This window comes from Callithrix jacchus, chromosome 19 (genome assembly GCF_049354715.1).
Source record: "Callithrix jacchus isolate 240 chromosome 19, calJac240_pri, whole genome shotgun sequence".
In the NCBI taxonomy this organism is placed as follows: domain Eukaryota; kingdom Metazoa; phylum Chordata; class Mammalia; order Primates; family Cebidae; genus Callithrix; species Callithrix jacchus.
Genome location: NC_133520.1, coordinates 14,943,886 through 15,520,601, shown reverse-complemented (window position 1 = coordinate 15,520,601; position 576,716 = coordinate 14,943,886). Strand labels below are relative to the sequence as shown.

General features: G+C 41.8%; 2 protein-coding genes, 4 long non-coding RNA genes and 1 pseudogene across 23 annotated transcripts; 1 reads left to right on the top strand and 6 right to left on the bottom strand.

Annotated features, from left to right (window-relative positions):
- Positions 1-36,027: 36,027 nt before the first annotated feature.
- LOC144580320 (uncharacterized) lies at positions 36,028-41,010 on the bottom strand. The gene is made up of 3 exons (XR_013529613.1): positions 40,915-41,010; positions 38,496-38,745; positions 36,028-36,587 (listed from the first exon to the last, which is right to left on the bottom strand). It is a non-coding gene; the product is annotated as an uncharacterized LOC144580320 (long non-coding RNA).
- Positions 41,011-123,367: 82,357 nt separating this feature from the next.
- Positions 123,368-128,320, bottom strand: LOC144580319 (uncharacterized). The gene is made up of 2 exons (XR_013529612.1): positions 128,126-128,320; positions 123,368-127,958 (listed from the first exon to the last, which is right to left on the bottom strand). It is a non-coding gene; the product is annotated as an uncharacterized LOC144580319 (long non-coding RNA).
- A 37,642-nt stretch (positions 128,321-165,962) lies between these two features.
- LOC144580317 (uncharacterized) lies at positions 165,963-345,677 on the bottom strand. Of its 9 annotated transcripts, XR_013529605.1 has the most exons (7): positions 345,603-345,677; positions 328,879-328,970; positions 322,965-323,147; positions 312,106-312,217; positions 175,692-176,216; positions 173,982-174,160; positions 165,963-167,189 (listed from the first exon to the last, which is right to left on the bottom strand). XR_013529605.1 is itself a non-coding variant. In XM_078356402.1 (5 exons), the coding sequence occupies exons 1-4, from the start codon at positions 344,935-344,937 to the stop codon at positions 173,991-173,993; spliced, it is 525 nt and encodes a 174-aa protein (XP_078212528.1). In that variant the 5' UTR covers positions 344,938-345,677; the 3' UTR covers positions 165,963-167,189; positions 173,982-173,990. The 9 variants fall into 9 exon arrangements, 2 of the variants coding, with proteins under 2 accessions (XP_078212528.1, XP_078212529.1); XR_013529601.1 differs by lacking the exon at positions 328,879-328,970 and having other exon boundaries at positions 344,878-345,677; XR_013529606.1 differs by lacking the exon at positions 165,963-167,189 and having other exon boundaries at positions 172,386-174,160; positions 322,965-323,173.
- LOC144580316 (uncharacterized) lies at positions 270,157-270,787 on the bottom strand. Its single transcript, XR_013529600.1, has 3 exons — positions 270,676-270,787; positions 270,462-270,583; positions 270,157-270,309 (listed from the first exon to the last, which is right to left on the bottom strand). It is a non-coding gene; the product is annotated as an uncharacterized LOC144580316 (long non-coding RNA).
- Positions 345,235-397,842, top strand: PROX1 (prospero homeobox 1). 7 transcript variants are annotated; one of them, XM_054248200.2, is made up of 5 exons: positions 345,235-345,732; positions 353,541-355,334; positions 362,256-362,361; positions 368,900-369,094; positions 392,271-397,842. In XM_054248200.2, the coding sequence occupies exons 2-5, from the start codon at positions 353,608-353,610 to the stop codon at positions 392,454-392,456; spliced, it is 2,214 nt and encodes a 737-aa protein (XP_054104175.1). In that variant the 5' UTR covers positions 345,235-345,732; positions 353,541-353,607; the 3' UTR covers positions 392,457-397,842. The 7 variants fall into 7 exon arrangements, with proteins under 7 accessions (XP_054104175.1, XP_054104169.1, XP_054104176.1 ...); XM_054248194.2 differs by having other exon boundaries at positions 392,268-397,842; XM_054248197.2 differs by lacking the exon at positions 345,235-345,732 and adding an exon at positions 345,910-345,971 and having other exon boundaries at positions 392,268-397,842.
- LOC144580318 (uncharacterized) lies at positions 356,792-526,744 on the bottom strand. Of its 4 annotated transcripts, none has more exons than XR_013529610.1 (4): positions 526,645-526,744; positions 524,409-524,604; positions 440,859-440,978; positions 356,792-357,611 (listed from the first exon to the last, which is right to left on the bottom strand). It is a non-coding gene; the product is annotated as an uncharacterized LOC144580318 (long non-coding RNA). The 4 variants fall into 4 exon arrangements; XR_013529609.1 differs by lacking the exon at positions 356,792-357,611 and adding an exon at positions 364,034-377,348; XR_013529611.1 differs by lacking the exon at positions 356,792-357,611 and adding an exon at positions 411,863-413,000.
- A 47,442-nt stretch (positions 526,745-574,186) lies between these two features.
- On the bottom strand, positions 574,187-575,066 carry LOC144580463 (large ribosomal subunit protein eL8 pseudogene; annotated as a pseudogene).
- Positions 575,067-576,716: the final 1,650 nt, after the last annotated feature.

The following is a 576,716-nucleotide window of genomic DNA, read 5'->3' as shown; positions in this document are numbered from 1 at the left end:
CCTCTCCTGGAGTATATATGAATAGTGATGATGAAGTGTTAGAGACACAGGGAGGTGCGGGGAGCTGCAGGTTCATGGCAATAGCTCCCTTTTCTTAAAGGCTTTGATGCAAAGCCTCTGATACAATTTGTTAGTCCACCCAACCCTGCAAATCGGAAATTGGGTTTGTATTTGATCAGTTTGGCTGGGCCACTGAAGCTTCATGTGTCAACAGCAGCACTGACTTATCGTCATAAAGCTCTCAGATGCCCGACCCGCTGCTCCAGCTTCTGGTTCACACCTCCCACGATCTTGAACTGGAAAGAAATCAGGCCACACTTCTGGGGGTTGTTTCTGGGTCTGAAATTGTCATAGACAGCCTGGTCATTCTTTGGAAAGAGCAGACCTGGTAGCGTGAGAGACAGAGAAACAAACACAGCAGCATTTGCAGCTGAAGTTTTTAAAAATCACTTGGTTTTTCATGCATTTTCTTTTAGCATATAATGTATAATATCAAATGTTGTGTATATTTTAAAGCAGAGCTGAAGTTTTATAACTTGTGGTAAACATTAAAAAGGGGAAGCTCCCCCAAAAGGGGTATTGATACCTTGGTTAGTTTGGAGAGTTCTATTTGGTTGTGAGAAGCCAGGTTTGGGGGTAGCGTAGTGTGTTGTAACAAAAAAATTAAATTATCTAATTATCAAAGTGAGAGTAATTCGGACATTTCTACCTGAGGTTAGGAGTTGGACTTTGGGAGAACAGATGGACGAAGTGGTCTGGAGACAAGAGTGTGGCCTGTGGACGGTGATAGAAAGCAGACCTGGAGGCCGATGGCCAGTGAGAAGTATCTTATGGGGAGAAATGCCTAGTGAAATTTTCAGACAGGGATTCCCAGTACTTACATTTAAGTTGATTCCTGTTCTGTGCGGTGCCATCAGCCCCTTACCATTAGTCTAGGTCTGATACAGCTGTTGTCTTGGGGAATTAACTTAGAAGAATTGTTCTCTACTCTTGGGACCACCTGGAACAGACAGAGGCAAGAAAGAACCACTGTGGTAGGTAAGATGCAGAGAACGACCAGCCACTGACCCACAAAGGGCAGGAAGAAGGAACAAGAGGAAGGAAACAGAGCACCCCTTACCCCACTGCCTCCCCGAGTCCTCCTGAAGTCATGGGGAGGGGGGCTGGGGAAGGCAGTGAATCCCCCTCAGCACATGGGATTGGCTCTTGAGTTAGTTCACCTGCTTATAAAAAGTGACTTTAGAATAATGTGTTAGCATCCATCACACACACACACACACACACACACACACACACGATGCATCCATCCATCATATAGGATGCATATATATATATATATTGAAACAGAATCTCCCTCTGTTGCCCAGGCTGGAGTACAGTGGCACAACCTCGGCTCATTGCAACCTCCACTTCCCAGGTTCAAGCGATTCTCCTGCCTCGGTCTCCTGAGTAGCTGGGGATTACAGGCGCTCACCACTACTACCCATAATACACACCAACTAATTTTTGTTTTTTTTTTAGTATTTTTAGAGTTGGGGTTTCACCATGTTGGCCAGGCTGGTCTCAAACTCCTGACCTCAGGTGATCCACCTGCCTTGGCCTCCCAAAATGCTGGGATTATAGGTGTGAGCTACTGTGCCTGACCAGCATCCACATTTTTGAATCATGATTTGAAGGAGGTTGACTTTCCTTACTTATGGGATCCTTGCAGTGTGTCAGCAAGTGAAGATGTTTCATGGTTAAGTGGCCAAATACCAATAGTGGCTCACAGCAAGGGGGAATGGCTAGACTTTGTTTTCACTTCTACAAATAAGGTTTTTGGGAGAAAATACATTAATCCTTAAATTGCTATTATCACAGAAATAATATGAGTAAATTAGGCTACTAGTTTTCAGCAGAAGGGACATTGGACAGAAAGTGTTGAGACCTGGGAACTGATTCTTGTTCTACCGACAACTGATGACCTTAGACAAGCCCCGCCCCCAACCTCCTGCCCCACCAAAGTGGCATGGCCGTGTCCTCTGTAAAAGACAGCAGTTATTCTAAATAATCCCAAGGTTCCTTTCAGCTCTCACTTTCTAGGATTTAAAAAACTTATAACAGAAACCCAAGTTTGGGTAATTCATTAATCCAAAGGCTCCCAGACTTTTTCTATTCACGGCGTCCCTCCTTAGTGACTTTTGTTTCACAGCACTCCTCAGCCAAAAGAAATACCCCAAAGCTCCATTTGCTAAGTGGTTAGGTCCTAGGTCCTAATAATTTAGTAGCCATTTGAAGAGACAATACACGTCGATAGAAGGAAAAAGCGATAATTTTATTTTATCCCGTTACAACCACATTTATTTACTCATGGATGGCTGTGTCTGTTGAGCACGGCACTTCTTCAACGCTGGAGTCAGCCTGGACCCCGCTACTCCCATTCCCTGCTCCACACTGACAGTCACTGAATATTGGCTTGTTATCACGGCAACCACCAACAACTTAGCTTTGAAAAAGATACCATGTCATTGTAAAGAATGTAGTACCATTTATTATTTTTCTCTGTTTCACAAGTCATCAAGCAAAGCACCACTTATTTTGAAACCATGAACTACCTCAAATAGTTTGTGTTGTGTGTGACAGGTGTTGTGGTGCTTCCCAAAAAAGTTAAAACGATCACACAGCACCCTGTGAATCTGCTGCATTGTCCTCACGTATCTAGATGCAGTTTGGGAACTATGGAGCAAATCTGGGGTGTCTTTCCCATTTTTTTAATGGAACAATGTGCATCTCCCTGTTGCAGACATTTTCAGGCTCTGTAGACCAACCACAGAATAAGACAGTTTGCATAATCCTGATGCAATGTCTGCTGAATCCTGGCCTCTGAATGAGCAATATAATCATTCCAGTGATGACCTACCTGTACCCCAGTGTCAAGTTTCCTGGTGACAGAGACCAGAGAGTTTCATCCTAGGTCCACTGCAACCACAGCTCCCAGGCCACCACTGGGCTCTATAAGCCCTTAGCTCTGACCGTCACCCTCATCTGAAACCCTAGGGTCTAAATCTCTAGTCACCCCTTCCTACCCATCAGCCGGCCAGTCTCCTGCTCCCAGCCTACTTGCTGTTTGACCTCACAGGGACGGGCCATCTCCTATTTTTCTTGTTAATGTCCCCAGGCGGCTTCCCTTTGCTTGCCAGCCTATGAGCTATCACTGTAGCCTTCTTCTCCTGGGCATCCTCTGTGTCTTCACTTCTCCACATTGTGTCCCCACCATGACAATTCTACACAACTTCATCCTTGGATCAGTCTAGCCATTTGCCAACATTCCACAGTTTCTCTGTTCTCCTCTCTCATCCCAGCCTCTCTTGCTCAGCAAATAACCTGTCTTTTAGCTCATGGAGGAAATTCATGCTCTCAGGAACAAGCACTAAGACACTGTCCTCACCTGCAGATGCTCCCTTTTGTACCCACCCTGTCACTTGCCTCACCTCTGCAGAACTCCAGGCTCAGAGGAAGAGGCGTCATCCTCCTGCTGAGGGCTGACCATTGCCCCAGGCTCTTGCTCCCATCTCTTTCCATGACCCCCAGACCAGCATCTGGCTCTGCTGGGTGCTTCCTCTCCCTTCCATATTTTCAACTTCTCCTTTGTTACTGGTTTCTCCTACATGGCCTGTGACCACATTCAAGTCTCCTACTTAAGAAGAAATTCTCCAACAGTGTCTCCAGTAACTAATGCCTGATCGTCTTCCTCCCATTGGCTGACAATTCCCTGAACAGTCCAAACTAGTCTCCTCTGCTTCTCAACAGCCTCCGGGCCCCTGACTCTCCTCCCCAGCCTCCATCTCTCCTCCACTCCGCCCCCACCTAGCCCTCTGGCCACAGGAGGCACAGGCCATTCTCAGAAGTGGCTGTGCAGTCCCGGCTTTGATGCTATTGTTTCCTGCTCTCCCTTTCTCCCTTGCCTACCTGGCAAGCAGCACTGATTTCAAAAGGTCCTCTGGGAAGCCTGTGTGAACCTCCCTCCTCCGCCCACCAGGTAGAAATGGTCACTCCTCCTTTGTGTTCTCAGCTGTCCTTTGAGTCACAGTGTGTGTTTCGGTTTACTTTCCACGTTGTCATGCTTTGCTCCAACAAATATCATAAGCTCCTCCAGAGCTAGGACTGTGTCTCCATTTATCTGCCTTCCTAGTACTGAGCACACCCGTCCCGTCTCAATGACTTGCATTCGGCGAGGGAGCAAATGAAGCTTGTGAAAGCCAAGAGAACTCTCGCTATTCATGGGGTTGGCGAGGCTGGGAGGATCTGCCTTGTGACCTCCTTTAAACAGACATTTAATCCCGAGCAATATCTTCTAGACTCCTCAGCAATCATGGACACATTATTGCTGCTATCTCATTCTTCCTCACAGCAACCATGAGTAGGTATTACGACCCCTGTTTTACACACGAGGAACCTGAGGCTCAAAGAGAAGTGAGTTTGGCCTGGTCATACGGCCAATTGCAATGGACACAGGAGCCCAGCCAGGTTTGGTCTCTCTCTGTACATCCAGGCACTCCCTATGCTACTGACTGTCACCTCCGTTAATTGTCACCCTTTAGAAACAGGATTCAGATGCTGAGTTTGAAGCAAAAGCATTAAGTAGTGCATTCCCACCTCAAGAGGCTCAGACACACTTGTGTGTTATCAGTGACTGGGGCCCTGGATTTGTGCTACAAACATCACCTGTCTCATGGCTTTATTTCTAATTGAGTAGCTTCCATGCCTTTAACTAAATAGTCAGCCTTAGTGAGACAGGAGCCTTCAGCAGAACTATCAGCAATGATTTCCTGCAAAGCCTTTTAACATTGCTCGCAGAGGCACAAGCTCCCGCCCTCATTTTCCTGACACGCTCACTCAGAGAAAGAAAGCGCCTGTAAGTTTACACCATCTGCTAGCCTCTCACCTTTCAGCATTTGCACCTTCGTCCGCATCCGGGCCCCCTCTGCCAAGAGTTTCTCTTTTAACTGCTATAGATGAATGGAAACCTGGGGATGGGGGGACTGTTTGGAAACAGGATCTGTCCCTTCAAGGAAACCTGGACAAGTGTGCCTTGCCTCCTGAGTCCCTCAGCTCATCTTCCCCTCCTCCCTGCTTCCGTTTTTGTTTAGTTTGACCTTGGTCACTGATGACAAGGCTTCTTTTCCTGCCAAACCAATCAATAAGCTAAACAGACAGAAGATGAGTATTTAGAATATGGGAAGCCAAACTCAAACACAGATAGGTTATCAGCCTAGCCCAGAGCAGACTTCTGAGCAAATATTTCATTAACAAATTTTTCATGGCAACTTGCATGTTAAAAATAAGGGGGCGGGGGCGGGGAGAGGGAGAGAGAGAAAACAGTGGTGCTGGTAGGGTGGAGGTGGGGAGAAAGGGAGAGGCTGGCTGGGGCCCAGAAGCTGAATTGCCCTCCTAGGGAGTGTTGTTTGGGAGTGTTTGGCAGAGAGTAGGGAGAAAAGTGGGATGGCAGAGAGAAGACCCCCAGAACGGGGAGCCCTATTTACTTAAGAACTTTCAACTTCAAACCTACCTTTTATTGCAAGGCTGGCCACGTGATTCATCTTTGGCCATCTCCACGGGGGTAGGGCAGGCTACATTTCCCCAATAAAACCCCAAACAGGCAGTCAGCAACTGGCAGGTGCAGCCTGGGCTGGGTACTTGGCGGGGGGAGATTGGGAGGAGAGAGGAGATGTGGGTCCTAGAAAGCCCCATGGAGAAGCTGGAGAGCCACAGTGAACACAAATATAAATGATAAGAACAAAGGCAACTGTGTATCAGCCTCCACTGTTCTAGGCACCCTCCGAGGCACTTCACTGAATCCTCGCTACCAGGCCCAGGACTCTGTGGTCAGCACTGGTACACATGCCCACGGGTCTGTTCCGATGGCTCAATATTTTGAATATCATGTCCTGTTCACAACAACCCTAAAAGAAAGGCATTTTGGTTGTAATTTCTAGATGAGGCTCCTGAGATTCAGAGAGGTTGAGACACCTGTTTAAGTTTGCACAGCTGGTAAACTGAAGAGGCAGAATCGAGGTCTAGCCAGCCTGACCCCAAAGGTGAGGAGTTTTCTGTTCCTTTCTATTGCTTCCCTAATAGCTTTCATTACACTTCCAAGAAAAGGTTGGAAAAATGTGAAATTAGTAAGATTCAACTCTTGTAAGCAAGCTCTGAGAGCAGGAAAGAAGGAAGAGACGACCTTTTCAGCTCCTTGCGTGTCGAGCCCCTTCCCAGGTGTCCCGTGCTCCTGCCTTTGGGTTCCTGCAGGTTCCACTCTGGCCTCAGTTCACAGTCACTTCTCAGGGTGCTCCCTGACTCACCCTGTACTGTTTGTTCTTATCGATTTCTATTTTTCCTTCACTGTACTTATGCTAATTAATTGCTTTTAACTTGTAGCATTCGTGTAAATTAGCACATATACTAATTAATTCATAGTGATTGTATAATGTTAATTTATAAATATTGAATGCTGATTAATATCTCTGTGTGTAATTTATTGATAAACGACTTCTCGATAGACCGGATTAATAATAATGATGATGATATTAACAACAATAATAATAGCCGGCCCCTCTTCCGTGCATCCTGTAAGCCTGGCGCTGTGTTAAGGGCTTTATATCTGTGAACGTCGTGAATCCTTTCAGTGGTGCCGTGAGGTGGTGACCATTAGTGTCCCCATTTTACAGATAAAGTAACTGAGGCACACAGAGGTAAAGAAACTTGTCTGTTGCTTCTTTGCTAATGAATGCGTGACAGAGCAGGATGTGAATTCCAGTGGGCTTTGGTCCCAGCATCTACACTATCTTTTTTTTCTTTTTCTTTCACTCTGTTGCCAGGTGTCAGGCTGGAGTGCAGTGGCCCAATCTCAGCTCACCACAACCTCCACTTCCTGGGTTCAAGCAATTCTCCTGCCTCAGCCTCCCGAGCAGCTGGGACCACAGGCACGCACCACCACACCAGCTAATTTTTGTATTTTTTAGTAGAGACAGGGTTTCACCGTGGTCTCGATCTCTTGACCTCGTGATCTACCCTCCTCAGCCTCCTGAAGAGCTGGGATTACAGGCGGGAACCACCGTGCCTGGCCCACACTCTTAATTATGATGTTTGGCAGGCTGTAAAACATGGCCATCAATTCCTACCATCTTGATATAAGTCTGCCTTAGAGGTGGAGTTGCTTTCTCACCCCTTGAATCTGGGATGCTCATGGGATTTGTTTGGACAAGCAGCAAAAGTGAAAAGTGTTACATGATCACCAAGCCCAGGCCGTAGGCTTTGCACCTTCTGGTTCTGTGCTTTTGGGATGCTGTTCTGAGACCACCCTGGGAAGAAGCTGGTCTGGCCTTTGTCTGCATGTGAGGCCACATAGAAGAGAACTGAGGTATCCCAGCCAAGAGCCCGTACCAGATAGGTGAGTGCAGCCGTCTCAGACCCTGCAGCCCAACCAACCCTCCACCCGAATGCAAGCACATGACTGGGTAAGGCAAAATCAGCAGGGAGACCGGCCAGCCAACCCTCAGAATCATGAAAATGAATAAACTGCCATTTTCTGAGCCATGAAGCTTTGCGAAGGTTTGTCACGCAGCAAAGGCTAACTCAGCAAGAACAACCTTATTCGTACAGTAACCCTAGTACTAGCAAGATGTCTGGTACACAGCGCTTTGACAGTAAACATGTATTGGCTCAATGAATGAACAGAAGTGAGATTGAACCAGGGAGACCCCCTGGAAGATGCTGGCTAACTTTACAATATATTGTAGAATACATTCCATGTGGTACATTCTGGAATTCTGGAATAGAAGATAATTTAAAAATATTAACATTCTAGACTGGGTGCAGTGGTTCATGCCTGCAATCCCAGCACTATGGGAGGCCAAGGCGGGCAGACAGCTTGAGCCCAGGAGTTTAAGACCAGCTTGCGCAACATGGCAAGACCCCATCTCTGTTAAAAGTACAAAAAGTTAGCCAGATGTGGTGGCACGCATCTCTAGTTCCAGCTACTCAAGAGGCTGAGGTGAGAAGATGACTCGAGCTTGGGAGGTAGAGGCTGCAGTGAGCAGTGACCGTGCCACTGCACTCCAGCCTGGGTGACAGAAAAAGATCGTGTCTCAAAAAAAAAATAAAAATTACTAGCATTCTTAATTTTCTGTAGTTTCAAGTTTGTATCAACTTAATTTCAGAATATGTTATAAACTCATTTGTTGACATTTGAATTTTTCTTTGCGTTCTCTTCTTTCTTAGGGTCTTTAGCCTATCTTTTATAATTTATAAATTATCTTAATAAAATGTATAATTTATCTTGATGTTATTTCATATTGTTTGTGTAATTAACTGATCAGTATCTAGCTCCCCCCTAGATTGTAAACTCTGAAAGGACAGGGGCCGTGTCTGATTTTGCTTCTGGTTGTGACCCTCGTTCTGGCTCATACCAGAATGGACTGAATTTAAAATGTGGATTTCTTTATTTTAATTTCTAGTTTCCTTACGTTGGTATTAAACTCGAATCTGCATTTTCACATTTTCCTTCTTCAATTTTGAATCAGAGAATGGTAAAGGCAGTAAGGAATTAGAACATCTCTTTTCCAGAGAAGTACAGTTCAAAGGATAGCATACCTCCCATTGTCACACAGCTAGTTTAGAGCAGGGTCAGGACTTGAGGTCATGTGTTCACTGGCCACTGGTTTTACATTCTTTCAAAGTCAGTAGACCCTACAGCCCCCATTGTACAGATGGGCAAACTCGCTGGAACTGAGGCCAGACGGCAGATTACTTATCTCTCAGCTGAAGGCTGTCTTCATGTGCCCAAGCTGACTCTAGGGTTAAGCTTCTGACAGCTCCAAGTATTTTTTTCTCTTTTATGTTGCTCTCAAATATATTTCTATCCCTGTCAGACCATCCCCCTTGTTCCCATTTAACCTGAGAAAGTTAAACCCACTTTTGATCATTATGTGAAAATCTGAAGCAAAGTGCTTCCTTCAAGGCAGATGTTTGGAAATGCTGAGCTGCAGGCGTTCAACTTGTCAAGTAACTTTTCAAATGATGAAAAAAGGGGAAATGTAGGTCAGAAAGCAATAAACTATATTCACATCCAATATATCCTTCTGGTTAAGGAGGCGACTTTGAATCTCCACCTTTTACTAAAATGAAACAAAAATCCAAATCCAACCCAAAGCATTACAGCTTTAAGTACTAAAAGTATTTATTATTTCTGCTGAAGTAATCCAAAAGCATAATCTCAAGAACATCCATGCTCCAGGAATGTCTCAAAGCACCATGCATTTGATGTGATTCCTTTATCCAGATGTTTGTAGAAATGATTCAGAATGGCAAGAGGGGAATTAAAGATTTATTTTTAATATCTGAAAAAGTCATATTTCTAATAACAGTGAGCCTTAAAAATGTGTCCCCAGTTTTCCCTGCCTCTCTGATCTTTCTCATTATCCTTTCTTAACTAACAGCTCTACTCCAAATGATCAGCCTATAAGTTTCCACACATAAACATTTAGATATTGGAAAGACAAAGTGGGGGAGGTACTTTCATTGTAACGTTGAAATTCACTTCGACTTCAAGAGATGATTTTCACCCACTGAGTAAATTACAACCAAATCTCACAGAAGATTGCTTCTTGAGGGACAAGATCTCTCACAAACGGCCCAAGTCTCCCCGCTTTGCAGAGTAGTGCGATGTGCCTTTCAGGACTGCTAGGTTTATTTTTTTTTCTTTTTATTGAGAAAATGTCTCACTCTGTGACGCAGGCTGGTGTGCAGTGGTGCCATTTTGGCTCACTGCAGCCTTCGCCTCCCGGGTTCAAGCGATTCTTGTGCCTCCCGAGTAGCTGAAATTACAGGCATGTGCCACCTTGCTTAGTTAATTTTTGTATTTTTAGTAGACATAAGATTTCACCACATTGGCCAGGCTGGTCTTGAACTCCTAGCCTCAAGTGATCCACGTGTTTCAACCTTCCAAAGTACTGGAATTACAGGGGTGAGCCACTTTTCCTGGCCTATGGTACGTTTCCATCCGTCCCTTAAATCTAGGTACGTAGCACCAAATATTCCAATGGTTATTGTGTTCATTTCCCTGTGTTCAGACAGCCAACATAAGACATCTGTGAGTCATGAACATTTTACTATTTGAAGACCTCTCCCTCATCCATTATCCCCTCACTCGTAGAGAAGGATATTCTAAAATATGCTAGATTTTGTGAGTTGACCAAGTTTACCTGATGGAGAAGATACATTTCAGATTTGACTGGCAGAGAGAAATTCAAAATTAGGTCATCTCATGGTTGCAAGTTGTATCTATAACAGAAACTAAAAGGTCTCAGAGATCATACACATTTTTCTGGTGGAGAACCCTCACTTTAAAGGGACCTGCTGTGAAACATTCTTTACACTCAAAATAAAAAAATATATATACTGAATATTTCTATGGAAACGGAAGTTTTGATATAAAATAATATACAGTAGCTGGGTTAAATCTGGGTTAAATCTGACTACCCGTGTATTGTGATGTTAAGGAAACTCAGAGTCCTCCCTAAGTCACTAAATCTTTCAGTTTGCTGTTTCTTGAAATTGATTCATTAGAATTAAGTCTTTAAGATTTGGAGACCTCTAAAATACAATTACTACTTTTTTTCCTTTGGCATTTATATGGTGGTGACTCCCTGCCAGGCATTCCTCTAATGCTTTAGGACTACTAATTTACTTAATCCTCCCAGAAAGCTTCTGATTTAGGTATCACTCTTGTCCCCATTGTTGCAGATAAGGAACACGGGCACAGAGAGGCCACGTAACACAACAAAGATCACAGACTCATATGTGCAGCCGGGGCTGGCCGCCTTCCCCACTACACTGCACTGTTGTCTCAGCCCGTGGCAGCATAAGGTGAATGACTGTAGGAAGCTTCCCCCAGCCTAGCATAAGGCAGGGGAGGGAGAAGGGGCTAGCAGCTTACAAAACGTGACAGCACTGGGCAGGAATGACGTGGGTGGGTAGAAGGAGATGCCTAAGAGGATGAAAAGAAGAAAGAGAAGGTGTGAATAATGAAGACAAAATTTGCTCACATCTTAATTACAACAGTGGAGAGAGACTGGCCGCAATGGCACCCTTGGACTCACAGGTGGGACCTTAATTATAGAGTTCAGTCCCTCGTTTTAACAGATGAGGAAAACAGAGGCTGACAGAGCAGACTTAAGACAAGGGAAAGGACAGGACATTTCTGAGATTTCGCAGCTGATCAGCAACCAAGCCAGGACTGGGCTCCATTGCCCTGATTTTGGGCCCAGAATCAGTTCCTAGGGAAGCATTCTTAGGCGCTCCACTTCACTGAGGGGCCAGAGGAAGCTCAGCAAAGAGGAACCTTTTTCTCTTTGTGCTTTGCCTTGTAAATGTTTGCTGCCTGGATGGTATTCAGTTAGACAATGACACAGTGTAAGAGAACGTTCTTCCTACTATCCACAAGGATCGTTTCCTTATAGATATATTTTCTGGGAAGAGAACAGTACCTTCTTCTCTACCTCACATTACTTTTTGGGAGAAGATAATGCAGCAGAGGCTAGAAGCAGAGTTCACTGTCACTATCCCATATCAAAAAGCTACCATGCATTTCTGAAGAGCATCAGAGGGGCCAGGTGAAACCGTGTGGGCTGAAGAGAGGGAAGAAATGAAGAACATGATTGGAAATGAAAAGTATTTAACTAGAAATTAACATAAACCCAGGGGTCATCTTGCATGCAGTCCTAGCAATAAGAGACTCACAATGTGGATGAACAAGTGAAAAAAAAGGTAATCAAAAGTAAGAAAGAGACATATGTGAGGCATTAAGCATCGGGTTCAGAGGCGGCCAGGGAAGATTACTGAACAAAGTCCAGAGAGTGTAAAAAAAGATAAGGAAGGCAAAGGTAGTGAATGAAAAAGAGATTGCACTGAAGGTTAAGATAAATCGTGGGGAAATTTTCAAGTGTGTAAGGAACATAGGGGTCATTGAAGGAGACAGTTGGATGTGAAGAATCAGAAGGGTGATTTATTTAAAAAGAGGTAGATGTAGCTAAAAAAAATTAATTTAATATTTAATTATTTTAAAAATTACATAGTTTTTGCCTTGGAATTTTCAGGAAGATGGGGGGAAAATGTTAGAAGCAGACCTAGATTTCCTAAAAGAAACCAAAGAATGTAAAGAAATAATGAAGAGTGACATGATTATATCACCACAAGAGATTCAGAAATTAAGACTGGGGAAATAAAGCATTAGAAAATTCAGTTCCAGGCAGAATACATACAAACACATGTGAATAACAAATAATGGGAACTTAAGAAATGAGAATTTGCGAAACGAAACTTTTGGGGGTTGAGAGTTTCATGAGAAATGGTTGGTGCTATATTTTGCTGCCCTTACAGCACTAGAGTCATATTCTTAATTTGTCTGCCTCTTTTGTTTCCCAGTTCCCTTTCATAGGTATTTATTGAAAGGCTGCTACTTTTAGGCATTATGCTATATTTTGGGAGGTACATGGATGAATAAGATACTGTCTATGGTCCTGCCCTGGCGAGTTTGCATTTTGGCAGAGTGCACATACTCTGTCATGAATGGTCGTATGACTCAGCCACATACTGAGGTACTATGAGGGCTGAGAGGTGCAGGAAATAGAGGCTCCAGAGGTCATTTTGGATTGGGACAATCCAATTCCACCTATAGGAGGAACTGAATGGCATCATGCTTGTCTGAACTGTAAAGAACAATCCTTCCAGGGCGTTTGATTTTCTTGTGTTTTGTGTAATGTTTAAAGGGTCGGATATCAGTGGTGTGGGTTATTTAGATGGAAATAGTCTAGGAACCCCTATCTCACATTCATTATGTGGGGTAACTTCTGCAAGTGCTTGGTGGACCTGCTTGTAGATGAGCCTGGGGAACTGGTTGTGTCACTGATCCTGAGATTGGGGAGGGGGTGACATTTGGCCCACAGGGAAAGAGGTGAGACAGCTGAGTTGAGCACTTTTGTGCCCTCCAAAGAGTAGGGGAAGCCTGCAGGGGCTGAAGAGTGAGGATCTTCAGGATCTGCCAACTGAGGGGGCAGAGGGATGATCAAAGATGGCCAATGAGAAAGTACAACAAAACTCCAAGTGCTTGCTGAAGAGAGGCAGGTAATTTGATGATTTAATTCAGCATAGTGATAAATAAGGTAATGAGGCTAGGGACAAGAAATCTAGAGGCAAGACAGATCTTCCTTGGTCATGGGCAATAGACCTGAGAGGATGAATCTGAGTGCACAGGTAGATAAAATGTTAATGTCTTTGGCACCAGGTTCTGAAGCAATAAAAGAAATCAAACGTTATTCTGGATTGCATAAATAGAGGGACGGTGAACAAGTCCACGGTAATTAGCTCAGAGTTGTAAAAGGAAATGGTGAGTAGTATTTGACCAAGGAAACTGGGGGAAATGTCTGCTAAGGTTTTCTCACCCCCTATTTTGCTCTTTCCATTGCTTTTGTTCACTGAATTCAAACTTGGCTGGGATTCTCTACAACTCCAGCCCTCTGCACTTGAAGATCAGCATGTTTTACATGTATTAGTAACAGTAGTTCGTTCTGCTCTTCTTTTTCTTTCTTTCTTTCTTTTTGGAAACAGAGTCTCCCTCTGTCACCCAGGCTGGAGTGCAATGGCACAATCTCTGCTCACTGCAACCTCCACCTCCTGGGTTCAAGCGATTCTCCTGTCTCAGCCTCCACAGTAGCTGGGATTATAGGTGCACACCACCACGCCTGGATAGTTTTTGTATTTTTAGTAGAGACAAGGTTTCACCATGTTGGCCAGGCTGGTCTCAAACTCCTGATCTCAGGTGATCCATCTGCCTTGGCCTCCCAAAGTGCTGGGATTACAGGCGTGATCAGCTGATTCTTACAGGGATGAAGGGCTTTAGTGGGAAGCTTGGATCACTGAAACCCTGCTCGAACCCGTCTAATTCTGATACGCTGTCCTAGGAGCCAGGAACCTCATGCCATCCAAGAATCCTTCCTTTAGAACACTTTCCAATGCAATAAAATATAGATTCAAGAGACCAATGATTGATTTCTTCTTCTCAGACTGTCCTCTAAGACTACCAGGTACCAAAGACTATTTTCTCAGCAAGAAAATAGTCATCATCACCTACAACTAAGTTATTATTTATTAGTGACCAAAAGGAAAGTTGCTACAACTCTTAAATTCAAATAAAAACTAATGACTTCCTTCATTGAAGAATTTCCCTTGTGTTCAAGGTTTGTTTTTTAACTGCTTACTGGAATAACTGTGCAAGTTTCAGTTTCTACGATGAAACTCTCTTAACATTTATTCCCCCAAACAATCATAACATGGAAATAGACCTGAGGTGCAGATGTGCCTGTAAGTGCCTGCTGTTCCCAACACCAGTCAAAAATAAATACCTCAGGATCAATCAGGTTTTAAAAAAAGAAAATGATAGGGAAAAGGGAAGTAGTTTATCTAACCTCAGCCAAGCTATCATCCACATTCCTTGTTTACATCTGATAATAGATCCACAATTAAGCATTTAACGTATTCCCTTAAGGTCAGGAAAAAATTCACATGGGAACTTTACTTTATACCTGTAGCCGGGTGTGTGTCTTGGCTGAGGCGTGGTGGCCCCGGGTGTTCTGTGGGAGATCCGAGGTTGCCGGTGCTGGCAGGAGCCCCCAAAGCTAACCTCTCTCTAGGCGGCAAGTTTATTTTGAAGTAAATGTGTGAGGGGCATGTTTAGGTAATTCTTTTAGTTGGAGTGGCAGGGAAGAGGAAAGTAAAGGGACTGAAATTGGAATGTTAACCAGTATCTCTAGGGAATGTGAAAAATGTCCAAATTTCATGTCCAGAAGCTGTAGGGGATTTTAACACCAGTGAGCTCACTCCACTCATTGGAAGGCCTCGGGGCACGTGTCTGGAATGTAGACGGAAAGGCAGTGATATGCTTCACCCAGGAGCGGAGCCCCGAGATCTCCTTTTAGAAAAAACGAGCCCCAGTTTAAAAAAACCGAAGTCAGTCGTTGCTCATGTGCCTAATTTATTTATTTTGTACCTACCTGTGCAAAGCTAATTGCAAACATTGTGGAAGATTCTAGGTAGCTGATTTTAAGGGGTCTGGGAAGACAGAGGCATATATAAAAGTAATTCAAATACACCGAAATCTATACTATTAATGGGAGAATGGAATGAGAGACTCAGGCCTACAAATTGTGGCTTATTTATCCCTTTATTTACTCTTCATCCTATTGCACACCAATCTTAACAACAGAGCTGCACCCAAAAATCAGGGAGTAGTTTTGTAGAGAAAGCACCATTCTCCCCAATGTACGCAGTAGGGCGATGAATTAATGCAACTGGTTTTATTGGAGCAATGAAACAAATCTTTCCCATTGATTATGATGATGTGGTATAGTTACCCCATGCACGAATTCGTCAGTCACCGAGTCCTGCAGCTAGTCTTCAGAGGTCATTTTGCCTGTGGAGATAAGCCTGGGGTAGTGAGGCGGTGTGAATCTTGAAAGCAGAAGTTGCCGCAGCCTTCCGGAGTTGTCTATTTCAGCCTAGAACAATTGTCATCTTAAGAAAATTCTCTGTGTATGTCTGAAGTCACTCAGGCTATTGGTTAATTTTATCTTAGCTACCAGACCCCAGAGCTTAAGCTGCCCCCTTTTTTCCTACCCTAGCAAATGGGGAATCCTTTGCCAGACATGCAGCCTTTTATGAAATTACAAGTAAGTCGATAACTATAGGACTGACCCAATTACTGGTGCATGAACTGGGTGAGCCCAAGCCATGTCCTGTTGTAGAAACCAGGGGCTGGTGTCAGGATCTCAGGTAGAGAGGAGTTAAAAGCAACACACACAGCTGTGTGCTGGGATGATCTTGCCTGGAAGTCAGTGGGGTGGAACGGACTGGGCGAGCCTCCTTGTCAGGCCTCCAATAGCCCTTTTCAGAGTGTGAGCAGACCTTACAAAGAGGCACTGACCTCGCCTTTCAGATGATGAGCATCTCGTCATGATAACTAACCCCAAGGGGATTTCTTTACAGTGATGTATGGTAAAGGTCAGTCTGAATCTGGAGGAAGTCAGAGACAGAGGAAGAGTTTAAGAAATGCAGTTTCCTGACTTTTGAGAGCACACGATAACTCCAGTACACGAACTGAGTTCTGTTTGGTACTGAAAGGACCTTGAATGAAACAACTAGGGATTTATAAAGAAGACACATCAGCCATCTCACATAAATAGTGTTTATAAGGATGTAGGGAAATTAGATGAAAATATTTTACTCTCTTAAATGTGGTAGATAGCCCCTTATAACATTTAAACTTGCAGTTTATGCCAGTCTATGCAGCATGAATTTGTTTAAATAAAAGTAAAATTTTACCTAGATGGTTAGAAGGATCACAGATTCCAAAATAGTGGAGATTGAATGAAGGGAGATCTCACTATTTTCATGTTAAGATTCTGACTAGCTATATTTAGAAAACCCCTGTAACATAGATTCTACTGAATTCCTATTAATGTGGCTAGAACTGGACTGAAATTTCAAAGAAAGCATTTACCAAATCTCTTACTGGTATAAATAAGTTATATTGGAGGGAGAACCTAATGTTTCCAGATCTTTCCCAGAACCCCTTTTCATGACCCTCACTCCTCTCGAGACACACTTTAAATAGTTTCATAGATGTGTGAGGAGGGTGCGGGATAAATAATATAAGATGGCTCTCAGGTGCTTAGCCTGTGTGCCTGGGAAAAAAAAGTAGCAATATCTGAAATGCCAAATCCTTCCTTCCTCCCTCCCTCCCTCCCCTCTCTCGTCCCCTTGCCTGCCTGCCTGCCCGCCTTCCTTCCTTCCTTTCTTCCTTCCTTCCTTCCTTCCTTCCTCTCTTTTTTTCAGATGGAATCTTGCTCTGTCACTGCTGGAGTACAATGATGTGATCTCCTGCAACCTCTGTCTCCCAGATTCATGCAATCCTCCAACCTCAGCTTCCAGAGTAGCTAGGATGACAGGCGTGCACCACCATGCCTGGCTAATTTTTTTTCTTTTTCTTTTTCTTTTTTTTTTTTTTGTATTTTTAGTAGAGATGGGGTTTCACCATGTGGCCCAGTCTGGTCTTGAACTCCTGGCTTCAAGTGATCCACTCGCCTCGGCCTTCCAAGTGTTAGGACTATAGGCATGAGTCACCACACCTGGCCCAGAGTTAACTTTTCTAAAGCATGACTTTAATCATATCCCTCCTGCTCATAGATGTTCTGTGGTTCAAGATCCCCCACCAAATACAGTAAAGCCCTCAGCCCGGTCTCTTCACTTCCTACCTCATCAGGCTGCTGCTCCCTTTAAGTATCCTTGACTCCAACCAAACTCGTCTATTTCCCAGTGCCCAAGCTCACTGTGGCCTTTCCCATCACAGCCCTTTTACTAATGATCTGCCTCTATTTTTGCCGGTCAAAATCTTTGCTTTCAATCCAATTCAATTTGATTTTTTAATTTAATCTTATTCAATCTTGTTCATTCAGTAACCCTTCCATGAGTACCCACCAATTGCTAAGCTACAGGATTTGAGAAGCAGTCCCTGATTTTCCCAGGTAGAAGTAGCCTGTCCACTCTCACTAGTATGTTAGTGTTTTATACCACTCTGAGATTTGTTACAGGCTGCAGGGCAGGTCCCAGCTCTGCCAGGTGCACTGTTTAAACCTCTGTTGCCCCATCTGTAAACCTGGCTCCTTTCTCATGGGATTATTGGGTTGTGGTGAGAATTAAATGTGTGAAGTGCTTAGCATGGAGTCAGTGCCCTTTGGGTTGCCCATTATTGTTCTTACTATTACTGTTTGTTGTGTTTTTACACCTCATTTGAATCTCATGGAGACAAGAGCTGTGACTTACACACCTCTGTATCCCTTCTGGCACCTGGCTCTCAGAGAGTGTTTGCTTTAATCATTTAAGTAAGTTTGTTTGGTTGCAAGATGAAATGATCCTCTTCCATTACCTAAAGAGATGAGCGTTGATTATGAAACACCCCTGGACTGGAACTGAGAACTCATCAGGTTCCTGGGATACCTCTTCCTCTTGCAGTATTTCAGTTCCCCTCTCTACATCTATTCTGTCCTCTCTTCCCTACGAATGATTTCTGCTGGTGACTTAGAGTCAAGATCCCATAGACGATTTGCTAGGTCCATTGCAAAATGGATATGAAGGATCCCTTGTTCAAAAAGCAGAAAAAGGTGCCATTAAAGTTGTAATATAAAGTTACCTTTCTTCATTCCTCTCTGTCTCTTTCTGTGTCCATCTATCAGTGTTTTTCTATTTGCTATTCAATATTATCCTTCCTCAGGCATGGAAATACTCACAGGGCTGGTGCAGACCCACACAGGTGCCTAGGCACCTGGCCCTGAGACTTGGCACTCACAGCTGGGTTCTCCTTTCTCACCAGCCACCAAACAGAAGCCATTCCCCAATAAGGGGTGAGGAAGTCGAGCCAGGCATCCCTCCTTCCCTTGAGCCCACAGTTGCAGTCCAAGGCAGACAGGCAATCCCCGAGACCCAATGGAATTGCAACTTCCACGCATGGTGCACTAGGCACTCTTATCATTTCACAGCTATAGAATTAGGACATAACAAATTAGGGCAAGTAAAGCATCATGTCAAAGTCAGGAAGAATAAAGGAACATCTTAATAAATAAAACAGTGGAAACAAGAAAAAACACATTTTTCTATGTCAAAATTTAAAGAAATTTAAAATCTAACAAAAGTATCTAAAAGGTAAATAAAGAGGTTAAGATCCTTAATGTATAAAACATTCAAATAAACAATAAGGGAAAAAATCAATAAGAAGGTGGTCAATAGACATAAATAGACAACACACACACACACACACACACACACACACACACACATACAAATTGCCAGTAAAATGTTCAACTTCATTAAAAAAAGAAATTCGAATTTAATTTCTATTAAAAAAATTAAAACGATAGACATAATTTTTCCCTCTGTTGGCAAAGATGAAAAAGAATGCTGAAATCCAAATCTGATCTCTATGTCTATATGAAACAGAATTACTCCTATGTTCGAAAGGATAGTTTGGAGCAGCCTTTTGAAGACCAACTTAACAATATTTATCCAAATACAAAAAATACATGAGTTTTGACCCTAAGTTTTTACTTCTAAGTTTGACACTAAAGAAGCCCATATATATGTACACAAGGTTTCACTGCACTGTCGTTTGTAAGAGTGACAAATCTGAAAATCTAACAATCCATTAATAGAAAGAAAATTAATTCATGGTACTTTATTCCATACTATAAAATATTGTATAGTAAATACAAAGAATAAGGAAGACTGGTATGTATCATCATGGTGAGAGATCCGTTACACTGTTAAATTAAGAAGATTTTTTAAAAACGACATTGTAAACCTATTATATAGAAACTTTTAATATAAAACTATGTATTTGTTAAATATATACAACAATGTAAAATATATAATATTCTGCAATTTAATAAGATAGGAATGTTAGCCATGACCCCCTCTCGGCGGTGGGTGGGAGGGGAGCAGCAGATTGTCCCTGCTCTCAAGAGCCTGCAGTCTAAGAGAGAAAATGAAGCTGGCTAGGACTTCAAAGGATCAACAATATGGGACAGAGTGTGCTTAGGTACTTATTGAATGAAGCATTTCCATGCTCATAAAACCCTCAGAAGTAAATATTTTATTCCCATTTTTCAGATGACCAAACTGAGACCTGTGTAGAAACACGAGGTGGTGCTGAGTACATGACCAATTATCTCTCCAGGTCCTTAGCCAGCCAGAGCGTCACAACTCCCACATCGCACGCCCCCAACAGCAGCAGTCCGTCACCTCCCCCAGGGCAAAAGTATCCCAGACACATTCGAATTACAGATAGTATTTGCAGTTATTCAACATTATCTGATGGATAAAAGCGCTAACAATTGAATTCCTGGGACAAAGGATAGACATGCTTAAAGGCATTTGATACATACTGATGTTTACTTATCTAATTATATTTTCTAAAACTAGTTTTTCTGTACGTTTTGCCAGCCAATATATATTTTGTCAAGTTACAATGTCTGGAGTTCCCAAAAGGCATTTTTCTAAGTGAATGCCAATTTGCATGATCACCAAATATACAAAGCAGGAGAAATAAATCCAGGGGTGGCATGAGCTAAAGAAAAAGCAAAACAAGCCTGCTCTTGCAGCAAAGTAGTTAAGCTATCTTCTTAAGCTCATGCTAGCAGAGTTATTGCTGCTTATTCATAAGGGCACCAGCAACAGCTGTTCACCTGGCCAACCAAGCTCTCCAAAGGAAGATCTCCATATGCTGTACAGAGAGGCACGTGAGCTGGTTCTTAGTGAGAAGTGTCCTTGTTTCCCAGTTCGTGAGTGATGGAAAGAGTAAAGCTCAGACCCGAGACTATGGAGGAGAAGCCTCTTCTTTGTTTCACATGGTTCAAAGGGCTTACTCCTACCTGGTTTCATCAGTAAGGTGGACAAACAAAAGAGGTTTGTAAGTAGCACTTTTATTGCTGGGCATGCCCAAGTCCCAGAAGCAACAAGTGACAGAACAAGGCCTGGAACCCAGGGCTTCCTGAAGGATCTTGTCACTGTACATGTTGAGAAAAACACAAAAGAAATAAGTTCCGTGAAGTTATAGCAGAGAGAAAATGGGAGACAGTACAAATTTCCTCCTGATTTTTGCACATTTTTATATATAGACGTATCTCAGAGACATTGCAAGTTTGGTTCCAGACCACAACAGTAAAGCGGATATCATACTAAAGTCAAGCACACACATGTTCTGGCTTCCCACTACATATAAAAGTTACGTTTACACTATAGCCTATTAAGTATAACTTAATAATCATCTGAGCCTTCAGCAAGGGGTAATATTTTGCTGGTGGAAGGTCTTGCCTTGAAGCTGATGGCTGCTGACTGCTCAGGGTGGTGGTTGCTAAAAGTTAGGGTAGCTGTAGCAATTTCTTAAAATAATACAATGAAGTTTGCCACATCAATTGACTCTCTTTCACAAAATATTTCCCTGTAGAATGCGATGCTGCTTGATAGCATTTTACCCACAGTAGAACTTCTGTCAAATGAGAGGCAATCCTCTCAAACCCTGTTGCTCCTTTATCAACTATAAGAAGCTTGTGGAATATTATACATCCTTTGTCATCATTATAACAATGTTCATAGCATCTTCACCAGGAGTAGACTCCATCTCAAACCACATTCGGGAGAACGATCCAAGATGGCTGATCGCTAACATCCCGGGATTGCAGCTCTCAGGGAAGGCACGGAGAACTAGAGGACGCCACACTTTCAGACAAATTCTGGTCACTCACGGAGCAGAAGATCCCCAGTGGAGGAAACACACTGGCCGCCAGCACAACTCTCGTCTGGCTGGCGCAGCGGTTTCTGCCAGCACCTCGGCGCGGCAGCTCTCAGAGCAGAGTAAACAGGTTTGGAGGACCCACACGGGCCCCCAGCATGACACCAGAGCCTGGCGCAGTGGCTGTGACGGCACCTCAGTGCGGTAGCGCTCAGCGCAGAGTAAACGAGACCGGCTCCCCTTCTGACCCAGGTTTGGAGCCCCGGGAAGGCAGAGTCTCCTACTAAGGACACAAAAAGAAAGCCCAACAGGAGAATCCTGGGAAGAAAAGCACCATCAGTTTTAACGCCGCTGCTCTGGCCCTGGGAACTAATAACCTGGACATCCACTCAAGAGACCTAATCTGAAAGTTGGTAATTTCAAAGACGGCAGGAGGATAAATTTACAATGACGGGAAGAAACCAGCATAAAAAAGCTGAGAATACTCAAAGTCAGAACGCCTCTCCCTCTAAAGATGATCACAGTTCCACATCAACAATGGAACAAGGCTTGATGGAGAACGAGCACATCCCAATGACAGAATCACTCTTCAAGGAATGGATAATAACAAACTTCGGTGAATTAAAAGAACATGTTGTAGCCCAAAGTAAAGAAACTAGGAACTTTGAAAAAAGGTTTGATGAAATCCTATTGAGAATAGACAATTTAGAGAGGAGTATGAGTGAATTAATGGAACTGAAGAATACAATACAGGAACTCCGAGAAGTATGCACAGGTTTAAACACTCGAATTGTTCAAGCAGAAGAAGGGATATCAGAGGTCAAAGTCCAACTTAATGAAATAAAACGTGAAGAAAAGATTAGAGAAAAAAGGATAAAAAGGAAAGAGCAAAGTCTCCAAGAAATGTGGGACTATGTGAAAAGACCAAATTTACGTTTGATAGGTGTACCTGAATGTGACAGAGAGAATGAATCCAAGATGGAAAATACCCTTCAGGAAATTATTCAGGAAAATTTTCCTAAACTAGCAAAGCAGGTCAATATTCAACCCCAGGTAATACAGAGAACACCACAAAGATATTCCTCAAGAAGAGCAACCCCAAGGCACATAATCGTTAGATTCACCAGGGTTGAAACGAAGGAGAAAATACTAAGGGCAGCCAGAGAGAAAGATCAGGGTACCCACAAAGGCAAGCCTATCAGACTTACAGCGGATCTCTCAGCAGAAACCCTACAAGCCAGAAGAGAGTGGGGGCCAGTATTCAACATCCTCAAAGAACAGAACCTTCAGCCCAGAATTTCATATCCAGCCAAACTAAACTTCACAGCTGAAGGAAAAATAAAATCTTTTATGAACAAGCAAGAACTCAGAGATTTTATTACCACCAGGCCTGCTTTACAAGAGCTCTGAAAGAAGCATTACACATAGAAAGAAACAACCAGTATTAGCCTTACTAAAAATATACCAAAAAGTAAAGAGAACCAACATAAAGAAGAATTTACACCAACGAATGGATAAAACAGCCCGTTAACATCAAATGGCAGTACCCTAAATTTAAATCGACTAAATCCCCCAATCAAAAGACACAGCCAAAACCCAACGGCATGTTACATCCAGACCTGTTTCACATGCAAGGATACACAAAGACTCAAAACAAAGGGATGGAGAAAGATTTACCAACCAAATGGAGAGCAAAAATAAATAATAAATAAATAAAAAGCAGGAGTTGCAAATCTCGTATCGGATAAAATAGATTTTAAAGCAACAAAGATACAGTGGTAAAAGGATCAATGCAACAACAAGAGCTAACGATCCTAACACCCAGATACATAAAGACTTAGACTCAATGAGACAGAAAATTAAAAAGGATATCAAGGACTCGAACTCAGATCTGGAACAAGTAAACTTAATAAATATTTATAGAGCTCTCCACTTCAAATACACAAAATATACATTCTTGTCAATACCACATCACATCTACTCATAAGTTTAAATGAAACATTGATTGGCCATTATTAATACCCAATTTTTTTCAGAATAAAGCAATATTTCTGTTTACTCTCCCTCTTTCTCTTCCTCTTTCTTCCTCTCCTTTACTTGTTTGTTTATTTTTTTTCTTTCCTTCTCTCAAAAAAAGAAATCAACTTGTAAACCTCTAGATCCAGGTCGGCAATGTCTCTCTCATTGCTTGATTTCCTTCCTTCCCTTCCCTCCCTCCCTCCCTCTCTTCCCCCTTCTTCCCTTCCTTCCTTCCTTCATCCCTTCCTTCCTCCCTACCGTCCTCCTTCCCGCCCTTCCTGCCTTCCTCCCAAAAAAAAAAAAAAAAGAAACCACATTCATTACTCACCCATAGGAAGCCATTTTTCATCTGTTTAAGTTTTACCAGGAGATTGCAGCAAATCAGTCCCATCTTCAGGCTCCACTTCTAATTCTAGTTCTCTTACTGTTTCTACTACATCTGCACGGACTTTGTCCACTGAAGTCTTGAGTCCCTCAAAATCATCTATGAGTGTTGGAATCTACTTCTTCCAAACTCCTGTTAATATGAATATTTTGTCCTTTTCCAATGAATCACGAATGTTCTTAATGGCATCTAACATGGTGAATCCTTTCCAGAGGTTTTCAATTCACTTTGCCCAGATCCATCAGAGGAATCACTATTTATGACAGCTAGAGCCTTACAAAATATGTTTATTAAATAATAAGAATTGAAAGTTGAAATGACTCCTTGATTCATGGGCTGCAGAATGGATGTTATGTTAGCAGGCATGAAAGCCATATTCATCTTTTACATCTCCATCCGCTTTCAGGTGACCAGTGCATTGTCAATGAGCAGTAATCTTCTGAAAGAACTTTTTTTTTTTTTTTCCTGAGTAGTAGGTCTCATAGTGTGCTTAAAATATTCAGTAGACCATGCTGTAAACAGGCATGCTGTCATCTAGGCTTAGTTGTTCCATTTCTTTTTTTTTGAGACGGAGTTTCGCTCTTGTTACCCAGGCTGGAGTGCAATGGTGCGATCTCGGCTCACCGCAACCTCCGCCTCCTGGGTTCAGGCAATTCTCCTGCCTCAGCCTCCTGAGTAGCTGGGATTACAGGCACGCGCCACCATGCCCAGCTAATTTTTTCTATTTTTAGTAGAGATGGGGTTTCACCTTGTAGACCAGGATGGTCTGGATCTCTTGACCTCGTGATCCACCTGCCTTGGCCTCCCAAAGTAGTTGTTCCATTTCTATGCACAGGCAGTGAAGATTTAACATATTTCTCAAGGGCCCTGGGATTTTCAGAATGATCAGTGAGTATTGGCTTCTACTTAAAGTCTCAAGCTACATTAACCCCTAAGAAGAGATCCAGCCTATCTGTTAACCCCTAAGAAGAGACCTAGCCTATCTGTTAACCCCTAAGAAGAGACCCAGCCTATCTGTTAACCCCTAAGAAGAGACCCAGCCTATCTGTTAACCCCTAAGAAGAGACCCAGCCTATCTGTTAACCCCTAAGAAGAGACCCAGCCTATCTGTTGAAGCTTTGAAACCATGCATTGACTTCTCCTCTACAGTTACAGAAGGATAGCGTCGTCTTCCAATAGAAGGCTGTTTTGCTTCCATTGAAAATCGGTTGTTTATTGTAGCTGCCTTCAATGATCTTAGATCTTCCAGATAATTTGCAGCAGTTCCTGTGTCAGCACTTGCTGCTTCTCCTTGACCCTCTGTGGGATTATGACAGCTTATTCCCTTATCCTCATGAACCAACCTCTGCTAGCTTCTCACTTTTCTTCTGCAGCTTCCTCTCCTCTCTCGGCCTTCATAGACTTGAAGAGAGCTAGGGCCTTGTTCGGGATTTGCCTTTGGCTTAAGGGAACATTATGGCTTGTTTGATCTTCTATATAGACCACTCAAACTTTCTTCATGTCAGCAATAGGGCTGTTTCGCTTTCTTATCATTCATGTGTTCAGTGGAGTAGCGCTTTTAATTTCCTTCAAGAACTTTTCCTTTGCATTCACGCCTTGGCTCTTTGGCCCAAGAGGCCTAGCTTTCGGTTTGTTGTGGCTTTCAACTGCCTTTCTCAGTAAGCTTCATCGTTACAGCTTTGGATTTAAAGTGAAAGGCATGTTACTCTTCCTTTCACTTGAACACTTAGAGGCAATTTGGGGTTATTAATTGGCCTAATGTCAATACTGTTGTGTTTAGGGAATAGGGAGGCCCGAGGAGACGGATGAGAGAAAGGGGAGTGGCCAGGTGGTGGAGTGGTTGGAACACACACATTTATTGATTGAGTTCATCCTCTTACATGAGCACAGTTCGTGATGTCCCAAACCAATGATATCACTGATAACATCAAAGATCACTGATCACAGATCACCGTAACGTGTATTAATAGTTTAAAAGTCTGAAATATTGTGAGCATTACCAAAATGTTTCACGGAGACACGGAGTGAGCACATGATGTTGAAAAACGGCACCCACGGCCTTGCTTGATGTGCTTGCCACAAGTATTCAATCTGTAAAAAACACAGTGTCCGTAAAACGCAATAACGCAGAGAGCAATAAAATGAGGTTTGCCCATAATTCACCTTATTTGATTTATCCTATGATATAAGCAGACAGGTTTGATTACAGAAGCAGTTCAGAAAGTTTGTGTAATGTGTTCAAGATTCTGACTGCTGATACATGGGAGAGTCAAGACCAGAATTCAATTCTTCTAAGTCCCAAGTACACTACTGTGTTGCTATGGAGTCTGAAAGCCTGTAAGGTTCACACTTTTCTCAGTCCAGTCTGGCCCTCCCCTAGAACGCCTGTCTGAGGTTTTCCAGCCTCACCTAGGAATCCAGTGGAATGGTCAGTGGAGTACAGGGAAAGGAGTCTAATGCTGTGTTAATATCCTTGATCCACAGTCCCAAATAGCTCAGGAAACTTGCTATGGGTTTTAGTTTTGTCTTCTGCAAAAGGAAGGGGGTATGATGCAGCCACTCCATCCTACAGGGGTGTGCACTGAAGTTCTGAGGCAGAGTATGCATGTCCTTTGAGGAGGTCCCTGTACTGTTCCTGTAGGTGAGAGAGGCTTTCATTTTCTGTTACCTTGACTCATCTGTGCTTAATAGTGGAAACTCTCCTCAGCCCCAAGCCAGAGGGAGGGGACTCTGCCCATCTGTGGGATCTGGGCTGCTGCTCACTTGGGAGTCCTTTTGGGCAGCCTGTTTTCACTGACTGTCCCAGGCAGGCTGCCTAGGGGCCTGTTTTGCTGAAAGAACGAGCAGTAGGGGGAAGAGCAGCTCCACAGGTGAGCAACGGAGACAGCCAGCTCAGAGCCTTTAAAATGAAAAGTGTTCTCTTGAGAGGGTGCAAAGATCCGATTTGTGAGAGATCAAAGTCAGGAAATGCATCACTCCTCCAGAATCAAAGGCTCCTTACTCTCAGGAACAGACAGCAAAGATTCCTCTTGCAAGAAGAGCTAAGCATAACAATAGAGAGTGGCTGCCACCCTCCCCCAGGCCAGGACAGGGGCCTGGCTGTGTTTGCAAACATCTGCACCTGGGCTGCACCTGCCAGGCAAGGACTGACCTGGAAGCTGCGAAGTGCATCTGCTCTTCTGATTTCCTGTTGTTCATGGGTGGTGGGGATGGGTTCCATGGAACCTTGAATATCCCTCTTTTCTCCATTTGGGGCTTGGCTGAGGATGTGGCAGTGCTGGGCAGCCTCCACTTCCAGCACTACTCATTTTTTTATGACCTTGGGCAAGTTCCTAGCTCAACTGGGTTTCCTCAACAGTCTTGTGGCTTGAAATCTTCTGCTTTATTCCCTCTCAGGGGTTTGGTGAATGGTTCCATCCTGGGCTTTGGTGAGGACAGTGGGTGGGACTTTGTGATCAGGAAGGAGCCATTCATGTGGCTTTGACCAGAAAGCACAGAAAAGGAGGGAGAACACCTGAGCCTTTCACGGCACTCGGTTCCAACCAGACTTCTTTATTGATCAGTGAAGTTTTATTCATTCATCCATTTACGGACGCCTAGGTTATTGTAGTATACATACACAATGGAATAGTATTCAGCCTTAAAAACAGGAAACTCTGTTATTTGCAATAACGTGGATTAGCCTAGAGGCCATTATATTAAGTGAACTAAGCCAGGGACAAAGAGACAAATTCCACATGATCTCACATGTATGTGGAATTTAAACAAGTCAAACTCATAGAAGTAGAGAGTAGAATGGTGCTTACCAGGAGCTGGGGTGGGGAGGTGGAGGGGAAAGGGGAGGTGCTGGTTTGTGGGTATAAAGTTTCAGTTACACAGGAGGAGTTCTGGTGATTTATTTCACAGTATGTTGGCTACAGGTAAGAACGATGCATTGAGTATTTCAAACAAACAGGATTTTAAATCTTCGCATCACAAAGAAATGACATAAGGTGGATAGATCACTTGAGGTCAAAAGTTTGAGACCAGCCTGGCCAACATGGTAAAAGGCCGTCTCTACTAAAAATACAAGAATTAGCCAGGCATGTTGGCACAAGCCTTTAATCCCTGCTACTCAGGAGGTTAAGGCAGAAGAATTGCTTGAACCCAGGAGATGGAGGTTTCCATGCCACTGTATTCCAGCCTGCACAACAGAGGGAGAATCTGTCTCAACAACAACAACAAAAAAACAAAAAGAAACAATAACTGTTCAAGGTGATGGATATACTCATTAAGCTGATTTCATTATTTCACAGTGTATATACACCTATGCCCCATCAATATATGTGATTATTGCTTGTCTATTAAAAATAAAGCTAAAAAGAAAATTGAGGCTAGCAAGAGTGATGGTCCTTGGCTCTCCACCCCAATCCTACCCACACAGGTCACTTTAGCCACATTCATTCTTCTCCTATCCAAGGATGGGTGTTCCTTCTTTTCAAAGCTGCCAGGATGCCCTGGACTGCACTCTCTTGCATCTCTGAAACCTTGTCCCACTGGTCGTGTTCTTCTTGCCCGCCTGGCAAGCCTTCCTTTCGGCCTGGGAGCATCTTCAACATATCCTCTTCTGCAAATGAAGCAAACTAAAACTCTGCTCCACACCCATCTTTGGCCACAACCCGATCTCTTTTCTCTCTTGTCTATTCTTGAAAGACTTGTCCATACTGTGGGCCTCCATTTCTGTATTTCACATTCTCAAACATGTTTCAATCTGATTCCAGCCTTCACTACTCTACTGAAACTTCTCTTGACATAGTCATTGGAAAATCTTAATTGCCAAGTTCAAATCTTTACCATACGGGACCTGTTGGCTGAAAGTGATATGGTGAAAATGCCCTTCTACTTACCATGTTAGATGATCTTAGCCTCTGTGATTCCATACACCTTTGGCCTTCCTGCTGTCTCTCTTACTACTCCTTCATCTCCTCTGTGGGGACCCCTTCTACATGCTCATAAAATTCAAATGCTCGGTGGCTCAAGCCTGTAATCCCAGCACTTGGGGAGGCCGAGGCGGGTGGATCACGAGGTCAAGAGATCGAGACCATCCTGGTCAACATGGTGAAACCCCGTCTCTACTAAAAATACAAAAAATTAGCCGGGCATGGTGGCGCGTACCTGTAATCCCAGCTACTCAGGAGGCTGAGGCAGGAGAATTGCCTGAACCCAGGAGGCGGAGGTTGCGGTGAGCCGAGATTGCGCCATTGCACTCCAGCCTGGGTAACAAGAGCGAAACTCCGACTCAAAAAAAAAAATTCAAGTGCTCTAGAGTTTTACCCTCTGCTCTTTTATCGTCTAGCCTGATCCACTCTTACTGTTTCAACTCCCACATATAAACTGATAATTTTCAGATCGTTATTTCCAGTCCAAAGCTTTCCCCTGAGCCTCACACTTGCATAACCAACAGTGGGCTAGATAATTTTACCCGGATGGACCGTTCAGCATATCCAGTACTAAGTTCATCATCTCATCTCCGAACGTTTTCTTCACCACTTCCAATCTCAGTTGCTGGCATTTCTATCCATGATGTCATCTGGCCAGAAACCTGAGAACCATCTCCCTCCACCCAAATGCCATCAAACTTTAAGTGCCTCCAGTTGTACCTTATAAGAAAAATTTTCAAAATCTGTCCCATCTTCACCATCTTTCCTACCCCAAACTCTGGGCAAAGAGATAGAGTTCTACATAGGAGGGTTTTTGAGGCTCCACACTAAGAATATGTCATGGACCTGAAGCTACAAAGACCAAAGTTTCCATGTGTCTCATTTAGAGTCTCTGAGCAGGGTGGACGGCAACTGAGATTCATATAGATCCATGAACATGGATCAGCAGCTCAGTGAGACGTCCCATACCTTTATTCCCAATGGAAACAATTGCTTCTACTTCCCAACTGTCAGGAGATGATCTGGAATGAGCCAGGAGTAGCTAAGTTGTCTCTGGATAACACACAGTCAGATATTCCTAAAGACAGTGCATTCAATTGCTTCTCCAAGAAACTGCCAAGAGTTTTCACTGTTGGTAAGCCTAATCAGGGCTGAAGAGAAAAAAGAGGTGAATTTGTCAGCCAGATAGGAACAAGACAGATGTACAGAACTCAGATTAGAGATACTGCAGTGGCTGTTAGCAGCTGGAAGTGATGATGGTTTGACTCCACAACTTGAAGACATATCCCTGACAGGTGTGACCCCAGAGGATGAAATAAGTGTTCCCCAATCAAAGTCAGGAACTTTACAAGCACTAGCTATAGAAATTCTGAGGCCAGAGTGTTTATCCCAAGACCAGATATAGAGTCTCTAAGAGAGAAATCATTTTAGTACAAAGGGAAATTATCTACCTCTGTTACGTGGTTTCGGAATGCCTTGGAAAACCTTCTCCCTCTTAAGCCTATAGCTCCATTAGAATAGCTTCTACCTTTTAGTGAATTGGGTTGGTTTGTTTCTTTTCCTTCCTTCAATCTTATCCCTTTCTTTTTTTCTAAAAAAAGTATTCTTCCTTTTTAATACTTTCAACTTCTCTTTTTGAATCAGGGGGTACATGCAAAGGTTTGTTACATGTATAGGTTTTATACAGTACATTGCATGATGCTGAGGTTTGAGATACGATTGCTCCCATCACCCAAATAGTTTTCCAACCCTTGACCTGTTCTCTCCCTACGCCTTCTGGTAGCCCCAGTGTCTATTTTACCATCTTGTTTGTTTTTTGGTTTTTGAGACAGAGTCTTACTCTGTTGCCCAGGCTGGAGTGCAGTGGCATGATTCAGTGGCACGATCTCAGCAACCTCAGCTTCCCAGGGTCAAGCGATTCTCTTACTTCAGCCTCCTGAGTAGCTGGGACTACAGGCATTTGCCATCATGCCCTGCTAATTTTTGTATTTTGTGGAGACGGGGTTTTGCCATGTTGGCCAGACTGGCCTCAAACTCCTGACCCCAGGTGATCCACCCACAGTCCAACATTGATGGGCATCTAGGGTGATTCCATGACTTTGCTATTATAAGTAGTGCTGCAATGAACATATGAGTTCATGTGTCTTTTTGGTAGAAAAATTTATTTTCTTTTGGATAGATACCCAGTAATGGGATTGCTGGGTTGAATGGTAGTTATATTTTACATCTCCAAACTGTTTTCCACAGGGGCTGACCTAATTTACATTCCCACCAACAGTGCATAAGCATTCCCTTTTCTCTGAAGTCTTGCCAGCATTTTTTTTTCTTTTTCTTTTTACTTTTTACTAATAGCCATTCAGACTAGTGTGCGATGGTATCTCATTGTAGTTCTGATTTGCGTTTCTCTGATGATTTGTGATGTGAGGCATCTTTTCATGTTTGTTGGCCACTTGCATGTCATCTTTTGAGAAATGTCTGTTCATGTCCTTTGACCATTTTATAATGCAGTTATCTGTTTTTTGCTTGATGAATTATTATTACTAATTTTTTTTGAGACGGAGTTTCGCTCTTGTTACCCAGGCTGGAGTGCAATGGCACGATCTCAACTCACTGCAACCTCCGCCTCCTGGGTTCAGGCAATTCTCCTGCCTCAGCCTCCTGAGTAGCTGGGATTACAGGCATGAGCCACCATGCCCAGCTAATTGTTTGTATTTTTAGTAGAGATGGGGTTTCACCATGTTGACCAGGTTGGTCTCGATCTCTTGACCTCATGATCCACCCACCTCGGCCTCCCAAAGTGCTGGGATTACAGGCTTGAGCCACCGCGCCCAGCCTTGCTTGATGAATTATTTAAGTTCCTTATAGATTCTGGATATTAGACCTTTGTTGGATGCATAGTTTGTAAATATTTTATCCCATTCTACAGGTTGTCTGTCTATTCTGTTGATAGTTTCTTTGGCTGAGCAGAAGCTCTTAAAATCTTTAAGCTCTTTAGGTCCCACTTGTCAATCTTTGGTTTTGTTGCAATTGCTTTTGAGAACTTAGTCATAACTTCTTTCCCAAGGCCAATGCAAAGGCTTTCTCTTAGCAACCGTCACATGCTACTCTAATTGTTAGTTATCATTCTATCTCCTAGCTAGTAGAGCTGTTGGAGCCCTTGAGAGGCTACTCGTCATTCATCTTTATGTCCAGAATGGTGTTTCTTAGGTTTTCTTCTAGGAATCTTATAGTTGGGGGTCTTACATTTAAACCTTTAATCCAACCTGAGTTAATTTGGGAATGTATATGGTGAAAGCTAGGAGTCCAGTTTCATTCTTTTGCATATGGCTAACTAGCTAGCTCAGCCCCACTGTTTATTTTTGTTGGTCTTATCCCTTTCTAAGGTATCTTACATATTGCTCTTAGAGTGGTCTTTCTAAATTATATTTCTAGGCTGGGCATGGTGGTTCAGGCCTGTAATCCCAATACAGGAGGCTAAGGTGAGCAGATCACCTGAGGTTTGGAGTTACAGACCAGCCTGGCCAACATGGTGATTCCCTGTCTTTACTAAAAATACAAAAATTAGTCAAGCATGGTAGTGGGCACCTGTAATCCCAGCTGCTTGGGAGGCTGAGGCATGAGAATCAATTGAACCTGGGAGTCGGAGGTTGTAGTGAGCTGAGATTGCGCCATTGCATTCCAGCCTGGGTGACAGAGCGAGACTCTGGCTAAAAGAATTTTTTGGAAAAAGTACACATCTAGTATCATAATCTTCTCTAAGTCCTTTCACTGATTTCCTTTACCTTTCAGATAAAGTTCTAACTGAGCTAAGCCTGTTACATCCTTTGTGATCTGACTTCTAGCTTCCTCTCTAGCTTGCCTTCCATTTTCCCTTCCTCTGGAACTCTTACTCCGGCTATATTGAAACACAGGCAGGTCCCTGAGAAGAACACGCATGTCTGGGTTTCCATACCTTTTGCTCATGTTGGTCTCTCTTGCTAGAACAAAGTTCTTCTTGTTAATGTCAAAAATCAGCTTTGGTATCTCTCTTTACTCTCTCAGCTGGCAAGTTTTGTGTCCTCAAAGCACCAAGGCCCACCTCCTTCACACCTGTTACATGCTATTCTAACTGTGGCTTATTATTCTGTCTCCTAGCTAGTAGAGCCCTTGGAGTCCTTTAAAGGCTCCTAGTCATGCATCTTTGTGTCCCAGTGCTTAGGAGAATATCTATCATATAGGAGATACTCTACAAATGTCTCACAGCAAGCTTTGTCTGAGGAATGGAGAAAAAAGAAAGAAACAGCCTATGTGGGAGAAGTCCTCATGTCAGAGGGGAGGAGAGAATGCCTTCTGAGAATGTTTTGTTTATAGTTGAGTTGGGAGTTGAACTCTAATTCAGCAATGGACAGATGCCTATATACTCCCCGGCCCACTGGCCTCAGGTATCCTCAGTCAACTGTTCACATTGCACCAAGTTACCTCCTCATTGCCCAGCCTTCCACTTCACTTTTCACTTTTGAACGAGGGCAGAAAATTTGACCATATGAAGCTACCTTGTAAAGTGGAACTAAAAGTGGGAGCATGCCCGTTCCTCTCTAACCAGACTTCTTTTCTGTATATCTACCCTACCTCCTTATATACCTGTTCACCTCTCTGTGATCAAGTTTTAAAATGCATCAATAAAATGTCCCCCAAACTAAGTTAATTCTTCTGCTAATACAAAGTGGCAGCTTTTAAATAGAGGAGGCTCCAACTGTCATTTTCAATCATAGGCTCTGCTGAGGGAGACTTAGAAGGACTTAATCATCTTAAGAAAACAGAGGCCCTCTGCCGAGGAGCAGCATACCGACAGATAGAGAGGAGAGAGGACGGAAGCTGGCATGCCCAGGATCCTTCCTGTGATCCATACAATGCAGTTCCAGCACTTACCAGGTCCCAGACAGTGAAACTGACAACACGACAGGTCCCTTATCCTTTCCAATTAGCATCTAGCTCATGTTCTCTCCCTCTTGTTTTCTGCCTCCCTCAATGCATCTGGCTCTTTTAAAAGAATAAGGTCTCTTGTCATTCCCCACCCAACTCTCCCTCTTCACCTGACTGACCCCAGACCATCAAAACTTAGAATGTGACAGCTGAAGAGATCTAGTCTACAAGAGGTCTAGTCTAGTATCCTCATTTTACAGATGTGGAAGAAAGTTCAGCTCGGGAGAGCCATTTATAAATGGTCATATAAGCTAGAGCTGAACCCAGATCTGCCAATTGCCAGCCCAGTTCCCTTCAGCTATATCAGTGCTTCTCAACTGGCTACATATTAGCATCATCGGGGGATCTTAACAAGAAGAAGAAAAGTAAAATTAAAAAACTTGTTCCCAGACCCAGACGTCACCCCCAGGGTTCTGATTTCATTGATCTTTGGGAGATTTGGGCATCAGTAGATTTTAGGAACTCCCTCCCCGTGTGATTTTAGGAACTCAGATCTTTTGACCAGGCCAGAGATCCCTAACGAGGGATGTTTAATTCCGTCTAAAGGAGTTTCTCGTTTCATTTATACCAGCACAGGGCTATCATATTTTGCTGGGCATGAAACTTGGTATTAGGTGTTATTAATTAGATGTTAATTAATAGGACAAAAGGACACTGGTCTTTGATTTCTGAAACAATAGATCACACAAGAAACCCATGCAAAATAACTTACAATTGTTACAGAAACGTGTGTTCTGAAGCTTGCAGACACACCAGCCCCTGGGTTGAGAACGCAGCTGGCCCAAGGGCCATGAATTATTGGTTTCTTAAGCTCAGGGTGTCATTCAAGGTCCTGCTCACAGAAGGCACTCCATAAATGCTTGATGTCTGGACTGAAACTCTGAGCTTGAAGCTGAGGAAGGAACTGGCAATAAAAATGATCTAAAAGGACAGTTAGGAACTGTTGTGAATTAGCCCATCTATAAGGTCAGAAGCTCCCAGAGGGCGCTAGGCATGTGCCCCAAAGCAAACTTCCCACACCTGGCTGATCATAAGCTTCAGCTGGGGTTTTCAAAATACCATGTGGATTCTTGGTCTGGCCCAGACATACTGAATCAGGGTTCCCAAAGGTGCTACCTGGAAATCTGCATTATTTTATAAGTGTCTTGGGAAACTCTGATCATCAGACAGGTCTGATAATCTCTGCTTGAGGAAACTTTAAGCCTGAGCTTGAGTCACCACATGGTGAAGTGACTTAATCTTTACTTGGAGTCACACTGCCTAAACGAACCGATTCTGTCATGATGTGAAAACTTGCTAGCTGTTCCCCCTCAGCAAGTTACCCGACCTCTCTACGCCCATTTCGTCCTTTGCAAATCTGCAAAAGGTGGTTCTAATGTGCGTAAACACTAGCACAATTCCTGGCAGGAAGTAAACGCTCAGTAATTGAAAGCTATTGCTCTTTGAGCATTCATTCCACGATGGAGAATGGGTCTCAGTGACCTGAGGTCTAGGGAGTCGGAAGGTGGGTCCTTTCCTCTTAAGCCCTGGTCAGTTCGAGACAGAAAACTGAATATCAGGGGAAGGGAGTGAGAACTTTCATTTTATAAAGCGTCTTCCCGTGTAAAATGAGCCAGGTAAAGTACTGCAATCCTTGCACTCTCAGAGCTCATTGGCAATGTGATCTGGCAAGACCTTGAGCTTCTGGGTTTCAGTATTCTTTTGCAAAATGGGGATGATAATGTCCTATGTCCTGCCATACTCACAGAATCTGGGAAGATTAAAAACACACCAAGCCACAGTTCTACCTTGTTTAAACAAATAGATACTGAATGCTTGTGACAGTCAGACCCTGTGCTAAGGGGCGTATATGCATTATTTCATGCATGCCATGCATAATCAGTAGGTTCCAAGTTGTACCCATTTTATAGTTAGAAAAGCAAGGCTTAGAGGAGGCAAGTAACTCACAGTTACCGATAGGAGGTGGAGCTGGCGTTCAAACCCAGGCCTGGAAGACTTCAGAATAGACAGACAGCCGTAACCACTACGGTGCCTCTTGTCATCACAGCCCACCAGAGTTCCAGACCCCGTCATGTTCCTTCTCTAGTGCAGTCCTCCCAAAGGCCAGAAGTACTAAATGTCATTTTCTTCCATGTCCAATTCAGGCTTGAATCTAAGGGCTTAGCTTTTCTTTTCTTTTTTTTTTTTTAATTTTTTATTGGATTTTGGGTTTTGGGGTACATGAGCAGAGCATGCAAGACAGTTGCGTAGGTACGCACATGGCAGTGTGCTTTGCTTTGCTTCTCCCCTTCACCCACATTTGGCATTTCTCCCCAGGCTATCCCTCCCCACCTCCCCTCCCACTGGCCCTCCCCTTTTCCCCCCAATCTACTACCTATTCTTTCTCCCATGGCAAAACCTAAAAGCAGCATGTGAAAGAGAGCTTGCTACATAGGACTGTACTTTAAGGAATTCTCATCAAATCAACTTCATGAATTTAGCTTTGTACATTCATTAAAAAATAACACAGCCAGCTGTTTTGATCTGCTAGAGTGCTTAGTTGTAGATGTGCCTCTATTTAGGAAAATTTGGCATATAAGACTCCATAGTGACAAACAGATATATTTAAGGGTGAATAATTACATATTATAGAAGGGTGTTTTTAATATTCTTTTTAAGTGTTCTCCAAAAGTGTTTCTTTTTCATTAATTATTTGTCAAAGAGACTGGAGTGGAAAGAGGAAGGCAGAAAAAATTCACGGTAAAGAAAGAACGATCCAGAATGTCTCTAAATAAAAACGAGAGTCGCTGGAAACGGGATCATGTTTACCCAAAGAAATCGTGTTATCTACAACTTTTCAGGAACATGACTATTGCACAAAGAGAAGTACACCTGAAGCTTCTTGATGTTGAATCGGAGGTTACAACATAGACTCAAAGGGCTGGATTTGTGCCTGTTAAGTGAAAAACAGCACGAGATGTGAATCAGTCGATATCCCTCTAGTGCTGAAAGCTGCCTTCTGAGTCCCAGCCTGGCTCTCCTGGTCCAGAGATCTGTTTCATGGGAACCTGAAAACCTGCCAAATCCATCACCCGTGATGAGCAGGTGAGCTTGAGGGGCCCCTGATTTATGTCAAACCATCCTAGGGGCAGAACTGCCTTACAAAAGGACTGTCAGAACTGATCAATGAATAAATGAAGTCACTGACCAGGGGACAGCTCACGCTCTTCATTTTTAAGGATTTTGTAATGAGAAAATCACTAAGATCCGTGTCAGGATGTGATAATATTAGCATAAAGCCCCTCCTTTGTACTGTTCTTGGGGCTCGGGAGGGGGAAGGAGGGACAGGTGTAAGGCAAGAGACTTTGGACTGACTGTATCTTCCAAGGTGAGTATATGGGGTGTGTACTGAGTAGGGCAGGTTTGAGATGCTGCTCAGGGACTTTCTGAAGCGGCGAGGCCCTGATCTGCATGGGAAAAAACAGACATGTTGCACAGACACTCATTTGTCAACTTCCTCTGTGACTGGCCTCAAAATGGCTGTGTAAATAACTCAGCCAGGGAGGATGGCAGAGCAAAGCGCTGGCAGTTATTGTGCTATGAAATATGCATTAATTGCATTAAACATTCAGTCCGAAACTCAGCGGTGAGGCCCTTTTTGTCAGTTTTTATAGTGCACAGACAGACAGACCAGGATGCGGATGGCAATGGCCTTCTGTGTAGACCCCGATGCTGTAACACCCTGAGCTGCTCCTCAGATGTTCCAGGCGTGGCCTGTGGCTTCCCACGCAGCAGCATGGTGCTAATGAGGCCAGGGTCACTAGCTCTCACTCCCTGGGAGCCCCCACCTCTGCTCCGTTCCCCAGACACCGCCGACCGTGTCTTGAATCTCAGCCAGTCATCACTCGCACGTGTCACTGGTCACAGAGGGGCTGGGTGTGAAGATGGAGGGCCTGGCAGAGTCAGTCCCCACTGGTAAAAAACAGCCTTTCCTCTTAACAAGGCAGTTCTCCCTTGAATTTGATTACTGCATTTGAAAACCCAAGGTGTGCTTCATAAGAGGAAGAAATCATGTCAAGGGATAAGAGCCAAATGTATAAGGATGACTTTGAAGGGAGATAATGGAGAGAGACAGAGGGAAAGGAGGGAAGGAGAGAGAGGGTGTTTAATATGTAGGGGGATGTGCTGGGCCCAGCGCAGTGCCTTATGCCTGTAATCCTAGCACTTTGGAGACTGAAGCAGGAGGATCACTAGAGCCCAGGAGTTCAAGACTAACCTGGGGAACGTAGTGAGACCCCATCTCTACAAAAAATTTTTTTTAATTAACTGGGTATGATGGTACATGCCTGTAGTCCCAGCTACTGAGGAGGCTGAGGCAAGAGTATTGCTTGAACCTAGGAGTTTGAGGCTACAGTGAGCTTTGATTGCACCACTGCGGTCCAGCCTGGATGACAGAGTGAGACTATCTCAAAAAAAAATTAAAAATTAAAAATTAAAATAAATGTGTATACGTGCTGGAAGAGTTGCGCATTAAGACGTGGAGTGCCTTTGATCTTTCTATTTCCACCAAGTTCAACACAGGAGTCTCACTCTGATATTCAAGGTCATCTTCAGTGACTCCCAGCCTAACTTTGCTAGGCTTGTGTCCATGGTTTCCCTGCCCTAAGCCATACTGTAGCCAAACTGGATGACATGTTTCCTGAATTTGCTTTTCTCTCTTTCTGCCTTTGATTATACTGTTCCTGCCATAGAGAGACAAGTCATCCTGGTTGCTGAGGACAGTTCTGGTTTTAGCACAGAAAGTGGAACACCTCAGGGAGCACTTCCGTGCTAAGCACTCCAGGTCAGTTGGTCACCTTACCGTTCCCTCTGCTTGAGTGGATGGCCTCTCTTTCTACCTCTGTGCCTGCGTAAATCTTTCAAAGTCCATTCTTCTCCATCACTCAGTTTATAATATTTTCACATTGATTTCTCTCCATCCACAAGCTTCTAATAAACATCCTCCATTTATGCTTCTCTCTCTATCCCAGCCTTCATTCAGCTAACATTTATGGAAAACGCATAGATACCACATCTTCTGCCAGGCACCCTGCCTGCAGGGAACTCACAGTCTGTGAAGAAACATGATAATTCAGTACTTGTCATACAGTGGAATAAATCTTTAAAAGAGTTATCCACAAATTAAGAGGAAAGTGAAAACTGTCGAAGAGAGATTGGAGATTTAGGACTTTGTGAGTGAACACATAATCAGAGCTAGCTAATCAAAGCAGTCCAGGGCCCCCTCACCATACTGACTGACTCAGAGAAGAACACATGACCAGCCAGCATGGCAGCACGATTTATTGGGTAAACATGATCCCCCGTTTCCAGAAAAATGGCTAAAAAGTGATGTAAAGTTCTAAAACTTCTGCAAATTCCTTGTAGATCTGAAGTCTTCATTATTTATATCTCCTCACTATCAACACTATAACTGGAAATTCTTTTGAATTCACTCATAGTTCTATTTGTGAAGAAAAAAATCCATGCTTTTTCTTAGTGCAACAATAATACACGGTAATTTTGGAAAATTTAGGATATTATATATGTTTATGGGTGTTTTCACGTGCATGTACTGTAGCATCACCCAGGGATTACCACTGTTCACATTTTGGTATATAATCTTCCAGATTTCATGTGGAAATGAAGATATAGATTTTAAACAAAATGAGATTTTACTAGACATACTGTTTTATAACCCAATATTAACAATAGACATCTCCACACATTTGCATGTGTGAATACAAACATCATTTTAAATAACTGCATATACTTTATCTTATGGTGTTTTTCATTTATTTAGCCATTATTGAACAAGTAGATCAAGTCTCATTTTTTACAATTACAAATAAGACGGCAATATATATCCTTAAAAATTCATACAGTATTTGAAAGTCCTTTGTAAAGTGTTCCAAGCAAGTAAGTTCATCATGCTAATTTCTCTCTGGAATCCCATCTGAGTCTGCCTGGGGACTGGAGCCAGGAGTCTCTCTAGTTTGTTTTTGAGCTAGTGTAGAAACAATCTCCTCAGTTGCTTCCTCTCATGATTTTCTGAATGGGCATGACTCTCCATTGTCCTGAGAAAATGTCCTTGTCAAAATGTATTTGTCCTAAGGATGTTAGAGACGGGGGTAACATACCTACCAACCCTCTGTTATGAGAAATCCCTATCTTGAGGTCACCAGGCTAGAAGTGTTTTCACAAAATACAGCCTGGAAAAGTGTATTCCTCCTCCCACCCTGTCCAGCACCTTCAGCAGATCCTCATGGACTGAGAAAACCCTGCAGGTATAAGCCCAGCAATTTAGCTCGGCTTGGAAGGGCCCCACAAACTGGTTAGTAAACAAAAGTGATTTTCCTTAATCAGGGCTGGTCACACATGAGAGCCCTAATTGTCCGCGTTCCACCTGCTACTTCCTAATCCTCCTCATCCCCCTTGCCCCACCCTCTAGGGACCTTGGCCTGGCCCTTCCCAACTCCCCGTTCCCCACCTGTTGCTGTGATTTCTTTGGTGGTGGGCAGGGGAAAGAACCTCCCTGAAACCAAATATTGGCCAGGGGCAGAGCCAGCCTCACTCCCTCCTCACCCTGGGAAAGCTGGCTCTGCACTGGGAAGTCCTCACTACTGGAATTACCTGGGGCACCTTTCCAGGCACCACTTTCTAGCCATAACTAAGAGTCCTCTTCCCAGCACCATCTAAAGGAAGAAGACCCTGACTTACGGAGACCAGCCCAATTTCAGCCTCGAAGCATGTAGGGTTGCTGCATATTAGATTTTGCATGCATTGCCCTGGCTTTTCCTTCCAAGCAGTCCAGTCTGCTTACTATTCCCTGTACACACACTACTTATTCCTGTTTCATGTCTCTGCTGATGCTGGTGCCTTGCCTCAAATACACTGTGATATTTATAAATCTTGCTTCACTTAGCATTTCAAAAGTCCTCTCTGTCTATGATCTCACACATTTGGATCATATCATGATCCTCACAGCAACCTGGGGAGCTTTTGTTATTACTATTATTTAAATTATCATTCCCTGTTACATTTGCGGAATTGAGGCCCAGAGAGGCTCAATGACTTGTTCAAAGTCACATCAGTAGTTACAGAAAGAGCAGGAATTAGACCAAGGACTCTGTGTCTCCAGTCCTGCTGTTTCTTCACCACCACCCACTGTGTCCCTATCATCCCTAAAACACCTGGCTGGTGCCTGCGCCCATCTCAACCCCTGTGGTTGTTTTTGCCTGCACCTCTCCAGCATGTCCATCTCTGTTAGGTTATACGACTCCAATTTTTCCTTGAGGAGCCATCCCCTTGCCCTCAGGTCACATGATTTTGGCGAACCTACCTCATCGCTTGGCTTCGTGCATGAACACATAATAAGAGCTAGCCAATCAGTGCAGTCCAAGGCCCCCTGGCCATACTGATTGGCTCAGAGAAGAACACGTAACCAGACAGCACAGTGAGGTGCAATTGCAGGTCCTTTTGCTAGACTTGTCCGGAAAGAGACTCTTTCGGTTGCGATTTCTAAACCTGCAGAATGTAAGCATGGAGTTTCTGGGCCACCACATGGAGACGCCGTTCTGAGAATGAAGCTGACAGAAGAGTAAAGCAAAGAGGATGCAAGAGAACGAAATCCTGAAGACACCGCTCAATTCATTGGATTCCGCATTGCCTGAAGCCAATTTGAGCCAGTTCCCAATTTGAGCTGAATTTCTGTCACATGCTTCAAAAAAAAACAGAGCCTTAACTAATTCACCCCACCCCCTCCTTTTGGAAATTCTCCTTTTATTTCTTGCTTCATCTTCTCCTTGTATGGTGTACCTACCTGTTGCCCTGGATTAAAATGTCAACATTTCACGCTTGAGTCTTTTTCCTGCTTTGTTATAACCCTTTTGAGGACAGGAACTGTGCTAATTCTCTTCTTCTCTTTTATTTGTGCAGTGAAAGGAGCACAGACTTCGGAATCAGAACACCTGTAAGTCCTGCCTCTATCACAAGATGAATTGTCTTGAATGGATAACTTCAATTTCTTCTTAAAAACCATTTTTTAAAAATCTGTAAGGTAAGAATTTAGGCTGAGTACAGTGGCTCATGCCTATAATCCTAGCACTTTGGGAGGATCACTTGAAGTTAGGAGTTCATGACCAGCTTAGTCAACATGACAAAACCCCCTCTCTACTAAAAATACAAAAATAGCCAGACTTGGTGGTATGTGCCTGTAGTCCCAACTACTCGGGAGGCTGAGGCAGGAGAACCACTTGAATGTGGGAGGCGGAGGTTGCAGTGAGCCGGGATTGTGCCACTGTACTCCAGCCTGGGTGACAAAGCAAGACTCAGTTTCAACATCATCATCAACAACAACTTAAGACTTCGAGCAAAAAACCCTGCATTGCACATTCATTAGGACTATCAAATAAGGTAGCATATATGAAAGTCCTTTTCCAACGGTTAAAATGCTAGTTATTCCAATGTAAGGGATTACTTCAAACAGTGTCTGGCATTTATTAAGCACCCTAACACTGTCTGTTAAATTGAAAACAAATAAGGATAATTGTTAAATTCAGCTCTCGCGTGTTGCCATATATTTGCTTAAATCCTTTGCTTTAAGAGCAGGTTGTGGGCAAATTGGGAACAAGCATTTAGATGCCTCAGTGTTTTTTATTTATTTTTATTTTTATTTTTGCAAATTTGTGCCTAGAGTTCCTCATTATCACTTCCGTTTTCTTTTTTCTTTCTTTCTTTTTTTTTTTTTTTTGAGACGGAGTTTCACTGTTGTTACCCAGGCTGGAGTGCAATGGCGCAATCTCGGCCCACCGCAACCTCCGCCTTCTGGGTTCAAGCAATTCTCCTGCCTCAGCCTCCCGAGTAGCTGGGACTACAGGCGCGCACCACCATGCCCAGCTAATTTTTGTATTTTTAGTAGAGACGGGGTTTCACGTTGTTGACCAGGATGGTCTCGATCTGTTGACCTCGTGATCCACCCGCCTCGGCCTCCCAAAGTGCTGGGATTATAGGCGTGAACCACCGTGCCTGGCCTAACACTTCCATTTTCAATGAGACCACACACAATGCTGGCTTGAGCACCACCGTGTAGGAGCCGGTTTTGGAGAAGAGTTAGACTAGGGAGTGTCTGCCATCTTAGGCCATAATTGTTCACTCCAGCCTGCTAGTTTCAACCATTTACCAGCCCTTCCCAACAATAAAAAAGTACAAACAGAAATAAGATCAACTTAAGACAGTGCCCCCTGGAAGACACCCATGCATTTCTATCGCCTTTTTGTAGGCCTTCTTTGGCAGTCACAGAAGCTTTTACATGCACATTTGAGGAATGTGTGATGGCCGTAGCTCCTTGTTGGTTCCAGCTGAGAAAGAACTCCTGAGTTGTAAACTGAGGTCAGGGTAGTTCAAAGGCCAGCTCTTGGTAGCCTTGCCCTCTTTAGATTCCTGACCACTCACCCATCGACCCAGGTGAACTTCACTCAGAGACTTTTAAATGCCCCAAGGAAATAGTTGTTCCTAAATTATTCTGTGTGGAGAATCAGAAGTCAATGTCTAAACTTGCCATCATGGTTCATGAACTTCCTTATTTTTTCTAAATGCTACTAATTTTTGAGCACTTATCTGTGCTAGACCCCATAAATGAGCACTTAACATGTTTTTATCTGTTTAATTCTTAACTTATCTCCCTGAGGGAGGTTCCATTATTTTGTTACCAGAAAGGGGTCCTGCTCCAGACCCCAAGAGAGGGTTCTTGGATCTCATGCTAGAAAGAATTTGGGGTTGGTCCATAAAGTGAAAGCAAGTTTATTAAGAAAGTAAAGGAATACAAGAATGGCTCCTCTACAGCTCCCTTGGGGTTGCTGGTTGGCTATTTTCATGGTTATTTCTTGATCATATGCTAAACAAAAGGCGAATTATTCATGAGTTTTCTGGGAAAGGGGCAGGGATTTCCCAGAACTGAGAGTTTCTCTTTCTTTAAGATCATATAGGATAACTTCCAGACGTTTACAAGCATTGCCGTGGCACTTGTAAACGGTCATGGTGCTGGTGGGAGTGTCTTTTAGCATGCTAATGTATTATCATTAGTATATAATGAGCAGTGAGGATAACCAGAGGTTACATCTTGGTTTCAGCAGGTTTGGGCCTGCTTCTTTACTGCATCCTTGCTTTATCAAGGAAGTCTTTGTGACCTGTATATTGTGCGGACCTCCCATTTTATCCCGTGACTAAGAAAGTCTAATCCCCTGGGAATGCATCCCAACAGGTCTCAGCCTCATTTTATCCAGACCTTATTCAAGATGGAGTCACTCTGGTTTGAATGCCTCTGACAATTTCCGTTATGGTGAGGCTTAAATAACTCATAGAAAGTCTTAAATAACTCGTAGAAGCCACAGAAAGTCTTCTATTTAAGCCCCATAGAAGCCTCTTCTATGAGGCTTAAGAAAAAGATCCTCAGGTTTTTTTAATTCTAGTGTCCAAGCACTTCCCGTCTGGTATACCTGTCTATTATGAGATTCCATCATGTCCACATCCCCTTTTTAACAGCATTCTTTTTGAATTATGTCTAATATCACATACATGTACATTTATATTATACAGTATCATAATTTATCAAGGTTACGGATTGAATTCTATTTTCCTCTGCATTTCTAGCAGTGAGAAGCATAGAGGGAAGTACCACACAATGGTAGATGGGTGGATGGATGGAGAAATGAGAAATGTACAAGAGGGTCTCTAGCCTCAAAGACTTTACAGTCTAGCAGGAGAGACAAAGCATAAGTATATGGCAAACTAAAAATTTTAATAAGAAAGTACCTAATACAACCTGATTATTTATGAATAATCATGGGGATTAATAAGCTCATTGCTGTTCTCTAAGGGTTCACACCAGTGTATCTGTTTGGTGGTCGCTGTCTGAATTTTTAGTACTGATTCCTTATTTCATTCTTTTTCTGTGGTGAGGAACACAGTGGCCTCAGTTCCATCCGAAGTCCGCACCCCACACCCTTAGCAGGGAAGATGCTGATTACCTTGGTTTATGAAGATTGATGATCACTCTCAGATTACTCTCAGTTGGTGTGGGGCCCTGAGCTTCCTCAATTTTCATTTAATTAGCTTCCCCCTTTCTTCAGCTTCTCTTAGGGAAAGATAGCTCTTGTTGCCTCTAAGAAATGTTTTGCCAGTCCCCACCCTTTGGAAGTCACTCTATGGAATGTGGAGGCCTTGGTCAGAGAGGAAGTAGTTCTTCCTCTGTCTCAGTCTGACTCCCCTCTACCCTCCCACTTCCTCCTCCCCAAGCTCAATTCAAGGTCATCTCTAGTTGTCTTGGCTTTATCCTACCTGAGACAGTCATCAGGCTCCCAGATGTCATAAATAATACTTATATCACCTCTTTTATTATATAAGCACAACTGAACTCCTCACTCCCCACCCTCCTTGAACTATTGCTGATTCTCTAATCTTTCAGTTCCCACAACTGGGAACAGTCCAGGAAGTACTTCTTAATATGCCCTGATCAATTTGCTTTGACCTCTCCAGGTAGGCAGCAAGTAAGAAGAAATAACCGAGTTGCCTTTGTTTCAAGAATTTTCTAGAAAATTGGCAAGTTGCTAGACCTAATAAATAAAAGTTGCCTCACTGATAATACCCTTTTCCTGGGATAAGTACCCCAACTGCTCCTTACATTCAACTCCCCCACACTTACCATCTTGTTTCCCCTCTCTCTCGTTCTTAAAAGAATGTATCTATGATATGAAATTCTGTTGATTCCAGATGCAGCCCCAAGTGTAACTGTGAAGTAAGTAGAGTTTTCTTGGCAGCCCCTTGCCTGTCCTGAAGTCCCCCATTCCACACAGTCAATGACCCAGGCACCACACGACAGTCAGCACCTACTCTGTATAAGCCTTCCCAGTCTGTTAGCAGGAAAACAGATTTTCAGAAGCTGGGGATTTCCCCAGGACTATAGTCTACGTTCCCTCTCACTAACAATACTTTTCTTCATGTTGGGGGAGAGAGGAGGAAAGGGAGGCTGAAGAAAGGGGATATGAGTGGGTTTCATCACCTTGCAGGTGAATCCAAGTAGCATAATTCTTTACAGAAATGTTACTCTATCTGGCCGGGCACGGTGGCTCACACCTGTAATCCCAGCACTTTGAAGGGCCGAGGTGGGTGGATCACCTGAGGTCGGGAGTTCCAGACCAGCCTGACTAACATGGAGAAACCCCATCTCTACTAAAAATACAAAATTAGTCAGGCATAGTGGCACACACCTGTAATTCCACCTACTTGGGAGCCTGAAGCAGGAGAATGGCTTGAGCCCAGGAGGCAGAGGTTGTGGTGAGCCGAGATCATGCCATTGCACTCCAGCCTGGGTAACAAGAGCGAAACTCCGTCTCAAAAAAAAAAAGGAAGAAATGTTACTCTGTGTGTTGAAAATTCCATTTTGAATGTTCACCCTCTTCTGGGTTCCTTAAAGCAGTCAGAGGCAGGATCCCCCTATAAGCTGAAGCTCTTCTCCTGCCTCTTTCTGGATGTTAGAGGTAGAGCTGGGTCAACCCTGGCACAGGTGGCTGGACACTGGTTGGAAGGGAGGAATGATCAAGCTCTGGGTGTGGCCCAAACGCCCCTTCTCTTTAGTCTCCTTTTAAGCTTCAGTACTTCCAAAGCACTACCTCTGCTCCACCCCACCCCACCCCACGTGCTCCTCAGCCTTTAGGGCTATCTCTAGTCGTTGCTTTCAAGGACCTCCAGCTGGCTGAAAGGGTGTGAATAATAAAACTCATGAATAATCCATCTTTTGTGTAGCATATAATCAAGAGCACTACCCCTGATATTGCTAAGAAGCCATTTTCTGCCTCTTAGGTCTTCTCCCCATAGGGTATTTTAAGGTGTGGGTTCTCACACTGAGCCAGGTGAGATTCAATCCAATTCTATTCTATTAAACTCAGGAAAGTATTCACCGGGCACATCTAGTGATGGGTGATGTCAGGCAGGCTCTAACTTCTCAGAGCTTTGGTTTCCTTATTGGTAAACTGCAGAGTAAATCAGAGGCACTGATTCCTGGGTGTAGGAGAATTGTTTGAGAGCTGCTGAAAAGCAGATTTCAGGCCTTGATCCCAGGATTCTGTTGCCATAGCTCTGCCGTAGGACCTAGGACTCTGCATTTTAAACCGATCTCTAAATCATTTTACTATAAATCTGGAGAACACCTTTGAAGAACACATCTAGAGATCAACGTACACCCACCGACATACACTCACTGTATGGTCCAGGGACAGGAATGCAGTCTCGGGGAGTGTGGCTACTGTTAGAGCTTCCCAAAGAGTCCCCTTTCTCTGCTCCAGCTCCGCGTTTCTAAGCACCCATCCTGCAAGAAATCTCCAAGCATGGCCCCCAGCATCTCACCCCTGCATAGCCCACCATATACAAGCTGGGTTTTGCGCTCAGTGCTTTTGTGCTTCCTTTGCACTGGTTTGAATGGCTCATATTTGTCCACTGCTTTAAAAGACCTTTGGATGGTTCAGCCTGTGTATTAATCATGTCTCTCTTACTGGCAGCAAGGTCCTTGGGGGCATCTATTTCTTCTGTTTCTTCCCACTGTGCTCAGAACAACACTCAAGAAATGTCAGGCCTCTATGTGCAAGCCTAGACCCAAAAAGTCTAAAGTCCTGCTTGCCTCTGCTGATCCCCCCACAACCTGCGTTTGCCATTATCCGTGACTGCCCAGCTGAGCTTCCCCTGGACATTAAACTTCTCAACCTACCCTGCCATCTTAGCTGTTATGATGATAATGCGAATACTCCTCACCCCACTAGAGCTAGCCCTAAAGGCTGAGGAGGGGTGTGGGGTGGGGTGGAGTAGAGGTGGTGCCTTGGAAGTACTAAAGCTTAAAAGGAGACTGAAGTGAACAGGCCTTTGGGCCACACACACAGCTTGGTCATTCCTCCCTTCCAACTGTTTTTACAATAATGTCAATACTCCTCACCCCACCCTGCCATCTGAACCCTTCTTGCTGTGTGAATATCCCTCCACCCCATACTACCATCTGAACTACTCTTACGCCTTACCCCACCCGCCATTGTAACTGAACTTATGGTAATGTATACTCCTAGCCCTACCCCCACCACTGTAACTGATCTGACTCTGTAACTTTCCACCGCCCACCCCAAACCTATAAAACCAACTCCTATCCCACCGCCCTTGGCTGATGCCCTTTTTGGCCTCAGCCCACCTGCACCCAGGTCAATAAACGGCCATGTTGCTCACACAAAGCCTGTTTGGGGGGGTCTCTTCATTCAAAGTGCGCCTTTTAACATGAAAGATATTCTCTGGTAGCAAGCCATTTTCCTGACGTCAGGCAAAGCAGTAGAGTTTTCTGGGAAGGAGGAAGGAAACGAAGGAGGAAGCGGAGAACCAGTGCTGCATAGCCTTCCAAATCACTCCAAATTGTACCATTGCATCAATTAGTTACTAGGCACATGGCTGCTTGTCTGGGGGACTCTCCCTGTAATATCGTCATCAAGTTTACTGACCGGCCAATCAAAGGGAGTTTCTGCCTTACTTTCCTAGAGGGAGGAGTAGGGTGGGCTGATGACCTCATTCTTTGAAGAGGATACTATCTACCCTGGTCCTTTAGACCTTGGGCTTTAAAGTCAAGCAGATATAAATTCCGATCGTGACTCTACTTGTTGCTAGCTGCCTTACTTCGCATAAATTTCTTCATCTCTGCAAGCCTCAGTTTTCTCAGCTGGGAAATAGGGATAAGAATACAGTATCACATACTTTTGTTGCCGAAGATTAAATACAATAATGCAATTGAAACACTTGCACAGTGGCTTACACAAAGTGGGCACTCAAAATTGTCAGCCATTGAAGGAGCCATGAAGGACTTTCTGCTTTTGTGAAAGTCCTAGTCATGCCCGGCTGTTGCCTTCTTATCACCCTGCGAGCTCCTCCTTGGTTGTTTTATTTTTCCCTCTATCTCTTGGAGGCATCATCAGAACAGAAAAACAGTGAGAGGAGTCCCTCATCCCTCCTGGAAGGGACCTCACTCCAAGAGCAGCCCATTTTCCTTTCTTACAAACTGAGCCTTCGAGCTCCAGGGAACAGGCCATCTTCCCTCCCGTTCCTTCGGTCAACCTGTCCAGTGGAAGCCTCCCTGGCTCGGGGCCACCCCCAAGGCATCCTATCTTCTGCTCCTCTAAACCAATCTAAAACTGGCGATCTCAGCTTTAATTGAAAATCCCCAATCAGGACAGCACAAAGAGATTCTCTTTTTAATGTAAACCTCCAAATGCAAATACTTGAGTGGATATGCTGTCCTCTTATCTTCTTGCTTTTCTTTCCTATCTGAAGCAAACTCCTCTTGTAAGACCTTGGGGTCCCAGTAAAGAGGACTCTTTGCAATTGTACATCATGCATTTGTGTAAAGGGACTCCTTAGTGGGTTGGTAAGTGCTCTTAAAACAGATTTTATAAATATTTCAGGCAAGATTTTCTATTAGATTCCATATTTTAGAAACTTCTGCTGCTATCTGGGTAGCCAGATTTTCAAGGATACTTCCTTTTAGTTGAAATCAGCCTCAGAGAAGTGTGTCAGTCTCCAAAGTACCTTCTAAACTGTATGGTTGACCTAGGAGCCCACAGTAAATTGCTTTATGTTATAATGATTGAAAAGATCCGGGGAACAAAATAGCCCTAGAAAAATTGTGTTTTCTTCTAGTATTTGGCTAGTGGAGATGTTAATCTGGGAGGTGGCTGGGTGCTGAAAGCCTGCACAGTTAGGACTCTTTTCCTCCATCAGAGGCATGAGGAAGTAAGCTTATCAGGACTCAAGTCTTTATGGAAATGAATCTTCCATAAGCAGGAGGCACTGACCTTCTGGCTGGAGAGCTTTCCTGAAGGGGCAGGAAGGCTCAAGGACAAGCCACGCAGAAGAGGCCTGGGCATTTGCAGAAGACTAGCTTGCACTTTCTCTAAGCCTCTAGCGTTAGCTGTGGTAAATCCATATGGAAATGCAGCAACCTCCATTCTTGCGCTCTCAGAAGAAAGAATTCGACTGAAGGGTACAAGGCAGGAGGAGAGACTGAGGCAAGTTTTAGAGCAGGAGTGAAAGTTTATTGAAAACTTTAGAGGCCGAGCGCAGTGGCTCATGCTCGTAATCCTAGCACTTTGGGAGGCCAAGGCAGATGGATGACTTGAGGCCAGGAGTTCAAGACCAGTCTGGCTAAAATGGTGAAACTCTGTCTCTACTAAAAATATAAAAATTAGCTGGTCATCATGGCACATGCCTGTAATCCCAGGCACTTGGGAGGCTGAGGCACAAGAATCACTAGAACCCAGGAGGTGAAGATTGCAGTGAGTTGATATGGCGTCACTGCACTCTAGTCTGGGAGGGAGATTCGGTCTTAAAAAAATAAAATAAAAAATATTTTGGAGGAGGAATAAAACTAAAGTACACTTGGAAGAGGGCCAGGTGGGCAATTTGAGAGATTCAAGTGTGTGGTTTGACCTTTGACTTGCTTCTGGGGTTGCCTGACTTCTCCCCTGATTCTGCCCTTGTGGTGGATTGTCCACATGCACGGTGGCTACCAGCGCTTGGGAGGGGCCGCGTGCGCACTGCGTTTACCGGAGTTGTGTGTCTTCTCACTTATCATTCCCTTACCAGTCCAATGTCCCTAGAAGGTCATATGCCAGTTAAACTGCTCTTTTGCCTCTTAATGTGCATGCTTGAGCCAACTCACCCAACTCCTGAGACCTTTTCAGGAAGCTGCTGATCACCAATTTCAGGTATTTCTATGCTTTGGGAGACTTTCCCTGGCTCTGACTGTGACCAGTTATTTTAGAGAGACAGTATAACAACTGCCTGACCATCACCTGATGCTCACCTCACATTCCTGGTGGGGGTGGGGCCGTCACCTGCCCTGCTCACGTCTGCCTGACTACCTACTGTAGCCCTAGTTCCTGGGCCAGTCCCGGAACACACCAGACTAAGGGCTTAACGAGGACAGCACATATCCTTAACGAGGATATGGCACCTAAGGCAAACAAGAAAAAAACCCCAGTTTGTCATTCAAGGCTAGATTGTATCTGCTGTCTCTCTCTGGTCTCTATCCTCCCTTCCCTCTTGCCTTCCTTCAATCTATTCTCAGCAGCCAGAGAAGCTAAGAGTGCCATCTGGCTGCCCTCTTCCCTCCCACCCTCCTCTTGAGCCCCCAGCCTCCTTTCTGACCGACTCATATTCATCCTTCAGCTCTCAGCTTAGACTCACATTTGAGAAGCTTTCATTGACCACGCCGTCCCATGATGAGCTGTGGCTCACCCTGTGTGCCCAGAATCCCAATGGTCCATTACTTGTCTTCCCACCCCCTCCAATTTGGACTACAGGAGCCTTAAAGGTGGGAACTTTGTCTTGTTAAGGATGTATTCCTAGCACCCAACACCCAACATTCAGTGATTGGCAAGGAACAGAACAGCTGTCATTGAATCTCTTATTCAGAAAAAGGAAGAATGGGAAACAACATTCTGCAGAGCCACAGCAGGAATGGAGACAACCCTGCCTGGCTGAGCAAAGGACTCAGCAGCGTCTGGCAGCCCCAGGTCCTGCTCTTGGGAGAATCGCTGTTGTCCATGCCTTTCAAAGCCAAATCGGAGAAGGACATTGAGAAAAATACCTTTTTCAAGGGAGGGCTATGGAAATTTAGTAGCCCACTTTCTATTGGCATAATTTGGGGCCTGGGTATTGCCTTATGTGTCAAACAGTCAATAATATATTCCTCTTAAAACCTAGGTTAGCTTTCTAATCTGTTTGTGCCCAGTGAGTTCCATGGGGGCAAATATCTTGTCTAGACACAGTCCTTGAGTCAGAATTCCTGCCCCCAATCTGGCCTCTGGGTTCCGTCCCTCACCCTGGCCCTCAGTTCAATGGCTTCTGCCTTGAGGCAATTTGAAACAGTAGCTCAGTGGGGCAGTACCACTCATAATCTGATTTTTCCCAGCCGGCATCTTCACAATAAGCATGAGTGTCTCCTTTGTCTAACTGAGAATGCTTAACAGGAGGTGCTAGGAGAGGCTGGGATCGGGATTAGAGTTTGCTTCAATCTTATCTTCTGCTCAATCTCCTGCCTCTGCCTCTGCTCCCACTGACTTTATCTAAGAGTAGAGAATTCCGCTTTTTCAACCCTGAAAGGCGTCAAGCTACTGGACTCTTAGTCAATCACTTTAGATCTCAGAGCACAGACAGACAGAAAGCACCTTCCTTAGCAAAGCTATCCTTCTTCTGTTTTCAGAGGTCACCTTTAGTCTGAGCTTATCTCATACATGTATAACCTGACTAAAAACTGCAAGAAATGAGTGCCAATATTCTAAATTTCCCCCCACCGTTTCTCCTAACACTACAGTCTCTGTAATCCCATGACTGATATCCTGGGGTTCAGCAGGTAACGATTTATATATTTACCCACCACGTGACAAGAGTCACCAACTTCCCCACTAGGATGCTGGGATCCTCTGCTGCCCACCTTAACCTTAACCTTAACCTTCTCTCTCCATTCAGTCTAACTGTAGGGTCTGTTTCTTGCAACACCCAGTCCCGGTACAAATTCTGTATCATCTGGATGATTTTGGCTTAGGGCAACACGTAGCTATATGAAGGAGGGTAGATTCCCTGAACAATACTAATTTGGTTTTGTTTAGTTAGAAAGGAGGACTTATTAAGGGAATGAATGCTAGATCGGCAGCCAGTGATATTCTGCAGCATGTTATTCAACATTCATATGTTCAACAAGCATTTATTGAGCATCTGCTGCATTTCAGGTATGAAAGAGGCAGGAAAACCAAAAAGGTAAGTTCCGCCTCCTAAGAAGCTCACAGACAGATGGCAGTGCAGACAGTGATGCCCAGTGGGAGAACGGCGCGGTAGAGGCACAGAGAGTGGGGGGATTCCAGAATCAGGACGGCAGAGCTGAAATGGGAGGTCTAGGAAGAGTAGAATTCTTCCCCTTACCGAATGTGCATTCCATGTAGCCCAGGTTCGACCCGATTCATTCACTGCTATATTCCTGATGTCTTCAACAGTGCCTGCCACATACTAGGCACTCTATAAATATGTGTTGAACAGATGACAGTCACACTTAAGACGAATCTTGAAAGAAGAGTAAGAATTATTACAGGGAAGAAGGCCTAGACGTTGGCCTTAGATAAGAATCGTTTATACACCACAGTTACAGCATTATAATATTCTGTGGTTTTCTGTATACTTAGTATTACCAATGAGTTCTATACCTTAAAATAATTTCTTATTGCTCATTTGCATCTTTTTCATTCTGACTAGTTTACTCTCTTTAGCATTTCTTACAGGACAGCTCTGGTGCTGATGAAATCCCACAGTTTTTGTGTCTGGAGAAGTCTGTATCTCTCCTTCATATTTGAAAGATATTTTACCCTATTCAAGGGTAAAAGTTTTTTCCCTTCAGCTCTTTAAAGATGTCACACAGTTCTCTCCTGGATTTTAAGGTTTCCACTGAAAAGTCTGCTGCTCATTGTATGTTATTTGTTTCCTTTCGCTTGCTGCTTTTAGAATGCTTTATCTTTTACTTTGGGGAGTTTGATTGTCTAATACTCTGAGGTAGTCTTCTTTGGGTTAAATCTGCTTGGTATTTTTTTTGTTTTTTTTTTTGAGATGGAGTTTCGCTCTTGTTACCCGGGCTGGAGTGCAATGGCGCGATCTCGGCTCACCGCAACCTCTGCCTCCCGGGTTCAGGCAATTCTCCTGCCCCAGCCTCCTGAGTAGCTGGGATTACAGGCATGCGCCACGTTGCCCAGCTAATTTTTTGTATTTTTTAGTAGAGACGGGGTTTCACCATGTTGACCAGAATGGTCTCGATCTCTTGACCTCGTGATCCACCCGCCTCGGCCTCCCAAAGTGCTGGCATTACAGGCGTGAGCCACCGTGCCCGGCCTGCTTGGTATTCTTTAACCTTCTTGTACTTGGATATTGATATCTTTCTCTAGGTTTGGAAAGTTCTCCTTTATTACCTGTTGGAATAAACTTTCTACTCTTATCTCTTTCTCTATATCCCCTTTAAGGGTGGTAAATCTTAGATTTAGCTTTTGAGGCTATTTTCTAGATCCTGTTTTTTTTTTAATTCTTTTTCCTTTTGTCTCTTCTGTGTATTTTCAAATAGCCTGGCTTCAAGCTCACTGATTCTTTCTTCTGCTAATCTGCTTTTAAAAGACTCTGATGTATTCTTCAATATGCCAGCTGCATTTTTCAGCTCCAAAATTTCTGCTTGGCCTTTTCAAGTAATTCGATCTCTTTGTTAAATATATCTGATAGAATTCTGAATTCTTTCTCTGTTATTTAGAATTTCTTTGAGCTTTCTTAAAACAGCAATTTTGAATTCTCTGTTTGAAAGTTTACATATTTCTGTTTCTCCAGATTGGTCCATGGTGCCTTGTTTTGTTCATTTGGTGAGGTTGTATTTCCTGGATGATCTTGATACTTGTAAAGTTTATTTGTGTCTGCAGTGAAGAGTTAGGTATTTTGTTCTTCCAAGTCTGGGCTCGTTTGTACCAATCCTTCTTGGGAAGGCTTTCCAACTATTCAAAAGGACTTGAGTGTTGTGCTCTATTTTGTATCTGCTTTAGGGGGCACCCCAAGCACAGCAAGGCCATGGCTCCTGCAGACTTGTAGAGAAACTGCCTTAGTGGTGTAGGACAAGATCCAGAACTCTGGATTACCAGGCAGAGATTCTTGTTCTTCTTTTAAATTCTCCTGAACAAATGGAGTCTTTCTCTGTTCTGAGCCATCTGGAGCTGGGGGGAGGTGACACAAACACGGCTGTGGTCACCACCACCGGTACTGCGCTGGGTCAGACCTGAAGCCAGCATAGCACTGACTCTCTCCCAAGGCCTGCTGTAACCATTTCCTGGCTGGTACCAATGTTTGCTCAATGCCCTGGGGCTGTATAATCAGCAGATGGCAAAGCCAGCCAGAGCTGTGTCCTTTCCTTCAAAGTGGCAAATTCCCCTAGGCCCCAGACAGGTCCAGAGGTGCCGTCTGGGATCCAGGGACTAGATTCAAAAACCTAAGAAGTCCACCTTATGTGGTATTGTACTGCAGCTGAACTGGCCCTCAAACCACAGACATAGTACTTCCCACTCTTCTGTCCTTTTCTAAAGGCAGAGGAGTCTCACTCTGTGGCCACCACACCACCACAGGCCTTTGGGGAGTACTGCTGGACTACCACCAATGTCCCCGTAAGACCTAAGGGCTCTTCAGTAAGCTTGTGGTGAGTGCTGCCTGGCCTGGGACTCACCCTTCAGGGCAGTACACTCCCCTCTGCCCCAGGGCCGGTCCAGAAATGCCATCCAAGGGCCAAGTCCTAGAATCACCTCTATCCCACTGTGGCTGAGCTGGTACCTAGAATGTAAAACAAAGTCCCCTTTACTTTTCTCTCTGCTTTTCTCAAGTGAAAAGAGTTTTGCCCTGTAGCTGCCATGGCTGGGGATGTGCTGAAGCCAGCAAGGGTCAGAATCTCATCCAATGTCTTTGGGTATCACTGCTAGTTATTCAGGGCCCAAGGATTTTTCAGTTAGCAGGTGATGAATATTGCCAGGACTGGGTTCTTTCCTTCAGTCACCAGGTTCTCTTCTGGCAGGGTGTATCTAGAAGTGTCTTCTAGAAGCTACTGCCTAGAAAGGGGTCTTTAAAACTGAATGGTGCCCTATGTTGCTGTAGCTGAGCTGGTATCCAAGATGCAAGACAAAGTCCCCCCTAGTCTTCCCTCTCCTATCCTCACATGGAGGAAGGGAATCTCTTTTGGAGTCATGAGCTGTGCAGCCTGGGGCTGGGGGAAGAAGGATACAAGCACTTCCTTTGCATCCCGGGCTCATGTCTCAGGAGGTCCTATGGCCCCCAGTCCACTAACTCTGGGCCTAGTTTAGCATTCAGACTCTCCTAGGAATTTCAGTCCTTGTGGCCTAGACTGCTTTTCAACTTTAACCCATGGTGGCGAAGCTTGCAGAACTTAAGTTCTGATTGCTGAGATGGCTGATTCCCCTCTGCTTAGGACTGGTTTAAATGCTCCTTCTGTGGGTGGACATCAGCTGAGTTTGGTTTGATTTTGTTTTCTGCTATAACAGGGCAGCACTGAGTTTGGTGCCTCACGATTGCTGCAGTCTTCCCCTTTCCGGCTCACAGAAACACTCTCGACAACATGCCACCTCTGCTGGGTGATGAGAAAGGGGTGGTGTCACTGATTCAACACTGTGTTTTCTACCTATTTATTGCCTCCGTCAGCAATATGTAGTTAAAACCAGATACTTTGAGTTCTTACCTGATTTTTGGTTATTTATTATTTTTTTATTATACTTTAAGTTCTGGGGTACAGGTACAGAACGTGCAGGTTTGTTACATAGGTATACATGTGCCGTGGTGGTTTGCTGCACCCATCAACTCCTCATCTACATTAGGTATTTCTCTGAGTGCTATCCCTCCCCTTGACCCCCACCCACTGACAGGCCCTGATGTGTGTTGTTCCCCTCCTTGTACCCATGTGTTCTCATTGTTTAACTCCCACTTACGAGTGAGAACATGTGGTGTTTGGTCTTGTGTTCCTGTGTTAGTTTGCTGAGACTGATGGTTTCCAGCTTCATTTATGTCCCTGCAGAGGACATGAACTCATTCTTTTCTATGGCTGCATAGTATTCCCTGGTGTATATGTGCCACATTTTCCTTATCCAGTCTGTCATTGATGGGCATTTGGGTTGGTTCCGAGCCTTTGCTGTTGTGAATAGTGCTGCAATAAACATACTTGTGCATGTGTCGTTATAGTAGAATGATTTATAGTCCTTTGGGTACATACCCAGTAATGGGATTGCTGGGTCAAATGTATTTCTAGTTCTAGATCCTTTAGGAATCGCCACACTGTCTTCCACAATGTTTGAACTAATTAACACTCCCACTGACAGTGTCAGAGTGTTCCTATTTCTCCACATCCTCTCCAGCATCTGTTGTTTCTTGACTTCTTAATGATCATCATTCTAACTGGTATGAGATGGTATCTCAATGTGGTTTTGATTTGCATCTCTCTAATGAGCAGTGATGATGAGCTTTTTTTCATGTGTTTATTGGCCACATAAATGTCTTCTTTGGAAAAGTGTCTGTTCATATAACTTCAACCACTCTTTGATTTTTTTTAAATAAATTTGTTTAAGTTCCTTGCAGATTCTAGATATTAGCCCTTTGTCAGTTAGATTGGAAAATTTTTCTCCCATTCTGTAGGTTGCCTGTTCACTCTGATGATAGTTTCTTTTGCTGTACAGAAGCTCTTTAATTAGATCTCATTTGTCAATTTTGAGTTTTGTTGCAATGGCTTTTGGTGTTTAAGTCATGAAGTCTTTGCACATGCATACATCCTGAATAGTATTGCCTAGGTTTTCTTCTAGGATTTTTATGGTTGTTGGTCTTACATTTAAGTCTTTAATCCATTTTGAGTTCATTTTTATATAAGGTATAAGGAAAGGGTCCAGTTTCAGTTTTCTGCATATGGCTAGCCAGTTTTCCCAACACCATTTTAAATAGAGTATCCTTTTGCCATTGCTTGTTTTTGTCATTTTGTCAAAGATCAGATGGTCGTAGATGTGTGGCATTATTTCTGAGGCCTCTGTTCTGTTCCATTGGTCCATTGGTTCCATGCTGTTTTGGCTACTGTAGCCTTGTAGTATAGTTTGAACTCAGGTAGCATGATGACTCCAGCTTTGTTCTTTTTGCTTAGGATTGTCTTGGCTATATGGGCTTTTTTTGGCTCCATATGAAATTTAAAGTAGATTTTTTTCTAATTCTGTAAAGAAAGTCAATGGTAGCTTAATGGGGATAGCATTGAATCTCTAAATGACTTTGGGCAATATGGCCATTTTCATGATATTGATTATTCCTATCCATGGGCATGGACTCTTTTCCCATTTGTTTGTGTCCTCTCTTATTTCCTTGAGTAGTGGTTTGTAATTCTTCTTGAAGAGGTCTTTCACATCCCTTGTAAGTTGTACTCCTAGGTATTTTATTCTCTTTGTAGCAATTGTAAATGGAAGTTTAGTCATAATTTGGCTCTCGGTTTGTCTGTTATTGGTGTGTAGGAATGCTTGTGATTTTTGCACATTGATTTTGTATCCTGAAACTTTGCTGAAGTTGCTTATTAGCTTAAGAAGTTTTTGGGATGAGACGATGGGGTTTTCTAAATATACAATCATCTCATCTGCAAACAGGAACAATTTGACTTCCTCTCTTCCTGTTTGAATACATTTATTTATTTATTTTTTTCTGATTGCCCTGGCCAGAACTTCCAATACTATGTTGAATAGGAGTGGTGAGAGAGGGCCTTCTTGTCTTCTGCCAGTTTTCAAAGGAAATGCTTCTAGCTTTTGCCCATTCAGTATCATATTGGCTATGAGTCTTTCATAAATAGATTTTGTTATTTTGAGATATCTCCCATCAATACCTAGTTTATTGAGAGTTTTTAGCATGAAGGGGTGTTGAATTTTATTAAAGGCCTCTCTAAATCTATTGAGATAATCATGTGGTTTTTGTCTTTGGTTCTGTTTATGTGATGGATTACGTTGATTGATTTGCATATGTTGAACCAGCCTTGCATCCCAGGGATGAAGCAGACTTGATTATGGGTGGATATGCTTTTTAATGTGTTGCTGGATTTAGTTTGCCAGTATTTTATTGAGGCTTTTTGCATTAATGTTCATCAGGGATATTGGCCTGAAATTTTCTTTTTTTTGTTGTGTGTCTGCCAAGTTTTGGTGTCAAGATGATGCTGACCTCATAAAATGAGATAAGGAGGAGTCCCTCTTCTTCTGCTGTTTGGAATAGTTTTAGGAAAAATGTACCAGCTCCTCTTTTTATCTCTTGTAGAGTTCGGCTGTGAATCCATCTGGTCCTGGGCTTTTTTTGGTTGGTAGGCTATTAATTACTGCCTCAATTTTAGAACCTGTTATTTGTCTGTTCAGGGATTTGACTTCTTCCTAGTTTAGTCTTGGGAGAGTGTATGTGTCCAGGAATTTATCCATTGCTTCTAGATGTTCTAGTTTATTTGCATAGAGGTATTTATAGTATTTTCTGATGGTAGTTTGTATATCTGTGGGGTTGGTGGTGGTATTCCTTTTATCATTTTTTTTTTTTTTGAGACGGAGTTTTGCTCTTGTTGCCCAGGCTGGAGTACAGTGGTGCGATCTTGGCTCACCGCAACCTCCGCCTCCTGGGTTCAGGCAATTCTCCTGCCTCAGCCTCCTGAGTAGCTGGGATTACAGGCACGCGCCACCATGCCCAGCTAATTTTTTGTATTTTTAGTAGAGACGGGGTTTCACCATGTTGACCAGGATGGTCTCGATCTCTTGATCTCATGATCCACCCACCTTGGCCTCCCAAAGTGCTGGGATTACAGGCATGAGACACCACACCCGGCCTCCTTTTATCATTTTTTATTGTGTCTATTTTATTTTTCTCTCTTTTCTTCTTTATTAGTCTGGCTAGTGGTCTATTTTGTTAATCTTCTCAAAAAAAAAAAAACAGCTCTTGGACTCATTGATTTTTTTGAAGGGTTTTTTTCTGTCTCTATCTCCTTCAGTTCTGCTCTAATCTTAGTTATTTCTTGTCTTCTGCTAGCTTTTGAATTTGTTTGCTCTTGCTTCTCTTGTTCTTTCAATTGTTATGTTACGGTGTTGATTTTAGATCTTTTCCGCTTTCTCCAGTGGGCATTTAGTGCTATAAATTTCCCTCTAAACACCACTTTAGCTGTGTCCCAGAGATTCTGATACATTGTGTCTTTGTTCTCATTAGTTTCAAAGAACTTATTTATTTCTGCCTTTCTTTTATTATTTACCGAGTAGTCATTTAGGAGCAGGTTATTCAGTTTCCATGTAGTTGTGCAGCGTTGAGTGAGTTTCTTAATCCTCAGTTCTAATTTGATTGTACTGTGGTCTGACAGACTGTTATACTTTCCATTCTTTTACATTTGCTTAGTACTGTTTAACTTCTAAATATGTGGTCAATTTTAGAATAAGTGCTATGTGATGCTGAGAAGAATGTATATTCTGTTGATTTGGGGTGGAAAGTTGTGTAGATGTTTATTGGGTCTGCTTGGTACAGAGCTGAGTTCAAGTCCTGAATATCCATGTTAATTTTCTGTCTCATTGATCTGTTAATATTGCCAGTGGGGTGTTAAAGTCTCCCACTATTATTGTGTGGGAGTCTAAGTCTCGTTGTAGATCTCTAAGAACTTGCTTTATGAATCTGGGTGCTCCTGTATTGGGTGGTATATATTTGGGAGAGTTAACTCTTCTCGTTGCATTGATCCTTTTACTGTTATGCAATGCCCTTCTTTGTCTTTTTTTATCTTTGTTGGTTTAAAGTCTATTTTATCAGAGACTAGGATTACAATGCCTGCTTTTTCTTTTTTTTTTTTTTGCTTTTCATTTGCTTGGTAAATCTTCTTCCATCCCTTTATTTTTGGCCTATGGGTGTCTTTGCATTTGAGATGGGTCTCCAGAATACATCACACTGAGGGGTCTGGACTCTTTATTTATTTTGCTAGTCTGTGTCTTTTAACTGGGGCATTTAGCCCATTGACATTTAAGGTGTGAATTTCATCCTGTCATTATGATGATAGCTGCTTATTTTGCCCATCAGTTGATGCCGTTTCTTCATAGTGTCGTTACATTTGGTTTGTTTTTGCAGTGGCTGGTACCAGTGTTTCCTTTCCATATACAGTGCTTCCTTCAGGAGCTCTTGTAAGGCAGGCCCGGTGGTGACAAAATCTCTCAGCATTTGTTTGTCTGTAGAGGATTTTATTTCTTTTTCACTTACTGAGCTTAGTTTGACTGGATGTGAAATTCTGGGTTGAATATTCTTTTCCTTAAGAATGTTGAATATTGGCCCCCACTCTCTTCTTGCTTGTAGTGTTTCTTCAGAGAGATCCACTGTTAATCTGATGGGCTTCCCTTTGTGGGTAACTAGACCTTTCTCTCTGGCTGCCTTAACATTTTTTCCTTCATTGCAACCTTGTGAATCTAACAATTATGTGTCTTGGGGCTGCTCCTCTTGAGGAGTATCTTTGTGGTGTTCTCTGTATTTCCTGAATTTGAATGTTGGCCTGTCTTGTTGGGTTGGGGACATTCTCCTGGATAATATCCTGAAGTGTGTTTTCAAGCGTGGCTCCATTCTCCTTGTCACTTTCCAGTACACCAATCAAACGTAGGTTTGGTCTTTTCACAGAGTCCCATATTTCTTAGAGACTTTATTTGTTCCTTTTCATTCTTTTTTCTCTAATCTTGTCTTCATACTTTATTTCATTTAGTTTATCTTCAGTCTCTGATATCCTTTCTTCCACTTGATCAATTCGGCTATTGATACTTGTGTATGCTTCATGAAGTTCTTGTGCTGTGTTTCTCTGTTCCATCAGGTCATTTATGTTCTTCTCTAAACTGGTTATTCTAGTTAGCAATTTCTGTAACCTTTTATTAAGGTTTTTAGCTTCCTTGCATTGGGTTAGAACTTGCTCCTTTATCTTGGAGGAGCTTCTTATTACCCACCTTCTGAAGCCTACTTCTGTCAATTCATGACTCATTCTCTGTCCAGTTTTGTTCCCTTGCTGGAGAGGAGTTGTGATCCTTGGAGGAGAAGAGACATTCTGGTTTCTGGAATTTTCAGCCTTTTTGCGTTGGTTTTTCCTCATCTTCATGGATTTATTTACCTTTGGTCTTTGCTGTTGGTGACCTTCAGATGGAGTTTTTTTGTAGTTGTCATTTTTGTTAATGTTGATACAATTGCCTTCTGTTTGGTTTGTTAGTTTTTCCTTCTAACAGTCAGGCTGCTCTTCTGCAAGTCTGTTGGAGTTTGCTGGAGGTCTGCTCCAGACCCTGTTTGCCTGGGTATCACCAGCGGAGGCCATAGAACAGCAAAGATTGCTGCCTGCTCCTTCCTCTGGATGCTTCATCCCAGAGGGGCACCCACAAGATGCCAGCCAGAGCTCTTCTACATGAGGTGTCTGTCAACCCCTGCTGGGAGGTGTCTACCAATCAGGAAGCACGGGACTCAGAGACCTACTTGAGGAGGCAGTCTGTTTCTTAGCAGAGCTCGAGTGCTGTGGTGGGAGACCCACTGCTCTCTTCAGAGCCGGCAGGCAGGAACGTTTAAGTTTGCTGAAGCTGTACGCACAGCTGCCCCTTCCCCCAGGTGCTCTGTCTCAGGGAGATGGGAGTTTTGTCTATAAGCCCCTGACTAGAGCTGCTGCCTTTCTTTCAGAGATGCCCTGCCCAGAGAGGAGGAATCTAGAGAGGCAGTGTGGCTACAGCAGCTTTGCTGAGCTGTAGTGGGCTCCACCCAGTCTGAACTTTCTGGCTACTTTGTTTACACTATGAGGGGAAAACATCCTACTCAAGCCTCAGTAATGCTGGATACCCCTTCCCTCACCAAGCTCAAGTGTCCCAGGTTGACTTCAGACTGCTGTGCTGGCTGCGGGAATTTCAACCCAGCGGGAATTTACCTTGCTGGGCTCTGTGGGAGTGGGATCCATGGAGGAAGACCACTTGGCTCCCTGGCTTCAGCCCCCTGTCTAGGGGAGTGAACGGTTTTGTCTCACTGGTGTTCCAGGAGCCATTGAGGTACAAAAAAGAACTGCAGCTAGTTTAGTGTTTGACTGATGCCAGTTTTGTGCTTGAAAGCCAAGGCCCTGGTGGCCTAGGCATCAGAGGTTACGTCCTGGCTTGTGAGTTGCAAACACCATGGGAAAAGTGTAGTATCTGGGCTGGAATACACTGTTCCTCATGGCACACAGTCCCTCATGGCTTCCCTTGGCTAGGGGAGAAAGCTCCCAGACCCCTTGCGCTTTGTGGGTGAGGCGATGGCACACCCTGCCTCTGCTTGCCCTCTGTGAGCTGCACCCACGGTCTAACCAGTCCCTGTGAGATGAACCTGGTACCTCAGTTGGAGATGCAGAAACCACCTGCCTTCTGCATTGGTCTTGCTGAAAGCTGCAGACTGGAGCTGTTCCTATTTGGCCATCTTGCCCAGCAATCAATTTTCAGTTACGATAAAGGTGCTTTTCAAAAATAGAACGTTGTTAAATTGTTGTCCTTGCAGTGGGGGCACCTGTATCGGGGGAGCATTCTAATCTGCTGTGTTCTGCCACTTCTCCTCTAGATAATTTCTGATGCTCTTTCCAATTTAATTTGTATTTCTATGATGTTTTGGTTTAATTTTGTATTTTTCTTCTATTATTGAGGGAAATAAACCATAGGAAATGAATCAAATGAAATAGCAAATATTTGACCACTTTTGATGTGTAAAAATTTCATATGGTCCAAATTAGTGATTTTTCCCTGAGTTCAGCCAGCTCATATTTTGTCTCTTCCTGTTGTCCTATTACTTTTTCTCCCTAAATTTCTATACCTCTGCTTTGTGCTCTCGCTTCATAGAGGCAATTGCTTCATTAATCATTTTTAATTCTTGGAGAAATGCTTATTCACAACTTTTGTCTGTTTCACAGCAATCCTTTTTTTAGTAAGTCTTGTTCATTGCTTATTAACATTAGTCAATACTGTCATCCTTGGATACTTGTTTAATGCTTTGACAATTCCCACTTAATTACTATCTTTTCATAAGTTGCATTTTCCTAGGACAGCATCAGGTCTCTGTTGGTGGAAGTGGGGTATGTAAATGTATGCAGTCACCCAGACTAGCTGTTTTACACATAGTTTGTCTAAAGTTTTCCCTGCTGCCGCAGTGACAGATCACTTCTTGAAAATGTTTGTTTTGTGTGAACATTTTTTCTAGCCCAGCCTCCTTTGCATCTCTGAATCAACTAGATGCAGAAAATCTTCTGCCCCAGAACTATTTGCCTTAGAACCCTTACAAATTATTGTAAATTACAGACATATTTTGCATTTCAGCATAAACTCCTTACTTTCCACAAGTAGAATTTCACTGGTGCTTTCTGAGATATGCCCTTCCTGCGTCCTGTCATCCTTTTCTTCATTTCTTTGTTTTTAGCTTTGTCTTCTGCCTGATTCAATCTGCTTTGACAAGACTTACACTTACGTTAGATTGTGTGCTCTATCTGCCTTGATGGATGGTAACACTGTATAGTGGTTAAGACTTTGAACTTGACAATGAAACTATCCTAGTTTTAGACCTAACTCTCAATTTGTTATCTCTGTGACCTTATGTAAATTATTTAATTTTTTGTGCCTCGATAACTTCACCAGAAAAATACATATAATAGTTGTTTCTGCCACATAGTGTAGGGTCAACTGACTTAATGTGCGCACATTTCTAGAAACCGTATTTGGCACACATATCATACAGATGTTAGCTCTTGTTGTTATTGTTATTCTCACCAAAAATGTAATTTGTTGGATTTTAAAGTTTTTGGATTATTTCCAAGAAGGAGAAAATGCTGATTTGAATAGTCCTTTTCATACCAGTAGATTATCTTTCCCTTTTATGCTGCTTATTTTTTTCCTCAATGTCTATTTATCCCTGGTTGTTCATTCATATGTAGGAGTGAAGGAGTCAACTGATTAATACGGATGGGTTTCCTCTGCCGTTTCTGACCTTTCTCTGTCCTGAGAGCCCTGACGGCAAGCTCTGGGCTGGCGTGCAGAGCATCACATACTGTGGGCTTCTCTTAAGGCTGTATTGTGAACTGTGTGGAAGTTAGGCTCAAACAATTTCTCTCAGAAATTTGAATCCATTCTCTGACCAATGCCAAAACAAGAAGGGCCCTATTCTTGGGCATCAACTTCCACCCTGGGAACTCTAGGCTCTTCTAGGCAGATTGGCTTGATTTCTTTGGAGTGTATTTCCTGTATTCCTCCATTCAACCTGCAGATAAACGTTGCCACGGCTGGTGGGGGTGGAGGAGGCCAACAGTGCAGCCATTCACAGGCTGTTTGCCAATCAACCCTCACAATTAGGTCTAACTGCAGCTCTGTGTGGTGGGAGGAAAGGCCATCAATCCACAGGATTCCCTTTAGGGAAGAAGCAGGAGGGCAAGCGGGTGCATAGAGGGGCCACTCAGAGTCAGCAGGTGCAGGAAGTACAGGTGAGAGGACAGCAGAACCAGAGGGACTGTTCAGATCATGGCTAAGAGAGAAGCAAAGAGTCAGAGCTGCTTTGCTGTGATTCTTATTTAGGTCTAGGCAGTAAGGCAGGACTGAGAAAGGAAGACAGGCCAAGGGGTGGTAGGCATGGACAATTGTAAAGAAGCTGAAAGCAGGATGTGTGGTGGCTCACAAAAGTGGCTATAAATGTTACAAAAAGGTCAGAAGCTCATTTTTTATTTTTATAAGGGATGGTCGTCTCTGATGTGGGGGAATCAGAGGCAGATCTAAGAGCTCAACATAGCTGGTTTACTGTGCACTTGCATATCTGCCTATCTTCCTAGTGGGTAAGACCGTCTTTGTGTCCCTCTGGAGCAGTGCTGAGTCATAGATGGTTCTCTACATGTGTCAGTTGAATGGGGAGATAGTGAGTTTCTAACATATCCTTGACCGATGTATCCAAATGCATAGCACATTCTAACCTTGCGTTCGGTTCAGGTCTTCCAAGTGAGAAGCAACAGAATGAGATAAGAACTGGGTCCCCAGAGAATTCTAGTTGACACTCATGGGTTAAGATCTTAGCTGTTTGAAAATTCACAGAGAGCTTTAAAAACAAAGATCTCTTTCCTGAGGAGGTAAAGTTTGTATATATATACATACATACACACACACACACACATCCTAATTGTATATACACACCCTATATAAACCTTATATAATCCCAGCACTTTGGGAGGCTGAGGCGGGTGGATCACGAGGTCAAGAGATTGAGACCATCCTGGTCAACATGGTGAAACCCCGTCTCTACTAAAAATACAAAAAATTAGCTGGGCATGGTGGCACTGTAATCCCAGCTACTTGGGAGGCTGAGGCAGGAGAATTGCCTGAACCCAGGAGGCGGCAGTTGCGGTGAGCCGAGGTTGTGCCATTACACTCCAGCCTGGGTGAAAAGAGTGAAACTCCATCTCAAAAAACAAAACAAAACAAAAAAAACCTTATATATAAAGTGTATATATATTATATATATGTATAATATAACTATATATATAGTTTCCTGTCTATTAGATGATAAATTACTTGGGGGCAGTGACTATGTCCTTTTCATCTTTCTTTTGGATAAAATTTTATACTGGGTTTTACATAACATAATAGGTGTTAATAGATGCTTATTAAATGTTTTGCTAATATTGATAACATCCCTATGCAAAAGACTTGGGGAAGTTCCTTTATGTTTGTTTAATTTATGAGAAAACCGATGCAAACCGGAAAGATTTAGTCATTTTCCCAAGATGAACTGATTATGGCAGAGGTAAGAGAAAAACCAACATTTATAGACTCAGAATCAGAAGGTTGGGAAGAAGCTTTAAGAACTTATATTCTGATTCTAAATCCTTTTTTCCTCGTGTTTGCTACAGCTTAAGGAAGACATGTGAGGCTGGCCAGCTAGCAGCATGGCAAAATGAACAGGGCACTGAATTCAGAAGCTTGGGTCCTGCTGTCGATATGAAAACGGAAAAGGCCTAGCCCTGCCCTCGAGGAACTCACAGTCCGGTGGTGGCTGATGTGAGGAAATGAAAAATAAATCGCATGATGGAACCACATGCTGTGCGCTACAGAAACACAGGAGAGAACGTGATTGTCATTGCTCAAGGGCGTCGGGGCACTACGCAGCAGGGGTCACTTCTGTGATGGACTTTGAAGGAAAATAAAAGTTGACAAGGCCGCAAGAAGAAAAAAAGTAATTTGAGACAGAGGGAAGAACATGTGTGCAGTTAACGACACCTAAAAGAGCACACCGAGCTGATTGATTGGAAAATACATTAGTTGGCTAAAGTATTGAGTTTCTGTGAGAGCGAGAGCAGGGGTGGTATTGGCCAGAAAAGAAACTAGAAAGATAGAAGACTGGGGCCCAAGTTTGAATGGTCAAGCAAAGGAGTTTAGACTTCATCTTCTAAGTCATGGCAGCCATTGAGGGCTTTAAGAGAGGATTGATGTCGCCAGATATACTATTTGAAGGCAGAAAATGTGTTTGCTTCTGCATTATATTTTCTGACTGGTGATGCATGGCTAAGAGCAGGTACTCAATAAATATTTATGGAATGGAATGAGTGAGTATATTTTAGAAGGAGATGTTTTCTCAGGTCAGTATCTGAATAGAATCTGTAGACCAGATTCTGCCTGAGTGTGAGCGTCTTCCCAGAGACCCTCTTTCTCTAGGTAAACGGCCTTCTGGACAGATTTCCCAGAGACCCTACTCATCCACCATTATTTCTCACAGCAGATCTGAACTCTGCCATCTTTTTGCCATCCCCAGCTCCTCTGTGATGCCTATGAAAAGGGGAAAAGAGGGGCCACAGCAGGCATCATCTGTCTATTCTGATTCCAGCTCTTTCTCCATTGCCTCTTGTGCTCCACATGCAGCCCAGAGACACTGACCTTCAACTAGCTGAGCAAATTATTTTTTGCTAATGAGCTTAATTACCTAGTTCTCTATTTAAGACACACTTTAGAATTTTGTAAAGGCCTTTGGAAACCCTTTGTTGCACTAGCAGGTACTCGTGCAGAAAGGTAGAACTGCTCTAGCCCCACAAAGCCCAGCAGCTGTGACTGCCCAGATAATGAGGCTGGAGCTCACCACCTCTTCACAGCGGGGGCTTTATTTGATCTTCACAATAAGTATTGGGATAGACATTATTATCCTCCTTTACGGATGAGAAAACTGAGCCCTATGAGGTTGAGTGATTCAGCTTCTTCCCGACCTGGTCTGGTTCCTTCCTGGATATACAACACCCTCTGAGGCTTTGACAGCTCCACATTATAGGATACAGGGTAGTCTCTCAGGGACCTTTCCAAGTCTGCATGTTTATGGCCATAAAAGGCTGACAGAATGAGAGAGACATTGGTCACTGGGAGGCAATGGCTGTTGTCTCCATTTTTCCAAAGGAGAGACTAAGGCCCAGGGCACCTGGTCCACTCCATGCCATCTGCTGGTAACTGTCTTCTCCAGTCTCAAAAGCTACCCCAGCAACCTCCGTTTCTTGAACACCTTGTTCTCATCCAGCACTGGCTGGGCTTTGGGGAGGAGATGCTTTTCTGATTTGCACTTGCATATGAATCATCTGGAGAGCTGGTTAACAATGAAGATTTGGATCCTATAGTTCTGGAGTGGGGCCTGAGATTCTGATTTTATAATAAGCAGCCAGGTGATGCTCGGGCTGCTGGTGCACTGACTGACTGCACTTTGAGTGACAAGACAGTGGAGAAAAGAAGAGAAAGCAAAGAGGAAGCCCCGCCTTCAAAGAGATCCTTGACTTGCAGAGAAAACAAAATTGGAGCAAGCACCTGAGGGGCAGGGATGTTTGCTGGTGCCTCAGAAGTAAACAGAGGCCTGTGCCATGGCCATTGTTTAAGGTTGTTGGCTGAACCAATGATGAGAAATTGTAAGAGAGCAATGCCTACTTCCAAACCAACAGGAGGGCACTGGCAGAGGCAAGTCCAAGGAGCTCAGAAATGACTAGGGACTAAGGACAATCAGTTCAACAACAGAACGTGTGATTTCCTACATTATTCAATAAAGTTATTTCTTTTATTCATTTAATGAGTGCCTACTATTTGACATCATGTCAGGAACTGGAGTACAATGGTGAGTATCAGAAGGTCATGTACTCTCGAAGTGCTAAGTGGAGGGGAAACCAAAGGTTAGATGGAGGCCCAATGCCCACCATCTAAAACAGTAACTTCAAATTGATTTTTTACCATGACCCACAATAACACAATAAGGGGTATATGTTACATTGAGACCTTGTATGTGTGCATGTGTACATGTATATGCATATAACATTGATGCAAAAGTTTCCAGAAATAATATTTACATTTTATTAGCCTTTCTTAGTTCTTTTTTTTTTTTTCTTAAACATCTCCTGAGCATGAAGAGGCAAAAAGAGGAAGTAAATCATACATCCAGGATGCTCTCTCTGGAGCATGGAAGGGGACCGTGTGACCAAGCTGCGGGTGTGGAAGGATGTGATCTCTGTCCCCCAGGACCTACTGCCAGTGATCCCCATTGCCAAGCTGAACCAGAAGCAAGGGTAGGGCCATGGTGCCAAGGGTGCCCAGATGTCATACAGTACAAGGAAGGTGGTATCCCAGTCCAGAGCAGGATGATGAATTAATGTTGGAGATAGGGAGGAGAGGGTTGGCAAGCAGAGAATATTAGCGAGACCAAATATTTATGCCTACTTTATGTGATGTACTCTGATATTTTCTATTCTATCCTATTATCTTCCATTTCTTCACCTCTCTTCCCACTCAGTCATTCCCTCTCTCCTTTCTGCCGGCTCTTTCTGCCTTCCTCTCTCCCCTAGTCATTCCCTCCCTTCTTTCCTCTCCTCCCCTCCCGTCTCCTCTCCTGCTCTCCCTCCCTTCCTTTCTCCTTCCGTCCCTCTCTCCCTTCTTTCCTTCCCTCCTCCTTTCCTTCCTTTCCAATGCTGGTTGTTGTCCACTAAATTAATATATTTATTAAATGGTTGTAACTTGCAGTTCGATGAACATTGGTCTGGGATAGGTATAGCAAATACATTTCATCTCAGATGCCAACTTCAATTGATTGGCCATGAGTACCTGAAATACTATGTTAAAAAAGATTTTGAGGTTGAACCCAGGCTCATTGGGAAAGAAAGCATGATCTACCAGTCGGGTCTACAATTAGTTTAGAAGTAGAAAGTGGCGCTACACATGCCAATTATGTGCTATCAGGGATCTAAGTATTTTCCATGGGGTGGGAGAGAGAGACACTTCCACACATCTTTCAGGTTTAAGGCAATGTGCAACAGGTACAATGGAGATGCTCAGAAAATCTATGGAGATTTGAGTGACTCAAAGATTAGAGTTTACGGAGAAAGGGTTCAGTCTGTGTTTATCATTATTGACTTCCACTGGGCTTCTCTATCCTGGTGTAAGTATGCAGGACCATGAGACTTTCAAATGAATGAAAAGTTGGAAACTCATTCTCACTGAGATTTAGAGATGTCAAGAGTATGGAGTTCCCCCAAAAGAGGGCCATTGTAGACCTCTGCATGCACATGTCAGAGCTGGGTAAAACCTATAGGAATTTCTTGGTAGAACCACAGTGGCAGATGAATGACAAACCCACAGATGGGCCACTTTGTTCTGATGCAAACCCTGACCAAGCATCCTCCTGATGCTTAGTCCTGCCCTCAGCTCAGTGAATGTTGTGTACTGCTGTGGGCTCAGTGATGGGGAAGGAGGACTACAGAGGCCTGCAGCCCTGGGATGCAGGAGCAGGGGTGACTGCTGACAGCTTGCTTCAGTCTCTGAGCACATGATAGAGGAGCAGGAGGAGCAGTTAAGGAAGCTGCCCTCTTAGTAGCGACACAGAAGGTAAGGAGAGTTGTTGGGACTGGGAAGGGCCAGGAAATGTGAGAACGAGACTTCCTGTAAACTCATCTTCCAGGTAGTGGGTGGAAAAATCTGGCTTATATAGTGGTTGGTGGTTTAAAACAAACAAACAAAAAGACAAACAATGTGTGAGAGACTTGGAAAACAGTGAACAGCAACATCTTTGAGCAAATGGGGGATGCAGCGACATTTCTTCCTGTAGGAGTTAGCTATTTTACATGGTGAAAAGAATGAACAAGGTACGGAAGACACACGATTGGGATGCCAAGAAAATTTCCTAATGCTTGCCTTCCCTTTAAGGTTGGGGGAGTATAAACTGATGACGAGCTTTGGTCATGCTGGTGGCTGAAGGAACCCATAGGCAGCCCCATTCCCACAGGACTCAAAGGTAAAATTGGTTCTTCCTTATCCTTAAGCCCATCTTCCCTCCTCCTTGCCCACTTTCCAGGTATATAAGATCTCTAATAAATATTTGCTTTAAAAATTGACATTCCCTGTCAAGAGCAGAATCTGTGAACATAAAATCATTGACCTGGAAATTATCAAGGGATCCCAGGTAAGGGGCTTTAATTATTAAAGGTTAAGTTAAATCCAGACCGGAAGACCAAGCTCCTGGAAGCTCCATCAGGACTGTCTGGAGAAGAACAATTTCTGAGAAAGCCCAAAGAATTTCAAAGTGAGTTTCTTTATTTGCTAAATCAAACCAAACAACCTTGGTCAGAGAGTCATAAAGATAGTTTGGGAATATCTATGGATGAATAACAAATCCTCTGATGAGAAATCAAAAAGTGTTAAATGCAGATTGGGTTATAAGGAGAGTCGGGAGGCAGGTCTATGTTAGAAGGCCTCATTTTTATTCCCTCCCTTTCTCATTCTCCCTGCTTTCGTGTTTTTTCTCTCTTCTGTGTCTTCACTCTTTCCACATTTCATTTGCCCACAACTCTTCCCCAATCTTTGCACCTAAAATTGTACAAATCTATAGAAGAACAGAGGAATGCAAATACTTGAGAAGAACAATACTGCAAAAGAAGAGTGAACCTCACTTTTAGTAAAAGGGTGATGTGAGGAATTGACATTCAATAGTCAAAGAAGAAATGCAGAGGGATCTATTTCCTATATGATGCTCAGGCTGGATCAAGGTGGTGAGGAGAGAGCATGGGGCTCAAAGTCATATGAAATCACCAGCTTTCTTCCACTATATTGAACAATCTACATGGTCAGAGGCTACCAAGGAGATGATTCTTGGAGCTGAGCCAAATCCAGTCAATTAAGAGAGGTCTGGGAGTATTTAAGGACTAGTAACACCATCTATCATTAGAATTGATGCACTCAACAGAGGATTGCCTGAAGGCTCATCACAAATTTTTCTTGACGTTGGAAAAACTGGCTTAAGGGGATTTTTAAAATGTTCCAAAGGTTCTCGATTGGAATTCTAACACATATCTTGCAGTTTCATTACAGCTAGAAAGAAGGAAGCAACTCAAATAAATTCATTCATGTGCTGTCCAGCATAGCAATAAAAAATCAAAATGCCAGGAGAACTCGTTATAGGTAGATAATTTAGAGACAGACAGGTTTCTACAGATGGTGACCCAACGAATAAAAATGTCAGGAGAACTTGTTATAGATAGGTACAGAGAATTTAGTTAGGTTCCTAGAGATGGTGACCCATAATAGCCCTTAGTCTGAAATTGCTAAGGGACATTATGCCTTTATATTCCATTTGTCATTGTATCTGGTTATAGTTCAGAACCCCTTTGCAAAAGAAAAATTAAGAGACTACTGCTTACCCACACATCCTGTGCTTTGCTGCCATGTGATATTACTGTATAAATCTTGTGCACCTGAGAAGACCTCTTTGAGACTCATTGCCATCACTATAAAGAAAATATCATGCATCAAAGCACAGGGTGATCCTCCAATGCAGCTCCAAAGCATACATGTAAATGAGTTAAAAGTATATATGTAAATGAGTTAATTTAACATTCTGGTTTCAGGGGAGAAAATTCTATGAAACTATTGAGGAAGTACTTGAGCAAGTAGTCATAATGGTAATAATTTATCCATGGTAGTGGGACAAAGGAAAGTGTAGATAATGGAAATTCAGATTAAGAAGTCAATCCCTATCTCAGCTTCCACCTGCTTTTGTAGACCTGTGCTTGTCCAGGGAAAAGAGGAAAGGTGACAGGCACTGAAGATGAAGTGGGTATTAGAGACAAACTGTAAAACTTGACTCAGTTTTCTGCGTCCCTTTCTTCTTCACCGTGTTATGTGGTTTGGCTGTGTCCCCACCCAAATCTCATCTTGAATTGTAGCTCTCATAATTCCCATGTGTTGCGGGAGGGACCCAGTGGGAGATAATTGAATCATGGGGGTGGTTTCCCCCATACTGTTCTTGTGGTAGTGAACAAGTCTCACAAGATCTGACGTGCCTTTTGCCTTCCACCATGATTGTGAGGCCTCCCCAGCCACGTGGAACTGAGTCCATTAAACCTCCTTTTCTTTATAAATTACCTAGTCTCAGGTATGTCTTTATCAGAAGCATGAAAACGGACTAATATACCATGTCATCATTCACATACCTCTTCTACTCTGAGGCTAGTCCCAAAACTGCTGCCACATCTCAGGGCATCTTAAAATCTCTGCCCACCTTCTCTTCTACCACTGTACACCCACCCAAGAGAGTTCTCATACGGCTGGGAGAGGTCCAAGGCATTGTTAGTTTGCTTCTAAATCCATGCTGTGTGTTGGAATTCTCAATCTCTCTCTCTCTTTCTCTTTATCTCTCTCTATCTCTCCCTCCCTCCCCTCCTCTGCCCACCTTCATACACAACTGGTATTGAAAGGCAGATCTGACACTGTACCCTGCCTGGAAAGACTGAGTATGGGTGATTCAGTAGCTTTTATTACTTCATTAACTTTCCTCTACTGAGAAAACTTTATCCCCTCCATGCCCACTCCCACTCTTCCGGATTTTCTGTGCATGCTGCCGAGAGGTCAGATCTTGAGGGCCAGGATTCATGCAGTGCTAGTATGCTGGGCCTGGGGTCTGCATGTACCCCAGGCAGAAAAAGGCAGTTCTATAGTGGTGCCCTCTAACTCAGCAAGAGGCTACGTGAGAGTTTGGGCAAAAGACAAGGCCCAGATCTCATGCTCTGCCCATTTCCTCCAGGAGTCTAGTAGGGGCAGGGCAGCTGGTCTTGTCATGTCTCAAATCTTTAGTGAAACATGACAAACTCCTCCCATACCCAAACTTTCCTCTGGACATTGATTTCTGCTATTCTCCGGGGTTGGAATATCCATTATCTGGCCTGATATTGTGATGTTACAATACAGTTCACATCCCAATATTACAATTACAGGAGACTCTGCCTCTGGCCTGCCTTCCCCTCCATTCCAGCCCTCAGACTCTTCTCTCTTCTCTGAATCACATGGCATCTTTTAGCCTACCCTTTAGAATGAGGATTACCAGATCCTATCTTATGTGTATTTATGCTTCTATTTGTTTCAAGTCTTTAAATCACACTGTTCCTACTAGATGATAGCCGTCTTCCTTCCCCAGTGGAGAGAGACCCAGAGCAAACAAGGGACACCATCCTTGCAATCAGCAATTCTGCATGAGGTCTTCTCAGGGGACTGGAGTAGCTATGAGAGGTGTCTGTCCTGCCTTCCCACAGGAGAGTGGAACTCCCCAGAGGACAAGTCCTGGGGTGCCTGTAGACTCTGCCATTTCCAGTAAAGGAAGAGAAGAGCTATGACTGGGTCCTCTGAAAACTCTCTCCAGTCCCTGAACTCCATGGGGATTTGCTCTGCTTTTTAAGGGAGTATTCTGGCTGAATGAGGTGGCTCACACCTGTAATCCCAGCAATTTGGGAGGCCAAGGCGGGTGGATCACCTGAGGTCAGGAGTTTGAGACCAGCCTGGCCAACATAGCGAAACCCCATCTGTATTAAAAATACAAAAAGTTAGCCAGATGTGGTGGCAGGTGCCTGTAGTCCCAGCTACTCAGGAGGCTGAGTCAAAAGAATCACTTGAACCTGGGAGGCGGAGGTTGCAGTGAGCCAAGATCCCGCCATTGCACTCCAGCCTGGGCAACAAGGGCAAAACTCCATCTCAAAAAAAAAAAAAAGAAAAAAAAGCGGGGAGTATTCTGTTTCCAAAGAATTAAAGAATTAGTGCTTCAAACTAATGAAATTCAGGCCTTCGTTCTGAGATAGGAATCTTGCTCAGTGACTGCATTTGTTTGCCAGGACCACCATAACAAAGCATCACAGATGGGGTGGCTTAAACAGTTCAAATGTATCTCCTGCAGCTCTGGAGGCTGGGAGTCCATGATCAACGTGTCAGCAGGGCTGCTTTCTTCTGGGGCCTCTCTCCTTGGCTTTCAGCTGGCTGCCTTCTCGCTGTCTTCCAACAGTCTCCCTGCTATGTGGCTGTTTCCTAATCTCTTCTTCTTTTAAGGACATCAATCTTATTGGATTCAGACCCACCCATGTGGCCTCATTTTACCTTAGTTACCTACTTAAGGAACCTATCTCCAAGTATAGTCAGATTCTGAGGTACTAGCTATTAGGACTCCAACCTATAAATTTGGGGAGATATAATTCAGCCGATAAGTGATTTTGGGCAAAGTCACATTTCACTCAATGGAATTTTATTCAATTCATTAAACAAGATAGATTGAGCACCCATATTGCGCCAGGCCCTGTTCAGATGCTGGGATACATCACTGAACACAACAGACACAAAGCCACATCTCCATGGAGTTGATATTCTGGTGCAGAGGTAGTAAACGGAATGAATAAGAAAACATATATGACACATTAAATAATAATAAAGCCTATGGAGGAGGTTAAAAGTATGGTGGTGGTGTGTGTGTAGGGGCGGCAATGTCATCTAATTCATTCTTGGCCTTCAGGCAGGACTGAGTGAAGCTGCCCATGCAGGAGGTACATTGAGGAACAGAAGCAGAATGCAGGAGGAGCATGGAGCATTGCAACCTCTGCCTCCTGGGTTCAAGCAATTCTCCTATCTCAGCCTCCTGAGTAGCTGGGATTACAGGCGTGCGCCACTGGACCCGGCAAATTTTTAGCAGAGATGGAGTTTCATGATGTTGGCCAGGCTGGTCTCGAACACCTGACCTCAGGTGATCTGCCCACCTCAGCCTCCCAAAGTTCTGGGATTACAGGTGTGAGCTAACATGCCCAGCCCTTTGTGGGTTTCTCAACTCTGCTTTGTTTATAACCACAAATATGTGTTCTTTTCCCTCCCTTCCCTGGTCACTTGTCTTGCTAATACAAACCTAGGGTCACAAGGGACTCTGAGTAAGACTGTGGCTGTCTGGCAGCAAACAAGCGCCATGGTGGAGAAACCCTCCAAGGCATTCACCCTACAGCCTAGGAGCTGGGCGCACAGTCATCCTCATGAACAAAAGCCTGACAGTTTGAGCCAGGTGCAGTGGCTCATGCTTGTAATGCCAGTGCTTTGGGACACCAAGGTGGTAAGATCTCTTGAGGTCGAGAGCTTTCAAGACCAGCCTGAGTAACATAGCAAGACCCCATCTCTAAAATAAATAAATAAATAAACAAAAGGAAAATCATGCAACTCCATGAATCTCATTACTAACAAGTACTTACATTGTTTGCTGTCTGATTACGTCAGGCACTGTGCTGTGCCTGCTCTTAAGCATCCTCCCAACAGTCCAAAGAGTGCCACCCCTTTTCACATTTACAGCCAAAGAAGCCGAGGCTCAGAGAGGTCATGTAACTTGCCTAAAATCCATCTGATGGATCAGAGTCTTAGCCACTGTTGGCACCACGCTGAGCTGTCTAGGGAAGGGCAGGTCACTGTTAGAGTTGGAGTTGAACGTTGATGTTCATTGACTTTCTAACACTTTTTTGTCTTTTATTGAAGCTGCCAGCTTAACATCTTACCAGAGGACTAATAAATCTTATTTCCAACAAGCGACTGCCAACATTAAAACATGCAAAATTTCTCAACATAAATTTTCCCAACAATTGTAACTCATTACTTGGATACGAGGCATGCACTACTGCAGTCTGTCCACAGCGGCAAGGAAAACACTGGGCACGAGCCCAGCAGCACATTCTTTGACAGCAGCATGAAATATTTTACAAGAGTTTCCAGGAAGTTTTCACCGGCTGTCCCAATTACAATGAAGTCTTCTTGTGGGCATCTGTTGCAGGCAGCCTTAACACACACATCCTCCCCATGCTCTCAGGGCCACTCGGCAGCCAGTGGATGCCCAGGACAAGAGAAGCCCTTGTTTTAGACATTGGCTTTCTCAAAGGCATCCCAGGCTTTCTTCGGGGACTCTTGGTCAGGGTCCTGTGGCATGGCCTCCCTCTTGCCTTCCTGCTGTGGGTACTGCTTCAGCCATAGAAATCCAGAGCCCTTTACTTGTTGGTTTCAAAGTAAGTCTTTGCTTTGGGGACAGTATGTTCTTTTGCTAAGTGTGAAGACTGGAGGTTAGCTAAAAATCCCACACTGGTGGATAACCCTGCTCAACCCGAAAAAAACAAACCCTGTGCAATCAGGTTGGATATATTTCACATGATGGCGATCCCTTGTTTTTCATACGTGAGAGTCTGTAGTTCATACCTTTGGACCATTTTTGTACTCTTTTGGTCTTTTCCTTATTTTAATGGATCCTTTGTGTATTCTGAACAGTAATCCCTGGCTAATTGAGTGTTGGCAAATATCTTTTCCCAATTTGTGACTCGCTCTTTTACTTCATCGTATTAAAATTTTAATTTTAAATTGGAATGGATCATTTTTTCTTTCATGGTATGTGCTCTTGATGTTTTAAACATCATTTACATACTCCACCACATTTTTTACTCCATCGATAAAAACTATTACAGCTTTTATCTAAGTTTTGTCCATAATTGTTCTTTCTTATTTTTTTTATTTTAGAGACAGTGTCTTGCTCTGTCACTCAGGCTGGAGTGCAGTGCCACAATTCTAGCTCACTGCAAGCTTTGACCTCCTAGGCTCAGGCGATCCTCTCAACCTCAGCCTGGGTGCATCTGGGACTACAGGTGCATGCTACCACAACTGGCTAATTTTTAATTTTTTTGGAGAAATGGGGTTGCCCAGGCTGGTCTTGAACTTCTGACCTCAAACATTCCTCCTTCCTTGGCCTCACAAAGTGCTAGGATTACAGGCATGAACCACCATGCCAGGCCCGTTGTTTTAAATGTAATTTTCAAAAGGCAAATGGCACTAACTGTCATAAGAAAGAGGTATCTCCCTTTGGATCTATGACTATGCTCCTTAAGAATGGAATTTCTCTTTCCTGATGGTGGTGTTGTCTTTGAGAAGACAACCATGTGTCTAATTCTGGAATCTGTGTCTCACTTGTGGGGAATCCTCTCTCTTTCTCCTCTTGTTCAATTAAGTGATAAAAAATTTCAAAAAGCATCTAAGAATGCTGCAGCCTTTCTCATCATCTTTTCCACCTATGATGCCTTGATGTGCCTATGTCTGTATCTACCCATTGATGTATCTACCTAAGGTGTGAGGTTGGCACACATTACATATGTGTCTTAGTAACTGATATTTTTCTACGTATAGCTTTTATGAAATATTATTCAAATTAAAAAAAATTAACGTAGGTTTTCAGAATATATTGAAGCTAACCCATAAAAGGCAACTCAGTCCCTGAGCACAGAATGTTAGAATAGGCATGATGTGCTACAAATAAGCCCTGGGGCTTGACACCACATGCTATTTTTCCTTCTAAGCAGGGGCCCAGAGCAAACCAGGCACCTTTAATCTTAGGGCACTACCATCTCAACATGAGACCCCCTCAGCCATGGGGCAGGTCAAGGAGCAACTGGAGAATTGCCCTGACTCTTCTATGCTTTGGCTTGGAAGGGGGACTCGTCACTTCTACCCAGAGCACGTTGACCAGACCCCTTCAGCTGAGCCCACCTAACTGCAAGGGGGCTGAGAATATGAGGAGCTGGATGCACTATTCGGTAAACATCACAGAAGGCCAGTCTGAGAATAACAGGCCATTCACAAAATTTTCACCGACATAATTGAGAATTCCCTATGGCCATAGCTGACATTTTGAGCCCTGACTGAAACTCATAGGTCATCATACTCCGTGTGCCAATACTAAGAAAGCGTGCCCTCTGAGATGAGGGGACAGGAAGGAAGTCAGGAATGTGTAAGTCATCAGAGCTAAGGAAGAAGAAGCATTAAACATCAGTTACAGCCTAGACATGTGGATTTCCATTTGCAGCTGGAGGCTGTAAACATTGAGAAGTAAAGCAAAGCAAGACAATGGGAGGAATTCCAAGAAGTTTCAGATAAATGACAAGAAGTGCTTCTAGGATGAATAGAACTCAAAGTCTGTGAAGAAGCTGGTTGCTGAGAAGCCACGGGAGTGATTTATTGATAGGCCAGGAAGATATTCCCAACAATATTGAAGTCATTCTTTGCCAGGGTGTGTTCACAAAAGCAGTGGGGGGACCAGGACAGAAATGCATGTGCATTTTCCAAAGAACAAAGATATATGGAAAATATAGGGAAAAATTCAAAGAGATTCTTAAGTCCCCCATGCCTTTAAGCATTCTGCAAAAGCTATCACGAAGTTGGCATTTAGGATGAAAAATAGTGAAAACGAACTACTGGTGATTTTAAGCAAAGAAAGTTGTGGGGAGAAAAGGCAAAGTTAGCAGTAAAGGGAAACCGTGTGGAGAGGAGAGCAATGATTGTTTCCAACTGCAGGCGATAACATGCGTATCTAAGAGGAACCCTGACCTTCAGACAACGCGTCTGTCAGACTCAGGAGAATGGAGACAAAGGGAAGAGAGTCACAGGGGAGAAGGAGCCAGGATGCAGGGGCTGTATGCAAAATGGGAGCCATTGTGGGCCCCTGCGAAGATAATAGAGGGAAGTGGAGAAGCCGAGGGGTAAAGCAGAGTGATATGAAGCCGTGTGATAAGTGGTGCACAGTGCGGAGGGGGAAAAACGGGAAACTGTGAGATAAACCCGCGGTGAAGAAGCCCTTTGCAGAGGCTAAGAGGCTGGGGGGAAATTATCTGAGGGGCTACAGTACTTGGGGCATCTTGGAACTTCACATTTGTGAAAAAAATGTAGTGTATGTATCAAACAATCCCAAGTTATGCTAATAAAAGTCCTAAGCTATGCTAATAATAAAAGCAGCTCGCATTTATTATGCCCTTTCTGTGTGTCAAGCACAGCCCAAGGTACATTAAGTATCCTTTCTCGTGGAGCTCATGGTGGTCAAAATCGAAGTAACAGCAAACAGTAGACAAGGGCTAGTCTTTATAATGTTTGCCACGTGCCAGGTCCATGTCACAACTCATTTAACGTCCATGCTAGCCCTGTTTGCTACAGAATCTTCACCTTTCTGTGCCTCAGTTTTTTCTTCTCTAAATTGGGATTATAAGAGTATCCACTGCCCAGTACTCTAAGAGGAGAAGTGAGGCAAGAGTAAATGTCACCCAGTTGCAGACAGGGCCACTCCCTCCTCACTGGCTCTGTTGAAAAAGAGCTCCACACTTGGTCTGCACAAAGGGGCAGAGAACTTGGGAGGTAATGGTGGGAGGAGGGAGGATGGCAATTCTGGCTTCTGTCAATCAAATCTAGATGTGTCACTCCTCCGCCCTCTTGGTTTTCCATATAGGTCACAGCTCCTCTGCTGTGCCTCAGGAAAGCAAGGCACAGAGAAGTTACAGGGCTGCCTCACTTGCACAGAAAATTTAATGGCAGTCCGAAGTAGAGCTTGGGTTTCCTTATTCCCCAGAACATGAGGGGGTTTTTACCAGCAGACGATGCTGAGACACAGGGCAGGGTGAGCACATTTTAAAACAGAGGGCAAAGGTCAGCACAGAGCATGGGGAGATCAGTAAATATGTCCAAAGTGCTTAGTGAGAGGTAAAAGTTTAAAAGACGACAGTTAGGTTTCCACAATAGCAAACGGACAATTCAATGCCAGAGGTCCCGGAACCCGCAGTGTTTTCGCATTGACCTACTATTTCCCTAGGAGCCAGAGTCAGCATGACTGTAGACTTTTCCAGAAGTAAGCAGGTTACCTCTAATCTCTTCTGTCATCCACATCCTAAGGTTTGAGAGCTTGAAATCGTGCAGTATTTCCCTCTTATAACCCAGAACAAGCATCTCTAACTTTAGACAGACTCCTTTGGTGTCCTGGGGTCAGTGAATCAACCTGCTTACTTCCCTCCATTTATGGCTGTGATGCTCCTTTGTAACAAGGGATCAAGAACTGTACCTACGCTTCCAAATGCAGCATCATTTATTGTGTCCTGATGCAAAAATAGCTTCCTTGGGCTTAAACTGGCCAAGATCATCTTATTTGCCATGTTTCGTTACCATTAAAGGACTGGGAGGAGGGAAAGACTTCCTAGAAACATGTGAGTCTCTCAGAATCAGTCAATTCATAGAATCCTCAACCAAGAGAGCTGTGAGCAGATCATAAGTCCAGGCTCCTGCTTCTGGACCATGATTCCTTTATTCCAAGCCTGATGAGCCCTGGATTTTGTAGCAGGACTTACCCTTTTTAAAATTTTTATTTTTACTTTCTTTTGAGTTTAGGCACAAATGAATTATTATTATTTTTTTAACTTTTAGCTTTGAGGGCACATGTGCAGCTTGGTTATATAGTAAACTTGTGTCATAAGAATTTGTTGCACAAATTATTTCCTCACCCAGGTATTAAGCCTAGCGCCCGATAGTTATTTTTCCTGAGCCTCTCCCTCCTCCCACCCTCCACACTACAATAGGCCCCAGTGTTTGTTGTTCCCCTCTATGTGGCCATGTCTTCTCATCATTTAGCCCCTACTTATAAGTGAGAACATGCGGTGTTCAATTTTCTGTTTGTGCATGAATTTGCTAAGAATAATGTCCTCCTGCTCCATCCATCTCCAGTGAAAATATGATATCATTCTTTTTAATGACTGCATAGTATTCCATAGCATATATGTACCACATTTTCTTTATCCAGTCTATCACTGATGGGCATTTAGGTTGATTCCATGTCTTCACTATTGTGAATAGTGCTGCAAAGAACATACATGTACATGTGTCTTTATTTAGAATGATTTCTATTCCTTTGGGTATATGACCAGTAATAAGATTGCTGAGTTGAATGGTAGTTCTATTTTTAGGACTTTGAGGAATCACCACATTGTCTTCCACAATGGTTGAACTAATTTACACTCCCACCAGCAGTGTAAAAATGTTCCTTTACTCCACAATCTCACCAGCATCTGTTATTTTTTGACTTTTTAGTAATAGCCATTCTGAGTGGTGTGAGATGGTATCTCATTGTGATTTTGATTTGCATTTCTTTAATGATCAGTGATGTCGAGATTTTCTTCATATGGTTATTGGCTGCATGTTTGTCTTCTTTTGAAAAGTGTCTGTTCATGTCCTTTGCCCACTTCTTATTGGGGTTGTTGTTTTCTTCTTGCAAATTGTTTAAGTTCCTTATAGATGCTGAATAGTACACCTTTGTCAGATGCATAGTTTGCAAAATTTTTCTCCCATTCTTCAGGTTGTCTGTTTACTCAGTTGATAGTTTCGTTTTCTGTGCAGAAGTTTTATTAGATCCCCTTTGTAAATTTTTGCTTTTGTTGCAATTGCTTTTGGAATCTTTGTCATAAAATCTTTGCCTGTGCCTATGTCCTGAATGGTATTGCCTATGTTGCCTTCCAGGGCATTATAGTTTTGGGTTTTACATTTAAGTCTTTAATCCATCTTGAGTTAATTTTTGTATATAGTGTAGGGAAGGGGCTGAATTTCAATATTCTTCCCATGGTTAGCTGGTTATCCCAGCACCATTTACTGAATAGGGAATCCTTTCCCCATGGCTTTTGTCAGGTTTGTCAAAGAATAGAGAGTTGTAGGTATGCATTCTTATCTGAGTTTTCTATTCTGTTCTATCGGTTTATGTGTCTGTTTTCCTACCAGTATCATGCTGTTTTGGTTACTGCAGCTTTGTAGTATAGTTTGAAGTCAGGTAGCATGATGCTTCCAGCCTTGTTCTTTTTCCTTAGGATTGCCTTGGTTATTCAGCTCATTTTGGTTCCATATGAATTTAAAAATAGCTTTTTCTAGTTATGTGAAGAATCTCAATGAATAGCATTGAATCTATTGCTTTGGGCAGTATGGCCACTTTAATGATATTGATTCTTCCTATCTATGAGCATGGAATGTTTTTCCATTTGCTTGTGTCATCTCTGCAGCAGAATCTATTCTATCAAGGATTGGTCATTGAGAATAAGCTTCTCATTTCATCCTAAAGGTTTCTGTCACTTCTGCAATCTTAAAAGCCTTGTTAGGAAAGTGTGGAAGATGAACCCCTTCTTCATCCACAGGTAAGAACATGCAGAAAGCAAAATTTTCCCTATTCATTAATTTTATGTTATGCAGATTGCAGTGAATCCAAGTGTGGTTTTAAAGAGGGAAAGGTGTCACAAAGATTTCACCTGAATGGGGTGTGTGTGTGTGTGTGTGTGTGTGTGTGTATGTAAGCCTAAGATAGAAAAAGTTAACCCTTTGCCTTGTTGATTAATTGTAGATTATCATTGATTGATGTTTCCAGTCTAAGCCTTTAGACCAGCAACTCCTTCAAGGCCAAAAATAACTTACCCTTATTTTCTCAAGTCCTAGCCCAGTGCCTGACACATAGTAAGAGCTTAATATACATTTGACCAATGAATTAACTTTAAGCCTAAATTATTTACTGTACCTGCTGGCAAAAGATTGCCACCTCTTCCATCCAGATCCCTATGGCATTGTGGGTTGATGGCATGATGAGGATAGTGGGAGTAGCTGAGGTGATATAAATGAGTCAGTTTGGCCTGGGTTATAATACTGGTTCTGCCACAGGTGAGAAATTTGATCCTAAATTTTCTTTCATGTAATATGACTATGATAATATATTTTAATCTCCTCAATTCCCCTTTCCCACCCCAGCTCCTAGTAACCATCATTCTACTCTCTACTTCTGTGACTTCAACTTTTTTACACTTCACATATAAGTGAGAGCATGCAGTATTTGTCTTTCTGTGCGTAGCTTATTTCAGTTGACAAAGTGTCCTTGAGGTTCAACATGTCTGAAATGACAGTATTTCCTTCTCTTTAAAGACTAAATTGTATTCTATTGTGTATATACACCATATTTTCTTTACCCATTATTCCACGGATGGACTCTTAGGCTGACTCCATCCATATCTTGGCTATTGTGAATAATGCTGCCATAAAAACAGGAGTGCAGATACTTCTGTGACAAGATTGTACTTCCTTTGCATATATACCCTGCAGTAGGATGCTTGGACCATGTGATTCTTTGACATGATTGTACTTCCTTTGCATATATACCCTGCAGTAGGATGCTTGGACCATGTGATTCTTTGACATACTGATTGTACTTCCTTTGCATATATACCCTGCAGTAGGATGCTTGGACCATGTGATTCTTTGACATGATTGTACTTCCTTTGCATATATGCCCTGCAGTAGGATGCTTGGACCATGTGATTCTTTGACATGATTGTACTTCCTTTGCATATACACCCTGCAGTAGGATGCTTGGACCATGTGATTCTTTGACATACTGATTGTACTTCCTTTGCATATATACCCTGCAGTAGGATGCTTGGACCATGTGATTCTTTAACATACTGATTGTACTTCCTTTGCATATATACCCTGCAGTAGGATGCTTGGACCATGTGATATTTCTATTTCTAGTTTAGGGTTTCTTTGTTTTTGTTTGTTTGTTTGTCTGTTTTTGAGACAGGGTATCACTCTGGTCACCATCACCCAGGCTGGAGTGCAGTGGTATGATCCTGGCTCACTGCAGCCTTGACTTCCCCTCAGTCTCCAAAGTAGATGGGACTACAGGCATATGCCACCACAGCCAGTATGTTCTATTTTTTATAGAGACAAAGTTTTGCCATGTTGTCCAGAGTGGCCTGGAATTCCTGGACTCAAGCAATCTTGCTGCCTTGGCCTCCCAAAGTGATGGGATTGCAGATGTAAGGCACTGCATTTGGCTATTTTTAGTTTTTTTGAGGAAACTCAGTACTATTTTCCTCACTAATTTAAGGAATGATAATATTATTTATATTGCAAGATTATTTTAAGGATGAAAATTTGACAATTTAATCACCTTTTGTGGGTTTTATCTTAAATTGTAGTCTTTGAAAACTATTTAGCCATTAACGAATGTTAAAACCCATTCATTGAAGCCATTCTGCATAACTCAAGGTTCAAATAGCCTTCTCTAGAAAAATAAGGTAACAGTCTTCTAAGCCTTCCACGAAAGAGTGCTCACTCTTGGCTTTCACTGAGAAATGTGGAAAGAAACTGTGTTTAGCAAGAACTGGTGGATTATTAAGTAGCCTTATCTCAGTTCAGCATCTCTCTGTAAATAAGTCAAGGCTCACAGCAACCCTGTGCAAGTGCTGGAAATGTTTGAGGCCTTAAAATAGCAAAATGCTTTAAAGACACCCATCTTCCAAACGGGAAAAAAGAATACCCAAGGAAAATAAGTGTCAGTTATTTACATAAAGCCCAGGATTCAGCAAGTGACAGAAGTGATTATTGCTAATGTACATTCTCTTTAGAAATTACACATGTGCACCATTTTCAAGGAGGCTGAAGATGAAAGGAGTTGACCGATGACACAGCCCACAGCCTTTCCTTAGGGTGGCTCAATGGCTGTGGGTCTCCGGCTCCACTTCTCTTCCCATTGTTTTTGGTAACTTTGTGATGAAATAGCCTCATTAGATCTCACATAGATTTGGTTTCCAATGAAATCATTTAAGCCAGTAGTTAATTCAAATGATGAGAACAACCGCATGAGAATGGCTGGTAATGGGGTATATAGAATAATTATCCGTGTTTTATTCTTAGCTTTTACTAATATGTTACAAGGCATTACTAATATGTCCCACCAAAAAATGAGGTTTTTTGTCTAGCTCTACAGTCAGTAGGCCACAGAGCAGTTTAACTGCTGAGATTTTTCACTGAGTGTGTGAGTGCATGTGTGAGGTGTGTGTGTATGACTTCTCTCCCTTATTAAAACTGTGCGGTGATGACCTATCTTATGCAGCTGTATGAAAACACCAACCCCCAAAATAAATGCATGTTGTGAAAAAAAGAAGGTTGGCCAGGCCCACTGATTAGCATACTATAATGTTCATTTCAAATCGCTTTTTTGAGTGACAGAGAGTATCAATACATCTATTAGTTTTCAATGTAAATAACTAATATTTGAGCTCTAGAGCTACTCTGCCTTTGCACCTGGGCATTGGCAGCACAAAAGTCATGGTTTTGAAGCTATCTCATTCCTATTGCCTGTGGCATCAGCTGCCCTATAGTTGAGAAGTCAGGTGAGTTTCTTACGTGAAAGTGAAGTCTGTGTGCATGCTTTCCCAGGAGAATGCTTCCCTGATCCTCTCCAACTAGAAACAACTTGGAATTGCTGGCAATGTTGTTCCTAAGCTCAGAGTGTCCAGGACAGCTACTGATAATATATGCTAACCTGAGACCAAGTCAATTGCCTGGGGATGTTCAGTCTAAGGTATATGGTGGCAAGGTGCTAGGAAGGGGCTCTGGCAGCTCCTACGTGCCGTGGCTTCCACAGGTGGGCATATTAGACTTCTGCACCACCCTTGTTCTGTTTCTCTCACTAAGTTCTAAAATGGATAATCACACTGAGATGGGGTCAGGCCAGTCAAACAAAGGAACGCTGAGGTTGGCCTGCAATGTGAAAACTGTCAATTATCCTATTTTATGTCCTACCTACATTGCTAGTAGCAGAGTCCTCATTTCCATTAGACCAATTTGGTACAATGATGCATGTTCTAATCCTTTTACCAACTTATCTGAACAAGAGAAACGAGTACAAATGAAGGGGGAGGAGGAAAAGGGAGAAAGGGAAGAAAAAAAGAGACAAAGAGAAAGAAAATCATTTTGAAGGGTGATTTTTAACTATCGACTTTACAGTTTATTAAAAATAAATGTAACATTCTAATGTGAGCTGGTCACTGCTGTGCAAGGAAGGTGATTCTAATCAGAAGTGACCTGTTTTTAAAACCTGATTCTCTTAGAATCTTAGTCTGTGAACAAGGAAGTCCCTCACAGATTCTGTGTGATTTCTCTCCGGAGCACTGAACATGGCTTAAAGAGGAGATGGCCCTGGTGCAGAGAATCAGGGCAAGAGGTCGGCCTTAACATCCACTGGCTCTTCCACTTTCTTGGTAGGGATGCCAGGAGCAGACCACATTGCTATAAGGCAGTGACAGGAGCCATTTCCTGGGTGAGCTAACATGCGTCTATCAAAATGTTTGAAAACACCTTGTAAAGTTTTTGATTCCTGGGTAACAAATCACCACACACTCAATACCTTGAAAATGACAGGCATTTATTATCTCAGTTTCCACAGGTCAGTAGTCTAGGCACAACTTAACAGGGTCCTCTAGTCAGGGTTCCACACGACTGCAAGTAAGGTTTCAGCCAGGCCATGTTCTCATCTGGAGGCTCTACTGGGGAAGGGTCTATTTCTGAGCCCATTCAAGTTGTTAGAATAATTCATTTCCTTGTGGCTGTATGATGGAGAGCTCTTGCTTTTTGCGGGCTGGGGGCTGAAGACCTCACACAGCTTTTTTTCCAATATGATTGCCTACATCATCAAGCCTTCAAGAAGAGTTCCAGCTCTAGTCTACTAACACAGAGTTTTCATAACCCACCCTAATCACAGGAGTGCTAGCCATCATCTGTGTCATCTTCTATTGGTTCGAAGGAAGCCACAGGTCCTACCTACACTTAAAGGGAGGAGGTTACACAAACGCATGAATGCTGGGAGGTGGGAATCACTGGGGGTCAACCTCCTCATTCCAACCTTAAGGGATTCTCTCCCAAACCAGCCAAATCTGTTCTTTAGTCTTCATCAGGGTGAACAAGCATCTCAGTTTGCCTGGACTGGCTTTAGCACTGAAAGTCCTGCATTCTAGGCAACTCCTTGGTCCCAGGCAAACCAGGATAGTTTGCCACCCTAAAAAGATCACATACCTTCTCCAATTTGTTTTAGACCAATATTAGGGGTGAAAGAGAGACGTAAAAGGTTTTATCCAGAGGTGGTCAAACTGCTCTCCAAGGAGCTCTTTGAGGCCCGCTGAGGTGAAGAAGGTGAGGTGATCCCAACTGGATGGGCTCTTCAGCTCCCTGTCCATGTTCCACCACTGAGCAAACCAGCTCCCAGCTTGCATTCGGTGTAATTTGTTGTGTGAAGTATGGTTTCCATGGCCACAGGGTGATGCCTTAAAATTTTCATTTTACATATAAAAAGCCAAGGTCTGCAAAAAACTTAGGGGAAGAATCCAGCCTCTTGACATGTAAGCCAGACCTCCTCTACCACACCATCCAGAGGAGCCGAACATTTCCTGGCCATCTGTCATGTGCATGGCTCTGGACTTGGTGCTGAGGCAGTGAAGGAAGGTTTTAGGGGTTGTTATTTGTTTCCAGTCATACTGGGGAAGACCTAAGCTAAGGCAAGGATATACTCACCACTACCGTGACAGCTTTATCTGATTTGATCAGTTACTAAGGAATCAAAATGGTGATTTCAGCTACCTGGAAGCAAGTAGGTTTACCTTAGAGTTACATGTTATTTCAAAACAACTGGGACGAGTGTGAATTCTTGAGGTGAAAAATGGCAGATGTCAATGACAAGGACTTTGTAGTGTTTTCAGCATAATACAGGAGCCAGTGTTTAAACTACTGGAGACAGAGTTCATAAGCAGCCAGGGAGGGCAAGGTTACGCAACTGGTGAAAAGTACAAGGCAAGGTTAATGTGGACAAGCAGAGCGGTGCTTTCAGACTGCATAAGGGAAGGTGGTCTGATGGACTAATCAACAGCCCTGTCCTATAAACAATCCAGCAGAGCAGCAACTTATACCTACAGGCAAGAAAAAAGTCCAGGGCAGTAACTCACTTCTCCACCTGGCCAGACAGGCTGATTTCTGTCATTTGACACCATACAGTCTAGGTTGGCTGATAAACAGGTCTCACATCTTGGAATGCTAATCTCAGGGCAGTTTGATTTGCTTTAGCACCATTTTCTCATTAACCCCAAACTGAGCCTGGGGTGTTGTAAATAGGGTAGCGAACATAATGCCTCCAAGGTGTGAAGCTCTTTGTCCAAGGTTACTTGGTAGAAGAGTTTGCAGTAGGGCCTTACTTCTCAAAAGTCTTAAGACACTTGTATATTGGTCCTAAAATCAACCGAACTAGTCAAAACAGCTCTGAAATTTTAGTTACAAAAGACATCAGGAAACTTTATAGTCAGGTACAGTGCTGGTCATAGGGGCCTGCAGAGCTGTTAAAACTCCAGGTGCCAACCTTTCTCATAAGATGTTAAAATAACCACAGATGCATATTCTCCAGGAGAGCTCATTAGAGAAAATAACATGTATAAACCCACATCAAAAAGACAATGCACAAGAGAAACAAACAGACAAGAATTTTGACAATTGTTTGCAAGACAGAACGTGGACGTATCAACAACCGTTGATGAGGCGGAGTTCAGAAAGCTGCTGACCAGAGAAGAAGGAGGCAATGAGCCTGTTAGAGCGCCTGAGAGGCTGGCGAAATCAGAGGCATCCTGATTCTCACCTGGGAACAGTAAATAGAACAGAGACATTCAAAAATGTATAAATATATTGAGAAAAATTAGAGAATATGTTGCCTTTAAAAATGAAAGAAAGCTGATGCACCACAGAAATAACCATAGGAAAAAGCTCTTGAAATTTAAAAATACTAAGAAGGCTGGGAACAGTGGCTCACCACTGTAATCCCAGCAATTTGGGAAGCTGAGGCGGGCGGATCACTTGAGGTCAAGAGTTCGAAACCAGCCTGGCCGATGTGGTAAAACCCTGTCTCTACTCCAGACAATATAAACAAACAAACAAATAAATAAATAAATAGCTTCATAAAAAGCTCAAATGTAAAACTGAAGAAATTTCTAAGAAAGGGTTTTTTTTTAATGGAAGAATTTAGAGAACATAGAAGAGCTACCCAGTACTAATTCCAGAGGCCCAACATTTGATTAATAGGAATTTTTGAAATAGAGAATACAGTTGACCATTGAACAACATGGATTTAAACTGTGTGGGACCACTTAGGTGGGGACTTTTTCCACCTCTGCCTCTCCTGAGACAGCAAGATCAGTCCTTCCTCTTTCTCCTCCTCAGCCTACTCAGTATGAAGATGTTGAGAATGAAGACCTGTATAATGATCCACTTTCACTTAATGAATAGTAAGTATATGTTCATTTCCTTATGATTTTTTAAAATAGCATTTTCTTTTCTCTGGCTTACTTTATTGTAAGAATACGGTATATAATACTTACCACATACAAAATATGTTTTAGTTGACTGTTTATGTTGTTGGTAAGGCTTCTGGTCAACAGTAGTTAAGTTTTGGGAGAGTAAAAGTTTATACATGGATTTTTGACTGTGCAACAGCTGGTATCCCTAACCCCATATTGTTCAAGGGTCAACTATAGTAAAAATAGAAGTGAGAACTTATCAAAGAGTTAATAGAAGAGAATTTCCCAGATTCTTCAAATGGAAAAAGATACCAAGTTCCAGGCATACTGAATAAGCAGAACCTTGATTAGACACCGATGTAAAATTTTGGCACACTAAGAATAAAAAAAAAGGCTAGGCGCAATGGCTCATGCCTGTAATCCCAGCACTTTGGAAGGCCGAGGCAGGCAGATCACAAGGTCAGGAGTTCGAGACCAGCCTGGCCAACATGGTGAAACCCCACCTCTACTAAAAATAGAAAAATTAGCTTGGTGTGGTGGTGGGTGCCTGTAATTCCAGCTACTTGGGAGGCTGAGGCAAGATAATCATGTGAACCTGGGAGGTGGAGGTTGCAGTGAGCTGAGATCGAGCCATTGTACTCCAGGCTGGGTGACAGGGCGGGACTCCATCTCAAAAAAACAAAAGAAAAAAAAGAAAAGAATTTTAAAAGATCTTAAAACCTTTCAGAAAAAATAAAACAGAAATAACAATTGTATGGCATGATGATTCTTACACAGAAATACTGAGTGCTAGAAGATAATGGATCAATTCCTTAAAAATTCAGAGGCAAAATGTTTTGTACCTAGATTCCCGTACCCAGCCAAAGTTCAGTTAAGTGAGAGAAATTGAGCATTTTAAGATATGCGAAGATTCAAAAGTATGCCCCTTGTACTTTATTGTGAGATGTTTCTTCAGCAGAGGATATATTCCAGTGCATAAAAGTAATTAAACACGGGGAAAAAATGTGGGATCCAAGATAAAATTAATTGTGCCTGAGGACAACAGCTATGAACAGTCCCAGAGAGCAACCAACCCAGGATGGAGCAAAATGAGAAAACTAGAGGTAAGTTTCTAGAAATAAGGATAATTAATAGAATAGAGATGATAACTGAGAGTTGAAAAAAACGTATGGATATTTTAAAGGTGAAATAGAGAAAGAATTTATTTAAAATGATCTCTAGGAACGTTTTCTTTTGAGTATCACAGTGGTCATATCAGGACTTCTGAGAACGAAACAGAAATCCAACACAATCAGGAATCTGTGCTATAACATCTTTTTTTTTTTTTTTTTTTTTTTTTTGAGACGGAGTTTCGCTCTTGTTGCCCAGGCTGGAGTGCAATGGCGCGATCTCGGCTCACCGCAACCTCCATCTCCCGGGTTCAGGCAATTCTCCTGCCTCAGCCTCCTGAGTAGCTGGGATTACAGACGCGCGCCACCATGCCCAGCTAATTTTTTGTATTTTTAGTAGAGACGGGGTTTCACCATGTTGACCAGGATGGTCTCGATCTCTTGACCTCGTGATCCACCCGCCTCGGCCTCCCAAAGTGCTGGGATTACAGGTGTGAGCAACCGCGCCCAGCCTCTGCTATAACATCTTATATGTATATCTGAAATATTTTGTTATTTGTAAAAATTGCAGTATAAAAATAATAGGGCTTATTGGAAAAATAGGGTTTGACTCGTGAGTCAAAATTTATGGAACTGTAAAACCAGAGACTTAACAAAAACAGTGATTACCCCAAGAAAAATATTAGCACAGTTAGCTAATATTTAAGTAATTGATTAAATAAATAATTAAAATATTAGCACAGTTAACTCTTTGCTGGCATTTGCAGTTAGACTCACTGTTTGTTTGTTAATATCTTGGGATTCAGCTTCCACCTCGGACAGGTTGCTCCTTGAAGACATCTGATAGAGACCAGGGTCATCAACATTAAAGTCAAAATGGAACATCTAGGGACAGCCTCTTCAGTTATTTATATGTATACATACACACACACACACACACACACACACAGTATACACATAGATATGCATATATATATATGTGTATACATCTATAAAATAAATATAAATATATATATTATATATAAAGATATAGAGAGGTACATAGGGGCAATGTCTTTTTCTAATTGACAGGTAATATTTGTATATTTATGGGGTACTATGTGATGTTTTGCTGTATGTTTACATTGTGGAATGATTAAATCGTCACTTCGCATACTTATGTTTTGCATACGGTGAGAGCATTTCAGAAGCCAATCTTCCAGCAGTGTTGACAAACACAATATATGATTATAAGTCATGGTCACCAGAATGCTTTTGCAGCCGCTAATCCATCTGCATTTGTAGCTTGTCTTGATCACTTACTATAGAAGCTACTGAACCCATCTTGAAGAGGTTAAAGGCACTTCTTCAGCATTTTTGTTTCCTTAGGATCTTTCTATGATGCAAAGATTTCTCCCTAATTGTGAGAAAATACATGCTTGATGGCTTCAAACATCAATGTGCTGGAAAGAGAAAAATCATCTGTGAACCAATACAACCTCCATGTCCTGCTGTCTTCTATTTACGAGCTGCCTGTGCAGCGGAACACACTGTTCCTGGCTCTGCGGAGAGCAAAACTGACATGAGCATAATAGTGTAAATACTGCTTATTGGTTTCAACTTTTAGAATCATCCTATTGACAAGTGTGGTGCCTCTGCCCTTCTCTCCAGGGCTAATATCTTTACCTTAAGACTGTGTGGAATCTGCAGATGCTGTCTCCTCTGAGAGTCGGGATGGGAAGTGGAGGTTTCTGTATGCCTGGATGCAGAGCTGGGGTGACTGGGAAGGGCAGTATGCTCATTTTGGGAGAAATGGAAGGGAAGGAAGTTGAACGAATGAGCCACATTGTCATCCATTATAGACAGAGTCTAAAGTTGTTAACTCAAATAAAAATAAATACGAGAAATGTCTTATATAGACACCTGATGGTAGCCATCAAAATCCCTAGAGGAGGAACCAGTGCAAGTTGATTGTCTTTGGCATAAAAGCCTAGAGGAATGGTCAGGAGGGGATGGAGATCAGGGGACTGTTGCTTTTCTCCATGTTCTCCACCAGTGCTCCTAGATTATTTAATTTTTTGAACCAAATACACATGCTAATATGAAAAATATAAGAAATTAACTGTTTAAAAATTTGCTCTTACCCTGCACAGCTCTACAGGCACCAAGAGATTCTGATTCTGGTGGGTATAATCCTGTGTATTTTGAGAAAGATCCACAGATAATTTTGCTATTCATTCCAAGTTAACACTTAATGCTCTGGTCGGCGAATGTGGAGTGAAACGTTTACAGTGTAAAACTTACTTGACTTAGAGTCTTTCTTCAAATACTATTTTACAGGATTTATGTGCTGCAAAATATTCTTTAGGAAATGCACACCCATTCCCAATGTACATCACTGCCTCCGAGAGGAGGAAAGGGGGAGCATTTTAGCTAAAGAATACCTTTGGTTTTGTGATTAAGATCCCCAACCTGCCATCACTAAGGTAAGAACTTACAGGTCTTATCTCAGGAGAAGAGACAGCTAGCACTCATTTGCTGGCATATGCCTTCGATGGCTCATTTTGTTAACAATGTATGTAGGCTCAGGCTGTGGAGGTCTGGGCAAAGCTGCCAGACCCATGTGGGGCTCTTGCCCATGGAGTGAACTCAACCCAGCAATCCCATTACAGGGTATATATCCAAAAGAAAATAAATCATCATACCAAAAAGACACATGCAGTCATATGTTCATTGCCATGCTGTTCACAACAGTGAAGACCTGGACTCAGCCTTGGTGCCCATCAATGGTGGATTGGATAAAGAAAATGTGGTACATATACACATTGGAATACTACACAGTCATAAAAAAGAATGAAACCATGTCATTTGCAGCAACGTGGACATACCCAGAGGCCAATATCCTAAGCAAATTAGCACAGGAATAGAAAACCAAATACTGTGTGTTCTCACTTACAAAGGAGCTGAACATTGAATACTGCAGACATAAGCATGTGAACAGTAGACTCTGCAGAATCCTAGAGAAGGGAGGAAAGGAGAGAGGAATGGGTGGGAAAATCACCTATTGGGTACTACACTCACTACCTGAGTGCAATATACCCATCTAAGAAACCTGCATATGTACCCCCTGTGTCTAAAATAAAAGCCGAGAAAAGAAATAAGTAAAATCTAAACCAGGCCAAGGGTTTGAAACTGCCAAGCAAGACTGACCTTAATGCCATTTGTTTCCTTGAAGCCTAGCAGTTGGAAAGGCCATCAGTCACTCCAGTTAAGCACATTATGATAGGAGAGGCATCTCCCAGCCTAGGCCGGTGGGGTAGATGCTGATGATTATCTTCAATTAAAACATCCCTGAAATGGCAATGAGAAGTGATGGCCACAGCTTGAATTAGGAGTCAGAATTTCTGGATTCTCCGATGAGTCAGAGGGCTTGAGGAAAGAGGGTCTTTGGCGTCACCTGCAAACTATATCAGCCTCTAAAGAAAACGTCATATGTATGCATCATGGAATACTACTCAGCCATAAAAGGGAACAAAATAATGGCATTCACAGCAATCTGGAAGGAGTTAGAAACCATTATTCTAAGTGAAGTGACTCAGAAGTGGAAATCCAAATATTGTATGTTCTCACTTGTAAGTGGGAGATAAGCTATGAGGACATAAAAGCTTAGGAATGATATAATGGACTTTGGGAACTGGGGGGAAGGGGAGTGGAGGGGGCAAGGGATAAAAGACTACACGTTTGGGTACAGTGTACCCTGCTGGGGTGACAGGTGCACCATAATCTCAGTAATTACCTTTAAAGAACTCACCCACGTAACCAGAAACCACCAGTTCCCCCAACACTATTGAAATAATGATCCAAAAAAAAACCCCTATCAGTCTCTAGCCAAGACCTCCCAAATAGACACACATCTTAGGGGTTAAAAAAAAAAACACTCAAAATAAAAAATCAGTATGCTTGTTGTGCAAAGGCAGCTTCAAAATGTGTCTCCTTATTGCCCCCTCCAAAGTATTGCTCGCCCCCACAGGCCTTTCTTACGTGGAAATTCTGAAGCAATGTGCTACTCCAGGTAAGCCTGGCTCTGCTATTTGCTGTGTAGTCTTTTTTGTTATTCCTTAGTTTCTTTAACCGTAAAATGGCACTAGAGAAGGGGAGGAATTGAATGATCCCTAACACCCTTGCCAACTCTGACATCTTCATTTCTGTTGGGCAAGACAGCGCAAAGAAGTAGCGAGAGGTAATGTCTCCCAACTCATACTCCTTACACTCCAGGTTTCTGGGAGAGACCCCCTTCTCCTCTCCAGATGGATTTCTGAGTCTTTGCAGGGAAGGAAAGGGAAGGCGCGTGCTGCTGGTCAGCATGGAGGCTTCACAAAAGCACAGGAACAAATATGCAGTCCTTCACAAACACTCAATTTACCCAGAAGTGCTCAGCCGCCTGCGGGGAGCAGGCTCTCTGCTGACCCAGATAAGCAGACCCAGGGCTCTGTGATGTCGGCACGAGGCCCTTCAAGGTGCCTCTCACCGCAGGACATCGGGAGGCTGGGCGGCCCCGTCCAAACACAAACACGCCGGCAGTGGTGTCCCTACCTACACAGATGCGAACACAAAGGAGATTTTTTCAGCTAATAAGATCCTCTGGTGTTTGTAGCACTAAGCAGGTAAGGTCATTAGAACGCTTCTTTATAATACATTTGCCCCTTCATTCTGATGGAAGAAAAATAGGTTGAAGGAACTGATTTTATTTCCCATTTAAGTTAATTCAATGGAAGCTAGGGGCTTTCTTTTTTCTTTATGTGTGTGTGTAGAAGGGATGGGGGAGGCCTCGGGGAAGGAGAGTTTTGAGATGATGCTATTGGGGTCCCTTGGCTAAAAAAGAAAAATGTCAGGCTTGAAATGGTTTCCTCTGGGGGCTGTTTGTGGAATCAAAACGCCTCTCTGGTTCGCAGTTCTGAAACCCACTACTGTGACTTAAAAAAAAAAAACACTTTCAATTTAGAGGGGGACAAGGCTACAGCTCCTGGAGTACCAACTCAGCAGAAGAAAATGCCGCCGGGTGATGTGAACGCAGCGGACTTGGATTTCAAACACTGGCATTGATCTCAGCATTGATTGGGGTTGTATTACTGATCTCGTCTGAGCGCCCAGCCCCACCTCTGTCCCCCAGGGAAAGCGGATTGATTGCAGGGTGCAGCTGTGAGGCATGGATGGAAGAGGAAGGACAAAGAGGCCAGTCCCATGATGAGGGAAGCATCCCAACCATGCTCTTGCAATAACCCGCAATCCTGCAAATCAAAATCTCATCCTTAGCGCCTCTCTTCCTCCCGCACTTTGTCAATGCTTTTCTCCTGGGAAGGCTCAGTGCTTTGAAGGATGCTCAGGTTAAATCTCTATTTACACCACCACCAGGAGAGGGGCATGCGGATACATGATTCATCCTCTCCTCTCCTGTACCCGGGACCCCGTGCCCACTAGGTTTCTTGGTCTATGAGGACCCACTGTAGACCTCATTCTGTCTACTGTATCTGGTTCCAAGTGATTGACTAATGAATTTTTAATTCATTCAACAAATACTGAGAGCCTACGATGTGCAAGGAGCTTAGCTTGCCTCAGTGAACAAAACAGACACAGATCTCTGCCCTCATGAAGCTTATATTCTAGTGAGAGTAGATGGGCAATAAGCAATGAAAAGAATAAATAAGCAAATTCTCATCTGTTATCAGGTGATGGCTACTATGGGAAAGGAAGCGTAGAGTTAAGAAGGAGAAATCTGAAAAGGGCTCTGCAACTTGTCAGAGTGGGCTTTTGTGAGAAGGGCACATCTGGGCAGAGTCAGCAGGAAGGTGAGGGGCTCAGCAGTGCAGGGATACAGAGTTAGCACTTCCAGGCAGACGGAAGTGCCGAATGCCACAGCCCTAATGTGCAGGGTACCTGGGGTGTCTGGCAGACACTAAGGAGGCCAGTGTGACTAAATCAGGGTATGGGTGGCGGAGGATGAGTCATGGATATAAAGTCAGAGGGGTTCTGAGGAGCTGAATTCTCTAGGATGTTATAGGTCATCGTAAGATCTTTGGCTTATATTCTGAGGGCAATAGGGAGCCACTGGAGAATTTTAAAGAGAGGAATGGCACAATCCTACTTACATTTTCCAAAGATTTGGAAAATTTGAGCTACCGCATTGAGAACAGAGAGCAAGGATAGAGCAAGGAGGTGGTAGCAGGAGGAGAGAGAAGATGGGCCTTGGGAGCAGGGTGGTGGAGTAGAGGTGGGGAGGAGAGGTCAGTCCCCAGATATCATTTGAGGATGGAGCCAAGGAGCTGGTTGATTGTGATGCATTGGTAGTAGGCAGAGGTTTTGGGTTTGAGCAACTGAAAGAGCTGAGATTCTCAGAACTGAGATGGAGGTGGAGGGAGTTTAGGGAAGATCTCGAGTTGAGCCTTAGGCTTGTTAAGTCTGAGATGTCTATGTTAGACATCCCCGGGGAGATCGTGAGTGTGCAACTAGAGATACAAGCATAAAGTTCCAGAGAGATGTCTGAGTTTTAAATATAAATTTGGGAGTTCTTTGCATACACATGATATTTAAATGACATGAGACTGGGTGAGTGAGGATGGAGGAGGGAACAGGACCCAGGGCACTCCGGGAGCAGGATCCTGAGGCATTCCAACATTAAGAGTCTGGGAGGAAGAGAAGAACCAGCAAAGATGGCTGAGAAGGAGCAAATCTGTGGAGTAAGGGTTCTTGGAGCCAGGTAAAGAAAGATAACACAGTCAACTCGTTCAAGTGCTGCTGAGAGGTCACAGAAGATGAGGACCAAGATAGTATCATTGTTCTTAGCTATAAAGAGGTCATGGTGCCCTGGACATGGGTAGTTTGGGAAGAGTATTAGAAGCAAAAGCCCAACTGGATGGGGTCCATTTGCTGATTTATTCTTTTTATTGCTTATTGCCCATCTACGCTCACCAGAATATAAGCTTCATGAGGGCAGAGATCTGTGTCTGTTTTGGAGAAAATGAGAAGAGAAGAGAGGAATTGCTAATTTAGAAAACTCCTTCGAAGGGTTCTACGGCAAAGGAGAGCAAACAATTGGAGCGTCAACCAGCAGAAGAAATAGCACCGTGGCAAGTTTCTGTTTTGGTTGGCTTGGTTTTGTTTGGTTTGGTTTAGTTTTAGGGTGAGAAAAATATAGCAATAAAAAAATCAACTAGCCAATATATGGAATATTTGCCATGTACCAAGTGCTGTGCTAGGAGCTGAAGAAGAAATAGAAATTTAAACTACTTCTTTGCCCTCGAAGATTTTACAGCCTAGTCAGGGCAGAAATCTATTAGAAAAGAAAATCGGGGAGCTAAAGAGGCACCCGATAAAACTGTTCCATAAACAGGAATGCAAGTGGGTGATGTACACTCTGCTAGTGTCATGGAAGTTCAGAACAAACAGAGCAGGGCAGCATTTCTCAAATTCAGTGGATAACTTTGTTTGATTAACTACTAAGTGCCTACAGAAGAATAGACAAGCTTCTAATTATGGTATCGACAATATTGTAACCTTTTGGTGAGCTTTCATGGTTCCATATGCATCTTCATTTCCTAGGTGATGAAATACTAATTAATTCTGAAGCTATTAATTGAGCATCTACTGTGGAGCCAGGTGGGTTACAAAGATGCCTGGATCCATCTCTGCTCTTTATTTATTTATTTATTTTGAGATGGAGTCTTGCTCTGTAGCCCAGGCTGGAGTACAGTGACACCATCTCGGCTCACTGCAACCTCCGCTTCCCGGGTCCCCATTCAAGCAATTCTCCTACCTCAGCCTCCCAAGTAGCTGGGATTACAGGCATGAGCCACCATGCCCAGCTAATTTTTATATTTTTCAGTAGAGATGGGTTTTCGCCATGTTGGCCAGTCTGATCTCGAACTCCTGACCTCTTGATCCGCCTGCCCCAGCCTCCCAAAGTGATGGGATTACAGGCGTGAGCCTCCATGCCCTGCTTCCATCTGTGCTCTTTACATCCTGGTAGAAAAGCCAAGGCAAGATCATCACTGACATTGGAAGTGCTCACAGATGGCCCATCACAGAGCTGTGGAACCCAGAATGGAAGAAGCTGGCCTCCCCTGCACTTCCTCCCTGGCCTCAGCTCTCGGCCAGACTTCATCTCACGTTTTTCTCTCAGTTAACCTGAGAGAGGCCTTCCAGGAAGTACCATAGCATTTCTAGGGTCACTTTTCCCTTTTGAGCTTGTATCTAGAAACGACTCACATTAATGAATAAATAGATATGAAGGAGCATATTTTTGAGGACTTATGTGGGATAAAGTCTGGAATTAGGTCTACTGGATGTTATCAAAAATATATCTTGAATGATTTTGCATTGTAAGTCACAATGGCAGAATAGTCCTGAAGCTGGTGAATTACTCACAGTTCCCTTCAGCCCTCTGATATCCCCTTGTAATGGAAAACCGATTATCTGCAATTATGGAGAGAGGTACAAGTCATCCCAAATAGGGATACAGCAATTCATTCTCTCTCTCTCTCTCTCTCTCCCTCTGTTTTTCTTTCTTTCTTTTGAGACAGAGTCTCACTCTGTCATCAGGCTGGAGTGCAATGATGCGATCTCAGCTTACTGAAACCTCCACCTCCTGGATTCAAGTGATTCTCCTGCCTCGGCCTCCCAAGTAGCTGGGACTACGGGTATGCATCACCTTGCCCACCTAAATTCTGTATTTTTAGTAGAGACAGGGTTTTACCACATTAGCCAGGATGGTCTTGATCTCTTGACCTCATGATCTGCCCGCCTCAGCCTCCCGAAGTGCTGGGATTATAGGCATGAACCACTGCGCCCGGCCTAATTATTTTTATTGACTTCAGGGATGTATCTCAGGGTTTCTGGTGAAAATTAGTTTATTTGGTGTTCTAGAATTATAAGAAAGATAAAACCAAACAATGATGCTGGGCCATCAAGGCCATCTCAGGCAATATTAGAGCAATGTCTGTTTTTTCTAATAGCATCATGACAATCCTCTGCTGTCTGTTCTAGGCAGGAAGAGAGACGTATCGCCTTTCAGACTGATGTTGAATACCAGCCTAAGCAGCACTGTCTCTCCCTTTCCCTCTGACTAACATGTTTACTGACAACATGCTGGATTTTGGATCTCCCAAGAGAATCTCTGTGGACACCTCATGTAGATGGCAGTCTTAATTACTGTCCAGAGAACGAACCAGACCCTCCGCAGGGTTGGCTATGAAAATGTTCACCAGGCTGGACAGCCTGGAGAATTTTCAAGATTTGCTTTTACTCCTAGAAAAATATAAATATTACAGTCCCTCCTCCCCTTCCTGGGATAATCAATGTATTCATAAGCCAAGAGTAAGTTTACTCCACATAATCAATTTATTCATAAGCAAGGAGAAAGTCCTTAGTCCACACTAAGCCCATGCAAGGCATTTGGGATACGAGCGCAAATCCTCCAGAGGCTGGTGGTCTAAGTAGGGGTTTTGACTCATCAATAAGCAGCTGTAAGAGAGAGTTTTGGGGGTGGGGGCAGGACAGCCATGTGCATGGAGTAGGTAGAACAGCAAAGAAGCCTGAAGTCAACTCTACTGTAGTTGGGGCAGGAAGGGACCCTTAAATGAATACGTGGAAAGTGAAGAGGAGATTTCTGGTTATGTAACCAGAAGTTTTGGTAACTGAGGGAACAGAAACTCTAAGTACAGGGAACAGTAGCCAAAGACAGGGGCATACAACCGCCAAGCACATGCCCTGGGCATGCAGTGGGTTATCTCTCTGCTCTTTACCTACTTGCCAGTTTTTCTGGAAATGAGCGGCTGTGGCAGGAACAAATTCAACTTGTGTTTGAACTCTTCTTCCATCCCCACAACTGAAAACTGCCAAGTGCACCTCCAGGAGCACCTCCCACTTCCCCCACGTCCCACCTCCTCCACCTCCCCCACCTCCCACCTCCCACTTCCCACCTCCTCCACCTCCCACCTCTCCCACCTCCCATCTTCCACCTCCCAACTCTCCCACTTCCCACCTCCCACCTCTCCCACTTCCCACCTCCCACCTCTCCCAACTCCCACCTCCCCACCTCTCCCACTTCCCACCTCCTCCACCTTCCCCACCTTGCACCTCCCCCACCTCCCGCCTCTCACCTCTCACCTCCTCCATCTCCCTCACCTCCTACCTCCCACCTTCCACCTCCTTCACCCTCCCACCTCAAACCTCCCAACTCTCCCACCTCCCACCTCTCCCACTTCTCCCACCTCCTCCACCTCCCCCACCTCCCACCTCCCAGCTTTCCCACCTCTCCCACCTCCTCCACCTCCTAGATCTCCCACCTCCCAACTCCCACCTCCTCCACCTCCCCCACCTCCCACCTCCCAGCTTTCCCACCTCTCCCACCTCCTCCACCTCCCCCACCGCCCAGATCTCCCACCTCCCAACTCCCACCTTCTCCACCTCCCACCTCCCCCACCTCCCACCTCTCACCTCTCCCACCTCCCACCTCCCACCTCCTCCACCTCCCACCTCCTCCACCTCCCTCACCTCCCCCACCTCCCACCTCCCACTCCTGCCCACTTTGCGCTACGCTTCAATGTGGTGTCTATTGTGGCAGCTACTGTCAGCACCACTTTTAACTGCCATCTTTTCTATTCAGGGGACAACTTCAGGAGAGGACTGACTGCTGGCGTCCCCAAACTCACGGTTGGAATCACAATGGTGCTACGAGGCAAGCGAACACAATAAGCTGGGAAGATGAGTGACTGCACCTGATGGTGGAGGACTGGCTCCTGCAGGAAGGTTAGGGGGAACATCCCCACGGCCACTGTTTATTTGTTTACCTAACTTCAGAATTCTCCCTGGAGCTACTTAGACAAAGCCTGCCTTATCTTCCCAAAGATGAAACACTGGGTAAGACACATGTCAAATGAAAATAGCCTTTTTAGTCATAGTCAATATTTTTTAAAAATTTGACAGTCCAACACTGTTCCATTCAAGTGCCTATCTCCTGGTTCTGGTTTACTTTGTCTGGGAGTTAGGGACAGTGTCTCCATGATTATTATGTAGCAAGCATCAGTCATGGCTACGAGGAAACACAGCACAGCCAGCCGAGACCTGGAAGGCTTTCCAGCCCCTGAAGGACGATGCTATAAACTTTCACATCTTCTGAATCTTCTGTCCCATACACTGGTCAGTTTTCCAATAGCCATTTTATTGGTAGTCTGAGGGCAGATCTTTGTTTTCAGTCCTTTGCTGGAGTTATGCCCCTCTCCATTGACTCATTTTCTTGATTGACATTTTGTTCTTGTTTGGCAAGGAGGCTACAGTTTAATACAAGCTGGAAGGGTCGTTAGGAGGTTGTTGTAAAGGTCCAGGAGAGATTATGAAGACCCCAGCTAGGGCACTGAGAATAAGGATGGATATATGGACTGAGAAGGGGAATGTCTGCAGTGACTCCAGGCTGCTGGCTTGAGGGACTAGAGGGATGATGAGGTCTGGCACCCGGGCAGCAGGAAAAGGAGCTCCCTCTTGAACCTGTTGGGAGTGAAGGTACCTCCAGGACATCCATGTAGAGGTTTAATAGGTGGCTGCTTATGCAAGTCTAGGGTTCAGGAGTGGGTAGGACTGATAGGGCCAAGGATGTAATTTCATCAGCACTTACAAGATGGTCGGGTTCCAGTCCTCTGCCCCCAGATGTTTGCAATGTCACATCAGTCACCAAGGAAACAGATTTATTTTGATATTAGCTCTGCAAACTCCACCTTTTGTCTTTCTGCCAAAAATAGTCATGACAAAACAAGCTACTGATAAGTCAGAAGAAGAATTAAGAATGTGAGACTGGAGAAGAACTAGGGCAAGTGGAGGAACTAAGTAAATAATAAATCCAAGCCACCGAGCACTGCAGCCACTCACGTCACTCTTTGTTCTTCTTCTTGGCCCTCTGGCAGAGCTGAGCATCTTGAAGGTCTTGAGGAAAGTCATAGATAGCAATTTTAGCAATTTACCACCAGGAATTTTCTACACAGACAAGAGATTATCAGAGTGCATCTGGCCCAAAGCGCCTGTGGTGGTCTGATGAGTTAACACCAGAGTTATCTGAGAGATGATAAAATCATTCTGGCAGCTAGGATGGACTGGGAACACGGGAGAGCATGCACAGAGTGTATGCTCTGGTGCAGTTGCCCAGAGTGGTGCTGCTCTGTGACCCAGTGGATCCAACATATCAGGAAGTTGGGAAGCTGGGAAGCTGGAAACACCAGCGATCATTCCTTTCCTGAGCCAGAGCACGCCGACAGCTGAGAAACCACACTTCTCTCGTCTTTCAGCCAAACCACGCTTTTGGTCCATTCTGTCACTCCCATCTCCCAATTAGACATCCAAAGTCCCCATACCACCTGCCGCTCTGAAAGACAAGTCCAGCTGCCCTGATGTGGACAGGGATGGTGGAGCCTGGAAGACAGTAACAGAACAGGTGAGTGCCCCAGAGGAGAGCAGATATTAACTGCTAGGAAGGGAGATTGAACTGCCTTCCCTCAGAGAGACAGAAGGTTTATGAAGTTTCATCACTGGTCACTGGTGCCGTTAGTTTTGGGCACCCTTTATAAAAGATATGAAGACTTTATATATGATGTGGAAGTACAAATCATTTCTTAGGGAGTTGGTTAGGAGGTTAAATGAGAAAATACAGGGAAATTAATTATGTAGTGTCTGGTATTTACTAAATGCTCAATAAATGGTAGTATTTGAGGAATGTAAAGACGTCGTTAAGATCACACCTCAGACCTAGGTTCAAATCCCAGTGCTACCCTTTACCACCTAGGAGATAGGGAACATTATTTCACTTCTTAGAACAGCAGTTTTATGATCTCTAAAATGGGGTTAACCATATCTACCCCACTGGGTTATTGGGAGTTTTAAGATAAAATATTATCAAGAAAAAGCTTTAATTTATAATAGCATTAGTATTATTTTCAAAAATGCCTGAACAAGACATTTCATGCTTTGTATTTTCAGAGAAAATACCCTTTGATAGGTGAGAAGACTGGACCATCTTCACATCTCTAATCTACTGTGAATCTAAGCTACATGTTGACCTAGACCAGTGTCAGCAAATCTTTGGGCCAGAGAAAGAAATATTTTGGGCCTTGTGGACCACAATCTCTGTCCCAGCAACTCAACTCTGCCATCATAGGACCGAAACCAGCCATAGACCATATGTAAAAGAAAAAAAAATGGGGTGTGTCTATGTTCCAATAAAACATTATTTACAAAAACAATGCCAGGTTTAGCCTGCGATCAGTTTGCCAACTCTTAACCTAGTCATATACCAACTTCTTGTGTAGGTGCTGGTTGATGTGGAATAGTTAGGGGAAAGTGGGAAAGCCTTCGTGCCCCCATACTCATCTTCCATAAAGTGCCAAGTACAAGGTATTCCACTATTAGAAAGTCATTCCATTGAATCAAGCATTAATCCATGGAGGGAAAAAACGAGGTGCCTATTAAAATGCAAATTAAAGGAATAATAGATAAAGAGTAAGCTTTAATGTGAAGTGGCACAGAGTGCACCTTCCTTCTGACTGGCCTTGACTTAGCCAGAAGACACCCAGCACCTTCAGGGGGACTATTGAAAATGGATTGAGCATGGGAAAAGGGGAACAGATATGCTCTTTATCTCAGGTCTTCCACATTCAAACTGTCCCCTTTAGACTCCTTCCCTTTCTACATTCTATCCCCACTTCCAGTCCCTTCACCACCAAGAGCAAACCAGAGGAGTGGATCCTTCATCCCTTCTTTCTGAGATAGTGGGAGGCTGCTTTCAACAATTCCTAAGTTGTCAGTTTCCAGTTTTTCACTGTCTTAGGAGAGAAGTGCTAGGGGGCATGTCTTTGTACTCCATGCATGGAGACACAGATTAATGTCAATGCTAGTGTGGAAGGCTCTCTTCCCTTCCCAACCTCCCAACCCCTCCTCACCTTCTTTCTCCCATTCATTCAGTGGTAGCCATAGGACAGGGATGAAAAAATAGGAGTAAGAATCAGAATTCAGGGTTGGCCTGGGGATATAGGCTGTTTTAGTGTAAGGTCAAAGTTATGTAAGGGGCAAAATAGGAATCTCACTTGTGGATCCTGCATGGACTATAAGCTGTAGATTAATCTTTGAAGTACAGGACACAGTGGGCAGTGGAGATGATCCCCATTACTGTATGGGTGATGAGGTAGCAAGGATATCTTTTTGTGGAGATCACTTGGTCCAAGAAACTGTAATCATTTTGCTTCTGAAGGGCAGATACAGACACATCCTTTGGGTCAAAATAAGAAGTTCCTCCTGGGGCCCTATTAGACTGCTCTGTTCTCTGTCCCATAGATGCCCCCACCTTCATTTCATCGCAGAACTGTTGCTCACCATCTTTGTTTTCCAGTGTCACCTTCTCTTTGGGTCTTCACATCTGCAGTATCTTCTTCTGCAAACCTTTCTGGGACCACCTGATGCTGCAGAGCAGCTTCTTCTCCAAGTGCCTGCAGGATAGCATCCATGCCCCTTTCCTGGGGCTTCCGGTAGCTGGAAGGCACATCTATTTCCATGAGTCCGCTCCTCCCCCACTACAACTCACACTTTCTCAGAACATTATGCAACACCAGACATTTATAGGTGCTCCATCAGTGTGTGTGGAATTAATTTGCAATTGGCAACTTTAATGCTTATGTCACATGAATGATCGATCACCTTGCCACAGCAAGTGGAGGGGATAGAGGCAGTGCTGGAGAAGCCTGGGAAGAAGCCTGTACTAACACCTCTCCACTGCGCCCCTGAAGCCCTGTGAGGGTGGAGAACGCTGAGAGGAGGTGGGAGTGCATGGCAGTCTAGTCTCAGGGAGCTCTGAATCCTTCCGCATACCCTTTCTTCCCCTTTCACTGCTGCTTCCCATCCTGGTGGCTGTATTTGTCAGCTCAGGCTGCCGTAACGAAATGCCATAGACCGGGTGGTTTACACAATGCATACTTATTTGTTCACAGTCCAGAAGGCTGGAAGTCTAAGATCAGTGTGACAACAAGGTTGAGTTCTGGTGAGGTCATGAAGATGGTCGTCTTCTCTCTACATCCTCACAGGACAGAGAGAGCAATCTCACTCTTCCTCTTCCTATAAGGCTACCAGTCCGATAAGAAGGGTCCCACCCTCATGGCATAATCTCACTTAAATTCCCTCTCCAAGGCCCTTGATATGGTTTGGACTGTGTCCCCACCAAATCTCATGTTTAACTGTAATCCTTGGTGTCAGAGGTGGGGCCCGGTGGGAGGTGATTGAATCATGGGGGCAAAGTTCTTATAAACGGTTTGGCACCATTCCCTTGGTGCTGTTCTTGTGACAGTGACTGAGTGAGCTCGTAATAGGCCTCTTTGATAGGTAAGAAGCAGGTTCTGACTGGCCCATCTTTAGATCTCTAAACTTTGGTGAATCTAAGCTACATGTTGACCTAGACTAGAGCTGGCAAATCTTTAGGCCAGAGAAAAAATCTTTTGGGATCTGGTTGTTTTAAAAGTGTGTAGCACCTTCCACCTCTCTCTCTCAGTCCTGTTCCTGCCGTGTCAGAAGGCCGCTCCCACTTTGTCTTCATCCATGAGTAAAAACTCCCTGAGGCCTCCTCAGAAGCAGATGCTGTCATGCTTCCTATACAGCCTGTAGAACCACAAGCCCATTAAACCTCCTTCCTTTAGAAATTGCCCAGCTTCAGGTATTTCTTTACAGCAGTGTGAGAAAAGACTAATACAAACCTATTTCCAAATACTATCATATTGGGCGTTAGGACTTCAGCATATGAATTTTGGGGGAACACATACATTTAGTCTATAACAGGAGTTTAGAAACCTGTCTGGCATTTCAGAAATCTTCCAGCTGGATTTGATACCAGTGTAGATGATTTAGCAATCTAGTTCAATTATCTTTTGCTTAAGTTAACTTTTTAAGCCATAGTGCAAAGAATGTATTCATTGTTGTGTACTCAAGTTAAGTGATAGAAAAATATTCTAGGATTTGTTCCTTACACTAAAGGTGATAGTCATCATTAGGAAGTGCTTCTTCAGGAAGGAGTTCAATCTCCAGGAATTATGAGGGAGAGAAAGGGGAAGTGAGCAGAAAAGGAGGGAGAGCTTGAATGTGGGGCTTGGCTAGGCTAGCCTCTGCTTAATATAATGTATTTAGGTTGGTGCAACAGTAACCATTGCTTTTGTCATTACCTTTAATAGCAAAAACAGTGATCACTGTTGCACCAACCTGATCCAATTGAAGGCTCCATGTCTCAGGACTTTCTTCCCAGAACTCATAAGTACTTGTCTCACAAGAGCCCAATGGGGAAGGAAGGAAGGAAAGGAGAGGAATAAATCCACCATGTCCTGCCTCCCTTTGGTCAAATATCATCCCACTGGGCATTAAATCCCAGGCACTTTAGTGCTGCACACGTGAAGGTACCAGGAGTTTCCCAGTGTGTCATGCCCCCACAGCAGCAGAAAAGCCCCTGGTCAAAAGGTGAGAGTCATGCAGGGTGGGCCAGGCGGCACGATCAGGCTGCCCTTTTGCTGGCCTCTGCAGTGGCAGCTGAAGTGGGAAAAGGGGCCTAAAGCCTTGAACAGAGATGAAGCAAGAGAATGTAAGATGCTGCACCAGACTTGTCCAATATACGGAAAATTCTGCCCGAGTGTGGCTGCTGCTCACCGACGTGCACTTTCTTTTTTTTTTTTTTTTTTTTTTTTTGAGATGGAGTTTCATTCTTGTTACCCAGGCTGGAGTGCGATGGCATGATCTCAGCTCACTGCAACGTCCACCTCCTGGATTCAGGCAATTCTCCTGCCTCAGCCTCCTGATTTTCTATCATGCTCTCATGCAAACATGAATTTTCAATTTATTCCACAATTCATTTCTTCATTCATTCATTAATCAGTTCAGTTCATGTACCACCCCAAAGACAGAAGTGCTTTAGCGATAAAGTATTTTTGATTAAGATATGTGCATTCTGGCATATGCCAGACACTGAGGTAAATAGGAATAACCCTGGCTTTGTGGAGTAACAGAAGCACCTTATCCACCATCCTAAAGCAACCTCAGGCTTCCTCCCTTGGTTTCCATTCCCTTCAGCATTACCTCCACTCCTACTTGGGGCAGTCACCACCACTGGGCTTACAAAGACATATTGAGGTGCCCACAAATCTCACACTGCAGGGCCCTGAGGCTGTGGGGTGGCCCTAGAGGAGGACGTGTCCCTTCCAACAGAGAGATCTTCCCTGTGAGCTTGAACACTGTTTTGTTCTAAAACTTATCGCTCCTCCTGATGTCGTCATGCAAAAGTTGATGCAAAAGTTGATCGTGGAATAAGGAGCTCCCTCAAGAGCAGAAGACCATGTGCCCAGCTTCCAGAAATGGATTCTGCGATATTAACTATCTCCAGAAGAAAAGCAAGCTGCAGGAGACTGGAAATGCCTTAGTGTCTTAACATTTGAAGGGCTGTCTGTGGGGAAGGGTTCAAAGGCAACTTTTGTGAATTAGGGAGAGACAGGAAACCAGTACAGGCATGCCTTGTTTCATTGTGCTTCATATTATTGCACTTCACGTTTTTTTTTTGAGACGGAGTTTCGCTCTTGTTACCCAGGCTGGAGTGCAATGGCACGATCTCGGCTCACAGCAACCTCCGCCTCCTTGGTTCAGACAATTCTCCTGCCTCAGCCTCCTGAGTAGCTGGGATTACAGGCATGCACCACCATGCCCAGCTAATTTTTTGTATTTTTAGTAGAGACGGGGTTTCACCATGTTGATCAGGATGGTCTCGATCTCTTGACCTCGTGATCCACCCGCCTAGGCCTCCCAAAGTGCTGGGATTACAGGCTTGAGCCACCGCGCCCAGCCTGAGGTTTTTAAATATATATATATAAATTGAAAGTTTGTGGCAACCTGTGTTGAATGCATCTATCAGCACCGTATTACCAACATCATGTGCTCATTACATGTCTTTGCATCACACTTTGGTAATTCTTGGGAATATTTGAAAAATATTTTAAATGCCCTCCCCCTTTTCTTTGAGACAGGGTCTTGCTCTGTCACCCAGGCTGGAATGCAGTGGTGCAATCTCGGCTCACTGTAGCCTCACCCTCTGGGATCAAGTGATCCTCTCACCTCAGCCTCCCAAGTAGCTGGGACTGCAGGCACATGCCACTGCACCCGCCTAATTTCGTATAAAGACCTGGTTTTACTATGTTGCACAGGATGGCCTCAAACTGCTGACCTCAAGCAATCTGCCTGCCTTAGCCTCCCAAAGTACTGGGATTATAGGAGTGAGTCACTGCACCCAGCCCAAACATCTTCATTATTATTAAATCTGTTATAGCAATCAGCAATTAGTAATCTTTGATATTATTGGTTATGTTTTGGGGCACAACAAACAGCATCCAATAAGACAGGGACTTAATAAATGTTTGTGTTCTGATTGCTCCGCCCATTGATCGTTCCACCATCCCCTCCTTTTTCTCAAACCTCTTTATTTTCTAAGACACAATATTAAAATTAGGCCAATTAATTACTCCACAACAGCCTTTAAATGTTCAAGTGAAAGGAAGAGTTGAACATCTTTTACTTTAAATCTAAAGCTAGGCATAATTAAGCTTAGCGAGGAAGGCATGTCAAAAGCTAGACCTCTCGCACCAGTTAGCCAAGTTGTGAATACAAAAGAAAACTTCTTAAAGGAAATTAAAATTCCTACTCCAGTGAACACAGGGCTGATCAGAAGGCAAAATAGCGTGATACGGAGATGGGGAAAGTTTGAGTGGTCCAGCTAGAAGATCAAACCAGCCACAACATTCCCTTAAGCCAAAGCCTAGTCCAGAGCAAGACCCTAACTCTCTTCAATTCTGTGAAGGCTGGAGAGGTGAGGAAGTGGCAGAAGAAAAGTTAGAAGCTAGCAGAAGTTGGTTTCTAAGGTTTAAGGAAAGAAGTTGTCTCCATAATATAAAAATTCGAGGTGGAGCAGCAAGCGTTGATGTGGAAGAGCAGCAAGATCTTAGCAGAAGCTCTAGCTAAGAAAATTGATGAAGGGGGCTTCAGTAAACAACAGATTTTCAATGCAGACAAACCAAGACTTTTGGAAGAGGATGACGACCAGTACTTTCAGAGCTGGAGAGAAGTCCATACCTGGCTTCAAATCTTCAAAGGACGAGATGACTCTCTTGTTTCAGGCTAATGCATCTGGTGATTTTAAGTTGAAGCCAATGCCCATTGACCATTCTGAAAATCACAGGACCCTGAAGAATGATGCTAAATCTACTCTGCCTGTACCCTGTCAATGGAACAGAGCCTGGATGCCAACACACTTGTTTCAGCGTGGTTTACTGAATATTCTGAGCCCACTGTTGAGATCTACTTTTTAGAATAAAGTATTTTTAATACTTCTCATTGACAATGCACCTGGTTATCTAAAAACTCTGATGGAGATGTACAAGGAGATGAATGCTGTTTCATGTTTGATAATACAACATCCACTCTGCAGCTCATGAATCAAAGAGTAATTTAGACTTTGAAATCTTATTATTTAAGAAATACATTTTGTAATGCTATCGCTTCCACAGATAATGATTCCTTTGATGGGTCTTGACAAAGTAAATTTAAAATCTTTTGGAAAGAATTTATCATTCTAGGTGCCATTAAAAATATTTGTGATTTGGCCAGGCACGGTGGCTCACACCTGTAATCCCAGAACTTTGGGAGGCTGAGGCGGGCAGATCACTTGAGGTCAGGAGTTTGAAACCAGCCTGGTCATCACGGTGGAACCCTGTCTCTACTAAAACTACAACAATTAACTGGGTATGGTGGTGCACATCTGTGATCCCAGCTACTTAGAAGGCTGAGGCAGAAGAATTGCTTGAACCCGGGAGGTAGAAGTTGCAATAAGCTGAGGCCATGCCACTACACTCCAGCCTGGGTTACAGAACAAGACTCTGTCTCAAAAAAAAATGTGATTCATGATTCATGAAAGGAGGTCAAATTTTCCACATTAACAGGGCTTTGGAAGAGATTGATTCCAAACTTCTTGAATGACTTTGAGAAGTTCAGGACCTCAGTGGAGAAAGTAACTGCAGAGAACTAGAAAGCGGAGTCTGAAGATGAGACTGAATTGCTACAATCTGGCGGTAAAACTTGAATGAATAAGGAGTTGCTTTTTATGGATGTGCAAAGAAAGTGCCTTCTCTACTGGTGAAGATTCTGTGAACATTGTTAAGCGGTCAACAAAAGATTTAGAATATTTATTTTATAAATGTAGTTGATAAGGCAGCGATAGGGCTTGAGAGGACTGACTCCAATTTTGACAGAAGTTCTACTGCGTGTAAAATGCTATCAAACAGCATCACATGCTAGAGAGAAGTCTTCTGTGAAAGGAAGAGTTGATTGTGCAGTAAACTTCGCTGTTGTCTTATTTTAAGAAATTGTCATGGCCACCCCAACCTTCAGCAACCACCACCCTGATCCGCCAGCAGACGTTAACGTGGAGGCAAGATCCTCCTCCAACAAAAAGATTATGACTTGCTGAAGACTCAGAGGATCATTAGCAGTTTTTTTTAAAGCAATAAAGTATTTTTAATTAAGGTAGGAGCATTGTTTCTTAGACATAATGCTACTGTACACTAAATAGACTAGAGTATAGTGTAAATACAACTTTTATATGTACTGGGAAATCAAAAAGTCCATGTGACCGGCTTTATTGTGATACTCGCTTCATTGCAATGGTCTGGGACCAAACCTGCAATTTCTTCAACATATGCCTGTAATATTTTACACCTTTCTGTTTCATGTACTCATTATCTCATCAGCTATGGGCCACCCTGACCCATACGGCCATGTGTCATTATTTCCCTGTTACAGATGTGAAAACTGAGGCTGAGAGATGAAACCATTTTCTGAAGTTCACACAGCCAGTAAAAGGGCTTGAACTCTGTCTGGTAAGTGCACATTACCTTGCCCTCAGGCCTCAGGACTCAGGGGCCCAGGCTACCCTGGCCTGTCTTCGTCCCACGGACCTATGAGCCCAGTCTCAGCTGCTGTAGAACCTTACCCACCATGTGGGAGGCAATGGTCCTTAGGACCCAGGGATTTCCCCTAAGGTGCTTTAGCTCGCTCAGTATTGTCAGTGGGCAACATGCCAGTGCTCAGGGCTCCATCTTCCCCTCCCGCATCCTCTAGCAAGCCCCCTCCTTCTCCCTCACCTAGCACGGAGCCAACGCACTCCCAGTAAATTCAGTGTTTTTCCATTCCGGTGAGTGCAGCCTTTACTTTGATTTGGGTGCAGGCAGCTGCAGGTGCCTCAAGTCATCATGTGCTCTCTTTCCCCCTCGCTCCCTGCAATGTCATCCATGTTTACTTGCTGCTCTGGACTTTAGATTCTGTCCGCATGCCAATCGGTGGGGCCGCCAGGCACCACAGCTGACAGTCAAATCTGTGATGTCGAATCCTTCTTCTGGAAAAAAGGGCTAAAGAGGTTAATACACTCAAGTCAGGATAAACACACCAGCTGTTAGAGTTTCTAATATTTAATATCGCTATCAAATAAGTAACAGGAAGAAATCACACACATACATACACACACACCACAAACACCCACCGCCTGCTTCATTTACAGTAGTTAAAGAGAATATTCATAAATTATCTTAAAAGCTTCCAAAATGGAGTAATGGCTGGGACACAATTAGGGAACATTTGCATATACCCTGCTGCTGGTCCCTGCCCAGAGACATCCTCCCCCAGGTCAGCCCAGGAGAGAGGAATTGGAAGAGTACAAGGAGGAAGAAATAACAGTTCATGACTATAAGCTTCCATCTCTGTCTGGTAAGGTCTCAGCTCAAGCTTTGCTTCTGCTTTCAATGGCAGATTTCCCTGTGTTAAAACATAGACCACACTTCCATCTACCTACACAGTTCAGGAGAAATTCGTTTGTTTCAGGAAAATACGTATTCAGACAAACAGCGTTAGTAACCAGTTTTGTGGATAATGGATTATTTAACTGCCCAGTAAATAGTGTTTTGTTGTTGTGTACTCTTCAGTCTACTTTGTGTGTAGATATTAGGCAGAAAGTGATCAACTGCTGTTTTTCTCTTGTAGTTCTAGCCTTCTGATGCCCTAAAAACCAACACTAAGGCTGAGCAGGACAGAATTTAACAGCCTGTTAACTGTGTCCGGAAATTGCAAGTACACTTTTTTTTTTTTTTTTTTCCCAAGCTCACTGGCTGCTGTTCACCTGGGCTAAAGGAACAGAAAATGATGATCATTCGCATTTGGTGTAGGGGGTGGCAGGGGAATGAACATGGGCTAATTTTTTTTTAAGCCTCCAACAAAATGTTTTCCAGGTCACAAAGCACTGAACAAAATGAGCTCCATATCTAGTTTATGTTGTATATTATAAGGGAAGCTGGTCTCGGTGACTCTGTTAAGGTTCCATGAGCATTTTTTTGAGATAAAGCCTTCATTTCAAGGGGCCAGGGTTGAGCTGTTTCCCTTTTCATCAAGCAAAAACCTGGCATCCCGTTTGTCTGTCCAGATGTATTTTTGTTTGGGTTTTTACGCTGTTTGATTGAGATCAAGTCATGAATTTCTGCTCTCTGGATGGGCAGAGAAATGACAATTTATGGAGTCTGAGGATGCATGTTGTTTAGCTCAAAAGCACAGCCAGATGAATTTTGGTGACAGGAAATGCTGCACTGCGTGACCACAGCAGCCAATATCTGGGGCAATTTCTCTTTTACAGATTTTTGAAAATCAGAGCAAGAGGGTATAGCTGTATGGGTGGATGCATCAGATGGAAAAGAATTCCAATCATTTAAATAGGACTTTGTTCTATAAGTCTTCCATTATAATTGTTCTGTTGACATTGTATCTTTGCAAACGCTACAGTGATGACTGCGCTGTCCACACACTTTCCAGTTAATGCTAGGCATGGCGGACAGGCAAAGGGCTTCTGCCCACACACCTCAGCCTTTGAGTTTTTGAGCTTCCGAATGGCTCAGTGCCTCCCTCGCTCACTAGGACATCTTCTAGGTGCCCAGCCAGGTTCCTGGGTTCTTCAAATGAGTTTTTCAAGTGTGTAGAAAATATGCAGACAGGTGACGGGGATGAAGGCAAGAAAGATGAGTCTCTCCAGACCCCTGGGGACACCCAGTGGGAGAAAGGGGTGTCTCAGAGCTGCTCGGTGGTGGGGTGAGGGTGTTATCAGAGGGATGAAACCATGTCTGAAGTTGGGGGCTGTTGGCTGGAGTTTAGATCTTGGATTATTTTTCTATTCAGATATATCTAGATTTGATAAGATGAGACCGAAATCATTGTTAGAATTGTGAGGATGAAAAAGGGGAAAATGGTGGGAAGGAGAAAGGGAAAGGGAAAGGGGGAGGAAAAGAGGAGAAAAGGAGGAAAGAGGGAAAGGGAGAGAGAGGGAGGGAAGGAAGGAAAGATGATGAAGGCCAAACTCAGTTCTCCAAGTCAGAGCTGCACTGTCTTGGGCAGGGACTCTGGCTTGCACAAGTGGTGCCCTCTGCCTAGCGTGCTTTTCACCCTTTTGCACATCAAAAGCTCCTCCTCATGTCTGAGTTATAGATCAAGCCTTCCTGACAACTCAGCACAGAGTTGAGTGCACCCTCTCCCCTCTGCCTCATTTCCTTTCTGCACTATGCTGTTTCTCTTTGCCTTTCTGTCTCACGGAGGACAGGAGGAAGGGAACACATCTTTACTTCACAGCTTCCCCCAGCATCCTGGGCTATTCTGGATTCCCATAAATGTTGTTGAATTAATCAATGAAAATAAGAAAAGTGAACAATAACTAGAGATGCCATAAATACAAGGGCTCTCCTATAATAAAGAAATTTAATTTCAATTAGATGCATTTGTGATCATTCGCTATTAACAAGAGAAATAAAAATATTTTAATAAGTCAAACCAGTGGTGCGTATGGTCACTCTCAAGAGATTTCTTTCCGTGCTAACAATAGATGTTTATAATGCCCTTTCTAAGGATAGAAAATACCTGTCATTCATATTAAAATATAAAATGAATCATATGCTATTAACAAGCTCGTGTAGAAGCTGGGTGAGGACCTTTTTTAAACAAACACACACAAGTATTTAAGATAACCCAGGCTTAGCTACAGAACTAGAGAAATGTGTAGTTTGAGAGGGATTGACTAAAGGTAATTTTTTTTTTCTTTCTTCTTTTTTTTTTGAGATGGAGTCTTGCTCTGTCACTCAGGCTAGAGTGCAGCTGCATCATCTCTGCTCATGACCTCCCGGATTCAAGGGATTCTCCTACCTCAGCCTCCCGAGTAGCTGGGATTACAGGCACCCGCTACCAGGCCTGGCTAATTTTTGTATTTTTAGTAGATATGGGGTTTCACCATATTGGCCAGGCTGGTCTTGAACTCCAGACCTCAGGTATCTGCCTGCTTTGGCCTCCCAAAGTGCTGGGATTACAGGTATAGACCACAGCAACCAGCCTTAAAGGTAATTTTTGCTTTTGTTTTCTGATCTCAATGACTTACATTGTACTGACCAGGTCAGCCCGAAAAACAGGAGCCAAACGACGAGAGTCCCTTCATTTCTATCAGACTTTCCCTTCCTTCCACTCATCACCTGACTTGATTCCCAGGAGGCCCTTCCAAGATGAGGAAGGAACTGACTTTCTTTTTCCCTGAAGGGAATACAGGAGTCCAGCAAGCTGATGGCACTTGCCCAAGGCAGGTGCTGCAGAAGACCTAACTCGCCCTTTAGTCTGCTGCTGCCAGGAAAAAACGTAACACGGACCCAAGGTCAATTCCGAGCAGGAAGAGCTCTGTTCATGGGACCTGGTCCTTGACTCCGCTTTCCAGGATGTGGAAAGCTGTGTAAAAGGGGATGCTGAGAAGCTTTTCTGATTATCTTCAGGGTAATAAAGAAGGAAGGCAACTAAACAGAAGGATTAAAATTAAACACCACCAAAAACTTCTGGTTGCTAGGATGATTTTTAAAACGGGAATAAACGAGTGAGATTCTTAGCGGGTTGAACTCTGCCACCATGATTTTCTTCCATAGAATTACAAATGTCTCAGACTCCGTAGTGCTGATTCGCACTTCTTAATTCCCATCTCCAGGCAGGTGAAGGGCGAGCAGGCACAGGAGCCTTCACTCTGAATTCCCAGCATCCCAACAGTTTAAGCCCCATGCTTTATTTATGTGAATTTTATTTTCATGTAGATATTTTGCTCTCCTTGCCGGAGAAGGTGGTTTCCCTAAACTGCTGCGAATGTTCCTTCTCTGTATATTTTATTCATACGATTCCGTTATTGGCCCATCCCTTCCTGAAAGAGCTGAAATTTGCCCTTGAGGCATCAGATGGAGTAGTCAGATTGTCAAATGTGTCCCCTAATTGAAGTGAACATTGGCACAATATTTGACGACTGGAAATAAACAGCCCCAGTGAAGTAGCAGGTTTATCACCTTCATGCGCTTGTTCGGGTCTTGCTGAGAGTCGGAGGAAACATGCAGAGAGAGAAGCTATTTCTCCAGGAAATGAAAACTTCGTCAGATCAGGGGAAAGGGATCTTTTTAGACTTTGAATCTCCTAGCGCCAACAACACCCGGCCCGGGGCAGCCGGCAGGGCAGTCCGCAAGGTGAATTTCAGCACCTCTGTTGTCCTTTCTCCTCCTGCTCCCTTCAGGGGGCCTCCTCCTCCAGCACCCAAGGGCCCAGGATCAGCCCGCTTTCTGTCCTCCATCAGACCCTCTCATAGGCTGTCCCTGCTATGAGAGTGTGAGGAATAAAAGATACAGGTGAGATGAAGTGCAGAAAGAGACTCAAATGACCTCCTCTCTCTCTTCCCAATGCCTCATGAATCCTACAACCTCAGAAGCTGTAGTTCTGTGACACCATCCCAGCTGGCATTGGCCTCGGTGCTCCTCTGCCACGTGAATGCCTCTGACAGCTTTACAGTGGACACTCTTGGGACAGGGAGTCAGGGAGTCAATGCACAGCCTTGAAAAGGGCAACCACCAGGTGCACACTGGAATGTTGCTTCCTCTCAAGGTCATACCCTGGAGCAAGCATGTGGAAGGGGCCAAATCAAGCCTGAAGGTAAAATTGCTGCCTTCTCAAGACGGCTCCAAAAAATTAGAGGGGCGAGTGTCTTTCTCCAGTCTTGGTCAAGTCGGGCGTGCCCCACCCCCACTTTCTTGCTTTCCTAAAAGACTAGTCAGAAGTAGGCTGTTTCCTTCCATGAACGCTCCCTATAGAGGGCAGAGGTGAGGTGTCTCTCTCACCACGCATTCTCCACCGCCTTTCCACAGTCCATCCCAGCAAGTCTCCAGGCTTCTGTGGCACACCTAGGCCAGCAGCCCTTGGACACCCTTTCCACAGCCACTCAGGGAAGTGGCCGTCCTGGTGCACCAGGCTCCTTTCAGGGAGCTGGTGGATCCCAACCCTGTTTAAGTCTGGAAGCAGGAGCTGGTCCGAAAATATTAACAAACATCATAACCTCCTTGGGCTTCTTGGGCAGTGACTGTTTTTTCTCCACTGCCTTTCTGATTAGGGAGAACAAGCGCAGGGAGAGACAGAGACAGAAGTTTCCAATACCAGCCCTGAGACGGCATCTGTGTTCCGATTCCTCTCTCTCCAGGGAAGAAGACGGGAATCTCATCTCTAAGGTCTCTTTAACTTGCCCTTCCCTCACAAAGCCAGTTGTGACCTCTCCCACCTCAGGTCAGGACTAGGAGCTCCACCTGTTAGGGCTTTGCCAGCTCTTCTCCCGCAAAGTACTTCCCTTAGATTTGAAATGATCTGCTAATGAGTCTGCCCAGGGCCATTGAATTAGATCCTCTGGAAGGCAAAGGTATTGCTCTCATGACTGCATATCTAGCCCTCAGTACAGGCCTGTCATAGACTAATATTTGTTGAACTGCATAACTTCCCCCAACTCAATAAGCAAATGAACCTCAGGCACATAAGGCCACTTCTCCCCCTTTCCTAAGTCCTTACCCCCTCCACCCTCACCACCCCCTCTCCCCGATATTCCCCTCCACCCCTCCACCAACCCAGACCTGCAGCAGGATAAGAAACCAGTCAGCTGCACTAAGAAACTAGAAACCATTCCCTATCAGCAACTTTTAGAAACACTATAAAAAATATTCTTATAATATCATTTTGGGGTTTTTATTCTTTCCTGTAAGTTATTTGTTCTTCATGTTAATTTAAACCAAGTGATGATAAGGGTAGGACATGGTAGAGTTTCTGTATTTTAAGCTTGGCCTCTACCTGTGGATTGATGGTTTTGTTTCCTTTTTAGGCATTCTCGGCCTAAATGGGAAGATTGGTGGAAGCTTGGGGGAAGTATCCTGGAGGTGGGGATATTTTAAAATTCAACCCATAATATTAGCAAGTCAGCTGTTAGACTAAATCTGTAGCTAATAGTACCCAACTTCCCAACATGTCTTTCTGGGGATGAAATGGCATTTGCAGAAGCCCAGCCTTTGACCAAGGCTTGTTTCACTTTTTATTACAGTCTTTCTTTTTCCCAAGTCTTAAAAACATGAAATTTGTCAGATCTTGGTCCCAAAAAAAGGCAAAATGAAGAAAGGGTGATAAAGGTGCTAGGACAGGAAGTCAGTTGCTCATCTTGTATTTGGGTGAAATTAATCAGTAATTGCATTGACCTGCTTGTCCTCAAGAGCACAAACCAGGCTGCCATCACGGTACATAAGACCTACCCATGCCACACTCCTTGAGGACTGGAGATGATAAGGGAACATAGGGCTTTCCAGCGTGCGCTCTTACAGCAAGGCCGAAAATGTGTACAATTACCTTGTGACATAAGATCCCACCTAGGAAAACCTTTCAGTCTTTTTCCTGTTCTTCTCAATGACCTCCTAATGGGCAGGTGTACATTTTCTAATTGTTAATTCTCCTTGCTGCTTCTCTTGCAGCAGTTAATATTACTGTTTCCTCGTGCTTCAAAATGAATTTACTGTCATAGTTTCTATAGTAATTATGTGTCCTTCTTATTCCTCCCTGATTACTCTGTCCCTATCTCTCATTGCTCTCCCTTCTCTCACCCCTGACTCATTGCCTCATTATGCCCTTGGGCCGCCCCTTTGCTTTCCTTTTGTCAAAGAATTTATCTCCTCCCTTGGCTTTCTCTGTCACCTCCAAGGAGATGGCATTTTCTCTCAAAAATGGCCTCCCTCTCCCCACTTCCCTATTCCTATGGATTCTGCCGGAACGCTGGTTTTTATATTTTCAATGCTTTTTCTCCTTTGCCTTTCCTTAGCTCCTGGGCCATCCAGTTCCATTGGTCCTTGCTTTGTAGGTGCTCCCAATTCTCTCTCCCTCTAGAGTCCCACTCCTGTGATTCTAATTCAGGCCTTCTTACCTGAGGCCCCAGTTACTCTACATCTAATTTATTTCTCTGACAATTTCAGCTCTATGTTTCACTACCTGACTAAGCTTCCCAAAACATTACTTTCTTCAAGAAACAACCCTGGTCAAACCCTTAGCTATCTCTCCACTGGCTAATCCTGACACTTAAGGCCTGTCAAAATCTAGCCTGAACCCAGTTTTCCCAGGGCACACGCCATTAACCCTGAAAGCAGGCTGGTGTCTTCAGTATCTGTGACCCCATTATAGTATCCTCACTATTCCTTAACCCCATTTCCTCCCCATCTTCTGCTGTCTTCTTGAAATACTCTTCCCCTCCTCTGACCTGTACAAATCCTACCAAGCCTACAAAACCAGGTCAAGGTCAGTAGCTCAGTCTTCATCCAGACTCCTTTACCCATAGAACATGTGCACCCATTCAGCAGCTCTCTATTCATTATCTCTCTATGCCAGTTGCTGGCCTAGGCCCTGCAGGTACAGAGGTGAAGAGTCCGCCAAGGTCCCTGCTCTAAGGGAACTGACATTGGAAAGGAGGGAGAAGACATCTAATCAGCAATAAACAAAATAATGAGATACCTTCAGAAAACCACAAATGCTACTTGATTGCAGCAGCCTTCTTCACGGAAGAGAAACACGGAGTCTCTGAGAAGGTAGATGCCTTTCCAGAGGCCGAGTCATTAGTGAATGATGGTGCCTGGGTCAGACCTCATTGTCTTCTGTGTTCTTCCCAGTACATACATTACTCGTTTCTTTAGCCAGATGTGAAACTCCTCAAGGCCAGGTCATGGTTTGTCCTGGTACTTAGCACACTGCTGGGGACGTTGCAAGCATTCACAGGCTGCTTGCGGAAAAACAAACCAAGGCACACAGACAGCAGGTAGGGAAAGGGTGTGTCCCTGTTCGGTCATAGGTATCGCCTGAGTTTTCCTTATCTGAGCCTAAATAGCTCATTAGTGCCGGTTATTCATCTCTATCACTGAAACCAACAGAGTCTGGGGTTAAACGAGGTGCTGTTAGGGAGTACTGGCCTTCACTTTCCACTAAATTTCCCTTTTGTGTGGCAAATTCTATCATTTGGACTGAGTATGACCCCGGGGGGCACTCAGTGTCCACCCGGCTTTACACTCCTGATGCTGACAAGTAAAGAGCAAGATGTATTTTAGCAGGACCAAGACTGGGAAGAGTCAAGACGATCTGTTTACAACGGTCTGAGGCGGATAGCTCACCAATGGATTCCTTTGACTCTCCCCTACTCTTATGTCCACTATTTTTCAGGGAGAACAAAAAATAGAATGAGGAGAAGGGAAAAGGAAGGGAGGGAGGGAGGGAGGGAGGGAGGGAGTGAGGGAGGGAGGGGAATTTATCACATATTCCTATTTATAGAATCACAAGATGAACAAGAAATTATCTTCGAGGAAAGGAGGTATAGAAATTGCATTTGAAAGAGTCTCCCTTAGATCCAAATGATAATTCCTGTTCCTTCACACTAACTTTTAATGGGCTTGATATTGATGATTATGGTTTGGCTAACAAAACCTGTAGAGAGGAATGGCACCCCCAACTCTGATCTCCCTTTAAATTATTTTCCACTCAGAGTAAATCCTATAGCATGGCATAAAACTTTATTGAATAGCTCATTTGAGCAGAGAATACTTTTGAAAGAATATTAGTAAACTCTTTCAATGGAGTCAAAACACCAAAATGGAAAATTCAAGTTTTGAAGAGAGCCATTAAGTGTGATTAAACCTTTAAAAAGGAGAGAACAACGCCTGCAGAACTCTATTTAGCCATTTCATATCTTTAATTGTCCAAAGATTTACTTTAAAAGCACAGACATGAAAGGATGCTGAATGTTACAGTATTTAGAGGGGGAGAGTGAAGATAAGCCCCGTTCACCAGCAAATGGAGCTCAGCCCAGAAGTAGGGACAACAAAAGCCGCGGGGACCTGCTTCCTTCTACAATATATAGAGAGAGGGAAATAAAAAGGCAGCAATTCTTGACTTAGCTTTGAGGAGCACAATGGGCATGATTAGGGATCCAGAGTGGGAGTGCATTTAAGTAGCAATAACATCCACCAGTTAGCTGGTAATTAGGATGAAAACTGAGGGGAAGGAAGCTAGGAGGAGAGAGATGAGGAAATGGGGGACAGAGATTTGGGGAAAGGGGTTTCAAAGATCGTTTTTGAAATTTAGTGGAGATGAAAATCACTTTAAGAGCTAATTTTATCATACTTTCCTAAACTCAAACATTAGAGATTTTCCTTTTTTTTTTTTTTTTTTTTGAGACGGAGTTTCTCTCTTGTTACCCAGGCTGGAGTGCAATGGCATGATCTCGGCTCACTGCAACCTCCGCCTCCTGGGTTCAGGGAATTCTCCTGCCTCAGCCTCCTGAGTAGCTGGAATTACAGGCACGCGCCACCATGCCCAGCTAATTTTTTGTATTTTTAGTAGAGACGGGGTTTCACCATGTTGACCAGGATGTTCTCTATCTCTTGACCTATGGGGGCAGACCCAGGAATCTGTGCTTTTAAGATGCCTTCAAGGTAAGGCTGCTCTGATGGTCCTTAGACCAGTTTAGAGGATGTCTGGAGGAAGAAGGAAGGTGCTAGGAATAGAAATCTGAAAGAGAAACTCCACCTGCAGAGAGAGAGAGAGAAAGAGAGATAGAGAGAGAGAGAGAGAGAGAGAGAGAGAGAGAGAGAGAGAGAGAGAGAGAGGAGGGGAGAGAGAGATAGAGAGAAAGAAAGAAAGGGAGAAAGAGAGAGAGAGAGAGAGAGATTGAGATTCCCAAATGACAAGGAGGCAGAATCTAATATTCCTGCTCTGTCCTCACTCTCAAATGCACAAGTCTATTCAGGGAGATACACTGAGGAATTCCATATAGAGAGTCCTTTTGTAAAAGGGCAGGAATGAAAGAAAGTAAAACAACCAATCAATAAAAGCAGAAGGGAAAGAAAATCACAGGTACTTAGCAGTGCACAATTCTGAGTGGACTAGCTTTTAACTGTCCCCAAATTCAAGAAAAAGTCTGCTTTGTTATTTGTTGATAAGAGTTTAAAAAATAAAATAGTCATGCCAGCCGACCAGGTGTCAATAAAGTGGAATAGAAATATGTACACTTGTGGACTGTGTGGTTCTGGAGAGTGTAAAAGTCTGTGGCTTCCAGCACTGCTCTCTGTAGCCTTGCAGATAAGTCTCGAGGTCCAACACTGGAGATCCGGGACCACCAAGTTGGGAGGAGGTCACAGCTGCCACCGCTTGCCTGGCCACGACCAGAGCATCTCTGTTCTGGGTAACATTCAATCTGAACACGGAAGTGCTGCTAAATGGGTTGTTTAAACTCCTGGTTCTGGCCATTTCCCTTCATTTTCCAGGTGAGAAAAGTAAGGCCATGAGAAGCAAAGTGTGTTGCCCAGGGTCACGCAACATGCTTTCAGCAACTCGGACTCACGCTTGAGACTCCTTCTTCTTGGTCCAGTGAGCCTCTGGACTCCAGAGCACCCAGCCGCGCCCTGTAGATACTGGAACTTTTCAAGCCAGTGTGTTTTACAACATCGATTCTATGTGGTTAGAACATTTTAGGGGTCGTGATTGAAACAGTGACATATCTAACAGTGTGTGGAAACAAGGAGTGTTGTCTCAGGTTGTTTTCGGGGTAGAAGTGATCCACTGAAGTGAATCGGAATGAACAGGATTACTTGGGTCAGAAGGAAGTGAGACCCACATCTGTTGAGTACTTAAGATTCACAAGGTATGTTATGCCCATTACAAGCTCTAGTCCCTTTCATTCTCATAACAATCCAACTAGGCAGTGGAAAGACCCTCCCTCATTTAGCCATGGAGGTGATTGGCAACCAGCGTTGCCGGGTGGACATGACAACTCCATCTGGGTGCCTTCAGAGGCCAGCCTTTTTGCACTTGATTTATTTGTTCATCCTGCGATGGGATGCTCTTGGCTCTTTATGCCATCCTTTTGCATCTCATCTCTTCCACTTTTCTATTATAAAGACAGTGTCTAATAGGAAGTCCAGAAAATGGAGAAAATACTACTCATAATCCTGACAATGAAGCATGTCTACTTTTACTGTTGCTATTCTTTGTCTTCATAAATACAGCTATTACATAGTAATAATCGAAATGGACACATACTTTGTATCTCACCTTCTCACTTCACTCGCCAGAGGGGCTTTGTCCAGGATGTGTGTGTCAGCCTCTCTTGTGTTCTGCCCTGTTTCTCTCTCTTCCTTTCTTCTGCTCCCTCCCTCTTTTCTCTCCTTTCCTTTTTTTATGTTGGCAGAGTTTCTGTTAACTTTAAAATGTGTTTTGTTTTTTTTTTTAAAGAAAGAAAGAGAAAGAGAAAGGGGGAGAGAGAACAGGAGTCTTGCTCTATTGCCCAGGCTGGAATGCAATCTAAAAATAGGTATTAAAAGCCTCTTTTATGCTGATAATTGTACTTATCAGCGGAGACAGGAAGGAATAAGGGAAGAAAACAACGAACAAACAGCCAACCAATATTTCATTTAAGTCTGTGAAAGGCTATGCAAATGCTGAAGAGTGATTTACTTCCAATTATGTGGTCACTTTCAAAATTGGTGTAATGTGATAGTGAGAAAAATGTATGTTCTGTGGGCCTGGGGTGAAGAATTCTATAAATATTCACTGAGTTTACTTGTTCCAGGTCTGAGTTCAAATCATAGATGTCCCTGTTAATTTTCTATCTCGTTGATCCATCAAATATTAACAATGTGGTGTCAAAGTCTCCCGCTATTATTGTGGGGGGGAGTCCAAGTCTCTTTATAAGTCATTAAGAACTTGTCTTATGTATCTGGGTGTTCCTCTATTGGGTGCATATATATTTATGATCATTGACTCCTGTTGTTGCATTGATCCTTTTACCATAACGTAATGTCCTTCTTTGTTTCTTTTAGTCTTTGTTACTATTAAAGCCTATTTTGTCAGAGATGAAAGTTACAACTCCTGGTTTTTTTTTGTTTTTTGTTTTCTTTGCTCTCCATTTGATTGGTAAGTCTTCCACCAACCTTTTATTTTGAGTCTTTGTGTGTCCTTGCTTGTGAGATGGATCTGGATATAGCATACTGATGGGTTTTGACTTTTTATTCAATTTGCCTTTCTGTGTCTTTGATTGGGGCATTTAATCCATTTAAATTTAGGACTAATATTGATATTTGTGAGTTTAATATTGTCATTTAATGCTAGCTGGCTATTTTGCCCATTAGTTGATATAGATTCTTCATTGTGGAGATACTCTTTACCTTTTGGTAAGTTTTTGAGATGACTGATACTGGTTGTTCCTTTCTGTGCATAGTGCTTCTTTCAGAAGCTCCTGTAAAGCAGGCCTGGTGGTGATGAAATCTCTGAGTGCTTGCCTGTTCGTGAAAATTTTTATTTTTCCTTCATCTATGAAGCTTAGTTTGGCTGGATATGAGATTCTGGATTGAACGTTCTTTTCTTTGAGGATATTGAATATTGACCCCCACTCTCTTCTAGTTTGTAGGGTTTCTGCTGAGAGATCTGCTGTAAGTCTAATAGGCTTCCCTTTATGGGTAACCTGACATTTCTCTCTGGCTGCCCTTAAAATTTTCTCCTGTATTTCAACCCTGGTGAATCTAACGATTATATGTCTTGGGGTTGCTCTACTTGAGAAATATCTTTGTGGTGTTCTCTGTATTACCTGGAGTTGAGTATTGTCCTGCCTTACTAGGTTAGGAAAGTTTTCCTGAATAATATCCTGAAGAATATTTTCCAGCTTGAATTCATTCTCTTCACGACATTCAGGTACACCTATCAAACATAAATTAGGTCTTTTCACATAGTCCCATATTTCTTGGAGACTTTGCTCATTACTTTTTACTCTTTCTTCTCTATTCTTTTCTTCTCATTTCATTTCATTAAGTTGGTCTTCAACCTCTAATATCCTTTCTTCTGCTTGATCAATTCGACTGTTAAAACCTGCGCATACTTCGTGGCGTTCTCACATTGTATTCTTCAGTTCCATTAATTCACTTATATTTCTCTCTAAATTGTCTATTCTCATTAGGATTTTGTCAAACCTTTTTTCAAGGTTCTTAGTTTCTTTACATTGGGCTAGAACATGTTCTTTTAACTCACAGAAGTTTCTTATTATCCACCTTCTGAAGCCTAATTCTGTTAATGGAACACACTCGTTCTCTATCAGGCCTTGTGCCCTTGATGTTGGTGAACTGTGATCCCCTGTAGAGGGAGAGGTGTTCTGATTTTGGATATTCTCAGCCCTTTTATGCTGGTTTCTTTCCATCATTGTAAATTTATCCATCCGTCGTCTTTGTAATTACTAACTTTCTAATTAGATCTCTGAGTGGACGTCCAACTTGTTGATTCCCAGCACCGGAATCTGAGCAACCCACTGCGCTGGCTAAAACAGCGGCGTTAAGATTCATGGTGCTTTTCTGCCCGGGAGTCTCAGGTCTGGCTTCCTTCTCAAGTCCCATTTTCAATCAGCTGAATGGGTGACTCTGCCTTCCTGGAGCTCCAAACATCGACCAAAAGGGGACCCAGTCCTGTTTACTCTGCACCAAGAACCACCACGCCAGCCACAAGAGTCGTGCTGGCAACCCGTGGGGCTCCTCCACTGGGAATCTCCTGGTCCGTGAGCAACAAAAATTTGTCTGAAAGTGTGGCGTCCTCTCGTTCTCTGTGCTTTCACTAGGAGCTACAATCCTGAGCTGCTAGTAATTGGCCATCTTGGATCTCTCTCCTGTTCTTTCTTGGTTCCTTAATCTCCTTCTCTCTCTTATTTTTTCTTTCTTCTCTAAGTAAACCTAAAGCTTGCCCCACGTTCCTGGGATTCCTGTGAATAAAGACCCTTTCCAGGAAAGAGTGAGTGCACTGGGCTCCTGAGTTATCCTGTCTTCGTCAGTTTCTTGTTAGATGTGTCCTAGAAGTAAATCAAGGTAGGTAAGTGGAAAAGAGGTAAGGAGTGCTTATAACTATAGATCAAAATCCAGGCAGGAAACAGATGACAGAATGGCTCAATAATTATGGGGGTGGGATAAGAAGTGAGCAGGTTGTATATTTCCTATCAATAATCAGAAATCATAATGATAACAGTAACTCAGGTGGCTCCAAGCAACACCTACCCAGAAGAGAGGAATGGCTTCTTATTTTGTTCTATGCTAGGTCCTGGACTCAGTTCAGGGGTATAACACATCCTCTGTAAATATTGTTTCATGTTAAGAAAGATGTGCAAAATCACAATAACAGCAACTTATACTTACACAGTCCTTTAAATACACAAAACACCTTTATGTTACTTATAACCATGAAAGCCAATGTTCTAGATAGAACATCAGGAAGCTGACATTTGACAATAAAGAGTTTAGCTGAAGTTTATATTACAAAGCTTTCACCAGAGCAATTAATATGAACACTTTGCAATGATAAGCATTTTAAGAGAGGCCAAATATGCCGACTGGAAATCTAAGAAGAAGCGAAGGTATTGCTTAAGAGGGCAGCATGAAGGATGATGAACATTCAAAAGATGGAAAGGGAAGGTATCTGGGTGGGGGTGGAGGGCGCTTTCTTGATGAGAAAACATTACCAGCTCCACGTACTCTAATAAAGGTAAATTGCGATTTATAGTACTTCTTTGTGGTTCAATTTCCTTGGCAATTATTATATTAGAGTGACACTTCTATTGAATTATATGTTTCAATTACTATTAAAAAATCGAAGTCCTTAAGTTGGAGGAAATTATGAATGCAGCTTCTGGAGAGCCCTACCTCTGACACTCCAAGGATAGTATCGCTTATCTCCTTAGCACTCAGAGGCCCATTATGCAGTGTGGGTAAGGAGGGAGCCATTGCCTGAACAATAGTGTTCAACATTATCAAAGCACTTCTGGTGGATTCTACCATCTCAGCGCTGTGTTGTGGTAACCCCAGGTGACCCGGCGCCTTTCTTTGCGCAGGACACAATGGCAAATAGAAACATTAACTCTCACAATGTCACAAGACTCCCACTGCATTATTTCCTGACCTCTGGAAAGATAATGTGTCATTTGCTGTACAAAAATAAAAGTTTTCAAAGCAGTTGGAAATCTAATTGTATGTACTTCATTTGCTAAACTGCCTTTCCAGGGTTTGTTTGGCCCTTTAGAGGGAGAGAATGGGAGACTTTCAGCGAGGTGACCACGGAGGTTTTCTTCTCACTGCCCACCCCCCACCACTGTCCCCTCCTGGGAAGATGGAGTGGTTTCTGAGAGCTGGGTGGTTATGGGCAGGGAGAACGGTTAGGCACCCGCTCCCGGATGGAGGAGCAAGAAGGCTCTGTCTGGTGTCTGAACACCCCGGAGGCAGGGCTCCGGGACATCTTCTTGATGGGTGGATATTTACTAGAAGTCAATAGCGCAGTGGGCTTTGGTTCGATGCTAATGAGGCCAAGGTTATCCAAGGGCCAACGGGTTTCCTTCTGTTCCCTCTGCTATAAACCGCCTGCCGTCAGCGGCCAGGCCTCTCACAAATGCAGAAAGGGGGGTAATGAAATGGGCAGGAGGCTTCTCCCAGACAGATGGCTCCCCAGCTGTTTTCGCCGATGGGTAACTTTTGTTGCCACCGCTCAACTTCCCGTCTAAAGACCATGTCCTCCACAGCCTTTTCCCCTTCAGTCCTCCCGTGAGATATTGCTCATCAGCAGGGCCCGTCTCCAGGATTGTTCTCAAGCAGATAATGTCTTTTGTAGGGGCAGGGAGCCATCACAGGCAGAGGTGGATGCAGAAGAGGTGGCTGCAGCCTCCTGATCTGATTCGGCCGGATGTGGTTTGAAACACCGTTCATTCTCCTTCAAGGGGAATCTTCTGTTGCAGCCACAAGTCCCCAGTCTTGGACTACCCAGTGGCTCTTTATTTTCTGACCTGTGAAATGGGAATATTAATTCTTGCCCTTGCCAATTTGCAGGGCTGGTGTGAGACCCAAACAAGAATACATAGGGACAGCCTGAGAAGTGTAAAGTACACACATAAGCGGCCACTCCAGATTCTACCCCGACACCCACCCTGGTCCGGCGATTGCTGTCAGCTACCTCAGCTCCTCAGGGAAACACACTTTTTTGTTCAACATTGCGTCCCCAGACCTGTTTCATGTTCCAATTACTCTCCTTGACTCTGCATGTTCTTAATTTTTGACAGCAGCGACCGGAATGTCTGAATTTTTTCCCCTTTCTCTTGCCACTCCAACCCCATCTGCTCCTCCCTCTTCTGAGCAGATTCTGTTTCCCAGCATTATCAGTCAGAATTCTCCATAGAAACAGAACCCTTAGGAGATATCTCTCTCTATATATAAAGATATCTCCTTGTATATGTATATGGAGAGATATCTATCTGTATGTGTATACAGAGAGATAGGTATCTATATAGAGATATACCCATGTCTATTACATATAGATGTCTATAACTATGTCTCTATATATCCATTACTTGTATAAATATCAGATATGATATCTATATAGATATATATGTATATCATATATGTATTATGTGTAGATCTACAGATATCTATTCTCTCCATATGCATGTATATGTATATTATCTATATATCGCATACATGATTTCTTATGGGAAACTGTCTTATGTGTTTGTGGTGACTGGCAAGTTTAAAATCCATAAGGCAGGCTGCCAGGTGAACAGCTCAGTCAGGAGTTGCTGCTGCAGTCCTGAGGTAGAATTTCTTCTTCAGAAAGTCTTAGTATTTGCACTTAAGCCTTCAACTGATTAGAAGAGACCCACCCACATAATAGAGGATGATCTCCTTTTCTTAAGGTCAACTGATTGCAGGTGTCAACCACATTTTTAAAATGCCATCACAGCAACAGTGACTGTGTTTTGATTAAATAACTGAGTTCTATAGCCCTATCCAAGTGGACACAAAGAAACTAAGCGTCACAGCAACGTTCCACGAATGACTCCCTAAGTCCATCTCTTGGGTAAAGCATTTCTAAGCCGCTGCTCACTCCACACTATCAGGGTACACGTGGTTTTCTTCACTTTCTCTCACTGTGTGTCTTCTTTACTCACATCCTCTTCTCTGGACACAAGCCTCTAGGGCTTCTAATCCCTCTCACTGGGTTTATCCTGCCCTGTTTAGGGTACATGAAGATCTCATCTTCTAGAAATAATTTATTGTCCAGTTAGCAAGTTATCATAAGAAAAACCACAATTAGGCCGGGCGCGGTGGCTCAAGCCTGTAATCCCAGCACTTTGGGAGACCGAGGCGGGTGGATCACGAGGTCAACAGATCGAGACCATCCTGGTCAATATGATGAAACCCCGTCTCTACTCAAAATACAAAAAATTAGCTGGGCATGGTGGCGCATGCCTGTAATCCCAGCTACTCAGGAGGCTGAGGCAGGAGAATTGCCTGAACCCAGGAGGCGGAGGTTGCGGTGAGCCGAGATGGCGCCATTGCACTCCAGCCTGGGTAACAAGAGCAAAACTCCGTCTCAAAAAAAAAAAAAAAAAAAACCCACAATTAATATAATTTTTGTTGTGGTAAATTGGTTACAGTGTGACCCTTTTATATTTGGAGAGAGGAGAGTTTAGGGCCGAAGGTAAACCAACGAAGTCATCTCAGGATTGCAGTCTGCGATCTGGTATGGATTCAGTGTAATTTCAGAATACAAAGTAAAGGGCTGACATGATCCCTCATCCACTCTTCTAGTCTGCTCTTCCTAAAAGCAAAGCTATGGGAAAGGTCCAGAAGGAACCCCCTGGGCCCTACCCCAAGGACTTGTATTTTAATGGCAGAATAGACAGGGAAGCAGAAAACTGACATGCAGGGTGGACACAAACACGTGGTGAAATAGAAGTAAAGACAGAAGTACAAACAAAATACTTGCCTTTTCACAGGTAAGAGAGTTCATGTACATTGCCCAGTGAACTCCACCATGGCAGACATTAAAAAGACAGGTCCAGTTAACTGTGGAATAGCCCGTGTCTGTATTTCTTAGCAGTGCTCCCTTCCCTTTTATGCTTTGCTTGGGAAAAGATTTAAATTAGTTTGCATTTCCTCAGAGCCCATTAACTGATGATTAGAGAAAACTGTCCCAATGTTACTAGAAAGATGTGTGCCACAGAGAAATAATGTGGAATTATATATGCGTTCATTCTACAAATATATACTGAGCAATGAGCAGGAGGCAGATGTAGGTGTGGGAGATGCCGTGGCGACTCAGGCGTAGGTCCTCTGGGGATAAAGATGGCAAACAGATAGAAGCACCTCTTCTGAAACAAAGGAGGGCCGGGGGAGGAAAGGGGATGGAGTACCGTTTTATTTTGGGTAGTCTGAGAAGGTCTCCTAGGGGACATGCAGCTCTGATAGAAGAGAGGGATTTCTCCCTCTCTTTCGTGAACTGTGAGGAACAGAGAATATTCATCACACACTCTCTTTCCTTAAACAAAAAGGGCAGTTTCTAATCAACAATACACTGTGTATAATCCCCATTCAATTAAAAATTGATATGTAGGTACTATTGTGTATATCATGAAATTATTTATAAATATAAATGTACACATACATAATTTATATGACTATATAATAAAATATATATTTCTCAAATAATATACGCTCTAATGTATATTAGACATTAATGTATATTACATTAGTATAATGTAATGTATACGCTCTAATGTATATTAGACATATAAATTATTGTTGGGCAGGGAGATTACAGGGGAATTTAACTTTCTTTTCCAGTTTTTATGCTTTCACACTTTATGTAGGCATATCTTGGAGATATCATGGATTTGGTTCCAGGCCATCCCAATAAAGGCAATATTGCAATAAAGCAAGTCACACAATTGTTTGGTTTTCTGGTGTATATAAAAGTTATCTTTTCAACACTACCAAGTGTGCAATAGCATTGTCACTAAATAAAAATGTAGTACCTTAATTTTAAAATACTTTATTGCTAAAAATGCTAATGACCATTTGAGCCTTCAGCACAGCATAATCTTTTTGCTGGTGGAGGGTCTGACACTTCCACGTTGTTGGCTGCGGACTGGCAAAGGTGGCGGTTCCTGAAGACTGGGGCAACAGTGGCGGTTTTTAAAAACAAGGCAACAATGAAATTTGCTGCACTGATTGTCTCTTTGTAGTATGTGACGCTGTTCCATAGCGTTTTGCCCACAGTAAAACTTCTTTAGAGATAAGCCAACTCTCAAACCTTGCTGCTGCTTGATCAACTAACTTTATGGAATATTCTCAATCCTTTCTTATCATTTCCACAATATTCACAGCATTCACAATGTTCACCAGGAGTAGATTCTGACTCAAGAAACCACTTGCTTTGCTCATCTATCATGAAATCGCAGCAATTCCGTCATCTCTTCAGGCTCCACTTCTAATTCTAGTTCTCTTGCTGTTTCCACCACATCTGGAGCTACTTCCTCCACTGATGTCTTGAACCCATCAAGTCATCCATGGGGGTTTGAATCAACTTCTTTCAAACTCCTGTTAACGTGGACATTTTCACCTCATTCCCTGAATCACAAGTGTTCTCAATGGCATCTAAAATGGTGAATCCTTTCCAGAAGATTTTGAATGCACTTTTCCCATATCCATCAGAGGAATCACTATCTGTGGCAGCTATACCCTTATAAGAATTTATATCTTATATAATAAGACTTGAAAGTCCAAGTCTTATTATATTGATCCATGGGCTGCAGAATGGACGTTGTGCTGTCTGGCATGAAATCAACATTCATCTCCTTGTATGTCTCCATTACAGCTCCTGGGTGACCAGGTGCATTGTCAATCAGCAGTAATATCCTGAAAGAAATCTTTCACTCTGATAAGTAAGTATCAACCGCAAGCTTAAAACAGTCAGTAAACCATGCTGTAAACAAATATGCTGCTATTCACGCTTTATTGTTTCATTGATAGAGCACAGAAAAGGCAGGTTGAGCATTATTTTTAAGAGCCCTAGAATTTTTAGAATGGTCATCGAACATGACTTCCACTTAAAGCCACCAGCTGCATTTGCTCCTAACGACAGAATCAGCCTGTCCTTTGAAGCTTTGAAGCCAGGCATTGACTTCTTCTCTCTAGCTATGAAGGTCCTAGAAAGCATCCTCTTCCAAGAGAGGGCTGTTTCATACACATTGCAAATCTGTTGCTTAGTGTAGCTTTCATCAGTAGCTAGATCTGGATAACTTGCCGTGATTTTTACGTCACACTTGCTGATTCATAGAGTACCTTAAGCTCTGGAGATGGTTTCTTTCCACACACTTTCTGAATCAGCCTCTGCTAGCTTCCAGTGTTTTGTCTGCCTCTTCCTAGCGTCTCTCAGCTTTCATAGAGAGAGTTAGACTCTTTCTCTGGCTTAGGCTTTGGCTGGAGGAAATGTGGTTGCTGGATTCATTTTCTCTGCGGACCACTCAAAGTTTCTCAGTATCAGCGACAGGGCTGTTCTTCTTTCTTCTTATTCTTGTGTTTACGGAGTAGCACTCCTAATTTCTCTGAAGCACTTTCTCTTTGCGTTCACAAATCGGCAAACTTCACGAGTCTGGTGTAAGAGGTCCGGTTTTTGGCCTGACTTGGCTGACATGCCTTCCCCACTGAGCTCAACCATTTCTAGCTTTTGATTTAAAGTGGAAGACATGTGACTCTTCCTTTTACCTGAACACTTAGAAGCCATTATAGGGTTGTTCACTGGCACAATTTCAATATTCTTGTTTCTCAGGGAATAGGGAGGCCTAAGGAGGGGAAGAGAGATGGGAGAACAGCTGGTCAGTGCAGCAGTCAGATACACACACTCACTGATTAAGTCTGCCCTCTTATGAGGGGGTTCTGGGCACCCCAAAACAATTATTATCGAAACATCAAAGAAAATGGACCACAGATCACCATAACAACCCCAAAATTCGCAATATCTGCAAAGCTCAGTGAAGCCAGGCGCAGTGCAACGAAGTATGCCTGTATAGTAACCTGCACTAGAATTTTTTGTGTGTCATGTATTCATCTTTTGTGGGTTTTTAATTTTTCAAGTGAAGAAGTTGTCTATTAAGAATTGAATACATTTTCTAAAAGTCAAAATGGTAATAGCTATATTTATTGACCACTTGGTATGTGCCAGGGACTTTCGAGTGCTTTATGTGCATTATCTAACTGAATCCTCAACACCACATCTGGAGGCAGGTGCTATCATTATTGCCATCTTTATTCCGCAGCTGAGGAAGGGAAGGTGGGATGAGCAATGGTTGATGACCCAAGGCCACTCAGCTAGTGTGTGCTGCAGCCAGGGCACTCAGGCAGTCTGAACCCAAAGTCCCATCCACAGCACGATGCCACAGCTGCCCCCTCCCCTCGGGGGACCAGTATAGCTTCATGGTCTTCATTTTTAGTTGATGCTCAGAGGTGGAAAGTAGGAGTTATCAGGAATTATCAAGAGAATGGCCTCAATAAATATTGATATAGCAAAGGCCAAGTGGAAACAGAGTGGAAGTATTTGATCTGACCACTTCCCTGGTGGTTATTTTATTCCAGGCCAGGTGGTATGCAGATTTTCGTACCAATTTTGACTGCTCTGATGAATTGTAATAATTCAAACAGGATTTACTGCAAGGCCAGGTCTTGGTATGTGTGGCCACAGCTTACTATGGTTTGTACTAAAATGCATTTATTTCCTTTCTCCTCTCTTCTTATCTGGCTTCTCCCCATCCATATACATTTCCTTTCAGGGGACTCTAAAAATTGGATTTAATCAAAATGCAGTGGAAGATTTTTCTTTTTTAATTTACATGACTACAACAATATGACCTGATCCTTTTTTTTTTTTTCCTTTTTTTCATTTTCCGTCTGGTTGTTTAGGTGAGAGGCAAACACCAACTTCTTCATTGTCTATAAACCAAAAGTTCACAAGACCCACATGTACTAGGAAAGCCGAGTGAGTACAACAAGCAGTAATCAGTGAGATCCAAGAAGTGCAGCCCAGACAAAAGAGGCCAGGGCAAGGACAAGTAGAACCTGTGGCTTGGTGTCTTCTGACCAAAGCCTTCATTGTCCTGAGGGAAAGATCCTAAACCCCATGCTCAGGATCAGATTTGATCTCTAATCTCTGAGATGCCCACAGCCAAAGCATCCCAGCCAGGCTGCCCCCTCTGTACTCCATAGAAGCTCTGGCACTTTGTCAAGGGCTTCTGAGCCTCGTGACACTTTTCCCAGGCACTCCAATGTTTATTTGGGTGGTAGGAGGGGTCAAGAGACTGGCAACCTCCATTCTCTTCTTGTTCCACCATTCTCTGGGATTTCAGAGACGTCACTCTAAGCACATGAGGAATTCTGAGCATCTAAAAGGAAAGTATAGAGGAGAAAACGTAGGGATATGATCTATTGCTGCTGAAAAATACAATAAATATTCCCCATTTCAGGAGCACAATGAAAGGATGAGAACTTGTAACGAGGTCATAGATGAGGTTAATTCAGACCCGTTATGCCATGGCCCTGAGTACCATAAGGAGGCATAGCAACCGAACACCTGGAGGAACAACAATAGTCTTTGGATGGAAAGACCCAAAGGGCCCCTTAATCTTTAATAAGCTCAGTATGTAGATGACTCATCTCTGAGCAAGTCTTCTTCACCCTCCTGCCTGTCTAGCTCCTGGTGCTCTGGGAAAACACACCCAGTGATGGTAAACAAAGTCAAATGTCATATGACATTCGCTTTAGCTTACTCATGAATTCATGGCAATTTTCTTTCTTTTTCTCTTAATGCTCTGTGACCTCACCTTTCCCAGATTGCAGACTTTGTGTCTTTGCTGTCTGCCGTGGTTTAAAAACTTGATTGATGGTTGAAAATGAATCACAACATAAGATCCAAACAGAGTTGTATCACGGCTAGGAAGCTGGGAGGAAGTCAAAAAAATCAACTAGCATCTGCGTGCGGATCCAGTGTCACCATTTGGACCATGAGAACCAGTTCAAGGTGATGACTTGGTCTATCAGCCTGACCAGCAAATTTAGTCAAAAGAGTGGAATTAGTTGCCACATGGAGATACGCAGAGAAGTTTTGCTTCTGATGAGACCAACATGCTTTCATTTTTTTCAAGTATTGAGACATCAGATCACCTTTACAGTAACACATTAAATGTCTACAGTAAGAAGGAAGAAGATTGAGGCGGAGACTCTACCTGTGTCCTATGATGTCTTTGCCAGTGTGAGTCTGAGTACGTGTCTACCTAGGTGCAAAGGAATAGGGGTGTACGGATTAGAAGGAAGATAGAACATGCTCTTTGTTTCAGGGAGTCTAGGGTCAAAAGAATTAAAACATTCACATGTAAAATTACTAACTAATGTTAATTAACATTGAGAGGCAATAAAGAAGTTTTCAAAAGGAAAAATGCAACACAGAAAGAAGAATCAAGTAAGATGGTCTCTGGAAATGCTCTTCTGGAGCAAAGCCAAAGAAGGTGTAAAGTTTTGTCTCTCATGGAATTGCCTGAAGTTCACGGGTGAACAAGTGCATTGCCAAATTACGCTGGGGCAAGAAGCAGCAGCCAGATGCCCAACCGCCAGTCTTCCCTTAGCTCTACTCCTGTGATAGCTAGACAGCACAAGGTGGGGACACACACCTAACAATCTTCATCTATAGAAGCTCTGTGGAGAGGTCTAACGCCACAAATAGGAGATTCTGTAATAGCTGGGATCAAGTAATAGCGGGGAAATGAGAAAAAGGAAAATGCGAGTGTGGATCACTTTATCTGAAGCTTACAGAGGGAGCTCGTTTATGTGCTGGGAAGATGAAGCGGTTGAAGATGGAAACTCCAGGGATAAGAGGGGAAATTAACAAAGCAAAGCCCGAGGAGATGGGATCCAGAAGGCAGGTGTGTGGACCATCCTTGGATGAAATGAAGACTCCTCTGAGGCAAGGGAGAAAGGCACAGAAAAGCTTGTGAGGAATGAATGGAAATTTTAGTGAAACCATACCATTTAGCCTCATTTCTTTTCCCCTGTGAATTTGGAAGTAATATGATATGTTAAGAGAATGGGAAGAAAGTAATTAAGGACATGTGATGGAATTGCCAATTGTTATTGTGGGACAGCTGAGACTGGAGACCCAAACTCAGCAGTGGCACTCATCAGCAAGGATATTTTATTTCCTGTAAGTCACACTCCCTATTCTTGGTTCAAGAGCAAGACGGACAGATGATTTGGTTAATTCTTAGTTGAGGTGTGGGCAGGCAGATGCAATTAAAGAACAATTTGGCACAAAAATTGGGGATATGGGTGGGCGTAGAAGGGTGGTTCAGTATGGCAGCCAAGTCACCGCTGAGGACTCAGAACACTGGCAAGTGGAAAATGAACCATTTTGTGGTGTGTTTCCATTTATCATCTTGCTGTATTGACACAGGTTAGAGCAGCTGTTGGAAAAAACTCTATCACTAACTAAACTTTTAGAACCACCCATTTTTGAGGAGTGCCTTATCGAGATATTTCTAGGTAAATTCCGCATTAAACAGGATGGGCAAAACTCTAGCTCAGTGGTTTAACACAACAAAGGTTTATTTCTTGCTCATGCAAAGTCCACCGGAGTTGAGTGACTCCCCAGGGCAGCCTGACTTCACTCAGGGATCGAAGTTGCTTCTACCTCGGAGCTCCACCATCTCAACACACAGCCCCTGAGGGGGCAGAAAGGGTAGACTAGGCATACTGATTACTGGCACCTCAAAACAGATGTAGAGATGCAAGAATTTCTTCACAATACCATGAGCTCAAACTCATCCCAAGACTTCAACTCAACTGCAGGGAAAGCTAGGAAATGAAGGGGATTCCACAGGCATTCAGGGAGCATGAGTTGCCTCTGCTCACCTGGGTCAACCCCCAAGAATCCTCAACCTGCACCTGGTAAGCACCATTCCAGGGAACTTGACTGTTTTGTGATGAGGAAGGAAAGTCTTGGAAAGTGAAAAGTAGAACATTATTTGGGACACATAGCCCCAGAGCAAGCAGTTAAAAAGTAAAAAAGACTAGCCAGACTCTAATTTTGTGATTGGATTTGTGCAAAGAAAACAAAGACAACACGAAGAATGAAGAAGAGGAGGAAGAAGGGAGGGAGGAGCAGAAGGAGAAAGAAACAGACAGGAGGAAGAAGAGGGAGGAGAAAAACAAGGGCAATCACAAAAGCAACGAGGTCATTTTGTCAAAGTCCAATTTTGCTATCATGATTTTTCCACCCTAAATTTGGCCAAAGTAGTGGCTGTCCACAGGAAATGGAAACATAAATAAGGGTAAGGCACAGCAGTAACTGGTCAAAACGTGCAGCCCTGAAGGCCACATGGGACACACACAGGCTGTAGTGAAGTTGGAGGAGTACATGTTGAACCCCGAATTGCCCACCCGAGTTCCCAGGTCTCCTCTAGCTTTCTTTCTTGCTTGCTCTAACTCACCATGTCCGAAGCGCTGGACTATTGTTATTAACATTATTGAAAATGCTTTTCAAGACCAAGAGGTATGAACAGGCCTGTTCCACAAGTAGCCCCACTCTTTCGGGGAACATGTGATTTCTTTTTAATTTGCTCACTCAGTCCTGAATAACTTTTCAGAGGGCTCCAGACACCGCAGTATGACAGCTAAACCAAGGCGCATCGGATGCGATGGAATTGCTCTACAAGCAACCTTGCCAAAGGCCCTTTTCGATGCACAAAGCTGGCTCTATCTTTGTATATTGAGGGAGCTAAATCAATGTTAAATGCTTGGCTCTTTTCACAGGACAATGACCAGGACCTAAGCTGCGTCCTTCCTTTTTGATTGACACTTGAAACGCAGCGCGGGAATCAGCCAGAGGCGCTGCTACAAGCCGAACCCTCTGCTGGGATAACCACTGGTGACATCTGCAGAAAGGCCGACAAAAGGCAGTTGAAAGCTGTGTTTGTTGCCTCCCCCCCCTCAGATCTCCTGGCTTTCATGGAGCTCCTTCCTTGCTTTAATATTATGATTCAGCACCTGGCTTTTTTGAACCTTGCTTTAAACTTCAAAAGGCGAGGTGGTATTAAGAAACATGAAACGAAAAAGTGGCGGTAGTTTGATTTACTGTTGTCGTCTTATCAAGGGGTTTTTTTGTCACCAGCTGCCACTTTCTGTCATCTTTGGAGCCATTATCATTTCTCTAAAATCTAAAAGACTCCACTTAATAACAGCTTTGAATACAGACAGGATCAGTAACATACACAGTTCTGGGGATGACAGGACCATCAAATGAAAAGAAAGATGTTGCCAAAAAAAAAAAAAAACCAAACCACACAAATAAGAGCTGCAGTACTTTCTAGTGACCTTGATTTCTGAATTAAACAAATCAAATCCAATTCTATTGTTCCTTTTGAATTCCAGTTTAGAGTTTCCTTGAGAAGTTCCTTTTTGTTGTTAAAACGAGTGGGGAAGAAAAAACCTCAAGCCACAACAAGGCTTTGCTACTGCAGACAGAAGAGGAAGCTGCTGCTATCATGAGATGTTTGAAATGACCTCTGCTTGTGCCTCCGCTCAGCTAATTACCAGCTCACTTTCACTGACTTTCTAATACTTTGAGCACCCACTCGATGCTGACAGCCAGGCAAACATTGCAAACTCTCGCCAAGGAGAAGGTTGCTCCATGTTCTGCTCTTTCCCACCGACTGGCAGCTCTGGGCTTTCTCACCAAACCCATCGGAACTAAGAGGACTTTCTAACTGTGTTCATGAAAGCTGGGTCCACCAGCCCATTGATAATCCTGTGATCTTCCTGGAACTTGACACACATGAAGTTGGTCAAAGCCACAAGGAACCTTGGAGATGACCCAGTCCAGTGACTTCGTTTCTCCCAAGGGCTTTTGCAAAAATACTGATGCTTCCTTGAGCTCCTTCCCACATCGCTTGAATCCACAACTTGAGAGTGTGCCGCAGACACCTGTATTTCAAAACTTCTCCTGATGATTCTGATTTCCAAAGAGGATTAAGATGAACCCTTACAGATGAGATTTCTGAGAATCAGAGAACTTGAGTCACTTGTTGAAGGTTGCACAGCAAGTATGTGGCAGAGCTGCACTGAGACTAAGTGATGGGAGCCCAGAACAATGCCCACATCTCCATGGTGGACCCACAGATGAATGGTGGAGAGTGCCAACTGGATGGCACTTTTCACTATGGACTGGGCTGAGCATCTGTTGTCAAAGATGACGGTCATAGTAACCCAAATTCTTGTTACTGCCCAACTTAGCTTTTTCCTATCTGCTTCCCCCTATTAAGTGAGCAAAACTCTTTATAAACTTTGAGATACAGTGACGAGTTTCTTGCATCCTCCTCCTTTCCTAGCCCCTTAGGGCCTTGAGATACTATACTAAAATGTGGAGACAATAACTGCTGATCCCTGGCACACTTTTCAGAAGTAAAAAAATATAGAAAAGGTGAAACTACTCATTTAGAAGTTATCACGTGCAAAATATTTCATTCGTGCCTCGCTCTGATGTGCCATTGCTTTGAAATGAGCCAAACACACTTGCTCATCTGCTTCTTCCTTTTGTAATCGATTAACCAAAACTTGCTCCTTTATTACACAACGTAGTTGGGTGTAGCATCAAAAATCTTATGTATTATAGCTCTTTCCACCAAGAGGTTTGTATCAAAGCAGCCATATCAATGGTTGCTAAATAGCCTGGAGTTTCACCCCATGAATCCTAAGTGGTCTGCTTAGGGTGGTGGTTCCCAGACACCTCACAGACCTTTAGAAATAGTAAGCAGAGGTTTGATTTCCAAATGAAAGAGAGCATCCTTGAAGATGTCCATGGATCTATTCTTGAAACACTAGGACTATCACAGCTGCTTTAAAAATAAAAATAAAAAACAGAAAATAAACCAACACAAAATTATGAGATCTTTAGCCCAAAAGATCGGGTCAGTTTTGAAGACATAAAACAATAGAGCAAAGGCCACTGGTTTATCTCCATGCCAACTTTTAGTGAGTGTTACTGACGTCTTGAAGGGCTGGATTAAGAAGGATTTGGACTCAATAGTAAAGCTATTATGAATGATTAGCAATGCCTGCCGTGGATGGGGAGACATATATGTATGTAGCTTTAAGACCTGATAGTGTGGTCAAAATCAGTTTGGAGTTATCCATGGGGTTATAGCCCAGTTTTCATTACTTACTAGCTATTAGAAAAATCATTTTGTTTTCTCATTGTAAAATGGGCATAACACCTTATACTGTGTTTCAAGATTTGAATGATACAGTAAGTGTGAAGCCATCATCCCACTGTGTGGCATACAGCAGATGATAATCAATAAAATTGAAGCCCTCATTGCTCTTGTGGAGGGAATAAAACTATTTCCCTTTAGTTAAGACTCCACAGGATAGGTAAAGGAAGTCCTTGGCATCATTCTCTGGGGAATTAGATGAAAGAATTTCAAACCTGGAAAAATGTTTCTACAATTTTCCTTATCTGATAATTTAATAAAGAAGAAAGGACGTGAGGACAAGAATAAAGCTCGGGAGGGAAGAACAGAAAGGAAGGAGAAAGGAAAGAAAGATTCAATGATGGAAAAGGAGAGTGGCAGGGACAGCAGGAAGTTGGTCAAGACGAGCAGGACTGGGACAAAGTATCAGACATCTTGATGTATGAAAAGGTTTGTTTTTAGATTTTTTTAAACCATAGCCCCAGCATTCTGGCCAATAATAAAACTGTTCTATTTTGAATAGGAAGATTATTCACCGCCATCTCCTCAGCCACACTTCTTAGCTGTTCCCCATTGTTAATATATATTTCCATATCTCCGTGCTCCCCGCTATCAAAAGGACAATGTGAAAATGAAATTCTATCACAGCACAGCGAGTAGATACCTTCCAGCTAGAACTCAGAAGATACAGGCATCATCTCCTGTGTGGCCACATACTGGCCAGGTGTACTTGGATAAAGTCACGTAGCCATTTTGAACCTGTTTCTTCTTTAATAAAGTGGGAGTAAAAACATCTCATCTGCTAACCTTAAAGGTTATTAGAAGAACAGCAAAAAAAATAGTATGTCTGAAGCACCTTTGTCAGCGGTATATTTTGATGAATGTATGACTGGATGATGACAACTAGTCCAGACTTTGCAGACATGAATCCGCTTTTCTGGTGGGATTTGAGGAAAGAATATTCTTCATTGTTTCAGTGGCTCCTAGCCTCACAGCCCTCTAAAATATCTCCCCAAATATTTTTCCTCAGTTTGAATTCTCATTAAAATTAGAGACTTACTCTTTTGAGTAACCAAATGACATCCTCAGGTATCCTCTTAAAGAAATCTACAGTTTTATAAGAAGTAGGACATTTACTTAAGAAGAGCTAGGTTAGCCATTGGGTTTCTTGAGAAACCAGTGCAGATAAATGAGGATGAAAGGGAGATTTGATGGGGAGACAAAGAGAACGAAATGAGCAAGCATTTAACAGATTAACTGACAACGGCTCCAGTCCTGGATCTACCACTTACTAACCTTAGAACCTTGGTCAACTTATTAGATCTCTGCTGGTTTGTGTTCCCTCATCTGTTAATTTATTCATTCATAAGTATTATCAAGCAGCTTCTCTGTGTCAGGCCTCATTCTAGGTAGTAACAAGTTCAATTCCTTGACTTTATGAAGCTTGCATTTTAGCAGGGTAGATAGAATATAGCAAACAGAGAAACATGGTAGAGGAAGTACTAAGAAAAAAAAAGAAAAGTGAAAGCTAACATAAAAATAACTGAAGCAGGTTAAAGAGATGGAAGGGGGAATAAGGTGCACTAGGACAGCCCTTCAAGGAGGTGCTATTAATGAAAACACGGGGTGAGCCACAGGAAAGTCTGAGAGAGGAGTATTCCAGAAAGGAAACACCAATGCAAAGTCTTTCCTATATTTAAGGAAGGAAAATGGGGCTCATAAGAAATGGTCGGACTTGAGATTGATTTTACAGATGGAGCTGACAATACTTGTTGACGGATTGGATGTGGGGATGAGGGATGGAGATGAGTCGAAGATAACTCTGGTGATCTGGTTGATGGCAAGGGGGATAAGGACGATGGGATTTATTGCAGGGAGGGAATAAGAGTTCTGCTTTAGACATAAAACATTTATAAAATGTTTGTAGCATTTAAAAAATCTGACAAATGGAGATAGTACCACTGTACCAGTGGCTGAGATAGTGCGTGGAAAGGGCCTGTATGGGATCTGATGTGGAACAAGTGCTCACTACATTGCACTTCTATGGGACACTGAACAGGAACATCACACCAAGCTGATTTGTACAGTGTACAAATCTGATCCGTGTACAGTCAAGAAAACGACACAATGATGAGGGAATGGAGGCCAGAGCAGCGGTAGAATGGACCCAAGTCTAAGCAGGAGAAGCAAGAGAGGACTGAAGACACAGTTTGAGTGCGTCACATTCTGCATTCAGTCCATCCAGGGGAGCATGATGGAAACATTCTGCATTGAGTGCGTCACATTCTGCATTCAGTGCATCCAGGGGAGCATGATGGAAACATTCTGTATTGAGTGCGTCACATTCTGCATTCAGTGCATCCAGGGGAGCATGATGGAAACATTCTGCATTGAGTGCGTCACATTCTGCATTCAGTGCATCCAGGGGAGCATGATGGAAACATTCTGCATTGAGTGCATCACATTCTGCATTCAGTGCATCCAGGGGAGCATGATGGAAACATTCTGCATTGAGTGCATCACATTCTGCATTCAGTGCATCCAGGGGAGCATGATGGAAACATTCTGCATTGAGTGCGTCACATTCTGCATTCAGTCCATCCAGGGGAGCATGATGGAAACATTCTGCATCCAGGGGAGCATGATGGAAACATTCTGCATTGAGTGCGTCACATTCTGCATTCAGTGCATCCAGGGGAGCATGATGGAAACATTCTGCATTGAGTGCGTCACATTCTGCATTCAGTCCATCCAGGGGAGCATGATGGAAACATTCTGCATTGAGTGCGTCACATTCTGCATTCGGTCCATCCAGGGGAGCATCATGGAAACATTCTGCATTGAGTGCGTCACATTCTGCATTCAGTCCATCCAGGGGAGCATGATGGAAACATTCTGCATTGAGTGCGTCACATTCTGCATTCAGTCCATCCAGGGGAGCATGATGGAAACATTCTGCATTGAGTGCATCACATTCTGCATTCAGTCCATCCAGGGGAGCATGATGGAAACATTCTGCATTGAGTGCGTCACATTCTGCATTCAGTCCATCCAGGGGAGCATGATGGAAACATTCTGCATTGAGTGCGTCACATTCTGCATTCGGTCCATCCAGGGGAGCATGATGGAAACATTCTGCATTGAGTGCATCACATTCTGCATTCGGTCCATCCAGGGGAGCATCATGGAAACATTCCGCATTGAGTGCATCACATTCTGCATTCGGTCCATCCAGGGGAGCATCATGGAAACATTCTGCATTGAGTGCATCACATTCTGCATTCGGTCCATCCAGGGGAGCATGATGGAAACATTCTGCATTGAGTGTGTCACATTCTGCATTCAGTCCATCCAGGGGAGCATGATGGAAACCAAGAAGCCATTTACAAGAGGTTACCAGATCCAATAGTCCATTCTGTACAAAGATTGGTTTTTGTTTTTCTTCTTGAACTGAACTGACTGGCCTAACAGAGCACTGGGGGTCACAAAGACATTGCCTTGACCCAGGATGCTGAAATGATCGTTACCACCAAACTCCTCACTCAGTGCTGAAGATGCAGCCTAGGGAATGTGCTTGTTCTAATCAGTGGCAAAACACATCTTACCAAAATACAAATGGTTTTTGTTTTGTGGTGCAGCAAATCTATGCCAAAAATGTATCAACCGGGCATACAAACTACTAATGTGAGAAATCGCTGCTTATCATCTACTTAGATGACCGTCAAAGGCCGCTGCCTTCTAGGTTTACCAGCAGGATCTGCTAAACATGACCCATTTTCTATCATGCGTTTCTTCTAAGTTTGGCAAAACCAACCAAAAACAAAACCACAGAAATTCCATTCCTTCCCCTGACTCCCTCCCCACACCCTGGGCACACATTTATCAGTTCCATGCAGCAGCTGTGATGGAAATGAGAACTACAGGAAACTTCAGAGTTAATCATGCCAAATGGCGACAAATACTCAGGAGAGGGCAATTCTGGTCACTCATCTGACACCATGCAGATGGCCCAAGCTACAAAATCTCTCTTAACATTCCCGGGTCTCACCCCCAAACCAATCTGCTAAGGAACCCTCACAGCTTGGGGATGTAGGTACTTTGGCCTCAGCTGGATGGTTGAGGAGCATGAATTCAGAATACAAAGTTGTATGGATAATCTCTAAGCTTTCCACTCTCCATGTAAGACATAACGATTAATTCCTTTTTCACACACACACACACACACACACACACACAAACACAGATTCTTTGATGAGAATAGATGCTAAAACCTTCTGCATCTCAAAAAGCTTTTCAGAGCAGAGAGGGAGAAAGTAGCAGGGGTGGACAGCACCTTTTTATGGAAAACTAGGGCCCAAGGCTCAGCCAGACTCCTGACAGCCACTCGGACCTTGCCCTAGACCCATTGAGAAGGAGCCATGAGAAACGAGGTGAAATAATGACCAAGAGTGGAATTCAGTTGAATTAATTTACTTGGGAAAAGAAAGGTTAGAATTTAGTCAGTAGAGACTGTGTGGTTTTTCCATTGGTTGCACACCAACGACTAAGTATGTTGTTTTTCTCTTCGAGACAGTAAGTGCCCTAAAGGGCCAGGACAGTGTCTATTTTGTTCAGCCATCCTAACTCCACCACCTGGGATACTGCTTGGCACATTCTAATTTGATGTGAAATATCTGTTTAATGAATGAAGATATTTGTGCATGATGGCACAGCCCCTGAAAGAGTTTAGTATCATAGAATTCTTGAGAAATAATCTGAGCTATTTCATGAGCTGTCCAGTACCACAAGCTGAACCAGAGGTCTTATGCCTGGGTTTAACAGCTGTGATTCAGGCAATCTGTCCCGATACGTAGGTACGTCACCACGTGAGCACATCACCCATGTGCCTGGTCAGACCTTCCTAATTTTAGATTAATTTGTTCACAAAGTCACACAAGCTTTGGAAAATCATTCTGACTCAGGTGATGGGATAAAAATGTATCCCTTAAAACGACAAGGTTTTCTATTTGATAGCACAATGTGACCAATTGCTTGTTAAGTCATGCATCTGCTAGAACAGTGACAAGAAAACAGTGACAAGAAAAATGAGAAAAAGATTCAGGATAACGTTGTCACAAATTTGCCTAATGCCATCCATATCCACTTCTCACATCATTCTGTACATCTTTTGAACAAATCAAATGCTTAGTTAGGCGTTTACTACTTGTGACTATTAAATAACTGTTGTGTTCAAGGCCAGGAAAAAAAATGATTTTCTCTTAAATTAACAACTTTCAATGGTTTGTAATGAAAGAGGAACTTGGTGATATGGATAATCCAAAGCATGACAGTCTAAAAGTTCTAGAAGGGGTTTCTTCTTTAGGTATCCAGCCTAATCACTTTCCTTGGGATAAAAAGCTGACTGAGGAGGAGAGTTTCTGGGAAGGGGAACTGACTCAGCATTCTTTCCATAATAGTGTCCCCTCAAGTGGATAATAGGTGAAGGTGGAGTGGGGGTAGTGTAGCTATAAACTACCTTCCAAGTTGCTTATACCTGATTCTTATTTACCCCAAATGCCTACTTCTAAATATTCATTTCAACTTTTAATCTAGCTTATAGCCACTTGATTAGTTGGGTGATCTTTGCCTGGAGAGAGGCTACAGTCAATAGTATTTATGACTATCTTTATCATCATTGGTGAGTAGGGCATGGGAAGACAGAGTTAGAGGCACAATGGAAAAGACATAGTCCTTGTTCTTAGGGATCATACAGTCAGAAAAAAGTATGGTATTTTGTGTGCAACAGGAACTGTTAAATTTTGAAGAGTTGTCAACATCACCCCAGGTAAAAAGAAGAGGGAAAAGAAAGAATTATTTTATAACTTCATAACTATTTTGAGAGAAGTACTTTATAACTTCATAACTAGTTTGCTTTGGGGACTGAGGGGAGAGAAAGAGAAGAAAGAGAGAAAACGTTTTGCCATATAATCTACTACCCAGGCCTCATCCATAAAACACGGACACCCTGCCATCCGGAGAACAGAGAGCTGTGAAGAGTACCTTCTGAGTCACCAGCACTGATGTGGAAATATTTGTACAAGTTTAAAGGCACCAAAGACCTTGGCAATCATATGCCCTAGTGAATGTCAAGACATAAGATGACAGCGCTACAAACTGACAAACCTGAGGAGTATCTTCTATTTGGAATAAGGAAGGTCTGGGGAGAGAGAAATAAAGCCTCATTCCTTCTTTTAAATAGTGTCTTCATTCAGGAGTGTCTCTGACCCCATGGCCCATGATGATACATCATCTGTCTAATTTAACAAATTGTGAGCTCTTCAGAGAGAGACTGGTTTCCATGATAACTGTAAGGTAATGAAACACTTGCTTTCCTGAAGGCAATTGGCTCTTCAGGAAAGGAGAAATAGGAGATTCTGCATGAGAACAGACAAAAAAGATTAGGATCCCTCAGTAGGGAAAGTCACGGATTGGAGAACTATGGTAGCAAATCTATTAAATATAAGAATCCTGGTGGGACAATGTTACATCTATTCAATAATCCCAGGAATACATGGTTCGTTGTCCTTCATAGAAGCATGAAGTAGAGTTTTAGGACAAAGGAAAAAAAAAACTAAATGAAAGCCAGAACTTGAAATTCCAAGAAGTGATATAGGCTGAAAATATAAATAAATAGTAAATAGGTTTTTTGGGTTCGTTTTTTGTTTTTTTGAGATGGAGTTTCACTCTTGTTACCCAGGCTGGAGTGCAATGGCGCCATCTCGGCTCACTGCAACCTCCACCTCCTGGGTTCAGGCAATTCTTCTGCCTCAGCCTCCTGAGTAGCTGGGATTACAGGCACGCGCCACCATGCCCAGCTAATTTTTTTTGTATTTTTAGTAGAAACGGGGTTTCACCATGTTGACCAGGATGGTCTCGATCTCTTGACCTCGTGATCCACCCGCCTCAGCCTCCCAAAGTGCTGGGATTACAGGGGTGAGCCACCGCACCCGGCCCCAATATAAACAAATAAGAAATAGTTTGAATAACTCTTATCAAATTCTTTTAAAAGAGAAGTTAGGGTAGTCAGCCTTATGTTCCTCACCTATAAAGTCAAGATCTTGGGCAGAAAACTGACATATTCTTTGCTAACGAACTCGTATTCTAGACACCAACAAAACATTAGCTTCAATGATTTACAGTCAATCTAACAAACATATGCAAGTATGTTTGTTAGTACCTGTGCCAGGCACGATTTCTAAACAGCCATTGGTCTGTTCCAATGGGAAAATTTGCTTCTATTCTTATGGGAATTTCAACTGCCTGGTCCATTCAGTAATAAAAACATAAGACTGCAAAAGAAACAAGATGGGAGGTAAAGAGGAAGGAAGGATAGTCAGGGATTCCTGCTGTCCTAATTTACCTGGAAATGAAATTATTACCCTAAGTTTGCAATAGTATTTCACTTTTCCGAATTGCTTTATGATTATAAGCTTACTGTAGCTTCCTAACATATGTCCTGCATCTGGTTTGGTGCAGACATATAAACCCATCTCACAGATGAGGAATCAGACCAAGAGTAGTTACGTGCGCTCAAGAACCCCTAATAGATGATGCTCAAGGCAGGTCCCGGCCTTCACGTGCTTGTTGGCATTACCTACTGAACTGTCGGTCAACCCTGACTGTGATACTTCCCTTTGCATAGGATCCAAGATGGCTCTGCTGTCTAATAACTGCACATAGTACGCCATGTTCAGGCAAAGTGCAGTGTCATTTTGATGGACCTATGAGATGCATTGAAGCTGTTAGGAACAGTTGAGAGATCACAGGCAAGATCACCCGTTTTGGCCACTAACTCTTCAATTCCCCAATACTGTGCCCCTGGCCCTCCCACCCTTTCCTCCTGCTCTACCGCCCATGGTGCATCTCAAAGAACATTCACACATACAAAAGAGAATCACAGAGCCGTATGAAGAAGGCTCAGGCAAGTCCAAAACTCCAGGGTATGTAACCGTTTTGAACATGCACTTTTGATAGTCTCTCCAGTTTAATTGGAAGAGTGCGATTTAGAAGCAAGCAAAGTCATGTGAACATAGCACTGGAACTCAAAATGAGTATGGACCTTCTCTCTATTCCTTCTCTTCCTGTCGGTCACTGTCACCTGGTCTACAGGCAGGCCAGCTCTCATCTCAGCTGGCCAGCTCTACCTGAAGCATAAGTAAGTCTGACAAAAACCCAGGTTAAAGCTTCAAATGCAAGTTTACCTTCCCAGAGCTCTCCCTCCTCCTTTTAAATTGAGACATTTGTTTAAACCCAATTCTTCCTTCAAATGGATAGAGACACTACAGGCTCTTATTCGAATTCTAGGAAAATGACAATATTCTGTGGACTTATAGATTATGGAATTTTCTCTCCCACAATTACATGGGTGAGTGGCATAAGAAATAATGAAAAATGCATATGAATGTTATAGCGCAGTACTCACTGAGAACAAAGAGACCAAGTCCAGAGTTAATACTGTAAAGCAGTGCTTTCAACTTATAGACAGCCTAAAAGAGCAACATTTTCACCGCATCTCAGAGGTGCATTTGGGACTGACTTACTCAAGGAACCCCCACCCTCACCAACAACCACCCTCTCCTTTCACCCAAAGGCCATCTGGCCTCTGCCACCTCATTCTGATATTTCTGCATCTGGAACGGCCAGCCCCACTGTCTGACCAGGTAGCATTCTTAACGCTATGCCCTTAATGGACTTGGTTGTCATTTGCTGATGAGAAAAAAATAGCAAAAACAACAGCCTATAAAGAAAGAAAGCAGATGGGATTCCACCAGGACCCCCCAGTCTCCATGTGATCTCTCCCTCCTCCAAGAGAGACCAACTCCCAATCTCTTCCCAGGGAATTACAGGTTCAATTGTGGCACTGGGGAGCCTTTTCGAATGACATGCCCAAGGTAGTAATTTTGTCATCCACTGTAGCTGAAGTAAGTATAGACCTGGGCTTGCCCCAGCCCCCTTCTCTCCCCTCCATCCAGCACTGGGTCCTCACGTAGGTGAAAATACTTTGCATATAAACAAACTCCTCTCAAAGACACCTCAACCTTGACATTTCTTTCTCCTTTTCCAAACTTGCTTCCTTTTAAAACACCTCGCGCCTGCCATGCTCCCACATGAGGCCCAATTATCAGAATAATAATTAACAGGCTCTCATTATTTAGGATCAAACAATGCCCCCTTAATGAAGCAAGCCAAGAATAGCCAATGTGATCCCTTAAAACGGGGCGTGAGTTTTCCTTACACCTTGGGGCGTCTAATCCACCGAAACCATTAGGCACCGAGCTGCCCATAACAGCCTGGATAACATTGAGTCAAGGACAGTTAATGGATGCCAGAGCACAGACCAAAGTGCTCCAAGCATGTCAGTCAAGACTAACCGGAGGCAAAAACATCAAAATGCAGGTTGGAGTTTTGACATTCCTGCAGGCTCTGAACGCCTCGCCAGTAAATTTTTAAAGTCAATATCCCCCTTATGCTCATGAACACTTTTCTGTCTGATGAGTAGGACTGATGTGGATCTGATTGAACTGTGACTAAAGTAGGACTTTAAAGGCAGCTTTGAATGTGTGTGGGGCGGAAAGGGGTTTTTTGTGTGTGTTTTGTGTGTGTGTGTTTTCTTTTTTTCCCAGAATGTCTGTGATAATAACGAAGACAGTGTACACAGATTATCACAGGCTGTGTCTTTCGACTTCAAGGTTATGTGATTAGAAAATTAGAAAAGCGACGGGATTAGAAAAACCGCAGAACATTTTGAAAGAAAGCTTTTTTACAAATTATCTGTGTGCTGGATTTACACAGAATCTGATAGATGGATCTTCTAATGTTTGGAAATGGATAAATGCAACAATGCAAACAGGAGGAACTGGCTTTGGAGCCTACTCCTGGCAGAAGTTCAAAACCCATATTAAGTATTCTAATTCGTTCAAAGTCTGTTACTTATATATTTTTTAAAACTGCCACATGCATACAAAAACAAAATGCAACCATTCTATAAATATAAAGGTAGAAACAACAATGAGATTATTGTTTCTCACAATGTGTGACTTTCCTCCAGATTTGGAATAAAGCCTTCACCCCTTTGCCCTTTCTCTTCTCAGATGCTGGGAATACTAATTAGAAGGACAGGTATCAGGAAGACCACAGAGTTGGTTTTGGGATTTTGTCAGCATCGGGCAGGTGGCTTAAGGTGTGCTAGTCATTTTGGAGTCTCAGCCTTACTCCATGAAAGAAAAAATTAAATTTTCCTGTATGAAAACCTAGACTGGTCTAAATAAAAATTCCACTAAAAACATCACTCCATTAGCATGTCTGATGACAAGGATGGATTTCTAAAACTGTACAAGCAGAAAGATCTGTTTGTAAAAACAAAGGAGTGGAGGCTCACCTGTGCCTGATGACAGCTTCTCAGGGCCCTTTCAGCACCTGGAAGATGGAGTGTGACTGTCTTGCCTGGGGAGAACAGATCTGTAAGCCCCCAAAGTGCCCACATCCACGTGTGAAGGCGTAAATGATAGTCAAGCCATAGTGACCTTTTAGCCTGTTTAATTGGAACATTTCGTGGGAGGCATCTTGACATCTTCAGGACTCAACTTGTTGCCAATTGATTTAGGCCTCCCAAATATTCAAATATAAATAGATTATTTATATTTAAATAAATAATAAAATAACAAATATAAGATCCCAGTCAGACTTGGATCTTCCAGACCTCTAATGGTGATGTCAGGAAGATCTGGCCATAAGCACTCGCCATTTAAGTTTAGGGATGCCCCAAACCACACGAGTTGTCCTTAGTAGCTGATGTATTCAATCGATTAGTTGGGCCATTCTCTAATTTCTTGTGCTTATTTTGATATTCAATTCAATATATGTGTGTATGTTTTAGCTTCCATCTACCTATTGATCTCTCTCTATAGCTATCCATCCCGGACTCAGTTGACCATAATATCTGGATAATTCAAAGCTGTAAGAGTTTATTGAACATCTACTGTATGCCAGCTCTTTGTTAACAGACATTTTGAAATAGGACTTTATAACCTAGGGCTGTGGAATTCTTCTGACAGGTCTATGAACAGACTTCAGGGTGTGAATCCACTGAGTCTATGTGCAAACCTTTGTATATTTATGTTCCTTTTACTATGAAAAAGCCCATAGCTTTCATAGCACTATTGGAGTTGCAAGCAGACCATATGTCAGGACCCTAAGTGAATAGATGCTTTCTCCACGGTGCGTGCTGGCGAAATGATGCTTTAGTGTGAGAGTGTCGCAGAGTTTTTAAAAAAATGTTACTGAACATTAGCTAATTTTCTCCCAGAAAACAGGTAATTCAAGGGTGAATTTCTGGCTCCAACAGAATCACTCCAAAAGTGATTTAGTTATTTCCATGGGTTTATTCTGTTGTTTCTGTTTTGTTTTATTTTGTTTGAGGAGAACCTTGCTCAGACCCTGGAAGAGTAGAATATCCACATCTCCCCCAAACGTCCACGGTGAAAATTTCTTTTCTCATTTCACTCCTCCACTATCTTTTTTTTTCTTTCTACTCTTCGTGCTTATGCCCCAAATTCTCCACCCTGCTGGTTTCCTCTCTGCGTCGCCATTCTCTCAGTTCTTTACCTCTGCCCTTGGCTGCAAACCTGCTCTGTAATTCACAACAGAACAGCTGTCATTGGCTGGGAGACCCAGGCTCCTTGGTTTTAGACAGCCCTGAAACAAGGCAGCGACTTTGGTCTCTGGGTTCCTCAATAGACTGTACAACAAAGCTGTGGTGACAGAAGGTGTCTTCTAAGAAGTTCGCATTACGGCCTGGAGGGAAAGAAAATGGTGGTATTGTTACAGCCGCCAGTTCCTTCCCATTGTCTTCCTTGTCAAAAACATGCCCCCTCCAAAGGGACGGGATGCGTTTCAGTACAATTTGAGAATGTTCAGTAACCCAATATTATCTTCATTTCCCTTCTTGTTTCATGTTACTTTCTGATCCTTGAGTTCTCCCAAGTTCACAGCGGTCCATGACATTACGGTGACTCGCTAACTTTCCCATTATACTTACAGTCAATGGGAGAACAATAGATTGTGTTATTCTGTACCTTGCTTCCCTGTCACTCAGTGCTTTATCTCTGTTGATACCCCGGTACCAGACACAGAAACCAAAGTAGGTTGTCTTGTCTTCAGCGAATCTTGAATGCCTTTTGTTCAGAGAGGCGTTTTGTATTCATCAGTCAACTAAGGACTCATCCCGAAGAAGCCCTCAGTCAGCACACAGCCCCAAGTGAAAAAGGGATACTCGGGTTCTGAAATATTCATAGCAAAAGGTACCTCAATCATGTTCACCTTTTGGCCCCACGAACCTGAAAGGATCACAACAGTCACAGGCGAATCTTGTAGACGTGAACATTTCCTGGATGAAATAATGTCTCATATCCACTTTTGATATTAAACCAATTCACACAGGCACATTTATCTTCTTACTCCATCTGCCAACACGGCTGTGTCAAACAGCTGTAATAAAAGTCCAAAGGTGAAATGATAGTGATCAAAGTTTAACCCGATTTCTTTCCCCTCTTCTTCGAAAGAGGTAATAGAAAGCTTTTCTCCCCCACCCTCTCGCCCCCATGCACCGTATCATTAAACTTCTCTCTCCTGGTGCTTAGAGACAGTCCTGAAGCAAAATTAAATGGCATGTTCTTTATGTTTCTAGAGAATAAAATCTAACCAGATCAATAAACGCATGTCCAAACAGAAAGTAACTGAAGACTATAATAGCTGTTAATTGGATGCAATCAGTTGATGACTACCAAGTGTCAAATTCGACGAGAAAACGGTCAACAAAATCCATGGCAATGCACAGAAATAGAGGGAAAAGAAAAGACAAGAGAAAGAAACCATAAAACATCACTTTCAATATGTCTTAACACCCTCAGACTTCCTGATAAAATAAGAGGGAAACACTCAAGATTCCAATCTTGATTTACAATAAACTACTCTCTTATAATTTGAAGGAAACTCTGTTTCATGTAGATCTAGATTTCTGTGTCAAAGAGGACCTCTTTCCATGGTAAAGAATATAGGTTAACTAAAAGAAGAAAAAAAGTAGCAAATGAACCCCACGTTCATCACAGCTAATTTATACTGGGCTGAGGTGGTAAGGACTTTTATTGACTGCCTATTACATTGTACCAGACATCTCATATGCACACATAGGGCGGTTCAAAGGAAGTCCGAGGAAGTTATTCACAGATCTAGCTTTAGTGTACACTTTATCAAATACTACTGTCTACAGGCTAAATATCCAAATAGACTTTGGCCAAGTCTATCTGCTGCACAGGAAATCCTTAAGAAAGGGTTTGGTACCACTTTCCGGGGCCTATGGCATTTAGCTGAAGAATGGCAAAGAGGGCTCCACTTCAACAACTACTTGGCTAGACCCTAGTTGCTGCCTGGATCACCAGGTTAAGAACCATTCTAAGGCTGTGCCTAGACTCAAAGAAAAATACAGAAACCTTCTACTGTGAGCATGGTATAGAACCATGATAGAAAAGCTGGGAGGCTTTTGTCATTCTAAGTCATTTGACCCAAGTGCTCTTGGTTTCTGAATCTTTAAAATCTGTGAATACAAGAAAGGCTGAAAGGGATTACAAAGCAGTTGACTTTGTTGGAAAATCGAGACACTAATTTCCTATTAGGCACCTAGACCTCTCAAGAGAGAAGGCCTCTGCCAATCTAATGAATAAATAAAATACAAATAAAGCTTCACATTCAAGCCCATGTGCCCCAGGGAGATAGTCTCTTGGAATTCAGTAAATCAAGATGCCTGAAACTCTGTGCTGGACCCATCAGGGAGACCAGGCTGCAACTGTGCCCAGGATCCCAGTGCGTTTCAGAAGCAAATCTGGCCCCAAAGAAAGCGAATAATTAAGCAGGTCATTAGGAAGCCTGTAAAATACAGATGTGCAGCTACGCCCTGCCGTTAACCTCAAAAGGTGACCAAAAGGTAGAGACTCTTAGCCGCAAAGGAAAAAGCAATGGAAAAAGTGAAGTCACATGACATGTAAGGGCTGCCCTGGTGGGAGTTCATTCCACAAAAATCTGCTTCAGACCAAGCAGGCCAAGTGACTTTTCTATCTGCTTGGTCTGTACTCTTAGAAGTCACCCAGGGCTAGGCTAACTACTGTAGAGGTGTGCTCTACCCCATAGCTACAGCAGGGGCTGGAGGTGGATAGGGAACTCCCCAGGTGACCACTACACCTGGGAGTCCTAGAGCTCACCCCTGGCCTTACCTGTGGCTAGACTGTGAAGTGTGCCTGTTCATTTCCTTCTTCCAGGGCCCTTCCCACTTACATGCCCAGTGACCTCAAATTGCCCAGTGTCTTGTTTGAGCAGAAGAGGAGAAGTTATTAAACTCAATCAGACTTAATTCTGAATGACTCAAGTATCCTATACATGTTCATTTGGAATTTCAGCAGGTCTACAGAAAGAGGGCAATATTTAATGAAAGAATTTTGGGGCCGGGCGCGGTGGCTCATACCTGTAATCCCAGCACTTTGGGAGGCTGAGGCGGGTGGATCACGAGGTCAAAAGATCGAGACCATCCTGATCAACATGGTGAAACCCCCGTCTCTACTAAAAATACAAAAAATTAGCTGGGCGTGATGGCGTGTGCCTGTAATCCCAGCTACTCAGGAGGCTGAGGCAGGAGAATTGCCTGAATCCAGGAGGTGGAGGTTGCGGTGAGCCGAGATGGCGCCATTGCACTCCAGCCTGGGTAACAAGAGTGAAATTCCGTCTCAAAAAAAAAAAAAAGAATTTTGGGTGAAGCATGCCCTATGTGGGGGCAATGTTTTAAACTCCTACAAAGATATCTTCTTGCATCCCCAAATTATATTTCCTATTAAGGGAAAGATAAATTCACCTTAACGTAGTATGGACACATAGCTTCAAGTCAGTGCCAAATTCCTCGGGTTTCCATGTCCCAGGCTTAAAATGGACTCTCGTGGCTGGAGCATATTGGTCCCAGGGCATTCTCTGGTCCCTCCCAATTCTAATCTGACCCCAACCAGTTTGGAGATGGCGAGAAAGAGTTGGAAACGCCAATAATGGAGAATTAATTTGGCTGGGGTAAGGTTACTCTAAGCGTTCATTTGGGAAAGTAGTGAGAATATTTTCATTAATTCTTCCTTCCTTCTGTCCACCCTCCTGACATCAACTGGAAATAACATTTCACTGGGTACAGTTTTTCATTTTTAGAAGAACTGTGTTCTTTTACTACATTTATTTATCTAGCAGAGCCCTGATGTGATGTAATTTTGAGGAAGGACAACACTGAGTTGGTGTAATTATTTCTTAATATTTAAAAGCTCCCTTGGTTAATGTGTTTTTGGGGACAAGCTGTTAAATCATTAGGGATGGTGTTTGTGGCCTTTTTTCTAAGCAGCAGCTAATGTTGTCGTGAGCCATCGGGCCTACAGATCATCCTGGCTTGAGCTTCCCATTAGCACTCTGAGAATGGGCTGGACACTAGCTAACAGGTCTTATTACTAAACTATATTTCATGAATGTGATGATAGTTAAAATTTTCTATTTAAAAAAGAAAGCTACAGGAAATTCCCCTGTCAAACTTTATGGTACGCTCTGGGAGCTGAGGAAAGGAAAGGAAAGCTCTGAAAGCAGGAATCTGCAAGTGACTCACATGCCCCTTCAGCTGTGCTCATTTGTCTTGAGGAAATAAATGGTGAACTGAGAGCAGTCTGAGATAATAACAGGATAAAAATCATTCTGTTGTGGTTCCAGAGAACAGAGCCAGGGGTAGGTGAGGCATGATGGACACAGAGAGAGGAGCTACAGTTCCACTGAAGGATGCCTCACCTATTAGGCAGGTGTCTCAGTCAACTCAGGCTGCCATAACAAAATACCAAAGACTGAGTAGCTCAAAGTTCTGGGGATTTTTCCCTCAAGGTTCTGGGGATTAAGTTACCAGCATGGTCAGGCACTGGCGAGTGCCTTCTTTCTGTCTTATAGATGGCTACCTTGTCACTGTGTCCTCACATGGCAGAAAGAGGAAGCTCTGCTGGCTTTTCCTCTTCTTCTGAGGGCCCTAATCCCATCACTGGGGCTCCATCTTCATGACCTCCTCTAAACCTAACAACCTCTCAAAGACCCCAACTCCTAATACCATCACTTAGGGGGTTAGGGTTTCAACATATGGATTTGGCAGGATGGGAGTGAGGGAAAACAAACATTTAGTGCATCACAAAAGAACTACCGAAACCAGAATGAGGTGCTCCTGCAATAAGGAATTCCACGTCATTGGTGGTGTTCAGGAAGAGTCAGGAAGCCCTCAGTTACAGCTCTTGTAGAAGAAATTCACATATTGAATAAGATGTTGGAGTGGCTTGCTTCCATGTTTCCTTCTTAGGTGATATTCCCTTAACTATTCTGTGATTTAATGTGGAATTGGGAAACATAGAAGCCAAGGATTCGGGGCAAGTTATTGGTAGAAGGATTGCTACCATGGATGACGCTCGTGGTCAGGAATATTGGTCAAGTTGGACAGATCTGTTGCTCAGAATGGGGATCAGCTAGGAATATATGAGCATAATTTCATATGTCTAAGTCACAACCTCACTGTGCTGTCCCATATGTAGGATACCTGGTCACCTGCAAGTATAGAACGATTCTCTTTATGACTAACATGAATGAAGAATTAAACAGTCTCGTATTTCTCAACTAAAAAAAATCTGGGAGCATCAAAATTACTTCAGAAATTCAGTATCTACGATGGTGTGAGGTGATTGCAACTTTTATTAAAGTTTTTACTTATTTAGCTTCTTCTTTTGATTAGAGTTGAACTATTTCTTTCCACACGAGTGATATTGGACCTCAGCTGAACAGACACGGTGATTTCATGAAATACACATTGAAAGTCATCTGAGAAGAGAAGGCAAGTTCAGCTTGGCTTTCACTGCCTGGAGCTCTTTTCCTTCTCAGGTTTGGGATCTCTGCAGCCTCAGCCTCCACTCCTTTGTCCTGGGGAGCTAAGGTGAAGTGCAGAGGGACTTTTGCTGAGCTGGATCTCTCTTCATCACCTGGCTTTTCTCTGTTGGAGTTGCTGTCATTTTGTCATCTTAGTAACATCTAAATGCAGCCCCATCTGCATGGCCTGGTGACAATGACATGCTTACGATATTCTTCCAAGAGGTCAAATCATAATCAAGGAAAAAAAAAAAGCAGGCTCACCTTTAAAGAAATATGCACATACTCGCACATATGAAACACATTTTTAAAATTTCAGTTTATCTTTCTTTTATCTCGTCTCTAAGACATAACTGCAGTTCTGTTTCCCTTTCCAGGCAGTGTTTTAAATGAAATCTCAGTTAAATTTATGACCACCCAGAGACATGTAAATGTATGATAATATACGTGCTGTAAATTAAACATATGTAAATATATATGAAGAAAGAGGAAAGAAAAAATGAAATTCAATAGGAATAACTTGTCTTGTAAAGGAAAAGAAAATGAGATGGGATTGATGCGCACTTGGGACTTGTCAACGCTATCATTGCAGGAGACTGCCTTCTTTGAGCTGCCCCTTTGGGAAGAGAATGGAACAATTTGGAGAGAAGAGGTAGCTGGCTAAAGGTCAAATGGCACTGTCTTGCCAAAAAGAAGGTGTACACAGAAGACACCTGCCCAGTAAATTACTTATTCCAAATTCAGTTTCCCAAAAAGGCCAAGGTATGTGATATTTGTTATTTTTTTCAGTCATTGCCATGACACAACCAGGGAATTTGAATACAGAATAAAGTAATGGTATGGTCACTGCCCATGACAATGGTGTAAACTGTGAAGAAGAACCTGCTATGCCTCTTTAACGTTTCCAAGAAGCATAAATAAGCAAGCGAATGTGAGAGACAAGCTACGTACCAGCTGTAAGAGGGGCTGCACTAATGGACCTGAGTAAACCGGATAAGGGTCAAGGAAACACACTAACCTGAATTCAACTCAATTTCACTGCTGCCACTTTTTACCTATTTCAATCACCTCCTACTGGAAAAAGCAAATCCAATACGCTTAGAAAAGGAATGCTAATAAATCCAGTCTACTCTTGCTGCTTTGTGAAGCTAAGTATAAATTCTGTTACAGACTATTCGATGGTAGAGATTCTCGGTACCGATAAGACCTGCAGTAGCATTGATAAAAGAGAATGAACTTGACCTTTAATAGAGACATATCTTGCACTATCAGGGAACATGTGAATTCACCTTCCTGGCTGACAGATCTGCATCTCATTTTTAGGGTATAGCCTTTTATGTTTAGGGATTGTTTTTTGACATTCATTAGATGTAAACCTTTATAGCGATCGCTTAGGAAAAGAAGACATTTCTACAGTATTTGTAGTAATGTGATGCTTTTCCTCAGATGATCTTAAGAACATTACTTGATTATTATAGAACTTCCATTTTAAAAACAGAATTGACCCTTGAAGGATGCATGGGTGTGCCTGTTTTGGCCTGTTTCCTGGGATGCTTGAGGAGAGGGGGCAGATACCAACCTTTTGTCTCTGGTGCAATGTCTGCAGTTCACGCTCAATGTGTAGCGAAAGAATCAGGGATATTTAGCCTGGAGAGATGATTCCAGGTAACATGGTTACTACATTTAAAATTGTGAAAGGAATTGTGATGAAAACAGATAAGGGAGCTAACTTTTACTGAGTAATGACATCCTAACAGGAACTCTGCTAGGCATGGGACCATATCTTCAGTCCTCACAATAACCTTATGAGGCAGCTAGTTTAGATAAGAAAACTAAAAATCAGAGTCTTAGTAACTATCCAGCTAGTAGTCAAGTGGCAAGGCCAACTTGAATTTATATGACTAAATACCCTAAAGTTCCTCCACAGCCCAAGATTATTCTACATGATCCCATGGGTCAAACTAGGTCCAGTGGACAGAAATGAAAAGGCAGTCGTTTTTTGTTTGTTTATTTTTTCTGAGAAGGAAAAAAACTCCAGCCTGTTGTCCAGGCTGGAGTGCAATGGCCTAATCTCAGCTCACTGCAATCTCCACCTCCCAGGTTCAAGTGATTCTCCTGCCTCAGCCTCTCAAGTAGCTGGGATTACAGGTGCCCGCCATCACACCTGGCTAATTTCTGTATTTGTAGTAGAGAAGGGATTTCACTATGTTGGCCAGGCTGGTTTCAAACTCCTGACCTCAGGTGATTCCCTCCAGCTCCACCTCCCAAAGTGCTGAGATTACAGGCATGAGCCCCCACACCCAGCCGACAATGCAGTGGCTTTTATTCCACTCAATCTAAGAGGGAGCTTCTGCACTTCAGAGTGGTCCAGAGATGGCAGGGTCAGAGGTGGCAGGGTTGTCTTTCTGGAGGCTGCTGGATGCTGACTCAGCATGAGTCATTGTTGACCAGCAGATGTCCTACAGAGTATTCTGTCTGAGGAGCAGCAGAGGTATTAGGAAAAAATGACAGTGGGAGCAAAAAATGGGCTCTGTAGTTGAGTAAGTCCTGAAAATACTAATAGTTTCCCTGGAGAATTTCTCTGAGACTGTCACATACTCTCTGTGATTCATGAATCCATAGCATGGGAATCTACAAAATGGAGAATGGATCTGAACTTCAAACCCCTTTCTCCTGGAATATTTTCAGGGGCCAATGCTCCAGAGAACACAGTCAGGAAACGGTTGTGGAGTGTGCCAAAACACCATGTGAGAGTCAGGTGAGAGGACCGTCCAGTCTCTGGCCTGTCTTTTATTTCTTTTATCCACTCACCAATTCACTGAACAAGAACGAACCGCACCGTAGCTTCCCGGGCCTTCTTCCTATTCGGAAAACACTCCGGGCACTCTCCGGCTTGTGCCTTGGCTGCTTCTGCTTCCCAGAAGGCTCTCTCCCCACATTTCCGTGTGGTTGATTTAGAGTCCTGCTGCAAGGCTTACTCAGTGTCCCTTTCTCAGTGCAGCCTCCCTCCCATCTCTCCTGGGCATCTCTATCCCTCTTACTAATTCTCATATCGGTTCCTGTAGTGCTTGCCACCTTCTAGCATACAGTGTAATTAACTTTATGATTTTTATTATTGTCTATCTCTCCCAGTAGAACTTAAGATCTTTAAGGATAAGATCTTACCCTGTTTTATTTGCAGATGTGCCCCCAAGCATTTTAAATAGCTCTTATGTAATAATAGATGCTCAGTAAATAGCAATTGAATGATTTGACAGAAACTCATGGGTCTCTATCCTCAGGGAGGTGTGATTCTGTGAACACCTGAGTGAAAAGAAACGTTTATTTGAGGTTTATTTTACTTATACAGGTATACCTTGGAGATAGTTCAGATTCACTTTCAGACCACTGCAATAAAGCAAGTCACATAAATTTTTTGGTTTCCCAGTGCCCATAAAAGCTGTATTTACACTATATTGTAGTCTGGTAAGTGTGCAATAGCATTATGTCTAAGAAACAATGTACATACCTTAATTTAAAATATTTTATTGCTAAAAATGCTAATGATCCTCTGAGCCTTCAGTGAATTGATACCTTTTTGCTGGTGGAGGGTCTTCCCTCCAGGTGACAGCTGCTGACTGATCAGGATAGTAGTCTGAAGGTTGGGGTGGCTGTGACAACTTCCTAAAATAAGACAACAATGAAGTTTGCCACAGCAATTGGCTCAATCACAAAAGATTTCGCTGTCCCATCCAATGCTGTTTGATAACATATTAACTACGGTAGAATTTCTGTCAAAATTAGGCAGTCCTCTGAAACCCTGCTGCTGCTTTGCCAACAAAGTTTATGTGACATTCTAAATCCTCTGTTGTCATTTCAACAATGTTTACAGCATCTTCACCGGGAGTCGGTTTCATCTTAAAAAAAAAAACACTTTCTTTGCTCATCCGTAAGAAGCAACTCCTTATGCATTCAAATTTCATCATGAGATTGCAGAAACTCTGGCCCATCTTCAGGTTCCACTTCCATAATAACTCTAGGTTTTGTTGTTGTTTTTTTTTTCTATTTCCACTACATCTGCAGTTACTTCCTCCACTAAAGTCTTAAATACCTCAAAGTCAAACATGAGGGTTGGAATCAGCTTCTTCCAAACTCCTGTTAAGGTGAATATTTTGACCTCATCCCTTGAATCACAAATCACAAATGTTCTTAATGGCATCTAGAAGAGTTAATTATTTCCAGAAAGCTTTTAATTGACTTTGGCCAGATCCATCAGAGGAATCACTATCTAGGCAGCTGTACCCTTAGAAAATGTGTTTCTTAAATAATGAGACTGCTTGGTTCATGGACTAGACAATAAATGTGTCAGCAGGCACAAAAACATTCATCTCCTTGTACACCTTCATCAGAGCTCTTGACTAACCAGGTGCATTGTTAATAAGCAGTAACATTTTGAGAGGACTCTTTTTTTCTGAGCAGGAGGTCTTAATAGTGGGCCTAAAACATTCCGCAAACCATGTGTAAACAAATATGCTGTCATCCAGGCTTTGTTGGGCCATTGATAGAGCACAGGTGGAGTAGATTTAGCCTAATTCTTAAAGGCCCTACAATTGTTGGAATGGTCATTAAGCATTGGCTTCCACTTAAAGTCACCAGCTGTGTTAGCCTCTAACAAGAGAGTCAGCCTGTCCTTTGAAGCTTTGAAGCCAGGCATGGACTTCGCCTCTCTAGTTATGAAAGTCCTAGTTGGTGTCTTCTTCCAATGGAAGGATGTTTCATCTACATTGTTTAGCGTAGCCACTTTGGTCAATGATCTTAGCTAGATCCAGAGAACTTGCTGTAGCTTCTACACCAGCACGTGCTACTTCACATTTTACTTTTATGTTACAGAGACAGCTTCTTTCCTAAGTTTCATGAACCAACTTCTGCTAGCCTCCAATCGCTTGTCTTAGACTTCATAGAATTCAAGAGACTGAGCACAATGCTCTGGATTAAGTTTTGGCTTAAGGAACTGTTGCTGTTAGTGTGATCTTATATGGAGACCACTGACACTTCCTCCTTATTAGCAATAAGGTGGTTTTGCTTTCTCATCATTCCTGTGTTCACTGGAGTAGCACTTTTAATTTCCTTCAAGGACTTTTCCTTTGCATTCACAACTTCTCTAACTGGCACAAGAGACCTAGCTTTTGGCCTATTTCAGCTTGCAATATGCCTCCCTCACTAAGCTTATTTCTAGCTTTTGATTTGAAGTGAGAGACATGAATCTTTTGCTGCACTTGAACACTTATAGACCATTGTAGGGTTATTTATCGGCCTAATTTCAATATAAAATGTCTCATGGAATGGAGAGGCCTAAGGAGACAGAGATGGGAGATGGGCTGATCAGTGGGGGAGTCAGAACACACACAACAGTTACCAATTAAGTTTGCTATCTTCTATGGGTGACGCTGCCTCCCCCAAATTACTATAGTAACACCAAGGATCACTGATTACAGATCACCACAGCAGATATAACAGTAATTTAAAAGTTTGGGATTTTGTGAGAGTTACCAAAATGTGACCCAGAGACACAATGTGAGCACATGCTGTTGGAAAAATGGCACCAACAAACTTCCTTGATGTAGGGTTCCCACAAACCTTCAATTGATAAAAAATGCAATTATCTATGAAGCACAGTAAAGCACAATAAAACAAAGTACATCTATATGCTAGTTGGCCAAAGTTTACCACATACGCCTCACAAGCAACTGATTTTCAAGCAACTAAACATAGTCACGGTATCTTCCATTTCGAGAGGATATTCATTGCAATAGAACCTTTCTGTTTGCGTTACAGTATCTTCCATTTCGAGAGGATATTCATTGCAATAGAACCTTTCTGTTTGCGTTACGGTATCTTCCATTTCGAGAGGATATTCATTGCAATAGAACCTTTCTGTTTGCGTTACGGTATCTTCCATTTCGAGAGGATATTCATTGCAATAGAACCTTTCTGTTTGCGTTACGGTATCTTCCATTTCGAGAGGATATTCATTGCAATAGAACCTTTCTGTTTGCGTTACGGTATCTTCCATTTCGAGAGGATATTCATTGCAATAGAACCTTTCTGTTTGCGTTACGGTATCTTCCATTTCGAGAGGATATTCATTGCAATAGAATCTTTCTGTTTGCGTTACGATGATTCAGAAGGCATCTGGAGAATCTTTCAAGCATAAGGCAGTGATCCATACATCAGAGACGATTGTACAGAAGTGCTGTAATTAGACAGGATAAACAAGACGAATCTGAGTCCACTGTCACCCTATCACATTCTCTGGAAGTTTTGTTTGTTTGTTTGAGACGGAGTTTTGCTCTTGCTGCCAAGGCTGGAGTGCAATGGCACGACATGGCTCACTGCAACCTCTGCCTCCTGGGTTCAAGTGATGCTCCTTCCTCAGCCTCCGTAGTAGCTGGGATTACAGCCACCCACCACCACCATGCTTGGCTAATTTTTTGTATTTTTAGTAGAGATGAGGTTTCACCATGTTGGCCAGGCTGGTCATGAACTCCTGACCTCAGGTGATCCACACACCTCCGCCTCCCAAAGTGCTGGGATTGCAGGCATAAGCCACTGCCTGGAAGTTGTTTTTAAACCAATTGTGATTACCAGAATCTTCCCTAGCCATTTCTATCTGGCTTAATGAAAGTAGAGTTGACAATAGTTTTGAAATTTTCACTCCTAGATTGTCTAGAATATAGTCGTGTTATAGATATTGGTGTGCAAAGGGCAGAAATACACCACAGCCAGCTTGTCATCTCTCTCCATCCACCACAACCACCATCACTTCCATCCTCTACTCTTACCCTTTGATTTCTTATCATTGCAGATTAGAAGTCTTGGATGGCCTGGCCACTGGAGGATTGCAATAATGTGGAATCAGGCAAGTTGCTGCCTAGGGCAGTAAACTGAGGCTTGGAGTGGGTATGGAGCAAGCCTGAGGAGGAGGAACCAGGAAGCTAACGATGGCAGTTGACTCCACAAGTCAGTGGGAAGATGTGATCAATAATATAGCGAAGAGGACTAGTTCCTGGGGACATCAGAAACAGGTAGAAAAATACACCTTAGGTAGGATGTGGAGAGAGGTGTCAAAATTATTACTCTTATAAGAGCATCACTCTTACTCATTGCTGCATACCTGGCCTTGCAATGGTTCTCTGGGTTAAGACACAGAGCTTGGCTGAATTGGAAGAAGATACAGGAAACCATGAAGAATGAACTTCTTTCTGACCTATTGAAAGGGGCCAGTTGATACATATGGAAGTGGGAACCCTACAAACTGAAGTTGCAGATACTTCTCAAATCACCAGGAGACTAAGTTTACAAATGACTGCATTAGGAACAAACACCATTAGCAGACGGTGAATTCTAACTGACAGGTGAGTTCTAATTACAACATCTACTCCAACCACCAACACCAGCATCATCACTGCTACCAACACTTTGCAGGAGTCAGGGCCTGAACTCATTTATTTTCGTGTATTAATTTAACTCATTACTGATGTAATCTTTATAATGGTTCTATGATATAAATGTTACCATCCTCATTTCACAGACAAGAAAAATGAAGCTCAGAGACATCGTCTCTTATACCAGGGCAACAAGCTGGTCAGTGGCTGGTCTAGAAATCCAACCCAGCTTCCACTGAGGCCGGAGAGTGGCATCTCATAGGAAATGGGGCTTACTCCCATGGGCAATAATGGGATTCCTATGACCAAGGACAACTCTGGATTTAAAGAAAATTAAAACAAAACAAAATAGTCCCTGTGCCCGATCTTCCCAGCTGGCCTCTTCTCGGCTTGGTTTGTGGTTATTTATAGCACTCTACTTATAACTCCAGAATTCCTGGCAATCTCGAGCATGTTATTTAACCTTCCTGAGCCTTAATTTCCTCTTTTGCCAGAATGAGGCAATTACATTTAACAGTCTGATAATTTTCACCTTTAATACTGATTGTATTCAACATCTGTATCTGTTCTGCATGGGACATTTTAGACACTGCTAAAGATACAGAATTAAACATGGTGGGGCTTGCAACCTCCAGGCTTCTCACCAGGACATGGGCTTTTCCAGAACACACAGTATGTCATTTATCTCTGCACCTCTGCCCAGCCCATCCCCATGCCTAGTTCACTGCCGAGGTATTATAGAGGCTTAAGGAATGTTCATTAAAATTACATGAAAGAAAGGAGCTTCTCATGACAAGTAGCACAAAACAGAATGTAGCAAGGATCTTAGAAGCGATGCAGTACAGTGGGATAGGCCACAGGAAAAGGGTATTCATAGCCAGCTGCCGTGATCAGTTGTTCTGTTCCAGGAGTACGCATGGAGGAGTTGGCTTCTAACCTTAAGGGAAAGGAAGAGCCTTGGTTGGAAATCAAGAAATGGGGGAGCATAGAGAATTCTGGATACAGGACATTTCCCTGTCCTCCAGTTTCATCTGCCAAGTCAGGTGCGTAAGAGAGTATGGCAGCCCACGAGACCAGAAAGATGGGGTTGAATTATTAAGAGTCTTAAGTTTCTGAGTTTTGGACTTTAGACTGCTCTGTAGGAAATGAGCCACTGAGGGTTTTTAACATAAGGGTGGTACAGTTATGTATATCGAAATTCAACCACTGAACATTGTGTGAGAACAATGCTCCTTCATATGTGTTCTTCATCTCCATCTGTGTTCTTTTATTTAATATTATTTCACTTGTGACTCCAAACAACTTTGTCAATTACATCGTTTTATTGTGTGTTAATTACAACTCAATAAAGACATGGAATAAAACGCCTCTATTTTTGAGATCAAGTAGTACACAATTTCTTAGAAAAAAAACAAACAAGAAACAGTCTTCTAAAGCTTGACTTTAACTTTTGTGGGATGCCCTTCTTTACCCTCAAGAAATTAATAAGAAAGAAAAGAGGGAGGGCGATAGTGAAGGAAAAGGAGGGATGGAAAAGGAAAGAAAAAAAGAAAGGAAGAAAAGAAGGAAGGAAAGAAAGGAAGATGAGTTTCATATGCTCAAGATTACATGCACTAGTTTTTGGCAGTATGGGAAGAAACTGGCAGAGGAAAAGCCAAGAACTGTCTGAGTTAATCTCACATCAGACGCACTATTACTTTGCTTCAGGTTTGTATAACAAAAATCTTTCTTTCCGTAGCCATCTTCCTAACAAGGTATATGAAGGTGGTTTTTTTAGGTGTCTGGATTCAATTTAGCAGTTTTTAAAATTCTGTGTCTTCTATGTGCCCAAGCAGCCTATGAATTTTCTTTTCTTCAGGTGGAAGTTTGGGGTTTGACAATCCCGTTGTTAAAGCCCTTTTAAAGACAGTTCATTTAGGAAGACTGGTTCCCATTGGACGCACCTGGAGGAGTTAGTTGAGTGTGTTAACGAGATTTATTCCCAGACAAATTGGCTTATAAATATGAACCAACTCATATAAGGCAATCCACAGAGCAAGCCTTGAGGGAACTATTCTATTTTAGGGACTGACTTCTATGCAAGACCTGATAGGTAGTTCCTCTTCCTACGACTGGCCCTGGATATTTAGCTTCCACTGAATGTGGGGAGCTAAATTCCTCTTAATTTATTTAACGAAGCAGTTCCAAAGGGCTTAAAAACCCATCATTGGACAGTTAAGTTGAGGAAGTTAAGAAAACTGACACAAAGAGAGGCTTTATAATTCTGTAAGCAACTTTTTGTTGGCTAATGATGTCTTTTTTTTTTTTTTTTTTTTTTTTTTGAGACCGAGTCTCCTGCTTTCACCCAGGCTGGAGTACAATGGCATGATCTCAGCTGAACATGTCTTAAAAGCAAAGGCCATTATTTTAATCGTCTCTCCCTTGTCTTGCTGCCCACCAAGAAGAGATAACCGACGAGATGGAGCCAGCCCAGCCTGTTCCACGTTGAGCAAGTCCAGGCTTCATCCTTCAGCTTGTCATTACAGAACTTCTAGGAAAAAAATGAAGATGAGAAAGTTGTAGTCAAGTTAACATGAAATAAAAAATATAAAAGGCCACTCAAGGACGTTAATTTCCACCCTAATGCAAACCTCTCATTTCAAGTGCATCATTTAAGCTTCCTGAAAAACTGCAAGTTTCCCTTTCTGTCTGGAATTTTTATTTACTGTTAGTTTCTTACTGCTACTAACACTAAAAACCTTTAGAAAACTCCAGAGGGCTGTGTTCTTCAGGGGAAGGCGGGTAGAGAATCCATTCTGTGGCGCTCATGGGAGATAGAGCAATAGATGGCCTTGGAAGTTGGGGAGCTAACTAATCTCTATGAGTGGAGTAGAGGGGGCTGCTACCAGCAAGCTTGTCTCTGGGAGTCCACAGCAAAGGATGCCTATATCACTATGGTTTCCTACCATAGTGATTAGTACTTCCCACCTCAAAGTCCCTGAATTTGAAATTTTTCATAGATAGTATGAGCCTAAACCTCATCCAACCACTGCCGTCAGACCAGGAAGCTGGGACTAGAGAAACCTGAGATACCTATTAAATTGCTAAAACTCACACAGGGTTTAAGGTCTTTAGAACAAAGATATCTTGCTCCTGGGTTTTATAAAGAATTAGGACACATGAATACTGTACTCAAGAACTGTCAAGGAATTAATGCATGTGAAGCCCTTATAATAGTGCTTGGTCCTGAGTAACCATTCAGTGAATGGTTAGTGACATGGATTTTACTGGTAAGAAGATGGAGCTAAAGGGAAGTGACTTCCAGCCAGACAGCTTCCCCAGTGTGTCCAGCAGACGTGTATCCTTTGCTACCTAAGTCCTTCGCAGCGCCTTCCACTCTGCAGTACTGTCCTGTCTACAGCTCCAGGAGGTTCTAGAATTCTTTCTTGGAGCAAGGACAGCTTGAGGGGCTTGGGGGAAGCCTGGACAACCAACGGGAGCAGTAAACCTCTTGGGATGAGGGCAGTAACGGCCAACTTGCTGGGCATCATCCAACTGAGAAGGAGCTGTGCAGATGTCCTTTGCTCTGTTCTGGCTGGGGAAATGGATATGGTGGGTATAGCAAGGAGAGTTTAAAACATGGATGATTTTAAGGAGAAGCAGATATACTTTCTTGGATCCACCTGGTTATTGGTAAGGACTTAGAATGGTTTATATTGTGGATCCCAACACACAGGCTTTGGAATCAAACAGAATGCTGGTTCCTCCATTCACTTCCCTTTAGCTCCATCTTCTTACCAGTAAAATCCATGTCACTAACCATTCACTGAATGGTTACTCAGAACCAAGCACTATTATAAGGGCTTTACATTCATTAATTCATGTAATCCTCATGTGGACCTTACAATGTAGACTAGAATCTGTGAGCTTCATTCTTCAGATGAAGACATGAAGGCACAGAAAGGCTGAGTAACTTATTTCAAGTCACAAGGCTAACAGATGACAGAGCAAGGCTTTGGATCCAGGGAGTCCAGCTTCAGAGTTCATGCTGTGGACATGACTTCACCTTGTTTCTGCAAGATGGAATGAGACATCAAACTCATAGATTCTCCATGAGTAATCATCCTTATCACTCCAAGTTATTAACGTTGAGCCATGATATGGTTTGGTTGTGTCCCCACCCAAATCTCATCTGGAATTGTGGTTCCCATAATCTCCATGTGTCATGGGAGGGACCCAGTGGGAGGTGCTTGAATCATGGGGGCAGTTACCCCCATGCTGTTCTCAGGATAGTGAGTTATCATAAGATCTGATGGTTTTATAAGGGTCTTTTCTCCCTTTGCTCAGCATTTCTCCCTCCTGCCATATTGTGAAGAAGGATGTGTTTGCTTCGCCTTCCACCATGATTGTAAGTTTCCTGAGGCCTCCCCAGCCATGTGAAACTGTGAGTCAATTAAACCTCTTTCCTTTATAAATTACCCAGTCTTTGGTATTTCTTTATAGCAGCATGAGAATGAATTAATATAAGCCACTACCTGTTGAGCATAGTGAAAAAAAACAAAACAAACTAGAAACTCATGTAATCGTTAGCTTCTGTCCCAGTGGACTCCAAACATTTTGGTTATGCACCCCAAGTTGTAAAACGTTCCTGAACGTATATACGTATATATACATTTATTTGTGTGTGGATTAGAAAAATGTCCTATCATGCATATGACCATGATGAAACATGTAGAACTTAGAAACTGAAATCAAAAACAAATTTAAAAATAGGAGTTCAACATAGATCTACCTCAGAAACACAGTGGGTTTGGTTCCGGACCACTGCAATAAAGCAAATATTGTAATAAAGTGAGTCACACCGATTTTCTGGATTAGGCTTTGGCTTTAAGGGACTGTTGTAGCTGGTTTGATCTTTTATCCAGGCCACTCAAACTTTCTCCCTATCAGCAAAAGGCTGTTTTGCTTTCTTATCATTTCTGTGTTCACTGGAGTAACACTTTTAATTTCCTTCAAGAACTTTTCCTTTGCATTCACAACTTCTGTAAATGGCGAAAGAGGCTTAGCTTTTAGCCCATCTCAGCTTTCCACATGCCTTGCTCACTAAGCTTAATCATTTCTAGGTTTTGATTTGAGTAAGAGATGTGAGTCTTCCTTTTACTCGAATATTTAGAAGCCATTGTTGGGTTATTATCTGGCCTAATTTCAATATGGTTGTGCCTCAGGGAATAGGGAGCTGGAGGAGAGAGAAAGAGACAGGGAAACGTTTGGTGAAGCCATCAGAACACGCATTGATTATGTTTGCTCTCTTATATGGGTGCAGTTCATGGTGCCTCAAAACAACTACAATAGGAGCCTCCAAGATCCCTGACATCAAAGATTTCTGATCATCATAACAGATATAATAATAATAAAGTGTAAAATATTGGGGGAACTACCGAAATGTGACACAGAGACAGAAAGTGAGCACATGATATTGGAAAAAATGGCATCAATAGATTTGCTGTATGCAGAGTTGCCATAAATCTTCAGTTTGTAAAAACATGCAATATCTCCAAAGCACAATAAAGGGAGGCTCAATTAAAACAAGGGCATGCCTATAATTATCCCTGCTCTTCAGGAGCATATCTTGCTCACTCTATTTTGAAGACCACCAAGAAGCTCACATTTTCCGTTTTGCCCTTAACAGCTGGAGAGGCAGCCCTGACCATCTGAGGACTCCTGCCTTGCCACACTAACTTATGATTCTTTCAGCCAAGGTTACAATCCAGTGATCAGATGGAAGCCCCTCGTGGGGTATCAGGGCCAGTTGTGGGTAGATCTGTGAACCCAGCAATCAACAATTCCAGCCCCTCTTGTTTAATTACCCCCTCCTCTCACCAGCCCCCTGTTCCTTGACCTTCTCAAATGCCCAATGGTGACTGATCCCTCTCTCTGCATCCCCCTGCTTTGAACACTGAGTGTTCTTCAACCTTCCTGAACTTATATCACTTACAAGGCTCTCTGTGTTCCAAGCGTTATCTCCATTTAAACTTTCAAAGGCTCATTTTCCTCAACAGTCAAATGAGGATGTTAATTCTCTGTGTATCCAAGTGCTGTGAAGTTGAAATGGGGAACCCTTGCGATCACGCCTTGCAAACTACCAACAGTGCACCAGGCACTCAGCAGGGCTCTTACATGGCCAGGAAGTCTGGATCTAGAAGGGAAGACTGTTCTCCCTTACAGAGGAGTAAGTGAAAAGAGATGTTACCCTGAAATGATACCATATCCTGCTATACTCTATCCTAGCCAAATGGCACTGGGCTGACTGCTAACTGCTGAAGACTGCTCTCCCAAGAGACTCAGTGTGAGTGGTACCAAGATGGGGATGCTGAGTTTGGCTTCATCATTTGAAGATGGGATCCTAGCAATGGCTCCTTCTAGCTTAGTCTCCCAAACCCCAACGCACACACGGGTATCGGCTCCCCTCCTCCCAGGTCTCCTTCCGTTCCTGGACCTCCCTGACCACTCAGAAGGGAAGGCCATTCTGAGGCCAGAGAAGGAAGGCGGGGGAAGGCCGCCCCACTGGGCTGAAGGGCAGCTGTTTATATTATAATTAAGGTTTTACAGCATAAACTGAAATGTAGCTTGTATTGCTACAAGGCACTGGAGGTAATTACCACTGCTAGAGGCATTCTCCACTGCCAATTATTTCCCTTCCTAATTGAATAACTTAGGCCACATTGTGGAGGGCCAGGGAAAGGAAGGAGGTGCTTTCAAATATGGACACTCCTTCAGATGGCTCAGAACATTGTAAAGCTTAACACACTCTCAGTCCAACCCTGTCTGAACGTTCTTTCGAGAGAGTGTAGCATAGAGAATAGGAACGTTAGTCTCAGAGGTTTACCATTCTCTAGTCTGGGCAGATCAAACTCCCTGCATCTATTTCCTCTTCTATAAAATGGGAATCATTGAGGTGTGGGCAGACAGCATTTTACTACACTTTTCTTTATTGCGTTTTGCAGATATTATAGTTTTGTTTTGTCTTGTTTTTCAAATTGAAGGTTTGTGTAACCCTGCATCAAGCAAGTCTGTTGGTGCCATTTTTCCAACAGCATGTGCTCTCTTCTTGTCTCTGGGTCTCTTTCTCACAATGTCTGGGTAATTCTCACAATATCTCAGACTTTTTCATTATTATTATATCTGTTATAGCGATCTATGACCAGGGACCTTTGATCTCATTATTGTAATGGTTTTGAGGCACCATGAGGTGCACCAACATACAACAGCAAACTTAATAAATAAATGTGTGTGTTCTGCCTGCTCCACTGACTTGCTTTTTCCCCATCTCTTTCTCTTTCTTTCTCTTTGGGCCTCCCTAGTCCCTGAGAGACAATAATATTGAATTAGACCAATTAATAACCCTACAATGGCTTCCAAGTGTTCAAGTGAAAGGAAGAGTCACACATTTTCCACTTTAAACCCAAGGCTAGAGATGATTAAGCTCAGTGAGGAAGGCAAGTCAAAAGCTGAGATAGGCCAAAAGCTGGGCATGCCTCTTTTGCCAAACGGTTAGCCAAGTTACGAATGCAAAGGAAAAGTTCTTGAAGGAAATTAAAAGTGCTACTCCAGTGAACACAAGAATGATAAGAAAGCGAAACAGCCCTATTGCTGATAGGGAGAAAGTGTTAGTGGTCTGGATAAAAGAGCAAACCAGCCACAACATTCCCTTAAACCCAAACCTAATCCAAAACATTCGTGGGACCTGTTTTATTGCGATATTAGCTTTATTGCGGTGGTCTGGACAAATCCACTGTATTTCCAATATATGTCTGTATAGACTTCATGGCATTGTTGTGAGAATCAAATGAAATAATAATTCTGGCACACAGAGAACATTCAATCATTCTGGCTTAAGGAGGTGGTTCCGACAGAGGGGGTAACCCATGGAGGTGCAGGCATTTCTCTCTTTCCTGCACAGATGGACGAAACTGAGGCAAAAGTCCCACCTCGGTCCCGCAAGAAGCAGCTTGGGCTGGGAGTACCAGCAGCAGAGAGAAAGCATGCCTCCCTGGCTTAAAAATAATAAACTCCTTTGAGTTAAAGAAGAAATGGCCCCTTTTGAGAAATGTGGACAGGTATTCGAGATAACCAGTCCCTAGGAGTGCTTGCTTCTCCCTTTGCCTCCTCCGTACCCATACCAGGTGCCTGGCATTGTGCAAATTCAGGATTAATATCACGTACATTTGTTGAGTGTTGAGTTCAACTTTTTAAAATTTTATTCTACTCTCATCTCTTCCACACTTCACAACCACCTGGAAATAAAAGTATCCTTCCTGGTTTACAGATGAAAAACTAGAGACTGAGAGATTAAATAACTCACATAAGCTCCATCAAGGACTGCAACACACCTCTCTGCCTCCAATTTTTCCCACTGCCCCTCCACAGGAAGGAAGTCCATTCAGCTTTCAGGGTTCACCACACACTCCCTTCCCAAAGCCAAACTCTTTTGCTACTGGATTTATGTAGTGCATTTAAAACATCATGAAAGCCAGAGATCATGAGTTCCCCAACTTTAGTGTGCCTACAAGTCTCCTGGGGAATGTGTTTAAAAATGCGAATTCCGGGGCCACACTCCCCGGAAGTCTGACTCCCTGCATCCAAGATGCGGCCCAGGAATCTGAAGGTTAGCAAGGTCCCCAGGTTTTTCTGATGTCAATAGTTCAGTGAGACGGCAGCAGGGGCCTGTGAAAGAGCACCTGCAGCATCTCAGTGAGTTGACTTAATCTTTCCGAACATTTGTTTCCTTATGTGCAGAGGAAGACAATAATATTTACCTCTGCGAGCTTTTGTGAAAATTAAATGAGATAATGCATGGGAAGTGTGGTGCACCATGCTTGGACATAGAAGGTGCTCTGGTGACATCAGTCCTTGTTAGCACCACTGCTGCTGTTGTCATGAATATTACCAAAATACCGCCAAGCTTGTGTTACTCAAAGGATAAATTACTATGGGCTTGAGACCTTATCATTTGGAACCACTAACTCTATAGAAAATTGGGATGTAAAAGAAACATAAATAGAATTTGATAAATTTAAGTCACTTTTTAATAAGATGGACTCATTTATCCTCATTTAACTGCCTTGCGGTGGGGGTCTTGGCAACGGTTTGGACAAACAGGAGTTTGTTCTCTAATTAGCAGACACTGATTAATGGCAGGAAAGGGGCCCAACTGGTGGATATGTCGGGGACAGGGTGGTGCTTCTTGAGAACTGGCTTTAAATTAATGTGATCTGCACGAAAAATCAATAGCAGACAGTACTGAGATGGACTAGAATGTGTAGACCCATCCCCGGCCACAGACAGCTTCTTCCTAGTCAGCCTCCATTTTCCTCGGACAATGGGGACATCTCTGAGCGGGAGGGCATCCCAGGATCCCAGGCTGTCTCCATGGGTCTGACGTCTGGGTAAAGAGGAGCTCTGGCTTCTTATTAGGGAAAACTGACCCAGAGGCTGCCCTAGGATTGCTTCTACAGGTTTCTCCTGGGGAAAAACAAGAAAGAAGAAATTTCAGAAGAAAGTAAGACAAATTGAGCTAAGTGAATGACCTACAGACTGTCAGTGGTGGGAACCCCCCACTCCACACATACACACACTTTGAATTTGGCAAAAAGTTCGGGTAAGGTATGAAGTGACTCTATCGGCCAGGACTATCCCCAGGCTGGCCTGCAGCTGGTGGCCTGAGCTTTTTCAGAGAGCCTCTAGAAATCTGAACTTCAACCAGGCCACCTCCGCCACACACACACACACCAAACAATTTCAGATTGGAGAAGGCCCAGAAACACTCGTGGCTATATTTTGACATCTCAGGGAGCAGGTTCTGAGAGAGTGCCCCCAGCATTTCAGGTGCGGAAACTGATAGGGCAGGGGCAGGTGGGCATCAGTGCTTGATGTCAGGCAAGTCACACTTCAGCCCTTCCTTTGGAAATCTGAGGTCCAAAACACATTTTTGGGTGACAGCCAACCACTCCGGAGAGTTGTCTCTTATTTAAGTTGTGCAGTGAACTACCTACATAGTGTGAATTGAGAGACCCGGAAAGTCTCATCCCCCCAAAACACCTGCTGCCCAAGCATTTCTGTCTCCAAACGCATTTGTCCCCTCCTACTACAACATATCCAGGGTGTAACTATCCTCTCTGATCTAAGTTTCTAAGGTGACGCAAGAGCAGAAGGCATACTCCAAGGAAAAGAGGCTTCAGCAGTAACAGCTGAGGCACCCAGGTCAGCTCTGCTCTCACTTTCTCTAGAACCCCGTCCCCTGCCTTCATCTTCTGTCCCACTCAGCTGTTCTCCATGACCTTGATTTGTCTCTGTCACCTGCTCCCTGTGCCTTTTCCATCTCTGTGTCCATCCAATGCCAGGTCAGTGCACATAGTATGCTCAGTCCATGCCTGAGAAATGAATAAGCAATGAATGAACAACAGAGAGCCGTGAAAGAGTGTTCAGGGTGAGGGCTACGGGCACATCCATGCCAGCCCTCCTTTTCCCCCAAGGCAAGCCCAGAAGGAAGGAGACACTGGAGAGAAAGGACTGCTGTTAATCTTTTATCCAAAGCCCAGCTCCACAATAAGGCTCTTTGTGCTACCCCTGCTAACCTGGGGCAAAAAATGTGGAAAAATCACACATTTCCCTGTAAATCTGCTTCTTGTTATGTGAAAATATTCAAGATTGGCTTCATGTTTTAGTCCTTACTTTCCCTCCTCCTATATCCATTTTTATAAGCCCCTTCTCTCACATGTCCAAGTAACATAACCGATCACTCTGTTGCCTTGATCCCCTGCAAAGATGCCTTTCCACGGTTTTTTCCCCCCTTCACCACCTACTTATTTCCAGCTGTTCCCTCTAGGGCAGCAGACTCTTGCATACATAGTCACCAGGGCACACAGATCTCGTTTTCTTTATGACTCATCTCCCAAGAGGAGAAATGACCAGGATCAAGAAATGCTTATGTGACATTGCTGGGGAAATGTAGCTTCCGACAAGACAGGAGTTGGCAGAAGCGGAGTTTACTCACTTCACTCAAAGCAAGGAGCTGGGAGAGGTTGCCTTGGCTGGGGGTTTTATTAGTTTTCATGTATATCATTTGGGGAGTGCTGTCAATGAATCGCCATCCTCCAAAATTAGACCATCAAGGTTGCCTTTGGGCACTGAAGAACTGCTGGTGCAGAAAGTGCCCCTGTTGGTCTGACAGTTTCTCATGATTAAAGAATGTCACTGGGTGATCCGGGTACCAGTGTCCTGTGACCCCTTTTATGCCGTCCTCTGATTGCTCAGGAGCCTCTGACGCACTGTACACTTTGTCCTTCTGGAGGCCTTTCCTTCTTTCGATTTCCAGCGACCACAGCTGCTGGTTTTCTTCCAACATCTCCGCACGTTCTTTTGCCAGGTCTTCTTCCTAACCTCTAACAGTTCGAGTAACGCAGGGCGCAGACCTGGGACCTCTTCTCTATCGATTTACCTGCCTTTGTCATCTCTCTCCTTCATGGATTTAAATATCAGGTTGAATCATAAGAAACATTTGATGATCAATCTTTTTCACCTGTAAAAAAATGGCAAGTTCAATGGTCCTACCTAAACCTATTTACGATAACTCCCAAATCTTTTTTTTTTAATATTACAATTATACTTTAAGTTCTGGGGTACATGTGCAGAACGTGCAGGTTTGTTACATAGGTGTACATGTGCCTTGGTGGTTTGCTGCACCCATCAATCCATCATCTACATTCGGTATTTCTCCTAATGCTATCCCTCCCCTATCTCCCACCAGCCCCCAGACAGGCCCCAGTGCATGATGTTCCCTTCAGACTCTTATCCAGCTGCCTATTTAGACACCTCCACTCAGCTGTCTAATAGGTATGTCCAGATGAACCAAAGCAGTTCAGAGTAGGACTCTAGACTTCCCTGCAAAGTTTGCTTGTCTCCCAATCTTCCCCATCTCAGTTAAGGACAACCCCACTTCTCTGGTTGCTCAAATCAAAAACCTAATAGTCATCCTGGCTGCTTCTCTTTCCCTGACATGTTACAGAAGTTAAGTTCTTTTAGCTCTAACCTCACTTGTCAGATCTTTGCTCTTATCATCCTAGGCCAAGTTTCCTGGGGTTGTTGCCTATGTTAGTGTAATAACATCCTAACTGGTTTCTGCTTCTGCGTCTACAACCTTCTATAACCTACTATCGGTACAGCAGTCAGAGTGCTCACTCTGAAGCACACATCACCATTCTCTCCAGCCGCAATACTCCAATGTCTTCCCATAATGCTCAGAATAAAATCTAAAATCCTTACCCTGCCTATTTCCCAGCCCCTGCCCATATCTCTAATCTTCATCTCCTTTGCCTTCTTCACTCAGCTGTAAATCAAAGCCTTGCTACCTCCCACCTCCTCTGCCTCTGACACTCTCACTCCACTCATTCAAGTCTGCTCAGTATCATCTCCTCTGAAAGACTTTCATAGACCAACCCATTATCAATAATACTTACCCCTTTATCCTGCCTTATTTCATATGCTGATCACATTCTGTAATATGATAGCGTATTACAGAATGACTCGTTTATGTGTTTATTAGCTACCTACCAACCAGAGCCTAAGTTCTCTGAGGGCAAATATTGTTGTCTCTGCCAGTGCCCTTTCCTGGTGCCTGGCACATAATAGATGCCCAGCAAATGCTTAAGTGAATGAATGAATTGATGAATGAGTGTGCCAGGGCCCCAGCTCTGTATCCTGTGGGTGCTCAATAGACACGTGATGCTTCAGAACCTTGAACCAGAAGAACGTTGAGTCGGCAGCCCAATAATGATGTGGGATTAGGACTGTGCTGCAACGTGAGTTTGTGGTTTTTAGAATACTTCCTTAAATTTGATAACTACTACCTCCTTTGTCCAACAGGATGGAGGATCCCAAAGAGGTCACTTCTCCCTTGGGAGGCCGAAGTGGACAAATCATGAGGTCAGGAGTTTGAGACCAGCCTGGCCAACTTAGTGAAACCCTCTTTCTACTAAAAAAAAAAAAAAAATACAAAAAATTAGCCAGGCGTGGTGGTGGGTGCCTGTAATCCTAGCTACTCAGGAGGCTGAGGCAGGAGAACTACTTGAACCTGGGAGGTGGAGGCTGCAGTGAGCCAAGATTGTGCCACTGCACACCGGCCCAGGTGACAGTGTGAGACTCTGTCTCAAAAACAAACAACAAAAAATGTTCTTATTCTTCATGCAGTGACCATGAAATCCTTGGTGTTCACTATCATAACCACACAAGCACACACACACCACCACATCACACCAATAATGATAAAAATAATCACAAACTTTCAATCAGATCTTGCAATGAACCAAGCACTGTTCTAAAGTTTTAACATATGTTGTCTCATTAGGATGGCTTAATAATCTTATATAGCAGATGCAGACTTGATCTCCACATTCAGATGAGGAAACTGAGGCACAAAAGGGACGAAGTAACTTTCCAAGTTTACGCAGCCAGTAAGAGAAGAGGACGAATGTTTCTGAGGTTTTTAGTTTTGGATAAGGTCTCTAGTGATGCTATCGATAGAAAGTCTCACTGTCCTACTGTCCTCCTGTCCAGATTGCCCAAAGCGCTGAAAATCCCATAAAGACAAACACAATGAACATTAAGGGCCTCCTATATTGTTGGGAGAAAGACCCTAGGTTCCCAAATCTACTAAGGCAATGTGCTTCCACCCAAAGTGTGACCAAGGCAGTGACACAGTAGGCTCTTTTCCCTCAGGTGCCCTCTAAGTGTGCTCCGCATCCCTCAGAGCTGGCCCTCTTTCCCAGCAGTTGAAGGGCATGTGTTTGCATTGCATCTTCAGGTGAACAACCAGAATCCATGTAGCAATTCCCTCTCCCTCACCCTCTCTTGTTAACTCAACTCCATCTGGTAAAGAGGAGTCCTGGTGCCCTGGGTTCTCAACCCCCTCACCTGACAGGTAACACCTAAAGAAAAAGCCTTTCTAAAAACAAAAAAATCACATTGTCTGCACTGCCAAGAACAAAGAACCCTCAGGCTCATACGTTAATATGGTTTGGCTGTGTCCCCACCCAAATCTCATCGTGAATTCCCACATGTTGCGGGAGGGACTTAGTGGGAGGCAACTGAATCATGGGAGCAAGTCTTCCTTGTGCTGTTCTCATGATAGTGAATAAGTCTCATGAGATCTGTTGGTTCTATAAGAGGGGATTTCCCTGCACAGGCTCTTTGCCTGCTGCTATACATGTAAGACATGACTTGCTCCTTCTTGCCTTCTGCCATGATTGTGAGGCCTCTCAAGCCACGTGGAACTATAAGTCCATTAAATCCCTTTTTCCTGTATAAGTTATCCAGTGTCAGGTATGTCTTTATCAGCAGTGTGAACATGGACTAACACATGCATTGATGCCTGCCTCCTGTGATCCTGGCAGTGGGACCAATGGGCTGCCTAGAGGCTGCTGCTTCTGGCACAGGAATAGCTGACAAGGCACATGGGTATTGCTCCCAGCAGCCTTTTGCCTCCTCACTGGCAGAGCCAGGCCAGAGAAGAAAGAGTGGGGGAGAGGGAGGGTTGTCTCTCTAAGTAAGAGAGCAAGCCAAAAGATAAATGGAAGCAATTTCAAAAGGAGTTACAGGGCATCTGGGGAAGCAAGACCCATAAGTTACAGTTAAGGCTCTGAAGTATCAATTACCGTGCTTCACATCTACCCCACCTTGCTCTTGGATGCACCAAATGCTTTCAGGAGTACCCCCAGGGTCTCCTCACAGCTAGACAGAAAATACTCAAACTAGAAACAAAGACTGCCAATACTCAAACTTTATGTGCAAAAGCTGCTGGTCTAAATGTGGATACAGAAAGATTTAAAGGCACACTTGCAGTGCAGTTTTTCCAGAGAAAGTGAGATAAAAAGAAAGAGGTAGGGAGCAGGGAGAGAGAAAATATCAGTGTAAGAAATCTCAAGCCTCTGCCCTCACCTGAAGAAGCACAGGATGAACCCAGTGCTAGAAGAAAGTTGAGTTGGGACTGAGGTATTCTTTTTGTGGTCCTACAAGGTGGTTAATCCCAGCCAATGGTGACCAGCTCCTTATTGATGGGTTACCCACACTGGAATGACTCATCTATGCCCCAGACTTGGCCCCACCACATGGATCATCCCCTGTCAAACAACCTAGGATGCTGGTGAACCCCTTGCCAAGCACAGATGAACTTCGAGACTTTCAGAAATCACAACCTTTGTGGGTCTCAGTCTCCTCATCTACAAAATCAGGCTGAGAAAATGATTTCTATGGTCCCATATAGTTCTAATATTTTGGAATTTAATAAAGGCCTACAGTGGGATATTATTGGGAAAAATCCTTTGGGCATCATGGAATGATTGCTAGCAATTTCCACAAAATAAGCATAGAGTCTTCCACATCATCTAGCTTTTAAATTTCAGTCAAAGCCCATGAACTGAAAACAATAAAAATGTATACTGAGGGAAGGGGCTGATTATATATTAATTTCATTATTACTCAGATATGTCCACCATCACTCATGAGATCAATGACACATGATCACATTACTGGTCATCTTCAAAATGATTTGCTAAGTAATGACTATCACCAGGGACTATGACAGGCACTTTAGAGAATGCAGAAAACTGATACTATGTTGTCTCCATCTTTAGGAGAAAAAAGACAAACCTATACTTAAAAAACCTAGAAACTAATGCAGGAAATTTAGAGTCGTAATAGAAATATTTTTAAGTTTAAGACTGACTACTGTTCATTTCAATGTTGACAAGTACAGACGTCAGGTAATACTAAACCTTTGAAGCACAAATGAAAACGTACACTATTATTTATCACTGAATTGTATCACTGTGAACAAGTAATCACTGGCTCCCTGCAAATGTGCATAAACTATTTACCTTAGCTCAAATTTTGTTTAGAGAAAATCTGGTCTTTCTCCATAAGATAATGCCCAGGTTGGTCACTTTAGTTTCAACACTACATAGACTTGAGATTTTAGCCACAACAATCTTGTAGACAGAACCGGCTATATCATGTGCGGGGTCCAGTGCAAAATGGAAATGTGGGGTCCTTATTTACAAATTATCAATACTAAGAATTTTAAGATGGCAAAATCAGGGCATTAAACCAAGAGTGGGCCCCTTTGAAGGTCAGGGCCTGCTCACAGATTACCAGAAGCAACCACGGCTGACATTTAATGAGCGGCTGCTGTCTGCTGAGCACAGTTCTAACAACTGTACCTTTATTAACTCTTTCGATCCTCAGAACAACCCTGGGAGGGAAGTACCATTATTCTCTACCTATAATAAGGAAACAGAGGCATAGAAAAGTTAAGCATCTTACCCATGGATCCACGGACAGGAAACAGAACCAAGATTTCACGAAAGGATTTTGAGGCAGACTGGGTTCAGGGCCTATCACATCGCTACACTATGCTGCTTCTAGTAGTCATTCTCCTAAAGTGAGTCTGGAAATGATCCTAATAGATTTCCACTCCACAGAGTCTTAATTTTCTTTTCTCCTAAGATTAACACTGGGCTTGAGTAACTCTGAGGTTGTCACAGTTCCAAGGAACTGCAATGACTAGGGGCCTTTTGCATGTGTGTCACTGCATGGATGTGGGTAAAGCAGAGTAAGCTTGAACGCGGAGAGCAGGGCATGGTTTTTCTTGGATTCCCACGTTATTGGACCCCCACAGTTGAAGTCCTCTGAAGCTTCACAGCAAAGGCTCTGGGTAAAAATGGCTCAGACCAAGAAAACCCACCAGGATCCAATAAGCCGGGTTCTGTTTCATGCTGGAGGATGGGTGGGGTCTCTAGGCGAACTGGGCTTGCCCGCAATAACCTTGACTTCTAGCTCACGGCTGTGGTCTTGCTCCTGGGCAGTTCCTCCATGCTAGGAACTCCACCCTCCCCATAGAGGGCTGTGAGTCAGCCAGACAGAGCAGACAGTGAAGACCACTCTTCTTAGAGGGAAGAACATTAGGCAGCCTGGCTCTCTGCTTTCTAGAACTGTGGTTTTTCAACTTCAGTTGGGCATCAAGATCAACTTTTTAAAAACGAAGTTGGCTCCCATGCTTACATTTTATATAACAAGCCTTCCAGGATTTCTGATGTATGATCCATTCTTCAGCAATCATCATCTACAAAATGGATAGCCTTAACATGATGGGAGCATTCCCGGGGAGGGTCAATGATCTCTTTCCTTCACTGTCCAAGATGAGCCAGCTACAGCACCAATTCTAGCAGGGCTTAAGCAAGTCGGATGAGGCACCAGAAGGAAGGAATGCAGCCCCTAGAGTTCTACATGGATGGCAGAGTCCAAGGTCATCTTTTTTAACTTCAGCTAATCATCTTAATCGATATTTTTATTTTTACTAGAGTATAAATTGTGCTCCCCACATGACCTGTCATCCATAAAATGAGGAAGGTTTCCATGCAAACTTTTCTCCTTATAAAGGGTTTCCAGGCTTCCTCTTTCTCTCTCTACCTGCTGTTTCTTCTAAATTCCATTTGGCTTGAAAAGCTCTAATTCTGAGGAAATTCCTTTTTCTCAGAATGGATCCGAGTCATCAAACACTGTTGATGAAATAGACTTTAGAGAGCATTCAGCCCAGCGCTTTCGCTCTGTAGACAGGGAACCGAAAGCCAGATGAGGCCAGAGGGCCAACTAGAGTGACAGAGTGGGGTCCACACTCACACGCTTAGGTGAGGCCACTGAGCAGACCCCGCAGACTTACAGTTCATGCAGCCCAGAGATGTCCCTTCTCCCCACAGTGCCACATCACACCAAGTAAGCTGACACCCACTGCAGGACATGTCTAGACTCTCTTCACTGGATTTCCCATTAAGCGATGCTGAAAACAGTTTTTCTAAATCTCTGGAAATGAATGGATAGCTCATACAGCAAGAATACAGCAAGGGGGCCGGAAAAGTCCACTGTGCACACGTTTTTAAAAAAGTTATAAATAAACAGAACGATCAGAAACCGGATTAAACTTCCAAGTTGAGAATGAGACGTGGAAGATGAAAGACCTGACCTGTTCCTAACTAGCTGGGCTACGGCTCAATTGTATAATCGTCTTCTGGCTACATGGCATTGGAATTCATAAAATTATGGACTTTCAGAACTGAAAAAGATTTTAGAGAAGTTGTCTAGGCCAACCCCTTACATTCAGGACGGTAAAACTGAAGCTCAGAGAGAAAAAGACACTTGCCCCAAGTCACACAGCTCATATTCATTAATAAACCAGGGCTATTCTTGCAGCCACTGAAGGAACCACAATGGATGGGTTATTTGGTCCCTGGCAAAGAAAACTTATGACCTAATAGTTTGATATCTTTCCTATGTGGTATAAAAATTTCAAACAGATCACCTAGTAGGGAAATGTAATCACAGTTTTTAATTAACATAAAGTCTCCAAGACATTTGTTGTTGTTGTTATATTACTTCTATACAGTGTAAATCAATTAGCTGCAACGGGCTAGTGGGTGCAGAGAGTGGCAGTCAGTCACTGGGCAGATAATTGCTCTGTTGCTGAGATTAACACCTTATCATGCTATTAGGACTGCTTATGAATCTTGTAGTCCCCACGAAGCCTACAATTTAGGGACTATCCATTCCAGCTGTCTCCATTTCTGTAGCCTCCTACATGCAAACAATTGTTGCACTAAGTGCTGCATTTAATTAAAGGCCCTTCCCATGTCATGGCTACAGTCACAGGAAAGCACCTCTTGCTGGTGATTAGTTAGTGTTAAAGCAATCAGGATTAAAGTCAGGGAGGCCACGAAGAAAGGATAAGATATTGATGACTGTGGAATTGCCAGTTGGAAAGTACATGCATACCTTCGCTTTCATGACTTAGTAAAAAAACATCAATGAGAAATATGAGCCTGGGTTTCTTCTCACTTTAAAGGGTCATATCATAAAAGCCTGGAGTGCTCTGCCTTTTCCCAAAAGTCCGGCCAAGCATGTTACTGGAATTGTTTTTAACAACCAGATTCTAGCATGAGAGGTCAGAAACTGGGGACTAACGGGACAGGGTGCAGAAAGCACAAACCAAGACATTCAGATTGGTTTGTTGTATCCAAGTAAAGAGAGAAATTTATCTCCAAGGGAGCTCTGATTCTGGCTTAACAAAGGGAAGCTTTTCCTGGGACAATTCTTACTGCAATAGAAGACACCCCGTCTCCCGAAAAAAGTCAAACAGGCAACAAATAATTTTACCATTACCAGGTAATATGTGTTAATTGCTCAGTTTATATACTCAGAATGCCATACCATTCGAGACTGTGTATGCATTGTAACTAGAGCATTAATAAATTTAAAATGTGCCTATTAGGATGACAGCTTTGGAGGTGCAAAGGAATAACAGTTATCACTTGGCAGAAGCCGCTCTCACCCCATCTGCCGAGACTTTGCATACATTTTCAGCTTCCTGAGCAATGATTAGGCCTGTCAGAACCTCTTTAACCTTCTAACTGCTGGTCCCCACTGGCCGTAATTAGAGACTAATGAATTCAGAAGATGCAGGCCGTGAGGAAAACTGCCTTGACAGTTTGTGTACAAATTAAGCCCCAATTACCTCATGCATCTTTTGCATCGCTGATACAAGTCTCTGTTATTATTTTTGAATATGGTCATTTTAGCAGAAAGGAAGAACTTGGCTAATGTATTTTGTCATTTTTATGGCTCATCATAAAGAAAGAACATACTGGGCAGGTCACGAATATGTGAAATAAACTACAGCAGATTATAAAAAGAAATTAATTTTCCTCTTGGGAATACCCTACCACCTTTTCATCCCCCATGATGGATAAACTTATTAATGTGGTTATTTTTATTCTGATGATATCTGCCACTGAAGGAGCTTCACTCACAAGCAGGTAGTTTTGCCCAGGTTTAGCCCTCCGGTAAGGAGCATTTGGAAGGGCGATGCCCCTTCATGGCTAATCCTGGGATAAAGACTGCTTCGAGAATATTGTCAGGAAACCCTTTGTTCTGGGCCCTTACTCACCCTTCCACCTTCGGTGGCAATGGTGAAAAGTTTGTAACTCCAAGAGGCATGGCTTTTAAATGACAATAATAAGGTCCAATGCCACATTCTTTAACAAAAACTTCTTGAAAAGATATTGAATCTTATTTCAGCCCCACCGGTCAGCCTGACTAGATACTCTGTTTTAGTCATTTGGGGGACCCCTTCCTCTACTCTCTGGGGTCATACAAAAATCCTGGTTTATCTGTTCTCAGAAAGCCAGAAGGGAAGCCAGCATGTCTGCAGGATGGTCACCACCTTTATGGCTATTTCTTTAGCTACAAGATGCTGCTGCTGACGGTGGGTCCTGCCAAATGTCTCAGTCTCTGCTGCTCCCGGCAGCTCAGAGGTCCTCCTGCTGGTGGTCCCTCCCTGCTGAGGACCAGTTTCCTGCAGCCATCCTCCACTGAAGTTCCTACATGCTGGTGGGCTCCTGCTCCACACCAGCCTCAGAGAAAGTTAAGATTCTCCCTTCTGTCTGCCCACCTTCAAGCACTTCCCTTCATTCTCTCTGTTGGTAGGCAGAATAATCTCATCCTGCTTAAAAAATGTTGATGTCCTAATCCCCAGAAACTGTGAAGATGTCAGCCACACAAAAAAGGGACTTTACAGATGTGATTAAGCTAAAGATCTTGAGATGGGGAGGTTATCAAGGTTGACACAGTCTAATCACAAGGTCCTTATCAGGGGAAGACTGGGGGATAAGAGTCAGTAATAGGAGCTGTGGCAATGGAAGGAAGAGGTTGGAAGGATGTAAGGAAGGAGCCAGAAGCCAAGTAATGCAGGTGTCCTCTAAAAGCACCAAAAGTCCAGGCAATGAATTCTCCCTTGAAGTCTCCAGAAGGAGCTATCCCTGCAGACACCTTGATTTTGGACTTCTACTGTCTCAAACTATAAGAGAATAAATATACATTGTTTTAAGCCACTAAATTTGTGGTCATTTGTCACAATAGCAGGAAGAAACTAACATAGCCTTATCCTATGGAATCATAAAGATTTGCCTTTGCGTTATAATAATTATTGTTCTCATAATAATCTAATAATTTATTTATATAAATTAATAGTCTCTGTCTTCTTATCTCTAAGATTGAAATCATCAGCTATCCTCATGGGGTTGTTATGAAAATTAAGGGAATTAAAGAATCAGTTGAATATGCGGACCAAAGGAGATATGCAATAAGAAGTTGATTAAGTTCAGCTCCAAAGGCAGTCTTAGCGTGAGCATGGGCCAAGACCGTGTCAGCCCCATCTGGCTTCCTCTGCACCGGGTCCTCGCAGCTGGATCTTTAATGGTCTCTACATGCAGGCTCCAGCCCACCTATTCCTGAACGCCAGGAAGCAGTAGTTTCTTTATCTAGTGGACTTAAACTCGACCTACGTACTCTCTTAGGCTCTGCGTACTGTAACTCAGACCCATGAATTCGGTCTGTGGTATCACTTCCAGATCTTCTTCGTAGTCAAAAATCATCTGGGTCTCACCTTGAGTGAGCAAGATACTGGAGTTTGAGTAGCTCTGAAATTATAGTGAACCCACCTACTGGGTTGGCTTCGCCTTGGGATTGGGATCTGCCTGACCGTAACCTGAAGGGGCAGAAGCCTTAATTCTATTTGCTTTGCCTGTTGAGGACTCCTGTTCTGGGACCAGAAGCTACATGCTCAACCCAATCCATTGACTGGGGCCGTAAGAGTCCACCTCATACTTGCTCATCTCTTTCTAGGGCCTATATCTTTCCTCTTTACCCCCTAAATTTAACCACATTCATCAGCCATCCTTGGATAGATTCTTGAGCGACTATCAAAAGCCAGCTTGACTGGGAGGATTTGATCCACACCTTAACACCTGCTGTTGTACCACTGAATTGTTCTTTCTAGACCTACCTGAGTCATGGAGCCCATTTCCCCCAGACCATCCTGTATACTCCTCTGCTTATGTTCTAGGTTGCCACCAGCATATTGTCAAGGCTGGCTCTGGGTCATAACGAGTAAAGAGAAAGGCTAAAGAAAGATGGCCATGGCTTAAACACTGACTCAGAAACTCATTTCATGAGTAATTTATTAAAAAGCAGTACTTAGAAAAAGCATAATATTCATCTCTTTAACATGAATGCATTAGAGTGATTTTTTTTTCTAGTGACAACTTTTGAGGTAGGTTTTTAAAAGAATAAACACAGTCTAGTGGAAATTAGGCCTGGAGTGTTGGCCTAGAGTGACCTGGTACAGACTGCTACAAACTTAGGGCTTCCCGTAGACTCCTAACTTAGCTGCAGCCTGGCAGAATAGTAAGGAGAAGTATGAGAGTACGGGAGCAGGGAGAGAAAAAGGTGGAAACAAGAGGCCCCAGACCCTGCCCACACCCCAGAAGACCCATGTGGGGAAGCAGCTCTCCAGCCTTCGATGGACAAGCTTCAGGGGATGCTGAAGAGAAGAGGGAGGGCTAAACCCACAGAGTCCGGAGTCGTGTTTTAGATTCACAGAACCCCAGTGGGGAATTGTGGACAAGAGAGGCCAAGGCGTGACCACTTTTTCCCTTTGTGGTGGAAACTCAGCTGGCCTCCCTATCCGGCCTTCGTGGCCATCATCTTGAAATGTACTCAAGAGGTGCTACTGTGGGCCAGGATCAGAAACTGTACTCATGGAAACCCAGAGCCCCAGGAGATAATACAGTCTTCAATGAGTCTGGTATTAGACCCTCATTACAACAGGAGGAATTATATTATTATAGTAGTTAGAATGAGGTCTCACTCTATTATTGTCTAGGCTGGAGTGCAGTGGCACAATTACGGCTCACTGCAGCCTCAACCTCCCAGGCTTAGGTGATCCTCCCACCTCAGCCTCTCAAGTAGCTGGGACTATAGGCAATGCACCCAGCTAATTTTTCATATTTTTTGTAGAGACAGGCTTCTGCCAGGTTGCCCAGGCTGATCTCAAATTCCTGAGCTCAAGCAATCCACCTGCCTTAGCCTCCCAAAGCGGTGGGATGACAGGTATGAGCCACCACGCCTGACCATGGTGTCTTATGAAAAAGCAAAGAATGTTCACCACAATGCTGGAACAAGTAGAGCCTTAACTCCAGTGCCCCAAAACTGGCCCACACAGAAGCATCCTCTCTGGCACTGTTCCAGTCCATTGCCTTGCTATGTTTTTGTAAGTCTCCTTGTCTCACTAAAAGCATTCTCCTTCAAGGATGGAGATTATTCATCTAGGTATCGCTCTAAAATGCCTAGTTTACCTAGAGCAAAGTCTTCAAAAGACATTGGAAAATCAAATTAAAATATATTCCTAACAATGAAGGTATTCTTAAGAGGTATCGCTAACTGTTAAAATATATTCTTAAAAGTTAATTTCTAAAGGGCTCCCTTCCATAGAGCCCTTCTTACACACACACGAAACATACACATGCCCCCCCCAAAATAATGTCCTAAAACTGAGGTCATTTTCACAGCACCTCTGCCTTCGGGGTGCAGGCTTTCTGAAACAGGACTGTTTTCTGCACTCTGTATTTGGCACAGCACCTCGTTCGCTGAGACTATCCAGGAATGCATCACACATTTATTTCGTGCTTACATAGGACTGGGGAAATCACGGTCATCAAGACAAAGTCTCTCATCTACATTCTAATGTGTGTTGGGAGGTCAGGGAGAGGGACATAGATAATAGAGAAGAAATAAGAAAATACCCGACACTATAAGGCCTATTAAAAGGTAGTTGATGGGTGGTGACTAGATGTATGAAGAGTGCCATTTTATATTGAGGATCAGGAAAGGCCTCTCAAAATCAAAATTAAATTAAAAATGCAGCCAGTGTCCACATAACAAGGAGGAGCTAGTCATGTAAGCATCTGGAGCAGGAGCATCCTAGGAAAAGCCACCAGCCAAAAGACAGGACAGGCTTGGAATGCTGAGGGGCCGAAAGAAAGCCAGTGTGGGTGAAGTCTCTGAATGGCAAGGACAAGTTCAGGAAATGGGGTCACAGAGGTGAGCAGGAACCTGATCACAGGAAGCTCTGTGGGTTTTGAAATATGTTTGGATTCTTGAAGCCATCGTGTCTTAGGGAAGGAAGAGACATCATCCGCTTTATGTTTTAGAGATCACCCCAGTGGCTACAGGGGGGATGGAAGGCAGATGAGAGGAAGCACTGGGAGACCAGTCAGGAGGCTGCTGTGGAAGTCCCCTAGAGAGACAGACTTGCCTAGGAGAATGGCCGAGCAGCAGTAAAAACTGCACAAACATCCCTCAAGAAATGCAGGAGAGGCTTTCGGCACAGAGGAACACCGTGAGCGGGATCTCATGGAAGAGATCCTTTTCTCCAGGTATACCAAGCTCTCAGTTTCAGGCTCACAGTACCAGCACCCGGCTCACAAGTTCATTATTTTCACATAGATATTCTTCCACATGGAGTTTAGAAATGTTTTGCCAAGTTCCTCACTCAAAAATATCATTTGGAATTTGATGGGGATTGCATGACATTTATAAAAATAATTTGGGGAGAATCGACATCTTTCCTGAGTTGAATCTTCAGCTTTACTGAGTTGAGGTTCGGTGAGCCTGAGAGCTTGATACACCTGGAGAAAAAGGAGCCCAAACAGAAAAAAGGAAAGAAACAATAGAATCAAAACATGCTAAACACACAGGCATCATCTTAGCAAGAGTAAAACATGGAAAGCTTTCACAAAAAAATAGTATCAACAGAGTTAAGGGACACAGAGCAAGGGGAGGAGTGTAGGACTAGTCTGCACAATTGGATGGGAAGATTCGACTCAGTAAAGATGTCACTTCTCCCCAAACTGTTTTTATAAATATAATGCAACCCTAATCAAATTCCAAATGATGTTTTCGAATGAGGAACCTGGCAAACATTTCCAAACTTTATGCGGAAGAATATCTATGTAAAATAATGAAGATATACACACCTGCACTTAAACGTGTCAGGAGCCATGATGTGTTTAAAAGGGAAGGGAAGAGCTCATCGACTCTCCATCTCCCTCCTCTTCCTCTTCCCACTGGTCTCAGTCTCACTGCGGCCCCCCTCAGATCTCCCTTCCCTCACACCTCGTTCTAATTAATGTGAGCTAAAGAGTAGCTGCCGTCTCGCGCACAACACTACGGCAGTGTTTTTCAAATTTTTTGATTGTTTGTAATCATATGTAAATATATGACGTGTATAGAAATATACATATATTATTGAAACAAATGTTCTGAAATAATACCTATTATTGCCATATGTGACTTAGGTTTTTTTAAATTCTATTTTACTCTATTCTATGCAGCTCTATTTGTCTAAGAGATTATCTGTGGTCAGAACCCTCTTAATTGATTTCATAGCTCACTAATGTGTCAGGACCCATAGTTTCGAAAACACTGCCCTCAGAACCTCTGGTGACTTCAGCCACCATCCCCAATCAGCAACCCCTTTGGCTGAATATTTTACCCAGTTTGTTTTAATACAAGTTCAGAAAGCACTTCATTTAGATTTCCTGCTAGCCTGAGAATGGTGAGAACAATTAAATCTCAACAAGAAAAGTGGAATTTATGGTTTGTCTTTTTGTAGTGATGATTATGATTAAATAAAGCTCCCAGCAGTTCCTCACTGGGAGCCCCAGCTCCCGTCTCTGCTGTGGTTAGCTTTTCTCTTCCATCTGGTAGGCCCATTCAGCTCCTCTGTTCCAACAGGCCAGTTTTTTAAACATAGAAGGGGGACTAAAGAACATATTCCTCCTCATTGCATGGAAGACAGTAACCCTCTAAGGCAAGATATTTGTTTTTAACTGCATGAAACTGAAGGACCTTCTGGAAAAAAAAACTCAAGCTACAACTCTGTTCTCTTTATAAAAATTTAAAATCACATTGATTACCCATCTGGCATGTCTCCTAATTATGCAGCTCTTAGTGGACTAATACCCTCTTCAGAAGCAAACAGTAAATATACAAAGGGAAACATGATTAATAATTTCTTTTTGTTCTTTCAGCACAAGTCCCCACTCATTCATGCTCTGCACTGAAAATGTTTCATAACTGTACCCAGAGACAGACATGATGAACTGTCCCCCGACTGTCTGCTCAAGAAACAGGAGAGACAGACACACAAGCAGAATACACTTTGTAGTGAAGGCATTGATAGAGCAGACACCCTGCGCTGGTTCTTACCCTTACAGCTGAGTGTGTGTGCACGTGTATGTGTGTGCACACACATGTGCAACTGGGACACTTTTTACTGTGTTAACTTTTACCTCTATTTTATTATGTATCTGTTAAGTTCAATTTTGCTTCAACAAATCAGTTTTCTGAATTACCAAGTGAATATATTTTGTTAAATAAGCTGTACCACTTACACTTGAGACAACCCTTTCTTTTTAAACAAAGCCGCATATAGGTTCATTGTTCCAGAAAACCTGATATCTTAGCAGATGCATTTAGGTGCACACAGTCAAAACTGCATGAAAACCCTATGAATTGTCAGTAATTTATCTTTCACGTTTTACTGTCATTTTCTTTACACCTTTGTCTCTTTCAGCACCATTTCTACAAACGACAGGAATCTCTACTCTCTTGCTCCCATTAAAAGTCACTAGTTTCCTAGTATAAATGAGTTTTATGTGTAATTTCTACCATGAAAACTTTAAAATGTGATGTATTCCTTCATGAAAAGAACAACCAGGTTACACAGATAGTGGCCTATTCAACAGCCCTACCTATATTCTTCCTTGAGAATAGAACCTCAATATTTTTTGAAGTGAAATATAGCTAAGTATTTGTTTTCTCAAAATCCTTTGACCTTGGGATGACTATGTGACATAGTTCAGGCCAACAAGACCTAAGCAGAAGCCAATAGGAATTTTTCAGGGAAGTCTTTATGTTCTTGATTTTGGTAGACAGATATGGCTGGCACTGCCCTTCCAACTTCTTTCCCTGAGCAAAGAAGTGATGGCTGGAGCTGAAGCAGCCTTCTTTAGATCATGAGGCAAAAAGTAAGAAAATTACAAAGACATTGGCTCTGAGGTCTCTGAACCAATGAGACAAGAGTAGCAGCCCACCACCTTCAGATTTGTATTTTTCTGAGAAAAAAATGAAACCTTATTTGATTAAGCCATTGGTTATTCCATTATCTGCAAGCATCCTGTTACTTGTGACCTAAATGAGAGGCATGCAAAATTTCATATGAAATTCTACAGCCCCCAAATTCTGTGGAATGCCTCAGGAGCTGGTGTACAGGACTAGGCAAACACGAAGCTGGCAGGAGGAACTCTCCCTATACTGGCACCAGATTGCCTCAGACTTGTTCATCTTTTATCTTATACGCTGAGATTCCATGTAAGGATTCACTTGAGAGAAATTAATTCTTCTGCCAAAACTCTATGTTTAAAATCACTGGATTAGATGCCCTTTAAGCAGAAGATGTATCGGCTTTCTTATAGGAAGAAACCCAAAGAAATGCATCACTAATGATGAGAGTTTAGCAATTTGGTATCTGTACGATGATGGCATTTTAATAGGGAAAGTCTAGTCTGAATGCGCTCTGAAGTCATTACTTTCTCTTCTTTCCACGTGGCCTGAGTACCAACCTGATATCGTATAACTTTTCCAGTTAGGTTGGTTCGTTGTTCTACCGCGAGATACAAAGAGGACCCACATGATCCTATGTTGTAACTGAGTACCAGGGATCAAATCCTGTGGAGAAGGTAAAACCAGAGAACTAAGGAATATTTTAAAGTTAATAACAGGTACTTCACAGGAGAAGAAGATGCACAGAGGTGAACTGGCATCTCTCTGCTTTTGTATCGCTCTTCTCCAGCAGTCCTGGCCCTGGGGCAAGGCTGGGATTGCTAAATCTTGAGTCCAACACTCTGATGAGTGCCCCTCTTTTCTGAAGGAGTTTGAGGCATATTTTATGTCATAGTGATGTCTTGAAATGGTTCACATACCCTGAATTTTGGTATTCAGACTTGCATTTTAAGTTCATCATGGGCTCTCACAAGTTGAAACAAAAGCTGGAGAATGAGAAGAACGCCTGTCTACCTCTCCTCGCCTCTCAAGTGCACACCTCCTCCCACCTTGGAGCCTCGTTCCTCCTGCAAGGTGAGTGCCATTTTGCTCACTACACTTCCACTCTCCGTGGTTGTTCATTACCATAGAGAATCGGCTTTGGACCTGGAGAGGCCTGGGTTTCATCCCAGATTGTCCACTTACTGCCTGTGAGACAGTAGACTAGTTGCTTATTTTTTCCTCCGTGCTTCCGTTTCTTCATGCTAAATATGATATAAGAATAATACCAACCTGGTGGGGTTATTGTGGGGCTTAAATAACGTAGAATAGTTAAAAAGACTAGAGCAGTTCCTGGACCAGAGTCAGTGCTGAATGAAGATTAGCCACGATTGCTACTGTTGTCGTCATTGTAAATTACCTATTACCAACTTTCATTTGCCTATTTGTAAATGGGGATAAAAATGCCCCCATATGATGAATTCTCAGCAAATAGACAATACGTAGACTAAGTAACTCCTGTTGCCAGCTTGTGCAGTTCCCCCACTAGAAATGCCTCTTTCCTAGGCTCTGCCTGCTCGAGCTTCTCAGCACCTTATTTCCTGCATTAATTCAAACTCTTCCTGTGCAAAGTCTTCTCCGATGTCAGCAGTCCACCTTGTCTTCTCCTGTTATAAATAATGACAACTATCAATATCAGTACCTCCCACCTCCCAATTTAATACCAAAGCATAGGTTGTCATTTATTGTTCTTTCTCACTTATCAGTTTCTCTGTCAAAACTTTAATTTCTTAAGTGCAAAGATTCATTCTTCTATACTCAGTGTGTGCTGGGCATATGAGTGCTCATTCAATATGTGTTGGTTGTCCTACTCATCTTTACTCTCAGTTTATATTTTTATATGCATATATAAGGTTTCTTTCAAAACAGGTTATATTTATAGTGCAGCAAAGCACCAAAAAAAGCATCCACATGATCTCACCTAAACTAGAATTGGGCATAAACCCAGTATCAGAGGAAACTTGGAAAGGGTTTTCTTCCTCTGTAAGGCTGAGAGAAGGCAGGATTTATACTCCTGAAACAGAAGAAAAAAATGAAGCAGTATCTTCTCGATCTTATTTCATCAATTGGTATTCCCCCTTCCCTTAGGTCTTACCATGGCCAAATTCAAGAAACAGATGTTTGCATAAAAAAACTCCCCTGAGTCAGTGTGGCTGTTTATCCAATTTTCACCCTGCCATCCAGACGTAGGTTATGTCCAACAAAGCCCAAACAGCAAGTTGGAATGTACAAACTCGAGCCTGTGGAAGAGTTCAAGGAGAGGTGAGATGGCCCCACGTTGGGGATGCTAGAGAGGAGATCTCACTGCGATGAGAAGTGGGAAAAGAAGACTTCTTTTCCCATTGAGAGAAAACTTTTTCCCAGCTCAGGATCCACAAGTTGATGAGTTCTACTGTTTTCTAATGAAGACACAGTCTTTGGGATGCCCACTCTACTTTTATCACTTCTGTACCATTTCCCAACAGGAAAATAAAGTTTAAAGTTTTTTGAACCTGATAGCCCCACAGAGCCGATCCATATTAGTGATCTGGTAAGTGCATCTCTCTTTTTTTTATTCCCCTGTTGAATTGAATTTGTCTACTTCGATTATCAAATGAACTATGGGTGATTGCATCAACAAGAAGATGGCTCCACCTTGATGATCCATAAATTAGTTAAGTTTGTCTACTGCAACTTCTTTCCTCCAATATTCCCCTGGTAAGTTGTTTTTAAAACATGAAGATTGGTGGAGATGCTTCTTAACGCAATTAATAACATATCAGAGGTGAGAACTGAAAGCCCAGCTCTGATTGCAACATCTGCTCTGAACGAGAGCACCTAGGGACCTGCCATGAGACTTTTTGTCTTAAGGATGATCACCATGTATGTCCACAAATAAATATTCGAAGCGTTCTGACAGCCAAGCAAACCGTGAAGAATTAAACCTCCCAACAACACACTCCAACATATCTGCCACTGTTCATTTGAGGAAACTCTTTCATTCTCAGCCTTTTCAGTTCTCCCCAACCCTGGTTGGTTTATCCTTCATAAACATGTTTCCATTTGGAGGGGGAATGGTCCAATTTTTAAAGAAACAGTTTCTTAATGATAAATTCAGACTTTTCCAGCAAAGACGTTTGAGACAGTGTGTTCAGTAGAAGCGAAGGAGGACTTATAAAGTAATCAGCATCTCCATAGACAAAAGTTTTCAGTGACCCACCAGTGCCTTCCAAATCAAGTCCCTTGGAATTTCACTCCCTCTGGCCCCCGGCCCAGTCTGTCCTTCTGATCACAATCTCCTTTGCACTTCAGGTTAGCTCAAGACAATCCAGACCAGCCTGTGATTCCACTTCCACCTCATGTTCTTCCCCCTATATTAGCTTTTACACTGGAAATCCTCTTTAACCCATCACTAACCAAAATCCTACCTCCCTTCTGTATCTAACTCAAGGGCCCCGTCCTCAGGAGGGCTCCAACTTCTGATTTTCGGGCTGGATGTGATTGCTTCATTTCTTACAGTCACATAGACCTTGTCTCTAGCACATATCACATTCTGCCTTGTCTTATGGACACTGCCTCCTGCAACACTGTGATCTCCAGAAGAACCTCCCATAACAAATTAGTGCACAACACAGTGCCTCATACATGACAAACCATCAATAAATACATGACTTTGTAGACTGATTCCATTCGTGGGGGTATCAGGAAGACAGGAAAGGCAATACCGAAAGGCCTGCCTCCCTCCACCACCAGGCTGCCCCTTTCACTGGCTAACTGGCAGTGGGAGATATTTGGGGACATCAAGATGCAGGGACTATTAGTTTTTATTTTATTTTGACTTGTATAATACTTACCTGGTTGAAAGCTTAAAATAATATAAAAAGGTATACATTACAAATTCAGGATGAGAACTTTTGCCTGACATTCCCCAAAGTCAATCCTCACTGGGGTGATTCAGTTGACTCTAATACTAGCCATACAACACTTCCACCGTGTTCAGACTTTGAAAAACGCATGCAATTGACAGATTATCTGGGACTTTTTCTAGCCAGATTGAACGATAAAAATAATATATGTGTTTATCAAATAGGTCATCCGCTATCAAGTAGACAAAATGATAAAGTGATAAACTCTTCAATTTGTTGTATCATGCAAACTTGGCCCCCAGTCCAGTTCTATTTTAGAGGCCAAGTGGTTAAAAGACCATCATTCCTACCATACACTTACTCCAGCTTTACTTAAGTAGTGCACAGTATTAGATTAGTCAGGTTCTCCAGATAAACAGATCCCATAGGATGGTGATATATAATCTATGTATTTAGGAATGGGTTCACATGATTGTGGGGCTGGTGAATCTGTAGAGGACAACAACAGGCTGGAAATTCAGGGAAAAGTTAAGTCTCATATCTACAGGCTGAAAACTTAGGCAGAGGTTCCATGTAGCAGTCTCTAGGCAGAACACCATTTTCTTCGGGAAACCTCCGTCTTTGCTCTTAAGACCTTCTGCTGATTGCATGAGGCCAGCGTGCATTATTAAAGGTAATCTGCTTTACTCCAAGGCTACTGACTTAAATCTTAATCACACCTAAAATACACCTTCACAGCAACATCCAGACTGGTGTCTGAAGAAACGACCGGGCACCACAGCCTAGCCGAAGTTGACACATAAGATCAATCATTACAAATGGAAACAAAACTCCAACTTAAGGTGGTTGGCTAAGAGATATTTTTGGCACAAGGTAATGTTGCTTCCCCACAAACCTTAGGAAGCTCTTCAGCCTGGCTAAGTTTCTTGAAACAACTAAGCCAAAAAGCCTACTGGACCCCAACTTGAAGCAGTGGAAAGTTCTGGAAGTTCCTTCAGTGCAGAATAGTAGAGCAAAGCCCCTAAGTGCTTCTGTGTATCTGAAAAACATTTCAGAGACCATCCCAGTGCATTTTAGAAAAGCATGGGCCAACACAGTTTTCAAAGAAAAAATCTCCTGACCAATCCCATTAAAAATAAAGTGTAACCATGTCACCAAAATAATTCTTAAACACTGTGACAAGAAGTTGATAATAGAATAAATCTTAATGAATAGATTAAGGGGCGAGATTACTGTTCAACAAGAGAAAGACGATTTTCTTTCCCATCTTCCTTCTTCCTTTCTTTTCTAATCCCTTCTGTTCTTTTCGTTTCTTTCTCTCTCTTGCCTTTAAATATTATTTTTTATGGCTTCTTGGTGTAAGAAAAAGACTCTTTAAAACTATGACCCAGTGTCAGGAAGAGAACAGAGTAGTCTCTCAAACTAATGACTGTTGTTGAGGACTCCTTTAGCGATATTCAGCTAGAGAAAAAAAAAAAAGAAGAGAAAAAGAACCTTGCAATAAACGACCTTCACGGAAGAAGACTATTCACGTTAATTAGTAGCTCTTTTCAAATATGATTCATATATGCATTAGGCTATGCCATGCTGAACAATGCACACATTGTAGTAAACATCAAGACAAGTCTCAAGTATGGTTATCAAAATTTTAGAAAACTCTAGCTAGTTCTTTTTTCATAAGATTGTGACTTGCTGTTCCTGGTGCATTACACAATAGTATCTCTCCTAATGGCTTTTAGCTTTTGCCACTGCCAACTTTTATATTTAAAATCCATACAATTATGGACAATTTGTGAACATTATGAGGCTTTTCTTTTTTGCACTGATTCTTACTGATTCAAGCCAGCTTTTATCCTTAGCAAATCAAATGCATTTTGCTTGCAACACTAGATTCATTCTCACATATTCCACTTTATTCTTATTATTAGTATTCCTTATTATGCATATTTAATTTAAGAATGCATTTTCTCCATTAAAAAATTAGAATATGCTGAAAGAAGTATTAGAAGGTGATTATTTGCTTTAGTTTGCTTTTATTAACTATGTAAGCCCTGATATGGTCTTCCCAAAGTTACAAGCAAGATATAAAAATGTTCAAAAGCAAGAAAGAAGATAAAATAAAAATCGGCTTGAAAATCACAGGCATTGTTTATGGAATGATGGTGTATGAGGTATCAAATTCATTAAGAAAATGGATTTTTTAAATCTCAGTTTTATATGAATGGAGAAAGGATATAAATTTGCTTGAGTTTCTTAAGCAAATATACCACTAAGTATAGTTCTCCAGAAACTAGGCCAGCAAGATGCATCCGGCAAAAGCAAAAAGTATGAAGTAAGGCGAGCACCTTCCCTACCTCCACTCCAGCTGCACAAAACACTTCGGCATGTTAAAGCCTTTGAGAATCCCCCCAGCACCCGCACACTATGGCAAATACAGCTATAGAGCATTCAGCCTAAAGAAACTCATCAATCCTCCGGACAGAGGGCTTCTGCCCCCCATTTCAACCCCCACCCTACTCTCCCGGACAAAACAAGGAAAATTACATGGGGGAAGGCTTAGTGTTTATTCTTTTTAAACCTTTTTAACAAAATAGCTAGGAATTTAAAGCCTGCGAGAAAATGAATAATCAGTTAAAATTCCTTTCTTAATTTTGCAATCATTAACTGTAGGCTGTCAGCCAAGTGATTGGTTTTTCAGGCGTTTGACGAGTTTGAATCTTCCCCCGTCTACTCTAAAGTTACTGATTTAACTGGCTGTTTTAAAACTGTGAGGGCAAACCAAAGACCTGGGGTTCAATTCCTTTGGCATTTTGGGGAATACTTTGCTCCCTGGCTACCTCACCCCCATGCCTTTCAACACTACACACACCTGTTAACTTTTATTTGGGTCCTCTATCAACCACACTGACTAAAGTAGAGAAGAGCAAAGAACACCTTTGTTAATATCTTGCTTATTGGGTTATCATTTGTCATTGGTTTAAGATCTTAAAATCTGTAGTTACCAATGGACTTTGTCTCTACTATGAAATCCAAATAAGTTAATACTATGTAATATTTGGGGGACACCTGTCAATAATCTATTATATGAAGGACATTATATGAGGAACTTTTGATAGGTACTACATATTACCTAATCGTAATACACCTACAAGAGTTTTGGCCCACATTGCCTGGACAAAAATCTTGGTTCCTCCCGCTTTCTTGCTCTGTGAATATGCACATATTACATAATCATTCTGTGCCTCAGTTTTTACATGTGAAAAATAGGAACAGTAATAATACCTACCTCATAGAGTTACCACGAATATTTAAAACAGCATTCTCCAAATCTAATTCCTCCATGTAGATCCTGGATCCTATGCCTCTAGGGACCCCTAGGATATTTCTCTTCCATCTGGTAACCTCTACCATTTTGAACTCTTTGTCTTCATTCTTACAAGACTTAAAAGAAAAAGGAGTAGGCTGAGTGCAGTGGCTCATGCCTGTAATCCCAGCACTTTGGGAGGCTGAGGCGGGAGGATGACGACATCCAAGGAGTCCAAGACCAGCCTGGGCAACATGGTGAAACCCTGCCTCTACTGAAAATAGAAATTAAAAAAATTAGCTGGATGTGGTGGTGCATGACTGTAGTTCCAGCTACTCAGGAGGCTGAGGCCGAAGAATCACTTAAACCTGGGAGATGGAGGTTGCAGTGAGCCAAGATCATGCCACTGCACTCCAGCCTGGGTGACAGAGCGAGACTCCGTCTCAAAAAACAGTAAAGTTTGTTCTGCTCAACTCCCTACCCAATGTGCACCCCATTAACAGTGCCTCCACTTCATTGCCTCACCACTCCTGTGCAGGTCCTAATATCTCAAAAGAAAATAGAATATTTTAGTTAAGACCAATAAATGCCTTGATGATAAAAATATAAACAGACCTTAACTAATTAGCTTGCTAATTACTCTTTCCTGAAGCCAATTTTTTCTAGTTCTACTAAACTATGATCAAAAACAAAACATCAAGATATAGTAGAGTTGCTCTTTTCTGCTGTACTGGCAATTAAAGCTAATCAAGAGCACAACTGATTACACAGAGATCAGACACTAATATTTGGAACATGTTGCTCATCTATATCATATATCAATTTTCTATCTAGTTTTCAAAAATTGGAGTAAGGGTAAGGTGGGAAGGGAACCTTTCAATTGTCTCAATAATGATGCCATGAAGAGCATCTGCAACTTAAGTTTAAATGATGAAATCCCCAATTAAAATATCAGAAATGTATCCAATTCATAAGCTTTTAATTTGCCTCTTCAGGGATCTAAGTACTTATTTTTTCAGGTGTTATCTTAAACAATATATTTTTGGGTTGATACCGCACCCCCAAATGCTGTGTTCGTGTATAATTTTGCATTAGTTGTAGGAGCCTATGAATTTGTACCTCTTGACCCTCCAGTGAGGGCTAGGTCAGATTAATCATGACATTATTATTATGTCATGCATTCTAACGGTCTCCTTCTGGAAGTCATGTCTGCTGCAGTACAATTATCTAAGACTGATGGTACAGACCAGAGTCATTATAATAAAATTTATTTGGCATAGATCTTCACAGCCACAGTTCCAACCTCACATCCCACTTAGTAGGCACGTGGGATTCTACTTAGCAGGACTACATTTTCTACCAGTAGAAAGGAAAGGGTCCTTAATGGACACATTATATGCAACATAACATACTCCTTTTAGCAAGCGAAGAGCCAGGAGGTTGCTTGATGGAGACAGATCTAAACCATGAGTACCGCGCCTTCATCAGGTGGAGAGGCATCAGATTCAGTGGTGGCGCTTCACAAAACTAGACAAAGACCTGTCAGGGCATAAGTAACTCCATTTTCTAATTTCTCCACATTGAAAGTCCCTGTCAAATATCTGTGAGATCTGCATGAGGAATTGAGATGGAGATGATAATCAGTTGTCAGTAGCAATACCGTCCTTCAACCACATCATAGAACAGGGTGAGCCTGAAACCCATTGAAAGTGTGCAGAGGGTTCCTTTGGTCTGAAACGTTCTGCCCATCACTTGACCCTTTCCTGTTTCTCTCGAATCCTTTATGCATCCCTTGCTGATGTCTACAGTACACCCCACTTTCCTCAACTACCGGCCACATCCAGGACCCTCTCTCAGAAGACACCACTGTGTATTTGACAAAAATTTGAGGTCATCAGACGTAGCTACCTCAGCCTCTCACAGACCCACCTCTAATTTCCCAGTGTCCTATTCTTACTCCTTTTGAAGCCCATCTGTATTCTAGATCCCATGCCTCTGAAACTTTCTACCAAAAATTCCTTAGCATTTTGAAATCTTCGATGTCTTCTTCCTTGGTTCTCCCTGTTTCTCTCATACACACACATGCACACAGAGAGAGAGAGAAACAGAGACAGAGACAGAGAGAGAGAGAGAGAGAGAGAGAGAGAGAGAAGCAATTGCAATTGCATCTCTAACTACAACAACACAATGTTAACTAGAAGATACAAAAGTAAGGGGTAATCCAGATTGGATAGAACTCATTAAGGAGGGAATACAGAAAAAAATAACTTTATTGATGTATAATTTATATATTGTTAAGTATGTCCATTTACACTATGCAATTAATGGGTTTTGAGAAATGTACATATTTGTGAAAACACCACCACAATCAAGACACAGAACATTGGCAAAATACCCCAAAATTCATGTACCCCTGTATCATTCATTCCTCCCTTTATTTCTGGCCACAGCCAACTATGATCTGCTTTTTGCTGTTACAGATGAGTTTGCTGTGTCTAGACTTCTATATTAATGCAAGCACACAGAATGTGTTTTTTTTGTATCTAGTCTCTTTCACTTAGCACAATCACTTTGAGATTCATTCATATTAATGTGTACATCACATTAATAGGCTTGCCTTTTTTATGGCTGAGCAATATTCTATCGTATAGATATGCCATGATTTGTTTATTTATTTACCTATTGATGAACATTTGTATGATTTCCAATTTGAAGCTATTTCAAACAAACTTCGAAGATCATTGTGCTGACACTTTGTGTGGGCATATATTTTCACTTCTTTAGAGTAAATATCTAGGAGTGGAATGACTGGTGGTATGGTAGGTACACTATATTACCTTTTAAAGAAACTGAGTTTCTTACAGTCCCACCAGCAGTGTGTGAGAGTTCTGGCTTTTCCACATCCTAGACAACATTTAATGTTATAAGGTTTTATAATTTCAGATGCAGTAGCATCTCATTGTGCTATAATTTGCATTTCCCATGTGATTTTTGACTATCATTTTATCTGCTTATTGCCATGCATAGATCTTCTTTTGTGGAGTATGTGGTCAAATCTTTTGCTCATTTAAAAAAATTAGATTGTCTTATTAGTGAGTTGTAGGGGCTCTTCATATATTTTGAATACAATTCTGTTGTTAAATACATGTATCAAAAATAATTTCATTTTGAGACTTGCCTTTTCATTTCTTAATAATATCTTTGGAAGAGAAAAAGCTTTAAATTTTTACAAATTCCACTTGTCTTTTTTTCAGTGGTTTAACCTTTTCACGTACCATCTAAGAAATCTTGGCCTGCCTCAAGGTCTTGGAGATTCTCTCCTATGCATTCTTCTAGAAGTTTTGTAACTTTAGCTTCCACATTAAATCTATGGTACAAAATAATTCTAAAACAATATTTTATTCTTACAGAGTTAGTGAAAAATGTTTTGGGAAAAAATACTGAGAAACTCACCATTAATTTTTTAATGTTTGTGCTTCTATTTCTTTATTTTAGTTTTGTCTTGGAAAATATGTGAAAGGAGAGAAGAGGGTAGGCTGCATATACTCCGTAAGCGCTTTGAGTTTTCTTGTTTGTTGATTTGTTTGTGGAGGTTGGGTCTGGCTCTGTCACCCAGGCTGGAGTATAGTGGCACAATCTCAGTTCACTGCAACCTCTGCCTCATGGGCTCGAGTCCCTACCACCTCAGCCTCGCAAGGAGTCGGGACCACAGGCGCTTGCCACCACACCCGGCTAATTTTTTGTTATTTTTGGTAGAGATGGGGTTTCACCATCTGTCTAGGCTGGTCTTGAACTCCTGAGCTCAAGCGATCTGCGCGCCTCGGCCTCCCTTGGCTGGGATTATAGGCTTGAACTACCACACCCCAGACTGATTTAATTGAAATTTTATTTTACTTGATATTTACATGCAGTTTTTTATATCCTGGCATATGCTGAGAACATTTTCCCACAATCTTTCATATTTTTTCAATCATAATTTGAAATAGATGAAGAAAATATCATTTTATTAACATGCAAACATGTATTTAACCAGTCCCCTTCTTTGGTGTTTGTCTTGTTTCTAGTTGTTTTCTATTATAAACAATGTTGCTCTGAAAATCCTTAGACATACTTCTTAGGTCTCTGATCATTTCCTTAGGATAAATTATTATATCGTGCATTTACTGGCTTAAAGAACAAGAACATCCTGAAAGCTTTTATCTATATTTCTAGAAAGAATGTACCAATTTGCAGACCTCCTGCTAGTTTGTGAAAGCACCACAGCAACCTCCCCAACTTTGGGCATTGCCTTTGATTTTAATCTTAGCAATTGTATTAAGAGAAATCAATAAATCATTCTGGTTCTCATTTGTATTTCCTTGGCTTTCATGAGCCTTAATATTTTTTTTCCTGTATGCTTTTTGATGATATTTCTTCTTTGTGGATTACTTGTTCAAGTCCTTGGTCTGCTTTTTTCTAATAAGATTTGTTTTTATTGAGATTTATTTGTTTTATAAGAGCTTTTTATATATTAACCAATATTAATCTTTTAACATATATTAACCTACTTTTGCCAAAGGTATTTTAAATACTTTTTGTTCATGTGTCATTTAAATTCATGTATGGTATTTCTTTCTCATTTGTTTATTTCTAGACAAACTTTATTGTGTATATTTGAAATTTACCGCATGATGTTATGGGATATATAAAGTAAAATTACTACTGTAGTGAAGCAAGTTAACATCTATTAAATATCATCTGACAGTTAATTCTGAAAAGAGTGACTAGAATCTACTTATTTAACAAGAATACTTAATACAATAAAATATGGTTAAGGATAATCCTCAGGTTGTACATTAGACATCCTATGTATCTGCTACTCGGTATCCTTTGACCTTTGACCTTGTCTTCCTATTTTCTCCCCTGCCCTCCTGCCCTTGGTAACACTGTTTTATTCTCTATCTCTATATATTTGATACAGACATATTCTCTGTATCAGTGTTTTATATGTGCTTTATTCTCTATCTCCGTATATTTGATACAGAAATAGGCATATAGGTATATATGTTTTATTCTCTATCTCTGTATATTTGATACAGAAATAGGCATATAGGTATATATGTTTTATTCTCTATCTCCGTATATTTGATACAGAAATAGGCATATAGGTATATATGTTTTATTCTCTATCTCCATATATTTGATACAGAAATAGGCATATAGGTATATATGTTTTATTCTCTATCTCCGTATGTTTGATACAGAAATAGGCATATAGGTATATATGTTTTATTCTCTATCTCTGTATGTTTGATACAGAAATAGGTATATAGGTATATATGTTTTATTCTCTATCTCTGTATATTTGATACAGAAATAGGTATATAGGTATATATGTTTTATTCTCTATCTCTGTATATTTGATACAGAAATAGGTATATAGGTATATATGTTTTATTCTCTATCTCTGTATGTTTGATACAGAAATAGGTATATAGGTATATATGTTTTATTCTCTATCTCTGTATGTTTGATACAGAAATAGGCATATAGGTATATATGTTTTATTCTCTATCTCTGTATATTTGATACAGAAATAGGTATATAGGTATATATGTTTTATTCTCTATCTCTGTATATTTGATACAGAAATAGGTATATAGGTATATATGTTTTATTCTCTATCTCTGTATGTTTGATACAGAAATAGGTATATAGGTATATATGTTTTATTCTCTGTCTCTGTATGTTTGACACAGAGACAGAGAATTGTTTTTAGACTCCTCATATAAATACGATCATGCAATATTTTTCTTTGTGTCTGGTTTATTTCATTTAGCATGATGACCTCCAGATTCACCTATATTGGCAAATGACAGAATCTCCTTATAAAGGCTAAATAATATTCTACTATATATGTGAGTGTATATATAGTGAAATATTTACAAACAGTAAAAAACTGTAGGGTATATATGTATATGTATATAGACATGTATAGATGTGTATATGTACGTATATACACATACATGTATATATGTGTGTGTACATATACACATATACACACATATATTTAAAAACTGTAGCATATACACATATATATGTTTTAATATATATTAATTTCTTTGGGAACCTTCTTACTCTATATAATATTTCTAGCCTGCGAGGTTTTAGATTTGTATAAAGTCAAATCTAAATTCTTGCATTATATTGCCCACATTTCAATAACATAGATCTTTATAGATATACAGTAAACTTGTATTTTATTTTTGTTCTTTTTACATTGTAATGCTCAAGCCCATCTAGGATCTATTTTGGTATGAGGGAAGAAGGAATGTGTGTTAATTGTAGTTCCTTTCTAAGCAGAGCCTGAGGCAAAGTTCGCATGTTCAAGGTCTGAGGGGAGAGGAATCCCAGGGCATTAAGAGTGAGAGAAAAGGGAAAGCGCAGAAGGGAAGAAGGAGACAAAATCAAAGATAGTATGTCATTACTGGGCTGGCCACAGGTTCACAGAAACAGAGCTATTGCAGGATGTCAACAGAGGCTGACAGAACCAATGCATGAGTCCAGTGGCATAGAGAGGGAATGAGGAGTGAGGCTGTCATCAGCTCTCTCTTGCATTGGTTAAAGTTTGCACTTCTGAGCCATGTTTCCCAAACACTCCAAGCAGCTGCTAAGAAAATTCGCGTTCCAATTTGTATTTCTCTAATGACAAGTGATGATGAGCTTTCTTTTCATGTGTTGGCCATGTAAATGTCTCCTTTTACAAAGAATCTGTTCATATCCTTTGCCCACTTTTTGATGGGGTTGTTTATTTTTTATCTTATAAATTTGTTTAAGTTCCTTGTAGATTCTGGATCGTAGCCCTTTGTCAGATGGCTAGATTGCAAAATTTTTCTCCCATTCTGTAGGTTACCAGTTCACTCTGATGATAGTTTCCTTTGCTGTGCAGAAGCTCTTCAGTTTAATTTGACCCCATTTGTCAATTTTGACTTTTGTTGCCAAAATCACAATGAGATAGCATCTCACACCAGATAGAATGGCAATCATTAAAAAGTCAGGAAACAACAGAGAAAATGTGGAGAAATAGAAATGTTTTTACACTGTTAGTGGGAGTGTAAATTCATTCAACATTGTGGAAGACAGTGTGGTGATTCCTCAAGGATCTAGATCCAGAAATACCATTTCACCCAGCAATCCCATTACTGGGTATATACCCAAAGGATTGTAAATCATTCTACTATAAAGACACATGCACACATATGTTTATTAAGCACTATTCGTAATGGCAAAGACTTGGAACCAACCCAAATGCCCATCAATAACAGACTGGATAAAGAAAATGTAGCACATATACACCATGGAATACTATGCAGCCATAAAAAAGGACCAGTTCATGTCCTTTGCAAGGACATGGATGAAGCCGGAAACCATCATTCACAGCAAAGTAACACAGGAACAACAACAACAAAAAAAAAAAACAAATACCGCATGTTCTCACTCATAAATGGGAGTTGAACAATGAGAACCTATGAATACTAGGAGGGAAACATCACACATCAGGGCCTATCAGGGATGGAGGGCTACGAGAGAGATAGCACTAGGAGAAAAACCTAATGTAGATGGTGGGTCGGTGGGTGCAACAAACCACCACGGCACGTGTATACCTATGTAACAAACTTGCACATTCTGCACATGTATCCCAGAACTTAAAGTATAATTTTAAAGAAAGAAAGAAAGTTCAGGTTCCATGAACTCAGCTGGATCACCTCTGGGTGCTAAAATTGCTGTGTTTCCCACTGTGATGGACAGGAGCAATGGAGAATGTGCCCAAAAGGCAAGAGAAAGGGGCTGTTAGGAGGTGAGCAACAGCAGCAGATGCTCACGGGGTGGAGCCTGGCAATCTAGGTAGGCTCCTATACTTAGACAAGTAGGGGATGTGACTTTAGTTACCATTTATCCTGTAATGAATAACACCCCTTTCTTTACCAATTGGAATTCCACCTTTGCCATATTCTAAGTTCTTACTTATACTAGGGTTTATTTCTGATTCTGTCTATGAATATACAAATGTACAGTTATAACACTTTTTTAGCTCTCTGGTGGTGCAATTTCCCTCATTCATTCATTCATTCATTCATTCATTTATTTATTGAGACAGAGTCTCACTCAGTCACCAGCACCAGGCTGGAGTGCAGTGGTACAATCTCAGCGCGCTGCAACCTCTGCCTCCCGGGTCCAAGCAATTCTCCTGGCTCAGCCTCCCAAGTAGCTGGGCCTACAGGCACACACCACCATGCCTGGCTAATTTTTGTATTTTTTAGTAGAGACAGGTTTCACCATGTTGGCCAGGATGGTCTCGATCTCTTGACCTCATGATCCTCCCGCCTCGGCCTCCCAGAGTACTAGGATTACAGGTGTGAGCCACCATGCCCAGCCCCCCCATTTATTAAAAAAAATTTTTTTTCAGCCATTCTCATAAACTCAGGTGTGTAGGTAAAGTTATAATAATTTTAACTAGTTTTACAAAACAATTGAGGATCTGTATATAAATCACATTTAATTAATATATCTGTTCGGGGATTACCAACATCTTTATAATACTGTACTAGGTTTTACCCTTCATGAATATGGCAGAAGCTTTCATTTATTTAGGTTTTTTGATGGCCCTCAGTAAAATTGTCCAACCATTATTCATGTAGCTCCTGAAAAACTTTTGTTTATGCCTAGGTATTTTAAATTCCATTACTCTGGTGGACAGGACTTTTTTTAGTATGCTTCCTAACTCAATTTATTGCATGTAGTAAACTTTTTAATACTAATTTTATAACCAACCATCTTTCTAAACTTTCTAATTAAGTTCAAATAATCTTTCAGTTTATTCTCATGGGTTTTCTAAGTGGACAATAGACTTGTCTGTAAAGAATGATAATTTTTCCTTCTTCTCTAGTAATAACATTTCTTATTTTTCTTTCCTGCCCCTTTTCACTGGCTGTAACTTCAGAATATTGTTAAATAAATAATTGCAACAACAGTAATCTTTATCTTGCTCCTACCTTTAATTAGAAAGCTTCTGCCATTTTACTTTTTTTTTTTAGACAGAGTTGTGCTCTGTCACCATGCTGGAGTGCAATGGTGCACTCCACCTCCTGGTTCAAGCGATTGTCCTGCCTCAGCCCCCCAAGTAGCTGGGACTACTGGCGCATTCCACCACGCCCAGCTAATTTTTGTATTTTTAATAGAGACGGGGTTTCACCATGTTGGCCAGGATGGTCTCAATCTCTCGACCTTGTGATCTACCCACCTCAGGCTCCCAAAGTGCTGGGATTACAGGCATAAGCCACTGTTGGTTGTTGATTTCAGAGAAAAATCTCAAATCCTATCAAGGTAGTACATTTCTGTAATAGATCACAAACAGTTTTTCCAATTGATGATTGATGTTCAATTTGTATTTTTTGCCCTACCAGGACACTGTGTGTTTTACTGTGAAAAAGATGCTTACATTTTTAATCCAATGTTCTTAACTGGACACTGGCCTGCCACTTAGGATTCAGCTGCTTCTCCAGAGAGGGAAGCTGTGCTCTACCCTGCTACAAAGGACACTAAAACCCCCTGCTTTGGGTCAGGCAGGCCATCTACAGTCTGACACTGCTCTTTCAGAGGAGCTACTAAGCACCCACACAAGTCTTTGCCTCAGAGTTATGGTGTGCGAACCTATCCTGCTTACCAGCATAGCAGGGTCATCTATTTACTGGAGTATTTGTTATGTGTTTGTTCCTTGGTTAGTTAGGGGACACCATGACACTGATTTATATCCATGGTCCGTGCTAGTTGTTTCTCTCCTCTTTAGTCTTTGGACTCTGGTGATTCCAGCCCCAATATCTCCCCATGCTTAGCTTACTTGGCTTTTTAAATTTTTGATATAAAAACTCTATGGGTTCTTATACTTCCTTAAAATAGAATATGATTTCTATTTCACAATCTATTTAGTTAATTTCATGTGTTGTGGAAATTTCTTTTTATTTTCTGACAGTCAGAAATATGTTTTCCCTCAAGGAAGTGAGTAGGTCCAGGGGACTCCATGGAACCCTTCCAATTCTCAACTGTGTTTATACCTTCTGAGGTCCTCTCCCCATTCTCACAGTAGCCAGTCTACCTTGTTATCAATTTCCTTATTCCATTCCCACCATCAACCCCCTCTTTCAGCAAATAAAACTCGCCTCCTACTTCACTGAGAAAACCAAGGTGAGAATTCCCATTTCTAAAATCTATGACTAATCCCAGAGTCCTCTCTCCAATTTCCCTAATGGACACCCTTCCCTACAGTTTCATGCAAAAAAAAAATTCACCTTTCGAGACAAGACCAACTCCTCCATCCATCTTCACCCATTCTATCATCTCTGTTTAAACTATTACTGCTGTATTAGCAACCTCTTTCTCTTTGCGGGCTTGTAAACTTCACCTTCAAGTCTTCACACTAGATTTAAATCTCTGTATCTTCTCTCTGCTTTCTCTCTCTCTTTCCAGTCACAAATGTGGAAACTCAGCAGTCCCTTTGCTGGCTCCCCTGCCTTCATCTTAAGTGTTGAAACCCTCCCTTGACTCCAGGGAGGAGTCAAGTTACTTTTAGCACTGTTTTTATTTCACAACACATTGACAAGACGGTTCCCAGGTAATCACGTTCACTCCCTGAACCTCCACTAGTCCATATGCTGCTGACTCCAGTGTTCTCATTTCTATTTCAAACCTCACTGTTGAATCTCGCACTGTCTACTGGACCACCTCAACTTGGGTTTCCACCAGCACCTCAAAACAACATGGACAAAACCCCATGATCAGAGTCCTCCCACCCCCATCAAATCTGCCCTACTATCTCTCCTATTGCTACACGTGACATCACTGTCTCCCTAGACACCCAAACCAGAGTAGGCGCCACCCCAGCCTCTCCCTCTCCCGCACATCCAGTCAATGCCTACATTCAGCCTGTCTTGGCTCCTTTAATTCTCCTGTGCCATTCTTCTCTCGCCCACAGTCCTTGCCGCAGCTCTGACCCTAAGCATTTCCCTTGGAACTCCTGGTACAGCCTCTCTGCGCTGAATGTTTTTCCCTTTTATGAACCAAGCTTTTTCTGACCTCTGGGCTTTCTTTCCCACATACTGCCCACTGTTCTCTCTCCTTAAAACACTTGTCTGCTCTGATCTTGACCTTGTCAAACATTCCTGAACATAATCATCAACTGAGACCTTCTTTAAAAAAAAATGAATAAAGAAAGAAAAAGTAGATCTATTTAAATCACTTCTGTGCTTAAAACTCTCTAACAGCCCTCCATTGCCCTTGAGATACGGTGTAATCTCCTTAGCACGGCATATGAATTCTCTGCTCTAAACCTTTCCCTCACCAAACTTCTGCCCCCACCCTGTGTTCTTGCCACAGAAAATTTCTGTTATCTCCCCATGTCTGTTATCCACATTGCTATTCTATGTTATTATGAACATACCTTTACTTACTCCTCCCCTATCCAAATATCTAGCAAACCATCTATTCATCTTTTTTAAATGATCTCAAAAATCACCTCTCACTTCTTTTTTGCCCTCTGGCATAGACTTATATCACAGAATTTTTTTTTTTTTTTTTGAGACAGAGTCTTGCTCTGTCACCATGCTGGAGTGCAGTGGCGCAATCTCGGCTCACTGCGATTCTTCCGCCTCAGCCTCCCGAGCAGCTGGGACTACAGGCGCATGCTACCACACCCAGCTAATTTTTGTGTTTTTAGTAGAGATGGGGTTTCATCATGGCAACGATGGTCTCGATCTCTTGACCTCGTGATCCACCCGCCTCGGCCTCCTAAAGTGCTGGGATTACAGGCGTGAGCCCCAGCGCCCGGCCCTATCACGGAATTTTTAGTGGACAGATCTGTGTTCAGACCTTTTTGCCTCCCTGTAGATAACAGTACATAAGCTTGTTATGGCTGTTTCCTCATTTCTTTGTCCAAAACTATATTTCTTTATTGAAAAACCATTTTTAAGCACTGTGTTAAGCATTAGGAACACAAAGATTAATGATAATAACATAATTGTAGCTCCCAGTGAACACACAGAGAGAAAGGCAAAGAAACAAGCATACACAGCTAACACAGCATATACCCTGACAGTGATATTCACCACCTATTTATCTTAGGGGCACAAAGAAAGTGTATCTAATTCTGTAGGTATTGCAAGAGTCTCAAAGTGTGCCAGACACATTTGCTTGGTAAATGTGTATAGTTTATTGATGGCACCATAGTTTGTTGAGAGAAGGAGTGAGCAGCCAGCTCATAGAATATCCCAAAGAAAGTTCCCCATGGATTCAATCCATTTTCCCTCCATCTGTATCTTCATCTTCAGGCAATTTTGCACCTGGATCATCCATCCCTCTGGAAGCACATGGGACCTAAGGCAATTGTTAAGGGGGAGAACAGCTAATCTAAGTAAGTCTCTGGAAGTTCCTGCCAGCCTCTGCCTCTGCCTCTGCCTCTGCCTGGAGCTCACACCCCTGGCTTGCAATGGCAGCTAGGAGATGTGTGTTAAGAAATAATTAATCGGCCGGGCACGATGGCTCACGACTGTAATCCCAGCACTTCGGGAGGCCGAGGCGGGTGGATCACGAGGTCAAGAGATCGAGACCATCCTGGTCAACATGGTGAAACCCCGTCTCTACTAAAAATACAAAAAATTAGCTGGCATGGTGGTACGTGTCTGTAATCCCAGCTACTCAGGAGGCTGAGGCAGGAGAATTGACTGCACCCAGGAGGCAGAGGTTGCAGTGAGCCGAGATCGTGCCATTGCACTCCAGCCTGGGTAAAAAGAGCGAAACTCCGTCTCAAAAAATAAAAATAAAAATGAATAACTAATCAAGCCATGGCCTTCAGCCACATGGTGAAACCCAGTGTGGTAACTACACCCCTGTCCATCTCTCCAGGAATCCATAACCCAAAAAACTTTATGAAGCCAAGATGATTTATGATCGTCTCTGGACCATGAGCCCCTGAGGAATCCATAAACACAAAGTCCTTAACGCATTTGAGCTCCTAATGCTTCATCTGTCAAATGAGGATAACAACCTTCTCACAATGCTGCTATCCAGAACAATGTGATCTAAAATGCCTCGCTTAGTACCTACCACAAAATAATTACAGCTTCTTTTCATTGAAGGCATACTCCATGCTGTAAGAAGAAATGTAGGATTTACTTCCCTTATATGGGTTTGATTTTGAGGTTTTGCTGTTCCACTTTTGTTTCAATGACGCCTGTGACTGCTACATTTCCTTGGCTTAACACTTGTCTTATCTTCAAGACATACTGAAAAAATGTTAAATTCAAGGGGGTCATAATTATCACCATGACTTACGGTTCTTTGTGATCTTACCAATGAACCTAGAAGGGGAATCTGGTTGGATTGATGGCCTGAGCCGGTCTTGAGTTGGCTGTGACTGGATTCACTCCCAATGATCTAAATTCTCATCTGAGCACCACGTATTGCCTTAATCCACATGCTGCACTTGGGATTCTACTCAGCCCTTGCCTGGCTCTCTTGTCCTCACCACAAATGACCCTGGTTTGTTCAAATATAAAAGCAGCATTGAGAAGAATGTGACCGATGCGGCTTCTTCCTAGGGTCCCTTATTAAAGACGACTCTCATCTCCCTTTGTAAGACGAGGCAAACTGCAAAGAAAGAAAGTGAAATGGAAAAAGAAGGGGAAAACTGAAAACAGAAAGTCAACCAGGCAAGAAAGCAGAAGATGTAGTTCCTGTGAGTCTCTACCTTGTCCAGGACAGGACCTAGGGGACAGCTCCCCTACCTCAACCACAAATAGAACATGATAACTCATCTCTTCTAACACACCAGAGGATTGCTGCCTCCAGCAGGAACTAGATTCCCCACTCATCTCTGAGACTTTAGCAGTTGACTCATTTTGTGGGCGACTTTTAACAAATCACTGAATTAATTTCCTTTCTAGTTCTTTAAGAGAAAACTAAATTACAAATATCCAAAATGTTCTTTCCCCACTGGCAAATTCCCCTGATTCTAGGATGTGAGTTTCTATGACTCAATTTGGAGTAGGTTTTAGGAGACATGCATTTTATTTGTAAAGGAAAAATTCAGTACCAAAGTATAGTATTCTCTGTAGGCCAACATAATCATTTTCTTTCTTGAGTTCCTTCTCTATTCTTTTATTCACCCGATGATTTATGGTGCTACTTTCCAGACAGCATTTTTCACCTTCAAAAACATTTACAGACTTTTCAAAATAAATGTCAGTCCCTGACATGCAAACTCTGGACTCAGATGGGTTACTTAGGGGTAACTCCTCTGTATCATACAGAAATCCAAAATTTTATAAGCAGCCTCAGGTTATAGCCTTCCCTGAGCCCAGGCCCAGCCCCTGCCCCACCTTATCCCAGGTCCCTGTCTTAGTACTCTGCTCAGACAGCTACAACAAAAGATACCATAATCTGTGAGGCTCAACTACAGAAATTAATTTTCTCACAGTTCTGGAGGCTACAAGTCCAAGATGAAGGTTCCAGCCAATTTGGTTTCTAGTGAGGGCTCTTCTGACTGGCTTTCACCCCATGTCTTCACATGGCAGAGAAAGAGAGAGAGAGAGAGAGAGAGAGAGAGAGAGAGAGAGAGAGAGAGAGAGAGAGGGCGCACAAGCTCTGGTGTGTTTTCTAATAAGGATGCTAATCCCATCAGGGACGCTTCCTTATGACCTTATTTAACCTTAATTATATTCCTACCCCAAATATAGTCACCTTGGGGGCTAGGGCATCGACATATGAATTTTGGGGGGGATGCAATTTAGTCCATAGCACCCTCCTGAAAAACAAAGGCAAATGGACCCAAACACAGCAGATGTGTATTTCAGTCAATTACCTAGTACCAGAAACGAGCTATGAAAAAGGCTTATCAATTTGTATCATCCACCACTACTGCTACCACTCAGGAAGGCTGACAACACTTCTCTTGTATTTCAAAGCACTTTAGGGGAGTTCTTTTCCTAGGCTGACTCTAACTCTACAACCTTGGCACCTGACACCACCTGAGAACCTTCCTAATAGGCTAGATGTGGTCCTTCTGCCGACAGCGCACTCCTCCCTCTCCGCTGGAACAGCTAAAACCCTCTTCACTAGCCTAGCATCCGTCCTTGGGTGCCTTCCTTTGTCTCTCTTCTCCAGGGGGCTTGCGTGTGCCATGCTTCTTTCTCTCAGTCTGAAATCTCCCCTTTCATCTCTCTTGCAACCTTTTTAGATGGCAGAGACCATTTTATTACCCTGCACAGTGCTAGCCAAGAGCTGGCTACCTGGTCCACTGCAAATCACTGCTCCTCAGCCCTTCAGCTCTGTGTAACACATCCACAAACAGCTTCTCCTGGCTTGGTGACAGCCCGCCATCCCTCTGTGTGGTCTGCCTTGCAGGCAGTGCTGTACTCGGCTTTGGTTTAAGAGGGTTTCTCCATCTTGGTGTGATTTTCCACAGCTGTTGCTACCAGAGTGTGGCTGGAGCTGTGTGGACACAGGCAGTACCAAGGGAGGCCTGAAACTCCCCTTCTTTTCCATGTTTCCTGTCACCTGGGCAGAGGTTGCAGGAAGTGGAGAACATCCCAGCTGCGGAGATGTGATTAGGTGACAAGGGAGCCTGGCTGTCACTCACTCCCTCTCCCAGGCTTAAGGGAACTGTTAGCTGAAGCATTTCCCAGGGGCCTGGAGTGGATTCACTCACAGGGTAGGCACTGTCATCAGTCTTTTTTACTATAACTCTGGGGACCCCTCACACACACAAAGTGGAGGATATAAAACCAAGCTGAGAATACGATGGCTGGACTGTGCCGGGTCCCTGCTAGACACTTCTCTAAGAAAACAGAGATGAAAAAGAAAGAAAATAGGGGACTTCTAATGAAGAGGTACTTCAATTCTTCTTACTGCTTCTGTAATACACACATGCACACATGCACGCACTTGCACACACACACACACACACACACACCTGTCTATGCCACCAAATTAGTTTCATACATTTTCTTCCTTCCTTCTTTTTCCTCTGTGTTTGTTTCTATCTCTCTGCCCCTCCCTCCCTCCCTTCCTCCCTTCCTCTCTCTATTCCTTTCTCCCTTTCTTCCTTCCTCCATTCCTTTCTCCCTTCCTTTTTTATTTCATGACCTCAGCCCAATCACCAAATGTTTGTTCTACATGCTATGAACTCCTTGTTTTACTGATTTTTACTAAAGTTATACCCATGGAACATCTAAGCATTGCACCAAGAATAAAAGTGCAGTCTGTTAAGGAAACGCTGTAAGTGGGCGTTTCCCTAAGTTCAATGTTTTGATTCTTTTAAAAGCTGTACATCCTTTTTTAAACCAAGTCTATAGTGTAGGCATAGGGTTTAACAGGCTCGAAGTTAGTGTGTCTGGACTGAATTCCCAGCTCCAGTACTTCCAGCTGTGACCTTGAACCAGTCACTTAAGTTCTCAAAGACTTCATTTCTTCACCTCTAAACATAGTAATAATAACATAAGCTAGTTCATTAAGTTACTGTGAGAATAAAATTCACCAAAACATTTAAAGCACCTATAACAAAGCTTGGCCTTTAGTAAGTGTTGAACGAACATTACCTATTGCTATGATACTAGTCTCAAAGTTGTATTGAATATATATTATACGCCTTGAACTGGGCAGGTGCGGTGTATGAAAATAAGCTAGTTAGCGTTGACTTCTTACTGAATTGATTAATCCAAGGGAGTGGTCTGAAGTAGTGTGAACCACACTGCTGGACACACATGGGCCTCCCAGTGGTGTGGCATGAGATACCAGAGTCTGTGAGCCACCATCGCCATGACCAGTGGCTGCCATTTTGAGCATCTAGGCTTTCTCCCCATTGAATTTAAGACTCTTCATGAAAAACTAGTAGATAATACAAGTTGTTTTTTTTTTTTAACCAGGGCAAGAATCTTCCTTCATGAAAATTGTGCTTATAAAAACAGTGTTAAGGACCCTATAAAAATAGTGGACGTTAACATATTCACACCTTCCCATTATTCTCAGGGTAGCCTTTCCTCCCTTCTTTTCACATTGCTACCAGATGAGAGATAACTTCACCCGGATTACTCAAGGCAATAGTCCCTTTTTGCACTGATTTAATTTCTCAAGGCATAGTCCCTTTTTGCACTGATTTAGGTACAACGGAAAAGCAGTAAATTCCAGTGGAGTGAAACCACCAGGTTAACTGGGCCAATCAGGTAACAAAGTCTTAAACCAAGCAGGGAATTATTATTTCTGTGTCCCGACACTGCTCTGGGCAGATGGTGCTATTGCACACTCTTCCTCTGATAGATGTCCCAGTGCTTCCTCAGTGTCTAGAGACTGCTCCAGTATACAGCAGGAAGTCCTGTTCAGGCAGCATCTGGGCCCTGGCCTGGTTCTTCTCAGGAATAGTTCCACCAGTACATCGGCTCCCTCCTTGGTGATGTATAGCCCCATCAGCACCACTTCTTACCCAGGGACAGGCCATCCATCTCCCAAGCATTTAACAAAATGAACAGTAGCTTCTCATGCCAAATAGGAGAGGGACTCTTGACCAAAGGCTCATGGCACATCAACATCAGGTTTAACAGAGAAATTCCCTAGGCAATTAAGCTTCCTCCCCTCTCATATCAGCCAAGCACTGCAACATCGGCTATTTCATCTGGTCATCTCAACCACCATGTGTATTAAGCAAGGTATGTGCATCAGTAACAATGATGATGATAATAATTGTTATGAAAAATAAAAACTTTTACTGGGAGCTTACTCTGTGCCAGTTACATGCCAAATACTTTGTACAGAATTATCTCCATCGTCATAACAACTGTATGATTACCTCTGTTGAAAGATAAGGAAACCGAAGCTCAAAGATATCAACTTGTGCCCATTTTACAGTGACTAACCTAGCAAGTGGCCTTCTCAGGTCAAGAACCAAGCTCCTCAAGGCTCCTTATAAGGACCATGATTTTTTTTTAACATCTTCAAGTCACCTGGGGGGGGTGTGTCTGAGGCCAGTTGGTGCAGCTTTCAGGGTTAACTGTCCCACTGTCCCAACCTCAAAGAGGTCAGTCGCAGTGGTCAATCAGCTGCACCCACAGGCCACTATTGCTGCACAGACACAAAGCCATCTCATAACCAAAGCAAAGGACGTGATCCCAATTGGAAATGACTAATAGGGATCTTTTGCTTCTGAGGCAAAAGCTGGAATCTACAACCAGTTAGCGCCAGTTCCACTGGCATGTTCTGTCTACATAATGCAGACTATGGCATTTGGCAATGGCTCTTAAATTTGGCACACTCCACGTTCCTCCTGGACCCACAAGATAACATAACCAAATGTTTCCTGATGCTATAAGAAACGAGTATTTTGCAGGTAGGAGGAAATGCAAACATGCCCCCTACAGGAGGCTCACTCCATCCAATCCCAGGGGCAAAGTGGCTCACTCCCTCTTGACCCTTTCAAAGGTTAAACGTGAGCAGGGGCCGAGATAAATGGTCACAATGCAAACAAAGTCATGTAAATAAATGCATCTCTGATCTACGCAGGCTGGTCATGCCAAATATGCCATCTGCATCATTTCTCATGATGAGCTGGATTTTTTTTTTCCTGCATGTCCCAAGCAACGAGAAGATGACTGTGTTTATGCAGACCAAGGCTTGCATCATTTGACACTCCTGGAAATATTTTTAAAATTTCAGATCCACAGGCATCAGTGGCATTTGTGTTTTTCTAGGTTAGGTGAAAGTTGGAAGAAAGAGAGAATCTCACTAGAAAGCAATAGGGCATGTGTCCAGGGCCTGAGAGGGTACTTGCAATGTATTGTGATTTGGAGTGGGTTCTAGTTGCATATGTAATCTAAACACCCTCACCATGCCTGTTTATTCATATTCATTTAGCAAAAGCATTATTACCATGATTTATTCCTGAAGTATCTAGTAGATCTAAGACGGGGTTCAGGCATCTGTATTATGTTTCAAACAAAACAAAAGGAAGCTTCTAGGTCAAGCAACAGCAAACATTTTCTGTAAAGATCCAGAGATTTTCAGTTTTATGGGTCATGTGGCTTCTATTGCGGAGACTCTCCTCTGCCACTGTAGCATGAAAGCAGCCCTAGACAATATGAGAACAACAGGGTTTGTCTGTGTCTTGATAAAATTTTATTATTACAAAAACAAGCAGTGCACTGAATTTGGCTTGTAGGCTATAGTTTTCTGACTCCTGTTCTGGATGACACTTATTATCATTAACTGGGCTTGAGATCTGCTTGTCCAGAAAATACTGTGACTTTGGAGAGTGCTTGACAGGTACCACCATCTATGGTGGAAAAAGGGATTGGAACTTTTTCTCAGTCAATATAGCAACACTGCTTTTCCCCATCCACGCCATAGGACAGAAAACAACATATTTTTCAATAAGTTCTTCAATGCAATTGATATATACTTACATTGAAGCCACTCAAATACTTCTCAGAGATGCATAATGTAAGTGCTAATCTTTTGGGAAGTAGAGAGTTTTACCAGATACACAGTCTAAACCCAAAAAAATCAATCTAATTATAGTCTAAGTTTTTCTGAGATCAGGAAAAAAACAGATATTTCTGTTGGTTACTAGATGTATCATTGCATTTTAGGATCTGACATAGCAAAAAGGTGTGTGTGTAAATATATGTGAATGTATATGAATATGCATATATATGAATACATATATCTGAGAAAAGTTCTTAAATATCAAGAGTAGGCTTATGCTCTTAATTTATATATTATTGTATTTGATCTATTTTTAAAAATCAATTCTTGACTGTAAACTCTGATATTTTAGGATTCTGAAATACCCTTAGCACTTATTAAAGGGTAATTTCACTTCAACAAATATTTATGAAATAACAATTTTGGATTTACTATTTCAGTTCTTGAGTGGCAAAATGGTATAGGAGAAACAAAAGAATACCTGTAGCAGAAGTGAGAAATACCATAATAAGAGCTCACCGCTATAGGAGGAATTCATTCTTCTTGAGTGGAGGGAGGGTAGAGGAAATGGAAGGAAAAGAAACCACCACGGGAGTTGAGGAAGAACCACAGAGAAAAGATGGCATTTGTGCTGGGCACTGAAGGATGAGTAGGAGTTCTGCATACAGAGAAGGGGCAAAGGAGAGAGTGTTCTAGCAAGGGCACAGAGTCAGGAAGAGCATTGTACGTTTAGGGAGTGATGTCTAGGCTAATCTGACTTTACTGCAAGGTGCTTGAGAACAGCGGAAGAAAGCAAAGATGTAGCCAGAGCACCTGGAGTCACATGGTGAAGCCCTGTTGGTAACACTAAAGCTTTGGGACTCCTTCCTTCCCTCCCTCTCTCCCTCCCTCCCTCCCTCCCTCCCTTCTTTTCTTGCTTTCTCTTTCTTTCTTGCTTTCTTTCTCTTTCTTGCTTTCTCTCTCTCTCTCTTTCTTACTTTCTCTTTCTCTCTCTCTCTCTCTCTCTCTCTCTCTCTTTCTTTCTTTCTTTCTTTCTTTCTTTCTTTCTTTCTTTCTTTCTTTCTTTCTTTCTTTCTTTCTGACACAGTATCCCACTCTGCCACCCAGGCTGGAGGGCAGTGGTTCAATCTTTACTCACTGCAACCTCTGCCTCATGGGTTCAAGCAATTCTCCTGCCTCAGCCTCCCAAGGAGCCAGGATTACAGGTGTGCACCAACACGCCCTGCTAAGTTTTGTATTTTTTGTAGAGTTGGGGTTTTACCATGTTGGCCAAGCTGCTCCCAAACCCCTAGCCTCAAGTGATCCTTCCACCTCAGCCTCCCAAAGTGTTGGGATTACAGACCTGAGCCACTGTGCCCAGCTTTGAAACTTCTTTTAAAAGGCTGAGGGAAGCAATTTAGGTTTTGAAGCAAGGAGCTGACTTGATCTTAGATGAGTTTTAGAAGGCTGATAGTGTGCTGAGTCAGAATGGGTCTTAAACCTGCCCAAATATTCATAATTTGCCTCCAAAACAGGAGTGGTTCAATTTTACCCCAGGAAGCTAAATGAACTCCTAAATGCCAGGATCCTGGAAAGAATCCAGGGAGGAGGCCCCACACCTTATCACCACATACCTTCTAAGATAGAGCTGGGGACACACCCAGGCTTGGGGGTAGGCTCTGTCTCTTCTCTCAATAACAGTGTGGACATGGATGGAGAGAAAAATATTGCAGAGCAAGGAAAACCAACATACTGTTTTGGTAGTAGCAATACAACCACTATGGCCATCACACACTCTCAACGCAAACCCACTCCAAGCCTCCTCTGCAGATGTGCCAGTCTCCAGCTGAAAGTGCATTCACACCACCACCGCTTCCTCAGGCAGGAGGAAGTAGACTCGCAGCTGACCTTTGGCTCCACTGTTTTTCAACATTTATTTTCTTAGCATGCTCATCAACAGAGGATGCACGGAGTTGTTGCATGACGTGATCATTTCACGGTCCAGTCGTGTCGTAACGAATGCTGTTGCTTCCCTGCAGATCTGTCCTGCCTGTGTTTGATCCCGGAGACCGATGCTGGCACCACACCCAATTCCTAGCCCTGCCTTCTTGCTCCCCGGGCTCCCTTCCCAGTGCCACCGTTGCCCTCTGTGCACTTCCCTCACACTCCATTTCAGAAGCAGACTTCAAGGAGATCAAAAGAGGCTGCTCCTCAAGGAAGAGCAGGGGTCCTGCTGCAGGTCTCGCCCACACAGGAGCCAGCACACCTGGGGCAGGCTGGCAGGCACTTAATAAGGGCTTTGAAATGAATTCTTTCAATAAGCACGTATAGACCATTCACTGCACATACTACAAAGTCCTAATAAGGCCCAGCCGCGATAAGAATTTGCTCCATGGTGTTGACTGTGTGAGCGAGGAAATGAAAAGGATGATCATGTGGCTCTCTTTTTAGGAAACCAAATTTCTAAAACCATGCAAGGAGAAGAATAGAATCCCTCCAGGCCCAATATGTACCAAGAGGGAGACCTTCCTCTCTGCTGATGGTCCAGAGGGTCACACGGGGTCTCAGCAGAGGAAAAGCCATAGGTCCTGGGCCAGAGTGCATGCTGGCTAGTCTAAGGGGAGAGGAGAGGGCCAGAAGTACCAAGCACGTGATTTATTTCTGGTCATAAAGAAATCAATTACTCTGCTAGAATAAACCAGCGATTTTTTTCTACTCTGCTTTCACAATCGTTTTTCTTCTCCCTTTCCATTTCGCTCTCATTTAGCTATAACTGAGGAGTTCTCAGTCCACTCTTCCCCATTCATTTCCCATTATGTCATTTTATTTTACATGGAGAACCCAAATCCTTGTTTACATGTAAATAACTCATTGTTATTCATGCTCATTTCAAAACAAATTTTAAAAGACCACTAATTATCAGAATTGTTTGAAATATACCATTTTTGGCAAAAGATCCCTTATTACTATGGATCACTTTTCATTATTTAAGCATGGTTTTTTGCTCTTTTTCTCTCAGGGATTGGATTTAAAGAAACGAGCTTTGGAACGGTCAAAGAAAGACTGAAAACTCTTTGGGTATAAATAGGAGGAAACTACTGAAAGGTTTAGTACCGTGCTGTAGTCTACTATTGCTTTTTAGTAATGAAAACACAGCTTGGTGCACCCCTCAGAAGAACATCCTTGTATTTTTAAATGGCAAGTGTCCAATTATGTGCAAGAGTCAGAGCAGAACTGACCTGAAGGAGCTCAATTTTAAAATCCCTTTAAAAATCTGGACAAAGGATGCCATCGTATTCAACTAAAATGTTTAAAAACCAAAAGTATTATGCGTGCCGCATGGTGGAAGATCAGATTTTTATTAATGCAAGTGTTAAATGCTGATTAATCCTCTTGAGAATCAGTTTCCCAAAGCGTTGGATTGTATTCAAGTCGTTTTCAAAACGACACATCACTTCCAATATTCTGAATATTAATTCAACAACATTATAACTAAGGATACAAAGCAAGATTTAAAACATGATTACAGCTGTCAGTGCCTACATCTAAATAAGTCACTGGAAATTCAAGCATTAAAGAGAAAAAGGTGGTAAATTGGTCTTAGTAGAATAGCGAAGCTCTCTTGGCCATTTTAAAAAATAAATCTGATGCCTTCGGACCCAAGAGAGCTTCAGCTATGACTTGGTCTTGTATTTATATGGGCAATTTCTGATCAGAATTCAGAAATCAAAGGTAGATGTTTTTACTTGTGATTCGGGACAACATCAAAGACATTTTCTTGGGGAAGAAGGAGAGGAAGAGCCAAAGAATATGATCCAGTCGATAGAATCTTCATGTTTCCTTGTTTTATGTTTCTGTTTTGGTCTCTGTTCATACTCAAAAATCAAAGAATTACCCCAACTTGATCAAACAAAATATTACGTCCGTTTAGAACAACTTATTCAGCTCAGAGCCAAGCAGCTGCAAGTAACTAATGACTTATTCTTCCAACAATCAAATTGTTCGTCTGAATTCAACTTCTTTTATCTCAAATCTAGTTTGGGGATTTATAAAATTCTCACCTCCCCACCAGAAGCAATGTAACACGCTGGCTTCTGTTATAACCATGGGGAATTTTAGTTTAGTTTTGCTTCTTTAAACGGTTGCTGTGTATTTGAGTGATAGCTCTTTGTTCGAAAAGATGCAAAAGCCACTCTCACATCTAATTCTAATGAGAAAAATGGCATTATGAAGGGAATATTAAAAATTCAAAGCCCTTTTTACTAAGTTTATTTGTCAGCCATACATGCTATATATTGCATACACACGCGTACACACACACACACACACACACACACACGAGCATACAGTCCTAACGATGAAAAAGAGATGAGGAGATAACGATGCAATCCTAACACGTCTGATGGAGTCTGCATATCCAGTTGCTGTTTGGCATGCCGTTTAATTGTATTGCGCCAAACTGGCAGAATCACACAATATGTTAGTGTAAAGGGTCCACAGTTTAAAGGGAAAATCTAGAAGTGTTGACTATACACTGTCTAATTATACAACCTTACTGTCCCAGAATGTGATTTCAGAAACCATTTCTGACATATGGGAAAAGGGTAGAACAGCTGGTCATTAAGGTTTTCTCAAGACTATTTAGCAACACACTTGAATGTAATTAAAGTGAGACACTAAATACTGCACTTATGGTACAATGTATTTTTAATTTTTATGGCATGTGGTAAAAGTAAATAGATGCAAAGCATTCAAGTTTCTCCATTCAGCATCCAACTTGTCAAAGATGCAATGTCTGGCCGAATTGCAAGCAGGGTCCTGGTGTTAGTCATAGACACCCATTTGCGGTGTTTAAGACTGTCTTTAAGGAACTGAATTTGGCAATATACAAATGCAGTGTCTAATTGGGACTCTCAGACAAAGCATGAGATTAATTAATTAATTCATTCATTCATTCATCCAACACAGCTTGGATTATTTTAGGTGGGCATTATTTCCGCCCTCAAGTTGCTTGCAGCTTATATTGCTTAAAAACTGTGTGATGGATGCTCATTAAACGGTGCTGTGACAGCACCAAGAAGGTGTCTGACCATACTGGAGGCCTCCCCTGAATAAAAATTATTTTAGCCAAAAAATGATGAGTCAGGGGTAAGGAGTACAAGTGGGGACAGAAAAACAGTCTAAGCAGAAGGAACAGCTAAAACAAAGCCATCTTGACCTTTATTGAATAACGTATAATGTCCTGGCACTGAGGTAAGGCCTTGACATATATTATCTCATTTAATCCTCACAACAACTGTACATGGTTAGTACTATTATTACACTTTACAAATGAGGAAACGAACAGCCTAGTTTGTGGCAAAGGAATTAGTAGGTAACTGAACCACAGTTCAATCCCAGGTTTGAGTGAGTTCCAAGACAGTATCTTTTTTCTAAAATGCCCTCCCCAACTGGTATATATGTATATTGCATGCGTATTTAGCTTTCAAAGAAGTTAGAGTGTAAATACATTCATTCTTATAAAAACCCTATTATTAACAGAAAAAAAAGAGAAGCTGGAGACTGGGAGAAAATATCTGCAAATCACATATCTGACAAAGGATTTGTATCCAGAATATATAAAGAATTCTCTAAACTCAACAGTAAGAAAACAAATCAGCCAACTAAGGAAATGAGGAAAAGATTTGGATACTTAACCAAAAAAGATACACGATGGCAGATAAGCAAATGACAAAATGCTCTACCTCATTAGCCATTAGGGAAATGCAAATTACTTCACAGTGAAATACCACTACCTGTGTTATAATGGCTCCAATGAAAAGTCATGACAATGCCAAGTGCTAGCAAGGATGTAGAGAAACTGGAGCTCTCACACACTGCTGGTGGGGGTGCAACATTGTCCTGCCACTGTGCGAAGGTGCTGGCAGTTTCTTTTAAAGTTAAACATATACTTACCATATGACCTAGCAAATTCACTAGGTATTTAAGATAGAGAAATAAGAACTTACTTTCACATAAAAACCTGTATGTAAATATATAGAACAACATTATTTATAAGCTTCAAAAACTAGAAACAATCCAAATGTCCATCAGCCAGTGAACCAATAAACTGGAATACTACTCAGTCATGAAAAAGAATGAATTACTGATAAAAAGAACATAGAGGAATCTCAAAGGCATTACGCTAAGTGAAAGAAGCCAGTCTTAAAAAGGTTACATACTGTGTGACATTCTCAAAAAGGAAACCTCTGTTAGTGGGATGGCTGCCATAGATTAGGGTAGAGGGAATTGTTTGACTAATCAAGGGCAGTACAAGGTCATTTTTCTGGGGTGAGAGAAATGTTCTGTACCCTGCTTAAGGTGGTAGTTACATGAACATACACATTTTTAAGACTCATAGAACTACACATCAGAAAATGCTGATTTTACTAAATACAAATTAAAAATAAAAGTAAAAAACCTTATGAAGTAGGAGTTTTGGTTTGGATTCCCCAGTCGTAAATCCTGAGATAAAAGATTGGGTGCTAGAAATTTATTTTTTAGGTGAACTCAGGAATCAAAAGTGAAGAAATGGGGACAAAGTGAAGAATGTGAGACAAAGGAGAAGAGCCAATAAAGGTGCCCTAATGGCTGGATGGCTGCTGTGGCCAATTTGAGCTTCACTGCACTGAGAACCCTAAAAGAAGCCATATGGAATATGTCTCAGAATCACTCCACCTGGTCAAGAGTAAGTACCCCCCATCTCCATCTTCCTTTTGGTTCAGGGTTGCCTCTAGGAGCATAAACTCTTGTGCTTCTGAGTTTTGCAAAAGCCCTGGAAAGTTCTCAGGCCAACAAGAAGGCAGACCCATGAAGTGGGAAGGTGTCAACTGCCTATTGCAGCTCTGGTGAATTCAGGTGGGCTGAAGGGGACAGGAAAGCCATTACCAGCATCTGCTGATGAGATATTAGTAATGGCTGCTCTACACAGATGCTTCTGCAGTTAAGTGGAAGGAAGCTTACCAAACAATGAAAAGGAACATATGTAATGTTAACAACAAGAATTCTAATCATTAGGGAAAATGCTTACAAAACGCCAGGTATCCTGCTAGATTTGCCGGACTTCACATATGGTCATAGAATTCCTCCCCAAACAGTTTTATGAGGTAAACATTAATATCCCCATTTTACAAGTAAGGAAACTGAGGCTCTAGGCAGTTAAGTGGATTTCTCAGGCACACAAACACACACAATACTAGGAGGTCATAAGATCAAGCCTGCCCAGCATGGAAGCCCATGGTCTTTCCCATCATGCTAGGTTGGTAACTTCCCTGATTCATATTACCACATAGCAGCACAGAAGGTGTGGTAATTTTGAGGAAGTAGTGTACAGTATGGGGCAGTCATGAATTGTGCTAAAAAGCCAGACCTAAGTCACTCCACGGCTGAGGTCCTACTTTTGGGAATATCTGGGTCTTCTTTTTCTGGCTGTCTATGGGCATTTTGTTACTCATTAGATAGATTGTGACTGAGAAAAACAAGAGAGAGAGAGAGAGATGAGACTCGAACCAATCCATTTTATTCCTTACACAAATGCGTAGAAAACACTGAAACTTTGGATGACAAGAAATTGAAAATTGGCCTTGGATAATAATTATTTTTACTGCTGCTGCCTTCTGCAGCTGATCTCTAGCTATGACAATTGATCTTGTGGCTTCGGCCTCCTTGACACAGCTGTGGAACTATACCTTTTATTTTCTTAATTGCTTCTTAATGCGCATTCCTTCTTCCCTAAAGAGGACTTTGCTGACAAAAGAACATAAACTTGGAGTTGTTTTCCACAGTAGGAAGAATAGGATTACAGAGAGCCATCCACACTCCCTCACTCTCTCCCAATCTCTATTGTCATCATAGTGGCTGGACACAGTTAGAGGATATAGACTTTTGGCCAAAGAACAAAGAAACACTAAGTGACCCACGTGGGCATTGAACCCCTGACCTCATTAGCATTGTTTTCTCACCACCTTGGCTAACAGACAGCCCAATTATGAACACTGAATCAAAGAGGGAAGTCACCTCTTCACCTAGAGCCAAGAAAAGCCTATGACTGCTGGTTTGTTAAAAAGAGAATGCTTCTCCAGTCGAAAAATCATAGTATGGACATCCACAAGAGATTTCTTGAAATTGTCCCTTCCTTGAATGGCTCAGTTTAATAAGACTTGTCAATGTAGTCTAGTCTGGAAGGTAATGAAGGCTTAGAGAGCACCACCCAGAGACGACAGATGTGCTGAAGTGTGATGAAGTATACTTTCTTACAAAGACGCCAAAGACACGTGCCCTGTTGAATCTTCTGCAGTTGTGATCCCCATTCCTAGCTCCCTCTTTGAATCCCTTCCACACTGAGTCCTGAAACTTGAAGCTCTGTCTAGGCACAGAATTATTCTTTGGAGTGTCTTTTGAGGGATCTATGGCAGAGACACTTCCACAAGGAGTTTGACAATGGAAATAACTCTTGTTACTCTATGAAAACATAGATGTTCTTCAAAGTAGTTCTTAAAACTGCCTTGCTCTGGAGGATAGAGATTCATATGATTTATGTCTGTGGGTACATAAGTATACGTGTATGTGTAATTATTTAGGAATTTTAAAACTATAAGCTGAATTCCATCTAAATAGTTGTGAGACATATATATATATATATATATATATATATATATATATATATATATATATATATAAACTGAAGTTATTTCATTGAGCTCCTGTGATGCAACGACTGAATTGGTCAGTTAAGGTGTGATGCTAATAAAGCCAAAAATAACAGCGTGACTCTCAGACCAGTTACAGCTCTGGGCCACAACCCTAGCCAGGGCCAAGCAGCTCATACATGGGTGCGATTTATATAATGAGGACCAGGAGAGATAGTGCATGGACAGTTCATTGCAGAAACATCCTCCCTACTGGGAAGGAAAAAACAAGGCCAATTCTGGTGGCATTGGTTTAGCTTTATAGTATGCTCATATATTAAGGGCAGCACTAATTAATGAATGAGAAGACACATACCCAGAGCTAGATTTGGCCCATGCAAAGGTGAATCACAATTCCAGACTCCAGACTGCAGCTGTATTTCAGAATATGGTTTACTCTGCAGAGCATTTGTTGACCCTGTGTATTTAGCTGCTAACACTTTCCTCCCCTCTACTCAGCACGAGATAATAGTTAAACTTGGGCCAATGAAGTGTGAGCAGAAGCATTCAAAATATTTAAGTCCTTCTATTCAACTCTCTCGATTTTGTGGCAGCAAACCTGGGCCTCCTGTTGAGATGTGAGCACTAGGAGGGTCCCTAGTCATCCTGGGATCCTGAGTGACATCAGTATGGAGTAGAGATGGCCCTAAGCCTATACCATCTTTTAGATGTTAGGGTGGGCAAGAAATCAGCCTTTGTGTTTTAAGCCACTGAAAGGTTGGGGTTGTTTCCACAGGCTAGCCCAGTTGCCTCATGAAAGAAGAATGCATTTCAACCTCTCAGCCATTCAGACAGTGGAGATCAGGTGTCTGGAATCCTGGAAAGGGTTCTGGGAACCTAAATGCTCACTAAGGCTCTCCATTCAATACTGGCCCTGATATATGACTAGGTTTGTGCCTCAGTTTTCCCTCAGCACCAGCCCCTCTGAGTGGGAATTTGACATTACTCATGCCTAGCTCTCTCCAGCCCTGCCATAACACCAATATCAATATAGCTTTGGGTATCTCCTGCCTACCACCTGCACTTGGCTACCATCCCCTGGCATGAATGTAGACCCCAGCTGAGCCTCTCCTGGTTTGCCATGCTCCGTTCACATCTTCCCTGTGCTATCCTCATAGACTCCCCACTCCCTGCCTATCTTTCCACTTCAGGGCATGGCTGTCAGGTTGTCATGCGTCTCATGCAGAGCCCACTTGAGTTTTGAAGACACTTGTTTCTGCCATGTTCCAGGATATGGTTAAGTTATATGATTGAGCCCAGGGCAATGTGAGAAGAATGAAGTTCCAGAACGAATCCCACTCCTGCAGTAGAGCAGGTAGGAAGCAGAGTCTACAACAGGCCCGAAGGAAGTCCAATCCAACAGGTGGCATGTGGACTTAGGTGGAAATTAGAAAAATGGTTGGTATCAAGACACAATGTGGTGTAAAAAGGGAAGCTTTAGCAGTAAATTCAGTTGAGGTCAATACCAGGAGGCTGAGAGAGACAGCCAGCATCAGAGAAGTGTGCAAGGCAGCACGAACCCTCAAATGAGTCGATGTTGGAGTGCCACTTGGATTTATGAGACAGGTAGTAAGACTGGATCCAGCTCTCAGACCCAGGGCAAATGTGAGCACATGTCTCAGAAACAAGGTCAAGGTCTGGAATTCAGCTTTCTGGTCCCAGATTTGGGGGATTTGAATCACAAAAGGCTGTGCTGTTGTTCCTTAAATTGTTCGTGGGCAAACTTAATGCTTGTTCTAGAGTTTGGGAGAGGATGTGCCTGTGCATAGACATTAAAGACACCTGACATGAGGCAAAGGGGCTGAGAACCAAGCAGGACCTGAGAGATAGCAGAAGTGAAGCACCTTTGCAGCATGGTCGGACCACTGCAAAAAGCAAAGGCTCAAAATTCCTAGATTGAAACAGTTTGATGTGACAACTAACAATTCAAGGTCAGATGTTGCAAGATTTTTCTTGAACAGATGTTGACAAGTTTTTCAATGAATGGAACCTTTCTGGAGAGAACTTTACCATATCCTGAACCCCCAGGGTATACGTGGAGTAGTGCTAGTAGCTCAGGCAATTGGGGTGGAGGGATGAAGAGAGCGTCTCTATTATCTCCATCTGCCAGTGTTCAAGAACTCGCCATGTGCTCTCCAAAAGTATAGGAAGAGTTGGTTCTTTTCCCTAAGGAGCCCTTACTTTCGAGATCAAAGCGGTAAATACAGTACCGTGAAAGCATCATTAAACAATAGGTGCTTTAGTGTCAACTTGCATTGGTGTACCTCTAGATACCACAGGATGGCAGAGAAGAGAGAAAGGAATGCTAGCAAAAGCCAAAGAAGTCTTCATAGGAAGGTAGAGTTTGCATAGGCCTTAGGGAAGGGTAGAAATTGGATAGAGCGAAAAAAAAACAAGGGTATATCTAAAAAGAGAAACAATACGAGCAAGGAAGTCGGCTGGGCTAGACAAGCAAGAGGCCAGCCAGGTGGAGAGAATTGGGGTGTTGATCAGTAAAAATACATCGGGTCAGGTGGGCCACTCAGAAGGTAGCAACACTTGCCAGGCAGGGTAGTTTAAACTTTCTAGGGTAGAAATTAGAAAGCCGCAGAACAATTCACACAGAAGACAGTGGTCTCAAAGCAAAGGAAGTGGCTGGAAAGCAGGGGGCCTAGGTCAAAGTCCGGGGAGAGCTTGGGCAAGTAACCACTCTGCTCCAAGAGCTTGCCAAGGGGCAACAGAACCAACGAAACTTTCAGTGAATGTCCAATTTCAACTGAAATAGACACTAGCCCCACAAAGATGTGAAGCAACCCCACTCTGGACTGGGAACAAACCTGGGTTTTCAGCATTTGAAATCATCATCTTTCATACTTGAAAGAATCAGGGCCTTCATAGAAATCAACACTCTTCTTAAGCAGCCCTCTCCAACACCTCCATAACATCATGGCCCATGTCAAATACTTAGGTATCTCTTGTTTTATTTTTAAAAATTGCCATAGCCACCCCCACCTTTAGCAACCACCTGCCTGAATCAGTCACCAGCCATCAGCGTTGAGGCAAGACCCTCCACCAGCAAAAAGACTACAACTCACTGGAGAGACAGATGATCGTTAGCATGTTTTAGCAATAAAGAATTTTAAATTAAGGTATGTACTTTTTTTTAGACATAATGCTATTGCACACATAATAGGATACAGTATAGTGGAAATATAACTCATATATGCTGGGAAACTAAAAAAAAAATGTGTGACTTCCTTTACTGCAATACTCACTTTACTGCAGTGGTCTTGAGTCAAACGTGCAATTATCTCCGAGGTAATCCCGTACATTAGCAAGAGGAGCACTAGGATCATTCAGAAACTCAGTGCTTGCTGATCAACTTGCTTGACCAGAGTTGATCCTAAGAGTTGCTGTTACAAAACTGGGCTCCCTTAAGCTGTGGAGATGACAGGATGGCTGTATAATAGAAGCCAGGTCGTGGCAAATCACGGTCTAAAGCCAGGTGGGTGCAATAAGAGCATCAAGATCAGCAAGGCAAGCAGGACTGAGATCCATGAAGATGGTTAATAGAACTTAGTGATCTAGGGGCAGACTATAAATATACCTGCAACCAACAGGGGTACTGTGTAGTTTATAAGACCAGAAGAAATCAAGGATGGAGGACTAAGGGATTGAGGGAAGCTTCCCTAGTAAGTCACGACTCCGTGCCCCGTTTCTGGACCTGAGTTCATCGCCTGAAGGAAAAGCCAGGTCCCATGAGGCAGGACCCTGCAATACTATGGCAAATTTTTTCAGTAATAATTCCTCCAAACCCTCCCTTAAAGTACCTATCTATGGCTATCTCAAGTAACCACACATTAGGGAAAGGGGGATATTTGAGAACCGTCAAATATTTGGGAACTTTCAGATATGTGAAAACTGTCAGACATGAGGTCTGAGGTGCCCAAAAAGGATCTGGGGGTCCAAAATGTCATTGTGGGCCCTTTTAGAAGAGGAACATAAAGGGGCAATGTAGCAAATGGAGCCCTAGACCAGGACTGGCTCACAGTGAGTCCACTGGGTCAATGGATCCACTCAGTGGTCATCTCTTTGGCTGCTGGTGGTGTAGTTGGAATGGACATACTTGGTAGTTGAAAGAAGCTCCGTACAGTTTCCTTGGTCTGTGGAGTATGAGCTACTGTAGTGTAAGTGCTACCTGAGGGCAGAGGTGTTGCTAGTAAGGGAAAATATGAATGGGTTGTAGAGGAAGGAGATGATGAATAGCAGTCATGGCCTCGATACCAGCTCTTGCAGTTAATTTTCCCAAGGAGACCATTCAAAACCCTGGATGGGCTATTTCCAGAGTGGGAAAATTTACTAGACAAATGAAACATATCTGAGTGGCTCAAGGGGTGTACTATATGGTGTTTACTTACCATGATGCGTCACTCAGCCCTACACACACAGACACACATACTCCTTAAAGACCAAAACACGTATTCCCCTTCCATTAGTTCGCAGGTGAGTTGCTTTCTGGGGATTGCCCTCGACTGAAGAGAGCAGCCTCTCCAAGGTTATACCCGCTTCCCCGGGGCAGCCCTCATCTATTGCCAAGAGCTGCCTTCATGACTGGTTCAGGCTGAACATCCCTGCCTCACTCTGAGCCAGGAAGCACAAAATTCCTGGCAAAATTCCTTGTCTCAATTTGCGACAACTCCAAAGAGCCATCCTAACTCTAGAGTTCACTGTGAGACTGGCCAAGCCCCTGTTAAAATTGTGTCACAGTTCATCTTTCACCTCTGCCCAATCCCGCTTCCCTTGGTCCCTTCTGACAGCAATACCCAATAAGCCACATGCACACAAATGCCTGTCTCAAAGTCTGTTTCCCAGAGAACCTTTAGGTGCCAAGTATCAGAGATTCAGGCAAATATGAAATATCTGAATAATCAGAGTACAGGATCTCTGGCTGATTCTGGACAGCCCAAATAGTGCTGACATTGTGCCATCCATCTTCAGAAGCAGATCACCCCACCTTTGCTCAGGGACAGAGGTAGCCCTGGAGTATGGGTGGCTCTGACCTAACCACCTGATAATCATGTAGATTATCCAATGATTCCCAGTAATTTCCAAGGACACACAATAATATCCAATGATGACCCCATAGCATCACATAGACAAGGCCCCAAGGAATCCATACGTAACTCATTGAACCAGAGTTGTAAGATTATACGTAACTCATTGAACCAGAGTTGTAAGATTTTCTCAAAGGTAGAGGACTCCTGCCATTAATTACTTGGGAGCTTTGGAGGCAGCCCTAAAAGTGAAAGCACCAAGCACAGGCTTGTAATCAGCCATTCAGAGGCAGTAGTAAAGCAGGGTCCTTCTCATTTAGGAGAGTCCCAGCAAGCACACCTGGATACAGAACAGCAGCCCTTCCCCACAGGTGGATCACAACCCACCCACGTGGATGGCTTACAGATGTGCACCAGGAGATACTACAGGCCCTGGAGCAGCCAGAGAGCCCTCCAGTAGAATCAATCTCTTCCAACCCACCTCAGAAAGCCCCTTCTAAGAAGCAAGATCTGATGCTGTTTCCCTAATGAAAAATTTGCAAAGCATCGAGTTGAGGAATGAAGGGTATATGAAGCCCAGGGGAGTCCTGTAAAGAACTTATTTTCATATCTGCCAACTTATGCATACCTTCTGGTGGCCATATTATAATGGATCAATTTGTGAATTCTCTGGATTTTACATAGATTTCCCCCAAATAATTCTCTATAGAGCTTTATTATTTTTCTATCCCGTGGTCCTAGGGGCCAATTAAACTGGCCATAAAATCTTATTATAAAGAAAAATTCACCTGAAAGGGTATCACCTGGGGAAGCACATAGCCTTAAAAAGGAAGTGCTGCGTCTGTTTCAAACCAAACTCAGGCAGGCTTCTGACTTCCTGGGGTGAAGGCTGTGTAGATATTGCCCAAGAAGCGAGAAAACAACTTCTTTCTTATACTACTTGTCCTTGAAGGCATAACCAACACACTTTAGAATTTTCCCAGGCATCCTTCTTCCCACTTCACTTAATGGCACCACATGGTTTTATCTCAGAAAGAAGTGCCAGTTATCTTCTTTCCCTTTATCTGCCACAGGGCAGTGTCAGGCAGCGTTGTCTATCAAGGTAGAGAGCCTCAAGGAGACTGGGGGTGGGGGGAGGGGAGAGGCATTGTCTTTGGCAGGGAGCCATGCTTCCTAGGTGCCCGTGTAGCTGGGCCCTCCACCGTGGCCTTGGCCACGCCACTCGACATGAGCCTCGGAGAGATTCAGCTGGGAAAAGTGGACCTGCTGGTTGTTTAGGGTGAGCAACTTTGACACTCAAAGAGAAAAGAAGCCCTGTAATTACCAAGGGCTGCTGTTGTGTCTGGCTCACACTGAGTGACCCCAGCTCACCCTCAAACCCAGGAAGTTTCTCAGTTCTTTGTGTGATAGGTTTTCTCCTGTTTGAATCAGAAGAAAATTCAGGCTCCAAAGAGAAGTTACACCACCTCTTCCACGCTCACCAGCTTGGCTCTGAGAGCAAAGCAGGAACTGTTCGACATTTGCTCCTCAAAGAAAGGGCCAAGTATTTGTCTTCTTGTTGCTGGGTGTTAGGCTGAACGGAGAGTGGGATGCTAAAGAGCCATTGTATTTACCACCTCCTGTTTTTCCTTATGACCACTTCACATAGTCTTTCCCAGCTACTAAACTCATACAGATCAGAGCATGGTGTCTTTGCTTCTGTCTTCTCCTCCTTCACAGCAGCAAACAGATTCTCCTGAGAGTGCAAGCATTTGTTTTCTCAGCCCACTGACTCCAACTACAGTACATTTCCTCCTCCTCATCACTATTTAGTCTGTGATTATTCCAGTCTACTAACTCCCACAGAGGTTGGGGGGAGCCGTGGCTAAATTGCATAAATCACTGATTTTGGGTCCTTCATTGTCATTAATAAACTCAGGACATGGCAGTTACTGGAGGCCCAGCTCCTCAAATTCAACGTACGTTTATGCTTACAACCAGAGGAAGGAAAAAGAAGCTGCTGGCAAGGACCTGCCATGAGGATCAGAGGTTGCATTTAACTCCACTGTGATTGTGAAGTCTATTTATTCGCTTGTCTCTTTTTTTTTTTTTTCTATACAAAAGACCATAGATAAGGCAGAGAAAGATAAGAAAAAGACCACAAGCCCAAGGACATGGAATATGAATCATAAAGGTTAATCCTAGACTTGGGCAATATCTAGAACTCGTAGAACATAAATTTTCAGTGCCACAAAAGAAGTAGCACTGGAATATAAGTTTCCTCAGCAAGGCAATTTACTTCTTCTTCTTCTTTTTTTTTTTGAGAGAAGGAAAGAAAAAAAAGGAGTGAAGGAGAGGAAGAAAGAGGAAGAAAAAGACAGAGAGAAAATGGAAATGTTCCTTTATTCTAAAAAATGGGTATTAATAATGGCCAATCAATATTTCATTTAAACCTATGAGTAGATGTGATGTGGTATTGACAAGAATGTATATTTTGTGTATTTAAAGTGGAGAGCTCTATAAATATTTATTAAGTTTACTTGTTCCGGATCTGAGTTCGAGTCCTGGATATCCTTATTAATTTTCTGTCTCATGGAGTCTAACAATAAGAGCTAACGATCCTAACACCCAGATACATAGAGACTTATTCTCTTGTCTGAATATGGTTAATAACAAGCTAATTTGGTTAAGTTATGAGAATAGCATCTAAAACAATACATAAATGAAATTCTAATCAAGCCTAAACCTACCCATTCCCAAAGCTTCAGACCACTATATCTCAAGTTAATCTGATGTTTGGCTCTACTGGGAATGGAAGTATGGTAGTAATCAACCTAAAAGACAGTTACTAAAAACATCTCATCCTGCAACATTTTCATTTACCCTCACATACCAGAGGTATGAACACTAGCAAATGGGGGTTGCACAGGTGGTGGGACAGACCTGTGGAGAATGTTCTCAGTCTCAACTAGAAATCACACTGGCTGGCAAGCCTGCACTAATTTCTAGGGCTGCCTAAACTATGTCTAATTAGACGTGCATATGTAGGAGCACTGAAGGGAGCAATCATCTTCCTCACCAGCTAGTCAGGACCCCAAAATTACATCAAAGCCCTGGAAACACAGAGAACAGGAAGATCCAGAGCTGCATGACCCCACTGCTGTTCTAGAATTATTTATCATTCAGAAAACTCTGCATTTCTCACTTCTCTTCTGTATCTTAAGTGGACCCATGCATTAAAAATTTAGTTGTTGTGGATGTTAGGAAATGATGTGTAGCAACCGAGGATGGGGCTGATACTTGGCTTGGAGTTGGTAATCCACCTTAGGAAGAAGCTGGCCTATGGTGCCCCTGCAGGGCTCCATGGAAGTCATTTACATATGCTCTTTAGAAGTGCCCCTCTCTTCCTAGCCCTTGGGGATGTCACAGATGGCAAACAAGGAAGGCTCATTGAACCCCAACATCTGGTCAAAAGGTTCTACCTGAAGGAGAGTTAAATCTCTTATTCAAGTGGTTACATAGCAGTTCTAGATCCTCCATCCCCTCTGCTTCAAGAACAATTATCTTGAGGTTGTAGACAGATTTTGAAAACATTTGAAACCCAAGAATAGCTGTCTCAAGATAACATACTTTTTAACACAGAGATTTACATATTTGAAGCAAGTCGATAAGAGAAGAGACTTTGGGGGAGGAGGAAAGAAAATTTAATGAAGAGAAAAGGAGGTAGATGGCTAAATAGTTCAAGTCAGACTTATTTTATTTTCTGTCCTGTACCCTTTCTAAAATATTTTTATACCTTGGGTCTACAGTAAGAACTGGCTAAAAAAATAAGGGGGAGGGGAATCTTACATAAATGGTAACACTAACAGAGACCCAGGGACAGAGGCCTCTCTGGAAGGCACAGCTTGCTGCTCCACATATACTCTCTTGAAAAATCTTTACTGCCTTCAAGGATACAGCCCTTGGCACCCAGCACTACGCCTCCAAGTTTAGAATGTGGACCTCCATGTTTATGTTCCCCAGATGGTGGAATTTATAAATGCACCATGGGGTGCTATGAAAATTAATAATTTAATTCATTTCGGTGATTGTGCCTTGATTGCTAGTCATTATGGCAGTAGCAGTTAGCAGAGTCTCTGGGTACCGAAATGTAGCTGAAGGGTAGTATCAGGGAGAGCAATTCCTCTGTCATCTGATTTCAAATGCAATCAGTCCCTTCTGAATGGGGAATAGCCAAAAGTTTCTGGAATGAAAATGAAGGCAGCATCAACATAGATGAAGGTGGCTTCAATTTATGTGATTTCAAAAGTTTGAAATCAATCCTCTAAGGAACATTGGAATGATTTGTGATTGTTTTCGCTTGCATAAGAAAAGGATAAGAGGAATCCCAATCACCACCTCCAAATACACAAATCTTTCACTCTGTGTCTGTGAAGAATCTCTATCCAAATAATTGAAAATTAACTGCACTTTTATTTTATATTCCCACTTGCCAGCTTATCAAGGGAATATACTGGCAGCTGGACTAAATGACTTTTAAGTCCCTTCCAGAGATTCTCAGAGATTCCCTGAGCCTATGACTGGGGTGACAGAGGGGAAGTAGTAACTCTGCATTTCCTCAAGGGAAGAATTTGCTTCTTTCAGTCTAATGATCTGGAAGCCTAAATGTGCAAGAGGGAAAATTATTGGGCACTGGCACACATAAGTGTGGCCAATGTAAAATAACCCACTGGAGTTTTTCACCCAAGAAGATGTAACTGCCTTGGATTTACACAGTGCCTTCATCTCTATGAAGCCTAAACCATTTATCATATCTCTCATAATCCTCAAACTTTTTGTTAATCACAGAAGGCCTGTTTTATAGATTCTCATTCAATAATATGAGAATTGAATGAAACTGATATATGAATAGCAAAAGATATCATATTTTGAATATATGAATAGTAAAATAATCCAAAAGAAGTTCGAAGTAGATTCCTTTCCCCTGATTACCAGACCTTTCCTCCATCCACTAGCTTTCCCATTTGGGATACACTATTTCTATCCAACCCCCACAGCCTGAATGAGCAAGAAAAGACTCAGAATGATTTCCCACATCATTATGGACTGAATGTTTGTGACTACCCCCCACTCCTGCTTAAATTTATATGTTGAAGGCCTAACTCCTAGCATAGCTATATTGAAGATAGGGCCTCTGAGAAAGTAATTAAGATTAAATAAGGTCATAAAGGCAGAGCCCCAAGCTGATAGAATTAGTATCTTTATAAGAGACATGACATTTCTCTCTCTCTCTCTCTCTCTCTCTCTCTCTTTCTCTCTCTCTCTCTCTCTCTCTCTCTCTCTCTCTCTCTCTCTCTCTCTCTCTCTCTCTCTCCTCTTTTTCTCTACTATATGAGGAATAGCACCCTCACCAAAAACAACCCTGCAAGACCTTTAATCTTGGACTTCTAGCTTCCAGAACTATCATTTGAATCACCCAATGTATGGCATTTTTGTTATGGCAGCCTGAGCAACTTCATACAGATTTTTGCACCAGAAGTGGGGTGCTACTGTAACAAATACCTGAAAATATATATGGAATTGGCTTTGGACGTGGTGATGGGGAGAGGCTGGAGGAGTTTTGAGGTACATGCTAGAATCAACCTAGATTGCCTGGAAGGGGCTTTTGGTAGAAATATGAATGTTGAGGTCAATTCTGGTATGGGCTCAGAAAGAAAAGACAAAAGGTACATAGAACACCTTATCTTCTTATGATATGTATATCATCATGAACAGACCATTAGAAACATGAATGTTAAAGGCCATGTGGTAAGGTGTCAGATAAAAATGAAGAGCAGGTTATTGGAAACTAGAGGAACTGTGATCCTTGTTATAAGGTGGCAAAGCACTTGGCTGAATTGTGTTCTAACGTTTTGTGGAAAATAAAACTTGCCAGCAACAAAATTAAATATTTAGCTGAGGACATTTCCAAGCAAAATGTTGAAGGAGCGGCTTGGGTTTTCCTCATCACTTATAGTAAAATGTGAGAGGAGAAAGATAAATGGAAAGAATTGTTAAGCAAAAAATGAACCAGAATTTGAAGATTGGGAAAATTCTCAGCTTATCTATATTTGAAGAAGAAGGAGGAGGAGGAGGAGAAAGAAGAAGAAGAGGAAGAAGGTGGAGGAGGAGGAGAAGAAGAAGAAGAGGAGGAACACTAGGAGTGTGACTGAACAACTGTTTAATAAGAGATTAGTATGGGTGTAAACCACAAATTCAATCAGCTACCTTAGCTAACCCAAGAATAGAGATGGGATTATACCAGCAGAAACTCTGCCAGGTAGACTAAAAGATTAAAGAGGATGCAAAAAATGGTAGGAGATGAAAGAAACTGTCAGACTTCTAGGATTCTACAGGATTGGACAATAGAACTATCTGGCCAAATATGCTATATTCTTCAAGAAAAGGAAAGAATGCCCCCAGAGGCAATTCAGAAACCATAAGGGCTGCCACTTCCAGCATATGCCCAGTGGGGCCTCTTCAGTTTTGGGGCACCAGGTTGCCACTGCCAAAAGCCTTAGGGGCAAGGCCATGGTCCACCTGCTATGAGGGTGAGGCTGGGGATGGTCCACCTGCTATGAGCTCCATGGGGATGGAGCTAAAGGGCACACTATAATTATGTTGGGTGACGCTGTTGCCCCAGTGGAGCTGGAGGGCTGAGCATTGAATCAAAGACTGTTCTCGAGCCTTAACATCTGATGAAACTTGCCTTGCCAGGTCATCACCTTGCTTGGGAGGCATCACCCCTTTCTTCTTTCTGATTTCTTCTTTTGGGGATGGGAATGTCTATTCTGTGCCATTCCACCATTGTATTATGAAAGCACATGATTCACCTGGCCTCACAGACTCAGAACTGGATAGAAATTTTGACTCGGGATGAATCACACCTTGAGTCTCACTCATATCTGCTCTAGATGACATTTAGATGAGACTTTGGACTAGAATTAATGCTGATATAAGTTAAGACTTTTAGGGCTGCTGGGAGGCAATGAATGTATTTTAAATGTTAGAAGTAAATGAATTTGGCTGAGGCCAGAGAGCAAATTTTGTGAACTGAAGGTTTCTGTCCCGTCCAAATCCAGATGTTGGAGCCATAACCCACCATGTGGCCGTATTTGGAGATGAGACCTTTAAGGAAGTAATGAAATGTTCCTTATTAAGTGTTAAGGGTGGAGCTCTCATCCAATAGGATTAGGGTTCTTATAAGAAGATATACCAGACTGAACAGTCTCGCACACATATGCATACAAACAATTCATCCCAATGAAAGGCCAGCTGAAAACATGATGAGAAGGAAGTCATCTCCAAGCCAGGAAGGGAGCCCTCACTAGAAACGGAGTCAGCCAGAACCTTAATCTTGCTCTTCTAGCCTCCAGAACTGTGAGAACATAAATCTCTATTGTTTAAGCCTCCCAGTTTTTGGTATTTTGTTATAGCAGCCAGAGCTGACTAAGACACACACCATTCTCATCAGTACTAATCCTGCACAGGGCTTCACACTCAGACTTTGCTGCCACTGCAGAGAGGGAAAGGGACAGTCTGGAAACAGAACTGGAGCCATGACACATATAGTCGCTCCCAAGAGAAGGGCTGGGACTTGGCAGCCAAATAAAGACCAGACCACTTCTCTCTTTTGCTTCACTGTCTAGTCTAGTGTGGGTCAAGGAGCTCTCAGGGTGGAACCAGGATAAAGAAGCCTAACTACCTTTTTGTTCCAATCTGGTTTCAAGTCAAGCTTTTAAAAGCTTGGGATTTGGGAGAGTAGCAACAAAAATATGCCTTATTCTTGTGTTTTAGGGATGTCACAGTAAATATCCCTGATGGACTAAGTACACGGTAACTACAAGAGAGACGCCTTCACTCATTGTTCTAAGTGATTAGGGTGAACATTACTTGAGAGAAATGCCCAGGACCCCCTCTTAATCCCCCTAAGTACCTCACCACTTGCTTTCCTAGCAGTTTGCACTTCTGAAGTAGTGCTTCTCACACTTGCCTCTATGAGTAGTCTGCAGGTGCTGAGAAAGTGTGCCCTACTCACCTTCAGTGCTATCCCCATGACACCAGCATGGGGGATTCACATGGGGGAGAGGCTCAGTAAATGTGACTAAATTATATTCATCTGATTAGTAGAAATAAGAGATATCACTGGAGCAGGATAGAACTTATTCATCAAAAGAAGAGGCAAGAAAAGTCAAATCTCCCCTAAGATTATTTCAGTGGTCCCAGACCCTTTCCTATGTAACAAGAGAGTGATGTTAAGGTGGAGTTTTTCTCAGAAATGCAGGGTGTCCTCTACTCTCAACATCGAGGACCTTGCGGGATATGTGGGGAACTTTGAGCCATTGCCTTTTCCCTCTTCCTCACGGCTCCAATGCAGTTGTTATTGTTGCTGCTGGCATTTCACAAACCATCACTTACTCTTGATAACGCCTACCTGCGGGCCAGCGAAATATGTAGCAGAAATAGCCTATGGCTAAAAGGTAAGTGAGTTAGGTCTTAATCCCAGTACTTTCCCAAACTCTCTGCATGAACTTGGGCAGATCTATAGGTGCCCCTGGTCTCAGCTTCATCTTTAAGGGTGGCGTGATGGAAGGAGAGTGGATTTTGGGGTAGAAAAAACATGAGTTTAAATGCCAGACTTTCCTGTTATAAGTTATGTGGCCTTGGGCAAGTGACTTCACTCTCTTAGCCTCAATGTCTTCATTTCTACATGAGGATAACACATGTCCTCCTATATAGTGTTGATAAGAGCTTTACATGAGTTTGTGTATACCAAACACTTCTCGGAACACCTGGCACAAAGCAGGCATCCAAATATGTTATTTGCTTCACTCTTCCACAAAATGGGGCTTCATCCTCTCCTCTTCATATGGTTGTTTAAAGGATCAGATGAGATTGTTGATGATAAACAACCCTGAAAACTGTAAAATACTATACACTTGCAAAGTAGTCACATGGGATTAAGAGAAACAGAACATAAATAAGTAGCTCCTACTGGATTATGCTCCAATATCCAAAGAAAATTGCTCCGTATTTTCAAAATGTTTTTAAAACAATTTTCAAGAAGGAAACCAACGTGAATTGCTTTATTATAGAAGCCATGGTGGAGGGTGGGGGAAGGAGGAAATGAAACTTCAAGTGTGGAAGGATATGGGCTGATGATAGAAGTGACTCTGATTCATACCTATGTCCTTGTCCATCAGCAAAGTTGCATATAGGCCCAAACGAAAAGTATCAGAAGAAAAAGACTGGTCCAATTACCATTTTGGTCCATCTTTCGTGTTTCATGCTCACCGGAGTCTGAAGATGGATAACAGCTAAGAGTCTTCGTCGTGGCCTCCTGCTGATGTGCCAGGCATATCAGAACACCTCGGTCATCCTCTATTCGTAGGACAGCACTTTCCAAACTGGTGCATGGAATGCTATTCCACACAATGTGGCAGGGCTCTGCAGCCAAGTAAGTTCAGGAAAATCTTTATTCCACTCTCAGGCAGTCACAGGTCATATTCATAAAATAAAGGTCCTGACAAGTCCTATAAACAGGTATATGTGTATAACCCAGAATTTCCGAAACTGATTAGACTGTAAGACTTTCTCCCTTCCTTCAGTCTACAAAGTCAAAATTAATAGCAGTTAGAACAACATTCTCTTGAAACACAAATACAAGAAAAGGTTTGTCTGTCCACCAGGGACCCTGTTCTGCTGTGCTGGGACCATAGTCTATACAGCAGAGCACAACTGGAAGGAAGCATCAGCTTCAAGACCTTTGCTAGATAATTGTGCTTATTCCTCCACCAGTGGGGTGAACCTGGGATGCCACTTTGAGGAGTAGAAATCATAAATGCCCTTTCAGTGTAGTAAATATTCACCACCATGGGCCCCCGCAGAGGGTCTTGGGCAAGGGAGCCCTATATAACCCCAGGCAGTGCCACAGCACATTCCTCTCCTGGGTTTAGACATCAAGATTCCCCATAGCAATGGGAAGGTGAGTAAACAAAGGTACTTTGCTCATTCCAGAATGAAACAACAAATGCATCAAAAATCCATTCATATCACTTATTCTCCCTCCCCTTCTCAAAACCATTACAGATCAAAACAATTGGTAAGGTTGCCATTGAGAGAAATCTGGCGTCTTTGAGGTGGTTACACCATTTTCTGAATTCACTCTCCAAACACTGTTCTAGCTTAAAGAGCAAAAGCTTAAATTGAGCAGGAAAAATCACACAGGATAACCGGGCACATGTTTTACATCCTCTTTTCCCAGCACCCTGCAGGGACGCGCACGCGCGCGCACACACACACCCACACACACACTTATTCTTCTATTTATTTTCCTCCACTATTCATATTCATTGGCATCATCCTTTCCTCCCAGTGATGATCTACTCCATTGTCTTTTCGCCGCATAATTCAATTCAAGACAATTGTTTCTTATCCACTGTGTGCCAGGCACTGAGCTTAGAGTCATCCGTTCTCGGAGTCATCTTGGAGCAGAGTCATCTTGGATACCGCCCGCTTCTGCACAGTGTCTAACTGATCACAAACTCCTACCGATGCTGCTGCCTCTGATCACAAACCCCTATCAATTCTGCCTCTGGAATTTCACCCAAATATTCACAGATCTCTTTCCTTCCTGCCCGCTCCTTATTTCTCACCCAGAAAACTGCAGCAGCCTGACATGTCTCCTTGCCTTTAGTGACTATCCATTTCCAAACTAGGTCAGACATAGATCTGATCATAACTCATAATGCAAAGACCTTCAATGGCTCTGCAGTTTCTACAGAAAATAATCCCAACTTTAGACAGCGATCTAAGGGGTCCTTCAGAGTCTAGCCCCCAGTTACCTATAAAATTTCAAGTTTCCAGGACTGCTGCCTTCTTCCTTTCCCCTTTTGTGCCTCTCCTAACAGTAATGCTGAGTCTAATTCACCATTATACAATCAGTACACAACCAGGACTGGCACATTCAGGTACTCACCAAATCTCTGTCCAGTGATATGTGGCACAAAGAGATGCATGGATAGATGGGAAGCATGTTTTCTATTTCTGCAGCAATAGGGAAGAAAGTGTATACTTTCCTATTGCTCTGAAACAAATTACCACAAACTATGAGGTTTAAAACAATACAAAGTTATGATAGTGTAGTTCTGGCAGTCAGACATCCAAAATGAGGCAGGTGGGCCATGCTGCTTCTGAAGGCTCCAGGGAAGAATCTGTTTCCTTGTCTTTTCCAGCTTCTAGAGGCTGCCTGCATTTGTTGGCTTAAGGTGCCCTCCGTCTTTAAATGCATTGCCCCAACCTCTGCCTCCACAGTCTCCTCTCCCTTCTCTCTCTGCATCTCTGACTTTCTTATAAGGATGCTTGTGATTGCATCATTGGGCTTGCCTGGATAATCCAAGATGCTCTCCCTCTCTCTTGATCATTAATCATATCTGCAAAGTCCCTCTTTCCATTATTCACAATTATGTGGAGCCATTTTTCCGCCTTCCGTAGTGAACAAATACATTTTTTAAATGAGTTTATGATGGGTGTCACATAAACTGCCAGCCTAAAGTCTGCCTAGAAAAGCAAAGAAAACCATTACAGATGGCATGGTGCTTAAGCCGAGTCTGAAGAACATACAGGTGTTCTAACTGGACAAAGGGAGACAACCTATCCAACTGGAGGACACAGCACAACCAAAAGTAGAAGCTTGGGGGTGGGGCAGCAGGCAGACATGACTGAAGCACAAGGTTCAAATATTGGAGGTGGAGGGCAGGATCTTACAAGCCAAGCTGATGAATTTAGAGTTCAATCGGGAGTCTGCATGGAATCATTAGCAAAGCAATCAGGGACATGACATACTGTGTTCTAGAACAGCGTCATCCGGTAGAACTTCCCGGAACGAATGAAATGTTCCCTATCTGCACTGTTCACTTAGCCACATGGCCTACTGAGTACTTAATATGTGGCTAGGGCAACTAAGAAACTAAATTTTAAATTTTATTTAATTTTAATAAATTTAAACTTAAATAGGTGTGGACAGCTGGTGGCTATTGTACTGGATAATGCTATCCTTGAAATATCATCTGGAAAGTGAACTGAAGGTAATTTGGAGGTACAGGAGACCAAAGGCAGATTCCCAAGAGCATCTGCACAGATGAAAAGTGATCACAACCTGAACCAAAACAGGAGCAGTAGTAATTATGTTTGGTGGAGACATTAGAGGGAAATGTCAAATGTAGGATTAGGGGGATTTGGCTGATTGGATCGAGGGACAGTCAAGACACAGATGCATGCCTGTTTCTCACTTGGGTGGCCAAACAATGCTATTTACCAAGCAAAAGGGGCAGAGTTAAAGGTAAGATGATAATCTTAATTTCTTAACAAACCTAATTTTTAGATACCTATTAGTAAAGACATTCCAAAATACCTATGTGTAGAGCCCACGAGAGGGAGATCTGGAATGATGAAGTGGATTTGGAAACTGTCAGCTGATAAGGCAATGGTAGCTCATTTTGCCCAGGAGGAGTAAAGAGCATAGAAAAGCCAAGAAGAAAAGACAGAACCACAAGGAGCACCTGCATTTGAAAAGCAGCAAAGACTGGGAAGCATAAATTAATGAGCTACAAGGAAAGATGGAAGAGAAGGGATTGTGGGCTCCCAAAGAGGGAAGGGACTCCAAAGAAAATTGTCCGTTTCCCTTAGGGAGGTCAAATGTGACAATGACCGACAAGCTGCCATGGGATTTGAAATGGCAGGACAGTTTCAGTAGTGTTGGGGGTATGGCAGGGGCAGTGGAAGTCAGAGGATTCATGGATAATTGGAGGAACAAAGTGGGCACCATCACAGACCCTTTGTGTTAACTCTGGTCTCTGTGAGTTTGACTGTCAAGAGAGAAAGAGAAGCAGAGCAGGTAAGAAAGAGGAACATGAGGGAAAAAAGACAGGTAAACCTTGCACCTGTTTACAAGCTAAATTTACACCCATTTAGGGTGACTCTAGGCCAGTGCCTTGCAAGACCAAAGGGTCAGGGGAGCTACAAATGCAGGAGAAAGAGGGAAGGGACATAGAGGGGCTGACAGCTGTCCACACCAAGCAGCCTTATACTTTAGCTTTCCGTAAAACAAAAGCAAATCGACAAACATATATCTAGATTCCATTTCTTAAATCCCCATTTAAAAAGTGATTGTATGTGCACAAATAGTACAGTCTGTTGTCAGATATAAGCAATAGCATAGATATTTATCAGTATGCTTTCCCTACTAGGCCATTTGGGGAGCACACATTTAATTAAAGTGTGCCTGGTATTTCTGTCAAAATCTCTGCCAGGGAATGACTGATGGAGCACTCTGAATCCCTGAGAATCAGCCCCTCACCATTGGCTGAGCAGAGGCCAGAAGGGCCTTCTTTCCAGATGGCTTCAGAGGAGGCTTTATGTGGAGCAAAGTTACAAGAAGCTATGATTAAGTCCACTGTGCCTCCTCAGGTCCCCCATTGTTCCTCCCCCGCTCCCCCAAGACACATACCAGCAAACCCTACTGTTGCATGAGAGTGAGACAGCACCGTTCCCACCTGGGCTCATCTTCCCTTAAACGCTGACCAAGGCCAGCTGGCTTAGAGTTGTCCCTTAGAAGGGGCATCAGGCAGGGTCAGTGGAACTGAAAGGTAAGATGGGGGAGCAGGAGAAAGCAAGAAACAGGAAGATGGAAATCCAGAGATGTTGTGGGAGGGAATGGCAAAGTAAACCGAACTTTTTGTTACCCACTTTAGGTTTTGGCCTTGGGACTATCAAGGATACAGAGAGTTAGATGCCATACTATGGGAAGGGTGACTCCAGGCCAGTGCCTTGCAAGGTCTTGGGGAAAGAGGAGGAGGAAGGGTGAAGAGGAGAGGAAGGGAGAAGGAAGGGAGAAGGCAGGAGGAGGTGGCAGAGGCCAATGCGACTGTGTTTTGCTATTCTCTTGATTTCTCACATATCTCCCCATCATCAGCCCACATTCCCAGTCAAATGCCGGGGTTGAAAATCTGTTAAATGTTTATGTGACTCTCATGGAAGCTTTCCTTCTCTTTATTGGCACTCAAAATGGTGGCAGCCTGGCCCTGTTTATTCATTAATGCCTCTTAGTCAATACTGAAGAAGTAGTCAGAGGACCAGCACATGGCAAAGTCAACAGCTCTTTCCTGTGTCTCCAAGGAAGGGAGAATGTTCAAGACAGTCCATATTGCTTTCTATCAGAAGCTACAAAATATAGTAGAAAAAAATAAACTTCCAACTAGTTGAGAAATTTTAAAGATACATTATCATTTTCAGATCAGGGAAGTATGGCCCAGAAATGCTAAATGAATTGCCCAAAGAAACAGGCTAGAGCCAAGGTCTCCAGGTCCATATTTGTTCCCTTTCCACTGCCTCCGAGGTTTTCAGACTGTTTCCTGGAGGTGTAGTGGAGAATGGGACAGGCAGGGGGAAGCCCAGTTAAGTAGCAAAGTGCTACCATCACAGTGAACCACAGTAATTCCCTTTCATCTGACACACACACACACATACACACATGCACACATGCATGCATACAAACACACACATGGCATTTGCATATTTCATTCGAAGAAAATTTCTGTTATTAAAACTAAATGTTAAAAAACAATTGTTGCCACTCTTTTGTTTTATGTACAACAATACCTCAGGCCCTACTTTATAAACTCATTGTCAAATACACAAGGCTTGTTTTTAATATGAGCATGATTTATGACTGATGAGGGACCTGAGTGAATAACAAGAGTGAGAATTAATTCAGGAAGATGCTATATGACAAGTGGACCATCACTAGGAAGGGTATGACAATACTTGGACGCACTTCTTTTGCATGCATTGAAATCACCCAAATCTTGTTAACATACAGATTGCTGGACCTCACACTAGAGTTTCTGTTTCAGAAAGCATGGGGTAGGGCCCCAAAATTTGCATTTCTAACAAGTCTCTGGAGACTGCTGATGCTGCTAGTTCAGGGACCACACTTTGACAACCAATGGTACAGAGTATAGACTGTTGAATAGGAGTTCATTCTATCATGAGGTCCTCATGATGCTTCAAACTGAACTTCTGATGTAAAACAAGAAGGACAAGAGGCAATATTATTCAACCAGTGAAAATAATATCTAGGAAGTTTGTAAGACATGAAAAAGTATTTATAAGATTGAATGAAAAGTATGACTTCAATGAGAACGTGTAATCGGAGGAAAAGTGAAATGTGGTAATTATTTTCTCTGCTGTATAAAACAGACACTGACCTCTAGATTTTGTGCAGGTATAATGGTTGGTGGTTGGGGTGGAAGTAAATGTGTATCCTAGTCACTCGTTCATATAAAAACCATTTATAAACATCAGAGTTTGGAGTAGAAATAAATCCCTATTTATAGGTGTGTGAATATCATATGCACTCATTCTTTCCACAAATATTTACAAATTCCTACTACATAACAGGCACTAGGGGAAAAACACGTGTTCACTGCCTTTAGTCTCATGGAGGAAACAGGAAGTGAGATAAGAGCTAAGAAAAGTGTATGGAAAATCCTACAAAGGGGGAACCATTTTGTTTGGTAGATATTGAGCTCTATTTTGAATACTGTATGTGTCTATAACTAAAGAGGGAAACCTGGGTTGGAGATGTAGACTGGGCATCCCTATTTAATTATGGGTATAAATGATTTCTCCATGAAAGCAGGTGAAGTATGAGAAAAGGAACATCAGCAATTATGGGCTGAGTAGAAGAGGCCAGCAGAGAAGACTGGGAGGCCAACTGCGGACTAATAATGTAAATATAATGTATACAATTAAGGACATATTAATATTTATGTTTTGAACAGCAATAACTTATTTACTTGAAATAATATTTCTTTAGAAATTTAGTCAATATTCTCTGTGAGAAAGAGTTAACATGCTAAATAACTCAAAGCATGTCTTATACTTCCTGGTTAGAATCCAACCTCACTCAGTATTTTCACGTATCCTTGTATCTGATGTAAGTAAACAAAAGATAATCCCTCACAAAAAGCTCGAAAACCCTAATTTAAAATTTCCCTAATAATTTTATTCTTAGGGCCATTAGCTTTCAGTCATTTAGTCTTGAAATGCCATTGAAAATTACAAAGATAAAATACTACTCTATAATAGAAATGAACAAGCTATTGATACTGCAACATGGATTATTCTTAAATGCATTTGCTAAGTGAAAGAAGACAGACCTAAAATGGAAGTATCACATGATTTCATTTACATGACATTCTGGAAAAGACAACACTTATAGGAACAAAGAACAGATCAGTGACTTCCAGGGGTTAGGAGTGGAGATTTTAGCTACAAAGTAACAGCACATGGGATTGAGAATGATACAAAGTAACAGCACACGGGATTGAGAATGATACAAAGTAACAGCACACAGGATTGAGAATGATAAAAGTGCTCTGTCATAATAGCAGTGATGCTTACATGACTCTATACATTTGCCAAAACTATAAAACTCTACACCTCCATGAGTAAATTTTACTATACGTAAATTTAAACATAAATAAAAGTCTTGAAATATCAATCTCTAATAGTTACTACTTCAAAGGATGCTATGGTTTGAATGTGTCCCCCAAAATTCATGTGTTTGAAACATAATCCCCAGTGCAACAGTGTTAAGAGGTGGGACCTTTAAGAGGTGATTGGGGTACAAGGGCTCTGCCCTCATGAATAGATTAATGTTGTTATATCCAGAGCAGTTTTGCTATAAAAGCAAATTCACCTCTCTTTTGTTCTCTCTTGCCATCTCATGCCCTTCCATCTTCTGGGGATAACACAGCAAGGAGGCCCTTACCAGATGCAGTCCCTCAATCTTAAACTTCCCAGCTTCCAGAACCTTGAACCAAGTAAAATTCTGTTGTGTATAAATTACCCAATCAGTGGTATTCTATTATAGCAATAGCAAAATGGACGAAGACAAAACGATGTTAATTTAAAATAAATCCAACTTGTCATTTTATGATCAAATCATTCACACACACACACACACACACACACACACTCCTCTTTGCAGCAATTCCATACAAAGTTACTTATTTGCTAGTAATCTCACTCCAGGGGAGTTCGGTTGACTTTCCCAAGACAGAATAGAAGGTGGCTGTTCAACTCTTTTTCCCGAGGTGCCTCAAATTTCTACTTGTTCATTAAGAGAATTCTCCAGAGACAGATGTATTACAGCATTTTGAGAACTATATTCACACCCACTGCTGCAGAGTGAAAAGAGATAGCTCAAGGTTGCACTCTGTGAAACAATTTAGTGGCTAAATGTGTTACTTGGGAACTAAATCCAAGCAGGTACTTAAAAAGAAGCAATTGAACATGGTGAAAAATACTTCCCAGAGTATATGGGTGTTTAGACTTCTGCTTAAGTCGTCCATCCCTGCATCTGTGCACATATTACACTTCAAGTACACATCTCTTTATACACTCTATTACCTCATGGCCATTACTTGTGGGTGATGAATGCTGGTGTTCACGGAACAGCGTGCTGATGCATTTTTTCCTGCCACTGTATGTAACATGTTTTCTAATTCTTTTGCTCTATTCAGCATTTGACCCCAACGATGGGGGATTATGGTATTAACTCTCTACCCAGCACACATTCTTTACAGACTCTCACTAAATACTGTAAGCCTGCTGCAGAGAGGAATAAAAGTGAAAGCATACCGTCTGGTCTTAAGCTGAGCACACAGAGGGTCGTGATCCAATTGGAAGGGAAGCAGAATTTTTAAAAAGAAAGAGGTTTGACCAAATTTTAATCCATGTCATTTTCATTTCTCTTACCCTGTGGATTTGGGTGATTTTATTTACACTGTCAGCTTGAGCCTAGGGATTGGAAATCAGGCTTTTATGGAGATTATTAAAAGTACATACAGTACACTAAAGGTTGGGCTAACTCTGATATATGCTGCTAAAAATATGAATGTGAATGCCCTGGTATTAGAAGCCACAGGCGTACATTTCATCCTCCTTAGAAGGTTATTCTTGGGAGCTGGACCTGCTGCAATGGTAATGAGATGCAGGCTGTCAGGATATTTCTAATAGGTAGGAAATGACCAGGGATGGAGATGAATCAGCATTACTCAAATGAGAAGGTAGCTCTTTATACCATTAATTCCAATCCAAAGTAATTCCACCATCCTTCTTCCAAAAAAGAGGGCACTGTAAATGTGGGGGAGGGGGAGAGCAGAGAGCTAAAGCTCCAAGGACTTATTGATGGGTTGGATGGGCTGCAATGTCATCCGAGTTTCCAGGCTGGGTTTTGTTGGGTCTGAGCTTCTCAGATGCATCACCAGAAACTTTCAGTTAGGTAATATCATATAGGCTTAGGTTACAAACATAACACTCTACACCTCAGTCAGAATCTTTAAGATCTCAATAGATTGAAAATGACATGGTTATCAGATCTCAAAATACTAGGAGCATTCACTCTTTAATGAGGCAGATGTAGGATCTCAAAGATGTGAAAGTGCTATTTTACAAAGTAGCTAACTATGAGGGGGTAGTGTCCTTGCAAGGTTATGTATCATGATCATCTAAATAGGCTTAAGCAGGTTTTAGGAGCTACACGGATCACAGCTCCGTGATGGATCACTAAGACAAAATGGCGTCTGTTAGGGGCTTACTTCCAATTACTGGGGGCCAGTGATATTCCCATGCCTGCTTCATGGTCTCCTCAGGTGCCACTGATAGATCAAGAGTCACTGCTATGACGAAGATTGGAAATGTGTCCCATGTCTAGAAATGGAGAGGAAGGTAGATGGCAGGAAATTCCAAACTTTATTTCACCTGGAGCTCTCAAGTCTCAAAACCAGGTCACTAGTGTTCAGTTCAAGGACTGAGGCTAGGTGCAGTGGCTCATGCTATTTAATCCCAGCACTTTGGGAGGCCGATGTGGGCAGATCACCTGAGGTCAGGAGTTCGAGACCAGCCTAGCGAACATGGTGAAACCCCGACTCTACTAAAAATATAAAAATTAGCCAGGCATGGTGACACCTGCCTATAATCCCAGCTACTAGGGAAGCTGAGGCACAAGAATCACTTGAGCCTGGGAGGCAGAGGTTACAGTGCACCAAGATCGCACCACCGCACTCCAGCCTGAGAGAGAGTGAGACTCCATTAAAAAAAAAAGGACTGAGGTCCATATCTCTTTGCCACAGCCTAGACCACTCACATATAAAAATGTGTTATCCTGCCATACACCCAGTCCATTAAGAAGGGAGCACAATGAAAGGCAGACCTTCAGTGACTTTACTCTTTGAAGCCTTAGTTCTTGTCCTATCTCACTTCTGTTGTACAATCTGATTTATCTATTTGGCTTCAGAGCGGGGATTTATTTTCCTTTTACAGCTTTACTCACTCAACCCTCACCCCAAAAACAAGCCACTCTCTCACTAGAATGTTTCCCTCTTAATCTCTGATCCTGATCCCTGCTCTGGCTGTACCACCTTCAGGCACACTGAGTAAACATCCCACCTGGCCCAGCCTGCTCCATGGGCTTCACATATCACCGTGCTCCTGGCCCCTGAGAACAGTTCACTCACCAGGCATACCCCAGCCCACAGGTATGCTTTGTTTCAGGATACCAGTAACTACCACCAGAAAGAAGTACAATGTGTCCTTTTTGTGTGATAGCACGCAAGTTTCTACGACGCCTGTCCTACTGCCCAACCCTCCTTCACTACTATCTTTTGAAAAATATAAGCATATATGTTATGTTATGTTTGTTTTTTTCAAACCAGGTTTCAAATGTTTTACTCACTGACTGCACAACAATTCTATGGATCAGTAAGAATAAACATGAGTTATCTTTTCAGTACAACTGTACTAATGAAATAAAAACAAGTCAAGTGACTTGCTCATATTACAGCCAGTAAATTATAGAGCTTAACTCACCTGGTGAGTGCTTAATCTACCACCCGTGTTCCCTTGGGCTGAGCTCCTCTGGAGGATAGGGATCAAATCCATATGGCCACTCCGCATAGAAATTAATAAATAATGTTGACGGGATGATGAAGTTGATGGTAATAATTATGAGAGTAATAAATATGTTTTTATCTCAAATTGTATAAATCAATTTCACTTTCCTGATTTTCATACCTATATGTCTTTGCACACGTTTCTTGCTCTACTTAGGAAGCTTTCCATTTGCCCTGTTTGCCTAGAAAATTCTTCTTCATCCTTTAGACGCGGATACATATGTTACCTCCTCTGTGAGGTCTTTACCTATCACTGCCCGCCCTCAACTTCCAAACAGCCAGCTATGTCACGTATTAATGGTGTCGCACTTAAAAAATAATTATTTTTTTATTCGTTTATGTACGTTTCTCCCACCAGATTATGGATAAGGCCAGGAATAGTGTCTCATTCCTTTTTTTGTTCTAAAACCTGCCATGGTGCATGACACATTATAGAAACTCAAGAAGTATTTTTTGAACCAAATGTGATGATGATGATGGGGTAGGGGGACAATTTCACTCCTTCCAAGAGAAAGAGCTTTCCCAGCTTTTAGAGTCAGTCTTTAGTTTAGAACAGTATATTAGTCATGGAAATCAATGCCGGCCACTATCAAATACAACTTCCAAAGTATTATACCTCCATACAAGGCTATTTCTTACTCATTAACATATGGTGTGGGTTAGATAGACACCTTCACTGGGTGCCCCACCTGTAAGTGACAGCTCTGAAATATTGGATTCTTCCATTATGTGGCTTTCCCATCTTGGCGTCCTTTGCCTCCAGCTGTTCAGATGGGAGAAAATATAAAGAAGACATACTAAGTTTAAAACGCTTGTTCTAGAAGTGACAGTCATTGCTTTTTCTCACACTCCATTGGCCCATCTAACTGCAGGGTATCCTGGAAGATGCAATCTTCCTATGTGCCCAAGGAAGGACTCAAAAATGGTGAATGATGAAAGTCTCTTGCCGTAGGTTGCCCTTCTGAACACCAAATATCCATTGCACTCTTCCTCTCACAGAGCACACTCACCCCATGCCAATGGGTACAACCAAAGTCCCATTCGATCATCACCTCCAGATCAATGTCCAGGATATCTGAGTGGGGCACCATCTTTCTTATTCGTCAATCTGACATGGCACCTCTCAGTGCAGTGACCTACATATTTAAAAGACTAGTTATCTATATTTCCACATCTCCACCATCATAAACCATGTACAATGATGGAAAAATGACAGGAAAACTGCATTAAATAATCCTATTTGAAGTGGGAAAAAAGGAACAACACACATCATGGTCCTTGGCAATGCTGAAACCTCTCTGTGCCAATATGGTGAAGCTCAAATATTCTGGTTGTGGTAGATACTCTGAGAAGGACTTCTGTGTTTGTTCTTCTCCTTAACCATATGTGAAATAGGCTCGAAGGAACCCACTTTCCTTCAGAGAAGTACAGTTCTAGAAGCCTGACATTCACTCAGTCTGCAGTGTTTTGGGAACTCAAAAGTTGTTTTAAGCCTGGACCAAGCAAGGGCCTTTTAAGTCCAGGTCCCTGGTTTCATTGGTAATACAATTCTCAAAATCTTAGATGACATAGATCTATTTGCTTCTAGTTAGTTCCAAGTGCCAGTAACCATACCTAGAGTTACTTTCTAAAAATTACTATCAAATTTACCTTTTTTTCGTTGTCTCTTTACCTCTGTGTCTTTTTTCCCAACATACATGCCTAATTACATTGAGGCTATCAGAAATAATAGGTGAGAAGACCAGACCACTAACCTGATTTTCACCTCAAATCATTTCATTCAATTTAGAACTTTTGCTACATATCTATCACTTAAGGCCATTTGCGTGCCATATCTTACTGTTTGAGTCTTAAAAAAATTTATTTTTTCCAACCCTATGGGACTTAATTTCTTGACTCTGTATTCTATTCTATTTCTGCTTACAAACTCAGTAATTATTTCCTGAGTCATCTCTTTCTTGTAATACACAAAAGAGCTATTTCAACATTAGCCAATACCACTATTAAAATTCTGTTTCTAACCATTTTCCCTAAAGGTATAGAGCAGGCACAGGGACTAACTTCTAATTAAAAGTAGGAAATAGTTGGATTTATGAATTCCTATCTTTTCATTTTCTGGTATTTGTTTCCTTCCTGCCAGTCGCTGTACTACTAAACCAATGATAAATACTTAGGATCATGTAAAAGTCAAGGAACATGGTTTGATTATGTCAATATCCCACTTCTGGTACCAATTTCTATATTACAGCATAAACACCAGTTGATGTAACAACAGTCTTAGTGATTTCACACACAGGTTTATTAATTCCTTATGTCACTATCCAATGCAAGTCTAGAAGCTCTCCTTGGAGGCTTTCTTCCAACTGGTAACTCAAGAACCCAAATTCCTTCCATCTTCTGAGGCTAGAGTCTTAAACCTATGACTTCTTAGCTAAATGTAGAAGAGGAAGCAAAAACTGAAATATTCTTTAAGATGCTTCTAAGGGATATAAAGCTTGAAGTGGCTTGCATCACTTTGTGCTAATATTTTGGATGGAACCCTATCACATGGCCTCAACAAAACTGCAAATGGAGAAAACGAAGTCTTCCTGTGTACTCTGGAATAGGAAATGGGATTGGTGATTTTACAGGTATCTATAGTGTATTACAATATGTTATTCATTTACTGAACTCCTTGTTGCTGACTAAACAAATGGAGAAGAGATTATCTTTCTTTTTTTTTTTTTTTGAGACGGAGTTTTTCACTCTTGTTACCCAGATCGTGCAATGGCACGATCTCGGCTCACTGCAACCTCTGCCTCATGAGTTCAGGCAATTCTCCTGCCTCAGCCTCCTGAGTAGCTGGGGTTACAGGCATGCGCCACCATGCCCAGCTAATTTTTTGTGTTTTTAGTAGAGATGGGGTTTCACCATGTTGACCAGGATGGTCTCGATCTCTTGACCTCGTGATCCACCTGCCTCGGCCTTCCAAAGTGCTGGGATTACAGGCTTGAGCCACCGTGTCCAGCCGAGATTATCTTTCTTATCTGCCTTTTCTCAGTCACCAACTAGATGCTTCAAAAATAACTTCTTATTTTTATATTAAAAACATGGTTCAACCTACTTTAAAATTATTTGAGGGATTTAAGGCAAGTAAAATCTTTCCCATTTTACATTTAACAAATGAGACAAGATGAAAATACCAATAGGTTTCAAGAGATCCACTGTAAATTATCCAACAATCAGCAATATGGTAGGTACTATGGCCAGGTAAGTTCGCCTGGCTGAAGTAGTTGCCTAGGTGCCATGACGTAGAGCTTCTGACTTCCCAAGGTCTGTCTGTACTTGGTACACATGGAACCAGAAGCTCCCAAATACTCCTGTGGCAGGATACAGTGGTACTGAGAGACAGGAGGACATGCAGAAGCCTGGGATTAGAACAAGATGGCTACAGAGTGTAAGGACTCTACCTCCAGAGGCAAATGTCCAGGATCAAGGGCAGAACTAAGGACAAACTCTAAAAGACACAATAAAGGAGTCACTCCTCTGTGACACCAGCCCAGACACCCAGGCAACAGACCAAACCCATTCTTCGGCAAGCCTCAGAGACCTTGCAAAGACCAGCAAGGGCTTGGAGGTAACAAGCAAACCCAAGGTCCCCTCCCCGCACTACCATGAGGGTACATCTACCTCCGCCCCTGAAAGAGATTTCTTTTTCTCTCAGTCTGCAACAATTGCATTCTTTCCAATTAGTACATTCATTCATTGACAAAAAGCCCAAGTTGCTTTTCTGGTTCCTGAGCTTCTCAGGCTTCTGGTCTGAATGGTCATTGTCTGGACAAATCAGGAGCAGGGAGCCTACTAGCTGGGCCACTTAGCCTGGCAGAGGTGCCTTCAGGTGCTTCCCTGCTTTCTCTAGATACTGGCTGTTTCACCAGAACCATGGACAGACCAGAAGGTAAAGGGTGTCATGTCAGCAGCTTGCAGGAGCACCTGGAGAGAGGACGCAGTCTTTAGAAGATACTTTAAAAGCAAATGCTTTCCAGCATTCAGGCATCACATCCCATGGAGCATGAAGCATGTGGCGGGACAATTTTGGTGAGCTTTCTGAAGTCATGGAAAAGACTAAAAATGGCCTTTTTCTTAGGACATAAGGAAAAATAGGCATTGAGCCAGTGGAAACCAAGAAGTAAGCCAGAAAGAAATGGAAGCTTTTCTGCTTTTCCTGACTAGTTCCTTTCCACATTAAAAGCCAATTTTACTAGCATTTTGTCAGCCAGAGTCTTTTGTAAACAAGCACTTCCAATTTCTCAAGCCAGTGAAAATGGAGATTCAGAAGAAATGCTTTAAGAATTGCAACCCTGAGATGCCTTTGTGCGTCATTAATATAAATTAAATATGACTTGGCTTTTTAAAAGCCATTGCATAATAATCCTTATTTTATGAAAACTGGTAATTAATATTTAGAATGTTTAGAACATCTACTTAAATATTTGACTTATGGGCCAATTTTGCCACAGAATGGGCAAAGAATTGACTAACTAGCATCATGAAAATCCACGTACTTCAGAATTCAAAGGAGAAGATTGCATCCCGAATCTGATAATTTATTAATTGTGTGAACTTTACCAGGTCTTTTTAACTCTCTGTGCCTTGTTTTTCTCATTTGTAAATGAGAATAATGATATCTGCCATCCCTGATTATTAAGCTTCAATGCAATGGGCATATACCCATGCCTAGCACATACTTGTACAAAGGAAGCACTTAACAAATACAGCTGCTATTGTTATGATGATGACGGTGATTTTTAATACTGCCACTACTAGCTGTGTGAGCTTATTTGAGTTCCTAACCCTCTCCTTCTTGTTCCACCCTCTGCCCACCCTCATATTCTGGCCGTGCATACCCACTGTGGAACACTAAGTGTTTTCCCAAGTTCTGTTATCAGTCTCTCCTTTTCTCATAAACAAAGAGTTGCTTGAGTGTATCCAAGACTCTTTCAGAGTAGCTCCCTCTCCAAAGAGACACCTCCCTCTGCCCTTGTGTTGGTCCTTCCCATCATTTCCTCTTCCTCTGGGTCAGACTTGGATAAACTTGTGGTTTCCTTCCTTCGTGCTCTCTGGAGAGCTGAGTGCTGCATACTTGAAAGCCTAAAAACTTGTCATTTCCACCTTGAACTAGTGGCTGACCTCGCCAGACAGCCTGAGAAATGAATTAGTGTCCTTAAGCAGAGGCGGGATATGAACAGTGACCCAGCCCTCCTAACAACCACAGAAACTGTCAAGCGGTAGTTAAAGTTCCCTTTTTCCCAACCCCTTTAATTATGTTGAAAACTATGTCATATTGTTTTTGAAAAAGTTAATGAAATAGTAGGTAAAGGTGAACCAAGGAACATAATTTACTTGGATTTCCTTCCAAGCTTTTGATAAGGTCCCTCATAAAAGGCTATTAAGGAAAATAAATGACCAGAGGGCTGTGAGCAAAAGTCTTTTTGGTGTATTAAAAACTGGTTAAGCTATTTTAGAAGGAAGAATCCCTGATGCTGGCTACTTCTTGGAGCAAAGAAAGGTTAATCACCAACTGTCCTTAGTATTTGGACTTCAGATATTTGAATGATTTATAAATGGAAAAAAGCACAGTTGGCCAAAGACAAAAAATTATTATTTTTTACTTTCTTAGAGTTTTGTTTTTTTACAACATTCTTTTTATTTTTTTAAGCTGACAAATAGTAATTGTACATGTTCATCAGGTACATAGGAATGTTTTGGGCCGTATAATGTATGGGGATCAGATCGGGTAATTAGCATATCTATCATCTCAAACGTGTCATTTCTCTGTATTGGGAATGTTTGGTATTATTCTGGCTATTTGAAACTATGTATTATTGTTAAGGCTAATCATCCTCCAGCGTTACAGCACACCACAACTTATTCCTCCTGTCTAGCTAAAATGTTTTATTCTTTAATAAATCTCTTCATCTGCTCTTCCCTCTACCCTTGGAATTAACTTTTTAAAAAATTTCAGTGAGCTTGGGGGGAACAGGTGGTACTTGGTTATAAGGATAAGTTCTTTCGTGGTGATTTCTGAGATTTTGGTGCGCCCATCACGCAAGCAGCATACACTGCACCCAGTGAGACACACAATTATTACCATGGTCAAACCTCCAAGTTTTTGGTATGAATGTGGACCCTTGTCTATCAATAGGGAATATATTCCTGGGAGAAAGAGCTGGGCCCACCCGGAAGATGCAGCCTCCAAAGATGGGAACTAAGCTCTGAAAACCTTTCAGAGTAAGATAAAACTGCTTCATTTGTGTGGCCCCACTGCAGCCAGGCCTGAGGCTGGAGGACAGGATACAGCGATCTTCCAAGTGTCCTTCCCATCCTTCCAGCAGATGGTAGTTTAAGGCCATGAAAAATTAGAAATGAGTGGCATGGGTGGAAAGCTCTGAAGCAATATGAAGACACTGTTTTGCATGCTTTTCATTCCAAAATTGTAAAAGAATAATTCTACTGGCAAAGGAGAGCCAAAGGAATGTCATGGGGATGCAGGCATTAAGTACATTTCCTGTGTAATCTGTGTCTTACAGCAGAAAGTAAACAAGAGACACTGAGACCTGCTTACTGCCTATTTACTGTAGGGGCAATGGGAAGAGCTGCTTTTTTATGAAAGAAGACAGACCTTCTCTTAAAGTGTTGATAATCTAACAGCATGCTTGTTCTCAAAAGTCTCTTCACCACTGCTCTCCCCTCTTCCCAATATTTTCACTGTAAAATGAGACAGAAGAAACCATACCAATATCCGGACACTGATGATGTCAATCCCAGGTCCTCTTCCAGTCACAGCCCTCATTAATCTTTACGACACTTTCTCTTGAGCCTCATCTGCTTTTCTCCAGGATCAAAAAGTCCTAAACACAAAAGTCACCCCTGCAAAATCAATGGCAAAAATAATTCTAATCTAGGTTTGCCAAAGCTGCTTCTCTTCTGCCTAGTCAAGTACTAAAATGCTCTGGTTCATTCATAGGGTGTGTTTATCCAGTAGGAAAGCATTTATTTTGAGAGGTAGAGAGTATGTAAAATAAGATGTTAGACATATAAATACCCCTCTCAAAGAATCCGGCAATAGACTCGCACAAACACAATTAACTTACTTTGGTCAAAAGCGCAAAGACAATTTAATAGAGGAGGAATAGCCTTTTTCAACAAATGGCAGTGGAACAACTGAATGTCAATATGCCAAAAGAAAAAAGAAAGAAAGAAAAGAAAGAATTGTAACACATACTATATACAAAAATTTGCTAACAATAGATCACATACCTAAATGTAAATGTAAATTACAAAATTTCTTGGAGAAAATCTTTGCAACATTAAGTTAGGCAAAGAGTTCTTTGATACAACGGCAAAGACACTAACCATAAAAGGAAAAAATATAGATACATCGGGCTTTACCACATTTACTTTTTTATCTTTGCTCTGCAAAAGACACTACTGGGAGAACGAAGAAGCAAATCACAGCTTGGAAGAAGACACCAGCAAATCAAGTCCCCAAAAAGGACTTGTATCTATCTTCAACAACAACAACCACAGCAACAAAAACCTTCTAAAAACTAAGAAAATACAAATTAAAACACAGTGCAGTGCCACTACAGACCTACTTGAATGACTAACTTCCTTTTTAGGTTAACCACACAGAATACCAGCATGAGGAGCACTGGGACGCTCACATATTGCTGGCAGAAACACAAAGTGACACGTTTTGGCAGATTCTCATCAAGTTAAAAACACATGTATTATATGACGCAGTAATCTCACTCCTAGATACATACCTAAGAGAAATGAAAACTTAGTTTTATATAAAACCTACAAATGTTAATCTCAGTTTTTCTCATAACAACCCCAAACCAAAAGTCCTTTAGTGAGTCTGCGAATGGATAACCAGCCGCGCGCACAGCTGCAGCAGAACACCCCTCAGCAGTAAGCAGGAGCGAACTCCTGATGCATGCCGCCGCAGAAGGGTGAACCACAACGCATTCTGCCAAGTGAGAAAACGCAGGTCTAAAAGGCTACATGTTGTACAGTTCCATCTACATAGCACTCTAGAAAAGATCACATCAGCAGTTGCCAGGCCTTGGGAGTTCGGAAGGGGGCTGAATGTAAAAGCACCACCCAGAAAATTTGGAAGGCAGGAGCGGGGGCTGGGGGCCGTAATAGAACCATGCCGTATCATGACTTTGTGGTAGATCCATAGCTGTGCATTTGTCAGAATCCTCAGATCTGTACACCCCCCCACCACCAAAGTGAACTGTACTGTTTTAAAATTTGAGAGAAATTAAGGCAATAAAACCCAAAACCAAAACCAACTACAACAACACAGAAACAAAGGCCGTTATGATAAAAGCTGGGATAAACATCTGTGTGTTGGTTTTTATGTAAACACACGTTTTCACGTAAGTCATCAGAATAATACATCGTATTTACATTTCAGGTGGACAACTTCATTTCCTTTGCAAGGAAACTAGCCGGGACTGGGTACAGTCTGCAGTCATGTTCTGCTGTGTCACTGACTACCTCAAATGACACTGGGTTCCTGACCTCCTCATTAACTCACACACACAGAGTGGTCAAGCAGACTTTTCCAGACTACTCTGCTTGCCTCCAACTGTGAAAAGGACTCTTTGATGTTCTTAAATATTACCCTTCGCCTTTGACTCTGCATAATAATTATGTTACCATGGGTGGTACTAATGACAATGAAGCATCTGCACTACTTCCTAAAGCTCCAGGACGGGACACCTGTGTTTTCAAGATGTAGTACCAAGACCAGAGTTACAGCCTGCACCCACTGGGTACCAGCAACATCGGGAGACTCAGTTGGTCCTGCAAACCACCATAGGCACCCCACATACACCAAAAAATGTTGGGGTAATTAAGTGGTAATATTTATTTTCTTGGTATGATTTTCCAACTGAGGAAAGGGAAAGATAAACAGAGATTAAGTCTTTCCTCAGTGACCGTACTGGTTCCAGCCTCCCCTACACATTTCAAAGTTCAAGGACACCCAAGTCTCCGAGACAAAGTGGTGTGGTGTTTGCATACAACCTGTGTACATCCTCTTGCACACCTCAAGTCACCTCTAGTTACAACACCTCATACGGTGATGTCCGGGGCAGACACCAAGTATACATTTTTTCCTGAACATTTTGGACCTGCAAAATGGTTGAATCCACAGATGTAGAATCCACAGATATGGAGGACTAATTGTATTTTTAGAGCGAACCTTAATTATCATGGAGCAAACATTAATTTTAGCATTTCACTACAAGCCCCAATACTTATTTCAATACAAACAACCCAGCCGAAGATCATCATGTAAAAATGTTGTACAAGAAGACTATTTTTGCTACAAATACTAAGGCATCTGAGTTTAAAGCCACTCATAAACTCAGAGCAGGCCCCAGGCCCAGATAGCCTAACTACATATTCAAACTTCAGGACCTGAGTCATAAGCGAGAACCAAAACAAAAGCAAACCTTTCATTATTTCCAGCCAGACCTAGAGACATTAAACCTTTTTCTCAGAAGCATACGAAACAAGAATGAGCAACTAAATTTTAAAAATGGCAGCTCCTCAGCTACATTTTCCCAAAATGGGTCAGGTGGAAATTCATGGCTCTTTCTTCTGCATTATTAGTAATTTGTGTGCTTTTACAGTGCTGTGCTTAACACAGTCTATTGTCATTAATTGTCACAGACTCATCCCAGTGCGCAGATGTCCTCAATGGGTTGTGAGCTCCTCGGCAGCAGGGCCAAGCACTATGATATTTGTTCTCCCAGAACCTATTGAGGGTTGGTACATAATGTGCAGCCGTAAATGTTTGAAGAATAAAAGAAAGAAGGAGGAGGAAAGCAAAAATGTAAGAGAAAGATATCATCAGAGGAGAGAAAGAAAAGGTAGTGGGAAAGGTAAGAAGAGTGAGAGGGAAGAAGGAAAGGTAGAAAGAAGGGAAAAGGGAGGGAGGGAGAAAGGTAGCGAAGGGGAGAGGAAGGGAGGGAGCGAGGAAGGGGGAAGGAAGGAGGGAGGGAGGGAGGACAGGAAGGAAGGGAGTGAGGACAGGAGGGAAGGGAGGAGGGAGGGAGGGAGAGAGGGAAGAAAGGGAGGGAGGGACAGAGGAAGGAAGGAAGGAAGGAAGGAAGGAAGGAAGGAAGGAAGGAAGGAAGGAAGGAGGGAGGGAGGGAGGGAGGGAGGGAGGGAGGGAGGGAGGGAGGGAGGGAGGGAGGGAAGGAGGGAGGGAAAGAAGGGAAGGTAGGGAAGGGAAAGGAAGGAAAGGGAAGGGAAGGAGGGAGGGAAGAAGGGAGGAAATAAAATGTGCCTTGGGTAGAGAAGATGAGGTAGGTTGAAAGGCAGAGAGGTGTCTGGTGTGGGAAAGGGGCAGCCATGGGCCAGCCTGATCATCTAGGGGCCGGTTCCCCAAATCTGCCTGTGCTTGTATGGCCAGCACACTCTCTCTGAGATCCCCACCACCCTTTGTCCCTCACGCTGCAGCCCCGGGGATGTCAGAAGCCATTGTGTAGTTGAGCACAGGGCCAAGCCAGCAGCTGAGGCAGGAAGCGGGGCTGGAGCTGCTGGCTGGCGTTGCTGGGCCCGTGTGTCCTGCTCCCTGCTGCAGGCCTGGGTACCAGAGCCAGAGCAGCGGGTCAGGGTGGCGACGCGCTGCTGGCATGGCCGGCTTCTCACAAGCTCTCCTTTCCAATGGCCCGGCCGGCATTGCTGGGGAAACGGGAGGGGCCAGGCAGCCAGCAGCCGAGAGTGAGAACTTCCCCTTGCCAGAGCCAGCTGCTGGCTGCCATCTGGGCAGGGGCAGTGCCAGTTTCCCAAATCTGCCTTCCCTTTGGAAAAGGGGGAGAAAACTCTGTGTTGAGAAGATAGCTTCTCCTCCATCCTGAGGCTCTCAGTTAAAAAACCCAACAAAACCAGCCTTTGAAAAAGGAAGGGATAAGAAATGCCACACGTTGGGCTGTTTCCAAAGGAATTTGCCTCTCCTGGGGCCTTTACTTCCAAAAAAAATCTTTATTCCTGCTCAAGATCCCTTGGTTCTTTCATTTCATTTCACAATAACCTTTCATTTTAGTTTAAAGTTAAATGTTTAAACAAATAAAATGTGGGTATCTGTGTGTCCTTTATACGGGTCACATAGGGTTTGTTGGCCATAAGCTGGGAATTCTCTGAGATCTGTGACTTTGTCTTCCTCATTCATTCTGTAGGGTAAGTAACCCAACACCTCACCTAAACTAGTGCTCCCTGGATGCCTTCTGATAGATGCAGTCATTCAGTCACTGGATGCTTACTGAGCACCTTCTAAGCATCAGCACAGGGAGGTCGCTGATGAAGGATTAAAGATCTGACCGTGTGCTCAGAGTTTGCATAATGAAAGCACACCCTCCAGTCCTTCTGGATGTCAGGGGAATGGACACTTTAGTACTGTCTGTTGGCCCTGGTGTACCCTGCAAAGGAGCCCAGTCCCGAGAGCATGTTATTTGTTGTGCAATTACTGTATTCCTAGGAGACAGGTGGGAAAAGAGTTGGCACCCAACAGGGCACAGAATTCAGGAGACCCTCCACAAGACCAAAAAGCAGGCGAGCTTTATCCCAGGTGAGTGTTGGTATTTTCAGTAAGCCTCCCACCATGAGCACTGATCAATCAGAACGGATGCTGGCTGGGACTGGCCAGTGCTGCCACGTTTGTACATCCTTAACTGAATATGAACCCTGGGTTCATGCTTTATCATCCCCTTACCTTTCAGACCCTTCTTTTCTGTATCGATATCTTTCTTCTCAGTGAAGGACACAGCCAACTCAACTTCCAGACATCACAAATAAGTGTTGAAAATCACCTGAGTGGTTAGGCATAGGGACAGAAGTCCCTGCTGCTCCATGAGAACCCCAACTTGGCAGAGATCCTCATGGTGGGGCTTCTGATGGGCTTCTCTGTCTTGGCTGACATCTTCATTCAGAAGCAACTCTAAACATACCTATTATTCATGTAATAGTTGGAAGTGGCAAGCTGAATGCCAGGGAGGTCTCAAGAGTGAGGGTTTGGTCTCCTCACTCCTCAAACACAGGGTTTGGTCTCCCAGCTCTGAAGCCTTAATATTTTCCTTGCCTAGGGGTAATCGGGCCCTAAGAAAAACTAGTTCACATTGCCCATCTCACAGGAAAAATATCTTGCCTAAAAGTCCTTACCATAAATTCATCACAAAAATCCATTTCTAACTTCCTTTCAAACCATAGCTCTGTGGCAGGCCCTGGGCTAAGACATTACCAAGAAGGTCTTTTCCAGCCTCCGGGAGCCTTCACTTAGGGAATACAAGACAGTTGCTGATGCACGTGTGGAAATGCCAGAGGCCTGACAGCGATTCAGATAGACTCTAAAATGATCATAGAGTTGGAAAGACTCTAAAATGATCATCATGATTTGGAGGGACCTTTGTGTGTGCACAGCCTGAAGGACTAAGACCTCCTCACACTGCATAAGCAAACCTTGATGGAAGATGAGAGAAACTTACACAGTCATGAAAAGTACAGACAGAGTGAAAACAGATCTATTCACAAATCCCAAAGCTCTGAGCCCAAGGGACATCTCTGGTTTAAAGAAGTTTCAGTGCAAATAAAAGGTACTTCAATCTACTGGCCGAGAGGCAGCAGGTGTGAAAGCACACATACAGTAGCTTCAAGAAGGGTTGTCATAAAGGTGGGGATACTAGAGTGACTGTGACTCTAATTGCCGGGAAGCTAGGGTGCTTGAGCTGCATCACAACCAAGGCCCCATCAATACTTTGCCTTTGAATAGAGCTGGATGTTTCACATCTACCCTTGCCCGGGAGCTCATCAGGTCCCTGGGAAATTCTCAAGGCAGACATTATTAGGCCCACTCTATGTAGCTGGAAATGGAAGCTCTGAGAAATTATTTTCTCAGTATTTGTAGCACTGGGACCTTTTTCATCTCCAAACTGAGGGTGAACTTGGTTTCTCAGCCAAGTGGAGACATCCGGGGACATCCCAGGTCTATAGACCTACTAGGAGTTTACCATGTTCATCCAAGCCACCAGAAACCAAGATGATCCTGAATAGAAACTTTTCTAGACCAGACCAAGCCCAGCCATTCAGATGACAAAACACCATATCCATAAGCCCTTAGGTCTTCCCTGCTAAAACCAGGCTCCCATGCATAACAGGCTAACGTGAAGATCTCACAGGGGGATATGCTGTTGATTTTTTAAAAAATAAAACAACGTATGAGTTTTATCTCTTTATCTCCTCAGTCCAGAGGGAAAAAAAGGAGCACAATCTGTCCTCCCAGTGGGACATCCACCTGATTAGATGTCATAAAACAGAGTAGTCCTTTAGTTAATAATGGCTGGAATACCTCCGACCCACAGTTACTGGAAAGAAAAAGAAACCTAACTACAGATAAACTCCCTAGGGTTTCAGATCCGTTTTGCAATAAGCTGTGTTATGAAGGAAACCTGGCCCCAAAAGATAGTTTGAATGCAAAATAAAGATAGCTCACAAGCTTTGAAGCAGGGACAGGGCTCCTGTGGAAGCACCAGAATCATATTTTTGGAGGATCATTATATTTCCTGCTTCAAACTTTATTTGGGTCCCACCGTTCTTTTATACAACTTCTATTTTTGGTCATCAGAGGCGCCATGTCCTGCCAGGCAGGGGCCTCAGCAGGGCAGGTCTGGGCAGAACGGGTAAGGATTGGATGCCTGGGGCAAGAAGAGAGCTGGGTAGGCAAGAGGCAGGCAAGGCTTGGGAACAGGTGGGACCCACGGAGCCAGACAGGCTGGAAGTAGTGCCTGGCATGATCTCAGGGAAGAGATTAGGTGAGCACCGCAGGTTTATGGGACAAGACTCTAGGGTCCAGAAGGCTAGTAAATGATCAGAAAGGGACTGGGATATGGACACAGAAGAAGCAGGCAAGGACTCTCTGAGCTCTTCCATACACCCTGTCAGAAGAGAGTGGGCAGGGGTTTCCATGCATGGGTTTCAGCCCAGAAGGCACAGGATGCATCTGATGAAGACACAGGCAGAGGTGTCATGCTTGCTGGAAGGTTCCTACAATCAGAGGCCTTTGGAGGAGAAAATAAAAATACATGTGATCTTAAAACACAGACTCCATCATTTGTTTGTCCGTGGATTCATGGGTCTCCTAAGGGCCAACTGCCATGCTAAAGTGATGGAAATAGGCAGGCGAATCCTGACTGGCTGCTCATTGTCTTTGAGAACCTGCTTTGTGCCCAGCCCTGGAGGAAGCAAGCGGAGAAAAGGCAGCTGAAATGAGACACAAAACAAATGCAAGTCATGGGCCTTGTCATCAAACTGGTTGAAGAGACGAAACCCATCCTTGTAAAATACCTTGGCAGAACACTTGGAGGAGACCGTCCTTCTCTTAGCAGTACATTCCCCAATAGAAAGAAATTCACTTTTGTTGGAAAAAATGCTGGCTTTCCTGGACACTAGTATCAGCTGGTGCCTTTAACTGAAAAATTCAGGCGAAAGCTGAGTTTCCTTGTAATAGAAAGAAGGAGGTATTCAGTGAATGCTTGGTGAAGAGTTCAGAGAGAAAAAGAAGGAGAGAAAGACCCAGAGGTCCATGGCCAAATAGGACCTTTGAAGAGAGGAGGTGAATATCTTGTTCTTTATGGATAGTTGGGTGTTGTATTACGTAGCTTTCTCCTCCATCTCCCCATGAAATCATACTCAACTCTACAGCATTCACTAATACTGTATGTGTTGAGTCTGTTTTGAGGGCATATGATAAAGACCCAAATCCAACTTACAGAAGGTCATAGGCAAAGGAAGAAGAAATGTGTTCCCTGTCATGTGAGAAAAACTGTACACACAAGTTACATTGAGGACATGTTTAGCAATGCATTAGCAAATTTAGATGTGCAAGACATGTGCTCAGGAAGTGCAGAGTTAGGGAAGTAACCTAAGGACTGGGGATAACCAAGGTAGGCTTCCTCAAAGAAGCAAATTTTGAACAAACTGTCCCTTGGGAGATAGATTCAAGATGCTGAAATACATAAGAACCTGTGTAATTTCACAAAGAAGGAAAAATACATACACTGTTTCCTGACCTCAGCTCAAGATATGGACATGTGTCCTAAGCTATGCCAACATCCACCATACAGGAAAATACAGGTATGCACCAAATCATGTATCCATCACACATACCAGATACCCCATTCAACATCTTTCAGCCTGTGCAAAAGTGGCCACTGCTCCCACGGGAATGTCGTATAAAAAGCGTTCATTAGTATTTAAACCGTGTCACTGCCGATGTGCAGAAAAGTCAAATTTATAACACGTTAGACATTTTTAGTGGAAAATGCAAATACATAGCAGAGAAGGTTGGGCACATGCCCCTTGAAACCATTACCTCACAAAGTCTAACCCAGGCCTAGGTCTTTCACAGAGAAAGGCTATTCAATCTCAAGCAACATCCAAAATCAGCTTATCAAAGTCAGGACTGAGGCTTCAAAGGACACGAATAGTCAACTCAGAAAATAAGAAACACAAAAAGCCAATGAAATGTGTACACATTTGAAATCCAGACTCGCTGAAAGTCATAGGAATGCAAATAAAAATGATACGATACCATTTTTGCCCTAATCTTCAAAAACTAAAAAGAATAAAATAGTTCCTTATTGTTTCAGATGGGGTATCTCTTACAAAGTAGGTGGGATCAGTTTGGTGCATAACCTTCGCAGGAGACCGTTTCTACCAAAAGCCCTAGCCATGTGCATTTCTTCTAATCTGTAACTCCACTTCTAAAATTATGTCTGGTTGGAATACCCAGGTAAGTGGACAAACACGTGTGTATAAGGATTTTCATCAGACTAGTCTTTAAAACACTAAAAAATTGAAGACTACCTAAATGTGTAGCAAAAGTAGTTATTAAATAAAGTATAATACTCATTCAATGAAATACTCTCTCACCATTTGTAGTAATATGTAAGATTTCATGACACAGAAAAAATGTCTTAATACATAGCACGATGTTGTAAATGATTAAAACAGGTTCAACACAATATATGATACAATACACTTTGTAGTAACAAAAATAGTTCATGTGTTTGGTTGTTAAACCAAAATAAAGGCGACATGACAGCAGTGGATCTTCTGGCTGTTAAATGCTATCTTAAAAAGTGCCTGGCATAAAATAGGGAATGAAGAAATATTTGTTAATTAAATGAATTCATGCTTACTATGCAGCAGGCACTGTTGTAAATGCAAGGGAAAGTATTCGTTCTCACAACAGCACTATGCTCTAAGTCTTTCTGTGAACTCTACAGAGCCATGAGGAAGCTGAGGCACAGAGAGGTTAAGCATTACAACCCAGGTCGCCCAGCTAGGAAGCAGCGAAGCCAGAATCCAAACTCAGCAACCTGAAGCCAGAGTCTTCATTCCCTTTGTTAATAAATATGTGTAGAGAAAATTCTGGAAGAATATACACCATTACATCTTCAGGAGCAATTTGGGGAGCTCTAGTTAGTAAGATTACTCAAGGTTTTGCTTTTCCTTCTTGCTTGCCAGAGATTTCTAATTTGTCTCCAATGCAGATGTAAAAATTGTTTTCTTTAAAATGTATACAGATACTTTTAAAAGCACGTCGTTTTCTTTAGTGGTTGCTTTCTCTGACTAGAAGCAACAGAAAAGGAAAGCCAAGGAAAGGGTTTCTCAAGGAAGAGGGAAAAGATGAGGAGCAAGTAGAGGGATCATGCTCCCCAATCCCCAGACCAGAATACTTTATTGAAAGTTAGATTTTCATATTGTAAAACAAGGCAGAGAATTTCCTGAACCTGCAAGCCCCTTAATTCCCCATGCTCTGTACTGTGCCCTTCAACCCGAGCGGATTCCAGGATGCTTCCTTGGGGTTGCCACTCACTTGGACAGACACGTGGTGGCCTGAAGTGGAGAGGCAGAGAGCCTCTTGCACAGCCATCTCCACGTGGACACAGTCATTCAAGTGCCATTGCCAACAGGTGTTTTTTGACCTACTCTGGTGGGCACTGGCTGGGCATGAAGGACACAAATTTGTTTTTTGTTTTAGAACAGGATCTTACTCTACCACCCAGGCTGGAGTGCAGTGGTATTATCATGGTTCATTGTAGCCTCGATCTCCTGGCCTCAAGTGATCCTCCTGCCTCAGTCTCCTGAGTCGCTGGGATTACAGGCATGAGCCACTGTGCCAAGCTCATGAAGAAAACAAAAGAGGCTGGGCGCGGTGGCTCACACCTGTAATCCCAGCACTTTGGGAGGCTGAGGTGGGGGATCACAAGATGAAGAGATAGAGGCTATCCTGGCCAACATGGTGAAACCCCGTCTCTACTAAAAATACAAAAATTAGCTGGGCGGGATGGTGTGCGCCTGTAATCCCAGCTACTCTCAAGGCTGAGACAGGAGAATCTCTTGAACCCGAGAGGTGGAGTTTGCAGTGAGCCGAGATTGTGCCACTGCACTCCGGTTTGGCAACAGAGTGAGACTCCATCAAAAAAAAAAGGAAGAAAGAAAGAAGAAAGAGAGAGAGAAAGAGAGGAAGGAAGGAAGGAAGGAAGGAAGGAAGGAAGGAAGGAAGGAAGGAAGGAAGGAAGGAAGGAAGGAAGGAAGGAAGGAAAACAAAACAAAACAGAAGATACAGTACCTGCTTGAAGAAACTCAGAGAGTGTTGGAAAGACAAACTGAAACACGCAGCTAATGTATTAAGGAGCTAACAGAGGAAGTCCATCTGCTGGAGGACACGGGAGGGCCTCTAATTCCTGCAACATCCTGTACTTTGCTCAAATACGTGCCTCCATATGGAGATGGCTTTGCAGGAAACTTCTACAGTTTGGCCCATTGAGGATAAGGTCAAGGTAGAGGAGAATACCTAGAAACCTCTCACACTCAGACAGAGTGAACCAGGTGAATAGACAAGAGGAAGAAAAGAATTCTGGGGGTGACCAAATGAATACAAATGCAAGACCCAGTTAAGGAATAGTTGGTTTTATTCCAGTCAAAACAGAAGTGGCTGAATCCAAAGATGAGGCTGGGACGGTGAGCAGAGCTGAGTCATGAAGGACCACTCACGCTGACAAGTACAAATTTTATCTTGCAAGCTAGAAGGATTCCAAGAAAAGAAGAGATGTGGTCAGATTTGGTTACAGGAAGTCAGTCTGGGAGCACTATGGAAAGAAGAAAAGGGGTAAGTCAAAGGCAAAGAGGCCAGTGAAAACAGGGGACGACTACAAGAAAGCTACCAGGAACTAACCAGAGCCTGGAGGAAAGCAGGAACTTCATGGGTGGAGAGAAAAAGACATCTCAACATTATTTTCCTCCAAGACAGCTTAAAATGATTCTCAGGCATGCAGAACAGTTAAACCCTGATGTCGACTGTGGAAAAGGCAAAGATGATCTTAAGTATCTAGCCATCCTGCCTGCTCAGCAGCACCGATCAATCCCCTGAGGTTTCACACCCTACTAGCACCTCAGAGCACACTCCCCCCACAGGCAGCAACGAAGACATCCAGGCAGCCAGGGAAACACTCAGAAGCAGTGGCGGGGGGGAGTGCATTACAGAGCCCAGCATCTGTGTCTAGCAGCTGCCAAGCAACCTCCATGTGTTCCTGCAGCTGTCGGCGTGGAAGCAACGGAAGACGGAACAGAAGGATGAAAAGAGCGTTCAGCAACAGGCTCTGAGCACCGGGCAGGTAGGCAGGCTCCGGGGCAGTTGAGGCTGATTCACTGGGTGCTCCAGAAAACTGTTGCTTTCCATAGAGAAGACCTGCCACACAGAGCCCTTAAGTAGCCAGGCCATTCCTAAGGCTGCACAGAGCAGGAGACCTAACACCGCAACTGAGCCAGGCAGCCCAGGAAAGCTGAGACCAGACTGGCCACAGCAGCCCCCTTGGTTTGATTGCAAGGTCCTGGTCTCCGTCTCTCTGAAGGTGTAGTATGATACATCACTTAGTGATCCATCAAATATGTGAATCAAAGTTAAGTATGGTAGGAGAATTGTTTGATAAGGTCATGAACCTTTTCCCACCAAATAATCAGAGATGACCGAGGGTCTCATCATTCAACCAAAATAGGGAATTACTGGTTTTGCCATTCACCTTGGGAGGTTGGGGAAATGATGAGCCTCACTGATTATCTACTCACTCGTCCATTAATCCAGAGGTTTATTAAGTACCTACCAAGTACATAAGAATATGCTAGGCTTTGTGGCAGCTGAGACAGAAAGAGAAGGTAATAATGCCTACAATGTTTGTCATGCTGTACAACTTACAAAGACTTTTCACATCTATTACTTTTCTGCAACCAAAACGAATATTCAGTCCATTTGCACGGGACAGGCATCCCAGGTATGGAAAGACATTGGCTATTCTAACTGGCCAGTGCCCTTGTGAACCAGGTATTAAACACAGCATTTTTAAAGACCACCTCTGTCCATAGCAACGCGGTAGGGCCACATGTACATTCTCAAAGTGTCCAGCCTGTGACCGCTGCCTCATGAGTGGTACTGCCAGGATTAGAACACTCAAGGGGTTGGCACTATACTTAGAAGAGGAAGAGATAAAGATATCTGAACTAACTTCAGGATAATATGAAAATGAAGGCTTGGATAAAGAAATCTGAACTAACTTCAGGATAATATGAAAATGAAGGCTTGGATAAAGAAATCTGAAATAACTTCAGGATAATATGAAAATGAAGGCTTGGAAGCGTGGGCCGGAGAGAAGACACAGCAATGGGTAAAATAAAAAATAAGGAAGAGATTGCCGGGTACTCAGTGCAAACGGTGAAGGATAGCATTTTGTGCTGGGACTTTGACAGCTGACACAGCCTTGAAGGAAATTAGAGATTTGGACCGGGCTTCTGTCACGGCTGTTAGAGACAGAATTTCTGGTTCAAAATACAGCTTTCCATGTATTAAATGTAGATGTTGCTAATCATAGTATCTACTCAAGGGTTTCTGAAAATTAAAGACAATCTAGGTAAAGCATCTTTCACAGAATGTGTTCAACAAATGGTCGGCATTATTATTTCATTTCCCTTTGTACATGGCAAATGGTATAGAGCTTCTGCAGAGGCTCTTCAGTGCCACCGGGAACATCTAGGATTTCGAGTTGCAAGCAACAGAAATCACCTCTGGCTGATGATGATCTGTGAACAGCTAAAAAGAGAAGACTTTTATTGAAAGTAATTCACAGAATCACCAGAAAGGCCAAAGAACCAGGCCAGAAAAAGGACAGGAACCAGGGGATGTAGGCTACCAAGGCCAAATGCCAATCATGCCGAAGAGCCACCAGGCAACAGTGCTGCTGATGGGACTGGACAGAGCTCCACAGCAGCACAGACGAACAGTGGGCACTGCTCTCTCACCACCATGGGCACTGGCTTGTATACCCCAAACACTGTCTCTGTTATTTTGGGTTTTCTGTTACATGCAGCCAAACGCATATTCTAACAAACATTACTAAGCAACCTTGAAATCCAGCCACTTTTCTCATCATCAACATACATTCCTGCCCCCTGGAAAGGAAGGAAATCATCTCTGTTTGGTGGGGTCTCTTTGGCAGTGTCTACATGGACCTTTCTCCCCTGCCTCAAACTCTCCACCACCTACTATCCCAAAGACTCCTGAAGGCCTCAATTCCTGCTGAAACATAAATATCCCTCTGACTGGTAGCACTTTATGTTGGTGTAAGTTTTTGAACTTGTGAAAGACAGAATTAAGAATGTTCTGTTAAAAGGCAAAAAAGAATTTAGAATGAAAATGTGGCGTCACCAAATATACATAAGCCTCACATGTTTGCCTAAAATTGGCCTGAGTGAGGCCAGATCCAGACCAAATACTACCATCATGACCCCCTTTCTATTGCAAATACCATTGTGAGTTATAATCCACTCGTGATGTTTGGGGTGGGCCTAACCACCTTTGATCCCAGGCAGAACTCCCACTCTTTAGGAAAGAGAGTCACCTGCATCATCGGACAAGTACCATGATATTCGTGAGCCTCATGAAAGGAGGAGGACAGGGGAAAGCTTTCCTTGAGAGAAGGAAAGTAATCCTCCTCTTGCTCCTCGCTGTCCCAGATCTCAGACTCTAACGGATAATACTGAGTCTTTCCCTGCCTTGTCCTTGAATGAGCAGACACTTTGATTTATCTAGCAGTTTCATTTTAATTTCTGGTCAGTTTTACAATCTTCAGCTGGCTCAGCCTACCTGTAAGTGAAGGAATCTGTCCATGCTTTCCATCTCCATAGCTTTGGGGAAATGTTTTAAGTGGTATTTGGTGAATGAAAGCAAGATATAATCACCCTATGATATGGTTAGGCTTTGTGTCCCTACCCAAATCTCATCTTGAATTGCAATCCTCATAATCCCCACATGTCAAGGGAGAGACCAGGTGGAGATAACTGAATCATGGGGGCAGTTTCTCCCAGGCTGCTCTCATGATAGTGAGTTCTCACAAGATCTGATTGTTTTATAAGGGGTTCTTCTCCGTTTTCTTGGCATTTCTCCTTCCTGCCACCTTGTGAAGATGGTGCCTTGCTTTCGCTTTGCCTTCAGCCATGACTGAGGCCTCCCCAGCCATGCTGAACTGTGAGTCAATTAAACCTCTTTCCTTTATAAATTACATAGTCTCAGTCTTGGGCAGTTCTTAATAGCAGTATGAAAATGGACTGATATACCCCATAACTAAGAAACTGATGAAGACTCCTCTAACAGTTTTTATAACACTGTTAAGCCATACAGTTTTACTCTATGTTTTAGAGAGAGATGGCCAACATGATAATTACGGGCCAGGTACAGTGGCTCATGCCTGTAATCACAGCACTTTGGGAGGCTGAGGCAGGCGGATCACAAGGTCAGGAGTTCAAGACCAGTCTGACCAACATGGTGAAACTCTGTCTCTACCAAAAATACAAAAATTAGCTAGGTGTGGTGGCATGCACCTATAATCCCAGCTACTTGGGAGGCTGAGACAGGAGAATTGCTTGATCCCAGGAGGCAAAGGTTGCAGCGAGCCAAGATCGCACCATTGCACTTCAGCCTGGGTGGTAGAGCGAGACTCCATCTCAAAAACAAAACAAACAAATGAAAAAAACACAGCATAATTACCAAGAGCATAACTCTCCATACCATACCACCACGATGCCACCACCTTCCTTAAACCTCTCACTCAGTGGAAGATGAGTATGGCTGAATTGTCAACCCTGTCGAGGTCTCTGGAGAGGCCCAATAAAAGGCGTCCCTCTTTAACTCCAATTGATAGATAAAGTAGAGGAGTGGCAGAGTGAAGCCAAATGACATCTTTATTACACTAAAGACCAAGCGGGAGGACGCTGTTTAGTATTTGGTCAAAGGAGGTGCAAGTCACATAAAAGCAAACTGCCTATCCACAGGTGTGTTTAAATACCAGGGTTTTTTTTTTTTTTAATTCCCTTTTAAATAAAGATCAAATGAGAATAGAAAAGAAACAAGATGGTTCTTTTGTTGTTTTAATAGTTTTTTGGTTTTGTCTTGTGTGATTTTTTTTTCTCTCCTCAAACCCTCCCCTACCCAATGTACTAGGCCTGCAAGATCACAAGATAAGTGCCAATTCGTATCCACGATCTGTAGGTATATGGAGAAAGATTTTCAAAAGTACTTTTTTGTTCTCCCTTTTCATTTAGATTCCTCCTGTCCAGGTGCCCAGCATAATGCTCTGGGGCAGATGGAGAAGGCATATGAAGCCATGCTGGGAAACCATGCTTCCAGGAATGGTGTTCGTGTCAGCTGTGATCTCCAACAGCTAGAACCAGAACAGCCTACCACCCCATCCTCTGGGCCCGGCACATGTGACCACCGGGACCGTTAACACTTGGCTCTTCCTAATATGCATTACAACTATTACATACTTGCCAATTTGGTGCCCACTTCTGGAGGCCCCATATTCTTCACCTTAAGGCCAGCATGAGCTAAGAGCTCAAGGCAGCTTGGTGATAACCCAGCAACAGGAATGAAGGTACATTCTCTACTTTGGCATGATGCTTGGAAAGAATCCTGAGAATAGTTACAAGGATAGTAGCCACAGCTGCAGCCGAGATGAACAGGGTCACCCTAGAGGAGCAGAACACGATAGATAGCCCAGAGAGACGGCTACTCAAGAAGAGCACTTGGCAGGAACCTGTAGGACATAAGAATGTGGTGGGAAACACTGAGACTCCAAGGATTCTCTTGTGGTGTCAGAGACTACCGTCTTATTGTGGACAGTGTGGTTGGTATTCCTCAGTTATACCTCCAGACTAGCGGGATCTGGAGGGAAACGGCCAGCATCATAATCACCAACAGCACCACGATGCCGCCATCTTCTTTAAACCTCTCACTTAGTGGAAGATGGATGTAACTAAACTGTCAATCCTGCTGGGGTCTCTGGAGAGGGCCAATGAGTGGCATTCCTCTTTGCCTGCAATTGATAAATAAAGCAAAGGAGTGGCAGACAGAAACCAAAATAAAATCTTTATTACACTAAAGCCCAAGGGGAATTATACTGTTTAGAATGACAGCTGCAGAATAAGGAGAACTGCTCTTTAACGTATTTGCCATGTTGAACTGGAAGAGGGGGTCTGCTCACTGCAGACAGGAAGAAACTCCTGCTTCTTGCAGGCGACTGTTTCCCCAGGAGGAAAAGAGAGGGTTGGGTCAAACACGTCCCATTTATTTTCCTAACTGCATCAATCGGGTAAGTCACTCTACCTCCTCTAGAGGAAGTGAGTTAAGAGATGAAGAAGGTCCCGAATGCCACACCTTCTACATGAAAAGAAACATCAGGAATGGAGAACAAGCGCCTTTGTATCATTGCAAAGGTGAGGAAACCAATGCAGAGAGAAGTTAAGAGATTTCCCTCATGATATCCAATTAGTAAAAGGTGATGCCAAGCGCAAGGACACTGTGTCATCTACATATATGGACTCTCGGGCGGGAGGGGCTCCCTCCTACCTGCAGTCCTCAGCCATTTCCCAACCTTCCCCATTTGCCATATCCTCACTTCACTTGGCTTCTCCATTGTCACTAGTCTGCAATACTCTCCTACTCTAAGTTGATGGATAAAGCTAACTTGATGACACAAAACCATCACTGAGGACCCATGTCAATGAAGTCAACTCCAAATTCTTCACAGCTCAACTTATTTGGAAAGTATGTTTGGGGGAACTTGGCAGGTGGTTTGAAACACAAGTTATCCTTCCACTAGATGTCTACGTTTTATTCTTGAGTAAAGTCATCAAAGACCAATCTAGGTATGCTCTTTTTGTCTTGACCTCCTCATATATAGTTGATGCTAAAGACGAAATTACAGAATAAAATTATCTAATGTATTATTGAAGGAATATTGTTGAGAATATTGTCCATGTTGTTGTTCGGTCCACTGAAATCAGCATACATATATACACGTACACATGCGGATGCACCCACATACATCTTTTAGCCTTAAGAATTTTGTGTCTGTTTTTCTGATTAGGATACTTTTTACTTAAGGTGAGTATATTTAATTTTGTTGTAAACATGTCAATAAATTATGTTTCCCTTTTTCATTTGTGCATCAGAAAACTCAAAACCAAATTTGTGGTTCAATATCTGTTAAACAGTAAAAGATCTAAGGCCTGGGCATCTGCAAATTCTCTCTCGTTGCAGTTCTCTCTCTTACAACACCCTTACTCTATAAAAAACATTGTTTTTGCCCTCTGTCCTATTTTTTATTATGAAGACTACAATCTTGTTTTCTATATTATAGTAGACCATATATTCTTGCAAGAAATCATAAATTCCATGAAAACAAAAAGAAGCAAATTAAATACATCCTCTATTTTCTTTCATTGTCTTCAAAAAACTAATTTTAAAATTTTAGAAAAGCATTCAGTAAATACCTATTACCTGGGCTTTGTATTTTAGAATCAATATATAAAATTTAATTTTATATAAAATTTCAAAGATTTAACAAGTTTTCTCTTCCATCTCAAATCAAACGTGTTACAATTAGAAGATTTTCTTTTTAAGTTAAAATTGTTGACTCATAAATTATTACATTCTATTTTTCAACACAGTAATTATTGAAACTTATTTTCTTTATCACTAAGCTAATTCCATGTTAAGCGTTGACAGAATGCAGCATTTGACCTAGGTTAATTCTGTTTTATTTCTATAAATATATTCTAGATACAAAATCAAAATCATTAAATGCTTTACTTTGCCACTTTATATGCTATCTAAAAAATATTGGCAGTTAGTAAATTTTGACAAAAGATTCTCACTAAACACGTCTTCCAGAGGCTCTGTCTGTTGGCATCTGCGGCTACATTTAATCTCCTTCGTATCCCCTTGCCTCTTGAGAATGAAAGCGATTTTTTTTTTGGTTCTTGTTTTGGTTAGTGTTTTCCCCCAGAAACATCAACTGTTGCTGTCATTCTTACCAAAGGGGGTTATCTCATTGTTGGTTCACATAAGCCAAGCTTATTTTTTAATAATCCCAAAGTCCAACCACTAGACCAGTTGTCACCAGTTTGGTCTTTAAGATTAAAAGTAAAAAAGTGACAGAAAATGAGGCCATTAATTTTATTTCCTGGGTTTACTTATTCTACTCTTATGTAAAGAGTGAAGAAAAATTATTGAAGGCTTTTAAATTTTTTGGAATTTTTTCAATGTCAAACATGTAACTTTTTTTCTAAAAAATAAAAATTAGACACTTAGCCCTTCTATTCATACAGATTAAGTCAAACGCTTGACCTTGATTAATTCATTTCTTCATTCATTCATTCAGTCAGTAAATATCTACTTGGTACTCACTCTGTGCCAGACATCGTCCTCTGAGGAATTAGGGGAAGAGCAAAGCCAGACAATGGAGGAGGCCAGAGAAACAGAAGCCAAGAGGCCTGGCCCTTAGGGAGCCAACAGTCTGCTTTAGAAAACACAGAACACCAGGGTCTAGCATACAGCAGGTGCTACATAGACGCAAGTTGTATTTAACTGTACCTACCAAAATGATTTCAGGATTCTAATTCAACAATATAGCCACTCCTGTCCACGAGTCCATATCAATCTAACAGCTGTGTGTGTTTCTCAGAAAGCAAGCCATGAGACCCTGATAATTTAAATACTTCTATTTTATCTCAATAAATGTTCAGCAAGTAGTCACCTCCTGTTTTTCTCCCTGAGAGTGTAAAGTACTTTAGCATGCAGGCTCCGGAGTTACAGTATATCGATTTTTTAAAAAATTAAGTTATAACTTACATGTAATAAAATACATAGACCATAAGATCTTGAATGTTCACTTCAAAGCATTTTAGCAATTGTATATGCCCATGTAACCACTGGTTAAACAAGATACAGACCATTCTTATCACCCCAGAAGTATTCCTCATGACCCTGGCCAGGCAACTGCTTTCTGATTTTTATCACTGTAGATTATTTTTGCATGTTCTAGAAATTCATATAAATGGAATCCTACGGCACATATCTTCTTTTATGTCTTTCACTCAAGTGGTGTTTTTCAGATGACGTCGCATTTGTCAGTGGTTTCTTCTCTATTACTGAAGAGTGCTGCATTATATGGATAGACCATTGTTTTGTTGATCCACTTTCTTGTTAGTGGAAATTTGGGTTGTTTTCAGTTTGGGGCTATTATGACTAAGAAAGTTATCATCATTTGTGCACAAGTCATATTGTGCACAGAGGTTTTCATTTCTCTTGGATAAAGACCTAGCATTTGCTATTGCTGGGTCATAGAGTAGATACATGTTCAAATTTTTAAACTACTGAATAGTTTTCCAAAATGGTTGGTGCCATTTTACAGGCCCTCCCAACAATATACCAAAGTTCTTATTGCTCCACATGCTCACATTTTGTATTGAAAGTCCTTTGTATTTGACCTATTGTCATGTGTGAAATAGTAGCTGACTTCAGGGAAATTTGCATTTCCCTGATGACTAACAACTTTTCATCTGCTTCTTGCTATTTGTACATATTCTTTCATGAAGTGTCTTTTCAAGATTTTTGCGTATATTTTGTCTTTTTGTCATGATTTACAAATCATGAGTTCTTTATATATTCTGGTTATGAGCCATTTGTCACATATATGTATTGCATTTTTTTCCTCAGTCTGTGATTTGACTATTCGTTTTCTTAACAATAGAACAATACTTAATAGTCCCTTCTCCCAATTAAATTTCTCCGGAGAAGGATGTAGAGGTGCAATCCTTTTAATATCAATCATTGTCAACCTTCTCTTTTCATCATACAAAGAAAAGTATTTCTCAAACTCCGCCTCTGTCCACTCTCTATTCCTCTGCTTATGCTCTTTGCTGAATTTGGTGTGTCCTTGAAGGCTTCTATATTGCCCTCGTCTGAATTACTCCTCGCATTCTCTAAACACACATAGCATGCCTGTCTTCAAGACTTCTTTTTGAACTAGGGTAAAATAACATATCTGACCACACGTACTTAGAGTGCTCAGCTGGACATTCCCCTCAAACTGTGACCCTCCAAATGGAAATCTTGGTTCCACCCACTGGAAGGATATTCTCTCTTTAGGCTTCTCATCATGATAAGTGACACCATCATATAACAGCATGATAAGCGGCACCACCATATACCAGAACCAGGTGCTACATCGATTACTTAATCCAGAAACGTGAGTATTATTTGACTTTCATGTTCAATCCCTCAGACAGGGCCATTGATCACTCTCCCTCCCAGCAACCAAGGATCTTGAATGCATCCACCTGTCTCCATCCTACTGCCCCACCTTACTCCAATGACCATCATTTCTCATCTAGATTCCCATTCTGGCTTTGCCATCTTTCTCCCCACTACATTCCAGCTATGTAGTCCTTCCTATAGTTTCTAGAATGTGCCAACATCTCTCTTCTCAGATCTTTGCATTTGAAATTCCCTTTGCTTATAATGCTGTTACCTAGCTCTTCACATATCTGGACTGAAGGCATCTCTCAGGAGAGGACTTCAACGTCACTAATCTGAAACAGCACCACCTTACCCACCCCACCTACCCTTAGGCTTTGTAACACATCAACTTTCTTATCACCTTCTTAGGATTTATTCCGAACCGTGATCTTATTTTCCCTGTTGCTCTCTCCCAGCAAGTTGTAAGTTCTGAGAGGGTGGACTCCACATCTTTCTTGTTCACCAGCATACCTCCAGGATCCGGCAAAGTGCCTTGCACATAGTAGATACTTACCGAGCATGTGTAAGAGGAAGGAACATTGCCCTTAATTTAAATCTAGGGTCATATCTCTTTTGTTTTCTATTCATCTCAATACATTTCTTTTTAAATAGTAGTAAAAATGTCTTCTTAGGTGAATTGCACTGACTTCCCTCAGCGCTTTGCAGTTTGCAAGCTGCCTTATCTTTCTCAAATCAGTTTTTCTGATCTCACTTCATATATCCTCCAATCTTTTCCTCTTATAGCTTATCTATATCCTAGGCCCAATGCCAAATGTGTTGTTTGTCTTACAGACCTATACACTGCTTACACAGAGCCACATCTATAAGATACCAAATAATAGGGCAAATGATTATAGATACATTCGGGCATTTTAGGGAAGAAAAGCCAGCAGCTTAACAGAGCTGGCTAATCAGTTCCATCAGACAATAGATCAGGTGGACGTTTCCGGACCACACAAACCCTTGCTGCTTCCTGTACCTTCTTCTGCCTGGCATCACTCTCCCCTTTTTGAGGGTGTTTCAGTCAGATCCTCTCAGCCAAGTGGCAGATGGAGAAATTGTTTGCAATAGAGATGAGAATATTTTATCAGACTTCCTACAAATGGGGTCCGCTGAATTTTAATCTGCCAGCAAAGCACTGACAAAAATAAAGGAGGAAAAGTCTCAACAGGACATCCTGTAAGGTCTCCTCAGGAATTAGTGTGTTTTTGATCAACAGACAGTCGATAGATGATAAACTCCCAAGGGCAACTCAGAGAGTCCTGAAACAGACACTTCAGCCATCCTGTGAAGGCCGCACGGCAGAAGGGGACCTGGGTCAGGAGCCAGGAAGTCTGTATTCCAGACCTGGTTCTGGCCCTGACATCTTAGGTCACCGCCTGTTGGTGATGTCACTTTCCAGTCTCTCGGTCACTCCATCTGTACAATGGAGAGAATATATCCTATTCTTAGCAACTGAGTGTGAAGATGCCTCAGAATTTAATATGTCATCCAAGAGAGGTGAAATAAAAATTGTTTGTAAAATGGATATCTTTTGTTCTTTTCTCACTCGGACAACCACCCAACAAGTTCAAGATTACAATAATGGCCACTGATATTATTGAGCAGTTACTATATGCCAGGCACGTGCAGAGCAAATATATGTACATAAAGTATTGTTTGTTGCCCTTTACATGAATTATCTCCTTTAACTGTTATGAAACCTTAGGCAAAGAGATAATGAAAAGGATACTAAGAAATATGAAAATTAGCATGTCTTATTAACAGATAGGCAAAAGTTTTCCTATTTAAGTATTGAGTTGGGCCTGACCAGCAGATGCCTCTGGAAACCAAGGGGCATGGCAGGAAGGGTCATATGGCTCAGGAAATCTTCACAGGCAGATTGAAATAGGGAGCCAGGCAGCCACACTCAGAAGCACATTGCTGCCACCTCAGAAGCACCCCTCCCTCACCTCCTCCATCCCAAATACTATAGCTATATGTATATGTACACACACACACACACACTAAATCCAAATTTCTTGAGTCCTGATGATGTGCCAGAGATTGTGCCAAGTGTTTTACACATATTATCTCAATCACCAATCACATCAACCCATGGGATAGATACTATTTTTAGCCCCCAGATGATGACTTGGAGACAGACAGAATAACTTCCCCAGGATCAGAAGTAAGTGATAGAATTAGAATTCGAGCCCAATCTCACATATACACCATGGAATACAATGCTTCCATAAAAAAGAATGACTTCATGTCCTTTGCAGGGGCATGGATGAAGCTGAAAGCCATCATTCTCAGCAAACTAACATAGAAACAGAAAACCAAACACCACATGTTCTCACTCATAAATAGGAGTTGAACAATGAGAACATATGAACACAGGGAAAAGAATATCACACTGGGGCCTGGTGGGGGTCAGGGGCTAGGGGAGGGAGATCATTAGCACAAATACCTAATGCATGCAGGGCTTAAAACCTGTATGACGGGTTAATAGATGCAGCAAACCACCATGGCACATGTACACCTAAGCAACATATGCACGTTCTGCACATGTATTCCAGAGCTTAAAGTAAAATTAAAAATAAAAAGATATGACCTAAGAAAATAACTTGAGTCAAATCTTTCTGAAATCCAGAAAGTGCTTGCTTCTCAGTGCATTTTCTTCCCATTTTAATGTTTCTGAATTTTTATGACTGATGTGCACATTTAATATAATAGCAGAGGTTTGGCTTTTTTTTTTAATCCTCAGAAAACAAATGGCTGTTAGTAAAGCAATTGTACCTAAGAATGGAGAAGATAGTCCTGGGAATATATGCAGAACAGGCTAGAAGGGTCACAGGACTGGGAGGCAGAAAATCGGATTCTCATTTAGGCTCGGCCAGCAGCAGCCACATGAACTGAGACAAGCCTCTTGGCCTCCCTGAGCCTCCATCTCCTGACTTAGAAAAAAATGCAGAAATTGAGCTAAATGACACTACAGTTTTATGCCTCTTCTAAATCTCTATATGGAATCAAATGCAAGTGAGCCCATATACATTCATTCTCCTACCAGGAGCTTGCTTTGTGCCTCAGTAGCTCAGGGGTTTAACCCTCAGTCACCACAGTTGAGGCTAAATGAGGTTCATGCATGTTCTCCACCCCAACTGTGCTGCACATTCCTCTCTATCCCAGGCCCTTTCTGTAGCTCTCTGAAAACACAGACCAGATCCAAGGCGCCTGTTCCAGCATCACTTCTGTTTACCCCACCATCAGGATGGTGTCATTTAGCCAGAGCCATCATTCGTAGTCACACCAAATGGCCCATGGAAGAAAAGTTGGTTACACTCGAAGAACAGATGACAAGTGACAGGCTCCGCTCCTGATTTTCCACAATAACAGAAGAGACCAGCAACTGCCGTGGTGGTCCAACACCCGAACGAACTACTTCCTTCCAAACAGACGCGGCCTGCCCATCTCTGCTTCTCTACAGTGATTAAAGAGCAGCCCCTTGTCCCTAGTGAGGTTCTGCATCTCTGTCTTTCCATATATGTCAACTGGGGAGCCATACGCAGGTAAACCCATTAACCTGACTTCTGCTGACAAATGATTTTTATCTTGCAAGCAAAAATAAATCCCTTCAACTGTTAAGAGATTTTGATTTTTCTCAGTCTCCAAAAACAGCAAGAATGTGAGGTAATGCATATATTATCTTAATTTAACCATTCCACAATGTAGGCATATATCAGAACTTTATACTGTATGCCATAAATATATACAATTTTTGTCAATTAAAAATTTGAAATGTTTTAAAAATTAAATATATTACTTCCCTTCTCTGTGTACTGAACGCTGCCACGCTGAGCAGACCTGACACAGAGCAGAGGTGAGAGAGGGCTGGTGATGAAGAATGCAAGGGAGAAACGGGCTACAGAAGGCCTGAGCCAAAAGGAGCAATGGGAGCCAGTTAAACACAACTTGCCAGTCCCCAGGCAGGTCTGCATCTATACCCCTTTATATTGACGAAGGAAAGGCAAAGGGGGTCGTCCCCAGAAAACAACTGGACATTTGTCTGCTGCCTGTGGGATCCACAGAAGTTCCAGGAGTTCTAGCAATCAATCAAAACAGAATTATCAAAATGTTTCCAGCCTGCACTGGGACAGCTCTTCAATTCCAAGTTAAAAGTTCTACTAGAAAGGCCAGGTTCAGTCTGTGCTCATTTAACAAACTTTTATTTAGCATTTATTAAGTTGAAGCATGTAAAATGACTGGTATTTGCAGGTTTGTGACCTACAAAAGTGGAAAAGCCACGGGGTTCAACCCGATACTTAGTGCAAGACACTGTGTTGAGTGTTGAGTGTTGAAGATACCGAGGCAAGAAACAGTCTGCCTTATCCAAGGGCTACCAAGAGAGAATCCCATAAAGAACTAGCTGCAAACTGGTTGTTTTGGTGCTATGAAAAAGATATACAGACAAAAGAAGGGGCTAGAAATTCCATGTTTCGAAGTAGAAGTTTGCTCCTTTCATTAGGAGGAGCCCAGATCTGATGGAAGACACACCAAGCCCCTCTTCTTGCCATCTCAGCATCTGTAGAATGACCAGAGAGCCCAGCATCTCAAAGCAAGCATAAGAGCAGGGTGAGTTCCGAACCTGCCAACCTTGACTGAATCTCTTTAGCATTTGTTATTTTTATGGGTTCCTGAAAGCTTCCCTTGAATATTAATTTTCTTCCATTCTTTAAGTATATATTAGTTATTACATATTTTTGATTAATATTTGATGGCTGCTTAAGCTGCCAAGAGCTTCCATAAATTTCCCAAGTGGATATCTGACACTAGGTAAGCGTGGGAGACCCCTTGTGCAGAGCAAAGACATCAATCATTTTAAGCCTCTGACTCCACACCTTAATACCCAAAGATATATTGCTAAGAAGCCCATAACAAGTCATTAAAAATGAATGTCTTGTGGCGGCTTTCATGCCTGCAGAATTCAGTGAGAGAGGGAAGGGAACCTGAAATGTTGCAGAGGCCAGATAGCTCCCTGATACTGGTTTGGACATTTTTTAAAGATTCCCCCATTTCTCACTCCAGAGCCAGCTACGTAATTTGTGGGGCCCCAGTGCAAAGTGAAGATGCAGGATTCCTTGGTCAAATATTATTAAGTATTTGGAGACAGCAACAGCAGAGCATCAAACCAAGCATGGAGTCCTCCTAAGCATGCGATCCTGTGGAACTACATGGGTTGTACGCCAGTGAAGGCAGGACCCTACCTCTCTCTGCCCTCTCAGGGACTCCCCTCTCCCTCTCATCTCCCTCTGGCTGAAACTTAGTCCCTTTCTATAAATGCTTTCATTACAAACAGCAGCAACAATAATATAATATTTAATGAGATACCATGAAGGGCACTCTATTTTCATTAACTTGTGGAATTAAGAGAGGGTTCATATAACGAATTATTGTTACCCCATTCTACAGATAATTTCATGTGTCAATTTAACTCGGCCCTGAGGAGCCCAAACAATTCTCACAGCATCTGAGCAAGAATCAGGACTCAAAGTCAAACCCAGAACTTTCCAATGCATCACACATCCCATGAAATGACCCAGGGCCATAAATGGAAATGGAGCCTGGAGCCAATCTGGTATGCACACTTCGAATGTGTCCTGAAGCCACCAGCTAGCTTCATCAAATACATGAGTATTTGTTCATTGTTTACTGATATTCTGATCAAGTGAGAAATTTAAAGTGAATAAACCCACCTCCATAAAGGGAGTTGATAAAGGCTGCGATTCCAGTTTCCCTCTTCTCCTAGATTCCCAGGTCCCATTAAGATTCATAGGGCTGTACAGGGAACTTTTCTTCTTGTGTCCCTGTCTCTGGGCCCCTCCACTGTCTTGTTTATTGGAATCTTCAGCACAGAAAACTTTACCTGCACTGAAAATGTAACCCAGAGTTTCACCAATCTTACAATTAATAAACTATGTTGTAACTTAAATCCTTCTTGCTGTGGTCTAAGGCTCTATTTCCCAGGACCTTGGTCTAGTCACAACCTTAGAACCATGGAAATATAGCCCAATGTAACAACAGTGACTGAGAATTTCTTCTCTGCCATGACAAATCCTCCTACACTTTCTACACAGCTTCACCCCCTTCCCAAAGCTATGCATCCTTTCAGCTCCTCTGACTTTCTCGTTTACTTCCCTATGTTTAGTTCTGCGTTAATTATTTGATCACTGGTTTTAAAACAGGGGCAATTTTACTCCCTCCCTCCCCAGGGACATTTGGCAATGTCCAAGGATAGTTTGGATGGTCCCAGCTGCAGGGGTGCCACTGGCATCTAGTAGAGAGCCGTCAGGGATGCTGCTGAACCTCCTGCAATGCCCAGGACAGACCCCCAATGACAAAGAGCAAGCCAGCCTAGATGTTAAGTGTCAGTCACACCACAGTTGAGAAACTCTGATTTAGACCCAGGGTGGCAAGTTTCTGCCACAAGTGCTCTTCCTCCCTAGTCTCCCTGTGTCCTCTGCTGTCACATCTAGTTGATCAGGGCATTCATGCCCTGTGAGCTCAGTTCTGAAGTCAGAATCCTCTGAACACAGAGCTCCAGGCAACCTCGAATGAGTGATGGGTGCTGAAATGCACAATGAACTCGATTGGCCATCCTTGCACCGGACACCCCTTGTGTCGGCCTTGTTTCCCTATTCGCTCAGTAAACCTTTTGAAGCAAAGATCGTGTCTTCTATACTCTGCAGTCTCCAATAGCACCAAGACGAGGAAAAGAAGTGATGCAGAAAGGGAGAGAGCAGAAGACAGGGAAGAGGAAGCAAAGAAAAAGAGAAAATCAGGGGGAAAAGGAAATAAAATCAGAGAAGTAAAAAAGAGTGAAAATGGAAGAAATAAAGTTCAAAACAAGGCACTACTGAGATTAACTGAAGCAGCCCCGCTCTTTCAGGAGCTTGTCTTGTGTATTCTTGAGGAGGCTCTACAAAGTAAAAGGCGCCAACACCACAAATTTCCCATAGTCAGGAAACTGACTCTCTGCCATGAAAACCTAGTCACTTTATTCTTTTAGACAATGCAACTGACTCAGGCTCACTGTAAGAATTCCTTGGTTTCCCCCAGTCCCTCCCCAACCCCAACTACCGAGCTTTCCTGCCAAGTGGTGAGAACTAGCTGTCATCAGGTTGTTATCTTTCCAAAGGCCACACAGGGCACCCCAAGGAAGCTGGATTTGAGTTCTCCAATGTTTGTCAGCCCCCATCTCGGTGGGGATGGCAGATTAAGTCAAGGGCATCCATCCTAGCTAACACCGTGATAAATGGCCAGAAATGCTGCCATTCAAGGATGGTAAAATCCTAAATAGTGAGTCTTGTTGATGGAGTCTTGACAGATACATTCTGAGTGTTATACAGCTTAGATCTTCAGAAGAGATTTGGCAGGCCCTTAGTATTTAAGGGTTTCTGCCATTAAAATGACTCGACCACATGTCTGTTTTGAACTTGTCTCTAATAGATGTGGAAATGTAAGCAAAAATTCTCATGTATACAAAGGGCATGCCTCAGAAAACAAGCCTTATTATTGAATAATCAAAGTGATCAATTTGTTGGAAAAAATATTCTTTGAAGGCATGTATAATTTTTGGCACTGTTCATCTTGGGATTTTTTTTTTTCCCCTCACAGCATTGCCAACTAAAAACCCAAGCACAGTTTGTGCTTCAGATGCTTCCATCCATCTCTACCAGCTGAACTCACCCTATCTAAGGTACAAAGCATTTGCTCAGTGCAGCTTCCCGCGCTCAGCTCCCACAGAGGCCAGGCTTGCAACCCCCTTCCACTGACTTACTTTTTAAAAATTTTCTTGAACATATTCCTATTCTCAGAGTCCATCTGTTAAGTCTTTTAATCGGTGGCATATCTGGGATCCCATGCCACGCAAAATTCTACAAAGGACCCTTCTTTGTCCATTGTAAATAAGTGATCTCTACCTCCTCCCTGAGAAAGAGAGCTGTTTGGAGGAGCTCCTGATCCTTGGAAGGAGAGAGGCAGATGGCAGAAAGAGACCATCCTCCTTTTTCGGATCTTTACTTGGCTCCTACAGTCCTGCCTGTTCCATAGGGTGGATTAGAATGACCCAAGTCATGTAACTTCGATGAACAACTGAGCAACAGTATGTGGATGCTTCACGAAAGTTTAAAAGAGTTAGCTGAAGTGGGGACGACAAGTAAATTCAGTGTTTGTAAAGTCACGGCATTTTCTAAGAAAATTCTAGGAAAGAAGTCATAGGACCACACTCTTCACCTTTTCGCCAGCGACTTCTAAGCAGCTTGCTTCGTGCCTCTTTCATTTCTAAGCAACTAGGTCTATCGAGGCCCGGTGGGGGCAATGGCTCTGTTTTTGCTACTACTGCGAAAGCAAAGGCATCTTCCGTCACCTTTGCCTCCTATAGAGAAGAGCCTGGTTCTCATGTTTTCCCTCATCTCAATAGCTCAGGGCTTTGCTAATCTTGCTGAACACTTCAGTTTTTAGATGGTATATCAATGAGGCATTCAAACAGAGCAGTTTATACACAAAAATTCTGTCTGCTTTGTAAAAGATTATCCTTTTATAAACACTCTGCAGAAAACATAAAAGCAAATAAGGGGCAGCACATAGAACAGGAAAGATGTTAGCAGGGAGATTAATACTGAATGGGTCGAAATGAATGGTGCTTACTAAAACGAGGTCCAGATACTTTGGCTGCAGTGAAACATAAATAATGGGAATGACACATCGTTTATTCGGGATAATGAGTTGATCCAGAGTAGAGGCCCAGGACAAGAGATTAAAGATTAAATATCCATCTCCTGATGAATATCAGTAGCCAACTTTAACCTTTTCCTTCCAAAAGTATGATTTTACTTGAGCAATTCTATGTGCTTATGCTACAGTACAGAAGTAAGATCCTCAGAAAACAACAAAGGCCACTTGAATCACTTTCTTATCCTGTGGGAAATATTATTGTCTCACATTTTAAGATAGGAAGGGGAATTTTATTTCTAGGCTGTAAACCTCTAGATAGTGATTTTTAAAAATAGATTCCTCCCCCCACCCCATATTCCGCATTTGAGAAATCTGGTTTTGGGACTCTTCTCGCATCTCCTCATTAACATCCATTGAACAATAAAGTTTTTCAAAAGAAAAACAAAAGTGAGACTGGCACAACCCAACACATTTCACAGAACCAGTGAGCTCTATAGAATGATAAAACGAGACAAGCATTCAAAATCTTCTCGTCCAAACTCCTCATCCCATCGGTGAGGAAACTGAGGCCCGTGGCCAGGATATGTCCCGGCCAGAGTCCCACAGCTAGTTAGAAAAGGAGCTGGGACTAGTACCCGAGGCCTTCTGGCTTCAGGCCCCGACTCTTTCCACTGCACCCTGCTGCCTCTTTATCCCCTCAAGTTGGAAATAATGACCAAAGCAGCTTGCTGGAAGAGCCAGCACCCCACATGCTAAATTAAAGCCCTGAATTCATGAAAAACTTAGCCTATTGGAAGCACTGAATAAATAAGGGTTGGAAACAGAAAAGGGGGATGGGAGAAGCTGGAGCAGCAGGGAAAAATAGAAGAGGAGGATGCAAAAGGAACAGACAGCAATCACAGATGCCTGCGATGCCAGATCACAGGCCCTGCCACCTGGGTATGATTTTGAAGCAGTCTATTGGTGCCCCTTCCCTCTCAAGGGGCAAGAAGACTCATGGCAAGAAGGAATTTTGTCATTTGCCCATTTCTTGGAACTAAGTAGCTGCCCACTGTCAACAAGCCAAGACCAAGGGAGTAGTCTGTGGCGGGTAGATACCAGTGGAGCGAGCGAACAACAAGATTCAAATGCGGCATTAAAAAATAAAAAAAAGAAAAAACAAACAGGAAAACCCAGGCCTCCAACCAGGCAGGAGCAGGAGACCATCACAGGTTAATTCCATAGCCACTCACCTACAGAGAGCAAGGTCAGGATTTGGCCAGCATCCCATGTGATATCAGCTTGGTGGTTTCAGTCTATGCTCCAGGGAACATTTGTCTCGGTGCCAAACCAACATGCATGCATGGTTGGCAGGCTGTCCACTGGAGGCCAGGGATGAGGAGCTATGGAAGTGTATCTATTTTCACTTTGCAAGTATTTGCATGCCAACACCTCAGTCATCGCAGCTCTTTGGAGGAAGAGGGGAATTTACGCTTGAGAGTGAGGCTGTGTTCAGACATCTTACTCCACATTGGGGTGGTGGAGCTAGCTGTTCCATTCCCTCTATCCTCTTGCTTGGGTGAGTACTCTGAAGTTTATCATTTTGTCAGAGGTGAAAATAATTAGGCCACTTCCTAGATAAGAAAGATATTACTGAGACCACCTGCCAGACCTTCTTAGCAGGTGAGAATTCTTTCTGTGGTTTATGAGTATCACAAGTTTCCACTTAGATGGGATAATCAAGAGAAAAAAGACAGGATATTCACAACACGTGCAGTGTTGTTTAGGCAAAGGAAGGATGAGTTCAGTAGAAAGCATTTAAGAGGGACTCTGAAAGGGAGGCCGGTATTCATTCAGATCTTTTTTTTTGAGATGGAGTTTCACTCATTACCCAAGCTGGAGTGTAGTGGCGCGATCTCGGCTCACCGCAACCTCCGCCTCCTGGGTTCAAGCAATTCTCCTGCCTTAGCCTCCCATGTAGCTGGGACTATAGGTGCACGCCACCATGCCCAGCTAATTTTTGTATTTTTTAGTAAAGACGGGGTTTCACCATGTTGACCAGGATGGTCCCGATCTCTTGACCTCATGATCCACCCACCTCGACCTCCCAAAGTGCTGGGATTATAGGCCTGAGCCACCACGCCTGGCCCATCATTCAGATCTTTATTTGAGCAATGAGCATGCTCAGCCATAAAGATCCAGAAAGGAACACCACCACCTAGCCTCCCTACATTAAAAGAGTTTCCAAAGGGAGTACCCACTAGTAAGCAGACACACTTTAATATTTTTACCAAGAGATAAGAAATAATTTGGTGCAAGTACTTATGGAAACAAGAAGAGAGTAGCTTAAGTGGAAAAGGGAAGAAGGTGGTAGAAAGTCTTCCCGAAAGAAGCATCATGCTTTCATTGAATCATTTCATGATGTCCAGCCCCAGTTGAGGTGATTGTTTGCAGCAAAGAGCAGCACACAATACGGTGCTGTGCTAGGATCGTGTCTCATTAGAGTCAGAAGGATGGTGCTATGCAGACCTTGAGCCTATCTGCAAAGAACTTCCAGTTCAACACTCTCAATACTTAGAAAAACAACCCACATTTCCCAGGTACTACCAATATTCCCTTGTGGATGGGGCCTGTTAGTAGATCTGACCACAAAAAGACCGTAGTCTACAAAGAGAGGGAATTGCATCTTTACTTCCCAGAGACAAGTTAGCGATTTGAAAAAGCAAAGACGGCAGCCCTCAAATTAATCCCTGATGGACCAATGGTAAGCTGAGCTTGGGAATTTTCCCAAATCTGGCATTTAAAAATGTCTATCTACCAGCAAATAGCTACCAAGGCTTTATAGAAACTCCCTAAATTGCCTCTTTTCCCTCCAGTTATCAAATTCTCAGAAAATGGCGTGATCATTTTTGTAGCTCTCAAATGACGTGCCTATGTGGTTGTGAGACCAAATTTGTCCTTAGGACCAAAGCCACTGATAGCCATTGGGGATCTTGATAGATCTTGATAGGCCAAGCCCCTATTTTGTTCTAAATATATTCACTGAAAAAAAAACCCTCGGCTGGGCGCGGTGGCTCACGCCTGTAACCCCAGCACTTTGGGAGGCCAAGGCGGGTGGATCACGAGGTCAAGAGATCGAGACCATCCTGGTCAACATGGTGAAACCCCGTCTCTACTAAAAATACAAAAAATTAGCTGGGCGCGTGCCTGTAATCCCAGCTACTCAGGAGGCTGAGGCAGGAGAATTGCCTGAACCCAGGAGGCGGAGGTTGCGGTGAGCCGAGATCGCACCATTGCACTCCAGCCTGGGTAACAAGAGCGAAACTCCATCTCAAAAAAAAAAAAAAAAAAAAAAAAAAACCCTCTATATTTTCATAGATAAGTAGGAAGAGTAAGAAAGAAGACCTCCTCTTTTATGACCAAGACAAGCAGTGAATGCTGGAGGTCCTAGGCCTTAGGTATGTTTTCCTGATTCTGGGCTTGCTTCTAGGTGGTTTTTGTTCAGACTGAAGCTATCTTTTTATTTTTATTTTGCTAACAAATTTACCTGTTTAACTTACTGCATGCTCTGCAGACTTTCACTTCCAATTCGAGAGCAGAATTGGAACATGTTTGTGTGAGGTCAGCTAAGTGTGTTCTCTGTTAACTTGTTAGCATATTCTTCAAAACATGAATGGACTCATGATTCACATGTTCTAGGGCCTCAATGTCAGCTCAATGGGGAAGAAGAAGCAAGAACTGAAGGAGAAAGGGCCAAGAACCCCCAAAAAAGCAGGTTACAAAACAATTCAAAGTGGTATATTAAGTAATAGCTTCATGCAGACAGCATTGATATTTAAGGGGTCTTAATGGGGCAGCAAAAATCTCCAGTCCCTGCCTGCCACAACAACTTCCCTTCCCTATTATGCTGTAGCCCAGTAGTTCCCAGTCTGAGCTATATATTAGAGTCATCTGGGGAGCTTTAAAAAATTCCCATGCCTAGGTCTTACCCAGAAATTCTGACTTAACGGATCTGGGGTGGAGGTGGAGCCTGAGCATCTTAAAATGTTCCCCTGGGGATTGCATTGCAAGCCAGTGTAGTGGGCTGAATAATTGCTCCCAAAAATATTATATCAGGCCCTAATCCCAGGAACCTGTAAATGTTACCTTTTATGGCAAAAATGGATTTCACAGATGGGATTAAGTTAAGGATATTGAGATGGGGAGACTGTCTTCACATTTCAGAGGCACTCTAAATGCAGTCACAAGCATCCTAATAAAAGAGAGGCAGAGAGAGATGTGACACACACAGAGGGAAAGGTGATTCGAAGATGGAACACAGAAAGATTTGAGGGTTCTGGCCTTGAAGATTGGACTGATGTTGCCAGAAGCCAGGTATGTTGGCAGCCACCAGATGCCGGAAAAGGCAAAGAACAGATTCTCTCCTAGAGCCTTGGAAGGAGCACTGCCAACACCTCGATTTCAGCCCAGACATTCTGATGTCAGACTTCTGAACCTCCAGATCTATGAGAAAATGTGTTCTGTAATTTTAAGGCACTAGATTTGTGGTAATTAGTTATGACAGCCAAAGGAAACTAATTCAGTGGGTCAGCAACCGCTACTGTAGTCCTACTGGCCTGCACTGGAGTCTTCCAAAGGCCTCAGTGCTACCTCCAAGTCTTTCCACCTGCTTTTTCTCTACCTACAGCACTTTCCCCTAGTCTTCACTTGGCTGACTTCAGGAGGCTTTCCCTGACCCAGTCTCAGATCTTGCTTTTTTTTTTTAGAATTTTGTACTTATCTTTCATAGTACTTATCACAGTTTTTAATGAGCTATTTCGATGTTTATTTATTTAATGCTTTTCTTTCCCACCAGAATAATAAACTACTCTCTGAGGACTAAACTTACATCATTTTATACATTGCTGTATTTTCAGCACGTAACATGGTGCCACACACATAGTAAGTGATCAAAAAAACTCATGAAAAAAAATAATGAATGAACTAATAATCTTGTAACACATAGGTCTGAACTCCAGATAACAGTCAGGGATGCCAGATCAAAGTCCATCTTCTGGGAGAGGGAATAACAAGGTCCAGGAAGGAAATCTGGGCCCCAAATAAAAACACATCAGGTCTGACTATGCTTCAGACTCTATGAGAGAACTGGAGTGGTGGGGGAGAGTTTTTGTGCAGGCGTTTTTATATGCACGCTTGACTCCTGATTTGAGCCAACCACACTTCCAGACTGTATTTGGTACAGGTCATGAGGATCTTGATCCAGAACCAGGTTTGACAAGTATTGGCTCAGGAACTGGACAGGGAAAAGAAAGAGGCAAAATAACCTTAAGACCTGCAGCAGAACATAACTGGAAACATGTAAGCACTGGGAAGTATGTGAACCAGGCAAAACCGATCCATCCGTTTACGCGCCTGAAAGACCGGAGACTAACTGAAATCCATCAGTCTCTAGGTATGTTAGTAGGTTCCCATTATCCATCTGTCTCCAAGTCAAGAACAACCCATTTTGTGAAATTTCTGTATGTATCTATTTTTAAAAATCACTTGAATAAACCCAGAACATTAAGTAAAATCCATTGTACTGTTCCTTACTGACCGCTTGCTTCCATTATGGTAAATAGATGCCAAAGACAAAAATGAATGGTGCTAGATGCTGATTTTCAGGGTCAGGAACCAAGCTGATTGACTTATCAAAACCCCACAGGCTACTTACTCCCTTCTCTGGCCATCGCTTGGTGAAAACACAATGGCAAGAGAAAGGCAACTTTGAAACTCTAGGAATTCCAGGATTGCAGATAGCAATTAAACAAAAAACAGAATTAAAAGCTCCATCTTCAGCCAAAAAGGTAGAATGATCAGGTAAAGGAAGAAGAGGCTTGGTAAGGTAGAAGTACTGAGAGGGAGATTTCAGTTAGGTTCTTTGCTTGCAAGGAGCAAACTCACCCACTCATGTGAGGGGAAAAAAAACATGCTTTAACCCTGCCTGTTGTTTTGGTTTGATTTGTTTTAACTCCTCTAATTTGACCTCAAGCACATGTTGACTTTGCATTTGTGAATGTAAACATTTCAGTTAGAGCTAATGCCAACATCAAAAACTTTTCATCAAGAAATAATTTTCTGGAGCAAATTCTATTGTTTTTCAGCGTTTTCAGTGCTGTCTCTGAGCACTTTATGTCTGGTTTTTAGCGGTTGCAGTATGATGTGCCTAAATGTGGTTTTCTTTGTACATTGACATTGCTTGGAGTTTACCGAGCCTCTTGAAACCTAATGTCTTTCAGCAGTTTTTAGAAAGTATTCAACAATTAGCTCTTGAAATTTGCTGCTTCCTCATTGTCTCTCTCATATCCTTTTGGGATTCCAATTACACATATGTTAGAGGCATTTACCACGTCTCATGTACTTATTTTGCTCTGTTCCATTCTTTCAATTTTCTTTTTCTTTCTGTGATTCAATTTTGCTATTTTCTTTGGGTCTATCTTTGAGTTACTCATCCTGTCTTCTGCCATATGCAGGCCATCAAGCTAAACCTGTCCAACAAATTCTTAATGTCAGCTATAATCTTTTTAGGTTATGTAATATCTGATTGATCCTTTTACCTACACTAGAATTCTTAGTTGACCTTCTCCAGCGTTTCATCTCTTTTGCATGTCTTTTTCTGCATTTTATTTAATATACATATAATTGTTATTTTAAGCCTTTGGGTAACTCCAATATCTAGATCGTCTATAGGTTTGCTTCTATTGCTTTTTAAAAAAATTTTAGTCATGCTTTTCTGCTTCTTCACATGTCTCATAATACTTTATTGTTTGGTGAACATTATGTGTAAAGTAATCTTAGAGACTGCTGTCTCTGTTATTTCCCCCAGAGCATTTGTGCTTTCCCTTGAAAAACAGATAGAGAGGGACTATCTATCAGTCACTTCCATCCCATCAGAAATTGAACGGGCTTAGAGCTAGACTGCAGCTTTATTTAGACTTAGTTCACTTCGGCTTTCAAAAATCTCAAGGACAGCTGTGTGTTTGTTGTAGCTGTTGGTCTCAAGGATTTTCCAAGTGCTTTGAGGCAGCGAGAGAGTGAGACACTCGACTCGGCTTTCCCATCCAGCTTCCTGGTGTCTTAGCATCCCCTCCCCCAGGCCCCAGTACTCAGCAAATGTCCTTTGGGAAAATTGGCTAAGGCCTTAAAAACTCCCTAGATCCTGGCTTATCAGCATCTTCTGCAGGATGTCTTTTCCTGAGAGAGTCCCTCAGTCTAGCCAAACCTAACCAAACCTCAGTCTGTGAGCATACTTGCAATTGTCCCGAGGGAAGAAAATTGTCACTGACCTCAGCTCATCTGGGAAAGGAGTATCTCTCTGAAATTTTAACTTATTTATAACATTTTGCTTCCGACATCTCCCATGTCTTTAAAAATATAATTTTTCTAATTTATCCAGTTTCTCTACTTATTACATCAGAAACCAATAACCTGCCTCAACCTTCTACTCAGAAACACACAAGACCCCCTTATTACAAAATAATGCCACAAATAATTTTCTGTATAGAATAGTCAGGCTTTTCCTGGTATTTTTGCATTTCATTCTTATTTTACTAACATGATTTTCATCTAGTTCAATTTTTCACCATGTATATTTACACCCAAGATGTGGTTTATTGATCAGTATCTTTGAGCATATGAAATTACATCATTCATAGCATCTGCTATTGTGAGTTTTCATGTGTGACCATAGAGTTTTCATCTGTGACCAAGTTTAATTTTATACCTTCAAATTTTACATATCTAAACTTAGTCAAGAAGATTTCCCTCTTCAGACAAGTTTTAGGCTCTAATACATTTTACCAAGCACAGTGTACACTTTCAGATATTGTAATTTTTATTTTGTATTGATTATTTTTACCAGTAACATCTATTCTAAATTTAATAAAAGATGATGGTCTGTACTTAAGTCCTATTTAATCTCTAAGAAAATTGTGTGCAATTCTCCTCTGACATTCTAAAAATTTTGTTGTATCTAGTGGTCCATTCAGTGTGAATTGTGAATTGATCTATCTCATTCTTAACAAACTTCTGCCACAAGCCTGTCTTTAATCTACAGAGCAATAATGTCTAGTGTTGGCAGTGCAAAGAGCAACGTGGTGAAACTGAAGGGGTAAGCTTGTAATGGCAAGATCAATATGGCATCGTGACTGGAACACAAAGACCTTGGCTGCTGAAACAGCTCTAAGGACTTGGGGTTGACTCTCTCTCAACTTCCATGCCCTTTCTTCTCTCTGTGCCTCTGCTCTTGCCTCCTCTCTCAAGAAAAAGCTTCCTTTGATTAGTCATGGTTGTTCTACACACAACCTCAGATTTATCAGAATCCATCATGGCTGCCCTGGCCCTCTGTATTATGGTTCCTTCAGGTTTCATTTCTGCCATTAATCCTTTCACCTCATTTGGTATTATGTCTGGGTTCAAATTCCTAAGAGAAGGAGTATGACTAGCCCAACATAGCCAGAAGGCTACAAGGGCCCTAGTTCAGGGATCTTGATCAGAAATCTCCCTAATCCATTATTTCTAAAAGTGCAATCCACTGATTATCTTCAGATCTGAGGATCACCTTTCCAAATTCCATGGCCCCAGGCATTTCCCTTTCCCCCAACCATAAGGGAAACCAGGCAAGAAGCTGCCAGGGCTCCCCAAAGCCCTTCCCCACCCAATACCATGGGAAAGCCAAATTGCTTGCCTCTAAACTGACTGTGAGTGACTTCCTAAATTCTCTGAGTCTTGGTTTCTTTATCTGTAAAATAAGAAAACGAAACTGATAAAAACAGGTATTATACTTGTTCTTCATCAAAAGGCTGAGAAACGATAAAATAAGAAAATTATATCTCCCCTCAGAAAGAAATGGCGAATATAAAGAGGCTGGCACAGATAAATATTAGTTCCTTTACTTCTGAGGGCAAGTCTGTGGCATCACCTTCATCTGCAGAGAGGATAGTAGAATAACAATGTGTGGCCAGCACCAAACAAAACACATGAGATGATCCCAGGAAATAAATGAATAGATCTGCCAGCAAGAGACATTGTTATTTTTTTCCCTGCCAAGACTGACTTTCCCAGAGATACTGCATTTCTTTGGATAACTCCACAACCACTCAATCCAGATATAGTCTCTCAGGCAGGCAACATGTTTACAGTCAAAATGCTCACTTCCACTTCAAGTTTCCAATCCCCTGCTGCTACTTTCTGCAAACTTAATTAATTCGTTGCAGCTAACATTTGTTCAACCTCGTGCAGCAATGGGAGACTGAAAGAAACAGGCTCTTGTAAATTAAAAACATTTCAAAATATTGTCTTCTCCCAAGAAAACATTTCTTTTTTTTTTTTTAAATTAACACTCCATTTGGATAACTTTAAGGTTTCAAAGAAAACAAACAAGGAAGTTCCAATTAATGCTGATCGTCTTTAACTATTTCATTGCCATTCATCCAGGCTACCAGTCTTATTATCCTAAGCACTGCCATCTTTATAGACATGCAATAGACCCTCTACCTATCTTCTTTGCAATGCTTAGGTGATTATATCACATATGGTCCTAGTGTGAAAATGCCTGCCACACACTCCATCAGTCAGCAGATTAAGATGTGCCTAAACCCTAAGTGATAATGTTGTCTTGGAAAATTAGAAGCGGAAGTGCCGTACTGAAGGCAATGATGTGTAGCATAGGGATATAGCATAGTTTTCTTTTTCTTATTGATTTGGTTGTTTCACTACCAAGACACAATTACATTGGCTAAGATTAATGTAATAAGAGGAAGACTAAATAATAGGAAGAGTGGCTAGGAAATGGCCCTGCAAGTGAATGTCACCTTATCCAGACAGTTTAATCCAAGGGATTCAGATTGGGGCATTCTGATCTGTTGGCCTGGTTAACAGGCATGAAAGATAGGTGTAATCTATCAGGGAAAGTCCCTACAAGGACCAATGAGTGTGAAACAACATCCTAATAGCTGCCCTTCCACTACCTGCCATGAGTTTTGTATAATGTTTCCTTATCAAAAGGGCTCAATAATACATACTCTGTCTCTATGCATGATGGGTGAGGCACTCTGTGCAGTTCTACACAGATGTAAAGTGCTGTTGTTATTGTCGTTGTCATAAACAATGCCGAGGAAAGAGCTTCGAGCCTGGAGTTAAGGTGACCTGAGTCCTAATCACAGCTTTGCTCATAAAGCAATCAAGTCACTTCCTTGGGAGCACAGAAGAGAGCACACAGTGACAAAGTGAAAGACCCAATATTGGGGGACGCTTCTACAGGCTCTGCGAGTCTCTGTTAAAATGGCTGTCATTGTGCGGAGTTAGCACATGAAACGCCTACAGCTTTTCTCTGGTTTACTCTAAAGTCTTTTCATCTTTTCGTATGTGCTGATCATAATTCTAAGATTCAAAAATGTGTCAAAACACAGTTTGAGGACACTTGGTTAAATCAGAGAGAGAGAAGGGAGCAAAGGAGGAACCTAAAATGCAGACATGAAACACCAGATCACTAAATCAGTACCTCTAACCTCTAAGAAATGTGAGGCATAAATGTTTTCAGAGATTCCTGTCAACGGTAATGCTGAGCCGGAGGCAGTGGCTCATGCCTGTATTCCCAGCACTTTGGGAGGCCAAGGCAGGAGGATTGCTTGAGCTCAGGGGTTTGAGAACAGCCTGGGCAACATGGCAAAACTTCATCTCTACCAAAAGAAAAGAAAAATTAGCCAGTCGTGGTAGTGTCTGGCCACAGTCCTAGCTACTCAGGAGGCTGAGATGGGAGGATCGCTTGAGCCTGAGTTTGAGGCTGTAGTTAGCTGTGACTGTACCACTGTACTGCAGCCTGCATGACCAACTGCGACCCTGTCTCAAAACAACAAACAAACAAACAAAAAACAGTAATGCCAAATATAGAAAACTAGTCAAAGCTTCTATGACAATAAGGAAAAAATACTTGGTTTAATTCTGTGCAAATAATAGCAGTAGTCATTTATGAAAAAAGTGTCTCCACTGTGTCTATGATAGGATGGCAATCAGCATAGTATTTAATATATCAGATTAGTTTTATTGTAATCTTTATTTTATTTTGCTCGGATGAAGACAGTGATATAGCATAATCTCTCTCTCCATATATATGCCTATATAAATTATATATATATTTTTGTTCAAATAGAGAGATGAAGCATAATCTCTCTCTGTCTTTCTAAATATATAAAAATATATGCTCATATGCATATATAACATAATGTTACACATGTAGCTATCTGAATAAAAGTTTATATGTGTATATGCATGTTTGAACAGATGTACATAGAGAGACAGAGGGCATAGACAACTAGTTGCCTACTAGTTACCAATGGCCCTTCTCTTACTAAAATAATGCAGACTTTGTTGAATAGCAGTATGTCTAACTGAAAATATTTGGAGCGTTGCTTGCAAATAGGGGTGGCTCTATATCTAACTGCTGACCCATGAAAGGTAAGCAGAAATCGTGGGATGGAGCTTCCAGGACAGCACGTTAAAAAGCTGAGCTGATTCAGTCTGCAAGCCCTGTTTGCCCCTTGCCTTACCACTTCTCTCTGTCTGGGGCACAGATGCTGTGCTTGCAGAGGATCGGCCAGATTGTGATTTTGAAGTGGCAAATCCATGCTAAGGAGGGCTAAATGAGAAGGTGGGGAGAGGTTGGGTCTCTGCTCTTACCAAGATTTGCCGCATCAATCAGCTTGGGATTACCTGCCTCCATACATTGCACAATATGAGAAAAATAAAACCCTTGAGTTTTAAGCCACTGATTAGGAACCTCTGTTCTTGGCAGTCAAATATAATTCCTAACTGACGCAAGCAGAACATTGATCCTTACTCTCAGGGAATTTATAGTTTTCTGACAAAACAAGGTAGACATTTATGTTTGACCTAATTAAACACCGTAGACTTGCATGGGAGTGAATGTTTATACAAATAGTGCGACCTCTAAATGCTACAGGCACTCAAAACAGAGAGAGAAGAGTGTGGACTAGTTTTTGAGAAACATTTTCATGGTGTGGGAGGGATCTGAGCTGGTCCTAAAGCTTGGGGAGATATTAATAACCAGAGATCTAGGAAGAGGATTCCAGGCAAGAAAAACAGCAAGAATTTTGTCACAAAGTGGAAAAAAAGCATAATTGCCAACTGGCTGACCCAGAAGGAGGAGGACAGACTGTGGGTAGCTGAAGGTGAGTTGAATAAGCAGTATGAGACCAGGTGACAGCAGCCTTGAAAATCCAGCTATAAAATTTGATTCACGGGCAGTGAGTAACTGTTCATCATTAATTCTTCATGTCTTCTTCTGGCTCCTTAGCTACTCTCTAATCCCATGTTTTTGGTTGCTTTTAAGATAGTTCCACAAGATAGCCCAATTGAACCTAGATTCAGTTTGTCTGATTATAAAACTCACCATTTTCCTTTATTAAGCGATCAGTGGCATTATTAACCATCCAGGCTTCTAGGGTAGAAATTTTGGAGTTATCTTTGACTTATTTTTCCTTCCCCAATCCCTGTATCCAATGACACCTAGTTCCATCCTTCCTTCCTTTGAAATGTCTCTCGAATTCATTTCTTTCTCCTATTCTACCATCACCATCTATGGCTATCTTTTCACTCTGTCTCCAACAAGAGTCAAACAAATCTCCCCCCTACAGCCTCTCCCTGTTGTAGTCAACACTACCAGATAAATCTTTCTAAATGACTACTTAAATAACATTGCCCCACAGCCACCAAAAACCTAAGTTTATCTGCTAAGCTTGTAAGACCTTTCATGTTATTGCCATCCAACTCATCTACCTTATTTCCTACCACACAGGAACCTGAAACTAACGCTGTAGTCATCTGACTTCCCCAAAGACCCTCCCTCACTCTATACTCATTCCCAGTTTCCACCCACTTAGAACATCCACTATTTCCCTTTTTGCTTGTCTAAATACTATTCGTTCTCCAGATTCAGCTAACTAACCTCTTCCTCCAAGATTATTTTGACCAACACTGATCTCTTCTTTGCCCAACTCCTATCCCATTGACAGTTTAGAGTACGCAATGTATTAATTCTAATTATTTGTGTGTTTCAAGCTTCCCAGCCAGGTAGATAATAAACTATTCTAAGGTCTCTGAAAACTGGAATCATTTTGCCATCAACTCTTAAGGTGGAGAAACTCCTATGCAATTCATCCTTGCTGTTCCCTGTGAAAGTCATTCAGTCTCTGCCAGATCAAATCCAATGATACACCCTTCAACAGAGCATATATTGAACAAATATCTATTCATTTAATAATTTATTAAATTTATCTGATACTATGCTAGGAAAAAAAAATTCAATTAATATCCACGGATCATTTGATAGAAACAATTAGCTGATTAAGGTTTACAGACGATGACACTATGAATGTATGTTTTAATAGACTAATCTTTTGATCCATACCTATGACTGTTGACTCTGCCATAAGGGTTTTAGACACACTAAGCCTATATAGCTTATATTAATTATACAAACTAAAGGAAGCTCCATTGTTCTACAGAATTTATTATGGTTTAATTACCACTGCTTATAGTTTGATTAATCCTCATTCATGGACAGATTTACTTTGAATTGCTGGACAATTAACTGTACCATTGTTCAAAAGGCAGTAATTATTTTTAGCTGAAAATCAAGAGGTATAGAACTAAACTAGGTGCTCTCAGCCTAAATTCCTAATGAATTTTGAAAATCCAGATCATCCCTTTTCATTTATCAGAGCCGCCCAGTATTATTGTAGTTACTCCTTTTGATTCAAAGGAAACACTTCCATTATCAGGCACAAAGAGAACACCTATTTAAAGGTAAATTTGAGGAAGAAGAATTATATCCTTAAAGAAATAACTCATAATCTTCCTATAAATAATTGATACCTTCGCTAATTTTGCAAAAACAAGAACACTAAACAATCAATAGATATATAATGTTTTTATATATTTGAGCATTTATTATTACCAAGTCAACTACACTGCTTTGTTTTAACAGGGTTTTAACAGGTCATATGATACATCAAAACAAACTCCAGATAATGTGTTTTTAAATTTTTCCTTTTATCTTGACATCACTAAACGATTGGGAGTATTCACCATCAAGTTCTTTAATGACAATATCCTTTTCTTTTACAAATGGCTTTGAAGTCTTCCACTGCCTGTTACAAGTATTTGGATACTTCCCCACCAAGGGTGGGCAGGAAGCCAACATAAGCCACCAGGTGCCAATATTACACCTGACAAATTAGCCACACGACTGGAAAAGGGTGGGCCCATCCTCCCGTTAGAGGCTCATTTCCTCTCATTTTCCCATGAACAGGAAGTCATTGGAATGGGGAAAAAAGCTTTCCTTAAAGACCCACCTGACTGAAGGTCTGAACTTGTTAACTCCTTGCTAACAAGCAACTTGGAAGCAAGATCAAACTAATCACAAGACTGTATTGACATTGACTTGCTTAACCCTGCTGAGGGCCTGGATTCTGGGATGCTGGGATTCATGTAACACGTGGGATGTCATCTGGAGTAAGGACAGCTGACAGAGGAGGCGGATACTCAATCACCCTTCACAAACCATGGAAACCTAAAGACTGAAGACAAGATCTGACTGAAGCCACAGTTTAGGGATAGAACCCTATTTAATTAACCCAATTCAACAAGGTGATTCGAAGAATTTGATCAGAATTGACTGATATTCCATAAAATGCTACATTGTGTTCATCTAATACTTGATTTAGCTAAATCCTCTGAACTAATGACTTGTAACTACATCCTAAAGATCAATTATAAAGCTTGATAAGTATAAAATAAAGCACAATAAAGGAATGTTTTCCAGCAGAAAAGTAATCCAAATAATAGAGTTGTACTTATCTTTTTTTTTTTTTTTTTTTTTTGAGATGAAGTTTTGCTCTTGTTATGCAGACTGGATTGCAATGGCGCGAACTCGGCTCACCATAACCTCCGCCACCTGGGTTCAAGCAATTCTCCTGCCTCAGCCTCCTGAGTAGCTGGGACTACAGGCGCACACCACCATGCCCAGCTAATTTTTGTATTTTTAATAGAGACGGGGTTTCACCATGTTGACCAGGATGGTCTTAATCTCTTGACCTTGTGATCCACCTGCCTCAGCCTCCCAAAGTGCTGGGATTACAGGCTTGAGCCACCGTGCCCGGCCGAGTTGTACTTATCTTAACAGCATCCCAAGAGATAACTACTATATGTTTATAATGCATAAATAATTGTTAAAATATATTTAATATACTAGTTTTTTTAAGTATTCCAAAATGACATATAATGTACAGTGTTCTACAACTTGCCTTTTCACCTAACAACATTTTACTGACATCTGTCCTTGACAGTTTATATGGTATATTCATTCATTTTAATTGATATGTCCAATCAACTCCCTTAATTTTGTGCCAACCAGATAGGTAGAAAATGGAAACATATTTTCTTTTATTTTCCATGTCTTTCACCATTGAGGTTGAGCATATTTTTCAAGTGTTTGCTAGACATTTGCATTTCTTCTGAGAATTACATATTTTATATGTTTTGCCCATTTTTAAGTGTTAAATTTTTCTCATTAACTTGAAGGCATTCTTTGAATAATAGATAGTAACCCTTTTTCTGTCATGTATAATTCAAATATTTTGTCTCAATCTGTCACTTCTTTTTTAACTTTTTTTTTTATGAAGTCAAATCTGTTAGGTTTTCCTTCATGGCCTCTGGATTTCTCACCTGGTTTACAAAGACCTTCTAACCTAGGATTTTTTTTTTAATTTATATTTCCTTCTGATACTGGTATAGATTTGATTTTTATATTTAGAGCTTTATTCCATCTGGATTTTACTTTTGTGTATAGTATCAGTCCAGATGGAGAGCCAGTTGTCCCAATACCATCTACTGAACAGTCTCCATTTAGCCACTCATTGGAAATGTCTCCGTATTATCTGTTAAATTACTCTGTATTCTTAGTTCTGCTTCTAGACTCTAGCCCTTTTGATTAGTTGATTTCCCTATCATAACACTTGTGTATTAGATTTCCTAAGATGTATAGTTTGTTTGATAACTGCTAGGCGACTCTTCTCTCAAACTTTTGTTTTTGTTTTTGAGATGGAGTCTTGCTCTGTTGCCCAGGCTGGACTTTAGTGGCATGATCTAGGCTCACTGCAACCTTTGCCTCCCAGGTTCAAGCAATTTCTGCTAATTTTTGTATTTTTTTTTTTAGTAGAGATGTGGTTTCACCATGTTGTCCAGGCTGGTGTCAAACTCCTGACCTCAAGTGATCCACCCGCCTTAGCCTCCCAAAGTGCTAGGACCACAGGCTTGAGCCATTGCCCAGCCCAAGTGAATTTTAGAACAGGCTGCTTAAGTTCTATTAAAAATCCTATTACATTTCAATTGATAAAAAACTGAGTGAAATGTCATATCTTAAATTCATCTGATTTAAAGTTCAATCAATGTTTCATAAAATAAAATCATACATTTTACAAATTAAACTATTATAATAAGTGGGATATACTGTCATTATTTGTATCATATCAAGACTTTCAGGGGATAAAAGTGGAAACACTTCCTTTTGATTGACTGTTTAATCAACCAAACAGTAGCCTATTCTGTGCTAGAAAACTCTAGTATCTGTTATGAGAATACAGAGATACACATGTCATGATCTTTGTCCTTAAAAACTTACAACCTAGTTAAGAAAATAAGACATATACACATATACACACACATATAAGGCATATTGATACAAGGCAGCTTATATGAGGAATCAACTGAGTAACTATAGAAAATAAGAGCACTGAAAGTACAAAGGCAGGAGAGTCAAGGCAGAGAAGTTAGAATCTCTCTCTCATTTTACAAAAGAGAACGTTTTCAATACAGACATTTCAAGTCACTGAGCCAAGTAGACAGAAAACATCAGGTATGCTGATTCTCATTCTGGTGACTTGTCTACCACATCAAATAAAACTCACATTTATAAGTATCAGTGCCTGCAAACTGGTTTCTCAAAATCAGTTAAAAAAAAAAAAAAAGGAAAGAAAAAAGAAAAAAGGAAAAGATTGCATTCAGAAAACTCTATTACAGGGATTTCTGTTCATCTATGTGACATCAAATACCAGATATTAATGACGTTTCACTTTTCAACCAGTGGTTTTGTCATTAGAACACATAACCTATATCTAGGTAATAAAACGGGAGGGTTTTTTTGCCCCTTTCTGCAATTCATCCCCTTGTCTTATTTTAAAGCCCTCAGGTAACAAACCCTAAGACCCACAGGAATCTTTATGCCAGTAGAGAAGAGATTTCTAAAACTCAACATCAAATCCACTTTTGATTTTCCCTTGAGTTTGTTTCTGTCAATGTTAGGCAGGTAACACATTTCAGCTTTTAAGCCATGGAGTGATCTTTTTTTAGAAAAAAAAATTGCACTCACAGCTTTAATCTTATATTTCTATGCATATTGAGTTAAATGTTGTAAAACTATCAATTCTGTCAAAACCTACCAAATAGAAAACAAGACACCATGCAATCTTAATGTCCAAACTGACTAGTGATTATCAGAAATTAAATGTGCAGGAATTCCAAATCTTTTTTGATTTGAGATGTCTAGATAACTTTTGCTTTTCCATAATTGTATGAGGTTTCTACATAGTATTTAAGAATCAATTATATTGCAATTGATGTAATTAACTCTAATAATCCATTAAAAGTCAGTAGGAGGGCTATTCAAGTCAATAGAAAAGAAGGAGTATATTATGAAGGTGTTATTAACCTATACAGAATTTTACCAGACATTTTCTTTTCTTACATAATAAATACACAGTGGTTAGGAAGGCTGTCATTATAATTTAACGTGAACAATAGTCCATCACTTCTTTTCCTATGCAACCCTTAACTAATTCCATGTACCATGCACAAGTAAAATGAAACCTTTTCTAATCAGGGTACAGTCATATCAATCATCTATTACTCCATGATTAAAGAAGAGGTCCTTTCCTAGCTAAGTGGAAAAGAATTGGGTGCCAGCAGAAGTTTCAGGCCCACCTTCTCTTTCAGTTGACAAGTCTCAGTTTCTGATGGCTGTCTGTACTTTGCAATTAATAAAAGCATAAACAGCCATCCAGAAAGTTCTGTTTAGAGTACCGTTAAATTGCCATTGAAAGCATGGAGACATGTTCCCCTGAGCATCAAGTGAATGTTGGAGCATTCTGATCTTTTGAATTAAGGGAGGACATAAGCTAGTCACCTTCACAGCATTCCACAGGTCTACACTACTTTCTCCGGAGTCCTGTTTGGCTCTAGCTACGAACCTCACAGGCATCTAAAACAGTGAGCCTCAATAAAGCTAACCCTGCTGGGACTCCAGGTCGCAGAGCAAGTTCAAGGGTCTCAATTCACTTCCTATTCTTTCTCCATTATTCCCAGTACAAGATGGAAATAAAAGTCAGGAGAGTACAATTTAAATCACACATCACCAAACAGGCTGTCCTTCTCTGAAAGAACTCTCACCTCTCCCCACTTCCCAGTTCTGCGTTTCCAATCTGATGAGGAACAAAAATGTTGTACTCTAACATTTGCATAAAATAACACCTTATTCATAGTCTTATCCACTTATCCTCCTATAGAGTTCATTAGGAATACAGACTGTGTTAGCTTCTGCGGACTTCACATATGTATCATGGTAAGTAGCGACAGCTATGTGGACAGCAAGCACTATCAGGAATAATAACACTTCACACAAAGAACAGCTATGCCCGCCAGAGCTATACAGCCACAGGGGTTGCAAGGGAAAGAACACCATCCCCGGACTCAGAAGGTGGGATGAGTAGGGGCTCTGCCACACATTGGCACATACTGCCACAAGCATGTTCCCAAGAATATCACGCCTCTGCCTCTGCCTCTGCCTCTATACAATGGGTGGAAAAAGAACTCACATCACAGGACAGTTATTAAATTAGCCCCACTAAATCAGGATTAAATTAGACAAACTTGTGAAATAAGCCTCCCAAGTCATCAAACATTACACGGACCTGGGATTGTGTTTGCACTTATAGTATTATTCAAAGTCAATGAGTTCTTAAAGCCAAAGGAGAAAAGGATAAAACAGCAGTTCTCAAACTTCGGTGCATATGAGATTCATCTCGAGTTTCATTTCAAAGCACACATGCCTGTTTCCCAGGTGATGCCTGTTCCCGCTATAGGCTGAGAGACACTGGGATAAGAGATTGGCTGAAAGTGGATTCCTATTCATTCATCTGATAGTTTAAGTACGAGGAAGCCTTAGAGGATACAAATAATTGCAAGATACTGCTCAAATGTCAAGCATTTGTATGTAAAGAGATGACAAATATCCAGAAGTAGATAAAATGTAGGAAGACGACAAATATCCAGAAATAGATAAAATATAAGGGTCTTTGTGTCAAAGCAGAAAAAGCAGCCAATGGGTAATATCTCCTCCAGTTTCCCCTTGAACCAGAACGTAGCCCCGAAAGGAAATTCTGGTTCACTCTTACTCCTGGATAAAGTCCATACTGTCAGTGCTTTCTGGTCCCTTATGCATGAACCTTACTCCTAGGCCTCAAGAGTCAATGTGAGTCCTAGAAGTCTCAGCCAGGAATCGGGAATAGAGTGTGGATCCCATCCTCTCTCCTGGAAAACCAGGCCTCACCATGAAGTGGCATCTCTCTCACTCAAAGTGTTCATCTTTGATACTGAACAAAGAACTCTTTTCATTCTGGAGAACTCCTGTTTTCTAAGGCCTAGGTGCAAACTGAACAAACCAACCACAGGCCTGAGCAGCCACAGTGACTAGAACATGAGACTCACTCTCTGAAAGCTTCACTTTGAAACTCCTCCCTAAGGCTAGTCCCGGAGAGAGCTTTGGGCACAGCAAAGCTGTGGTTTCAAAGTCACAGTAACTTTCTACATGCCTGGGAGGAGACAGAATGTCGCCTTCCTTTTTTCTGAAACTCCCACTGTCCCTTTGTGCAGGTCTCAAGAACACAGAAAAAGGAGACCTGGTCCAAGAGACAAGAGGCCTGGATTGCTGCTCTGCCCTGCCAATGACCATCTCTCTTAACTTAGCCACATCCTTTTCCGAAGAGGAAAATTCAGGTGATTAGCATCTACTCCAGCTACTTCACAAGATGAAAAACTTTTTCGAAAAAGTAAAACATGTCCCTGAAATATGAGAAATTAATATCAAACCCAAAGTACAACTGTCAACCTTGGAATTACCCAATCTGATTATGAACATTGTCCCTCAATTCTCTAGATAACGTTTCACTGTGGCTTTGCTTTGAAAGCATAGACTGGTCCTCTGATAAGTCACCATGACTGATTCCTTTACAGATAAAGACATGCAAGACTAGGTTACTGGAATTCTCTGTGTCTCTCTCTGGCATGCGCTCCCTCTCTCTCTCTCTCTCTCTCTCTCTCTCTCTCTCTCTCTCTCTCTCTCTCTCTATCTCTCCAGGCCTACAGAAGCTGAAGTGCTGTTGCTCTGCCCAATACTCTCCCATCCCAGCCACCACCTGCCCTCACAGATCTGGAGGTACCCAAGAGCATATGACCCCAACGCATTCACGTGATGCCTTTGTTCAGCGCTAAATTCACTTGAGTGGGGAAAAAAATACCTCAACCAGGAAATACATCTTTTACAGCTATTTCATCCTCCCCTCACGTGGTGCTGGAATATCGCTTTAAAGAACACTCTTGTGGCATTTCCAGTTCTTTTCCTTTAGGACTGCAAACAGGAGTAGCCCATCCAAGGGGAAACTGCTCCCCAGCAGAGCTGTTCTTCAAAGGGGACTTCTTCAGGCAGGAAAAGGGAACGTCTGATACTGGAGCTGAATAAACAGACTCATCAAGCTGAGTGCCAGATTGGAAATCCAGGCGCTGGAGCATGCAGCCCAACAGCTGCATACCTCATGCATGCTACGGCTCTGTCTCTCTCCTCTCTTTCTCTCTGTCTTTTTTGATTCTGTTCTGTATGTAATCTTCTTAACTCAAGTGACTTAGTGGTCCCGGGTATATAACCATTGTTTTTTACTACTATTAACTGACTAACAGGCTCTAGAGGTTTCAAAGCCCATTTTTGAATCACAGACTCTTCTACCATCTCTTCTCATGCAATTCCCTCTGTCTCTCAACACTTACATCTCTCCACAGCCAACAACCTTCCTCAGAAAGTAGCTCCTTTTAAGGCCGTGCAGATTATTCCCACACACAACATTTCACACCCTGGGTGCGTGGCTGGTAGAATCCTAGAGCTTGATGGAAACTCTAAACTATTTTTTTCAGGAAAAACTACAAATCTGTAATCTCAGAAAGATCATAGTCTACCTGGACCTTGAAGGAGTTCACCCCCATTTACAGGTTGGTTCAGTGTCTCACAGTCGGTAGTAGAAGTGCTTCCAAATAATTTACCTACATTTTACTACAATGAATTTTCCTACTAGAATAGCTGGTCACACATGAAATTCCAAGCCATGGAGTCTTGGCAGGCTTAAGCTTAGAAACTGGAATTTGTCTTTTCCATATTGGAAAATTTCAGTTTTTCTTTTAAGTTTTAAACAATTATACCAGTAAATGTGATTATTCAGATAATCTGGACATTAGTTTTAGTTGTTATCAGTACCAGCAATCCCCAACTTTTTTGGCACCAGGGATCAGTTTCATGGAAGACAATTTTTCCATGGACTGGGGTTGGGGATGGTTTCAGGATGATTCAAGCACATTACATTTATTGTGCACTTCATTTCTATTATTATTACATTGTAATAGATGATGAAATCAGGCATTAGGTTCTCATAAGGAGCATGCAACTTAGATCCCTCAGATACGCAGTTTATGATAAGAGTTTGAGCTCCTATGAGACTCTAATGGCACCAATGATCTGACCAGAGGTAGAGCTCAGGTGGAGATGCGAATGATGGGAGCAGCTGTCAGTATAGATGAAACTTCACTTGCTGGCCTGCTACTCACCTTTTGCCATGTGGCCCTGTTCCTACCAGGTCACAGACTAGAGTCTGGGGACCCCTGTTCTATATTATACATATATCCATACATATTCACATACACAAAGACAATTCCCTATGGATTTCCCACCTTACAATTTCAGTCCCATTAGGATTTTTTCAAATATCCGAAAGGCAGAAGGTCTCACTTTCACCACTCTGTTCTTCATGTCTAAACCCTTTCTTGGATATTTCTTTGAGGAAAAATTATTGGATGATAAATGTCTTAGGGATTGTTCGTAAAACTCAATAGCAACTAATTTAAGAATGGGAAATCAGCTTTCTAACTGACCTAGTTTCTATCCATAGTTGGCTGCTAGCTCATTCGTTATCATACTTTACGACTATCCCCTATAAAATGCTCCTTTAACTGGCCTTATAAACCTAAGTTCCAACGGAAACAACAGTAACAAAGAGTCAAAACGAAAAGAATGGTTAAGTAAATATCTGATCAGTGTGGATTACTGAGCTCCTAAGCATTTTAATTTTTTCCCCACAATAAACGCTTAATCTCAACAATTCAGTCATATCTCACTCTCTTGTCAATATTTATGCATAGAAAATTATCTTTTAGGCCGGGTGTGGTGGCTCACACCTGTAATCCCAGCACTTTGGGAGGCTGAGGTGGGTGGATCACAAGGTCAGGAGTTCAAGACCAGACTGGCCAACATGGTGAAACCCTGTCTCTACTAAAAAATACAAAAATTAGCTGGGTGTGGTGGCTCGTGCCATAATCCCAGCTACTTGGGAGCCTGAGGTAGGAGAATTGCTTGACCCAGGACCCAGGAGGCGGAGGTTATAGTGAGCCGAGATTGCGCCACTGTACTCCAGCCTGGGCTACAAAGCGAAACTCCATCTCAAAAAAACAAAAACAAAAAAAAAGAAAGTTGTCTTTTAAAACACAAGTTGAGCCCCACACTGTGATTCACATTTTCAGAATGTTTGTTTATTCCTAATTTTTTTTAGTAATTGCTAAAAAAATGGAGCAATCATAAGGACAATCCAGTTGTCCTTGTTGTCATTAACCAGCCACAACAAATGTCCAGAGTAATCCTAAATTCATAAATTTATTTTAATACCTCCTTAGAGCTGTGTGTGGTGTGTGTCTATCTTTGGAGAAAGGAAAAACTCTAATTCAGGCACCCAGAGGCTGTCTGACAAATAATATCTCGGCATTTAGGAATAATTCATCAACAAATAGAATTTTCATTTTTTAAATGATTTTTATATAGGCATTGTCATCAAATAATCGGCTGTCAAACTAAGAAGAATAAAGGTCACTGACTCTTTTTAATCAGGAGGACTCTAACATGCACCTCCTCTCCATTTGACACGCATAGATTAGGTTCTCCGTTGTGCAACCATCGGCACAAACATCACCTTAGACATGCAAAAGGGACAAGGTGGGAGACGTTCATTTCAGTTACCTTTGCCCAGGCTTTGTTTGTTCTGCAGATAAAAAACTTTGGACTTCTTTACCCAACCAGTCATCTTGCACAAACAGTAAACTCCCTCAAAACTTTCTGTTCCCATGGGACCCTTGAGAAAACAAAATGAGAAAAAAAAGCATGATTAAAATCTACTTTCTTCAGTCAACATCCTAACATTGAGCAATTTCTTCACATCTTAAAAGGGACTGTCCTGGCGTCAGATTAAGAGTTAGTGAACTCCCTATTGATCAGATAACTGGAACCAGTAGTAACCAGAGTCAGAATTCTGAGATTACAAACACTTGTTCTGTAATCATTTCCCGTTCCTCCCCATCACATCATGAGGACCTTATTCATGTTCGATTCACCTTTGGAAAGCAGTGGTTTCTAAATGTTTAGATCACATATGGTAAAAATTTATGAACATGTCCATTCTATGTATTTTTATTTATAAATAACATATGTGCTTTTATAAATGCATATTCTATGCATCAAAAACACATGTACCAAAAAAATCTATATTTAAGATGAAATAAAATATTGAAATAAATAGAACTCCAATATCTTCTTTCTGCACACCAATGGATCATTTTGGAATCTTCATGAGTTATGGATATCCTAAATCTGAGCCCACGGCTTTAAGAAATGCAATGAGCTGTCATTCTCCCAAATTCAATCACCACTTTGGCCTGATCGAAATCTATTTTCAAGAAAATATCTATTATCAGTCACTATCATCTTCTGTGAATAAGGACCCGTCATTATAGTGAGGCTTCCAGCAGTGTTTGCATTTTAAGTATATGTCTAGTTATGAGAAGAAAACTTTATTTTGTTTTCATGTAATGTCAGGGATGCCAAAATAATTCACGATATTTGGAGGGCTCGAAATGTTTTCTGGTGGCCCTGATCTCGGACAAGTCGGGAAGCTCCTCACCAATGTACATCCCTGCATATACAGTGGCAGCAGCAAACTTAGTAAATAAAAAGGTTTTGAGAACAGCAAATTGGTTAGAAAAGGAGACAGTAACGTTAACATGTTGGGTAGGAAATTTTTCTGAGGTCAACTCCAAGTTTCTACTTAAATTTGTATGCATTTAAGGAGTCAGAAGTGGGGAGGGATACTGATAGATATTATAGAAGAAGGATTTAAGTCTTCCAAGACACCCAGTGTGGCTCCCTCACCGCCAATAAAAGCAAGCCTGGATAAACTCTCACAAGGTCAATATGGACATTCAAACGCTTTGTAGCTTCAAGTTGAGGAGTTAAAGACTATCATTAATTTAAAAAAAAAAATCATTTTTGCCCCAAATTATCAATCACAAGAACTTGCATAGCTCAAGTACTTGCATTTTTTTATGAAGTTATGAAAATAATTTTCCCGGAGGAAAAGATGAGCAATACTCTAGATTATTTTCATCTTAGTAATATAAAGTTGAAGACTTCATATTTAACTGTCTGAATAATCCATCAAACATATGCATTGATCCGATTCACCAGGTAAACTGCAAAATAGTCTACTTGACTCTAACTTATGAAAACAAAAAGAGGGCTGGGCACTGTGGCTCACGCCTGCATTCCCAACACTTTGGGAAGCCGAAGTGGGCAGATCACCTGAAGTTGATAGTTCAAGACCAGCCTGACCGACAAGGAGAAACCCTGTCTCTACTAAAAATACAAACTTAGCCAGGCATGGTGATGCATGCCTATAATCCCAGCTACTTGGGAGGCTGAGACAGGAGAATCACTTGAACCCGGGAGGTGGAGGTTACGGTGAGCCCAGATCATAGCACTGTGCTCCAGCCTGGGCAATAAGAGCAAAACTCCATCTCAAAAAAAAAAAGAAGAAGAAGAAGAAGAAGAAGAAGAAGAAGAAGAAGAAGAAGAAGAAAGAGAAAATTAAGTGGAGGGTGGAAAGAGTTGATCAGCTGTTGAGAAGTGTCTCCTGTGTATGTAAGAGTACATATACTACATGTACACATACGTATGTAAACACATACATGTAAATCTGCCTGTATAGAGAAGCTCCTGCCATTCAGTTTACCATCCAGTTGGGCAAATCACATGCCCATAAAAAATTACAAAGTGACATATCAGCAGGCATAAAATAATATAACATAAAACATACCAAACAAGTATGTGCTGGCAGAAAGAGGGGTGGGATACAATTAAAATCTGATTATTATAAATTGCCAGAGCAAAATGGGGGCAAGGATTTCAGAAAAGTAAATTGGCATGCTAAATGGAAAGCAGTTTAATTTAGCAAATTACACCCTGGGGACACAGGTCTCACTAACATGAGAAAAGGATCCACATGGATAAAGTATGAGCTATGAAATTAAAGTTAATAGATTGATAAAGGACAATAGGTATGACAAGCCAAATTTTAGTTTTGCTGGAAACATCCAGGTAGGTAAGGCAACATTCATATCGTTGTTGTTTTACTTGAAATATCCCTCAATGTCCTTGTATGCTATGTAAGACAACAGATATAAAGATACAACATAAGAAGGCACAACGTAATACTAACCTCATGTCGGGGAACTTGACATGTGTGCACAAGAATTCTGCATGCTCTTGGACCTGTTCAAGCTTTGACCTTTGTTTCTGAAATGTCAAGGTATCTCTTGTGTCATCATGAACCTCCTCCCCCAGCCCCTCATAGCTGTACCACTGAAGGGACATAAACTATGCCAGAAATGATAAGACCTGAGATTTGCTGAACACCACCAATTCTTCTGTCAACATTCCTGCCCTGAAATCTCCTTTTACTTAGCAAACCTAGATCACTTTGTGTCCATAATAAAAGAGAGAAGAAAGTGGAGGCAAATCATCAATTACTTTTCTTCAAAAGATAATTATCAGGAGGGAAACTAATACCAACTTGTCTAGTTTATCATGCATGGTCTGGGTTCACCTTTTTCTTTGTCATTGTCACAAGTTGCTCCACTTGCATACAACCCAAGCTGCTAAGAAGAATGGAAGCTCATGGGGCAAAATCTGACTTTTCAATTTCTTCTATACTTCCTATTGTAAGTCAAGGAATTCAGTTCCAGCCCCCATGCAGAGCAGGAACTCAACATGCTTGTGAAGCAAGAGATAAACACCCCATTCTTTAAAAACTACGTTTTAAAGAATGCATTAAAAAAAGAATTCATGAATGAATCAGCTCATCAAGGTGATCATCAAGTTATGGATCAGATACCCACAAATTTTATTCAGTTTGGTTATTGAAAAAGTCAAAATGACCAGACCACGAATTACCAGAATAGATGTTTTGCACAGTTCATAACTAAATAGACTTAATATTGAGATGTACTGCTCAGCAGTTGATTGGGAAAACTGTCGAGTCAAAGCTAATCAAACTAGATTTTAACGTCCACAAGGGACATGGGACTATGCCCATTTTGTCAACATGTTGTACCACCACATAGCATAGCATCTGCCACACAGTAGGTGCTTGTGGCAGCTTCTCATTAAGATGAACACGTCAATTCTTTCCTTATTTGAGCACACAAACTATTCCCCTCTTGTGAGACAGAATTATTGCCCAACTACTGGATCCTGGGTTCTCCCGTGATTGCTTTGGCATACACAAGAGGGAAGAAGTGCTCTGTGTGACTTGCAAGGCTACGTTTAAAAATTTTTGCAACTTCCACCTGGATTTCTTAGAACACTTGCTTTGAGGAAGTCTGTCACAAGAGAAGAAGCCTGATTACCAAGAGACTGAAAAGCTTTGCTAACCATGTGGAGAGGGAGAGAGATTCCTGACTAGCCCAATGCCAGACACATGAGTGAAGAAAAGTTTAGATGGCTCCAGTCTCAGCTACGATCTGACTACAACCAAATGAGAGACCCCAAGCAAGAACTGCCCACCAGAGTCCATCGGCCCCAAGAATCGTGAGTGAAAATAATAAACCGTTTCATTAAGTAGTCACTAGCTTTAGGGTAGCTTCTTACACAGCATTAGATAACTGAAACAGTGTTCAATAATTATTGAATAAGTAAATAGATTGATAAAAAGAAAGCCACTTAGAATAAAGGGTTCCCAAATGAACCCAGTTAAATCCATTACATAAATTATTTAGGTGATGTCAGCAACAGTAAAGACTATCAGAAAATTGGAAAACTCTGTGGATAATTAAGGCCAAGAGGAAATCTGCTACAGAATAGAGAACGTAATTTTTTGTGAGTGGAATTTTCCAAATTCACTAACCATCTTGACTGTATTCATTAGATGTCTGCTCAACTTTCTACTTCTTTTTTCACGAAGTAAACTCAGGATTGTGTTTCAGCCATGATCCTAGGTACAAAGGAGGAGAAAACATGGGAAACCAAGGAAAACAGATTTTTGGGAGCCTGATCTTTCTATGAAGACTCTCACTCTTCTCTCTCTTCCTTTAATTTTGTAGAATAGACTTTGGCCTAGGTAACACTGTGTAAAGCAACTAAACATAGCCAGAGATCAGGGTGGGTGGGAATGGAAACGAGAGGCTAAATGTTGGACACTAGCAGCTGTTACTTCATCACATCCCCCCCATAATTGTGCCATTATGCTCACAGAACTCTTCAGCTGGATATGGTCACCATTTCATAACAGTAAGAAGATCAAAAGGCCACGTGCAGTGGTTCACACCTGCAATCCCAGCAATTTGGGAGGCCAAGGTGAGCAGATCACAAGGTCAAGAGATCAAGACTATCCTGGCCAACCTGTGAAGCTCTGTCTCTACTAAAAATACAAAAATTAGCTGGACGTGGTCGTGCATGCCTGTAGTCCCAGCTACTCAGGGAGCTGATATGATTCATTTCACTTTACCATCATTCTTATCACAGGTACAACAGCTTTTCTGTGTGTGTGTGTGTGTGTGTGTGTGTGTGTGTGTGTGTGAAATATCAAGAGGATGTATTTAATCTTCGTTGGAGTTTTAACTTTGTGCCTTTTCAGATGAAACCACACCAGAGTCTCATCTTCTCTTTTCTGAGTACCCACTTCTTATGACAGAACAAGTCCTTCTTAGTGCACAAACTCACCCTACCTCCTTCTCAATTACAGAATACTTTCCACCCTGCCCCAACATGAATTCACAAACCCTCATTCCCAAAGGGATTCCAATTTTGTCAGAGCACAAAGGTCATGTTCAGAAGAGGTGCTCTTGCTATCACTGGAAGAGGGGAGAGGAAAATACATTTTTCAGTAGCTACAGGCAGGTTTGTAGCCATTGGCAGATGACATATGGAATAAAATGGAGAAATGTTTTGACTAACTCTAGACAATCAGCTTGATGATGTAGTTTTTAAAAAATACACGATTGGACAGTCTCTATGGACCTAATAACCTTCATCAAATCTTATTTTATTTGACTCTACAAACAGGATCCAGAGCAAGCTCAAGGTCACTTGTTGGGCAAGCAGCTCTTCATGGTCACTCTGAGCAGGCTAGGGAGCAAAATGGCTTAAGCTAGGACAGAGTCTAGGACAATTATCAGATTTGACAGACAAAGTCCTTGAAATCTAGCTTCAACACATGGGGAAGTCTTTCTTATTTCCTACTCAACCTGTAGTCATTTTATTCATATCAATTCAAAACAATGTATTGACTGGTACTGTCTGGCAATAGGGATGGAGAATTGTAAGGTCTGTCCTCAAGGAGCTTTCTAGAGTGATGGGTTATGGAAGTATGACACCTGAATTTCCTAAAAGAAGGATAAGACCATGCATGCCAGACATTTTTTCACTGAGACTCAGTAAGTACCATCACTGCCCCAAACTCCTCCCATATCACAAGAACCGAAAGCCTGGAAACTACATTTCCCAGGCTCTCTTGCCCATAAAGTTCTTGGTATAATCTTCCATTAAGAGGTACTTGCAATCACTAGAAAATGGAAGAGAAAAAGACATTTTCAGTAGCTACAGAAGGGTTTGCACACATTGGCAGATGGAAGACATGGGGCTACGTGTCAGCTTCTGAGCATCCTGAGAATCACCCACTCCAGTACTGCAGGCAGCTAAGACCATTGGTGGCAACTTGGCTTCCCAGGGATTCCAACACTTCATATTTCCAGGAAGTTGACCTTCATTCCCCAGCCCTTCCAATGATTCCATAAAACCTCTAATTCTACATATTGCATTCCTTCCTAATGGAATAAAATACTTACAGGATATTAGTCAGAATGGGATGGATATATTTCAGTAATAAATAACCCCTCAACTCTAAATAATATAATAATTTAAGGTTATTCTTTGTTCAGGACATAGAACAAAGTGGCTTCTATCTTGTACCTAAGATCTCTGTGCGAGAGGAAGACAGTACATAGAGAAAGCACAAAAACCCACTTCACTCTGAGAATAAAGGTGACACAGTACTTCTGCTTACATTCCATTACCAAAAAAAATTGATCTCAAGGCCCCAGTTAAATTGTAAGGAAGGGTGAGACTATGGCCTTCCTCTGTGCCCAGAGAGAGGAAATGGTATGATGAACACATTGCATTTTATCAGGTTTCTATTTTTTTAATTAAATCTGATGATTATATTTGATAGTAAATGCTGTGTCCTGTAACAAAACTCTAAAATATGTGGCACAGACTTCAGAGTCAAGTAGTGCTTGCTAGAAACAGATATAACAGACTGGATGACTGGAGATCCATATCATGGAGTGGAAAAACACTTGGCAATATTATTGCCTTTGGTAACCTGAAAGTCAGACCACATGACTCTTGAGCTTGTAGGTGAAAAATAACATGTGTTGGTTGCTATTGGCTGCTTTTGGAAACACAGTAAAACAATAAGAGGCTATCAGGAAATAATTAACTGGTTTTTGAGCAAAGCTAAAAAGAATAAGCAACTACTTCTAGAGCTCCCTCTTGATATCAACTTCTGTATTAGTCAGGGTATGCAGTGCTCACTGCCATAACAAACAATCCCCAAAAGCGCAATGGCTTAACATCTAAAAGCTTATTTCTCACTCACAAAAAGTCTAATGTGGCTATTCCTCTGATAAGGGATTCAGAGATCTAGATTTATTTCATGTTATGGTTCTACATCTTCTGGTATCAAGGCTATCCTGGCATTATCCAGCCAGAAGAGAGAGAGAGAGAGAGAGAGAGAGAGAGAGAGAGAGAGAGAGAGAGAGAGAGAGAGAGACAGAGAGACAGAGAGACAGAGAAAGAGAGAGAGAGAGACAGAGAGAGAGAGAAAGAAAGAGAGACACAGAGAGAGACAGAGAAAGAGAGAGAGAGAGACAGAGACAGAGAGAGAGAGAGAGAGACAGAGAGAGAGAGAGAGAGAGAGAGAGATTGTCTCTCTCTGGCTGAGCAATTGCTTCCTAGAAGGAGCTCTACACTGTGGAAGGGAAAGAAGATAAATCACAGGTCAGCTAGCCACCTCTGCATTGGACTCGCAAGTTTTCTTTTTGTTTCTTTTTTGCTGCCATGTAGTTTATTTTCCCTGCTTTAATAATATTGCTTCCTCCTGTTCTTTCCAACTTCTCTTCCTTTTTTTTTTGACATGCACTTTCCCTCTTATCTCTTGTTTGATCTTGCTTTCCTCTTTTATTTTACTGCTAATAATAATTAATCATAGCATCCTACTCTCTACTCTGAGTAATTTCTTTTCTTTTTTTTTTGAGACAAAGTCTCACTCTGTCACCCAAGCTGGAGTGCAATGGTGTGATCTCGGCTCACTGCAACCTCTGCCTCCTGGGTGCAAGCGATTCTCCTGCCTCAGCCTCCCAAGTAGTGGGACTACAGGCATGCACCAACTTGCCCAGCTAATTTTCATATTTTTAGTAGAGATGGGGTTTTAGTATGTTGATCAGGCTGATCTCAAACCCCTGACCTTGTGATCTGCCTGCCTCAGCCTCCCAAAGTGCTGGGATTACAGGCATGAGCCACCGTCCCCAGCCTACTCTGAGCAATTTCTAAGCATGAGGTCAAGAGAAAAAGATGGGGCTGTCATCTTTTGAGAGGAAGTTACTTTAGCATTTTTTTCCTGCAACTTAAATACCATCTGATTCTGACTGTTAGGAGCGATAGGCATTGGAAGGGAGACATCAAAATAAATCTATGCGGCAAATAAGGTATTTGTAAGACTTGATGTTTTTTATGCTTTATTGATCCATGTTCTTCAGTTTTTCAGGTTTCATGCTGGCTTTGGGGTAAAAGTTTCCAGTGTTAGGTTATTTTCTCTTTTTTTTTTGAGACAAGAGTTTTGCTCTTGTTTCCCACACTGGAGTGCAATGACACAATCTCGGCTCACCGCAACCTCCGCCTCCCAGGTTCAAGCGATTCTCCTGCCTCAGCCTCCTGAATAGGTGGGATCACAGGCATGTGCCACCATGCCCAGCTAATTTTTTTGTGGTTTTAGTAGAGAAGGGATTTCTACATGTTGGTAAGACTGGTCTCGAACTCCTGACCTCAGGTGATCCGCCCACCTCGGCCTCCCAAAGTGCTGGGATTTACAGGCATAAGCCATTGCACCTGGTTGGTTATTTTCTTTATTCAATTATTAATTGCACTCATTACTGCTAGATGAGAATGGCAAATGTGATTGAAATCATTTTCAACTCTTTAATAACACAGTTATAATATTTAGACAGTTCTCTTTCATTTACAGGTGTAACTCCTACCCATTTTTAGTTTGAGAAAGAAATATACATTTTTTAATGTGAGATTTGAATATTTTATCATATGCAAATGCACATTCCCCCATAAGAAGCAACCAGCACAATTAACTATTTTTTCCCTACAAGCTACCTCACTCTATTCTTTATTTTTTGGTTTAAGACAGAAGAATAAGGCTTTAGATCCTCCCTTTCAAATGATTCCCAGTGTGAGTCCAGGATCAGTCTGCTCAGAAATTTGAGTTTTCCAAAACTGAGGTTCTTTAAAAAATTAAAAATAGACTTTCAATATAATCCAGCAATTCCTCTACTGATATATATCCAAGAAAATGAAATCAGCATCTCAAAGAAATATCTACACTCCCATATTAATTACAGCATTATTCACAATAACTATGACATAGAAAAAAACCTAATTGCCTATAGACAAACTGTGTGATATATACACATACATACATATGTGTATATATGCACACAGGTTTTGTAGATACAAATATGTGTATCTATGCATACAATATATATGTATGTATATATGTGCATACATATGTATGTATACATATGTGTATATATTGGAATACTATTTAGCCTTTAAGGGGAAGAAAATTCTGTCCTTTGTGACAACATAGATAAACTTGGAGGACATTATGTTAAATGAAATAAGCCAAGCACAGAAAGAAAAAATTAGATTATCTCACTTTTTTTTTGGGGGGGAGGGGGACGGAGTTTCACTCTTGTTACCCAGGCTGGAGTGCAATGGCGCGATCTCGGCTCACCACAACCTCCACCTCCTGGGTTCAGGCAATTCTCCTGCCTCAGCCTCCTGAGTAGCTGGGATTACAGGCATGCGCCACCATGCCCAGCTAATTTTTTGTATTTTTAGTAGAGATGGGGTTTCACCATGTTGACCAGGATGGACTCGATCTCTTGACCTGGTGATCCACCCGCCTTGGCCTCCCAAAGTGCTGGGATTACAGGCTTGAGCCACTGCGCCCGGCCCAGATGATCTCACTTATATGGGGAATCTAAGAGTTGAATTCATAGAGGCAGAGAGTTACAGTAGTGGTTCCCAGGCAAAGTTGGTCAAAAGATACAAAGTTTCAGTTATGCAGGATGAAGAAGTTCTAGAGACCTAATGTATAACACGGGGACTGTGGTTTATAATACTGTGTTGTATACTTGAAATTTGAAATTTGCTAAGAGAATAGATCTTAAGTGTTCTCACTACACACAAAGAAGTAACTATGTGAAGACCTTATATATTATAATGGATATATTAATTAGCTTGATTTTAAAATCAACTCACTATGTGTATGTGTATCAAAGCCTCACACTGTGTATCTTAAAAATATACAACTTCAATTTTTAAGAAGAAATTTGAGTTTTCTAACTTGAATTAAAATCAGTATTGAGCAAGACTTAGCCCTCTCAATTCTACATCATTATTTCACAAAGGGTCCTAGTAAAGTCACAGTATACAGAATCTTTCCATTTCTGTGGACTTTTTCCTCTTTTCTGATGGAATATTGACATGACATGAGCCCTGGAACTTGACAAGCTTATAGAAGCATTTTTGAGAGTGCTGTTTTGTATATTTTGGGCAGCAAAGATAATAGAATACACAATATTCTTTACAGTCTTTATATGCTTGCCAGACAGTGTGCAAATATCGTCCCATTCAATCCTCTTAAAGTGTTATGAGGCAACAATTATTATCATCCTTATGTTATAGATGAAGAAACTGAGGCTCGGAGAAAGTCAAGGAGATGCAGTTCTTAAACATTACTTTGAAAACTTCATTTCACTAGAAAGCCTGTAACTTAACCACTCTATTACCAGTCTATTTCCATAAAAATGACCCAAAGAGTTTGCATAATGATGATGGGAGTTGGACAAAGTCAATCAGCAGAAAATAAGAAAAAAAAACTCAAATTCTGGTGGAAATGAATCATAGCAATGATAATTACCAACATTTCTTAGCATTTACTATACACCAGGCACTGTTCTAAAGCCTTTGCCTGGACTAACTCAAGGAATCCTCACGATGACCCTAAGAGATAAGCATTATTATCTTTTTTTTTTTTTCAGATAAAACTGAGGTACAGAGAAATTAAATTACAGGATCACACAACTAGCCATTAACAGGATGTAGAGTAATTGAAATAAGAGCATCATGAACCTATTGTTACCCATGGAGATAAACATGGGAAATGTAACTATTGCAAGTTCTTCAGCATGGCTTACCTTCTGTGATTTGCTCGCATGATCAGAACCGTCCTTAGGTAACAAGCATGCAAAGCTCTGGTCCAACCTCTTCATCTGAATGTAGGAAGTTTTGGATGATGTCTGTGTATCCTCAGAACAGTCTCCTAACCATTCCTCTCTCACCAGACCCGGAGGCGTCCAGTGCCAAGGAGCTCTTCTGTCCTATTGAAAGCAGAGAATGGTTCTCTCTAAAATAAGTACAAAGAGCAAGCAAATTTAGTCAGTTTATGCAAAACACAAAATGGCATCTGCCATCTGGAAAAACACACTAAAGCCGTGAGCCGTCAAGCCCCTTTCAAGACTTTGGCACGTAAAATCAACATTTTTTTTAAGTCTGAAAGGTTCATGTGAACTTCCAGCTTCATTAAATGTAATTCACCCTCCCCCCTATTTCTCTTGCTGACATCCACTCACCCATCACACATAGTTCCCCATTTAAAAAAATTAGATAGATGGATGGATAGATAGATGATAGATAGGCAGATTTTTTTACTAAATGGTGAAAAGTTCTCTGAGACAGGATTTTTAAAGAAGATAATAAAGAAACATCCTTCATAATTACCTTCTTTTTCATGTTTAAAACGGTTTAAACAAATAAACTTGCCTTTGTATTGCCTATATGTATATAGGCAATTGGAACCTGGTTTGTCACTGACATTCCAGAGGCCCAAGATTGTAGGTTGATGCTGCTGCTGTCTCTGTGATCACAAACTCCTGATCTTGCTTCCCTCTGCACTAACCTCAAGGAGTTCAAGACAGATGAGAACAAGAAGGGCTGCTTAGGTTTTGCCTTGCTGCCAGGCTGGGTAAGTGGGGCATCCAGGCGGAAATATGTTCAGCAGACAGAAGCAAAAATAAGATGCTGTGAATGCTTCATTGAGTTTTGGTTACATGGGCAGGAATTGAGACCTGAAAAGTGACTGATGCAGTGTCAGGAGAAGGCTGATCAAACCAAATGCACAGAGTAGGAACTGAATCACTACTGAGGATGAAGTTATCCATGGTCTTGGAATCAAGGAGGCTGGGGCACAGTCAGAAACCGTGAACAACACAAGAACACTGGACCACAACACAAGAAACAGTGGCTAAAGTACAATAAAGGATCCCCATGGCCTAGCCACTTTACATTCATTAGATCATTAACTGTCACAACAATTATAGGAGAAAAGTACTGTGCATGTGAGAAAACTGGAGGCCAGAGAGGTTAGGTCACACTGCTAGAGGAGGTGTTCAGGTTTAAATATAGACAGTCTGATTTCAGAGTCTATCCCTATAACCACCGCATTTTACCACCCAGCATATGTATGTATTGCCCAGACTAGAGACATATACACCATAGGCTGTTTTCTCTATTTATTCTTTTTAACAAGTGACTTTTATTTTATCCAATATATTACTCTGTATATCCATATTCTCTGTTTTATAATCAGAACTTTTCAGAGGTTACTGGGATAAGAAATTAAAACTTGCCTAATGGAAAAAAAAAAAAACAACTAAAATTTGATGAATGAAGAAAACTTGGTTTTCTCAGGAGCAGAAAACCATACAAGGCCAGAGGCTGGGGTGTTGGGATCTGAACAGTACCCAGGGTTGGTCCTGGCGCTGCTCAGATCAGGGTCTGCTGCTATCTCTGTGCAGGCAAATCCCACTGTGAGGCCAAGGATCTGTTCCCCAGGTCAGATCTTTGGGTGTACAGGAGGGGTTTTGGGGAGCCATGATGGGGAACAGTTTATTTCTCCAGGGTGATCTGATCAGAGCATCAGATTCTCTACTTCTTTTCTTAGTCAGCACAATCCATCTACGGGTATTTGACGCTGGCTGGCTCATTCCATCATCCTCTGCCACATTTAGAAGTGCCTGGTGACACTGGCATCACAATGACTACTCTTTCGATCATTTCTTTCCCTTTCAGATTTAGGGAGATGTGTTGAAGTCTTCCGGAAGTCAGTATGCTGCTCTAATAGAAACAGACATGAGCATGGAATCCACCGGACCTCACTTAAAACCTTAGCTCCATCACTTATCAGCTTTGTGACCAAGGACAATTCCTTTAACCTCTTTGGTCCTCAGTTTCCTCATCTGTAAAATATAAGATGCTGGGAGGATTGGACTGGCACTATAAATTGTTGTTGTTATTATTATTATCAGCAACAGTAGTAACATTAGATACTATCACCCATGAGTTGCAGCAGAAGACCCATTCCTGCCGCTCCTGGACAGTTGCCAAGTTGCTGCAGAAATGATGTGACAATGGACTCCAATATATTATTGAAGTGACATTCTCCAACTCCAGGGCCCGAGGAGCTTGCTGCTATCACAGAGGCCCCTTTAGGCCAGTCTTTTGAGTGTCACTTACACCAGTTTGGAAGTAATCTGCTTGCTCGCCCTTCCAGCAAAGGATGTCATGATCAGCTAATGGAAAGTGACAAGAAGGGATATAATGAATGAGAGGGAGTTAAAGTTTGGGATAAAAAAAGAGCCTTGTTCTTTTGGGGAATGCACAATGCTAAGCATACCATGTTAAATCGTGCGTGTCAAATAATGGACTAATTAAGAATCTTCATCCATTTTTTCACATCTCATTTTTGTTGTCCTTTCAAAGATGTATTTTCAAATTAGCTCTTAACTCTTTAAATAAGTACCAACAGGAAATAAAAAGAAACCTTGTCTATCAGAGAAGCAAATGATAAACTGAAAAGAAAATACATGGGAAAGGAGATGAGGATTTTGTGGGAGATGCTGAGAAGTTTTTATCATCATAGCAGCAACTTCTTGAATAATGGAATTTAATAACATGTAATAAACTATGATCCAGGAGAACTCTGATTCAATCCCACTAATTGTTTGAGCCAGTGAAAGGAAGGCAAAGTTTATCGTGCCAACATGCTGCTAATGCCACTGAACACCGCAGGGAACAGACAATTGTTCCCAGCTGCCTACCTCCTCACACAGAGGGGGCACATCATCCCTGCCCCCAAACACCGAGCTGAATCTCCAACTTTCAATGACAATCCTAGTTCCAGGACTTTAAAGTCACAGAAATGTAATTTCTGCAATCAACAAACTATTGTATTAAGCAGAGAACAGAGGGGTAACTACATACAAAGCCCCCAATTAGATTATAAAGAATAATAACCAATATGCTTTCATGCTAATGTTAAAAAGTACAAAAACCTATAATAAATTTAATTGAGCACATGATCATAAGCACTGTTTTTCTACCTACATAGTTTTGCTGTGTTAAGGTAGACTCCAAATAAAGCAACACTTTTTTTTTCATTGTTATTGAAAAAAGAGCTTTTTTTTCTTTTCACTTTGGATCATTTGACCAATGTCAAAAAATGGGAAGGTATAATAGAGAAAAAAAATTATTTTTTCCTATCATTACTCAGATTATATTAAGGATAAAATTTTTAAAAAATGAATTGAGACAATTCTTTGAATAATTCAGTTCTTTCCTAACAGATTAGAAGTTTCTAATAAAAATATATTATTTTTGCCTGAGTTATTCATATAATGCCCTTAGTTTTCTACTTTATTTTATACGTGTGAGTCTATTGATTTTAAAAAATCCTTTGTAATCATCTTAAATTATTCTTTATGTTTTTATTACAATTAAGTATATATGGGTTTTGGTACATAAATCTTATGTACCTCAGGAATAAACCATCTAAAATTCTACAGAACATTTTGCAAAACAGCTATTTAAATTACTAAACCAAAAAGAACAACAAAAAAAGTAAGAATAAGTATTAACTTTTCTCTCCCAAAAAGGTTCATGAAATCTTAACGGTTACATTTGGCAGTAGAAGGAGGAGTGAAATACCTCTGCAAAGTGATAGTCTAAAAACAGGAAAATTAGTATGAGCAGCTAATAAAGAGAACACGGTTAAAGGAGATTAAGGTTCAAATGAAGGTCAGAAAAGAGACTGATTGAGGAAAACTGCCATGTTCCATTGCATGGCAGTTTAAGTGAGACAGTTTCCCCCTGAATCAGCCTTAGGTTGAAAAATTACACTGTTGGGGTTAATAAAGAGGCCGGGCATTTGTTTGGACTGAGACTTCAATTAAAATGTTATTTGGGGTAGCCAGAGCTAATGTCTTGCTTAGAGGTAAACTGAACTGCCTTTTAAGAGGATGGAAAAAAAAGAAGATGAAGAAGAATAAAAAAGACCACCTAATCTGTCAAAGACCCTGAATAACTGGCAGAAAGAATTGTGTTTGCTGGACCTGTGCCCAACTCAGCAGTGAGCATTCTTAAAGATTTGGTGACATCATCTGAGGCAGCTGAGGTTTTCTGAGTTTTTGATTGTTGCACTGGGTGAAGAATCTAGTGTTCAGCTGAGCCTTTTTGAGACAAAGAAAAAAATCTGGTTGGTGTAATATGCCAAGTTTGAGCCTTCTTTTTTTAATGCCACAAACGAGGTGGGACCAAGAATTCTGGGTCTTAGTCTCCTGCCTCTACCCCAAGACAAAAATTGATGAATACAGTTAATTGAATTTCTCAGTCCATATCAATTTGCCCACAGTTAGACAAAACCCACCAAAGTTTGCTTTCATTTAACTTCTTTAGGGTGAGTGAAAATCTGCCCCCCAAATAAGTTCCTCCTCCTCTCCATTCACTCCTATACTGCACAGGGATTCATTCAGGATGTTTACTCTGGGCAGCATGAAGCGTATTTTGGTCAACAAAACACATACATTTCGCAGATTTTATAGGGCTTATACTTTGAGGAAAGGAGGAGCAGTTTATAAGATATATATATATGTGTGTATATATATATATATTATTACACTTTAGGTTCTGGGGTACATGTGCAGAACATGCAGGACTGTTACATAGGTACATACGTGGCAATGTGGTTCGCTGCCTCCATCCCCCTGTCACCTATATCTGGCGTTTCTCCCCATGTTATCCCTCCCCAACCTCGCTACCCCCCCGTCCCTCCCCTATTCCCGCCCAACAGACCCCAGTGTGTGATGCTCCCCTCCCTGTGTCCATGTATTCTCATTGTTCGACAGCCGCCTGTGAGTGAGAACATGCGGTGTTTGATTTTCTGTTCTTGTGTCAGTTTGCTGAGAATGATGGTTTCCAGATTCATCCATGTCCCTACCAAGGACACGAACTCATCGTTTTTTATGGCTGCATAGTATTCCATGGTGTATATTAATTCTATATATAGTTACAAAGCTGTTAATATTAAAAGAAACAATATGGAGATGGAGATGGATTCCATTCCTCTTCAGTATTTTTCTTAACCGATCCCATAAGCAGCCACATTACAAGGGCATGGGGTGGCTAAGAAAGCTGGTTAATGGCAGATACAAAATAAGTGATTTTCTGCTGGGGAGTTGAATTTGGGATCTGGTCTTGGAGATAGATTCACAGAGAGAGAGGTGAGACAGCCCCAAACAGCACAAATGAGAGCAAAAATGGACTTAAGAGTATGGACATGATTGGCATTTTTTTGTCCAAAGAGTGATACAACAGAGCAATGGACTGATGGCTATGGAAGTGCAGAACTTGAAAAGGGCTCTGGGCTAGGGAAAGAGACGCTATCACAGAAGGAGCGGGACTAGGTAACCACACATTAGAGGGGTGCTAGGGTCCAGAGAAGAGGAAAGGAACAATTCTTGTCCCTTGTTTCCCTCATGCTGTTCAGTTTTTTAACAAAGTCTGGAAAATGAACTCTGTCTGGCTTGATCCCCATTCAGATTGGCCCCAAATCCAGTTTTTTATTCAACTAAAGAAGATGTTCATGAAAGCGTCAAGTCCCCCTCTCCCAGTTTCACCAAAATTAAAACAAAACAAATTTGCTTATCAAGGACATTCAATCTTCAGAATTTTCTTGAAGAATATAAACTTGGTTGAAAGAACAGTAGCAGGCAGTACCTTAAGTTACTCGGGAGGCTGAGGCAGGAGAATCGCTTGAACCTGGTAGGCAGAGGTTGCAGTGAGCCGAGACCACACCATGGCACTCCAGCCTGGGTGAAAGAGCGAGACTCCATCTCAAAAAAGAGACCACTGCACACAGAGGCATAATGCAAAATGGGAACGATAACACTTTGAAAACAAAATGCCAATAATGAGATCATGGTGCAGGGAACAGGGAACCAGCAAGCTGAGAAGTAACACAACGTCCACGAGTGCCATGTCTGTCCAAGTGGTGGCAAAATCTGCCAGGCCCAGATTGACTTCATTAGTCATTTAGAAACACGTAGATCACAGAAAAAATTTGCCTCCTCCTCACTGAGAAATAACTGATCATCAGTATAAATAGAAAGGAATTAGAACACCAATTCTTCAAAGCATAAATACTTCATTCAGCAACCAGTTGTGATGGCGCTCATGGCAATTAGGAAAATATGCAATACTACCACTGGACAGGTGTGAATGTAATCAACTTTAACAGAGAATCAAGGTGGATAATTCATATTGGATACCGACTTAATGCACAGATTACATTTTCCCAGATGCAATTAAGGAACTTGGGGAGAAAGAAACACAATTATATAACCCATTAGCCCTATTCACAGCTTTTTTACTCCTTCAAGTCTACTTGCGCCAACGTGATTCTCACTCAGCAAATATTTTTCAGGCACTTTCTAGATACAGGGCACCATGCTAGGTAATGGGAATTCTACCCAGACCAACCTTCTCTCTTAGCATCCTCAACTCATCTTCTGCCTTCTGTGCCCTTACCCAGCTTGACTTTTCTCCAAAGTTTTTATCACTACCTGACATCATACCCTATCTATATTTGGTTTCTGTTCATTGCATCACTTACTAAAATACTAGCTCCATGAAGCAGGGACTGGGACTGTCTTCCTGTCTGGTGTACCCAACATTTAGGCCACATTAAGAGCTTAAAGAATGTTGTTGAATCAATAAGGCTTACGTTTAAAGAGACTATTTCTATTATGAAAAGCAGAATAAAAGAAAACTACAGTTATGAGCATGTATAATGAGGGTTTCTAACCTAGGAAATAAGAGAGGTCTTTCCTGAGCAAATGACTTTTAAGTTGGACCCTGAATAATGAGGAAGAGACTGTCTGGAGAGGGGGTTAGGAGGCCTTTCAAGGAGAGGCAGCAGCATGTATAATGGTATTTGTGGGGTTGAAGGAAAAAGGAAAAAAACTAGTGATGTGGAATCATGCTGAGGGAAGGGGAGAAGGGAGGAGTTTGAAGAGATGAAGCAGGAGCCAAGGACAAGAGCCAGATTATCCCAAATCTTGTAGGAATGTTCAAAATTGTAGACTTATTAGAAGAGCAATATGGAGAGTTTTAAGCAGTGGCATGATCCAAGTTGTTAATTCATGAATCTCTCTGACAAGCACAGAAGGATGCATTTTCATGTGAGCATTCTGAAATTGGGTATGAGAAGCTGCTGGAATATTTCAGAATGTAGAGAAGTATAAAACTTAAGCATATTTATTGAGTATCAATCAGAAGCACCCGATTATAATAGGCAATGTGGGGAGGGTGGTGACCACAAAAAGTTGGCAGCCTTTGTTCCTGAAGAGAGCATGGCCTCGCTAGCCCACTACCGAAAGGCAATACACACCCACGGAAAAGTTAGAGGAAACAGAAGCTACGGATCAACTGACTCACTGTCTCTTTCCTGACTGCTTAAGGGCCATTACTGCCACAAAAGGTCCTTCCTAGTGTGGCAGGACAATGCTTTACTGCCTCTGCCTTTACCCGGCCTCCCCTGGTGTTCTGAATTCCAGCAGCAAGAGGCCACCCCAGGCTCCCCAAACATAGGACAGACGACCCCCATGCCTTTGCATGAGCTGCCTGTCACTCTATCCCTCTCCACACTCACGGTTGGTCTCCTCCCCAGGACTCAGCACAAGAATATGACACGTGCCAGGTACCCAAAAGCTATTTGTTGAATAAATGTTAGAGATTAAACTAAACTGTCACCCTTCTTCCACCTTTCTAGTGCGTACTTCCCAAGTGCCTGCTTTGTGCCAGGCACAGTGTTGAAGCCTTTCCACAGTGTTGAGGCCATTCTCATTTTGTCTTCACAATAATCTCATAAGGCAGATATTGCTACTATCCCCCATCTATGGACAAGCAAACTAGGGCTCAGAGAGGTACAGAGGCTTGCTTAAGAGTTTTCTTACCTTACAACAGGAACATGAACCCATGTCTGCTCCTCTCCTAAGCCCAGTGTGACTAGTTAGCTGCTTTTGCTCACCTCTTTCTTGAAGCCTTCCTTGATACTCCAAATAACCCTGAAGATAAGCCTCGAGACTCCTAAAGTATTTCATGTCAATGTGTGTTCATAGCCATCCTACCTAATTTCTTCCTGGCCCTTTCAGTGTCTCCGGGGGATCTTGGCACCATCAATGTTGAATACCGTATTTGGCACTTGGTTGAAGTGTATATTAATATTTTTTGAAGAATAAGTGGATAAAGGAATCAGCTCAAGGCAATCTAATGTAAACTCTAAATGTACCCTTTAAGAAAATTCATAAAGAAACCTTTTTTTTTTTTTGAGATAGTCTCCCTCTATGGCCCAGGCTGGAGTGCAGTAGCGGAATCTCAGCTCACTGAAACCTCTGTCTCCCAAGTTCAAGCAATTCTCCTGCCTCAGCCTCCTGAATAGCTGGGACTATAGGAGTGCACCGCCATGCCCAGCTAATTTTTTGTATTTTTAGTAGAGACAGCATTTTACCATGTTGGCCAGACTTGTCTGGAACTCCTGGCCTCGAGTGATCCACCCACCTCAGCCTCCCAAAGTGCTGGGATTACAGGGGAAGAAAACATATTATACATGAATCCAACAGATAGAGTCTGACCATTCCCATTAACAAGAATTCCACAGTCCTCATTCTTTCCCTTATCTCCACCCACTACAGCATTCCTTTAAAGAATGGTTTCTCTGGTAAATCGAAAATTTGCTTTATTTTCAAAATTTAAAATGCCAATATCACACCACTGCATAAAGAGAGGAAAGGGAATCGTGAAGACATTTATAGGACTATTCATGAGTCATGGGTCTATGCGCAAGCCCAGAGGACACACAGTTGAGGAGCATGTAGGAAAGAAACTGTTCTCTGCCACCTGTTCTCCCAAGAAGAATGTGAGAGGTAATGCTTTTTAAACTTGAAATATATTTCTCAGGACTATTTTACACCGATGTACAAAAGGTGAAATATTCCAAACCAACCACCCTTCAGAAGTTGTCATCTCCCAGATGAGATTACTATACTAGAAACAACATGTTTATTGGCTCACAAAAGACATGTCACCTAACAATTCTTAGTAGGGGGTCTGAGGGAAATAACTCACCCATTGTGAAGTCAATGTTCAAGTCAATATCCCTTGGGGAGAAAAATATTGCTCATTGATAGAGATTGATTTTTCTTTTCCTTAAGAAAATTCCCGAGGGGTAAACAACATTTTCTTTTCACGGGGAATGTAACCGAACAAGGCAATGTCAAAGTCTACATTTTCCTAGCCTCATTAACATGATACTCAAAAATCATGAGTGTAATTATGAATGCCTTTTGACCTACTGAAAAATAGATACCAGCTCCATTTTGTTAAATTTCATTTTAATATCCAAGCAACGGGACCTCAAAGACAACTTGATGTATGTTCTTTGCTTTACTAAACAGCACTATTGTAAGTGAGATACTTTCTGGTACTTTAAAACAATTTTAAAAATTGTATATAAACTAAAAAATTTGATCTTATGTTTTTTAACCTATGAGTTTTGAAAATGTTCTTACTGCCTTAACCTTAGTTTCCCACTCCCGATTTACCCCTAAACAATTAAAAAGCATACGGAAGCCTTGGATCTTCCATTTTCCGAAGACTTTCACAAAAGCAAGATGTTTACATGGGCAAATGGAAAAGAAGACTGAATTAATTCATTTCGTATTTAGCATGTTGGTTTGGTCTAGTAAATATTTAGATTTATCGACAAGGCTACAGTAGATTATAGTGTCGAATATGTAGACTGTCTTCTTAGGCCACAAGTGTGACCAAAAGAAAGCTTGCCTTCTACCCTTTGAAACTCAAAAGTTGCATAAGAAAGGACAGATGGATGATTTGGGGAAAAAAGAAATGTCACTCAATTAATGTTTGTTGAAAAGGGTGTCACAGATCATTGGCAGAATTTCCACTCATTGGCAACTCCCCGAAGCAGCCAAAGATTAATTGAACACCCAGGCTACTGGGTTCTACGAGGAGAGGAGAACAATGGTTTGCTGGTGATAACAGCGGCTAAGATGTGGAGCCAACAGAAGTACAGCTGAATGAACCATCTTCCACATGCAGAAAGAGCACCCCCACAGCCTATCCATCTTTGTTCTTTTTTCCTGGGGTAGAGATGGATTCATATCATACCACACTCTTGCAGTATGTATTGTGGTATCTATTTCTCGTGGTATCTATGTCTCTTTCTAAAAGAATACATTTTTTTTTCAAGTGATTTAAACATAAAATTAGGAGCAAAGCTCATTGATTGGCATAGGGTCATGACCTACAACTTGACCTTAAGAAACATTTAAACCACACTGATTATACAGATTTTTCTCATCTAATGGTATGATCTATACAACTATATGCATCTGGTAACATACTAAACGCTGCCTAGATCAATGAAGCAAAGCAAACCAAAAGCCCACAATTTAAAATAAACTAACAGAAAATAAAATCTAACCGCACCTTCCTAAACATTTGCTTCTGTAGGAAGTAAAAAAAAGGAAAGAAAAGAAAAAGATCCTCCAGAAGTACCAAAATCAAATATTTATTAGTCTTTTAATTTTCTACTTATTTGAAATTCAGCAATAATTTTCATGCTTTGATAGGAATGTGAGGTTGTTTATCATTTCAAAAGCACTTCTGCTTTTATCACAAATCGAAGAACTAACATTGAGAAACAAAGAACTGGAACATTTAGAGATACTGGGAATAAACTACAAACTAACATGGGCAAGGGAGAGAAAATGTGATCCTCCAAGAATAATGTAGCAAGAGTCAGAGCACATCTGGGATTTGATTCAAACCAACCTGGAACCAGAATGGATCTCCAGGCTGTTCTGTACACACACACACACACACACACACACATACACACACACACACACGAACTGAGATTTCCAAAAGTGAAATTTCCAGAAGTTATCCTAGAGAATTAACCCCAGAAAAGACTTCTCTGGCAGACACAGGCATAACTCTACTCCTTTTGTGATGATCCATGTGTGGGGTGTATGGCAGTCTGAATAGATGGGCCTTTCTGTCAAAAGGTTCTGCCTAATCCTTCCCACCAAAGCCGGGTTCTGAAGGTGCCAGCAGGATTTGGCTGACTGGACCTAATGGAGTTAATTATTGACTGATTAGGGATTTACCTTATCTTTCCGTCAGGAGCTGGCTCAAGACTTAACGGTAAGCAATTTAGAGCCACAGTGAACCTACCTGCATGCCTTTTTCTTTTCCTTTGGGCCACTTTAGCTTGCCCTTCCCCATAACTCACATTCAGGTCAGAACGGCCAGTCCTTACAAGGCGTGGGAGTCCTCAAGAGCACCGAAAATGAGAGGGGCCAGGTCCACAGTGATGAGTGTTAAGAGACAGAGGCTTAGATTTGCCTTTTGCAAAATAGTGTTTATGGGTCAAGGTTTTCCACTTAAGTCTTTGGGAGAAAAAAAAAAAGCACTTGCTTTCTGTCTCTAAAAGTTCTGGTGATGCTGGTGGGTGAGAATCGGCCCCTCAGTCCCCAAGGCCCCTTGGCAAAGCCAGGGAATCAGGGAATGTGCACAGGCAGCTCAGGCCCAGCTGCCCCAGATAAGAGGTGGCCCGTGTTAATTCACAGGCTTCCTCTGCACCTCAGCAGGGCCTTCCTTTTCTAAACAGTCTCCCTTTAATGTTGGCGAATGTTGTTTTTCCATTGACTCAACATCTCGCCTGGTGGTAAGCCAGTGGGGAAAGTTGCGGCGGGGGAGGGGGAAAGTGGGAGAGAGTGATGCCAAAGCCGGAGAGTGGGATGGTGAGCCAGGTTTCCAAACACGCTAGACACCTGCTTTGGAAAGACAGTGACTGAGCCGAGACTTCTGGCTTCCTCTTCACTTTGATCAGCCTGTTCTTCCCTGCAGGTCAGTGATGGGCTCCCTGCCCCTCCCCTCATCACTGCCCCCTTCACAGGGAGCAACTTCAACTTGGAAACCATCCGAAATTCATAAGTTTTCTCTGTGAATTTAACTGTCTTGTCTGAAGGAAAGGGAAAACAGTTGCTGGAGTGCATGAAAGAAGAGAAAGGAATTCTGAGGAAGAGAAGATGGAAGGAAAGTAAGTGAGAAGAAGAAGGGGAAAAGAGAATAGAGGAATAGAAATGAAAGGCAAAAAGGAAAGAATAAAAGGATAGAACAAAAAAAAAAGAGAAAGAGGAAGGGGAAAGGAGAAGAACTGCAGAAAAGTGAAATCTGAAATGGGAGTTTTTCTCCCAGAAGATCAGTTTCTCAAGCCATAGGACAGTCCCAGGCCGAGGATGAAGAACAAGGGGCTTCCCTGGGTAACCCCAGGTCAAGGGACATCTTCCAAACCAAATCTTGATTAGAGCCAGCTAAATGTTTTGACTTGAAGGAGACACTGAGGATTATAAAGCAAAATAGAGCAGCATGAGTAAGAAAGAAACAGGAAAAGAAAGAAAATTAAAAAAAAAAACTCATGGGGACACAAAGGGAATGATAGAAAACACTTCTGAATCAGCTAGTCATCTACTAACAAGCTGTAAAGATCTCCAATGACAAGTTGTCACATTAGTTTAGTGAAACTGAAGCAGTACTTATCCCCTTTCCTGTGCTTAATCTCTCTCTGCGTGCCACAAAAACATGCTACCACATTTAATAGGATTAGTTTCGTTCCCTTTCTCCCCCCACCCCTTTTATTTTTTACAATTCTATTTTCAGCAATACAGGGATCCTTGAATTCATGGGCTTCCTTGTGGTGCACAGCAAAACCTGGTGTGCATGGCTTTTACCCCTTAAGTACTTTACTTTGAATGTGAAAAATGTAATTTGACTATTTTCCTATCTTTCCCCCCAGTAGCCATACCTTGGGGAGAGTGGGCCAGGTGTTGATGGTAAAACCGTCAAGACAAAACCAGGGTTATGGAAAAGGACTGATGCAGCCCAATCCCTGCAGAGGCTATGTGCCCTAAGCGAAATTGCTCTAGCTCAGACTACAGGCAGAACTGGATTCCAATTCTGGCTCTGCCACTTATGGCCTGGTGGCCTTGACCAAGCGGTGAAGACTTCCCAGTCTCACTTCACTCATTCATACATGGGGATAGTTCCTCTCTGGGCTGTTGGGAGAATTACACATACTATACTTTACTTCCTCATTTCTAAGATTCACGCTTTCTCATATCTATGTTCCTGAAACCAATGTCTTACAATCCATTGTGCATTTATAATCCTTGTGTTTTCCTTTTCTCCCAAAGGCCATCTTTAAATGAATTGTGTGTCTTATAATCTATTGCATTTTGGAATCAAGAAACAGGAATTGTGGGGTGTGAAGCACCTCCCCCAGTCCTGAGGGTAGCAGTGCTCAGGAAGTGCTGGCAGTATGTACTGCCGCCCATTTTCCTCTGCCTGCTGCCTCCTAGCCGCCTTCCCAAGGAAAGATCACTTTGGAAGAGGAGAGAAGGTGTTGACACCTTTGCCCCTCATCCAGAATATTCTAGAGTTCCTAATTGAGGTTTCAGAGATTTGCCTAAATCAAACACCGTTAATAACTGCCCATATTGGGTCAGAACCAAAATCCTTCTGTCCACTCTGCTTCCTCAAAGGGTCACCAACTGCCATGCTTAGCAGTGTCTTGCAAACAGTAATTATCTGACGAATTGAATTATTCCAATTTCTTTTGAGTCCACTTTGGGTTAAGCACCCCCTCCCGCTACCCCAGCACAGCCATCAGAAGAGTAGCAATGGAGAGAGAAGGGGATGAACTCGCCTGACGGTGGCAGAAGGACGGTGGGGCCGGGGACAGGGACCAGGAAGAGTGAAAGGAGCAGCAGGGCCTAGGGCGGGGACGGAGGAAGATAGAGCTGGGAGGAAGAAGGAAGCTGGTGTGTGGGGCGCTGCCGAGACGCTGCAGGGGGGCACACCCCGAGGCGCAGCCCGCACCCCCAGCAGGCGTTAAGGGGCCGGGACCCGCACTGAAAGTCAAGACAGCCCCGCGTCCCCACCCACAGCGCCCCCCGGGAGAGAGTCCCGGAGGCAGGGCACCCGAGGCGATAGGTCCAAGTCCTTCCGCCAGCCCAGGATTAGCTAGCCAGCCGCTTCCAAAGTCTCGGCGAGAGGAAGCCCAGACGCGTCGGCCTTCGCCCGGGCTGGAGCGGCTGCCAGATTTAGCCTCCCGCCTCGCCTTTTCTCCGATATGTCCATCCGCCCCTCAAACGACGCCTCCCAGCGCCCCCCACCCCCACCTCGCCAGTTTCCCGGACCTCCTCCTGGGAAACTGGCACTCCTCACCCACTTAACTGCCCTACACCCACCTCCGCCGCGCCCCCCAGTTCCACGTTCCCCCATCAGACCCTACCCCACACCCTCTCCCCCCAACTCCACTCCCTTGCCCCCAGACACAGCTACACACTACCCCTGTCCCGCCCGCTCACGCTCTGCAGACACACTTCCCCCAGCCCTCCTCATCCCGTTCTCCCCCAACTCAGCCACCAATACCCTTTGCCACTCAGCCTTTGCCCTTTTGCAAGTGTAGGGAACAGAGCTCTTTCCACCAGGAGGGTGCTGGGGGAGGAGAAGCCAGAAGTTGTCACCCATCTTTGTACAGAGTAACCCCAAATGTGTTTCTCTCTAGTTTTGGGGGGCACCCTTTGTTTTTGTCCCCTAGAGTCATGGACTTTTCCCACCTAGGTAGAGAGAGAGTAGCCAGAGAGGAGGAACCTTCCACACTTGTCCAAAGACCACAGACACCAGGACAGTCATCTAGGAGTGATGCTTCCTCTTTCCCTCATTTAGAGAGTGGAATCCCCCACCCCGACACCTGGGGTCCATTCACTAGTGACTGGGCCCACTGAGGCTCCCTGCTGGCAATCCCTTCCTTACCCCCTCCCCAGGAATCTATGATTACTTTATCTCAAACCCTTTGAGGGTACCAGCAAAACACCTTTCTCGGGATGTTTAATAAGCAGCTCACAAGCCTCTCCAGTTCAAAAACTGCCAGTCCTCTTGATCTGTTGTCTGCTGCTTCAGCCTGTTCCATTTCCTTGGCTTTCTTCCCCCCCAACTACTGCAGTCGCTGCCAGGTATGGCACCTTCCTCCCTGTCTTCCTTTCCCTTCTCTGGCTGTCTTTGGCTGGGCTCTCCCCAATAACCTTAGGGGATGCTTATCTTCATTGGTTTGAACATAACTTTATGAAAGGTTATATTTTACTTTATGTGGATTTGGGGGAGGTTGTTCAGTCAAACATGTAAAAACATATAACACATGATCTACATTTGTTTTTGTTTTACCTAGGAATGTTGATGACTCCTCCTCCTCCTCCTCCTCCTCCTCCTCTTCTTTCTTCTTGTTTCTTCCTCCTCCTCCTCCTTTCTTCTTCTTCTTTCTTCTTCTTTTTCTTTCCTCTTCTTTCTTCTTTCTTCTCCTTCTTGTTTCCTTTTGAAGAGAACTTTTTGTCCTGTGGCTTCATTGGTCTGACTATCAGTTTCTTTAGGAAATGCTTGCCATCTATAAAGCTGGAAGGTGAAAGGGCCAAAAAAGGTGGGAGTGGAGTGGAGGAGGAAGCAGACTTCAGACTGGTCAGTTCCCCCCTTTGCCAGTAGGCCTGATGGACAGTTCTAGGTCCAAGAGCACAGGGCCTAGCTTCCAAATGTGCCAATTCTAATTTATTTTATGGCCTAAAGGTGGGGGAGGGAAAAGCATATAAAGTGCTGAAGGTGGCAACGATGCATGAGCTAAAATGTGCATACACATACATATTCCATGCCAGTCCAGCTGGCTTTGCCAAAATGCTGGGGGTAGGCACAGGTCCTTATAAGAATACATGTCAGCTCCAGTGTACAAAGCACACATTTGTGGGCAATATACCTTCCAAGTATTGAGCACTAGGCACGTGCTGAACAAGTTCAGTTCTGTAGGAGTCTCTCAATAAATCTACAATTTGGATATTATCCCCACTTCACAGATAAAAAAGAAATGAGGCTCAAGCAGATTAAGTAACACACTCAAGGTCACAGAGTCAGTGACAAACCAGCTGAGCAGTAACTGGAGACACAGGGTGACCCTCAGATTCCCAGGTCCTCTTGCTGATTACCTCACTGGGGTAGGCCCAGAAATCTTTATTGAAAAAGAAAAAAAGCACAACTCCTTTGGTGATTCCAGTGATTTGCCAGGTCTTTGGAAGCACCGCTCCACATCAAACCATCCCACTATTCCTGTCACCAGTCTTGCCTCAAGCAGCCTACTCCACGTTGGACAAAACATTTAAAACATATTTAAATAGCAATTTCGAAAAACTATACAGCATATGGATTTTCCTTTTGATCTCAAAATGATGACAAACAGACACTTAGATACTTCATAAAAGAAATATTACCAGAAAAATTATAGAAATCTGGCTTTCAACTTCATCTTGCTCTAATTTAAACAAAATGCAACTTTCCAGTTACTCTCTCCCCAAATGCATCCAAACTGGGAGTGTTCTCTTTTCGCTCCGTCAGGCCTACACCTATTTCTTTCTAGCCCATCCCTCGTCCTGAATAAAAGCTTCTGGTAAGATGGACAGTAAGGAAAACTTCAGTTCTATCACCAAAGCCCCTGAAAATGGAGCACCCCCGAAATCACACCCTTGACAAGAAAGACCAAAGAGAGGGAAGCTGGAAGTAACGGCCAAACATCCTTAGAGTAACTGACAAAAGAAAGGGGGTGGTCAGAAAGGGAGATTTCCATCCCTTCAAACGTGCCCGCCCCTCCCGCGGTCCCGGGAGAGAGCCTCCCTCCTAGGTCGAGCGCGTACACCGGCTGTCCCTGCAGCAACAGGCGGCCGGCGGGGGAGGGGAGGCCGCGGGGCAGCGCGGGCCTGGCGGTGGCCGAAGCTCCCCTACCACGACGACGTTCCCCGGCTCCGCGGCGCGCCGGGAGCAGGTGGTTGCCCTCTGCGTCCCAAGCGTGCACTGAGCCCAGGCTAGCAGAGCAAGGCTGCAGCCCCTGCTGTGGCCCGGGAAGAGGCAAGTGCCGCGGGTCCGGGCGAGGAGGGACCAGGCGAGCAGGCAGGGCGGTCTGGACCCCCACTTGGTGGCGCAGGCAGGAGGGGCGCGCCCTCTGCGGAGCGCGGCGCCGTGGCAGCCGCAGCATCTAGCGCTCGCTCTCTCCCGCCAGAGAGGCCGCGACACCTAGCGCGGGGCCGAGGCGACGAAGGGCGGGCCTGGGAGGGAGGAGGGGATAGGGAGGAAGCCGCGGGCGAGGAAGCCCCGCTCCGGCCGAGTGTCTGGAGAGGAGATTCCCAGACTTCCCGCCCAACCCGAAACTTTTCCAACACACGCAGGCGTATTCCTCGCAGGTCTCGGCGGCCCCAAGTCGCAGTCAGGGAGGAGGCTCGGGAAACACACGTGCCTGGCACACTGGAGGAGGTACACAGGCACGCCAGGAGGGACAGGGCCTCTCGGGAGGCGGCTGAGGGCGTGAAGGCAGCAGGCGGCCACACATCCGAAAGGGACTCCCCGCGAGCGGGATCGAGCGCTTAAAACCCTGCCACAGCTCGGAAGTGTAGCGGTGCCCAGAGGCTTTGCGTAACTTTGCCCACTGCGCCCCCGCGTGCAAAGGCGTCCCCTTCACACTCACACCCTCACCCCACCCCACTCCCCTTGGGCTGCGGCCCGAGACTGCCTTTGTACTTAAGCGACAGCGAGAGATATGCTGCTTTGAACCAAAGATGGTGGACAAGGGGGTTGTAAATTGTATAAATTCCACTCGCGGGCACCCCCAGATAGGTAGGGAGAGCACCCGGTTCTCCCCGAAGGCATCCCCTCCGCTTCTCTCGGCCTTTGGGTCTCCAGCTTCTTCACTACTATGGACTGAAGAAGATAAAGCACATCCAAATCAATGTTTTTGTTTGTTCGATATTTTGTTTTTTTAAAATCATGGCCTCTTCAAATGCTAACCCTCAAAACGCTGGATGGGGTCGGAGAAAGGCAAGTTATGCCAGGGAGCACCCCTCCGAAGGCGCGCGCGCGGCCTGGCGGGAGCCTCGCTGGGCTCTGGGCGGCCGGGCGGAGTGGCTAGATTATGTAAGTAGCAGCCCTCCATGTGCTCACCACCATCTGTTAATATCTTGGTATTGGAAAGTTCGGTGCCTGAGGCAAAGCCAGGGTTGGCGGCGAAGAGCTCCCAGCCAACATTTTTCTACTCCAGGGCAGGGAACGTACTTCCCTTTGATTGTTTTCTCCCATTTCCAAAAAAATCAAGTGGTAGTGTGTCCCTTCAATCATTGACAACCCCCTCACCCCCGCGGGTGTGTCTTTGTGAGCGAAGCGTGATTTTCTTCGAGGTCAACTTATTGTAATGAGCCCTTTCGATGAATTTATATTTTCATGACAATTCTGCCCTCCTTATAGCAATGTGGCGGACTCTTTATTTGGGAGTGGGTTCTTTATCATTTGAAAAATTACTTTCTTTCTGCCAGCACCCCTGGATCCAAATTCTTGCAAGGGTTATATTTCAACTTATTTGGAGTGATTGGCTTCTGTTTACTCTGAAAGCTGTTGGTAAAACAAACATCACTCCCGAGGCTTCTAAGCAGTGGGGTTCCCAGGAGAGAAAACGCTGCAGCTGCTACTTGCTACTGATCTTGTGGCATTTCACTTCCCCCCCATTCAGAACAAATCCAGGTTGGGCTTGGCGTCACACTGGGCACAGAGAGTGAGAGAGAGGCCATCAGTCGGTTTTGCCTCTAGATAGCTTGCAGCAGGCAGGCCTGCACCCTGGGTTGGTTTTCCTCTCTGCCCTTCTTCAGGGTGGTAATGGTGGTGGGGTGGTAGTGGTGATGGTAGTGGTGGTGGGTGAGTGGGTGGGTGACCAGGAGGTCCTTTTGCATCCTTCTCCAAAATCCACGTCAACGTTTGCCTCTCAACTGAATCTGATTGAAATTCCCAGAATTGGTTTGTTTAGGATCTGATAACAGTTGTCTGTAAGGTTTAAAATTACTTATACACAGTCTTCCCTCCTGCCCCCATCAACTGCTTTAAGAAAGAACAGGAGGCGAGCATACACCGAGGAAATGTCAAGGCGAAGTGTATTTAACCCAGAGCCAGATGCACGAGTGATAACTGCGAGTTTGTCTAAGAACACACAGATCACCCTTCAGATAAATAAGTAAATGCAACCTGCACGGATAGGGTTTGTTACAAGACCGGTCAGAACTTGCGTTAACTTTTAAGTTATTGGGGTTGTGTTGGAAATGGGGCGGAGGGAGGAGTTGCCTTGACCCTAGGCTTGGCGGCTGGTTTCAGGGATGGAGCCAATATCTAGGCGACTTCTCGTCTCCAGGCTGACTGATCGCCTCTCTCCTATCAGAAAACAAACCGGGAGTCGCCCGAGATAGGGGGCCCGGGCCTCAAGTCTTCTTGCTCCAGGGCCTCCCAAGACCCGGGAGAGTGCCGTAGCTCCAGCAAGAGAAATTACCAGGAGTCTGGCCTGTACGCCACCCCGACAGTAGAGGACAGGACGCGGGACAGGGCTGCGTGGAGGCAGCTCACGGAGCTGGGCTGCGAACCGAGCTCGCTTGCCTAGCGTCGCGCGCGCTTCTGTTTCAACTGGCGGCTCCTGCGCCCTAATGCGGGCTGCGAAGCGCCGCGGCAGAGCGTCGCGAACCGGCAGCCTCCTCCGCCAAGACAGGGGGTGAGGGAGCTTCCTTGTTCGCCAAGCGGGTTACCTTGACTTCTACTCAGGCCTGCTTTTCCCCACGGCGTGACACAGGACTTACTGGGGTACTCAGGGAACTTTTCCCGCCGCAATTCCCGGGCGTGGTGTGCGCAAAACGTGCATTCAAGCGCTATGTGCAATTGACACACACTTGTGGACTAAAGTGCAAGCCATTTCTTTCGCGTTTAAATCTTTTTCTGTGTCCCTGTCTCTTTTCTTCCCCCTTCTCCCCCCTCCTCCTTCCCTCCTCTCCGCCCTTTTAAACGTCAAACTGAGCAGATGGTTTTAAGGTGTGGAAAGGTATATAGCCCTTACTCCTACCAGTTTAATTGCGGGCTGGTGCTAGCTTGTATGTACAAACCAAGATTCTTAAAGAAAACTAGTAGGACGAAAAATAAGAAAGGAAGTAGCTTTGATTCATTCTCAGATCCCAAATTTCCCCGCTCAATACACCCGCTTACCTCGAAGGGACCCAACCAATGTAAGCATTATTCCATCCCGTAACTAATAGGCATGTTGATGATTTCTGCTCCCAGCCTAAACTGTCACATCCCGGTTAGAACACTTGCTACAACAGTCAATAGTTGGAGGTGTGAGTGCGTGTGTGCGCTTCTCTGTGTTGTTTCCGTAATGGACGCGGGGGGTGGGGAGCGTCTGGGGGCGGCAAAGGGGGCAAGAAGAAGGCAGGGGATGCTCCCGCAAGTCTCTTTTCTTATCTCCGACACCTAACCTGACCGACCTAATTTTTTTTTTCTCTCTTCTTTTCACTGTTTGAGATTCGTGCCAAAAGTTTCCTGCAGGGTATAGACTGGGACATACTAACATCGCTATTCTTATTCAAAGGGAGGACTTAATATCCTCTTTACAGTTTGATGAATTTGGGGCTGGAATTGTACATTTCCTAGAAAGGGGTGTGTGTGTGTGTGTGTGCGTGTGTGTGTGTTGCAGAAGATATTGGTAGTGTTTGGCCAGTGTACTTGTAACACATCTCGTAAATACCCTGTTGTCACGACACAGCATGATTCAACCTTTGATCTGATTACATTTGAGGAACACACGAAAAATACGTATCCTCCCCTTACCTACAAAAATGAGCATCTAATAGACTATGTATGAATGTTTCTGCTTCGCAGCTCTTGCAAGTCCCAGCTTTTATAGAAACTTTAAGTCATAAACGCTACTGCTTTATTAAAAGCCGTTTACTGTGCCCGGTGAAAGGGACGTTCTAGCTGCGGCTGGAGGCTCGCTTGCATTTGTAACTTACAAAGCCTAAGAAGATCTTTAAGAGCAACATTATCTAAAGAAATCTTGCAGGTTATTTTTCAAGCAAGAAATGTCAAACCAAAGTAAATTTTCTAGGGCTTTACGTTGCAGCCCGAGATTTAAGCGCTTGAAATTTCTTGCCTAATAAACTTTAAAGTTTGTTGGCCAGGAGTCGAAACTGTGTAAATCCTGTATTGAACAGCTTCCTTTGGTCTTTCTGGGGTGAGTGAATTAGTAAGGGGTAATAGCTAGATAATGTTTGCAACATACATATTTTTAAGGGCTGCTTTACCTACAATCCAAATAATGTCAGAGGTAACCAAGGGTAAATATTTTTCTTCCTAATAATTTGGACTGGAGATTAACTGGGACTCAGCCAATGTTGATCTTCTTCTAATAACAGATGCAGCGGACTCGATGCGAAACCGCTGGCACCTAATATTTTAATACCAAACCTACCTGTATTTTATTATCCACCTCCCCTTTAAACGGAAGCAAGGGTGACACGTATCCTTGACACTACCTGTGACCGTTTAAAAAGTGGAATGATTTACAGATCCCCCCAATCCCTCCTCCTATGCCACCCCCACCCCTAAATCCCCCACTTTTTCTCCCGTATACTTTTCGGTGCCTTCCTCCACCCAAGTCGGAGGAGCGCTCATTCTGTCGGCCACTCGGCGAACTCGATCAGCTGTATCTGGGAAAGGAAAAAAGAAAAAAAAAAAAAAAAGGACCTGCGTCCTGGAAGAGCGAACGTGAGCTGGGCGCCGCTCGCGCCGTCTCCCGCTTTGCATAGTGCCCGCAGATGGCTCGCTCCGGCCCCCGGCGCGGCGATCCAGTCGCCCCGAAGCAGTGGCAGGGCGGGGGTGGGGGTGGGGGCCGGGGATGGAGGCCCGGGAGGGGGAGCGCGGGGCCCCTCTCCCCTCCTCTCTTCCCAGCCCCTCACCCCCACCCCTTTTATATTTTTTTTCCTCCCAAGTTCTCTTGCCTTGCTATCCCCCCTTGAATCCGAAGGCGCCTCGCGATTGGGTGCTGGGGCCGGGTACGTCAGATAGACTGTGACGTGCAGTCTTCCTGTTTCCTTCAGCTGTGTCTTAAAGTAAATCTTGTTGTGGAGCGGAGCCCTCAGCTGAGGGAGCGCTCTGAAATAATACACCATTGCAGCCGGGGAAAGCAGAGCGGCGCAAAAGAGCTCTCGCCGGGTCCGCCTGCTCCCTCTCCGCTTCGCTCTTCTTTTTACCCTTCTCCTCTCTCCTCCTCCGCTGCTCTCTCCTCTCCTCCGCTCGTCTCTCTCCTCCTCTCCTGCCCTCTCCTCTTCCCTTCGCTCCTCTTCTATTCTTCTCGTCTTCGCTCTCCTCGCCTCTCCCCTGCTCCTCTTTTCTCCTCTCCCCTCCCCGCCCGCCTCTCTCTCTCCCCTCTCCCTCTCCCACTCGCCCCGCTCGCTGTCGCACCGACTCACCGTCCCTTGTCCAATTATCATATTCATCACCCGCAAGATATCACCGTGTGTGCGCGCGCGTGTTTTCCTCTCTCTGCCGGCAGGAAAAAAAAGAGAGAGAGAGGCTCGGTCCCACTGCTCCCTGCACCGCGTAAGTATCTTCTTCTTCCCCTCGTGAGTCCCTCCCCTTTTCCAGAATCACTTGCACTGGCTTGTTCTTTAATGAGAAGGAAAGAAAAGAGCCTCCCATTACTCAGACCCGTGTACACATTCCCCCCCCACCCCAGAAGAAAATATTATTTAAATGAATCATAATAAAATAGCCTCTAAACAGTTTCTAAGCAGGAGCCTCCGTGGAACTCAGCGCTCCGCTCCTCCCAGTTCCTAAGAGTAAGTGATCCGCTTGGCTTTTATTTCTCTCTCTTTCCTGCTGGTGGCTGGGGGTGGCGGTGGCGGTGGAGGGGGGAGACTGATGTTGCTGGACTTGTCGCTGATCTTGTCACCTTTTGTGTACTGTTTCTGGGGTGTGAGGAGGCGTTTGCTCCCTTTCCTCTTTTCCCCTGCCCTCTCTTCTTTGGAGAGAGGACCGCGAGGGGTCCGGGTCGCTTTTTTGTTCGTGCGGATAACGGCTTTCCGCCGAGCCCCATCCTTCCGTTCTCCCCGGGCTAAAACTCCGGGGCCGGTCCCCTCGTCCTTTCTCTTTGTCTTGTTTATTATAGCTGCCTTTCTTCCCGGCTCTTCCAATTTGCTTGTCATTTGCATACCTTTCACTTCTCCTTTTAACCCCAGCAGAGGACCGGGAGCTGGGAGGAGGAGAGAGGGAGGAGGGGGGGCGCTCTGTTACTTTCCTCTCAAAACGCTGTCGAAGCCGAATTGTGGAAATCAGGCTTGGAGCAGTGCGATGATGGGTCGCGGGAAACGCGCGCGGCGCCCCTCTCCCGAGGTCCTGGACCCAGGGCTGGGTCAAGTTGAGTAGGGTAAGGCGGCACCGGGACCCTCGGGGGGTCGCGTGGCGGAGGGAATTGGGGCACCGGTGCGAGAAGGACCGGGTAGGGGTAGGGGGTTCTTGGGCAGCAGATATGGGAGGCAATAAACCTCCCAGCCATCGCTGGCAGACTATGGTGTTGGGCAGCTTCGGTCTGGTCTCGTCTGGGTGGTACCTACCGTTTGCCCCAGTTCGGAGGACTGGGGAGGGAGAACAGGAGAGGTGAGAGTGATTGTTCCTAGGAAGACTGGTGGGGAGGGCGGGAAGAGGGGGAAAGAGCTGCTATCTTGCCTGAGCAGAGGGGGGACGCAGGGGGCGGGTGCAGACATCACCCAAAGTCCAGTTTAGCAAGTTGTTGGTTCTTCTGGTGTGCCAACCAGTTACTCCTCCTGCTAACGCTGAAGATTGGTGGAGAGAGCGATGGGGGGTGGGGATGGTAAAGGAGGAGTAAGTAGCTTTCCACAGACTCCCAGGTCTCTGGCCCCTTCCCAGCTTCTTGGGAAATTGAGAGCCCTCCAGGCAGACAGAGAGCAGAACTAGAAGGAGGGGTCATGCCTAGTCTTTAATAGCCCAAGGAGGCAGGTTGGAGTGTGAAACTGCTGTTCTTGGCAACCCAGAAGGTTACTCTGCCTGGGGGAAGGCTGGGAACTCACCTGCTTGTTTTTATTTTTCCGAGAAGGTCTGTGCTGTCTCCTTGAGCTTATGAAAACAGAGCAAGCACAGGGTGGCCTCTTCTCAAAGTCAAGGCTAGAAGAGTCCCTTCTCCTGTTCTCTTTTCCACTCATGCCCTCCCTTATTATTTTTTTTAAACTCATTTCCTTTCCTAAACTAGGTAGGCAGAAATCTGTTAGCAGAGTTCGAATGGGCAGGGCCTGACAGGTGTGTTGTGTCAAGAAAGACAGGTGCAAATTTCCTCTGTCTGTACATTTCTAGACCACAATGCTTGCTCCAGGGTTGTAGAGGTTTATGAATTTATGGTTGTCCTGGTTAATAGGATTGTCTGGGCTAATGGGAATTGGGCTGTTGTTGTTTTTCGCCCGGCCATGTGAGTTCTTGGGGTGGGGGCTGGGGGAAAGTTGGTATGTGTTTGTTTATTTTTCTTAAGGATATTGGCAGACTACTGCTGAGGCTTCTGTCTGCCAGTCAGCCCAAAGCACCCCCACTTTAGGCAGCAGGTGGAGGGAGACTGACTTTTTCTTTGCTTCCTACCAGTTTATGCCTATCTCCCAGGTCTGTGCTTGGCAGAGAGAGCTGTCCTTTGTGTGTGCGTGTGTGTGTGTGTGTGTGTGTGTGTGTGGTATGGTTTGGATAGCAAGAGTGGTGTGTAAGTGCCAAGAATTCCAAAGTCAGTTTGAAAGTGTTACTGTTGTTAAAGCTTATCTTTTAAAGCATGCTTTCTCCTTGCCCAGAAAGAATAGGTATGTGCATAAACTCTTTCAAGTCATATGTTAATCTCATAAAGTAGAATGAGCCTGTCATTGTCCCAGACATGTGCCAAATGTCCTAGACATGAATTTGATGGAGAAAGAAAATCTCAAGTACATAAGAAGGTAACTGTGCTTTTCTGTTCTGATGCAAGATGAGGGAAGTCAGTTCTATAGTTTCTTGCAAGAACTTCTGAGTGTTTCCAACATGAAATGGGCTGTTTGTGTTGAGGAAGGAAAACGAGAGTATTTGTGTTAACTTGTCCATGGGTTACAACATGGACATGTTTATATCATAGTGAAACAGACGAAGTTAAGGACTGTGGCTTGATTTGTAAGGGAAGTTGTTGGGAATTCAATGTAAGCACTATATCTGGCTTCATTAAAGTTGACCTTTTAAAATTATCTTTAAACAGGCTACTTCTGTAGACTGAGTTGCGCAGGAATAGGTTAGATGGCGAACGGTTTTTGGTGGTTGATTTTGTTGTTTGGGTGGTTATTTTTTCCATGAAAATGAGATCGTATATGTCATTCATTCTGTAGACTTCAACATGAATGCCTTCCCCGCCCCCCCCTCCACACACATATACACATACCCAATACTTTCCTTGGATGCTTTTGAAGTTCTTTGGTAATTAAAATGTCATCTACGGCTATGTTCATTTGCTTTATTTTTAATAGGGGTTATCTGTGCTTGGCACTTACTGATATTTCATGTGTCCATTATGCAGAATTCTATTTAGTGTAATCACCACCTTGTGGGAAAGTCACGCATACATAACATGCATCTTTGTTCTCACTTTATTCATTTCCCAGCATCATTCCTCTATACGCAGCACATGCTATCTTAAAACCTAAGCTGGCTTATTCCATAAGTTGCCAGACTGCCTCTTTATTTGTTTAAAACTCAGACAGGCCTCTTTTCATGAATGTCTTATATCATGTTAGGGATTGTCTTGAATTTGCAATGTTAATATAAGAAGTTTTAGGTTTAAGATTAACAAAAGAAGTTGTAAAATGTTACTGATATTATAATATGAAAATGGATTGTGCATAATGCATTATTATAGTATTTTAATTAAGTACCTGTATAACTTGGAAAGGACATACACATAAGAATTTCTCAGATCTTATTGCCTGTGCATTCTCAAAGGACATTTAGAGAGTTCAATTTTCTGCAAAAAGAAAAAAGTGTTTTTTCTTAAAATTATTTGTCTCTTATTTACCAATTTGATCAATTGTTACTTTTTAAACAAGTAGAAATTAATATTTCAGTCATGTTTCAGAAAATGTTGTGTGTTCATTTTGCAGGTGAAAAATGTATGGAATTTTTGATAGGATGGGAGAATCTTAAATGAATTGAGAACTCTACTATGACAGGAAATTTTAAAACCTGATAATGAACTCTTAGTTAATTTAGATATTAACTTATGTCAAGTGAGTTCTTCAAAATAAACATCAAAGACTTTCTTAACCTGATAGGGAACAGAAATATCACCAATATCTCTGAAGGAAAAGTTGCTAATTAGCAAAAATAAATTCTTGAATGTAGTGAAGGGGACAATTTAATATTCAGGGGGTACTTAAATCAGATCATCTGACTTTTCCCCTTTAAATCACTAATATCCAGTTGATTGGAAATAGTCTTTGTTAAGGATACTCATTTGAAATTTCATAACCAGGTTGACCCAAGTAGATAAGAGGCCCATCCAAAGATGATGGTCTAAAAGAAGTCAAGTGTAGGCTTGCACAATTTCTTCAAATAATTTTATCAGCAAAGACAGATCATCTAAATAATCCAAGCAGGAAACCATGCCAACCTTACACTCTCCCTGTCTCATAAAAGATTTGTCTGAACTATCTGGATAATTACCATAATGAAACACTTCTTTGTCCAGAATCTGGACTCCAGATAGATGCAGTAAAAGTTGAATCCTCCTCCCCAAAATAACTTCTTTATTAAAGTAGAGCACTTAACCACTTTATACTTCATGGTATAGTGTTTCTTTGAAATTCTTTACTGAAAATTCTTACCTCCTAACCTGAAGTCATCGGTTTCCTTACAATTTTCCATGTTAAAAAGAATGTCAGATAATTTAGGTATTAAAGAGACTGTTTTGGAGTAGTTAAAACCTGTTGTGATTATACCTGGATGTTTATTCTTATAATACCTTTTTCTGGGAGGAACCTGCTATGTTAAGATATGCATTGTATAAGAATTACCAAAGCACTTGTGTAGGTTATATGCCAAGTGATGCAACAGAATATTTAATGATGAAAAATTCTATATAGACATTCGCATTAATTAAAGAGGGGTTTGCAGGAATAGAGTAAGTGTATCCGATCAATAATACATTTGGGTTCAAATTCTCCATCAGTATTTTTCTAAATCCTCACTGATTTGGACATCCACCAGTGCTGATCAAAAGCATCATACTGCCTGGTGAAACTCGAAATTAATGTTAACATGCAAATATAATATGCATTAATAATAATTTCAGGTAAAACATGATGTCTTAATGCAGACCCTGAGAAATAAAGGAATTTTTAAAATATCAATGATAAAGTCATTCCATGGCTTCCTTTAAGTTCTGAACTGGAATATCATGGAAGCACTTGGAAAATGCTTTTAAGAGATTTAATTTATATTATGGCAATGTAACAGTGCATGTTCTTATGTGGTAAATATATTTATGTATATGTATGTCTAGTTTATGAAATGTGACACCAATAAAGTGCTGTGTCACCTGGTTATTATTATTTAATCACGCCTATGGCCTCCCTGGGCTACGGTCCCAGTGTGTGCTACCACTCTACCTTTACTTCCAAATTTAGGTCTAAGCTATATGGAGAGATATATTTATTTGTGTCTATTAATATAATGCCTTGTCTTGCTGGATTATATAATTTATCTTATTTTTCCCACTTGTTTTGTCCTATTTGTTATGTTTCAGCTGGACATTTCACAAGACCTAAAAGTATTTAAATTATTTTAGCCCAAGACAGATACGAATTGTTATTTAATCTAAAAATGTTGACTGAAATAGAATTTTAAAAATTAGTTTAGTCTGGTGAATATCACAGGAGTTATATCTTGTTCTTAACAGACCCCACAAGCATTTCTTTCCACCTTAGGAAAAGCACAGCCCTCCTCTTGGCTCCAGCATGGTGCAGGGATGCAGCTGTTGATACCTAGGGCTGGATGAGAGGAAGTGCAGTTGACGCAGAGGTAAATGGCAGTTGGAAAAGGAAGGATGCCTGGGGATGACCTTGTGCTCATCAGTGACACCAGTATGTCCTTTCCAAGTCTCTGTGGCAGAGGTGTTCTTCCCATAGCAAGGATGTCAGGAGGAAAGTCCAGGTTGGGTGTTAAGGTGAACAGGGAGGAAAAAAATAGTGCAGGAAGTTTGTTCAACATTTTGATTGGAGATGCATGTGCTTTGCAGGTGACAGTAAAGAGAAAGGATTTGCATACAAATAGAAAAGATGTAAAATTTTAAAATACAGGCAATAAACTATTTGGGGGAAGCTGATATACACACACAAAAAGTCTTCCTTGTAGCCACCCCCCATGCAAGTGTTTCTGTGATTAACAGAGCTTTGAAATAATTCATCCTTTTTCTTGTCTCAGCCTCTCCTTGTTCTTACTGTCATCTGACAGCTAACCTGATTTATCAGATCTGATGTGTTTGTGTAGTATTTGTCACTGCATTTTTGTATTCCTGAAACCAATTTTATTATTAGTGTTTGAAGGGGTCTCAATCATTCTGAATTCAATTTTGAACTCAATGTTGAGTTACTAAGAACTCCATCTCCATTCCAAGTTCAGGAAATTTTATCCTGAAGCATGCAAAAAGTATTTCATGCCCAAGCATACAAAGAATGTATATAAAGAGGCATCATCTTCTTTCATGATACCCTAAAATAGGCTCTTTTAAAATGTTTTATCTTTCTATAGAAACCAGGAGCAAAGATTGCATGATGAAATCGCTGTTGCTTCAAAATATATACATATTGTTGCCATCTAAGCATAGAGCATTTTCTTGATTTTTTACAGGTTATTTCATGCTGAAATTATGCCTATTTGCATGGATAGTCATTCTTTAAAACTAGCCACAGATGCAGTCCTAGGGAGCACGTAGATGTTTTTACAGGTGAACCGAAAGAGATGGGAGCCGTTCCAGACACTCTGCACGCTGCCTTTGGCAATGGACCCTGTTATTGTGAAGATGTGCTCTGTTAAGCAAACGTGAAGTTTAATATTAGATAAACCCAATGTGAAAAAAATATTTTCATTTTCCTCATAAAATGTTAATTATAAACAAAAAGGTGACATCTTATATGTCTACAAAATTTGGGGTTAGCCTCCTAGTTAATTACACAATATAGCAAGTGCCTTTTGTGAAATGCAAAGAAGGATGTTCTCTTTTTATATTGTGTTTCCAAGAAACAATGGAAGTTCATATACAAAGAAGGTATTTTCCTTTCTCACACATTTGATGGACATTATTTTCTTTCTTCTTTATATATCTTCTTTCAGTATTTTTTCTGGTTTTTTTTCCCTCCTTTAATTTGGCACAGGAAATAAGATTCACAAATCATGTATATTAAAGAGTTTCTTTGGGCGTTTGACATATTATTTTGGCAGATTTAAACAGAAGGAAACTAATCCTGAAGATATATTTATCTTTGTCTTGGTCAATAATTTATTATTCCTCATATTGATTTCTAAAATGTGATAACACCCTTGTTTTGCAGTGCACCAACTTTGTAATAATTTGTCAAAAAAGGACATTATGAAAATGTATAAATATTCTTATAGTTATATTAAGATGTATCAACAGATACCATCTTCACGTTTGATTTTACAAATAAAAATGCCCAGCTAAGTTAAATAAGCAGACTTTTAAAATGGACATTGTACATTTATTTCGGTGCTAAATTGACCATCTATATATGAAAGATGCTGCTGATGAGAGTGTTCTCCTTCCCATTTTACATATGCCAAAAATATTTTAAAATTCAAGAATAAAAGGTGTCGATTATATTTTTGCATTTATTTTAGTCTTTTTCCCTTAATAGCATTAACACCACAATAATTGTAATGCAGAAATGAAATTTTTCATGCAAATTTCACACAGCCTCAAAATTTAACCTTATTTCTTAAGTATAGAGCACTTTCATCTTCCTTATAATATGAATCTCAATGCCCAAAATTTAATCAATTGGTTGTCAGAGGCTGTGTTCTTATAATCTACTGTTTCTTCTGAAGATAAACAGTATCATTTTAGGCATTTGTGAAAGAGAATCATATTACTGGTGCTTAAGCAGTTTTTGCTTTTTTTTTTAATCTTAATCCATCTTAAACCAGTGGAGCAGAAATATTTAAAAATGTTTCATTTCAAGCAGAGTGCATAATAAATTGCAATAATTGTAATGTGCCATAAATCCCAGAGCCTATGCATTTTGTATTTGATTCAGGATTGAGGTCAGGAAATTTGGAGAAATTTAAAGAAAATGATTCATCAGTCCTTTTGTTCTGTTGGCCAGGGTCCCGGGATTCTTGAGCTGTGCCCAGCTGACGAGCTTTTGAAGATGGCACAATAACCGTCCAGTGATGCCTGACCATGACAGCACAGCCCTCTTAAGCCGGCAAACCAAGAGGAGAAGAGTTGACATTGGAGTGAAAAGGACGGTAGGGACAGCATCTGCATTTTTTGCTAAGGCAAGAGCAACGTTTTTTAGTGCCATGAATCCCCAAGGTTCTGAGCAGGATGTTGAGTATTCAGTGGTGCAGCATGCAGATGGGGAAAAGTCAAATGTACTCCGCAAGCTGCTGAAGAGGGCGAACTCGTATGAAGATGCCATGATGCCTTTTCCAGGAGCAACCATAATTTCCCAGCTGTTGAAAAATAACATGAACAAAAATGGTGGCACGGAGCCCAGTTTCCAAGCCAGCGGTCTCTCTAGTACAGGCTCCGAAGTACATCAGGAGGATATATGCAGCAACTCTTCAAGAGACAGCCCCCCAGAGTGTCTTTCCCCTTTTGGCAGGCCTACTATGAGCCAGTTTGATATGGATCGCTTATGTGATGAGCACCTGAGAGCAAAGCGCGCCCGGGTTGAGAATATAATTCGGGGTATGAGCCATTCCCCCAGTGTGGCATTAAGGGGCAATGAAAATGAAAGAGAGATGGCCCCGCAGTCTGTGAGTCCCCGAGAAAGTTACAGAGAAAACAAACGCAAGCAAAAGCTTCCCCAGCAGCAGCAACAGAGTTTCCAGCAGCTGGTTTCAGCCCGGAAAGAACAGAAGCGAGAGGAGCGCCGACAGCTGAAACAGCAGCTGGAGGACATGCAGAAACAGCTGCGCCAGCTGCAGGAGAAGTTCTACCAAATCTATGACAGCACCGATTCGGAAAATGATGAAGATGGTAACCTGTCTGAAGACAGCATGCGCTCGGAGATCCTGGATGCCAGGGCCCAGGACTCTGTCGGAAGGTCAGATAATGAGATGTGCGAGCTAGACCCAGGACAGTTTATTGACCGAGCTCGAGCCCTGATCAGAGAGCAGGAAATGGCTGAAAACAAGCCGAAGCGAGAAGGCAGCAACAAAGAAAGAGACCATGGGCCAAACTCCTTACAACCGGAAGGCAAACATTTGGCTGAGACCTTGAAACAGGAACTGAACACTGCCATGTCGCAAGTTGTGGACACTGTGGTCAAAGTCTTCTCGGCCAAGCCCTCCCGCCAGGTTCCTCAGGTCTTCCCACCTCTCCAGATCCCCCAGGCCAGATTTGCAGTCAATGGGGAAAACCACAATTTCCACACTGCCAACCAGCGCCTGCAGTGCTTTGGCGACGTCATCATTCCGAACCCCCTGGACACCTTTGGCAATGTGCAGATGGCCAGTTCCACTGACCAGACAGAAGCACTGCCCCTGGTTGTCCGCAAAAACTCCTCTGACCAGTCTGCCACCGGCCCTGCTGCTGGCGGCCACCACCAGCCTCTGCACCAGTCGCCTCTCTCTGCCACCACAGGCTTCACCACGTCCACCTTCCGCCACCCCTTCCCCCTTCCCTTGATGGCCTATCCATTTCAGAGCCCATTAGGTGCTCCCTCTGGCTCCTTCTCTGGAAAAGACAGAGCCTCTCCTGAATCCTTAGACTTAACTAGGGATACCACGAGTCTGAGGACCAAGATGTCATCTCACCACCTGAGCCACCACCCTTGTTCACCAGCACACCCGCCCAGCACCGCCGAAGGGCTCTCCTTGTCACTCATAAAGTCCGAGTGCGGCGATCTTCAAGATATGTCTGAAATCTCACCTTATTCGGGAAGTGCAATATCCTTTTATTTTTCTCTAGAGGAAAAACCAAAAAATATTTCCCAAAGGGTTAGGTTTACACAATATCTAGAGTAACACAGATTCGTATCTTCTTAAGAAGGCAACCTTTCCTATCATTCACAGGAATAGGCTTTTATCAGCATGTGTGTGGCGTACCTGATTGCAGAAAAGCTTAGAACTAAACCAACATTTTTGCAGCTTCCACAAGTTGTTCATTGCCTCAAGGAGCTCCTATTTAATATGTGCTTTCTCAGCAGTGTTTTTTCTGCAGTTCTTCCTGTATTATCCTCTTACCCCTATCTCTTAAAAAAATAGTAGATTCCGAGATGGGGAAACAATCTCATTGTCAATATTGATTGAATTCTCTCAAATATTTTTTAAAGAGGGTAAGTTTTATAACAGAATAAGGAGAAAAGTCTGTTTTCAGATCCCTAAGATCCCATAAGAAGAATGCTCAGAGTAAACCATCTGCAAGGCTTCTGGTTCATTGAAAGAAGTCTGGATGAAATCTTAGGAGGAGCACTTTATAGGTGGGAGGTTGAGGAGGAAGAAAAATGGATGTGGGTGGGGAGTTAGACTCTCTCTTTAATCTTTAAGTGACACTTGTGTTTGTGTGTGTGTGTTTTTTTTTTAAGGAAATATACAGGTACTGATTTATTCAGACAGCATCGGTCTCTCTTGTTCACCCAAGGTCTGTTCTTTGGGTCTGGTGCAGCTGCCTCTATGCATGATTAACCTCTGTTCAGCCATACACAGAAATCTTTTGTCCTAACATACACAAAGCAAATTATTTTGGAAAGCAAAAGAGCACAATTAAATATAAAACTCAGCTGTATTCGACTTAAAAATGGCTTTTTATGATTTTTTTTTTTTAAATTCTGAAACTGACTTTTATGTAGAGATGACAGTTTTTTTTTTTTTTTAATTAGGCCTATCCTGAACTCCAGCTATTTTTAATTGAAGATTTTTTTTCTCTCTATTGGTTCTTTCTGTAAATTTTTAAAAATTTTGTGGTCGTTGGTCTTTTGGGGGTAATAGAGTAGTAGCATTTTGGGGGCAGGTGGAGGCAAGTTTCTTATATAATAAATAACCAGATGGATATAAAATTTAGCAATTAAGTTGGCTGTGACTAAATTTAGGATTTTGAGCAATTGTCTTGATGACTAGAGATTGACATTTTCATATCTAAGCCCACTCCAGAGTCTGTCACGTAAGTGCAAAGTCCCAGCTACGGTGAAAATATGTTTTCCTGGTTAGTGGAGGGTGTACTTCAAGCCAACTCTCAGGATAGCAGTATATATTTCTGATAAGGTGAACGACTAGGGCCGTAATCATGAGACCGGCTTGAGCAGTTGAACAGGGAGTCTCTTTTATACTGAGCAAGAAGAGAATAACATTGGAAGAGAAAGGGAGGAGAAAGATGTGGGAGATTTCTATACAAAAATAGAAAGGACGTTTTAGCGTGGTTGTTGATTTCACTTGGATCTTTGGAAGATCTAAAATTCCATCCACCAGCCATGAATCAAAGCTACACCAAACACCATGCCTTACACCTTATAAGCAGGCAGTCAATATTGGTGAAAATGACTGGAATATTGCTCCTGGTGATGAGAAAGGCAAAGTAAGAAGACGCAATGGCTTGAATGGCTTTCGTACCCTTTGAAGAAAGAGTGTCTTCAGAGGTTCATGTAAGGCTAATGTCTAGGGATGAGATGCTGTTGCACCCCAGAGATCTCCTAACTTTATTTTGAAGCAAGTAGTAGTGATACTGGATTCCCTCTCTCTCCCTCTCTCCCTCTCCCTCTCCCCCTCTCTCTCTCTCTCTCTCTCTCATACACGCACACACACACACACACACACACACACACACAGAGTAAAGTGACATGCATGCCAATTTTGATGACTATTTAAAGATTTAAAGCCAGGTTTTAAAACTCCCTTAAGTCTATACTAATCTCCTTCATTCAAGATGCCAGTTTATGACTTTTTTAAAAAATCAGACTTTTCATTTTAACCAGATCATTGTAAGTATGGTTGTGCTTTTGTTTTTTAATGTTTAGTCTTCTAGGAAAAAAATCTTTTAGATTGCTTTAAGTGTTGCCTATGTTCCTTGTCTCAGCCCCTCCAAATCCCCTGAGGAATTCTGAGGATTTGAATTGAAAGTAGTTCCTTTTATTTCAATACATATCAAAGGCTTTAAAGAAAATATAGTTGCTTCTTCTTCAGAGGAATGACTTCTTTCTCCCAGCAGCATAAGTTTCTGTTGAGCCGTGATTCTGTTAGGAAACACCCATGTTCATAGGAAATGTTAGTTGCTTACACCCAGAATTGTTTTTTTCATATAACTAAATAAGTTCAGCCTCTCCCGCCAATTAGTGATGACATTTTCCACCTTTTGGCCTTCTATGTATGCTCCTGTTCTTTTTCCCACCTCCACTATTAATACATTGCACTTTTAACCATTTATCTCATTGATATATTATTTCTCAGGAAGAGTAAGGAAGGTAAACAACCTTTTCTATAGTTTCCACAATTCTGAAACCAGTGAGGATCTGTTTGTTTGTAGGGAGATTGGGCCCACTTTTCTCCTGTCTCTACTTCTATGTGGCAATGAGTTCTTCCCTTGATGTACCTGATAGTGTGTAGGCAAAGTTCTCAAGCTTTTACTTTGGAATCACAGCGAGTGAGTCTTACTTCAATTTTAGGGATACAGGGCCATACATGAACTTGTTATACAGTTATTCCTTGAAAAGATCGATAGAAATGAGCAGAAATGCGATGAAATGGTACCACTGTGATTGCTATTATTATGTTTTTATTTTTAGTTCGGAGCTTTCCAAACTGTTATACATAATTTAATTCTTCAGGAACAATTCTTTCCCACTCCAAAAAGCACCATCTGTTTTTTGAACAAAGTAGCCAAGATAAGAACTATCAAGAACACCAGCTTATCAGATCAATCCATTCTACATCCACCACATTAAACTTATATGTTCTATAGGATAGAACACACAATGTCATTATCCCATCTAGTAGAAGGGACATAGTGAATGTACGCAAGTTAAACTGAATGTCAGTGCACCTTCTCCAAGGGCTTATGTCTTGGATTTTAAAAATGTGTTCAGTATCTTTGCAAATGAATCTGTTTAATCAAATATTAAGTTTTATTCAAATTCCAGAAGAAACAGTCAGCCAATTGCTTTTCTTCATGATGTTCCTTGTCATTCATCCTTTTTGCATCTCAAGAAAAATAGCCTTGTTTAGGCCCCAAACATTTGCATGCACCCAGTTAAAGCACAAGAGGAGTAGTATAAGCTGTTAAGATGTGCAGGTAAAGAAATTAACCCTGTTTTCTGAAACGGCTGGCTTTTTCTATTCAACTTTTAGGAATAATGTTAAGAAGGCTTGAAGTTTAGAAAGGAAAATGGTTTAGTCATTTGAAATTAAAATCCAACCAGGAAACATGGATAGAAATGAATTTCTAAAATTTGAAGCCATCCACAGAAATAGATCTTACACATTTGTAGAATTCTGTGGGGGCTATGGGAGTTATATTAGTGAAACATGTAGATTAATAAAAGACTCTGGGCTCCTCAACTGACCCCCTCCCCTGAAAAATTATCAAGTAAGTAAATTTCAAAAAATATTTTCCATACACTATGCATCCCTCCGATCATGTTGGACTTCCTAGTGGGATAACAACTTGCTCTATCACTGTCACTATGTGAGAGAGTTTAGATCTTTTTTCCCCATTTTAATTTCTAGGGGGAATCCTGTTAGAAACTTAGCTAATTAGGGAATAAGGCAGAACGAAAATTCTTTAGGTTTCAAATGTTTAGAAAATGTAAGTAGTCTCAACCCATTTGCTTGGAACTGCAGCATGTCCACTCTAGCTACAATCCAGTTTAGTTGGAAAAAAAGAATTTTCTTCCTCCGCCTTCACAGACTATTATTCTCCCATTTGCCTTTTTGCTGCCTCCGCTGCTCCTCCGGTGGCTGCTGTTTAGGTAAGTTTATATTGTACTTGGTAAACAGACAACAAGTAGACTCTCAGGTTGTCTGAACACTGCTTTAGGTTCAGCTGCAGTACTCTGCTTCTCTGATCTTTTATATTCCCGAGCAGATGTCTTTCATTAATTTATGGATTTATCATCTTTTCTTTTTTTTCCTTTTTTCTTTCTTTTTTTTTTTTTTTTTACACCTGGCAGCTGTCTCAAGTTTCAGCAGTTATTGTCTATTTTGCATTACACATAGAATTGAATGTCATCTGTCTTCACAAAGCTATAGCTAAGAGAATTGAGGCACAGCCACATGAGCTGCCTGGACAGATCTTGTTTGCGTTCCATCCCCCCTCACCCCACCCCCCTTTACCTCCTTAATATTTATTTGTGCTCATTTTCTTTCCTGGCCTTGAATGGAGCTTAGCTCGTGTTCAGTACAGCTGTATGTTTACTGAATCTATTCCATCATGAGTCATTGTGCGTGTGTAAGTATCCTGGAAACAGCTAGTGCTTTCTTGGAAGAACAGTTGCTTTTCAGCACAAGCACTTAAAAGGGAAATTAACCAATTGGTCAGTTCAGATTTATTTTGAGGAGAAAAAAAAGGATTATCTAACTGTTGCCTTTTAAATGTTTCATTAGTTATTTTTAATGGTTTATTAGAAACATATATTTTATAGGATTTTATCTTAATTACACAATAAGCAAGAGAGAAATTCTGTGTTCCGTTTCAACTGATCAATTCCGAGTATTACCAACAGGAAACATTTTAAAGCAAAAATGAACTTGAGAAATCCAATTCAGAATAATTTTTATAAGATAAAAAGCCTCTAAATACTGATCAAAATAAAATGGATATTTTACTGTTTTTAGATAAAAAGAATGAAAACATCTTAGCATAATTTAGATGTATTGAAAGCTTCAGGAAGTTTTGGTAGCTCAGTGCTCATCTAAGAAACAGAGAAAAACACTCTGTATTTTGTATAAGACCAAAATTTTAAAAGATTTGGGACTTGTAATTAAATGTATGACGTTTGAATGTAGCCATCTGAAAGAAAAGATTAGAACTCAGATCTGAAAGTGCCTGTCAAAGTTTGGACTTGCCTAAAACTCTTATCATAAGGCAGTAGGAGACAGCTTGCAACTATTATTTCACTTATCCATTTGGACAGATGGTCCTGAAGTGTGCTGGGCTCCTTTAGTCTTCTCTATCAGTCTAATGGAGGTTACTGGAGGGCCTTTCAGCCCTCTCCTTGGCACAAGAAGTATGTCAGTCATAAATTATCGTCTTTGTAATCATTAAGGATCTCAAACAAAAACACAAGTTCAGTTAAGCTGCTTTGCCTTACAGATAGAAAATCAAAATTTCTTTCTTTAGGGTTTATTTTCAATTTAACAACAACAAAAAAAACTTGCACTATTTAACTTTTCTATTTACAGACCAAGGTGATCTTTTTAAAATTGCATGGAATATTAAAGGGAATGTTAATTGAACAAATTCTCAGCAGAATATCTGGTTAAATTCCCTGTTATAAGTAGTCAAGAGCTTATCCATATTAATTTGATTATGCTTCTCTAGTAACTTTCTGGTTTCCCTCTATTCTTAAGATTAGTCATGCTAGACTTGATGAAGGTCATTTGGAAATCTTTACCTTTCCTAAATATCTGTGTTTATTTGACATTTCTGCCTAAGGTGTGAAATTTTTGTTGGGTAGGGATGGGGGTGTGTGTGTGTGTGTGTGTGTGTTTGCACACACATGCACATTTTCTTTTCTTTTTTTTTTCTTATTTTCCCAGACACTCTTTTAAGAGAAAATCCTTAGAGAAGCTTCTAGGAAGGACCCTTAATTGACCTTGTGGGGGACCACATTGATTTTCTCCACGTGCATCTTCATTTCTGATAAATTATAAAGCCATTAATTTGCTGAGGAAATGGCAGGGCCAGGCTGCGGCACAGATGTGACCAGAGCCATCCCAGCTCTGAGTCTGCTGAGGAGTGCCAAGAATCTGGGGGAGAATCAGGAAGCCTGGATTGTTATGGTTAGCCTCACATTCTCTTGGGAACTGTTTTAGTTGCTGCTGTTTACAGATCTAAAAGGTAATGATGTTTCCAGATAAATAGGCCTTCTTATTTTGGGTAAGTGGCCATTTATTGATCTGCTAACCCACATGTATTGATTTGTTAGCCCCAACTACTGTGTCACTCAAAGGAGTTAACTATAAATCCAAGACAGGCAAATTGTATTTGGTTTTGGACAGTTGCTTTCACAAAAGAGACAGCCCCCTCCTTGTCCTCTCCATGCCAAAACTACTCTTCCCAAGTTTTAGCTATTATTTAAAAGGAAACAATTAATAGGACATAATAAGATAAAAAGCAAGTGAGTCAAGATGCTCCATTAGATTAACACTAAAAGGTAAAATGTGAAACTTGCATAACAGTGTTCAAAAACAATACATTTTATATTTTCATGTACATTAGCAGAATAATATGCTCTAAACTGCAGTGTGCAGAGAAGAACAAACAGAACTGTAATTGCAAGGAAGAAAAAAAAACTCTTATGACAAGAGTTGTGCAGTACCCGTTGGGTGCGTTTGTCTCCTTAGCAACAAGTGAACATATAGATAGCCTACCAACCTAAAGCAAGAGAAATACTTTGCCATCCTCGCCCCAAAGTAGCCAAGATTCTGCAACTCAATTGTGCATCCTCACCATTGCATTTGGCAACCTCTGATAGGCGACGGTCACTGAGCAAATGCGAGCAAGTTAGCAATGGATGCCATAGCCAGTGTCATATACCTTGCAGCACTCCCACGGCAGCTTGCTGGACCCCCAGACTCTACGGAGGTGGGGATTGGAGAGAGGGAGGTGGGAGTCCTTGTGCTTATGGAATTTTTTTTCCTTAACCAATTGCATCCTACATGCAGGAAGGACTGTCACCCAATCACTTGAAAAAAGCAAAGCTCATGTTTTTTTATACCCGTTATCCCAGCTCCAATATGCTGAAGACCTACTTCTCCGATGTAAAGGTAGGGACATTTTTTATTCTTAATTGTTTCATTTTCTGTGCATGTGGCAGTAATTTGAACTCCCAGAAGTTAACAGAGACGAATGTGGAATTGGTTTAATTCCTAAACCTGTGTTATAATTGATTTAATGCACTTGTCCGTTTGTCTAAAGGTGTGTTAAGCAAAGATGCCACTTGTCTATTAAGACTGAAAGACTGGTAGTAATAAGTCACATGGGTTTCCAATGTGGTCTGAAAAACTTAGCCTCTGTCTTTATAGGTTTGAGTAGCTTCTTTGAAGAAATTTTAGCTGGTAATGGATGGATGTGCTTTAGAGAATGCTTTTTTCCCTCCTCTCAGCAACAGTAAACTGTTTCTGTTTTTGTTTCTGTTGGTTTCCCCATATTTGTGCTTATGAAAGCAAACTCTAGCACCTCTTTTTCCCCCTGTCGAAAAGGAGCGTACATTGAAATTCTCTATGCAGTAGCTGCTTAAAAACAAAAGTGATGATTGTCTCTTATTTACAACTTAATTTGTTGTTGATGTAGAGTACACTGAGCATAAGGAGAATGAATAAAGTGACAGATTCAGGACACATTATTCAAATGAGGATATGAAAGCTGTCGGCCTACAGCTGCAGCCTCCCTCATTCTACAGAATATTGGGACCTCCTGGTTCTCTGTGTGTGTGTATGCGAGTGTGTGTGTATGTGTATGTGTGTGTGTGTGTCTGTGTCTGTGTGTGGGTTTTAAGTAATTGTCTGCATCAACTTGATGTTGTGTTAATCATCTGTAACTTTTTAAAACATAGATTGGGTTTTGATGATGATAATGACACACATGGTATCATTATCCCAGGAACTTGATAAACACTACATTAGCTGAGATTAGTTTATTAGGGGTGGGTGTTTTTTCCCCACCCCTCCCCTGCCCACCCCCATATGTACAAGTTCTTCTTTCTGCCATGGAGAACTCACAAGCTGCCAAAACACGCTCGCTCTTCCACTGCTCCCCGCACGCAGCTTGTTTTGTGCTTGATGCCCAAGTGGCTTCACTGGCCCCATTTTGCAGGCCAACTCATTTCAGTTTCCTTCACTGATGTTTTATTTGGCCTTATAAGAAAGGTTCTGTTTTCCCTACTGTTTTCCCTTGAATTGTGTATCAACTTCAGCCTTTTATCTTTCTCCTTCCCTGGCTGTGCCCCTCAAGTGGAAGGCCTCTTTTCTCCTCGTTCAGCGCCAACAAACTGGGCAAGATGGGGAGGCAAGGAAAGTCCATCACGTAAATGGCTTGTTAGTACTAAGGAAGCACAAACAAGGCTGAGTGACACTGAGGCCAGGAAAAGGGTTTCGGCTTTGTGGAGGATGATCTAGAAGAGACAGATTGAAGGGAATTTGTCACCTGGTTGAGGACTTACCACTTTCTAGAGTCTGGTAGAACCTTGGAAAGTTTGTCTTCAGGAATCCTCCCAACATTGTAGTCTTAAGAGGGGACATGGAGGACAGGGAGGAAAGGGTTATTGTGTGCGCATATGTGTGTGTGTCTGTGTATGCAGATGTCCCTGTTACTCATTCCTTTCTTTTTTTTTTTTTTTTTTTGAGATGGAGTTTCACTCTTGTTACCCAGGCTGGAGTGCAATGGCGCAATCTCTGCTCACCGCAACCTCCGCCTCCTGGGCTCAGGCAATTCTCCTGCCTCAGCCTCCTGAGTAGCTGGGATTACAGGCCCGCGCCACCACACCCAGCTAATTTTTTTGTATTTTTAGTAGAGACGGGGTTTCACCATGTTGACCAGGATAGTCTTGATCTCTTGACCTCATGATCCACCTGCCTCAGCCTCCCAAAGTGCTGGGTATTCATTCCTTTTAGGGCAATGATCGGCGGTGTTGTGAAATAATAATGACAATAGCTTATATTCTTTGTATAGTACTTTTCATCCAGAAGGAGGCCAAAGAACTTCACCAAGTGCATACATAGGTATCACTTACTCACCACGGAAACACAGCCACCAGGAGGGTGGGAAACAGCAGCCATTCTGAGCTAACAACACTCCTCAACAGTAGATGTCAATATTAGAAACATTCATGTTTTTTGTGTGAGTGCGTGCATGCGTGCATGTGTGTGCTGTGTGGTGGCCAGAAAAATGGGAAGATTATTGATCTGCAGCTTTATAAATACCGCGTGATAGAAACCAACAAGAAACTGTTCCCATTCCTCTAGGATGCCTCTAGCAATTCAGCTTTGCAAATGACCACTGACTCTGTGTACATAACCATGAAATACCTGAGTGACTATTTTATTTTCATAATAATATTCAGATTGTTGCCTCTATCCATACCTTATCCATACTGAGAGAGACAGCAGTTAAAGGATACGTGAGTTTGGTTATGTATCAATTATCCACTCTAATGGGGGGGAAACAGTAGGACATATTCGGCAAAGCAGAAAGTCACTGAAGGTCATTTCTCTTATTTTTGGAAGGAATTATAAAGTTTAACTTTCTTAATTATGTTTTTTCTTTGACTAATAATAAATGAACTTGTACTCCTCGAGCTTACACAGATGAGAGTAGAAAGTCATGCATAGAAAGGGAAAGGTAGTCCAGGCAAGGTGGTCCTGAAATTTTTCAGAAAACAATGGCAGAACATTCTGGGATTTCTTTAATATTAAGGATAATCTCTAATTCAAATATTGACAATGGATACACACACATATAAATGTGCATGTGCATGTGTGCACAATATACATATACACATACACACATATCTATAGCTAGACATCGATACACAGATAGACAAATGTGTTTATTTACTTGCAAGGCTGGAAGAAATAGATATTTCTTTATATATGAATATACAATCCAAACTTTTATTTTGCCCAGGATTCAAGAAACCACCAGAGAAATTGGGGAAGAGAACTTAGGATCTTCTCAGAAATGAAACCCTGCATCATTTTTCTGGAACAAGACCATGTAGTGCTAGTCATAATGACATGAGCCTCTACTTGGTAATGGCCATATTCATCTAGGAGAGAATTCCTAATTCTAATAAAAATATACTCTTTCAAATCATAAAGTTATTTTATTCAGTTCCTTTTTTTGATTTTTTTTTTTTTGTGTGTGTGTGTGTTTTTCTTTTTTTTTTTGACAGAATTTCGCTCTTGTTACCCAGGCTGGAGTGCAGTGGTGCAATCTCAGCTCACTGCAACCTCCACCTCCTGGGTTCAAGGGATTCTCCTGCTTTAGCCTCCCAAGTAACTGGGATTATAGGTGCATGCCACTGCGCCTGGCTAATATTTGTATTTTTTTAGTAGACACAGGGTTTCACCACATTGGCCAGACTGGTCTTGAACTCCTGACCTCAAGTGATCTGCCTGCCTCGACCTTCCAAAGTGCTGCGATTACAGGCGTGAGCCACTATGCCTGGCCCTCAAATTTTATTTAGTGATCAAAAGTTCATTTTGCAAGCAAAAACAAAACAAAACAAAGGAGAACAAGCATGAGCAGAAAATATCTTGTTTGCTGAATATGGTATAAAAGTAGTTGTCCATCAAAGCCACACTTGGAGGATAGAACTAGATGGAGTAAATCCTCTGACTTGCTCTAGAAGGTGAGTCAGGCCAAGGTGGTACCCACTCCTTCGTATTTCTCCTTAGGAATGGATACAGTGCGTAACTCTCCACAAATGACTTCCACTTGGGTAAGAGGTAAATGCTTTTCAATTACCTTGGAATGAAACAGGTAGAGGGAAATCATACAATTCAGAGATGTTGGCATGGCAAGAGTACTTCTACAGGGATGACGTATATGAAGGATGAAACCAGGGCCGACCTAGTTAAACTCCTAGAGCAAGAATCTAAACAAAGTTCTGTGTTCTCACAGAGAGCCCAACTTAATTCCCTCATAATGACATGTAGCCAGACAAAAAGCTCAGCTCATCGGGGCTTCAAATCCTTTGAGAAGGACAAGTGGACAAATGTGAGAGAGCTGCCAGGGATCGATGGGCCGCACCAGCTCCCCGTTCACTACTGGGTGCTGATTTTAATGTACAAACTAATAACTCTTAGACCACTAAGTACAACAGATTCAGTGTCATTTTAGCTTTGAAGAACAGACGCTCACAGCTTTTCAAGCCGGCAGTGTTAAATGATGTATCTCATTCCCTCCACCCCTTGAGTCAACTGCTGCCTAGCCAGATTAAGGTGTCAGATTGATTTGTTTTATACATCTTTTGACCATGCTCATTGAATATTTAGGAAGTTTCTTCAGCCCATATTGAGGCTGAGATGTCCCGTGGGAAGCATTAATCAAAGTCACAGAGACTCGTACACTGTGGAAACACAGCCTCTTTATTGTAGCGATTAGTTTTTGCAGTAACACATTAACACACTACAGAGCTTTCCTTTATAGAACAATTGATCCTTTTCTTGTAAGCCACTACAGAATGAGGGAAATTAACTCTTTAAAGTTTAATACTTTTTCTCCCCCAGTGTGAACATCTAGAAAAGACAGGACTTGCTTTTGCTTTTAGCCAGCAACGAAAACTGAACAAATTTTAGTTCACTTCTCGTGCAGAGAAACCCTGCTCTTCAGGCTGTTCTGCTGGTCATTTCGCTTGTCTCATGTTTGGGGAGTCTGTTGTTTTTGTCCATTCTTTCTCTCTGGTATTTCCATTCTCCAACAATAAGCTTTAAATCTCCCTTTATGTCCCATTCGTAAATAATGGCAAGTGCACTTACTTTTTTGTCCTCCCCATTAGGTCATTCATGACCATTCTAGAAAAAAAAATACCCTTCTATTTTTTTCCTCTACAGTACTCTTGTCCATATGAGACAATGTCTTGTAACAATGCAGAAGCCTAATCTCCATGTCAAAGCAATTTTCATTCCCCAGTGCACAGCCTGCTATCATTTTGTAATGTTTTGTTTCTTATTCTAAAAGAATTAAAAAGGAACAGTAAGCCGTCACGGGGGCCTGTAGTCCTTATCTCAGTGTCTGGAAATTTGGACAGTGTATTTTCCTGCTGAGATAAAATGGAAAGAACTCCAAGTTCAGCAGATCGTAATGGGTTTAAGTTCTATTGAAATCGGCAACCAGAAGATCAGATAATGGGGGTCCTTCAGTTGTCTTTTTAATCGGGTTCCCCGCGAGGCTGAATAGAGACAGAGCAGACACACAGAGTGAAAATATAATTCTTGGATAGGTTAAGTACATGTTTGAACTCTTGCAAGCAGAAGCGATTTGCTGATGACTTAATCATTTTCTGGTCAATTATCTGTAAGGGCCCTTGCAACTCCATGGCAATTATGATGCAAGTTGGCCTTTTGGGAGAAACACCAGTCTCTCTGCTTCTGTTTCCTTGTGACTTCCATTCTCTGCCATAAATTTTCATTCATTTATTATCTTTGCTGGTATAGAAACAACTTTCTGTGTAGTAATTAGAGCCCCAATACACACTTTAGCTGTCATCTTGTTGGAGTCTGGATGTTCTCATGGCCAGGGTTTGATAAGTGCTCTTTGTTGATTTTTGATGAATGTACATCTTTTTCTGGGGGCCCAGGGAAGGGGATGCCTGTGATGACAAAAGGCAGGGGGTTGTCTGTCAGCTTGCCTGATATAGAGCTATGGATTTATTGGTTTTGACTTGGCAAGTTGAGACGCATCTGTCCTTTACGTGAGCAGGGGACTGTCAATAAGGATGGTATCATTTGCAGTGCATCCAGGAAGACATCTTCGTTTCAAAGGTCATCAGGAAACCTTGGTAAACAAAGTTTTAAGGCCTAAGCATGTTATAGTAACTTGGCATTTTAAAAAATATAATAAAGGTCCTGCCTATGCCATCTGTGTACAGTGTCCTAACCACACCTCCCAAATGGCAGAGATACCAAGGGAAGGAAGAGGATATGGGTCTTATCCAATGCTGGCTGCAGGAAGCAGATGAACAGGCACCAGGGCCTGACTAGACCTCATCAGATATAAATGCCATGGGCAAACATTAAGTGGAATCATAGCTGTATGGGCAGGGAATCACCCATTGCCAAAAAAATAAGCAAAGGCCAACTCCTCCCATTTTATGGGAAGGCCATTTATCTGCATTGAAGGGGGCTATGATGTGGAGATACAAATCCTCATTTAAAAAAAAAAAGTATATCAAACTAGTGATAGAGTCATGTGGCATAGCACCTCCGGTACTTGGGAACAGCAACCCTCCCAGGATTCTATGGTTTCAGTTAATGTCCATAAGAAGTATATAAATGCAAGTTGTTCTACTGAAAGATGAACAATGGTTAAAAATAAACATGTTCGGCTTAAGGAAAGTCTGATTTAGAATGTGACTTTTCCACTTGAAAGGTAGAGGTTGTGATATGATTTCCATTACGGACAGGTTTTTATAATATAATATATTCCTCCTCTTGCCTCTCTTGCCACCATTTTGGTGGAGTTAAATATATATCTTTCCAAGTAAAGAAGGGAGGGGAAATTTAAAAAATGCTTCAGACACTTAAAAAAATCAATGAAGAAAATGGCAATGTTCTTATCCTTTTCAACATTTAAATTTAACAGTTCAACAGATGCATTACCTCTCAGCTCATCAAGTGGTTTAGCAATTTCCGTGAGTTTTACTACATTCAGATGGAGAAGTACGCACGTCAAGCCATCAACGATGGGGTCACCAGTACTGAAGAGCTGTCTATAACCAGAGACTGTGAGCTGTACAGGGCTCTGAACATGCACTACAATAAAGCAAATGACTTTGAGGTAGGAACTAATCTTTATTTTCTGGTCATCTCCCTTTTCCTTTTTTAAAAAATTTACTTTCTTTAGAAATGTACCCAAGTCTGTTTCTGTGCATATAAGCATCCCCCAATAGAGTAACAGGTAAAGCTGCAATGAGGAGCTTCCGTGGTCCCCATTAGAATCATGAGGCTCTAATCCACTGCCATTTTCCCCCATTCCCTGGCTTTCCAGCTGGTGTGGAAGACTCATTTGGCCACAGAAAAGGGAACTGTAGAATCCAAAGAAAAATGGCAGCAAGGAGCAAAGACAGAGGGATTCATTTTCCAAGAAAGAGGTCCCTACTCCAAAAGGCCTTTTTCATATGTAGGTTCTGAGATGTCAGTGAGCTGATACGTGCTATGGCAGCTACCAACGTTGTTTTCTTCAAAAGTCTAGAAACGTCGACGGGGAAGAGATTCCATGGTTTCTGACTTTGACATTTTTTTTCTTTATGGAGGAAATGGTATAAGAATTTACTAAGTCCGTATCATAGGAGATCCACTGACATCTTTTTTTTGGATTTTGTTTCTGTTTTTGTTCTTGTTGGAGGAGAGACTCATGTGGTTATTTCACCTAGGTGTACCTTCACAAGCATGCTGCTCTTCGTACAAACAATCTCATACACACTTATGTATATTCTAGATCCACACAAAGCAGCATAGAGAATTCCCGGAAAGCAATATCCATGCAACAATGAAAGATGTGTGGCTATGAGTAAGGCATTTCTTTATGGGCTAATGTGGTGCCTCAGCAAACAGTTTTCATCACAACATGATGACTCTATGTGAGACAGCACTAGCAAATCTCCCAGTACTCACAAAGGCATTTTGCTGAGTCCTGCTGGCTGAGGCAACAGTAGGTTGGAGGTGGGAATATGGCAAGAGTTCTGCAGGCCGAACTCCCTGATGCTACGAGCAGATGGGCTGTGGCTTGACAAAGGTGGTCCATTTCTTGTATTATCTTGGTTAGATGCTGTGCCACCTTGAAGGTGGGAATTTTTTCTCCCACATCTATGTGCACTTGGGCCTTATGTTAATATTCTTGCTTTCTTCATGTAGCTAGGTATCCAGGAATACCCAGAAAGTTCCAGTTTTCAAAGGAAAGAGGGCACCCTGGTCTAGCTCTGTCAGTGAAGGGGCATGACCCCTAGTACTCTTCCTGCTTGCCCATTGTTTTTTCAGCTCTTGTCCCGACATTTCTTAGCAATGCAGACAAGTTACAGTGGCTTATATAGAACTGAATGTGGAAGCTCAGCAATGGGGAAGTCATGGTTTTTCTTTGAACGTTTGAGTGGTTGTAGTGCAAGCTACTAATTTATCTTTGCTCTCTAAGATTCATATATTTCTTGTACGATAAATGAAGTTTAGGTGTTTTGTTTCGTTTTTGTTTTTTGTTAAATACATTAAAATTGAAAATTCTTCATGTACTGCTCCACTATTTTAAAATATGTTTTTAAAGTCTCAGTTGTAACAGAGCACTGGCTCACTATAATGACAGAACACTAGCAGATTTCTTCTAAAGCTGAAGAATATGATTATGGCTAACCATTTTAAGGAAATCTTATTAAGAGCGTCATTTCTCCCCCGCCCTTCTGATAAGCCTGTTGCCCTAAACCTTAAGCTAAGAGATTTCTACGGTGTGCTGGGGAATTATTTACACTATATCACGACATAAGTATTTGTTTGGCAGCATACAGCAAACTTCACAAAAGAATTGCCCAAGATTCATGAGATGGCTTCTGCATTTTTGCTGTCTCAAATACCCAAAAGGACAAATCCTTAAGTGCACGCGAGGATTTTTAGGGCTATTTAAACCTTACCTGGTTGGATTTAATCCCCTACCCACAGCCCAGGGGCCAAAATGACACAAACAGGGGATGACTGGCATCAGGAAGTACCTGACAAGCTGCTCTATTTAGCATCATCTAAATCCTCATTAATATGATTAACATCTAATATTTCTCTCTGTGTGAATAAAAGCCACTTCCAGCCAGGCCACCTCTCCTTTATCTGCAGTGTCTATTTTAAGACTGCTTCACTGCAAGGAGTATGGGGCCTGGGCAGGAATTTTGTCACTTCTCATGTGACTTCGGACAGTTATTGGACTATTCTGGGTCTGATTCCTCCTTCAGTGAAAAGGAGGGAAGAAAGAAGCAGGACCATGGAGTGTGCCCTGCCCCCCTACTCACGCGCTCGCACGTTCACACACGCACACACACACCCACCAGCACACGTCATCCTAACATCACGACATCGTTCTTTCATTTAGCCTCTCCGTCTGGCTCATTTACTGACAAAAGTTTCAGATAAGGTGAGCCCTTCTTTTCCATGCCTTTGTGCATGGAGGTCACTGCTTAAGTGAGATGCTTAAAAAGCCACCGTCTTATCGCAGTAGTTTCGCTAGTGTGGGCCGTGGCTGAGAGCCAAAAGTAGATCCGGCACCTTCAGCTGAATACCTTCACTGAGATTGTGGGCACGGCTGTACTTTTATATTTAAGTTTCTCCTCTAAGGTCAAGTAAAATGAACCCATAGTTTAAGTATTAGCAAGTGAATAGGATGGCGAAATGGAGAACCATGTACGCTGTTTCTTTTGAAAATTTCTAAACAGAGGTAAAACATGGTAGAGGGACTTTGAAGCTACATCTACTTGATGCCCCAAGAGCTAGTCGATTCCAAGGAATCGTGTCACCCAGCTTAGTAATAGCCAGTTAAATAATAAAGTGTCTTATTGATTGCATTCCCAGATTTCTCAATCAGTTGTTGGGAGCAATAAAATAGCTAACATTTATTGACTGTTTACCAATGTTCTAGTGACTCTTCTAAGTGTTTTACCAATACCGGGCTTATTTAACATTGATAATAATAATGACAATATAATACCAATATAATAACAAGAAAAACTTCAGTTTGCCCAAAGCTGTACCACCCTCCAAGTTATTCTAACTGGGCACAGGGAGATGGAGCCAGGGAGAGAGAAGGGGGCTTGACGTGTCTTCACTACCGCTTTGTTCTTCCTTCTTTCTCTTCCTACCCTTTGTCTTTTCTCAGCCTTCTACTCCATCTCTGCCTCTATCATAAGCTTGCTGGTGGCACCTCTGTCACTGCTTAGCACCACCCCCGTCCAGCCCCTGCTGCTGATGACTCTCAAGGCTAGAGAGGCTGCTGACCCCTGCTCTAAGGAAAATAAAGCAGATGGGGAAGGTTTATCAGCAGCAGAGAGAGAGTGGCTTGCATCACTCTCCTCTCCTAGACCCTGCATTTCCTGGCCTTTATGAGTCAGGACCTTCTAAGTGGCAGGAGAGCTTGTTCTGCCTTTTGTATCAGTTTACACAATGGTCAGAATTCTTGGCATGGTGTGCAGACTTAGGGTGGTGAGGGATTGAGAAGACCCAAGGGATGTGGAAGAAGACACCGAAGGGGAAAAATACAAAATACACTTTTAGTTTATACTAAAGGGAGGAAGCTTGGCCAGATCACATGGGTGGGTGTCTTGCTTCTGCACATGAGTGTGTGAGGCACGCAGGAGAGCGGTGTGCAGTTACCGGCTGTATCCTTCACTCCTGCTCCTCACATTTAATGGGATTGGCAACAATGAATTTGTCTTTCCAGGTGTGATGGTATATATTTCTATGCTTCATTCTCACTTCACTTTGAAGAGCTTCCAAAAAAATTTTTATGGGCACAAAAAGGAGGTTTGGGATTCCTTCCCAGTTTTTAAATCATACTGATTCTTGTGACTTTAGGGGCATATGAGTTGGATTTTATTGCTTTTGTTGTTTTCCTCACAACTGTGGCAGGAAAAGAAGATGACGATCACTGTGAGTTTCTGAGGCTGGTTTACCTGTATTGCAAAGACCTCTACTGAGACAACTAACTTGTGTAACTCATGAAGATTAATTGCACAAAGTAAGGAGCCAAAAGACACGCACCCTAGATTGGACTGTATTACCTAGGTTAGCCTGTCTATACAGTGCAGCTGGAAATGGCAGAACCATCCAAAGGTCAGAGGGTTTGGGATGGCCTGAGCATAAGTTGAGAAAAGAATGTGACGGATTCCTTTATCTAGGCACACTGAGCTCTTTCTCATTCCTGAGAGAATGAGGTACCGTGAGGTAGTGTTTCCCACATCATGACAAGCCACACATCCCTCCTGGGTGACTTAGTGGCGAGCCATTTACCTGTAAGCAGGGTGTAAGTTTCCAGTGAGAATGACAAATCTCCCTTGTTCTCACTAAACGCCCAGATTAAGGGATGGGAGTCTTCAAAATTAATTGAATGGAGAACTTGATTCACTGATTAGTGGGCTTATGAATGCCATTTTCTAAGGTAGTAATATTACCTCACTGGGCACCTGCTCCATCTGAGAGCCTGTGGATTTGACATTTTTTTGGGTGACACATGACAAGGAAGAAGGGTACTTCCACACAACTTTGAATGTGTTTTCTTACTGTCCTCTTGGAAATAGAAAATAAAAAAGCAGCACGCTCCCCCCACCGCACACACAAACACATACACACTTGCTGAATATGTTCTCTGCCCATACCTACCCCCTTCCCAACCTACTTCCACTTTCAACAGAACCCACATTTCAGAAGATTTAATATATCTGGAAGACTTTCATTCGCATTGTCATCTCTTTAAAGAAAAATGAGGACAGGTGGATTTAGGAAGCGCATCCCCCTGCTCCAAATAGATACTTAAATATGAGTGATCGTTTGGAAAACTGGCACATGAGTGAAAGCCTTTCACTGCTGTTGCAGTCTTTTGGCCTCAAAGCTGCTGAGCCGTTTAAATAATCGCATAACACACTCTTGGTGGGTGGTGAGGAGAAAAAGAAACCCTTACCATTTCTTCCCTTGCCAGTCCTACCGTTGACAAGCCAAATTGATCTTTTAAGAGACCAAATGAATGTTCGCTAAATATATGTACACACATGGCTGCCTGGAAACACATTCCTTCTCCAGAATGATTGCCTGGGATTTGGAGGAGAGTGCAGTAAAGACACCAGGTTGGAAGTAGGGTTGAAGGGCTAGGGGGTGGAGTGGAGGTAGGATTCTGTGCGTATATGAGGCTTCATTTTTGTACTGCTGTCCTTTTGGGATTCAAGGTGTTCATCAGTATAATGAAGCGGGCTCATTGATTTATCATCTATTTGGTAATGTCATTGCATTTTTAGCTCCCTGTGTCTTTTTTGTCATTGGGTTACATTCAAGCACAGTAAGATCAACTTTAAAACCTCCTTACTCAACAGCTTTATTAGTTATAGCATTCCATGACCTTTCTCAACATTCTTAAAGAAAAAGATACAGTGTAATGTCGCTTTACTTTGCTTATTGTCCTTTGTTGGGGTGAACAAAGCATTTTCTACAGTGGCTATATCACATAATTATACAGCTTTCAATAGCAGTGTCTTGGCACATATCAAAGTTCAGAGGAGCCTTTAGAAAAAAAAAAAGATGTTTTGTGGCAGCCTAGGGAGGGTCTCATCTTTCCTTCAGAAAATAGTTCAAGGCTCTTCTGTCAAGCTTCCCTACTTAGAGCTTTTTCTCCTCCTGCTTCATAAAGTTTAAAGGGGATTCAGTGGAGTTCTATGATCTATTTCCTTTGAAAGATTGTTCCTCGGCACAGAGAGGCCCTTTGACTTCAAGAGTTCACAGATTCATGTCTTTAGGTATCATATGTCTGACCTTATCAGTTACTCCATTTAATGTAGGAGAAAAAGTCTCAACTCTTTGTGTTTGTCTGTTTTGCCTCTGTGAAATGATTTGGTGAAAAGACCATCCTTTTTAACACACCACTGAGAGGCCGTTTCTGACTGTAACCTACCCTGTGGCTTTTCTCTCTTTAAAAAAAAAAAATCGTCCTTGTGTTTTGTGTATGGATGAGTTCACAGTGAGAATAGAATTATACAAGGGCAGGCGCACACACAAAAAAATCTTTGCTTTCCTCCCTCACCTCCCGCACCCCCCCCCCAATGATCTATTGGCTCTCTTGGCGGCTGTACCCCAACAGGCGAAGCCATTTAGCAAACACAGAGGTAGCGGCTGTGGCGCTGGGACAGTGGTGGGTTTTCCCTTGCTTCGACCTACCCCTAAGGCCTTCATAATTAATTGTCCTTCAGCGATGAGGAAAGTTCAGAAACAGTGTGTGGAGTGATGCCTATTGTCTGATATTCAGTTCTCCTTGCCTCGCTTCTTTTTCTTCAACCCACAAAGGGTTATCAATGGGAGAAAGAGAGCAAGTTCTCTTCTGAGAGCCACTGGTGGCGGCTGTAGCTTTCAGTGGGATGTTATCATTGTATTCAGCCCATCCTGGATTAAATGTCTGAAGAAGTTCTAACAACCTTTTGAAAGACGGCCTGTTTATTTCGCCTAGATGAAACAAATTCATTTAGCAAACCAAAGCTTGTTCGAAGGTGGTGATCCCTTTTCACATGTCAGAAAACATTTTAGATCAAATTTCTTCATTTTTACCTCCCCACCCCAGGAAATCTATTTAACCTCAACTGTTTGGTTCTTTATACAGGGCAGAAATTCTAATGACCATTCACTTATCGCTCTTAAATACGCCAATATTAATTTATAACAAAATGTTTTGTTGCAAACATTCCTTTTGATGAAGCATGCAAGTTTAATGCTTGAAAGTAGATAATTAGTTTAAAAATATTGCTTCTCCTTCAGTGACTGCCTTCAGCCAGTCTTCAATTCTATCTTGTAAGATGACGTGAAACAAACACATTTTGTCTCCCCACACCCCCCCAATTTTCGGCTGAGACGCAAAATAAAGATGCAGTGTCAAGACAGCTATTTGAGAAGGGTAGGGAAAAGAGAACCGTCTATTAATGATCATTATGCTACTGTTCCTGTTAAATAGGGTGAAGCTAAGAAAAACAAATACAATCGTTCTTCCGAGGAGCAGTTGAACTAGCAAATCGTAGAGGTTTAAAATGACTACATGGCAACTTCAAGGCTGAAGGGAACCATATTTAAAGGCAATCTCTGTGTCTCCTATAGCAGTTTCTTTTGGAGGAAGTGACCAACAGGATGGCCAGAATCGATTCTGCCCCCTTTGCTCTTTGAAAACAATTTCACAACAGACCTTTTGGTATTTAAAGAGAACCTGTATATGGAAGTTGACACAACTAATATAGTCATACCAAAAAGGGGGTCATAAAAAATTAAAGTTCTTCTTATGAATCTTTCATGAGAAGCAATGAAAAGGGACACTAGTGTAGCCAAGTTCTTTGTGCTACAAGCTCTTCTTCCGGGCTCTGAGCTATTGTTCTTTCAGCTCCTCAAACAGACTTTCACTTTCAAACTGACAAAAGTCACTTAAAAGCCAGACAGCTGTACTAACACACCCACCTTACTGAGCCAGAGCCACTGGCAGGTGACAAGGCCTGCTGAGAGACCTTGTTGAAAATGAGCAGGGGTGACTTTCTCATGCCTTAACGTTGCTTTCGCACTCACTTTGAGATGGCCCATTGACTGCTCCTTCGTATCCGCCCAACCCCAAAACAGGCTCCTAAAAATATGTTGTGCATTTTCTTTGCAGTGTGCCACGTGGACGGCCATGATTGCATTTCTGTCTTAGACTTCTGTGGCTAGGCGTGGGTTCCTGGAAGTTTGCACACTTCTAGCAGAAGACAGGGGAGTCTGACTCACAAAACTCTCTGCTGCCTCTTTTCCTTTTGCCCCTCCCTTCCGTTCAAATCTCGCTTACGCTTTTTTCAGATTTCTGTTGCCTCACTAGGGTTGGACAGAAAACACCTACCAAAGATGGACACAAACCTCACCTTCGGATTTAAGATCTAGACAGAGATCGTTAGGTGGGTATTCCTGCCTGCATCCCAACCCTCAGGGCAGCAGCCGCCGTGGGCCGTGGGAGGCCTCCCTGTGTGCGCATTACAGGCCTCCCCTCCCCTGTCACCTTGTGTACAGTCTGGTCTGTGACACTGATGGTGATTATGTCATTATTTTGCTCTGGGGGCCCTGGCACATCTGCAGAGCCCGAGCACATCTTCTTTGTTGCGCTGGCAAATGTCCCACACCGCAAATGCTTCATTAGCCCTGCTGCCGGCCTCCTTGCCAGACGCCTGTGCCCAAATCCCGGCTTCCTTTTGCTCCGTTCTTTTGTGTAGCTGATGATCATGTATTCATCTTCCTGGTTCTTCCCCATTTTCCTCGACTTCTGAACTCCAGATGTCCCAGTTTTTTTGCCCAAATCACTCCAATGTCTACAATGAGAAACGAAGTGACTCTTTACCCTTGAAGCCTTCCCCACTCCTGACCACCTTTCCTACTTTTGTTTTCCCAAAATGAATAGTGACTTTGAATAGTTCCCCACCGTGAGGACTAACGTTTTCAAACTTGCAATTTGAAAAGTGATTGCTTCCAGTTTATGATGAGAGACAGGGTTAAAATGAGTTCAGCATTATTAGGTATTCCTTATTATCTGCATGCTTTCCTCCTCCATCCCCACCTCTGCCCCTCTCCCTATTTCCTTGGCTCCTTTATTTGCATCTGTGCATTGCCACATTTTACCAATTTTTCAAAATCACTTTGAAATGTGAGTACAGAAAATACTCTTCATGCCTTGCTGTGCATGTTATAGTCATCTGAAGGTTCCTTTCTCTAAGTGGAATCTTCATCTCTACTCTCCCCTCTCCCAAAACCACTGCCTCCTCCTTCTGCCCCAGCCCTCAACAATGACCTATTATTAGATACTTAAAGTGATTAACACTTGGCTGTTTTAGAAACAGCTAAAACATTTCTTTCTCTAAAGCTTTATTCTATATATCTGACAGAGCCACAGCTTTTGTGAAGGTGTGCTGGTTTCTACGCTAGCTGCAGTAAATTTTAGAGCTTAATATCTTGGGCTGTGATGGCTACTACATAATTGGTATGTTTAATTTCCCCTTAAATTTGAATTAATTGATCTGTGTTAGCATATTACAAGCAGGTTCTCCAATAGCGTTTCACCAGTTTTTAAATTCTCTCTACTGTAACAACATAACATGATTTAAATGTCTCCATCTTTGAGCAAACCATAAGATTTTAGTTTTCGGGTATAGTTAAAGGAGTTAAGTGTATATTTTATAGGAATTCATGGTCAGATCACTGCCATGAATTGTAATTCAAAATTCAAGACAAAGACTCTGTTCAGGATTAAAGAAAACTTCCTCAGAGGAATGAGTTGCCACATTGTACCAGGCTCCTGAGATTTTCAAATCCCTCTCAAAGAGGGGACCAAGAATATGCATGTTGCAAATATTAGGACCAATGTAGCCAACAAGGTGAGGAGAGAGGCGGTCGGAGAAGATGGGTGGGCTCCCCAACCGACTGTCAGCCCTGGGCAGGGAGCATACTGGGAGAGGCTGGTCCCTGTCATTGAATCATTTTCAAAAGGCTCACGATGTATCCAAAACATTCCTAACCTCCCAGTTGCCCACCATTATGGTTTTATCACCCATGAGTTTCCTTAAACCTTTTTTAAACTTAACCTCATTCTCAGAATATACCACTCCTTAACATAATAATTCTCTAAATGTACTACCTGCTGAGAACATCGTATCTTCTTTTTATGGTTCTAAAAGTGATTCCCCTGGAACTCCACAGGGATATCCCTTGTTATAATACCCTGGGATTTGTGAACAGGGTTGTGTCCATATTCTCCATTTCCTTTCTGATTTGATAGACTTTGATCATTACTCCCTCTTAATCTTCATCTCTCCAGATTAAGGAGCTCTAATCCTTTTTAAAAGCCTAATCTCATACAGTAGTAAGTAGGCTGCCCCGGATCATTTTAGCTGCCCTGTTGTAATGCGCTTCCAGCCTGACTATGTTTTTCTGAGGGACAGTTACAGTTACTAACCCACACAGCAGAACTCCAGGTGTGGACAGTCATGCCACAGCTTGGTGATGGTGCCTCATGCACAGCCAATGGGACTTTTTGATTACCCCAAAAGTTTATCCTCAGAACCTGGAATTCTTGAGTTGGATCTCAGTAATGTTTATTGGTTAAAACGATCCTGGGAGACCAGCTGATCAGATTCTTGGCAAGTACTCTGGCAAATATGATTGTGTGTACAGGACATACCCAGCCAAATAGAAAATAGGCAGATCCACCTCCAGGTGTTTTCAGTGTTCTTGTAGATCAAGCCCTGGGGTATCTGACAGCATGAGGAGATAACCTTAGTCTTGAACTTGAGTCTATAACAATGACAACTCTGGGGGAAAGCTCTAGTTTCTGCTTTATTTGATATTATTTTCAGGCAGGAGATGAAGTGTTCACCTGCAAGTAGACAATATTTTATATAAAAGCATCCCCTTGAAATCTTATAAAGAAAATGCTTTGGGGAATCTTTCCACTATCAGTGGTCCTGGATCAATACCAATGTAGAATTTAGAGCATGGACTCTCCAGCTAGGCCCTGAGATCAAATCCCAGCTCTCCTGCTTTCTAGCAGTGAAACCCTGGCAAGTGTCTTACCCTGCCTGTAACTCAGTTTTCTTATCTGTAAAATAGGGTGTGTGATAGTGCTTACTTCACAACAGAGCTGTTGTGAGAATTAAATAAATCTACACAAGTGTATTAGCCTAAGTAAGTGCTGTATAAGCATTCATGTGTTTTCACCACAGAGCCTATATGTCACCTTGTGGCTGTGGTATCTGTAGTCCAACTATTGCACCATTTCCTGCCGACCCTAAATAGGAAATAAACAAATAGGCAATGAGGGAGCTCTCATCAGATGTGGGACAAATATTCAACGTGAATCTGGTTTTCATAAGAGCAAGTGTTCCTGCTCCGAATGTGGCTGAAAAAGCAACACTACCCTGGAACAGCTTCAGGATGCTGGGGTCATCTGTTCCAGATGAGGACAGGATGAGATGCCGGGGGTGGTGGAAGGAGTCTGGCCACGCCTGCCTCATTGGGCTCTACTGTGTTCACCTTTTGGAAAGTGATTAAGATTAAACCCAAGAGTTTCATTCTAGCTCTGAAAGTTTTTGACTCTAGAATAGAGGGGCAGTTTCATTCTAGCTCTGAAATTTTGTGACTCGAGAACAGAGGGACATTCTGCATTCTCTAAATAGGGGTATCTTTTGAGTCTTGGTCATGATGCAAAGCTTTAAGCAGTGACTACAGAGGCCCTGGGAATCCAGATGGCTTCCATGTGGGGCCCCTTCTACCCTGGTGACTCTGTTGCGGCTTAATTATCTCAGTCAAAATCTCCAGGGTGCCTATTTTCATTTTCTCCCAAGGCCCTCTTTTCAGATCTAAATCTCAACAGTGCCCTTGGAGACATAGCAATTCCCTTACTGGGATTATAGAGACTACTTTTTCAAATTCATAAACAATTTATTGACTGAATTGGCACTATCATTAGACTTGCTGCTCACTTTATTTGTTGCCTTGGCTGGGGTGGCCAAACAATGAGGAAATTTGTCAGTGAAGCCCTCATGCCGTTGGGTTTTCTAGGAGGTAGTACAGACTTGAACAAACTAAGTGTCCCCACACACATTCCATGCAGGCCTCAACACAATCCGCATCTGTAATATGTATTCACCTCTATATAATGTACATCTCCTCTCTTTCAGAGCAGAATTGGCTGGGGTTTTTTTATTCTTTTATTTTTTGAGACAAAGTCTTGCTCTGTTGCCCAGGCTGGAGTACAGTGGCGTGATCTCAGCTCACCAAAACCACCAGCTCTCAGGCTCCAGGGATTCTCTTGCTTCAGCCTCCTGAGTAGCTGGGATTACAGGTGTGCATCCCCATGCTTGGCCAGAATTGGCAGTTTTAGATGATATGACTACCTTTCCTACTAAGCCTGCTTGGTGGTTTTTGCAAAAGCAACACCACTCTTTTCTCTAACTATTCCCCACATGACAGTCATCTAGATCATAAAAATCTTTTCCTTTGGGATTGTTTTGTACGTGTGAGAGTTTGGGGTTGGGAGGTATTGAATCCTCACATGAGCCATTTGGATATGTATTCTTCATATTTCTTACAGCGATTGCACCTGAGTTCTGTTTTCTTAAGGCTACTGTAACATTTTAAATTAGAATATGGTGCTAAAAGTGACTTTTAATAAAATATTCTCTGAGAACAAGTAAATACTTGGGCAGGGAGGGATGTTTCGAGTAGAGGTGAAGGCGGAGAAATGATGGGAAACTGAAGTATTTGAAGAAGCTCGTGGTTTCAAGGCCACTGTGTTTCCTTTCATTTAGCGCATTCGTTTTCAAAGATTTATCATTTTCAGTGACCTGAAGGTGTACAAGATAATCTGTGTGTAGACACCTAAAACTGCCTTTCAACAGGGACAATCCTAGATATTGACAGCATCCGAGGATGCCCCACCCTAAACGTTACCTCAAGACGCATTAGGTAGGAGTCTAGTGGACTTCCAAAAGCCCCTGAGTTCATTCTGCAATCTGCCTGCCTTTCCAGTCTATTTACCTGTCTCAAAAAAGGGATTCCAAAGCCCTTCAGAAGTTCTTAAGTGGCTTTTTAAATACAGCCCATCCTTAGTTTTGCAAAGGGTGATTGCACAGGAAAGGCCAATAGAATTCCCTAGAAATACAGAACAGAATTTCTCTGACAGAACAAAGATCTCGCAGTCAAAACCAAGAGATGGGATTGGGGCCAACAACCCCCAGCCTTTCCTAAAGCAACCCAGATATTATTTGGGGTATCATAAGCTATTGCCAGCAGAGTGCCAGCATCCCCCATGAACTGGTGTTCTCTAAAGCTCTGTCTGATTTCCTACCATCTGTACCACAAGTGCTCTCTTTGGTGCTTACTATGAGCAATCCCTTCTCATTGCAACCTGCCTGAACCCCACTTCCTAACAGCTTCTCCCTAGTTGCCTTACTCATATTGCTCCATCAGTAGCAATACAGGGCACACAGACGAGTTTTAATATTAGCCTAAGCAAAGCTTAATTATGAAGGTAAAGCTGTGGCAGAAAACAATCACGTAATGCATTCTCGAACGAAACAGGAGTAACTGTGGATTATCAGTGCCCCAGCTTCCCTTCGTGCAATATTGGAGTGTTTGTGCTATGTTGTTTTTGGATAATCTCCCATCCAAGCATGGTACCAAGCTTGGCCCTGCTTCTTTTACCACCTCGCCCAGTAATTGTAGCAAATGTTCAACTTCAAGCACTGTCAGCTTGTCTTGAACTCAGACACCAATGGCATCAGATTTACGGGGCTGACTGAAAGGAAAATTTGTTAACACAAATCATAAAGCGACTGGCATATGATTGCAGGGCCGATTTTTCCATCTAAGTATTGAGCTGATTTGTCAGATGTGTCGTGAAGCAGGGATACATTCTTCCATTTAGCACATTTAAATATTTACTGGCAGGAAAGCTCCCAGTAAAAGGTTCCTAATCTGAGCAGGGTAAGACTGAAGTCTTCCTGGTCCTTGACCACCATGTGTATGGTTTGTTAACTCTATTCCCATAGACATGGGCAGCCTAAACTACATCGGAGGAATGGTGTGACATTGCAGTTCGAAACAGGTGACTCAATCCCAACTATCCCGCAAGAACTGGTGTGCCCACCCAGTGAGGCACCCAGGATCAGTGCAGAATGAAAGACCATTAGACCTCTAGAAAAGTTGTTAGCCCTCAAGTTTCACTAAAAGCAGGGGCTGGCAAAGTATGGCCTATGGGCAGATCTGCCTCTGAGCCTGTTTTTATGGCCCCAAGCTAAGAATGACTTAAATTTTTAAAAAGTTGTGAAAAAGAGGAAGAATATCCAACCTAGATCAAATACGGCCCATAGAGCCTATGTATTTATTATCTGGCCCTTTACTGACGAATTTTGCTGACCATTGGCTGAAGGTTTTTTTCTCTTTGTGGGACATGAACTCTCTGAGATTCCTTTTAGTTATCAAGTTCCAAAATTCTCTGGTTCTTTGATGGAGAATAGACTTGGTCCAGCCCTTACTTGAACAGCCTACCAGATGAGCAGTTTCTGCACAGTGCTTCCAGTTGTTTCTAAGATCTGAAAAGTATCTGTGTGGTATCTCAGGGGGAGATAAAGAGGTATTATTAGGTTTGCGTTTTTGATGCTTTTTCTTTGATTTTGCTTGCATATTTGTTTGTTTAAACTTGGAATCACTTTTGAGACCTAAGCAGAGTTAGGGAGGGAAGGAAAATTTACTTCATTACAACCAGTAAAGTGACAATTATGTTTCCTAACACATATAACACCAAGACTTCCATGTGAGCAAATAAACTAGCCACTTTAAGCATGTTCACTGAACCAAATTTCAGACCCGAAAAATAATTTTGACGGTCTCTCATAGACTTTTGTCATTCTGCTCCTAGCAAGCTAGTACTCTTTTACTGGGGCTATGGAAGAGATGGTTTTATTTACCTTTATTTCTATGTGTAGATTTGCCAATGGAATACTTACATAATTTAAAATATATGCACAATTTATTAAAGGTAGAATAGGAGATGTTAAGACATGCTTTTCTATTAACTAAAAGTCACAATTATTCAAAATGCTCAACTCAAGCACATTGTTGATAATTATGTAATATTTTAACAACACATATGTTATCAACATCACAATGCTGTAGAAATTTTATTGTGAATTTTGTATTTTCTAAATACCCACTCTCAAAAGACAAAGACTCGAATTCAGGTAGAAAAATAAAGACGATACTTAGGGTGTGTCTCTGCCCTTCATTCATCCTGTGGTCAGAGAAGTCTGTGTGAGGGGTTTGGCCAATAGCAGCCCCCTAGATCCCCACACCACAGACCAAAGTTCAGTTCCTGTGATCTTTTCCATGAAGTTCCCTTGTTCATTCAAGGTAGATCCTTAACCTCCCTCCTTGGCAGTTTCCATGTGACTGTTCATTCTTTTTATTACACTTCCTCCAGGAGGCCATTTCCACCATGTCATATCTGGTTGCTATCAGCATTTATAAGGACTGGTGTGGCATTGGAGGCTGTCAAGCCATCTGACATGGAAGTGTACTGCCACAAACTCCATGTAGGTGACAGGAGAGACCTGCCTTCCTATTGCCGCTGTTTCTGATGATCCCTGCAGCTCTTTTGGTCTGGCTGACAAAAACCTTGGGGCTATAGGGTGGCTCATCACTTCTGCTCCTTCCCTAGCCTTTCCCTGGGTTTGCTTCCCCCAACCCCCACACCCCCTCACACATTAACATGACATTGCCTGGTGTGCACAGAACAGAGCAAGCCTCCACCAGCTGAAACCTCTGATCCCAAACTCACTAGAGAGTTTGGCTTCTGGATTTTGGCAAGAAGGCTGAATTGCCCATCAGGTCAGCATGAATAAAGATTTCTTTCTTCCTTTCTTTTTTAAAGTCGAGCATCAACTGAAACTGCTCCCAAAGCTCTGTCTCTCAAGACATTTTAACCCCTTTCACCTAAGTACATTTTCTATTCTGAATGCATGGTATTTTGTTTTATTCTTTTCCTGAGAGATGACCAAGAAATCCACTATATGTAAAATTTGAAAGCCAAATAAATTCTAAACCAGTCTTATCATTTTTAAAGTATGTTTATTCAGCTTTGTAGTAGGAACAAGCAGACTGTTTGAAGGCCACATACTTTTCAAACCCTGGTTGCAACACGTCTGCCCCGTTTTGAAACTGTCTTTATCTAGCCGAGAAAACGAAAATCTATTTGACAAAGTGGCACTCTGGCCAGTTTATCTTGCAATATGGCTTTAGCTCACTGAGTCTATTGATTTCCTTAAATTAATGTTTACAGAATGCTACTGAATTTTGCTCAACAGAACATTGTTCTTTCAAAGCTTTATAAAAAAAAAGATACTGACTGTTACTGCCATGTGTTCCTTTGCTTAGACCAAGGAAACACAGTTTTCAGGTTTTTTTTTTTTTTAAGTCAGCCTTGAACTATAGCTACTTCCTACAAGCATTTACTCTTCACATATTTAAATAGGAAAACATGCAGCTAGAAAGTGGGTCCAAACTGCCTGGGCATTAGACGAATCTAATCCTCTGTGGTTCCTGAAAGGTGAATGCCACCTGGAGCACTAGAGAGAGAGAGACTTCAGGCCTAAGCACAGATGTCGCTGAGGAACCTTCCTCTGCCTCATTTGGGGTAACTCAGCAGGCACCTGAAAGCAACTTCACAGCCAGTTCTCCTGGATCCCACTAGTCTTTCCAAACACCAGCATCCTAATAAAATTCAAAAACCATTGGGAACTCTAAATATAACATCTTGCCCTTTGACCACGGTGTTCAGTGTTCAATACACAAAACCTAATCTCTAAAGATGATTTTAAAACTGACCTTCCCAGGGAAGTACACATATCCATTCAGCTACGAAAAGTAGAGAAAACAGGATTTTGACTCATAATTGTGAAATGGCCAAAATAAAACGTAGGGAACACAAAGCAACTTTTCTCAACTGGTTGACTCAGCCAACAAACTCACCCAAGCGAACCTCCTCAGAGCACCTCTCAAAACGGTGCTTGGCAGACATTTATTAATCACAGTGAAATGCCTCCCAGGAATTAGGGCTCCTCTTTAAGGTTCAAACTTGTAAACCACCTTACATTTGGATGATATTTTACACCTCCCAAAGTGCATTCATGTTTGATTTCCCATTTGATCCTTCTCTGGAATGAGAAGGCACTGGAATAGAATCTCAGGATTCACCGTGTATAGCATCCTGCACGATTCCTTCTCTTCTGGAGGGCCTGTTAGTCCCTGGCTGTACACACAGGATAAATGCACACGTGACTGCAAAGGGAGACACTTAGTAACTGCATCTTGTAACCATATTTTACAGCTCCATGATTCCTCTTTTCTGCCTCTGGCAGGACAGTTTAGTGTGAGTGAGACAGTGAAGAGGAGCAGCAATAACGTATCTGTTCTTGCCTTTTCACCTGATAATGTCTATGAGGAGTTACTAAAGCATCTGAGTTTATCCATTTAAGTCCACTCTGTCTGCAGTATAAGTTCCCGGCTTGTGCCACTGCTGTCAGGAGATAGGTCTCTCCTTGATCAATATTTACTTAACAAACAGCAGGGATGGGAGAGTTTGTTTAGAGGAATCATGTGCGCACTAGGGTGAATGAATGCTCGGGAAAGTACTTCAACTGTTTGTCTCCTTCCTAAGATCTTTGTGTGCATGTGTGTGCACACACACGTGTGCAGATGCCCTTTCTCTTTTTAACTTCTCCAAAGACATTTCGAAGTCATCTAGAAAAATAGCTCACTACGTATGATTGGTACATCATTATACCATTAAAGAGCTCATGATGCAGATTCAGCAAAGTTTGATTCTTCTGTTGTGTTCTTGTATAGGTTAACCATTTGGAAAGACTCTTAGGATAAACTAAATAAACAAGCATCTTCCTTTGACCCCTTCCAGATGAGTGGAAGGGGCGCAAATACAGATAAGAAAAGCAGTTTGACAAGACAACTCTAACTATGTATTTTTGATGGCATTACCTATATATTTTTAAGGGCCCAAAGGGACAAAAAGTAACTCTTTCCACATTTTCAGAGCTGCTTACCTAGTTGTCAGCATTAGATATATTTAAGTCTAATAATATATATGAATTCCACGCTGTGAAAGTTTAGACAGCACTGTTCTTTCAAGTTCTCTGAAACAATTGCTTGAAGGATCAAGTCAGCGCCTTCAATGCACTTGACTTGGAGGCATCTGGGGCTAGATGGAGGGGTTTTGTTTCTGGGTGTGGGGAGGAGCTGGGGGGCGGCTGGGGGAATTATTTATTTATTTGATTTTGTGAATCGGAGTTGTAAAAGCCATCTGAAATATTCATGCAGAATAGTCTGAGAAGCCCGTTTCTGTTTTATTTACTGCACAGTAGAACAGCCACAGCGGATTAGTTCTACAATACCCGTAACAAAAGCCCAACAGCTGATGCATGTGATGTTAGGAGGTGACAAAACAGTTAAAGTATGCTGCTGGCTACAGGCAAGCAGTCAGCAGATGCAGACAAAAGGGTTTGTGACAAGAATAACTCTCTCTCCAAGGCGAGCAGTGAAGAGTATCCAAAATACCAGTACCCTTTTCTCCTTGACATTGTCTTCTTACAGTCAGCATTTTATTGCCCTTTTATAGTATTTTTAAAAAATGGAGGAGGAAGAAGGAAAACCCACATACAAACTAATTCACCAAAATACTAGGCAGGATTTTACATTCGTTAGCCATCCTGCTGGTACACATGCAACCTTTTCCATTTCTCCATCAAAGCAAGTTTGGGGAAAAAAAATTAGCTTGAAAGACCAACTGTGAAGATGATTTCCCTTGATAAGTTTGTAATCTATTGATAAGCTTGATAGGCCATTGGAGTCTTTGGTTATGGCTTGGGGGGTGGGTAGCTAGGGAAAGAAGTCAATGCCTGGTCTGTTTTCTGTCCATTTCAGGGAAGATCAATTCAGTGATGAAATGATGCCAGAGGGCCAATTTTTAAAGGGGATTGAGGATGGAGGAGTGTCTGTGGAGAACTGAGCAAGGGGCAAGGTGTAGGTCCCCCGCAAGAGGCTGATGAATGAGCTTATGGACAGTTCAGAGGTGTGAAAAATCAGCTTCTCTGTCTCCAGAAAATAGGAGAGGCTGTCTTCTTTTTAACCTTTGTAATTCCCCTTCTATTCTCTGTGACATTCATTCAGCTGCCAAGAGCGTTTGGCAAGGTTTGGGCCAGCGAGCACACTTCCAGTGACCGCTAACCTTGGTCTGTCCTGACACTTATGATGAGTATCTGCAGGACACAGAAGGCAGGCAGCCTGCTATGTCAGGCTTTTATTATGTACTGCAGAGGCTAGGGACAGTCAGTTTAATAAAACAAATCATCCTTGAAGGTAAAGCAACTGGGAAGAGGAGGAGGAAGACGGGGGAAAAAATGTATCTTTGCCACTCATTCCGATGGAAAAAAAAAAAAAGAACAGCAAAACAACCACCCAAGCAACACACGGTGTGTGCGTGTGTGTCTGTGTGTGCATGTGTGTGTGCGTGTGTGTGCATCTGTGTGTGCGTGTCTGTCTGTGTGTGCATGTGTGTGTGCGTGTCTGTGTGTGCATGTGTGTGTGCGCGCATGCAACCGAGCTGTGGACTGGGCAGACTTGAAAACCTCTTCTCATATTCTGCATTTCATGGAAGCCCACAAGGCCCTTGTTTGCTCTGAGAGATTCAAGTACAAAGTGTGATGAAATTGGTAGAGGCTGATATCCAGCCCCCTTCAAATGTAGGCATCTCTTCAAGTACCTCATTACTTTATATTCTCCCCCAAATATCAAGGCAAGACCATCTGGGATGAGGTTCCTATATTGGGATGCCTTTTTATCAAAACAAAGTTTCCACTCTCCTCTCCTCAGGAACGCTGGGCAAAGCAGCTCCCACAATAGCCCCAGAGTTCCAGCCAAAGACTTTGGAAGCCTTTTGTTTTTTCCCTGTGGCATGTCCAAAGGCACGGCCTTCTCCCCTCCTCCTCCCAACCACCCCCCCAGCAGCCTGCATTGTCTTGCATTCCAGTGACTTGATTGACTGTTACCACCTGATGCTGAGGAGATACTCTAGTGTTCATTCTGCAGATTGTTGGGTTCTATTAAAAGAAACCTAGATAAGGGATTACTTGTCACTAAGGGATTTTCTGCAGATGTTTATTGGTGATTGGAAAGCCATTAGGTGTGAAGAGGTGCAGAAAAATATGGACAACATCATTCTGATAAGGCTGATCTCTAAGATGCTCCCACAAAACATCAGAAAGTACCCCCTATTCTTCTGTTCAATGAAGCTGGCAGTTTTCAAGCAGAGGCAAGGGTCTCTTTTTCCATGGGTGATCTTTCTACCTGTTGATGAAATTCACTGGCACCCTCTCAGAAGATTCAGAAGATCAGCTGCTACCCAAATGTGTACCTCTGGGAGCCACCAAAGACATGAGCTGCTCCAGTAGTTTAGTATCTCATTATAACATTTTTGTGTGTGAGAGACAGAGTCTTGCTCTGTCACCCAGGCTGGAGTACAATGGCAAAATCTTGGCTCACTGCAACCTCAGCCTCTTGGGTTCAAGCGATTCTCCTGCCTCAGTCTCCCAAGTAGCTGGGATTACAGGTGTATGCCACCATGCCACGCTAATTTTTTGTATTTTTAGTACAGACAGCGTTTCATGGTGTTGGCCAGGATGGTCTCAATCTCCTGACCTCATGATCTGCCTGCCTTGGCCTGCCAAAGTGCTGGGACTGCAGGCGTGAGCCACTGCGCCCGGACTACTTTCTTTCATCTAGTCCAGTCCATTGCATGAGTACTGCCTTAAAGTAGACACCATATTATGTAATCAGAGAATTCATTCCTTCCCAAACATAAAGCAATAACCAAAGTTTCCTCCACGGCCTCTTCTATACCATTCCCGTTCACTTTGAAGTTACTAGCTTCTCTGTGGTTTCTCAAGATTACAGAGGCTTTCCAAGGTTTTGGTGCCTCATATAAATAGTAGAAATTGCTGGAAAACCATTAAAATCCTTCAGTTACACTTCCCTCCCTCCCTTGGTGCTGATGTTCTAGATGTACCTCTTCTCCCACCTCTGACAATTTTGGACAATGCCCGCTCTTCCCCTGTCCCCGGCTCCCCAGACCTCCTGTGCAGTTCTTGGTGTGGGCAGGGCTTCCGGCCTTCTCTGGCTTCTCTGGGGCAGCTGCCCACACCTTCACCCCTCAAAGCTCTCTGTCACATCATGCTGCATCCCTGAGTGCTCAAGGAATGTAGATTTTCATTGAGGCTGTATTGTCAATGGCCGGTGAAACCACCCTTTTTGAAATGTTTATTTTAATAAATGCCTATGATTGGCCAGGCGCAGTGGCTCACACCTGTAATCCCAGCACTTTGGAAGGCCAAGACGGGCAGATCACCTGCAGTCGGGAGTTCAACACCAGCCTGGCCAAAATGGTGAAACCCCGTCTCTACTAAAAATACAAAAATCTGCCAGGCGTGGTGGCAGGTGCGTGTAGTCCCAGCTCGGCAGGCTGAGGCAGGAGAATTGCTTGAACCAGGAGGCAGAGGTTCCAGTAGCTGAGATTGTGCTGCTGCACTTCAGCCTGGGTGACAGAGTGAAACTCCATCTCAAAATAAATAAATAAACACACAAACAAACAAACACACGCCTATGATTATGTTTCTGTAGCATTTGGCTAACAACTCCCAAGGAGTGCGAGTGGGCAGCTGCACTGCCTCACTGTTCTCCAACCACATGCCCCCACTCAGTAATGCTCATTTGATAAAATGTAGAGGATTATCTTTGAGGGTGGAGTTGAGTGTACTAAAAAAATTGCTTCATAAATTTTTATTTGGATAAGGTGAGTGGGAGAGCTAAGCTCTCCTCCAACAAATACTCATATATACAGGAAATTTGGGAGGAAATCACCCAAAGGTCTGTGGAAAATCCACATGAATTTTCAGCAGAGAATGGCCCTTGGGGTGCATGGTTTTGCACATTCATGGCAGACAAGGCAGCACTTCGAAGGATGCTCCAGCCAACATCGGGAACTGTGTCCTAAGAAAGTGGGCCACTGTGAAAGTCTTTGAGAGGGTCTGCTCAAGTAATTACATTTTTAAGACTGATTGGCACCAAATGAAGTCCCTTTCATTTTTTTCTGTGGAGTTATTACTTTTTTTTATAAAGGACAATTGACTTGCCACTGGGAGCAATGAACTTCTTTTTCTAATTTTAATTGTGAAAAGCAGGGATGTCGGGTGATGATTCTGATTTTCTTTACCAGTTACTACTATTATTAAAAAGTACATTGCACCAAAGGTGGGGAGAAAGAGATGAAACATGTTCAATATTACAATACCTCCTTTTTACTTTGGTAAGTGGCCTATCTAAACTTGCATGAAAAGTCTTTCATCTCTTGTATATGTGTAAATACATGTGGCTACATGTACACCTGTGGTACATTTATGTCCTCGTATGTCTACACTTAATGTAAAAATGAAATTTTACTGATGTGTAAGTACCCCCACTAAAATAAATATACTGTCAGTGTGTACTTGGAAAATTATGAGTTCATGGATAATTCTGTGATTCCATTATGTTGGTGTGGGGATAGACAGACCATGCTTTACTATGAGTAACTTACAAAGAATACAAAACAAGTACATCAGTAGCTGCTGCTTTCCTTAGTCAAGAGATCAGATTATTAAGTAAGTAATTAAGAGAACACACACACATAACAGACATACATATTAATTGCTGTGGAAGAAAAGCCTTAACAAATTGGGGTTCTAAAACAAATATTGGGGGAAAGTTTATTTTGGACAATAAGGACCTTGAGCAATTTCCTGACCCTCTCTGAGCCTTAGCTTTCCATTGTGTAATTGGGATAATAACACCTCATAGAGAGATTGGGAGAACTGAATGACATAGTTCACATTCAGTACATAAAACAGTGCCTGGCAAGTAGTAAATACTCAATAAATGTTAGTTTGTATTATTAATATCAGCTGAATAAATCACTCTCTATTGGAGCAATTCTAATCTCAAGGTTAAGTAGTTTCTGATGTAATATTTTAGGAATAGTTTTGTGGCTTCATGTTAACATCATTATTTTACTCCTTTGTGTACATTGAGTACTTTATATTTCAAATTAATACACAACTTAGCATCTAAGTCAACAATCCTCCGATACAAACAGTAACTGACATTTTAAAAGATTTTCTTCATTTAAAGCGTGGGTTTAATCTATAAAGGAGGCCAACAATTTGTTATTCTATTTTGAGAACACATTTTGCTTTCATAATGGCAATCGAAAGGAAATAGGATTCAAATTCTGAAAAATTAATTGGAGACTGTCTTCTGGATAGCACCTATTTAATAAGTGAGGAATCCCAAAAGTCACATCCCATATTCCTATCCTAATATTCACAATGAAATCCTAGTTTTCCAGTAGGTCTGCGTGGATCTTTCACACACTCTTCTTAAAACAAAGCTGTCAACCCCTCATCACAACGCTGCTATATATAATGACTTTACATAAGAGAATAGAGGCCAGACATTTTTAGAAAATGCAGGTGCCATGTAAGCCCCTTTCAGCAAGAATGAACTTAGCTCAGTTTCCTTGGAATAACTATAGACTTGAAACTGAAAACTTTATTAATGCCATTGTCTCCTTGTATCAGCAGGTTCCAGAGAGATTCCTGGAAGTTGCTCAGATCACATTACGGGAGTTTTTCAATGCCATTATCGCAGGCAAAGATGTTGATCCTTCCTGGAAGAAGGCCATATACAAGGTCATCTGCAAGCTGGATAGTGAAGTCCCTGAGATTTTCAAATCCCCGAACTGCCTACAAGAGCTGCTTCATGAGTAGAAATTTCAACAACTCTTTTTGAATGTATGAAGAGTAGCAGTCCCCTTTGGATGTCCAAGTTATATGTGTCTAGATTTTAATTTCATATATATGTGTATGGGAGGCATGGATATATTATGAAATCAGCTGGTAATTCCTCCTCATCATCTTTCTCTCATTTTCTTTTGTTTTCCATTGCAAGGGGATGGTTCTTTTCCTTCCACTTTTAGTTTACTTTTGCCCAAGGCCCTTAACATTTGGACAGTTAAAATAGGGTTAATTTTCAGGGAAAAAGAATGTTGGCGTGTGTAAAGTCTATATTAGCAAGGAAGGGAATTTGTTAACGATGCATCCACTTGATTGATGGCTTATTGCAAATGGCGGTTGGTCAAGGAAAACCCATGACACAGCACAGCTCTACAGACAGTGACGTGTCTCGTTTTTACTGCTAAGGTCTGAAAATTCAATGAAACCACTTCATACAGTTAAGTATTTTGTTTGATTTTAACTCAATCAGTAGCTTTTCCTTACAGGTTTAAAAATAATGCCAGTGACAGATGAGCGGCTCACTTTTCCAAAGTACCCCAAAAGGTCAAATTAAAAAAGAAAAACAATCACTAACTATCAAACCTTTTCTAAGAAAAGTGGCAAACCCTGAAAGTAGTATCCGTTTCCTAGGGAGGCAAAGCAATTTTGCACAAAACCAGCTCTCTCAAGATGAGACTAGAAATTCACACCTGGTCTTCTAGCCACCTCTCTAAACTTTCAACTGCTTCTTCTTCATAAGTGAGCTTATATCATTCTTCATAAAGAAAAACCCTATAATTTGTTATCATTTTTCTTCAGATACGAAAAGGGACTAAGTTTCAAATTTACACTGCTCAACTTTGTTTATATGCTGAAAAAGATTATTTCTGTTTACTTAACACTTTTTTCCCCTAAAATCCTATTTTCTGAATACTTTTCTCTAGTAAGGAATAAAGGAAATCCTAACTTGACCATGAAATTCTTGCCTACACTAGAGGTTTGTTGACAGCTGTGAGCTGGCTTGATCTTCATCTCCTGAGAGGAACACGTGTATTTTCACATAGAATTCCACACTATCCTGATGGGAATTCACAATGGTGACAGTCTAACTCGGTGTTTCTTCATTTTAGGTATAACATTTTAAAGTAATTGATAATGCCTCTTCCAATTCAGAAGCTAATATTGACCAAAATGTGAGAAGAGTGTATAGCATAGGAAAATTTGGGGTTAACCCAAAAGACACAATTCCAGCACACGTAAGAAAGCTAGCTGCTGTTTTATGCTTTCTTCCATGGTTCTCCTCGTTTTCCTTTTTTCCCCTGCTTTTCAATGATGTACAGTGTCCCAAACTTGCATTGAAAAAAATCCTATGGCATTCACACTTTTTTTCTTAGGTGGGTTTTTGTGTGCAGATGCAGTAAGAATTCATTGTTCATCCTAAAACTGTTTTCCAGACCCCTCCTTTCCCTTGGGTAATTTGATATACACCTCCTAAAATGAAACAGTAACAAATCTGGCATTTAGAACACATAGAACATAAATGCCATTTTTTATTCAATTTTAATAAAAATTACATTTGACTTTAGAGAATACAGGTTTTGACCCATGTGACTGACTAGCTGACCCAATCGCTGCAATTTAACGTCATTTATAAATTCTGCTGATGGACAGGAATGTATGAACTCAATTATTGTCAGCACAAAGCCTTAAAACCTGCTGACTTTAAATTAAATGGTGCAGTCCTATGATGCCCTGCACATCATCCAGGAGACTAACAGGGCCTCGCAGTGTGGACAGAGAGTGCTGCTGCATGGGCTGGGGGACCAGCCGCTTTACTCTGCACCCACAGCCTCAAACATCTCTCAGCTCACACTCTCCTAATGCACAGAGTCATTAGATCCAATTTGTTATTTTTCGGTCTTGGTTTTTAAAAAAAAAAAAAGTTTGGATAATCATGACATTGGAACAAAGAGAGAAAAAATTCAATCAGCACAAAATAGGGAAGCAATCCTAACTTGTAGCCACACTTTTTTGACTGGTTTCATTTAAAAGAGTATGGCATTCCTTGTTCATATCAGTATTACACTGGGTTTCTGCTGTTGCGTGTAATTCAGATTAACATTGTGTTGCCATTTGCAAGGTAAAAGGCAAAGCTGTAGTGTATTCACCTATGTAGACAGATTGCTAGGTATCTTTTTGATCTGGGGCAAGTTCAATATTGATTCCAGACTTATTTGGATTTTTTGGCATTGTTTTCCCCTCTCTTTCTAATTTAAATAGACAAATTAAGCAAAAGTGTGTGTTCACAACCAAATGATGCCCTTATCTACTGATAATATCCTCTCAATGTTCACTGAGGCATAGAAATTATTTCAGACTAGAAATTACAGCATAAGGATAAACTCACCTCTTTGTTCCGAAAATAGAAGTTATCACTTTGCTTTCCGGTGGTTTTCCCTTTCACAATCAAAATCTTTTGCCTCCCAAGTGCATTGGAAAATGACAAAAGCCTGTCTCTCCAAATTCCTATTTAACAGTTTGGTGTTTTTTTTAAATCACCATTTTTCAAATCTTAGCTCAACTCTCACCAAGTGAAAATTGGCTACTTGGGAGAAAGCTACCTTTCTCTGGTGGGACAGTGAAGAAGGATGAGGGACAGTTTACATAGGAAAAAAAAAGTCTAAAGTCCATGTTGAACAACCACACTACCACTTATTTTCTGCTAACCCTAAATTATTTTTGCGTATATGCTTGAGGTTATAGTCTGTGCCTAGACCTAAAATGCACCAGCGGGGGGGATTTTTAAAAATCCTTCAAAATACCAGTTTTTTTCCCAACAAGTACAATTGTTCTTGTGCCTTCTGTGGCTTTCGATTTCATCTTTTTGACTTTATTTCCAATTACTACAGTTGCAATAAACACTAGATTTTTTTTCTGGCTGTTTGACATAACGTTGATAGCTATGCATATTTTCTGTCTTTTTAAAACAAAGCGGGAGAATACGTTTTTGAAGAAGAGAATTTTTAGAACAGTTTGATACCGCAAATTATTTTTTCCTCAATTGTTTGAGCAGCATTCGAGTTTTGAAAATTCTTGTAGAAGCCAATTTTTTGTAACTGTGGTGCAAATCTTGTGTTTCTTAGCCTAATGAAAAGTAGTATAGAAGCAATATTTCATACCATGTGCTATATATGTGTGTGCAGATGTGTGAACATAAAAACACATACACACATATACACACATGTAAAAATATACATATATATATATGAGTGTGAAGTGGAAAGCTTACCTTTTCCTATCTAGATTTAAGAACCTATTTTAGACATTTGTTATGTTTGTGAAAAGAATGTTCTATTTGCAACAAAACATTTAATTCTTACTGTATCTCTGGCTGTTTAATGAGGACGTTTCACATTAAATGGTAAAACACGTGGAAGATGTTAGAATGTAGTAATTATTTAAGTAAACGTTCACCCACATATTCCTGAAGTTTGCTTTGTGCCTCCGAGTATTATTTAATTAAAGTGTTTTATGTTTGCAGAATCTTTGTTACTGTACTAGGGGTGTGGGTGAATATCATTTTAAAAAATTTAAAACAACAAAAAAAGCAAAACAGAAACACTAAAACAAGAGGGGAACTTTTATAAAGCAATGTAAATATTTAATCTCATGGCTGTCATGATGTAAGACATGAGATTTTAATAAATAACTACATTCTCACGACATCTGTCGAATTTACTAGGAACACTACAGTGACTGTACAGACAGTTGAAAGCATTCTTGAAAATCCTGCTCTCTCCTTTTAAAAGTTAACAATCTCTTTTATCAGATGTCAAGGGCAAGGGTAATGCAGTTTCTGTGAATTTATGAAATTTCTTTTTCAATGTACATGAAGACATTTAGTAACAACTCCTTCCCATGTGCACGCACGCACAGGCGTATACACACACACACACACACACACACACACACACACTGTCATAAACCTAAAGATTTGGGGGCTTTAAAAAATAGGATGTCCTCCAGAAACAATCATGAATTTATGAAAGAAAGAGTGGTTTACAGACTCCCTTGAAAGAAGCAGTGTATATGTGAAGACAGTGCAAAAATCTCTTTGCCATGTGTATTATAGCGTATCCATTGGTGTGAATAGTACAAATGTTTCCTTCTGGTACAAACTCTGTGTTTGCAAATTACAAAAAGCATTGTTTTCAAAAAGCTCCCCTTAAAAAATGTAACTGGTTTATATGAGTAAGCAGTTACTGTATTGCACTTAAATGTTATGTTGAAGGAAATGCAGTTTTGTTTTCTGTAGATCTGTTGGTTGTAAACCATCTATAAAACTAAAGCTAAAATGCTCATATTCAGAGCTGGGATCAAAACTGGTATTTAACCTTTGCATCTTCTTATAATTCTACTTCTAAGAATATAACAGAATGTGGAAGTGTCTGGACTTTGAGTCTTTTCAACTGAGTCCTCTCTCAAATCTGACACCCCCTCAAAATGCACAAACATCAGCAGAAAAGGCAAACAAGCCTACCTTCTTTTGTGAAGATGTATTCATTCTGTATTTTTTTTAATATTCAATTCCTCCACAAAGGGGGAGAAAACATTTTAAAATTGTATATTACCACTGCAAATTGAAAACTAAGAAAAAATGTATTTGGGATTGGTCTCAGTGCTACACGGAAGAATCAAAGGTCGTGGCTTCCCTCAATATTGTCCCAGCCATTTCTCATATGTATATAGTATAAACCGTGACAAAACACTGCCTTTATATTATTTAGCAATATGTTGTAAATAGCATTATTAAGCTCTTTTTTGTAATAAAGACCCTTTGATTTGAATATAGTACAATAACTGAACTGATAAAGTCAATTTTTGATTTGTTTTTTTTTTTTTTAGCTAGAGGCAATTTCAATTGTGGATTTTTGTTGTTGTCTATTGTTCTGAAGACTTTACATAATTTATTGGTTTAATTTATCCTAATTTATTTGATGAAGGTGTACAATTTTGTATTACCAAGGATGTACTGTAATATTGATATGATAAACACAATGAGACTCCCTGTCCATATTAAAAAGAAAATTTAAAAGGTGCAGTAGACAATTGATTTTAAAGGAAAAGTAAAAAAATTAGTTTGGCAGCTACTAAATTTTAAAACAGGAAAAAAAAAGTTGTCGTGGGGAGGGTGGGAAAGGGGTTTTACTTTGTGTGTTTTAAGCTTTTGTATACTCTCCAAACTTTTACCTTTTGCTTTGTACCACTTAAAGGATACAGTAGTCCAATTGCCTTGTGTGCCTTCCATCTCCTCTTAAACTGAATGTATGTGCAGTATATATGCAAGCTTGTGCAAAATAAAATATACATTACAAGCTCAGTGCCGTTTGATTTTCTTAGAGAAACATGTGGCTTTTAATTTTTGGACCTGTATCCAGTTGTAGGGTACTTGTGCCTGTAATATCAAGTATGGTGATTTTCTTTCACTGCAATTCTTAATTCTGTTAGCCTAACATGCAGCTCCTAAAAACAACCTTTTTACTTTAGATGCTTGGAGTAATTGCTTGAATTTCTCTCTCTGTAACATCTTCTTTCAGGCTTAACTTTATCTAGCCTTCAAACTTTAAAAAAAAAAAAGTTTTAGCTCAAAGTAACATTTTACTCTTAATTCAACAATTATTAATGTTGAATGATTCTAAGAACAAGGAAAGAGGTTCCCAAAAGTCACAGCATGGCAAATACATTACTTAAAATATGGGGATTCAGGGCCTGTACTGTTCTTACCTTGGATGAACTCAGAATTAAGTACTAATGTAAATTTTCAAAACCTTTCTAAAATGTTTCTCTTGACATGGCTGGCAGCATGTTCCATACTAAGATCAGTGGTCGTATGGCTATTGAAAATTTCTTTTATCTCTTTCACTTTGTTTTAAAATCCTGTCTCCTTTATTCTTAAATTAGGAACAAGAGGAACTAGCAGAAATCGCATGCTATTTGAGATTGACTATTATCCACCATTAATGCAGCTGCACCTTGTGTGCATCTGCACATGCTGTTGCAGACTGAGTCTACATCATCTCTCAGCTCTCCTCTTTTGCTTCTACCTACATGATGAAAACTATATTTTGACCCTGTTGACACAAGGGTGGCTGGAGTCAATGCAATATTAAAACTTTATTAAAGGATAATAGCATCTTTCTACTTTCAGCTCTTTTTCCTATCAATGGCACATACTTAAATTCTATTCTTCTTAACCAAATTGTGCAAAAGAGCATACCTAAGTCCCTCTATGCCAAAATATTTATTCCCTGATTGGAGAGAAAAAATTCCCTCCTTCCACCATCTCTTCTTGGAAGAGAAAAGGCATTTGCAGGAATGTAGTGACTTCCATCTTCTGATACTTAACAATTATCTCCTTTATACCAGATTGGATAATTTCCATAGCCACCAAATCCCTCAGAAGTTACAGCAGGTAGAAATGTTTTCTGGTAGGAGGTTCATTAAAAGTGTAGCCTCAAGCCCTTATTTTTGTGACTCTAAATTATCTGGTGTCATTGATCTAGAATAAAAGGCACCACCTTCAACACCTGATCTGAGTCATGATCACAGACCCTGTTCCACACGCATCTCAGTGTGGCCAGTGCCCCCTTAGGAGTTGAACATATAAGCTTCCTAAGTTCATAACAAAGAAAAAACCAGTTTTATTCATTTTTATCTCCATTAAAGTCATTTTAAATAATTAACAAGTTTTTCTCTGAAAGCAAGGCTACAAATCTGCACATATTTACAATTAATTAGTTAACACATGTGGAGGTGAGATACAGATGCTCCTGAGTAAAAGTCATAGAAACACATCAAATGTTTGTCATGTACTGCCAAATTCTGGGGTCTATGGACATTCCTGAATTTTAAGAGGCATAAAATACAAGAGAAGGGTGTACAAAGGAAAACAGCAGATACAATTTCAGAAAATAATGGATATAATAACTAAGCAAAGTTATGAAAGATTACTAAGAAATAAGTGGTGTTGTACTCCCTCACCAAAGATATAATATTTTGGTGGAGGGAGGCTTTACATTGGGATAAAAAGCTAAAAAGTAGCTTTTGAAACTAAAGAAGTCATCAAGAGAGCGTCGCTTTGGGTCTTAGGAGACCTGTCTCTAATCCACTCAATTCTAAAACCTTTTACACAGCCTACCCAGGGAAAGCTAAGCAAGCTATTTGATGCTTGAGTGTTCCAGGAGAACTGAAATAATTACAAGAGCCGAAGGATTGCTAGAGTCAGTATGGTCACCAGGTTGACTTTCGCCACAGGATTCTTACCTGCCAAGTAAATGGTATGTTACAATGTTTTTGCTTCTCGTGAGAAGGCAATTTAAGTGACAAGGGCAAAATTCTGAAGACAGCCAAGTGTGACTCCAGATCCTTCTCTCTCTGTTCATGATTGGTTCTCTCTTGGGTAAGTGTCCCTGCTTCTTGTCAAGCAGCTGGTGTTCTTGGGTTACCCCCAGCCCTTCCTCTGTTCACAGCAACAGGCCGTCTACTAAAGTTAACATTAAGATATCACTGACTTCAGGAGGCTGAGGCAGGAGAATTGCCTGAACCCAGGAGGCGGAGGTTGCGGTGAGCCGAGATCACGCCATTGCACTCCAGCCTGGGTGAAAAGAGCCAAACTCTGTCTCAAAAAAAAAAAAAAGATATCACTGACTTAATATGTTTCTCTTACTGAGAAAAAGATTTGGTAGTTTGCAGGAATACATTTTTACTGCTTCTGTATAGGTCTGATGTCATCTGAAAGCGAGTGATTGTGGACCAGAGGCCTTCCCCACCAAACATCACTCCAGGTTATTTGAATGGTATCGCTCTTGGCTGCACCTTGCTAAATGGCAGTATGTCTGTCAAGGCACTTCTGTCTCCCAGGCCTCCTTCCCCTCCATCTCCAGGACTGGCTTCCTTCCCATGGTCATAGAGTCCTTCTACATCCCTCCAAAACTCATTCATAAGAACTCACAGGAGAAAGTACACTTCTCCACTAGAGAAGTTTGTTTTTCTGATTCCAGAAACAAATTATTATCACTGAAGATATTTCAGAGATAATCTAACTCAGTGACTTTTATTCCCTAGATCTCTAGAGAAATGTGGTTATTATCTTGGAGCCACTAGATTAGGACCTCAATGAAAGGAGCTTCATCTTTATATTGAGGTATAATAAAATATCCATTTAATAAAAGGAGTTCTGTGCTTAAAACAATGATCTCTTTAAGTATGATAAAACAGATTTCTCTATATAAATGTGAGTATTAAGTACCAAACCTTCATTTGAAGAAAGGTGTTCTTTGCTCAACAACACAACTCAATACTCTCATTGGCTAGGGTCTCTTAAAGAGACCTTTAAGGAGGCACAGGAAAATTAAAATAGGTAATAACATATGTGAGTTCTACCAAACCTTTAAAAAAGAGACTATTTTTGTACCATGGAAACAGCACAGAGCCTGGCACCTGGTTTCTACTGAATCTCTATTCTCTTCCTTCTCTTCCAGTCGGTGGTTTTAGTTACCTTGCCCTGTTGTTTTAAGATGTGATCTAAGGGCTTAAACACCCACAGCCGTTCCAACTTCCCAGGACATTCAAATTCTGAAGAACACAGAAGTGCTGCAGAAACTGGAAACTTCTGCCCCACTCTTGCCATTTCCCTAGGCCCCAGCCTTCAGCCTCAGGCATATAACTGCTGTGGCCACACCTTCCGCCAGCCATGCTTGCTTAGGCTCCAGAATAAGAGTGGCACAGCTTAGAAAGATTAAGGTACCATAACACACTGAAACAGAATCACTTAGGCTGCCTCAATCCTGGCAAAGGGGAGGGTATTATTTGCAAAGCCCCCTGCTGAGTCTCCCAGGTGCTAGCTAGACAGGCTCAGGAGATAGTTTGGCAGCCACCCTGGAAAAAATGCCTGTGTCTCTGCAAATAAATCTACCAGTGTAGAAAGCACTGGGTTTTCCCCCAGTGCTTGTGCAAATAGTACTCTGTGCTTTGCTGGTATTGGAAATTCCTTGGTTTAAGTAGCTCTAAACCATGAAAATTGAAGTTATGGATTTCTTGTCATTGTTGTTACCCTTGACCTGCTGGGAAATAACTCCCAAAATCAATGGTCATACTTCCGATTATTCACTACTGAAAAATCTTTAGTAACCAGAAAAACAAAATGTGTTCCCTGAATTCCCCTTCACGGCTCAGCAACTGACAGTAAGACTGAGCAAGTCCTAAAGTCTAGCACAAAGGAAGGCAGGCACACACGTGTCCCAGCATAATATGAGCATGGGCATCTGCATGTAGGTGTCTCCTGCTAGAAAAATCCATGAACAATATGTAGATTACCAATGGAGCATTATTTATATCTTTTCTTCACTTAACATCTAGGAATTTGTAGACTCAACACTGGTTACACATGTGGAAAAATCTCAGTAAAGTGGATACATTTCTAAGCAAAATACAGGTATCAACGTTTACTCCAGAAGCAAAGCCCTTTAAGAAAATCAAGGCCATAGAAGAAAATTTTAAAGTTGTTCTGAAAACAAAACAAACATCAAATCAAAATTCCTCTCCTCTCCCCCAAAGGCACCTGGCCTTCAGAGTTTTATGGGTGAATTCTATCAACTATTCAAAAAGAAGTTATATTGTATAAATAGTATACATATATATACAGTATTTATATATATATGCACAGTGTTTATATATATATATAACTCAATTTCTTTATAAAATCCACATATATTAATATAAATACAAAACATAATCAAATCCAGTCCAGCAGTATATATAGCAAAAATAGTATTATACTACAAATTAGGCTCATTACTTGCACCAAGCTGATTTGAAGAAAGATTTGGACTTTCTCCTGCATTTCACCTAGAAGCAAGTTTCTTGATAGATTAATCAGTTTTTTCTAAATTTTAATAATGGTGAAAGCAAATATTTCTTTTCTGGGCTGCCAGCTAACTCAGTCACTATGTGCTACTGTCTTCTAATTTTTTATTTTCTAGGGCCAAGTAGCCTTTGCTTTTTCAGCCATTTGACTTTGCAAGGTTGCCTAACTCAGGCCCTTGAACATATGTTTTTCGGAACTCTGAGTTTTTGGAAAAAGCCAGATTCATCTCGTGCAGCTTTAAGGACTTCCCTCAATAACTTAAATAGAGAAGAATTTGGCCAGGTACAATGCCTGTAATCCCTACACTTTGGGAGGCCAAGGCGGGTGAATCACAAGATCAGGAGTTCAAGACCAGCCTAACCAACATGGTGAAACCCGGTCTCTATACAAAACAATTAGCTGGGCATGGTGGCGCGTGCCTGTAATCCCAGCTACTCAGGAGGCTGAGGCAGAAGAATAGCTTGAACCTGAAAGGCGGAAGTTGCAGTGAGCCGAGATTGCATCTCCGTACTCCAGCCTGGGTGACAGAGTGAGACTCGGTCTCAAAAAAAAAAATAGAGAAGAATTTTAAAAATCGAGGAAAGTAATGCCAATTAAAGATAGGCCATTCATTCTGCATAAAGGGAATCATGATATTTTTATTTTGTGAAATATTGAATTAAAATTAAAACCTGTTTTTTTATATTCTCAGAGGAAAGGATAAGTAGGGTAAGTGTTGGCTTGGGCAGTGCTGACCCCAAGCAATTTGATGACGCTCATGGGAGTTGCTATTACAGATGAAAAGTGCCTCCCTGTTTTTAATGTTCTAACTGTTTTCAGCTCATCAGCTATCGTCAGTATTAGTGTATTTTATGTGTGGCCCAGGACAATTCTTTTTCTTCCCATGTGGCCCAGAGAAGCCAAAGGATTGGACACCCCTGCCTTAAGCTCTATGTCTCGATTCTCTGGTGTTGAAACTTTTGAAACTAAGAACACTCTTTCTGTCATGCACATAAAAAAGCCATGCTCTAGCAAACTGAAAGCCTTGGTTTTCAATACTGTTTTCTCAACACTGAGTTTTAAACCCCTATTTAGAAATGTAAGTGGTCAAAACCTGGATTCTTTGGTCCCTGCGTTTCCTTTATGAATCCCTTCTAGAAGCAGGACTTGCCCATGACTAAATGGGCAGAGTCCCAGATAACTGGAGCTTAAAGCAGGAAGGCCTCAGTTAACACATCTAAATTTTATGTTGCATTTTCGGCAATAGTCACTGCAGGATTACACATAGTAACAGACAATTATAAACAAACCAAATGTCATCAGCATGGGGATTGTTTAAATAAATTGTGTGACTTTATGTCTCTTTAAGGTAAGCTCAAATTGGGTAGAACTAACCCCAAGAATAATTATCACCATAACCACACAAAAATTATACCTGTTTAAAAAAAAAAAAGCTTTATTTGTGCTTTTAGGTGTAAACTTGTATTTTGATTCCACGGTTTGTGAAATATTAATCATCCACTAAAAGTCTGAGGTTGAGCTATAGCTATGAAGTGAAGTAGAAAGTTATTCATAATATATTGTGAAGTTTTAAAAGTAAATATAGGGATATTTTTAGATAACATAACTTCACTTTTGTGCTTTTAAAAAAGTTGATATATCGGCCAGGCACAGTGGCTTATACCTGTAATCCCAGAACTTTCGGGAGGCCGAGGCGGGTGAACTAGCCTGGCCAATATTGTGAAGATCCATCTCTGCTAAAAATACAATAGTTAGCCAAGTGTGATGGTGCACACCTGTAATCCCAGCTACTCAGGAGGCTGAGGCACAAGAATTACCTGAACCTGGGAGGCAGAGATTGCAGTGAGCCAAGATCATGCCACTGCACTCCAGCATGGGCAACAGAGCAAGACTGGATCTCAAAAAAAAAGTGGAGGGGGGGCGATATATCTTTATGTATATCTACAAAGCACACACACAATGCGTCTACACATACACGCACACAATGTGTGAGAACGCACCACATCATAATAAATGTCATTTCTACATGCTCCTGTATCTAGAAAACCCCATTGTCTCAGCCCAAAAGCTTCTAATGATGGTAAGCAACTTCAGGAAAGTCACAGGATGCAGAATCAATGTGCAAAACTCACAAGCATTCCTATACACAAACAACAGACAAACAGAGAGCCAAATCATGAATGAACTCCCATTCATAATTGCTACAAAGAGAATAAAATACCTAGGAGTACAACTTACAAGGGAAGTGAAGGACCTCTTCAAGGAGAACTATGAACCACTGCTCAGGAAATCAGACAGGACACGAACAAACGGAAAAACATTCCATGCTCATGGAATAGGAAGAATCAATATTGTGAAAATGGTAATGACCATACTGCCCAAAGTAATTTATAGAGTCAATGCTATTCCCATTAAACTACCATCGATATTCTTCACAGAATTAGAAAAAACTACTTTAAAATTCATACGTAACAAAAAAAAGAGCCCATGTAGCTAAGACAATCATAAGCAAAAAGACCAAAACTGGAGGCATCACACTACCTGACTTCAAACTATACTACAAGGCTACAGTAAACAAAACAGCATGGTACTGGTACAAAAACAGACACATAGGCCAATGGAACAGGATAGAGAACTTAGAAATAAGACCATACATCTACAATCATCTGATCTTTGACAAACGTGACAAAAACAAGCAAGGGGGAAAAGATTTCCTGTTTAACAAATGGTGCTAGGAAAACTGGCTAGTCATATGCATAAGACTGAAACTGGATCCCTTCCTTACACCTTATACAAAAATTAACTCAGCATGGATTAAAGACTTACATGTAAAACCTAGAAGTATATATACCCTAGAAGAAAATCCAGGCAATACCATTCAGGAAAAGATTAATAGGCATGGGAAAAGATTTCATGATGAAAACATTGAAAGCAATTGCAACAAAAGCAAAAATTGACAAATGGAAACTAATTAAACTAAAGAGCTTCTGCACAGTGAAAGAAAGTGTCATCAGCATAAACAAATGACCTACAGAATGGGAGAAAATGTTTGCAATATATCTATCTGACAAAGGTCTAATATCCAGAATCTACAAGGAACTTAAACAAATGTACAAGAAAAAACTAAATATTCCAATTATAAAGTGGGCAAAGGACATGAACAGACACTTCTCAAAAGAGGACATTTATGTGGCCAACAAACATATGGAAAAAAGCTCAACATCACCAATCATTAGAGAAACGCAAATCAAAACTGCAATGAGATACCATCTCATGCCAGTCGTTACTAAAATGTCAAGAAACAACAGATGCTGATGAGGTTGTAAAGAAACAGGAACACTTTTATACTGTTGGTGAGAATGTAAATTAGTTCAACCATTGTGGAAGACAGTGTGGCAACCCCTCAAAGACCTAGAACTAAAAATATCATTTGACCCAGAAACTCCATTACTGGGTATAGACCCAAAGGAATGTAAAAATAATTTATTATAAAGATACATGCACATGTATGTTAATTGCAGCACTATTTACAATAGCAAAGACATGGAATCAACCCAAATGCCCATCAATGATAGAATGGATAAAGGAAATGTGGTACATATACACCACAGAATACTATGCAGCCGTAAAAAGGAATGAGAACATGCCCTTTGTATGGACATGGTTGGAGCTATAAGCCATTATCTTCAGCAAACTAACACAGGAACAGAAAACCAAACACTGCATGTTCTCACTTATAAGTGAGAGTTGAACAATGAGAACACATGGACACAGAGAGGGAAACAACACACACTGGGGCCTGTCAGAGACGGGCTGGGAAAAGAGAGTATCAGGATAAATAGCTACTGCTTGCTGGGCTTTATACGTAGGTGATGGGTTGATAGGTGCAGCAAACCACCATGGCACACATTTATCTATGTAACAAACCTGCACATCCTGCACATGTATTTCAGAACTTAAAATAATTTTAAGATAAATAAATGTCATTTCTGAGTAATGGACATAGGCAAGGAAGCATTTAGGAAAGAAGTCAATTTTCCCATTTGCTTTATGCATTTCCATAGTGTTTGGAATTTTTTTTTCAAGCACAACATTTGTTTGCAGGAAGCATATTACAAGACAAGGGCAGAGAAGCAGTGGGGCAGGGGTTGGGGGTAAATGTACCCTTCACTGTCAGACAGGACACAAGATTCTGGCCTGGATGCATGCATCCCTTTATCTGGTTTGTGCCAGCCCATGGGCAGTCTTCACTGACCAGCCTGCCTTGGCCATTGGATACTCCACCTGAAGAAGGCAGGAGGGAGCAGTGGTGCAGATACTGGCTTGGGCTACGGAGTCAGACAGACCTGTGTCTGAAGCTTAGTCTGTGACTTGTTCACTTGTCAGTCGAGTCATGTTTGTTCTTTTATGAAATAACACCTACCCTTCAAACTGAGTAATAAATGAGATGTGCTGTGGGAGGTACCTGGTATAACAGCATCTGTTTAGTAGAAGATGGAATAAGAAGTCAGATAGGACAAATTACTGTTAACCTTGAGAAGTGTGCCTGCAGGGTGGTCACTGGCATTTTAAATGCCACCATTGGTGCCTTATTCTTTTTGTTTTCTTATTTTTCTTCAATGTAATAGCCCAAATCAACCCACATTGTGCACCTGGTAAAGGAGGCAACCAGAGTACATGAACAGGAGTGCATGTGCCCTGTCCTCAAAAGGGGAAACCTCCCAACAGGTGTACAGGTGTGTGTGTTACCGATGGGAGGAGGGGCATCAAATACACACAAGTCATAATGCTGCACTGTGCTGTTCTCAGTGTGGTCATGGGTTTGCAGTTCTTGCCACAGTGAACGGAGAAGTGGAGTAGAGTGGAAAAAGAGGCAGAGGAACTTTATTTAGGAAGATGAAGGTTCAGGGTAAGTAATCAGGAAAGAAATTAACTTGCAAAACAGACACCACAAAAATCACCCTCTGAGTTTGGGTAGAGGGCAAAATGGGAGAATGGAAGGAGATGGTGAAGCAGGCACACTGCTTTGGGCTCAGTAAGAATGAACACTCACACTTCTGGGAATTGGAGCCTTGCACAGAGCATGTACAGAGGCAGAGCTGAAGGCAGAGGAAATCTGGGCCACCCACGCCCACACCTACCATGACCTCTCACCTTGAAGCCTCAGGAAAGGGAAAATCAATGTGCTCCCGAAGTGCAGGAGCCCAGGGTTTGGGGCTGGAATTTGACCCATGCAGAGTGTTTACTGATCTGGAGATGGATAGGTTCAAATGAGCTCATCTTTATCTTGAGAGGAAATTAGGCAGCCCAGACCCAGACAAAGCCACATTTTATTCAATGAAAATTTACCACCACCCCACCCTCCCAATGCACACAATATTACATGAAACATCTGCCTAAGTAACCTAATCCCCAAAGGTTGGTTCTAAAAGATCAACAAATAGGAACTTATGAGCTTAGAGAAAAACAAAAAAAAATATTTCAGAATATCTTACATTTACCCCTCATGCTGATCTGTTTCCTCTTTTTTTTTCACAGTTTGCAAATATTGACTAAGTTCAAGGGTAGTGGTATAAGGTCTAACTTCAGAGTTAGCAAGAGGTGAAATACTTAAGATGGTGCAATCCTGTCCTAATGAAGAACATATTAGATCCCAAGGTTGGTTTATGGTCAGTTCTTGTTCCTGCCCCAGTTGATATTTGTTTTATCAAGTCAGGAACTATTTTTGTCATCATTGTTAATCTTCCTCTTGCCAGATCTGTTTCGGCCGAGGGCATGCACTTGAGGTATGTTAGAAGAATGGAGTGCAGTATTGTGGGAAAGAATTATCACTAATTCTGTCTGCCTACAGCTTCCTCAGCCCTGTTCATCTGATCTCAATTCCCTAAACAAAATTATAGATGGAAAGTCCTGTTAAGTCCATGACCTGGTTCCAGAAAGTAGATTTTTGAGCTGAAAGAGCAAGATCACAGCATTCCCATGATGAAAACAGGTCTTTGTTATGTTGGAAAGAATTTTGACTTTTCCGTCAGGTGAGATCTTGACAGAATATTTTGCCAGTAAAGAGTCTACCACTAAATGGGTAGGTCCAACACTGTTAGGATCATCTTTGGCCTCAATATTATGAAGATCTGACCTGAAGGACTCCTGAGACCTGTCCTAAGATGTCTAGTAGTTCTAGCTGGAACCAGAATGAGCTGGCATTTCTGACCCATGGGCTTTGAAAGAACATAGATACTGGCTCAAATCTTAATTTTTCCAAGCCTCAGTTTCTTCATGTATGAATATAGTCATGACAGTGTTCTCCCTGCAAGGTTGTTATGAGGATTAAATGTGGTATTGTATCTGAAATCATTTAACAGTGCCTGTTGCTTAAAATGGGATTAATATGTTTTAGTGTCCTTCCTTCCGCTCAGCCACTCCAGCTGCTGGTGTATCCCCTTTCTCTGCTGCATACATTTGACATAGTGGAACAAGGCCAATAATGCTTGAGGGGATACCATCCTAGTTAGAATGAATAGAGAAAAGGAAAGGTTGAACAATGTGCAGAACATCGATATTCCCTTTAAACTTGTCTAAGCGTAAATCACTGGGGCTCCACTGACATTTGAAAGAATGCAAATATGTAAATAAATGTATAGTTGTGTGACTGTTTCCTAGACCTGGACACACTCCACCCCTAAAAAAAAGTCTCCATGTGGAGACCTCTGTTTGGGGAGATTTTTAATTTAAAAGTCATACGGATGATCACATTATTATTTTGAGTATCAATAAATGGACTCGGTTACCAATGAACTGATGAGTTTCCTGGATAATTTTTCAAAAGAGGTGATATTCTTTTAGCCTCATAGCAGCCTCAGCTGCTATGTCCTTCCTAGAGTTCTACCCATTAATAACTCTTGTTCAAGGTATTACATCTAAAATATCTAGTAGTTTCTGTGACATTTAGCTATTTCCACTCTTAGCAATGGTTGGAATCCACCATGCTATATCCTCTTGTTCGATATCCTGAACTCTCCAAAGTGCTTCAAAACAAACTTGCTTTTTAACTTTTAAATAATTCGGCTATTTACAAAGTAGATGGCCAAACACAGGAATATACACATTTAGTATAAGCCAGTATACAACGATTCTAATAGCAATAATTATTTCCATATTCAATGCAGTCAATTCTTCAGTCTATGCAAACTGGCAACACGCAAGATTAGCATGAACAATACAAGCACTGGAAATGTACTATATTTATATGTGACTCTGGAGATCAAACATGTCAACCTTGAGAGGAAATAACGTATTTCTGACTCTAGCCTTTGTTTCTCCACTCTGGATACTCCCTAGTATCACCAGAGCTAGACTGGAGGAACAAATGGGAAAAACCCTGGATGATACTTAATAAATATCTGGAGAATTAATGTGTATTTCAATCTATTTTTTCTATGTGTTAGGAACAAACAACTAGAATATCCAATAGAAATGAAATAGTAATTAAACCTACAAAATATTAGGAACAAAGCTATAAATAAACAACTAGAATATATAGTGGAAATAATGTAGTAATCAAACCTATAAAATATTAGGAATAAAGCTATAAAACTCTAAAGCCATAAAGACCTAAAAAATAGATACAGACAATAATGATGATGATAATAATAATAATAATAATAGTAACTATCATTTCATGTGTTATTTTAATGTTCCAGGAATTCACTCAGATTTTTACATAGGTGATTTCTTTCATTTTCTGGGAAATTTCATGAGGCAGTTAATGCTACTGTCATCCTCTAAAATTTGACTGGAATTATCCATCTCAGCTTACTGCAACCTCTGCCTCGTGGGTTCAAGGGATTCTTCTGTCCCAGGCTGAGATTACAGGCATGCGCCACCACACCTGGCTAATTTTGTATTTTTAGTAGAAACAAGTTTTCTCCATGTTAGGCTGGTCTCAAACTCCCAACCTCAGGTGATCTGGCTACCTCGGCCTCCCAAAGTGCTGGGATTACAGGCATGAGCCACCATGCCCGGCCTATCGTCATTTTTCAAAACAAGGAAACTAGGATATAGCGAGATAAGGCAATTTTTCAAATGAAAACATGCAAAATGATAAATATACTTATTTTTCCTAATTTACTCAATAACTTTACTTGCAAATTAATGCAATGAATTTACTCTATAAATTAAAGTAATCCTAGTTAAATTTCAGAGGACTGTTTATAGATGTTAGCACAACTATTCTAAAGTTCATGAAAAAGAGAAAATGCTTCACACAAAACCCAAAAAACACTGGTAAAAAAGGAAATCAATTTTAAAAACATTAAAATTATATTAAAGTTCATTGAGGCTGACAGACGCCTACTTGCAACAGAATCTGACACATAGAAGACACTCAACACATATTTGAAGAATAAATGCATATTTTATCTATTGTTTCTAAGATTTGCCCCAATAGATATAAAAACAAAATATATAAACACAGTAATTAAATATGTATTATAAATACAAGAATTGAGGGAAACAATTCAAGGAAGTAGATTAGAAAATCCAGAAACAGGTTAGGCACAGTGGCTCACATCTGTAATAGCAGCCCTTCGGGAGGCTGAGGTAGAAGGGTTGCTTATGGCCAGGAGTTCAAGATGAGCCTGGGAAACATATCAAGGAGACTCCATCTCTATAAAAAGAAAAACTAAATAAAACAAAACATTAAAAAGTTAGCCAGGTATGGTAGTGCATGTGCATGCCTATAGTCCCGGCTACTTGGGAGGCTAAAGCAGGAGGATTGCTTAAGTCTAGGAGTTTGAGTTTGAAGTGAGCCATTATCATGCCATTCTATTTTAGCCTGGGTAACAGAGTAAGGCCCTATCTTGGAAAGAAAAAAATAGGGGAGGGGAGGGAGGGGAGAGGAAGAGAGAGAAGTGGAGGAGAGAGGAAGTGAGGGGAGGGAAGGGGAGGGGAGGGGAGGGGAGGGGAGGGGAGGGGAGGGGGAATCCAGAAACAAATACAAGTAAACATAGAAATTTAGTCTGTAATAAAGATTACTTTCCATTCAGCAGGGAAAAATAAACCATTCAACAAATAGCATAGGAATAATTTGCTAATGATATGAAAGAAATAAAGTTAGATTCACATCTCATGACATATATAACAATAAATTATTGACAGAAGGTTGAAAATATATATTCAATACACAAGCACACATAAACATATAACACGTATATGAAGCTTCTGGAAAACTAATTTAATTATCTTGCAGTTTAGAAGACATTTTAAACAAAACGAAATCCAGAAGCCATAAAGAAGTAAAATAAAAGATATGGCCACATAAAAGTTACATCTCAGCTACAATAACAATCAAAGCATGGGAAAAGTTAGAGAAAATAAGCAGAGAGAAAATGTATATTAAGTATATATAGACTATCAAGTCTTTATGCATTAAATATACTTATAAGTCAATTAAAAAATTATATCATTCAGTGGTAAAATGCGCAAAGGGCATGAATAGTCAGTAGGGAAGAAATAAAAATGTCCAACGAACATTTGAAAATACGGGCCAGGCATGGTGGGTCACATCTGTAATCCCATCACTTTGGGAGGCCAAGGTGGGCAAATCACTTGAGGTCAGGAGTTTGAAACCAGGCTAGCCAATGTGGTGAAACCCTGTCTTTACTAAAAATACAAAAATTAGCTAGGCATGGTGGCGCATGCCTATAGTTCCAGCTACTCAGTAGGCTGAAACAGGAGAATTGCTGGGACCCAGGAGGCAGAGGTTGCAGTGAGCCAAGATTGCACCACTACACAGCAGCCTGGGCAACAGAGTAAGACTCCATTTTGGGGGGAAAAAAAAGAAGAAGAAGAAAAAAAGAAAAGCTACTTAACTTCACTGGTAATCAGACAAATGCAAATTACAACATAATACCATTTTTGCCAATTAGATTTGAAAAATAGAAAATATTGATATTATCCAGTTTTGACAAGGGCATGAAGAAAAGAACAGTCTCACACACTATATTGCAAGATTATAAATAGTAGGGCTTTTTAATCAAATAAATTGACTATAGTTCTGGTACAATTACTAGATCATATTAAATTTTGACAAATAGTCATAAAATGCACAAAAAATATACACATCTTCATTAAAACATTGTTTTCAAATGCAAAAATAAGATCTTTCAGTAGATAAACGATTAATACCATAAAATGATTTATATAATAAGTAGATTCTTATAAATCAACACAAAAAGACCTTCCAGGCAAATTATTAACTAAAAAAGGCTAGGAGCTGAATAATGTAGTATTATATTTTGTTGATTCTAAACATCGTTTTTAAAAATATCAACACTTGGCCGGGCGCAGTGGCTCAGGCCTATAATCCCAGCACATTGAGAGGCCGAGGCGGGTGGATCATGAGGTCAAGAGATCAAGACCATCCTGGTCAACAAGGTGAAACCCCGTCTCTACTAAAAATACAAAAATCAGCTGGGCATGGTGGTACGCGCCTGTAGTCCCAGCTACTCGGGAGGCTGAGGCAGGAGAATTGCCTGAACCCAGGAGGTGAAGGTTGCGGTGAGACGAGATCATGCCGTTGCACTCCAGCCTGGGTAACAAGAGCGAAACTCCACCTCAAAAAAAAAAAAAAAAAAATCAACACTTTTGAAATTGTGATGCATCATGCAATCAACAGTGTTTAATACTTAGTAGCATCTTTTTCTTCTTAGTAGAACATAAAATGATAGGATGTCTTATAATTGTATCTTAGATATGATAAAATACAGTAAATCGCATGATCCCATAAAATACACTTATTTATATATTAACAGAATAAGTAATTGAGAATTTACCTGATGCCTTCCTTGGGTACTAGTCTTAAGAGGAAATGAGAAGAGGGAGGAGGAAAATTTTCTTCCTTTCCCTTTAAGGGCAGCCTGGCCTTTGCATTTTTGAATTTGGCCCATTCATTCCAGGGGACTCTACAAACCTTAAGCATCACATCTGTCGGTTAATAGCACTGTCCCGGAGAAAGAAGGGATGGAGGCTTTCGCGCCGAAACAGGAAGGGAGGGACGCATATCAGCTCGAGGTCCTTGTGCCCAGGAGGAGATGGGAATTCAGGGTTTGGGTTAGGAGCAGGAAGAAAACTGCTTCCCAGAAGCAAGAGGGGAGGGAGAACTGCTGCATGGTGACTGTGAAACAGGGTGATAAGTATGTTCATTGAAGGCAGAGGAAAAGAGGTCTGCCGCCAAGTCGTCAGGATGGCAGAGGTGTCCCAGTAGAGTCACCTTCCATTACTAGCCTTTAGTGTTATAAGTAGGAAGCAAGGGGACAAGAAACACAATTGACTAGAGACCCAAGGTCCATCCTCAATCTTCCTGGGTCCCATAAACCCTGGGGTTCTTGATCAACCTCAAGGGAGAAACAGAGTCCCCTTAGATAACTGAGACTAGACATGTAGCCAGCAATGGTGGGTAGGGGCTGGGACATGTTATAAAAGAAAATGTCCTCTTGTTTGCTTCTGATCTGGACCAATTTTTACAAGAGATAGATTAGAAATATATATATATAGCTAGATATATCACTAGGTGGTAGATCAGTAGCACCATCTTAATGTTTAACACATGTATTGAGCTCATCTTTGCACTCAGCTGGGCCCAGGGGAAACCACAGACAGGATGAAGTCTACAGTCAAGGAGTTCGTGGTCTACAAGGTGGTAAACCTTCCAGAAGCAGAGCAACTTGGTTGCATGTGTCCCCCTTTCCTCCCAGGTAAATTTGCAGCTCCCTGCTGGTTGCTGCCACCAAGTGACTTGGCAGCAGGTGTGGCTTCTCCAACTTAGAACCTGAAACAGTGTGTTTTAGGAACCTTGAAGCTGCAGTTTCACTTGAACTGTGTGCAGTGGCCCCAGCATGGCCTGTGTGAAATTGCTGTCTGGGAAGCAGCCACGCCACTTCTCAAACAGATACTGAGAGTTGTCTGAGAAGAGTCATTTCACTCGGGGGGCAAAAGGCCTCTGTAGCCACAGCTACAGTGAAGCTGCAAGATAGTTTTCCCATTCATTCCTTCAAAAAATATTTGTTCTAGCCTTCACAGCAATAGTGATGTACAATAAATATAATTCTTACCCTCATGGAGGCTATATCCATGTGGAAGAGATAGCTGTTCACAAACACTAAAGAACTGCATCAACTAAAAGGTTTTTAATTAGTGAAGGAGCTGAGTAGTATGAAGAAAAGGAACTTAGGGAATGAAGCGGAAGTTCCTGGAGCCGGGCAGGAGCAGGCTGACTTCCCCGAGAAACTGACTTAGCACTGAACTCTAAAGGTTGAGTGGTGGCCTGTCACCAGAGAGGAAGGAAAATGGTACTAGGTCCAGGGAACAAGGAGTGCAAGGGCCCTGTGTTTGAGGAAATGGAGAGGATTTGAGGGCTTGAAAGGAGACTTGCTCTGGAGCCATGGAGCCAAAAAGAAGATGTTTCCAAGACAGGATAAAGTGACTGGGAGTATTGATTGGAGGAGGAAAAACAGTAAGTTATTTTCTTCACTTTACCAGATAGATAAAATTGGCTTACATTCACAGAGAAAAGGAAAGAGATTTACAAGTGACTGACCTGCTTCATCTCAAAAAAATTTTCAAAAAAAAAAATACTTCTATGTGAGCAGCAGCACCAAGTGCTTGATCACTTGGTGTAAATCAAGATGCTGCAGTCATTCTGCCATTATTCTCTCAATCCCCAGATCTTATCAAAAGTCATTTCGTTGTCAATTCATCTCCCTTACATCATTGAAATCCATTCACTTCTCTCCAGCCACTATGTCAGTACCTTGGTTCATGGCACCATCGACTCTTATCTTAGCATCTACAATGGCAACAAATTGACAATATTGTGATTGGCTTCCCTATCTTTAGCCTTTCTACTCCACATCCATTCATTCCTCTGCACCGCATCCAGAGGTGATTTTTCTAAAGCATTATTCTGTCCCTGTATTCAAAATCTAGTGTGTCTTACCATTGCTCCAAAATGAGGCTCAAACTCCTCACCATGGTTCTTAATATCCCTTCTAATCTATCTGTCTCTCCTTACTTCACTTCCATTCTCTACTCCTGCCATAGTAAGCTACTTGTCCCTTTTTGTTCAGTCTCATGGCCATCCTCCACCCTACTGCTGTAATCAATCCATCTTTCGATATCACATCTGTGACTATGGTATTTCCCAAATTAAGACTGATCTGGGGTTCCTTTTCACTTCAGTGTTATGTTTGATTCCGTTAACATAGCAGACAAGACTCCTTAAGATATAACCCCTACCATTTTCTTCAGCTGTATTTTCTACTACTTTCTCCCTTCGTTCTAATTACTGTTCTTCATGTCCCTATAATATTAAATTGCTTGTGATTCCCAAGACATATGCTGTCATTTCATGCCTCAATACATTTGCGTAGATTCCCTCTGCCAGGCTGCTTTTCTTATTTGCTGCTTGAACTCTTTGTTACTCCTTAAAACATTATTCAGATTTTGAATACGTGAACCTAGAATATAATATCAACCCAAACTATCAATCAAGTATGAGAATAATGACTTCAACTGTACTGATTCAAAAGCTTATTTTTTATACTTTCTTTTTGAAAACTTTTACCTGAGATGTATTCCAACAGGATGAAGGTAAAAACCAAGAAAGAGGAGGATGTGGAATAAAGAAAGAGTAAAACAAACTAAAAAGTTATATAAAGGACAGGTGGACAGCTGTGCAGCTGGCTGAGATGAAATCATTAATAGTTCAAATCAGAATAGGAACCCAATGGTTCCAAAAGAGACGTCTTGAGAATTTTTTTTTTTAATTCTGCAGAATAAGTAAGAAGGTGGGAGCTACTTGTGAAATGATAAGAAAATGGATGCTCCTTTTCATAATAAGGAAAGCAAATAGAAACTCTAGGAGGATTCTAAACATAAGAAAGTATAATTAAAGAAATATAAAATGTAGCATGAGTTCAGACAATCAATTATTTACAAGAGAAGATCATTCATTTTAGAAAACTATAGACCATGCAAACACTAACCAAAAGAAGCTGACACAGTAATACTAATATCAGACAAGTAGGCTGATAAAAGAGAATAAAAAGAAGTTTAAGAAAGAATCATTTTAATATTAACTCTAGAAATATTCTCCCTCAAGTAATATAGAGTTCATGCAAGCAAGTAAATGATAGGAGGACAGGCAATTTGCTATTAGGTGTAATGCTAACACCTAAAACGGTGCCTGAGAATACATCAGGGAATTGATAACTATTTATTTAATGAATGACTTTGAACCAGTAAAGAAGAAAATATTGTTCTGGCACTGCCTGGCTCGGGAGTGTCCAACATTTACAAATTGTATTAATAGAAATGCTGTTTGCTAGGTTTTTTTTGTTTTTGTTTGTTTGTTTACCATTGAGAAGCAACACATGGACCTAACAGAGAAGACTAAGAAGATGATAACAGAGAATAATATGAATGTTATCAATCTTGACAATGAAAAAGCAAAGCTATGACTGACCAAAGTTAAGAGGTAGAGGTAGAAAGTGGCGCTATTAATACATCCACCTTGAAAGTCAGAAGACACAGTCTAAAGGTGATAGAATTAGAACCAGAACTAGAGATTTAAAGGTGATATTTGAAGTTACAAAGGAAACTATGACAAGGAGCCCCCTGAATTGCTATGAAACTTCTCTCTGTTATGTCCCACCCCTAAGTGATTTTAAGCAGTCTCAAAGATTGAACTATCATCTATGCACTGACAACTCCCGAATGTGGAGCTTCTGCTGGATGAACTCCCAGACTCTTATATCCAACCATCTATTCAACATTTCCACGTGGATGTCTACTAAACATTTCAAGTTTAACATACCCAAAATGGAACTCCTAATTTCTCTACCTAGTTAGTCAAGCCTATTCTCCCCACAGTCTTCCCTGACTGAGTAAACTCAATTCTATCCTTCTAATTGCTGAGACCAAAAACTCTGGACAGGTCTTTGATTTTCTTTTTCTCTCACATCTCATATCTGACTCATCAGCAAACCTTGTGGGCTCTAACATTCAGAACTGCATCAAGATGCCAGCACTTCCCACCTCTCTATACAATGCTGATCTAAGCTATATTATTCTCACCTGATCTCCCGGCTTCTGCCTTTGCCCCATTCTACAACATATTCTCAACACAGCAGCTACAGTGATCCCTTTAAAATGAGAGATCATGTCATTTCAAAACCCTTCTTATTTCAAAAGCTAGTCTCACTCAGTGTAAAAGTCAAAGTCTTTCCCATGGCCTCAAGGCTCTATATAAGTGGACCCCATGATCTCTCTGACTCCATCTCCCAATCATTCTCTTCATCCTGCTGTTTTAGTCATCCAGGCCTCCTTGCTGTTGCTCAAACACACGGAGAACATCCCAGCCTCAGAGGCTTTGAACTTGCTATTCCTGTTATCTGGGATGTTCAACCCTCAGATATCTACATGGTTCCGTTGCCCAATTCCTTCTAGTCTCTGATTAAATGTCACCTTATTTAGGAGACATTCCTTGATGATCCCATCTGAAGTAGAAACTCCCACCCTAGAATTTGACCCTAGTCTGTCTGGCTCCATAGTTTGTGCTCTTAACTACTACATTATCTGGTCTATGAAGCTCTCGGGTTTCTTTCATATTCTCTATCATATGCCCATCACCTAGGTTTTCCACAACAAAGGAGAACCTGAGAACTGTCCCTGCAAGCAATAATCATTCCCTGTTAGAAACTGAGAGGAAGAAGGAAAATTGCAAGCACTGATAATAATTTTTTTTCCTGGAAAGAAAAGAGTGAAAATTTCCCTCCTAGTATAAATAAGAGAAACAAAATGCATGGGAGGAAAATGTGTTACTAACTGTAGGAAGGGGAGAATGGAAGGCAGCTTTAAACATCTCTGCATGAGGGGACTCCAAGCCATCAGTATTACATTCTACCTTGGAAGACCATGATATGTAACTGCTATCATCCACATGGAAGATCCCTCAATCATCTCTTAGAATTACAGCAGCCACGTGCTAACGTCTCAGGGAGACCTCTCGTCTTCATAGATAAGTACACTCTCTTCAATTCTGCATGGCAGGCAGTATTTGGGCAAGTCTCAAGGTACCCATTAGCTGGTGCGCATGTCTTGTATAGTCCTCTTACTTTAAACATGGGCAGAACCTGTGAAGGTGATGAGAAATCACTTCCATGAATAGGTTACATTACATGGCAAAGGTGAAGATATTTTGCAGATATAACTAAGGTTCCTAAGCAATTGACTTTGAGTTCATCAAAAGGGAGATTATCCTGAGCGTGCCCGGCCTAATTAGCTAAGCTCTTAAAGGAGAGTCTCCCGCTGGCCTTTGTTGCTGAAAAAGCAAACAATCATGTGTGAACTGCCTGTAAGGGGTGCCATGGCAAAGGCTTGACGGCAGCCTCTAAGTACTGAAAGTGGTCCCTACTCACCAGCCAGGAAGAAAACAGGGACTTTAGTCCTACACAATAAGTGAACCCTGCCAACACCTGGAGAACTAGGAGGAGAATCCCATGACTTACCTCTGATGACAGCCCTGGCTGACACCTTGACTTCAGCCTGGTGAAACCCTGAGCTGAGGACCCAACTCACCAGTACCAAGACTCCTTCCCATTGGAAATGTGGAGATAATCAATGTCTGTTGCTTTAAGCCACTAAATTTGTGAGAATTTGCTACAAAGCTATATAAAAGCACTGCATACTACAATGTCAACGGCAGTGTCTGTTTAGATGGGGTTGCCCTTGTGAGGAGTCACTAGAGCCTAAAGGGTTACAGCCCTGGGAACCCCAGCCCAAGAGGGATCAAAGGTGACTGGTCAGGGGGATCCTATTTGAGGCAAAGGGATGCTATGAGACTGTGAAGGAAGGCTTGGTGCTCAGTGACTTGGACAGGATACGAGCTGGGTTTACCAAGCACTTTGCAGAAATGAGAATGAAAACAAGCAAATTCAAGTGCAGAACAGAGTCTTGAAATGTTATCAAACCAGTAATGCAATAGGTTGAATGAAGGCTAGGAAAGAAGAGCAGAAATCACAATAAAAGATCATTGTCATTATGCTTAGTTAACATGGGATATAGAATAAGACAGAGCTGGGTTCAAATCCCCCACCCAATCTCTTAGCTCTTAAACAAGTGACTTGACCCACGGTTTTATCTTTTAAAACAAGCTTCAAAACACCAGGTTGCTGTGATAATTAAGAGAGCAGGTATAAACTCTCTAGTACAAAGCCAGGTATACAATAGATACCTAATAAGTGATAATTATCACTATATGATCATAAAATATTGCCATATATATGCATTTTCTATGGCTTTGTAACAAATCGCCACAAATTTGGTGGTTTAAAGTAACGTAAATTCATTAAGGAATGTGGGCATGGGCTAGTTGGGTACTCTCACTTTAATAGGGGTAATTTTCCCCAAACACAGGACACACAAATCAGGCTCATTTGGGAAGCACAGTCCCAGCCACAGTGATGGCAATGCTTTCCTTAGAGATTCCTGCCCTCCATACAGGAGTGATGGAGGGAGGGTGGGAGTACGGAAATGAAAGGGGATAGGGGAAATCCTGACCAGTCCTCATGAAACATAGCATCAAAAAAAGTATCAGAGAGAGAACAGAGCCTGAGTCAGGGTCAAACCCCTCTCCCATCTCTCTGCTCTGCATCTGAAGCTGTGTGTCTTACTATTTAATGGAACTCTCTAATCGAACAGTACTTAACTCCTCAGCAGACAGTTATTATTTCTTACACCATTAAGTTCACTGTTACTTGTAATTGTGTAATTCTGAAAGGTTAACATAGGCTCTTCCAGGGCTGGTTTCCCTGCCCCAGTGAGCGGGGTCCATGTCCCTCTGAGGACTTGCCTACCTTCACTGAAATATTCTCCCTGGGTCTGAGGCATGGGAAATATTCAGAGAAGGCAGACATCAGCCTGGTTCCGAGCACCAGTGTCTCTGCAGTAACTTTGACACTCCTCACAGTACAGAGCACGAGGGCTGCCTCATAAATCCTGACTGGCTGGTTAATCAACTCACCTGCCCCCACCCTGCAGTGTACACTGTCTAAACCAAGAGCACCCGTTTGCGAGTTCTCTGTGCCCCATGCTCTGACACCCATCTCATCATCCCCAGGCTCCCATCAATGCTGGGAAACTCATGGAGCAAGAAGGCCTGATTATTCCTCTCTCATGGGTAAGTTTATAAATCAGATTAGTGATAGGATTTAAGAGGAAAGCCAGGACTTCTGAATCCTTGTCCAACCTGCTTATTACTCTATCACACTTTCTATGCAGGGTCTGTGGTCACGATCATCTATTTCCTTCTTCATCCTGGGTCGTCTGTTCATGTCTTCCCATTCAGTACACTGATACTCAAACCACAGAAGTCTCCCAAGTGCTGCAGAGAAAGGGAGCTGATCAGAGAATTTTGCTTTGCCTCCTCCTCCCGCAATCGGGCCGGTGCTGTGGACATGCAGCTCGGGCAATCGCACAGAGCCCTGTGCTCAAGAGGGTCCCACATTTACTTTACTCCTCTGCTGTTATCCTCTTGAAGCTTAGTGATTTTTGAACAAGGTGTCACATTTTTATTTTGAATTGAGCCCCACAAAATTATGTCACTGGTCCTGTTGGAAATAAAGATACAATGAACTTTAACATACTTTTGCAAATTGGAGGAAGACTAGAAATCCCCTTATTGGCCAGTTGAACATCAGGCATTTGTTGTAATTCAGTGTCATATCAGCGCTACCTTCAATTAAACTAGGTTGACTTTATTGGCCTGCAGACAAACGAAGTAAACAAAAGGATGTGTAGGAACGGCATGTAAAACATCACAGGATGGCACCTCACAACGGAAGGATTCCTGAAAACTGCTCTCGGCTCCTTCCATCCACTTCCATCCTGGACTCCTCTCTACTCCCTACACACCCCCTTCTCCACTGGAGCTGTGTCATTGACAACATTCCCTTGAAATCTCCTCCAATATATCTTGGCATGCCGGTTCTTTCCCTCATCTCCTATTGCTCATCTGTGTTTGTTAAATATTATTTGGCACATAGGAAGCTCTTCAAAACAAGAGACTTGGATTGCAGGGGATGGGCGCTGGGCTTGTGAGTTGCGCAGGAATGAGGCTGTGCTGGCGCTTCCCTCATTCCTCATCCCTCCCCCTCCCACATCAACACCATTACACACAAATGTGTTGAGAAAGAAAAGCACCAGGGCCATAAATACCTTTAGGAAAGAAGGCCTGGTAGCTTGCCTAGATTTAAAAACTTGGATTGTGAAAGTGGCTAGAACTGAGGCTGTCGAATTCCCCTTCTTGTTTTCTAAACTTGTCTCTCTCCTTTGCATTACAACCAGAACCTTCGCCAAGAAACTCTACCACTGGCCAGGGTCTAGAGGCACATGCTCTCTAAACAACTGATCCCTGAAAGTCCCCAGTGTGAAAAAGTAAAGCAATCACATGAAGGAGCATGGCTCTCCAGCCACAGGTTCTGCTGCTCTCACGGTGTTTAATGAGCAGAACTTCTGATACCAGGGCACTTTTCTGGGATCTATGTGGAAGAAGGAAGTGGATTTCTGATTGAGAACTCCCAAGCTCCAGAGCAATACCCACACTCCCCCACTCTCAGAATCGTGTTTCTGATCTTGACAGTGACAATCCCATGCATATAAATAACACTTCCTATTTCTCAAGACACTTATTAAGGCAGCATCCTAGATGATCTTCCTGGCACCCTGGAGAGATAAGTAGGGTAACCCTTATTCCCATTTTACAGAAGCAGCAGCTGAGTCCCAATGATACTCACCCTGTGCCAGAGGAAACTTAGCCTCACACATGTAGCGGCACATTTGAAACCATCATCCTGGCTTCTGTTTAAAGACTGAGTTCTCGTGGCAAAATGTAATTGAGGAGAAATATTTTTTCCTTCGACTGTCAAAGCATTGGCAATCATTTCCCATTTCCCTCTAATTTTTAGGCGCAGGCCTGCCCCAATGAGGCCACGCATTCTCTAACTCAACACCGTTGTAAAAGATGCAATGGCTAGGTAAGGCAACTCACTGAAAGCAGGAAGGAGTTTTTAAGGCTAGAGAAAAAGAGACTGGAAAAAGAGGAGGGGGCTGGAAGAGCAGAGAGTGGCACTGATTGAGAAGAAAAGGGGGAAATTATCCCAATTCTAGCACTGCTGGAAAATGGGAAAGTTATTGCTGCACAAAGACCCTCTTGAACCGCCTGCCTTCCAAAATTTCTACTGCACTCTCTGCAGTTACTTGTGTATGGCAGAAGCAGCATCTTTGTATTATATGAACAGTCTGCTTCATAATCAAATACCATCTGTCGCTACATCTGAACTTGTTTTCAACATCTGTGCGTTCTGGTCTTAACAAAGCTTTAAAAACTAATTCAAAAACTTTCATGGATCACTGACTAAATATGTACATTGACCATCTTTCCACATTGGTTTGCAATGTTTCTTCTATAGGTGCCTCCCTCTGCCTGGGAAGAGTGAAGACATATACGCTTGGAGGCTTTATTAAGCTTATTTTGTAATGGCCTTGGGTAGCCAAGTGCAAGAGAGGGACACTTGCTTATGCACCGAGAGGACCCATCATATTCTTCCTTGGTGCCAATACGGTCCCCTTCTGCCAATGAGAAACCTGTAAGTTGATCAGCTACCATACCCCAATTACTCAAAATGACACTACAGATAAAACGGCAACCAAGGGGAGAATCAACTGTATGGCTCATACGCAGCTAAAGTGTGTTTGAACAAATGGTGAAGTAAAACCATGAGAGCTCTCGGGAGGATAAGGACGCTGTTACTTTGCACATGCTTCAGAAATGTGAAGTACATCTTTACAGAACTTTTGGCCAACCCCCTGGCAGATGTTGACCAGTTTTGCTTATGTATACATCCGTTGCAGAACACTAAAACAGAGATTGGAAATTTTAATTTAGTCAAGGCAGTTGGGCTAAAATGATGGCTTTTGTTGAAACCATTAAATAGAGCTGCCTAATGAAGTACAGTACAGGGCTGGCAAACAGAGCCCTGATGGGAAGCGGCCGCTTCCAAGCAGGAGAGAGGGAGGGCAGCGGCCGTGGGGGTCTCAGAATGCAGGCAGCATGGCGTCCTTGGACAGAGTGCCAGAGGTGTTGGGGGAAGAAGGGATGGGAGCTAGGGAAGTGAGGAGACACTGACACTGGTGAGTGTGTGTGTGTGTGTGTGTGTGTGTGTGTGTGTGTGTGTGTTGGGGCCAAGAAGGGTTTTATTTTGGAAATATTCTCTTGTAAGTTTCAGCTGCACATTTGTAAGGACTTATGGGCCAGTAGAGAAGTGTGGTGTAGTGAGCAGGTGCACGGTCCCTTGAAGGTGAGTTGAGTGACTTGGGAGCACAGAGAAGGGAGGACAGTGGGAAGTTGTGAGGCTGGGAGCCTGTGGGAGGGTTAATGAGTCCAGTGATTGATTCTGCTGCTTCAGTACACTTGCCCTTCGTAGGCTGCCTGACGGCAAGTAGCCATTAGGTGTGCCCGGGCTATTCTTCCTTTCCCACTCTGGGTCAAACGAGGCAAAGCACAGCTAACCTCAATATTGATAGAAACCCACTTTAGCATGATGGGGCTGACTGATAATTATTTAGAGGACTGGACATTGACTTCTTGCACAATGTGGAATCTATTATGGAACAAGAGACTGTGTGTGTCTTTCTACAGTTTTCCTGTTTTAGTGGGAGTTTGTAACCATGTGACCATTTAATACTCTCTAAAAGTCCTATATGTTTAAAAACACACACACAATACTATATTTTTGTGAAGATGACTATTATTATTAAGGTAAAATTATTTTCAGTATGTAAACAAATGAACTGTGCTCAGTAAACACCTCTTTTTGGCCAGGCATTACCAAAAACAGAGGGAGATTCGGCCCTTGTTTCCCTTGTAGGAAATAGAATGAAATAGCAGTTGATTTTTGTCAAACAACTGCTTATTTTGAACGCCACCAAAGGAACTGGTTGATAATTGTTTGAAATTATTGTGTGAGACTACGTGGATGTTGGTATTCTTTTCTAAGCTGGCTTGTATGTATAGACATGGCCCTAGGCATCAAACAAACAAGCAAACAAAAACACATACACACATGCAAGCATGTTCTAGCTATTTAGTATGGGGATGTGCATATGTCATGCTGCTGTTTGTTTTCTGTCAGGGAGATGATCAGACTCTTAACTCTTCCAGGGAAACTGACAAAAGCCCTGGATTAAACCTGGAAAGTTGTTTGTTCTAGAAAAGATTTCCAGCCTCCTGGCACCCTGTTATAACCCCTGGCATCCTGTAACATTCATTTTGTACACAAACAGAGGGGTTCACTGACCCCTTAAAATCACTCTGTAAACTCAGAATGTCTGGACCCCAAAGCCGGCAGGCACTGCTGCAGGACAGTGAAAGTTCTAACATCCACTTTTAATTCCAATTTACTCTAGAGGCTTCATAACTATAGAGATATATTAATCTCACACAGTTATATATGTGAAAGTCAGTTCTCTTTGGTGAAGAACTGTTCATGCTCCACTCAGGTAAATATTGAAATAGGTACTTTAAAACGTACTCACTGACAACCTGGGATAGATGACCAAGAGAGTTCTGGGTGGGACAGGGAAACCAGCATGGAATCAAATATGTGCTAAAATATTTACATTCTAGCTTTTAAAAATTGATTATTTTACCCACTATGCAATGGAGATTTGTCTATATTTTTCCCTCTGCTCCTGATAAATATCCAGATTTAACTTAAAATGAAGAAATTTCTAGGAGGTAGAAGTAAAGGGAAACAAGGAGAATTACAACTAGATGTTGTACAATTTTTGTCTCTACTAAAGGGAGAACAGCAGATGCAATTTTGAAAGCCAAATTGTTGGAAAAGGGGGTGAGAAGAAAAATCAAGACTCAGTTAACATTGATGATCACCCTGATGTACAGTTTCCAGTTCATTTCTCTTTCAGATGACATGGAGGCAGTAAGTGCCATTGCTCTTAGAGGGTTTGCCAGTATTTCTGTGAGAAATCTCCATCTTTTCTGCTGGAGGTTTGCTATAACTTGGCAATTGGTAAGCACACTGGGCTGAAGCGTGGCATACACATTGCCGGTCCAGATGCAATTTTCTGTTGCAATTACCAAAAATGAAATCAAAGAAGCTGCTTGGGGTTTTAGTTTATGGGGTGTTGGTGAAAGGGGAATATTTGTATCTCTATTTTCTTGCACACTTTTACTCCTTGATTTTGTTCATCTTTATCTCAGATTAACCTCATGTTAGAAAAGCTCGAGTTGAAACGTACTCCAAAAAATCGAGGTAGGTTTCATTTCAGAATGCATTTTGTTATGATACAAATGGTGTTTAGGTATGGTTTGTACTAGCAAAAGCTGAGAGCAGAAGGTATCCCCTCTTCCTAGGTATAAGGCCTTTGGATTTTCCCCAAGTGTTTCAGAACTCTCCTCATTCCCGTGTTTTTCCCCACGTTTCTTCAGGTTCTCTGAGTGCCCTGCACTTTGGTCTGCACTGGTTAATTGGTGAACAGAGACCCCTTCTGTGGAAACTATTCTGTACCAGGCCCCACATATGCTATCCACTCTTGCCCTACTAATGTGCAAACCCAAAAACCACTCGACTAAAGAGACACGTTTCTTTAACCATTGGCTACACAGATACTTCAACTGAATTGACTAAATCAGCTGATTCCTATGATTTTGTAGGCTTGAAGTCACACTATTTGAGGCATGCTGAATAAATATTTATGAAATGAAATGGGAAGGAAGGGATCACCTGAGCCATCACTAGCTTAGTAAAAGACTCTTGGATTTGAGGATGTAACATTTTTCATTGACTTCAACAAGATAGACTGTGTCAAAGAAATTGAGTTGCTTTTTAAAGATAAAGCTCTAACTTTTTCATGAACTCAGTTTTTCTCAAACTGAGGATGAAAAACCCCAGGAAAAAGGATAGCAGTTGACTTCTGTGGGAGCCTGGCACATAAGTTTACAGTAAATATTGATTGGAGAGGAAAAAAAGGAGCTGCAAGAAACAGACTGTGAAATTAGGGAGAGCTCTAAGTCATTGTGCAACTTGGAGATGTATCACCATGCCTTTTGCTGTAAGGCAGCGCTGGATACTTTCACTCAGGGAATCCCAGGCAATAGGGAATTCCTTAGAATCCCTTCTCATCTTGATATTGGAATCCAGGGGAAACTTTAATAAGATCAAAGGACTTCAAGGGAAGCAAGAAAAGGAGGGCACCAAAATACCTTGGCTTCTCCAAGACAAGAGCTGTCTTTTCTCAACTGTGTGGTCTGACTAGGTTTCAATATTGAAATGCTCATGAGAGAGGATGAGGGTCCCCCTTGAATCCCTGGAAACTCTCAGTCGTCTGGCCTCCAGGGAATTCTTCCATCAGAGATTTACCCATTCCTACATTGATTCACTATTTTATACTTTCTCCATTCCATTCTTCAAAAAAAAAAAAGAAGAAAAAGGGGGGAAAAAAAAAACCCAGAAGAACGAAGAGAGAGAGCGAAGGAAAAAACAGCAACTCTTGCACATATTCATGGGCTTCCATTTTCTTCCTGACCTCAAAGATGGCTCCTCCAATCACCTTGTTCTCTGACATGCTGAGCTGAAAGGCATTTGAGGAGTAGCAGAAAGAGAAAAACCTTGGCATTGCTGACAAGACACACTGCAGCATCTGGGGTGCTCCTCGGAGACCTGTGGCCAGGCTAACCTGGCCTCATTTTGCTGAGCTTGCAAAACCTGGAGGATGAGGTCACATTTGGCCATGACTATAAATAGACATCAGTGACAACTAAAACCAAGAGGGAGCTTTGCCTCTGATTCACAGACTGACATCTCTGAACAAAGGAATGGGGCATGCATCATTATCTAGAATTCTCAAGAAAAGCAAAACACTCTGGAAGGTATTTTGGTGCCCTCTTTTCCTTGCTTCCCTTGAAGTCCTTTGATCTTATTAAAGTAGCCCTTGGATTCCAAAATCAAGATAAGAAAGGATTCTAAGGAATTCCCTATTGCCTGGGATTCCCTAAGAAAAAGTTTCCAGTGCTGCCTTACAGCAAAAGGAGTGGTGATACATCTCCAAGTTGCACAATACTTTATGCAACTTTATGTAATACATTATCTATTCACAGTGAGACCTAACACGGTAACCTGCCACCCCTACTGTCCTCAGAGTTACTTATATTGCACATCACTCACTATCTTCTAAGAGCCCACCCTTAAGTAACTACTTAGGAGGGCTGAACAAGAGTGAAATTGCTTCCCTCACTTCCAGCACAGCCTGTAAGAACCAGAGTCCAACCATCTGAAGCACCTGTTCATAGGCAACTCAGCAGACCAAATCAAAGAGAATTCACACGAGGAGCCAAGGTTCTTCCATTTTATGGAGTGGTAGGATCGGCTGCCTGTGAGTCATCCTTCCATTTTCCCAGAAGCACAAGCTGCTACTGCTCTCTGAGACTGAACTCTCCTTCACCTGAACAGCAGTGTCAACCTGCCTCGGTGAGAAAACCAGAGCCCAAGCCCCGATTTCTAACATTAATAACAGTAGCTGAGCAAAGTCTGTTCAATCAGAAAATGTAAGTTAAAACTCTAAAAAAATGCCATCTGGACTAGGAAAACATGTCATCTTTCAGACTATGCATGGCATCAGTGTTTTTCTTTTCACAAATTTAGCACTCTGCCTCCTCCCCCCGGCTGCCTCCCTCTGCCTCCCCCTTCACCCTCTCCGCAGCTCTGTCATTTGAGAAGCCCTGTCTTCACTTTGCTTTGTATTTAATTTTTCATATCATTCTCAGGACAGATCACATATTTGTTGTGATTTATTCAATACCCATCTCTCTCCTCTGACTTGGGAGAAGGCTATCACCTTCCCCTCCTGTTCTAGAAGAATCTGCTAAGTCCACAATTTGTAATTTTTGTCATAATCCATGTGCTTAAACAGTCAGGGAAGACCGTCTCGAGATTCTGCAGGTCCCCGAAGCTGCCTGCCACCCATCCCATCCATGATCTGCCCGCTCAGGTTTAATCCTAAGGAGGAGGCAGGGTGAGCCTGGAATGAGGACCTTGCTATAAAACCTCATTGAAAACGTGAAACTTATTTATTTATTTTTGTTTACTCCCTAAAAATGAAGGTATTTATATTTGCTGAAATGTATACAGCTGTGTTTAGCCCATTTATGCTGGAATTTGCAATCTTTGTGTGTGAAAAATCAGACCTTACTGATGACCTTCAGCAGTAGAATATAAATAACTCCCACAAGCTTAGCATTCCAATAATGGACCACTAGGCATAAATGAGTTAAGGTTTGCCCCAACATGCTGGGGACACTGAAGTAGTAGAAAATTAAACTTCTCTTTTGCTGCATTTAATCATAATGGCTCACTTAGTAGTAGTATTGGCTCCATCTCCAAAATGGCAGAGTATTCATATTTAGAGAGACTGACAGACAGACAGAAATAGAGACAGAGAGAAAAAAGGAATACACCCAAACTACTGATGTAGGTCAGTTGTTTCTTAATATTTGTTTTGGTAAGAGATCTCAAGAAACCAAATGGGGAAAAATCCATGATCTGTATGTCAGCAAATATTTATGAGACTCAGTCATGTTGCAGAATCCCGCTGGGGAAACCAGAAAGAATAACCCTCAATACATCTCTTATTATAAAAGACCCAGATGATGCCCATCACAAGCTAGCATAGCAAACAAGGGACCAAGACACACCTTGTTTTGTTACACATATTACTTTCCACCTTGCTCATTATTAGGTAGGCACGTGTTTTAAGTTCTCTTAATGGAAGGCAAATCACATAATGGCAAAATCCATCACCCTAACCCCAATGACACAGGCCAACAGGACGAGGATTCCCAATGAATTACATATATGGATGGTCACCTGGACTGGACAATCTCACCATGCAGACCAGGTAACTCTCTGTGATCCTATGAAGGAAAGGCCATGAGGAGAGCACTCAGGAATTCCACCCACTCTTTTCCCATCTCTGTTGGCATCTCTCAAATGACTGACATGCCACCACAGTCCCCCCATGCTGACACGCATATAATAGGACTGTTTGGCCAAGGCTGTATCATGATGTGCAAGCTCCCGGCTTCTGTGTACCCCTAATGTTTTGGTTTACAATCCATTTTAAGCCTCTCACTTGTTACTGTTCCCCAGTTTGACTTCTCTGTGACTTGTATTCTTCAGCGATGCTCCTTTCTGCTAAGTCATGGGAAGCAGAATCTGGGTACCTTGAGGTTTCCTTTTGTTTTCATGCTTAGAGTCTTCCCACTTCATTTTTTTAGAACCCTTGTCAATTCACGAGATGTACAGAAAAATCAACCCTGCTACTGACTATATGGTCACTGGCAAGTTGTGCAACCAGCCAATGCCTCTACTTTTCCTTTCTCTAAAATGGAGGTAATACTGGCCTCTTTCCTACCTACACCATAGGATTTTGTGACACTCAAATGAGATGAAATTATTTGAATGTGTAGCACAACTGTAGAGCATTTTACAAAGGCATGACTCATATCCTGAAGCTGCCTGGGGATTTATTTTGTGACATTGAGAGTATCCTTTGACATTTGTGGTCTTTGTTTTGCCCACCTATCAAGGCAGAAATTTGCTTTGAGATCTTGAGTAAAAGATATTGTCGTACTACAAATTACCATGATCTAATTAGGCCTCCCTCCATAAATCTGTCATTTGAAAGCCATTCGGGCCTGCTCAGCCCAGCCTTTGATTTAAACTGCTCCAGGAGTCTAGCTGAAGATATGTCCAGGACAGAATCCAACACAATATTCTGTTCTCCTCCCACTGCTCCCTTGAGGATGGGCTGTTCACCAATTTTGGCCACAATAACAGTTATGTAGAAGAGAGATTCATTATAGTTTGGGCATAGATCTTAACCAGTGCCCATGCAACCTCGTGACAACGTTATTTAGCATTCAGATTGGATGTGAGCTCTTATTGGGAAAAGTACATTGCTAAAGATTAGCATTACTGGGCCCTTGAAGTAAAGAGAGTGAGAGAAAAGATGCATATTTTCTCCATTTAATTAACAGGTGTATCCAGCATCCCCTAAGTATGATGAATACTTTGCAATGATATATAAGACAAAAATAGGGCTTTTAAAAAAATGCCAGTGCTCGCCAAATCAAATAACAACCATTCCTGGTTATTCTGCTTGAAGAACATAAAAAGAGGCTTGGAAAATCTAAAGTAGTGGGCAATTTAAAACTCATTTATATGGGGCTTTAGAATATATGGTTATACCCATCTTTGATGATGCATGTTTCTGAGGTTCTGGGAATCTGTACTTAATAGTGTAGCAGGACCACCAAGTCTTCCCTCGGGGAAAATGTGGGAGACAGGAAAACCTCCCTACCTTTCCTCTACTCATCCCCTTCTCCACTACTGCCCTTTCCGCTGTCCCACTTTTCCCCACCATCCTAAAGCACACACCTGACACTCTCACCTGAATATCTTTTTGCCTTCGTTTCAGGTTGTTTGAGTATCAAAGAAATGCTCTGTGTGCAAAGCAAACAGAAAGAGGTAGAATATCAACAAAGCATTATTAAATAGCTAATGGACTTATATTCTCTGGAGGAACAGATTCTGGACTGGGAGAACCTGACTCCGCACACACAAAACTTACCAAAGTGTACCTCCCATAACTTTCTTTTACAAGTCAGAGCAGGGTAAGATATAGAATAATCATGTGACAGATGATGATAGTGTATGATTGACGATGGGATGAGGCAGGAGTTATGAAAATCCCGGGAAACAATCAGGTAATTTTGTCAGAGATTGAGGAAGGAATCGGCATTTTCTGCAGCTGTGAAGGGGGAACAGGAAAAGGGATGATGTCAGAGCCCCTGGAAATCCCTAGGGGCCTCAGTGGGGTTTGCCCCCAACCCTGGGTGGAGGCTTTGCTAGGCAGTGTTTGGTTCTAATCAGCTAACATCAACGTGAAGATTCCAGTATTTGTCTAGCACTGAGGGATGAGGCGATTAGGAAGGAGGAGGGCAGAGAGAAATGAAAATAGAAGGATCAGAGGAAAGAATGAGGAAAGAAGGGGGAGAGGAATTAACCAATAAAGGGCCATTTCAGCTTCCCCTTTCACGCGGGTTCAGATTAATGGGGGAGGCGCGCGCCCACACACATCAAGGAGAGCACAGAACCAAGCTTTTCAAGCAAAGCCTCACAGGAAGGAAAGTCTGAGGAAACCTGAGCAGGGGCTTGAAACCGTACTAAGGAAAGGGGTCAAATTAATGTTTTCAAAATAAAAAAAGGCTGAGAAGAGAACAGTGAACGGGTTGGCCCAGGAGGTCAAACGGCACATTCAAGTGTTTTATTGTTGCTATCAAAAAGATGCTGGGAAAGGAAGAGGAAGAAGGAAAAACGCTTTCAAGTTTTAAGTTCCTTTTTTCTTTCCTCAAAAAGAGGCATTTGAGAGACCGAGCTGAGGATTATTTTCGTCTATTTTGGGAGACGATGCTGGTGTCATTGGACTCCAACCAGCCAGGGAGTGAAGAGGCAGGCAGCCGAGTGTGAGCCTGAATTTCTGAGGCTGAAGGTGGTGGCGAAGTGAGCGTGGGAGCCGGGCGCAACTAGGGCAGGCATGTGTGCAGAGGGGAGCAGCGGCCTGACACCCCCAGGCGAACTGACCAAGATGCAGGCAGAGCTGTTGGGTTTTGGCTGTTTCCTCCAGCTCTCTCCAATCTCAAGAGGGGAAAAAAAAAAACCCTTTCTGAAGAACACTCCGGACTCAATGCCAACCTGAGACAGCTGCTGATGTGGAACAACAACATCAAGGACTTACTGTCCCTTCCTGCCCCTCCTCCTCCACCACCACCACAGAAAGAACTGTGAAAAGACCAAGAGTTGGTGGGCGGCCAACAAGAACTAAAGAACTTGCAGCTGGTAAAACCACCTGTGCCTTGTCAAATTCCAGCCAAAACAATCCCTTCCCCAGAGTCTCCTGTGAAGGAGAAAGGGGAAAAATCTGATAATAAGATGGGAATCAGGGGAGTGGAAAGTGAGTGTGGCAGCTTCCGGCCATGCACCGAGCCAGTTGGGAAAGAGAATATTGGGAAACTAAGCCAGTATGGAGCAATATGGAGGTCAAAAACCCAGCCCTGTGTTCATGAGACAGAAAGGGAGCAGCAACTGTATGCAGCCAAACCAGGCAGTCAACTGCAGAATTCAGCTTTCCTGATGGGCAGTGCTTTGCAGCACCCAGGGCTGATGTCTGGATCACGGTAGCATAAGCTCAAATGCTCGGTGCCCATGGGAACATTCCAGAAAGAACCCCCTTGCCCTTCCAACTGTAAAACGCAAAGCCGTCTAGTGGTTAAACAGTCCCTGGTTGCATTTCTTCTCTGTAATGTGTGGTCTACCTGGGCAATGCCTGTTCAGAAGGCTAAGGTCCCATTGCCAGACTTCATAAAGTACACATGAACAACCATGGTCAAGAAGACATTAAAAGATCACACAGAAACAGCACATCTTTGAATGCAACGCATCCTAAGATTCAGTCTCTAACGTGATTTCCTCCTCTTTGAACCTGATCTCATTTCTTTCCTCTCACCAGAGATGAAGCTACCATAAGTTTAGTTATTATTCTTCTAGCTGCAGTGTTTAAAAGTAATCACCCATTCCTCTGAAGTGCTAATAAATGCTGGTCCTAAAATTAGAAAGTTCTCCTTGTCCTTTGAAGATTGGCTGAATCTCTAATATTATAATTGGCCAGGTAATGTTGGCATGAACCAGAGTTGAATTTTTGCTGTCATTCCCAGCTGAATTCCACAATCACAGTTGATTGCCATTAAAGATTAGTAGATCATTCCCTGTGTTGAAACTTCATTTTCAAAGTATTTTATTTATTTAACTGATGACTGTCACCCCCTGCCTGGCTTTTTCTTTAAAGCATCCAAGAAAGTGCTGTGATCAGAGGATGGTGAGAATAGATGAACCTCATGGTCAGTATCCACTATAAATGGCAAAAGCAATAACCTGTCATTTACCATGGGAAAGAATGGTGCAATTGGTGATCATAGAAAAAGAGGATTTTTTCCCCCCAGGATCAAAATCTTCAGTTTCAATTACAAAAGCGAATTTTATTATAACAGATTATAATAATACATGTTTACTAGAAGTACCCCTCCTCAACAATACTTTTATGGTATTCCTGCCCAAACTTACATCCAACGATGAGGAAACACCAAACAAACCTAAACTGAGGGATATTCTAGAAAATAACTGGCTGGTACTCTTCAAAACATGCCAAGATCAAGAAAGATACAGAAAGGCTGAGGAACAGTTCCAGATTAAATGAGTTTAAAGAGCCATGACAACTAAATAAAACCCCATTCTTTCAACCCTATTTCTTTTGTATCCTCACCAGAGATGAAGCTACCATAAGTTTAGTTACTATTCTTCTAGCTGTATGATCCTGGATCATATCCTGAACCAAGGGAGGAAAAAACGATATAAAGGAATTCCTGGGAAATTTGATGAGATTTGAATATAAATTCTGTGATAGCATAATATTAATGTTTAATTTTCTGATTTTGGTATTTTATTGTGGTTATGTAAGAGAATGTCTTTGTTCTTAGAAAATAAACAACAGAGATACTAAGAGTTAAAGAAATATAAAATCACCAACTTATCCTCAAATGGTTCAGAAAGAAAGAATAATATGCATGCATCTGTGAAAATAAATATGTATGTGTGAAAACATATATGTATGTTCACAGATGCATGCGTATTATGACAAAGAAATGGGGCAAAACGGAAACAGTTAATCTGGGAACACTGGTATATAGGAAGTCCTTGTATTATTTTGACAACTTTTTTTTTTTTTTTTGAGACGGAGTTTCGCTCTTGTTACCCAGGCTGGAGTGCAATGGCGTGATCTTGGCTCACTGCAACCTCCGCCTCCTGGGTTCAGGCAATTCTCCTGCCTCAGCCTCCTGAGTAGCTGGGATTACAGGCAAGCGCCACCATGCCCAGCTAATTTTTTGTATTTTTAGTAGAGACGGGGTTTCACCATGTTGATCAGGATGGTCTCGATCTCTTGACCTCGTGATCCATCCGCCTCGGCCTCCCAAAGTGCTGGGATTACAGGCGTGAGCCACCGCGCCTGGCCCATTCTGACAACTTTTTAAGTTTGAAATAATATTTAAGAAAAAACCCCCTTCAATTCTCTGTCTTAGAGATAACTATTTACATATTTGCAGTTCAATGCATAACCTTTGTGGTAGGTGCTTCTAAACCAGTTCCAAATGCCTCCAACCTTCTGGTATTCATGCCATTGAGTGATGCCCTCCCCCTGTGTGTGGGATGAAGCTGGTGACTTGTTTCGAACAAATAGAATATAGCAGGTGCTTGAATAATGCCCTTTCCTTCAACATCATTGTATTATGATGTTGATGGGGAAAAAAATCAATTCCTGACCATCGCCACTGTCTGTGTGGAGTTTGCTGTGCCTGTTAGGTGAATGTGTGTGTACATGGTCTCAGTGTGAGTGACTGTGAGTGACTGTGCCCTGAGATGGCATGGTGGCCTATCCAGGGCTGGATCCCCCCTTAATCCCTGAGCTGCCTGGAGAGTCTCTGGCCACCCCTATCCTGAAGTGGAATAAGCGGGTTGGAAAGTAAATGAATGAATACAAATTATTGTAAAATACAAATTCACAGTCTCAGATAATCATACAAATGCAGGACCATAAATGATGTGGCATGAAAGTGCTCTGGAAGCCTTCCCTATTTGTAATTTTGTAATTGCTGAGGTTTCTCAACTTTTTATCTTAGGTTCAGGAATACATGTTCATATCGTTTGGCTGTGTCCCGACCCAACTCTCATTTGGAATTGTAACTCCCACAATTCCCCCCTGTCGAGGGAGGAACCCAGTGGGAGGTGATTGAATTACAGGGGCGGGTCTTTCCTGTGCTGTTCTCATGATAGTGAATGAGTCTCCCAAGATCTGATGGTTTTAAAACTGGGAGTTTCCCTGGACAAGCTCTCTTCTCTTGTTTGCCGCCATGAGAGTCATGCCTTTCACCTTCCACCATGACCATGAGGCCTCCCCAGCCATGTGGAACTGTAAGTTCAGTAAGTCTCCTTCTTTTGTAAATTGCACAGTCTCTGATATGTCTTTATCAGCAGCATGAAAACAGACTAATACACATGTGTAGGTTTGCTATATAGGTACATTTGTGTCACAAGGATCTGATGTACAGATCATGTCATCACATAGTACTAAGTACATTTCATCACACAGTACTAAGTACAGATCATTTCATCACACAGTACTAAGCACAGTATGCAACAATTATTTTTTTCTGCACCTTTCCTTCCTCCTACCCTCCACCCTCTGATAGGCCCCAGTGTCTGTTGTTCCCCTCTTTGTGTCCATGTGTTCTCATAATTTAGCTCCCACTTACAAGTGAAAACATGTGATATTTGTTTTTCTGTTCCTGCATTAATCTGATAAGGATAATGGCCTCTAGACCCATTTGTGTTTCTGTAAAGTACATGATCTCCTTCTTCTTTATGGCGGTGTAGTATTCCATGGTGTATATGTACCACACTTTTTTTATCCATGCTTCCATTGATAGGCATTTCACTTGATTCCATCTCTTTGCCACTGTGTATAGTCTGCAATGGACATACATGTGTGTGTATCTTTATGATAGAATGATTCACATTCCTTTGGGTATGTATCCAGTAATGGGATTGCTAGGTCAAATGGTGGTTGTTTTTAGCTCTTTGAAGAATCACTACAGTGCTTTCCACAACTAATTTACACTCCCACTAACAATACAGAAACATTCCTTTTTCTCTGCAACCTCACCAGCATCTGTTATTTTTTGACTTTTTAGTAATAGCCATTCTAACTGGTGTGAGATGGTATCTCATTGCAGTTTTGATTTGCAATTCTCTAATAATCAGTGATATTGAACTCTTAAAAATATGCTTTTTGGCTGCAGGTATGTCTTCTTTTGAAAAGTGTCTGTTCATGTCCTTTGCCTATTTTTAAGCAATTGCAACAAAAGGAAAAATCGGCAAATGGAATATAATTAAATTAAAGAGCTTCTGCACAGCAAAAGAAACTATTGCCACAGTAAACAGAAAACCTATAGAATGGGAGAAAATACCAGCAAACATGCATCTGACAAAAGTCTAATATCTAGCATCTATAAGGAACTTAAATTCATAAGAATAATTGCTGGGCTTTGAACTGAGTGGTGATAGGACCTTACAATTTTACTTGGCAAACACTTATTCCTTGATGTAACTCACCAGGATGACTACCATCACTCAGTCTCACCAAAACTTGGATAAATCATTATTTTACTTTTTTTGAGACGGAGTGTCAGTCTGTCACGCAGGCTGAGTACAGTGGTGGGATCTTGGCTCACTGCCACCTCCACCTCCCAGGTTTAAGGGATTCTCCTGCCTCAGCCTCCCGAGTATCTGGGATGACAGGCACATGCCACCACATCTGGCTAATTTTTTATATTTTTAGTAGAGACGTGATTTCACCATATTGGCCAGGCTGGTCTCGAATTCCTTACCTCGTGATCTGCCCGCCTCGGCCTCCCACAGTGCTGGGACTACAGGTGTGAACCACTGCGCCTAGCCCTTATTTTACTTTTTAACAATTTTTCTTAAATAAATGCATAGCCCACATTTATTTCAATGTTTAGAAGTGGAAGGGTTTTGGTCATTATTTAGAAGCTTGGTGACGTTTTTGTAAACAGAAGTATGCCTTAGGAACTTAACACTTGTTTATATCAACTAGCCTGTGGTAAAATTGGTCTCATTATACATCGTTTTGCCTAAAGTTGTGGTTTCTAAGAACCTATTGACGACCTTAAGTGAGGAATTAGTGTACCGCAAAAGTGATGAATTCACCTCCAAGATTAGGTTATGAAAGACTGTGATTTCCATCTGCTTACCCTCTCTCTGGGCTCTTCTCACCTGTTCACTCAGAGGGAAGCTGGCGGCTGTGTTGCTGACTGCCTTATAGAGAAGCCAAGGAAGTGAGGGCAGCCTCCAGTGAATAGCCTTTGAGAAACATGGGACCTCAGTACAGCAGCAAAGGAACTAAATCCTGCCAAAAACCAAGTGAATGAGCTAGGAAACTGATCCTTAAGATGCTGAAGCCCCAGCCAACACCTTGACAGCAGCTTTGTGACAGACCCTGAGCCAGATGATCTGGTTAAACTGTACCAGGAATCCTAACCCATAGAAACTGTGAGATCATAACTATTTGTTGTTTTAAGATGCCACATTTAAGAATTATTATTATTATTAGTATTGAGATATGGTCTCGCTCTGTCTCCCAAGCCAGCATGTGGTGGCATGCTCATGGCTGACTGCAGCCTTGAATTTCTGGGCTCAAAGGATCCTCCTACCTCAGCCTCCCTAGTAGCTGGAGCCATAGGTATGTGCCACCACACCCAGCTAACTTTTTATTTTTTTGTACAGATGGAGTCTCATCATGTTGCCCAGGCTGAAACAGTTTTAAATAGTAAGAGATAACTAATACATTGTCCAACTTTCCTTACCAGTTTTTTATTTTTTTCTTTTCTGGGGGGGAAGGTATTAACATTAACAGTATCATGGACAGCCTTCCATGTCATTATATTTAGAGCTATCTTATTATTTTCAAGAGGTGAGTTGCTAAATATTGTTCAGACTATGAACTGCAAAAAAGCACCTGGAAAAGGAAGGTAACAAGGATTAAAGTCCAGCCCATGCTCCACTCACCAAATACTGCATCCTAGCATGTGTCTGGTTCATCCAGAGGAGAGCACCTTTTTAAAATTTACACAAAGATGGCCTCTGGGCTAATGGCAGCCCTGTTAACAGTCACATAATATTTCATGATATGAATATCCTAAATTTAGTTAACCAATCATCTTGTTAGCCATTGAGATTGCTTCCTGTGTGGTTATTGCAAACAATCCTGTAATTAGCAACCTCCTTTTACAAAGATATTTGTATTCCTATACAAACATTCCTGTGGTAAAGATTCCAAAATAGGACTCCTGGACCATAAATTATGTCCACCTTTAATACTGACAGATCCTGACAAATTAACCTTACTACAAGTTTTACCCATTTATACTCCTAGCACATATAAAGAAGTTGCTTTTTTTCTTATCCACTCACCAATGCTGGATGAGACCAATCTTTTAAATATTTGCCAATCTGCCACATGAAAAATTTTATCTCATGATTTTATAGATCATTCATAGCCAATTAAATATTTCTAACTTTCTTTTCTCTGAATCAGGACAATTTCATTGTTATCTGAGTCAGTCTTTTTCCTCAAATATGCAGGCAATGTCGAATAAATCTGTTAGATCAGAGAATCAAATCCTATCCAACCAATGTCCATTCACTTCATCCTATCTCTTATGTGAAATGTGAGTAGGAGAGAGAAACACAACACTTAGTGAGTTTAGTTAAGGGTAAGGTTTCAGCAAAGGTCTTCTAGCACTTGACTTTCTGATCATAAGTCTCAGTAAAAATCTTGTTGACTCTTCACCGTACTTGCTTGTTTAGCCACCACAACCCCCTTTGCAAATAAGATCACTTTCATTCAACTATTCTGATGTAGGTGGTGTGAAGAGAACCAGATGCTAGCGAGAATACCAAGGCATTGGAAGTCTTGCTCTTTTACTCAGTGTAAGTGTTAATCCATGTCCACGGCAAGCAGACACCAAGATGAGATTACAGATGCAAGAATTTTAGTAGGGAAAAAGCCTGTGGTAGAAAATGGAGGTGGAACCAGTGAAAGCTGGAAGAGTTTCCGGACAGTGATGCAAGGTTAGCCCAAGGGAAGGGAGAGACAGTAGTTTGGGTGGAAACATCCTAGGCTGCCATGAAGTCTAAAACTTTTTCAGGAAGACTCAGAGAGTCCTCAAAGCAAAGTCACCCATCAGAGGAGTCTGGTGTCTCCCAAGGTCCAGCCTATCTTAGTATCCCTGCCACACTCAGTCATTGGCTGGGAGAAGCCATTGGGAAGAGTGACCTTGGTGTGATAAATTTCAGAGAACAGCAGCCAGGGTCCTTGATCCCTGTCTAGGGATGGAGGCCTACAAGGCTCATTGTCAAGGCTGCCATCACATATTATCAATAAACTAATCTGCAGACAACCTCAGTAGAATCATAACAATAGGAAATAGAGCACTTGTTTCATTTCTAGTTTGTTGTTTTCATAATGCAACTGCTTGCCTTACTCCCAAATAATAAAAGAAAGCATTTCTATTCAGTTGATGTGATGCTTAATACTGTCAACTTGATTGGATTGAAGAATGTAAGGTATTGTTCCTCGGTGTGTCTGTGAGGGTGTTGCCAAAAGAGATTAACATTTGAGTCAGTGGGCTGGGAAAGGCAGACCCATCCTTAATCCGGATGGGCACAATCTGATCAGCTGTCAGTGCAGTCAGAATAAAAAGCCTGCAGAAGAACATGAAAAACTAGACTGGCCTAGCCTCACAGCCTACATCTTCCTCCTGTGCTGGGTGCCTCCTGCCCTTGAACATCAGATTCCAAGTTCTTCAGCTTTGGGACTCAGACTGGCTTCCCTGCACTTCAACTTCCAGGCAGCCTATTGTGATCACGTGAGTTAATACTTTTTAATAAATATGTGTGTGTGTGTGTGTGTGTGTGTGTGTGTGTGTGTGTGTGTAACCTAATAATTCTGTCCCTCTAGAGACTGATGATTGCATAACTTTCCTGAGTCCCATGGAATAGAAGATGAAGATTTGTAAAACAGAAATAGTTAGAATTCCATGTGTTAGAAACAAATAAATGAACAGGAATTTGGGAATGGAGAACAGCAAAGAAGAAAGAAAATTGGAGAGAAAGAAGTGTAGCACAATATGGCAGCAAGCGAGAAATCCTCAGAGGCAGGTGGCCAGGGAGAAATTCCCCGTGGAAGGCCAGATGAAGGATATTGAAAAATAAGAATGTCTAGCTATCAGAATAAGGGCTGTTTTTCTGCAAAGCACCAGCAACCAGATATATAAATTTTCCAATTTTGAATTTCCTACTAGATTTTTAAGTGCTAGATTTTAGGGGGGGGCAGGGAGTTAAATACTAGTGCCTCTCTAAATGTATGTCTTAGATATTATATTTGAATTCTTTCTCTTAGTCTTCAAGATTTTTTATATGTTGAATTCTGAGGAACAATACAAATCTTTTGGCTAAATTCAAATTTGTTTTTATCAAATATTCTTTTAGAGGCTCAGAAGCTAAAAACTTAGAAAGGTCTCAGGGCATGCAAATACTGTCATAATTACTCAATCTGTTTATGTGTTTGTGCTGGTCAAATCTTAGCCTTACCTTTTAGATTGTAAACCCTTTAGGAACATCTTGAAGCATATAAATATTTTTTGTAGCACTTGTATTTCTCATGGCAGAATCATTATTTGATTGTGATCACGATGTTTGAATCCTATAGGCCTGCATACAAATGTAAAATATTTAATACACACATTAATACAAATCCAGGCTTCTACTGATCTATTTCCTCCACCACTACTTTGCTGCATTTAATACTGTTGATCAATCATGTATCAAAGGTCCCTTCTTCCTGGACTTCTGTTATATTAACTTATTGGCTGTCCTCCTAGCTCCCTGCCTCTTCTTGTTCCATATCTTTGGCTTTCTATCATCCCTAAATTGTTGATATCACCCATCAATCTTGCTGAAAGCTTTCATTTCATGGTTCCATTATCACCTCTAACCTAATGCTTCCATTTACATCCCCAAGTCTTATGAGCTTTGGTCCTGTATTTCCAACTTCCTCTAGGATCGCTGCTCTGAAATATTCTGCCATCATTTGCCAGATCTGTTTGGTCCAAAGCTTTCTCTTGCTATCACTTATCACTTTCCCATTCATGAACAGCATTTCTTCCATTTGCTCAAAGGAAACTTTAACGATATCTTTGAATTCTTCTTGTTTATTCCTCTCCCCACATCTGACTGCTTTACTAAATTGTATTTCTCTTTTATTTGTGAAACAATATATCAGCTGCCTGTCTGACTCCAGGTTCTTCAGCTTACTGTGGTTGTCCAGTCCCCTAGGATTTAAATAAAAATAGGTTCAAATCCCCTTTTACCACTTAAGAGGAAACTTGGGGTCTCTTTCAATGTTCCCAGAGTTTTCCAGGGACCTCATATTTCACTAGGCATTCTGGCACTTATTTGCTTCTTCTGGTGAATTTTTAGTCTCCTTTCTAGTTCACCTCATGTGGCTATTCACATTTTATACCCTGTGTGGACCCCCAAATGAAAAATGTTCCTTTTTCCTTATTTTACCCCAAAAACTTTCACCTGACAAAGTTCTGTAAAGCAAACTTTACTGAAGATTTCAACAGTAATGACAAGAAGCTTGTGTGATTGTCTGCAGAGCAGAGAGCAAAACTAAATATTCAAACTTCTCCATTTTTAAGAGTTACATAGTTATTCATGTCACCGTGGAATATTCACTACTCTTTCTTCTGCTAGGGCTCTAGTCCCCATGTTTCTGAGTTCTCTCTCTAATCACCTATCTTCTCAAGTTAGTTCCTACTCATTTTTCATACAGGTAAAGTAGAGACAACTATTGAGGACTCTCAAAACTGTGTGGCTATCACTTTCTCTCACAACACTGAAAGCTTCTTACAAGGTGAGCAGCACTTTTGAGTCCTTCTTGTAATATCTATCATGCCTGGTCCAATGACCACCATATAGTAGGCTCTCAGTAAATAGTTAATGAATTCAGTATGGGTTGAGTAATTTCCTTTGGAAATGGGAATTGGTTTTTTCACTTTGTAATTTGCCTTTCAATGCAAGCAACTAAACTGAAAACTCATACCTACAGGTAAGTCAAACTTGGGAGGGTTAAAGTGACACAAAATAAACTGTTGGACTGATTTTTGACATTGGATATGATTAGGCTTTGTGTCCCCACCCAAATCTCATCTTGAATAGTAATCCCCAGATGTTGAGGGAGAGACCTGGTGGAAGGAGACTGGATCATGGGGGCAGTTTCCCCATGCTGTTCTCATGAGATCTGATGGTTTTATAAAGGGCAATTTCCCTGCAATCACTCACACCCTCCCTCCAGATGCCTTATGAAAAACATGTCTGCTTCGCCTTCCACCATGATTGTAAGTTTTCTGAGGCCTCCCCAGCCATGTGAAACTGTGAGTCAATTAAACCTCTTTCCTTCATAAACCATCCAGTCTTCAGTATTTCTTTATAGCAGTGTGAAAATGAACGAATACAGCATTCAAATGCTCAATTCCTTGGAAACTACTTAATAGAAATTTGTATTTATTAGTTCAATAAATATGCAATAGACATCATCTGTGTATACCCGTGTATATGCCAGGAGCTTTGTGGACTCCAAAGCTAATTACACATGGTCCTGATTCAGGATACCTGCAATCTATAGTGGTGACAAAGATTCATATAGTTATTATATGAAGTTAATGTACAATGTACAGAGGGTTGTATTCTCTCAGTTGGTATAGGAATGGTCTGATTAAAACCATCAGATGGCACAAGTTGTTGAGTCATGGAGGTAGTAGTGGTGACCAACCCTTCAACTAGACTCTTGTGTTGTCCTTGACATGATTTAGCTTTATTTATATATTTTATCTTGGAAGTTTATAATTTTAAATATCTGTAGAAAGCAAATAGAATTTTAAGCTAGATTTCACATTTTCATGCTCTTCGAAAAGCTACCATTCTTTTTCCATTACTACAACTGATACTCTACTTTCACCTACTAAAGGGATTAGAGATGGATCTGAAATTCAGTCAGATACATCATGGCCCCTCACAGGCTACTAGCTTCATGACTACAACCAATCAGACCTGACCACCTCCAAGTGAGAAAGAGCCATTTAGTCGAGCACCAGCCACTGAAACCCCATCTATAATGCCCCTGCCTAATGACAGTGTACCTATGATTAGATACCGCTGACAGAAAAAAAAAAAAAAAAGACCTAACTTCTTCTTAAAGCAACCCATTCTAATGTCGCACATATCCCTTAGAAATGTCTTCCCTTGGCCAGGCGTGATGACTCCTGCTTGTAATCCCAGCACTTTAGGAGGCCAGCGTGGACAGATCATGAGGTCAGGAGTATGGAACCAGCCTGGCCAACACAGTGAAACTCTGTCTCTACTAAAAATACAAAAATCAGCTGTGCATGGTGGCAGGTACCTGTAATCCCAGCTACTCAGAAGGCTGAGGAAGCTGAATCACTTGAACCTGGGAGGCAGAGGTTGCAGTGAGCCAAGACTGCACCACTGCACTCTCCAGCCTGGGTGACAGAGCTAGACACTGTCTCAAAAAAGAAAGAATGAAACGTCTTCCCTTGTAGTGTTTGAATATCTGTCTCTCAGCATCTTTACATCTACTAGTTCTGGTTCTTGTTCTACTCTTTGCGGTCATCAGAAGAAATCTAAACATTCTTCCATATGACAAATCTGTATCTGAAAATAACTACTACATTGACTTCTTCTCTTCTCCAGACTGAAAATCTTCTGTGCCTTCAATAATGCTTCACTGGAGCTGGTTTTGTGTTTTTTGTTTTAACCCTCCCACCTTCTTTGGAACACAACATTTTTCATTATTTTTTAAAGCATAGCATCCAGACAACAAATCCCAAGTGTATACTAACTACAGTAGAATGAAACAAGACAACCACCTCCATAATTTTCAACATGAGCTACTATTAATACTTCTTAAGAGCACATTTTTCTGTGGCCACTCACAATACTTTTTTAAAATATGAGCTTTTTAAAAGTTTTATTTTAGGTTCAGGGATACATATGAAGGTTTGTTACATAGGTAAACTCGTGTCATGGGGGTTTATTGTACAGATTATTTCATCACCCAGGTATTGGGCCCAGTATACAATAGTTTTTTTTTTTGCTCCTCTCTCTCCTCACACCTTCTACCCTCAAGCAGATCCCACTATATATTGTTTCTTTGTGTTCATAAGTTCTCATCATTTAACTCCCACTTATAAGTGAGAACATGCAGTATTTGGTTTTCTGTTCCTGCATTGGTTTGCTTAGGATAAGGGCCTCCAGCTCCATTCATGTTCCCACAAAAGACATGATCTCATTCCTTTTTATGGCTGCATAGTATTCCATGTTGTATGTGTACCACATTTTCTTTATCCAATCTGTCATTTATGGACATTTAGGTTGATTCCATGTCTTTGCTATTGTGAATAGTACTGCAATTAACACATATGTGCATGTGTCTTTATGACAGAATGATTTGTATTCCTTCTGTTATATACCCAGTAATGGGATTGCTGGGTCAAATGGTAGTTCTGCTTTTAATTATTTGGGGAACTGCCATACTGCTTTCCATAATAATAGGACTAATTTATACTCCCACCAACAGTGTATAAGCATTCTCTTTTCTCTACAACCATGCCAGCATCTATTTTTTTTTACATTTTAATAATAGTCATTCTGACTGGTGTGAGGTGGCATCTCACTGTGGTTTTGATTTGCATTTCTCTAATGATCAGTGATATTAAACTTACTTTCATATGCTTGTTGGCTACATGTATGTTTTCTTCAGAGAACAGTCTGTTCATGTCCTTTGCCCACTTTTAATGGAGTTGTTTCTTTTTCTCTTGTAAATTTAGTTCCTTATGGATGCTAGATATTAGACCTTTGTCAGATACAAAGTTTGCAAATATTTTCTCCTATTCTGTAGGTTGTCTGTTTAATCTGTTGCAATTTTCTTTTGCTGTGTAGAGGCTAAGTTTAATTAGATCCCTCTTGTCAATTTTTGCTTTTATTGTGATTGCTTTTGGTATCTTTGTTATGAAATGTTTGCCCGTTCCTATGCCCAGGATGATATTGCCTAGGTTGTCTTCCAGGGTTTTTATAGCTTTGGGTTTGACATTTAAGTCTTTAATCCATACTGAGTTGCTTTTTGTCTATGGTGTAAGGAAGGGGTCCAGCTTCAATCTTCTGCATATGACTAGCCAGTTAACCCAGCACCACCCCATTGCTTATTTTTTCAGCTTTGTCAAAGTTCAGATAGTCATAGATATGTGACTTTATTTCTGGGATCCCTATTCTGTTCCATTGGTCTATGTGCCTGTTTTTGCACCAGTACCATGCTGTTTTGGGTACTGTAGGATAGCAGCCCTGTAGTATAGTTTGAAGGCAGTTAACATGATGCCTCCAGCTTTGCTCTTTTTGCTTAGAATTGCCTTCACTATTCAGGTTCTTTTTGGTTCCATATGAATTTTAAAGTAGCTTTTTCTAGTTCTGTGAAGGTGGTTGATAGTTTGACAGGAATAGCACTGAATCTATTAATTGCTTTGAGAAGTATGGTCATTGTTATGATATTGATTCTCACTATACATGAACATGGGATGTTTCTCCATTTGTTTTGTATCATCTCTGATTTCTCTGAGCAGTGTTTTGTAGTTCTTGTTATAGAGATCTTTTATCTCCCTAATTATCTGTATTCCTAGGTATTTTAATCTTTTTGTGGCAACTGTGAATAGGATTGCCTTTCTGATTTGGCTCTTGCCTTTGCTGTTGTTGGTGTATAGGAATGCTAGTGATGTTTGTACATTGATTATGTATCCTGAAACTTGGCTAAAGTTGTTTATCACTGGAAGGAACTTTTGGGCTGAGAATATAGGGTTTTCTAGATATAGAATCAGGTCATCTGCAAACACAAAGATAGTTTGACATCCTCTCTTCCTACTTGGATGCTCTTTATTTCTTTCTCTTGCCTGACTCCTCTGGCTAGGACTTCCAATACTATGTTGAATAGAAGTGGTGAGAGAGGGTGTCTTTGTCTTGTGCTGGTTTTCAGGGGAATGTTTCCAGCTTTTACCTATTCAGTACAGTGTTGGCTGTGGGTTTATCACAGTGGGCTCTTACTATTTTGAGGTTACATATTGAATTTTATGTTAGCTAAAATTTCTAACTCCTTTTCACATATGCTATGGCTAAGCCATATATACTTCCCATATAGTAAGGGCTTGACAAATGCTAGCTATCATTATCAGCAGGTACTGTTTTTGTGAAAATAAACTTGATAAGTATGCTCTCCACAAGTTTGTCTAAACAATTAACTGAAACTTTAAAAAATCAGTCCAAGTATGGTTGAAGATAGAGTACACAGCATCCTTCTAACAACGCTCTCTCCTAACATCAATCTTGTACTTAAACTGCATAGGGCATGGACATCCAACCAGTTACTAATCTACCCTGTTGTCTTTAGGAAACCAAGCTTTCCTTAGTATCACTCAGATCTGGATATGATGAGGTTCCATAGAACACAAATGTCATTCTCTAGGTTTGCCTCCCCCTGCTTCTGCAGATCCTCCCAGTCCAACAGATCCATATACAGCCCCCATTTACACCCTCCACTTCCGCCTAGCACTCTGTGTACAATTCTCCTGGATGTTCCTGATGGTATCTCCTACTTGCTAATGTATAGGTCTTTTTGGTTACTTTGTGCCATCTACCAGACACCATTGCTAATTTCACTGGGTACTATTGCTTTTGGTGACCACAGCTACCAATGCTGCTTGGTATAACACCAGTTGCTACTGACAGGAACCACTGCTGTCTTCCAGTGCTTTCCCATACAGCACTGTTCCTGCTTTTGCCAACTCTGGTCCAACATATAATTGCTTATACTAGAGTCCCCAATTCTCAAAGTGGGCTCTGATTTGTGACAGATTTGGTGAGACTAACTTTCTGATGCTTTTGAGCTACTGGTTATTGGAAGGACCCAGTTCAGTGTTGCTTGGGCCTTTACATCTTAACAAATTTTGCCATATGCTATGGTTTGAATGTGTACACTCCAAAATTCAGGTGTTGAAACTCAACGGCTGATGTGATAGTATTAAGAGGTGAGACCTTTAAGAAGTGAGTAGACAACAAGTGTTCCTCCCTCATGAATGAGATTAAGGCCCTTATAAATGAGGCTTCAAACAGTATTTTGATCTTTTACCCTTCTGTCTTCAACCACATGAGGACACAGCATTCCTCCCCTCTGGAAGATCAGTAGCAAGCACCATCTTAAAAGCAGAGAGCAATCCTCAGCAGATAACCAAATCTGCTGGTGTCTTGGTCTTGGACTTCCCAGCCTCCAAAACTATGACAAATAAATTTTCTTTTCTTTATAAATTACCCAGTCTTAGGTATTTTGTTATAAAACCACAAACAAACTAACACAGTACATTTTTAAACTTTTCTTATTTTTTGGATGGAGGGGTTTACATGTGTAACCTCTTTTTTAGGGCCCAAACATTGGCTCCTGTGGCTAAACCAGGAAGTGGGTCAGATTTGCTCTTCCTCTCCAGCCATGATGCTTTGTTTTCTTGTCAAGTTTTTAACTGGTTTCCTCTTCATTTTAGATAAATTATCTCTCAGAAGCTGCCTCTGTCTATCTCCAGCATTGATCAGGCAGCAAGAGCTTAAACCTCAAACATGTGACCTCTATTACACACACACACACACACACACACGTCACCTATGGACTCCTTTCCACATGTGTGTCCCATGAAAACCTTACCTATATTAACTTGTTTCAATCATCACAATAATCCTTACAAAAAAACAAATATCACAATCTCTATTTTGTAAATTAGGACACTAAGATTCCAAGAGTTTACATGGAAGAAGAGGCAAGATATCCAACTAGATGCAGTCCCACCGAGACTTGACTATCAAGAAGACTAACATACTCCAAGCAGATCTTCAGAAGGAAGGCATTGACAGTGGATGGAGGAAAGACACAGACCCTGGGCTGAAGGGGGAGGAAGCTGGATACTCCGCATGTGGCTGCCAAGCCCCAGGACTCATTCCTGGCCCCCAGCAGCTCCTGGGGAAGGGGTAAGTTCAGTAAGTGAGTAGTGTCTCACTCTCACCACAGGCCTCTGGAGTCCTAACTGCAGGAGACCCCAGAATCCCTATGGACATTTGAATTGACACAAATAGCTGCTTAGAGAGATAGCAAGGACTGAAGCTTGTGTGAAGCCCAGAGGGAATGGCTGCAATGAAACACAACCAGAGATGCCCATCTCCCAAGGAACACCTCAGCCCCTCCAGTGCAGCAGGTACATAACCTTGATGGGCTACAGAACAAAGCTGTGGGCCTACTAACAGCCTCCCAGGGTTAGAACATGCAGCCAAGGAGGGCAGAGTTAAGCTCTGGCCCCCTGAAATCATCCAGGAACAAAGCCAATTGACTAAAATACTTATACAACAGTCAAACCTTTAACTGCATCAAAAATACATAAAATCAAAAATCCCCATCCAAAGGGCATCAGCTTCAAAGATCAAAGGAACATCAACCTACATCTTTCTCTAGATGAGAAAGAACTAGAACAAGAACTGTGGCACCTCAAAAAGTCAGAGTGTCTTCTTACCTCCAACACCTACACCAGCTCCCCAGCAATAATTCTTAGCAGGCTGAAATGGCTGAAATGACAGACAGAGAATTCAGAATCTGGATAGCAATGAAGATCATCAAGATTAGAAGAAAGTCAAAGCCCAGTCCAAGGAATCTAAAGAATCTAATATAAGAGCTGAAAAACAAAATAGCCATTTTAAGAAAGAACCAAACTGATCTGACAGAGCTGAAAAGCTCACTACTATAATTTTATAACACAATTGAAAGTATTAATAGCAGAAAGACCAAGCTCAGAAAAGAATCTCAGAGCTCAAAGACTTTGACCCAAAGATTTGAATCAACACATTCAGACAAAAAGAAAGAAAAAGAATATAAAATAATGACTGAAACTTCAAAGAAATATGGGCTTATATAAAAAGACTAAACCTATGACTCATTAGTATCCCCCAAAAGAGAGAGAGAGAGTAAGCAACTTGGAAAACATTTGAGGATACTGTCCATGAAAATTTCCCCAACCTTGCTAGAGAAATTGATGTTCAAATTCAGGAGACTGAAAGAGCCCCTATGAGATACTATCCAAGACAACTATCATCAAGAAACATAGTCACCAGATTCTCCAACGTCAACATGAAAGAAAAAATATTAAAGGCAGCTAGAGGAAGGGGCAGGTCACCTACAAAAGGAACCCCCATCAGGTTAACAGCAGACTTTTCAGAAGTCCTCCAAGCAAGAAGAGATTCAGGGCCCATATTCAGCATTCTTAAAGAAAACAAATTCTAAACAAGAATTTTATATCCAGCCAAACTAAGCTTCATAAACAAGAAAAAATAAAATAATTTTCAGACAAGCAAATGCTAAGGGAATTCACTGCCACCAGACCTGTCTTATAAGAGATCCTTAAGGGAGTACTAAACATGAAAACGAAGACTGTTATTGCCCACCACAAAAACACATAGACGAGTGACACTATAAAGCAACTACACAATCAAGTCTGCATAATAACCAGCTAACATGATGGCAGGATCAAATCTGCACATATCCATCTTAACCTTGAACATAAACAGACTAAAAGCAGAGTGGCAAGTTGAATAAAGAAGAAAGGCCCACCTATCTGCTATCTTCAAGAGATTCATCTCACATGCAGTGATATCCATGGGCTCAAAGTAAAGACAGAGATAAAAACATACCAGACAAATGGGAAACAAAGAGTAGGGGCTGGCATTCTAATTTAAGACAAAACAGATTTAGCCAAAAATGATCAAAAAAGACAAAGAAGGGCAGTACATAATAATAAAGGTTTCAATTTAACAAGAAGACTTAACTATACTAAATATATATGCAACACCAGAGAACCCATATTTATAAAACAAGTTCTTAGAGACCTATGAAAAGACTTTGATAATCACACAATAATAGTGGGAGACTTCACCACCCCGCTGACAGCATTAGACAGATCGTCAGGGCACAAAACTAGCAAAGATATTCAGAACCTAAACTCAATACTTGACCAAATGGACCTAGCACACATCTACAAAACAATCCACTCAACAACAGGATATACATTCTTATTTGCACATGGCATGTACTCTAAAATTGACCACATGCTCAGCCATAAAACAGTTCTCAACAAATTCAACAAAGCCAAAACCACACTCTCAGACTACAGCACAATAAAAACAGAAATCAATATTGAGATTTCTCAAAACCATACAATTACATGAAAGTTAGCAACCTGTTATTGAATGACTTTTGGGTAAACACTAAAGCTAAGACAGAAATCAAGAAATTATTTGAAATTAATGAAAACAAAGATACAACATACCAGACTTTCTGGGACACATCTAAAGCAGTGTTAAAAGGAAAGTTTATAGTGTCTAACACCCACATCAAAAAATCAGAAATATCTCAAATTTACAACCTAACATCGCAATTAGAGGAACTAGAAAAACAAGAGCAAACCAACTCCAAAGCTAGCAGAAGAAAAGAAATAAGCAAAATCAAAACTGAACTGAATGAAATTGAAATGCAAAAAGAACTATACAAAAGATCAATGAAACCAAAAGTTGGTTTTTGAAAGAATAAATAATATTAATAGACTATTGGTTCAATTAATAAAGAAAAAAGAAGATCCAAATAAACACAATCAGAAATCACTAAGGGGTCATTACCACTGATTCCAAAAAAATACAAAAAACCCTCAGAGACTATTATGAACACCTCTCTGTACAGAAACTACAAAGCCTGGAAGTAATGGATGAGTTCTCGTAAACACACAGTCTCCTAAGATTGAACCAGGAAGAAATTGAAACCCTGAACAGACCAGTAATGAGTTCTGAGATTGAGTTAGCAATAAAAAGCCTACCCACCAGAAAAAACCCTGTACCTGACGGATTCACAGCCAATTTCTACCAGATGTATAAAGAAGGTCTGGTACTAATCCTACTGAAACTATTCCAAAAAACTGAGGAGGAAAGATTCCTCCATAACTCACTCTATGAGGCAAGCATCATTCTGACACCAAAACCTCACAGAGACACAGTAAAATTAATTAAATTAAATTCAGGCCATAAAAATCTTCAACAAAACACCAGCAAGTCAAATCCAGCAGTACACCAAAAAGCTAATTCACCATGATCAAGTAGGCTTTATTCCCAGGATGCAAGGTTGGTTCAATGTACACAAATCAAAAAATGTGATTCATCACATAATCAGAACTAAAAATGAAAAACACATGATCATCTCAATAGATGCAGAAAAGGCTTGTGATTAAATTCAACATCCCTTCATGTTAAAAACACACAATAGACTAGGCATTGAAAAAGCATACCTCAAAATAATAAGAGCCATCTATGACAAACCCACAGTCAACATTATACTGAATAGGCAAAAGCTGGAAGCATTCCCCTTGAGAACCAGCACAAGACAAAGATGCCCAGTCTCACCACTCCTATTCAATAGTGTACGACAAAGTACTGGAAGTCCTCGCCAGAGGAATTAGGCAAGAGAAAGAAATAAAAGGCATCCAAATACGAAGAGAGGAAGTCAAGCTATCTCTCTTCACAAATGATAAGGTTTTATACCTGGAAAACCCCATAGTCTCTGCCCAAAAGTTCCTACTTCTGATAAACAACCTCAGCAAAGTTTCAGGATTCAAAATCAGTGTACAAAAGTCAGTAGCATTTCTACACACCAACAATGTCCAAGCTGGGAGACAAATCAAGAACACAATCCACAATAGCTACCAAAAAATACTTAGGAATCTAGCTAACGAGGTAGGTGAAAGATCTCTAAAATGAGAATTACAAAATACTGCTGAAAGAAATCCCAGATGACACAAACAAACGGAAAAACATTTAAAGCTCATTGATAGGAAGAATTAATATTGTTAAAATGGCCATGCTATCCAAAGCAGTTTACAGATTCAGTGCTACTCCTATCAAACTACCAATGACATTTTTCACAAAATTAGAAAAAACTGTTCCAAAATTCACATAGAAACAAAAAATAGTCTGAATAGCCAAACCAATCCTAGGCAAAAAGAAGAAGACCAGAGGCATCATACCACCTAACTTCAAACTACAAGATTACAGTAACCAAAACAGCATTGTACTGGTACAAAAATAGACACAAAGACCAATGGAACAGGTTAAAGAACCCATAAATTAAGCCACACACCTACAACCACCTGATCTTTGACAAAGTTGACAAAAACACACAATGGGGAAAGGGCTCCCTATTCAATAAATAGTGCTAGTCATATGCAGAAAATTCAAACTGGACTCCATCCTTTCATGGTATACAAAAATCAACTCACGATAAAGACTTAAATGTACAACCTAAAACTATAAAAACCCTAGAAGAAAACCTGGAAAATATCATTCTGGATGTAGGCCCTGGCAAAGATTTCATGACAAAGTCTCCAAAAGCAATTGCAGCAAAAACAAAAATTGACGCACGGGACTTAATTAAACTGAAGTGCTTCTATGTAAAAAAAGAAATTATCAACAGAGCAAACAGACAACTTAGAGAATAGGAGAAAACATTCACAAACTATGCAATCAACAAAGGTCTAATATTCAGAATCTATAAGGAACTTCAGCAAATTAACAAGCAAAAAACCAACAACTCCACTTTAAAAAATGGGCAAAGGAGATGAAAATAGACTTCTCAAAAGAAGACATACACAGTCAACAAGCATATGGAAGACTGCTCAACATCACTAATTATCAGAGAGATGCAAACCAAAACCACAATGAGACACCACCGCACACCAGCCAGAATGACTATTATTAAAAAGTAAAAAAATAACATGCTGGAGTAGTTGCAGGAAAAAGGGAACACTTACACACTGCTGGTGGGAATGTAAACTAGTTCAGCCACTGTGGAAAGCAGTTTAACAATTTCTCAAAGAGGTTAAAACAGAGCTACCATTAGACCCAGCAATCTCATTACCAAGTATATACCCAAAGGAATATAAATCATTCTGTCATAAAGACATATGCACATATATGTTCATCACAGCACTATTCACAACAGCAAAGATTTGTAATCAACCTAAATGTCCATCAATGGCGAACTGGATTTAAAAAATGTGGGACATATAGACCACGGAACACTATGCAGCCATTAAAAAGAAGATCATGTCCTTTGTAGCAACATGGATGGAGCTGGAGGTCATTGTCCTAAGCAAATTAACATGGGAATGGAAAACCAAATACCCCATCTTCCCATTTATGTGCACAGGGACACAAATAAGAAAACAACAGACACCAGGGCCTACTTAAGGGTGAAGCGTGGGAGGGAAAAGGGTAAGGACTGAAAAACTACCTATCGAGTACTATGCTTATTATCTGTGTGATGAGATAATCTGTACACCAAAGCTCCATGACACATAATTTACCCATGTAACAAATCGGTACATGTACCCTCTTAACCTAAAATAAGTTGAAAAGAAAAAAAAGAAGTACAAAAAGATGTGTTGGGGAAAAAAAAAGACTTTACATAGCTTGCTCGGAGTCACATAAGATACTGACAGAACTGTGATTTAATCTGTGCTTTTAAGTGCCATGTTATTCTCCCTCCATTCAGGCCTTCTTTCTCCATCTTATCCCCAAATATCAAGTAACAAAGTACCATATCCAATACCTCAGTTGCCATACCCACATCCACAAATGTCACTTCCCTGTCAAAGACAGACATTAATTATTCCGGAAGACTTGTAAATGTACCCTGGCTCTCGATGAATACAAGTTGCTTAGAAACTTCCCAAGGACAACCTATTACAGCACCATATTGTCAAACTCACTGGTCTAAAGTTTCCCTAATCCATATTTTTATTTCTTTTTGAGTTAGGACAAAACTTGCTCAAATGTGGTCTTCTGATACCTCTCATTCTCTCCAGTTCCTCAAAGAGTTTAGACTGTGCTACTGTGACTGAATTTGCAAGTCCTTTTACAACCTAGGACTTAATATATCTTAGCAATAAGCTCTTCCTCAGCTGGGTACAGTGACTAATGCCTGTAATCCCAGCACTTTGGGAGGCCGAGGTGGGTGGATCACTTGAGGTCAGGAGTTCGAGAGCAGTCTGGCAAACATGGTGAAACCCCGTCTCTACTAAAAATACAAAATTAACCAGGCATGGTGGTGGATGCCTGTAATCCCAGCTACTCAGGAGGCTGAGGCAGAATTGCTTAAACCCAGGAGGCAGAGGTTGTAGTGAGCCAAAACTGCACCTCTGTACTCCAGCCTGGGCAACAAAGTAAGACTCTGTCTCAAAAAAAAAAACTTCCTCTACTTACATATCTTAAGAGAATCTGTAATTCCTACTTCCAAGTTATTGAAATCAAATACTTGTTAGTTACCTATGCTACGTGTCCTGCTAGCTTAAGAAAGTACTAGATCCACACATTGCAGTCCACAGTCTAGTGCAGGAAACAGATATATAAAAGCTTAATAGTAATCAGTGTAGCCAAGGTAAGAACAAAACTGAGGGGCACAGACGAGGGCCCCCAAAAGACTTGAGGGTTGACTCTGCCCTGAGGAGTCAGGGGAAGTGAAACAAAGCCAGTCTACAATTGTTCCAGAAGGATGACTAGAAAATTGCCAGGTACAAATTTTCATCGAGAAAAGAAGGAACAGTTATTACCATTATTATTCTCAGATCCCACAAAGCATGTTCCTCAGATACCACAGTCAACAAATCCTTTCACCCAAGAGCTTCCATGGATTTTCTCCTACTATGATATTTATTCCAAACTATTCAGCCTAACCTTGAAGACTTCCACTAGTTTCCTTCACTAGTTCATTCAACCAGCTAGTTGAATTTGTTTATTGAGTGCCCACCAGGAGCCAGGTACCGTTCTAGGTGCAGAAAATAGTAGGAAACAAAACACAAAATCTCACCTCAAACTTTTAACTTGGGCTGACAGAGCTTGCTTGCTAGTAGAGAGAGACAATGAACAAATAAATAACAAAGATATCTAGAAAATGAGATATATGGAGAAAAGAAAAGAAGATGGTTCAAGAAATGCCAGGCAGAGGTGGAAAGTGGTCAAGAAAGACCTCCCTGAAAAGATGCCATAAATGACCTGAAGGAGATAAACATATGTGAGGGAGAGCATCCAAGGCCAAGGAAGTCATAGTGTGAAAATTCTGAGGCAGGCATGTCAGGACATGGCCAAAGAAAATGTGGAGGTCAGTTAAACTGGAGCCAAGGGAGCAAGGGGAAAAACAGCAGGTGATGCGGTCAGAGAGGCACTGTAATGACTTTGGCTTTATTCTGAGCATCATGGGAATTGTAGTAGGGTTTTGAGAAGAGGAGTGATGTGACTCAGTATGTCTTCATGGGAGCATTCTGGCTGCAGAGTTATGAGGACACTGAGAAGGCGGTGAGGGAAGAAAAGAGGAAAAGACAGTAAGATTCTGGACTAGCCCAGGTGACAGATGACAGATAATGAAGTCTGGATCAAGGTGGTGTCATGATGTTGGTAAAAAAGAATTTATTTTTGATATAATTTTAAGGTAGAGCTGGAAATATTTGCTTATGGTTTCAATATAGAACACAATAGGACAGAGAGAGAGAGAGAGAGAATGGCAGAGGGGGAAATGGGAGAGGGGATAAGGAAAGTCATAGGTGACTCCAAGATTTTTGGCCTGAGCAAGAAGTTTGGAGTTTTCATTTACTAATGGGGGAAGACTGTTGCAGAAACAGGTCTGGCGGCTGGGAGTGGTGAGCAGTTAGTGTTAAGTGTGCAATGCCCATTAAATATGCAAGTAGAAATGTCAAGTAGGCAGTTGGATATAGGCATTCTAGGGAGACTTCTGGGCTAGAGACAGAAATTTGAAAGCATTTAACTTTGCTTTGGCTGCCATAATAAAACCACAGACTGTGTGGCTAAAACAGCAGAAACTTCTTTTCTCCAAGTTCTAGAGGGTGGAAGTCCAAGATCTAGATGCTGGCTTCTCTTGAAGCTTGCAAATTGCTGCCTTCTCACTATATCCTCTGCAATCAGTTCTTCGTGCACATCCCTGGTGTCTCTTTGTGTGTCCACATTTCCTCCTCTTATAAAGACACCAGCTAAATTGGATTAGGACACACCCTAACAGCATCATCTTAATTTAATCAATTCTTTAAAGACCCTGTCTCCAAATATAGTCCCAACAGAGATTAGGGCTACAACGTGTGATTTAGAGGGGAGGGCACAATTCAGAGTAAAAGGGAGTCCTCAGTTTATTGAAAGAGATTAGATAAGATCACGAAGGCGGCCGGGCGCGGTGGCTCAAGCCTGTAATCCCAGCACTTTGGGAGGCCGAGGCGGGTGGATCACGAGGTCAAGAGATCGAGACCATCCTGGTCAACATGGTGAAACCCCGTCTCTACTAAAAATTACAAAAAATTAGCTGGGCATGGTGGCGCGTGCCTGTAATCCCAGGTACTTGGGAGGCTGAGGCAGGAGAATTGCCTGAACCCAGGGGGCGGAGGTTGCGGTGAGCCGAGATTGCGCCATTGCACTCCAGCCTGGGTAACAAGAGCGAAACTCCGTCTCAAAAAAAAAAAAAAAAAAAAAAAAGATCACGAAGGCAACGAACAGAGGAAGGAGGAAAGAGGTCTGAAGATGGAGCTGTGGTACTCCTCAGATGTTTAGAGGTCAGGAAGATAAACAGGAACTAGCAAAAGAGAATGAGTGGCCAGTGAATTGGAGGAAATCCAGCAATGCATGGTATCCTAAGAGCCTAGTAAGGGGGATACTTCAAGGAGAAGGAAGTCAGAGGAAGCTATCTATATAGTCAAACGCTTCTGAGACACAAAAGAAAGGAGAACTAAGAGGTGACCATTGAATTCAGAGACATGGACGTCATTAGCAACCTGGATGAAAGCAGTTTTGGTTGTTTGGTGGAGAAGAAAGGCAGATTGGAGGAGTTAGAATTAAAGAGGAATTACGACACTGACTATCACCAGCTATTTTGAGTGTTGCTGTAAAGAAGAGTAGAGAAATGGAAGAAGCTAAAGGGCAGTAAGAGCTAAAGGCAGGAATTTTTTTTAAGTTGGGAAAAAATAGCATTGGTTGTGTGCTAACGAGGATGAGGCATTAGAAAGGAAGAAGTCGATAATGCAGAGTATGTCCTTGAGTAGCAAGACTCAAGGCTGCTTGTAATATCTAGCAGCAAATGTGAAGGGGTTTTCCTTAACTAGGAACCTGTCCATCAGAGGTGGGGCACGTAGCACAAAGGCACAGCGGTAGGTAGATGGGATTATAATGCTTATGGAATTTCCCTTCTCAGCATGGATGGGAGGGGAGATATTGAATATTTGAGGAAAGAGAAGAGGGTGTGCAATAGTTGTCTAGGTCAGAGAGAAAGTGAATGGACTAGGGAATAAGAGTAGATGTGCCAGTCAACACTGAGAGCAAAGTTGAAGTTAGTCATCTGATTTAAAACTGAGGCCGCTCACCATAACGGAATATTTTTCTCCAGCCACGTTGAGCTCAGAAGGTGCAGGTTCCCTGAAGACTAAGGGTTAGATTTATCCAGGGCTAGGGTTTTTCCAGGCAAGTTTGATGAGGAGGGAAGGGGCAAGAGAGTTAGAATGTTATATAGGGGAATTACTTTAATGATGGACCTTAGAATCTCAACTAGGGAAAAAGAGAAACAAGGACATAAGTCAAGTGCATAACACTAAAATAGTGCTAGGTTCAAAGGACATCCTGGTAGGGTAACTGGAATTATAGGCATCACAGTACTTAAGGGAGAGAGCTGGAAAAATAGAAAAGATTGATCAGAAATCTCTTTTATCATCTCTATCCGAAATGGCAGAATTCCAAAAGCAAGGGCTATGATTTTTACTTATTTTTATATTCCCAGAAATGCCTTTTTAAAAGTTCTATAACAGACATCTCTTGATGAGTGAGCCATTATTGTGTTACCAACTTGAGAATTCTTTTCAGGAGACAGCATGAGAATAGTGGAAGCTGTACTAAGAGAGCAAAACCATCTGGGTTCAAGTGAAGGCTCTGCCTCTTCCTCTCTGTTTATGGGCACATTTCTTAACCATTGTCAGTTGCACTTGGCTCATCTATAAAATGAAGAAAATAATAACTGCCCTGCAGTTATTGTGAAGATCAAATGCAATAAAGTATGTGAAAGTGCTTTGTAAACTAAAAGGCAAATTAACAATAACCTGAAATAGCCACAAGATCATGAATCACCCAGCAAAGGGAGAAACATAAACCTCCAAGGACTTCTGAGGGGGACCTTTGTGCTCCTTCCATCCTCTATGACTAAGTCACACGTCATGCTTATAGGACTCCAGGCTTTGTTTGCAGCTTTCTCGTTTACCCAGCCCCTTTTGTTTGTACTCTAAAGCTCTACATTCTTATCAGAGAGGGATAAAGAGGGACAGGAAGGGGAAGTGGGGAAAACCAAAGAAGGCGAAGAGTAGAGGAGAATAGGATGGAAACATTTTCCACGTTCATTCTGTGTACCAGATATTCTGCAAAAACCTCATTTAGTCTTTCATCTACCATTATTTAGTATTATCCACCCAATTTACAGATAAGGAGACAGACTCAGAAAGTTTAAGTTATTTGACCCAAATTATACAATGATTAGAAATAGTAGAACCAGAAATCAACCTCTTCTCTTTCTGAATTCAAAGCCCAGGGTTTTCCTAGTAGGCACTATATGGCTAATCCAAAATAATCTTCTTGTCCAAGAAATATTCTCTTTTGGAAGGGTTTTCTGAACTAAATCTCTTATTTCTCTGTGATACTTAAGCTCCTAGAAAAAAAAAAAAAAAAGCACTATGTAATCAAAGAAAAGAATAATAAAATTACCAAAATTCTTATGGCAAGAAGTTATTTATATCAAAGTGAAAACTACTTAGATTTTGAAAATGAGTTGTCTTAAAAGCCCTTCTTAGCTTCTCATTGGCTCAGAAGTTCTTCACTAAGAGGCTTATGGCAACATGATAGAGGGAGAAAGAGAGCTATACTAGTAGCTCAGATTGATATTATTGGGACATCTCAGTGTTGAATACTCATTGGTCTGTATATCTATTCCTGAATAAGCATCCACTTCAAAATATGATGGCTTGAAACAATAATTTGTTACTATTTTTCCCAGTTCTGAGGGCTGACTGGGCTCTGCTGGATGGTTGTTGCTTAGGCTTTCTCCCTGCACTTGCAGTCAGGTGTTGGCTCGGCTGCAGCCATTTGAAGGTTCATTGGGGCCGCAAACCCCAGTGACACCCCTCCTGAAAGGCATTTGACAAGTGGAAGTTCAGAGCACCCACACACAGTTCCTTCATGTAGCTAGGGCTCCTCACAATACAATGGCTGAGTTCTAAGCAGAAGAATCCCAAGAGTGAACAGTCCAATAAGTAGAAGACAGATGCTTCCAGGCCAGTTAGCAGCTATGCCTGAAACTGGCATAGCATCACTTCTGCTGTATTCCATTGGTCAAAGCAGTCACAGATCCCACCCGCATTCAAGAGGGTAGAGAAATAAACTCCACTCATTTGGTGGGGGGAGAAGCAACATCACATTGCAGAAGAAAGTGGGAGATAGAAGATAGTGTTGCACCCATCATTGGAAAATACTGACCAGGTACAGTGGCTCATGCTTGCAACTTCAGTGCCTTGTGAAGACAAGGTTGAAGGATTGCTGAAGGCTAGGAGTTTGAGGCCAGCCTGGTCAACATAGGGGAACTCCAACTTTACAAAGATAAAAAATTACCTGGGCATGGCATCTCACTCCAGTAGTCCTCGCTACTTAGGAGGCTGAGTTGGGAGGCTTGGTTAAGCCCAGCAGTAAGCTATGATAGTGCTACTGCACTCCAGCCTAGGTGACAGAGTGAGCCTCTGCCTCTAAAAAAAAAAGAAAGAAAGAAAAAAAATACACAGCCTGCAGTAAACACTAGTCCAATGACACTGACAAAGTTAGAATGGCCTCTACATCAAACTCCTGCCTTTGGAGCTTGATGTAGCCCTGCCAGCCTCTCTGCCCACATCTCATGCCATTTGCTTGCTATGCTACAGCTATTCTGTCTTCTCTCTTTTCTTCATACCTCAGAGTTCAGACATTTTGGAACAAAATCCCCTTCCCCTTCCCTCAGTTCTTCCCAGGGGGGCTTCCCTCTTAGCATTCGGGTCTGAGCTCAAATATTGCCTCTTCCGGGAGAACTTCCCCGACTAATACATGACTCTTTCAAGTCCTCCATGGCCTTTATGTGTTTACTTTCTTATCTACCATCTCTGTCTCACTGCTACTCACAAGTTGTGAAAGGACAGTGACTTGTCTTCCTCACTGCTGCTGTATTCCCAGTGCCTACACTAATGTTCCTTGCATCACAGTCATTCAGCAATTTATGTTGAGTGAATAAATGAATGAACAAATGAATAACCCTGTCACGTAGCAGCCAATGACGCCCAAGACAACATCTAAGATGTCATTAGTTCAACAAAAATTACAGAATCCCTCTTATGACGGATTCTGCACTAGTTCTCCAGGAAGCTATTTTGTCTTTGGACACAACTTAGACAGTTCCTGCATGATGTCATCAGTTTACCCAACTAAAACCTTCATATTTATTTACTAATAACATGAGTGCAGGTCAAACTGCGGGTCCAAGCGCTTTAGCTCTGTGACTCTCACCCCCAAGAAGAGACTCTGGAGAGACAAGGGGGGAAAGGGAAGCTATGGGACCCCATCATCACTTTAAGCACAGCAACAATCCTTTCATTTGTTTCATCTGTGGGAGTTCTGTATATGACTTAGCTTGAAAAACGTTCCACTGCTAAAAATAAGACTAGATGATCTCTTCGATACTGTCCTACGTTCTGTTCTTCGTGATGACAGTTCTCAAAGTGTGGCCTTCCAATCCCTGTACCAAAATCAACACGCTTGACACTGGAAGATGCAGATTCTCTGGCCCCTCCTGAATTAAAGTTTCTCGCCATGTGACCAAGGAATCTTTATTTTAACAAGCACCTCAGGGTATTCTTAGATACTCTAAAGTTTGAGAATCACTGCTTATGATGTGAGAAAAATTGGATAAAATACAAAAATAAGCTTATACAAAACAGAACTCTCTTTCCTTGGGGATGATCTCTTGCAAAAAGGAATGTCTTTTCTCAGCATATACAGAATCTTTTGGAGAAGTAGGCATGGCTGGTAGACAGCAGGATAACTAGAATGTGGGTTTTATTTGCTAGAAGCCCTAATTGTTCCCACTAATACCTCTTTTTTTTTTTTTTTTTTTTTTTTTGAGACGGAGTTTTGCTCTTGTTACCCAGGCTGGAGTGCAATGGCGCCATCTCGGCTCACCGCAACCTCTGCCTCCTGGGTTCAAGCGATTCTCCTACCTCCCAAGTAGCTGGGACTACAGGCTATGCCACCATGCCCAGGTAATTTTTGTATTTTTAGTAGAGACGGAGTTTCACCATGTTGACCAGGATGGTCTCGATCTCTTGACCTAGTGATCCACCCGCCTTGGCCTCCCAAAGTGCTGGGATTATTGGCATGAGCCACCGTGCCCGGCCTAATACCTCTTTTTAACACAGTGACTGAAGCTAGCATACATGCGTGCACACACACAAATATAATACACATACACAATGCCTGTGGCCAATATCACAGCCAACCTACCACCTCACTCAGCTGAGTCCTGCCAATTAAGCACTTCTTGAGTGGTAAAAGAGCAGGGCCCTTAAAATTCCAAGCATAAAACAGCTAATAAGAGTATCTTGTTTAACAAAGTAATTAAATTAAAAAAAGCGGAGACCAAAAAAAAGCTGCAAAGTTTTCTTTGTGATCATTGTTTAACACTGTATGTAATTAAATATGAATGAAAGTATGCTACTTTCATTTTGTGAGCAATTTAATTCAATTAAAAATAAATGGGTCTCCTTGGCTCAGTGGGCATACTGATATACAGAACGGCACTGCCCTTAACTTGGTTTCCACTGTGTTTAAATCCAGCACAGGGCAGAGCTACTGAATTACAACCCCAGGCTAACTCGATTAACTCGTTCCCCAAGAGCCAATAGCAGACCTCATCCCATCAACTGAGTACAGTGCTTTGCAGCATAATATGTTTTAATTTAAAAGAAGTTTATCAAGCCTTTTCCATGTGGCGTGAAGAGACATTTAAGACATCTCATAGAAGTCCAAACAGTGGTTATCTCGGGGCAGACTAGGCATTGAATGCAAAGACACTGGAGGAAAGGTTCTGAATCCTGATTCGGGTGTTGGTCAGCAAATAGACGTTCCTATGTATGCATGTGTATGTGTAAATACACACTGAGCCGCACACCTAAGATTAGTGCAATTTTTGTATTTGACTACAAATATCTTATTACCTCAACTAGGGAAAAAGAGACACTTTCTGCCCCCAAGGAGCTTACACTGTTATTATTAGGCACCACAGGCATCAGATTCCCTGCTTACCACCTGGCTGGAGAGCCACATAAAAATACTTGAGGGCACTTATTTTGTGATAAAAACATGCAAATCTTAAAGCACTCTTAGGAAGAAAATGACAAATAAGAGGCAATCAATTTTTGCAAAGTCAGTGCTCTGGGCCATATGCAGTACAGAGGACCCCTGGGTGTGGTAAGTCCTGAGCTCAGCTTTGAAACTGGGGAAGAGGAATAAGGAGATATGGGAGGTACGGGGTTGGGGAGGGGACAGAAAATGGCATGGAGTAAAAGCAAGGTGGCGGACCCCTGGCCCAGAGGGAAATTAACCAGGTGTCAGTGCTCCTGCTGATTGGGGCATCCCAGAGAGTGAGTGGGGAGGTGGGACTGGCTGGCAGGGAGGGGCAGATAGATGCACTTTGTCCTGTCCCAGGTTCCAAGCCGGGGTTCCGGGGATAACTGTCAGGGGCGGTCTGCACTCGCAGGCCCAAGAGGTAATGGATCCATGCCGCTGCTGCGATAACTGGAGCTGCTCTTTCATTTCACCCAGAAGAGCCGTTTGTTTGGGAATGAACTCTGGGATTCCAGAGGCCACGTCTAATAATAACACCCTTATCAACACTGCAAGGCTGAACCAAGCCTGAGTGTGTGTGTGTCTCTGGGTACCCAGGGGCCAGTGCCCAGCCCTGAAAGGAGAGCCGAGCCCTGCTGAATGGAGAGGAAAATGCCAATCTGTTGACAAAAAGTTCGCTGCTAAAAACGAAACCCCGGCCAACATTTTACAACCTGGACGCATTGTTAATGTAGTGGTTTATCTGGCAGGAATAGGAAGCTGTGTTTGAAAACAATGTATCCTTTTTAGGTGCAAGGTCAGCGTCTGTAGTACCTCTGGGTGACCACCCCCCCACCACCACCCCCCTGCCCAGCGCCTGGGAGAACAGCTCCAAGCCCTGCCACCCAGCTTCCTGGGCGGAGGAAGGCGTGCTCCGCAGGCCCACAATGTAAGGAAGATGCTATCCTCCCGGGCAGGCGGGGTGCCCCACTGCACACAGGCCTCATTGAGGCCTGCCATCCGCCAGAGCCAGGTAAGATTGAGAGGAGAGAGAATCTAGAAGTGCCTCTTTTAAAACTAGTCTCAGTGGGAAAGAAGATGGCAGGAGCTTGAGAGCTCGCTTTCAGTGATAGAGCAGGCTCCATCCCTGAGTAGCTGTACAAGAGATTTAACCTCCCATGTCTGTGGTTTACTCACATGCAAAGGGAAATGAGACCAATACCCACCACACAGGGCTACCGTGTGAATGAAATGAGCTTGTGGAAATGAAGCACTTAGCACGCACCATGCCTGGTATGTGGCCAGTACTCAGTGAAGGGCTTTTGCACTGGCTGTCTCCTCCTCCTAGAACAGTTTTTTGGTTTTTTTGTTGTTGTTATTGTTGTTTTCTGTTTTTGAGACAGAGTCTCACTCTGTTGCCCATGCTGGAGGCAGTGGTGCAACCTCAGTTCACTGCAACCTCCACCTCCTGGATTCAAACAATTCTCCTGCCTCAGCCTCCCAAGTACTTGGGATTACAGGCACGTGCCACCAAGCCCGTCTAATTTTTGCGTTTTTAGTACAGAGTTTCACCATGTTGGCCAGGCTGTTCTGGAACTCCTGACCTCAAGTGATCCAGCCACCTCGGTCTCCCAAAGTGCTGGGATTACAGATGTGAGCCACCAAGCCCGCCTGAACATTCATTCTTTTTAAGAAGGGCTTGCTCCCTTACCTGCCACAGGTCCCTTCCCTGCTTTATTTTTCTCCACAGTGCTTACCACTAATATCCTGTCTTTTGGTTTTTTTATCTTATTTATTATCTGTCTCTCTCAAACCAGAGAAAGGCTGTGAGAAGGGTCTGTGACTTGTCTACTGAGGAATCACGAGAACCTAGAACAGTGCCCAAAAAAGAATAGTTGTTCAGTAAACATTGAATAAAGGGTACACAATGATGTATATGAGGACCTTAGTGTACCAAGTTCCCAGTTGACCTTCTCATTTCAAATTGCATAAGGCTAGTACTCTCTACTGTACTGTAAGCATCTCCAGGCAGGAACTGTATCTTATAGGTCTAGATTCTCCGTAGCTAAGGCAGATTCAGCAAATGAAAATGCAAGACACCCCTGGTAAGTTTCCATTTCAGATAAACAATACATTTTGTGTATGAATACATCCAAAAGATTGCATGGGAAATACTTACACTAAAACATTATTCATTGTTTATCTAAAATTTAACTAGACATCCTGTATTTTATCTGGCAATGCTAGTACTTATGCAGTAAACACAAAATAAACAGGTGCTACATAGTGAATAAAAAGCTCAAAATCCAGAGAAATCAGATTTTATTTATTCCTAAATAAAATAGGAAGATCAAGCTCAGTGAAGTGCTGGTAATGTTTCCCAACTGAATTTTTGGTGGAGGGGGGGCGGGGGGGCGGGGGGGCGGTGGAAGAAGACTTGATTTACAACATTTGCCAATTTCCTCTTTTTTTTTCTTTTATTTTGAAAGAGTCTCACTCTGTCACCCAGGCTGGAGCGCTATGGTGTCATCGCAGCTCACTGCAACCTCCACCTTCCAGGTTCAAGTGATTTTTCTGACTCAACCTCCCAAGTAGCTGGGACTATAGGCACACACCACCATGCCCGGCTAATTTTTGTATTTTTATTTTAGTAGAGTAGGCGTTTCACCATGTTGGCCAGGCTGGTCTCAAACTTATGACTTCATGTGATCTGCCCACTTAAGTCTCCCAAAATGCTGGGATTACAGGCATGAGCCAATTTCCTTGGTATAAACACTTCCACCATGGCCAATTTCAGGCTACCAAGGAGACATGACTGAGCAAAGTCAGAAATAGATGAGCTCCATTAGCTTTGGCAGGCCAGTTTGAGCCAGCTTCAGCCTAAAAGTCTCAGGATTAAGGAAATAGACAACAAGCCAACAAGAAAAATGAAAATTAAACCCCACCCCTCTATACTTTACCAAGGCCTTCCTGACCACTTCCTTGTACAAATTATCTCAACCTTAAAATTCTATGAGCTAGAAATTATCAGCCCAAGTGAGGCCAGAAAGAGTTTAGAAACTAGTTACAGAGAGTAGACAGCTCAAGCTCTTTCCCCCAAACCATTCCTGTCTCTGCAGTCATGGGATATGGAAGCCAAAGGGCCTCGGATGCCAGAGGTAAGTCTCTCACCACTCTTACTCACATTGCTGGAACTAACATCAGCTCTTACCATTTCTATTAAAAATACAAAGTTAGCCAGGTGTGGTGGTACGTGCCTGTAGTCCTAGCTACTCGGGAAGCTGAGGCAGGAGAATCGCTAGAACCCGGGAGGCAGAAGTTGCAGTGAGCCAAGATCGCGCCACTGCACTCCAGTCTGAGCAACAAAGTGAGACTCCGTCTCAAAAAACAAACAAAAAAAATCTTCTTTCCCTTGCCTCCCCCTATACATCCTCTGTCACTCCTCTCCCTTTTCTGTACCATAGACTCACATTCTCTCTCTCTCTCTTTCTCTCTCTCTCTCTCTCTCTCTGTTTCATCCTCATTCTCTCGACACCACCACCCGACCCCCTGGCACACACACTGCTGGAACTAATATCAGCCCTTGCTTAGACAGAAGTTCTCCCAGTAAAAGAAAGGCATAATATAAGAAAGGGAGGAGTGGATGCTGGCTGGATGGAGAGGCCATCTTCAGAGCAAGCAGCCCCCGTGTTACTCTTCTATTCATATATATTAACTACGCCCTTCTCTTTATCTGGAGAGCATTTTGCCAGCTATACAGAAGATTATGCAGATTATCATAAGTATAGAGAAAAAAAATCAACTAAACATTCCCAAACGTAAGCCCCTGAATGAGAGCACCTGGGCATCCCAAGGCCATGTGTGCCCTCCAGGAGGATGATTCTGCTTCGACAGGGCCCCCTCATCGTGGGCAGCCCAGAGTCCTGAGAGGCACTTGTGCCCTGAGACTTCACAGCTTGCTGGAAACTCTGAAAGCAAATGAGAGCCCTCAAGGCTCATTAGACCCATTTATACAGTTCTTCGTGGGGGAAAAATTAAATCTTCCAAACACAGATAAATACACCCCGTGACAAATGAAGTAGTCACAGTTAAACCCGGGCCCCAATGCTGATAAATGTACTAGTTGAGCCCCCCAGGCAAGATCAACATATTTCTTTATCTTGAATTGCTTTAGTTAGGAGAAAAGGAACACACGGGCTACTACATGTGTGTAGGGATGAAGGCTGGGCTTGGGGAGAGAAGTAGCAGGCAGCAATGCTGTAAGGTAGGAAAGGCAAAGGAAGGTTACCCACTCGCACCTCTCCCTGACTAGCCCTCCCCATGCCATCTGCTGACCTTGGAGGTTTCTCAACCCGGCCTCTGCTGGCCACCAGCTATCTACTACCTACACACAGTATCCTCGGCAACTCCAACTGCACAGGGTGACACAGGAGTGCCCTCAAAGTGGCTTACTTCCTGCCCCTCTGCATTTCTCGGTAGGCCTTGTCTTTTCTAGGAGCCACTCCCTTTCTGGGAAAGGTTGGCAGCATCAGGGAATGGCCCTGGCAGGAAGTGGCCAGACATATCCCAAGCCCTCCAAGAAGAGATAGTGATAAGATAGAAGAGAAAAATGAGAGGACTTAGGCTGACTCCTGGTAATCTCCATTCCTGGAGGGGGATCTGCACCGCCCACAGCTGCACCAGCTTGTACAGTGGCCACAAGCCACAGGTGAGCAGGTGGAAGGAGACAAGCCAGAAATGAGATGTGCTGTAAGCATGCAACCCACTGGTTTTGAAGGATTAATATCAAAATAATAACTTTTGCATGCTCATTACATGCTGAAGTGATAATATATTGGATGTATCGGGTTAAATAAACTATATTATTAAAATTAAGTTCATCTTTTTCTCTTTTTAAATGTGGCAACTAGGAAATTTAAAATTACATGGGCTCATATTCTGTTGGGCAGCATAGCTCTAGAGGATCTTGAGCTGCAGCACCCTCAGTCCAGGTTCTCTCAGGAGCCCATTTTCAGACTGTGCCTCCTTATGAAACTTTTTAATGCTAGAACCCAAAGTGGAATTTATCTGTGTTTTCTTTTTTCCCAGCACAGGGCCCCCAAAGTTAAACTCATTCCAAGCCAAGAAATGGAAACCTAGCCTCGGAAACTCCTTATTTTATTTTTTTAAATATTAACTTTTTTTCTTATTATTATTTCCATAGGTTTGGGAAACAGGTGCTATTTGTTTACATGAATAAGCTCTTCAGTGGTGATTTCTGAGATTTTGGTGCACCTATCACCTAAGCAGCATACATTGCACCCAACATGTAGTCTTTTACCCCTCACCCCTCCGACCCTTTCCCCCCGAGACCCCAACGTCCATTGTATCATTCTTATGCCTTTGCATCCCCATAGCCCAGCTCCCACTTATGAATGATAACATACAATGTTTGGTTTTTCCGTTCCTGAGAAAATCCTCACTTTAGCATGTGAACCTCTTTAGTTTTATAAGCTCAATGCTTTTCCTCAGCTTCTCTTGTTCTTTCCTCCTCCCACTCTTGTCCCCAGAACACTGGCTCTTAAATGTGCCACAACCCCCCTTGCTTTGGCTTAGAATCAGCAGAATAAAAGGGCTCATAGGAACCTGAGGAGACCATCAAACCCATTCAAATCAGTCCACTTGACCCAACCCAAGCAAAACAGCTGCATTGCTCTAATTCTTTTTTAAAAAGCAGTAATTCTCATCTGTTTTCATATAATTAATAATGCTTGTTCATTGTAAAAAATTATATATATGAAAATACAAGCCAAAAGAAGAAAATAAAAATCATACACAATCCCAATCCTCAAGCTCACCACTGGTGATGTTTTAGGTACCCAGCCAACATGTTATTTTGTACAACAAAAATAATAACTGCAATGTTTATTGAGCACTTATTATGTCCAGGTACCATGCTAAACGTTTTTAATATATTTTTCTTCATAATAATCCCAAAGTGGGCTCTATTGCTATCCCTGGTTTATAGCTGAGGAAAACTGAGATTTAGCAAGGTTAAATGTCTTGTCTAAAGACAAACAACTGGTAAGTGGCAAACCAGTTAAAAACAAGTCCAAACTGACTGTGGACATGCAGCATTTAACCTCCTGGCGGCGAGTTCTCCAAGGAGAGAGACACTATCACTGCCATTGTGAACTTCTCTTAAAGGCATCAATTTCCACCTAACCCTCCTAAATTCACAAGGCCATCCTGTATGCACATCCTAATCTACCATTATCTGCTTTCTATTTATATATTCATTAGTTCTGTGAATATTCATTGAAGACTTTCTCTGTGCCAGGTGATAGTCTAGGCAACTGGAATACAGCAGTGAACAGTCAGCAAAGTTCCTTTGCCTCTGTGGAGCTTATATTTTAGTGTAGGGAGATGGGCAGTAAACAAGCAAGTAAATATATATTACATCACATAGTAAGCAAGACGAACCGGTCACTGGAGATAATTGAGCAGAACCAGGGGGATTCAGAGAGATGGGAAGGGAGTAGCAGTAACATACATGTAGGGGATTGTGTTATTATTTGCCATTATTCACGCTGCACATAGTGAAACCTGGCTAAGACAGATGGCTATCTTTTAGGGTGGTCAAGGACATCCTTGCAGGAAAGGTGACATTTGAGCAGAGACCTTGAAAGAATGGAAAAGCAAGCCATTAAGTCATTTGCGAGAAGAACTCTCCAGGGCAGGATGTGCAGTAGAAGCAAAGGCCCTGAGCAGGGAAGGGGACTAGTGTGTCCAATGAACATCAAGGAACCAGTGTGATGAGGGTCAGGTGAGTGGGGAGGGCAGCAGTAGATTAGATTAGATTAGATTAGATTAGATTAGATTAGATTAGATTAGAGAGTTGGTGGGACAAGGACAATCACACAGGGCCTTTGGGGCCACCACACAGCTCTGGCTTTTACCTTGATGGAGATGAGAAGCCACTGGATGATTTGGCAGAAGGAATGTGAATTACATCTTAGCAGTGTCACTCCAACCACTGTCTTGAGACCAGATCAGTATCATAAGAGCAAGTACGGAAGCAGAATGACCAGTTGAAAGCTAATAGTAACCTGGAGGAGAGATCATGCCAGCTAGGATCAAGGTAGTGGAGGTGGGAAACAGTGGTCAGATTCTAGATTTATTTTGAAGGTGGAGCCAACAGGATTTGCTGATGAATCAGACATGGGATAGAAGAGAAAGTGTCAAGGATAACTACTTGGTTTTGAGCAACAGATAGAGGAGCTCACCATTAACTAAGCTGGGGAAACTACTAGACGTTTTTTGAGGGGTGTAGACATCAGGGCCATGTTTTGGAGAATGTAAGGTTTGAAATACCTATCTGACATCTAAGTAGTTGTGTCAAGTACAAAGGTATCTATTATCTGAGTTCAGGGAGGAGTTGAGGCTTGAGATATGCCTTTGGAAGTTCTTGGAAGATACATAGTGTTTGAAACCATGTCCCTGAATGCAGCTATCTCAGCACTGATTAGCTACAACAGGGATGAGGTCTCTACTTCATCCTTGGGTCTTCTAACGGATAGATGTTGAGGACCTGAAGAGACCACAAAGGAGACTAGAAGGTTACAACCAGTGAGAAAGACAATTAGAAAAGAGGGCTGTCCAGGCAGTAGAAAAAAGTGTTTCAAATCAAAGGGAGCGACTGGTTCTGTCAAATGCTGCTGACAGAATATGATGTGGACTGATAACAGGCAATTAGATTGGGCAATATGGAGAGCACATACTACTAGTATAGGCAAGTGAAATCAAGAGATCATTCCAGCAGGGGTACTGGGCCAGGGAAGGGATATACCTAAACCCTTTCACCCTCCTTGTCTCATGGTTCTGAAAGCCACCAGAGGATCCTGCGGCCTCATTAAATTCTTCATTATAGAATTTAGTTTTCTATGTGACAGACAAATCTCTCATCATCCTAGAAAGGCTGATGATAAAATGATCATCAAGTGATCATTGTTTTAAAGTTCAAGACGTTTGGTGAGAAGCTGCCCAACTGAACTCCTCAGAACCCAACACATCTTTCAAAGCTTTGGTGAGGTGACAACTCTTGGAAAATACATTTTTCAGCCCTTCATGAATTTATGAAGCAGGATATTCTTGGGCTTTCATGCCTTTGAGTGGAGTCTTCTCAACAGCAGAATATTATAACATGTGTGTGGCTGATACCTTAAGCATGTCTTAATATTAGATGAAGTAGTCATACTATTATTAAATTGCTTGGACTCTATAAATAGACCTAATAACCCTATTCACTGTAAATCAACTCTAATTGTGTCATTGTTTTTCCTCCAACTTCTGACAATCACAAGATGGTCTTTTTCTATCTTTAAAATAGGACTAAAGACTTTTTCTGTCTAGGTGGTCAGCCCTCCAAACTCACATGTACAGGATGTGTCAAACCTATTTTCTTGCCTCCAACCCATTCTTTCTGCCGAGTTCTACTTGAATCTCAGGATCTACCTCTCAGTCTCCCTTTGCCTTTTCCTTAAATAATTCATCCAGAAGCTCTTAAATGTCCTTGGCTAAATAAGGTCCAAGTCACATGAAATGGGGATATGACTCACTCAGCAAGGCCGCACTTGGAATTCACTCAGTCCCTCAGCGTTAACAGCAGGCAGGAAAGGTTTGACTGGGATGGAGATGGAGGACGATTTCCAGAGCCTAGAGGAAGTACCAATCTGAGGCATGCTTCCTTCCTCCAAGAACAAGAAAAGTTGGCTCTTGGAAGAAGACAGATAGACCTGCTGTCTTGAAACTTGCCTTCTAAGTCCAGAGGCCTCTAGAAACTTTCCAGAATAAACATGGCTGAGTATGAAGACTTTTCTCAAAAATAGCCATTTTGAATAACTGCAATTTTCTCTGTTTAAAACTCCACATGCTTTTTTGACAAGCTGGGCTGCTTTCCCACCCTTCTGAGTAGGTGGAGGAACATTCTCTTTGACCATTGTACCCACACTGCCCTAGAAGGGTCTATTTTCATGAGGGGCAGCTCCTTGAAAAGGCTTGTGTAGTGTTTGCACATGTGAAGATTTTGAAGTGTTGGAGAACTACTGTGGGCCTCATCTGGCCATACAATAGCCTCATGATTTATATACTCTACATACTCTACAGAGAAGTTTCTCAAAGTGCAGGCTGCATTTATTCATTCAACAAATATTCATTGAGCAACTATAGTCCCAGGCACCCTCAATGCCCTGGAGAGCACAGCCATGAACAAAAACATATAAAAATGTTTTATCTCATGGAGTTTACATTCCAGTAGAACATGACTGAAACTAAGCAAAATTAGTAAGTGGAACATATCTTAAGTTTGATGGTGGTGAGTGATTTGGAGAAATATCAACCACCATGGATTCCTAGGGAGTGTCATGAGTGCAGAAAGTGAAAGAGGGAGAAAGAAGGTTGTAATGATTAATGGCATGGGCAGGGAAGAGCTTACTGAAAAGGTATCCTTTGAGAAAAGTCCAGAGTATGTGAGCTCGCAGAAATCTGGGAGGAGAGTCCGCTGAGAAGAAAGAACTGCAATAGCACATGTTCTGAGGCTGAGATGTGCCTGGAGTGTTCAAGGCACAACAAGGTCAGTATGGCCCAGGTACAGTAAACCAGGGAGAGAATAGTAGAAGAGAGGTAGTGGGGGCCCAAATTACACAAGCCCTTGTAAAGAATTGAGCTTTTTCTCCTAGTGAGATTGGAATCACCAGAGATGTTGAGCAGCCCAGTGATTCTAACTCATATTTTAACAGGAACACTTGGCTGCTCTGTGAAAAAACAGATCATAGAGGAATAAGAAGGGAATCAAGGACACTAACTGGGAGGCTTTTACAATAATCTAAATGAAAACTGGTGGTAGCAGACCACCCATCGTAATTACCTGAAGTACCTGAAAACTGTGAATTCCAGGGGTTAACCTTAGATCCATTAAAGCAGAATGTGAAGTCCCAAGACTGAAATTTCACAAATACCCACCACCATCACCCAACCCCAGATATTGCTTAGGTATACTAGATTTTAAATACCATTCTTCTATGACGTGCCAATTATCAATGTATTGCCTCTCACCTCCAAATTCATGCTTCATTGCCCGCTTTGCAAAAATAGATCTGGGCCCTGTACATATTTATCCTTTGCCAGCTAATTCAATGTTAAGTCTTGTCAGTAGACAACACTGAAGATGGATTGCAGTAGAAAGGAAATTTTCATTTTGTTCTGCTGCTCTGGCTTAGCAGGCTCCTGCAGCACAGGCAGCTTCTCCACACCAGGGTCCCACAGCATTCATGGCTTCCACAGCACCCAACCCTTGCACTATAGGCAGCTTATTCAGAATTAGTCTTCTGCAGTATAGGCAGCTAATGAAGCACAAGCAGCTTCTCAAGTATTGCTCCTTCACAGCATGCAGCTACCCCAGCACTCGGCTCCTAGAGACAAGACAGCTTCTCTAACACCAGACTCCCACAGACTGTGGCAGCCAGCAATATCCTACTTCCAGCAGCTTCCCCCATCACCTCGGGTAATTTCACAGTAAGTACCTCCAGAGAGAGACTGCCGCCTGAGCAGCTTTCCCCGGCACCCTTGAGAGCTGATTTATAGCAAGTTCCAGAGAGCAAATTCTACAAGTGCAGTTACTCCTCTTCCAGCCATTGGGCCATGGCTGTGCTCTCTCCACAATGTCTGGATTTCAGCCTTTGAAGTGGAGGTGAGGGAGGATGAGGGACGACATTCCTTGGGCCTGTATTTCAATTTTAAGTGCAATGGCTGTTGCTTATATCTATTATTCCTATATTCTTAGAGTTCTCTTTACTTTTTCCAGGCCAATCTCTCATTACTCTAACCCCATCATAGTTGATGTTTCTTTACATTAATTTTTTAATATTCAAATTACTGTGTGGCTTCTCTCTCTTGACTGGACCCTGACTGATGCATATAGCATCACATATCAGAAGGAAGTTTAGCACTACAATGCTTCACTTGCCAAACCTAAAAGCTTGAAATGGTTGGATAACAAACCTTCATGTTGCAGGCAAACTCTTCAGCTTTCAGCCAATTGTTTGGTAGAGTTTTGTACATGGTAAATAATTCATTTCATCTGCATCATTGCTGTGTTTCTTCAACTGAAGGGCCTAGAAAGCACAGTGTTCTCTAAACTGCTGGAAGCCCACTGAAGCACTTCTGCCTGGGGGTGGAAGATGATAGATAAACCCTCAAAGATATAAACACAATCCCTGAGCAGAATCAGAGGTCTCCTGGACTTTCTCACAACACCAATATCCTACCCACAAAGCGGATGCTTTCGTTCATTATTCACCTGGTTACAACTGGAAAAAGTGAAGGCATTTGGATTAGGTAATATTGCCTGATGTAGGTAATTATAAGCTTTTGAGTCTGACACTGACATTTGAACCAAGCCCTATGAGTAACTAGTTTTGTTTTTTTTTTACTTTGGGCAAATAACTTAATCTCTCTTGAGTCTCAGTTTTATTGTCTGTGAAATCTGCATAATAGAATTGTTATGAGGATTACACTAAATTGTACAGGTGAATAATTTCACCTGTAAATGTGATGATGGTTGTCCCTGCTGAAAAGTGCAAAACTACATTCTTACCTGCTTGTTCAATCAATGTGCTGCCAAACGCAATAAAATCTGTAACCGAACTGAGTGTCCAGCTTGGGTCCCCATAGTCAAAACTTGTGCCATTTCCCTGGGTAGCTCCGGCTACCTCTGGGCTGAGGGGAGACCCTCAGCTTATGCTCCTACTCTCATTACCAACTCCAGATCCAAGAACACCTAAAGAAACATCAGTTCTTGAGACATGTGACCTCCAGAGACAAGTCATAAGGAAGTCTAAAAAGCACTGTCCAATAAAAACAGAGTGTGAGGGCAGGGCACAGTGATTCACAATTGTAATCCCAGCACTTTGGGAGGTTGAGGCAGGCAGATCACTTGAGGTCAGAAATTAGAGACCAGCCTGGCCAACATGGTGAAACCCGATCTCTACTAAAAATACAAAAATTAGCCTAGCATAGTGGCAGGTACCCGTAATCCCAGCTACTTGGGTGGCTGAGGCAAGAGAATCACTTGAACCCAGGAGGTGGAGATTGCAGTGAGCTGAAATTGCACCACCTCACTCCAGCCTGAGCAACAGAGCAAAATTTTGTCTTAAAAAAAAAAAAAGAAAAGAAACAGAGTGTGTGAGCCACTCATGTAATTTCTAGGACACACATTTTCAAAAGTAAAAAGGAGCAGGTAACATTTATTTTAATAATATAGTTTATTTTGCTCTTTACATACAGCATTATCATTGTAAAAATAATCATTCTTTAAAACGCCATTAAGACACCTCAAATTCTTTCTTCTATATTAAGTCTTTGAAATCTAGCATGTATTGAACACTGACAACATTTCTCAATTCAGATCCACTGCAGCAAGTACTGAACAGCCACGTGCAACAAGGAGCCACCACGTTGGGTGAAGCAATACCAGATCATCCGGCCCATGATGAAAAAGATATAGAGACTCAAAGAAGTTTCATGAATTGTCCTTCCTAAGTTACATAGCCAGATAGAGGCAAAATCAGGATCAGAATCCAAGGTACCTGATACCTTGCCTGGATTTGAAACCTAAAGTCCACCCCTTATTAGCTGTGTAACCCAGGGCAAATTTCCTTACTTCTCTGAACTGCAGCCTTCTTTTTTTATAAATGGGAAATTAATACATTCCCAAAAGTTGTAGTAAGGATTAAATAAGGTAATGATGTAATGCACAGAGCTCACAGCAAGCACTGGCTAAATGGAATATTAGGTTATCATAATCAACTAACCACACTGCCTTTCACTAACCTCAGCCTGCTTTAGCAGGAGGCAGGGAAGGGATAGCCTCCCACTTCACACATGTGGCCTTGGATGTGGCTTTAGTCTAGCCAGCAAGAATAATGTTATGATGCTATACACGCTCATCAGAGTTTTAGTGTAGCTCCTTATTTCCAAGTTAGAAAACAGAAAGGTGATTTTCCTTTCAAGATTCTCTTGAAAAAATAAGCATGATTGATTTTTTAAATTTCAGCAACAGGAGCAAAGGAGCACCATGAAATGACCCACTTGGAGTACCAATTCTGTGTACTCCAAGGCCCCTGACTCACCTGACTTTCCTACTGACTCTCCTTGTCCAGCCAGAAGACACAGAGCTCCCTCAAAGGCAGATAATGCCATTTGTTGACATTTCCCAGGTGACAACAAAGTCAGGTCTTTTATTAGGGACCTGAGTCTTTGCATATAATTAACAGGTCAAATTACGCTCAGGGAATTGAGGCTTGGCATTCCTTATTGTCAAAAGGAACCACAGCCTTCAGAAAAAGGGGTGGAGGTTGAACCACATGAACTTCTCTCCATCTTTTTTCATTTAAGAATCTCAAATGAAGCAGTAAAGGAGGAAGGAGCAAAGAATTTCAGGTTCCATTTCTTGTTTATCTTAGAAATTTACTTCCAGGAATGTCTACTCTGGAAGTTAGTGTATAAACTGAGATCAGCAAATAGAACATTTCTGCTTTCAATTAACAAGTGTCTATTATGCATCCTACCATATGTAAAATACTTGGCTAAAAATTATTTTAAGATTTCAAGAAATTTACAGTGTATTTTGGAATAAAGTGTGGAAGAAACAGGTTCACATAATATAGATGGCAATATAATGTACATTACATGCTATATTAATTATTGGTATAGATTTATATAATTACTCATATGATATAAGATTGTTAATTAAAAGGACTAAAAATATGGGAAGCAGAGTGTGGAATGATGGACAATGGAAACTGAGCGGGGTAGGGGAGGGTGAATGATGGAGGCTGCTTGGTGGGTACAGTGTGCATTGCTCCACTGAAGGCTCTGACTTCATCAAAATGCAATATATAAATGTAGCAAAATTATGATACAGCAAGTGCTTCAGGAACTAAGAGGTATGAAACAACATCAGGCTGGAGTGAAAGGTGAAAGCTCTAGGGAAAGAGTAAGAACCTGAATCATCAGCTGAAGTTAAATGAGTTCAAAGTCAATTCCAGGAGATAGTGGGGAGAGCTGGCTGAAGGAAAGGCTTGAAGAAAGGTAAGTCCTTGGTACAGTCTTGGGGACCATAAGGGATGGATAAGGCTGATGTGAGAGATGTGTGCATGAGAAAGATGGGAAGTAGGTTGGAGAGATAGGTGGTGTCCTATTTTATCAATGGACAGTTTCAGCAGCCACTCTTGCAAGCCCCATGCTGGGCCTTGGTGAGGGAGTTGTTGGCAAAGTCCCTACAAGGCCCAGGCCCCAAGCCCACATGAAGGCACCAGTTCAGACCTCAAATGCCAGCCTGCAGAGCTGAGTCCTTAACAAGCCTGAAAGACTTGCTACAGCACACTTGGCACTGCCTCCATACTTCTAGCCACACACCGACTTGCTCAACAATGGAGTGACTGACGCAGATTTGACCTTGAAGTACAGAATCAATAAAGGAACTAGAAGAATAAAAGTTGAAACTGCAAGAAGATACACGGATGGATGACTAAGAAAAGAATGCATAGGCTACTTGGGAGGCTAAGGCATGAGAATCGCTTGAACCCGGGAAGCAGAAGTTGCAGTGAGCCGAGATCGCACCACTATACTCTAGCCTGGGCAACAGACCAAGACCCCATCTCTTAAAAAAAAAAAAAAAGAAGAAGAATGCTCCTGCCACAGGAGCTCTTAGGAATCTGAGAACTATTAATAAATGCTGTGATGTTATTCTATTTGTACACTGAATTCAGCTTCCTGAATAATCCATTATGATGGTGCATACAACTCATGAACTAATGAGGAGGCCCCCTCCATAAAACTGAAGGTATTTGTAGCTTTATTGACATTCAATAAACTGAACATTTTGTCTCACATTTTACTATACTGAGGACTTAACCCAGTTTTGCAAAACAGATAACCATCACAGGAGCTGGTCTTAATTACCTCCTGGCTCTTGTGCACCTTGTTTAGGCCTCCTCTTTGAAATAATGTGTGTATTTCTCAGACTTCTCTATTCCTTCTTACAGTTCTTCTCGAGAGCCTAGCAAGATTCCTTAAAAACAAAACAAAACAAAAATAGAAAGCAAATCTATCCTTTAGTTGCCTTTGGCCTTAAAAATAAGCTGCTTTAGTTGCCTGAAAAACTTTGATGTCTATAAATAATGCTGACAAGGGAAAAAATTTCAAATTAAAGTGTTAGTTCAAGAATTCCATCCCTCAAATGTGTCTGAGTGTCCTACTCGTCCTCAGGCTACCATCCTGTTTGAGCCCTTAGCACTTTTCCTGAGAGTAGACAACTTCCTTAACTCACACCTGAAACAAAAAAGAAAGCTGATGTTCAGCCCAGGCGGTCCATTCCCCTCCTGGCTCTTTCCCTTTACTAGAGAACTGAAATCAGATGAGTTGCTGACATCTGGTGGTTACTAAGAAGAGTGTAAGCTTGGTCTTAGAAGGACTTTTGCCTCTGATTCCAATAAACTCCCCCAGCCTCTGATTCCTGGAGGCCTCCCCTTGAGCTTAGAAAATTGTTTTATCCAAAGGGAAAGCAAAAACACAAACTAAGAAACAATGTCTCATGGCTCTGAGAAGATGAGTGTTGGCCACCAGAAAGAAAAGTCAGTCTTCTCTTGAGACATCCAACACTCCTTGGATTTAGATAAAGATTAGATATGATCCCAACATACTTGATGAATCATGAGAATAAATAACACAGGGAAGTCCCTTTTGGTTACAGGTAACATTTTTCATACAGCTGAAAATAATTCTGCTGAATTCATTTTCTCTTGGCTAGTCAAATATTTTAAAAGCTCCCCATTTGTTTGGGGCCACTAAGTAGGCAGTGGTTTCTGGAGCATTCTGCATTGTTCTACTCTTCTACCTCTCAGCACGTTGAGTGAAACCTCAAATCCTTGCTCACAAAAGCTCTTAAACTTCATCTTCATAGAAAAATGTAGAACCTTCACTCTGGATAGGACAAAGGCATCCAACAATGAGACACGCAGAGCCTGAAGTATGTTAGGTGATTCCCAGTACTAGAGCCCGGGAGTATCAGAGAAGGAAGCGTCTTAAAAGTTGCAGGCAGAAAGAGAATCAGTCACTATTCTAAAATGCTATTTGATTCCCTCATAACATGTATCACTGAAAACAAAATGTATTTTGTTCACGTGTTTGTTTTCTTGGTTTTCACCTGTATTCTCCTGGTTTTGCCTTCTATACTCAACACACCTCTCCTCTTGAAAACTAGAAAAGAAACTTAAGAACAGAAACCTCAATGGTCTTGCCCACCATTATATCCCAGTACCTAAAATATTGTATAGGATATGCCAAAATTCTCAAATATTTATTTTACAAAAGAATGACAATACACGCCCATAGTTCCAGGGAGTCCCTACTTTACCATCTTCACTCCAGAAAGCCTGCAAGAGTATCCCATACAGGGAAGCTCCCTAATGACCCTTTGTCCCATTAATTAACTGCCCAGAGCAAAGAGCCAACCAAAGGGGCCAGCCCAGCCACCTCCTAGGACTCCTGGAGGTTGACTGGTGTTAGCACACATGAAGACTGCCTTCACCAGAAGGCCTTCCAAATGCTTCAGGTCATTGGAGACAGAAATCTTTACGGACAAGGTTGAGTCTACTGCAGCATATGTTCTTGGTGCTAGATTGCTATCTGGGTGTGGATGAGTCTGTGGGGGCTGGGGGAATTGTGCTGGAAAACTTTCCCTCTGTCTCCAGCTAAATGGTTTCCTGAGGAAATGAGAAATGGGGGTGGGGTGGGTGGGAAGGAATGAAAAAATTCCAGTAAGGAAAAATAAAAGACTTTTTTCTTTGGAACAGGGAGTGTTATTGGCAGATCTAAAATTCCAGGATCTCTGTGTATTAGAAACACAAGAGGATTTCAAAACAAAAAAGCAAAAATTAAGGGGAAAAAAAATCCATGCTGTATGAGACACTAGAATAAACCTTTCAAAGGTAACATTTTAAAACTGAGGAGTTTGGGGAAATTTGGCCTGGATTGGTGAGAACCTGAGAGAGATTCACGTCTCTCCCAACTCAGCCCAGTAGAGCAGGTTCTTTCCGGCAGCCATTAATATAGTTCACGGTTAAATTACTGGACCCCATGTGGACTGAAAGGGCCTCTTTATCTTTAAACAAACAGTTAAGGAAGGACGATCTGCCCCTCACCCCTAGCCTAGACCAGTATTTGTGAGACCACACCAGGGTTTTTCCATTCCAGCTATCAATCTTCCCTTGTTGTGGTTTGAGAGAAAAAGAGAAGTAGCGGAGGAAGGAGGTGTAATCAGAAAGGTAACTCAGCTTTATTTTAGCAGACCTGACAATAAATAACTTGGTCCGACTTTTCTTGAATATTGGATGGAAACGTAGGAGCATCAGGATTCATGTGGGGGACTCTCTAAATCCACCCCCCGACACCACCATCCAGGACACCACCCATAACTTCACTGAGCTTCCTGGAATGTACAGGCTCACATTTTTGTGCAGTGTCCCTGCCCAAAGCCCTGCAGGACACATCTGAGGTTCCAACGTAGCCTGCCGTCAGCAACAACCACTGCAGCAGAACCGAAAGCCTTTGTCAGGCGTCTTCTGCACACAGCATCAAACTAGATCAATGAATATTGATTGGCTTGGTCATGCCCTGTGTTCCCTCAAGGGAAGACGGGCTCTTTAAACAACCAACCCAAAATGAAACAAAGCGAAACCTACAGGCTGGACAAAAGCTTCGAGTTTCAGATTTTCATAGAAACATAAATTTGCAATCGGTTGGCTAGAATTACAGAAATAGTCCTTTAAATAAACTGTTCTAAAAAAAAAAATCACAGCCACAACTCTGCCATGTTAGAGTGTACAATCTACGAATAACCTAATAGCCTTCTCAGGGAATATCAAGCATGCTAATGACAAGATTACTTTTTGCTTTGCTTTATTGTGTTTTAACCACAGTGCCATGGCGTGGTGAGGAGTTTTTGTCTAACTCAGACAAAGCTGAGTTAGAATCCCTGGGCCTTTACCTATTAACATGTTACCTTGAGCACATTCTGAAATTTCTCTCTGCCACAATTTTCTCGTCTGTGAAATGGGGATAAAGACAGCTATCCCACTGAGTTTTTGTTGTATGGACAAAATTAAGTAATGTCAGGCTAGGTGCAGTGGCACATGCCTATAATCCTAGCACTTTAGGAGGCCAAGGCAGGCAGACAGCTTGAGCTCAAAAGTTTGAGAATAGCCTGGGCAACATAGTGAGACCTCATCTCTACAAAAACTAGCCTGGAGTGGTGGCTCACACCTGTTGTCCCAGCTACTTGGGAGGCTAAGACAGGAGGATCGGTTGATCCTGGGAGGTTGAGGCTGCAATGAGCCAAGATCATGCTACTGCACTCCAGCCTTGGTAACAAAGTGAGATCCTGTTTCAAAAAAAAAAATTAAGTAATGTCCATAACAAGCTTAGCATGATTAGCATGATGCTTACAAGACTGCAAATTCCCAAAAAATGGCTGTAACTGGTATTATTTCTTTCTAAATAGCATTTCCTGAGGGCCAGCTTTGTGCAAGACCCTCTTCTCAGCTTTCTGCACGTCTTTACTCATTTCACCTCCTAAGAATCCTATGTGCAAGCACTATTCTTATACTCGTTTTATACATGAGGAAACTGAGGCCTCTTATCCACAATCACATAGTAAATGGTGACCCCAAGCTTCCTGGCTCCAGAAGATTTCCTCAGAAAGGAAGGTCAGGTTATTGGTCTAAATAGTTGAATGCCATTTTTGCCTAGAAAATTCGAGTGGAAGATTTCATCACTGTCCCCCTTATCTGCTGACAGCAGTCAGTGAACATCCAACATCAACTGGACTCTGTCTCCTTGGAAAGGCCCCAGGCTTGATCTGGATGAATGACCTCTATGAACAGTTACCATTGACCTGGCCTCCCACCTGAAAACACAAAGAGGGACAGTTACATAAGGTAATGCTGACCCATATTCTTGACACCCTGAGTTGCTTCTGGGTCCCCAGAGCAAACACTGAGGCTTGCCAAAAGAGAAGCACAAACCGATGTCTGATTTGCTCTTATCTGTCACAGGCCCTTCCATTAGCCCAACTTGGCCAAGAATCAGTGGCTATTAATTGGTTTGGTTGTGCTCCTCATGTTCCCTCAGAGGACCACCAGCTCCTAAACCCCAAGCCAAAATGAAACAAAACAAGACACATAGGCTAGACAAAAGCTTAACATTTCAGATTTGCATGGAAAAAGAAATTTATAATAAGCTTGTGGGAATAACAGAAGAGTTCTTTAAAGATATTGCTTAATTTTCAAATACTAAACACCATTAAATAGGCAAGTACTGCCAAATGAGGTTCTGGAGAAAGAATTTAATGAATAAGTGACAAAATCTTATAATTATTTCATTGTGCATATATAGTTTTTGCATAAAGTTTGGTTTCTCTGATAGTTAAACATTGCCATCTACAAACTTGTTTTGATAATTGCCTTAAGAGATACTGTCTCCAAAAAAAAAAAAAGGTCTGATATTTTTAAAAACCTAAATTATCCAAATCCATGGACACCTTATTAGAGAAGATTTTAGGTTACTAGTTTAAAAATTGTTTGCTAGTTTTGTTTTTTGTGTTTTTTTTCAATAGGATATTAGAAAACTCCACCAACAAAATCATCTCTGAAATCATTAACACAGACAAACAAAAGTAGTGACTAAGATCCAGAGTCATCTATGACAATTTAAACTCTTAGAATATACGGCCCATTCTTCACAAAGTCCCCAAACCATCACTTCCAGAGTTCCTTGATGAGAGTCAAAAGCCCAAGTTCAAACACAGAACTACCATGGAATTGTTGGGTGATGCCCAAAACATCATCTAACTTATCTGGCCTCAGTTTCCTCCCTCGTATAGATGATCAAATTATCTCCATAAGTTCCTCAGAGATGATGACAATGATGATGGTGATGGTGATGATGATGACAGCAGTGGTGGCAATGAAAATAGCACCTGCATGTTTATTGAGTCCTACCATATGTCAAAGCACTATGCTAAGCCTTTGACTTAAATTAACTCACAATATCCTCCTGGAAATCCTGCACCAGGGATTTTTCCCCAAATCCCTGACTACTATGCTCTCTTAAGCGAAGAATATCATGACTGGTTCCATTTTCAAATGAGGCCTTAACAAGTTTTTCTCCTTGCAGACCCTTTATCAAATGTGTTTTTGACATTTTTCTCATCAAGAGGAGGGGTCTATATTTCTCCACTTGAACCTAGATGGCTTTACCACCATGGCAGAAGTGACACTATGTGACTTTCAAGGCTAGGTCATAAAATGCAATACAGCCTTTGACTTCTCAGGATGCTCACTCCAACCCAGCCATTAGGCTGGGAGGACGCCTAGGCGACAAAGGGATACCCTGTGTAAAGGCTCCAGTCAACCCCCCAGCGGAGTTCCTCACCAACATCCAACACCCAGATGAGTGAGGGTGGGCATCTTGAGGTGATTCAACCCCACCAGCCTGCATCTTCCCAGTGGATTTTCCCAGACATCAAGGTGCTGTCCGTGCTGTGGGCCCACTCTGCCTTACTGATCCACAGAAGCTGTCTGCATGTTAAAATAACTTGTCATTTTAGGGTCTTATGTTTGGGGTGTTTTGTTATGCAGCAATCCATACTCTACCTTAAAGCCTAGAAAAGAGCCAGATCTGGGACTCTCTTGTTCCTATTTCTAACATTTGTAAGGCCTGTGGCGAGAATACAGATAGAAGCCCACATACCATACGTCTAAATGTTTTAAAACTATAAATCAAGCTAATAAACTAAGTAAAATACATTCTTTCCTCCTGTACTGATAAATACACCCTTATAACAGCTCTGAAATGTTCGAATCTAAAATTCCTGTACTCCTCAAGATTCTATTCTGGAGCCTGGGGTACTAGAACCTGGGATTCTGGGAGAACTGGCCATCAGCCTGCGGTTTACCTCCTTCACCTCTTCTATTCTCCACCTCCACCCCACACTGCAACATTGAATGTCGAAGATTGATTATACCCCCAACCCCACCACTGCATATATCCAGACCTTGGCCATCTCTCAGTCCTAAAGACCTGCACAACAGTGGTAGGATCCAACATCAGGGAAGGGGGCACAGCAGGAGGAGAGATACCTGCCAGCCTACCCAGGAAGAAGTCCACACAACCTTTCAGTGGGCTCAGGGATATCTGGACAGGAAATTGCTAAACATGATCCAGAAGGAGAGCATGGTCCCAGGATGGGCTCCTTCCTTTGTCTCCATGGAGAAGGGCACCACCAGAAAAGGACAACAGCGGGGTCTGTAGAGCACAGGACCGAGGACTGAGGACCCCCTTACCTGGGCCTAAGAGCAGTTCTGCTCCTGGGTCTTGCCTTGACCCCTCCTCAGATGCGAGGAGATTGTAAAGAACATACCCGACCTGAGTGTTTTCCCAAGGTGGCAGGAGAAGAGGAAAGAACATGCCAGGGCTTCTATAATCACTTTACTCTTCCACCAGAGGTTCTATTCCCACTCCCGTGCCAGGCGCAGGAAGGGACGTTGCTATATATTGTCTCCAATGTCTCTTGGCTCTCTCACTCTAACTCCGGAAACTTCCTGTTTTTAATTTTGATACAGCATGACTTCCTGCTACGGTTCTCCAATCCAACTTGGCCATCAGTAAAGACAGAAAATATATTCTGATTACCCTCTTCCTCCCTGTGTAAAATTATCAGTGGGTTAGGACATAAGAAGGGGAGAACCAAGAGACTGTCTTGCACCCCAAACCTCTCATATAAAGCAACTCTCAAAAGTTCATGTGGTTGAATCCTTCATGTTTGCCCCCTTCTGAACTCTGCATTTCAGACCTGAGGTGACAAGTAAACTGGCTGATTCTTCCAGGAATTATTGCATGAAATGAGAAATAGAAAAGAAACAAAATCAATATCTGTATTGTTTTTAACTGTCTATTTCAGTTATGGATAGAGACATAGATGGAAATTCTAAATACGAAGGCATTAAGATGATAAAAAGACTGGGAATTGGTTAAATGGAGAAAAAATTTATAAGGTATAAAAGGAGGAGTGTAAATGTATTTTGAGGAGGGAGCAGAATTAAAGATAGAGATCCATTATCCCAGCAATAACATGACTATCCCTCGTAGCATTCATATTCACTACCCATAACACCAGGAGGCCACCAGAATGTGATGACCCTGGTGTATATTGTTGGTGAGTCCCAGAAAGGAGCACAATAAAACCTCACAAGTATGAAACTTGGCTCCCTGTCACCCTTCCTGCCACCACCAGACTCTTTCTCCCAAAGTAAATTTTAATTGACTAATTAACTTGTATATGCAAAATAAGTTACAGGAGGCAGGCATCAATGAACATGTGCATTAAGCAGCATGAGCAATTTGGGTGGGAATTCAGCTGTATTACATTATTAAAGCTGTCTGTCAGACTACAAAACTATTTAGGGTTAGAAAACATTATGAAGTTACAATAACAATATGGTAACATTGATGGGATGATATTAATGGAAGAATTTATTTCCAATTAGCAAAATTATGTCTAAAACACCTACGCAATTCAAAGCATGATGTTGGCTGATGAAAAAATAAAACATGTCTGCACATACATAAACATAGGGTATCCTTTATCTGAAATGCTCGGGACCAGAAGTTTTTCACATCTTGGATTTTTTTTTTGGATTTTGGAACATTTGCATATACATAATAAGACACATAATAGACATGGAGATGGAGTTTGTCTAAACATGAAATTCATTTACATTTCCTAAATATACCTTATATACAGATCCTGAAGTTAATGTTATACAATATTTTTAGTAATTTTGTGCATGACACAGAGTTTATGTTAAGGACTTATGCGTGGAATATTCCACTTAGGCCTTTATGTCGGCACTCAAAAAGTTTCAGATTTGAGAGCATTTCAGACTTTTTCTGTTTAGGGATCCTCAACATACATAATACACATGAATAAATATTAGTGAAAGACTAGAGAATCAGACACTTGCTTTTTCACCCCTTAAACCTAATAAGCACTGTGAAGGGTCAAGGAATGTGTGCTATTTAACAGAGAGCAAAGCAACTTATATCATTGCAATCAACATCCAGAAATGCTGGAACCATTGCTAGTGACTTCCTACTCCTCTTACTGGAGATTCCCATTTCTCTGTTGTTATAGTCATTTAACCTTCTGTCATCTACCTTCTTATTTTCCATCTCTCCCTTTTTTCCTTTGGCACCATAATGATGTTCTGGGTTAGGAAGTTATTGCCTCATGCTCTAAGATCTTGTTAATCAAAATAGCGTCCTCAGACCAGCAGCCACCACATCACCTTCAAGCTGTCAGCAATGTAGAATCTCATCAGCCACCATCCACCCCACAAAATAATCCTCATGACATCTGCATGCATGTTAAAATTTAGAAAGCACTGCTCTCAAATGCAGACACTCAAGCATATATACTAAACAAGCTTTCTGCTAACTCACTGATCAAACTTAATTATTGTGAGCTGATCATCAATTTATCCTATTACTCACACCACTTGCTTCTCTCTTCCTTAATCTAACTCTTGTGTTTATTTTGTTCCTCTCTAGCACCTTTTCACAAAGGCGAGGCATGGACAATTAAGTAAAAGCAGTTTCAAAACTATTATTTGTAGTAAGTTGGGTAAAAAGCTTAGTGAGGAAGGAATGACGAAGTATATTCTTAAAAGGATTTTTGATTACTTGAGTGCAACCCAGATGTCAGCTGCAGTGGCCCTGTCACATGAGATTTGGATTAAATTAGCTCAAGCTGACTCTGCGATGTCCAGCAGGACGTCTAACACTCTCCTCAGGATTTCTGCAAATTCCTGGAGCTTTGCTTCTCGGGCCACTTCTGGCTCTAAGCTCGTGTTCTTATACTGGGCCTTACCTCCTCTTTCCACCCCACTTCTCTGCTTTGTGCTCCTCCCCAACGTGGTCTTGGAAACGCTGCTCTGTCCTTGATTTTCCCCCTCCCCAGCAATGTTCAGAAGCCTTAACTGAAGGTTTGAGGGGATGGAGATAATTTTTACCTCAAGCAATGTCAAATGGCTATTGGACAATTTTGTTCTTCGTGTCCTTCACCATTGTGCCGCTCTGCAGGTCCAAGACCTGGTCTTTGTGCCCCGCTCCCTGTTCTCTGCCTCCCTCCGCTTCTTTCTGCTTTTCTCATCCCCAAATTCCTGTTCCACTTCTTATACAAAACACTTCGGCAATTTCGTTTTGTTTTACACGTACCTCCTAATTGATACCTTCAAATTTTCAAATCATTTTCCCGAACAAAGTTCCTTTCCTACAAAGCTCCCTAGCTACAGCTGTTTTAATGATCATTTCTGTCATCACACTAAGTACGAACACACTAGGAGCCATTAGGATATAATGGTGAGGCTGGGTTTCCTGAGTTGGTGATATGACGCAGTACTGGAAATTAATAGGTTAAAATAGGAGGGCTAAGAGACTCAGAAAAAAAAAATTTGCCAACATAACATTTCTTATTGCCTTTCTAAACCCCAACTAGCACTATGTTGAACCAATTCTCTTCTACTCCCACACTGATTTATCAAAACTAAATATCATAGCTCTTTCCCTCACCCCAGATGTTGTCTCTCACCCATTACTGCTCTTAAAATCCAGATACAATTGTACAGCTGGGAGACTTTGCACAAATTCTGCATCCACTTTGAACCTCAGGAACATCAATAAAATGGGAATAAAACTATTTAACAGGACATTAAATACAACATTTCCAGTTCTCTCCACATTTTGGTTGATACTTTAAAGCTGAGGATAGTGGGTGTTAGGCAGCAACCTATTCTAAAGAAAGGAGTCCAGCCATTTTTGTTAGATTGCTACCAGATGGCAAAACTGGGTATGGGTCCTGCAGTCCACCATCGCTTGCCTGTATGTAACAGGAGACTAGGAAATTGATCTGGACAAGACTAGAGAAGATAGATTTTTCCTTTCCTGCTCACCCATGCAGGGAGAGAAAGAGTTTTCCTCCTCAAGCCAAGTGAGGAGACTCTGAGGTCCTAGTGAAGAGCAAATTGACAGAGATCTCGGAAGCAAAGGGCCTGTGTTGCCTGCCTCTTGCCTAAATAATCCTAAGGCAAGAATCTGATTAAAGCATTCTCTGATGGCAATGTCAGTAAGAGGACCGTGGTGGAAATGCCTGCACTTCCAGCTGGCTTTGGGTGATGTAAGGATGCTGTATCCCTGTGGATCAGTCTGAGTCATCTCAAAGGATTCAGCCCAAGAGAGGTCACCATGCCTCCTCATATGGCACGATGAGATAACTCCATTAGAAGGGGACTTGAGTGTGCCTTTGAGGCAGAAGGCAAGGACGTGTCACACACAGCTAGCTAAAGGGTGACTCACTGTGCCAAGGTTTGGTACAGCAAGAGGTCCTCAGTGAAGGGTACAGTGTCTCACTCCAACCATACTTGCTATTCTTGAGCATTCCAGAAGACTGTATTTCCCCAAATCACTTGCAGTTAAACTGGGTTCCTGTGCCTAGGTTCTGGGCAATGGAATGTAGGTGGAAGTAATGCGGGACACTTTAAGGCCTAGCCATAAAATCCCCCCATATGATCTCCACTATTTGTTTTCTCTTCCCAGGGTGATCACAAAGGCCACTTTGAAGATGGCAGAGTCACAAAATGGAAGGAGCCTGAATCCCTGAGTCACTGCAGGGAAGAGAATTGCCCAACCTTCAATGGTTATGAATGGCAAAGTTTATTATGCTAAAGTACCAAAACTGCAGGAATTATTTATTTTTTCTTTTTTGCTTTTATTACTACAACATGGTTCAGCCTGCTCTGATAATATAAAACTTCTATGCATGAAACAGACCTCATTTGGCAGTGCTAGGGAGGAGAGAAGCTTTCAATTAGCTAAGATATTAAAGTATTTATATTAAACTGGAAAATAATACTTGATACTGGAAGATACTTTTTAATTTTAAATTTTTAAATTTTGAAATATTTATAAATTGACAGGCAGTTTCAAAGATAGTATAGAGAAGTCTCAGGTACCTTTTATCCAGTTTCACTCAATGGTTACATATTCCAATACTATGTTATAATATTGGAACCAGGAAACTGACATGGGTACAATATCTTTATACAGTTCTCTACCATTTTATTATATGCATAGATTGGTGTAAATATCAGCTACCAGTGTGATCAAGATACAGAATTGTTCAATCATCACAAAGATCTCCATGGGGCTACCCGTTTATTGTCACACCCACCTCACTCACCTGCCACCACTATCCCTGCCATACCTAACCCCTGGAAACCACTAATTTGTTCTCCATCCTATAATTTTGTCATTTAGAGATTTTTATAAATAGAAGCATACACTATTTGGCCTTTTGAGAGTGGCTTTTTTTTTTTCTTGAGACAGAGTCTTACACTATCGCCCAGGCTGGAGTGTAGTGGCATGATCTCAGCTCACGGCAACCTCTGCCGCCCAGGTTCAAGCAATTCTCCTGCCTCAGCCTCCCAAGTAGCTGGGATTACAGGTGACTGCCACTGTGCCCAGCTAACTTTTTTTTTTAATTTTAGTAGAGACGGGGTTTCACCATCTTGGCCAGGCTGGTCTTGAACTTCTGACCTCGTGATCCACCCGCCTCAGCCTCCCAAAGTGCTGGGATTACAGGCGTAAACCACCGTGCCAGGCCTACAGTGGCTTTTTTTTTTTAATTCAGCAAACTGCCCTTGAGATCCATCCAAGTTTTTTGCATGAATCTATTCCTTTTCACTGTAGAGTAGTATTTCACGGTATGAATGCACCACATTCTGTTTAAGCATTCACTTATTGTAGGACATTTTAGTTGTTTTCCATGTTGGTTATTACAAATAAAGCTGCAATGAACAATTGTGTATAGGTTTTATGTTGTCAGTTTTCATTTTTCTGAGATAAACACCCAGGAGTGTGCCTGCTGGGTTGTATGTTAGGCATATGTTTATCTTTTATTTTTTTTTAAGTAACTGACAAACTGTTTTCCAGAGTGGCTGTAGCATTTTACATTCCCATCAGCAATGTATAAAAGACACAGATTCTCCATTTTCTTGTGAGAATTTTGTAGCGTTCATTTGTAGTGTAAAAATTTTTTGTTTGTTCTGTTCTAATAGGTATGCAGTGAGATCTCATCATGATCTTAATTTGCGTTTCCCTAATGGCTACAGGTGGTGGAAATCATTTCATGTTCTCCTTTATCATATGTATATCTTCTTTGGTGAAAGGTTTCTTCATGCTTTTTGTCTATTTTATAATTGTTTACTTGCTTTTAAAAATAAAAAATAATTGGGTTTGAGAGTTCTCCATATAGTCTATATGCAATTACATCTTCAAACATGCAATTTGCAAATGCTTTTTCCCAATCCATAGTTTGTTTTTTATTCAATTTATCAATGTTTTTCCTTTTTTGAATCATGCTTTGATGTCATATCTAAGAATTCTTTACCAAGTTCTGGGTCTCGAAGACTGTCCCCTCTATTTTCTTCTAGAAGTTTTATGGCTTTACATTACCATTAAAATCTATGATCGGGCCAGGCACAGTGGTTCACACCTGTAATCCCAGCATTTTGGGAGGCCAAGGGTGAATCATGAGGTCAGGAGATCAAGATCAACCCGGCCAAGTGGTAACACCCGACCTCTACAAAAAGTACAAAAATTAGCTGGGCATGGTGGTGCTTGCCTGTAATCCCAGCTACTTGGAAGGCTGAGGCAGGAGAATCACTTAAACCAGGGAGTCAGAGGTTGCAGTGAGCCAAGATTGTGCCACTGCACTCCAGCCTGGCAACAGAGCAAGACTCCATCTCAAAAAAAAAAATCTATGAGTTGATTTTTATATAAGTGAAGCTTAGGTTGGTTCATTTTTCGCTTGTCCAGTTGCTCCAGAACCATTTGTTAAGAAGGCTGTCCTTCCTCTATTGAATTGCTTTTATACTTCTGTCAAAAATCAATTGGTTGTGCTTAAATAGGCCTATTTCTGTGTTGTCTATTTTGTTGCATTTATCTGTGTCCCTATCTTTCCACCAGTATCACACAGTCTTGATTGAGATTATTTTTTAAGATGGAAAAAATAACAAGCAAGTCTATGGACCTGCCTAACTTATCATCCAGTAAGAAGGAAAGTGATTCATCAGGGTTTAGATAGAGTAGTAGTGAAAAGCAGATTTTTCTTGCTAAAATCTCACCATGTCCAGTTTTCTCAATAGGCAATTGCAATTAACAACTTCTTGGAGGGTTTTTGTTTGTGTGTGTGTGTGTGTGTGTGTGTGTGTGTGTGCAGATTTAATGTGTCATACATGAGAAGCATCTAACATTGTATGTTGTATGTTGTAAGCCCTCGATTTTATTGCTTGTCACTAATATTTAACATAATTATCATCTTCATCATCCATGCTCTTCTCTGATCCCCTTGTAGTGAGCAGTTACACAGAAAGGCCAGCATTTCTACCCCTCAAACCACATCTCTTACCTACACTTAATAGTTAAAAATTGCTTTAAGGGAAAATAAACTTTTTTGCTTAGCAGCCATTGTATCTGCCCTTCCCACCTTGAAGAAAAGGGAAGTTTATCTAAAGACAAGCAACAGACTCTAGGGTAGCAGAGGTGAGCAGGCATTCCTTCATGACCTTTGCAGTTACCCACTTGCCTTGTGCCTTTTCAGGTAAGACCAGCAAGCCGAGCACCTGGGCCGGTCTGGGCCTGGGCCTGGCCTCTGGGGGTGGTGTGTGGCATGTTCAGGGGCCCCTGTCAGCCTGGGCGGAAGGGAAAGAAGGTGAGTCACTCACATAGTTCCAACCCTCCTCCAAACCCTCCAACCCAGTCGTCCGGGATCTAAATTGGGAATCCCTGAAGCTTAGCCAAAGCCACAATGGTCTGGCTTAGATCTCCCAGCTGAGGACAGGCCTGGGAGACCACACAAATCAATGGGTTAATAAGGATTTTGAGGGCCGGGGCAGTGAGGGTTGTAGCAGCTGGGATGAGGAAAGGGAGAATCATTACTTTTAATTTCAGTAAGTCCCTGTGTTAATAAAGGGGCTGAATGAAATGTGAGGACGGGTGGTTGGGGGTTGGGGAGGGATGAGGGAAGAGCCCATCACTTTCTAAATGTTTGCCTGCCTGACCTTTGAAATCAGAGTGGAGAATTCTTCAAGTCTGGTAATAGCAAACACTCTTCATCATGCCCTTCAGTGGCTGCTGACTGCAGACAGCTTTTTTTCCCCTTAACAATAGAAGAGATGGAAAAGAAAAGGCAAGCTTTTGGCCTCAGGGTTTTTTTTTTTTTTTTTTTTTTTTTTTACCACAGCCCTTTCCGCTCCAACCTACATCTAAGAGGAAGGGAAACTATCTTTTGTTATCACTCAATCTCCCTTAAATTTAAGAACAGCTGGGGATATTTTTCATGATTCATTAAATTCACATCATTCCAAAGAAATCTTCCTGCCGATTTATCTTTGCCTCAGCAGTTGAGGCTCCAGGAGTGTGTAGTTTCCTGAATGCCGTCAACCTGCGTCCACTGTTTTGGGCTGAGTCTGTGATCTTTCATGCTGGAATATCTTTTTTTGAGGGTGAAAGAGAGCGGGAAAGGAATCAGGGTATTGAAATGAATCTTTCCAGTCAATTTTTATCTTTCTGGAGATAAAGAGAAACTCGTATGGCTGTCACAGCTAAAGACTAAACCCCAGCTAATGTCCTCAGCAGGGAAGAATAATTAGTAAATTCTCTAATTACAGTCATGTTTACATTTCTGTGTTCATAGAGGCTAATCCTTGTGTTTAAAGAAGATATTCTGCCTTGATTAAAACCACTGGTTTTAATCGGAGTCATTGTGGAATCCATATGGTAAATGTAAATGTGCTCGAGTTCGATGAGTATTCATTCACACATTCGTTCATCCTGAGGACTGACGGTATGCGGAGGGCTGTACCTGATTCTAAACACAAATGTGACATGATTTCTACCCCTGTGGCCTAAGGCAAGCATAGCAAACAAGGCTTCTTCCTCCATGCCTACAGTCATCTATTGCAGGTAATTTTCTAGAGGATTCTGAAGTCATTTCCTGGTCCAAGAAAAAGGAGAGCTTGACTGGATTATTGATATCTGTCATGGGGGTAGGTGGCTGGGACATACCAAAGAGAGAAAGGTCCTCCCTGATTATTTGTTGAGTGCCAGGGAGTGTGGAGTATCATGCCAAGAGCTTTTGTGTCCCCCTCACTCGGGCACGCAAAGGCAAGGTTGAGCAAATTAGAAAGTGGTTGGTGAAACCCTCATCTTTCTCCCTCTAGGAAATCATGGTTCTGTATGAGAGCCGCACAGGGCCCCAGGGTTAGTCACTGTGTTCATCTGCGGATATCTATCATTAAAAAGTCTTTATTAGCATAAGTCATGGGCAGCAAAACATAAAGATTATAAGCTCAGCTTCTCAGCCAATTCTATGGGTTACATCCTGGCTCTGCCATTTGTAGCTGAGCAAAATTAGGCAAATTACTTCACCTGTCTGTGCCACAGTCTTCTCATCTGTAAAGTGGGGAGAATAATACCTACTTATTGGATTGCTAAGAGGACTGAAAGAGTTCTGATGGGTATGGCATTAAAACAGTGCCTGGCTCCTTGTAAGTGCCATTGTGTGTGATCATTGGTGCCCTGTGGTTATGGTTGTTACTGTTACTGACTTAGCCTGGTCAGACTCATTAGCTAGAATGATTGAACTTTCCTTCCCTTCTCTTTTTGGTTCTTCCTCTCCAACAACATCATGTCCAAGTAGAAAAGCAAACAAAATATTTGCATTCTCTATGTTTGGAGTTAATGAGAGCCCCACATCCTGAGAGATTCACTCAGAGCCCTTCTATAAAAATCAACTGTAGCCACATCTGCCTCTCTGGGATGAAGTATAGTAAGCTCGCCTTCTAACAAGCTTTCTAGGAATTCAATAATGGTGAGACATTAAGAAGCCGTAAGTACAGTCACCATCCTGGGATAAACATAAAGTAAAAAGCTTAAGGAGTTCTGGAAAATTATTTCACTGACATTAATGATGGAAGAACATTCTGTCCCTCTACACAATATGTGCCCTGATGGCCAATGAATGTTCTATCTTTCCTTCCCTGTAATGGACACTGTAAGAATGTTTCAAAAAATTACCAGACTTGGTTTCTACCCTTAGGGAGCCTGACCAGGGAGGCTCCTGACATACCCATCAGAAGGGATAAACCATTTACAAAGCCAGGGATTACCACAAGGTCTCTGATTGCTGAAGAGACAGAGAGTAAAGAGGGGTCTGGGTCAAGGAACTTGACAGATGGTAGGATTTGAGAGAAATGTTAGATTGACAAGTCTAACTGGGGTCTCAGCGGGAAGGAAGGAAAGGAAATCAACAGGTAATTCACAAAAGACCAAGCACTCTCAAATACTTGGACTCATTTAGTCCCCAAGAAACCTTCTGCATTGAGATTAAATTGCCATTTTTATACACAAGGAAATTGATACTGAGAGCCTTGGTGTCAAAGATTCCTGAGACTTAAACCCAGTTATGGCAGACCCCAAAGTACCTGCCACTTGATCATGCCACTTGGGATGCATGAAAAGTGAGAACATCAGATAAATGTGGCTTCAGAAACTAAAAGACATTGGCCTCTGAGAAAAAGCTCTAGGGGAGAAGCTTGGGCAGGAGGATGGAGAATCCCTCAGGAAGGTGTGGAAGGGATGGCCCAGGTAGAAAGAACCTTGTGAAGAAAGCAGAGAGGGGTAAATTATATATTAATAGACATGTTTTCATTGAGTTTTGTTTTATTTGTGTGTATTTATTTTTACTGAATCTAATGGTGCACTGAAAGGACTTGATTTCACAATGAAAACTGCCATTTGGAATCTTTTTATTTATTGCCTTATGTATACTGACCTACAATATACAGGTGATTCTCCATAAAGAAGCCAAACAGCCACGGACAAATGGGGAACTTCATTTCTAGCCTTGAGCTTCCATGATCTACCCCATCCAACTTTAGCCAAAGTTTTCCATCAGAAATTAAGGTGGTCAGTTTGGGATTCTTTTTTGGGACAGAATCTGGCTCCGTTGCCCAGGCTGGAGTGAGGTGGTGCAATTTTAGCCCACTGCAACCTCTGCCTCCCAGGTTGAAGCGATTCTCCTGCCTCTGCCACCCAAGTAGCTGGGATTAAGGCGCCTGCCACCACAACCATCTAATTTTTGTACCTTTAGTAGAGGATGGGGTTTCACCATGTTGGCAAAGCTGGTCTTGAACTCCTGACCTCAAGTGATCCGCCCACCTTGGCCTTCCAAAGTGCTGGGATTATAGGCAGGAGACACTGTGCACAGCCTAGTTTGAGCTTCTTTATCTCTTTCAGGCACCAGAGGAGGAGGTGAAGCTAAGCTATAGTCCATAAACTGATGAAACAAGTCCCAGAGTCATTGAACACAACTGAGTGTTGTAGCCAAAACTGGCTTCTAAAATGTATAGTTCATGTCAATTGTCTGCTGAAAATGTTTTCGTAGTTTCCCAATTCTCTAAGTTCAAATCTCTTAATGATGTGATACAGTGACTTAGGACTCAGGCCTTCTGCAGAGACACATTTGCATTTGAATATGAATTCTACAGCCTCTTAGCTGTGTAACCTTGGGTGAATTACTCAATCTAAGACTCAGTTTCCTTTTCTGTAAAATGGGGTTCACAGCTGGACCTCTCTTGAAGGTTGCTGTAAGGATGAAATGACTCAATGTAGTCAAAGCCCTTGTTTTGTGGTCTAGTGCAATGGTCACTATGCTTTTTTTATTTTTTTAAGTCATGAGCCCCATTGATGGCCTTATGCCTAATACCACTCCAAAATTGTTTTTTTTTATCATTTTATCATTTTATTTCTTCTTATGCATAGTTTTCTCTCTTGTGCCCCTGTGCCTTTGCACATGCTGTTCCCTCTGCCTAGACATTCTAATTCTTCCTCTTGGCATGGTTAATTACTAGTTATCCTTCAAACTCAGGTTGAACATCCTGCCTTCCCTGGCCCCAGCAAGTCGAGTTAGCCGCTTTTGTGTATTTCCCCGCGGCTCCTCATGCATTCCATGTTATGGCATGTAGTAGTGGACTGCTCATGTTCCCTCCATGGAGGCTTGCTACAACATCCCCTGGGCTTAATCCAGTGCCTGGCACATTATCAGCACTTAAATATGCTTCAATATTTGCAAATGAGTGGTAGGTCACAATATCATTACAGAACACACATGACACCCCATCACCCACCTAAGAACCCAAGGAAACAGTGGGTATTTGCCCAATCCCCTCATTCCTGGGTACTTAAGCCACAAGACATTAGCCCCTCCATTGGGTCTCACAGTTCTCAAACAACTCTTTCTGAGTCCACTCAGTCCCCAGCAGAGACCACACTAAAGAGCAATGAAGGCCGACAAGGCGGCTCATGCCTTTAATCCCAGCACTTTGGGAGTCCAAGGCAGGCGGATCACAGGGTCAAGAGATCAAGACCATCCGGGCCAACATGGTAAAACCCCATCTCTACTAAAATATAAAAATTAGCTAGGCATGGTATCACACACCTGTAGTCCCAGCTACTTGGGAGGCTGAGGCAGGAGAATTGCTTGAACCCAGGAGGCAGAGAGGTTGCAGCGAGCTGAGATTGTGCCACTGCACTGCAGCCTGGTACCTGGCAATAGAACAAAACTCTGTCTCAAAAAAAAAAAAAAAAAAAGAGCAATGAACAATTTATCTTTGGAGGCCACACCCAGAACCAGCAGGACTCTAGTTAAAAAATTATTAAAAATTTCAACATCATGGCAGCAGAACATTAAACAAAGCACAGAGCCCTTCTAACCATGGCAAGGTCACATGGCTGTGAGGCTGGTCCCAGCCATGCCTTTCTCCACAACCAGGGGCCAAGAAGGACCTGCCATGCCTTTTCCCACTAGGGCACCAGGCTCCTCAGGAATTAAGTGATTTTTAAAGATAACCAACTGGGGTAACAAACTTAACACTGAGAAATGAATCACTAATGGTGGAAGTTTTGGCCTCTGTGGCAGAGATAATTTTGCATAGAGCTTAAAGGCCTGGCAAGAACCTTAAATTCTACTATTTCATTAATACCTCATCACATATTACTTTTTATGTTAGTATGCATAAATGTATGTGTAATATACACACAAATAGACATGTTTCCTAAATTGAGAAGATTTTTTACCTCATTTTATCCATCAGTAAAACACACTCCAATATTAATTTGGGCAATTCAAATAGATGCTCTGAGGTTTCATATTAGTAAAGAGATTAGAAATCTTCCATCAAAAGTACCTCTATGATCAAATGAAAATAATTACTTATCCATCACTTTAAATAATTATCATTTCTTTGTGGTAATGCTATTGAAAATCTTTTCTTTTGGCTATCTTAGAATATTCACTACATTGTTATTTGCTATGATCATCCTACTGTGTGACAGAACATCCAAACTTCTTGTCTAACTGTAACTTTGTACCTGTCAATTATAAATATTTTTAAAAACCGGCCGGGCGCGGTGGCTCAAGCCTGTAATCCCAGCACTTTGGGAGGCCGAGGCGGGTGGATCACGAGGTCAACAGATCGAGACCATCCTGGTCAACATGGTGAAACCCCGTCTCTACTAAAAATTACAAAAAAAAAATTAGCTGGGCACGGTGGCGCGTGCCTGTAATCCCAGCTACTCAGGAGGCTGAGGCAGGAGAATTGCCTGAACCCAGGGGGCGGAGGTTGCAGTGAGCCGAGATCGCGCCATTGCACTCCAGCCTGGGTAATGAGAGCGAAACTCCGTCTCAAAAAAAAAAAAAAAAAAATTAATTTTTTTTGTCTATAAAATTTATTTTTTTAATTGCATTTTAGGTTTTGGGGTACATGTGCAGAACATGCAAAATAGTTGCATAGGTACACATGTGGCAATGTGTTTTGCTGCCTTCCTCCCCTTCACCCACATTTGGCATTTCTCCCCATGCTATCCCTCCCCAGCTACCCACCCCTGCTGTCCCTCCCCTATTCCCCCCAATAGACCCCAGTGTGTAGTGCTCCCTTCCCTGTGTCCATGTCTTCTCATTGTTCATCACCCGCCTATGAGTGAGAACATGTGGTATTTCATTTTCTGTTCTTGTGTCAGTTTGCTGAGAATGATGTTCTCCAGATTCATCCATGTCCCTACAAACAACAGGAACTCATCAATTTTGATTGCTGCATAATATTCCATGGTGTATATGTGCCACATTTTCCCAGTCTAGTCTATCATCAATGGGCCTTTGGGTTGGTTCCAAGTCTTTGCTATTGTGAACAGTGCTGCAATGAACATTTGTGTGCATGTGTCCTTATAGTAGAACGATTTATAGTCCTTTGGATATATACCCAGTAATGGGATTGCTGGGTCAAATGGAATTTCTATTTCTAGGTCCTTGAGGAATCGCCACACTGTCTTCCACAATGGTTGAACTAATTTACACTCCCACCAGCAGTGTAAAAGTGTTCCTGTTTCTCCACATCCTCTCCAGCATCTGTTGTCTCCAGATTTTTTAATGATTGCCATTCTAACTGGTGTGAGATGGTATCTCAATGTGGTTTTGATTTGCATCTCTCTAATGACCAGTGATGATGAGCATTTTTTCATGTTTCTTGGCCTCATGTATGTCTTCTTTGGAAAGTGTCTGTTCATCTCCTTTGCCCATTTTTGAATGGGCTGTTTGTTTTTTTCTTGTAAATCTATTTGAGTTCTTTGTAAATTCTGGATATCAGCCCTTTGTCAGACGGGTAAACTGCAAAAATTTTTTCCCATTCTGTTGGTTGCCGATTCAATCTAGCGACTGTTTCTTTTGCCGTGCAGAAGCTGTGGAGTTTGATTAGGTCCCATTTGTCTATTTTGGCTTTTGTTGCCAATGCTTCTGGTGTTTTGTTCATGAAGTCCTTGCCTACTCCTATGTCCTGAATGGTTTTGCCTAGATTTTCTTCTACCATTTTTATGGTGCCAGGTCTTATGTTTAGGTCTTTAATCCATCTGGAGTTAATTTTAGTGTAAGGTGTCAGGAAGGGGTCCAGTTTCTGCTTTCTGCACATGGCTAGCCAGTTTTCCCAACATCATTTATTAAATAGGGAGTCCTTTCCCCATTGCTTGTTTTTGTCAGGTTTATCAAAGATTGTATGGTTGTAAATATGTTGTGTTGCCTCCGATGCCTCTGTTCTGTTCCATTGGTCTATATCTCTGTTTTGGTACCAGTACCATGCTGTTTTGATTACTGTAGCCTTGTAGTATAGTTTGAAGTCCAGTAGTGTGATGCCTCCCGCTGTGTTCTTTTTGCTTAGAATTGACTTGGCTATGCAGGCTCTCTTGTGGTTCCATATGAAGTTCAAGGTGGTTTTTTCCACTTCTGTGAAGAAAGTCAATGGTAGCTTGATGGGGATAGTGTTGAGTCTGCAAATTACTTTGGGCAGTATGGCCATTTTCACGATATTGATTCTTCCTAACCATGAACATGGAATGTTTCTCCATCTGTTTGTGTCCTCTCTTATTTCATTGAGCAGTGGTTTGTAGTTTTCCTTGAAGAGGTCCCTTACATTCCTTGTTAGTTGTATTCCTAGGTATTTTATTATCTTTGTAGCAATTGTGAATGGCAGTTCATTCTTGATTTGGCTTTCTTTAAGTCTGTTATTGGTTATTCTGTTATAGGAATGCTTGTGGTTTTTGCACATTGATTTTATATCCTGAGACTTTGCTGAAGTTGCTTATCAGTTTCAGGAGTTTTTGGGCTGAGACGATGGGGTCTTCTAGGTATACTATCATGTCATCTGCAAATAGAGACAATTTGGCTTCCTCCTTTCCTATCTGAATACGCTTTATTTCTTTTTCTTGCCTGATTGCTGTGACTAGAACTACCAGTACTATATTGAATAGGAGTGGTGAGAGAGGACATCCTTGTCTAGTGCCAGATTTCAAAGGGAATGCTTCCAGTTTTTGCCCATTCAGTATGATATTGGCTGTTGGTGTGTCAAAAATAGCTTTTATTATTTTTGAGATACGTTCCATCAATACCAAGTTTATTGGGGGTTTTTAGCATAAAGGGCCGTTGAATTTTGTCAAAGGCCTTCTCTGCATCAACTGAGATAATCATGTGGTTTTTGTTTTTGGTTCTGTTTATGTGGTGAATTACATTTATAGACTTGCGTATGTTGAACCAGCCTTGCATCCCCGGGATGAATCCTACTTGATCATGATGGATAAGCTTTTTGATGTGCTGTTGCAATTGGCTTGCCAGTATTTTATTGAAGATTTTTGCATCTAGGTTCATCATGAATATTGGCCTGAAGTTTTCTTTTCTTGTTGAGTCTCTGCCGGGTTTTGGTATCAGGATGATGTTGATCTCATTGGATGATGTTGGTCTCATTTTAAATGCTATTTAAAATATTTTCTTTTGGCTCTCTTAGAATATTCACTACATTGTTATTTGCTATAATCATCCTACTGTGTGATAGAGCATCCAAACTTCTTGTCTAACTGTAACTTTGTACCTGTCAATTATAAATATTTTTAAAAATTAATTTTAAAAATACCTTTATGTAAGTAAGTTGAAGAAGGGACTCTAGAAATGCAAACATCAGAGCTCTGTAGCAGATACTTCCTAAGACTAGAATGCCATCTGGTTTCAGAATTTAGTTCAGTAGTACTCAACCCTATTTGGTCATTAGAATCACTTTTTGAAGCTTCTAAATGCCCTTGAGGCCTAGGCCCCAGATCAACAGAATCAAAATTTCCAGAAGCATGGCGCAGGCATCAGTAGTTCATGAAACTCTCCAGGTGGTTTAAATGTGCAGTAGGATTAAGAACCACCGCTCTAGGCCGGGCGAGGTGGCTCACACCTGTAATCCCAGCACTTTGGGAGGCTGAGGCGGGCAGATCATCTGAGGTCAAGAATTCAAGACCAGCCTGGCCAACATGGTAAAATACCATCTCTACTAAAAATACAAAAGAATCAGCCAGGCATAGTGACATACACCTGTAGTCCCAAGTACTTGAGAGGCTGAGGCAGGAAAATCACTTGAACTTGGGAGGCAGAGATTGCAGTGAGCCGGGAATCACACTACTGCACTTCAGCCTGGGTGACAGAGCGAAACTGTCTCAAAGAAAAAAAAGAACCACTGCTCTAGTTGGACAGGTAATTCAAGCACAGGTACACGTGTCCCCCGCAATGCATCAAAAAGTGTTGTGAGTTGAACTACCATCGGATGGTGATGAAAATCACGTGCTGCTTAATAGCCTATTAATTTAAATCCACACACAAGGAAGATAGCCTGCTTCCATAAACTGTCATTATTATATATTTGAAAGCAGTAAAATCCCTTTACAAAAGAGAAAGAAAGAGACAGAGACTCAAGCTTAAGCCTTTAAATCATCAGTAAAATATCAGTTTCATCCCATGGTACAAAATCCCAATCTCCATCTAAAACTGCCTGACCCTAAAATATATCAGAAGCCTGTTCTAATCACAGGAGATGTGATCTGAATAGGACCGTTCCTCTCGCAATGGCTAAGTCTGCAAGTCACTGTTTTTACTGGAGCTGAAAAATTAATTCCTTTTCAGAAATATTCTCATCTTCTCTTAAAAGAAAAAAAAAAGGCTTTTTTGATGTCGAGTGACAGGATTATAAAGTGACCCTCTGGGTCAGAAGGAGACTTTTCTTTTTCTCATCAAGGAAATCAATTTCTAAGTCCAAGTCTCTTAAAATAATATATTCTTGTGGCACGCACACAGCTTTTTTGATCTGCTATGAAAAGAATAAGAGGTAAAGAGGATCAGGGGTGGCGATGGAATATTATAATCTGCCACACTCACACATCAGCCTTTCACTAAGTAATTCCAGATAAATTGAGGATTTACATATTTAAGATTAAATAGGAGAAAGGGTAGCTGATGCATAAATATAGGAATACAAAGATATAACTGAGGCAAGTTAACTCTTAAAACTTGAAGCTACTTGGTGCTTATTTTACCATTGCACTTCGAAGTTTAATGTTTATTAGTGACTAACCAAGATAATCTCTTTCAGATCAATTGAACTCGCAACCCGCCCTTAGGGAATTTTTTTTTTCCCTGTCCTCAGAAAATCCCAATTACACCGACAAGCAACAGTTAAATGCATACAAAGACGCATAAATGCAGCAGATGGAAAACAGGAGGAAGCAGCTGGAAGCGTGTTTCCCTCAGAACTGTTTTTAACAGCCTGTGCACAAATAATGCCTCTCTAATACATAGATAAAAATAAAACATAAATATTGAGAAGGTGACTGGTCACAGCAACAAGATGGCATGAGATGCTGTTATCTTCCCTGCTTCTATTACCCTTGGATTGCTCCAGATACTCTCCCAACTGGGGCTTCCAAGAAATCTGGAAAATCAGATTCAACTTCAGGATCTTGACTTTACTAAGAGCTGGGTTACAACCTGAACTTTCTCCTGGATCCCAAGAATCAGGTGCCTGCATGGTTTTGTTAGGTCCCTGTAAGAACCCCTAAAGACCGTCACTATTTCTAACTTCCCAAGAGCTTAAAATACAACTTAGCACAGAAGGGCCTTTCCTTGCTCAAGACTTTGATTCCATGGCCCCAGGTATCCTTTACCGTGGAAGAAAATGCATCTTGTATACATGAAGAGACTTCTGACCTGCTGTTAGGTAGGGAAATTAGTTTAGGCCCTTTTTCCAGTGACGATAATAATGAATTCATCTGATGCTCCCTGAGTTGTACCTCGCTCACCAACTGTTCGTTTATCTTTCAAGCATTTCCTGACACTAGCTAAGCCTGAACCTCTGTGGCAGGTGCTAAGAAAGAGAAGCAAGTGAATATGGTGGAAGGCAGTGGAAGGGGCCCATGGGGACAAGTGATGGGGACTACTAAGGTATTATCGATGTTTTATTTCTTGACCTGGTGATAATTATTTGCTATTCTCTTTATAATAATTTATTAAGTAGTATATTTTGGTTGTGTGCACTTTATTATAATCATATGCTACTTTTCACAATTTAAAAAAAAGTGAAAGCAGGAAGAAAAGAAAAGCAAGTATGACAAGCCCATAGAGTTTTCAACTTAGCAGAAAAGATAATATATAAAGTTATCTTGCATATAATGCAAGGGATGTGTAATCAATGTCATAAGATAAATATAAATTGCTATAAGAATTAAAAGATCCATCAGGATAGATCAAGGTTATTAGACAAGGCTTCATATAGAAGGTAGTAGTTGAAACAGGAAAGAGAGATGGACAAGAATTCAGTAACAAAGCTGGAGCTCAAGGGAGAAGGGAATTGATCAGGAAAGAAGAGCAGGAACAAAGAAAAGGGAGAAACATCAGACCCTTCTAGGCAATGGAGAGCAGGTCATTGAACTAAAGTGTGGAGATGGATGGATAGAGAGAGGAAAGGAAATGAGAATCAAAATATCAAAATCAGGGAGTCAAGAGAGTTTTGAAATCTCAACTAACATATCTATATTTTATTCAGTGGACAAAGGCAAACTACAGAAGAATTGTGAGCAAAAAGGTCATATATCTGGACTGTATGTAGGAGAATTAATTTGGCAGTGAATTGAAGGGACAGAAATGTGGAAACAAGAAGGTCATTAGGTTATAGTAGCTTATCTTTAGTCATCAGAACTCCAAGATGGGGGTGGGAGAAGTGGTTCTCTGAGGATGTAGGAACTCTGGGCTCTCCATTGGTATTGTCTTGGGTTCCTTCTTCACTACAGCATCCCCTCTGCCTTTCTGCAAATAAATTCCTTACTAAAGATGTTGTTTACCTCCACGAGTGTATCTTCCCCATATTCATTCTTTGAATATTATAAAAGCTTTTATGTGGGAAACATATTCTTCCTTTAAAAACTCTTAAGTATACAGCAGGAAATCACAAATATAAGCAGCCAATCTGAATAGTGCAATACGAAAATCACATTACTGCTTCTGAGTTTTACATTCCCCTTCCTCTCTGTCTCTATCCATGCAGTTTCTGTGGACGGGAGGTTGCTCGTGAGTGTGTGTAGGAACATATACACACATATGCACTGCCTGAGTTCTTGGGGTTTCTTTAATAAATTTTGGTTAGTCCTACTAGAGTTTTCATTAACCCAAAACTGCTGGCTACCTTACTTTTCACAGCTGTGACCAGGGTAGCTGTTATCGTAAGTAACAGCCACTGAGCCACCAACTTTGCTGCTGTGGCTTTCTTAGGCTCCAACAGAATATGTCAGAAACAGAAACAATACCTACACATCTATTTGGTGTGTTTACCCTTCTTAATTATGGATGAACTGGTATATTCAAAAGTGAATCAAGGCCCGGTGCAGTGGCTCACCTCCCAGCACTTTTGGGAGGCTGAGGCAGACAGATCACCTAAGGTCAGGAGTTTGAGACCAGCCTCATCAACACGGTGAAACCGTGTCTTTACTAAAAAATACAAAATTAGCCAGGCATGGTAGAGCATGCCTTTTTAATTCCAGCTACTTGGGAGGCTGAGGCAGGAGAATCGCTTGAACCCAGGAGGCAAAGGTTGCAGTGAGCTGAGATTACGCCATTGCACTCCAGCCTAGGCAATAAGAGTGAAACTCCATCTCAAAAAAAAAAAAAAAATAGTGAATCAAAGGAGCTAAAGGAATGGCCTCCATTATCTGTTTATCTGTATCAAATGCTTTCAGAGGACCCAGGATTAGTGCATTTATAAATTATACACATTTCTTTATTGCTTTTCTTGTGGTAGAATGGATGCTCTCTCTCTGAAGTCTGTCATTTTAGATGGCTGATGCATGGCATTTTGTTACTTACTGGGTTTCTGGTACCTTGCATTTCTCAAATAAGGACAGTTTGAGAAAGTTCCAGGTTCAAATGAACTAGATGCCAGAAGGAAATAAACCTTCTCTCTCCTTTTACACGGGTTTGCTCACACCCACAGCTGGGTCAGGTTTACGGCCAAAAGGAAGCTTATCATTTTTGGCTGACTATGAAGCCAACTGCCAATTTGCACATATGGCTGTTCCTGGACCCTGCGTGGAACTCATTTATTCCCCTGTGACTCATTTATTTCAGGTTCTATAGCAACAGGTCTGGGATACAGACATGATGAACTCAAGTTCCTCTCCAGTCTGAGTTCAAAGCACCTTTTGCCCTTCAATAGATCAGAAGAAATTTTCTCTTTAAATACCTGCCAGCTGACCCCAAGCTGGCCAAAACAAGAGGGGATTTTCCACCAGGACTTAGTAGAATCTTGGGAGCTTCTTTCAGAAGAACTTAGTGTGTTGGGTTGGAGAAAGATTCCCTGTGAGTCAGAAACTAGGATGGCAGCTCTAGATCTATCAGAACAAACTAAGACACTAACTCTCTGAAGTTGGACCAGCTCATTTGCTCATGATATAACGAGCCACATTGCAATGAGGTTCCCATGGAGAAGTGAGAAAAATGGAATGAATGTTGTGAATTTTTTATTAAGCTAAGTTATTCTGTTGAATGTGCTATCCTTTAAATTTTCTTTAAAAATCACCATTCAAGGGCTACTTCAACTATGGCTCGTTTCAGAATCCTGTTCTGATATTCTCAATCTATCCTAATAGTTCTTTTAGTCCTCACAGTACTTGATATTTTTCTTACCTAATGATGTTTACAAGCCCTTTCTTTTGTGAAAAATAATACTGGGTTTTTTAGCCCACACATGGCTTTAGAAAGAGGTGGGTGGTCTGACCTGGAGTATGCAACATATTTTTTTTCAGTCCATCCACCTGTTCTTAACTCCATTTATGAAATTCAGAGGTTGGGTCACCATTGGGCCTGAGGAATTCTAAGGAATATTCCAGGACCACATTTTTTAAAGTTTCTGTGAGTATGGATACCTGTTATCTCAGGTTGTCTGCTGCAGAATCCCAGGAACGCATCTATGGCAAAGGAAGCCTGTATACTTTCATTCATTCATCCCTCCAATATAAATGCCTGTTATGTGCTGAGTGCTAGTTCCTGCCCTCAGGGAGCTCATAGGCTAGGGAGGGTGACATTTATACAACATATAGTAAAAATATATGCATGTTCAAGTATGTATATATCTCTCTCATGTGAATGTCAGACAGCCGTGCAAGGTCCTTCTCTGGTTGCATTTGTTTATTTAGGTACAGATTCTTTTTTTTTTTTTTTTCAATAAAGTTTCACTCTTCTTTCCCAGGCAAGAGTGCAATGGTGTGATCTCAGCTCACTGCAACCTTCGCCTCCCAAGCAATTCGCCTGCCTCAGCCTCCCAGATAGCTGGGATTACAGGTGCCTACCACCACGTTCAGCTAATTTTTGTACTTTTATGGGGTTTCACCACATTGGCCAGGCTACTCTCAAACTCCTAACCTCAGGTGATCTACCTGCCTTGGCCTTCCAAAGTGCTGGGATTACAGGCATGAGCCACCACACCCGGCCTAGATTCACTTTGATTCCACTCCCACCCTGCTTCCTTCTCCATAGACAACCTATTAAAAGTCTATCCTCTTATGTGCATGTGTTCTAGCAAAATATACATTGCTGGGTCATGTGAATGTGATTTTATTTTGCAAATGATATTGCTACATATTGTATTTTGTTTTTTCCTGTTCTCCTATTTCATATCCATCTACACTGCTGGCATACATCTAATTTTGATGGAATTGATTTCATCTGTTTTTTTTAAGCCTTAAAGCTTGTGTTTTTGAAATCTGTTAAAAACCTTTCCTACCCCCAATCACAGAGATCGTCTCCTGAATTTTCTTCTATACTTTGTAATTTAATTTCTCATTTTGGAATTTAATCCATCTAGTGACCTGATGTGGAGATCCAGTTTTCTTTCCCACCATAATATGATCTAGTCGTTCTGATATTGTCCACACACATCCAGGCTTCCTCACTTTATTTGTAGCGTCTCTTTCATTATATAAGTGGCCACATGTACACTTGTGTATCTCCAAGATAGGTCCTTTCAGAGTGACTCTCCCAAGGTCACTCAGTCTGTAGGCAGCTTAACTGAGATTAGATGCTCTCCTGCCCATCTGATCACATTGCTCTCCTAAGATTAATAAAGCTCCTGGGATGTCAGAGCCGGAGAGAAACCTAGGAGTTATCCAGGCTAACTGCTTCATTTTATATCATATAACTAAGGCCAAAGGGGCCAAGTGACTTGCCAGAGTCACAGAGCAAGTGCGCCAGAGCACAACTGCATTTCAGATCTACTGATTTCAAGGCTCCTGCTCCTTTCACTGCACCTTAGAGTGCTCTAAAATCAACACAGTTGATTATGCACAATAAATTGGAGGGGAGGAGAGGGGGTTTCTTAAGACATCAAGACGAAAAAAATGAGAAAGATCACAAAAAGAACACAACTCAAACAGCACAACAGTGTGTAGTCACAGTGTACGAACAGTCTTCAAAGTGCTAAGGGGACCAGGGTGAGCACTGCATCCCAACCAGATAACCAGCATTCAAGTAAACATCCAAGTTCCCAAGAACAAATTTTACTCCATTCTGAATGGATAAAATTGTGTAATATATTTCATCAAGATTTGTATTCAAATGCTTAAAATCATCATCAGAATTGAGGGCCAGGTGAGATTGCCTAGATGCAATAGCACCCCAGCAGCAACAAGCATACCTAGTGCCAGTTCTCGATTTCTAATACTACTCTCTCTAGTAAAAGAAACCAAGAATCATTGGAGAAATAACTGATTCTAGGACTTAGGCAGAAAACATACACGAAGAACCTGTAGTGCCAGAAAGTAAGGAAGAGTTCAAACCAGAAAACAGCCCCCCCCCGCCACACACACACACAGAGTAATTTGAAAGCATATCAAAAGAATCCAGGAGCCAATAAAAAGAACTCTCGATGGTCAGAGCCGAAAAAGTTGAGCAAGAAACAACAGTACTGTATTACAACCCAACATATAAAATAATATCTGAGTTATACTGACATAAATAAATAGTTGAATAAAGAAAGAAATGTGGGAGAAAAGGTAGATCTCCCATGCAAAAGAATTTCAAATGATTTGTGTCGATACACCACCTTCAAAGAGAGGGAGCAAAGCCTTCCCACTCCTTCAGTATGGGCACAGAGTGATACCCTTCTTTTCAGAGAATACAGTATACAAACAGGGCAAAGCTGAGGAACTTTACAGTGTAAAAACCCAGCAAACACGACCTCTGCCAGGTAATCAAGTTTAACTCCAACGCTGATAAGTCATGTTGATAGTACGTACCCTTGGCCAGGCATGGTAGCTCACACTTGTAATCCCAGCACTTTGAGAGGCCAAGGTGCCCAAATTCCTTGAGGTTAGGAATTCAAAACCAGCCTGTTCAACATGGCGAAACCCCGTCTCAACTAAAAATGAATTAGCCAGGTATGGTGGCACATGTCTGTAATCCCAGCTACTTGGGAGGCTGAGGCAGGAGAAGTACTTGAGCCTGGGAGGCAGAGGTTGCTGTGAACCGAGATTGCGCCACTGCACTCCAGCCTGGGCAACAGAGTGAGACTCAATTAAAGAAAAAAAAAAAAGATAGCATGTACCCTTGATATGATGTGATGAAAATATACTTCACCTTTGTGGTCTGCTTACCCCAAACCGACAACCTCGATCTAATCATGAAAAAAACAGGCTAAAATATGCCTGACAATATTCCTCAAAACTAACAAGGTCCCTCAAACCAAGGGAAGTCTGAGATATTGTCACCTTGATAGAGCCTAGGCAGACATGACAGCTAAACCCAGTGCGGTGTCCTGGATGTGGTCCCAGAACAGAAAAAGACATCAGGTAGAAATTTTAAAAATCTGAATAAACAATGGACTTTAGTTAATCATAACATGTCTGTATTGATTCATTATTTGTGGCGAGTATACCATGCTAATATAAGATGTTAGTAACATGGTGTGGGATTTATGGGCACTCTATACTAACTTCACAGTAAATCTAAAACTGTTTTAAAACAGAAATTTGATTTTAAAAAAGAAAAAGAGGGCCTACAGTGTCAAGTACTCATACATCCAGAAAACTTGCATCTCCAGAAATAAGAATTTCAGGGTTTTGTGTAATTTTTTCTCATATACAATTTAAATGAAGATCTTTTCAAATTTAGCTATAAAATGAGATATTTTATACCACTGTATAACAAACCACCATAATTCTGTGCTTGCTATACGACCAAACTCAATCCTGAGCTTTGAGACAGCTGTGATGTGCTGTACATCAGGGTTTCCCAGCAGCTAGGACGGTACCTGGCAGATGTCGGGAGATCTATTTGAGAGCCAGATAACTAAAGGAATGAAGAAATTATGGATGATGAAATCAAAGCGATTTCATGTAGCAAAGATTGACTTTTGAAGATGCAAAATAATTCAGAGATGTAGAAGACAAGCAGATAAAACGAAACCATTCGAAGATTCAGAGATCCACGTCACGTCCATCAGCATGGTTATTATTTTTAAAGAATAAGAATAACAAATGGAGGTGAGAATGGGCGTTATTATAATCCTTGTACATGACTAAGGGAAATGTAACATGGTGGAGCTGCTATGAAAAACATGTTGGTGGTTCCTCAAAACATTGAAATAGAATTAGCATGTGATCTAGCAATTCCACTGCCAGGTATATATACCCTAAATATTAAAACAGGGACTCAATAGATACTCACACACCCATATTCATAGCAGCCTTATTCACAGTAGCCAAAAGTGGAAGCGATCCAAACGTTTCATCACTGACAGATAAATGAATAAATGAAATGAGGTTTATATATAAAATGGCATATTATTCAGCCTTAAAAAAAGGGAGGAAATTATGACACATGCTATGACATGGATGAACCTTGAAGACACCACACTAAGTGAAATAGGCCAGTGACAAGAGACTTAGTACCATATAATTCCACTTTTATGAAGTATCTAAAGTTGTCAAATTTTTAGAGACAGAAAGTAGCATGGTGGTTGCCAGGGGCTGGGGAGAGAGGGGAATGAGGAGTTATTTTTACAACGGGCATAGCGTTTCCTTTTCACAAGACAGAAAGTTCTAGTGATGGTGGTGATGGATTCGCAATGCCAATGTACTTTGACCATGGCACTTAGGGCCACTGAACTGTACACTTAAAAGGGTTAAAAGAGCAAATTTTAGGTTATACATTTTTACCACAATTTAGAAATAAAAAATAAATATAAGGTTAAAAAACCAGAATGAGGTTGAAGCAAAGATGCTCAGATATCATTAACCTGAAAGTTTTTGGCAGAGGGTCAAAAAAGAAGTCTAGAAATCTGTGAGCCATTTCGTAGAGCATTTACAAAACTGCCCAAGAACAGATGGTGAATATTTTCATAGATGCTTCTTCAGCCATGTTCTAGGCATTTCTACCTTCACTGACATTAAAAATATTTAATTATGGCAATAACCTCTGGGTGCTTACTGCTTTTTCATTTACAAAGCACCCAGGCATCCATTCTCATTTGCTGCTCAGAATAACCCTTTGGGCGTAGACAGAATCATCATCACCCCACTCCATAGATCTGCCCACTTGTCCAGCCTCTGCTGTGCTACTCCACTGTGCAGCCTAAGCAGCCATGGGCACAGAGCTCCACTGCCTGGGTTCAAATCCTGACCACTCACTTCCCAGCTGCCTGCCCTTGGACATGTTGACTTCACCCTCTGTGCCTCAGCATTTTCATCTATAAAATGGGTTGTTTGAGGTTGACATGAGTTAACAAATGCAATACACTTACAATGCCTGGTAGGTAATGGGTCCTCCTAGTGTTAGCTGAGTTTATTGCTGTGGATTCAGACAGGCATAAAACATAGATATCAAGACAAGCAGGAATGAGGCTTTAAACAGGGGAGCACATACCACAGAGTGAAGAATCCTGCCTGGGAATATTAGGGAGCATTTCACAGAGAAGGGGGCATGTGAGCTTTGAACATGGAGAATGAGAGGAGGAAAGTGAGGCTGAAATAAAATAAAGTCGCTTCAGGCCTGTTCCCTCTAAAAACAACCATCCAAAACTCATATAATCCCCCATGGTTATCAAAGCATTACCATAACCACCATTCCACTGTACTGCAGAGAAACGCAGGCCTTCCAGGCAGGGGTGAGAAAGGAATGAGGCCACATCTATCCTTATTTTAGGGATGAGGACCTGCTGGCTCCATGTTTAAACAGTTGCTCTAAGGTCTTAAATGTGCAGCGACTTAGAGAGGGGCCAGCACAGACCTAGTTCTTTCAACTTCTCGTATAGGATCTTTCCATGTGCCAAAGTGAAACACAGGCCTTTTAAGCATCAGACTCATTCATTTGTTCAGCTAGTCTTTACTGGGCACCTGCCAGGTGTACTATCCTAGGCACATTGACGAACAAAATCCATTGTGGTGTTTACATCCTAGCAAGAGGACACAAACAACAAGCAGTAAATAAGCTAAATCAGTAAAGTCTCTAGCTTGCTAAAAGATGAAAGATACAATGTAAAGAAAGAAAAAAACAGAAGTGTGAGGGGAGGGGAGGGGCACCTTGAAGCATGAATTCGGATGCTGGGGTGATGGCATCACTGAATTCTGAAATGCACTCTCTAAGCTAGTGCTCACATGGGATGCATCCCCTTTCTATCCCAAGGCAGTGGACTCAATGGGTAGCGTCTCTTCCCACCCAGGGTTTGTTGGGTGTTAGGTGGCCCGCAGCTAATCCCAACACTTTGCTTTCCTCTTTGAGAGAGAACCGGAGTTTTATCCTCCAAACTCTCACTAGCCTTCTCTCTCCCCTGAACCCGTGGCTCCCCTGCAGATCTTGCTCTGTCCTGAAAATCTTGAGGAAGAACAAAATGATGATTTTTCTTTCTCAGCAGTAAGAAAGTCTTCACATGCTCACACTATGAAACGAGTAGCCCACTGGAGTCCCTGCACCATGCGCTGTCCAGCTTTCACATGCTCACACTATGAAATAAGAGAGTTTCTGTTTAGCCCACTGGAGTCCCTGCACCATGCGCTGTCCAGCTTTGGTTTTAACCCAGTTAGGACAAAAAGAAGGTCACTTTCCTCCCAAAGCAGGTGGACAGTTTGGTGCTGCTTTACATCCCAAAGCAAACAGGGCTCTCTTCTTTGTCTTTACCCAAATGCAAAGCCTTCTTTTATACCAGGACTTCTGTTGACATATCCAGAAATAAACTCACAGGAGAATGCTCAATGGAAGTGCTTGCCCCAAGGGGCCCTTTAAGGTACCATATGCAGAAGACATGCCTGTCTGGCCTTATTCACTTCCTTCTGCCCCAGGTGGGTCCTTCTCTCCCTTGCCTCTATGTAGGGCTTCTGGTAACAAGAAGTGGTGATGTTAGAAAGTCACTACTTATCCACAGGCGGGCATAGCCATCCAGAAGAAGATAAGCCCAGCAGAGGCACCAGCCCTGGGTCATCTTAGTGGCCCTGGGTGCCAACAGAGTCACAAAGCGGGAGCAAATCACTATGAACAAAGTCAAAAGCAAATGCCTAAATCCCTACCCCCCACCTCGACCTCCCAGACTTTCAACTTCAATAAAACCTATTTCCCGGCGGATCACAAAGGACGCCTAGCACTTGGGGGTGGAATAGGCTTTTCTTCAGCATTTCTGCTTTCCTTTCTGTCCATCTTTGATTTGTGCTGAATTAGCAATGCCATCCTGGCTAAAGTTGGTACTGCAAAAGAGTTTGGTAGAGGGCAAGATACCATGTATGCCCAAGTCAAATAACCTCACCAGCAGTTATGTTTTAAACCCTGACTCTGCAGTCCAGTTTCTTAGAACTGTTCTATGGGAGTGAAAACTAAAGAGGACTTCCATCTTCCCCTGACCCTGCTGGCCTTCGCAGCTGGAATGTGCTGGGAATCACTTCTGGCACTGAAAAGGTTAATTGTCTCCTGCTGCGAAGTAGAAGCTGAGAAAAGGGTCCTGGGCAGGGGAGGAATTATGGTAAATGAGGTTTTCTTTATAGTACTGCTCATTCTCAACATGCTGAAAGGGCATTAGTTCACAGTCACTTTCTCTGGAATTACCAAATCTGCTCAGGAAGCCTTCATTAGGATATTAAACAAGACTTAATAAGTGAAAGTGATTTGCATCGCTGATAATCGTGGGCATTAATCAAGACAACTTCTGTCTCTCTCCCTGCAATATGTTTCATGTTCCACTGTAAAAGCCCTTTAATTCTGGAGGGCTTCTTAAAAGGGAAATATTACATTTAGAAAGCCATTTTTAAAATGATTTACTTAGCAAAGATCATATAAATAATGTTCTGCTCCCTCCTCAGCTTCAACTATCGGAATAATTAATACTGTGAGGTTTGAGTCAGGGATAGAACCAGATGTGTTCCCATTTATCAGACATGGGCTGCACTTATTCTAATAAATGTTTCAGCTTTTAAAAAGAACTCTAAGTCTGGCTTCAAATTAAAGGACCACATTTTGCACCTCTACTTGAAGTCACACATTGCAGAAATGTTCTATCACTCCGGGGGCCAACACCTTCAGTATTAGCTTCTGTGCCACCCAAAAGCCTTGGATGGCAAGCAGTAAAATAAGGCAACCTGCTCATAGTGGTCAATAAAATTAGAAACAAATAAAAGGAAAGCTATTTAAGAGAGCTGCTGCTTTCTTTATAAGGCAGCTGTCTCTTGTTAAATCGGTGGCTTCAGAGTAAAGGGACTTCCATCCAAGGGAAGCTTGTTTTATGACATTTAGAAAGAAGAGAAACAAGAGTTAATACTTTGGTTTAGGCGAGTGAAACATCAAGGGTTTTGCTGGGGTTTTTTCCTCTTCTATTTTTTCTTTTTTTAATTCCTGGTTTTCAGCTTCACAAATGGATTATTTTTCAAGGCTTTCTGAACAAAAGATCAAGGCAATCTTGTTACTTTTCATGGTTTAAAACAGTGTGAGAAACATCAGTTTCCTGTATCTAAAGCAATATAAGTCAAGGGCAAGTGGAAGAGAAAGGAGAGAAGGATGGAAGTCTCTATCCCAGACTTGTGCCTGCAATTCAGGTCTGCACAGTCTCACCACTCCCTCTCCATTCTCCTTCCCTCCCTCCCTCCCCAGCCTGCGCTCCCCCCCACAACAGCCCTGCAGAAGCTGCCTGTGGCAGAGAGAGGTGCATGTCTACATATGTTGAACACACACACAGAGAATTTATATATAGATCCATGCACACACTCAAAGTTGCTGTGCCATTGAGAGGTTTCAGATCTCCTAGCATAATTTGATTGCTGTTTCTGCCCTACTTAGGTGATAGCATCTACTCTCCTGCTCCCTTCAGTTCAGGCAGCCTCATTTGTTATGTCTCCGCTAAAATTAATTCCATGTTAATTTCTAGAGGCTTTGGAGTTTATTGCTGAAAAAAAAGAAAAGGTTATTTGCTGGCAGTGACTAGGGACATGATGGTTTGCATGCACTAGGGCTCAGCACTCTAAATGGAGCTCAAGAGATGAGCTTTGTGTGAAGCAGAGGAGACTTGATCCACCCTAATGGACTGCAACATGAATTATATGCCCTACTTCACCACTTCCCTGCTTCACTAATCTGGGATAGTTCACATGGAGCCATTTATCCAGAAGGGAGAAGATGTTATTCCCAACTGAGGGCTCTCTCTCTCTTTTTTCTTCTCTTGTTTTCTTGTTTTCCTTCTTTATTTCTTCTTAGATCCCCAGCACCAAGCTATCAAACCTTGTATATTTATTTCTCTAGACCAGGAGAAAATCTACTTATATTCTTGTGAGACATCTCTAAGTTTTTGCCCATTGCTGTAATAACATAGCAACTACCTCTCCCTGGGCACCTAAGAAGTATCAGACAACTTGCTAGGGGTTAACAAACGTTGCCTCTAACCCTCAAAGAAGACTGGATCGTCCTTAATTTACAGATGAGAAGCTGAGGGTCAGAGCTACGAAGTAGCCAGTACAAATTCACATCGCTACTGAGTGATGAAACAAGAAGTTGAATCATGGTCCTTTAGGTCTGTTTGATGTCACATTTCGCACACCTTTTCAAAACACCTTGTCTGCTGTTGCTACACTTGGCTAGAAAGAATGATTGCAAACACAGTACAGTAAGGAGCAGTGTCATTTCCCTAGAGACACTTCAGTGGGAATGTGAAATTTGGAATCTGGAAACCCGGGTGCCACTTAATTGAGCAGTTTCGTTATTATTGTTACAGTCTGAAGTGTCCTATCTCTTCTAATTAGACAGAAAAGCCACCCAGCCATGGACATGTTTTCTGTCAGGGCCCCAGCAGCTACACCGCCACTTCTATTCATTTATTTTCAGGGCCAATAATCAAGGTCAGAAACCTTAAAAATGCAGAGTTTTCAAGTTTTTGTCCTAAATATTTAAGATACCATCAAAACAGAAATTGTGCAGTCAATACAAATTTCAATGTTCAGATCTACTTTTTACTTGTTAATCCTCTATTTGATACAACTTGATAGTTCAAGAGATGATTGAATTTGTGGATTAACTAGTTCCCATTACTTTTCTTCCTCCTCCTCTCCACTGTTCACACACTTGGCTGTTAAAGTTCAAAAGCATTTCTACCAGAGAAAAAAAGATAACATTATAGAAATGACACGCAGATAAGACAACTACAGGACTGATTAATTTTTGAAGGTCTACAGGGGAGAAATATAAGGAAATGATTAAAGCTATTTGTTTAAAATAATTTGAGAGGCCTAAATACAGCAGTTAAACTTTATGGAATAAACAGACGCCTGGAACCTCTGCTTCCTTTAGATCCTCCGCTAATATAACAGAAATAAGGCTTTTCTTTTTTGAAAGAAATAAACCACAGGGACAAATAAAAGAAGAAAAAAAGACAAAATCATATGTTGGAATCTGGAAAGCAGATGTCCAAGTGATAACTGACTGCAGATTCAAGAAAACTGCATCCTTGCCCAATAGTGAGGAAAAAAGCCCCAGAAATAACTTTGTTTAAATTCAGAATCCAGAAGGATCCATGGGTTGGTGGAACCAGGCACCTCTGGAAGTGGGGTTGCAGGTAGAACTGGTTGAAAGTCTGTGTAAGAAGCACAGATCTCTTCTATATTATACTAAGCTGGAAAACTGCCCTCCCCTGCCTCAGCCAGCAGAAGACTGAAGGCTTAGTTCCCAGGGAAGGGCTCTGGACTAGAGACAAAAGCACACTCAAGGATGAGAGGACTGTAGTGAAAACAGAAAGAACAAGAAAAAATTTGTGTGATCAATATGGAGGCCCACCTGCCCTACCTCCTCACTCCTCTTTCATGCCTACTTGGCTCCCAGAATACTGACAGCAGGAAATTTGAAAACCCTTCACCAAGGTAGCTGATCAGCCTAAGGGAAAGGATGTAAAGATACTAATGTCTGAGTTACCCCAAGAAAAACCCCAAGCAGATTAAACTACAGGGAAGCCCTCTAGGCACACAGTTTCCAATTGGAGTTCTATGGCCCCATTATAAAATGTGAACAGAAAGCCAAGTGTCACCAGATTTTGGAGAAAATCATCTAAACTAAAGTCAAAAAAAGGAGAAAAGCAACTAGAAGAGGGCAGAGACAGAAAGAAAGAGAGAGAGAGAGAGAAAAAAGAGGGGAGGGGAGAGGAGGAGACGGGAGAGGAGGGGAGGGAAGGGGAGAGCATAACCTAAAACGTTATGTCCAACCAAATTTTCAAACATGCAAGATCTCAGTGCATTAATTTTACCTACATACACCCTTTCTCAGGTAGTTACTGCAGGATATGCTTCAGTAAAATGACGGAGAAAAAGGAAAAGGAGGACTGGGATCCTAAAACCTGTGAAAGGAAAACAGAGCTTGTGCCCCCAGATCACTAAGCGAAAGGGAAAAGTCAAGGTGGGAACTGCTTGGGCAAACCTGCCTCCCATTCTATTCAAAGTCATCCCTCTGCTCACTGAGATAAACGCATATCCGATTGCCCCCTTTGGAGAGGCTAATCAGAAACTCAAAAGAAAGCAACCATTTGTCTCTTCTCTACCTATGACCTGGAAGCTTCTTCCCCACGTCCAGTTGTCCCCCTTTGCTTCCAGTTGTCTCGCCTTTCTAGACTGAACCAACATTCATTTTACATATATTGATTGATGTCTCATATCTCCCTAAAATGTATAAAACCAAGCTACGCTCAGACCACTTTGGGCACATGTCATCAGGACCTCCTGAGGCTGTGTCACAGGCATGCATCATTAACATTGGCAAAATAAACTTCCTAAATAAACCCCGATATTAGGGGTTCATAAAACAAATATTCAACACTTAAGGGGATGGAGAGAATTCTTCTTCTTTTTTTTTTTTGAGATGGAGTTTCACTCTTGTTGCCCAGGCTGGAGTGCAATGGCACAGTCTTGGCTCACTGCAACCTCCACCTCCTGGGTTCAAGCAATTCTCCTGCCTCAGTCTCCCAAGTAGCTTGGATTACAGGCATGTACCACCACACCTGGCTAATTTTGTATTTTTAGTAGAGACTGGGTTTCTCCATGTTGATCAGGCTGGTCTCAAACTCCCAATCTCAGGTGATCTGCCTGCCTCAGCTTCCCAAAGTGCTGGGATTGTAGGCGTGAGCCACTGTGCCCGGCCTGGAGAGAATTCTTAAGATGATGGTAAAAAGAGAACCCAAAACAATAGCTATGCCGCTGTTCTAGGGAACTAGTCCAGATTACAGCAAATTGGAAGACTGGAAAAAAACTTCTTTAAACAAATGTAAGTAGTAGAATACCTAATATGTTTGAAAATATTGAATGGAGATTTACATAACTGGGAGGAAAAACCAGAGGATGAATTAGTGATGCACATATGGAACACTAAATAAATTTTTAGAAAAAAATAATATACAAAATATTGTACAAAAAAAATTAATGCTGGGAAACTACATGGAACATCTGTGAATAGCATTTGTATAACCATAACAGTGCAAACCCTGAATACTAATCTAACTGAATGGTGACATAGCTACCCTGCAAGTTGGAAAGGAGGAGCATGGGTAGTATGAGAGAGTGAGGGACGGGGGGTAAATTTCTAGAGTGAGGACTAAATAGATAATTCCTAAAACTGAAAATTTGAGAAGTAGACATATGAATGTGCTCTATGAATATATGCAGATAAATATCATTTAAAAAGTCAGTTTCAAGAGTTGCTAATGGTAGCACTGTAGAAATGAGAAGTGGACTGTGAGAGTTGGGAATGGTTGTGGGTACCTGTAATACTATTCAACCCTTTATGTTCTGTGCAAGTATAACTTTGATAGAAATTAAACTGGCTAAAATAGTAATAATATTTTGAACATATCTATTATTTTAAACTTCTCCCAGTAAGCTGGCTTGGTAAAATTGTTTATAATGCATAGCCTATTATACTTCAGGAAAATGATTTTAAAACTGCATGCTGTGGCCTATTAGTGGATTATGAAATCAGCTGAGTCGGTAGCAATCGGCATGTCTGGAATAGAATGGAACGGAGTAGTGGCAGATACCACTAACCTTATACAAGCACCCATTCACCCTTCATTCTTCAAGAAATTAATCGTAAGTTTTAGGTAGACATATGACTGCAGCTAGGATAAACGTGCAGGTATTGCCACATGGATAAGTTTGGACCAATGAGAGGTGAGAAGCAGTGTCCATGCAACATGTAGGTTACCCTCTTAAAGACAAAACTATTGGGCCGGGCACGGTGGCTCACACCTGTAATCCCAGCACTTTGGGAGGCCAAGGCGGGTGGATCACGAGGTTAAGAGATTGAGACCATCCCGGTCAACATGGTGAAACCCCGTCTCTACTAAAAATACAAAAAATTAGCTGGGCATAGTGGCGCATGTCTGTAATCCCAGCTACTCAGGAGGCTAAGGCAGGAGAATTGCCTGAACCCAGGAAGTGGAGGTTGTGGTGAGCCAAGATCACACCATTGCACTCCAGCCTGGGTAACAAGAGCGAAACTCCGTCTCAAAAAAAAAAGACAAAACTAGTTTGTCCACACCCTCTTTTTCCATGGAGGCTAGAACATGGATAAATAGGTGAACCAAATTCAACCAACTTGGTAAGACAACCCACTCAGAGAAAGCAGACCAACAAAATAGAAGAAACTGTGTCCAGCCCTGAATAGTCTTGTTAGGCAAAATTATCCACCACTCTTGAAATACTCATCACTGAATTATCTCATGAGGAAGAAAGAAAGCCCTATTTTATTTCAGGCAAGCATTTTGGATTTCTGTGCTATAGCAGCTAACATGTACCTAATACATAAATAGAATAGGAAATATCAGAGTGTACTACTTGTTGTAAGGGTATGTATTGTTTTGTGAAATTTTGGGTTCATCATAGATGTAGTGATCACATATATGTTTCTCTATGTTGGGCTGCAATTTAAATACTGGATTGCAGTCAGAAAAGTTCTAGAGTCACTTCTTAGGGCAAGTCTCTTATACTTAATAAATGTTGTTAATGAAACAAAGTAATGATATTTTAGAATGAGGCCTCTCTGCAGAAGAGAATGCAAACTAACAAGCTGTGTTGGCTTTGGATTCCTTATCTGGGCCTCAGCTTCCTAACTTGCAAAAATGGCAGAGTTTGAGCAAATGATGTTAATATCTCTTTCAAGCCCCAAATTCTATTATATAGCCAGAAAGACTAGGGAACCTTCATGTCACAAGCTGGGAAGAGGAAAAATCTAGAGATGGGCACAGACTGTCTTTTGTTGGCTGCTCTTTGAATAAAGATCCCCTTTCTCAGATTTTGGAGATGCAGCACAAGTAAAGGCAACTAGAGGCATAGGTGGAAACCCGTGCTGCTGTGTCACGACCTAGACCAGACAGTATACCAGCGACAACTGTGCCCTGGTTGTTCTCCAAGTTTGGGGAGGTAGGAAGAAATAAAAAAGGAGCCACATATATGTAATAAGACTTAAGGAAATGTTGCAAAAATACAACCAACAAGAAAACATTAAAGGAAGTGAGAATGTTTAGCCTAGAAGAAGGCTGGGGTCATTGTATATTATTTCTTAGGAGAAACACTCAATTCTATACAGAGAGATTATCAACATATTCTTGATATAGACCAGTGATGTTCAAATATTTTAGTTTAGAAGTAGAATAGCCTCTTCAAATGAAATCATCTGCAGTACCCCTAATATATATATAAAAGAATTTTTTAATGGTTGAACTAGAGATGGTGGCTCCTACCTATCCAATTATACAATGAGAGAAAACAAAACCAAGAAAGACACAGAGACTATGACTACATCAGTTTACCCAGTAAAAGAACTGCTCCTTTTCAACAATCCTTTTTTTTTATTCATCACAAAGCCATGAAGGGAAAAAAATTCAAAATTTTTTTTTAAAAAAGTCATCTATGATCTTAAGGAAAAAAGGCAGAATAAATCTTGAAAGCCAATCACAAATAGTTGGTAGTTTATACAAAAAAAAATTAAAGAGGAATCAAATAACAATTGAGAAGGAGCCACAAATTGTTATAGAATTGTAGCTGTTACACAAACAAATTAAAATACTGAGAGTACTGCAGTATGTTTTTAAGTTGATGCTTAAAACTGAAACTCCTTCCCATATTTAAGGCAGAAACAACAAGTGCAAAGAAATTCTAATAATTAAAACAGCTCATTTTTTGTGTTTGTAACCTTGTGTTAATGAAATCAATGAAAGAAATCTATCAGCTGGGGTAGTGAGAAGAACCCTGGCTGTTGGCTGGCTGTGTAGCCCAAACAGCCCATGTGAGCCGTGGATTAAGGTACTTTCTCTTAGTGAATAGAAATGGAAACAATTAGAGAATCCGAAATTCAATGAGGAGCACCCTGAACATCAAGCATTTGTAAACAGAAGATCTATACATGCTTTGTAATTAACTGACCAGCTATATTTTATAAAGTAGCCTGTGTTGTGTGACACGAAACCAAAATACTGTAATGGATGGGTCTAAGACAGAAGCATGTCATAGCCAGCAGAGGGGTTGCATCAGCATGCATGTTAGGGAAGCAAGAAGAGTGGGAATAGCACTCTATTCAGTCCTGAACATTTTTTTGCAATTTTATAGATTCAGAGGGTTTTAGTAGTTTGGGTGTTTTAGTTGCTCTTTGTAACTTTAACTTGGTCTATTTTATTGTATTACCTCTTCTCAAATAGCTTTATAATTTCCTTGTCAGATCAAACTAAAATAACCCCTAGAATACCTGGTGCTCAATAAATGGTAATTCCTTTTCTCCTTCCCTTCAAAAGTGATATTTCAGGAAAGGAAGGTAGACAGAATTCTGGGATAACGGCTTTATCTGGCAGCCTATGCTACTACTGAGGAGAAAAAAAGGTGAACATTTGGTAGACCCTATGGCACCTGCAAAAAGCAAGCAGTCATATAGGATGGGAAATTGACATGATAATGAGCTCATTTGTATTCCCATTTACAGCCCTTCCACTGACTTACTCACAGACTGCTTAGCCAAATCCTTTTGATAGAATCTGACACAGCCTCCTCAATCTGGAGGTTTCTGTTTTTCTATTAAGGTGATCCCAAGACCCATTACAATTCACCAGTTCTGCCCTATCTGTCCTTAGAGAGAAATTTAAAAAAGATGGGGAGCACATTCAGAGAAATACATGTTGGGAGAAACGTTAATACTCAAAAATTGAAAAACTTCCTTAATTCAACCTAATTAAGGATGAAGATCATTCTGAATTAGAGTATATTTCACATAAAAAAAAAAAGTTGTTTTATAAAAATCACCTCATTTTTTTGGAATGAAGAATATAAATAAATATTTTAAAAAACATATTAAAGATTGCATGAAACAAAAATACCAAGTCATTTCCAAGCAGAGAATCTGCTTCAATGAATAGGTAAGGCCATATCATAATGTGAAACAATTATCTGGATGCAGACAACTGGGCTGTTTGTCATAAACAATGTGAAGCAATAGCAAGGATGTTTCTGGAGTGGTTCTTAGCCAGAGCTGTTCATCAAAAGTACCCCAAGGTATTTACAAAATACAAATAACCAGACTCACTCCAAACATATTCCATCAGGGCACTTGTGGAAGGACAGGAAAAAAATGAGCATGCACCCTTTGCGGAAAAAAAAAACCTCCCAAGTTGATTCTTATGAACATTCTTAGCCAAAAACACGAATTTATTGAACATCCACCATCTTATAAACATTTTGCTTAGAGAATCTTACAGACGGGGATTCTTAAGAAGTTACTCAGGCAAAATTTTGAATACTGGTTTCAACTTCCATGCTGTGTCCTTAGCACCACATGTCCTACAGGACAGTCAAGAAAGCCCAAATGTACCTTCTAGTTAATAAGGGTTAACTAGAAGTTAAGAAGCAGAGGCTGATCCCAAGTAAAAATGTGCTACCTGGCTGCTTAGAGAACTGAGCATACACCACACTTCCTGAGATGTGCAGAGCTGGTCCTGGGTATTGTTCCCACAGGAAGAAATGGCCGCAGCAAAACTGCCCAGTTTTCGAGTCTCTTTTCCTACACATGTGGTAGGAATTGTCACCTACCCCAGAGCTGTATTTTATACCTGAACAGGCCTTTGTCCAAACATGTAGTGTTTCCTCGCTAGGATGCATCTGGCCTGCTCCTTGAACTGGAGTCTGAGATTAGCTGGCCAGATTCCAACTGAGAAGGCTTTTTATCTTTCTCACAGTGACAGGCAGCACTGGGAAGCCCCAGAGATCCGGCACAGGAAGGATGTTGATGATATTACAATGATGTTGCTGATGATATCTGAGAAAATCATCTTCCCCCAAGTGCTGCCACGTCCATTGTCATCTGACAAGACCGGACAGCAGTCTCTCAGCAGTTGAATTCTCTCAGCCTGTGAGCACCCTCCATCAATTCGCCTCCTCATCTACCATCCCTTTAACCTACTTTTGTCCTCCCCAGAAGTAGGGGTCAGGTGCTTAGCTCAGCCCATGTTCACAGTAGCCTTCACTTGGGGAAAACAACATCCTAGTCCACCCCAGTCACCCTGTATCACAAGGTGACCACAGCAGCTTGCAGGAACAAGCCATGCACACATCTGGGAGGCAGACTACCTGGATTTGCACCCTCCCTCTGGGCAAGTCACTTAACTTCTCAGAATCTCAATTTCCTTTTCTGCCAATGGGCATGGCAACATCTGTCCTGTGTGATCATGGCTCTGAGAGAGGCTTCTAGGGGAAAGGAGAACAGAATCTGACGAGATTATAATATATGAGATTATGAGATTATCATTCATAGTATAATCTGGCATTACACTATGTGGGTTTACTATGAAGGCTAAAGGTCTCATATCTTTTTTACCCACCTTCACTTCATACAAGGGAGAAGTGTATGTTATCAAGTTAGTTGGTTATCCATTCTCTGCACTCACAATCTCCCGAACGATTACAGATGTCCAGAGATCGAGGCTCTGTCACTTTCCAGAAGAACCTCCCTGAGAGAGAATTTCCTTATCACTAACCTAACCCTCTCTCAATACTTAGGTTTAAGCCCCTGTGCTTCCTGGTTTCTTAGAAAATGAAAGATATGGACAGTTGCTACATACTACAAAGGAGACCTTCCTGGCACTGAAGCCACCACATGACTATATTCCTGTCCCCTCCTATTGATGGTAGTGACAGTGAAGAGTTACATGATAGGATGGCACATTGAGACCTTGAGGTAAGACAAGAAACATGGCAGAGAGATCGCTGATCTGGGTCCTGACCCCTGACGCCCACCCACAACTCTGCTGCTAACTAGACCTTCCTTAGATAAGCTATTTTCTTTGCTCTTCCTCAGTTGTGACTTCTACAATGTGCAGGGCCAATCACTAAGATCCTGTCAAGTGAGAAGATTCTATGATCTAGAAAAATGCTTACTAACAACACAGTAACTGCATTGTTGCATACTGTCATTACGAAACCGTTCTTATCTGTGACACCTGTTTTATATATATTATTTGTCTTTTGGTAATAGAAGTAATCATCATTCTCCAAACAGTAGAAGAGAGCCACAGGGAATGGAAGCCTCTTCAGGATTGTAGAATGACTAGATGAGGGTTCTCATTCTGAACAATGAGCTCAGTCTCAGAGTGTTATCTTTTCTTCATACGTGCACAATAACACAACATTACCTTAGTGCTCTCTCTCTCTCTTTCTCTCTGTTTCCAGAAAGGAAATTTCAGGGGCTTTACTATTTTGGAGATTGAAGAATTCTCAAATATAATTCTGTCACACCACCACCAATAAATAGAGCAATATTAAGCCTAAACCTAATTTTTATTTTTTGGAAAGAGACTGTTCTATGCTCTTCAAAGTTATTTTTCTTTTAAAAACGTATTTTCAACTGGTCATTCTCATCACCTTCTTGCGTACCTCTTAATTTTCTGTGGGACAGATTTATACACTCCAGATGCTGAGCTGGAGCTGCTATAATTCCACCTGCCACATCTGGCTCTTTGGCACGCCAGGCCGGAAGCTTCAAAGTTGCATCTCTGCGCCGTTCGTGGTTAGACTGCTGGCTGCTGCTTTATCTCCTTGGATGTAATTTTCCTTTGATTCACCTATAATTCTGAAGAATTGATGCATTTGTATCCATTTTGAATAAGGTTCTATACAAATGCTTTATTTGATCTCTGAGCAGACCCTTTTATTTCCTCTTATGTGGCCTCGCCTTTAATTCAAGCGTAAGCCTTAGAGCAACTCTGAACCACTGTGCCTGATTCTTTGCACAAGCAGTTTTGTTTGTTCCAAGTGCCCTGGTTCTTGTTCTTGGGGGAAGAAAAGACAGCGATGGGGGAGGGGAGCCATTCATGTTTCTGCGTTTGAGAAGGGGAAGGGACAGACAGGTGTGCCTCAGTGATGTCTACTCCACCCCTTTCTCATTCAGACACAGCCTTAATATTATACCCTCTATTTTTTCAAACAACCCAATTCCTTTGGGAGGCACCAACGAGGACATATGAAGTGTTACTACAAAGCATCACTCCTTAAAGTGTGTTCCACAGAACTTTCATCGATTAGATGCTTTGAATAGCCCCCTGCAGGGATCACAGTACACATTAACATACTAAATGTTCTGAGAAGTCCTGCGGCATAGAAACATAGACACATTTGATTTTCTCAAGCAGTTTCCCAAATTTTTTTGAATATAAACCCTTTTTTTCACATAACACCCATTAGCATCCCATCAGAGCCTCGTCTGTGGGTGCTGCTGTGAAGGAACGTTCTTGGTTCCCCTTAATAAATACACAGCACGGACACAGCCCAGTGGCTCTGCACCCACGCTGGGAAGCTGGACATTCACTGCCACAAAGGTGCCATAGCTCAAAACAATTGTAGTCAAAAGAGGGAATGGGACCATTTTCCAGAGTGTCTCGACACCAAAAACAGACAAAAAGCCAATCCTGACCCCAACATATCAGAGGAATTCTAGACTAATTTTCCCAAAAGAAACATTTAAATAAAGGTAAACAAGGATAAGGGTATACAGTGTCCTAAGACAATTATTTGAGGGACATTTTTATTTGAATGCCTAAATTCTAGGGTTTTTTTGTTTTGTTTCATTTTTATTTTTCACCTAAGGCTTGTGTCAGTCTTTTTACATCTACACCCCATGGTCCATGTATAGATATGGCTATGGTGGGACCTAAACGTTCCTGGGTTTAGCTTACTTAGGCAAATCCAACTATTCACAAGGGATCTCAAAGACCCATGATATGTCCTTTTCCAATTTGCTAAAAGCTGCCGATAACCAAGTTACACATTTCATATCTAGTGTGTGAGTCGAAATTACAAAAAAGCATTCATGTCATGAAGTTTTGGTTCTCTTCTTTCCGTAGGCAGAAATTTTATGGAAATAATAAAACTTTTCAGATAAATTTATATTTAGACTCGCTATTGTGTTATAATAAGGTAATGTAATACAGAGTTGTCAGAGTAGACTTTCAAAATAATTTTATAAATTACCTATTTCTAAAACCATTGAGTTTCTGAGAAGGGCTTAAATGTTTTAGTCATGCATTACTTCATTTTATTAGAAAAAGTCTATGCCAGATTCACTTCTGTGAAGTTGATTTTTTTTTTTTTTTGAGATGGAGTCTTGCTCTGTAGCCCAGGCTGGAGTGCAGTGGCGTGATCTCGGCTCACTGCAACCTCCGCCTCCCAGGTCCCGCTTCAAGCAATTCTACGTCAGCCTCCCAAGTAGCTGGGATTACAGGCACAAGCCACCATGCCCAGCTAATTTTTGTATTTTTTAGTAGAGACGGGGTTTCACCATGTTGGCCAGTCTGGTCTTGAACTCCTGACCTCGTGATCCACCCGCCTCAGCCTCCCAAAGTGCCGGGATTACAGGTGTGAGCCGCGGCGCCTGGCTGAATTTGGTGATTTTTAAAGGACTACAAATCTCTATCCCACCCTATTTTTAGCTATTTATCTGATTTGTAACTAGTATTTATGTAATTTGTGATTTGTTCATCTCCTACTGCTTTCCTATTTCTTCCACAAACCAAATCAAATGAGTAGATGTGAAACAACTGAAGTAGCAGGAATATATCAAAAGGGTGTGTTGGGCCAGTCTTACATTGCTAGAAAAGAGGTTTCATTGACTTACAGTTCTGCAGGCTGCACAAGAAGCAGGGCGCCAGCATCGGCTTCTGGTGAGTGGCTCAGGAAGGCTTCAATCATGGCGGACGGAAGGCTGGAGGGGAGCCGGAAGAGCACAGCGTGAGAGCAGAAGCAAGGGAGCGAGAGAGGAAGTGCCTTACACTTTTAAACAACCAGATCTCGTGAGAACTCACTCACTATCGCGAGGATGGCAGCAAGCCATTCGTGAGGGCTCCACCCCTACAACCCAAACACCTCCCACCAGCCCTACCTCCAACGAGAGATTTGAGGGGGACCAACATCCAAACTACGTCGAGGGTTGTTGGTGGTTTTGTTTGTTTTGTTTTGTTTGGCACGGAGTCTCTCTCTGCCGCCCAGGCTGGAGTGCAGTGGCCGATCCTGGCTCACTGCAACTTCTGTTTTCCAGTTGCAAGCAGTTCTCCTGCCTCAGCCTCCGGAGTAGCTGGGACAACAGGCACGCACCACCACGCCTGGCTAATTTTTTGTGCTTTTAGTAGAGACAGGGCTTCACCATGTTAGCCAGAATGGTCTCGATCTCCTAACCTCATGATCCAGCCACCTTGGCCTCCCAAAGTGCTGGGATTACAGGCATGAGCCACCAGGCCTGGCAGAGGGGTTTTCACATTGAACTACATAATCTGTATTTGTTCCAATGAGTAGATTATGTCATCAGTCTTCAATCAAACTTTAGTCACTTTTAGGAAATGCCAATGATAGTTAAAGCTTTCACGATCAATTTTCTATTTATACTGTGAACTCCAGCAAGAAAATTTGAGCATTATGAACTCACAAACTCCTAACTCTTACATAAAGAGTCAGAAGGCCAAAATTCTACCACCAAACATGTGGATGCAGCATAGGCTATTACAATTATCCAAGTTAACACACTCACACACACACAAAAAAGATAATAATGACAATACCTTATATATACTTTATGGTTTACGAAATACAAGCCAGACTGCTACAGTTCAAAGCACAACTCCATCCCTTACTAGCTTTGTGGCCTTGGTCAAGTCACTTAACCTTCCTGTGGCTCAGTTCCCTCATCTATAAAATGGGGACAATAATAATGTTACAGAAGGTAGCTAGCCTGGTATGAGCAGAACAGAAGAGGGCTTCCCCAACATACACCAAGAGAGGTGGGCGACCTCAGGTGAGGGTCAAGCAGTTGTTAACCGTTTCTCTGAAGTAATATCTGATCACAGCCAGCCCCAGGGAAAGGCAGTCTCCTAATAGATAGAAAACATCTGAAACTGATCAGTAGCGTCCCAGGAAGATCCTAGGAGTGGGAGAAGTAATGCAAGATCCTGAAAGTCTGTCAACTTATAAAACCCCAAGCCCAGGACGGGTGCGGTGGCTCACACCTGTACTCCCAGGGAGTACTTTGGAAGGCTGAGGCGGGCAGATCATGAGGTCAGATCAACACCATCCTGGCTACACAGTGAAACCTTGTCTGTACTAAAAATAAAAAATAAAAAAATTAGCTGGCCGTAGTGGCACACACCTGTAGTCCCAGCTACTCGGGAGGCTGAGACAAGGGAGTCGCTTGAACTCAGGAGGCAGAGGTTGCAGTGAGCCCAGATCATGCCACTGCACTCCAGTCTAGGGGACAGAGCAAGACTCCGTCTTGGAAAAAAAAAAAAAACAAGTCCAGAGGACAAGCTGCGCACTTGGTTTCTCAAGTCGCCCCCTCTGTCCTCTTCCAAGTTGTACTTTCCTTCCTATTCTAAACCTTTTTAATAAATTTTCACTCCTGCTCAGAAACTCCTCTTAGTCTCTTCTGATTTATGCCCCTCAGTAGAATTCTTTCTTCTATGGAGGCAAGGACCGAAGTTGCCGCGGATCTGTGCAGATACACCGCCGGTAACTCAGATTCCCGCCACCCATAACACATTTGGTGCTGTGAACATTTGCCCCCACTAACAATAATACGACCTCTTAGGGCAGTTGTGATGATTAAGGAGTTAATAAATGCTGTCATCATCATCATCTCAGCTGATTCTCAAAACAACCCGAGGCGGCAAATGGGTGAGATATTATCATAAACCTGCGTATGAGGCACGTTTAACGATTTGCTCAAGGTTACATAGCTAGTAAAAGGCAAAATGGCATCTCAAAAATGGTCCTTCAAGTTAGACAGAATGAAAAAGTTCTGAAGATCCATTAAACAGCATGGTGACTACAGTTACTAAGAATGTATTGTATACTTACAAATTGCTAGTACTGTTTACAAGTCTTCATCCTCTCCTTTCCCTTGCCATGCATTTCTCTAGTTGGAATATACTTTTCCATTCCATTCATTTAAATACTCTCATCACAAAAATAAGTGTGTGAGGTGATGGATATAATATGATCAACACATATATCAAGTTATCAACATAATAATATAACCACTCCACAGTATATATATACATCAAAACATTACATTGTATACCATAAATATATACACTTTTCATTTGCCAATTAAAAATTAATTAACGTTGAAAATCAAAAATTGGAAACAAAAATAGTTCTAACCAAGGGCACCTCCATTATCTGCAGGGTATAGGACAATAGTGTAAGTGGAGGCCCACATACCATAATTCTGAATGTTTAAAAGTTATAAATCAAGCTACCAAATTTTTAAATATAGTATGTTCAAGTCTCCTATCTTAACAGAAATTTCTTCATAATACAAACATGCAAAAATAAATCGCTAAAATTTATGCACATACACACACACAATTAGGTAAAATAGCAAATATGAAATTAATACTGACTACATTAAATGCTATCCTGATGAGCCAGAAATATATGGATAAGTAATAAAAATGCAGTCTTTACATATGTACATTATATCCATCTATAAGATTTATTTATCTTACCTTCTTTTCAGCAAAATCATGAATTATGTTGTTAAAATCATGATTTTCACACAATCTAAGTTCCATTGTCAGTAATATCAAATTAGACAAGCTTTCTTGAGCCACTGTCATTATTAGGTAATTTTTTAAATTTAATTTCAATTAAAAATTTTGTAGTAGAACAAGAATCATCAGTAAAAAATGCTTAAATCAATACTTAGATTCAGAAATGCACCACAAATTTTACATATACTGTATAAACATTATAATGGAGTTATATATGAAAATTATTTTCATTGCAGAAAATATTGAAGCTCATTATATAAATCATCATCACTCATATGGTGATTTTCATCATCTCTTAGAGCAGTATCTGCAATAATACAGTATTTCTTAAGTTCTTTCAAATTTTTCAGTGTTTGGATATTTAAAGAAAAACCAAAAATATTATAATATGTTGCCCAATTTATTTAAATCTCTTTTCAATTGAGACTACATTTTGTTGTTTCTTGTCCACCTTCATGCAAATGTTTTGCTTTCCTTGATTTAATTTTCTTATTTTTTATTGGAATGTCACTATCGTTGAATATGTCACATGCAGTTCCTTTCATTATAGAAAAATTATTTTCTCTATAATTCAAATACATTTTAGCCATTAAAAAATAAACTAGGTAAAAACTAAAAAAAATAAACTACAAAACTCAAATCTGTTTTGTAACTCTTCTGAGATTAATAAAACTTTATAGTGTATACCAAATAACCATGCATACCACAAATTTAAAAGTAATTTCATTTTCTACCAATGTCTACAATCTGCTTTTTATTTGAGGATTTTCTATTGTTTTGCTTAACTTGTCTATTGAATCTCATAACTTATCTAAATTTAATCTAATTATTTTAATGTCATTTTGTTAGCATTTTCTTTATAAGTTTAAGAGTAGACCTAAAGTCAAATTTTATATTTTTCAGGAAGATGTTTCATCCTTAGAGAAATTTAGAAAATATAGTACATAATCTTTGATTTTTGATATTTGTTTTCATTCATGAAGCAATATGGCCTAAGTACATGATCTTTGACATATTCCAATGAATATCAGCATTATCGATGGATGTCATATCTCCTAGTAACAAGTTCAAACTATGCATGCAACATGACACAAATAATCCATCTGATTATCAGAAATACTGGTGTGTCCACCTTTTTCTAAGCACTCATGTTAGCTCCATTAACTAAGGCTTGCTCTTGACAAACTTTTAATCAATCCCTAACATTGAAAGGTGTTTTCTTCAATTCAGCCTGTATCTCAGGTATAAAATCATTGAATTTCTCATATTTCAATGTCTTAGTTTTCTTCCTTTGCTAGTTCAAGAGAATCATGTAATAAATGTTAGATTTCAACATTGATTTTAGTCTCTTGCACAACGCAGTTGACCTACATAACATTTTCTTCTTCTGTTTCATGTATGATTTATCTCATTTTACAGTCCCGTATTATAGCTTTTGATGCGGCAACGAATAACCCCACAATCTCAGTGCCTGGCAAGAATAAACACTTTTTGCTCACAAAGATCTGAGGTAGATTATAACCACATTAGGCCTCTGTAAGCTGTTCTAGACTCTTCTGGGCTCCATATAATCCCACAGGTCTTCCTAGGCCAGCACGCAAAATGAAGGAACATCCATCATCCAGTGCACGAGGTTCTCATAGAGGAGGGCGGAAGACCTGTGTAGAGACACAGGCAATCCATACAAGCACATGTAAAGCCTCTCGTTGGATGAAGCGTATATCGTGTCCTCTCACATTCTTCTGCTAGGGCAAATTACATGGCCGAGCCATGAGTGAATAGAATGGAAAAGTATATTCCAACTAGAGAAATGCATGGCAAGGGAAAGGGGAGGATGAAGAATTGTAAACAGTACTAGCTACCAAGATCACACTCTTGATTACAATTATTTGCTTTCTTCCAGAGACCCAAAGTATCATCCAATCGAGTCTTCAGGCTTAAAGCCTAGGATCTCATGATTTCTGTCAAACACGGTTGCAGCTCCTCTTGATCCAAAGATCTATGAACTTAAGGGAAAAATGTTTTTGCCCCCACACACTCAAAAAACAATAATAAATTAAGAGAATAACCACAATAAATATCTCTGCTCAGAAACAGAAGAAATGGGAGACACCAGTCCACAGCAATTCTGAAATTCCACCAAGCAAACATTGCCAGTAGAAATGTTCCTTGATGGCCGCATGCGGTGGCTCAAGCCTGTAATCCCAGCACTTTGGGAGGCTGAGAGGTGGATCACGAGGTCAAGAGATCGAGACCATCCTGTTCAACATGGTGAAACCCCGTCTCTACTAAAAATACAAAAAATTAGCTGGGCACGGTGGCGCGTGCCTGTAATCCCAGCTACTCAGGAGGCTGAGGCAGGAGAATTGCCTGAACCCTTGATGAGGGCTCACATCCATTCCCTGAGCGTGCTGCCTGAGTATATTTTTCTTCACATCTCTTGCCTCCACTCTCTAGGAGTTCTGTCCTCTTTTATGATCATCCCTGGCCATATTGGAAAAGGGCATGAGAAAATCCGTCCCCCTGGTGGTTGAGCAACTTCTTACAGCAGTTCCTATAAAGTTTGGTTATTTTGCAACTCACTCACAGTCTTTGTTAGTCCGTGCCAAAGGACTTTTCATACCACAGGGCTAGTATAATGTTGGGGAGATTTATTTGTTTATTTTTAAACTAGTTCATTCCAGTTAACTTCATATGTTAATAGCTATATAAACAATAATTTTCTACTCACGAATCTCACCCTCTCTCTATTTTTCTCTCTTAATTGTGATACTTTCGGCTTGTCAGCCTTCAGTGGGACCATGCCCGTCATTTTGCTCCAAGCTATTTTGTCCAACTGATGTGATTTACCAGGAGCTATGTTATTTATTCAGTTGGACGTCTCAGTAAAAGGTGTATCGGCTCTTTATTTGGTCATGTTCCCAGGCTGTGTCTTAGTGCAACACGCGTATATTTAGCCCTTGCCCTCGGGTTACCATTAGAATCAGAATTTTTTTGGAAAGAAATGAGAAATAGTAGCATAGATTAAATTAGCAAATCTCAGAATTTCTGAATTCTCATATCTTCCCTTTCATTTCTCATTATAAACAGGCCAATTCTTTTCTCAGTTCATCTCTTTATAGTTTCTTATCAAGTGCAACCAGTAACAACTAACCCATGCTACCAGCATTCTATCTCAAAGCCCCCTCCCACAAAGCCATAAATTCAATAGGTGCATTTCCCATACATGATAGTTTTACCAAGTGTTTCACCAATGTGTAACATAAGTTGACATTTTTCCATTATATTCCTTGATGCCTGAAACAATGCCACATATTTGAAGCTTTCATTATGGCAGAGCCCACTCCTGGCACCAATTCCTGTATTTATTAGCTTTCTTTGTTGCAACAACCAGAAAAATATCAGTGGCTTATAATAACTAGCATTAATTTCTTGCTGTGTTACTTGAGGCCTATGGGTTAGATCAGTTCTGCTGAGATCTACTTGGCTCTGTTAGGCTCTTTGGAGTTCCAACGGGACCTGATTGGCTCTAAAAGTCTTCTCTATCTGGGACCCAGGGTAAACGACCACTCACTGTTGGGCTATGCTTTTCTCATGGTGGGGACAGAAGATCAAAGGGGAAGCTGAGCCAAACCACATAAGCACATTAAAGCTTCAGCTGAACTCTATGTAGGTCATATCCACAGGACACTGTGAGTCATATGGCCAAACTCAAAGTCAATTGGATAGGGAATAAATCCTTCCTATAAGAAAGCTTGGCAAGGATGGGGAGGAAGGAAATAATTAGGAACAAAGAATATAATAGATCACACCCATTAATATAACCATCTCATTTTGAATTCTCCATTCTAGTTAGTGATCATTTGTTTCATTTTTATATGTATATACATAGTTGCATTAAGTTTGGGGTTTTTGTTTTGTTTTGTTGAGAATGAGACAGGGTCTCACTCTCCCAGGCTGGAGTGTAGTGGTGCAATCATGGCTCATTGCAGCCTTGACCTCCTGGGCTCAAGCCATCCTTCTGCCTCAGCCTCCCAGGTAGCTGGGACTACAAGCATGTACCACCACATCCAGCAACTTTTTATTTTTTAGAGACAGGATCTCACTATGTTGCCCATGCTGATCTCAAACTCCTGGCTTCAAGCAATCCTCCTGCTGCATAATCCCAAAGTACTGGGATCATAGGCATGAGTCACTGTACCCAGCCTGCATTAAATTCTTCAGTATCAAGAGCAGGCAGGAGAGGCCTGCTGGTGATAGTCCTGATGGTGATAAACTCCAGAGCCTAAAGAAATGCCATCACAGGCATAGCAACTTTCAGTCTCCATACTTCTTTCCTCATGGGCCAGCTACAAACATTCTGCAGACTGGTACCAGCCTGCAGACTGCACTTCTCTCCAATATAAATCTCAGGGGGTGGATGCTAAGTAAATGGGGTTACAGCAGCTATCTGCATTATAACAACAAGATTAATCCCAGACCCTTCTTGCAGGTAGGGAAATGTTCTCCTACAAAAGATTTTCAGGCAAGACTGGAGTGTATAAGGAGGTCTAAGGTGAAGGAGAAGAAATGAGAAATTGAGACAGTAAAACAAAGACACAGAAATCAGGTAGGTGAAGCGGCAACGAGAGGCACAGATAATACTCACTGATAGGAAGTGGACGTGGGTACCACAGAATGCTAGACAGGAGAGTTTTAAGGCCCTGATCAACACTGAGACATTTTGTTTTGTGTTAAATGCTCATAAGAAATATCAGGCCTAATTAGTAGGAGCCTATTGTCAAAATGTGAATAATTTGTGTGAGATAGAGCACATTCATAGGTATTTCCATCTTAGTATTGAGGAGTTCGTCAATTACCAGGTTACGGATGGTGGACACAGTGGGCAAATGTTACCAGTTACTGGGAGAGGATGAGGCAAAATCAAAAGCCTGGGAAGAGGGCCCTGCCGTGTGTTCTCTGCAGTGAAGGTCATGATGGATGAGGGAAGACAGGAGAGAACTGTGAACGTGATATAGCTACAGAGCCTGGAAGACATGAAAAGAGGAAATGGAGAGATGAGGATGTAAGCACACGCTTAGCCTCCCTCACAGCTTTGCATGTGCCTAGACCGGGGAACAGCCTAAGAGGCTTGATGCTTCACTTGTGTTACAGGTGATTTGAGCAGAAGCATAGCTAAAATAGGCAATCACAAAGGGCACCGTATCTGAGTTCTGCTGTTTCCATCCTCCTCTGCTAGGACATTTTTGATAAAAATAACCTAAAATACCTCAGAGAGATACAGAAGAGATGATCATCATATTATCTGACCGGCTTTCACAGATTCAAAGTCCACTTCACAAATGCCCATATAGTAAGCAGTTGACCCAGAAATACAAAGACTGACTTGCTAAATCATCGTTGCCCTTATTTGAGGAAAAACCTTGCTAGATATTACTGAGAGTAAACCTGGGTCTCTCAATTCATTCCGTGGTTGAACAGTCTTACATGTTAGAATCTGTGTCATTACAGCATTTTCACCCTGTAAGGTATCTATGGATAGTCTGAGCATATCATTTATTATCCAGACCAAGACAATTGTGAAATTAAAGGGTGCTATTAATTACAGCAAGATGGGCATACAGCAGGATGATCCCAAGCAAACCAGGATGACTCCTAGAATGTATGTGTTTTAGTCTCTAAAGATGTTCCCCTCTCCATAGTCTCTGCATATGCTACTCTTCTTGTCAAGAGATAGAATCTATTTCCCCTGCCTCGAATCCTGAACTGGGCTTGTGATTCGCTGTAACCAAGTGAATACCATGGAAGCAATGCTGTGCAGTTTGCAGTCCTACTGTAAGTGCGACAGCTGCTGCTTTTGCTCTCTTGCAACTCAGTAGCCATGCTCTAAAAAAGTCCAGGCCCCAAAGTATGCAAGAATATGTGTGATCCCCAAACAAATCACGTGGAGAAGCACCACCCCGCTAAACTAGAGAAGCATGAGAAATAAGAAACTGTTGCCTTAAAACATCATTTTTCGGAATGGATTGTTACGTAGCAATAGACAACTGGTCACCCTCCTTATAGGTAATACTTTACATCCACATACAAAACTGCTTAGACTAGTATCAGCCCATAAAACACCACATTCCACTTCATCTCTGTTTGACAGTCCTTACAGAGGTAAATCCCAAGTGATCTGAAAACACAGTTACAGTTGCTGCCTGATACGTGAGTCACGTGACTTTGAACACAGGCAGCTACATTTACAAAGTGTCCCTTCAGTGATTTCTTTAGACTGTGAAAGGAGAGACCAATACACTGACATTTTCATTGACTTCTTTTTCTATTCATTTTTTTCTCTTTTCTGATATCTTGACCAGATGTTTTTGGATAACTAGAACACCTTTGGATCTTCAAGTATCTTTGCAAACTTGGCATCTTAGCTGTAAAGTCATTTGGAAAGTCAGATGACTCTCTCTGACCCAGAGCTCTTTAAAATTCTTAGCAGCAAAGTCCTGAAAAATTTGCTCCTCGGCAACAACTGTAAGTGAGTCCTACTGGATGGTCATAACATTCAATAAGATGATTGTGACGTGGGGAGATGAGGAGCAGAGGACAGCTTCTGCTGAAGTAGGAGACCCTCAGACTCTACCTACGGTGCTTGAAGAAACAGCTAGTAAAAACAGAACTCTGAAAGGCTATGGCAATCTATAGGAATCCTGCTTGACAAATCCCTTCTAAATAGAACAAAAGCAAATTTAAGCACAGATGTGTTTTCTATCGTTAGAATTTTCCAACCTGGGGTGCTTGACTTATGGAAGTTTTTATTATTTTGGTTAGCCAGTCTATTAAAAAAGCAAAAGGAACTATAGAGAAATAACATTATTGAGTCCTCATAGAATCTACATGCTTTCAGTGATCATCAAAAAGGTATCATTATGATAAATGCTTTGAGAAGATGTAATTTAGGATATACATGTTTTGATCTGTCAATCAAACATCAACAGCATTGTTTGTCAACCTGCCACCTTAATGTACAGTTGTTACCTACCAATTACCCCAAAAATTATCAGAGTGAAAGGCAATCTGTTAACTCTATCTATCGTGTATGCTCCCATTCCTTCTTACTATTATCTTCACCCTTAGTGCTTCTTTACAAGCTCAGTTCTTTCATCTACTTTGGCCAGGGGGCCCTTGATCATTGGCAAAGTCACTTTATTCAGATAGCAAGGCATTTCATCCATGTGGTCTCTGAGTCTTGCAGTCTGGAAAACCAATAAGAATTGCTCTGTGATGTAGTTAGAAAAGAGGACATGGGCTCTAGAGGCTCACAGCCTTGGGCTGAAGTGTGGGCTCTGCCACATGCCAAATGTGTGATCCTGATTTTTTTAAATCCATATTTCTGCCTGGGGGCATTTTCTGAACAGCAGTACAAGGAGGGGGTACAAAGCAAAGTATAGCAATCACAATGCATGGGGGAGGCCAAAATGAGTTCAGGGAAGCAGAATCACCTAGAATTTATAGAGCAGTTTACCATACAGGTAAAACTCAGAAAAAGAGATAAAGGAATCTGTATAACAGACACCTTGAATCTGCTGCTGAAAAATATATTATTACTACATAGGGTGAAAATCCCCCAAACCAGACAAATAACAACTAGGGGACTGTAAACTGAACAACTTTCGGAGCTCACCCAACGCTAGGAAAAGTTCAAGTTCTAATTAGCCAAAATGGAGAGGCTTGGTTCATTCAGTAGTGATTCCAGAAGTATCTCATCTAAGTAACAGAGCTAAATTAGTCTTAGAATTAAAACTACTCTACATCAGCCCTTTAAAAGCTTAAAATAAGGTTTTAAAAAATCAAGCTGACCTTCGATTAATGTAACTATCAGCAAGACCACAAATCTATACTAACGAAAGGATGACAACAAAATCCAGACATTCAATAATGTGAGATTCACAATAAGCAGCACCCAAGCAAAATATACATGACATGAGAAGAAGCAGAAAACTATGACTGATAACCAGAAGGAAAACAAGTTAATAGAAACAGATGCAGAAATGACAGAGATGATAGAATTAGCAAACAAGGACGTCGAAGCCAGCCATTACAAATATGCCAAATAATTTAAAAGAAGATATAGACATAATGAAGAAATAAATGAAAGATAGCAAAAAGAACTGAATGAAACATCTCATTGAAAAATACATCTCGAATGAATTAACATCTCAAATGGAAATCCATCTGAGATGTGTTTTTCAATGAGATGTATTTTTCAATGAGACAGAGTTACCAGAAGATTAGATAACACAGAAATAAAGTCTTGAGGACAGAGCAATATAACTGTCCCAAATGAAACACAGGTGGGGGAAAAGCCAAGCGTTGCAGTGACTATAACATTATATCAAGTAGTATAACGTGTGTAACTGGAGTACTGGGGAGTGAAAAACAATCTGAAGAAATAATTACCAGAAATTTTCAAGACTTGATAAAAGCAACAAACCCAGAGATCAAGAAGTTCAACCAACCCCAAGCAGGATAAACAAAAATAAAACCACACCAAGCCACGTCATAATCAAATTCTATAAACAAGTAAAAAGAGGAACCATTTAAAAGCCGTCAGTGGAAGAAGGTACACCATGCTCCAGGGGAATAAGGGTAAGAATGGCCATATATTTTATATCAGAAACAATGAAAGCTAAAAGACAATATAATGTATCTTTAAAGTGCTGAAAGAAAGAAATCTGGAATTATATACCCTATGAAAATATCTATCAAAAATAAAAGTTAAATAAAGACAGTTTTAGGAAAACAAAATAAAGTATTTCAGAGTAAAGAAATAAAGAGCACTGGAAATGCTAAATACTTAGGTAAATATAAAATACTTATTTCATATTTTAGTATCTGTGGAATATAATTGCTTACAGACAAAGCAGAAGTGTATTATGATATTTATAATATGTAGCCATACAATATATGTCAAAAATAATACAAAGAAATAGGAGAAGGAAGCATATTGTTACAAGTTTGCTATATTAAGCATAAAGTGGTAAGATAGTATTGGAAGCTGACTGTGATAAGCTAACAATACATAGAGAAAATCCTAAAGCAATCATAAAAACAAATAAAATCTCAGCCTGGCAACGTAGGGAGAACTCATCTCCATGAAAAATAAAAAAGTAGCCAGGCATGGTGGCACATACCTGTAATCCCAGCTACTTGGGAGGTTGAGGCAGGAGAATCACTTGAACCCAGGAGGCAGAAGTTGCAGTGAGCCAAGATTGTGCCTTTGCACTCAGGCCTGGGCAACAAGAGCGAAACTCCTTCTTAAAAAAAAAAAAAAAAATTAACCAAGTATGGTGGTGTATGCCTGCAGTCCCAGCTACTGGGGAGGCTGAGGTGGAAAGATCACTTGAGCCTGGGAGGTCAAGGCTGCAGTGAGCCATGATTGTGCCACTACCTTCCAGCCTGGGTGATAGAGTGGAACTCAGTCTCAAATAAATAAATTAATTTTATTAAATGAAGAAGTGTGGCTAATTCAACAAACAATGGAGATAAAATGGAATATTCAAAAACAGCTGGCTCTTTGAAAAGAAGGAGGCAGGAAAAGAGGAAAAGAAACAGAGAGAAAAAAGGACAAATAAAAAACAAATAGTAAGATGGTAGATTAAAACACAACTACATCAAGAATTACATTAACTGTAAATGATCTAACTACTCCAATCAAAAGGGAGAGTTTATCACTCTGAATAAAAGGAGGACCCAACAGTGTGCTACTTACAAGAAATTCACTTTAAATATAAAGAAACAAATGGGTAAAAAATATATACCAAGAATATGCTAATCAGAATAAAGGTAGAATAGCCATATTAATCACAGACAAAATAGACTTCTGGACAAAATATACTCCTACAATAAAGATGATAATTTTATGAGATAATTATGTAGTGTTCTGTTTCTAATGTAGTAATAAAGGAGCTGAATGGCATAAAATAATGTTAAAGAAGTTGACTACAAAACTATATCATATAGATATTTAGGTAACATTAATAATTGCTATTAGGTGCAACAGAAAGGTGTTAAAAAGTTGTAAGCAAGAGTGTGCTTTCATTTACATTTTAAGAAAATCTCTCTGAGTGTAGAAAGGATTTGGGGAAAAATAGGTGAAAGCAAGGAGTTCAGTTAGAGCTGTGGCAGAAGTCTAGATGATACAGGAGGTTGATTTGTTTCAGAGCACTGTCAGAGGCTGGATGTGGTGGCTCATGCCTGTAATCCCAGCACTTTTCGAGCCCAAAGTGGGCAGATCTGAGGTCAGGAGTTCGAAACCAGCCTGAGCAACATGTTGAAACCTTGTCTCCACAAAAAATACAAAAATAGTTAGCCTTGTGTGGTGGTGCACACCTGTAATCCCAACTACTCAGGAGGCTGAGGCAGGAGAATCACTTGACCCCAAGAGGCGGAGGTTGCAGTGAGCCAAGATGGCACCACTGCACTCCAGCCTGGGAAACAGAGTAAGACTTCATCTCAAAAAAAGAAAAAGTACTGATAGGAAAGATTGAGTGAAGAAGACAAATTCAATACCATTTTGAATGTTTCAAAGGCACAATATCTTATTTATTGGGTATGGGGCTCAGGGAGGTGAAAAAAACATGACTGCTAGGCTTCTGGTATAAATAATTGGATTTTAAATACTGCCATTCTCTGAAATGGGAGAAGGTTAGAAGATGAGCAGTTTAATTCTCAGACATTCAAATGGAAATGATAAGCAGGCAAATAAATACATAAGCCACAGGGATCAAAGAAAAAGAAGAAAATAAAATGTAGGAGTCATCAGTATGGAAATGGTGTTTAATCCAGGAAGTGGATGAATTTGCCTAAGGAGAGAATGACTGAGTCATGGAGCAGAAGTAAAGCAGAGAAGACATAGATTAATAGACATGAAAGATGAAACCACAATGAAGGAATAGAGACTATGTGAGAGAGACAAAAAATGACTGCTTAGGTTTTTTGTTTGTTTGTTTGTTCGTTCATTTGTTTTGTTTTGAGACAGTCTTGCTCTGTCACCCAGGCTGGAGTGCAGTGGCAGGATCTTGGCTCATTGCAACCTCTCCCTCCCGGGTTCAAGCAATTCTCCTGCCTCAGCCTCCCGAGTAGCTGGGATTACAGGTACCTGCAACCACAGACAGCTAATTTTTCTATTTTTAGTAGAAATGGAGTTTCACCATGTTGGCCAGGCTGGTCTTGAACTCCTAACCTCATGATCCACCCAGCTCAGCCTCCCAAAGGGCTAGGATTACAGGTGTGCCACAATACCTGGATGACTGTTAAGTTTTCAGGATTAATGACAGACATAAATCCTCAGATTTGGGAATCACGACTAACACCAAGCAAATGAAAAGAAATCTTCAACTAGACATACCGTAATAAAACATCAAAGACAAAAAGAAATCTTAAAAGCAACCAGAGAAGAAGGGCAGATCACTCACAAGGGAATGATAATTAGAAATCATGCTTTTAACAACAATAATGGAAGCCAAAAAATCAGTGGAACAATATCTTCCACAATGCAGAGGAGAAATAACTGTCAAGCTATAATTGTACATTTTGAGAAACCATTATTTAAGATTAAGGGCAACAGAAGACATCCTCAAACCAACAAAAATAAATCTTCATAAATACCTAAGAAAATTCTACAAAGAAACAATAATGAAGGATAACTAACTCTGCTAGATATAAAACATACTCTCAAGATACAGTAATTAAAACAGCTAGGCAAAGGCAAAAGATTAAGCATACACATAAATAGAACAGACTATAGCACCAGAAATAACACCAAAACATAAAAGAATGTAATTTCTAACAAAGTTATCAACAAAATTCAGTGAGAAAAACACAGATTGTTTAATACATTGTCAAGAAAGTTTTAAAAAGAATTAAGTTGGATTTCTACCATTTTACACCAAAAATAAAATTCCAGATAGGTTGAAGATCTAGATGTACAGTGAAATATTAAATACCAGAAAAAAAACATTGGAAACGTTTTAAGATTTCAGAATGAGAAAGCTGAATTATGATCCAAACATAGAAAGCACAAAAGAAAATTTAAAAATTGACTATGTAAAAATATAAAGTTCTAATTGGAAAAGAAACACCACAAATTACATAAAGAAAAAAACTGCATTGGAAAAAAAAATCTTTACAAACCATATTCACTAATGCTGGAGTCTTTGAGAGGCCTAATACATGGCAGCACTTGACTCTGTTTTCATTCTGAACAAACTGATAAATAAAATAAAGGAGTGGCATCTAAAGGTCAAAACCACTTTATTTCTGGTTAAAATGTAGTCGTCATACATTGCTTAGTGAGAGGGCCAAATGGGTCTGCTAACAGGACCCCAGATGCAGACAGATTAGGAAAAGCACAAGATATGCCTGGGGTACAAGAGCCACACTGGGTTGCTGCCTTTAACACAAGCTAGTTCCCACCTCGGGAGCTGTGTGCTTGTGGCTCCTTCTTTTGCTTATGAAATGATCTTTTGCTAGATATATCTGTAGGCTGGCTGCCTCTCATTCTTCATACATATCAGCTCACCTGTGATCGCCTCACAGAGACCTTAACTTAACGTGGGTCACCCTATCCTCACCACCATGGTCACAGTTGCAGATTGTCTTCTTTATTTAATTATTTGAATAGTTATCTTGCGGTTAATTGTCTTCCATTAAAATATAAGTTCCATTAGAACACAGGCCTTTCTTGGTAATCAGTTTATCCTCAGAACAGTGACTGACACAGACTTCAATAAATATTCACTGAATGAATGAGGGTTCCCCCTGAAATGAACAGAGCATGCATTGAGAGTACCTAGAAGGGTCTACAGTTTGGGGGAGTCAGGGAGGGCTTCCTAAAGGATGTGAAGGGGTGATTATTAGGTGGGAACTTAGAGATTGAGTAGGTATGAACTAGGGTGACCTTTGACTCAAACTGAGAAAAATCGGCGAAAGGATCTTCCAAAGAGCAGAACTACAAAGCCTTTTTTTTCCTAATATGAGAAAGAAAATGGCCCTTTTTGTTAGGGGCAGAGCCCAATAGTCCAAGTCAAATTCAGAAGCAAAAGAGGATCAAAAGTTAAGGCTAGAAATGCAAGCCAGGGGTAAAATCATCAGGAATGCTGCCAATTTCAAGCATTTAGATTTTATCTTAAGGGGAATAGGAAACTACTGGAGTTAAGCTTGGAAGGAAGCTTATGTTTTAAAATGGTCATGTATCCCTAACACCTAATACAGTCTGTGGCCGGAATGATTCCTCAAAAAAACCAATGAATGAACTTTATGTGGAGAATGGGTTTGAGAGGAGCAATACTAGAGGCAGGTGGACCAGCCAGGAGGCTACTGCAAGTCTCCCAGGTGAGAAATTATGACTGGCTTTTCCAAGTGCCCCTCAGCAGCGGGGAAGGGGTGGTGGCAGTGGTGGTGAACAGTATTGCTACATTCACCTGTAAAGGTTGCTCCCCACCCTTCACCCCAATGGTCAAAAACATGCAATTTTCACTCTGCAGGTATCTTCACAGATTTTCAGAAAAGCAAAAGTCACCATCCTAATTCTACACTCTCAAAATGTCTCCCTGATTACCCTCCTTGCACTTAGGGAAATCACAAAACAAGGGAACCTCCTAATCTAGAGGAAAGCATAGTGGGAGGGGATGGTGCAGGGAGGCAGGGAGGGGTGGAGAAGGCTCTCCACCAAGTTGTGCTGTTGGAACTGCATTCACCCTTAAACCCAGGTTCCTTGAGGACAAAAGGAGGGATGGTGAACAGGTTTCTTTTTTCTTTTTTTTTTTTTTTTCCAAGACAGAGTGTTGCTCTGTCACCCAGGCTGGAGTGCAATCTCAGCTCACTGCAACCTCCGCTTCCCGGGTTCAAACCTGCTCAGCCTCCTGAATTGTTGGGATTACTGGCACTTGCCACCATGCCCAGCTAATTTTTGTATTTTTAGCAAAGAAGGGGAAAAGTAGTTTCCTATTCCCCTTAAGATGTATTTCACCATATTGGTCAGGCTGGTCTCGAACTCCTGACCTTTGGTGATCCACCCGCCTTGGCCTCCCAAAGTGCTGGAATTACAGGCATGAGCCACTGCGCCCAGCCACAGGTTTCTTTTTTGGTGTCCCTTACTCGTCCCTTGTCTCAGAATCATCAGCCTCTTTTTCAGATTTCTGCAACCCAACCTTTAGCACAGCCTATGTGCATGTCCCTTCTTTCAAACAAAGGTGTGAAAAAGAAACTGCAAGAAGCACTCAAATGGATCTTTCAGCAAATGTATAGATTCTGATTTTTCCTTAAGGAGAAGGGATCATAAAGTATGAGACACTGCATTCAGCCCTGGCCCATGTTTACTAAAACTAAACTGGAAAAAAACTCTACCAAGCCAGCTCCAGAAAGAGGAGTCCATCCCATGTCGAACCACAATCCTAGAAATTGAATGTTTAATTCATAGAGTAAATTACGAGAGATTACTTGTACAAGTAGCTGCAATGTCCTTAAAATTATTCTTTAACTGAGGAAAAGTTTTTTGACCTTTGGAGAAAATGCTTGCTTCTAGCTATGACTAAAAAGAGATTTCCTTCTTTCTCTGTTGTGTTAAGAATCTTTTCTTCTTATAAAGAAGGCACCACAGTGATTTATAACTGTCATAAAAGCCTGGAATCCTTTTGAGGTTAAGCTACTCAGCTATTCAACTTTTACTACAGAAACTTTGAAATTCAAAAAGAAAAAATAATGTAAGTTTTTGAAGGACATGTGTTGCTGTAGGTGATCCTGTTAATTAAAAGTGATTGCCTGCTAGGAAATCATACTTTAAAAAGTTTCATGAATTTATTAGAACCCTGAAGGTATCTTTGTATGCACAGAGCTTTACATGCCATTTATGCAATTTTGTTTCAGATCTGCTTAAAGCCTTGCTGACACTCCCAGAGCAGTGAACAGCTCTGCTAGCATGCGTATGTGTTTTGGCTAATTGAATTATGTGAAAATACATACTAATGAAGCGTTAGCAGAGGTGTTTGCTGAGTAGATTCCACGTCTAATTTCTTCTAAATTAGAAGCATCTTTTTGCAGCAGATTAATGTTTCAGGAAAGGCTGCCTTCTCGTAGAAAAAAATAGCACATTGTCTAATATTGTGATCCATTTTTGCATGCTAAAAAGCTCTCTGCACACCTGATGTGCACGTCATATGGGACAAATCTAAAAAGCATTTTAAATAATAAAATTTTTTAAATGCATTTCTCTGGAAAGACCAAAGATGTGTAATTATCCAATCAAATTAATGAGCAAATTATTAATCTTCTCTTAAAACATTTGGTGTTTTTCTCCTCCTTTAATACACTTTTAAGAATGATTGTGTTTGGTTTGGTTTGGGTTTAATGAGGATTATTCTTTAATGGCCCTATTTGGATTATTTTTCAGCGTGTCTATTTGGAAACATTACCTCGTAACATTTGTTGCTGTAATTCTGCGATCCCCTGACGCTGGTATTTGAGAAACACACTCTGGAAACGCTGTGGTTGCTTTTCACAGGAACCCAGGGAGCTATCAAAGTCGGAGAACGTGCCTCTGTTTGCAGGAGAGGTGGGCAGGCAGCGAGATCCCGGCGCACCGCTCGCTCGGGCTGCCGGTGGGCAGCAATCAGCTAATTGCCTAATCGGAATGGGGAACCGCCTGCCCGCTCGCCGCGGTCGCCTCGCGGGTCGCAGACAAGAGAGGGGCTTGTTTTCTCTCTGTCACATCGTCGTCTTGAGCCGTGTGGTCTGCTGCAGGGGAAGGGGCCGAGCTGGAGGAGCCGGCGGGCGGCGCTTGGCACATCCGGAAGAACGCTGCCTCGGTTGCCTGCGAGCGCTGAGGGCGGGCGCCAAGGGGGCTGCAGGGGGGAAAAGAGCCCGTGAGAAAACTTAGCTCGCCGCGCTCTGCTCGGCTCCGCTCTCATGCGTGTGCTCAGAACACACCGACATCCCTTAGAAATAAATGTAATCGAGACTAATCTGGAAATCGTCCATGCAGCCAAAACACCGGATGCTTGTAGAATAGTTTGAGGGACAAGCCATGAAAAGCAATCGATAGGGGGGAAAATGTTACATACATATGTACATACACACACGCACACAGCACACTATACACATATACAAATCAATGTGGCATGTATACACAGTATATATGCTATAAAATTACATATAGATGATATAAATTATATACAGATGCTATAAATTATATGTGCAAATGTTTGCACCTCCATGTGTGTAATTACTGTGACCAAAGAGAACATTATCCTTTAACAAAAGATTAATATCTTTTAGAAGTGGTGTGATTCAGGTAGGCCCATGAAGTTTGGCACAGAAAAGTTGCTCTTCAGTTTGGGGCTGGAGCTACCAATGCCAGACACTACCACCGGCCTCGGTTTTCACTGTTTCCCCTGGGGAGAGCAGAGTGACTTCTACAACCCCCACTCTCCTTTTCTCCACTGCCTCTGAGGGTCCCCAGGCCAGCGGACGTCCCCTTGCTGCAGTTTTCCATGGTCACACATCTATATCATTTGCGTCTAATCACACATCTAAGGATTCAGCAGACCCTTACAGCAATGTTCTTGCCTCCCTGGCTGGGATTTTCCTATAAATCCCCATCTTTTATTTTTTTAGTACAGTGCTGTCTTCACATAGTTTAGAAGGGTACTAAGCCAGGGATCAAAAGAGTTCAGGTCAGATTTCTTATTCTGCCGCATACTAGTGGTGGGTTCTTGTTTATGTCACTAACCCGCTGTCAGTCTCAGTTTCCAAATCCATGAAGTGGGCCAAAAATACTTGTCCTCTCTACCTCACAAGGTCGTTGAAATGATCAAATGCAGACTGTCAGCCAGGAAAATGGGTCGGGGCTTGGGACACAAGTCATATGCTGGGAAACAGACTCTGAGGTGGAAATTAGCTTGCAGGTGTTTATTTGGGAAGTCTTGGAATCAACATCTAGGGAAGGGAAGCAGAAAGTAGCAGAGGGAGCAGTTGAGTTGTGATCCAGTCTTGATGCAGTCCTCAATTCATCCTACTTGGAGCTCTGAAGCCAGAGTGACTCTTTAGAGTTGCTCCAAGTTGACATTGGGAGACCGTACCTTTATCCTCCTATTTTGAGCAGTCATTGGATTCAGGCTCTCCCAGAAAGGAGTTTCTTCTGCAGAGGCAATTCCCTAATGCAACTGACAGCCTGAGGTCTTCCAGCTAAAGAAATCAGTCCTCTCTTCCTAAAGGGGATGTGGGTGGTATCATGTCAACATCCACCACACTGATCTTTTGCTTGTTTGCTTTCTGAAATATGCTAGGTGTGGGCTGCCACTGCTGGGACTCCATGGCTTGCAGCCACGTAACACTTTGTCCACTCACCTACCCAGCCCGGGCTTCTGGACTCCAGCCCAAATCAGAGCCCAGGCCCCTTACGTACTCATTAAAGGAAGTCAGACGATACGAATCTTGAGTGTTGCCTTAAGCAAAGTCACTCAACATCTCTTCGACTATAAAACAAGAATGTTCTTTCCAAAGTAGCCTCAAAATTATTGGTTTCTATAATCAAACTAGGAAATGAGAATATATGTCATATGTGTGTGTTTCATGTATGCATTTGTGTGTCCATTTCATGTACATATTTACTGAGTAGATAGGTAGATGGGTATATGTGTCTCATAGCTTGGTTGAATTCTACAAAATAGTCCATGGTCTATCTGTACACCCATGTTTCATATTTGTGTCTGGGGAATGGAGTCATTATCATGTAATAACTAATAGAATTGTTTACCAAGGATTTTTGATAAACATTATAGCATATGGAACTAAAGCCTAGTACTCTAACTAGTACACAGCAGTTTTTCTAATAGGTGTCAGTAACCTAATGTCTCACCTGCTAAACACTTAAAATCTATGTCGAGTACCAGCTTTCATTGATTCATCCAAAAAGTATTAAATGCCTACTATATGCCAGACGCTGTTCTGGCACCGAAGATGGGACTATAACTAACGCACAGTTCCTGCCCTCGGCAGCAACCGGGTGCCTGAATGCAAATTGAAACATGATCATAAGAAGACAAAATTAGGCTATATACGGAACTATTTTCTTTTTAATAATGTGTTTTTAGTGCTGTATCCCTTTAAAGATGCTCAATGTTTTTCATCCTAAGTCTAGGGAAATTCATTTTAATGTTTTAAACTTTTTCTTCTTTTTAATTGACTCATAATAATTTTACATATTTATGGGGTACACAGCGATGTTTTGATACATACAGTGTATAACAATCAAATCAAGGTAATTAGCATATCTATCACCTCAAAACGTTTTCCATTTATTCATGTTAGGAATCCTAAAATGCTGTCTTTTAACTGTTTGGAAGTATGTAATAAACTATGGTTATCTACAGTCGTCCTACAGCGTTATAGAACACTAGAACTTACTCCTCCTATCCAGCTGTAATTTCGTAACGTTTAATCAATCTCTCCATATCTCTCCTCCCCCAACCCTTCCCAGACCCTGGAAAGAACTATTCTACCCTCTACTTCCATTAGATCAACTTTTTTAGCTTCCATAAAGATGTTTAATTTTTCTTGTGAGAGGTTTGTATAAATACATATCTACAAAAAAAATGTCCCACATACTTCCAAACATAACAGCCAGTCAGCTACTTGAATTCAAGTGGAAAACAAATATAGTTCTCTTAATTCATTTTCCAAATTATTTTATGAAATTCTAAAATAAAATCCCTTAGCTAATAATATCTTTATATTGTGTTTTACATTTTCGAAGTGTTTCCATATATATTAACAAATTCAAGCCTCACAAAAATCCTAGTAGGTAAACTGGGAGGTATTAAGCCTATTACACTGAAAATGCACCCAAGGCACAGAGAAAGTTAAGTGATTGTCTTATATTCCATTCAAACAAAATACAAAAACAAAACTAAATCTAGTACCCAGATCACTTTCCACTGAGAAGTTTGTATATATTCAGAGTTTTTCATAGTAACTAAATTTTTATGACCTCAGTCACACATGCTACCTCTACTCCCCTTCCAAGAACCTGATAGGGAATCGCACAGCTTATCTGTAGTTCCTGGATAAAATGTTTAGTGATGAGTGATAGGTATCAGTTTATATGACTCTCTGACTAAAGGGAACTACTATGAACTCAGAGTCTCAATCTGTCAAGCCCCAGGATACCATTCAAACTCTATAATCTGGCCAACTTGCTACTTGTTCCTAATGACTTGGAATTTTTTGAAATGATTTTATATTTTAAGGAATATTTTAAAGTTCTCTTGTGTATCTTGAAACATAATATCTCAGTAGGCAGCAGGTAAGCAATAGCCTTTCAATATCATCTCCTCTTGCCTTCAATGCCCACTGCCCAGAAAGAGCACCATTATCTTATAACCTGACAAGAGGGCATTTCCAGACAGAAATCAAGAGGTAGGAAACTTGATTTTCAGCAGTTGGGTGGGCCTACTGCACTACAACCCATGGAACTTGCCCTTGACCCATGCCTATGGTAGAAAGTGAATCCAGCCTGCAGTCTGTTAAGAGCCTCAGAGACTAAGCACCTGGGAGGTAGCCAGCAGGTAGGTGGGCAGTGGATGAGGGTGCTTCAGGGCCTTCCCCAGAAAGCTTTCTCATCATAAATTCACTTCCTTCCTTTACTATAAATTACTCCAGCCTTCTCACAGATAGTAACCACAAAATGCTCATACTGCAGTGGAAAACGGGGGGAAAAAATCAGGCAGCAAAACTGTATACACAAGGCTGAGCATGGTGGCTCAAGCCTGCAGTTCCGATTCTTTGGGAGGCCAAGGTGGGAGGATTGCTGAGGCCAGGACTGACCAGCCTCAGCAACATAGCGAGACTCTGTCTCTATAAACAAATTTTAAAAATTAGCCAGGCACGGTGGTGTGCACTTGTAGACCTAGCTACTCGGGACACAGAGGAGGGAGGATCACTTGAGCCCAGCGGTTCTAAGTCTTTTTGTTTGAGCCCAGGAGTTCCAAGTTTTGGTGAGCTATGATTGCCCTGCTGCACCCTAGCCTGGATGACAGAACAAGACCCTGTCTTTAAAAAAAAAAAAAAAAGAAGGAAAAGAAAACTATATACACAGATGTTTTTATTTTCATAAGATAATTCACAAAATAGTGCTAAAGGAAAAGGCATGTGATATCTTTGATGTAATTTTGTCTTTATAGATGCAAATATTAATGATGTGTACATACAGACCTAAGTCTATACATGTATTCGTGTAGAAAGATGGCAGAAGGCAAACCAGTAAAATTTACCATCACCCCTTTCTTAGAATTAGATTAATGGTATTTTCTAAGTTTTCTGTACTGAACATGGATTATTTTTGACACTAAGAAAAAAATGTTACTTACAAAAATAAGTATAATAAAAAATCGACCATATCAATGGGCACATATCTTTTTAAAAAGACCAGAATTAGCTTCACAGCAATGTGAACATATTCAACACTACCAAACTGTACATTTAAATATGATTAAGATGACACATTTTACATGATGCCTATTTTACCACAATTAATTTTTTTAAAAAAAAGATAAAGAGATTATGGGTAAAGTCCTTTTCCACGAATAAAGTTGCAAAGTTTTTCTAAAGCACAGAAATAATTACGTTAAAATATTAAATGATTGCTCCTTTTTTTATTTTAAAATTTTGTTCTCCCTTATCATTACCCACAAATATTTTATTTTCTTTTTCCTGGGGGATAGATTGTAGCTAATAGTTATTTTCATCTTTATTTATTAGATTTACTTATTTCTAAAATATTGTATAGGGTAATTATTACCCTTAAATTAAAAAAAAAATCATTCCACAATTTCAAAAATACTAAGTAAAACTAGTGACTCTGTATGTCAGTTTGTCCTGTTGACATGTTGTTTTGTATTTATTTTTAAGTTGTTTCATGTGCAGATCTCATTTTCTCAAGGGGACTGCAGATTCCTAGTGGACCTTCTAGTGGTTTTGTTGTCTTTAGAGAGTTTTATACACATTAAAATTTGCATGTTCATCCACGACACTCAACATCCACCCAAATAAAAGAGGAAAAAGCCTGCTGTGATCAAATTTTGACTGCTACCATTGCACTTCTTCTGCAGATATAAATATCCGATCATGAGGCTGTGTGAAACATTTTAAGTTGGTCAAAAACAAGACAGGCATGTGAGTCACTCATTGTTGTCACTGTGCTCATTATAGGTCTGAAAGCTCATCTATGTTAATTGTGAGCAGGGTTCCCAGCCTTTGTCTCCAGGCATGGACAACACACTGAGCTGGCATCCTTGCTGTGGGATGAACAAAGCAATTTATCGTTATTGGCAAGTTGGCCAATTTCATCATTAATCGATCATTCACTTTTTCCAGTGTGGTCCTGAGGCGTTCCTCTAGGGAGCAGAGGAAGTAAGCAGGATTTGCTCGGTCAGGCATGGCAGCGACAGACTGTGAAAGAAATGTTCAAGGTATTTTATCAATAACAGAAGGTCACTTGCCCTTGCAACAGTACGCATTTCAAAGCAAAGGATAATCAGGCCCAGGATTTTCATCAATTTTGGCTTTTCACTGAGTTTTTGTTATGAGCACCGCGCCCTTCCTAGCTGCAAATGCTTCTCCCAGAGGGATGCAGCATAATTTTCACACTAGAGAAAAGCAGACCGGAGGAACACTGTGTCCCGACCGCCTCACTGCTTTGCACTCGCTGCAGACACAGTCCTCAACCACTGCTTCATGTGAGGACAACAGGGTGGAAGGGAGACGACCTGGTATGCCAGGTGTGGAATGCCAAGGACCTCTCTGAGATGCACACAATAGCTCTTTGCTCCTTTTATATTGCCACAGCCCCCTCTGAAGAGTATCGATAAGGGGCCAGAATAGAAAGAAGTCAAGGACTGTGAACTAACAGGACTTTGAACCTCAGTTGCTTTTAAATTTACAAATAAGTGAACCTTTTAGCCGAAGATGAGGAAGAAATGAGATTTTGATCCACTTTGAGTACCTAATGCCTCTCTTAGAAGAAAAAAGTCTCTCTGCATGGTCATGTTCTCCAGCAAGAGCCTATCAGTCATCATCATTCTGAGCAAAAGACTCCATAGAGACAGACACCACTTGGCCCCCTCATCATCATCACATGCTGCAGCAGAGACGGATGTGCCTGGATCTCCTTGTGTATGTGGTCAGATCACTACCTAACTTTGCATCCTGTGCAGTAATAAATCATAATGCATATTAAATATAAGTATGCTTTATAGCCACTCTGATATAGAACTTACATCAAAATTCTAAAAATGAGTATTGATGCTCCTTTCAACTCCTCCCCCTAAAATAAACACAAAACAACAATAAAAATTGTAGTAATACTCTGTTTCACTTTTAATTCTTTATATCGTCAACTCAAATTGATTGTTAGTATTTTAATGGTAAGAATCAAGTCTTCTACATAATTTGCCTCAGTCCCAGTGCCTAATCCAGTGCTGTGTCCTTCAAGCTCAATGCACATTTACAAAGTCCATGGAAATTAGCATGTGCATAGCATGTTCTGGTCTCCACAGTGCTCTTCCATCTGGGCACATTTCATTGCACTCGTCCCACTGAATTGAGAGTAGGAAATTGATACCCCAAAGGGTTGACTTGTCCTGTATATTAGAGAAAGTGCGACTGAGATTAAACCAGAACTCAGGTTCCACGTTTGCTCATATTGTATTATGTCCTGACATGACGAGTTTCCCACTTTGAACACACAAAAATGGTAGGAAGGTGGTTCTTGGACACCGAAGTCAGAAGTTACCTCAAGACAGGGCCACTGTCAAAATTAAAATGTGGAGGGAAATGTGTGCATGTGTTTAAAATAACTTATCTGAACCATTGATTGTGGAGAGTTCAGACCTTCAGAATACGACATACACCGGGAACATGACCTATGTAGCTCACTCTGCTATGCTCAATGGGAAGGTGGACTATTGAGAATCTTAGCAGATGCTTTGAGCACAGTGAAACAAGCATGCCCAAAACAGGAGGATCTCATTTACATGTTACACCTGACTCAGTGTGGTTCTTGCATGAATTTCCCACATTAACTATTTCATGGAAAGTTGATAAGTTTCCTCTTTGCCAATCCTGGTAGGAACATCTGAAGTACAGAATGAACACTCTATCATAAAGAAATATGAAAAGATTTCATCAGACACTTCATTAAAGCATAACTCAGCTGAGCATGCTTCTCACTAGAGAAAAGCAGACCAGAGGAACACTGTGTCCCGACCACTTCATTGCTTTGCACTCACTGCAGACGCAGTCCTCAACCACTGCTTCATGTGAGGACAACAGGGTGGAAGGGAGACGACCTGGCATGCCAGGTGTGGCATGCCAAGGACCTCTCTGAGATGCATAAAATAGCTCTTTGCTCCTTTTATAGTGCCACAGCCCACTCTGGGGAGTATTAATAAGGGACCTGTAATCCCAGCAATTTGGAAGGCCATGGTGGGCAGATTGCTTGAACCCACAAGTTCTAGACAAGCCTGGGCAACATGTCAAAACCCTGTCTCTACAAAAAATATAAAAATTAGCCACAGGACATGGTGTGGCACATGCCTGTGGTCCCAGCAACTCAGGAGGCTGCGGTGGGAGGACCACTTGCGCTGGAAGGTTGAGGCTGCTGCAGTGAGCTGAGACTGTGCCACTGCACTCCAGTGTGGACAACAGAGTGAGACCCTGTCTCAAAACAGAAACCCAAAAAACAAAGAAACAAAAAGTTGTATCCTATAATATCTGGATAGAATGAAGTTTCACAAGGGAAAAGAGAAAGACTCTCTTCTTGACCAAACTCCAGCCCTCTAGAATAAATTTACCCATGATCTGAGCCCTCTTTTGGCTGATAAAGACTTAATCATGCTCTAACACAGTTTCTAACAGCACAAGGACATACTCCTGGGATGATCCTAGTCCCCTTGAAAGTGCTAACTTGAGAAAAACTCAAGGCTGCCAAAAGAATTCACTGTTCGTTCCAGCTAACACATGAAGATAGAGTGCTAGCAGTCTTCCAGTTTCTGTGGGAAGGTAGGAGCTTAACTTCATTCAGCACAAGTTAGCAAAACCATATGGGTTTTTCATGGACCAACCTTTCCGTCCCACTTTTTGTATTTTTTCATTTCCCTGATCGTACTAAGCCCTTGCTCACCTCCATCCTTTCCTTCATTCTACCTTTAAGACTCCCAATTGCCAACGTACAAATTGAAGTTGAGTTCTGTTCATGCTGTACTTTTCTTTCCCTATGGTGAGTTATTACTGATTAAAATCTGTCCTTACCACCTTAACCAGTGCCCAGCTTTGCTTACCTTTGACAGGAGAGACCTTCTGCCTTGCTTACTACTATATTTCCAGTATTTGTATAATCTTTGTTCATTGTATCTGCTCATTGAATGAATACATACGTGAGTATTCACTGTGGAGAATTCATTGACAGCTCAGTGCACAAAACTCATTCACCTTGTCCACAACCACTGATGCTTTACTCCTTTCCCAATTTGGCACATGGTTTCACTACCTTGGAATTCCACTTCCCATCTCACTACCTTGGAATTCCACTTCCCATCTTTCCCAGAATGTCACAGCAGGGACTGAGTTCTGCCCATGACCTGACCCACTGGACACATCTTAACTAGCCTAACAGTTCCTTCCTTCCCTAGAACACATGTTTTTCTATGATGTCCATACAATCCCAAGCATCGTCTCTGAATGAGTTTGCAAAGAGAATAGATTTTACCAGCATTACAACTCACTCAAGGTTGTGGGCTCCAAATTTGAACTTAAGCTTCTCTCAGTTCAAGTTGCAATGAGCACTGGCAAAAATGTGACCTCCCACTTCAAGAATAAAGGCTTCGTGGGATTCTTAACTATCAAGTTGCTCTTACAAAAGAAGATTCTGATGAGTCAAGTGTAAAAGAATCGGGGTCTGAAGGATTTCATTTCTCTTGAAATATTTGATGATTTTGTGGTGAAGGAGGCATTTATTTAGTAATACGTATGTGAGGTCTCACTCATCCCAAAATGTTTACAGAAGAGATGAAGCTATCTTTCAATTTCACAGTCTTGCTAGATCCCGTAGTCCTTTACCTCCTTGGATAGAGTCTGCAAAGTCGCACTCAAGTATTCCCAGGCTGATTTTGTACCAACTAGAAACCAGCATCGTCCCAGATAAGATTAATTCAGGACATAGAAATGAAGCAGAGGTTCAGTTCAAATCCTACTGTTAAAATAAAACAACAAGAAAAATAAAAATTCCCCAAATTCACCAGATGTGCTAGAATCCAGCACCCCTAAAACATTGGCCTTCTTAGAGCTTAGAATAAAAAGTTTCTTTTTCATGTTATTTGTTGAAAAAGAGTTTGCCTATAGCTATAAATATTTCTTATGACCATTTCAGAAAGTTCCAGAGGTCCCTGGTTTTTCCAACCAAATATGGGACTCTCTGGGTTCAGAACTATCATTTACCTCCACACTTTTACTGCCTGGAATGCTTCAGGGAAATGCTGTGAGGCACCGTGAGTTCTCCGGGCTCTGGTGTATCACTCTAATTCCAACAATTAAGAAATACATAATTATTAAAAGTTTATGCTTCGGATTAAGCTAGGGAATATAGGACAGAAAGAAACAGTCTCTACCCAAAAGAAGTTTGTAACCTGAAATCAGACACAAGATTTACATAGAGGAAAGAATTTGTAAGCAAGACAATAACAATAATAATATCGATAATCTTGATATTCACTAATGAAAGGTACTGTTCTAAGAGCTGTACATGTATTATTTGACTGCTGTCTTAGAAGACAGATACTAGTATCCCCAGTTATACAAGAGAACACTGAAATAAAAGAAGTGAAAGACCTTGCTGAGGATCGCCCTGTTAACTCTATTAACAAGGGAGTAAGACAAAGCTAAACATTTTTTCTTAGTGCAAAGAAGGGGAATATCTAACACTGCTGGGGACGCAAAAACGTTTTTATAAAAAAGAAGTTAATTGACCCAAGACAGAATTGCACGTAAAATTTGGGAGAGTAGGGTGACATTATTCATGCATGTTTATCTACAAGCTGCATAAAACCATTTTCAAAGCACCGTTTTGTTATTATCTGCTTGCATCTTATTTTTCTATATGTCATTGTTATTGCTTCCTACAACTGATGCAAATCTCATTCACCAAAATGGGAAGTTAGTTGGACTGGGCAAAAGAGGAAGAAGAAGCCTCATCTAAAATCAATGCTGAACCACTTTAGAGAACTCCAAGATTGTCAGGAACAGACAAATTCAGGGAAGCAACATCCCTGAAGAAAACATCAGGTTTAAAACTATTTAACAACATTGCAGAGTGTCTCCTTTCAATTTCTCCATTCTTTCTTCCTGGCCTTTTCCTCTTCTGTCTACTCTGCAATTAAAATGTTCCTTTCACATTGGGAGGCCAAAGCAGAGGATCACTTGAGCCCAAGAGTTGGAGACCAGCCTGGGCAACATAGTAAGACCCCATCTCTAGAATAAATAAATAAATTAGCCAGGCATGGTGGTGCATGCCTGTAGTCCCAGCTACTCTGGAGGCTGAGGCAGGAAGATCACTTAAACCCAGGAGGCTGAGCTTACAGTGAGCCATGATGGAGCCACTGTACTCCATCATGGGTGACAAAGTGAAAGCCTATCTCTAAAAAAGTAAATAAATAAAATAAAATGTTCCCTTTATAGTAGTCTCTTTCTTATCTGCAGTTTCAGTTACCCATAGCCAAGTGCGGCTCAAAAATATTAAATGAAAAATTCCAGAAATAAATAACTCATGTTTTAAACTGTGTGCTGCTCTAGGTAACATGACAAAACCTCACACCCTTCCACTCTGTTCTGCCCAAGATGTGAATCCTCCCTTCATCCAGCATATCCACGCTATCCACCAGCTAGTCGATTAGTAGCTGGCTCCATTCCTCCAGAGGCATAGCCTCTCCACCCCAGCACCCACTCATCTCATTTCTAGTCATGATTTCTCCATCTTTCTTTTTCTTTTTTGTCAGGGTGGGGGGAGACAGAGTCTCATTCTGTCATCCAGGCTGGAGTGCAGTGGCGCGATCTCAGCTCACTGCAACCTCCACCTCCCAGGTTCAAGCGCTTCTCCTGCCTCAGCCATCCAAGTAGCTGGGACTACAGGTGCCCACCACCATGTCCAGTTAATTTTTGTATTTTTAATAGAGACAGGGTTTCACCATATTGGCCAGGTTGGTCTTGAACTCATGACCTTGTGATCCGCCTGCCTCAGCCTCCCAAAGTGCAAAGAGCTGGGATTACATGTATGAGCCACCATGCCAGACTGATGTCTCCACCTTTCCACATGTCCTGACCTTCAGTACTAAATTTTTCTTCCACCATTATATGTCTCTATTTTCTCTTACCCAGATCATGTGAGTGAAAGGCCCCTTCCTTCTTTGATTGGGCCCAGGTCCATTTGTGTAATAGAAGGGCAAAGCTATTGGAAACATAATAAAAGCCAAAGGGGTCACTGAACACAGGGATATGTCCCCAAAACATACACAGGGAGAATAAATAAGTCTGTGGGTCCAGAAGAGAAAATGAAACAGGTATGGAGAATGCAGGACATCAAAGAAAAGCTCACTATGATGTCGAGGAGGAAAGGGCTGTGCATTCATGACTTAAACATCAGCAGAAGGGGGATTCATTATGCATTCCCCTCAAATCAGAATCTTATACATACCTCTGCACACCTGATGCATAACAAGGACATTTGCATTTCAACAATAGATGATTAAATGGACCTGGCTTATCCCACACTGCTTTAGCACATGAAGATCATATTAGAATCACATTTATTGAGCTGTGCCAGGTGCTCGGCTAGGGCCTAGATTATTGGGGAAAGTAAATAGACGATAACCAGTGGAGGCAAAACCATGTGCATACATTCTGATTTTCTGGTATCGCCTGTAAGAAACTACTTTAAAAAATGGAGGACAAACTCTGTGAAAGTAATTTATTCGGCAACAAGTTTTGCGGAAGCTCTGCCCACGCTCATCTTAAGAAGGAGAAATGAAGATAGTAGGCATGGATAGTCATGTACCTACCCTAAATAATAAGAACAGAAAGTGAGAAAAGGAATTTTCACAGTTAAGAAAATGATTAGCCTTTGGGAGGCCGAGGCGGGTGGATCACGGGGTTAAGAGATCGAGACCCTCCTGGTCAACATGGTGAAACCCCGTCTCTACTAAAAATACAAAAAATTAGCTGGGCATGGTGGCGCGTGCCTGTAATCCCAGCTACTCAGGAGGCTGAGGCAGGAGAATTGCCTGAACCTAGGAGGCGGAGGTTATGGTGAGCCAAGATCGCGCCATTACACTCCAGCCTGGGTAACAAGAGCGAAACTCCGTCTCAAAAAAAAAAAGAAAAAAAATTGAAATCGGCACGTCAAAGAAATGTCTGCACGCCCATAATCATTGTACCACTATTCACAATAGCCAAGTTATGGAATCAACCTGTGTATTCAGCAGCTGATGAATGAATAAAGAAAATATGCTACATATACACAGGGAATACTATTTAGCCTTAAAAAAACAAAGAAATTCTGTCATTTGCCACGACAAAAAGTAAAGTAAGCCAGACACAGAAACACAAATACTGCATGTTCTCATTTATATATGGAATCTAAAACAGTTGGACTCCTGGAAGCAGACAGTATGATAATGGTTACCAGAGCGTAGGGAATGGGGGGAATGAGAAGATGATAAGACAGGAAGAACATGGTTTCTTAGGTCTGTTGCTAATATACATTATTGTTAATTTTATTAGTTAATTATACAGTAATAAGAGAGTAAATTTCAAATGTTCTCACCAAAAAAATGATATGCATTTGAGGTGATGGATATATTCATTGACTTGATTTCATTATTCCACATTGTATCGACAGACCATAATATCACTTTGTACCTCATAAATAATACAACTATAGTTTGCCAATTTACAATAAGATTTTAAAAATAAATAAATAAAGCATAGAATTTAACCTGGGGACGCAAGTTAATATTAATTAACTTTTTCTTTCAAAGTTTTGTATTCTAAACATGACAAAGTCAAAATTTATAGGGCATTCACAATTCTTCCAAATGCAGTCCTGACCTACTGGCCTAGATAATGCTTTCCGATATTAGCCAAAGTTTTCCCTGCATTTTCTTTAATACTTTGGACCTTTCCTTAACAATTCAGCTAGACTAGTAGTTCTTGAACCTGCCTATAGGTAAAACCTGTTGAGGAGTTTTCAAAACAATACCAATGTCTGCGCCCCACCTTACGCCAATCAAATCAGAGCCTCCGCCAGTGGACCTTTGCATTCGTCTTTGATGTTATTGCTCAGAGTGATAGTAATGTGCATCTGTGGTGGAGGACTCTGAGCTAGACCTTTCTGGATCCCTCAGGAAACAGATTACAAGGTAGGAATCAGGACAAAAGGGATCTGTTGTCAGCTTTTGAGTGTCAAAAGCCTACCTTTCAAAAGAAATGAACAGAACATGGAACCTAAATTCTGGAAAATGCACCGTAGAAAAGAGCAAAAAATATCCATCTTGACCACTACCAATTCTACATCCCAAACCTACACCGTGAAAATGACAAAAGCTAACCCTAGATGGCAAGAGAGTTGAAAAGGAGGTAAGGACAGAGCTTGGAAGCTTGTTGCCTCTGAGAAATGGAGGGCTTGTACTTTGTCTTCCTGGGGTGGAAGGAGACAGAATCCTTCCTGATAAGTCTGTGGATCCAAAATCAGGTCTTGTTCCTTGCTTCCCAAATAGCGCCCCATATAGGCAACTGGAGCTCAGAGAAGTGAATGCAGTGTGATTAAACAAGGCAGGTCTTAGTGTCAGAGAGCTGCAGAGCCTCTGGCTGCCTCCTGGGACCCTGGAAGCAGACAGCCTTCCCAGAATGACCTAGTAGCAGTCATTCAGAGCTGATGGCCAAAAATCAAGCAGTATAGCAGTCACCTGATCATTCTCCACTCCACTGATGTCTACATAAAGCCTTGGAACACAGGGAAAACTTTTCAAAGTGTTGTTTTTTTGAAAAGATCCCTCATGATATCCTCAAAGCATATAAAGGAAGTGATCATTCCCCATGTTGGCATCATTTCTTGTAATCACATCCACAGTTGTAGACTGCATCTACTTCAATTAAAATAGATGGACTCGCTAATCAAAACCCTGGCCTCTCTAAACAAAAGTTATCTTGATGCTTCTATGTAATGCTATTTCTGCCTTCAATCAATCAGTAGAGAATTAGTTAGGCAAATGAAAATAACTAGGGATTTGACAGTGACGAATATCTCATTTGCACCCAATAGCAAACAAATTTACTCCATGAAATCACCATAGAGTGGCCACATGCCCTCAAAACTCAGCTGGATTCCTAAAACATTTGTAGTGACATTACTCATGTTTTAATTTCAAGAAATTAGTCAAAGTGATAAATATGACCTCCATGCATACAAAAGCAAACTACACACTAAACAGAATAAAATCAAAACAGAAAAAATATTAAACCAACTTCAGAGAGGAAGTACCTGATTATTTGAGAAATCATGAGTGGACAAGAGTGGTATACCCAGGAGAGGTGAAAGATTCATTCTTTTTTTAACAGGCTATTATAAAATGACTTGATTGGATCAACCAACTTTTAAACCAAGGTATCTTTGAAATATTCCATGTCACCGTGTGTTTGCTGTGATGGAGGCACAACCATAAGCCTGAAGTCCCAGTAGCGTAACGTGCTTTCTTTCACTCCCAGTTGGCCCCAAACTCTACCCTGTCCTTGACGATGAAGATCTCATCTCTATGACTCACCCTGGTCATCCCTCTGGCCTGGGAAGTGTCAGTTCCAATGAGCAGAAGGAGAAGGACTGAGATTCTTCAATGAGCATGGAAGAATGGAGGGACGCCAGCTAAATGCCATTCACACCCTAAATAGCCATTCAGATTAGTGACCACGGCTCCTAAAGGACAGATCCCACACTGATGTGTGTGCAGACCCCTTTCGAGATCAGTGATCCATGCAACTCGAGTGGTAATGGGATCCGACCCGTAGTGTCGAAACCTGCACCTGTTAGGCTTGGAACAATGGGTCATTCTGAAGTCAGCCACTGCAACTTGCTCTTTTCCAGACCAGTGAAAAGAAGATCTCATTTCTCTTGGAAATTGGTGACCACCACGCAAAATACTTTCAGGCTATTTGCAAAACAGTGTACAAACCGTGAAAATGATGCCATTATAGATGTGGCACCACAGACCTGCTAGCCTCACATTTTGAGAATGATGCACATTAATCATATCTTCCTTCCATTTCAGTGGACTGTAAATTAAGCTCACATGAATGGCTAGGAAGAGGGGCATGAATGTATGTGTTATATACAGAGGGAGGTGTCAATTAAATGTACGTAAAGAGCATATCGACTTCGAATTTGAAGCACGGGGTCCCAATCTCACTTCTCTCACTACTGTGTGACTTTGGGTAAGTCAAGTCATTACGCTTCTCTATGAAAGGGAGAGAACATTAACCTTAAGGCATCATAGAAGATCAGGAAATATACCTTCCCTCTGGTTTACTTTCAGTTAGTTTCATCATCCATTAAAACTTCTGACTAAGTGATTTCTAAGGTTTCTTCTAATTCTAAAATTACATTATTCTACTTAGTTATTTGCTGAAATTATTCTGTGATTCAATATAATCTTAAAAGATCATGCTGCAAACGCCTTACCAGACAGCAGAATTGTACCAATATATTATACCATTGATGAAAATGTATAACAAGTAGCTGCCTAAATCTGGGTTTATTCATTTTGCCAAAATCACATTGATAGTTGTCTTTTTTTTTTTTTAAGATAGGGTCTTGCTCTGTCACCCATGCTGGAGTGCAGTGGCACATTCATGGCTCACTGCAGCCTCAACCTCCTGGGCTTCAGCTTCGTTCCCAAGTAGCTGGGACTATGGGCACATGCTACCATATCTTGCTAATTTTTTTGAATTATTTTTGTAGAGATGAGGTCTTGCTATACGCTGCCCAGGATGATCTCAAACTACTGACCTCAAGCAATCCTCCCACCTTGGCCTCCCAAACTGCTGAGATTACAGGCTTGAGCCACCATGCCCAGCCTGTTTGTGTCATTTTTAATTGGTTTAAGGAGGCACTACCTTCAACTACCTTGCCTCAAGACAAATTGTTAGAATAATCTTGCAACAGTAATTTTGAGGCAGAAGATTCCACATGCTTCCTTCATAGTTGGTACTGGTTAGTTGTCATGCTGGTTGAGTGTTGACAACCCAGTTTCCCTTTTGCTTCTTGTTGCTTGGCTTGGCTACATTTTCCAGCCTCCCTCTCACCTGGGCACAGTCATGTGTCCTCGTTTGGGCCAATAGAATGTGGGTAGGAATAATGTGCGCCACTTTTAGTTCTGTCCCATAAAACCCTCCCACATGTAACCCTCCCCATCTGCCCATTTAATGGAGAGAATTCTAATGATTAAAGGAGGTGCAGCCAAAAGATGGAAGGATTCTATAAGAATCGCCAAATCAGAGCTTTAAGAAGACCTACTCTGAAAAGCTGCCTGAAAAAGAATCCACATTAAATTGTTGTTGAGCAAAAAATCCAAAGTTTGTTACACCTGTTAAATTCAGCAGTTATTACCAGAGTTAAATAACCCTGATTAATGAGGTCATGTAGGAACTCACCTGGATTCAGAGGTAGGTTCCAATGATACTACCGGGCAGACTATCTCAGAGGTCACAGAACGGAAAGGCTCACAGAGCAAGTCAAATGCTCTGATCACATGGGTTATTGAATTAATTTAAAACCCATAGGGAAAGCAAGAAGAAAAGGGGGGGTACATTAACACACTGACCAAATCCTGGGGCACATGATATTCCCATGTCCTGCCTCTGCAAGCTTCCCTCATGATGGTGAAGTTATAAGGGGCAGAGTCGGGGTCCAAGCAACACAGACCCTCCAGAAACTCACTGAGCCTCAAGAAACTTAACACAGACCCTCAAGAAACTCAGACCCCCTCCCAAGCCCACACACTGCCCTGGGGATCTTATTGGCTCTCTGATTCTCTGGAACCACTGGATTCACCAAGGTCAAACACAGGAAATGCGTAGGCCCAAGTCTTGCCACCCCAAAAATTGATAGATTAAAGGAGCAGAGGAAATATGAAGGCCCCTGTGTCACTCCAAACATTCCTCTCATTTTTCCCAGTCCTGAAGAAAGGGCCCAGAGGATGTGCCTTGCAGTTCTTTTGTCAATAGCTCATGTTTCACCGAATAACAAGGAGGCAGCCCTTTCTATCATGAAATATGAGGTATTATTTTCTTCCCCATTATTTAGCATTGTGAAACCCTCCAGAAACTCTTCAATCATCTGCAGCAATTTTTCTCAAGACAAATCCAAGTATAATAAATGGTGTTTTGCATATTGAGAGGATAATGGCAATTGCAAAAAAAAAAAAAACTCTCCTAAATTATTCTGTGAGCCTAATTTATATTCTCTTATTAAGATGAAGACTGGCAGCAATAAGAAATTACTCATGTGCTCTAAGATTTTGTTCAGGGACCTAAAGCTTATACAACTGGGGCACCCGTTTTAAGGAGAACTATATTAAAAAGTCTTATTTTCACAGATTTAACAAAAACATGGGACCATGTGACCACATCATCAGACCCCTTCTCAGGTCCTTGAAAGCAACGTGTGAAAGTGAGAAGCCCAGCAGCTTAAGAGTTATTCATTCGTGGTAAACCCACCTCTAACTGAGGGTATTCTTCAACTGCAGCTTTATTTTTGCAAAGGAAGCCTAAAGAGAAACTGCCAGGAAGAGATGGAGTCAGGACGTTTAAAAACTGCATTTCCACATTTCCAAGCAATTAAAATCGCAGTTGCAAATGGATGTTTCAATACCATTCAGTACACAACTATTCTTTATTCCTCAGAAAGAATCAAATATCCGGACAATATTTGAAATATCTTAAGCAAAAAATTCACGGGAGGTGGGGCTAGGGGGTGACAACTGATCTGCAGCTAACACCAGGAAAAGTCTTTGTGTTCTGCGTCGTGACACCGTCTGCGGCATCAGATACACACATGTCGGCTCTACCTCCTAAGTTTGCCCTGAGAAGAGGATGCAGGGCCCGCAGAGGCAGCCACATTTCTCAGCATAACCTTTCTAAGCACGCTTTTCCGTCTACCCACAGACGGCGGCGGGCATTTGGGAAAGAGGCCAGGCTCAAGGGGACCAGGTCATTTTCCTGGTGCTTTGTTGCTGGCTTTTATTTTCTGGGAATCCCACAGAGTCAGCACAATCAGGATAAGCTGAGCTCATGGGGACAAAGAGCAGACTCATTGGCCTCAGCACAGAGGTCCCTGCTCACTTCACACAGCTCGTGATGCAGATGGCGGGGAAGTGGAATATGCTGGACATGAACATTAGCTAGAGAAATTTGGATGCCTTTGTCTTTTGGCTTAGATCACTTCGTCAGGTCCAAACACAGACCAGTTTCTCCAGAACAGTCAGATGGAAACAGCAACATGCAGTCAAGAGATTGCTTTTTCTTCCTGTTGGCAAACATCTGTGCATAAAAACATCTGGAGAGCTGACCGACCTCAGTTTAGAACCAGAGATTAGGCATCCCACAGACATGGCCTCTCCCACCATTTCCATAGCCAACTGTTTACCTGATCCTCCCAACAACTTGTAGAAAAGCCCTAAAGTGTCCGGGTCCTCACTCAGCGGGGAGCCAAGAGCCAAGGGAGGTGACCCAACAATGGCACTTCCTTCGGATGTGAGCCTGGCACCAGGGCTGCACCGCACAGCTGCCTCTTCTATTACAAAGGGCCTGCTAAAAATCACTGGGTTTTAGTTTCCTGGCAGAGCATCAGTCCTTCACGGAAGACACCTACTGTCAGGACAACTCAGCAGCTTCAAAGGCCTGAGGATTCCCGCGACGGAGGGAGTGCAGCTTCCTCCATGTGAAGGATAGGTCACCCTGGAGTGGCCAGCCACCCGCTCAGCTCCTCGTGGCTGCCCTGCCCTGGATGGGGAAAATGAGTCCCTGCTTTAGAGCCAGAGGAACACAATGACCCCCTTATCCCTTTTTAAACAGCCACTTTCCTTGCAAATCTCTGCTAATAAGCACAGCTTATCTTTATTTACCAGGTAGCTCCTTTCGCTTCTGAGATATCAGAAGGCCCAATGAGAGGAAGCAGAGAGAAAAGCGTTTTCTACAAAGTGACGAGGAGACAGCACTTTTCTATCTAAAAATACACAGATGTCCTTCTCCTTAGTGGATGCTAATTTGTTATAGATAGTTTGGGGACAGCTTTGAAAAACTTCTTATGAGAATTCCACGTAGCCTGTGATTGGTGGGAGTTACCACTTAACTCTTCTGTGTTTATCTTTCCATCAACTGAGCTAAACACCGCAAAGCAAAAGAAACTTTAAAGCCAATGGTGTAGCCCCTACCTCTGAGCAGAGTTGCACTTAACCATTAGACCTTCTTAGATTAAATGACTTTAACAAGCTCTCGTGATTCTCCCACTCCAATCCCATAAACCAGGAGCGAAATCCTCAATTCTGAGTTCAGATACTAGGAAATCCTTTTTCTGAGGCACAGTTTATGACTTTTATGGATTTAAATGCTAAAAATGCGACTTTCCTAATTAAAGGCAGCACAGTCTTTCCTAATCTTACGCAGTACAATTGCAGCTCGATCATATTTTTTTGGAACTCTAGAATACCCTGTAATATATAAACCACAGCTATGCATAAATATATACATATTAAATACAGTAAGTTGAGACTCCTAATCTATAAATATATCTGTGCACTTACATAATTATAAGGTCTGAACAGGATAAATTTCACTCCTGTAAAAACCAATAGGCCTAGAAGACACTCCAATCTCTATCTCAGTTTCATAGGGAGCTCTAGGGAAGTGCATTCCCAAAGCAGGTGTGGTTAGGTAAGAGCCCACACCCTGCTCTAGGTCAAAATATTGCAAATTTCCTAAGCAAAATTTGTTCCTGTTCTAAAAAAATAGATTATGTTCACCTGGATCACCTACCAAAGGCTTCTGGGATTCAATGGAATACCAAGATCTACTGAACTGTGAAGTACTTGAAGGCAGAAAACGTATCATTCACATTTTAAATCCCTGACATTAAGCATAGGGACTGGTGGTGTTATGATGATGATGATGATGATGATGATGATGATGATGATGATGAAGCAACTGTTCATTGGGCATTTACAATGTATCAGGCACTTTGCTGTTTCCTTTATATACATTAATTCATTTATTCCTCAGAGCAACCTATGAGCCAGGTAGTATTAACAACCTTATTCTGCCGATGAGGCCACTCCGTAATAAACTCAGAGGGTTTAAGTAATGGCCAAAGTCATAACTCTGGTAAGTGGTAGAGACCGGATTCAAAGCCAGGTCTTTCTGAACCTGTAAAGTGCACTGCGACGATACTACAGCCTGGGACGTGGTAGATGATTAATAAATGTGTCTGAACAAAACTAAGCAGAGGTGGTAGAATTGACGGATGATTCTCGCCCTACTTTCAACTTTATCTGACTTGCACAGGCATATTTGTTTGTTAGAGGCCACACATTCTTGTGATTATTATGATGATGCTCTTAGCTCTCCGACCTAGACTACAAGTCTCTTGAGGATGAGACGGCATATTCTGCACAATAATAATAGATGCTCCATGCTTTCATACATTTTTAATCCTTATAACAGATCTGAAAGGGATATATTAGCATCTCCATTTTTCGAATGAGGAAACAAATATGAAGGGGTGAATGACTTTCCTGTGGCTGCAAAGCTAACAGTGGGAGATTCAAGCACCTTCTGTCTGCCTCACGTTTTTCCACTTTGCTCTGCTGAGAGCCAACCACTTACATTATCCAGCTGTCAAATTTTAGCATGATCTAGAATATTTGGGTATCAGTGTCTCAGTTCCTCTTCATTCAGAGCTCTCTCTCCTGGCTACACTGGTGAAAATCATAGACCTCTTGTACCTGAGGAATAGGGAGGAAAAAGATGTCACATTTCTGGCCTGGTTTGGTTCTCTGATATCATTTGCTTGGATGGGCTACAGAAAATCAGCAGTGGAGGTCAGGGGGATTGGGAGCCAAAGTTGAGTTACGTAAGAGAGCTGGACAGAGAAAAAAACTCCCCACTTTCTTTGTCCCATCTACTCCACACCAAAGGGCTGGCATCACACCACCGCTGGCACGTACAGTGTCTGTTGGCTGGGCTGATAATCCCATGTAACCTCCACAGCTATGGTGTCCTGGGGGGATATGGGCCAATTTCTCCAATAACCCCAGGTTCCAGAGGGACACTAATGTCTCATCAGGACCTAACACTACTTCTGGGGTTAGAATGTTTCACTAGGATCCATAATGTCTCCTAGCTATGTAGTCTCACCTCTCTACAACTCCGAGATTTGGCGTCTGACACAAAGGAAGGGTATTTCTTAAACTGTAAAGATGTACCACTTTTATTCTCAGCCGGAGGCCTTCTCTTTGCAATAATGATCAGCCAGCAGCTGCAGGTGTGGGAAAAGGTTGCCTTTTCTTGGTACTTGGTTACCTTTCATGATAGCGTGCAAAAGTGAACCTAAAGACAAGACATTATTAGAAAGAGGAATAGATTCCTTGTCCAGTCAGCCTCTGCATTTATTGTCTGCAATCACCCAAAGAGTTACACTTAAAAAAAAATGTTTAGGTTGAGTTATCCAGTTAAAATCAAAACCTCCAGACTGACTGATATCAATCACTCATATGTGCAATTGGCTTTCCACCTGGTTGTAAGCAAGAGGACAAGGACCACATCTTCCCTGTGCATCCAGCACAGCATGGACCATAGCAGGTGCTCCATAAGCTCTTGTTGAAGGAAGGTTGAACATCATCAAGAGAGGCTCACTTGGCCTTCATCCTTGGAAGTAAAGGATGAAAATGTAATAGAGAATAACAAAATAGAGACATCTTCTTGGTCCTTGGTGCCCAGTAGAGCTAGGATCTTTGTAACTAATCGCAGGTAACAGGGATGTTCTGATGGGAGTCTCTGGCCCCTTGACAATTATAAGTGATTTTGAGAAATAAATATTTTGACATCTCAACTCACAGTATTAGTCATGAGACTGACAATCATTGATGAGATGGTGGAAATGTGGAAGTTGGCATCAGGTTATGAAAATGCAGTTCCGAGGGTGCTAGATGAGGCTTGACAGCCAGATTAGCTTCAGATATGAACCCTTCCTCCTAGTCCCACCAAAATTAGTCTTCATTGCATATGGGTTGGGGATGAGCCTTCTTCTCTATGTTGCTCCCTTGAGTCTCCTTCTTGTACATTTTTGCTGTGTCACAGGCTCCCCAGCCTTGAATTCTAGCCCTAGTGCTACCATTCCATGTTCTCTGGGGCAAGTCTCACAATTCCTCATCCATTTAATGTGCACAATACACATCTGCTGTACCTGCCTTGGGATTCCTGGGAGAATCCAAGGAGATTATTCATTCGGTTTTTCAACAAACATTTGTTGAGTAGTTGCTGAATAACATAGTGTAAGGGAGACTGTGAGAGACAATGATGAATCAGACTGCTTCTTACCCTCAGGGACCCAGGCAGTGTACAAGGCAAGACAAGTCTACATTCCAAGGTGAAATCGTCAGTCCAAGAGAGGCCCAGATACTGGGCTATGGGAGCTCAAAGGGATTAAGGAGTCTTGCAGCAGGAGGTAATAAAGAGGGCTCCAGAAAAGAGGCTACTGTTTTTGAGCTGAATTTCCAGAGTTAAAATGCAAGCAGATGGAAACAACGTTGCTACGCAAATATTGGGCATGGGTTATAAATATGTAATTTATGGAATCTCTATGTTCCAGAGTAATGCCTGCCTAACCTCACGTGGATTTCAAGGAAATAACAGATAACATTTATGGAGTGCTCTTGCAGTGCAAGATACTACAAGCTTTATATTTGAGAACTCACATAATCTAAGCCAAACCCTAAGAGGCAAGATCTAGTATCAACTTCACGTTGCAAATGAGGAGGAGAAGGCACTGAGAAGTTGAGTTTTTTGCTCAAGGTCACACAGACAATAAATTGTAGAGCCAATGTTTAAACTCAGGTGGTCAGAGTTCAAATACTGCTTCTCACACAAGGGAACAAAAATAATAAAGTCATAGCCCAGATAATTCAGTTCCTTCAGAACTGTTATTTTGAAAAAAATAAATAAATTTTGGATCCTGGTGAATTATGACACAATTCATCTGGAAAATGACATTTCAGATTGGAAGATACAGGAATGTATCTTCATAGGCCTCACTGAAGTCACTCCAGGGTATTTTGTGCTGTGGCCGGTAGATGGCAGAAAGTGACAAGAAAAGGATTGGAAACCACACCAGGACACCCCCCCAAACACACACACACACACACACACACACACACACACACACACACACTCACTCACACACTAGCAAACTGCTTGCAGAACAAAATGCATTTTGCCTATAATATGGTTTGTTTAGAGTAGCAAACCCTTTCCTTCCTTAAAGCGAGCTCCGGAGTAGAAACTGCAATCGTGTATTCGAAATTCTCCAGTCACCAAATCCTAGAAGGGTGAAAAGGAACTGCCCCAGTGGTGTCTGCAAGGCGTTTCCTCTATAAAGCTGTCGTCCCTAGCTCTGGTCAGTGCTGACCAAGTCACCCTGGCCTCCTCCCTGGCCCCTCTTTCTACTGCAGGAAAGGCTGGAGCTCTGGAAGAGATAACACCGGGGAAACATTTGGCAATTATGAAGAGCTTTAGCCCTGCTGGGTTAAGACCAAAGCCAGCAAAGCATGCCTTCGGTGAAGATATGTTAAGCCCCTATCATGTGCTGGGCTCTGGGCACAACCAAGAGTTTGGCAGCTGCTTTTTAACCTCCTCCTGCCTCACCAGCGGTGAGCTGTTGCCAAATGAGCCTAAAAAGAAGTTAGTTCCATGGATTCCTTTGCTGAGTAACGCTGCCGTGAACATAAAAGAAATCAAAGATGCACTAGAAACTTTTAATTACAAGAACACCTGAGGGAATCCTAGTGTCATCTTAGATTATAAAAGACTGCTGTATTAAATTCAGAAGATTTAAAAAGAAAAAATATTACTAAACTTGACTGCATAAAAAATTTTATCTTCTGAACTGCAAAAAGCACTTTGAAAATCACAAGAAAACATTTTAAAAACTGTCAAACCTATGACAAAGGATTAATGTTCTTAAATGTAAATATTCTAAGAGCTCTTATAAATCAATGAATGTACATATCAATAAATCCTATAAATCAATATTCTTATAAATCAATAAGGTGGGCAAAGGGCATGAAGAGGTATATCACAGGATAAAACGGAGCAAAGGGCCAATAAAACATTGGAAATGTGCTCAATTTATTTCATAGTAAATAAATACAAATTTAAATGGAAACAAGAGTTTATTTTTCACCCCTGGGTATGGAATCAGCCTTCTCCTGGGGTATTGTGTAAGTGTAAGTTGGAAAAGCTTTTTCAAGAACAATTTGACAACATTTAGGAATATGTTTGCATTTCCTTGACTTAGAAATTCTAGTCTTCTCTGCCTCTTTCACTCAGTCACTCAGTTATTCGCTCAACATCTCCCATTGACTGACAGTGGCCAAATTAGGCCTCCAGCCCAGACCTCTTCTTTGCTCCCCAAGCTCCTCTCTGAACACCTCCCTTTGGATGTGTAATAGACACAGCAAACGTCAGTCCACAGTGGAACTCTTCTTGCCTTCCCTTACCTTCTCAAAACTGCCCCAGCACCCCATCCCCTCTTAGTAAGTGGCCCTGCCACTCAGCATATCAGTGAACTTCCGAAATCCTGGAGTCATCCTTAATATGTTTTTCTTTCCTTGAACCTGCCAGACACATTTCAATCTTTGTTATCCTGTTCCAGAATGTTCTCTCCCTTGCTTCATTCAGATCTCTCATCAGAGAAGTCTTTCCTGACCACACACTCTGGACTAGCAACTGGGTCACTCCCCATTCCCTCTGCTGTCTTATTGTTCTTAGCTAACATCCCCACCTGCCCACCTGCCGTCTGGACTCTCGTCTTTCTAGGCACTAGCATATAAGCACCGCTGAAGCGGGGTCCATATCATCTTCAACACAGTGTTCCTAGTGCCTACGACATTTCCTGGCACACAGCGGGCTCTCAAAAACCAGAGTGGGATGAATGAATCCAAGACTTACCCTACAGATGTGTGTTTATGCATGTATAAATATATATTCAATTAACTAGGTCTTAATAGGGACCAGTTAAGTGGATTATAATTTTTTTAAAGCCTCAGCTTCCTCATATAAAAATAGGGTGGAAAAAAGTGCCCACCTCATATGGTTTTTGTGAGAATAAAATAAAAATGACACCTGGTACTTGGTACATAGACACATCAACAAATGTTAGCTACTGGCAGCTCGTCACTGCTTGGCAGCCAATAAAAAGAATGAGTCAAACCAAATGTACTGACCTGGGTGGTGTCTACAACATATGGTTAAATTTAAGATCCAAGGTTGCGGCTGGGCACGGTGGCTCACGCCTATAATCCCAGCACTTTGGGAGGCCGAGGCGGGTGGATCACGAGGTCAAGAGATCGAGACCATCCTGGTCAACATGGTGAAACCCCGTCTCTACTAAAAATACAAAAAAATTAGCTGGGCATGGTGACACGTGCCTGTAATCCCAGCTACTCGGGAGGCTGAGGCAGGAGAATTGCCTGAACCCAGGAGGCGGAGGCTGCGGTGAGCCAAGATCGCACCATTGCACTCCAGCCTGGGTAACAAGAGCGAATCTCCGTCTCAAAAAAAAAAAAAAGAACCAAGGTTGCAAGGCAATGTGAATACTATGCTCTTAGGAAAAGGCCGAGAAGAAGTCCAGAGAAACATCTGAAGATAATGGGCGGCTGTGGTAGCCACCTATGGTGAATGAAGTTCACAGAGAAGGGTCTGGGGAAGAGAGATGGGACCAGGCACGTCACTTTTTGCTTAAATATGCTTCCGTACGGTTTGAATATTTGGCAAAGCATATTATTACTTTTACAATATTTTTTAACTGTAAAAGCAGATAACACCCCAGAGAACTACTCTGTCGTCAGGCTGTAACAGGGAAATGTGTTCAGCTTCCAGAGGCTGCTAAAGAAACTTTGCCCCAACCTGCCTTGAATTTTTGTAGGTAAAACCTGACATTACAAGAAAAGTTAGCAAACATATTCTACTCAAGTCTGGTGAGGAAACTATAATTGTTAGGTTTGATTTTTTAAGCAAGCTCACAGGTTGGCCAGAAGGATTCAATGAACTGATGAATGTGAAACATGGAGCCTTGTACCCACTGGCTGTCCATTAGATATTAGATACCAGCTGTGTCAGAATCAGATACAGACAAGAATATCTTCAAGGACTGGGGAGCGTTATTAAATTGCATTTCCTGTTTTCTCTCCTTCATTGAACAAATATTTATTGAGCATGCACTATGTGCCAGGCCTGAGCCAGGCATGTGTATTCAGCCAGACAAGACAGACTTCATTTTTGCCTCCAGGAGAAGAGGGATACACGCCCCATGCAATGGCCGAGGGAGGAGACATGAATGGGGTAAGGTGGATTGGGATATGCTTTCAACACCATCTCCTGGAGCGGATTCCTTGCTCCAAAAGCTTGGAGCACTCTCCTTACAAGAGCTTCGTCCATAGCAGAAATCATACACATTTGACAATCTGTTTATGTGGGTTTGTTGTGCTGACCTTTCATCCATTCATTTCATAAGAATTTCTTGAAAGTCACTGCCATTCCTCTTTTGTGCTCCTTTCATGGGGAATAACCCAGTGCCTCACCCAGAGTCGATGTTCCCAAAGCTACCTGTACATACTGGGGACAAAATAAGTGGACTTCACAATATCTATTTAACTTCTGAAACTACAAGAAACATTATTAGAGCTCTATGTTATGTTTCCTCTGCATTACCTTGCAGTCAAGCAGGGTATTGAACAGAGGACATGGGGACATCCAGGCTGACTATGTCATCAATATTTGTGGAAGGGAACAGAGTAAAACTGGATTGAAGGCCATTGAGACCCACAATTCTGGGATGGCTCCTGTGAAACAGGAGATAAACAGAAAAAAAAAAAAAAGGCTGGGTTGCCCATTTTCAACAATCCTCCCTCGCAAACCTAATCCTATAGCTGCTGTTCCTTATGGGGTATCCTTTTTATCTTTAGTTTAAACCAAAACAGATTTCATAAAAAGTTGGCTTTGTTTTCACTCCTTCTCTTCCTTTTTACATTTTTCACTTTTTTGCAGAGACAGAGTTTCACTATGTTGCCCAAGCTGGTCTTAAACTCCTGGCCTCAAAGCATCCTCCTGTCTCAGCCTCCTAAAGTGCTGGGATTATAGGCCTGAGCCACCAGCACCCAGCCTCCCCCTCCTTTTTAGGTGTAAATAATGAGCCAGGTCTAGATCACCTCTTCTAAGGGGTAGGCCCCAAAGACACTACGTAAAGTTCCTGTGGTTGGTGAAGCGAACCCGGGGAGGAAGGAATGGGAAACCAGGCCTTGGCTGTCTCTTTAGACATCACAAAACATGTTTTTAAAACAGAGCCTGCTGTTCATTTGCAGAAGAGCCTGCCCAGCTCCCAGAATTCCTCAGAAACACGTCAGTTCCAGCCATGTCTTACTTATTACAAATCTAAAATTAAGTGCAGTGTTTTGGAGGTGAGAATGGCATTTTTGTTCATTTTGTAAAGAAGGTATTTGAATATTCCTCTTCTCTATAACCATAAACCTTTCAAATATACATCTCGAGTTAAAAGATAAACTATCCCTACAAAGCATTCCAAATAATTTCCATTTAAATTCAACCATTTCTACACTTAACCTTCATTCCTTTGGGTTTTCCCAACAGGTTTCCACATCTTTTCTGGCCCTATCCTCAGCCCCTGACTCTCCTGGCCATCACGCCTTAGCAGGCAGTTCTAAGGGCAGGTCAAGCAGGAAATGCTTCTGTCAACTCAGCAGGAAACTGGTGGATGCGTCTCCTCCCTCCTTCTTTGACCACTATTCCCTGCCCCCATAACCCACCCCTACCATCAAAAATCCAGCATCACTGTGGGAAGAAATAGACAGTAATAAGTTGGCTATGGAGGAATCATTCAGGGAAACGTTACGGGAAGTTCGGGAGTACCATATCAACAGATGATCATTCTGAAATCTGGCTGGACTGAACCCTCAGATGGAATGAGGGCCACCAGCAGAGCCAGTCACTCAGCACTCTGAGCATCTTGTGCCTTTGCTGAGAAATACGACAAATACAGTCATAAATTTAAATCCTAAAACTTCAACTTCGCAAGAAACTTATCTCAATTCTGTTGAGTTTTACAATTGTTGAGCGCCAGTGCCCAGTGCTAGTGCTAAATAATGCAAAGATAAATTTTTTGAAGGAAAATTTGCATTATTGTAATTATTTTACGTACAGAAAACTCAACAGTGTATATCGAACCCATTTAGTGGCAAGTTCTTTAGCCTTTGCCTTTTCAGGCTTGGCGATGTGAGCCACAGATTTGGAACCCAGGACACTGCTTCCCCAGTGACAGTGGACCTCATCGTATCTGTCGTTGTAATTGGGCCTGATGGCTTCCACCAGCTTAGCCAAAGCGCCTCCTCCTTCCGAGTTAACCTGTGTGGAGGTGACAGTGGTGCAGGTCTTCCTGTGGACTAGACGTCTCAGTCTTGCCTTCCCCTTGATAATGTAGTAAGGGACCCCCCATTTTATGACACAGGGCAAGCAAGAAGACAGCCAGCTCCATGGGATCCACATCGTGTGGAAGCACCACCAGCTGAGCTTCCTTGTTCTCCACCAAGGTGGTGATGGTGTTAACTCCTGCTCCAAAGACAGGTGGTCTCTTAGTGGGGACGTCCCCTTTGCCAGCAGCTTTCTTCTTGGCCCAGGCCAACAGCTCTGCTTCTTCTCTTGCTTTATCCCTAGCCTGTACTTGTGAGTCAGCTTAAGCAGCTAAGCGGCTGTTTGGTGGTCTGGTTCATCGTAGGGTGGACTGGCTAATCACAGGAGGCACTTTCAGCCGCTTAGAGAGGACGGCTCTCTACCACTGCAACCTGATATAGCGGGGCCATTTCACAACGTGGGCGAGGTCTCTTTTGGGCTGGATGTCCTGTCCAATGCCAAAATTCTTAGGCCTTTTCTCAAACAGGGGATTCACTACCTTCTTGGCTTCCTGCTTCTTCATGACAGCAAGGGCCGGAGCCACCTTCTTCCCCTTGGCCTTCTTTCCTTTCAGCATCTTGGGCGGTGGGAGGAGGGAGTGATAAATTTTTAAAATATATATATAAACACCAAAAGCATTGGCAACAAAAGCCAAAATAGACAAATGGGACCTAATGAAACTCCACAGCTTCTGCACGGCAAAAGAAACAGTCACTAGAGTGGATTGGCAACCAACAGAATGGGAAAAAATTTTTGCAGTTTACCCATCTGACAAAGGGCTGATAACCAGAATTTACAAAGAACTCAAACAGATTTACAGGAAAAAAACAAACAAGCCCATTCAAAAGTGGGCAAAGGATATGAACAGACCCTTTACGAAAGAAGACATATATGAGGCCAACAATCATGTGGAAAAATGCTCATCGTCACTGGTCATCAGAGAGATGCAAATCAAAACCACATTGAGATACCATCTCACGCCAGTTAGAATGGCGATCATTAAAAAATCTGGAGACAACAGATGCTGGAGAGGATGTGGAGAAAAAGGAACACTTTTACACTGTTTGTGGGAGTGTAAATTAGTTCAACCATTGTGGAAGACAGTGTGGTGATTCCTCAAGGCCTTAGAAATAGAAATTCCATTTGACCCAGCAATCCCATTACTGGGTATATATCCAAAAGACTATAAATCGTTCTACTATAAGGACACATGTACACGAATGTTCATTGCAGCACTGTTTACAATAGCAAAGACCTGGAATCAACCCAAATGCCCACTGATAATAGACTGGATTGGAAAAATGTGGCACATATACACCATGGAATATTATGCAGCAATCAGAAATGATGAGTTTGTGTCGTTTGTAGGGACATGGATGAATCTGGAGAACATCATTCTCAGCAAACTGACACAAGAACAGAAAATGAAACACCGCATATTCTCACTCATAGGTGGGTGATGAAAAATGAGAACACATGGACACAGGGAGGGGAGTACTAAACACTGGGGTCTATTGGGGGGAAAAGGGGAGGGCCAGTGGGAGGGGAGGTGGGGAGGGATAGCCTGGGGAGAAATGCCAAACGTGGGTGAAGGGGAAAAGGAAAGCAAAGCACACTGCCACGTGTGTACCTACGCAACTGTCTTGCATGCTCTGCTCATGTACCCCAAAACCTAAAATCCAATAAAAATTAAAAAAAAAAAAAAAAAAAAAATATATATATATATATATATATATATATATATATATAATTTTTTGCCCTGTGGTAACTGAGAAATCCCAGCCCACTGTTCTAAGAAACATTCTCCCTCTTAGGATAACATTAAGGAAACAGTTTAGAACATTTCCCATACTGAGTTTCCCTGAGTTTTCCAGATGAAGAGCCCATAGGGTGCTCAGGACAGTGGAAGAAAATAAAACACAAAGCACATCCTGTTAAAATTTCAGAACACTGGGGATTAAGAGAAGATCCTTAAGTCTTCTAGGGGTGGGGGAAAGAATGCTCATTTAAAAGGATCAGGAATCAGTTTAGTATTGTAGGACATACTGTAATGCACCGAAGTACTGAGACAACATATGAAGAAGGAAAGTCATTTCACTCCCAGGAACCAGGGAGAAAACTGCAAGCATTATTGTGAGAAAATCTGGAGTCGGTATAACAAATGGCAACAAGTGGCATGCCCAGTGGTTTGTAACCAGATCCTGGAAGACGAGGAATTATGATGTGAGCTTGTAGACCAGAAGCGGCAAGCTCAAATATTGGTGAGGTG

What these genes read in the sequence shown, in the direction of transcription:
- PROX1 (XM_054248194.2), top strand. Translation starts at nt 353,608, where the DNA reads ATGCCTGACCATGACAGCACAGCCCTCTTAAGCCGGCAAACCAAGAGG. An exon ending in CCTACTTCTCCGATGTAAAG is followed by an intron (nt 362,362 to 368,899) that starts GTAGGGACATTT and finishes TAAATTTAACAG; the next exon opens with TTCAACAGATGCATTACCTC. An exon ending in ATAAAGCAAATGACTTTGAG is followed by an intron (nt 369,095 to 392,267) that starts GTAGGAACTAAT and finishes TCCTTGTATCAG; the next exon opens with CAGGTTCCAGAGAGATTCCT.
- LOC144580317 (XM_078356402.1), bottom strand. Translation starts at nt 344,937, where the DNA reads ATGCAAAGCGGGAGACGGCGCGAGCGGCGCCCAGCTCACGTTCGCTCT. An exon ending in ATGCGAGCAAATCACAGAAG is followed by an intron (nt 312,218 to 322,964) that starts GTAAGCCATGCT and finishes TGTTTTCTCAAG; the next exon opens with GGTCCCATGGGAACAGAAAG. An exon ending in CAAACAAAGCCTGGGCAAAG is followed by an intron (nt 174,161 to 312,105) that starts GTAACTGAAATG and finishes GTTTTTCCCCAG; the next exon opens with GAGAAACCTGTAGAAGCAAT.